This window comes from Hemicordylus capensis, chromosome 9 (assembly GCF_027244095.1).
Source record: "Hemicordylus capensis ecotype Gifberg chromosome 9, rHemCap1.1.pri, whole genome shotgun sequence".
Classification (NCBI taxonomy): domain Eukaryota; kingdom Metazoa; phylum Chordata; class Lepidosauria; order Squamata; family Cordylidae; genus Hemicordylus; species Hemicordylus capensis.
This window is the reverse complement of record NC_069665.1, coordinates 21,851,274-22,392,179: the sequence shown is the minus strand read 5'-3', so window position 1 is coordinate 22,392,179 and position 540,906 is coordinate 21,851,274. Positions and strand designations below refer to the sequence as shown.

The 540,906-nt window shown below is 45.4% G+C and overlaps 7 protein-coding genes across 24 annotated transcripts; 3 read left to right on the top strand and 4 right to left on the bottom strand.

Moving 5' to 3' along the window:
- Positions 1 to 136,594: 136,594 nt before the first annotated feature.
- Positions 136,595 to 266,964, bottom strand: PHKB (phosphorylase kinase regulatory subunit beta). 13 transcript variants are annotated; one of them, XM_053270332.1, is made up of 33 exons: positions 266,812 to 266,964; positions 257,314 to 257,454; positions 250,912 to 250,926; positions 247,010 to 247,099; positions 243,725 to 243,863; positions 232,930 to 233,029; positions 223,493 to 223,600; positions 220,653 to 220,733; positions 213,036 to 213,151; positions 204,932 to 204,995; positions 201,582 to 201,677; positions 198,776 to 198,973; positions 196,063 to 196,120; positions 193,982 to 194,059; positions 192,066 to 192,224; positions 189,260 to 189,354; positions 181,194 to 181,249; positions 179,989 to 180,082; positions 176,291 to 176,374; positions 175,568 to 175,672; positions 172,850 to 172,932; positions 172,491 to 172,581; positions 167,613 to 167,674; positions 167,276 to 167,438; positions 165,448 to 165,529; positions 163,569 to 163,626; positions 158,099 to 158,189; positions 156,530 to 156,732; positions 145,838 to 145,972; positions 142,100 to 142,229; positions 140,891 to 140,998; positions 140,042 to 140,182; positions 136,595 to 137,353 (listed from the first exon to the last, which is right to left on the bottom strand). In XM_053270332.1, exons 2-33 carry the CDS (start codon positions 257,366 to 257,368, stop codon positions 137,216 to 137,218), a joined length of 3,276 nt encoding a protein of 1,091 aa, XP_053126307.1. In that variant the 5' UTR covers positions 257,369 to 257,454; positions 266,812 to 266,964; the 3' UTR covers positions 136,595 to 137,215. The 13 variants fall into 13 exon arrangements, with proteins under 13 accessions (XP_053126307.1, XP_053126309.1, XP_053126305.1 ...); XM_053270334.1 differs by having other exon boundaries at positions 257,314 to 257,418; positions 266,812 to 266,945; XM_053270330.1 differs by lacking the exon at positions 158,099 to 158,189 and adding an exon at positions 160,518 to 160,608 and having other exon boundaries at positions 257,314 to 257,382; positions 266,812 to 266,944.
- A 215-nt stretch (positions 266,965 to 267,179) lies between these two features.
- Positions 267,180 to 398,409, top strand: ITFG1 (integrin alpha FG-GAP repeat containing 1). 2 transcript variants are annotated; one of them, XM_053270344.1, is made up of 18 exons: positions 267,180 to 267,360; positions 270,371 to 270,443; positions 272,631 to 272,767; positions 275,886 to 275,943; positions 276,252 to 276,326; positions 283,977 to 284,071; positions 302,836 to 302,894; positions 307,921 to 308,005; positions 320,190 to 320,287; positions 326,386 to 326,552; positions 348,178 to 348,322; positions 352,124 to 352,232; positions 358,713 to 358,756; positions 363,679 to 363,757; positions 384,336 to 384,460; positions 385,750 to 385,832; positions 392,884 to 393,001; positions 397,094 to 398,409. In XM_053270344.1, the coding sequence occupies exons 1-18, from the start codon at positions 267,180 to 267,182 to the stop codon at positions 397,151 to 397,153; spliced, it is 1,791 nt and encodes a 596-aa protein (XP_053126319.1). In that variant the 3' UTR covers positions 397,154 to 398,409. The 2 variants fall into 2 exon arrangements, with proteins under 2 accessions (XP_053126319.1, XP_053126320.1); XM_053270345.1 differs by lacking the exon at positions 392,884 to 393,001.
- A 5,056-nt stretch (positions 398,410 to 403,465) lies between these two features.
- LOC128334482 (uncharacterized) lies at positions 403,466 to 409,870 on the bottom strand. Its single transcript, XM_053271347.1, has 4 exons — positions 409,831 to 409,870; positions 409,100 to 409,735; positions 406,617 to 406,760; positions 403,466 to 404,627 (listed from the first exon to the last, which is right to left on the bottom strand). Exons 1-4 carry the CDS (start codon positions 409,868 to 409,870, stop codon positions 404,560 to 404,562), a joined length of 888 nt encoding a protein of 295 aa, XP_053127322.1. The 3' UTR covers positions 403,466 to 404,559.
- On the top strand, positions 409,723 to 444,999 carry NETO2 (neuropilin and tolloid like 2). Of its 4 annotated transcripts, none has more exons than XM_053270961.1 (9): positions 409,723 to 410,151; positions 428,208 to 428,264; positions 429,754 to 429,894; positions 431,632 to 431,880; positions 432,705 to 432,728; positions 432,843 to 432,970; positions 437,146 to 437,374; positions 439,527 to 439,640; positions 441,708 to 444,999. In XM_053270961.1, exons 1-9 carry the CDS (start codon positions 410,118 to 410,120, stop codon positions 442,286 to 442,288), a joined length of 1,557 nt encoding a protein of 518 aa, XP_053126936.1. In that variant the 5' UTR covers positions 409,723 to 410,117; the 3' UTR covers positions 442,289 to 444,999. The 4 variants fall into 4 exon arrangements, with proteins under 4 accessions (XP_053126936.1, XP_053126933.1, XP_053126937.1 ...); XM_053270958.1 differs by having other exon boundaries at positions 432,705 to 432,749; XM_053270962.1 differs by lacking the exon at positions 409,723 to 410,151 and adding an exon at positions 410,358 to 410,409 and having other exon boundaries at positions 432,705 to 432,749.
- Positions 445,000 to 470,911: 25,912 nt separating this feature from the next.
- On the top strand, positions 470,912 to 489,924 carry DNAJA2 (DnaJ heat shock protein family (Hsp40) member A2). Its single transcript, XM_053271344.1, has 9 exons — positions 470,912 to 471,145; positions 477,225 to 477,284; positions 478,381 to 478,604; positions 481,999 to 482,079; positions 483,424 to 483,557; positions 485,224 to 485,420; positions 486,946 to 487,090; positions 487,234 to 487,361; positions 489,103 to 489,924. Exons 1-9 carry the CDS (start codon positions 471,068 to 471,070, stop codon positions 489,289 to 489,291), a joined length of 1,236 nt encoding a protein of 411 aa, XP_053127319.1. The 5' UTR covers positions 470,912 to 471,067; the 3' UTR covers positions 489,292 to 489,924.
- A 3,675-nt stretch (positions 489,925 to 493,599) lies between these two features.
- Positions 493,600 to 502,539, bottom strand: LOC128334504 (borealin-2-like). 2 transcript variants are annotated; one of them, XM_053271387.1, is made up of 9 exons: positions 502,344 to 502,539; positions 502,070 to 502,198; positions 500,899 to 500,945; positions 499,734 to 499,794; positions 498,319 to 498,395; positions 497,834 to 497,904; positions 496,061 to 496,190; positions 494,993 to 495,079; positions 493,600 to 493,780 (listed from the first exon to the last, which is right to left on the bottom strand). In XM_053271387.1, exons 1-9 carry the CDS (start codon positions 502,486 to 502,488, stop codon positions 493,733 to 493,735), a joined length of 795 nt encoding a protein of 264 aa, XP_053127362.1. In that variant the 5' UTR covers positions 502,489 to 502,539; the 3' UTR covers positions 493,600 to 493,732. The 2 variants fall into 2 exon arrangements, with proteins under 2 accessions (XP_053127362.1, XP_053127363.1); XM_053271388.1 differs by having other exon boundaries at positions 499,734 to 499,791.
- Positions 502,540 to 506,766: 4,227 nt separating this feature from the next.
- On the bottom strand, positions 506,767 to 538,440 carry GPT2 (glutamic--pyruvic transaminase 2). Its single transcript, XM_053271419.1, has 11 exons — positions 537,662 to 538,440; positions 524,826 to 524,915; positions 523,135 to 523,243; positions 518,205 to 518,338; positions 514,754 to 514,997; positions 513,628 to 513,707; positions 513,386 to 513,522; positions 512,198 to 512,372; positions 511,234 to 511,389; positions 509,976 to 510,088; positions 506,767 to 509,831 (listed from the first exon to the last, which is right to left on the bottom strand). Exons 1-11 carry the CDS (start codon positions 537,989 to 537,991, stop codon positions 509,741 to 509,743), a joined length of 1,659 nt encoding a protein of 552 aa, XP_053127394.1. The 5' UTR covers positions 537,992 to 538,440; the 3' UTR covers positions 506,767 to 509,740.
- Between the last annotated feature and the right edge of the window lie 2,466 nt (positions 538,441 to 540,906).

The following is a 540,906-nucleotide window of genomic DNA, read 5'->3' as shown; positions in this document are numbered from 1 at the left end:
AAGCTCTAAACAGCTTGGGCCCTGAGTATTTAAGAGAATGTCTTCTTTGCTATGACCCACACTGCCCATTGAGATCATCAGGAGAGGTTCGTCTGCAGCTGCCACCGGCTCGTCTGGTGGCTACTCGGGGACAGGCCTTCTCCATTGCTGCTCCGAGGCTTTGGAACACACTTCCTGCTGAAATAAGAGCCTCCCCATCTCTTACAACTTTTAAAAAGGAAGTCAAGATGCATTTGTTCACCCAGGCTTTTAATTAGATATTGTTTTAATTGTGTTTTAATTGTGTTTTAACAGTTTGATCCTCTCTGGGAAGGGAGATTCACTGAGAGGGGGCCACAACAGAGAAGGTCTTGCCCCACATCATTGCCAAAACAAGATCAGCTGGAGATGGCACATACAGAAATCCCTTCCTATCCGATCTTATGGGTCAGACAAATTCATGGGGGTGGGGAGGGCGATGCTTCAGGTATCCTAAAGTGCAAAGGGTTGGAGCAATCATTTGATTGCCCCCCCCCCAGGGACCACCCACTTTTCCAGTTTCCCCCCAGGCCTTCACATCAGACACAACATCAAGTGTTACACAACCAGGCCTCACCAGGGTCAGAAACAAGCAATGAGGGTCTAAGTTAGATTCCAGAGTGGACAGACACATCCCAGGGAGGCATTTAACAGAGTTGGATCAGGCAGAAATCAAGGTTCAGTGCAGAACACAGTCTTCTGGTCACGATCCAGCAGACAGTTGGGCTCCCAAAGGTGGCAATACAGGAGGTGAGGCAAGGCAATCTACGTTGCTACTAGCAACACCATGATGCTCATACTGAGGAAGAGAACCTGAAGCAACAGCTCTATGGGGCTGGCTAAGCCCCTATTGATTCCCCAGATCATCTGGCCTGGCTCGGCTGATGAGCTGCAGTACCTTCTCTGGCCATCAGCTAGGTGGCACTGCAGAGCCACAAAAATAAGACCGACAATTGCCTGAGATGTAGTGAAGGGAATAGAGTGTCTCAATACAGTTGCTAGAGGCTTTGTTCAAGATTCTCCCCACCAGTACCAAAAACTCAAGGAAGGGTCCTGAATCTCACAAACCCCAACCGTGTCTGTGCATGGTAAATTAAGTGAGAATGTGAATCCGTTTGTAACAAGTTTAATGTTTCAGCACTTCACAACTGTGTTCATGACATCTTTGAGATCTGCTGTCCCATCTGAGCTCTGGAATGAATGGAGATTAGTTGCAGATGCTGTTCCCACAATGGAATGAAGTAAAATTCTCATCTCATGCTCCTGCTGCAGCTGCTTCTCTTTCTGTTTGTCATTTTTGACATCTGTTGGCTGATGAGCCCACTGGGCACTTGTAAAAAGGTATGAGTGGCATACCTAAGCTCCTCTGTGGCCAGAACGGTGAAGTACAACTGGAATTACAACTCCTGTCATGGAACGTGTGCCCACTTTATATAACTGGAGCAAAGAAGGTGGATCATGCTGAAAAGATGGATATTGGCATGATATTAAGCCAATAACCTTATCCTGCTGTGGCTTCCCAGCAACAAGGGAGAGTCAGAGGTATACTGCCTCTGAATCTGGAGGCTCCATATAGCCATTATGGCTCATAGCCATTAACAGAATGATCCTCTAGGATCTAGAGGCTTAAGGCCTCTGGAACCCTGGGAGCTGCCAGAACAAAATGGCAGCCTGTGCGAACATTGACGTCAACCGAAGAAGGGATTTAACTTCAAAAACGCCTGAATTCCAGGAGAATGTTGTTGCAGGACAGGAAGGGAGCAAGATAGTCTACTTGGTAAGGGAAGAAAAAAGGGCACCAGGTGGGGTGAGAAATGGGTGGGAGAGAAAGTCAGGAGAACCCTGAGCACCCAAAGAGAGAGAGATTAAACATGGTGGCCAATTGGATTTATTGGCTGTAAGACGAAGGGAGAAGCAAGTCCAAATGCCTTGGAGGGCTACGTCAGATGAACCCAGGAGCAACCAATGTGCTACCCAATGCCCAACCCTGACCTCTAGATGTGTCAAATCCTCTTCTAAAGCCACCTGAACTAGTGGCCATCAGTACATCCTATGAGGACCAATTAAATGAATTATGTATTGTGTGATGAAGGAGTTCCTTGGGTCTACCACTAGAGAGCACTTGGTGGCACTTGGTTCTCTATAACTCTACCTTTTCCGTGGTTCCAGCACCCAGTCAGAGGTCTGATGTGCAGCTCTGCTGAGCATGTCCCCCACCCTGTCCAGCTTGATTGATGTTTCAGAGCTTGAGGGAGCAAAGCTGTATAGTTCAGCCTGCAGACAAATCTATTACTTCCCCACCACTTCCATACATTATGCTGAAGTGGCAGCTCCCTGAGCTGTGCTGTAGAGCATTTGGGAGGGAAAACGTCAAAAATGCTGTTTGCTGCTACTCCTTCATTTTTTATGATCGCTCTCCCTTTTCACTGCAAAAGAGAACCATGGAGGTATGTGTGATAAGCTTCTCCTCCTTGATTCTTACAGTAACCCTGTAACTTTAGGCACCAGTTTGGTTTGGTCCAGGTACAGGATGTTATACTAGTGCCTCCTAAAAAAATAAATAAAAAGAAAAAGAGTATGAAAGACAAATGTTTGTCTTTAAAACCCATGTACACCCATGCCATAGTTCTAGAACAGGCTTTCCCAAACTGCGGCCCTCCAGATGTTGCTGAACTACAATTTCCATCATCCCAGCCACAATACATTGTAGCTGGGGGTGATGGGAATTGTAGTTAGGCAACATCTGGAGGGCCGCAGTTTGGGAAAGCCTGTTCTAGAATCTAGGATCCAAGCAGGATGCCCATCCACATGACTGCTGTGAACCCAGAGCAAGCATTAGGGGCAGAGCTATAACTTGGTGGAGGGGTTCAAGGAACACGAGCCGCCCAGCTCCTGGGAGCCACCTGGTTCACCCCTGGCCCCTCCCACTGAGCTCCAGCTGGCCCCATTGTCAGCTGGGTCTTTCCTTCGCTCTCTCCCCGTGAGGGAGTGAATGAAGGAAACACCCACCCAGCAACTTCTGGCTGGGAAATGGGCTCCAGAGGGCCATGTGGGCCCTTTCAGGTGCTGGCCACACCCCCTGCAAGTGACATCACATGCAGGGGGTGTGGCTGGGGTGTGAGGGAAATAACGCCCCTGCGTCTGACATCAGACACCGGGTTGTGGCTGAGGCGTGACACATACCTGGCAAGTGCAATGGTCCAAGGCCCAAACTGGGGAAGAACTCCCAAGGTGCTTTTCAACCTCTCACAATGTTGAAAAACGAACATTGTGATCAATTCTTTGTGACCCAAGCATTGGCACCAGGGCTGGATTAAGCTAGTGTGGGGCCTGTAGCTTATGTTATAAAGGGGCCCTAAATTTTAAAAATGCACATAAATATTAAAACACAAATTATTTACTTGCATAGTAAAGTAATTCCCTGAGTCGTGAATGAATGAATGAATGAATGAATGAAACAAATGAAAACAAATATTCATATTCAAATTCATCCCCAGAGTCACTCTTGCTCTGATATTAACAGCAGATGGTTTTTCCTTGGATTGGCTTTTTAAGAAGCTACTATTTTAATGTGCAAACAGTGGATAAGGCTATTAGCACCTTTCAGGGTACCAGAGGTGGGCGGTGGGACATAGCCATCACCATCTCATCCAGCATCATAAGGAAAGCAAGCATGACAAGAAATTTCCAAGAGCCAATGGAAAGGCTATTTCTTTCGGGCTGCTGCAAGCCCCAGGCTCTTCACCATTTGGAACACTGCCTGGGAAGCAAAGCAAACTTTCCCTTCAATGAGTGAAGCTGCGAGGGCTGGGTGACCGGTGAGCACTAAGACCGCAATGGCTCTTTCGCCACCTAGGGTGGATTGCAGAAGCAGAGAGGAGGAGAGACGAGAGGAGGTTATAGGAATAGGAGAAAAGCTTGCAAACATTTAGTGTGGGGCCCTCGAAAATGCGGGGCCCATTGCGAATGCTACTTTTGCTACTAGGTTAATCCGGCTCTGAGCTTTGCCTCTGGAGAAGAGCACTGCCTTGAAACACATAAGGCAACACTGAACTAATTTTATGGAAGTGAACCAATAAAAACATACTGAGCAAATCTATCAGCACCTGGGGACCGCCCCCCCCTCCTCTGGTTTGCCTTTGATTTGTTGGTGCTGTGTCATTTCTCTCCCCTTCCCCCCTCTCTTGCTAAGCATGATGGTCACATTGCCGTGCCGGTGTGTCTATTGCTAAGTTTCGTATCACTTGGTTACTTGATCTCACAGTTAAAGGTATAAACTGACTGTGTTTACTGACTGTAAATCTTGTGTTGGAGGCGATGGGAGACAAAAGTTCTCTCTCTTTAGCTTTGGCCCCAGCATCAACTTCTCAGTGCTCCCATTGAACATTCCCCAAGACATTGAAGGGAATACTTCACTTTTTTGCTCAGATCAACGATCACGTACCATTGAGAGCCAACTGCAATAGTAGAAACGATCTCGTAGTACTTGGTGACTACTGATGCAAAAATGGGGTCTGACTGCATCTAAGACACGTGGCACAGCAGGGAAATAACAAGCAGAAGGTTGCTGGTTCGAATCCCCGTTGGTACTATATCGGGCAGCAGCGATATAGGAAGATGCTGAAAGGCATCATCTCACACTGCGTGGGAAGAGGCAATGGTAATCCCCTCCTTTATTCTACTAAAGAAAAACCACAGGGCTCTGTGGGTGGGTGCCAGGAGTTGAAATCAACTTGACGGCACACTTTGACTTTACCTTTAATCAAATGCCAATTTGAAAAGCCAGTGTGGTGTAGGACTGGGAGATCTGAGTTCAAATCCCTGTTCAGCCATGAGACTCTCTGGGTGACACTGGGCCAGTCTCTTATCCGTCAGTCTAACCTAGGCTACCTCACAGGGTTGTTGTGAGAATAAACATAACTGTGCCTACTACTCTGCTTTCCTTGGAGGAAGAGTGGGATATAAATGTAATTAAATAAGTAAACTCTCTCAGCATGTGCTGGCACCCGTTGTGTATGGAAATGCAGAAGACAAACCACCACACATATAATTATTATTTAATACTTTTATGCCTCGCCTTGTAAGTGCAATGCTCCTCAAGGCGGTTTACAAAAGATAATCAAAAGGATTAAACAAAACCCAACAGTATTAAAATGTTTCTAAAAGCACAGCAAGCTGATTTCAACAAGCAACAGGGGCTAAAACATTACCCACAATGTTATGCACAATGTCATCCACAACCCACAAGATCAGCTTTGCCTCTGTAATATTTCCACATCATTTTTGCTCTGCATTGTGGAGAAGAGATCTTTCTTCTCAATGTGTCGGACAGTTTGCTATAGAAAGCATTGCGATTTGTATATATCTTGCGAAGTAATCAATATTTGACAGTGTGGGTCAATCCACTGTGCTCTGATCTATCGATTCAGGGTGCTGACGACCTTTCCTCAACATCTTTCATTATGTATCATTTCAGTAATGAATTCTCGGTAGATGCACATGAAGGAAGCACGATCTGATGTGGCATCTATTAATACCCTTCACCTTTGACATCAGTAACCCCTATCCCACCCTTGCCCAATATTGGGGCTTTCAGTGCTGATGCCGTCTTCACCACTAGCACCACCACATCTTTTCCAGACATCATAGACTTGTCATTCTAGTTTTGCTATCCATCTGTCTTGAACATGTCAGTTCTAAATTATCAATTAAATCAGAAGAATACATTGTTGACTATCTCAAATTGGTTAGAGTACAGTACTTTATCGTTGTTATCACCACCAAGAACATTTATATACTGCTATATACTGCTTTTTCACAAAACAAAAATTCATGGAGCCGGGTCTCACGATCAGTGAGACCCGGTTTTATTGAGTGTGCGTGGAGAATGGGCTAAGCCCGCTCTCCCCACACATGAGCAGGGAGGGAGCCCTGGGCGGCCAGATCGTGAGCACACAGGGCATGCTGGCGAGACCCCCAGAGCCGGGAGGTGGCTTTTCGCCTCTCCTCTGGGGGTCTCCTCATGAGTAGCCATGGATACTCGCGATCGGGAAGCCCAGGTTTGCGGAGTGCTTGCCAGGAGGTTACCAGCTGATGCACCACTGTTTTGAGGTCATCCTCTTCAAGGAATGGGCGCAGCTGTTGAATCAGCCAAAGCTGATAGAAAGCACTCCTGGTCATGGCCTCCACCTGAGATACCTGGGTGAGGCCTGGGTCCAGGTGTACTCCCAAGCTGCACACCTGCTCCTTCTGGGGGAGTCCAACCCCATACATGCAGAAGGTTCCATGTCCCCTCCCTGGTGGCATCTCCAAGATAGGGCTGAGAGAGAGAGAGATTCCTGCCTGGAACCTTGGAGAAGCCGCTGCCAGTCTGTGTAGACAATACTGAGCTAGATGGACTAATGGTCTGACTCAGTATATGGCAGCTTCCTATGTTCCCACAACAGAAAGCCCTCACTGGTGTCAACAGGGCCAAACCTGATGCAACAACTTTAAGCAAGTGGTGGGCCCTTGTGTACTCTTATTTTCCCCTAGCTAGCCATGGGGACCCTGATTCAATTTGGCACTGTGGCAGAGACCCATTTCTGGTCAAGATCCAAATCAGAATCCACACAGTAACTACTTAACTGAAAAAAGCACAGGACACAAGAACCAGCTGTATGCTTAACTGAACATAACAACTTGAGTGAAGGTTTTTCTTGTAAAATATGTATTGTATTCTCTTTATATTGATATCTATTTCCCTTTCTCCCTTTAAAAATATGGATTCTATCTGTTGCGCTATCTTTTGTACACACAATTTCTGTACACCAGTGTTTTGTGTCTTCGCGATACACAAAAGACAGTCACACAAAGGTTGGGTGTATAAAAAGGGTTTGCAACAGATAGAATCCGTACTTTAAAAAGGGCAAAGGGAAATATAAACATATATGAAATATAAAGACAATGGTTGAAACAATAAAACATCTTCTACTACTACTACAGGGGATCCTGGGCATTGTAGTAGTATGGAGGATTGGGGGGGGGTCACTGTTAGTGAGGCAGTTCACTATAGAGGCAGTTCACTATAGCTTAGACTCAGGGATGAGAGGGAGTCTGGATTATTTTTAAAGGGACCGTGCATAGTTTATTCAGTGTGTCTGGAAACAAGATAAAATAATTGGCTTTTCTTTACCCAATGCCTAGAAGGCTGAGGAGGGAGTTGGCGGTATGGTGTCAGGGCCTCTCTTTATCTTGCCTTTGGAATTATTCTGACAAACATAAAGGGGATCCCTTAGAGCAGGACTGCTCAATTCTGGCCCCTTTGCAAATATTGGCCTACAATTCCTATAATCCCTGGCTGTCGGACACTGTGGCTGGGGATTTTGGGAGTTGTAGTTCAAAAACAGCTGGGGGCCCAAAGTTGAGCCAGTCTGCTTTAGAGCAGGGATTCTCAACATTGGGCCCCCAGATGTTATGGGACTTCAACTCCCATAATCCCCGGGCCCAGTGATCTTTGGTTGGGGATTATGGGAGCTAGAGTCCAATAACATCTGGGGGGGGCAATGTTGAGAATCCCTGCTTTAGAGGGTGCTAAGAGGTGCATTAAAATGCAGGCAAGTTACAGAAGGCCTAATCTAATACGTCAAATAAATAAATAAATGATCTCTACTTCTCTCTTTCTGTTTGAGTGGTAATAAGGAAGTGCCTGAGGATACTTTTAAATGACGTGTCTCACATGGTTGGCTGTTGCCAAAGGAATTTCTCGGATACTGTTTTAAAAAAAATAACATTATTGAAATCCAAACCTCCTCCAGTCCTAACGGTCAAATAATGTGCACCTTTTAGATTGCTTACATACATTTGAAAAAGACAAAATAAAATCTTCAGGTATGTCCTATTTAAATACAGAATGCTTTCAAATGCTCTAATGATGTTTTGGATACATTGAAAAAAAATGCCCAGTGTCTTTATATGCTTCAAAAGCATCAATAGGGTTATTCTTGTTCTGGGATTCTCTCATGCCAAGGGTGATTCCCTATGCCAGTGGCAGCAAAGGACTGAATGATCAATGTGCAGGAGCTGGCTCAAGGTGTCTCCATGTCAAAATAGAGGATCAAAATTAAAATGGCAATGATTTAGCAAATTAAAAAAAAACCTATTATGTTTACACCCAAGCAATGATGTAGCCTGCTTCAACCATCTCAGGAGACAATTCCATCACCATGGCACCCTTTCTGAGAAAGCTCATAAAGGTAATGTGCCATGAAGTTCCTAAAATAAAGGATATCAAGATGTATTCCCCCCTGTAAATACGTTTTCCATCACTGACACTGATGCAGGAAAGTTAGCCATGATTCCATCCCTTCGAGATGAATGGAACAAATCAGTCACTTATAACTCACTTGAGTCCAATTGCTTTCAATGGGACTTGGGCCAAAATCTGACGCACACTTAATTTAGAGTACGTCCCACTGAACTCAACCTGGTGCTCTCCAGTATCTGTTTGCTACCACAAGGCAATGCTCCAGGCAGGAATGAACAAAGGAGCAGCAGAGTGCTAAGCACCAAGCCAGAGGCCTACTCCTTTAAGGCCCTTTATTCCTCAGGAAGTGGGTGGAGCCTAGGGGAGGTAGTCAGGCCCAATTGGAGCACACAAGGTCCCAGCTGAGCACCAGAAATCATTGGCGGGAGTTGTTTGCTTGGAACTATCCAAGATCCTGAAACTTCAGCCCTGCTGAAACTTACCTGCAGCTACCACAGGAAGCAGGAGGAGAGCTGGTCTTGTGGTAGTGAGCATGAATTGTCCCCTTTGCTAAGCAGGGTCTGTCCTGATTTGCATTTGAATGGGAGATCACATGTGAGCACTGGCAGATATTCCCCTCAGGGGATGGGGTTGCTCTGGGAAGAGCAGCGGCATACTTGCATGCAGAAGGTTTCAAGGTCCTTTCCTGGCATCTCCAAGACACAACTGAGAGAGACTCCTGCCTGTAACCTTGGAGGAGCTGCTGTCAATCTGTGTGGACAGTACTGCTCTAGATGGGCCAATGGTCAGACTCAGTATGACAGCTTCCTATGTTCCTAGGAACCCAGAAAGCTGCCTTATACCAAGTCAGGCCAGTCGTCCACCTAGCTCAGTACTGTCTACACTGACTGGCAGAGGCTCTCCAGGGTTTCAGGCAGGTGCTTTTCCAAGCCCTACCTGGAGATGCTGCCAGGGAGTGAACCTGGGACCTTCTGCATGCAAGCTAGCAGATGCTCTTCCAATGAGCTATGGCTCCAACCCCTAAGGATAGTAACTAATAGTGCTCACATGTGGTCACCCACCCAAAGTCAAACCAAGGCAGACCCTGCTGAGCAAAGAGAACAATTCATGCTCACTACCACAACACCAGCTCTCCTCTCCGAGCCAGCTCTCTTCCCCGATACTGGTAGATTGCCCATGGCTGGTTCACTCTATCCACATGGAACCTCCTCTTGTCCTGTGGGCTGTGGCTTTCAGTCACCACTTCGCTGCCTGTGAGCCCGGTGGTTCTCATGATGGGGGGAACTGGGCTTGGCTTGGCTCCCTGGTTTCCCCCCATCATGAGAATAGCCCCAGGGTGTTTTTCCCCTCTTGAAGCACAAATCTTTTACTTTGGATATTCACGAGCAATCTGCCGGTATCTTGTTAGAAATGCCATGTGCTTGCAAGGAGTGGTTGGGTGGCCCTTAGCACATTTCTTGTGACCTCCTGACAGCCTGATGAAATCTGGAGCTCAGTAAAAATGCCGCCATGGTCCCACCAGTACCGAATAACCCCATCTAAATCTTCTTAGGAAATCTCTCGGAGGAAGCCATTGATATGCGCTTGTTAAGGAGTGAAAAAATTGAAACGGAGCATTTTAGGGTTGGGAATGTAGAAAGAATGAAGGAACAGCCTTCCTCTGAGGCAAGAAATGATTGACTTTCGGAACACAGTAAGCTTCTTCAGCTAGAACACCCAACTGTCAAACTTGCTTTTCCACTCTGCAAATTCCTGTCATGAACCCTAAAGCTTCCTGACTATAAAACACACTGCTTTTTTCTGAGCAACCAAATCCACCACACTGATTATTTTCCTTCAGACATATTAGCCCTTTGACCACCAAATGCAGACAAGCATTCGGAGAGATTTTGCCGCTGTTGTTTTTCCCTCCGAGACGAGCAGATTTTTTTTTTCTCTTTTGAAGATGGAAAACTACTTATATATTCTCATTTGAAAACCGCCTGGTGACAAACTTTGTTTTCGCAGCCTTCAGAAAAACTCACCTGGGGCTATGCCAAGCTCTCACTGGAGGACTAGAGGCAGAAAAAGACACGCAGCCCAGCACTTCCTATTCCCAGGAGCATTTCCAGACAGCAGGCTTTACCACTCGGTTACTGTGAGTTCGAATTTACCCCCCAAAAAGCCGATGCAAAAAGTGGATTGTTTGTTTTGTTACCTTGGACATAAATTGGGCAATGTGCAATGAAAAACCCGAATTGTGTCTGGAGTTCTCTCCGACAGCTGGCAGGGACTTCGGAGTAAATCTGGCCGATATGTGAACGCACACCTTCCATTCCAGAGGAGAAGCAAACTAGAAGCCCCATCTGGATATGTTCCTATAGTCAGATCTTGAGATTTGTTTCTGGCGTTTCTGAGCCAGGAATAGGAATAGGAATGCTGTTATAACAACTCTCTGTTTGTGTAACTGGTTGTAGGTGCCAGGGCGTTGCAAAAAGATGAAGCAATTGTAAGTTTCATTGTGTAAGTTACTCTGATTCAGATTCGGAAGCGGCCCTTTCTTAATGTAAAAGGTGCTTTCCACTCACAAAATGATTGTCTTATATAAGGCTGCACAACTTTGCCCACCCCCCACAGATGTTGAGCCCCGCCCAGTCCCTGACTATTGGCCACTGCACTTGGGGATTATACAAGCTGTAGTCCAAAAACATCTGGAGGGCCAAAGTTGTGCCACCCTAGACTTATACATTGTGCTAGATTATTCCATGATGAAACAAAATCCAACAGTCTATCAAGAGCTTGAACAACTGATAGGAACACAGGAGGCTGCCTTATACAGCATTATACTGCCATCTAGCTCAGTAGTGTCTACGGTAGTGTCCAAAGGCCACTGGGGCTGGAGATTATGGGAGTTGAAGTCCAATCACATCTGGGGACCCAACACTGAAAATCCCTGGTCTACAACCAGGGCTGCTCAACTTCGGCCCTCATGCAGATGTTGGCCTACAATTCCCATAATCCCTGGCGATTGACTGCTATGGCTGGGTATTATGGGAGTTGTAGTTCAGAAACAGCTGGGAAGCTGAAGTTGAGCAGCCCTGGCTGGTAGTGGCTCTCCAAGGTTTCAGGCAGGAATCTCTCCCAGCCCTACCTGGAGATGCTGCCAGGGACTGAACCTTGGGGTCTTCTGCATGCAAGCAGATGCTTTACTGCTGAGCTATGGCTCCATCCCCTAAGGGGAATTTCTTACAGTGCTCACAAGTTGTCACCCATCCAAATGCAAACCAAGGCAGACCCTGCTTTGCAATGGGGGCAATTCATACTCACTATCACAAGACCAGCTCTCTGCCTTACATTTTCCCCACATCCTGAATTAACCCTTGACAGAATCACATACTGCATCTAGCCACAGGCTACATACTGAGCAACCCACATTTGGGTCATCTGCGATTGGCCACCCAAAGTCACAAAACTCTAGCAACTTGCATCACAAGTACACAGCATCTGCACTGGAAGCCAACCATGACCTCACAGTCATTGCCTTGAACTCCCATTCCACAGAATGCTGAACCAAAGCGCAACAAAAACATTGTTGCAGAGGCTGCGATAATTCTGATGAACGGAATCATGGAATACAAGTGGGTTTTAAGAAGACGATTGATCATAATCTACAAACTGCTGACTCTGTTGTGGGTGGCCAATACGGATCAGATACAGCAGAGTGTCTTCAGCTGCGCCAAACTGCGTGGATCATGATAAATGCCTAGGGAAGCAAACCTTCGAGATGGAGGATAAACACACTCCCAATACCTTGGGTTACCAGAGAAGCAAAAAAATTGCATGCATGGTATGGATTCTTGGGAAAGAGATTATCGATACAAGATTGCCTTTGGATACTTCGTAGAGTTGGTTGGTTCCTGTATAGATCTGCAATTATTCAAGGTGGTGGTGGGGAATCATTTCCCATTGGAAGTTCATCAGCTGTTAGAAGGCCTAAATCCATAGCATCCGTATGAGTCAGATCATTGGTTGATACACTTCAGTACTGTCTACTTGCAGTGATGCTCCAGAATTTCAGACGGGGTCTTTTCCAACCTTACCTGGAGATCTCAGTAACTGAATCTGGGATTTTCTGAAAGTATTCTTACTGAGCAACATGTCCCCCTATTTTCCCCACCTTTTTGTATCCCAGCTCTTACCCAAGGAGCTCAGGTGGGCATATATGGGACAAGTTTGCAAGTTAACTTCACAACAACCCTGTGAGGTAAGATAGATTAAGAGACTACTATATTAACTTGCTCAACACTACCCAGTGATTGGCACGACTGGATCAGGATTTGAACCCAGCTCTCACTAGTCCAAGTCTAATGCTCTAGCCACAGACTAGCCCTTTCCACCCCATGAATTTCATTCCCAAATGATTCCTTGCAGCTAATATAGGAGCAAAGCGGAATCATTGCAGAGGTTTAGAAAGAGTCATTTAAGACCCTATGAGAATGAAAACATTGAACATAGGAGGTTGCCTAATACTGAATTAACCACTGGTCCATCTAGTTCAGCATTGTCCACACCAACCAACAACAGCTCTCCAGGATTTCTGAGAAGGGTCTTTCCCAGCCCTACCTGGAAATGCCAGGAATTGAACCCTCTGTATGCAAAGCAGATGCTCTACCTCTGAGCTACAGCCCCAGGTTTCTAAATTAAATCAAGGGTGATTGAAGTTTCCTAATGAAGAGCAAAATACATTCTTCACATGCTCAGAGACTAGTTCATTGCAGTCATGTCTGGCTGGAGATGCCAGTCAGGACGTTCCGGGAGGGAGAGAAGATGAGAGTGCTTCCCCCTCTACTCCGCAGGCATGACAATTGGGCCATAAAACAGTTGTGGACTATTACTCAGGACTGAGTCACTAAGGCTGCCTTCAGATGTAACGCAGAACATCATGTCCAGTGGGCCGCGGTTCCACGCCCCCTCCCCTTGCTCTCCCGTCTGCTTTCAGACATGCAGGATTGTTGCCTCTCTGCAGTAAGCGAGATTGCAGAGAGGCAGAGGAGCTGGCTGTGTGGGCTTCCTTCTTGACAGAAGGACAGCCCGCACAGCCAATCGGGCCAGTGTGAGGGAGGAGCTTCCTCCCTCAATTCCGGCTCCGTGGTGCCAAAACTGTGGTGTCAGTGTTCGGATGTAATGCCGGTGCCACAGAACTGGAGTTGGAGGTTCAGAGTGGAGTTTGGGGAGGGGAACCATGGGTCTGTTCTCTCTTTCAACTCCTGTTTCCCAAATTCAGACGTGCGGCAAAGGAAACTAGAGGTGAAGACTCCTCCGGTTTCCTGTAACGTCTGAATTCGGCCTAAAAGAGCATTCTTCACTGTAAGGCCCAGGAACTGGTGGTACCTTTCATCAACACTAAGTGTGGCTACCTGGCTAACTGTGTATTAGACCTGGGAAAAACTAAAGCTCTACACCAGGCCTGCTCAACTTAGAGCCCCCCTCAGCTGTTTTTGTACTACAACTCCCATAATCCCCAGCCACAATAGCTGGGGATTGTGGGAATTGTAGGCCAACATTGCAGGAGGGCCGAAGTTGAGCAGCCCTGCTCTGTACAGTCCCCCTGGCAACACACAGAGGCGACCATTCCCACCACGCAGTGCTGCTCTTTGCCCAGAGCTGGTGGGGCTTTTTAAGGGAAACAGAGCCCTCTTCAGCCCTGGCACCATCTTGGAAGGCATGCCTGGAGCACTGGGAAGCTTATGCCTTCCCAGTGCTCTTCTCCTAGAGCTCTTTTAAAAGGGATCTGTCTTTCTTAAAGGGCTCTCCCAGCACTGAGAAAAACTCAGTGCTGTGCAGAGGTCAGCACAATGGGAAATGGCTCTCACATGGAAGGTTTTTTGGGTTTGTTTGTTTTTTAACCATAGTGGCCGCTGTTTGAAAAATAGAGACGATCACTGCACTCAAATCTCCAGAGAAAAAGATCTCAGACAACTGCTGCCTGTCAGTGCAGACAATCCTAGGTGAGCTGGACCAATTGCCTGACTCAGTATGCAGCATGTTCATCTATTCACCATCGAATCTCCAAGATACTGTGAACCTCAACTCCCGCAAGACAGTCCTCTTTGCAGATCAAAATACCCACTGTGCTCTGCATTTTGAGAACATTTGTTCAGATGCAGTTGCCTGAAACTAGATGCTGCGTCTTTTCTGGCACAATGCTATTATTTTCACTTTGGCAGTTGGCATGCAAAGAGTAAGGTAAAAATGAAAAAGAAAAAAAAAATCCCAAGCAGGAAAAAAACAGCCCTGTGGAACCCAGCAAGATTGCCTTAACTATTGATTTATCACTGCAATCGTAAATTAGATCTGTCTGAGCGATGTACAACATTATAGCATTAGCGTCAAATTTGTAGCTAAATTATAGCCTTAACTCATGCAGTAATTTAATTTAGATTTTACTTGGGCAATGCCATTGGCCCAATGCAGAATCCTGCAATTGGATAGTCATTGGGAATAAATATAAATATGGTTGTTTTAAGCTCTGGGGAGAGCCCAGGCTACATAAACGCAGCTATTCTTCTTCGATTAAATTAAATTAGTCGCCTGTCTTAAATTAAGAAAAATGCTTTCAATCAAGAGAAGCTGAAGCAGAGACTCTCTGAACGCCGTAGAAGACAGAGCATCACCAAACCTCACTTTAAGAGCAGTCATTTCGCAGAAGTGACATTTCCAATTTCCTTCCCAGGATTTGGGTGAGTTTAGAGTTAGGGAACACATGTTAACTTACTGCACAAAATACTCAGCTCATTGCAGGATGGATTGAAAATGTTATCAGCTACTCCAATTGAATTGGCACAAGCTCTGGAGTCCCCTTCTATACCTCCTGAGGGTAATGTCACCCTGAACTGGAAGAGAATGCCAGGGATTGCAGGAGAAATGAACCAGACAGGAAAAGCAAGCATACCTAGAATAACCAATGCAGATGTGAACAGGGGGGAACCTAACAGCAAGGGAAGGAAGGTAGTTTATGAGGAAAGGGGCTAGTTTGAAAAGAGACCCCTGCAGTACATGAGCCAGCTGGAGTTTGGCTACCATTCATCTTTGGCTATCGTGGTTGTGGATGATGGGAGTTGTTGTCCAACAACATCTGGGGACCCAAGCCTGAGAACCCGTGCTTTAACAGATTATTAAGAGATGGGGGAAGGGATAATCTATAGCAGAACCATAAGAGCTAAGGTACTGCAAACTAGGGAGATGTAGAAGTAGTTGGAATTGCATCTCCGAGTGTTGCAAGTAGAGGAATGCAAATTGATTTGAATTTGAATCAATCTGACTCGTATCTAGGTGATTTGGGTGGTTCGAATTTGAATCGAAACACCTCTTAAAAGGGCAATTCAATTCAAATCCAAATCGAATTTTTGAAATTTGTTTTGAATTTGACTTGAGAGCTGTTTGGCACCTTTTAAAAAGCCTTCAGGCCCCCTGATTGGTTAAAAAGTGCCAAAACAGGGTTGATTCGGCTTCAATTCAGATTCAAATTCAATTTTTGGACCAAATTTGGATTTGATTCAAATTTGAAAATACTTTTTGGAATTCAATTGGAATTTGAAATGAATTGAAAAATGCATTTCGTGCACAACTCTAGCTGCAAGCTCCTTTAAGGCCCTGATAGTCAAAGAGCCGGACCCTTATCTAATCAATATCAATAATATACAGAGCTACAAATGAAGAGACTTTAACATACTTTCATTTCCTCTGCTGTATCTTTCTGCTTTGCTTATCTTTACAGGTGGAAAAGAGCAGAGATGATTCCAAGGGGGAGCAAGGGGTAATGGGTGCACCCCCCCCAAAAAAAAATCCTGCCCCCTTTCACTCCCCCATCCCCCAGACTGGAACTTGACAGCAAAGTTCCGCTGATAGTATATTATCATCTTGTTGCTCCAATTACTTGTTTTTAAGGGCATCTGTTGTTCAAAGGAACCTCACTCACTCACACTTCTACCTTAAACAGGCAGCAGAAATCGATACAGCCTGGCAGGTAGGAAACTCCTCCAGTCTCACAGGTGCCAGGCCAACCCCTTCACTTCATTCCTGGCCAGAAACTGGGCTGGGTAAGGCCACCTGTGCAGCGGGGTGGAGGGTCATCTTCTCTGCAGATCCCAGCTGGCCAGGTATCGACTTCGCTCCCACTCCAGACTTTGCTGCCACTTAGGGTTGGTCAAGAAGAGAAAACTAGCCTGGGAAGCAGATTGGAAAGTTTGGCCTAATCCCAAAGGGCAGTATTTTCTAAGAGGAATCTGGCCCATTTCTTGAACAAGTTTGAAAATGTCAGGCAAGCTCCATTAATATGATAAATAAACTAGCAACATTAATAGGACTGTGCACTTTAGTAAAGTCGGATTTCCCGTGTTGGAAATCCCTGCCTCCACCACTAGGAGGCAGCAGAAGGCAGGGCCAATGCCCTGGGCAGTGCAGTGGTGGTGGGAGGCCTTTAACTGCCCAACCAGTGTCGGTGTGGGGTGATGCAGTGATGCTCAGGAGCTTCGGGGAGGGGGCAGGGAATGACGCAGAGCAGCCTGGGAAGTCTATGTGGCTGCTGGGAGAACTCGCAGGCATCTGGGAATGGTAGTTCCACTCAGAATTCAGCTCAGAACCAGTTCTGGGTGTGCAGTTAAAGGGTACCCAGTACCTTGCCCTCCTTGCCCCATGTTCTACTGCCTCCTGGTGGTGGTAGCAGGGATTTCCGACGTCGGAAATCTGTCTTTATCAAAGTATACAGTCCTAAACGTTAATCACCTTGCTTCTATAGGTATGTACCCTAATAATGTTCTTTCCTACCCCCTTTGTCCCCCGCCCCCCATAAACCAATTCTTCTAGAGTCACCCCTGGAAAAGAGGAAAGGAGCAAAATGGAAACGAATGGCTATGCCCTTTACTCTTTTCCTTCCAAAAGAAAAGAGAAGAGCAGAAACAGAAGTTTTTGAAGAACAAAGGATACTCATCACCTAGAGTTTTCTCTCCATCCCCATAGACATCTATGCTTTTCTAGTTGGCAACTGCATGGTATTGAAATTTAGAATGGCATCCATGATCAAAAAGCTCAGGCAAGGGGTGGCATTATCACACAAGAGTGAAGAGGTCCTTGTTTTCAGAAGATCTGCCTGTCATTTTCCCCTTGATCCAGATGTTCACAGTTCATGTGTGAGCCACCACATATACTTCAATATCATCAAGAACTGAAACTCGATTCCTCTCCCTTCCTCCTCCGCCATGTGATGCAAATTCTCAGCTGTTTCATCTCATCACCCTCCAAAAAAGCTTGAATAAGAAAGGCCTTGAACCTTTGATTTGGTTTAACTTCATGCTCTCTCCTCTCCTGGCTTGTCTGTGTGCTCATATTCCTTCTTCCTTCTGATGGGTTAAAAGTTCGAAAGACTAAAGAAATTCAAAGAAAAACTAAATCCCTCTGAAAAATTCCCTCTAGTTTTTAGGTCCACATGGGGGTAGGTGTGTGTGGAAACTACTATTTGGCCTGCAATTGTAAAATATATATCCGTGCCCAGTCTCTGAAACAAAGGCCTATTTACTGAAAGTCAATACAAGTTGGAGGCAAAACTCCCCAAAGAGTCTTTGAAAATCTCTGCCAGTATTAATGATATCCAGGAGCTATTTCCTAACCTCTGTCTGTTTAATAGAATTCCATCACTCTAAAGCAAGGGAGATATGGTGGGTGAGCTTCAGCACCAAATGAATTCATTTTGGGGGGAAACTGAAATGGATTTTCCTAACAGTGCCATGTGAAAATCCATTGTATCTGCCCTTTGATCCCTTTGGTATTATTGTCCAATGGCATCACCAATCGATTAAGTGAAAGCAATAATTTTTACATGACCAGGATCTGGGGAAATGTGAATATCATCCCATTTGTAGTAGAGTGTAAAGATATAGAGGAAAGCTTGTCTTGTGGTAGCAAGTATTATTTGTCCCCTTAGCTAAGCAGGGTTTGCCCTGGCTTGCATTTGAATGGGAGGCTACATGCGTGAGCATTGTAAGATATTCCCCTTAGTGGATGAAGCTGCTCTGGGAAGAGCATCTAGGTCCCAGGTTCCTTCCCTGGATTTTCCAAGATACGGCTGAGAGAGATTCCTGCCTGCAAGCTTGGAGAAGCTGCTGTCAGTCTGTGTACGATACTGAGCTAGATGGACCTATGGTCTGACTCACTATATGGCAGCTTCCTGTGTCCCTATATCACTTTGCTCAGAACAACAGAGTATTAGGATACTCTGTGATACCAAGTCTAAAGGAATCAAGAACAAAGTCGGCTCCTAGCTTGAGATTTTTCATTCAATAAGCGAAATAGTCAAATTACAGTTGAAGATATACCAGTCCAATCACCAGCTAACGTTCTGACTAAGTTACTCAGTGCTACTACTCTGGAGAAGAACTAAATTTCAGTAGGACTTCATCTAGTATGGGGGTTCTCCCATTTGGTCCTCATATGTTGGACTACAACTCAAAGGCAGGATGCTTCTGAGTACCAGTTGCAGGGGAGTAACAGCAGGAGAGAGGGCATGCCCTCAACTCCTGCCTGTAGGCTTCTAGCGGCATCTGGAGGGCCACTGTGTGAAACAGGATGCTGGACTAGATGGTCTTCCTTGGGCCTGATCCAGCAGGGCTGTTCTTATGTTCTTAACTCCCACCATCCCCAGCTGGGGATTATGGCAGTTGCTGCCTAACAACATCTGGAGACAAAAGAGAACCCCTGCTCTTGTATATTTAGTCAAGATGCCAGCCAATGGCTCTTCAATAACCTCATTAAAATATTACTACTCTGGAGTAAGTTGTCTGCCAACTGCAGCCTGACCACTTTTTATTCGCTCTCTCTGACCATCTGCTTTTTGCACCAGGATCAAAGGGTCTTATAAAGCCAAACAGGTGCATCCCAGAACTCCTTCCCTAGCTACAACCACTGGTGGAATTCTTTGGTTCCTATCTGGGATCTCTCTCTCTCTCTCTCTCTCTCTCTCTCTCTCTCTCTCTCTCTCAATGTGCCTGATGAGAAGGGTGGTAGCAAACAAGGTCATTTGAAATCATTCTCTGTCACCCAGCTGGGGCTGAATCTGCCTAAATGCTGCAGCGATTTATGCTGGCAAAGCTGATCAAAGGGAGTTTTGTGCAATAACCTCCCTCCGACCTTCATGGCAGTTGAAAAAGAGAGAGCTATACTGATTTCCCCCCTCAATTTGGCCAGATGATGATGATGCATTAATCTATAGAATAGCCAGTTGTCTGCAAATTGCAGGCTTGTTGTGCTTTCAGATTCTACATCCCTTAGCATAATTAGGCATTAAACTTGCAATGCTGGAATGTGTATCCTTTTATCTCTACCGATTTCCTGTTACAACATGGTTTAATCTATGGTTGACTTTAGGCCCAAGAGCATTCTGAGTATTAAATTCGTTGCCTCTACATTGCCTATGAATATGTATAGTCAAAGCAGTGCCATGCATGTAGATAGAAGATGCTGGATTTGGATGGGGAAGACCATGGGCCAGTCAGCCTCTGGCAGCCAAGTGCACCTTGCAGGGTTGTTGTGAGGATAAAATAGGGGGAGGGAAAATAGTCATGTACCTTGACATGTTAGAGATCATGAACAGAATAAATATGTACAGGTGTGGGAGTGTGTGGGTACACATTTAACTCTCTAAAAGCTCACAGGCACATGTTTTGTATTCATTTGTCTGGTCATTGACCACAATAAACTCTGATTCTGATTCTATTTATTGCATTTGAGAATTTGCAGACACTTGTGTTGGATTTTTAAAAATCATATTTTGAATGAAACACATGGTTGAGGCTAGTGTGCTTGCTTTTTATCCCATGGATCCAGACCACTGTGTAGGGGAAGTGGGGTTAATTTGGTGACCCAACAACAGTTGCAGTCCAGAATGCCCTCCAGATTTGCCCAGTGGGGGAAAAGTCTTCCATTGGCTTCAATGGGATTGTTTATTCCAGGGAAAAGAGCAGCTATGGAAGGACCATGGTAGGGCAGAATGTCCCATTAACTGCCCCCTTCGCCTCAATGAGGCCCAGGTCTACAGATATTTTATTTACTGAATCAAAAACAAAGATATGCTTCAGACTGTCTGATTTGATCCTCAGGTTACAGTTGAGGTTAAACGTGTCTAAACCCACTAATTTCAATGGTCTTGTGCACACATAAGTCTATGTTGGGTTGTAGCCTTTCTAACCTTTGTGTCTTGGTTGCTTTTAACTCCACAATTCATCATGGAAATGTTGCTGCTGAAATCAACCCAACATCCAGCCTGAAGGATATTCTGCTCTCGTGAATAACGTCCAATGCAAATGTGTGCAGCTTTGCATTCATTCATTGATTTGCTGCATTCGGTGTACGGCAAGTTGCGATAACTGACTTTTCGCTCTGTCAGGGCAGTGATTTGAACACTGCAGCTGATGTCAAGAGAATCTTACAAGTTTTGTAGGCTCTTGTCTTGGGATGAGCCTTGAGAAAAAGATTTTGATTCTTTGCATCTCTGCAGCAAATGACTGATTTTGTTCCAAGGGCCATTTCTGGAGCTATAAGAAGAGTTCACCTTGTAGGGTTTCAACCAAAAATTGCAAATAATTGCTAACATTAGTTCAAGTTCTTTTCAGTATAATTGTTTAATAGTTTATGGTCACAATAAACCAGGAGTTCCAGACCTTGGGTCCCCAGATGTTGTTGGACTACAATTCCCATCATCCCTAGTCACAATGTTCAGATGTACTAGACATAGTACAGAGTCCCATACTGAATTTCATTTCTGGGTCTCATTAGCGAGTTACTAAACATTGGAAGAGTGGGACACAATGTTGGAAACTAGCATTTTATTTTAAAGAGAGAGACTATCTCTGTATCTGAGAAGAAGCAAGTCTTTAAAGCTGCAGGAGATGTCTCAAAACTTTCCTCTGCAGTTCAATCAGGAGATGAGCTCCGAAGTCACGCACAAAAAGCAGTGTGGAATTTTCCTCCCTCCCGTCGTCTTAACAAAGTCCTGCACGTCCCTTAGATGAAATATCTCTTCCTCTTACCTTTCAAGCAGGCTAAGGGGAGAAAAGTGCTACCTTTGCATTAAAAAACCCCAGTTCAGAACAGAGTCTATTTGCCATCGGCCTCTGAGCCTAGATTTGTTTTAAGAAACTTAAAAGAACCCAAGGAACAAATATTCCCAGGGTCACGAAACTGGCAGGCGAGGCCAATGTTATTTCCTAGTGCCACAAAAAGCAACGGGAAAGCAGGACATGATATAAATGGAAGTCCATGTAACTGATTAGGGTCTGCCTACAATAATGAATCAATGGCCACAACATTCAACGTTCATTTAGCTCCTTTTGATCTTGCTTGTTTCTCTTACTACTGTGAGGGAAGGGGTTTTAGGGGGAGTTTTTTGGAAGAATGGAAGTAAATATAAAAATGCCTCGTGAAGTGAAGAAATGCTGACCATACCCCTCATAGATATTTCTTGTTCTTCAATTGGATCACTTTTCAGTTAAAAAAGAAACAATTTCTATCTCTCACCAAATTCTGTACCCCTCAGCAGGTTTCATCTCACCAGTTAACATATCCCCCACCCATAAAGTCCAGCCAGTTTATTTTTATATCTAAGACTGTTAGGGTTTGTAGGAACACAAAAACATAGGGAGCTGCCTCATACTGAGTCAGACCATTGGTCTATCTAGCTCAGTATTGTCTTCACAGACTGGCAGCAGCTTTCTTCACGGTTTCAGGCAGGAGTCTCTCTCAGCCCTACCTGGAGATGCCAGGGTGTGAGCCTGGGACCTTCTGCATGCAAGCAGACGCTCCACCACTGAGATACAGACCCATCCCCTAAAGGTTCATAGGTGTCATAGCAAGCTGCCATATACTGAGTCAGACCATTGGTCTATCTAGCTCAGTATTGTTTATACAGACTGGCAGCGGCTTCTCCAAGGTTGCAGGCAGGAATCTCTCTCGGCCCTATCTTGGAGATGCTGCCAGGGAGGGAACTTGGAACCTTCTGTATACAACCATGCAGGTGCTCTTCCCAGAGCGGCTTCATCCTCTAAGGGGAATATTTGACCATGCTCACATGTAGTGGATTCAAACTCAACTGGGCCAGCTGGTTTCATGCACACCTCTATGGGAGATCAGCTTGCTTTGTCACTCCTCCCACCGTTTCCTGTCTCTGTTTACTCTGTCCTTCCATCCAGAACTTTTGTGCGATTGTTACTCATCCCTGCAGCATCAGAAATGTTTTGAGAGTGGCACACACCCCAGGCATCCATGCAAAGAAATAGACATGACCTCCCTTATTTGAATTCCTGGGGAGGGTATTGAATGGACCATTTGCACAACACCTCGCCTCCCTTTCACCAGCTCAACTGCCTTATTGACTGCAGAAGAATGCACGCCACACAATAGACCATTATACAAAGCATGAGACTCTCACGGAATAAATACTCTGCGATTGAAGGAGATCAAAAGCTCATTTTGTGTGCTGTCAAATGGCAGCTGATACAGAAGAACCTTTGGATGTTTTGGCAGTATTGTGCTGGGAAATGTGTGCCGTTCTCTTATTTATTAATTGCAACCAATAATTTCTTCTTCTATGGAGCCCAGGGCAGCAAAAGAAAGAAAGAAAGAAAGAAAGAAAGAAAGAAAGAAAGAAAGAAAGAAAGAAAGAAAGAAAGAAAGAAAGCAAAAGCAAAAAACCCCATCCTCATTTTCACCTCCCAACACTCCTGTGAGATTGGTTCAGCCAAAAGAGAATGATCAGCCCAAACTGTTTTTTCCGTTTCTGCCATCTTGGAGTGCATCCTGTTGCCCCAGATCAATCTGTGTTCACCTTCCCATCAACATGGTTCACGCACCCATCCGAACATTTTTTAAAAAATCATTTGTAGCACCTGAGCAACGTTATCTCTCCAGTTCTTAGAGGTTAGGAATGATTACCCATTTGTTCCCATGCCAAACTGGCAAGCAAATTATCCCTTTCCAATAACGAACTCGTTGAGAAGCTTGGCATGCCTCCCTTAATTCCCCTAATCTTCTCTTCTTCATACACTTGGACATCTTATTATGACTTCCTATGCAGCCTTCATTTCATTATCTATTTAAAAATCCGCTTAGCCCATCTCAGAGGGCTGTGAGCTGAACTTCATAATCCCACCCCCAGCCATTTTTTCTCAGGCTAACAGTTTTGCCATTAAAGTCTCCATGGCTGTATTCTTCCCTTTGATTCCCTTTTCAGGTTTTCCGTTCACTCACACTGCCTTTTTCCTGATCTCATTATATGAGCTACTGGTGGCTGTTCATAACCTTTGGGCAAACAGTAATATTTAGGGAGCAGATTTCTGAATCATATCATTTTCTCTTTCAAACCCCTTTCCTCTATCACATGCGCCCCCACACCCCACCCTTGTTAGTCCAAGAAGAGATGTCCTGAAATGATACATCACTGGAGCTCAATGTGTTGATCAGTACGGAAATGATACAGTACTGCATGTAGCTCCGAGGGGTAAGTGAGAACACGAAATCTCCTTCTGAGCTGCTTAATTTGCAGCCCCTTCAAACCTGGCATTTGGTATGAGCTCCTTTCTTTGCGGCCAGCATCTTTTGTACTTCAGATCATTAAAACAAATGACTCGTAATGCTCTTTCCTGCCGATTACTCATCGCTCAATACCTGGGTGTCAGCAGAGACATCATCTGCTTTTCTGCAGCATAAAATTAGGGTGGTGCCAGGAGTGTATTTTGAAAAATGTTTGCAAACTCCACCCCCACCTCCCCCTGGTTTTTTGGTTTTTTTTAGTGTCTGTGAAAGTTTCCCCCTGGTTTTAATTTGCAGCTTTGAGATTTTTATTGGGACTCTGATATGGGGGGGGGAGAGTTAAATATCCGAATGTGCACCCCCCCACACACACACACAATCTTGACCCAGAGGTATTGCAGCATCTGAAGCACGGCACAAAATGCTCCATGGCCCTGGTGGGGGCCAGCCCCCTTTCAAAACGGACCCTTGCAACCTTTGAAAGTGACCCAAGAAGTGGAGGTTCAGAGTTTAATGAACCCTGCCAGTTCCCCCAACATAGAGAAGCGGCCGTTGAGAGGTGGCCCATCCCTACCAACATCATCAGGGAACATTGACATCGGGCATGCTTGCCCGACAATCAGCTGCGGTGCAGAAAGACAATCCTGGGGAGGAGTTGTGTGAAAAGACAGGGCTGGCCATGGGGACCCTGAGCAGTCACTCAGTTTCCAAGTGGTAGAAGCCCACCCGGAACAGAAGCCACTGGCCACCAGGGATGAGGAGTTGGGGCAGGGGCAGATTCTGGCCCCATTACACTCCAGGGAGGATAGGCTGCCTTCTACCTCAAAGGAAGGGGCGGAGTTTCCTGGGGCAGAAGGGCAGGGACTAAATATTCACTGGGGTATTCAACGAAGCTTGTGCCAAGGGCGAAGGCTGCGGTGAAGAGCAGACCGAGGGGTCCCCAGGTCCTCGGGTAAGAGGCTGAGTTGGCACACTGAGTGGAGTCCGGAGGAGGAATTGGGTGGTGTCACCCCTTCCCCAGACTACTGAGGCACATGGGCACAGAGCGGAGGAACGCTGGGACTCCAGATTGCTGAAAAGACCTCCACCGTGGGAAGGAGGGGAGGGTGCTTGCCAGCAGCCTTCTCTTCTCTCCTTGTGCCTCTTGCAAGCTTTACAAGGAGTGTGAGGAGAGGCACTCCATGCAAAGCTGGCCAGGGTCAGATCGGTCCCCGAGAGCGGCTCTAACAGTGATGGTGGGGGGGTAATCTTGCCACCCTGCAGATGTCCCAGTCATCTGCCTCCTGAAGCAACTGCCTCTCCATGCCTCATGAAAGGGTCGATTCCCTGCTTGATCCCAACCAAGGACCTTCATTGCTGCTATTTTAATCAAAAACAACAAAGGAGAAATGTCAAAGGTTCTCCACACCACTCCAGTCCAGAATCCCAGGAGAGATTTGGCTAATTTTAGAAGGATAATTAGATTCAAATCGTCTTAGATGTAACGAAAAGCATGCCTGGATATCTGCCTGTTTCTCATAAAACCAGTGTGGCGTGATGGTTAAATTATCATCTAAAGATTGAAAAGACCCAAGTTCAAATCTTCATTCATGAAGCTCACTGAGTTACCTTGGGCCAGTCACCATCTATTGGCCTGACCTACCCCACAGGACTGTTGTGAGGTTAAAAAGTGGGGGTGGTGGGGAAGCCACATAGACTACCTAAACACATAGGAGGAAGGGTGGGCTAGGAATGAAATACAAAGAACTACTGCTCTCTCTTATATATAATATAGGCCAGGGGCCTTTTGCGAAAGTGAAGTTTTATGTTTTGGAATAGGGGGGAATGTAAAAGACAACCTTGCAGCTCAGAACTGAGATGGTAATCACACGTTTCACTTCACTGGTAACTTTCATTCCCAGGATCTCCAAGAATGCTGCCAACATTAATTAATTCTCTCGACATCCTTGCAAGCTGTAAGAACAGAACAAATTATCTGCATCTTACAGAAGGCAAAAGGAGGCAGCCGGGTCACTCTGGAAATCAACAATAAAAGCCACTTCAGTTCAGTGATTAATTCAAAGCCCCCTGAATATGCTGGTATGATTTGAGTGAAATCTGAGGATCCATTGCACAAACACACCTTGATGCCCCCATCCCAGAGTGTGGGGCACCTGGAGGGCCATTCCGGGCCCATTTTTCACCTGTTCCCCACCCCTCAATGGATGTGATGGCAGGATCTCGCAGAATACCCAGGTGTGATGTGAGTAAAACCGGCGGTCTCATCTAACAGCCCCACCTTCCCCGGGCACACTCACTCCAGGGTCTGGGTGTCCAGAGGACCATACTGAGTCCTTCTCTTTCACCACACTTGTTTTCTGCTAAACAATAATAAATAATGACAGGGTGGCCCAGAATACCTGAGCTCAGGAAAAAATGAGATCCATCCGACAACGCCTCTCGGCATGCCCACCCCAGAGTGGGGGCTTCCAGGGTGCCTTTTCAGGGCTACCATCTTCCACTAATTGACCCACCCACCCCCAATGTGATGTCAGGGTCTGAAGACCCAAATGCAATTTGAGCAAAATCAGAGGACCCATCTGAGACGTCAGTCCTGTTTTCTCGACTTCCCTGACTGTCTCTGGTAGCTCCTTTTAGATCCAAATGCCTCCCTCTCCAGAATCTTCCAGAGGCACATCACATTGTAGTCGTTAAGAGGCTGCATAAGGCACTCTTTCCTCTTCAAAAGATGAGCTCAGATAAAAAGGACCCCTGGAGTTGCCTGTGGAAAGGAAGACTCCCACCGTTTTCAAGATGATGACTGCACTCCTCCTTAAGCAACTCCCGAAGATCTGAAGGAAAAGCTTGTCAAATGAACTTCTTCCTGATTGGAAACGAAATCCAGCGAGCTTCTGCATGCTCAGATAAGAAAGAAGGGACTTTGCAGGGTTGGCTTTTGATATCTCTGCCTTTGTGTACCTGGTTCAGATTGCCAGCTTGCGAGTGGATGACAAAGCTAACTTCCCTGCTAACTGAACAAAGAGGCACCTTTTTTTTTAAAAAAAGTGCCGATTCTCTTTATTGAACAGGGGGAGAGCAGCTGGCCCTATCCATCCCCGGCACAGCATCCCTCCAGTGGCTGTTGCTGGTGTCTATCTTATGTTTCTTTTTTTAAGATTGTGAGCCCTTTGGGGACAGGGAGCCATCTTATTTATTTATTTATTTTGTTGCTCTATGCAAACCACTTTGGAAATTTTGTTGAAAATCAGTATTTAAATATTTGTCGTTGTTTTCTTGAAAAGTAGTATATAAATAGTTGTACTACTAACTGAGCAAAGAGGCACCTTTTAAAGTGGTGATTCTCTTCTATTTAGCAAGAGGAGAGCAACTGGCCTTATCCACCCCCAGCACAGCATCCCTCCAGTGACGGTTGCTGGTGTCTATCTCATGTTTCTTTTTAGACTGTGAGCCCTTTAGGGACAGGGGACCATTTTATGTATTTTTCTTTGTAAACCGCTTTGTGAACTTTGGTTGAAGAGCTGTATATAAATATTTGTAGTAGTAGTAGTAATACTAAGAGCCTAACCTCTTTTTGGAGGGTGGCTGCCTAGGCAAGTTTGCCTCCCTAGCCCAGTTTTGCCTGTGTGTGTGAATAGCTTCTAATACTAATACTAATACTAATACTAATACTAATACTAATACTAATACTAATACTAATACTAATACTAATACTAATAATTACCATTATTAAGGAGCAGCTTGTAGAAAAGGGAAGCATCCTTAGCAAAAGAGTAACATCCTCTGCTGTTTCCAAAAGCGGGTATCTGTTTTAAGAGACGGCTGCCCATTCCTAGAGATGGGCAATCAGAGCCCACTGATTCCAGAGAGGTTTCCTAGTAAGTAACGATGCAGCTGAGCCTCTACTTTTAAATTGACTTGTTCTGGCTATTACCGTGTGGCTCGTCTGTTAATTGCACTCATTCGGCTTCTCCTACTTCTGTACAACTTCACCGGGTTTTAAGTGAGCATCCAGTTGGTAACAACTTCTTCAGAAATGCACTGGCACAAATGAATAGTGACATGGCATGCCTATTTTTAAACGAGCCATGTGCCTCTCCCGTAATTGCATGCTGAGGCATGCTTGACCATGGGGAATGCTGGAGTCTGGTGGCACGGGTATCTTGGCAGCAGAAGGAAAATGTGCAACTAATTAGAACAGGGCATTGGGTGGATGCATTCTGCTACTGCATCCTGAGCTTGATGAAGTTACAACACATCATAGGAAGATAGGAAGCTGCTAAATACTGAGTCAGACCCTTGGTCCATTGAGATCAGGATTGTCTACACTGATTGGCAGCAGCTCTCCAAGATGTGTCAGGCAGGAGTCCCTCCCAGCCCTACCTGGAGATGCTGCCAGGCCGGGACTGAACTTGAGACCTTCTGGATGCCAAGCAGATGCTCTACCACTGAGCTACGGCCCCATCCCTGTAGGGACTGTGGCAGCAGTTTTATTCACCAATTTTGCAAGTTCTTTTCTTAGCTTGGTTCTCCACTCTAAAGTAGGCTGGCTAGCTAGCTAGAAGAAAGGTAGGAGGAAAAGCTATCCAGGTTTTCCTCCTACCTTGTTTCCACACAAAACTGAAAATTGGGAGCACACACAGCTCCCAAACCCGGGTGGAACACAGTTTTCCCTTGTGTGAATGACCTCTAAATGTTACAGTTATGAACCGTTAAAGTTATAAATCGCACCTATTTTATCCAGCTTTTAGTTGATAACTTTGAAAATTGTATTGATGTTTATTTTAATTTGTTTTATATGATTTAAGATTTTAATTGTTGTGCTTTTAATTTGTAAATTCCCCAGCTAATTTATATCGGGTGCTATATCAAGGCAATCAAATCCATCAGTAAGACGCAATACTCCAGTCACTGGCTTCCATCCAGATGAAGTGACTCGTGAAATGAATAAGACAGGTTGTCCTACTAATTTCGATGGGAGTGCTCAGTGCTTGTTTTCCGAAGCCTATCAGTCAGACCGAGGGGAGGGACACAGTGAACTTCAGCATGTAGGCAGCCAATAAGGAGCAGAGGAGGAGGGTCAGCAGTTTCTTCCCTCCCCTTCTTCAGTGGACATATCGCTGAGGAAGCGTTAGTCTCAAGCCAGCGATCTTCAGATGGGGAAAAAATAGCCCATCTGCAGTGTGGGAAGACAGGAGGACTCTGGGTACCCCCTTGTAGCCTTTCTAGTCCTCCCAGAGGTACTAATACCCCCCCCCCCCCGCTGGGACCCTCGGCCCTAATGAATGACATTGCTGCTGCTTCCCCCATGAGAACCCTTGCCTGGCGTAAGACAGCTCTTGTGAGTAAACCTCTTCCACGAGCAGCTGTCTTTCTACGAATGTGCCGGCAAACACGACCTCTTGAACTGCCTCCTCATCTGTCAGAATTACCATCTCAAGTAGAATCTTGTTTCCCACCTCCTCCGATAAATCCTCGTTCCGTTACAGTGTTTGGCAAACGCTTCTCCCAGCTTTGCATTTCACATTCATCTTTCTGCTCGATCCGGAAGTCTCTTGATAGTCTGCCTTGGCGTATCAGCGCGCTCATTTTTCTGCATGACTACAGAATATGATGTGGGCTGGGTATCTCATTAGCAGGGATGAAGCACTATCTTTGGCTGGTAATTGATACAGCCGACTTCCATAATATGCCAATGATTACTGTATAATGGCACCCTGGAGAAGGCTGCTTAGGTCACAGCCTCCAAGATGATGCTTCCCAGTTTGTTCTGACGGAAACTTGCTTCCTACCTTGGGGCACACAGACCTCGTCTCTGGCATTCTCCGAAGAGTCTTTGAGTTTTTAATTCAAAATCTGGGATTCATGTGGGTTACGCACATCCAAAATGGGGTTTGATGTGGGTTGCAATCATTCAAATCTAGGTTGAAGGTGGTTTACCAACAGGGGCGTGAATCTCAGGTTCATCTCGAGCCATAAACCACCTTGGCATTGTTCACACAATCACATGAATGTTGGTAACCCACATTAACCCAAATTAAACTTAGATTCCAATGATTGTGTGACCCAGGCCCACAGTCTGTATACCCAAGTGTACAGTAGTACACTTCTGATCTGTACCATGTATTTGCCTGTATCCAGAGTCTCTTTTAAAATGAACACAGGTACAGTCATTCACACAAACACATACTGCATAATGTCTGAATCAGGCTCATGTGAATGGGCTTTACGTCTTCCTGCACTCTGAGCCGATGGGGCAGCATTGATGATATCAATCACAAATCCTCAGTGGTGACTCTTGTCTAAAAGGGTCCTTAACAATCCTCTGTGTTCCTTCTTTTTTCAGAGGAAGGCCGGATACGGCTGTGTCCAAAAGTTTCCTTACAATTGGTGTGTATGATCCAAGGAATTTCCTCCTCCCTTTGTCCCCGTCTGCGGAGTGTGCTTCTGCGTTCACAGCAAATGCCCTGCTCTGCATGGTGATCAATTTAAAACAGCAAATCCCACAGGGCTTGGTGGAGAATACATTCTGAGAGTCTGACGGCATGTTCCCCTCACTTTCATGTGGCTGCCCACTGCATAATAATTGGCCTGTCTGCACCATGACCAAGCAGAGAACGCATTAGGGATCTTGGGCACAGATAACCCCCCCCCTCTCTCTCTCTTTGCCACTGTGCATCTGCATTGGCGTTTGGACTGGAATATGAAATATGAAGGCTTCCCCTCCCCTATCTGTCACTATATATCAGCCGGTAAAGACTCAGTATCTTCGGCTATGCCTGCACCAGCTTGCTTCCACCCATTAGTTTTATACGTTCAACACGACTTTCCCGGATTGAATCTATGCACTGTTCTACAGGTTAACTGCCCCCCAGATGAGTGACCAGCCTGCACAATCTTATATGCTCTAAATCTCTAAAACTTTTGATTGTCTGTGGGGAGAGCGGGCTAAGCCTGCTTTCCCCACAGACAATCAAAAGACAGCCCTGGGCAGCTGAATCGGCCACTCAAATGACTGCTGGCTCCATCACGGAGCTGGTGGGGGCTACGGGGATCGGGGGCTGCACAGCCCCCGGAAGTTCCAGGATGTCCCATGCGAGTGCGCAGGGCATCCTGGAGAGACCCCCGAGCCCAGGAGGCTGCTTGCAGCAACACACAAACAAAAACATGAGGTTAACATAGCTGCCTGAGCCCATTTTCCAGGGATCATGGGAATCGCCTCTAGGTTTAATGTGGGTTGCGATCATTCAAATCTAGGAGGCTCTCCTCACAACCACCCTGAGTTAGGTCGGTCATGAGAATCAGCAGGATCTCCTCAATTCACGATGCATGCTGCCCACTTAACCCTCCTGAACAACACGGCTGTTAGCGAAGGTTAAGGGTGTGTTTGCACCCTTAACATGGCTGCCGTGTATCGTGTGTCTCCTCTGGCTGAGTTCAGCCCGAGGAGGCACAGAGACAGGTGCACAGAGAGCCCATCTGATGGCGGTATCCTTCAATACAACACGTCTGTCTGTCATGTGTTGCATTGTGGAAAGCCCGGAGGGCGGAACAACAAGTTCCCACCCCAGATCCCTCTGCCCTGCTCTGTGCTTCACAGAGAAGGGCTGCATGTGTGGGAGCACAGAGCGCGCTCCCACCATCAAGCCTTGGATGGTCTGTGGGGTAGGTAAGATCTCTGGAGCCTTCCCCACCCTCCCTGCCCACCCGCTCTTGGCAATTGTGAGCATCGCCTCAGGGCTTAATGTGATTTACCAACAGGGGCAAGAATCTCAGATTCATCTCTCAAGCCATAAACCATGTTGGCATTGTTCACACAATCACACTAAGGTTGATAACCCACATTAACCCACATTAAACCTAGATTCAAATGATTGTGTGACTGAGGCCAATATGGTATCCCGGGGGTTCTCAATTGTGAGTCCCCAGATAGTGTTGGACTACAACTCCCATTATCCTCAAAAGATCCTCAGCCAAAGCCCATTGTGGTTGGGGATGACGGGAGTTGTAGACCAACACCATCCAGGGACCCAAGTTTGAGAATTGCTGGGCGAGTCAGAAGGCAGCAGCTGCTGCAATTGAGATGGTTGGAACATGCAATAAACATGTCATGTTTCTCAAGAGCAACATTTGGTTTTTAAATAATTTTTTTGAGCCTGCAGACTTCTCTCATTCCTTTAAAATCACAGCGCAATGCATACCAGGAACCAGGCGGCTGTAAAATGAGCTGAGTGAGGCTGGCCTGGTGATACCATGCTAAGGAACAGCTTCAAAATTATATTCATGAGTAGGCACACAGAGCTATCAAACCCTCCGACAGAAGTGTACGCCTTGCAGCACAGTGAGGGGGCAGATGCCAGAACCCCCTGTCATCCGCCGTTCAAACTACAACGACTTTGACAATGAAATAATTGGGAATTTGCGGGCCACAGAGACTTTGGATAGGCCTGTTTTATAATTAAATTCACACTGCTCGGAGAGCCGTTGCCCAGGCTGTGGTGAGACTTGGAGGTTAATAAGAAGATTTTTAAAAATCAATCCTTTATTTCAGAGGAAGCCTGTGCCGGGAGAGAGAGAGAGAGAGAGAGAGAGAGAGAGAGAGAGACTGTGCCTTGTGCTTTCTTGCATGAAATACGACGCTGGCAGCGGCAGAAATTTTTTGCACAAGTAGAATCCTTAATAATCAAGCTGCTTGATAGACCAGCAAGCAGGCCTTGCGGTTATCTAATCTTGAGAAGATAAAGGCATGAATGAGCTTTGCGGAGAGATTGGAAAGGAATGCATACAAGGGAAGCACATGCATTTGCCAGTGGGTGGCTGAAAGCCTGCTTTATTTCTTCCTTTGGAAGAAAATATGCAATATGGCTTGTAACGCCAACATTTTTCTCTGATGCAGTTTAATCAGGGGCATAGAATCCATTGGACAAGGGGGGACAATTGTCCCCAGGCCCCAGAGGGTCATGATGCCCCACAAGGCTATCCCTGGCTCGGGGTGTGCCCTCTTGCTGCATTCCGCCTCAGAACGTCCAAGGAAATCCAATCCTCCTTGCACTGGCTGAGCACCAGCATTGCACTTTTCCACAGGGGAGGCAATTTGCAGACAGTCCCTGAGGGCCACCTCCACACAATCCCTATGTACACGTGCACACTGACATGTGGCTGCACCACATCCTCGGCTATTTGGTGACACTCTCTGGGCAGCCGCTCAGGTAAACAGGCAAGATGGCAGCCCTGGTGGAGGAGGAGGAGGCCTTGGTGAAGGCTGAGGCAGAGCAGGCAGCGGTGGTGGTGGTGGGCCTGACCCAGGCCCTGACTCAGTCCCGCTGAGACTGGTGGAGTTGCCCCAGGAGCTTCTGGGGCTGATCACCTGCTGCAGCAGGGCTCTGTGCACCACCGAACAACTGGACTGGTGTGAAACGGGGAGGGGGAGGCTTGGGTGAGTTAGGTTGGCAGAGGTGGCTGCTCCTAATTGCCCCGCCCCCTTGTATATGACATCATATGCAGGGTGTGTGGCTTGGTGCTTCATGAACACAATGGGGAAAACATGGAGGCCCCCTGGCCGCACTTTGTCCCGCGACCACCAGGAAGCTTGCTATGCCACTGAGTTCGCCAGTGGCATCCTGCTCCATACTTTATTCTCCAGCAGATCCCTGATGCAGCTTCAATACCTCTCCTCTGACCCTAGAACCTTCATTTTGACCCTGGGAAGGGCCACCCCTGCCTTCTTCACACCTCCTGATCCTGATCCTTCTGAAGAATCCAGCTTATTCACAACAGGAACCTCTCACTTCCGAGAACCTGCAGATCCAAATCAGCAGCAGGCCAGGAGGGAGTTGGTGGAGAGGACAAGTTCAAGGCCAGAGGGCTGCTCTTTTAAGATTCCCCAGGTGGAGGGCAGATTTTGGAAATAGTAGCCTGGGCCTAGAACTGGGCTGCACAACTTCAGCCCTCAGTCCCCCTGCAGATGTTGGACTACAATTCTCATCATACCAGACAATTGACCGCTGAGACTGGGGGTTATGGGTGCTGTAGTGCATCATAGGTGGAGGGCTGAAGTTGTGCAGACCTGTGGCTTAGAAGTATTTGAGACCTCAGTTAAGGTCTAACCTCTGTGAAGCAGGATGCACAATCAGAGCTCTCCAAGGTCCTGAAACGTCTGGTCTGTCTTGCTGCCTTCCAGAAGCTTCATCATGACTTCAGGGTTCTTGCTTGCAGACAGGACAGGGCACCTCCTACTTCTGGTTCTGTAGGATGGGTTCTAGATATTTATTTGAAAAATTTCAGATGAGTCCTGAGGCTTTGATGCTATGAAGGCTGTATTTCTGCATATAGTGAAAGTTCTCTGTAGCATTTTCCTTTCAGTCTCTTCCATTCAGGTCTATTTTACTTCTATAGTTGATGCATTTCTTAGTGATGTTTAATGTATTTTATTACTGGTGATTTTATTCTTGCCGTGTTTATTTGTTTTGTGTTTTCCACTAGTTGTCTTATTGTTGTTGTCATGACCTGATGGATTTGTATGACATTATTTTATTTCTATGCTGCATTTAAAAAACAACAACTACCAGTACTGGTATGATCTAATGGCATTTGTATGACATTATTTTATTTCTATGCTGCATTTTAAAAAATAACCCCAGTATTGCTATGATCTAATGACTAATAAAAATGGAATCTATCATTTCATTAGTTTGTTTCCATGCCAGTCCACCAATTATATCTATCTATCTATCTATCTATCTATCTATCTATCTATCTATCTATCTACCTACCTACCTATCTATCTATCTTAACTTAAGATAGGAGTATTAAAAACCAGCTACAAAGTTCATGGAAGGAGCTGCTAAAACGTTTGGGAAACTTCTAATGTAGGTTGTGATGGTATCCTTATGCATCCCTGCAGTGCAATCAAACTGGTCTGATGTGTGATATGAGCTTGGGGTAGTGAGCATGAATTGTCTCCTTTGCTAAGCAGGGTCCACTTTGGTTTGCATTTGGATGGGTGATTACATGTGAATGCTGTAATATACTCCTCTTAGGGGATGCAGCTATAACTCAATGGAAGAATATAGAAACATAGAAAGCTACTTATACTGAATCAGACCATTGGCCCATCTAGCTCAGTATTGTCTACACTGATTGGCAGCAGCTCTCCAAGGTTTCAGGCAGGATTCTCTCCGAATCCTACCTGGAGATGCCAGGGAGTGAACCTGGGACCTTCGGCATGCAAAATATATGCTCTAATCACTGAGCTACTGTCACCTTACGTGGCGCAGTAGGGAAATGCTTGACTAACAAGCGGAAAGTTGCCAGTTCAAATCCCTGCTGATACTCAATCGGGCAGCAGCAATATAGGGAGCTGCTGAAAGGCATAATCTCATACTGTGCAGGAAGAGGCAATGGTAAACCCCTCCTGTATTCTACCAAAAGAAAACCACAGGGCTCTGTGGGTGCCCGGAGTCCAAATCGACTTGACAGCACACTTTACTTTAATCACTGAGCTACAGCCCCATTCCCTAAGCATCTTTAAGTGCTCACATATAGGCACCCATCCAAATATAAACCAAGGCAGGCCTGGCTTAGCAAAGGGGACATTCATGCTCACTACCACAAGACCAGCTTCACTCCCTGGCATCTTTTGGTAGGCCTGGGAGAGCCACTGCCAGTAAGTGGAGACAATACTGAGCTAGATGGATCCATGGTCTAACTCAGTATAAGGCAGCTGCCTATGTTCCTATGTAATGTGCTTGAAGTAGAATTTTTAAAAAATGGAAGTTGAACATTAATAGTCTAATCTGGCTGTCCACTGCTGGAAACAGAATGCTGGGCTATATGGTTCTCTGCTGTGACCAGCAAGGTGATTCTAATGGCCTTCTGCAATGCAGCAGTTCAAGTTACACCTCAGAAATCCTTTTATCTGACTTGCATAACCTTCTTCTTCTACCAAGTTCTGCCTCATGAAGGCAGAGCTAAAAATATCTCCGTAATGACCAAACTGAAAGAAGAGAATCTTGTTCTGGTGGGAGAAGAAGTCGAATCAATAACAGAAATGAACAAAATGAGGATTCAAAGACAAAGTTGTTTTTCAACTCTAGACTACAGCTATGCAATGCTGGTAACCAACCTGTCGATGTCCAGCTCGATGTGCAACATAAGGCACAAAGAAAGCTAAACCATGTGGCTGGTGCCCTTTAAATGTGTAAACACTGGCAAAGTTGTAACTGGCACTAATGATATTGCCAATGTTAATAATTGCTTGGTTCGGAATCTATATGATCCAGTCTGTAACGCATTTTGAAGTAATGGCCTCCCCCCTAAAATGTATTCTCTGGCTTGAAATGTAAGATGGGGTTTTCCATTTCAAGTCAGACATGCAATCACAATCAGTGTACAGCAGACATTGAGGCTGTTCTCACAACCAGCCTAACCCAGCTTGGGGTGGCCCAGAGATGCAGTGAGATCCTCACAGAACTCCCCACACCCCACCCACCTAACCCTCTAAATAAACCCAGTGGTTAGCCAAAGTTAAGGGTGCACTCACACCCTTAACCCGGCTGCTGTGTCAGGGTATTGTGGGTATTGTGGGTATTGTGTGTCTGCTGGGTATTGTGAGTTCAGCCCGAGGAGATGATCAGAAAAACATGGTTAAGAGAGCGCTCACTCTCTTAACCCTGCTTTGGAGGTTGGCTCCGGAAATGAGTTTGCCGCCTAGGTACCGCCAGGATTGGGCACGATCCCAGCAGTTCTCATGCACAGGCAAAATCAGGCGTGGCTTCAATAGCCCAGTTTTGCCTGCGTGTGGGATCAGGCTCTTAGCCTTCCAACCTGGACTGAATTAAAAAGCAAACATAATCCTCGATGATGTAACTTTCAACTTAGAGCAGCCTCACACCGTGGGGCTATTCTCACGATCAGCAAAAATTGGGCTAGGAGAGGCTAGCCCGATTTTGGCTGATCGTGTAAACCACCAGGCTCGCACGCAAGCTCGGTGGCTTACAAGCGGCTAGCCCACTTTTGTAGCCCTCCCCTTAGCCCAGGTTTGGGGAGCGAGTGCTCCGCAAACCCGGGCTTCCCGATCGCGAGTAGCCGTGGTGCGGCTCTGCGCCGTGGCTACTCATGAGGAGACCCCCAGAGGGGAGGCGAAAAGGGGCCTCCCGGCTCCGGGGGTCTCGCCAGCATGCCCTGCGCGCTCATGCAGGGCATGCTGGAGCTTCCGGGGACAATCGGCCCCCACTCCCCCCAGCTCCGTCACAGAGCCGGCAATCGTGTTGGCGGCCAATCCAGCCACCCAGGGCTCCCTCCTCGCTCGCTCACAGAAAAAAACGAGTCTCACTGATTGTGAGACCCGGCTCAATGTTTGACCCTCCAAGTTGAACATGGCTCATCAACTCTGGGTTGTCCAGGCATTCAGCCGCCCCCTGATCTGATAGGCAAGAACCATAAATGGAAGTATGATCAAACTCGTAGAAGGCTGCAAGATGCGGTGAGTTGGCACCATTTGCTTGTGTACCCTTCAAGTCGTGCAGGCCTGAAAGAAAGAAAAAGGTGCTGAGAAATGAGTACAATGGAGCTGGGGGGGGGGGGGACAAGAAGAAAATCAGTGGGGCAAAGCACCACAGTATTACACCCCACACAGGCAGTCACCCGTTCAATTTCAATTGGAACCCGGGAATTCAGCAAATCTTAAGTCCAATGCAGGCCGTTAAACAAGTGAGTTTCTAACTTGAGTTTGACACAGCTATAAATCAACTTTACTGTAGTCTCTCTCTTAATTCTGCCTACTAGGCTATTTGTTATATTTCCTTCACCTGCCCTGCCCTACCTTACAATCTCCTTTAATAGTAAGTAACAAGGGCATATAGTGAGGTAGTCTTAACTTCTGAGCACTGGAGAGGTCTTTTTTTTCTGAGCTTTTTCAAAGTCTAAGGTCTTGTCTTCTGGTCAATCCAAATGTTTATGGGGGCACATGGTACAGTCCTCTCATGATGAGTGAGGGGGATTTCAGGCAGGGAACAAGGTGGATGGACTCGATTAGGACAGCACCGAATGCACCACTGAGAGACCTTAAAGGCCAAGTTGAAGACGGATCATCCTGGAGAGAATCTATCCATGTGGTCACTAAGAGTCAACATCAACTTGACAGCATTTAATCAAGCAAAACACAGAGAAGGGCAACCAGGCTTGGGATAGGAATATCTACATTGACTGGCGGAGGTGCCCCAGGGTTTCAGGCAGGAATCTTTCCAGCCCCACATGGAGAAGCCAAGGATCAAATTTGAGACCTTCTGCATGCAAATGCAAATCACCCCTGAGCTACAGCCCCATCCTCAAACATCCATGGGGGAAAGATGGCCATTTCAGGCTGGAGAAACTTTTTGGTGGCGGGGGGGACGGGACAGGAAATTCTGATGGATTCCTAACTCAGTTGAGCATTAAAACATGCAGAACTTCACATTACTAACTTTGCTGCTGTGACAATTAAAAAACCAGGGAGGATTATAACTGAAATACAGTAAGTAAAATCAGAACGTAGCCCATTTAAATGGCTAGCATCCCTGCAGACCAATGACGGAGATGGAATTTGAACTGGGATTTGAAAAGCGCTTGCCTTCCTAGGAAGGAGGCAGACATTCTGGGGCAGCCGGGAGAAGGAATGAGAATTCCGGAGGGATTCTTGGAAAAAGGAGAACAGCAGGGGGAAGGTGTAAGACTGTTTAAGACTGTTTAAGTTGTCTAACTATCTAAAAATGGACTGAGAGTAATTATTAGCACATGATATGAATTATTGATTGATAAGACAACCTCAGTTCACAATTCACTTCTTCAATAATTATTCTCAAAGTATTTTTTATCACAACTGACTGGTTCGTCTATATCTCTGGAATTAAATTGTTGCTTGAATCTCCTTTGGGTCTTGCAGTTGATGCTGAGGGTAAATTAAGAATCTATGAGCCTGTTCTTACAACCATAGGTTCCTAGTGTGTTTGTGGGGGGGTGTTAACCCAGAATCACTCTCCGCTCACATTTCGAAATGTTGCAGAGCCAAGTGCTAAGCCATGTGACTCTTCCAGACATTTGCACAGCTCTTGACCTGAGTGATTGGGAGCTGCATTCCAACTACTGATGTAAATGCTGTAGGAATAAGATCTGAAATGTAACTCAATGGAGCGGAATGTTCATGGGCTCAGAGGTCAGTTAAAAGACAACCACCAGAATTGTCTGTTTGCCATGCTCAGGAATTGGCCCAGGTTGTTGTTCCTCATTTGTAACCAGAATAATAATGATCCTCCACATGGGGTCTGTTTTTCAGTGCAACTTTTCTTTTCTTGTAATCAGTGGCAAGTTGAAAGGCGCAGAACAGGTGCCAGAAATATCTGGAGCAAAATCTATTTCTGCCATGATTTCCACTGAGTACAGTGGAGAGTTGAAATTGTTGATAGCATCTCCCTCCCTCCTTAATCTCTGGTCTCTGCTGCTTCTGAGAGTGTCAGCCTCCCCTCTTGTGTTTTAAGCAGGCAGGGGGCTTTTGCCTGTTGGAGTTGATTTGGATGGCTTCCTATCTGCCTGTTGAATAAGCAACAATGTGTTTCCACCACGTGGCCCATTGTGCTGCAAGATTAGCCAGCACTGTGTGCTCTGCGGGGAACTGTTGGGGGCCAATTACTGCTTGACATATTCCGCTGTTTGTTGTCTTTGGATGAGGCTCTTCTTACGCATCATGTCTGAATGAAACGCCATGTGCTCATGGGGAAGAAAAAGAGATGCAAGTGTTCATCAGCCAAGACAGTAGGACGTTGTGTGCCATGCGTGAAAGCAGCTCGCTGCAAGAAGATCTGGATGACTGTTTGTAGGGATGGCCATTCATTATTTGTGGGAAAGAGGACTGATTAGCCCTGCTGGGGGTTTGAGAGCATGTGGGTAGAGAATGCATGTAAATTGGAGGAGGAAGCGCAGCCCTTAATCCAGTGCTTCCCAGCCAGGGTCCCTCCAGATGCTGCTGAACTACAACTCCCAGCATCCCCAGCAACAATGTATTATGGCTGGGGAATGCTGGGAGTTGTCATTCAGCAACATCTGGAAGAACCCAGGTTGGGAATCACTCCCTGTTCCCTCTAAGGCGTGCGCGTGTGGGTGTGCTCACACATTTCCTGATGTCCGCTCAGTTAGTTTTAGATCCCGTTCAGGATGAATCAGGAAGGCCCCACTCTGAATGCACGTGTGCACACACTGCCAGGATACTGCCGCCCAGAACAAAACTCATTCCGCACACAGATGAAAAAATAATAATAGAGAGAACACTGGAACCACTGCCTTCATCTATGCCAGAAGAGGAGACCTAGGCTCTCCTGCTGTTGTTGAACTACAACTCCCATCATCCCCAGCCACCATGGCCAATTGTTATGATTTTTGTTATGACTTTGGCTTCCTCTAGATAGTTAGGTTTGACCGTCTTCTTGGTGCTCTGCCAGGGTGAGGCCAATCCAAGACCTCACTAATCCATCCAACTGGTAGTCGCGACAGGCAGGCTGTACAAAGGGCAGGGACTAATCAATGCAAGCTTATGACCCACACTTACTGGGAATTCCTCATATATGGGGAATAACTGCAATCTCCGATCCCCATCACGAATGGGATTCAGCCTCAGAGGCACGATGTCTCTCAATACCAGTTGCAGGGGAGCATCAGCAGGAGAGAAGGCATGCACTCAGCTCCCGTCTGTGGGCTCCCCAGAGGCACCTGGTGGGCCATTGTGTGAAACAGGATGCTGGACAAGATGGGCCTGGGGCCTGATCCAGCAGGGCTGTTCTTATGAGAGAGAGCTGGTCTTTTGGTAGCAAGCATGACTTGGATCCTTAACTAAGCAGGGTCTGCCCTGGTTGCAAATGAAAGGGAGACTAGAAGTGTGAGCACTGGAAGAGATTCCCCCTTAGGGGATGGAGCCACTATGGGAAGAGCAGAAGGTTCCATGTTCCCTCCCTGGCAGCATCTCCAAGATATGGCTGGGAGAGATTCCTGCCTGCAACCTTGGAGAAGCTGCTGCCAGTCTGTGAAGACAATACTGAGCTAGATAGACCAAGGGTCTGACTCAGTATATGGCAGCTTCCTATGTTCCTATGTCCCTATGTTCTTATGTTATCAGAGGTTTTAGGTTTGCCCACCCCTATAGGGGCTCCTGTTCCAGGATCTTGGCTTTCAGGCCCTGGAGCCAACCTGGTCTCAAGGCCTGGTTCTGGGTGCAATGTGGAACCAGCTAGAAGAAGGACAAATTTCAGTCAGGATCAACTTCTAAACTGCTACTCAGGGCAGGGTCATGGCATGGGGATAAATTAAGTTGTGCAGCCTCTCTTAACAAGAAGTCTAATCTTGGCAACTTGGATGTTAAAAAAAAAAAATCCCTTGATAGCAGGAGCCCAAGGAAAAGCCATCCAGAGTGTAAGAAAACTTGCAGATGGTTCAGCAACGACTTTGACATGTAATCCAACACACCATAAAACTAAATGAGATCTGTGGGGCTTTGAAACGAGACTTCCATATGGCTGCCGTTTGAGTGAGTCACCAGAGACTGCTTTCAAGTTTGTCAAACACTGCTTATTATAAAAGTTTATTATCTAAGAGAGAAAAGTAGATTACTACAGTCATCTTTCTTAAAAGGAAGTGGACAGATGATCAAAGGAGTCCTGTTAAAAAGCCAGCGTAACAGCTGCTGATCTACCTGGCACCCCTGGCCTTTAAACATTCAAAATCCTGGTGTTAAAGGCAACAGGTGGGGAATCTGCCATATAACAGGAGTGCAAAATAGCACAAGCCATAGAAGATGAAGGATGGTCTCCTGGAAAAGGGGCTAGTTTTGACAACGAAAGTCTACCATCAAGATGCTGTTTTCCTGAGGATGTTCCTACTGGCCTGAAATGAGCCTTTATCCAAGCACAGAGCATGCGATAGAAATTCCTAGGGACAGAGCTGTAATTGGGCGGGTGGGTTCAAAGAATGCAGCCACCCAGCTCCTGGGAGCTGCCTGGCAAGCCCCTCCCCCTCCTTGATGTCCAGCTGGCCTCAGAGGGAGGGAGGGAGAGAATGAAGAAAACACCCAGCTGACAATGAAGCTGGTTGGGAAATGAGCTTTGGAGGGCCATGCAGGACCCTTCTGGGTGTTGGCCACACCCCCTGTGTGTGACATCACATGGAGGGGCATGGCTGGCTGCATGAGGGGCTGCCAGGGAGAGTGGGCTTGTGTCCACTCTCCCCTAGTTATGTGCCTTGGGGTTTCCATCCAGCATTACAGCTAAGGTGGTCCCTGCCTCCCACAACAGCCACCAGAGTAACAAGGGGCCATCTTGCTTGGGAGATGGAGAGAAGGGATATACGTGGGCTGAGGAGCTACCACCATCTTGCTCCTCTTTTCTAGCTGTGGCCAGGGACCATCTTGCTCTGAGAGCAGAGGAGGGGAGGGGAGGAGAGGAGAGATGGGGTGGGGAGGGGAGGAGAGGAGAGAGGGGGAGGGGAAGAAAGGTGAGTAGAGTAGAGTAGAAAGTGAATAGAGGAGAGGAGAGTTGGAGAGGAGAGGAGAGGAGAAACAAGTGAGTCTAAAGAACTCAGCATGTAGAGATGTAAACATGATGCTTGTTTACAGGTGCTAAGTTTCAGTTATTTACTGAAACTTTAATGTAAACCACTTGGGGAGATTCACCTGAAAAGTGGTATATAAATTCCACAAACAAACAAACAAACCTTGGGTCCCCAGAGGATGTTGGCCAACAGATCCCATCATCCCCAGACTTCAGTGGGGATGATGGGAGTTGTAGTCCAACAACAGCTGGAACTACACTGACAGTCAGCATAGATGATCCTGATTTAGATGGACCAACGCAACAGACTGACTCGGTATAAGGCATACGCTCCTATGTTTGTCTTGGGAAGAAAGCTGTAAAATTAGAAGTGTGCTCTTGATCTGATCCATCTTATGTTCTTAAAATATTACATAGGAAATATTTGCAATGATTGCCACTTTTCTCAATGCCATGGTATTGGAGCACATGTGTCATCGTCATAATGCTGCTACCAAAAGCAACATCGAAGGATGATTCTCTGCCTTCTTGCTTACCCATGGAGAAAGAAGAGGGGAAAGTTGAATTTCAGCAGTGACCTCTGCTCCCTTTGGCTTAAAAATCCACCGGCAAGGAAAAGAACATTGACTGCCGCGATCAGCTCAAACATTTCCACCGATAGAAAGTAATTATACTCTTATCAACTGGGAAGTGTAACTTTCGACAGCTGAAGACTTTACAAACCACACTCTTAAAACTGAAACAGAAGGAAAGGAACCATCCAAATGACTACTATAAATTCCTGCAAGAGGGACTAGAAAGAACTCAACATAGGTGAGGGGCAGATTTTAGTCTCACTGCTGTCAACGTTCATTTGAACTTTGCAAGTTGGGCCTACAAATCCCCTTTATCACAATTCAGCCCTAACTTTTGAAAGTGGGTTCAGCAGACGCCTGAATATCTCTCCCTTCCTCCTCTGAGTCACCATGCTGGCCATGCAAATGGCGTCCATGCATGTGCAGAGGCCATGTGTGTGGTGTGCTGGCACTGTGCTCAGGTTCTTGGGACGAGTGCCACCCCAGCAGGAAGCTGCATGGGGCTGTGGAAAGCAGGTAAGGCTCCTCTTTTTTAAAGCTTCCGCTCCCCTCCCCGCAGTGCTGAACCAGTTCAGACCTTGTCCAAACTGGTTCAGCTGAACCTGTGCAAGTACGTTGGTTCGTGCACATCTCTAACCCTGGCAGCAGCCACTGGTGATACTCTAAGCTGGGTTAAATAGAAACAATTGCTGTTCCCCAGCTAAATACAAGAGGGTCACCTTCTAAAGGTGTTCCTTTGTCCAATTAGTAGGTATTAATCTACTGCTGTTTTAAGTGGGGTTTGCTGTTGTGTTTATATTGGAAATCCTTCTTGAAAGCGACTTTGACTGCCTCAGTACACAGAAAAGCAATGTAAACAGACATCCAAATCAAATGCACACATTTGCTTAAAAAATGGCAGCAATAACGTCTTGCTTTGCAGCAAGTGGATTTAAAAAATAATCCTTTCCAAACAATCCTAATGACCCTCGAGAGCAGAAAGCCCAGATTGTCTGTTATTCTCATTGCATGTTAGCAGTAGAGTGGTATCATGGGAGCAAAGTCTACCATCAAACTTTTAAATACATGGTCGGTCATCTCGAGAGAGAGAGAAAGTCTGAGGATGTTCTCATTTCAACAGCCTTTCTCCAACTTCACAGTAACAAGAGGCTGGAATTGTCAGAGGAATAATAGCTTGCTAAGTGTTTGCCATTTTAACAGTCTCTCAAAATTGCAGTTGCTATTTAACTAATTAATTGGACAGAGTTTGCCAAAAAGCTAAAGCCCTGATCTCCGCTGAATCTTCTACCACCCCCAGAATAAACTGCTAGCAAATATTAGCTAATATCCGCCCCCACCCCCACTAAAAACCATCCTTCAACTTGCAATGGCAGTAAAGAAGAAAAACATAATGGATGCAAGCAGACAGCTCTGATAGCAATATAAAGAAGATAAAGCAGTTACTTACTCTCAGTGGAAACCATCAATTTTGCAAATTCATCAGCATTTGGTTTTAGCACAGTTGTTTTGTGTATATTATATAACACACATTGCCAATGAGATATGATATCAGGAAAAGTGGATTGCTTTCTACACAGATAAACATATTAAATGTTCATGATGAAACACATTTCATCACCGCGTAGCAAAATATAAATATAGTGTATGTATCTCTCTAGCCATAAATTCAAAATTGTGACTGTGACCACTATGAGTACGAATGATCAATAACGGTTTGGTCTTGCCAGAGATTTTCACGGCATTGGATTCTGCAGGCACAGATACATTCCTTAGGTTGTTTCCATACCAAGCACTGACCAGACCCAGAATTAGACCTCCTTGGCATAGCAAGGTTTCTGCATCACATGCTTTCCGATAATGCCCACAGCTCCAGCCTGAACCTGAGAAGATGTAGGGTGGAGAGCCTGTCTCAATGACAGTGCACCAACCCTGCATGCAGACGGTCACGGGTTCACTCCCTGGCATCTCTAGGTAGAGCTAGGAAAGACACCTGTCTGAAATCTTAGAAAACTGAAATCTTGGTCTGCTCTGGTTTGCATTTGGATGGGTGACTACATGTGACCACTGTCTGTGATAAGATATTCCCCTAAGAGGATGGAGCCATAGCTCAGTGGTACAGCATCTGCTTTGCATGCAAAAGGTCCTGGGTTCACTCCCTTACATCTCCAGATAGAATGGAGAGACTCCTGCCTGAAACCTTGGAGAGCTGCTGCCAGTCATTGTAGACAATACTGAACTAGATGGACCAATGGTCTGACTCAGTATATGGCAGCTTTCTACTATGTCTTCATAAGTAACTAAGGTAGGTGAAATCCTGCCTTAAAGGTCTATCCTTTGCAAGGTATTATCATTCCAGAGAGAGTCTGTTAGCTACTGGACTCACGTTTCTCATCTCTGGGCAAAATACTTGACCTTGACCATCTGTTGACTTTCAAGATTTTGTGTGGCAGTTCTGCAAGAGAGTGAACATGTATATGAACCCTATTGACTTTAATGACAACCATCCCTCTAATTCCACATGCTCCATAAAAAGCATCCCTACAGAGCGGGGTATGGAGAAGAATATGTCTAGTACCTAAAGATAGCAAAGATACAGCCACATTTCTCCCAAGACTCTACATCCTCTAATTAGTAATAACCCTAAATCATTAATGTATTCATAACCTAAAAAGTCATGGGAATTATATTGGTGACAAGGAGTCACCACTTTGAATGGAAGTCATTAAGCCTAGTGACACTCAAATCAAAAGGGTAATTGACATCTCCTTCCAGATTCCTTGACCCAAATGCTTATCTGGAATGTAGGACAGGTGGATAGCTGCACCATTGATGAGTGGTTTCACAAGCCATCACATTGTAGGGGTGGGCACGAAATGAATTATGCATTCAATCCCAAGCTTGGGACGGAACGCAAAATTGGCGGATCATTCTGTCAGAACAACCGGGCGAGCTGGTTGTTCCAATGTAACAACCTGAATGGAACTTTCCGAGCAACATTTTGGATTCCAGAATGGCACTCTTTTGGCCTTTGCTCATGCACGAGCGTCATTTTGGAATCCAAAATGGCACTCTTCTGGCCTCTGCACACATATGGCGGCCATTTTCATGGTAGTGTGTACCACACAAATGGCCGCTGTGTGTGCACAGAGGCCAGAAGAGCACCATTTTGGATTTCAAAATGGCACTTGGAATGAGTCAAAACGTTCTGCCTCAGAATGGATTGTTCCATTCTGAGCTCCAAACAGGGGCCCCTTTTAAAAGGGGTTCTGGTTTGAGCTCAGAATGCTTGGAACGGCCCATTCTGTGGTGGAACATTTCGCCTGCGGAACATTCCATACATCCCTTTCACATTGTTTTTCCTATTTTGGAATTCATTTTAGGTTTTCTCAAAATTAAATCAGAACTCAAGAGGAGTGGCTTTCCACCAGGAGACAGTCTCTGGGGCCCAAGGGTGTCTCTAGAACAACTAGTTTGGGGAAGCAAAGGATGTTTGGGGAGGCAAAGAATGCTATTAGGGGCACGAGGATTTTGTTGAGAGTTTTGATATACATTAAATAATTATGGAAGGTAATTAATGTTGTTGGCTTATTAACAAAGCTTGCTTGCCATTTTCAAACTTAATTCAGAAAATGGGCCTGATTCTTCTTAGAAAATACTACTAGTACAAATATGTATGTACCGGTTTTCAACAAAAGTTCTCAAAGTGGTTTTCATAGAAAAAGGAATAATAAATAAATAAATGTTTCCCTGACCCCAAAGGGCTCATAATCTTATAAATACAGGGCGGGAAGAAGTGGGAGGGAAGAGGCCAACTGGATCACCCAAGGAAAGGAATTCCACAAAGGGGGCCACTGCAGAGAAGATCCTATCCCGCGTGATTGCCAAATGAAGCTCAGACAATGGTGAATGTGCAGACAGCTCTCCCTATCAGCTCTTAAAAGTCAGGGGAACTCACGTCTATTGTGTCTCCAGTCAAGTCTGAGCCAAAGACTGCTTGCATGTTTAACAGATATAGGATGAGACCTATTGCCTTCAGCATCCCAGAAACCCTGAACTGGAGTGACCCACACATACAAGTACAGATCTACCTCTGAGTTACTACAGTTCAGAATTCTAACCCCAAACTCTAAAGCTGGTTAGCAGAGTGCACAAAGACCTGGTGAATGCAACCCACTGATGCTCTAATGCTACAGATGAAGAATGCGGAGGCTGGGAAACAAGAAATTGTCTAGTGCTATTACTTGCCAGCCATGGCATCACTTACCAGCCATTACTTGCCATCTTACTTGCTGTTGTGAACTACCACCTCTCAAAATGGCTTGCCAATTTACTACCATAATCAGGACTCCAGCTGTTGTGACCAGTAGCCAGGCCTAATGAGAGTTTCAGGCCAACATTTGCAGGATGGCCACAGTTTGACGCCCCTATCCTATATGAATCACGAGATTTAATTCCATCGACATCTCTTTGATCAACACTGTATTTTGTTTCCCTGTTCTGTGTCTCAGCAGTTTTTAGCGTAACGTCAAGCAATGTGTCATACAATACTTGGCAGATGCTGTATATCAAACCCTATTGGACGTGGGTGAGGGGTTATCCCAAAGAGTTCTGTAACTGCACAGTCCACAATAGGGTCTATTAACACAGCTAAAGAATGTGTGAGCACCACAGAATGTTGGGGGTTGTTACCAGAGAAACACAAATAAGCTCATCTCATGTTTCTATAGCAACAGGGAAATATGGGGAAAACTTGCCTATTCATCCCGGCAGATGCTAACAAAATAGTAAAGAAGAATGCCTTCTTCTCCACGCCCCCTTTTTAGGAGCTGATGCATCCTTCAGGTAACTTTTTTTTTAAAAAGCCTTTGTCAATGAAAGTTTTCTAAATATGAATCTGCGTTAAGTCTGTTGCACAGTTTGCAAACCTGACTGAAGCAAGTCCCTGCGGAAATTGCACACCAGAGGAACGGCACACCAGCAGGAACGGATGAGTGTTCATCACACAACATCTAATAGATCTGAATGCATTTCAAGCTTGCAGGATCTACTTGGTGTTTTTACTGAAGCCCTGAGACCACCTATCCGAGCCAGGTGCATTAGGAGCTCAAGGGGTGGAGCCAATACCCTCTTGCACCCCATGTGCAACATACACAGACAACTAGCATAACATCACTATAGGACAGCTGGTCTTGCGGCAGTGAGCAGTCTGCCCTGGTTTGCATTTGGATGGGTGACAAAATGTGTGAGCACTGTATACTACATTATATTCCCATTAGGGGATGAAGCCATAGCTCAGTGGTCGAGCATTTGCTCTTCATGCAGAAGGTCCCAGTTTATCTCCCTGGCATCTCTAAGTAAGGCTGAGAGAGACTCCTGCCTCAAACTTTGGCCAGCTGCTGCCAGTCAGTGATGGACCAATACTGAGTCAGATGGACCAATGGTCTGACTTGGTTTAAGGCAGCTTCCTACATTCCTAAGGACCAGTGATGGGATATTCCCTGTAGGGAATGGGGCTGTAGCCGGGCTGTAGCCAGCCAAATGGTGGCCTTTGTTCAGCCCTGCCTGGAGGCCCCACCAGTGACATTCTGTGCGTGTGACATCAAATGCGTGGGGCATGGCTCAAGCTCTGGAGAGTCCCAAGCGAGCTCTCCCCATCTCATTCCAGGCAGTGTTTGCTGCCTGACAGCATATATTTTGAGGGAGAGGAAGGGAAATAAATGCTATCAGGCAGCAAGCACTTCCTGAAAATTAGAGCGGGAGGACTGGGGTAGGCCTTTGGGCAATTGGGCCACGCCCCCTTTGTGTATGACATCACGTACAACAGGGGCTCCAGAGGCCCTTTTCATCGGTGGCCCGGGTTCTTTGAACCTGTTCACTCAATGATGGCTCCATCCCTGGACTGTAGCTCTATGGTAGAGCTTCTGCTTTGGTTGCAGAAGGTCCCAGGTTCAATCCCTGGCAACTCCAGGACAGTCTGCCTGAAATTTTGAAGAGCCACTTCCAGTCAGTTTACCAATGTTCTGAATTCGCAGAAGGAGAGGAGAGGAGAGCTGGTCTTGTAGTAGCGAGCATGACTGGTCCCCTTAGCTAAGCAGGGTCTGCCCTGGTTGCATATGAAAGGGAGACTTGACGTGTGAGCACTACAAGATATTCCCCTCAGGGGATGGAGCCACTCTAGGAAGAGCATCTAGGTTCCAAGTTCCCTCCCTGGCATCTCCAAGATAGGGCTGAGAGAGATTCCTGCCTGCAACCTTGGGGAAGCCGCTGCCAGTCTGGGTAGACAATACTGAGGTAGATAGACCTGTGGTCTGACTTGGTATATGGCAGCTTCCTATGTTCCTATAAAGACTGCTTCCTGTGTTCCTATATAAAAATTAAAAAAAATCTGGCATTGCATATCAGGGATTCTAACGCACTCATTTTTTTTAAAAAAAGCCTTTATCTTGTTGCTATTGTTAAAGAATTGGGAGTCAAACCCTTGCTGATCTACTGCAAACCATGCAGAGATTTTCCTAAAGACCCCATCTACCTTCAGCCTGTCCCAGTCTGCAAATCCAGAGATCCAGACAGAAGGATGAACAGCACTGCTTGGGGGATTTAACCAACAGGTTTATGTACAGATATATAAACACGCCGAATGAAAACAGAGGATACTTAAGGCATCGGACGAATCATGCCATTTTAGAGCGCTTCATCAGCCAGGAGGAGGAGCTGGTTCTGCTCTAGCCTGACTGTTGATCTCTGATCTAAGCATTTCTGGCTAGTGTGGAAGTAATTATCTGAAGCTGGAATCAAATTTCATTTTTGATCCAAAGGTAGCAGTGCGGGCTGGTGTGATGCGAATCCCTAATGAGTAGCCCATCAGCAAAGGCAGGGATTATCTTCTGGAAGAATCTTCTTCTTTGGTAAATCCAATCAGTGACAAGCCCATTTTGTCATTGCGAGGGCGTTATGGAGATCGACGGAGAGAAAATGCAATGTTCCAGATTCTAGTATAAAATCACAGATGCTGACATCTTCGTAATAGGGGTGCTTATTTTTTTAATTTTTTTATTTTTTTTAAGACTTCAAAAGGATGAAGGAACTGAATCTTAAATGCATCTCTTAGCCCGTCTCCATGCTGGAAATCAGAACGCAACCAGCTGCCACGTGCAAAGGTGAAAGATGGGGCTGTAGTTCTTGGTAGAGCATCTGCTTTGCATGCAGAACGTCCCAGGTTTACTCTCAGGCATCTCCAAGCTGAGCTAGGGAAAACTCCTGCCTGAAATCTTGGAGAGCTGCTGATGGTCAGTGTAGAAAATGCTAAGCTGGATGGACCAATGCTGTCACCGCTCCCTGATGTTGAGGCTTGTTGAGGCCATAGCGCAGTGGTAGAGCATCGGCTTGCATGCAGAAGGTCCCAGGTTCCGTCACTGGCAGCATCTCCAGGCAGAACCAGGGCTCTCCTTAGGACATGGCAAGCAGGGTGAATGGCAAGCAGGGCCCCGCTCATAGGAACAAAGGAAGCTGCCATATACTGAGTCAGACCATTGGTCCATCTAGCTCAGCATTGTCTACACAGTCTGGCAGCGGTTTCTCCGAGGTTGCAGGCAGGAGTCTCTTTCAGCCCTATCTTGGAGATGCTGCAAGGGAGGGAACTTGGAACCTTCTGCTCTTCCCAGAGTGGCTCCATCCCCTAAGGGGAATATCTTACAGTGCTCATACATCACGCCTTCCATTCATATGCAACCGGAGCGGACTCTGCTTAGCTAAGGGGACAAGTCATGCTTGCTACCACAAGACCAGCTCTCCTCTCTTAACCCCCATTAGAATTAACTGGAAGGGGGCCCCACACTAGCTAATTTGCCCCGGGCCCCACCCCCGCCACCAGGGCTCTCGAAGGACAGCCATGGGCAGCGCTGGGAAAGACCTGCCTGAAACCTTGAGAGCTGCTACCAGTCAGTAGGTTGGTTCCCATGAGTGTTAAATGGATTGGAGAAGCATCCTACCAAGGTTTGGGAGCTGTGTGCGCTCCTGTTTTGTGATTGTGTACTTTTAAAAAACCAGTAGGTGGGGGAGAGTAATTGTCTGTGAGGCTTCCGCTGGGTAGGAGGGTTCCATCCTACCCAACAGCCTTGTCCAGGTGTTGAATGAGGTAGGAAGAAACCCCGCCCTCCCGACCCAGTGGAAGCCTCACAGATGATCACTTCCCTGGCTTCTGTCTTTCTTTTAACGGGCACATGATCACAAAACAAGAACTCACGTAGCTCCTGAGAAGCAGCCTAGTGTAGACAATACTAAGCTAGATGGACCAACAGTCTGACTCAGTAGAAGGCAGCTTCTTACGTTTCTTAAGAACATAAGGAAAGCCCTGCTGGATCAGGCCCAAGGCCTATCTAGTCCAGCATCCTGTTTCACACAGTGGCCCACCAGATGCCTCTGGGAAGCCCGCAGGCAAGAGCTGAGGGCATGCCTTCTCTCCTGCTGTTACTCCTTGAAACTGGTATTTAGAGGGAACTTGCCTCCAAGGCTGGGGGTGGCCTATAGACCTCAGTCTAATAGCCATTGAGATACCTGTCCTGCATGAATTTATCTAAATCCCTCTTAAAGCCATCCAGGCTGTTGACTGTCACCACATCTTGTGGCATAGAATTCCATAGGTTGATGAAGCGTTGTTGGAAAAAGTACTTCCTTTTGTTGGTCCTAAATTTCTTGGCAATCTCTTTCATTGTATGCCCCCCTGGTTCTAGCGTTATGAGAGAGGGAGAGAGATTTCTCTCTATCAACCTTCTCAGGTTGATACACCATGCATGATTTTATAAACCTTTATCATATCTTCTCTCAGTCATCTTTTTTCTAAACTAAAAAGCCCCAGTGGTTGTAGCCTTGCCTCATAAGGAAGGTGCTCTAGGCCCCTGGTCATCGTGGTTGCCCTCTTCTGCACCTTTTCCATTTCTACAATGTCCTTCTTAAGATCTGGTGACCAGAACTGCACACAATACTCCAAATGTGTTGTTCTGAATGGGAATACCAAATGTAGAATCTGAGAGCAGATGGATTGTGTGCTCATTAGTAACAGTTTAGGTGTGTGTGCATGTGTGTGTGAGAGAGAGTGGTGCATTGAAATTAACAAGAGAACCACTGGCACATGAAAAGGAGTTCAACAGAACATGGGTTTGAGCAGCACCAGAAGAAGTTAGCACACACAGGACAGGAGTCACAACTGTGTTCTCCAATGCAAAGAAGGAATATTGGTTCAGCAATCATCCTTATCAGCCATCAGGTCTCCCAAATGGGCTGAAGTAGCCATTATGTGTATACTGTCGGGACTGGATGCATGAAAACAGTGTGCTCAATGAGCTGTATAGCTTTGCTCTAATTGACGAGAGCTTCTTCCCACTGAAATCGCAAGCCTCAAAGTGAGCCCCATATTCCATGCAAAAGCAGGTCTTCAGGCCCTGAGTTGTGAGAAATAGTAAGTGCACAACTAAGCCCATGGATTGATGCGACCGCCATTTTGCAAATTCAATGCCTGCTCGTTGGGCATTTCCATTTTACAAATGTCGCTGATATGAACAAAGCCGTATCTGGCACCGATACGTATTGCTTCATGGTGTGACAGAGGCAGATGTGTATCGACAGAGGCAGATATGTATTGTTTCATGGTGTGACAGAGGCAGATTTTCTCCCATGCCACTTCTTAGATCTTCATGAAAGCTTCACAACAAAAGATCAAATTGGTTTGAGGGAGGGCTTGGAAACTACACCCATTAAACATTCGTAAATGAATGCTGTTTTCATAAATACATCTTATCTTCCTGAACCAGAAACATATGCATATACTATTCAGGGATAAATAGTTGTGTTGCTGAGGAGGTGGGTTTTCATCTCATAGGGAGGCCTGCACTGAGCGATGGCTGATGGGTTACTGGCACACATGGATAAACCAGGGAGTGGGTAACTTGAAGAGGGAGGTGATAGAACAGTATTGTACCACGCGAGCTTTTGAATGCAGTTTGGGTGAGCAAGTCACAGGCAAAGGTACTGAGATAAAAGTAAGAAGCTGCATTATATAAGGCAGCTGGAGTTGAGCCCTGGTGTGACTTGGAGAGCTGGTCTTGTGGCAGCAAGCAAGAATTATCCCCTTTGCTAAGCACAGTCTACCCTGGTTTGTATTTCGATAGGAAACTACATGTATGAGCACTGTAAGATATTCCCCTCAGGGGATGGGGCCACTCTGGGAAGAGCATCTGCCTGCTTGCATGCAGAAGGTTCCGAGTTCCCTCCCTGGCAGCATCTCCAAGATAGGGCTGAGAGAGACTCCTGCCTGCAATCTTGGAGAAGCCACTGCCAGTCTGTGTAGACAATACTAAGCTAGATGTACCAATGGTTTGACTTGGTAGGAGGCAGCTGCCTATGTTCCTAAGCAGGCTACACCCTGGTTTGCAGTTGGATGGGTGAATACACATGAGTCTGCTTGTAAGATATTCCCTTATGGGGATGGGGTCATGGCTCAGTAGTAGTGCATCTGTTTGCAAGGAGAAGGTCCAAGGTTCAATCCCTGATGTCTCCAGGTAGGGTTCAGAGAGGATCCTGACTGAAAGCTTGCTGCCAGTCAGTGTAGACCAGGGATTCTTGACATTGCGTCCTCAGATGATCTTGGACTTCAACTCCCATAATCCCCAAACAAAGGCTGCTGGGGCTGGGGATTGTGGGAGTTGAAGTCCAGTAACATCTGGGGACCCAACGTTGAGAATCCCTGGTGTAGACAATACTGAGCTAGATGGACCAATGGCCTGACTTGGTATAAGGCAGCTTGGCATCTCCCTGTGTCCCTATCTCTCTTCTGGGTATCTGGGGTTGATGGAGGGGACAGAGTCTTACTGTGGGGCACCGGATCCCTTTCCTCTGAGGAGATGGCTGTAGGAGTGGTGGGCTCTGATGATTAAAGTCTTTTGGATTTTAGGGGAGCTTTCATTGGAGTTCTGGAGGTCTTTCCTGGGTCTTGCTTCTCCTCCTCCCAGAAGATGATGACAGATAATCAGATTATCAAGTTGTTACAGATACATGGGGGCAAGCTAACTCTCATTAACTGGCCATAGGTATTCACCTTGAGCCCCTACAATGACATGGTTATTTGGCCTCATCTCTAAGAATAAAACTGTACTGTACCCTGGTTTCAGTACAACAATGGTGTCCGTGGCTCTTGCTTTGCCCAATGCCTGGTGCTACTCTGTGTCCACCAAATATGCTCCTGTCAATGAAGTGATGCTTACTCATTCAACATGTTGCACAACTTTCCTTTTGATGCTTCATAACACTGGCTCGGGATCCTCCCAGGAATAACTCATATCCATTGAAACTCACATTAAAGTGATTAATGATGTGTTCTAGGTGTATGCCAATTGTGATTATGTGTTTATTTTAATGAATAACCCACTTCATACTGAAGGTTCAGGATAATAACATTTCAAAAATGTATAATGTCCCATTAAAATTAATTTATAATCCAATTAAACAGCTACTTTCATCGTGAATGTTAAAAATCCCCCAACCTCCGCTCAACCATGGCCTGAAAACCAGACTAAATAAAATAAAGTCTTATCCAAAATATCATAATTGTGGGCAGCCACCTAGAACTTCTCTACTTATAGCCATGCGAATAAATGGCACAGCAGAGAATCCACACGGGGGAGAAACCACAGCAGTGCTTTGAATGTGTAAAGATCTTCAGTCTGGACGCAAACCTTGTTACCTACCAAATACTGCATGGTTAACTGCAGTGTCAATATTTTGGACTGGAATATTTATCCGATTTAAGCAGATGCAGCTAACTGAATAAAGCTGGTCTTGTGGTAGCAACCATGAATTGTCCCCTTAGCTAAGCAGGGTCTGTCCTGGTTTGAATTTGAATGGGAAGCTACATGTGTGAGCACTGTAAGATATTCCCGTCAGGGGATGGAGCTTCTCTGGGAAGAGCAGAAGGTTCCAAGTTCCCTCCCTGGCAGCATCTCCAAGATAGGACTGAGAGAGATTCCTGCCTGCAGCCTTGGAGAAGCCGCTGCCAGTCTGTGAAGACAATACTGAGCTAGATGAACCAATGGTCTGACTCAGTATATGGCAGCTTCCTATGTAACTAGCTTGAATCCATGTTTGTACATTTAAAGTTGTGCAAGCAGCAGTTTTGTGGTTCTAAGCCAGGGCTGCTCAACTTTGGCCCTTCTGCAGATGTTGGCCTACAATTCCCATAATCCCTGGCTGCCGGGCACTGTGGATGGGGATTATGGGAGTTGTAGTTCAAAAACAGCTGGGGGCTTAAGTTGAGCAGGTCTGCTCTAAGCAATAGCAAAACGTCCACTGATATGATTGGATGTAAGGTTTTATATAACCATGTGGGGCTGGGGGCCCCTGAGGAAGCTCCTTTAATGTCTGGACTCACTGAGACAGCATCCCCAGAATCTGAACCCACTACAAAGCTGATTTCTCACACCATTGCATCCCCAGGCGTCTGCATACCAATACCAACAAAAAGTTCCAAAGAGTAGCACAGAGAACCTAGGAACACACTAGGCTGCCTTATACTGACTCATGTTGGAGGTGTGTCTCCATAGGCATCAACTCTCAACACCACTAACTCCTATTGGCCACTAGGAACATTAAGAGTGGAGGTGGCTGCATTCAAACATAACAGGCAACTGGAGTTGCAGGGACCTGCGGTTTCCTTTCGTCCAAACCCATGCAACGGTCCCATCTGTTGCACGACCCAAGGTTTTACTCCAGAGACTCCAGTTTGAACCTTTGGTTTGTAGTGGGTTTCACAGCTCAAAACCAAGGGTCCACCACAGAGCCTCCGTTGCGTCCGAATACAGCACTGGAAGCTGCATTTGGCCAGGCTAGGAGGAAACTCCTCGCTCTCTCCCTCCGTGAAGGGCTCTGCAGGCCATCCTTCAAGCAAGAAGCCAGCACAGCCAGATCCCCCTCCTCTCTGCAGTTGCACTGACTGCTGAGAAAGTGCTCTCCCTGTCATCCGAATACAGACAGGAGTGCATGGGGTGGAGTGAGCAGAACCATAGGTCCATTGGACTCGTAGTTCCACGTGACATGTGAATGTGGGCAGAGTGTAGGACTACCACCACTTACGAGAGGAGAGCTAGTCCTGTGGTAGCAAGCATGACTTGTCCCCTTAGCTAAGCTGGGTCCACCCTGGTCGCATATGAAAGGGAGACTAGAAGTGTGAGCACTGGAAGAGATTCCCCTCAGGGGATGGAGCTGCCCTGGGAAGAGCATCTAGGTTCCAAGTTCCCTCCCTGGCAGCATCTCCAAGATAGGGTTGACAGAGATTCCTGCCTGCAACCTTGGAGACGCCGCTGCCAGTCTGTGAAGACAATACTGAGCTAGATAGGGTAGAATGGTCTGACTCAGTATAGGGCAGCTTCCTTTGTTCCTATGTTCCGCCCTTATTTCTCTCTGTACTATCAGTCTCTGCTCCAAGTCTTTTGCTATTGGTAGACTGATACTCTTAGAACACTCCCTTCTTCTAGTGTTCTCTGTTTTTCTTCCTTCTAAACACCATTGTGGCAGGGGATTATGGGAGTTGAAGTCCAACAGAAAGAACTGAGGACCTAAGTTTGAGAACCCCTGCCATTTGGTCATTGTTGCAGGGGATTGTGGGAGTTGAAGTCCAACTCCTGCCCTAATGCCTAGCAAGATCTTTGCCCCCTAATGATGCTCTTTGCCACCCCTTTCCTCCCCCAAATTCGCTTTTCTAGGGTTGCCACTGACGCCTCCCATCTGTCACCCCGCTGCACCTAATTATCACTTTGCTAATTAGAAGCGTGTCTCAGAGGTATGTCATCTGGGTACCCTGACTCACGCAGTTAACTTTTGCTTCTTTAGCCAGAGTGAACGTTGGCAGTGTGGTGCACGCAAGCCTCTTTCTCCTGCATCTCTGGCGTCTGACAACATTCGCAGCCAGACTGACATTTGCCTTCATACTTTGGCAAGCTTGAATATTTCATGGAAATAATAAACCAGATAGGCCATTTGCACAGAAATATGATAAGAAAAACAAGCACCCAGTGAAGAGAATCATAATTTCTGACAGTAATGTGTATTGCAATGAAAACACTACTATTTCCTACCGGGGATGAGGGGGAGGAACCTTTTTTTCTGAAGCTTTGTAAATGAGAAATATTTCATGCATGGCAGGAGCCATTCTATGGAGATGTTATTAAAAATACTGTCCTCTTTGGCGACACGGGAAGCAATAAAAAGCAAATTTTAAAAATATTATTTGCTATTAGGGACTAACAGCAAAATTGTCAATACGTCAACAGCACTCATTGGCCCATTTTTAAAGCATGTTGTTTGCTTTGTGTGTGCTGGCAGTCATAATATGCTTGCCATTTAACCCTGGCCGGAGAGCTTTTTTATAGCCATTTTGTTTTAACAGCAGGCGGGAGGGGGCTTTTACATTTAATTTAAGAATATAAGAGGATTCCTGCTGGAACAAGCCAAGGCTTATGTAGTCAAGCTTTTTGCTTCCCACGGTGGCCCAGCAGATAGCTCCAGGAAGCCCACAAGCAGGAGGTGATGGCAACCCTCCTCTCCCACTCTTTCTTCCCTGCAACTGCTAGCCAGAGGCATCTTGTGTCTGAATCTGTAGGTGGCATATGGCCAGCAAAACTAGTAGCCGTTGATAGACTTATCCTCCATGCATTTTTCTATTTAAAACTGGATATCTAAACTAGTGGCCAGCACCACATCTTGTGGCAGTGAGTTCCATAGATCCACTATGCACCATGCAAAGAAGTTTGCTCCCTTTGGTTCATCCTAAATCTCCTGCCAATCAGTTTCGTTAGTGAACCCCTGGTACTAGAACTGTGAGAAAAGGAGAAAAATGTCTCTCTATCCACCCTCTCTACACCATACCAAATTTTATCAGTCTCAGTCATGTCCCCCACCATACCCACCTTAGCCATCTTTCCCCCTAAACTAAAAAGCCCCAAACACTGGAACTTTTCCTTGCTCCTTGATCATTTTGGTTCTCCATCTTCTCTTCTGCATCATTCATTCATTCATTCATTCATTACATTTTTTATCCCGCTCTTCCTCCAAGGAGCCCAGAGCAGATACTACATACTTAAGTTTCTCCTCACAACAACCCTGTGAAGTAGGTGAGGCTGAGAGAGAAGTGACTCGCCCAGAGTCACCCAGCAAGTATTTGGCTGAATGGAAATTTGAACTCGGGTCTCCCTTGTCTTAGTCCAGCACTCTAACCACTTTAACTCTCCTAGTGTTGGTGGGAATTGCCATCCACCCTTGTGGCAGCATCCATAGATGCCAGGAACCATAGGAACTACATTTCCCATGGCTCCCATGACCGATGGACACTGCCACGCCTGTCCATGATAGCGGCATCCAAACGCATCGGGAGGCCTAATACAGTGCTCGATACGAGTTGGTTTTCATATGCATCTACAACACGTGATTTGCCTTGATGACTGAACATGTGATGAACGTATGAACTGAGTCCACTGCAAAGCTGCATATGAGGTGATGAGAGATTAATGTTCCACCTGTAGCATTAGAAAAGTGACGACCTTTTCATGCATGCTAGTCATATGATTGGTATAGCCATGATCCCGGTGATTCGGGCCTACACATGCAAGCCAATAGGTACATGTTCTGATCAAGGGAGGAGAGCTGGTAGCAAGCATGGATTGTCCCCTTTGCTAAGCAGGGTCCACCCTGCTTTGCCTTTGTATGGGAGATGACATGTGTGAGCACTGTAAGATATTCCCCTTTGGGGATGGGGCCACTCTGGGAAGAGCAGAAGGTTCCAAGTTCCCTCCCTGGCAGCATCTCCAAGACAGGGCTGAGAGGGATTCCTGCCTGCAACTTTGGAGAAGCCGCTGCCAGTCTGTGTAGACAATTCTGAGCTAGATAGACCAATGGTCTGACTCAGTATATGGCAGCTTCCTATGTTTTCTGTGCTCTGACCCAAATGTGGAGGTCTGCCATGCAGGTGGGGAAAATTCCCCCACACAAGGGCAGTAAACATTGCATAGAGCTGCCGTCTAATTCATCTATGTTTCTCAAATCCTCAGGTGACATGGGAGCAGAGGACATGTAAACATAGATCTTGTCTAGGAACCAGATGGAAAAACCATCAGGCCTTCGTGATGACATTAACTGCATCCTAGCCCATTTCTAATCTAATTACATTTGTGACAGCCATAAAACGGGGAATAACCAACATTGAATTTGGTTTAACAATATAGCGGCATCGACAATAAATGCTTTTTATTGGCATAGTTCCTGCTCTTTGATGGCTACTCAGACGCCGCTGATGGAGCCTAATAAAAATATGATGCACAAATGGCACTTTTATCCATTGAGATGGCAATTAATAGGATTAAGATATTGCTTGCGAACACCATTTCCCCCGGTAAAGCTGTAGCGGATGTGTAAACTGTGTGCTTTATGGATTATAAATGCAGAGATAATGGAGTCGGGTAAAGTTAAGCCGAACCTCATTAACGTTGGAAAATACAGAATGTGTCTGTCACTTTGGCACAGTATTGTGATTGCTGAAAATATATATCTACTGACTATCACACATATCTATCGTCCTGGAGTTCTTAACGCTGAGAACCAGTGTGGTGTAATGGTTACAGTATTGGACTAGGACTGGGGAGACCTGAGTTCAAATTCCCCGTTCAGCCATGTTCAGTCACTAGGTGACTCTGGGCCACTCATTTATCTCAGCCTCACCTACCTCACAGGGATGTTGTGAGGATAAGCATAACGGTGGGATTCTCAGAGGAAGAGTGGGATATAAATGTAAAAATAAATAAAAATAGCGTGAAACTATAAATGAGAAAGACAAAAGCAGCGTCTTCACACCTCTTCACCGCTACAGTATGTACAAGTCCTTAATTGGATTTCCAAAATAACACCTTTCCTAAGTGCTCTTTTCACTCAGCTATTGTTACAACAACCCTGTAAGCTAGGTCTATCAAAGTGTTCAATTGTTAGACTGAATGCTGTGTATGTATCAGAGCAATATATTGCTGCTGTCATTATTAATTACATTTGGTACAGTGTACAACGCTGTATGGGTGGTGCAATATAATGTCCATGCAGTTGCAACAGTGCGCTCTTGCGCATGTGTGCAAAAATGTGCAGAGTGGTGCAGCAGTGCAGCCACCAGAAATAATGGCCTCATTGTTGCACAACCATGATTGTGCAGTTTTTGCGCTTACAGTACGCAAAACACATCATATTCTGCAGTATGTCAGCCTATCTTTATATCCTGCCCTCCCTCCAAAGAGTGAACTTGCAGCTTCTCCCCTTCCTCCTCACAACAACCCTTTGAGGTAGATTAGGTTGAGAGGTATAATGACTATTTATTTATTTATTTATTTATTGAACACATTTTTATACCGCCCTAACCCAAGGTCTCAGCTAGCCATCAAGTTAAGCTTCGTGGCTGAATGGGAATTTGAATCTGGGTCTCGCTAGTCCTAGCATGGCACGCTAGCCAAAACATGGTGCTTTTTGCAAAGAATGAGAGGGTGGGGCTCTCTGCCCCAAGGAGTTTGCAGTCTGGGGAAGAATGTGTGATTATTGCAATCATAGGCTGTCAGGTTTAGTTATGGAAACAAATGAATAGGGACAATAAATATGGACCAAATATTGCAGTATAACCCTGGTGTGCAGCAGTGTTACCAGGGAGTTACCAGGGTTAACACCTGGTAACCCTGGTGTTACCTGAGCCTGTGGCTGAGCATCATGGCGGGGGTGGGGGGAGTTGGCAACAAAGGCAGGAGTCCCTGCTGTAAATTGGGTCTTACTTCTTATGCAAATATTCATTTTTTTCCTGTTTTCTCCTTTTTACCCTGTTGTGACTGTCCTGATGGAGCATCATGCAAATTGAGAAACTTCCTGCTCTTTTTCCAAGTCCTCCTCCATCTCTCCTTGCCACTGAGTTCCATTAGCTCCTCTTGCCTGGTTGTCTGTTAAGTGCCCTCTGAGCCCATGAATATTCTGCTCCATTGAGTTGCACTGGGGCAGTTTGGGTTGTCGTTCCCCCACCCGCTGATTTTTCCAACATATCTGCAAGCCTCCCCAAATCCGAAACCCCAAGGTCTGCAGAAGGTACCTCCCTCTCACCTGCAGGTGCTCCAGGTATGCATCCATCTGGTTCATAACATTTCCAGCTCTTTGGGAAACAGATATTGGATCAAAAAGTGCTGTCACTATGAATGCTTGGCCGCCACAAGGCAGTTATCCCTGTGGTAACTTTTCTGACACCTCCTGCGACCCGCTTAAAAGCCAAAAACTCAGAAGGATCATGCGGCCCCACCTTCATGATCTGTATTCATTCTGAAAATCAAGATCAAGCGATAGGGGTGTGCAAACAGGCTCGAAACCAAACCGGTTTGATGTCGAACCGGTTCGATACGAAGGTTTGGGGTTGAGCCAACACACACACACCGGTTCGGCTCAATCCTGAACCGAACCACCCCCACCCCCGGTTGGGGGGTTCAACAAGCCTTTAAAAAAAGTTTAACTTACCCCCTCTGGGGGACTTCTACAAGGTGGCGGGGGGCCCTGCAGAGGTTTCCCCTCCCTCCGCCGACCTTCCTTCCTTTAAGAATCACCCAATTTGGGCATCTTCAGCCCTTTCTGGGCCTATTCCTTGGCACAACCGCCATTTTGGAGGCTGCCACGTCTGCACAGTGAGATCCCTGCATGGCTGAATCATGACCCAGGCCATGCAGGGTCCTTACTGCGCAGGTGCGGCAGCCTCCAAAATGGGAAATAGGCCAAAGACACCTGAAACAGGTGAATTTTAAAGAAAGGAAGACCGGAGTGGGGGAGGGGGAATCTCCACACACACACACCTGCCACCTTGGAGAAGCCCCGTAGGAGGGGATAAGTTAGTGTGTGTGTGTGTGTGTGTGTGTGTGTGTGTGTGTGTGTGTGTGTGTATGTATATGCTCGTTGAACTGGTCCAGTCTGGACTGGACTGGGAGGGCAGTTCGAAGGGAACCGGGCCAGGTGGTATTGTGCACATCCCTATCAACGGGGCTTTTGCCCTTCTGCTCCACGGGAGGTTTCTCTCCTCCCTAAACTCACCTTAGGACAGAAATAGATATAAGATTCCAGCATGTGCAGCAACAACAGCAACAACAACAACGGATATTCATATACCACTTTTCAACAAACGTTCCCAAAGCAGATTACATAGAGAAAATAAAATTAAATTAAGATGGCTCCCTGTCCCCAAAGGGCCTCCAATCTAAAAAAGAAACATAAGACAGACACCAGCAACAGCCACTGGAGGGATGCTGTGCTGGGGGTGGACAGGGCCAGTTGCTCTCCCCTGGGATGTGCAGGCTAGGTCCCAGGCCTAGACCTTGAAGCTCCTGCTCTTAACCCAAGACTACCTCCATGTTATCAGCAGCTTACAGATAGCTGCTGATAAGTCGGCCAAAACCCCATGGGCATCTCTCCACAGATTGTCATCTGGCTCATCAGCTTACAACACGCCTGGAAGAGGGAAAGGGCTGAATGCTGCATCTCTAGATAAACCGCCCGCCCCCCCCGCCGCCCATGGCATAAGCATCTCTTGCAGTGACCGAAAAACACACCAAAAATGTGCTAAGTGAATATGCTAAGCCCCCCACAAAAGCCAGCCAAAAGCACTCATAATGCAGGCTGCTTTGCTTCCCATTGAAGCTCTGTACGAGTAAGAAGCTTGGGGGATTTGAATTTTTTTCCCCAGTCTTTAATGCCATTTGTCACAGAACGCAAATCTTTTTACTTTAATTTTAAAGTCCTTTCCCTTTCTTTTGACAGGCACATTGCAACAGGGGCACGGCGGCAGCCCTGCCGTCTACTACCGTGCTGAGGTCAGCCTTCCCGCCACCCTCCCGAGTGTGGGGGGACAGAAACGCCGCACTGCCCGGAGGTTACGCTTCTAGAAGAGCCACGTCTGTGTGCCCAAGTGACAGATGGGCTGACAGTCAGGAGTAATGTGAATTTTAAACGATGGCAAGGAAGCAGCAGTGAAGGAGAGCAGAGGTTACGGAGGGAGAGCGAAAGCCAGGCTGCGGTGAGAGCTGAAGAACATGCTCCAAAATATCACACGGTACAGCCCTTCCTTGCGCTGTACCACATTAGACCCAAGGAGGAGGAGGATTAATATGTTTGAGTACTCCTCGGTGCAAAACACAAAAGGAAAAAGAACTCCTTTCTTCCTGACAAACTACAGCCCGATTCAGACATTATGCTGTACGAGTGTACAGGCGTCTGTACACACGTTTGGGTGACTGGCTGTACTTGTGTTTATTTTAAAAGTGAACCTGAATACAGGCCCTTCAAATGCATGGTGCAGATAAGGATTGCTGGACCTGCGTTCAGCGGAGCACGTGAAGGACTGCATCTGTGTTCAGATCTGTACCTGTGTATTCTGTACACTCATCGTACGAGTGTACAATGGGAAGAGAGCTAGTTATGTGGTAGCAAGCATGAATGCTTCCCTTTGCTAAGCAGGGTCCACCCTGGTTTGCATTTGAATGGGAGACTACATGTCAGCACTGTAAGATATTCTTCTTAGGGGATGGGGGCTGCTCTGGGAAGAGCATCTGTATGCTTGCATGCCAAAGGTTCCAACTCCAAGACAGAGCAGGGAGAGATTCCTGCCTGTAGCCCTGTAAACTTAAACACTGCCTGGCTAGGTAGACAATACTGAACTCGATGGACCAATGGCCTGACTCAGGATATAGAAGCTTTCTAGGTTCCTATGAGTGTTGAACATCATGTGTGAATGGGCCTTAGCTTATGTGTCAGAACGAGGCTTTAACATTGCAGGAATCTGGCACTCAAACAAGCTAGGTCCAATATGCCTCCTAAAGTGACACACATCTGGCTTCAACCACATACTAGGGCTGTTCTCACGATTGGCATTGGAATAGGAGAAGCTTTCTACCTTAGTTTGGGAGCCGTGTTCGCTCCTGATCAGCCCTCATGAGAATTCTTTTATCAAGGTGGGAGAAGGGGGAACCGTTCATCTGCAAACTGGGTACAGAAGCAGGAGGGAAGGGTGAGCCCAGAACTCCATAATTCCAGCTTCCTATGTTCCTACGAGGGCACAGGAACAAGCCTATTAGGGGCCATAACTCAGTGGCAGAGCATCTGCTTTGCATGCAGAAGGTCCCAAGTTCAACCCCTGGCAGCATCTCCAGGTAGGACTGGGAAAGACATCTGCTTACAACCCTGAAGATTTGCTGCAAGTCAGAGTGGATCTAGTACTGAGACGCACCAATAGACTGACTCAGTATAAGGCAACTTCCTGTGAATTATTTACTAATTGCATGATTAGCCTACAAAATTTTATCTTGCTATTTTTAAAAAGCTTTAAATAAAATAGGATCTTTGGATATGGAAGGTTCCTAATCCCCGTTTTCCCAGAAGGAGAGGTCCAGCAAAACTTTCCATTTCTGGCTATAACAGAAAAGGCTGCTTGGCTCATATTTCCATACACAATATATTACTTAAGGGCAAGTCAAATCTCAGTGGAGTTTGCTTGTATAATAAAAACGGCATGAGCAAATACAATGCATTCGCCTCTGAATATTCACACTGTCAGATTCTACAAGAGGCAGTTATTAAAAGTTAACTGTTCTATAGGGGCAAGGCACTCCGTGCCCTCTCTGTGGCAAACAGCACAACTGTGCAGAGAATTAGTGTTTTAATATAAAAAGAGACCCAGAGGGATGAGATTTCAAAGCAAGGTTGCCATTTTTCATTACTGCCCCAGCAGAAAAAGGTAACTGTAGCCTGGATCAAATTCACCTCTTTCCCTCCTCCTTCTGTATACATTTCCAAGAGGTTCACACAAAAAATATCCTGGCTGGATATATCACAACCATCTTATTAAAAAGCAGAAAGCAGCTGAGCATAAAGTGAAATCAGGCTCACAAATGGGTTGTGCAGCATCGTTGAGAACCCATGGGGAAAAACGGACGGGGAAGTCCTCATATGTGAGTTCCCTTGAATGAATGGGGATTCAAAAAAGGTGGCCTGCGAGGTCAATAATACCCCAATTCAGTGGTCCTCTACTCAGCTGTGACTCTTTTATGCCCCCAAGTTGAGAATCTCATCATATGGTTGATTGGTTGGTATCACAGCCCACTCTCTATGGCAGCACTCCCACAAATTTCTATAACTAAAGCACATCAGTCAGAGTTCAAATTCAAGGCACACCTTGTTATTTCTGTACCCCGCAAGGGTTAATGTGAAGAAATGCTGCCAGAGCATCAGGATGAGCAACCATGACCCAGTTAAATCTGATTCAATGTGCCTCATTTCTTTATTTCCAAGTCTGGGCACAGTTCATTTAATGGGAACATAGGAAACTGCCATATACTGAGTCAGACCACAGATCCATCTCACTCAGTGTTTTCTACACAGACTGGCAGCAGCTTCTCCAAGGTTGCAGGCAGGAATCTCTCTCAGCCCTATCTTGGAGATGCAAGGGAGGGAACTTGGAACCGAGCTCGCCCGCGATCCTGGTGGTTCCCACAAGCACTGGAAATTGGGCTAAGCTCCTGCTTTCCAGTGATTGTGGGAATAGCCTCATTAACTCAAGAAATGATCAGTGCTACCAACAATGACAGCACACATCACCTGTTTGTTTGGGGGAGTGCTTCAGAGAAAGCACCTCTGGATCAAGTACATTATACTGCAACCTAGTCTCAAAATAAAGTTGGCGTGAGAGTCTTTTTCCGCAAGACTCACATCCCCATGCTGTTACCCCTCCTAGTTTGCCCCTGGAGGAATTTTTATCTTTGTTTAATGCATATAAGCTAAATACATCACAAAACTAGGTTATCTTTGTAGATTAAGAAAGCCGTCTCAACTATCAACTCTGAAGGCAAAGCAATATTCCCTTCTTTCAACACCGTCTTTTGATCTTGCTAACGTCTGTTCACCTGGCACAGTTTTTAAATGAAGTGATAAAGGGTGGGATTTATCCTCTTGCCAATATCTGGAAATATCCTTTAAGATGTGTTTCACACTTTCCCCTCTCTCGTTTTAACGGCAAGTGTGTAGGAGTTTGGATTCATGCGAGGTTAAGCCAAGATGTAACTCATCTTTGAAAGGTGTTAATTGGTAATGCTGTTGGCCTCTGGAAGAAAGAGCAGGAAAATAATTTTTAGTGAGAAAAGCATATTTATTACTTGTAAGCATGGTATCTGGAAAACTTGGTATCTGAGCAAATGTGGAAGCCAAAAGCCCTTGACAATTGATAGGGTAATTCACACGATCGATATTAGGGTACAAGGTGCCTTCTCCACTAATTCAGGAGCTCTGTGTGCTGAAGGGAGGAGAGCTGGTCTTGTGGTAGCAAGTATGAATTGCCCCCTTTGCTAAGCAGAGTCCACCCTGGTTTGCATTTGAATGCGAGACCACATGTGTGCACTGTAAGTTATCCCCCTTAGGGAATGGGGTGGCTCTGGGAAGAGCATCTGCATGCTTGTATGCAGAAGGTCCTAGATCTCCAAGACAGGGCTGAGAGAGACTCCGGTCTGTAACCTTGGAGAGTCTGTGTAGCCCATACTGCGCTAGATGGACCAATGGTCTGGCTTGGTATAAGGCAGCTTCCTATGTTTCTATGATCATGTGTCACTTACCAACAAGGTTGGAGATGGAGAGCTTGATCGAGAACTAAGCCCCAGCTGGGTCGGGCAGTCTTTCTTCCTAACTCGTTCCAAAGCTGGGGACAGAATCTGGGTAGGGCATGGTCATCCTACCAGCTGGGGCTTAGCTCATGACCAAGCTCTCTGCTTCTGACCTTGTTGTTAACTGACACACAATCAAAAATCAGGAGTGTACAGAACTCCCAAATTAGAGCAGGAGGCTTCTTCTACTCTGATGTTGATCGTGTGAACGGCCTTGATAGCTATTTCCCTGAGACAGATTCCCATACAGAGGGGATGGTTTGAAATCCCATCTTGTTCCATCTTTAATTATAACATAGGTCAGGTGCAGATGTCACATGGAACATCTGGTAACACCAAGCTCCATAAGAAGCTGCCTTATACTGAGTCAATGTTTCCACCTAGCTCAGAATTGTCTATACAGACTGGCAGTGGCTTCTCCAAGATTACAGGCAGGAGTCTCTCTCAGCCTGGTCTTGGAGAGAATCTGGGACTTTCTGAATGTAAGCATGCAGATGCTCTTCCCAGCGTGGTTTCATCTCCTAAGGGGAATATCTTACAGTGTTCACATGTAATCTCCCATTCAAATATAAACCAGGGCAGGCCCTGCATAGCAAAGGGGGCTATTCATGTTTGCTGCCACAATTCCAGCCCTCCTCTCATGTGAGGTCCATCACCCTCAGGAGCACACACTCCCCCTTCCCATCCCTGCACAAGTATCTACTTCCTTTCCAGACTAGGATACGCCAAGATTGGTTGTGTGATGTTAGAACCCACCAATTTTGGCTTATCCTCCTAAGATCCTTGTTGGAGAGATCTGTTCTGAAGCCAAGCATTGAAGTGAGCATCATATCTCAACTTCTCTGAAGCGGATAGGGTAGCATAAGCCGAGATCGGTGGGTTTGGGATGAGAGGGGGAAGCACGCACTCTGACGCTGAGGGGTATCACCTGGAGCTCCAAGACAACAGAAATTCCACATGCCTTCTGAACCTGCCCATAGAATTGGCTTGCAGGTTCAGCATGGTGTAGTTCAGGGGTTCCCAACCTGTGGTACTCCAGATATTGTTGAACGACATCACCCCTAGCCACAATTTATTTTGGCTGGGGGTGTTGCGAGTTGTCGTTCAGCAAGATCTCTGGAGTACCACTGGGATGGGAATCCCTGCTGGCATATATTAGCTAAAAGAGGGGTTCCCAACTCTGAGTTCCAAGATGCTGTTGGACTACAACTCCCATCATCCTGGGGGGGAGGATGGGCAAGCAGTAATACCATCATTTTTCTCCGTGTGGCAAAATCTCTCCCGATTCCTATGTTCTGCCAGAAAACACACACACACACACACACACAACACACACACACACACACACACACCACTAGACCACAAAGGATTTAGAGTCTGCCTTGAACTTCTAAAGCAAATCTAGGCTTCAGCCCTCACACATGGCTGAAGAAGAAATGGAGGTGGAGAGACGGGAACCCAACAATATAGAACTGGCATGCACATACAGTACATCTGGATCGTAGCCTAAATCTTTCACAGTACTCCCCTGGCATCAATTACTACACGCTGTCCTACTTCTGTTCTCACCTCCTGGTGTGCCTTGTTCCCGTTTATGGCTTCATTCTTATACAAGGCGCAGTAGAAGCTACTGTGCCTTGTATAAGAAACTACAGAGAGAGAGAGCCTCTGTTCCTCTCTAAACATTCCCATTGATCCCCCTATTTGTATAGCAGTTCTGCATCCCAGGAACCCTCACCGAGGCTCAATACCCACCTGGGGATTGTGATATCCACTTGAGGCAGCTGCTGAAACTCAACCTATCGACATAGCTATGATCAAAAGCAAGTCCCTCACCCGCCACCCCACACTTATATATAAAAAATAAATGCACCAAGTGAATGGCTTTTGTGATGGCCCCTGCAACAGTTTTATGAAGATGAGAGCCTTTAGCTGGGAGAAAGAATAGAAATAGCTTTGTTAATTAATTAAAATACATAGAATGGGCTGCAGCACTACAGGCAGAAGAATCACATTGTATTCCTCCCCTTTGTTCTGTTAAAAAGAACCCTGCGAGTGGAAAACTAGGGCAGCAGAGAGCAGACGGGGATAAAATCTTTCTCCTTGAGCTACTAGATTTTGTTTGCAGGAATTTGCATTGGGGGTTTATTCTTAAAAGGCATCCCACCAGACGTGGTACTGTCTTCTCTACAATCTCACAAGAACAAAGGAACATAGAAAGCTGCCATATTCCAAGTCAGACCATTGGTCCATCTAGCTCAGTACTGTCTACTAGCTGGGGTCCCCAGCTGCCATTGGACTACAGTTCCCATCATCCCCAGCTGCAACAGCTGTCAGCCGTTATGGCTGACACTGATGGGAGTTTGTTTGTTTGTTTGTTTGTTTGTTTGTTTGATTTCTATACCGCCCTTCCAAAAATGGCTCAGGGCAGTTTGCGCAGAGAAATAACAAATAAATAAGATAAATAAAATGGATCCCTGTCCCCAAAGGGCTCACAATCTAAAAAGAAACATAAAATAGACACCAGCCACAGCCACTGGAGGGATGCTGTGCTGGGGGTGGATAAGGCCAGTTACTCTCCCCCTGCTAAATAAAGAGAATCACCACATTGAAAGGTGCCTCTTTGCCAAGTTAGCAGGGGTATGCAATTATAGCTGAGGTCCACAGTTGATAATGTCTGTGTTAATCCTTAAGGTACCATGAGGCATTTTGGCTGGTGGGGAGGTGCTGGGAGTTGTAGTTCAAAATGATCTGGGGACCCAAGATTGACAACCCAGGTATAGACCAGGTTTGTAGCAATAACCATAGCAAGAAAGACGGGCTATTTGCTCAACTTAGATGCATGTATATTTACAAAGGCCATATATTCAGAAGTCTTTCCAGAAAATGAGAGATCTCTGAGAATGTTGAAAGGACTTTATATTTCTGAAAGGACTTTCTCAAGTGTGGGGAAAGTGCAATAAAAAAACCCCAACCGAACAGTTTCCTTCTTTGTATGATACTGCACAAAGGAATCCTCCCAAAGAATGATTATAGACATAAAAGCAGTAAAAAAAGGAGGCAGTTGAATAGAATCCTGATGGCACAAAGGAGAGCTTTTTTTTTTTTAAAGGTGAGTTTTTACACACACACACACACACACACACACCAAAACTCATCCATAAACCAACATAACAAAAAATAGCATGGTTCTGTAACAGCAGTTAATCTTACAACTGAGTCACCTTCAGGAAATAGCTGCTTCCAAAGAAAAGAGTTCATGTATTAAGGCTGATGTTCCCCCACTCTCTAGTTTTTTTTCTGTCAAACATGCTCATTGTAGAAAATTGCTTCCCCATCATTTTCCAGTTGGACTCATCTTTGTTAGCCAGCAAACTGCATTCAACTTATTCTCTACATGCCGTTCCTTTTCATGGTGGTTGGATTCTCATTTGCTGAGGGTCATGGCTCTTTCCTGACATTTTCAATATATTTTATGACCTGAGGTGTCTTTCCCAGCTAGGTCAGGATAGCCACCTTTCCAAGATGATGTTAGGACAGTCTGTGAAATGAATTACACCCAACCACCCTACATATACTCTTGTAATTGTGACCTTGCTCAGGGACAGCCCTTTAATGTGGTGAGGTGAAGCAGTCATCTCAGATGGCAGATGACTGGGGAACCAGGTGGATGGCAAAATGGAGCTTTCAGCTGCCACCAGAGCAGCTCTTTGGGACTGATTCTGACCCTAGCAAGAGCGCCTCTCTCGTCACACTCCTGGCAAAGCTCGCAAGAAGAACAAGGAAAGAAGAGGCTCAGCAATCAGGAAGTTTAGGGCTGAGAAAAGGAAGCATTTCTTCACATGGCAGATCATTAACCTATGGAATTTTCTGTCATGGGATGTCGTGATGGCCACCAGCCTTGATGGCTTTAAAAGGGGATTAGACAAATTCAGGGAGGACAGGTCTATCAATGGCTACTAGTCTGGCTTTAGGCCATCTCCAGTCTCAGAGGCAAGATGCTTGTATATACCAGTTGCAAGGGAGCAACAGCTGGAGGAGGGCATACCATCATGCCTTCCCTGTGGGCTTCCCAGAGCCATCTGGTGGGCCACTGGGGGAAACAGGATGCTGGATTAGTTGGGCCTTGAACCAGATCCAGCAACAGCAGGAGAGAAGGCATGCCTTCATCTCTTGCCTGTGGGCTTCCCGGAGGTATCTGGTGGACCACTGTGGGAAACAGGATGCTATACTAGATGGACCTTGAGCCTGATCCAGCAGGGCTGTCCTTGTGTAAGGTAAAGGTAAAGTGTGCCATCAAGTCGGTTTCAACTCCTGGTGACCACAGAGCCCTGTGGTTGTCTTTGGTAGAATACAGGAGGGGGTTGACCATTGTCTCCTCCCATGCAGTATGAGATGATGTAAGTTACCAGGGCTATTCACACAATTGAAGAAGATCGGGCTAGCCTCCGCTAGCCCAATTTCCTTCAATCGTAAGAACCACCGGGCTCGCAGCTGAGCCCGTTGATTCTTGAGCGGCTAACCTGCTCCTGTAGTCTGCCCCTTAGCCCGGGTTTGCTCCCTTCCCGCTCAGTGCCCCAAACTGGGTCTCACGGATCGTGAGACCTGGTCCACCTTATACAGAGTCAGACCATTGATCCATCTAGCTCAGGCTTGTCTACACTGACCAGCAGTGGCCTTCCAAGGTTTCAAACAGGAGTCTTTCCCAGCCCTACCTGGAGCTGCCAAGGATTGAACCCGGGACCTTCTGCATGAAAAGCAGATGCTCTTCCACTGAGCTATGGCCCCATTCCTTAATGAACATTGGAGCAAACTTTTCAAGGATGGGGATCCTTCCTGTCCAGTCTCAACCAGCACTGTGATCTTAAGCTTCTCAGTTGCCACCAAGTAGACTTTTGTATCCCCCCGCTGGCTGTGTCTACTGAAACAGCCTTCCAAACCTCTGTTTCTCTCAAAGTTAGCTAGGGTGGAAAGGCTTCTAAGCATGGGGTGGGGGAAAACAGACCAAAGCTACAAATCTTTAAATTCAAAAGAAGAAAGCTTTATTTTAAAAATAGTTCAGTTCAAAACAGTAGTTCTTCTGGAAAATTTACTACAAAGAAACAGCAGCCATATGACCCCAAGGAACAAATAAAATAGGAGAAAATGCATCCAATCTAACCTGCACCTAATACTGTGCCCTAGCTCAGTGGCCTTATCTGGAGTCTTCTTATAATTCCCTCTAGTCAATTACTGCAGCAAGCCTTGCTTTCTCAGCCTCAGGTCTTTTTTCTATCCAGTTCTGGTGGTTCAGTTCCAGGCTGTTCTTTCAGCTGCTTTGAGAGTGATTCAGTTCTTCAGAGAGTTTCAGCTCAACTCTCCCAGTGATTTCTCAGCTCGAATTTCAGCAGCTCTTCTCAGCTCTTCTCTCCAAGACTCCAGCTTCAACTTCCACTGGAACTTGCACTCCAACTAACTTGAACTCCTTCATTTGAACTTGCACTCTTCAGCTCTCCAGTGTTTCAGCTCACTTCTACTCTGACTTCAATTCTGACTCTACCTCCCACTCCAACTGGAACTTGCACTAACCCTTGGCTGAAGACTAGCCTCCTTTTATTCTCCCCCCACCCCTCCAATTTTTCTATACAACCCAGTCAAAACAACTCAGGTTGTTCTTGTTACAGGGAACACTGACCATGACAGCCTCCATTTAAATAATGATAGTTTGTTTTAACAATAGGAACCATTGCAGTTTAGTTTTAAAAAATATAGCAGGTAATACTGGTGCTCCCTCCACAAGTATCGTAAGAGGACACAACAAATATATTCACTTAAGATTTCCCCCTGACTCAGGGCGGAATTTTCATGATTGCAAACATGTTGTGATTACTTACAAGTGATCCAGAAAAAAACCCACTCTGTTTAGTAACATGACCTTTCTATTGTGGGCTAGAGCAGGGGTTCCCAACCTGTGGTGCTTTTGTAATAGTTCAGCAACATCTGGAGCACCACCACAGGTTGGGAACCTGTGAACTAGAGTTAAACTACCTGTCTATCCAGCCAGCAGTAAAGAAGCATGTTTGTTTACCTGCAATAATGAGTAAGAGTTTGTTGCTTTTGAAATCATTAAGTAGACAGAGCAGGGTCGTGTGCTTAAAAGATGTAATCTGGAAAAACCTATCTATCCAAAGGTAGCCATTACTCTTTTGAAGCACTCACAATGCTCACAAACATAGTGGCTAAAAGTTTTTTTTCCCCTGGGGCTTTTAATGATGGCAAGGATAAAAACAGGTTCTTAGAGGAACAGACACACTGCTGTGTAGGGATGTGCAAACTGATTCAAATTTGAATCGATTCAGTTTGAATCTTGGCGATTCGAGTGATTTGAATTTGAATCAAATCACCTCTTAAAATTGCAATTAGATTCAAATTCAAATCAAATGTTTTGAATTTGATTTGAGGGCCAATTGGCACCTTTTAAAAAACCATTCAGCCCCCCGTTTGGTTAAAACAGTGCCAAAACACTGGTGGCCGATAAGTTTCTGGGCAAAGTACAAGGTTTTGGTTATAACCTATAAAGCCCTAAACAGTTTGGGCCCTGGGTATTTAAGAGAACGTCTTCTTTGGTATGAACTGTATGGCCCATTGAGATCATCTGGAGAGTTTCATCTGCAGTTGCCACCAGCTCGTCTGGTGGCAACTCAGGGACGGGCCTTCTCCATTGCTGCCCCGAGGCTTTGGAACACACTTCCTGCTGAAATAAGAGCCTCCCCATCTCTGGCAGCTTTTAAAAGGACAGTCAAGATGCATTTGTTCTCCCAGGCTTTTAATTAGATATTCTTTTAATTGTGTTTTAGTGGTGTTTTAATAGTGTTAACTTCTAAAATTTTAATTGTTGAAATATGTTAATCTTTTTGTTGGTTGTTTTTATTGTCTTGTAAACTGCCCAGAGAACTTGTGTTTGGGGCAGTATAAAAATATGTCGATAAATAAATAAATAAATAAATAATGAATAAATGAAACAGGCTTAAAGCAATTCGAATTCAATTCAGATTTGAAATGAAATTCAATTTGTGTACATCCCTTCTTCTGTGTACACTGCAACTAGCTGCCTGGCCATCTAGGCTAAATGCAGGCCAGGACATCAAGCATCCTAGAGTTGCATCACTTCCTCTATTATTTCTGTTTTTCCTCTGAATGTGTGCACAGCAGCATGAGGCCTTTTCAGGGTTTCTGGGCAGAAAAATCTACCCAGCAGCTATTTTTAAAATATTTGCAATGCAATGCAAATTTTAAGTAGGGGGCCTGGAACATGCTAGTAACAAACTACTGATCTAGTATCAAATTAATGTGGTGTTATCTATTTTTTTTAAAAAAAACTATATGCTCACACAACATCTTTCCCATCATGGCTCCTAGACCTTGTAGGATCAAGCCTGGCAAATGTCCAAGCAGCATATAACTTATCCCTCTTTTCAGAATTTAAGGCATGTGAGAGTGGGGGTGGAACAGAAGTCAGTAATACCATGTCCTTCAGGATTTGAAATCCAGTTAATAATTCAGGAAGCAAAGTATATCTTTATCCTTGAAGAATTTTAAGTAAGAGAGCCTCAGTAGTAGAACTTCTAACAAACCCTGTCCATCACTTGAGTTACCACAGGCCCTTAAAGTGACATTTGAAGGGAAGTTGCAGAGGTTTCTCCTCAGGTGAAACTTTGAGGAATTCTGAAGGAAGAAAGGAAGAGTTACTGTGTGTAGCTATCTTTCCCATAGAAGGTCTACACCAGATTGGGCCTAAAGTGATGTTCAAAATCAGTTTGGACATCTGAGGCATTTCAGTGGAAGCCAAAAGAATTTTGACATTTCTTGGGTTGTGCATGCCTAGTTTTAAATAAGGTGCATTTAGAAGGAATTCCCTTGACTCACATGTCAAGGAGAAGATTAGTCTAGAATTGTATCCCTAACATACTGAGTATTTTTATGTAAAATTATTTTTAGTCTACTTTCCAAATGCAAGAAGGCTTATGAGATCACAGTTTCCATGAGTGTTTCTATGTGTTCCCCTATAATAAGTGTGTTTACCCTCCAATACAACCCAAATCCATAGCACAGGGGAGGCAGTCCTAGGAGATCCCAATAGGAGGGTGATTTGGGCAATCCGCCATCTTGTTTCAAGATGGCAGCCACTCAAAGTATAGGCAACACATACCTTTGTAAGGTGATTGAGACTGAGGCTATTCTCACGAAAATGGGCTAAGGGAGCCCAGCCACTTTCCTGCGGTCATGGGAACCACTGTGAGCTGTGTGGCTTCCGGTGGTTAGCCCACTTAAATCCCACCCCCAAACAAAGTTCTCCGATCTCCGCCACTCCACTGGCTCCATGATGGATCCAGTAATTATGTGGGCGGCTGATGCACGTTGAGCGCAGAGCCTGGTAAGTCTCTCCACACTGCTTGTGTGGAGAGCCTCATTGATTGATTGATTGATTGATTGGACTACAACTCCCATCATCCCCATCCATCATTGAGTCAGACCAGGCAGCAGCTCTCTGGAATTTTAGATGGAAAGGGGTCTTCCCCAGCCCTATCTGGAGATAGCAAGGCCTGAACCTGGGACATCAGCATGAAGAGCATGTACTCTACCACTGAGCTCCTACTGAACATATAAAGATGGGCCATTGGTCCAGCTAGCAAAATGTAGTCTGCTCATGGGCAGACAGTGGCTCTCCAGGATTTGAAATGGAGATCTTTCTCCATCCTACCTGGATCATGGGAGTTGTAGCCCATCAACATCTGGGGATCCAAACTGGAGAACAACTGGAGAACAGCAATGTAGTAAATGGCTTGTGGTGGGGTGTTTATTTCCCAATATTCTGCATTTGGGAGCTTTCGGAAGCCCTTATCTCATGCAGATTCCTTTTCAAAACTTTGTTTCTAGTCGGGTAAGTGACCTCTGCTCTCAAAGGATAGAGGCGATGATTGCAGATTAAAAGGGAATTAAAAATAATGCCCAGCTAGGGAAAACATCCAGGCCATTTAGAAGACAAGAGCAAGAGAAGGGGGTTGGAATGCAAGATCCTGAATTACAGCACTGCCCCTAAAGTGCTTAAATTTCCATTAGCACCTGTATAAACACCCAGACTAAAACAAGCAGACCCTAAAATAAAAACCCACAGGGCAAGCACTTAATGGAAAAGAGCAGAAGAAATGGATGAAATCATCCCAGACAACTTCAGTAAAGCTGCACCTATTGTGTAGTATGTGGCCCTTAAGCCCTCAAGGGGAGATGAATTCACTGACCTTGACAGTATTGCAAGTAAAACAGAAATAGTTGTTTTTAGATACTCAAATAGTCAAGGCGATAGCAAAAAAGAGCCGGTGATGTAAAAAGCACGGTGAGTGTTTTTGGATTGGCATTTAAGACTGGTTTAGTGATGCAATGAATGCTTGAAGTGCCTCTGCCATTTCTGGCAGGGACACTGAACCATTTCGAGGACTGCAGTTTTAAACCCTTATTTATAGTTCCCATCTCTCTCTCTCTCTCTTTCTCTCTCTCTCTCTCTCTCTCTCTCTCTCTCTCTCACACACACACACACACACACACACACACACACGAAGCCACCTTCTACCAAGTTAGACCAGTGGTCCATCATCTAGCTCAGTGTTGATTCATACAGAGAGGAACCATTAGTCCATCTAGCTCAGTATTGTCTACACAGACTGGCAGTGGCTTCTCCAAGGTAGCAGACAGGAGTCTCTCTCAGCCCTGTCTTGGAGATGCTGCCAGGGAGGGAACTTGGAACCTTCTGCACACAAACATGCATGTGCTCTTCCCCGAGCAGCCCCATCACCTAAGGAGAACATTATACTGCACTCATATGTAGTCTCCCATTCAAATGCAAACCAGGGTGGATCCTGCTCAGCCCAGGGGACAATTCATGCTTGCTACCACAAGACCAGCTCTCCTCCTCAATAATAATAACTCCAGGGTTTGAGGCAGGAGTCTTTCCCAGCCCTGCCCGGAGATGCCACCAGTAGGGACGTACGAATCGATTTGGGTACAAAATGATTTGTACCCAAATCTACTGGTTTGGGGCAATTTGTGGACAAAAGAACTCACCCTTGTGCTAGCTGGCCAGATTCAGACCCAAAACAAATCGAGGGTGAGTCGATTAGGGTACAAATCAAATTTTAAAAATCAATTTGTGCACATCCCCAGCCACCAGGGATTGAACCTACGATCTTCTGCATGCAAGCATGCCGATGCTCTTTCTCTGAGTGATGGCCCCTAAGGAGAATATCCCACAGTATTCACATATAGGCTGCATTCGCACATAACACAAAACCAGAGGTGACAGTTCTTCCGGTTTCAAAAACTGTATGTCCAAACGTAGACAAGCAATGTTTCAACAGAAAACGGACCCACGGTTTCCGTCCCTTAACTGTGTTTGGTCCTTTGGTTTGTAGTGAGGTACACCGCCTGGACCTCTGGCTCCGCGGTGCCAGCATTACTTCCAAACACAGCACCACAGACTCGCTGTCTGCCAACTGGAGTTGCGGGAGGAATCTGCTCCCTGGCTCCGGCTGCTATTTGCTGCCCAGGCATTCAGTTCCCCCTCCTCTCTGCAGTCGGCTAGCCTGCAGAGAGGGAGCGATCCTGAATATCCAAATTTGGACAGGAGAGCATGAGGATGGGGAAGCGGAACCCCGGGTCCATTGGACCCACTGAAGGTGGCCATAGTTTATTGATTGATTTTAATTTATTGTTAAATTTGTGTGATGCCTTTTGTTAAAACAATCCCAAGGCAGTTCACACAAAAATTTAAACAAGACTATGAAAATTACACCATTAAAATATTAAGCTCGAATATAAAAAAACATAGATCTGACTAAAAAGATTTAAAATACAAGCATAAGGCAATCATACATAATTTGTGTTTTAAATTTCTTGTTTTTGCTTTTAACTAATGTTTTAATGTTTTTATCTGTTGTAAACTGCCCAGAAACATAAGTTTTGGGTGGTATAAAAATATGTAAATAAAATAAAATAAAATACAAAATACAAAGCAGCAGCAGTAGAGACAATCATATAAAAGCCTGGGTGAAAAGCCAAGATTTCACATGCTTTCTAAAAACTGTGATGGAAACCGAGGAGCGATTAAGCACCGAGAGAGCATTCCAGCATCTGGGGGCAGCAACAGAGAAGGCCCTGTCCCGTGTGCACTACAGCTGAGCCTCCCTCATTGTCGGTACCCGGAGCAGAGCCCCCTCAGATGACCTCCAAATGCAAACTGAGGCAGACCCTGCTTAGCAAAGGGGACCATTCGTGTTGGCTACAAGACCAGGTCTCACATCCCAGCTGTAGCATGAACAGGTTTCTACAGTCAGGCCTGGCACCACCACATTCTGACTCTCCCCAGGACCTTCTCCATCTCAAGGGTTGCCTTCCATGCTGGTGTAAGCAGACCCATCTCCAGGTGTAAGCTTAGACCCATCTCCAGGTGTAAGCTTAGACCCATCACTATTCTCAGCCAACCCTACTTCACAGGGTTGTGCGAGGAAGGACTATGCATGCTTCCCTCAGCTCCTTGAAGGGTAGGATATAAATGCGATAATATCAGCAGCGACGGAGAAGCACCCTCGAGGGACAGACTGTCTATGACCAGATTGAAATGTGCAGCATATCTGTGACCGACAAGTTGTGAATGTACTAAGTTGCCTTCTGCTGATACAGGCTTAGATGGATTGATGGTCTGAATATCCCAGATTCAATTCTGGGCATCTCCAGGTAGAGCTAGAAAAGTATCCTGTCTGAACCCTGGAGAGCTGCTGCCAGTCAGAGTTGGTGCCAACTCTGACTGGCAGCAGCTCTTCAGGGTTCAGACAGGATTCTTTTTCCAGCCCTACCTGGAGATGCCCAGAATTGAATCTGGGATATTCTGCTAATTTTCTCTCCAAGTCCATATTTTCTGTCTCTTCCCCTTTGTTTCCTGTAGGATCCAGTCTGTTGAGCTGACATATTTTTCCCCCTCAGTGAATTGATGAACCGTCTTTCCTTTGTTCAAGCTGCTCTGTTTCCAAGAGAGATGAAGTACCTACTTTGTGTCATGTTCTGCTGCAGGTGACTAATGAGAACATAACATTTATGAGCTGTGCATTTGTATCTTTAAAAGCTTCAAATTAGCACCATTTTTATGATAACAATAATTGTGTTAACAGCATTTGCTCGCTTTTTTGAGTAATAACATGCTCAACCAAGTTAAATGGCTTCAATTATAGATTTTTTAAAAAAAACAAAAAACAGGCAATTAAAACATTTTTGGAAGTGGTGGTGGTCCATATTTGTCCCCCAAACAATGCCATGTCACATGGATAACGTGCTCCTGGATCAGCTTTATATTCAAATGCATTATAATTGCTGGCTGGCATCCTAACAATCATGCACAAGAGTGTTTCACTAGTGCGAGGCTGTTGCACAGAGTCTGGAGCTTGCATTCCAGACTAGTGTGGAACATACACAAGTTTGCACATGTGCAAGGCTGTCATGCTCGCTACTTGCACAAAGTCTGGGATTTGCTTTCCAGACTAGTGTTGCACATGCACAATCATATTTGCATATGTGCACAACTCTCATGTTAGCTAATTGCACAAAGTCTAGAGCTTGTGTTCCAGACTGTTGCACATGCACGGCTGTCGTGCTAGCTACTTGTGCTAAGTCTATAGTTTGCATTCCAGACTAGGGTTGCGCATGCACAAACATGTTTGCACATGCACAAAGCTTTCATACTAGCCACCTACATTAAGTCTGGGGGATTGCTTTCCAGACTAGTGTTGTGCATGCACAAACATATTTGCACATGCGCACAACTGTCATGCCAATTACTCTCACTAAGTCTGGAGCTTGCATTCTAGATGAGCGTTTACACATGCACAGCCAGTTTCACCACTTGTGGCATGCCTCACACATTTTTGCACTGAATTTTTGTGCAAGAGTGCAGTTCAGCGAATCCCCGTGACATGGTACAGCAACGCAATCTCATGCTGGTGCAACCTTGTGCAGGGTTAGCGTTAGTCCGAATGTTGGCCATTGACCTGATTTTGGGGTGTGTGGGGCAGGGAGCAGAATTACATATATAGGAGATATTAAGCAAAATAAAATGCAGAGGGAAAAGAGCAAAATAATCACAAGTTAAGGCTTTTATAGGCTTTTGAGATCTCTGTACAACCATTTTGTCACTTTTCCTTCACAAGCTGTTCCATCTGTGTCTGCATTTTTGTTTCCAAATGTTGGAGAACGTGGTAGACCCCTTGGGACTGCAGACAGGAGATTCCATTTCTGAATGCTCCCTCACTTAAAAATGATACCCTACCAAAAAAAGAGAAGAGCCTTAATTACCGGGAAGAAACAGGGGCATAACTATAATAGGGCAAGGGGAGACAGTTGTCTGGGGGCCTACTGCCTTGAGGGGGGAGAGGCAAGTCACATGACTGACTCCCCCAGCAGTGCATCCGCCCGGGCTTCCTTCAGTTGTATTCATCCTCCGAAATAGTTGTGAGTGTTAAGACCTGGAGCTACCAGAACAGCATGTCTTTCTCTAGTACCATTAAATGACTTGCATCGTCCACAATTTACAAAACCTTTAAAAAAATAATTTAGGATAGGTGTGTGTGTGTGTGTGTGTGTGTGTGTGTGTGTGTGTGTGTGTGTGTAAATTTTACTCTGCTTTTTGTTACCACTATTCAGCCTCATTTAAGATTTCTTCACTTCATGAACTGAGCTTCAGTGAGGGGGTGGGCATTTTAAAATCTTGTCTCTGGGCCCACTCCAACCTTGCTACGCCCCTGGGAAGAAAGATTCAGTCTCAGCCTTGTTACTTCTGTGCTAGTTTTCTACTTGCAGGGAGGGTTTGTTTTTTTAAATGCAGAAAATGTGATCCTCCTAGGGTTGCCAGCTCTGCCTAACGCTATTCCTGGAGAGTTTCCCCCCAGTAAATTCCCCGATATTTTTCACAATGTCACGCCATTAAAACCTCAAGAATTGCTTCCAATAGTCATCTGGAGATTGATGCCAATTGCTGGAGACTCCGGGCCAGCCCTGGAGGGCTGGCAACCCTAGATCCTCCACCTGCAGTCTGTGAAAGTGGTATGGTCTGTTCTACTACTTCAGGACTATACCACCTCATTCTGTGAACCCCAGTTTGCTTCACTTCTTGTAGTCACCTGGAGATTGATGCCAATTGCTGGAGATTCTAGGCCAATTTTGGAAGGCTGGCAGTCCTTGATCTTCCACCTGGAGTCTGTGAAGTGGTACAGTCTGTTCCACCACTTCAGGACTGTGCCACCTCATCCTTCAAAGCTCAGTTTGCTTCATTCCCAATAAATACTTGGAGATTGATTCCAATCACTGGAGACTGGAGGGCTGGCAACCCTAGATCCTCCACCTGTGGTCTGTGAAGTGGTACAGTCTGTTCTACCACTGCAGGACTGTATCACTCTATTCTGCGGAAGGTGTAGTCGAAGCCTCTGCTTGTGGCTGATGAAAGCTGTCCTAAAGGAAAACAGAATACAGCTATAGAAAATATTTCAGAGGCATCCAGAACTTCTAAATAAAGCCTCTTGGATGCACAGAGCAACACACATTCTTCCCCCACGGTCCTGACCTTCTCTTGCTTACACCTAAGCAATTTATTTTTCTTCTTCAGCAGGCTTAATGGAGCAACTCATCTGGCCTGTGGGATATTTTTAAAGCTATTATTATGAATGGAAATCTGTGTGTCTTGGGCAGGGGATCCTATTTTATCACATTCATTTCCAGAAAATGAATTTGACTGCATTTAAAAATAAAACAGCAATGAAGATCCTATCACTGGTAGGATTTAGGGTCAAAATACAGATAGGAAAGTTCTCTCCTATCAGAAAGATGCATTGGAAATAACATTCACTATAAGGGAAAACGGATTAGCAACTATGACAAGATTGATAAGGGAACACAACACTGTCATCCTGAGTTCAAATACAAAATTATGCCCTAATCTTGCAGGGTCTTTACTGCATTTCCAGCCATAATACCACTGATTGATAGTAGAAACTTAACTAGGAACCAAAGGTCTTATACAGGGTTGCCCACAGAACTGTTTCAAGGTAAGAGCCTGAGAGTTGAAGAAGCTGCCATGTTGTATGGGCACACATAACACCCAACCAAACAAAGTTGTAACTGACTTGGGCCCCATAACCACATAATGGGAAACTGGAGTTGAAGTGGCCTGAGTATGAATTTCTTGTATGTCCGAATGCTTGCAACTGTGGTTCAGACACAAAGCGACCTGGGGTTTCCCTCCACAAATTCCAATTTGAACCTTAGGTTTGTAGTGAGTTTCTCCACTCCTACCTGAGGTTTCCTCTGGGGGACACCACATCCAAATGCTGCAGCCCGCTCTAAGCAGAGTTGAGGGAGGAAGCTCCTCCCTCGCTCCAGCTGTGATTGGCTGTCGGGGCTGTCCATTCCAGAAGGAAGCCCACACGGCCAGTTCCCCCTTCTCTCTGCAGTCTCCCTGACTGCAGTTCTGGTCCTGGTGGTTATGGCCGAACATGGACAGGCAACCACGCCTCGGGTTTGTGTGTGTGTGTGTGTGTGTGTGTGTGTAACAACTGTGTCAATTGGACCCTCAGTTCTGTGTTATGTGTGTAAACATTAGGTGATGGTTACAAACAAACTCAGCAACCAACTTGTCTGGGATCATCTGTACCCATGCCAAGGAAGGCAGTATACCACCAAATACCAGTTGCTGGTGGGCAACTGTGAAAAAGGCTTCTGCTTGAATACTCTGCTTGTGGGTTTTCTGGAGTATGGCCACTGTGGAAAACAGCACCCTAGATGAGATGAACCTTTGGTCTGAGCCAAAATAGCTCTTCTAATGTTCTTAGGCCTAGCTTTCTCCAACATGGTGGTAGCATGTGAACTGGTTGGGTTGGTCGGGACCATCTGTGGGGACAAATGCTCACTGAGATTTGTGAAACAGTCTACAATCCTAGAGATGGAAAATAGGTGAGAGTACTGCAATACTTTGGGGTGCTGTGACGATTTTGCTGCAGCCAAATTTGCAAAGATATTTTAAAAGCTTTTAAAACACAAAAACTGGCTACAAAATTGAATCAATGTTGTTGGATGAATGAAGATAGGCAGCGTCCTCCAAAGATTACTCCATGGAGAGAGTACAACAATTTGTTCATTGTTACCCTGACCCGTTCTTCTGTGCGAAAATGGCTGCAATTTTATCCTAATCATTTGGGGGTAGGGATAAAGAAGTAGTGATAACACAGAGAATTCTGGTAAGGGCAACAGTACTATCACCTATTTTCCATCTATGTAGGGAGGTAGACACCAAAAATCATTACGAGCATTCATCCCCTGATGAAATTGATGGACAAAATTTGTGGGCCTGGTTCATGGACTATGGGGGGATCCTTCACCTGCTAAATGTAGATGGCTGCATTCGGATGTAATACAAAACCATAGTTGAAGGGGCCTCCAGTTTAAATTTGTGTACATTTGAAAGTGGGCAACTGCTGTTTCGCCCCACGACTCCCTCCCCAGACTCTGATTTGTACCTTCAGTTTCTACAGTGTTTCGTCACCTGTGTCTTCAGTTCTGTGGTGCCAGCGTTACATCCAAACATGGCAACACAGTCTTGCTGTCCAGCAACCAGAGTTAAGCGCCTCTCTCACTCTGGCTGCTAGAGAGGGAACTCTCCATTACATCTGAATTTGGATGGGAGAGTGAGGGGAGGGGGAAGTGGAACCACGGGTCTCTTGGACCTGTGGTGCTGCGTTACAGACGAATGCTCCAAAATGTCCTTGTGCTGCTATACACAATGCAAAATCTCTGTCAGGAACAAAGGGGAATGTTGCTACCTTACAGTTATTCCATCTTCATTTCCTTGGAATAAAAGGGGACAAAACCTTTATGGTTTGGCTGATTGCACCATTAAGGAGAGGCTATGTCTGATAGCTGTTCTGTTCTGTACAGCCAACCTGTCTCAGGAGGAGGGACTTTCCACTTTCTCTTGAAACTAATCCACATCTTTTCCTGCTACAGATATCCTATTCTCAGAATTATTTTCTTCACCCCCCAGCACATCTGCTGTGAACTCAGCATGTGAGCTGACTATCTCCAGGGGTGGTGTTGTAGTTATATGGAAACCTAGAGGTAGCAAGGTTTATATGAGGAAGCAAGGTATATATGTAGTTATATGGAAACCTTGAGGTAGCAAGGTAGCAAGCATTTATATGGAAACCTTGAGGTAGCAAGCATAAATTGTCCCCTTTCCTAAGCATGGTCCACCCTGGTTTGCATTTGAATGGGAGATTACATGTGGGAGCCCTCTAAGATATTACCCTTAGGGGATAGAGCCACTCTGGGAAGAGCATCTGCCTGCTTGCATGTAGAAGGTTCCAAGTTCCCTCCTAGTATCTCCAAGATACTGCTGGGAGAGACTCCTGTCCGCAGCCTTGGAGAAGCCACTGCCAGTCTGGGCAGACAATACTGAGCTAGATGGACCAATGGTCTGACTCAGTATATGGCAGCTTCCTATGTTCCTGTGAAAATCCCAAAGGAGAACACTGTGACCCAGTTCTGTGAACTTAGCTTACTAGAGCCATTTCTTTAAGCAGCGGCTTATAACCTAGGAACTTAATTTATGCAAACCATAAAGGTTTTTTTTTAATCCTCAGCTTGTCCCAATTGCCACATGCTGTCACTCATTTTGCCTTCCAAAAAAATCCTGCAGGAAAACAGAAAGTTTTTCACAGTGAGAAGTGAAGACTGTCAATTCCAAGTTGAGAATATTGAGGGTCAAAGAAGCAACTTAAAAATATCTCTCCTCCCTCACAGAAGCTGAATTTAAATTTTCCAAGGTCCCAACATGTTCCTAACACTCTCTCGGAATGAACACAATACATTCTTCAAACCATAACAATGTTGCTGATGCCTGCATTAAAATATAAACACTGGTCCCAAGCTGTAGGATCACACTCAGAGAATCATGCATTTCACTCATGAAAACAGGGACATACCTGGGAATGTGCAGGGGGTGTGGTCAAGAAATCTAGGTTATGTGGCATGGTCTTCTGAGTACAAGCATGTGACAAAGAGAGCCAGTGTGGTATAGTGGTTAGAGTGTTGAATTAGGACTGGGGAGACCCAGGTTCAAATCCCCTTTCGGCCATGAAACTCTAGGCCAGTTGCTTTTCAGCCTAACCTACCTCGCAGGGTTGTTGTGAGGATAAACATAGTGATGTACACCACTCTGGGTTCCTTGGAGGAAGAGAGGGAAACTGTGGCAGAGCCATGAAACCAATTACAACCAGACACCAATCTGGCTGCTGCATTTTGAACTAACTGAAGTTTCCGAACCACGTACAAAGGCAGCCCCACATAGAGCACATTGCAGTAGTCAAGCCTGGAGGTTACTAGCTGGTGCACCACTGTTTTGAGGTCATCCTCCTCAAGGAACGGACACAGCTGTTGAATCAGCTGAAGCTGATAGAAAGCACTCTTGGCCATGGCCTCCACCTGAGATACCAGGGCGAGGCCTGGGTCCAGGAGTACTCCAAAGCTGTGCACCTGCTCCTTCCGGGGGAGTGTAACCCCATCCAGCACAGGGAGATCTAACTCATCCCTCAGATTCTGAGCCCCTACAATGAGCACCTCCATCTTGCTTGGATTCAGTCTCCATTTGTTATCCCTCATCCAGCCCATTACTGTCTATAGGCAGGCATTTAGGGAATGAACACCATTTCCTGATGATGCAGATGAAAAGGGGAAGTAGATTTGGGTGTCATCAGCATACTGGTAACACCCAGCACCAAACCTCCTGATGACATCACCCAGAGGTTTCATGTAGATATTAAAAAGCATTGGTGACAGAATGGAGCCCTGAGGGACTCCATATTACAGCTCCTGTTTTGAGGAATAACTGTCACCAAGCTCCACCATCTGGAATCTACCCGAGAGATAGGAGCGGAACCACTGCAAAGCAGTGCCCCCTATCCCAAACTCCCCCAGGCGATCCAGAAGGATACTCTGGTTGATGGCATCGAATGCCGCTGAGAGGTCCAAAAGAACCAAGAGAGTCACACTCCCTCCGAAAATAAGATGGCTTCTTTTCATGGGTGGCAAGCAATTTTGAAATTGAAACACTGGGTATGTTTGATGGTATAGTATTAAGCAGGATCAGTGTTAAGTCTTGTGGATAGCAGAAGGTCCATTGGTGATGCCGATACCACTTCTGGGCCCATCACCTTTATGTGGTGAGAGCAGAGCAACTTTTTCAGGGCCTACCTAGGTAGGAGGGGGTTGATGGGGGGCAGTTTCTTTGGGGGCCACGTGAAATCAAATTTGGCCCTGCTATTAACATTTGCATCTACAATTTCTTTCCAATTCAGGATAGGACTCATTACAAGAAACTGGCAGGTGTTAGCCGCTCCCATAAAAAGTTTTTGTTTAAGCATTAAAAATGCTCAACAGTAGCAAAAAAAATTATTACCCTATTACCTTTCCCCAAAGATGTTTAAGATTATAGCACTTGCCGTAGAAGTAATAAATGTAAGCCTTTTTTTATTATTGTTCAAGCTGTATCTCCATAGAAATTATCTCTTTTCATTGTTGTTTCTCTCAGCTGCTAAGGACAATGCCATTTTCCCAATCAGCAGATCTGAAGACAATTGCATTAAAGTAAATTGAACAGAGTGAAATCAAGGATGAAAACTCCCCCCACCCCCGGCTGGGGAATGCCTACAAAATATATCACCTGTTCTTGTCCTGGCAAACAACATGCATCTTTTCATTTCATTTCACAGAAGGTTGATTTGTGGGTGTTGCTTTTCACAACAGTGCCAACACATTTCAGTAGCCTGCCCTCTAGTCTTTTTCAGGGGTTTTTATATATTTGCAATAAAGTTGCTAGGCCAGCAGGTGTGTCTGAACTCCAGGGACAGTACAAACTGGATAATAAGGCATTTCTGAACTGCTGCACTTTATCCCAGCCACAAACTCTATTTGGGAGAAATAAATAACACCTTTCAAGGTCACAGGACAGCTGATGCTTGCCTCTTTCAGCTTGAATCCAGAAGGCTGGTGATGCAGAAAGACAGGCGAGGGAGGTGAAAAGAAAAGCAATGTCTGGATTATTTATGTTTTGGAAAATATGAATAGATCCCAAAAGCAGAACCCACCAGGTGCAGAAGCCAATTTATTGTCAATCCAACTGCCAACGCATTTCCATGAGCAAATTCTTCCTCTGGGGAAACTAGAAAGCTGCAAGAATATACGATACATGCTATGTTTGTTTTGATATGCACCCTAAGGTTTATTTTATTTAGGAATATATCATCATTTATATATCACTTTTCAACCAACGGTTCTCAGAGTTTTTCTCAACACAGAAAAAAGAGTAAGAAGAGTAAGAAGAAGATGGTTTTCTGGAACATAGGCAGCTGCTGTATACTGAGTCAGGTCATTGGTCCATCTAACTCAGGATTGACAACACTGACTGGCAGCAGATCTCCAAGGTTTGAGGTAGGAGTCTTTCCCAGACCTACCTGGAGATGTCAGGGATTGAACATGGGAGCTTCTCCGCCACTGAGCTATGGCCCCGTCCCCTAAGAGGAATATCTTACAGTACTCACATATCATCAACCATCCAAATGCAGTTCCTGACCAGGAAGGAAGCTAAGGGGCTGACCTGGCCCCTGGGAGTTTCCTACCTAACTGGTTGCACTAGCTTCTGAAGCTTGTTCTGGGGTAGAGGAGTGAGTGAATGGGACTTTTTTAAACAGTGGAGGCCTTTTAAAACAATCTATTCAAGCTATAAAAGCACCATACACTATGAGTCTGTTCTGACGATCAGCCACAGCCAGACTAAGAAAGCCAAGCCCAGTCTCGGCTGGTTGTCAGAACCACTGAGAGTCACGTGTCTCCTGGTGGCAAACCCACCTCCGGAGCCCGTCTTTAAAGTGCGGTTAAGGGAGCGAGTGTTAGAACCCCTGCAAACTTGGCAAAGGGGCACCTTTTAGAATGGTGATTCTCTTGCATTTAGCAGGGGGAGAGTAACCGGCCCTATCCATCCCCAGCACAGCGTCCCTCCAGTGACTGTTGCTGGTGTCTCTCTCATGTCTCTTTTTAAAATTGTGAGCCCTTTGGAGACAGGGATCCATCTTTATTTATTTATTATTTCTCTGTGTAAACTGCCCTGAGCCATATTTGGAAGGGCGGTATAGAAATTGAATGAATAAATAAATAAATAATACTCGATGTCTGGATAAAACAAACCAGTCAATAACACCTGTCTGACTATGTAAACAATCACAATAAGAGTCCCATTCTTTAAAAATCATTTGCCAGCCCTGGGAGACTGCAGGGTTCCTGGCCACCATCGGGGCAATCCCCATAATGCACTGCACATTTGTGTGGTGCATTATGGGATTTCTGGGGGCTGGGAGGAAGCATCCCAGCCCCCAACTTTTCACGCTGCTGGCAGCTGCCAGCCATTGTGTGGGTGGGCAATCTGCCTATCCAGGGAGCCAAGAGGGATTGTCTGCAGGGAGGTAAGTGCAAGAAGCCTCCCTTGATCCCTTTCTCGCTGATCGTGAGAAAGCGCTCCTTGACTGTGTTGTCTTATACTTTGCTGTCTGGTGGACTTGTATGTTGCTGTCCTATACTTATACCATTGTCTTACACGTTGCTGTCCCCACATCCACCAGTCTAGTGGATGGGGGAGTGGAAAATATTTTGCAGGGACATCCACTGCCCCTTGCTAACCGTTGGAGTCATTTCTGCAGAGCCTCGATCTCCGATCATGGTGGGGGTTACTGGCTCTTCTTATGTTCTTATGCTTTACTTTATACTTTATTGTTATTACGACCAACGGCCTCTCATTACAACAGAACCACACAGAAAACTATACATCTCATCACATCAGTAGCGTCAATAGAAGCTACAATAGGAACAGTACAACAAAAGCTACAATATCATACATAGGAAAGTTTCAAATGAATAAAATCTGTTCACCCTCCTAATGGGCTATGCCCACATATACCCTCCCAACATATCTTCTGCGCAGTTTACTTGCAATGCAGAGAAACTTGGCAACTCTTGCAGAGATGAAATCGTCCAGTCTGCAAGTAAAAACTCCACTCTCTCCTGGCCTGAGGTCAATCTATGATCTCTTAAATGGGGGAGATTGATTCTTCTCTTAGATCCTTATAAAAACAACAATTCAACAAAACGTGTTCAGTAGATTCAACCTCTCCCCAGAGCAGAAGCCGATTGATGAGCCGTCTGTGAGGAGGAGTCCTCTGTATAATGATTTATTTTATTTCAGTCGCTTGCTTCTGAAAGATGAGAGGGACATCAAGACAAGCAGAGCAGTCAACATCCCAGAAGATGATGAAGTGCATATTATCCTCCACTTTGCCGCATTTTCAGATCTCCTTACTACGGTGACACCTTCTGGGAAGTTAATGATGGCTTCCCCAGTTCCCTTTTCTAGTGGCTCCCTGAATTCAGCACCATCTTTATGTTTCAGGAGGATTTGCCTAGCTTTGTCAGGCTACATTCGACAGCTATGTAACCCGCGAGCCAGGCCCACACATTTGGGGCTTCGGTACTGTAGAATCCAAGGCAAAGAGTTGTGCTATGCAAGGACAAGGCCGTGGAGTGGAATCAGGGATATTAATTGTAAAATTTTATAATTTTAAATATTTTAAATGGATTTCATTTTAAGCAGCTTTGGGGAGTTTTAATTGATTTTAATGTTTAATTTATTTGTATTGTTTAATAGTTGTGAACCAACCCGAGACTTTGGCTTGGGGCGGTATATAAATGTATTAAATCAATAAAATCAATAAAATCAATATTACTAGCTTAACCCACGCAGAGCATCTGTGTGCTAGTACTTGATTGATCCCCTCACCACCACCACCCGCCACAGCCTCCTCACCCCAGAGACCTCCCCACCCTCACCTGAGCCCCACTCCTCCTCCACCACCACACACACATTTCATTGCCATGCCCCCACAAACCTCCCCCACTGCGAACGTTTTTTCTCTTTGTTCCCCCACATCCCATCTCATCCCACCCCATCCCTAAGAAACAAAGATGGCAGGCTAGATTTCTCCCTGGCATGCTAGTTTTCTGTTTTCTCCTCCACAGACACAATTGGGGCTTGGCTTCTTTGTGTTTTCTTACTCTCCGCTTCCTCTCTCCTCCCCACCCAACGTACTTTTGACACCTCAACTTCTTTACCTGCCCACCCAGACTCCGTCTTTTCCTCCCTTCCCTTTCTCCTGTGGTTGCTATGTATGTGGAAGGGGGGTCAGGGTAGCCACACCATCCCCTCAGAGCCAGAGAGACAGAAGTGGTTGACGTGGCAGCATTGTTGTGCTCTGCTGCTCTCTTTGGTGGGATTGGTCATGGCTGTGGCAAGGCCGGAGCTTGCCACGTACCACCAAAGCCTTTTATAGAGAGAGATGTACAGAAAGGCAAATGCAGACTGCTTTTCAGGGCTGTTGCTGCTGGCTGCTTGTTAGCCCCGCCCCTTCTCCAGGACTAGAATACAAGTAACTAAAGCCCCATTCAAAAGCTGGCCTGGATCAAGGAATGGATGAACCAAAAGCACCACATGTACCATCTCAGGGGACAAATGTTCATAGGGATTTTTGGCAACAAGTTAGTAACCCCTGCTAACTTGGCAAAGAGGCACCTTTTAACGTGGTGATTCTCCCTATTTTCCTATGACTTTCTCCCAAGTAAGTGTGAAAAGGACTACAGTGGAGGACAATAGAGTGGGAGGAGTGGAAGTCACAGGCATGAAAAATAATGGGAATACGAGTGGAGAGATAATGGAGAAATCGGAAGAGGGTGGAAAAAGCCACGTATGGCAAAACAGAGTTATATTTTGCACTTGCATTGCAGGTTTTTAAGTGCATTCTGTTCTCAATGATGTTAGATATAAATGGCCCGGCTCCCCGGGGGAAATCAGCTGAAGAGGTACTGAGTACATCCAGAGACAGTCCAGGCTGGAGACCAGGAAAGCTTTATTTTTCCAGAATGGTGCCAGTACAGCACACAACTCCTTTCCTTGCTGTCGGAGCACCTTACATAACAGAGAGTGAGGTTAAGCAAGAGCAAAGTATGATGCTTCCATCCCTTGCATTCGGAGACCTGCTGGATTTTTTTTTGTTTGTTTGTTTTTGGTGGAGGGGTTTTGGGTGGGGGTTCTGTAGTTTAAACCTTTTTAAAACGTTGACCTGGAAAAAAATCTTGGTTGAAACAGGATGTCAGGTTGAATCGGTCATGTCTCGTTCGATAACATAATAGGACTGACACAATGCAACAAGGTCGTGAGGGGGCCCAGAGCTGTCAGCTGTGAAACACTGAATCTGTATGGCTTTATCTGAGGCTACAGGGATGCGGGACGTCATTCCGAGAAGAGACAGAGAAACCGCTGCGAGAGGCAACCGAGACACGTCCCATGTTGTTTTCACCACGGTAATAGAAAAGGAGCATTTCCCGCAATGAAGGCATCTGGGAGGCCCGTTTCAACATGTGTGTATTTCCGCCTGTCAAAGTAGCTGACAGAGTTTTGTTTTCCCCCTTTTTTCTTTTCTTAATTGTCTCATAAATCCAAGGTGGGATGTACACGAATGAAACCGATAATGGTACGAATTTGCGATGGGCGTGCCCATAAGGTGAAGGAATAGCCAAAGATGGGCCTCTGATGGCCGTTTGATGTTTCTAGAGCTTGGAATACAGGTCATGCCTGTAGGGTGGGAAGAGACAAGGGGAGTGTTTTGCTGATGTGTATGTTGGCCAAATGTTCACATCACTTTCATAATTAATAGCCATTGAAAGACCAATCCTATGCTTCCCTGAAAGCAGCAGCCAATGGTGTGGAGTATAGAAGGGAATGCTCCAAGTTCAAGAAGGCTAGGTTCCTGATAAATGTGCTTAAGATTGTAGCCCAAGACCATGGCCTAAGTCTGATTTATCTCTTAAGTATGCAAGTTGAAAAATACTGGCTGATGGCTAGAATAAATTACTCAAGAGTAGGCCCATTGAAATTAATGGAACAAGTTTGCCATGAGTAACTTTCCCCATTGATTTCAATGGCATTGCTCATGAGTAATTTAGTCTGGGTGCCAGCCATTGTTGATTTAAATAACAGGGTTCTGGATCATGAATTTTGGATATGGTCTCCCCCCGTTATAGTGGGCTATGAAAACTCGCCGCATTCTCATGTAACATGGAACTGCAGGTCTACTCTCCCCCACCCTCCACCTCCAATCTCCAGTCCACATTTGAATGAAACAAAGAGCGTCCTCTCTGCAGTGGGGGGGTGGGTGGACTGGCTGTATGGGCTTCTTTCTTGCTTGAGGAACAGCCCACCCAGCCAATCATGCAGGGAGAGAGGGAGGAGCTTCCTCCCTCAGCTCCAGTCCATTCAAAAGCAGCCCCCAGTGCCTCCAAAGCTGCATTCAGATGTACCAGAGGCTCCATGGAACCTGGGTTTTGAGAAGTGAAACTCACTACAAACTGAGGGTTCAAACTGAAGGGAAACTTCGGGTCATGGAAGGACCGGACTTGCATGCATTTGGACAAAATGGTAGGGAAACCTCTGGCCCTTTCAACTCCAGTTCCCCGTTACGTACAAATGCAGCCTCTGTATCTTCTCCCCCATAGTCCTTTGTCCCTGCATTCTTTTGCAGTACATCACTGACACAGCTCAATAGTATGCCATGGAATTTGAGATGATCTTCCCTGGCTTTGGATTCTTTCATGTTTTTTCTAATTACTAACTTGAACAACCAGCAGTCTGTCAAGCTTTTATCTTCCTCTCATCAAAATTGAATCTTTGATCTGCTTTGACCAAACTCTCATTGATACAGAATTGCTTGACATTATGAAAGTTTCTTGTGGGCCGCATGCTGATGCTCTCCAAAAATCTGCCTAAGAGCATTTGAGGGGGAAAGAAGACAAGCAAACTAAACTTTAAGTTGCTCTGTTTGGAAAGATCCTGCAACTGTAGCTTGCAGGCCCACCAACTGGAACACCAACCTTGCCAATTAAATTTGGGCTTTCCAATCAATCAGCTACAGCTTTTAGATGATTAATCTACACATTACTAAAGTTTGCAGTGCTGAGTCCAATAAAAGCTGTAGCACATTTCAGCTTATTGAAATGTAGGGTTGTTGGGTTTTTTTCCACAGTTTGTGGTATCATCTATGGATGACAATTGTGGATGACACAATTGATCACAATTGTGGATGACAAAGGAGTTGCAAACACTCGTCTTAAATCTCAGACGTTCACCATCAAACATGGCCAACATTTCTGTGAGATCCAACGTCCAATACAGCGTTAAGTACACTTAACTCCTCATTGGATTTCATCCTTAAATGCTTTTATGCAGACAGCTCAACCATTTTAATTAAAAGCCCCCTTTCAATTACTGATCTAGTATTTGATTTGCATGGTGGAGGCACAAAACCACTTTCCATCTGTTCGTAAAAACTGTAGATGTCTACTGGAAGAATTACTATTCACGTGGGCCACTTATTAAACAATGTTTACTCCTTAAAAGTATTCTGAATGTTTAATCAAAGCCGGAACAGATGCTAAAATCATCCAAACAAAGTCACTTTCCTTAGCCTGGCCATCTTTACTGGGGGGCTTGATCAAGACACTAATTTGTATCCTCAAGTTATTTGTTGCAGCATTGGCACATCTTCAGTCCAAACCTGTCAGGGATCATTTTCTTGATAAATGTAATCACCACTACGAGAAGAAAACAAGAAGTGACTCCTGGACCTGACTGGAAAGCCAAAGGAAAACCACAAGCCATTTCCAACGGAATAGAATTACACAGACCAAAGTCTCTATTTTCACCAGAAAATACCCTCTCCTTGAAGAAGCAGCATCCATCAAAATGATGGGAACACTGAAACTTGCAAATAAGGATAAACAATTGTACACTGTCTCCCTGCTGGCAGCCTTCAAGTAAGCCCTGGCATCTTAATTCTGCGCTCCTGGATCCGGAGTGCTTTCGTCATCTCTGCTGTTGAGAATAAAACATTGACTCTAAAATATCTGTGTTATGGCTGCTTCAAATAGGACTTTCTATTACGATCAACGCCCACAGGGTGCCATGGCAAGTGTTAGCTGTAATAGGGATTCTCATGTGTTGTTGACTAGAACTCCCAGCATCCCTAGCAGCAATGGCATTTGGCTGGGGATTATGGGAGTTGTCGTCAACAACATCTGGGAATACCTGTTACAGGGAACACTGACCAAGACCCCAGGCCCTGTATAGTGGAAGTGACAGAGAGTTTGGGAGAATGGGAGGCATCATAAGGCAGCTTCCTATGTACCGATGAACAGGACTGCAAGGGGACATATTTTGGGAATGGGGCCACAGTTCCGTAGTAGAGCATCCGCTTTGCACGCAGAAGGTCCCAGGTTCAATCCCTGTAGGTCCCAGGTTCAATTCTCCAAGTAGAACTGGGAGAGTCTCCTGCCTAAAATCTTGGAGACCTGTTGCCAGTCAGAAGAGACAATACTAAGCTGGATGGACCAATGGTGACCAGTGATGGACCAATGGTCTGGATGGACCCATGGTCTGATCAGGCAGCTTCCTATGTTCCTAGGGATGGCTCACAGTATTGTAGTGACCAGTGCAAGAGACCAAATACTGCCTTGCCCCATGTCCCTGGTGTGGGCCAGCCTCCTTTCAAAACAAACCCTTGGAAGTTGCGTAGAGGCTGGGAGGAGGGAAGGTGGCCAGCAGCCTCCTCTTGCCTGCTTGTGCTTCTTGCAAGTTTTTCAAGGAGTGTGAGGAGAGGCGGTCATTGCAAAGTTTTCAAGGGTCAGATTGATCCGGAGGAGCTGCTCTGGTTGGATGGTGGGAGCATTTTACCACCCAGCTGGTGCCCCAATAATCTGCCGCCTGAGGCCACCACTGACCCAGGTACCAGGGGACCCCCATACCACTGGGAACGCCCCACCACTGGAATACAAAGAACCCTAGTCAGTACCACTTCTGGAACTTGCGGTATTGACCCCACCCATACCAAAGAGCCAGGGTGATGTGATGTAATAGTTAGGGTGTCAGACTAGGACCAGGGAGACCTGAGTTCAAATCCCCATTCAACCATGAAACTCACTGGGTGACTCTGGACCAATCACTTCTCTCTCAGCCAGACCTACCTTACAGGGCTGTTGTGAGGAGAAACACAACACAATGTACATGCTCTGGGCTCTGTGGAGGGAGAGTGGGATATAAATGTAGGTTTTAAAAAATATATACCCTCTGACTTGGAGGAATCGTCTGAGGACCTCCACGGCAAGAAGATAGATCCCCTACCCCACCCCACCCCACCCCAGCACTGTCAGAGCAGGCACCTGTCAAACTGGGTAAGGCCTCTTTCATAAGGCCAAAACGTGCTCCTGGAAGGGGCAAGGCCAAACCACCCTGCTTCAGAAGCAGAATAGAGAACCCATCATGCTCACAGACCCAACTGGAACAATGTATTTAATAGAGAGGAGAGCCGGTCTTGTGGTAGCAAGCATGACTTGTCCCCCTAGCTAAGCAGGGTCTGTCCTGGTTGCATATGAATGGGAGACTAGAAGTGTGAGCACTGTAAGATCTTCCCCTCTGGGGATGGAGCCACTCTGGGAAGAGAATCTTCATGCTTGCATGCAGAAGGTTCCAAGCTCCCTCCCTGGCAGCATCTCCAAGATAGGGCTGAGAGAGATTCCTGCCTGCAACCTTGGAGAAGCCACTGCCAGCCTGGGTAGACAATATTGAGCTACATAGACAACTGACTCAGTATACGGCAGCTTCCTATATTCCTGTGACTACTGCCATGTGCTCTATGTGGGGCTGCCTTTGTATGTAGTTCAGTTGGTTCAAAATGCAGCAGCTAGATTGGTCTCTGGGGTTTTTCGGAGAGACCATTTTATGCCTGTTTTAAAGCAACTGCATTGGCTGCCAATTATTTATTTTATTTTATTTTATTTATTGGATTTCTATACCGCCCTTCCAAAATGGCTCAGGGCGGCTCACAACATGAAGCCAATAGGTTTCTGGGTAAAATATAAAGTGCTGGCAATTTCCTTTAAAGCCCTAAATGGCTTAGGACCGGGTTACCTGGAGAGTGCCTTCTTCTGCATGATCCCCATCACACATTGAGATCATCAAGAGAGTTCATCTCCATATGCCGCCGGCTGGTCTGGTAGTGACTCAGGAGCGGGCCTCCTCTGTAGTCGCTGCTGGGCTGTGGAATGCGTTCCCTACAGACATTAACATCTTTACAGTCTAGATTGTAAAGATTGGCTTAAAATCCTTACAAGCCTTTAAGAAAGCCCTGAAGGCACACTTTTTAAGCCAGGCTTTTAGTAATCTCTGGCTGTTTTAAATTTTTAATAGCTGTTTAAATTTTCTAATTGTGGTAATCTTTGAATGTTTTAAATTTTAGTAGTTTAATAGTTGGGTCCCGTCCCCCCCGCCGCCTTTTATTATGTTTATTTTTGTAAACAACCTAGAGCCTTTGGAGTCAGGCGATAAACAAACAAACAAACAAACAAACAAACAATTTGGGTTTTTCATTGCATGTTAGAGTGCAGCCTGTGATTTTAAAAATCCACTTTTTGCATCGGCTTTTTGAGACAACTTCGAGTTTGCAGTAAAGCCTCTCAGTAAACCCATGGTAAAGGGCCTCAAAGTCTGCATCCTGGAGATGCTGCCAGGGATTGAACCTGGGACCTTCTGCATGCAAGCAGATACTCTGCCATGAAGCTATGGCCCCATATATGGGATACATGAGTGATTTCCTAAGACAAGTTAGTGTGGAATGAATTTCTTGAAGGCAGAGTAAAAATCACTGGAGGAGGTGATCTCGACATCATTTCTCTGCCTTTCTACGATTCCAGGGACTACCAGCAGTGCATTTTGCAATCCAGACTGTGAGGCCCAAATATAGACAGCTTTCCAGTTGGAAGACGATTCTCAAATCAACATGTCACATTCCCAAGGCATATGCTTCACAACACGAACCTGCCATGCTTTCTCTCTCGTTATTTTTCTGATGACAACCCAGACTCCACAGCTGCTTTTGGAAGTGGCTGGCTGCAGAAGAGCAAGCACCAAAGTTTCCCGATCCAAATGAACGTTTCGACCTGTACGAAAATGATTTTCAAAGATTAATTTGAGCTTCATGTTGCTACAGTTCCCACATCCTTCACTTGGGGATCTTATACCAGGATATTTATTACTAAGTTCCATCCTGCTGTTTTGCAGCTCAGACTCTTTGACTTGAGCCTCGAGCAATCCTCTCTGTGTGCAGAAGTACAAAGGGAAATGGCCATTTTTCTGCACAACTCTGAAGCTGTGGGTTTTGTTCCTAACCCTCCCAAATGAGATCTTGCAGCATAGCAGAATCGCCTTGAGCTAGCATACAAATCTCTGCTAAAATGCGTAAGAGGGCAAAGGTACTCTGTTCAATATTAATATGCCTCTGCCTGGTTTCCAAGAAGTTTTTCTTATTTTGGTCCTGCAGATAGCATAATAATAATTCTGATGGTCTTTAGTGCTGAACAGCAAGAAAGCAAAATTGCTTTGATAAGAGCAATACCTCTGCAGACACATCTACCTTATGGTAACTTCACAAACTTACATAGGAACATAGGAAGCTGCCTTCTACTGAGTCAGCCATTGGTCTATCTAGTTCCGGATTGTCTACCCAGACTGGCAGCGGCTTCTCCAAGATTGCAGGCAGGAATCTCTCTCAGCCCTATCTTGGTGATGCTGCTAGGGAGGGAACTTGGAACCTTCTGCATGCAAGCACACAATTGCTTTTCCCAGAATGGCACCATCCCCTAGGGGGAATATCTTCCAGTGCTCACAGGTAGTCTCCCATACAAATGCAAACCAGTGTTGACCCTGCTTAGCAAAGGGGAAAATTCATGCTTGCTACCACAAGAAGCGCAGTGGGGAAAATGCTTGACCAACAAGCAGAAGGTTGCTGGTTCGAATATCCGTTGGTACTATATCAGGCAGCAGAGATATAGGAAGATGCTGAAAGGAATCATCTCATACTGTGCAGGAGGAAGCAGTGGGAAAACCCCTCCTGTATTCTGCCTAAGAAAACCACATAGCTCTGTGGGCAACAGGAGCTGAACTAGACTTGACAGCACACTTTTACCTTACCACAAGATAAGCTCTCCTCTCATGAGAATTTCTGTCCACAGAGAATATCCACATTACTCTGGGCATTCTCTGCTCCCGTGCTGACCAACACCATTTCATTATTCCAAGTGAATGCATAGGCTGTGGCTCATTCCACATGCCTTTCCTCTCCCTGTCACTGCAGGCAACGTTTGCCAACACTCAGCTCAAAGACTCGAAGAGTCTCTGCCATTTTTCATCACCAAAGCCGCGAATCCTCCGCACATCTCTCTGAGGTCTCCCTGAGTATTTACTAATCCGAAATGCCATTTTAGACAATGTATTCTCATGCAGGCCATGTTTTCCCCTAGCAATGTGTGGCAGTTTAACCTCACAGATAATCAGCTGGTAAATGTTCTGGCATAGTAGGGATATCCCTGGGGAAAGGAGACAGGAATAAACTCTGCCACAACTGTTCTTCATATATTTCAGGGCAGAAACGGGCATTTAGTTTCCAATTCCTGAAAAGGCTGCCCACAAGCTGCAGAGGAGAACTTGTCAGAATGGAGATTATTTCTTTTTCTACCCTTTTACGCAGGAAACTGCTTTGTGCCACGTCATATCACTTGCCAGGACTCAGCTTGGGCGGCAGATGCTAGGTGGAGGACGGCTAGGAGCCAGGACGGGGAATAGAAAGCCAGGCAACCAGTTGGGGATCAGAACTGGTAGCTGGAGGTTGGGAATGTGCCAGACGTCCAGCTAAGCGGACAGATCAAGGAGAAAAGAAAGAATAGGCCCACCAGCAGCAAGGAGACTGAGGCAAGGTCGGCTTCAGACAAGAAGCCATAGGAGCAGAGGAAGTTGCCTCACACCAGTGATGTGCAGAAAACCACCTGGCCCAGTTCGGTTCGAGCTCGAACCGAACTTGAACTGCACCGGGGCAGTTTGGTTTTGGCCCCCTTCAAACCCCACCCACTCCCCGATTTGGTTGGGGGGCGAGGTTGATGAACTTTTAAAAAACAATTATTTTTCTTTCTTTTTATTTTAATTTATCCCTTCTAAGGGGCTTCTCCAAGGTCGTGGTGGGGTCCGTGAAGTCCCCCCCCCAGCCTTCCTTTTATTAGAAATCTCCCAGTTTGGGCATCTTCAGCCCTTTCTGGTCCTATTCCCTGGTACGGTGGCCATTTTGGAGGCCACCGCACCTGTGCAGTGGGACCCTCAGTGGCCTGGGTCATGACCCTATCTCACACCAAGTCAAACCCTTAGTCCATCTAGCGCAATATCATCTATACTGACTGGTAGCAGCTCTCCAAGATCACAGGCAGGAGTCTCTCCCAGCCCTACCTGGCGATGCTGCCAGGAATTGAACCCAGGGACCTTTGTCATGCCAAGCCAATGCTCTTCCACTGAGCTATGGTCCTTCCTCCACCGCTTTCTTTCTCATTACTCTTGCCCCCCGCCACCACATAAATCTGGGATCTACCATGTCTTATGCAGTTCACCCACTATGTATGAGAGTCCTCAGGGATTTTACAAATTGACTATTCTTGCTACTTCAGTGGGGCTGCTAAAAGAGGGTGGACACACACCTAGTTGGCATGTGACAATTCATGGTAGATAAGTCACATTGGGCTTGTGGTGTTAAAAGTGGTGATCCCTGAAACAGAGTTTCCCAGATGTTGTTTACTATACATCGCATAATCCCCAGCTGCAATGACCTTTGACTGGGGCTTATGGGAGTTGGAGTCAACAACATCTGGGAGTCCCTGTGACAAGGAACACAAGGATTGACCTGCACAACTTCAGCCTTCCAGCTGTTTTTGGACTACTACTCCCATAATCCCCAGCCACAGTGGCCAATAGCCAGAGATAATGGGAGTTGTAGGCCAACATCTGCAGGAGGGCCAAAGTTCGGCAGTCCTGGCCTAGGCCATTCTCTGCAGCTTACAATTCCTACCAGAAACACACTAAAACATGCTTTTTCAGTGCCAGATGAAGACATTTTTATTTGCTCTGGATTTCCAACATGTGAACCATGCTGGGTTTTTAATCTTGGGCCTTTTCTTTCTTAATCTTGGAGCTCTTCTTGGTTCTGCTGCTTTGTATTGCTCTGAATTGTTTTTCTGCTTCTGTGGCATTGACTTTTTATTTCTGTGCTGGGGTTTTATTTTTATACTGGATCACTGAAGAGCAGCATACCAATTTTAACAGAGGCATAAATGAGCTGCAAGAGAACACACACCAAAAACAGTCAAACTCCCACCCCAACCATGTGTTCCTGGAGAAAGCTTGTAAAATATGCAGCTGATTCTGAATTACACTGATTACTCCCCATCACTAGTGGATATCACTGAGTACCAATCAGTGGTATGATCCCAATCAGGGATGGGGGTATAGCTCAGTGGTAAAGCATCTGCTTTGCATGCAAGAGGTCCCAGGTTCAATCCCTGGCAGCATCTCCAAGTAGGGCTGGGAGAGACTCCTGCTTGAAACCTTGAAGAGCTGCTGCTGTAGTAGCTAAGTGGTAGAGCATCTGTTTTGCATGCAGAAGGTTCAGGTTCATTTCCAGGTACAAAAACAAATATGACAAATATTTATATACCGCTTTCCAACAAAAGTGTCCAAAGTGGGTGCAAGTAATCAACAATCATACATTTCTCAACCACAAGAGGCCAAATTAAATCTCTCAAGGCATAATGGAAGATAAATGGCATGGGATATTATTTATTATTGCTATTTCTTGTTTACACAGTCAGACAGGTGTCATTGACTGGTTTGTTTTATCCAGACATCGAGTCCTTCCCAAGGACCTGGGATGGCTGAATTTTATTATCAATGTTGTTGCTGTTATTATAGATATCGGCACAGAATATAGGCTGTTCCCAGTAAAGCTGCTTTTTGTAATGGCTGGTGGTGATTTCTGTGGCCCCTATGGTGTTGAGGTGCTCTTCAAGTTGTTTTGGAATTGCACCTAGGGCACCAATTACCACTGGGATTATTTTGGTCTTCTTCTGCCACAGCCTTTCAATTTCAATTTCAATTTGTAGATCTTTGTATTTTGTTATTTTTTCTATTTCTTTTTCTTCTATTCTGCTATCCCCTGGTATTGCTATGTCAATTATTTTAACTTGTTTTTCCTTCTTTCTTCTTCTTCTTCTTCTTATTATTATTCTTCTTATTATTATTAATTCAGTTTCTTTACTGCCCTTCCAAAAATGGCTCAGGGCGGATCACACAGATAAATAATAAATAAATGAGTTGGATTCCTGTCCCCAAAGGGCTCACAATCTAAAAAGAAACATAAGATAGACACCAGCAACCGTCACTGGATGTTCTGCGCTGGGGGTGGAGAGGGCCAGTTACTCTCACCCTTCTAAATAAAGAGAATCACCACGTTAAAAGGTGCTTCTTTGCCAAGTTAGCAGGTTATTGCATGAAAACGTGGCAGATGAACAGGAGGGATCTTTAAACGTAGCAAAGCAGCAGGGATGGAGGAGATGTATTTCAGATGCCATGTCAAGCATTCATCTGTCCTTCAGCTGGACTCTGTTTTGGAGAAGAAAAAGGAGCCAATGAATCTGATGGATAGCAGGGAAGATACAGTTCACCGGTGTGCTAGGAATGAAGCAGCAGACTGTTCTCAAAAACCCACTGATGGCCAAAAAGCAGGGAACACAAAAGAGAGGCTTCAATGGCAGCAAAGATAGAACACAAAAAATTAAATGTTTAGGACAGGATTGCAGAAAAAGTAGAGGATTCTGAAATACAAGATACAGGGGTGCAGATCGAGGGAAAGCTTGAGGTGCAACTCCTCGCTTACATTGGGGGATGGAGAAACACTTTGGGGGGGGAATATGTTTTGGGAAAATCTGGGTTGTTCGGTTTGGAGGGGGTTCAGTAAAATGAGGAGGGGTTTCTCAAATGCTGGGGGGAGGGTTTCAGCACTACGGAGGAACAGCAGATGAGGACCACCACTTGTATCCCCATCCTATGGACATCTCCTGGAGAAGTCTAGCTGGCCGATCTTGGCAGCAGAATGCTAGTCTTTTGGGATGGGATGGGGCTAGGGGCTATGGCTCCATTGGAGAGCATCTGCTTTGCATGCAGAAGGCCCCGGGTTCATTCCTTGGCATCTCCAGGCTAGGAAACACTCCTGCCTGAACACTTGCAGAAGCTGCTACCAGTCAATGTAGACAATACTGAACCAGATGGACCAAGGGTCTTTCTCAGTATAAGGCAGCTTCCTATGTTCCTATGACCTTAAGCTGAAACAGCAAATAAGTCTTATGTTTGTGAAGTCTAAGATTACCTGCCATGAAAAGAAATATGTGAGTGCATCAGAGCCTTATTTTTAAAGCAGTTTTGTTTTATTTTTTTTAATGCCAGCTGCTTTTTAAGTTCTTGTTTGCCAGACAGCTTTTCCCCAGATATGGCCACCGCATGGGTTGTTTTCCTATCACTGCTTTCATGCCATTGGCCGGCTGCAACTTTTACTGATCTCCTCCCCCACACTGTCAGGGGTATTTCACTGCTGGCCCTGCAGGCTCTTGAGTCCAACCAGATGTTTACCTCGTTAAAGCCGGGGGAAATTCCAGAAGCCTGCAATACAATGTTATGACAGGTTAGGCAAAGAAAAAACAGATGAGCAAAGAAAACCTTTGTTAGAAAACATGAAATGGGGGGAAACAGCTTCAAAAGATTCCCTTTCTCACCAAGATTTCATTTATTCAAATCTTTCTGCCCTGTTTCCCCATCCATACGGGACCCTAAGGTGAACAATCCATCAAAAAAACAAATCTTCTTTCATCATTGCAAATAAAACATTCAGCACCATTCAGCAGAGGGAACCAAAAAAACCCCAACAACCCTAAACAAGACCAGATCAAAGGATCAAAGCCAAGTATCAGTCCCGTCCCCCCCCCCTGCCGCCCAGGTCAAAGGCATGTTGAAACAGCAACATCTTGACTTGGTGTCTCAAGGCAGATCAGGAAAGAGCTTAATGAATACTCCCAGGCAAAGAGTTCTACACACTGGTTTTGGAACATAGGAGAATAGGAAGCTGCCATATACCGAGTCAGATCATCAGTCCATCTAGGACACTCTTGTCTACGCTGACTGGTGAAACGCTAGGTTTCAGGCAGGAGTCTCTCCCTGCCCTAGCTGGAGAATGATGCCAAGGATTAAACCTGGGACCTTCTGCATGCAAGCAGATGCTCTTTGAACGAGTTATGGCCCCATCTCCTAAGGGGTATATACCTTACAGGGCTCACACTTCTAGTCTCCCATCCAAATGCAAACAAGGCAGACCCTGCATAGCAAAAGGGACAATTCATGCTTGCTTCCACAAGACCAGATCTTCTCCCCAAACTTGAGGCTCATTTGAGGTGAGGAAAGTGCTGTGTTCAAAGGTTTGGATACCTCTGAATATTATTGCTGGGCACATAGGAACATAGGAAGCTGCCATATAATGAGTCACATAGGTCCATCTAGCTCAGTATTGTTTACCCAGACTGGCAGCAGCTTCTCCAAGGTTGCAGGCAGGAATCTCTCTCATCCCTATCTTGGAGATGCCAGGGAACCTTCTTCTCTTCCCAGAGTGGCTCCATCCTCTAAGGGGAATATATTACGATGCTCACACTTCCGGTCTCCCATTCGTATGCAAAGAGGGCAGACCCTGCTTTACTAAGGGGACAAGTCATGCTTGCTGCCACAAGACCAGCTCTCCTCTTCTTCCTCACAGGGAAGTAGTAGTATATGCTTGCTATACACAAGGACCCAAGTTCCGTCATTGAAGTCTACAACTGAGGATTAGCCAAAAAGGTAAATGAAAGAGCCCATCCTTGGGCCAGCCCCTGGTAGTCTCTTAGATGGTCCACACCCTACCTCTCTTTCCAAGCCTAAGCTGCCTTATACTGTCACCATAGCCCATCTAGCTCTAGTACTGTCTATTTTAGAGATGTGCACGAAATGGATTTTTCTGTTCACTTTGAATGTGAATTGAATTCCAAAAATTCAGTTCAAATTCGAATCTGGTCCAAAAATTCAATTTCAGTTTGCGAAGCATTCCTCCTCTACCACAAAATGGTACCACAAATCCTTGATAGTGTATGGCTGGAAGAGCGGCTTTCTTTTGAGCGTGTAATCGTGTTGCTGACAAGAGCCCCTAAAAAGACAAATTCTGAAGGAGAAAGATGAATGAAGATAACTAGCGCAAAATGTTGCACACATTTCTATTTCTTAAGGGAGTTTGGTGGAAATCAGACACAGATAGAAACTCAGTGAACTGACACAATATACCTTCTTTGTTTCTTCAGCACTCGGCAAAAATCTGGACTTCCTGACTGTAAAAGTACCTGAGAAAACTGCCAATTAAATACACAGAGTCCAGCCATCCTTACCTACTTGTGGGGCAACTTTCAGAGCTCTCTGCCTAACCTCCCCACCACCCCAGCAATTTTTAAAACTTTCCCCATAAACCTCTATTGGGATTTCCACCAATTAAAAAAAATTATTCCAGCCAATCCTGACATTCTGAAGGGTCCAAAGGACCCGGAACGGATATCTGTGGTTCCAGACCTGAAATTTGCAATGGTGCACAGCCCTATAAGGAGAGATATAATTGCCATCTTCAAATAGCTAAAAGTTATTGCATAGAAAGAGAAGCTAATTTATTCTCTGTAGCTCCCGAGGGCAGAACGATGCTTGTATGTAGAAGGTTCCAAGTTCCCTCCCTGGTATCTCCAAGATAGGGCTGAGAGAGATTCCTGCCCGCAATCTTGGAGAAGCTGCTGCCAGTCTGTGTAGACAATACTGAGCTAGGTGGGACCAAGGTTCTGACTCAGCATAAGGAAGCTTCCTATGTCCCTGTGTTCCTATGTTCCAACCAGGGAGTTGAAATGACAAGGAAGCAGATTCAGGCTAGACACTAGCAAGAATTTCCTAACTGTAAGAGCTGTTGGACATTGGAACAATCTGCCTCATGCCGTGCTGGAAGTTCTCCACTAAAAAAACTTGGAGGTTGGAAAGCTATCTGCCAGGGATGATATAGAAGTTTCCTGCACTGATCATGGGGGGTGGAAAAAAGACCACCCAGGCCCTTTCCAACTCAAACATGCTATGATGTTATTGTTCTAGAATAAGGATTTGAAAAGAGAAGTCACATTGTCTGAGCCATAAGAGAGATGAATGCTTTTGGCAGCAGAGTTATGGAGAGAGGTGAAAACAGAAAGCAGGAAGTCAATTCATAATAGTCCTTTCCCACGGGAGAAAAACGAAAATTAGTACATTTGGGCATGTTGGCCCACATTGCCAGCAAGAAAATGAGCCACCAGCGAGGAGCAATCGGAGCTGAATTCTTCAGCAAAAAGTCTAATATATCTGCACGACATTGAAAAAAAATAATTAGCCAGCAATGTTTTTATTTTCTCAGCTCCTAGATAGCTGTTGTTATCAAGCCACGTTTGTGAAATTAAATGGCGCTTTAAATGAGCTTTTCAAAATGCGTTTTTGTTCAGGGTTTTTGTGGTAATCATGTATTTAAATGTGGGGTGTGTTCTTAAAGGACAAACCGTTCTTTGCAAGCTGTGCAATTATGTAGTACATAATGCCTAATTACCCCCAACAATGACCCGCTTCCTCGCAACGTGGAAAATCAAAGGGTTTCCAAAATAACACATTGTTCAAAGTAAATGAGCGGGAAGGCAGCTTCATCGAAACAAGCTTGCAAAAACAGATACCTCCCGCTTGTCCATTTCCGTGAGTCACTCGTCAGTTGGGAATCTTAAGCAGCCATGTTGCTGGGATGGGCTGGGAGGCTGGTCTATCTGCTGCCCACAAGAAAGCTGTGTGATGCAGCAGACCTACAAGGACAAAAAAATTAAACAGGAGATAGGCATCATGTTCTGAAGAGAGTGGGATCCATTTGCTTCCTACCAAAACAGTCTTCCACAAAGAGAAAGAAAGACATGGGTCGGGGGGGTTGGACCGAACGTTGGACTTGGAGCTGACTTCAAGACTTTGCTCTCTGAATAAGGAGATATTTAGATATAGATGATATAGATATAGATGATATAGATATAGATAGGGATGTCCAAATTGATTCAAATTCAAATCAATTCGAATCGAATCACCCCTTGAAAGGGCAATTAGATTAGAATTTGAAGCGAATTTTTGAAAGTATATTTGATTTGATATGAGGGCTGTTTGGAACCTTTTAAAAAACTGTTCAGGTCCCCTGAATGGTTAAAAGAGGCTCCAAAGCAGGCTTATATTGATTCATATTCTATTCAAATTTGAAATGCATTTTTGAATTCGAGTCAAATTCAAAACGGATTTTCAAAATTCGGTTCGAATTCTAATCGAATCAGAAAATTCAATTTGTGCACACTCCTAGATATAGATATATAAAATCCATGCATCATGTTCTGAATAGAGTGGGATTTCAACAGTGGGAATAGAGTGGGAAGTACTTTTTCACAGAGTGCACAATCTGTGGAATTCTCTGCCATACGATGTAGTGGTGGCCAATAGCTTGGGTGGCTTTACAAGAGGCTTGGACAAATTCATGGAGGTCTATCAATGGCTACTAGTCTGATGGCTATAGGCCACCTCCAGCCTCAGAAGCAGGATGCCTCTGAATACCAGTTGCAGGGGAGCAACAGCAGGAGAGAGGGCATGCCCTTAGCTCTTGCCTGTGGACTTCACAGAGAGAGACATTTTGTGGGCCACTGAGGGAAACAGGATGCTGGACTAGATAGGCTTTGGGCCTGATCCTGCAGGGCTATTGTTATGTTTAGTCTCCAGATGTATCACCAATGACACTCTCCTGTGGGCCTTGTCAGGGGAAGCCATACCATAATGCTGATGGCTCCTAAGGAACAGTCTGTTTCCATGGCGTTCAGAGACTGATGGCGGGGGGAGCAACCCCAAATTTTAAAATAAATAAATAAATAAAGCAACCTACCACAGCCCCATTTCAATACTTATGAAGTCGCTTGTGCCTATAATTACCAACAGGTGTGATTATCGCCACCACCATTCATTAACCTCAGGAATTAAGCAGATGATAAGGAAGAATGTCATTTATTCATTAAAATTGTAAAGCAGATTTGCTCCTCTTGCCTTCAAAGCGGAGGGTCCGCTGCCAAACAGGTGACAGCTGCAGAAAGCTATTCTTTAGAGACAAAGACATGAGGAGGAAAACGAAATGCTGCAGAAGATGAATTAATAATAAGCACCTCTTTCTCTCCACCCCCTCATTAGCCGGCTTCACATTTCCTGTGCCATATCCTGTGGCAGTCAGATCCTATGGGCCGTATCCTGTGTAGAAGGCCACATCCTGTGGGCCGTATCCTGTGGCAGCCCCACAGCCACGTAACACTCCGAAGATGTCAATATTAGCAGTCTCACTCTAGAATAGTGTTCTTCATTGTAAGGACCAGGGCTCATGGTGACCTCCATCAACCCAATTTCTTTTCTTTTCTTTTCTTTTCTTTTCTTTGCTATACTGCCATCCAAAATTGACTCAAGGTGGTTCGCTATATGGTATATTTTATGTACCATTTAAAATATCAACACAAAACTCATCAAAACCATTAGAACCACTTAAATACTATTAAACGCCAAACTGAAACAAACTCTCTTGAAGGCCTCCAGGGATAAAAAGCCTCTTATTCTCATAAGGAGTGCATTCCACAACCTAGAGGCAGCTACTGAGAAGGTCCAATCCCAAGTCACCACCAGACAAACTGGCAGCAACCAGAGATGGTTGTCTCCTAAGTGCAGCTCCTGGGCTAACTGTTTATTGGGCCCGTGTGAAACTTCAGCAGAATCTGAATTCTCTGCACAGTCTTCCTGGTGCCCTGTGGAGTGCAAAAAGGTTCGATGTTGAACAGGGTCAACATCGAACCTTTTCGGTTTGACGGTCCGATATTGAACCACCACCCCAGGCCATTCGGTGGGGTGGGGGGGGGGCTACGACTTTATAAAAAACAACAGCATTTTTTAACTCATCCCTTATGGGGCTGTGGAGGGTGGAGGGTCTTCAGAGTTCCCCCTCCCACCGCTGGCCTTCGTTATGGTAAAAATTGCCTGGTCTCGGCAGTCTTCTGCCCATCCAGACAGGGAGATTTTTTACCATAATGGAGGCCAACAGGGGGAAGGGGGGTTCTCAGTGCAACTCCATCCTGATCACGTGTTGCAGCTAGACTAGCATTCATCTGAACTAGCCCTAAGTTACTCAAATAGTACTCCTCAGGAGTTACTTCAGGCCATGATTTATCAGTTCATTCCAGTAAGATCTACTATTTTGGGGGGCATCCCTTCCCCCTCCCCCCACTTCCCCCCTGCAAATTAACTAATAAGGTAAATTGAAAATTCAGATTGAATCCTGAATGGAATTTGGCGAGATGGCAGCGACACCACTGTGTGAATTGTTTACAACTGATGTTAATGGCTGCTCATTTGATGTAATGTGACAAACGCTATTCAACGACTCTGGAGGGGGCTTCATTCTAAAAGTCAATCTTGTCCGTAATTGCAGAGACTCTGTCTCCATCTGCCTTGCACAGCCAGTGCCTGAATGCAAAGTGCCACTAAACGGGGAAACGGTTCAGCAGAAAACTTACCACAAAAGTGATCCCAAATGCAGAAGGAGCAAGAAGAGCATCCAAATTGGGTCCTTGATATGGTCTTCGGTGGCTCCCTCGTCAATTTGACAGCTGCTGATCAAAAGCATCAAATTCTTAGCAAACGACACAAGAGGTGGAAGGCCCAGATTCAAAGCTTGCAGGCTTTTGCAGAGAAAAGGCATCCAGAGCTTTGAGGGAAATACTTTGCCTGTGAGGATAAACAGAGCATCCCAGTCCAACAAGGGAATTCCACTGAGATGGGTGAGCATCTCCATCCTGATTTGGTCCCCTGTCAGCCTAATGGATGCATTTTAAAGGGTCAGGGTTCAGTTTCTACTTCTCCAAAGTAAAAACTGAAAGAGCATTTCATGGTTTCTCCAAGGAAAAAGTAATATTCAAAGAACCTTCAGGGTTTCTCCCAAGGAAAAACTTCAGGGAGTTTTCTCAGATAGTTTCTGAGCACCCTCAAGTGCAAGGGGGGATTTGTTGTAGGTATCAGAGGACCAGAACACTTGGACTGGGGCCAGATCTCTCTAGGAATAAAAAGTATCCAATTGCTGTGGACAGGGACATCGTTAGGTATTTAATAGACCAGGCCTTTCCCATTTTGATAATTAAACCTTGTCACGATCGCTTAAAGAATCCAACCCTCTCTTCCAGATTTTGAATCATTAATCACCAGTTCACTCACCAATGTCAGGCAGTATGGAGGGCCAGGTCAGGCACTAACGAATGAGTCTGAGGCATGCATCCCGGGGGCCCAATTCTGCCCACACTCCTGGCTGTCCACCCCACTATTCTGAGGACTGCACATTCCTCAAATAATCCTGATTCCTGTAGTAGCGATAACCGCCGTTTTAAAGTCCCTAGAATGAAGAGCCCAATGAATGGTCTGTGGACACCAGATGTTGTCGCATGATTGAAGATAAGGCATTATAGATCAGCAATTTGGAACATAGGAACATAGGAAACTGCCATATACTGAGTCAGACCATTGGTCTATCTAGCTCAGCATTGTCTTCACAGACTGGCAGTGGCTTCTCCAAGGTTGCAGGCAGGAATCTCTCTCAGCCCTATCTTGGAGAAGCCAGGGAGGGAACTTGAAACCTAGACGCTCTTCCCAGAGTGGCTCCATCCCCTGAGGGGAATATCTTGCAGTGCTCACACTTCTAGTCTCCCATTCACATGCAACCAGGGCAGATCCTGCTTAGCTATGGGGACAAGTCATGCTTGCTACCACAAGACCAGCTCTCCTCCTTAATTTGGATGGGAGCCCACTGAGATGTAGAAGAGGCAGAGGCAGTCCTTGTGACCTAAGAACAATTCTTGAAAAATGGAAGGGTAAACAGACTTTGGCCTGGTTCACACAATCGTTCAAATCTAGGTTTAATGTGGGTTACTGACATTAGTATGATTGTGTGAGCCCACACCAAGGTAAGAATCTCAGCCAGCAAGAAGAGCCCTGAAAAGCAGCCTGCACTTGCCTCTCTGTACATAATATCTGTCTCATTAAACCGTTAATATTCCCGATTCAGCTCCACTGTCTTGTCCTTACATACCTCAACTCTCTCTTCTAGATTCTACAGCTACCAACTACCAATGGGTGATAATTACAGCATCTCACAAATTATATCAATATAAGGACTCTCAAGATTGTTTCCATGAGAGCTCATATGTTGACACCATGGAGAGAGTTGATTCACATTTATTTTAGAGAGCTATAAAGACAGTGCTGGTTATGGGATTGATGATAATTGTTTTTAATATGTTCTTTTGATTGGAATTAATCAAATTTAATGTATTCTTTTGATTGGTATATTTATTTTATTTTATTTTATTTTATATCTAAATCAGTCTCCAGAATCCCTGATGGCCTGTGGGTACATTGGCAAGATTCAACTCACAGCTGTCTTTCTCCCACTATTTTCTAGTATCAAGGCATGAAGTGAGGTCAAGCATCAAATGACACCATGAAAACCTTGCTGAACAACACAAGCGTCTCTGCTCTTTCAAGCTCCCATCCTTTATTTCCCTGTTTTGTGTTTGTTTAAAGAGGCAAATGGAAGGTGAAAGAAAAATAATTCACGGCTTCGTTCCTCTTGGACCCTTGAAGTTCATAGCACGGAGGCTGTAACAACTGGAGAGGGAAGGGAACATTAAACTGTTTACAGAGAGCGATGTTCCTGGATGCAAACCACTAGGCACCCACAAGCATAAATGAAAGAAAACCCAGATCTGAAATGCTTCCTTTTAGAGTAGAACAGTCCTTTATGGCACAGGGAAAACTCACCCATGGATGGGGAAGATCTGGGGTGAAAGAACAGGGGTGCATCGGGGAGGGGGGTGTAAAGGGAAGAGGTGCTGGCAGAGCTTGGACCTCCCTGTGTTAGTGCTCCATTAAGAAGCAGGTTTATTTTGCCTTGTGATGACATACACTACTAGGAGTGACTCTAGAACAGGGGTCCCCAACTTGTGGTACTCCAGATATTGCTGAACTCCTATCACCCCCATCTACAATTTATTGTGGCTGGGGATGCTGGGAGTTGTAGTTCAGCAACATCTGAACAACTACGGCCCTCCAGCTGTTGATGGGCAACAACTTCTACCATCCCTGACCATTGGCCCCTGTGGCTGGGAATGATATGAGCTGTAATTCAAAGTTGTGCAGCCCAGGATTAGACCAAGGGCCCACCTAGGCCAGCATCCTGTTCCCAGAGTAGCCAATGAGATGTCTCCAGGAAGCCCACAAGTGCAGAGGCGTAACTATCATAGGGCAAGGGGAGACAATTGTCCGGGGGCCCACTGCCGGGGGGGCAGAGGCAAGTCACATAACTGATTCCCCCAGCCACACACCTGCCCGGGCTTCCTTCAGTTGTATTCATCCTCCAAAACTGATGTGAGTGTTAAGACCTGGAGCTACCAGAACAGCATGTCTTTCTTTAGTCCCATTAAATGACTTGCATCGTCCACAATTTACAAAACCTTTAAAAACATAATTTAGGGTGATGTTCTATTGTGGCACGTAGGTTACACACACACACACACACACACACACACACACACAACTATGCTTTTTGTTACCACTATTCAGCCTCATTTAAGATTTATTTACTTCATGAGCTGAGCTTCAGTGAGGGGGTGGCATTTTAAAATCTTGTCTCTGGGCCCACTACAACTTTGCTACACCCCTGCATAAATGGGACATTAAGTCAAATGATCACCTGTGCTGTTGCCCATCCCAGCAACACTGGTTTTCCAACTTATTCACTGGTATTCCACGACAAATGTTCATAGTGATTTCTGGCAACATCTAAGTCACCTTAAGTGACTTTGGCTTTTCTACCAAAGAAAACCGCAGGGCTCTGTGGGCTCCAGGAGTCAAAATTGACTTGATGGCACACTTTACCTTTACCTTACTCCACCCAAGTTGGAAACCAGAAGATAGTATTATTTAACTTACAGCTTTCTCTGTGTTATCTCCTCTTCTTTATTCCCAGCCCGAAACAATTAGAGTAAAAATTGCTTATATTTTGCACCGAGGCAAGAGTTACTGTTAGGGTGAGGGTAACAATGGACAACCTGTTGTGCTCTCTCCATGGAGTAATCTTTGGAGGATATTCCTGCCAATTTTCATTTCCTCCTCTGACAACAGCAGTAACATTTTATAGTTTCTCCTCACAACAACCCTGTGAGGTAGGTTAGGCTGAGAGAGACGTGACTGGCTCAGAGTCAGCCAGCAAGTATCATAGCTGAATGGGGATTTAAACTCAGGACTCCCCAGTCCTATTCCAGCACTCTAACCACTACACCACGCTGGATCTATTCCACGCTGGAATAGGGATGGGTGACATGACCACCTTCCGGGAGCACAGTAATGATGATGGAAGCCTGTGTTCAGATGCTTTGGTGGGTTACCACCAGTGTTCCTCGAACAGGGATTCCCAGATGTTGTTGACTACAATTCCCATAATCCCCATTAACTCCCATAATCCCCAAGCAAAGGCAGCTGGTTGCCAGAACCTGTGGGGTATACTCGTGGGTGAAATGGGCCGTAACCTAAATTTGGCTTTTAAAAAGCCAATCTGGCAAATCCTTGTTAGAGGGAGCACTGGTCACTATTCCACAGCAGCTGCCTCACCCCCCCCCCCCCAGCTCACTGGCACCCAGGGCAGAGAAGTGGCAGGCCCATGGTGGGAGGCAAGGCCTGCCTCCATCAAGAAACCTTTTATACTCCCTGCTCTAGAGATCAGCCAGTGAGTGGCTTCCTAGGGCAGGGCTTGCTCAGGGCTTCAGGAGCCTAGGATTCTGCTTGCAATGCTAGCAGACTGCCACAAGAGGCAGTGAAGTGCAGGACTGCAGAGCAGGCAGTCTTTCCAAACCCACTCTTCAAAGCTTTGGAAGTGCAGAGGGGAGGGGAGGTGGCCAACCCCCTCCTCTTCTACCCTTGTGCTCCTTGCAAAGCTTGCACGGGTCTGCTGGGTCTCACAGAGCTGCTATGGTTGTGATGGTGGGGGGAATCCTGCCACTTTACTGGCACTCCAGAAGCCTGCCACCTGAGACAACTGCCTCACCTTGCCTCATGGAAGAGCCACCCCTGCTGCAAGGAACATAGGAACATACGAAGCTGCCATGTACCGAGTCAGACCATGGTCGATCTAGCTCAGTATTGTCTACCCAGACTGGCAGTGGCTTCTCCAAGGTTGCAGGCAGGAATCTCTTTCAGCCCTATCTTGGAGGTGTTGCCAGGGAGGGAATTTGGAACCTAGATTTCCCAGAGCGGTTCCATCCCCTGAGGGAAATATCTTACAGTGCTCACATGTGTAGTCTCCCATTCAAATGCAAACCAGGGTGGACCCTGCTTAGCAAAGGGGACACATTATGCTTGATACCCCTCCTCCCTTTTAGACCAGCTCTCCTCCCTAGAGCAGAGAAGGTAGAGCAGAGCTGATCTTGTGGTAGCAAGCATGAAGTGTCCCCTTTGCTAAGCAGGGTCCACCCTGGTTTGCATTTGAATGGGAGACTACACATGGGCACTGTCAAATATTACTCTCAGGGGATGGGACTACTCTGGGGAAAGCATCTCATCTCCAAGACAGGGCTGAGTGAGACTCCTGTGTGCTGAGGAACCTTGAAGAAGCCGCTGCTAGTCTGTGTTGGCAATACTGAGCTAGATGGACTAATGGTCTAACTTGGTAGAAGGCAGCTTCCTATATTCCTACGAGTAGCAAAGAAGGAGCTGGCATGCACCCAGGAATGGCCCTTTTCCTCCCAATAGCATTTGATGGGATTAGGTCCCGGGACTTTGCTGAATATATGTGTGTCTGTGGCCTTAGGGAAGATACTTTTCAATATTCATCAAGCCAGCAGGGGCCACTGAGATAACGGCTTGCCTTGATGGGGCTGATTGCAAAGAAGGCTGTTCTGCTCTTTGCAACATTAAATTAATTGTGCCTACAAATGGGAGAAGTGATGTTATGTAAGGGTAATAGCGGGAGGCCTGTTACGAAACCTCTTAGCTTTACTTTCTGTTGCGCTCTGGTTTTTTTCTTCCCCTTTTAGCATAATACAAAATGCTTACAAAGATGAAAAGACTTTTAAAAACGGTTTCCGGTGGGAAAAAATCTTTCACTGGAAGGCATTTGGGCCCAAACCGAGCCCCTTTGGAAAAGCCAAATGGTTCTAGAACTTGCTACTATTGAGGAGCAAGGAATACAGTGGCGGAAGGCAAGACGTTTAAGTAGGATAGGTTAATACGGAGCCATTAAAGAAGGTGGCTCAGTGGAATTTTCATCTTCAGAGGCTGCGGATGATTTAGCAGATGAGCTTAGTAGAGGGCTTAGTTGATGAGCCAGCTGGGAGGGGGGCAGAGTCGGTACCATCTGAAGGGACGAATGCTCATTATGGTTTTTGACAAGGCGATTTTTGACACCCCTAGAAATGGAAAAGAGGTGATAGTAAGTAAGTAAGTAAGTAAGTAAGTAAGTAAGTAAGTAAGTAATAATTTATCACGGTCAATGACAAGTCAACACACACATCAAACTATAAATCAGCATAAAACAAAACAAAATCAAAACAGTAGAACTAGATAACAAAACATCAGCTTATACAAAGATCTCAGTTACAACTACTCAGTTGTTCCCGTCTCAGTTTACAGGCTACTGCACAGAATCTTGCTGTCCCGGCTGTGACAACTGCATGTTGATCTGCCAAAAGATAGGAGGTGTAATACTCTTCTGATTGACCAGGCTTATTTTTAAAAATGGTTCAGTCCAGATAGTATGAATGCCCCCATAATAGGCACAGTGTAAAAGAGCATGTAAGACAGACTCAGTGTCACCCGAACCACATGGACATAACCGGTTCCTTAGAGGTATCCCCTTAAATCTGCCATCCAAAACGGCAGAAGGCAAGGCATTAAACCGTGCCAGCAAAAAGACTGTCCTCTGATTTAAGGTGGTCGTGGGTAAGATTAGCAGCTGGCCGGGGATAGTTTTAAAAACCACCTACAGTACTACTGGTGATAACCAAACTGAAGTCCAATTCATTGCTTTTCCATATCTGCCACACACTGTTTAATATTTTCTTTGGTAGCATCATGACTCAAAGCCAATCAATACTGCGGCGAGAAGCCATATCTGCCCAAGTTGTCATAGAAAAGAGGTGATAGCATTGGAAGACTTGTAGCTTTCAGTGTCTTATCATACGACGAATACAAATATGATAAATATTTATATACCGCTTTTCAACAAAAGGTTCCAAAGTGGTTTACATAGATATAAACAAACAAACAAACAAACAAACAAACAAACAGGTTCCCTGTCCCCAAAGGGCTCACAATCTGAAAAAGAAACATAAGATAGATACCAGCAACAGCCACTGGAGGAATGCTGTGCTGGGGATGGAGAGGGCCAGTTGCTCTTCCCCTGCTGTATAAAGACAATCACCACTTTTAAAAAGTGCCTCATTGCTCAGTCGGCAGGGAATCATGCTTTTATTACCAACAGGCCTGCAGTGGCAAATTTGGGGTGATGTTTTAAAAGCTGTTAAAAGTTTTAAAATGCAAAGGAACAAGGCTATGTACACCGCTCTGGGCTCCTTGGAGGAAGAGCAGAAAAGAACTTTTAAATAAATAAATAAATAAACAAACAAACAAACAAACAAATAAATAAATTCATTCATTCAGTTCTGCACCAGGTTCAGGGCCCCTGAGTACCTGCTTCAAAAATCCTGGAACATTTGGTCCAAGCCCCAGAATACCTTAAGATAGTCGTGACCTCAGACATGCACAGAGACCAGTGGAGCCCTCCAAGTGGGTGATGAGGCAGAGAGTTTGGGAGAGGAGTGATAGTGGGAGGTGCCACCATCCCAGGCACCTGGTGCTGAGTGCTCCCTGTAACAAGAATCCCCAGATGTTGTTGACTACAACTTCCATGATCCCATGACTTCTGGGAATCCCTGTTGCAGGGGACACGACTGGTGACCCCATGCCCTCAGGAACCCCAGCACCAGATGAACTAGGGAGCCATCAAATTCCAGTGTCCTCTAATTCAGAGGAGTCTTCTGAGGACCTCCCAGCCAAGATGGAGACCCCCCCCCAGCGCTGTCGGAACAGACGCCTGCAAAACCAGGCAAGGCCCCTTCAAAACCAAAGCTTACCCCTGGAAAGGGCAGGGCCAAGCCACCTTGCCTGAGCAGCAGACTACAAAACCCAGCAGTTCACCAAGAGATACTGCTGGAGCAACATCCCTTTTTTGTTGCAAATCCCAGCTCTGAAGCCTTACCCTCAGCTCTGACTGTGGTCTTCACCTGTTGTTCCTGGGAGCTGTCCAAGGTCTGACCAGCGTTGGGCTTTGCCTCAGAGAGACTGTGGCCTCCTTCAGATGTTGTAAAATTGCCCGGCTGTAGCTGTGTACAGCTACAGAGAAGAGGGAGGAAGTCCTGCCCCTGACGTGTCACCCCCCACAACCTGATGCAAGCAGGGTGCGAGGGTGATTGACGCAGTGGGGGCGGGACTTCCTCCCCCTTCATGTCCTCGATGCAGCTACAGCAGGGTGGTTTTATAACATCTGAATATGGCAAAGCCTGGAGCAGGACAAAGATACCCCTGTTTCAGAATGTACAGAGGAAAACAATTTATAGAAGAGCCTCCCCAGTGAGGTTTGCCTGGTTTCATTACTTTGTTCTTTTAGATGCCAGGAAAAGACCTTTTTGTTCACCCAGGCCTTTTAAATCATGATTTTCAGATCTGATCTGATTTTAACTAGTTTTAAAGCTGTTTTGTATTGTATTTTGTATCTTCTTCTCACCCTTTTTTTGCTTGTTATGATTTAATGTGTTAAGTGTGTTTATTGTATGTTTTAATCCTCTGTTGTGAGCTGCCAAGAGAACAATTTCGTTATGGGGCAGCTAACAAATAACATTATTTTATTTGATGATGATGATGATGATGATGATGATGATGATGATGTTTGCATTTGCTGTTGGGATTTAAATATTAGCAATATGACATATCTGAATGCTTCAGCTTTACATATTTAGAAGGGGATCAGAGTGACGGCACATATTAACATAAACACAGGGGGTTGACTTGATTTGACTCCTGGGTCTGATGGGGGAGAAGAATCTTCTTCTTTGGGGTTTTCAAAAGTGACTCAGTACTATTGGGGGTGACTTCTCCCCCCTCCTCGCGTTTTACAGCTCTGTTTTTATCACCGTGGCGTCCAGCCAGTCAGGCTGCCGTGTCCTCTCTGGTTTGCAGTCACTAGGGAGAGAGAAGGGTTCGTGGAAGGTTGCGCTTCCTTGCTGTCTGATGCTCGGAGAGAATGTGTCACGCAGCAGGAGCCCAAATGCTGTGCCTTAGCCTCCGTGGATCCACATTTAATGGAGTGAGAGAGCACAAGCAACGTCAAAGCAGATTCTCCAGACACTTTTTTTTAAAAAATGGACCAAAGCAGATAGAATGTGATGTCCTTTTTAGAGACAGTGAAGATATGAAATATTTCCAGCAGGGAAATTCACATTTCCCCGAGGAATTAAGTGTACAGAGAGTGGTGGGGCTCAAATGATACTTGGAGGCATTGAAGCAGGAGTCTCCATACCCAAAGTGGATGGACAATAGATTGAGATCTCCTGGTGACTGGTAAAACCTTGGCAAGGCATTCTGAGAGCTGCTAGTTAAGAACTGAAAGTGGAATGGCAAGTAATGTCGTGGCTGACAAGTAATGGCTGATAAGTGATGCCATGGCTGGCAAGTAATGGCAGGAGCTAATTTTGTATTTCCCAGCCTCGGTATTCTTCATCTGTAATGTAAGAACATCAGTCGGTTGCATTGGCCAGGTCTTTGTGCACTCCGCTAACCAGCTTTAAAGATTTAGGTTAGAATTCTGAGCTGTAGTAACTCAGAGGTAGATTTGTGCTTGTATATGGAGGTTAGTCCAGTTTAGGATTTCCGGGATTCTGGAGGCAATTGGTCCCATCCTATATCTGTTAAACATACAAGCAGTCTTTGGCTCAGACTTGACTGGAGATATAATGGATGTGAGTTCCTCTGACTTTTGATAGGGAGGGCTGCCTGCACATGCACATCTGAGCTTCATTTAGCAATCACACAGAGGATAGGATCTTCTCTGCAGTGGCCCCCTTTGTGGAATTCCCTTCCCTGGGATATCCAATTGTCCCCCTTCCCACCCACTTCTCCCAGGCCGGAGTTTTCTGGTTTCTATGATTCTGAGGTTAGCAGTGGAAGGGGACCCGGTCAGGGCAAGAAACCGACAGAGGAACAAGACCAAGGCTAGTTTCCAGTGTAGTATCAGGGTTTGGAGAGTCCTTGAAGTCTTTGTGCAGGGTATCAACCAGGGGATAGGAGGATATCACTTCAGCAAAGACCCGGCCCCAACTGAGCCTTCAAATAGCTCTGCTCTCCAACTCCTCTCTCTAGCTTCACCCCCCACTATAGGAGATGTCAGAGTTTCCAGGGGCAATGCTGTATTCCATAGGCACTGGATGCTATGCGGCTGGGAAGCCTCCATCCAGGCAGCCTCGTCCTCAGATGTGTCCTCTGAGTCCAAGGAGGAAGGCAGGGATGCCTCCTCTGGTCATGGTGGATGAGGTGGATCTGATGTGGCTGAAGTTTCCTGCAGAGACACATGCTGGATGGTCTGTGTCTTCCCCAAACTGAGGGGCTACTAGTCAGAGGGACACCTCCAGCCTCAAAGGCAGGATGCCTCTGAGTACCAGTTGCAGTGGAGTAGCAGCAGGAGAGAGGGCATGCCCTCAACGTCTCCTGCCTGTAGGCTTCCAGCGGCATCCGGTGGGCCACTGTGTGAAACAGGATGCTGGACTAGATGGGCCCAGCAGGGCTGTTCTTATGTTCTTAGGTTCTTAACTGCGGCTTGACTGATGATCAAGCAACTCACCTCCAATGTTGTTTTTATCTAACACATGATCAAAAATTGGGAATGTGGCCACCTCCAAAATTAGAGTATGGGGGTTCTCCTACCCTAATAACAATAGTGTGAATTGTTCATGTGAATCTGAATTTGAACTATTGTTCAAATGGGCATTTCCCACTACCAACGACTTGAAAGTGATTTCATTATCGCTTTAGCTTTTGAATGGGTTTGTTTTTGTTTTTTGTTTAGCGTTATGTTGGCTTTAGTCATTTATATTTTTAAATTGTGTCTTCTATTCTTCTTTACCTTGAGACCTTGGTGCGGGGCAGGGTAGAAATTCTTGAAATAAAATAATAATATGGTCCAGTGTAAATCACAACATAGGTATTCCACAGTTAATATGCTAAATCATTGTAAACCGCTTAGAGAGCTTCCAGCTATAGAGTGGTATATAAATGTAAGTGCTATTGCTATTGCTATTGCTAATGGGTAGTCCTTATGATGCCACATAATTCTTTGGTTTGGTTTTCCTGCTTCAACCAACTAACATGATTTCCCCTCTGGAATTTGTCGCAGATATCTGGCTTCTACCTGTTGCTGCACTGATTACCTTTTAATCTTTCAGTTTGTAAGATTTACTGGGCTTTGTAAGATTTACAGTTCGTATAAAAACTCTCCTAAATAAATATTGTGGACACATTGATTTATATTTTGCTGGGTTTATTAAAAAGGGGGCTTCCCCACATTGAGTAGCATAGTGAGTATTTCTACCTATTTATCATTGGACCACAACAGCTGTTCCATCATTTCTCATTGCATTTGCTAATGGTAGGTTATTTAATTTTATTACATTTATATTATGGCCCGTCTTTGCTTTTTCCATCTATAACGGAAAATTATACTCTTAGGCATTGCTGGTTAAGATAAATGTTGTTCTTTTAAAAATAATTCCAGAGATAAATGACCCAGAAAGGGTCTCAGGATGTGGGGGAAGTGGAAAATCATTCTCTTTTTTTACATGTCGCATTCTTTATCGCCATCAGGTATTAGATCAAGCGGGATTTTTGTTATTTTAGTGTTTAGACAGTCGTGCTCCTGCCATATACAGCAGCCACAGAAGCCTGATTCAGGCATTCTGCTATGTTTGTGTGAATGACTGTACCTGTGTTCATTTTAAAAGCTTACCTGACAACGGCACTCATTGGACTGGACTTCCGGGATGAAGTCCAGTTCTCAGCACTGGGTGGGGGCCTCCAAATGTCCTGGGGGGGGCCTCTCCAGCAACCCGCTGCTGCCCTCCCCACCACCCCACTGATCTTTCCAACTTTTGCCGCCATGTGCACGCCTGGGGGTTGGGGGTGAGAGCTGAGCGGTCTCCCCATGGTGGTGGCAATTGGTGGGGCTGTCTGGGCCTGAGCACAGGTGACACCCCCATGCGCCTGTGCAGCGCGAGTCTCGGGCGTCACAAATCTGTGACGTCACAGGCTTGTGCCTCTTGAGACTCACACCGCACAGGGGCATGAGAGCATCCCGCCTCTGCTCAGGCCTGGACAGGCCCACAAGCTGCTGCCGCCACCACCACAGGGAGGTCCACTCTGCTCTCACCCCCCCTCACACACTTGGCAGTGAAAATGGGGGAAATTGGCACAGCAGCGGGGGGGGGGGTATGGTGGAAGACTGTTATAGGGGGCCCCCAGGACAGCTGGAGGCCCCCGGAGACAGTAGAGTAGTGTGTGCATGCCACATGAAATGCAGCTTTCTTCCCCCACAAAACCCCCCAGCTTTCCCTAAAGTGGGTGTCCAGGCTCATGGGGGGGGGCTCCCAAGCCCTTTCGGTCAAGGCTCACAAAATGCCTAGGTGTGTGCCAGAACCTGGGTACAGGCCCTTCAAATGCATTCTGTAGCTGCATTCCGCATAAGATGTGAATGACTGTACCCGTCTACAGATCTGTACCTGTGTATACTGTACACCCATAGTACAGGTGTTCGACATAACGTGTGGATGGGCCTAGCGTGATTGAACGAAGGGGCAAAGGAGATTTGGGCAGAAAGAGACTCCATCACAGTGGCAGAGTTAAGCTGACATTTTGTGGGGCCACCACCAGCGTGGTGTAGTGGTTAGAGTGCTGGGCTAGGAGCAGGGAGACCCGAGTTCAAATCCCCATTCAGCCATGATACTAGCTGGGCAACTCTGGGCCAGTCACTTCTCTCTCAGCCTAACCTACCTCACAGGGTTGTTGTGAGGAGAAACTTAAGCATGTAGTACACTGCTCTGGGCTCCTTGGAGGAAGAGCGGGATATAAATGTAATAAATAAATATATTTCCAGGTAGGGCTAAATATGTCAATAGGAAAAACAGCAACATTGATCTCCTCATAATTGATGGAAAGTTCTAGAACTCTCTTGCCAAGCCTGAGTGTCTATCAGCCTTTTATAAGGCTATGTTAATCGCTTTGGAGATGATGATGATGATGATGATGATGATGATGATAATAATAATAATAATTATTATTATGGCTTGGAAAGCAATAAATATACACACAGAGAGAGGAGAGTGTGTGTTGACATTTGCATTTTTAGCCTTGGATGCCAAAAATATCTAGGATTGACCCTGGAGGCTTCTGAAGGTGAAGGTAAAGATAAGATGGCTCCATTTCATATTCAGCATGCAGAACCCCGAACACAAGTTATGCTCAGAATGTCTGAAAGCGCTCCGCATTGCAAGCTATGCAGGAAAAAAAACTAGTTTGCCAAAGTAATAATAGCATCTTACAACAACAGCAGATGTTCCAAATGCAGGGGGGGACTTTATTAACAGCCGCCTGATTTCACAAGGCATTTGTCATGGCGGAGACGTAAACAGCTACAGAGAAGCTGCGTTCTTTCTCATTGTTGCCAAGGTTTGTAAAAGAAGAGTCTGGAATATCACGCAGAATCCAGCACAATCCAACACATCCAATCCGGGGTATGTCCCACATTTCTACGCCCACTGCAGGGCCAACCCTACCATGAAGCAGGGTGAATGGTCTGCTTTGGGCAGCAGATTTGGGGCCAGTTCTCAGGGTGGCACAGAAGCCCATCTCAAACCTTCCCCGTGGGAGGCCTCCAGAGCAAGGCAGGTATAATGGTGGTCAGGACACCTCGTGTCAGAATCCCTGCTCGCCACTGCCTCTAGTGGGGATCTGTGGCATCAAGGCGTTTGTTCAGCCCCCATGTTGCCCAGCAGGATGAGCAGATTAAAAAATATTTAATATTATATTAAAAGGGGGCTCGGCTTGATTAAATGCCCAAATGGTTTGATGTCTAGAAGGCAGAGACCAGAATGAGAGTAATGCCTACTACATGAGAGCCAGCGTGGTGTAGTGGTTAGAGTGCTGGACTAGGACCAGGGAGACCCGAGTTCAAATCCCCATTCATCCATGAGACTTGCTGGCTATGTTCCCAGACCATGGGAAACGCCTATATCGGGTAGTGGCGATATAGGAAGATGCTGAAAGGTATCATCTCATACTGAGCGGGAGGAGACAATGGTCAACCCCTCCTGTATTCTACCCAAGACAACCACAGGGCTCTGTGGGCGCCAGGAGTCGACACCGACTCAATGGCACAACAACTTTATGAATCAAAAGGTTTAAACAAAAAGCTTCAGGAGGATGCTTGGCACGGCTTCATCCTCTCTCCCTTTTTCCTTTTCAGGAAGGGGCCCTTTTTCCAGCTGCAGCTTTGCTGCCATTTCAAACAGACAGGGGGAAATTATGGAGGCTTTCTAATTCATCACCGCCTGAAAGCCAGTCAGTGGGCAGCCAGCAGCTACTCTTCCCTCGCTGGGGCAACGCTGCAGTAGAGGAGCCAATTAATAATGCAGTGTTTCTATATTTCTTCTTCGTTTAATCTTGTCACTCCCCCTCCTCCTCCCCCTGCAGTTTCTGTGCCTTGTCTGCCAGGTCTCCCCTCTGCTAGGTTAGAGTCCCCAAGGCTGGTGAGTGTATCCTATGGGTTTCTTGTTTAAATGAGACATTTCTTTTCTATTGCCAGGATCAGAGAACAAGCAGCAGCATCAGAATTAGCTGCTAACGCATAAAAGGCAACTTTTATCTCACTCTTTCCATCCTCCCTATTTCTCTCCCAAAGTGACTAAAGCTGTGGGCAGAGAGGATTTCCTCCCCCTTTTCCTGCACTCGCTTGCTCTCTCTCCTTCCCTCTCCCTCCCTCCCTCCTCTCACTCTCACCTTCACCTCCCTCTCCTTCCCCCTCTCCTTCCCTCCCTTTCTCTCTCTCTTCTTCCCTCCCTCCTCTCTCTCCCTCCCCTCCTTCCTCCTCTCTCCCTCACTCCCTCCCTCCCTCTCCCTCTCCCTCTCCCTCTCCCTCTCATATTCCCAGGACGGAAACAAGCACTGCAACATTATGTACGGATCGGAGCAGTTTAAAAGCAGACCAGTATGAGCTCTGCAATGCAATCTTCCTTGGCAATTCCTCTTTATTAAAATTAATCCAGGAAGCAAGGGGAAGCGATGGGTCTCAGCTTACGAACAATGAAGTTTCTAGATCAAGGTTTGAAAGACATCCTCGAACTGCCGGGCTTGGAATAAGGCCCATCTCTTTCCATTCTAGGGCACTGCTGCTCCTACCCAACCTGCAGTGGCTTCTGAGCCTGGAGCTAATAACTATGTGTGCATTTTGTTAAATAAATAATGAATAATAATTACATACGTTTTCATGAGGACTAGAATATCTTCTCGTTTCAAAACAGTTTACCTTTTAGGCTTCAGTGAAAGAACGTGGTGCTTGGCAGAAAGCTAGATGGCACATTTTGTGTTGCTACAACTTCTGTGCAGGTCTCTAAGGTCTGGTTCACATATGCAGGTTCATCAGTTGTTGGAAAAATAGAATGCAGCTTTCTACTTCTTGAAACTTACTGCCGAAGTGTGGTCTCTGCTCTGCTTTAGGGGCATGCTTGTCTGTATATGTTTGTGTCTATGTCTGGGATTGTGGGTGGAGTCTAAGCTCCTCCCTCCTTCTAGCTTCTTACTTGAATACTGTCCTGAATTCAAACTGAGAGGTTCTCCCACTCTCTGCATAAGAGACTGTTTAGTGTTTTCTTCACCTATGTTATCGTTAATAAGAAATATCAGACTCTTGTTCCTTAGTTAACGTTGCTTCTTGTACAATTACTTTTAGAGCATAAATAATTTCTCTGCAACAATACTGAGTCTGGCCATTGGTCCAGTTAGCTTAGTACTGTCCATACTGACTGGCAGCAGCTCTCCAGGATTTCAGACAGGCGTCTTTTCTATGATTAACCTAGGAACATCAGAAGCTGCCATATACAGAGTCAGACCCTTGGTCTATCTAGCTCAGTATTGTTTTCACAGACTGGCAGCAGCTTCTCCAAGGTTGCAGGCAGGAATCTCCCTCAGCCCTATCTTGGAGAAGCCAGGGAGGGAACTTGGAACCTTCTGCTCTTCCCAGAGTGGCTCCATCCCATAAGGGGAATATCTTACAGTGCTCACACTTCTAGTCTCCCATTCATATGCAACCAGGCAGCTCTGTAAGATATTCCTATTGGGGGATGGGGCTGCTCTGGGAAGAGCATCAGCATGCAGAAGGCTCCAAGTTCCCTCCCTGGCATCCCCAAGATTCCTGCCTGCAACCTTGGAGAAGCTGCTGCCAATCTGTCTAGACCAGGGCTGCTCAAGTTTGGCCCTCGTGCAGATGTTGGCCTACAACTCCCACAATCCTTGGCGATTGGCCACTGTGGCTGGGGGATTATGGGAGTTGTCATCCAAAAACAGCTGGTGTGAGGGGTGGGGTAGGAAATTGTGCAAGCCTGGTGCAGACAATACTGAACTAGATGGATCAATGGCCTGACTCGGTAGAAGGCAGATCCCTATGTCCCTATGATCCTATGTGTGCCCCAGATCCAGTGCTTGGCTGCAGAGGCAAGACTGAAACCCAGAAAGAATTACTCCCTGTAATTCTGAGCATTGGCCTATTCACATCCTTTGACCCCCTCCCCGAGTTCAGGAGAATGCCTGGAGAGAGCAGGGGTATCTTCAGTCTGCATCAAGCACTTAATTCAGTGACAGAGGACTTCTGTTAAACATGCCTTCCTCCTTGCATGTCAGAGTAACACCCTCCATGTCAACAATCAGAATGAAAGAACATGCCGTGAAGAAGGCTGCCGTTATGCTTCCATCCATTGTGTATCTTTACACAATGAGACTCCGTCAAATCACGCATTCCTTCGGAAGCCAATTATAAGACAGTCAAACTAGTTGACTGTAGACCTTTCCATGCCGGTAATCCACTGCTCTTTCACTCATCACTCATGGGCTTTAGTGTTTCTATAATCCCCCCGAATTACAAGAGTGTCTTAAACTTGATGGAATTTTAACCATTGTCTCCATTCGTGTAGTGCAATTAGGAAGATAAGTTCCACTTGTACTGCCTGAATACCCAAGTTGTTGTCCACCGAACATGGCTGTGCTCTGCGCTGTTCAGCATACATTGTACAGATGTATCGGTTAACTAGAGCTTGTTAATAAGTGAAAACTCTTCTACCCTACTTCCATCCTTCCGTGGTTTGTCATAGGAGCACAGGAAGCTGCTGATACTGAGTCAGGCCTTTGGTCCACCTAGCTCAGTATTGTTGACACTGACTGGCAGCAGCTCCTCCAAGGATTCAGGTGGGAGTCTCTCTCCCAGCCCTACCTGGAGATGCTCCCAGGGATTAAACCTTGGACCTCCTACATTCAGAGCAGACGATCTCCCACTGAGCTGTGGTCCCATCCCCTAAGGGGTATATCTCACAGCACTCACGTGGAGTCACCCATCTAAATGCAAACCAGAGCAGACCCTGCTTAGCAAAAGGGACAATTCATGCTCGCTACTACCAGACCAGTTCTCCTCCCCTGTGGATTTCAGTTATTTCCGAGAAGATTATGCAACTAGCACATCAGGGAGCATTATTCTAACAGAGCTCTTGGCCTGGGCTGTTAGTTGGCAAGGACTTTCGACATGCAGGCAGAAATGTGATTTCCCCCATCTGCAGTTTCAGGTGGTGCTGTTTCCCTTTCACTGTGACGGCCATCCTGGCAGGGTAGGATGGCCAGCCCCTTTTTAAAACAGCATGCCCCAAATAGCTTGGCGGTGGGGAGTTTTGGAATTAGACACACCAAACACAGACCAGCAGTTACAAAATCAGAAGGTGGTTTATTTTAGCAAAGAAGTAAGGGCCTGGATTTGAAAAGGAGCTAGGGGTATGAACGGAATCACCCGGTCTGGCAGTTCGGTTCGTGCCTAGAACCAGGGTCGAACCGGGTTGAACCGGCTCTACCCCGGTTCTAGTGCTTGCAAAGGGGAATCCGGAAACAATTCCCCTTTACAAGCACCGGGGGAACACTATGGGGTTGAAAAGGGGTAGGCAGGGAGCAGGCAGGAGTTTACCTCATGCACTGCAGTGGTGGCATGGCTCCTCGGGGGTAGCGGTGGGCCAGCGGTGGTGCCCCTAGGCCCCACCGGCACTCCCCCCATCAGTTTGAGCTTCCAGGCATGTGCAGAGGCCATTTGCATCACCATGCAAATTTGTGTGGAGACACAAATGGCCTCTGTGCATGTGCAGATGACACTATTGGCCTCTGTGCTTGCGTTGAGGCCTGAACCGAGTCCCCACCAGCCTGAGCTGATGGGGTGGAGCACTGGCAGGGCTAGGGGAGCTTCCGCCAGCCCGCCACCACCCCTGAGGATCCACGCCACCGCCACGGCACACGAGGTAACCTCCCCCTGCCCCCTGCCTGCATTTTTTCAACCCCATAGGGTTCCCTCAGTGCTTGTAAAGGGGAATCCTTACCAGATTCCCCTTTGCGAGCATTAGAACCAGTCGAACGAAGCCAAACTGGCTTGATCTGAACTGGGCCCAGTTTGGCTCAAGTGCAGTCCGGCCCACCTTTTTGGATGGTTGGTACAGTTTGAGCTCGAACCATGCCGGTTCAAACTCGAACCAGTTTGAACACCCCTAAAAGGAGCTGGGGGGAGAGAAGATACACCACCATGCATTAAACCAACTATAATAAGGAAGCTAACTAGCTTGAACCAACAGGTCCTTTGTGGCCTGCTACAGGGGTAAAGGAAGATTGCTTGTGGAATTGCCAAATTTCACCAGGCAGACTGACTCCTCCTTCTCTTCAGTTAGTTTCCTCACTGCAAAGCTGTCTCTGCTCTGCAGGGCATCCCAGATTTTGATTGCAACTTTCTGATGAACACATACTGGAGTTGCAAACCAAAGAAGCTTTCACTCTGGGAAGGCAAGAACTCACCTGTTGCAGGTGTAAGCCAGGTCCAAGGCAGTGACCATCACCACTCCTCGTTGTGGCAAATTCCAAAAGGCCAATTGCATGCTGGGTGATGAAGCATCTCTGGGTTAGTTGCAAGCTGTGCAGGAGACCTTTGATTATCGCAGAGGTTATGGACCATGATACCACTGTGAATGTCGAAACTACGATAATTGAAATCTTGTGCCTAGGGAATTATGGAGTAAGTTTCCTCAGTACATTCAAAAGTATTTAAAATTACCAAAAAGGGGGGACCAGAAATAAGAGAGGAGTGCAGCACTGTACCTTGGTCTTTCTAGCTCTCCAGCCCCTTCAATAATGTCCCCCCGACAACAACCAATTCCACAAAAACACATCCCAACATGGCTCCACACTGCCTCCAGAAGTGCCTCCAAGCCATAGACAACACCAGAAAAAAACATCAAAAGTGTGAAACACACACACAGGAACCACAAATGCCCAAAATCATTGTGATCATTGAAACCAGATATAGTTATCCATCTCCAACTGTGAAGGTTCCCCTCCGGCAAAACCTCGCTGTTGGCAAATTCATGGTTGGCGAGGCATTAAAGTCTATGGGGGAAAGGGGGTTAGGGGAACCATGGTCACAAAAAGACTGAAAAATTAATGGAAAAATGCTCAAAAATAGCCAGAAATCCTCCAAACTCCCTTAAAATTCCCAAGAGTCAGCAAGAGGAATGCAAAGATTTATTTATTTGATTTGATTTATATACCACCCGTCCAAAGATGGCTCAGGGCAGTTTACATCAACTGAACCTCTGGACATTTTTTAACTCCTCAAAATTGCTGAAAGGTACTTTCGAACCCCCACCCCCAAATTGGTAAAAATCACATTAAATTGCGAGTAGTTGGCAGGGTCAGCAAGAGGAATGAGTGGATTTAATGTACCTCGGAACCCTGCAAAATCCCACACACACCCCAAAAACCCCACAAAAAAATCTCACCAAACCGCAGATACTCGGGTTGCAGTTGGCAAGACTGGTCACAATATCTCAGTCGCAGATCCTCAAAACCGTGATTGAGAAAACAGTGATTGGCGAGGGATAACTGTATCTATGTAGCTGAACCGTGAATAGCTGAAACCACAAACACAGAAACCACAATAATTGAGGGCTTTCTGTATATCAAATGCCACTGCTAACCTTTCACCTCAGCTCGCCTGCAGACTTTTGCAAGACTTTAGATTTGCATTCTCTATTTGAATGGTTGTGTTTCAGGGGGAAAAAAATCTTAATTAATGATTTTCCTGGCAAACTAAGCAGGAATGGCCTAGATTAGAATGTATACATAGAGTTGATTGGAATGCTAATCTACCTTTAGCCATAAAGTTCTGCATGATGAAACATCTTAATTAATTTTTCCTGTTTGCACATACTGTATTTAGAAATGCAGCCAGAAAGAATGCTGATATAAAAACATGCCCCTTTAGTTTTCTAGTCTTTATTTTCGTTAAAGTGCGGATAATGGTATATGGGTCGCAAGGGCAGAAAAGCAGCTCAATTTTCCTCTTTGGGTTTTTCAAAAGTTGATTCCATATGATTATGTATGTCCAGCATTGAGCACATTTATAAAATGATTAATTTTTTTGAATGAGATTCATGGTTCACAAAGGGCTGGGCCCAAAGATCTGCTTCCCATCAGTTTTTCTATCCTTTTCATAGGATGCAAAGACAGAGGGCATTTCATAAGTTGGGATGGTGGGAACACAGTGTGGGGCAAACTTACTATGGAGGTTATTACTGGTGCCCACAAAGTCTGGTTTCTGAGAGCAGAAATCATTGCCCTCACTCACTATTTCATAACACCACCACATGACAATATAGCATAATCATGAAGTCAGTTCAGAGTGAAGGTAATACGTCTTGCCCTCACTCTGAAATCTTGCGGGGGGGGGTGTAATGGCACCTGCTAGCAGCTGGAATGAGATCACTGCTGCTCAGATCCTGACCCAGAAAAGGCAAAGTTGAGTTAGGGGGGGTCAGTTTCATGAAGCCCCCACATTTGAGCAACAATTTTCTGGAAAGAACTTTTAAGCACCCCGCTATCTTCATAAGTAGCCACAAGCCTTGATCCCTGCCTCTTAAATGCACAACAGCCGACTGTGGTGGTGCAGTGGTGAGAGGAAGGCACTCTGAACATTCTCAGAGGCATGCTCCTCTCCATCCATCCGTCTGTCAATGAACAAAAAAGAGAGATGCAGGCTCTAGGACCCAACACAACAGACTTCTGCAATAGATTCCCGGCCCCAGATGCATTAAGAATGCTGGCAGCAAACAACAGAAGAGGAAGTTCTGAAGAACTGCTGCAGGGGAGAAAGGTACAGGGGGACTTAAAAGGTCAGTTATTGGAAATATGACAAACCATCAGGTGCTTTGTCTGGGAAGCATATTAGAGAAGGTGGGAGAAGCCAATTACTACCGGGCATGAATAAAACATGCGCTCCATATGAGGACCTGCTGCTCGCCGTTTCTTAACAGAAGCGCTATGGTCCTGCATTAGACAGTGAAAACGCAGGAAACACAAACCGAGACTTTACTGTCAAGCTGGCCAGAACGTCTCTTCAAATGAGTTGTGCAGCCTTTTTCACCGAGAGACCAGCTGCTCGGTGCCAAGGCTATTTATAACCCAAACCTGGTCAGCTCTTGGCCAGAAGCTTCTTAAAGGGTACTTAATGCTTCTCTGTTTGAGTGGCGATGAATGCCAGGTGGAGTTCAGGGAGCAGGTCTGTTTTGGAGAGAGAGTCGGGCTGGAAAAGAGAGAGGTGGTGGAAGAGGCGAACGGATGAGCATCTAGGCCCCTGAGGCTCCTTTTACACAAATGGAGGGAGGGAAAGAGCGTTAATTCCCTGCTCCTCTGCAAACGCTGGCGAACAACCCATAGATGAGAAGCACACCCTGCTGATGAAAAGAAGAAATCAATAGTGTTTCAAGCCAGGAGAAAGTAAACAAGCTTCCTGTAAAGAGAACGCCTTCCAAACTCTGCAGCTGGCATGATATCTGGCAAGGAAAACACAGGCTTTTAAATAATTGTAAAGCGTCCGTTGCATGCACATACAGGGCAGGTCCCCTCAGCCCCAGATATGGGAGGAACCTGAGTATGCTGCTGCAGACACAGACAATCACCTATTTTGGTTTGTTGGAAGTAGCCGAGCTGAGTCAAAGGGATGCTCTCTAGCCCGGCCAGGCCTTGGCCGACAAACAAAACAAACAAAAGGGTAGTACAAACCCTCATGCCTTGTACTACCCTTTGACTGGCAACTCTTCATTATGCCATCTGTTTTGCAGCCAACTGCAAAGGAGGCGGGCCTCACCTGGAATGACCCAGACGTTCATGAAGATCGTGGGTTCCGACATCACACAGACCTCAGTGGGAGCAGCACTGGCCTGGATGAGCCAGCTTCAAATCTCAGCAACACCTCTAGGCTTGAGGCCCCGAGCATACTTCAGATTTTGGCCTTGGTGTGGGTTCAAAGAGTCACGGTCAAGTTGGTTACCAACCTTGCCAGTAGGTTCCACACTAGGCATGAACCCACCTGGAGACAAGGGGCCAAACTAGAGAAGAGGACGAGTGTATAATCACATTTCCATCTCTTACATTTTTCTTTACAAATCACAGCAACAAGGGCCTGATCTGAACTGGGACCACAGCATTGGGGGAGCCGGGGGGGGGGGGGCGGGTTCCACCCTGTGTGATTTTTCTGATTAAAATCCTCCCTCAAAGATGGGATATGCCCTAGGAGAGAGGGAGGGAGGGAGGGAAGGAGGGATGGAGAGAGGGAGGGAGAGGGAGAGACAGGAGGGAGGGGAGAGGGAGAGGAAGAGAGGAGCGAGAGAGGGAAAGGGAGAAGGAGGGAGAGGGGAGGAAGAGGGAGAGTAGGAAGGGAGAGAGGGAGAGGGAGAGAGGAGCGGGAGAGGGAGAAGGAGGGAGAGAGAGGAGGGAGAGAGATACAATCTCTTGAAGCAAATAGCTTGGGATCAATTTTCAAAAGGGAAAGGAGGTGAAGGGTTATCCTCATCCATGGGTGAACTCACTTTTGTGTCTGCTTACATTCCTTTGCTTTATTTCTGATTTTCACTGGAGAAGATCAGCAGAGTTGTACTATTCAGGTCCCCAGGAAGCCAAATAAAAACCTGTTCCAAATCGTGTTGGATGGTTCCGTTGTTTTAGTTCAGATCACATTTGAGCAGGAGGCTCAAGATGGATTTTCCTGTAGCCAAATATCACTGCCAGGCTCTCTCTAGTAATGAATTTTGATTGCTAATTCATCTGGTCACATTGTACACACTTGTTGTGCAGAGGGGAAAGGTCTCCCTTCTGTTTTCTTGCCCTCCAGGGCTTGTTCTCACCATGTCCTGTGACTCTTAAGGATGTGGTGTCTTTACATTTCGTTTTTTAAAATACCTGTGTAAATACCTGTGTGTAATTTGAAGTAATCCCTCATTTCAAGATTTAGTTATTATCTTTTTAAGAGATCTCGCAAAAGAAGTAGCTCAGAAATGGAGATCATTTCAAAAATTGCCATTAACAAAATCCAGCTGAGAGCCCCTCTGCATCTGGAGTCTGATGTGGGAAAAGGTTGCACCTCCATTCTCAGGAACAAGAAACATACCTGGAGGGCTGGGTGGAAGTCAGCAATTCTCTTCCCAGCCTAAAGGCCCCACTAAACATAACTTGGCTTTTGTGGGCTTTTGGTTTTGTTAAATAACTGCCAATGCAGATTGGGTCCAGACCCGTGATTATACTATATTATAAAAAGCCCGTACAGACAATACTGAGTGATAGGGATGGACAGTCCGGCTCGGTACAAGGCAGCTTCTGATGTTCCTGTGCTTAGACTGGGGAGACGGTGAGTCAACTTGGACAACATGACCAACGAGCAAGCCCTTAAGCTAACACTAGCAGAGTCTTGGAAGCTGTAATCTATCAGTCACGGGGAGCCAGGAACTGCCTACGAAAAACAGGCACGTTGTTGCAAAAGGGAAAAGCCAGCATCTTTTCTGCCTGTGTGGCAGAAGACTCAGAAAAGATTAATGCACCCATCCTCCCAGAGTGTTGGTAAGCTTCTTCGGTGAGTGCTGACTGAGCTGTGCTGAAACATTGATTGCACAGAGCTGATTCGCATGTCCCCACTTTGTGCAAGCTGAAAAAAATTACTGTGTGAGAGAGAAAAACTAATTGGTTTCTTCCGGTCATCCAGCATTTCAGGCGCTGTGCATCCTCCTGTCCTCTAGAGGGCAGAAGCACACTGCTTTCCCCCTGACTGGAGTGAACATCAGCCCTTCCTTTGCATGAGATCAAATAAGCCAGAGTGAAGTATAGCAGAATCAGGTGGTAGAGTGAAGTGTACCACCTCATCCTCTGGGAAATACCATTTAGGAATATTCCTAAATTTAAAAAAAAATCATTGCAAGTTAAAAAAAAAACCAACCTAGTAGATAGGGAGAAAGAAAGGTTCCAGCTCAGCTTATTCCCTTTGTGCTAGATTTCTGCTTGCAGGGAACAAGTGGAACAGCTTTTCACATAAAAAGGACCATTCAAAAATGTGATCTCCTAGAAAGGTAGAGGTAAAGTGTGCCGTCGAGTCGGTGTCGACGCCTGGTGACCACAGAGCCATGTGGTTGTCTTTGGTGGAATACAGGAGGGGTTTACCATTGCCTCCTCCCGCGCAGTATGGGATGATGCCTTTCAGCATCTTCCTATATCACTGCTGCCCAATATAGGTGTTTCCCATAGTCTGGGAAACATACCAGCGGGGATTCAAACCGACAACCTCTGGCTTACTAGTCATTTCCCCGCTGTGCTATTAGGTGGCTACGTGATCTCCTATAGTCCACCTATACTCTTCAATTCATGATCCCACTGCAAAATGTGCCTGCTGCATTATGGGAGATGGGGCAAATCCTTTCCCCAATGCTGGGATGACCCCTGCAAATTATTTTCCCAGTTTTGGCAATTTTTGGAATACCTTCCGAACTGGGAGATCTATGACTCAACATGGATAACCTGCACTAGCACACTCTTGTGGAAATGACATTCTGTACACCAACTGCACAAAACCCTCGAGCAACATATCAGAGACACCGAAGGAGATCTGTCTCCGATTCAAAGACATTCACTGGGCTGGGCACACAAGAGATTTGCTTGCCTGAAAACGTGAAAATCTCTTGATACTGTGAAGGTTTAAATCAGGGAGAAGACATCAGGAGCAGGGGAAAGGCAGGTCAAATGGCACACTACAACAAGACACTGTGAGTTGGAGAACATCTTGCAAAGATGCATTCCTTACAGCGATACTCAAGTTGCAAATGGTGCATACAAGATAAACTCACTTTCTGCCATCGCACAAGCATAAGCTTTAAATCAGATTTAGGGCTTGTCATGCTCTGCTAAGTGGGTTAATATTTTCACCAATCTCTCCAGCAGCTGTTTAAATATTTGGAAGCAAAAAAAAGGCCGGGGGACCCTTTTATCCTTTATGAAACTTGGCAGTCAGTGAAGATCCAACTTTCAGATACTATAAAGTCCTTTCTGGAGGAGTGTTTGCCTGAGAGATCCTTTCATGGATTCACCTTGACCCGCAACAGCAGTGCAGAGAGATCTTTCGCTCTGAAAAGGCTGCACCTCTCACTGTGTGGTGGTCACCAGATAAAATATCTGCAGGTTGCTACAAGTTCCAACTTGCCAAAGAAGCTGCTCTCAACCCTACTCTCTTTTGTCAGTGCTCTTCTTTTTAGACCAGGCTTTCCCCCACATCATTTTCTCCTGATCCAGCTTAGACAACTTCCCTCCAAGGAGCTCAGAGCAGTCTACATGGACTCCCCAAAGTTGGGTCTCAGAGCATACAATAAAGCCATCTTGCTGAAGCTAAGTAGATCTTGGTGTGGTCAGTGACTGGGTGGGAGACCCTTTGAGGATGACCCTTTGGGGATGCGGCCATAACTCAGTAGGAGAGCATCTGCTTTGCATGCAGAAGGACCCAGGTTCAATCCCTGACAGCATCTCCAGGTAGGGCTAGGAAAGATTCCTGCCTGAAACCTTGGAGAGGTTGCCGAAGTTGTGAAGCCCTGTTCTGATCCATTTTGCATTTGGGTATTTCCCCCTTTAGAACAAACTGCTTTTATCCCTTTCTAAATTATCTTTCTTGACTAATGGAGGTTTTTAGAGCCTTTCTGATACCCAGCACATACCAGATAATCTCCCTAGAAATGTTCTGAGACTGGTGCAGAAGCAAGGAATTGTTATCAGCTCAGCCCTACGAAACCTGAAATTTACTGTGGGGATCAAAGTTGGATCAGGTATAAGGACTGTTCTGTCCATATGGAAAATACACAGAGGACGATTCTATCACAAGGGTGCTCAACTATGAAACCCTCCTTGCTTTGGTGATGACAGTAAAGGCAGCTCTTTTAATGGGCAAAGAACCAAGCAGCTCAGACTAGGTTTTTGGCCAGCATAGAGATTCAAACTCCATGTTAGAAATAATGAGACCAATTTCATATGAACCATAGATGAAGAGGTAAAGCTATTGCTGGGCTGCAGGGAGATATGATGGAAATAGTTCCCTTGTACATACAAAATTAATGTAGACTAAAACTCTGTGTGTTCCTTAATTACCAAGGAACGGCCCTATTTTCTCGGGCCATTCACACCCCTCCAGTGGCTGTGGCTGGTGTCTATCTTACGTTTCTTTTTTAGATTGTGAGCCCTTTGGGGGGCAGGGAGCCGGTTTTATTTATTTCTATCTAGGTAAACTGCTTTGGGGACAGTTGTTGAAAAGCAGTATATACATATTTGTTGTATTCATATGTGTATATCTTTGTGCATGAGCCAGCTCAGGTGGTCAGCACCATGGGGGTGGGGTGTAGGGTGTTCATTGTGATTTTTGACAGCCCTTGAGATGGGAAAGGGGATCCTTCCTTCAGCCTGATCCACAGAGGTGCAGACAAAGGGAGAGTCTGAGGAGCAACTACTCACAATTGGGGGGGGGGGGAGTGGAAATACACTTAGGGGGGTAACACAAATTACTAAGTTTGATAGGGGGAGAAAGACACTTTTTGGGGAGACGAGCTTGGCGGAGGAGCAACTAAGTTTGGCAAGGGGGGAGATACATAGGAAGTTGCCGTATACGGAGTCAGACCATTGGTCTATCCAGCTCAGTATTGTCTTCACAGACTGCCAGCAGCTTCTCCAAGGTTGCAGGCAGGAGTCTCTCTCAGCCCTATCTTGGAGAAGCCAGGGAGGGAACTTGAAACCTTCTGTTGTTCCCAGAGCGGCTCCATCTCCTGAGGGGAATATCTTGCAGTGCTCACACATCAAGTCTCCCACTCAAATGCAACCAGGGTGGACCCTACTTAGCAAAGGGGACAAGTCATGCTTGCTACCACAAGACTGGTTCTCCTCTCCACAAGACCAGCTCTCCTCTCTCCTCTCCTCTGGTGGGAGGAATACAGGCTTTTAGGTTTGGTGGGGGCGGGGGTGTTCAGTAAAATGAGGGGGTCTTGTCAAATGCTTAAGGGGGGATCTGCACCTCTGCACTTTAATCCAGACACTTTAAGGGACTGTTTAAATTATCCTGCAACCAAGGTGAGTCTTTATATGGAAGGGACACTATTCCATACTGGATACAATGGCCCAAATAAGAGAGATCTTAATAAGAGAGGAGACAACTCAGGTTAGCAGAACATCTTTGTGAAGAAGTAAAATTGCATCATTTAATTTCAATAAGCAGTATGTCCATTCATCTCACATCCTGTTTAACTGAATTTTAACTGAATGTGTCTCCATATTAAAAAGAAAACGTATCTGCCAATGGAAAACTAGATGTCAGGGATGCCAGAAAGGCACATCTTTCCTAAAAGAGGTTCTCAGTAGGTTCAAAATATACCTTCGCAGCTGCCGTCTGTGAAAGGGCAGATTGGGCATTGCATGTTGCCTTAGTGTTCATGTGCATGCATGTATACGCATGTACATTATGCACAAGATGCACGCACGTCCCACTGCTGAGATTTAATTTCATCCATTTTTGACTTTTAGAAAATGAGTACATGTAAGCAATTAATATCCTCCATAATCCTCAAACAGAAAAACCAATTATTGGCACACTCAAAAGCATATATGTCTTATTTAATAGAGTAGACGTTTTTACCCTGAAGTTTCACTGGCGTACTCCAAACTCAGACCCACTGTGACTTGCTCAGAGGAACCAGTCACTTCCCTTCTTCAAACATGGGGCTCATTAATTTTTTTAAATGCACGCCTGCACTCCATTCAGTATTCATCGTGAAGCTTTTCAATAATGAATTAAAATACACACAAAAGGGGGTGGGGCGAGTGGATCAACTTTGCAGCGCAACATTTAATCCACTATTACACAAATACATTGCTCACCGCAACCGTTTTTAAAGCAACGCTGAACTATAAATACAAACCCAGTTAATTTCCCCCCCTCAAATATCCCAAGGTCTCAATCAGCGTGAACTACGTCGCATTCTGTGCATTCATGTGCCAACGTGCAGCTGCAATGCTTAGGTGGAAAGGGCAGGTTGCCTCTGGAGACATACGGAGGGGGTGATGCTGCTTGATTAAATATGCTTTTCGTCTGGCACAGAATCAGATGTGTGCTTTCCTAATCTAAATATCTGAGCGGCTCAGAGGGACCATTTGAAACACTACCCCAAATGGGTTTGCCTGTCATTCTCCCATCCCAAGCAGCAGCCAGAATCTCAAACACACATTGTTGCATCCACCTAGCTCTAACCTTACTAGCGCCCTGCAGGAACTGAGTCCATGCCAATGCAGCTGGGGATGATGGGAGTTGTAGTCTGGCCCGTGTTTCTGGGGGTGATGGGAGTTGTAGTCCAACAACGTGACTGATAATGAGGAACCAAACACGGCATGCCGAACAGCGGCCAGAATCTCAAACACACACTGTCACGCCCACCAAGGTCCAGCCTGCTTCAGCAGATGGAGCAGGGGTCATCCGTGTTGGGTTTCACCTCCCCTTCCAGCAATACATTCATCACTGCCTTCGTCAGATAGCTGCAGGTTCCCCTCTTCCCGAGCGGAGGAGTGTTGTAAAAGGCAGTCATGTCATCCTGCAGAGACAAACAGAGTCTGAGCTGAATCAGAATGTTGATGGATAACAATCACGGAAGGCAAAGGGAGATACAGATGGGAAACATGGTTGCTGATGAAAAGTGCACTCCACACACTTGACATTCTCTGTCACTTAACATGATAAATATTTTGGATTCTCACCAAACAAGGGAGGAGAAACCAGAAAGGAGAAGGAGGCTCTTAAAGGGGTTGCGGGTGGGGGGACACTTTGTTAAGGATCTGATATGTATTCAGGAAAGAAACCTGCCCAAAACACCATGAGTCAGATATTTTAGCTTGCTTTGACACATTAGTTTTGCGTAGTGGCAAAATAAGAGGGAATCATTCTGTAGTTTTTCAATGAGTCACCACTTCATGGGTGTTGAACGTACAGAGACTGCCATTTGCGGACTCATCTGGTTTGAGTTACAGTTGCCTCCAAGCAAGGAGACGCAGAGCAGTGTAAAGGCCATCACGGTTGCGGGTGCCATTGATATACTGTATCCCTTCCCCCTCCCTGCCCCATTATATGGAGCATCGTGGCTTTCAGGACCAGGGATAGCACCGAAGAGTGCTGTCCAGGGTCCTGAAATGGATTGAGGCTAGAAGCAGAAGAGGAGAGAGGGGGTGGAACAAATAAGCAGTGATGGAAGGTGATGGCGAGAGGAGCCGACAAGCAGCAGCAGGAGAGGCGGAGAGTGGCAGGTGGTAGGTGAAAAAATATTTGCAAGATTTGAAAGTGTCCATTTCATTGGGTGGCAGTGTCCTTTCAAGGACACTTTAGGCAAAGCAGTGGATTTCAAACACCAGCCTGTGAAATGAGCAGCTCTTTGATCTGCTTCCCACTGTTCTTGGCAAGGAAGATTTTCTTCACAAAATGCATAATTAACCTATGGAATTCACTGCCACAAAACGTGATGGCCACCAGCTTAGCTGGGTTCGACCAGGGGCTCCCAACAGTGGTTCTGCAGATGTCGTTGGACCACAACTCCCATCATGCCTTTGGCCATGGTGGTTGGAGATGTTGGGAGTAGTTGTCCACCAATATCTGAGGACCCAAGTTTGGGAACACTTGGATTAGACAAGTCCATGGAGGACAGGTCTACCAATGGCTATTAGTCATGATAACTATGGAACTTCCACATTCAGAAGCACTATGGGACTGAAGCCCAGTTGCGGGGGAGAGCTCCTTCCTTCATGTTCTGGTGAATTCCCTGAAAGAAAAGGAAGCAAGATGCTGAACTGGATGGACCTGTGGTCTGATCCAGTAAGCCTTTTCCTAATTTGGCTCAACCTTGTAGCTTTGGAAGAAGATCTGAATTCTTTTCTTCTTCAACAACAGAATCTTGTCCTCTCAACAAATTACTGATGTATCTGGGATGAGAGAAACATATTCTATGCTTTCCATATATTAGGAGGTAGGGGGTACCCCTCCACATGCATAGGATACGTTGAAATTTATTTCCATGTTTTACAAGGTCATATGAGGAACGGGGGGCCCTTCTCATGCATTCATATTTAAAAGCATGTTGGAAATCCAGTACTATCTTAGTGCTCTCTTGCCACTGGAATGGCCAATTAGGACATCTTCCTATTGAAACGATCTTGCCAAAATTATATAAACTTATTTGCTAAATGGGCAAAAAGGCACCTTTTAATGCCACATCTATCTATCTATCTATCTAATTTGTATGCCACCCCAAACTTCTGTCCCTAGATGGTTCACAACAATACTTCTTGGGGGTGGAGAGCATATATCCCTTTTCTATCCAGCATAACACCCCTCCTCCCAGCAGTGACTGTAGCTGGTGTCTCCCTTGTGTTTGAGATTATCATCCCCTTTGGGACTGGGGACCATCTTCTCATCTCTTTTGCGATGTAAATGGCTTTTGAGAACTTGCTTTGTTAAAAAGAAGAACCTAAATAATCATAATAAGAACTGATAGTTATTGGACAATATTATCTGGAAAACATAACGAGGCTGAAGAGTGCATGTAGTGATACTGTATCAAGCATCAGCAGCATAATTAGAATATTAAGGGGGAAAGGAGAACAAGGGGGCATTCAGTCATCAAAACCTGGACAACTACATGCTCTTGTGAACAACAAGAAACTCTATTTCTTCCCTGATCCCATAAAGGAGATGCCATTTGTCTGTCTGTAAAGAACTGATGGCAAGTCTGAACTATGAATACAGCAAGATTTGGTTAACACAAGATTATTGTGGGATTATAAGGTCTGTATGTGCCCTTGTTCAGAATTTTAACAAGTCTAGTTCTATCACTCAAAGGAAGTGTGGAAGGGTTCATGGACCTAAACTGAACTAGATAGGCCTTGGGTCTGATCCAGCAGGGCTGTTCTTATGCTCTTATTTCCAGATCAAAACAAAGATGAACCTTCATCCATTTATCCTTCCATCAATCCATCAATTCAATTTATATACCACCCTTCCTGGAGTGGCTTCAGGGCGGTTTACATTAAAATAAAGCACACATAATAAAACTATTAAATTTTTTTTAAAAAAAATTTAAACCAGATTAAAATTAAAACTATATATATCATTCAAAGACAGGCTTAAAAGATGGGTCTTTGAGACTCTCCTGAAGACCTTAATTCCTGAAGGAATTAAGCCCAGTAAAAAATCAGAACCAAAAAAGCAATAACCATGGAATAAAACTGGTACTGACGTGTTTCTCCATTCCTTTGAGCCTGTTCTGGTCCATCTGGAAATCATGAAATGAATCGTTCACCAGCTTGTCCAAGTCCACTTTATCCTGAAACTCTAATTCAGGGTTTCTTTCCAAAATGACAGAAACAACCATCAACAACTATGCAAGGGGAAAAAACACAAAGCAGAGATTCAGAAATCTGGGAGAGTACAAGCATGCATAATATCTTAAGCTGATGGAAGCCACGGTGCAGAAAAATACATGAATACTAGCGACTTTTGCCGCAGGGCATGATTCAGCCAAAGTCAGAAGAACACTTTAAGCCAGATGTTGGACTACAACTTCCACTACCTTTCCGCCATGGTGGCTGGGGATGATGGGAGTTGTCGTCCAATGACATCTGGGAACCCAAGGTTGGGAAGCCTAGATTAGATAAATATATACAAGACAAATTTCCTACTAGCTGTCAACCAGGAAAGTCAAAGCACAACATGCTTGCATGGGGGCCATGTGCATGCCAGCGTTGCATGGAGGCAGCTGGGGGAGAGTGCCACCAGCATGTGAAGATAGCTGGGAGGAGTGCCACTGATTCAGGAAGTGGTGGCAGGTGGCAAATGGAGTAGGTATGCACCTTCTCCTCCATTTTAAAGGTCTAAGGGATGCGTTCCAAATAGTGATTCGTGCACATCCCTACTAAAAAGGTTGGGAAGATCTAGGAGATTGAGGCTACTGCCGTCTGCGAAGGCCCATCTCAACAGAAGCCTGTTGAGTACTTATGTCCTTGAGCACGCTCACTCAACCCTTTTCATTTTTTAAGTGCAAGATGCAGAACCTGATTCTTGTCTCTCAACATCAGAGGGTACAAACCTCCACAATCATTTGCCTGTATTCAGGTTGATCAATATTCTGCAACATGTCCTCGACCAGAAGGGAAAAGTTCATTTCATACATAGTCATGTCCGATAAGGTTGGTTGCTGTAAAAAAAAACACACACACACATAAACACACAAAAGGTCAGTACGAAAGTGAGCAGTAATGACGACGTTGTTTTATGAGCAAAGCCACTCCATTTCACTTTTCAATTTGTTTGTTTGTTCAATTTCTATACCGCCCTTCCCAAAAATGGCTCAGGGTGGTTTACACAGAGAAATAATAAATAAATAAGATGGATCCATTTTAAGATGAATCCATTTTAATCCATTTTTTTTCCATTTTAAAAAGACTGTGCCCAAAGAGGTTCACAATACAGAACAATTTCATTAACAAAATAAGACTGTAATCCATACTTAATTAACATGTAGGTAGTGACGGCCACTGTAAGAGACAATTTGCCGACAGCCATACTAACACTTTGTTTGTGCAAGAACACAGGAAGCCGCCATATACTGAGTCAGACCATTGGTCTATCTAGCTCAGTATTGTCTTTACAGACTGGCAGCATCTTCTCCAAGGTTGCAGACTGGAATCTCTCTCAGCCCTGTCTTGGAGAAGCCAGGGAGGGAACTTGGAACCTTTTGCTCTTCCCAGAGCAGCCCCATCCCCCAAGGGGAATATCTTATAGTGCTCACACTTCTAGTCTCCCATTCACATCCAGCCAGGGCAGACCCTGCTTAGCTTGAAGATGCCAGAGAGGAGAGCTGGTCTTGTGGTAGCAAGCATGACTTGTCTCCTTAGCTAAGCAGGGTCCTCTCTGGTTTGCATATGAAGGGGAGACTAGAAGTGTGAGCACTGGGAGATATTACCCTCAGGGGATGGAGCTGCTCTGGGAAGAGCAAATGGTTTCAAGTTCCCTCCCTGGCTTCTCCAAGATAGGGCTGAGAGAGATTCCTGCCTGTAGCCTTGGAGAAGCTGCCGCCAGTCTGTGAAGACAATACTGAGCTAGACAGACCAAGGGTCTGACTCAGTATATGGCAGCTTCCTATGTTCCTATGCCCTCCTGACAGCAGAGTTGTTTGGGGGCCCCTTTTAAAGTTAAGTTGTGGGCGAGATCCCCATGACTCAGTTTCCTGGCAAGGATAAACAAAGGCAGAAATTCCAAACTTATGATGGTGTAAGCACCATGCATGCAATCGTACCTGTGGCAAAAACTTCCCAGCTACTATTAAGCCATTGGAGGTCCTCTCCAAGATTTGCCACACCCTGTCATAGAACCCGCTGGGTGTTCGGTTCAGGGAGCCATCAATCTGACGTCTGTTCAGCCAGCATCTGCAAACAAAAAAGAAGACCAACATTTTGGATGAGCATGCAAAAGCAATCTGTTTCCAGATTTTAAAAAATGCTTGCTTTGTGGATTAATTAAGCCCAGAAAGAAATAAGAGCAAGAAATCACTTTATCAACGATGCAATGCACACTATGTTGTGCTGCATTTTTTGTTAAATGTTTCATAGGGTTATTTTAATTAGAAAAAAACCCCACTAGACTCCAATGAGAACAAAGCAAAATGCTCAGCTTTAAAAGCTAGTTGTATGTTAAATGTGTGCCTTATTAATGGGTCTAAGGTTTCCAAGAAGTTAAATCGCCTTAGAACAGAAAAACAAAGTGACCAAACTAAATTAATCCCTTTAGATTACAACCGGAAGTTCACCTAATAAAGGAAGTCATCAACACCTTCATGCAGAAAGCCATCCTAATTGTTCAGAAATATTTGCAAACTTGTCAGTTTGAAAATTTTAAGAAGAGCTTTGCTCGGGATTTGTTTCCATTGACTACTGCCCTCAACAACATTTGTTTAAAAAATCTGATAGATAATTTAGGATGTTACTGTCATGAGTTCTTTTTAGCAGATAAATATTCATAAGTGTTTCAGCATGAACAGGCAAATTGAAAAGCCTTCTAGATGGAAGGATGATCCAGAATCCTTCCAAAGCTGGCTTATAACATAGTGAGGCTTTTCTCGCTATGGATCCTAAGGGAGTTTGGGGAAAAGATAAAAAATTATTAAAAATCGCCCGCTTGCCCATTTCTGTTGTGGATTAGGTGGTAGGTAGCACCCATCATGCCCTGCCACACAACCCACTTTGGTGTCTCTAGGAGCTACCCATGGGGAACAATGGGGTGTTTCAAGTTCCCCCATTGTTCTCTATGGCCGGAACAAGCTGCACTCACAGTGCCCTGCACACAAGTTTTGCATTGCAATTTGCAATGCATTTGCAACCCTTCTTTGAAAAACACTCCAGAAGTACACAGTAAAAAGGAACCTGTCCCTCCCAACACAGAACACACGTTTCAAACACAGTCAAAAAATGGCCAAAAAAGAACCCATTGCCAGCCACAGTGGCTGCACGGCAGACACATCATTGGCACAAGTTCCTCTCTCACCAACAATTTTTTCTCTTCACATTCCTAGCATTGAAACAGCTGCCACAGCAGCACCCTTAGCAGCAAGCATAACCATAAGCTCAACTAGAGGAACTTCAGCCAAATTTTGACTTAGTACACCTTGCGATGCAGATTGCAGAGCAGACCGTGAAACACGTTAGTCTCAAGGCCAGACATACAGCTCATCACAGCAATCACCAAGAAATATTACACAAACACATATACACACAGAGCTGCCACTTTCTATTTCTCACCACAGCACTATCTCACAAACCACAACTCAAGGAAGGCAGGTACCCAAGTTCTGCCTTTGTTAATCTGAGATCCAGCAAAACCAGATAGTTATGGCAGCAATAGCACAGCATATTACACTCAGTGCTGAGAAAAGAAAACCACAAAATCAAACCTACCTGCCTCCTCTCCTGACGTATCCTCTTCAAGGGAGGCATAAGGACTCTCTCTGCCTCCCAGTCCCTTTGAATACATTTTGAAATCCCCTCCAAAAGTGTTTTCCCTCCCTCATCCCTCCCCCAGCCAATGGACTGCAGAGAGACTGCTCTCCTGAACATCCGGATTCAGTCAGGAAAGCAGGAGTTACAGAACCGCGGGTCCATTGGTTCTGATTTATGTCTGAAGGCAGCCTATATTTTTTTAAAAAAATTATGCTAAGTGCATTCTTTTCTCCTGGCAACAGTATCTCCTCAGAATAGTTCTTCCCTTTGAAGCTCTATGTAGCCCCCCCCCCGCAAAAGAACCACATTGCTGATACTGCACTGAAACTTGATTTCATCACAAGATAAGCAACAGGTGTAGTAATGGCTTGTTTTTCTCTGGATCTCTCTCTTCCCGAGAAATAACTGGATAGGAGAGAGGGAGCAAGGCATTTACCCAGTTTCTCATCTTTTTCCGTTCAAAAGAGAAAGCTGCTTTAATCAATATTAGCAGAGTTCCTGCAGAGAGAAAATTAAGAACACTGCCTCTTTAGGAAGTGGGGGGAGGGATAAAGGAAAGGTGTTGATATTAGAAGTGCATACATGCAAATTGGTGTGCTTGCTAGAGGATCTGCCACACCAAATGTTCAGGGTTTTTGTCCGCAGTTGGGCCAAAAAAATGGACCCACGGTTTCCCTGCCCAGACTCTGATTTGTGCCTTCCGTTTTATAGTGAGTTTTGCTGCCTATACCTCCAGTTCTTTGGTGCCAGCATTACATCCATATGTAGCATTTCAGTCTTGCTCTTCGGCAACTGGAGCTGAGGGAGGAAGCACCTCCCTCGTTCCGGTACTTATTGGCTGCTGGAGCTGTCCAAGAAGGAAACCCACACAACCAGTTCCCTTTCCCCTCTGCAGACTCACTGGTTGCAGAGAGAGAGCTCTCAGTTACGTCCAAATTCAGATGGTGGGAGGTGGGGAAAACTACAGGTCCATTGAACCCACAGTTCCACATTACGTGCGCACGCGGCTTCTCTCTCTCTCTCTGACTTTCTCTACCATTCATTTCTCCCACAACGCAGACGCTCTGGCTTCCCTCCTGTCCGAACAGCAAAATTCTCCTGGAATATAGTGGTCTGAAGTTGAAAACCTCCTTATTTTGTAGATGTAAATATTTTTACAAGCTGCTATTTTGTGGCTGGCTCCCTCTCCCCAAGCCATTATTTTGTGCTGGTGACTCCCAAGGTTCTGGCAAAAAACAAAAAGACAAAGGAGCTCCCAGATGCCTCCAGTCTGCCCACCCTGATACGCCCACCCAGCACAGTTATTATGACGCATTTGCAGTTAATACTTTATCTGTCAAAGCTAGGCATGTGCTAAAGCTTCTCTAACAGTGCAAAATCCCATCTTGCAATCTGAGTTCTGCCCCTGAGCATCAGCTATGGAGCAGCATGACAGAGCTGTCCTTGGCTTCCACTGTGTGAGTTTGTTACACATGCGATAAAAGAATGTACACACACACACACACACACACACACTGCTAGTATAACTGAAAATGTAGTCCTGGAGAAGCAACACCCTCCAGGCTGTGGCCTGAGCATGCTGAGGAGAGAGGGACTGAATGGCAGCCCCAAAGAAAGAGGTCAGGCGATCAGCAGATAAGCCCTGTTCTGACTGAAGCAAACTCCTTAAGTAACTAGTCTTTGGGTTTTGCTGGCTCCCTGCCCAGTGTCAAACTAGGGGAGGGAAATCCTTCACACCAGATGCCTGTAGCTACTGCCAAGTGAAGTATCAATATCTGATGATAGAGCAAAGCCCTGCACGGGTATAAAGAGAGGACTAGGTCGCATTAAACACAGCCCTGAAAATCCCAGATGGCTGAGCGAATACACACATCTGCGTCCATCTTTGCTTTTCCTTCGCTTCAAAGACAAAATGTATGGTGGGAAAATAACACTTTGCAAAAGGAAGGCGGGGTGGGGGGGAGTAGTCAGAGCAAAAACAGTTTGTGCTATCCATCAGCGAGCAACGCCACTGCGAGAGACATGCTGAGACATCCCCTTACCTCCCTTGCTGCTGCGGTTGAAGAATATCTAGGAGAAGCTGCTTCACCTCGCTGGGTGACAGCTGGTATAAATCCACGGGGGGCATCTCCCCTGCACGGATTTTCAGTTCGTACTTCATGGCATGCACAATCCATCTGAAGAATGAAAACATCCATTAAATCAGTCTTGAAAATAAAGACCCAATGGAAACAAGAAAAATTGCAAGATGGAGTCTCTTCTGCCAGGTAGTGGGGAGGAAAAAGCTTGACGTGGGTGGAATACATTCGAGCCGTGCAGTCGTGTCGGTCCGACACATGTCGGACCCGATACACCCTCTGCCAGGCATTATTGGAAGGAGTTCCGCCACAAAAGAGGGACTCCTGACAGCTGGAACTCTAATGAAATCCCTCCTGTCATGGTGGAACTCTGTCACAGTTGTGACGTATGTCAGACCCAACCATATGAGGGGAATTTCATCCCTAGATTTCATCTGCGGCCTATATGATCCCATAGTATGCCATTTTGTCCCCATTTTCAACATTTACATGAAACCTCTAGGTGAAGTAACCTAAGAAGCTTTGGGCTGAAGAATCATCCATATGCTGATGAAACCCAGCTCTGTCCCCCATTTTCAACTGCTCCTAGGCAAGCAGTGAACATATGAACATTTGAAGGGCAGAAATTGTGCAAGTTCCATGCAAACATAGGAAGCTGCCTTAGAGTGAGTCAGACAAAGAAGATTTATATATTGCATTTCAACAAAAGTTTCCAAAGCTTACACAGGTTTACACAGATATGAATGAATGAATGAATGAATGAATGAATGAATGAATGAATGAATGAATGAAATGGCTCCCTTCCCCTCACAATCTAAAAAGAAACATAAGGCAGATACCAGCAACAGCCACTGGAGGGATGCTGTGCTGGGGACGGATAGGGCCAGTTGCTCTCCCCCTGCTCAATAAAGAGAGTCACCACATTAAAAAGGTGCCTCTTTGCTCAGTTAGCAGGGGACCACTGCTAACTACCTCTGTATACCAGACCACTGGTCCAACCAGCTCTGCATTGTCTCCACTGACTGGCAACTCCTCTCCACAGTTTCAGGCAGGAGTATTTCCCAGCCCTACTGAGAGATGCCAGGAATTGAACCTGGGAACCTTCTGCATGCAAGGCAGATCCACAATCACTGAGCTACAGTCCCCTAAGTTTCAAAAGAACATAGGAAGCTACAGTCCACCAAAACAGACCATTGGTCCATCTCGCTCAGTATTGTCTACCCAGACTGGCAGCGGCTTCTCCAAGGTTGCAGGCAGGAGTCCCTCTCCACCCTATTTTGGAGATGCCAGAAAGGGAACTTGGAACCTTCTGCATGCAAGCCATGCAGTTGCTCTTCCCAGAGTGGCCCCAGCCCCTAAAGGGAATCTCTTACAGGGCTCCCACAGGTAGTCTCCCATTCAAATTCAAACCAAGGTGGACCCTGCTTAGCAAAGTGGACAATTCACACTTGCTACCACAGGACTATAGGAAGATGCTGAAAGGCATCATCTCAGACTGCGCAGGAGATGGCAATGGTCAACCCCTCCTGGATTCTACCAAAGACAACCGCAGGGCTCTGTGGGCGCCAGGAGTCGAAATCGACTTGACGGCACACTTGTCCTTTAGAGTTGCTGGTCACAGACCATAATAAAGAACTGAACTGACAGAAATCCCTAAGCAGGTACAGCTACAGCTTTACTTAACTAACCCTGCTCTCCAGAATGCCTTCATGAAATAAAAAGGAATCTTACCGGTGTCAAAATGTGGCTGACAAGCAATGGAAATCTGGACAGGTACAATCAAGGGATGGTCGGATCCCAGCTACAAATTTATTTATTTAAGATATGTATATCCGACCCCTCCAGTTCACTACTGCTCAGCGTGGCTCACAACATTAATAAAATAGATGCAATGTAAAGCAAAAGACAAATAAAGTTAACTTATACAAGTTAAAAGACCAGGCTAAAACGACACTTAAAATTACAATTTCTTTAAAGAAAAAAGTTTCCAATTCAAAATTATTTTAAAAGCTAAAAGCGGAGAACTATAAAAACTAAAGAACCTAACAGATCTAAGCAACAGAGAAAACATCAATATTTGGTAATAACTCCTCAATAAACTGAGAACTATACTTGGTCAAGAGCACCTCCATCAGCCAGATGATCTTACAATCAAGGGATACAATAAAACCTGGTTCTGCTAGAAATCCCAACCATCACCCTCAACCTTTCTGGTGTCAAAGGCTAAAAAGCAGACCTGCTGAAAAAGCATTTAAGGGAGATTACAACATGCTCCAAAGAAAAAGATGCCGTGAGGAGACACCAAGCCCCAGCCTCGATTACAAGTCTTTCCTCCCCCTCCAGACAAAGCAGTGCTGTGCTGATACAATGACACAGGTTCATATTGTCTGGCAAACAGCCTGAAGGAAACACACACAGATGCAGTTTAGACACCAAGAGAGGCATTCATTGCCAAGGTATTATCCATCTGCAACCGCTTATGTGATTCGGCTGGTCTTGCAGTAGTGAGCATGAAGGGTCCCCCTTGTTAAGCAGGGTCTGCCTTGGTATGCATTTGGATGGGGGACTGTATGCGAGTGCTTGAAGATATTCCTCTTTGGGGATGGGGCCAGCTCAGTGGAAGAGGATCTGCCCGCAGAAAATCCCAGCAGCATCTCTATCTTCAGTTCCTAGCAGCATCTCTGGGCAAGGCTGAGAGAGACTGTGTGGGTCCACTTACACTCTGTGCATGCTCAGGTGATATGCACTGGAATGGGGAGGAGACTGATATGTAACCTGCAAAGCTCTGGTCCTTAAAGCTTGCATTTCAATCTTAGTCCTATATTCTGGTCCTAGATTAAAAGACCAGAGCTTTGAGGGTTACAGCAACAGCCTCCTCCCCATTCCAGTGCATATCACCTGAACATGCACAGAGCGTAGATGGACCCCTGGTGGTAGCCAACAAGACTCCTGCCTGAAACCTTGGAGAGCTGCTGCTAGTCAGTGAAGACAAGACTGAGATCAATGGATATAGGGACATAGGAAGTTGCCATATACTGAGTCAGACCATAGGTCCATCTTGCTCAGTATTGTCTACACCAGGGTTTGTTAACCTTGGGCCCCCAGATGTTGTTGGACTACAACTCCCATAATCCCCAGACATGGCCTTTGTGGCTGAGGATGATGGGAATTGTAGTCCAACAACATCTGGGGGCCCAAGGTTGAGAAACCCTGGTCTACAGAGACTGGCAGTGGCTTCTCCAAGGTTGCAGACAGGAAGCCCCATCTTGGAGATGCCAGGGAAGGAACTTGGAACCTAGATGCTCTTCCCAGAGCAGCTCCATCCCCTGAGAGGAATATCTTCCAGAGCTCACACTTCTAGTCTCCCTTTCATATGCAACCAGGGCAGACCCTGCTTAGCTAAGGGGACAAGTCATGCTTGCTACCACAAGACCAGCTCTCTTCCCATGGTCTGACTCAGTATAAGGCTGCTTCCTATGTTTCTAAGCTCCTGATGTGGCAGAATTCACTTGAGTAGGGTGGTTCTGCAAGCACACCAATTGTCAGGATATCAGCCACTAGCTGGCAGCCGGACCAAGTTACTCTACAGTACTCCTCGGGAGTCACTATAAAGTAACGTAACTTCAAGAGGGCAGGAGTCATTTAGTCTGGATCTCAGCCACTGCCTTGTGGTACCTTAAAGACCAACTCATTTATTGAAGCATAAGTGTTGGGGGGCTACTCCATCAGTGATTGACTGGGCTTAGGAAGAATGCATTTGACTGGAGGTCTTTACAGTGAGGAAGCTGTCCGGATCTGGATCTATTTCCGCATGAAAGCCAGCTCACAAACCAATAACAAGACACCAAATTTAATCATTTCCAAGTCAGAATACTATTTCTGGGAGAAGGTTAATTTTGTTCACTGGAGTGGATGATAATGGTGAAATAAAGGAAATTGAGTATATGGAGCCGACCTTGGGATAAGGAAGGGTGCAGGCTCAGACACAGGACAAATGCAAAAGGGGATGTTTGAAATGAGAAACACAATTAATGAAGGTTGCTTCATCTCTAAACAGTTTCACAAGGATAAAGGTAAAGGTAAAGAGTGCTGTTGAGTAGGTGTCGACTCCTGGCAACCCCAGAGCCCTGTGGTTATCTTTGGTAGAATACAGGAGGAGTATACCATTGCCATCTCTCGTGCAGTATGAGAAGATGCCTTTCAGCATCTTCCTATATCGCTGCTGCCCGATATCGGTGTTTCCCATAGTCTGGGAAACATTCCCATAGTCTCAGAAACGTACCAGCAGGGATTCGAACCAGCAACCTATGGCTTGCTAATCAATGTACCACCAGTAAAACAGAATGGCTGCATTCACATGTAACACGGAACCACAGGTCCAATGGACCTGCGGTTCTGCTCCCCCACCCCTCTCTCCTGTCTGTATTCGCACAGAACAGACAGGAGGTCTCTGCAGTCAGGGAGACTGCAGGGAGGAGGGGGAACTGGCTGTGTGGGCTTCCTTCTTAACTGACGGACAATTCCGGCAGCCAATCGCAGCTGGAGCAAGGCAGGAGCTTCCTCCCTCAACTCCGGTTGCAGCAGAGTGGAACTGTGGTGTAGTGTTTGGATGTAACACTGGCACTGCCAAACTGTAGGTAGGGGTGGCAAAACCCACTACAAACCAAAGGTTGAAATCAGAGTCTTGGGAGGAAAACCACGGGTCGCTTTTGGGTCCGGACTGTGGTTGCATGCCTTTGGATATACAACATTTTCAACCTGAGGCCCCTTCAACTCCGGTTTTGCATTACATGAGAATGGGCTCCATAATTGTATAATGGACTTGGGGAAACTCCCTGGTTTATCCAAATTATACTTAATTAATTATTTTATGATGACAAATAGCGATATATACTGCTTTCCAGCAAAGAAAGGCAGATACCAGAAACAGCCACTGGAGGAGAATTGTGCTGGGGTTGGATATGGCCAGTTGCTCTCCTGTTGCTAATTATAAGAGAATCGACACTTACAAAGGTGTCTCTTTGCTCAGTTAGTGTGCTCTGTTTTAAATATGCAAAATAAGTAAGTAGAAGGAAGCACTGAAGAATAAACCTACCTATTGTTAGAAGAAAAGGAAGACTCAAAGAATGTTGGTACTAAAGAGAATTGATCTATTTGTCAGTTCAGGGTGTAGGTTGGAAGATGTTAAATAAATATTTGATCTACCCATTTAGCAGTCCTCTTCAAACAGATGCTGCCCTTGGTGCACCTGTCTCTTTATGAAGGCCTGTTATCAAGTTGTCAAGGACAGAAGTGGTGAAAGTGCAGGAGGAGTGGAATGAAAGCTGAGATGCTCTCCACAAACAGAAGGATTAGCAAGCCCATTCCTGTATCCTAATTAACACCCAAGTAATTACTCGGCATCTGAATGCAGCCAAGCCCCTTGTAAAGGGAAAGGTATGCCCCTAGAAGAGCAACTAATTAACACAGAGAGACAGAGGAAAGCACAGGGCTCATGGTTTAGAAAGCAATGCGCAGTCAAGTTATCTCCCAGCCAAAGCAGGATGGCTGAAAGAATAATCACAAGTACATTGTTGTTGTTGTTGTTATTACATTTATATCCTGCTCTTCCTCCATGGAGCCCAGAGCGGTGTACTACATACTTGAGTTTCTCTTTCACAACAACCCTGTGAAGTCGGTTAGGCTGAGAGAGAAGTGACTGGCCCAGAGTCACACAGCTAGTTTCACGGCTGAATGGAGATTTGAACTCGGGTCTCCCCGATCCTAGTCCAGCACTCTAACCACTACACCACGCTGGCTCCCTCCCTTCAAACTACCACTTTGAGTGCAGCTTGAAAAGAATGATGGGGCCATAGCTCAGAGGCAGAGCATCTGCTTTGCATGCAGAAGATCTGAGCTCCAGTCCCTGGTAGCATCATCTTCTGGTGGGGCTGGGAAATACTCATCTGAAATCCCGAAGAACTGCTGCCAGTCTGTGTAGACAATACTGAGCTAGATGAGCCAAAGGTCTGACTTAGTAGGAGACAGCTTCCTATCATTGTGATAGGGATGTGCGCAACTTTTCAAGCTTGAAATGTTCTGACTCAAAATGGATACTAAGGGCCTGTTTCAAGCTCGGAACGAAACGGCCCGTTTCATGCCGGAATGTTTCGAGCACTGTTTTGGACTCCAGGTGAGGGGCAGTGGGAGGTACCTTCAAAAATCATTACCTGGTTAGCACTCGCATCTGCGAGCCACCTCAAGCAGCAGTGCCCCGCTCGGCATTTTGCACTGAAGCTGCCCTGCCTACTGGGCTCTTTTGGCCCCTGCACATGTGTGGCAGTCCAGTCTGGGAGGGCACGCCCTCTCTCTTGCTGTTGCTCCCCTGCCACTGGTATTGAGAGGCATCCTGCCTCTGAGGCTGGAGGTGGCCTATAGTCATCAGACTAGTTGCCACTGATAGACCTTTGTCTATTAGATGCATTTGTCTAAGCTCCTTTTAAGGCCATCCAAGCTAGTGGCCACCACTCTTCTGCACGAGTGCTATCAGATTCCCAGCTCTGAGGATTTTCTCCCACTCTGTGTCGGTTTCTAAACGCCATGCAATGTGACTCCGGGCAACGAAGTACGTGCGCAGAGAAAATAAAAGTGCCCAGGTGTGGGCTGTAGTGCCACACACACAAACTACACTCACCTACCCCTGTTCTGAATTTTTCTTTTCAAAAGCCCTGCTTTGAAGTTCAACACCACCCAACTGACTCTAGACCGAATGCAGAAATGTGCGGCACTGAAAATATCACCGTAATCTAGCCTACTGGAGATTCAACGCTTTAACTTTGAAAAAACTGGAGGATTAAAAGGGGCATCTATAAATCATTCTGGCGGCTTCCTCCCCCATGAAGCCCACAGAGAGGTGCCTGTCTGAACACATGCGCATCACCTTAAGTGGGTCATGAATTACAGCCTGTGTTGTGTGAAAAGGAACTGAGTAGGATGTCTCATCTCTAACTATTATGGCAACGTTAAGAGAACGCTTCGTTACGAGCTCCACCACCTCCTGAGATCATCTGGGGAGGTCCATCTGCAGTTGCCACTGGCTCGTCTGGGAGGAGAGCTGGTCTTGTGGTAGCAAGCATGACTTGTCCCCATAGCTAAGCAGGGTCTGCCCTGGTTGCATCTGAATGGGAGACTTGATGTGTGAGCACTGCAAGATATTCCCCTCATGGGATGAAGCTGCTCTGGGAAGAACAGAAGGTTTCAAGTTCCCTCCCTGGCTTCTCCAAGATAGGGCTGAGAGAGATTCCTGCCTGCAACCTTGGAGAAGCCGCTGCCAGTCTGTGAAGACAATACTGAGCTAGATAGACCAATGGTCTGACTCAGTATATGGCAGTTTCCTATGTTCCTAACTCAGGGACGGGCCTTCTCCATTGCTGCCCTGGGGCTTTGGAATGAGCTCCCTGTCAAAAATAAGAGCCTCCCATCTCTGACCACTTTTTCAAAGGCAGTTAAGACACATTTCTTCACACCAGGCTTTTTATTAGATTCATCAATTTTAACACTGATTTAGACGTCTAAATAGTTTTAAGGTTTTAATTGGGTTTTAATTTGTGCTGTTTCACTGTATACCGCCCAGAGACGAGAGCTTTGGGCGTTAACCAGTTTATTTAAACACGTTAAATAAGCAAACAAACCGTGTTTAGATCCAAAGACAGATGCAGATATAGAAGCTGTATAGAAGAGATGTATGGTTTCAGGTTTATGCCACCTTCAGGCAACGGGAATAGCTCACTCCAGCCCCCAGGTATGCAATACATTATTTACTGCTTTCTATTGTGTGGATGGATGCTGCAACAGCTTAACAGTCTAAGGTGCCATTGGGGAAACCGGCATAAGCAGAACATGAGATGAGAGCATAAATTACACAGAATTTGCCACAGGGAACATCCAGTGGCTGCAGGATGTGGGGGGCGGGAGGGGGCGCAAACCTGAGCTTCATCCACAAACAGAAGTGGCCCGTCTCTCTATCGGCATGCAATCTTTCGATTGGCTGATTTCTCTGTATAGCCCAGCTCACTCCAAAGGCTGGGGATGCATAACAAAAGCAATGACAAGAGAAAGGAGGGGGAAGGGAGCGGAATCTCCGTAGCAAAGCAGAACAGAATGTCATCAAATTGAACTCTCCTCGAAACTTCCCCCCCCCTTCTGTTGTGGGCTTCACCCCTAAGCCACAGAGATGAGCCCAAGCAGATGGTCTGCACAGTGGTTCCCAAAGGAGCTCAGACTTTGAGAAAATGGCACCGGGGGTTACATAACTGGAGGGCAGCCAAGGCTTTCGGTCTTTGCATTGGCCTTATCTGCTTTAACACACAGGTTCTATCATGTAAGAAGACGTCCTTGGTGGGGAGGACTGCTGGTCGTGTGGTGGCGGGCATGAATTGTCCCATTTGCTAAGCAGGGTCTGCTTTGGTTTGCATTTGGATGGGAGACGACATTCGATCGCTGGAAGGTATGAGAGCAGCTGCATGCTGGCATGCAGAAGATTCCAAGTTCCTTCCCTGGCATCTCCAAGATAGGACTGATAAAGACGCCTGCCTGTAAGCCTGGTAAGCCTGCTGCCAGTCTGTGTAGACAGTTCTGAGCTAGATGGACCAAGGGTCTGTTTATACCTTGGTATAAGGTAGTGGTGTACATGAAATTGGCTGGCCCGGTTCATTCTGAATCCAGATCCGGTTCATTGCCTGAACCAGAACAGGCAAATTTGGTGTCCCCCCCAATCAACTCCCATCCCCATTCAATTCAGTGGGGGTTCGTGAACGTTTTGTAAAAAAATCACTTACCCCCTCCATGGGGCTTCTCCAAGGCTGCGGAGGGCAGGGTGTCCGCGGATGTTCCCCCTTCCCCTGCTGGCCTCTGTTATGCAATAAATTGCCCCATTCAAGCGTTTCCCTTTCGGCCCTTTCCAAGACTTTCTAAGACTCGGCCCTATCCAAGACTTGCCTCCATTGTGGCAGCCATTTGGAGGCTGCTGCGCATGTCCAGTGGGCCTCTACGTGGCCTGGGTCATGACCTGACCACACAGAGGCCCACTGGACATGTGTGACGGCCTCCAAAATGGCCGCTGCAACAGAGGGAAGGCCCAGAACAGGCCAAAGAACGCTTGAATGAAGTGATTTACTGCATAATGGAGGCTGGCAGGGGGAGGGGGGACCCCCACTGATCCACCACCCATGGCCTTGGAGAAGCCCCCCCGGAGGGGGTTAATTAGTTGTTGTTTTTTCATGAACCCCTCCCCTAACAACCGGGGGAGGTTTCAGTCTGGGGTCAAACCGAACCGGGGGTGCTTCAGTTAAACCTCGGATTCGACATCAAGCCGATTTACACATCCCTAGTATAAGGTAGCTTCCTATGTTCCTAAATAAATAGTATGTTGACCAATGGGCCGCAAATTCAAGCCATTTAGGACTTCATAGATGGGAACAACCTTGGTTCTCCAGCTGTTGCACTCACACCCCATCAACCCCCGCCACAATATATAGTGGTAGGGCGTGATGGGAATTGTAGTTCAACAACAGCTGGCGAACCAGAGTTGCCGACCCCTGGATCAGAATCTTGAGTGGAGAAAGTGGACCCAATGCAGGCAACGAAACACCGGCCTCACGTGCTCCCAATGTAAGGGAGTGGGCTACCACATTCTAAACTGCTGTTAATTAATATTTTCAGTTCATAATATGGATGAGATCACCTGGTCTGTTTCAACTGCAGACACACACTCCTACAATTTGAAGGCAAAAGCCAACCAAGATCCAGGGAAAGGACTGTAGCTCAGTGGCACAGCATCTTCTCTGCATGCAGAAGTTCCCTGGTTCAATCCCTGGCGGCATCTCTAGGTAGGGCTAGGAAAAGACTCCTGCCCAAAACCGCTGCCAGTCAGTGCAGACGATACTGTGCTAGACGTCTTCATCCGATTTGGGATAAAACAAGTTTCTATGTCCCACTCTCCACTTGGAGATGGTGCCACAGCTCAGTAGTAGAGCATCTGCTTTGCACCCAGAAGGTCCCAGGTTCACTGCCAAGCATTGCGGGTCTGGGAAAGACGTCTGTCTGAAACCCCAGAGAGCTGCTGCCAGTCAGAGTAGGCAATACAGGTTGAGTATCCCTAATCCGGACATCCGAAATCCGGAAAGCTCCGAAATCTGGAAACCACTAAGGCGTGCGCTTGCAGCACCAACAAAACATTATTTGCACATGAAATCTGAATTTCATCTCCACCTAAAATGCCATGTTTGAATCTAATGACCAGTAACATTATTGCATTGAAAATTTTCTCTCAATTCATTTTCATTACATTTACAGCTACCTGTAGTTATCGTAAATTCAGTGCTTATTTGTTTTTATACTTTAAATGAAACCTAAAAAAATAAAACACAGTGTACAGTAACCTTTCGTGTTTAGACTTGGATCCCATGCCCAAGATATCTCATTACAGTATGCAAATATTCCAAAATCCAGAAAAGTCCAAAATCTGGAAAACTTCTGGTCCCAAGCAGTTTGGATAAGGGATACTCAACCTGTAGTAAACTGGATGGACCTATGGTCTGACTCAACAGAAGGCGGCTTCCTATGGTCCGATGATCCTCAGATGTTCATGCAATTATGATAAAAGAGAAGCCTACTGACCCCACACGTATCTTCAGCATGCCGTTAAATAATTCCGGGGAGTTGGAGATGATCCAGCCAATATGAATGACAAGCTCTTGCTGAAGAACAGCTTCCCTCTCGTCCTGCAAATTACACTTCTTGTAGATGATGTTCTTAATTGCGCCCGGAGACAAGGGATTAGAGATAATTTCTTCTTCCTGGCCAAATGCCCCAAGAGTCACCTGAAGGAATATATTAGCAGCAATTAGAGTCACAACCTGAAACAGGGACACAATGGAGGACTACCTATTCAGCATCCCCCCCACCCCCACTTTTTATTCAACTCTCCCTCTTTGCATCAGGACTGGACAGAGAGGGGGTAATTAGCTTGGCGGGTTAAATTTACAGCTGAGGGGTAAACAAGATTTACAGCGCTCTGTTGTCGTGCATATAAACAGCATCTGGGAATAAGAAAGGAGTATTGTCCCAAAGCTGGGAGAAGACCTCCAGAAGATGGCAGAATCTACTTGACTAATCAGCGACAGAATTTTAGCTGACATGTTGAGTTGAATGTTATTGATCGTTTTAACTTTAAATTTTATATGTTTCTAATGTGTTAATTTTGATTTGTTCTGCTGCAAAGCGCCTAGAGCCTTTGGTAGTGGGCGGTATATAAATGTGTTAAACAAATAAAATAATAAATAACTCTGCCCTGTCGATTTGTTGGGATTAAAACAAATGATGAGGTTGAAAGCCCTGCTAGTTCACTTCTAGGGGAGTGGGAGGGGGTTGCCATCATTGGCTGTGTACTACTATGGGATTGCCAAGCAGGGACTGCCCCCTCAGGTGTGATGTAGTGGTTAGAGTGCTGGACTAGGTCCGGGGAGTCCCGAGTTCAAATCCCCATTCAGCCATGATACTTGCTGGGTGACGTATTGCAGGGAGAAGAGAATGGATGGAGCAAGCTATAATGACACCGTTCAAGGTAATACTTGGGACGTACAATCCTCAAGTTTTAAATGGGAGGAGAGATGGTCCTGTGGTAGCAAGCATGAATTATCCCCTTTGCTAAGTAGGATCCACCTTGGTTTGCATTTGAATGGCAGACTACATGTGAGCACTGTAGGATATTCCCTCTTAGGGGATGGGGCCACTCTGGGAAGAGCAGAAGGTTCCAAGTTCCCTCCATGGCTTTTCCAAGATAGGCCTGAGAGACGATCCTGCAATCTTGAGACGAGCCTGCAGTCTTGGAGAAGCCACTGCCAGTCTGTGCAGACAATACTGAGCTAGGTGGACCAATGGTCAGACTCAGTATATGGCAGCTTCCCATGTTCCTAAATAACGCCCTACAGGACAATCTTCTCTCTTTGAAATTTAAGCACACTGCTATACATCTCAAGTGGTTAGCACTGTGCTTTGGGGACTTTTGCACCCATTTCTGCACACACAACTTAGTAGTGCAGTCATCAGTCATGCTTAGGGTTATATGGTTAATAGGATGGTTAATAAATGTGGTCAAAAGCACACAGAAACGTGTTATGCAAGAGGCTTGGGAAATCCACAGCTCACATTTTGCCTGATGAGCAATTCTGGAAAATACAGACTTACCTGCTTGCCCTGAACTAAAACATTAGTAATAGACGGTGCAAGGCTGTCCACTAGCTTGTATAACAGACTCGCTGCAAAGCGCACAACAGACCTGAGGGCACAAAACAGAGCAATCTTGCTGGATATCAAACACGTGTTTAATGAATCCAAGAGTCTGATCAAAAATTTGTTGCCACATTGGATAAGTCCCCAGCCACTAAACATTTAAATATGTATTGTATTTTGGACTCAAGATGTCTCTCCATAAAAGTTTTTCGTTTTTGTTTTTTTGGAGATGCTAAATCTTGAATTATTTAACTAGTGAAGCGAGCACATTCTAATGGCTGTGTTGGGAACACAGTTTGAATTCATTAAATTGCATACTACATTATAAGAGATTGCTCTTCCTTTCTCTGACATTATAGCGAAATGGTTTGATGCATTACATAAGCAACAATAATAGGTAGGGGTGTATGTGTGTGTGTGTGTGTGTGTGTGTGTGTGTGTGTGTGTGTGTGTGTGTGTGTGTGTTTTAGGCCTCCTTGGCAATTTGCCTTGGGTAAAAATTCTGAATCTGAAGCCTTTGCATGGAGTTGAACATTTTCAACCAAATTGCATTATTTCATTTCTGCAGGGGAAATCAAAGCATTTCACTTTCCCCAAAAAGCTTCGTGAGAAGGTAGAGAAAGGACAGGGCATGCAAACTATATTTAATGCCATTCAACTATCTTCTAGCTGGAACATTTTCCAAAAAATGTAATTCATTCTACTTCTATTGTACGTAGATAAAGGCCAGGTTTGTAGCTACATGCCAAAGACAACAACTATTCACAACAGATTCAGATGCAGTGTTACCTCCCCATGAATGGGTATATCGAAAGAGGTATCCCAGATAGGGATGTGCACGGAACCTGCGATGGCTGGTTCGGTGGTGTGTGGGGAGGATGCTCTTACCCCCCACCCCACCCCACCACATTTCCCCGCCGGCTCTGTGCTTAAAAACGGTCCCATGGGGCAGCAGCGAACCCCGATGTGCGTCGGACCGGAAGTGCCCAGTGCGTATGCACACATCACACTCACACACATCACACACACATATGCGTACCAGGCACTTCCAGTCCAACATGCACTGGGGCAGCAAGGAGGTACGCTGCTGCCCCACAGGACCATTTTTAAGCAGAGCGCCAACAGGGGAAACGTGAGGGGGGCTCAAGAGCACTCTCCCCGATCCTTAAAGGTAAACCTCCCCACTGAACCTTCCAAACCGCCAGCCCTTCGAACCGGTTCAGCGGTCCATGAAAGGACCGCCAAACCGGTTCGTGCACATCCCTACTCCCAGAGACATCCCATACATGATGGAAATTATGACCATCATGTGATCAGTGCACTCACTGCCTGATAAATCATGATCATATTAACCCATGACTTTTACTCTTGTATATCTGCATTTATGAACAAAATGCAGATATACTAAAAGAGGCAAAACCAACCAACCAACCAACCAACCCTGGCTCAGTGGTGTTTTTTAGTATATCTGGACTGGACTGCATTGCTAGGCTATAACACTTCAGACTGTATATTGCAAACGCAAAAAAATGAACACAAAATCCTCTTTTTTTCAGAACTAGCTAGGATTTTCTCCTTTAAATGCAATGTTGTGGGAAATTCAAATATTCAGAAAATTTGTTGCCACATTTGATCAGTCCAGCATGAAGTCTGATATGGTACAGTCCAGCCACAGATAAATCACAGGCGACTGGTAAATATGACAGCATTAAGACAACCAGGAAAACAGGAACATCCACCACCAGAGGTGCTCTTACCCCTGGACTTTTGGGCTAAAGTCCAGGGCCTCCACAGCCTGTGGGCCCCCTGAAATCCTCTTTAGTCTGTCCTGGGTGGTGTGGTTGCCCAGCCAAGCATGATGATGCTTAATTTGCAGGGGAGGGGGCCCCTCCAAAGGCCTTTAGGCCCAGGCTCCAAAATTACCTAGGTGCACTTCCGTCCACCACTGCATGAAACCAGGTAGTGGAAAACGAGAACCACGTAAAGTGCTGGGTTTTAGAACAGTTTCCAATAGTGACGAAGCATTTAACATGGCTCTTACTACAAAAACAAAACCCCAAACATAATACTTTATTTCTGTTTTCTGAAAACAGAGATACAGTAGAACTGGGCTTTTCACATCGCCTAACACAGGCTTTGTGTCTGAAGCAACCATTTATCAGAGAGTTAATGCACTGACGTGCAACATTCCACCAAGTTACGGCAAAATCCATCAGCCAAATTGATGCTGACTGCCGTGACTGTGGGTGCGCACTCCTCAAAATCCAGAGCAAAGCGTTCCAGAGGGGCGAAAACTCAACGCAAGTGAACACCATCAAAATGCACAACCTTGCACATCTCAAAGAGCATGGTCTCAAGCTTCTGGACACTTTACCTGCTTCCCATGGACTACCAAAGTGGTAATATGGGGGGCTAACGAGGCAGCAAATTTCTGATTATATGCTGCACTGCAACGAAGCACCAACCTAGATATGGTATATGACAATTATGAAAGAGGAATTAAACAGAGGTCTGCTTCCACATTGATTCTGTACAAGATACAACCGCACTAACTTTAGGAAGCTCTGCTAAGCTAGCCTGCAGGATGGTGGTCTTTTTCTTTCTAAATTTACACCCCACATAGCTTCAGGTTGTTTAATCTTCCCTAACTTTCCAAGGTGAACTTTGGTGTGGCACAGAAGGGCCGAATGGGGCTGATGTTGGAGAAACAGAAACTGAGAGCTCCACACAGGCCATGGAGAACTGGTGATATTTTGACTGGTACCTTTTCAACACATGGCATAATGAATGAATGGAATTCCTTACTACAGTATCTTGTGACAGCCAGCATTTCTTGAAACAGAGATCCCCAGAGGTTGTTGGCTACAACTCCCATAATCCGCAGCCAAAGACCAAAGCCAAAGCCAAAGCCTGGGGGTGCTGGGTGCTGAAGTCAATATGGTTGAAGTCCACAATTTAAATTGTTTTAAATTAACTGTTTTAAACTGTTTGAATTTGATGGTTTTAAGTTGATTTTTAAATTATTATATTTTGTTTTTGTTTTGTAAACCTCCCAGGGCCGTTGGATGAGGTGGTGTAGAAATGTAATAATTAATTAATTAATTAAACTTATGGACATCACTGTACAAGGAACACTGGTGACAGCCACTAGCTAATGCAGCGTTTTTTTAAAGTGACACATTCTTGAAGGATGAGAGCTAAACGAAGCCTCCATGTACCAAGGCAGTTTAACCCTAAATAGCTGGAAACAAGAGAAAACAGCTCTCACTTTCATGCCCTGGACAGCATCCAGAGGCTCCTACTGTTCTGTTCTAAACAGAATGCTAAGCTAGATGTTTCTAGTGAAGCAATTCTTGCATTCTTATACTTGTGAATATTGACTGTACCACTGAGGACATATCCAGGGCGTGGCCCTTTCATGGGATGGGGTGAGGCAGTAGCCTCAGCCGGCAGATTATTAGTGCACCAGTAGAGTGGAAAGATGCCTCCTGCCATCACTGTCAGAGCAGAGGAGAGCTGGTCTTGTGGTAGCAAGCATGAGTTGTCCCCTTTGCTAAGCAGGGTCCACCCTGGTTTCATTTGAATGGGAGACTAGAAGTGTGAGCACTGGAAGGTAGAGCTCTAGGGAGAGCAGAAGGTTCCAAGTAGCAGCAGGAGAAAGGGCTTGCCATCAGCTCTTGTTTGTGGGCTTCCCAGAGGCATCTGATGGGCCACTATGTGAAACAGGATGCTGGACTAGATGGGCCTGATCCAGCAGGACTTTTCTTTTGTACTTAAGTTCCCTCCCTGGTGGCATCTCCAAGATAGGGCGGAGAGAGACTCCTGCCTGCAAACTTGGAGAAGCTACTGCCAGTTTGGATAGCCAAGACTGAGCTATATGGACCAATGGTCTGTCACAGTAGAAGGCATCTTCCTATGATCCTGGGTACCAGATCATTGTACCAATCTGAACTTTGCAAATGTTATGAAAGTGAAGGTAGCCCTTATGGAGCTTAAACATAAGAACTGCTTTTTAAAAACTTGGCAGACGTGACTGAACAGGTGACTCATTTCCAGAGAAAGAAAGAACAGGTTCCATTAAACGTGAAACATCTGCTCTGCTGTAACCATGAGGGTTTTCAAGAGCAACTTCAGCCTAATAGCATCCTTAACAGCACCAACAGCCTATCGTGCTCTTTCATTGTTATTTGTTCTCTTTTCCCCTTAACTAGCTCTCAGTGCTCAACAATATGGATCCTCAGATCGGTGTTCTCGGGGGTCAACCCTGGCATCTGTTTGCAGTGCTAGCACTTGGTCCTGGATAGTTTGCAGGGCCAGATTAAGGTTATGAGGGCCTGAAGACTGATGGGAGAGAATAGAGGGCCCACTCAGATAGATGGTGGCAGCTGGTGGACCCTGGAGTGGGGAGAGGGGGCGGAGTAGAAGGCGGAGTATACCTTTCAGATTTGATAAAAGGTGCCTGGTATCCCACCGTGGGTCCTGCCATATGTCCCGTCCCCGCCACTCAGATGGCCAATGCAAAAGAGCAGCAGCCATTTGAGGGGTCAGCATGGCAAAAACCTGCTGTGTTGATCCCTCATAGGAAGATAGGAAGCTGCCACATATCGTCCGACCACGGGTCTGTCTAGCTCAGTATTGTCTACACAGACTGGCAGCAGCTTCTCCAAGGATGCGGGCAGGAATCTGGAGATGCCAGGGAGGGAACTTGGAACCCTCTGCATGCGAGCATGCAGATGCTCTTCCCAGAGCAGCTTCATCCCCTAAGGGGAAATATCTTACAGTGCTCACACATGGAGTCTCCCATTCCAATGCAAACCAGGGTGGGCCCTGCTTAGCAAAGGGGACAAGTCATGCCACTCAAATGGCAGTCCCGCATGCGCACTGGCCAGCTGAGCGGGGGAGGCGGGGCACATGGCAGGATGCCAGAGGGTGATGGCAGGAGCTTTGACCAATCGTTACCACTCCACCACTGCACCCCCCACCCTAGCTTCCACCAGCCGCCTCGGCTACAATAAGGAGCTACAGCTACAGCTTTATCAGCCTGCAGGTTAATCCAGCCCTGATCCGCGGAAGAACAGATGAGTAGATGCAAAGTGCATTTCTTTGACCACCGAATAAGTGTGGAGAACCCCCACGCATCAGGGATTAGGCTGTCAGATAAGAGGAAAGGGATTCCAAGAAGAATTTAAGCTCCCAGCTCTCTTTTTCTGGAAATTAAGAAGTGGGCGAAACATCCGGCACTCCACAAGAATGGCACATTATGAAGATCCACACCTCAGCCTCCCAAACAATGTAGCTCTCAGGAAGTTAATATAAAGATGTTGACTCGTGCTGCGGAGAGCGAGACTTAAAAGATTTGCAGGCAGGACTTCAAAAGCATGACACAACAGTATTCAGATGAAGCCAAGAGGCACTGTATACAAACCAGAGCTTTTTGCTGCCAGCTTTTCGGTAGATTCTTTCAATGTGATCAGAGACTGTGCCTAATTCACACACAAAATGAGAAGAACAAACATGAAAAGGGGAGGGTTTAGACTGCACTGTAATTTTTAGCGTGTTTGATCTCACAGTGGAAGAGCTGTGTTACCTGTTATGGCAAAAAAAAACCTGAAAGGGTTTGCAGGGCAATTCCAAGAGTAACGGAATCAAGCATATTATCACATCTTCTATGACAGTAGCCCTAAGCACATTTTCAAGTTGATATTTTATATACCCACTGGCAAGAGTACATTTCCTACTATTAAGTCATATTTTTTACAAAGCCCTGAGATATTATAGATAGTTTCTAAAATGTGCAAAATACTTCAGTAACGGAATCAGAACTTTTGGAAATCATTTCTTTTGAACAAATAGTTTGAGAGAGCAAAGGGATGGCAAAGAAAGTAGTTACAGGAGCAAGAATTTTGATATACATTATAAACACTTCCAAAGATAAATTAATGAATCTTATTAGCTCATTTAGCTTATCAATGAAGTTTGCTTGACTTTTTTCAAACTTATTCAGGAAATGGGCCAGATTCCCTTCAGTGTCTTTTGGGATTAGGCCAAACCCTTCAGACTGGTTTTCTCTTCCTGTGCAAAAACATGTGGCAGGAAAGAGCCACATGGGGAGAGAGGTCACTACCAGGCCCACTGAAATCTGCTGGGGAGATGACCCTGAATGTCCCCTACACACAGGGGCCCAGTTCAGACATAATGCGGAACCATGGGTCTAATGGACCTGCGGTTCCACCTGCTCTGTACCCTGTCTACATTCAGATGACAGAGAGTGCTGCCTCTCTGCAACCAGCAAGACTGCAGAGAGGTGGGGGATCTGGCTGTTCAGGCTTCCTTCTTGACAGAAGGACAGCCCGCACAGCCAATCGGGCTTCCTCCCTCAACTCTGGTTCCGTGGGGCCCAAACTACATTCAGATGTAATGCTGGTGCCACAAAACCAGAGTTAAGGGCAGCAAAACTCCACTCTGACCAAAGGTTCAGAGTGGAGTTGGGTGAGGAAAACCATTTGTTTGCCAAATTGGGACACACGGCTTTGGAAACCAGAGGTGAAGGGACCTCCGGTTCCTATTTCGTCTGAATTCGGCCATGGTCTCAACCAGCTCTGTTCCTGGCCAGGAAGGAAGCTAAGGTCCTGGAGGCTGAAGGAGTATCCTAGCTACCTGGCTGCATTGGCATCTGCTGCTTGTTCTGGGGTAGAGGTATGAGCGAGAATTCTTTAAGCAATGGAAGCCTTCTAAAATATTTAATTCAAGCTATGGGACCCTAATATGCTACAAATATATATTGGCTTGACATTTTGCTGTAAAGTCCCAGTATGGTCAATGAAAGGAAGAACAAGAAATGGGGGGGGGGGCAAATACCCGTTATCCCTTAGAGTTCATCCCTGCACATGTCAATTGATTTTCCTTCTTGTTCTTCTTAATGGGATCTCTCTCTCTCTCTCTCTCTCTCTCTCTCCCTCCCCACTCTCTACTGGGCTGCCTCTAACGACATCCAGGTATTATATTTATATATAAAAGCAGCTCAAACCCACCTTCTACCTTCATCGTATTGTCTCAGAGAAAAGCTAGTTCTCCTCAAAGGGCATGCTCAGAATTCTAAAAAGGCAACATATGGCATGCAAACAATTTAAAAGAGTTAATACATTTAACGGTTCATTCCACTCTACGGTGTACGGATGCATGTTTCCCATTTAAAACAGAAAGTGCTTTAATGGAGAGGAAAATAGCAACACAACCTCCTGCCTGCAAGTCCATTATTCATGTTCATCAAATAGAGGTGCAAAATTGCATCCTCGCAATCATACCTTCCTTGGTGATGAAATGTGGGCCTTCTCTTTGGAGCAAAATGTTCAGCAGAATGGCTTGACTGGCGAGGCAGCTGCAATCCTGACAAGGAGGAGCCATCAAAAGTACATGAATCAGTGTAGAAACAGCAAGTGTTGACATTTTAAAAAATAACACTGCTCCAATGCATATGGACAGGGGCGGTCCTTTCATGAGGCAAGGCGAGACAATCGCCTCTGGTGGCAGGCTATTGGGGCCGCAGCAGGATGGAAAAATGCCCCCTGCTGTTTCCATCAGAGCAGGTCTTCAGAATGATTGGTACTTGCAATATTTGTACTCCTTGCAAAGCTTGTAAGAAGTACAAGAAGAGAACGCCTTCTTGGCTTGGGTCCAAGGCGTTTAAGAGAACGCTTTCTTCTTCTTCATAAACCCTGCCACCTTTAAGATCCTCAGGGGAGGTCCGGTTGTGGTTGCCACCAGCGCAATTGGTGGCGACTCAAAATCGGGCCTTTTCTATGATTGCCCTGGGACTTTGAAATGCAGAACGTGCTCCCTAATAAAACTAGAGTCTCACCTTCTCTGGATATACCTGTTTAATCAGGCTTTTACTCTGCAGTTTTAAAGTTGTACACTTAGAGTTTTATCTGTGTTTTAAATTGGTTTGATTATGTTAATGTTTTTATTCTTGTTATGTTTTAACTGGTAAACCGCCTGGAGAGTTTTACCTGGGGAGGTATAAAAACTAAGATAGATAGATAGATAGATAGATAGATAGATAGATAGATAGATAGATAGATAGAAAGGAAGGCAGGCAGGAGGCTGCTGGCTACCTTCCCTCCTCCCTGTCTCCCACATCCCCTTTAAAGTGTGCAAGAATCAGTTCTGAAAGGGGGCTGGCCTCCCCCAGCGCCATGGGGCAAGGCAGCATTTGATACCTCACACCAAATGACTGCAGTACGCTGGACCAGCGGTGTTCTCTGTGCCAGATGTTGCTGACTGCAACTCCCAGCATGCTTTGCCAAAGGCCAATGCAGCTGGGAATGGCCATCCCTGTATAGTGAAGCAGTGTACAAAATTCTGCTCCTTCTGAAATGTCTTCTATTTCTCTATGGAAATACTGCTCCTCTCCATCAAAGAGAAATATGATGACTGTTGGTTGATGCAATAAGGTGTTGGATTAACAGCATCCCATATCATTCATACTTCCCAAATGTTCTAACTAGGAGGAGAGTTAGTCCAGTGGTGGTGAGCGTGAATCGTCTCCTTTGCTAAGCAAGGTCTGCCTTGGTTTGCATTTGGGTGGGTGATTACATGTGAGCGCTGAGATAGTCCCCTTAGGGGATGGGGCCATAGCTCACAGGTAGAGCACCTGCATGCATGCAAAAGTTCCCCGGTTCAATCCCTGGCAGCATCTCCAGGTAGGGCTGGGAAAGACTCCTGCCTGAAACCTTGGAGAGCCACTGCCAGTCAGAGTAGACAGTACTGAGTGAGATGGACCAACGCTGACTCTGTATAAGGCAGCTTCCAAGGTTCCTATCTTTTTTGAGGAAGGGTGATACCAAGGCATATTCAATGAATGCAACTGTCATAAAGTGTCTGTGTGCCTGTTGGCAGACTAGTTGCTTGCACTGCTTCTGTTTTGGTTTTTGCTGATCTGTGCTTCTGTTGCATTTCAGATTGTGTTATTGGTTTTCTTGGATCGTGTTTGCTTTGTAGAGAAAGGCAGAATACACATTTTGGAAAATAAACAATGCCTTTGTTAAAACAAAATCATCTTCAGCAAGTTGCATGTGTCTAGAGAAAAGAACAGAGGGTTCCCTATAACTTCAGTTTCTCCTGTATGCTTACATTCAGTTTCTGGAGAATCTCATAAGTCGGCCGGTTTTTCCAGTCATTGGCAATGATATCTGGCTGCTGTTCCAGTTCAGTGACATTTGGCGTGCTGGTTTGTCTCTTGACTTTTGAATGTTTTGGGAGATTGAGCTCTTCAAAACTCTTGAATTCCGGAGGCCTACAGGAAGAAACAATTGAAGTCTCCAAAATCCAGCACAAGTTTTAATGAGCAACTTTTGAAATTTGATTTTGAATTTTGCACACACAAAAAGGAACATCTGGAAAGGGGTTTTTGGATGCTTTGGGTAACCTTATTAATGTTTTATAGAAATTTGATTTCAAGTATACGCACTCTTCCGTTTCACTGATTCTTAGGAAATCCAGTTGTTCAACCACGGCTCCAGAAATTATGGTCTGAAATGGAGGAGAGAAGAACGAGAGAGAGAATAAATGTTCTGCAATGATATAATTGTTTGATTTTAATATGGTTTTTAAGTTGTTAATATTAATTTTAATTGTATTGTAACTGTTGTTTTGCACACGGCCTGGAGACCAAATGTTTAGGCAGTATTAAAATGTAATAATAAATGAAATAAAAAATTCAAACTCTGTCTACAGGATAACCCAAGATTAATAACTCAGTGGGGTATATAGAACCTACATCCTGCTGATGTATTGTCTACACAGACAGGCAGCAGCTTCTCCATGGTTTCAGGCAGGAGTCTTTCCCTCTGGTTCAGTCAGTGACTGAACATGTACATGGCCAAAAACCACACATCTCCCAGGTAGCCTTTCAGCACAGCTACAGGTCACACAGTTGAAGGCAAGAGAAGAAGAGGACAACCAGCAGAAAGGTGGATGGACTCGATTACGACAGCAATGAAGGCACCATGGAGAGACCTTAAAGGCCAAGTTGGAGACAGATCATCCTGGAGAAAATATCTATGTGGTCGCTAGGAGTTGACACCAAATTGATGGCAATCAATCAATCAATCAATCAATCAATCAATCAATCGGTATACACACCTGAGGATTAAACACGGGAGCTTCTGCATGCAAACAAATGCTCTACCATGAAGCTACGGCCCCATCCCCTAAGGAGAATATCTGGCAGCAGACAGTGCTCACATGTAGTCACCCATCCAAATGCAGGCCAGAGCAGACCCAGTTTTGCAAAGGGGATAATTCATGCTCGTTGCTGCAAGACCAGAATCCTATTGACACATTATATTCCACACTCATTTGAGTGTACAGTGTACACAGGTATAGATCTGTACACAGGTACAATTATTCATGTGCTATGTTGAGCACAGGTACAGCAGTACCTTTCCCATCTGTTCTATGCATTTGAAGGACCTGTACCTACATTCACTTTTAAATGAATGCAGGTATAATCATTCACACAAAAACAGGTTCGAATGTACAGACATCTGTACACTCGTACAAATTAACATCTGAATAGTTCTGGTGCTATCTTGGAAGCTTTGACCATCCTCTAGATACCTTCGAGAAAATGACTCCATCTATTTTCTTTCTTCTAATGACATTCTGTACTACAGATAGCAGAACATACATCTATGGTTTTATCAGGCCTTTTCGGGTCTAAAGGTCCTGTTTTCTCCTTCCAGGTGAATTCTCCAAACAAATATTTATGTTCTACCCAAGAACAATGCTCCACTTTCTTTTATTAATATTTTATTTGGTGAGCCCATATTTTGCTATTTAATTCATCAAATATTCATATATGACTTTTAGGGGGGAAAATATTTCACTGAAGCACTTTTTTAGAAGTCTGTTTTAGAAACACCTTCCCAGTTGCAAAGAAAAGAAAGAGATACAAAGGCAGGGGAACTCTGAACTTCTATCATAAAATAGATTTTGGTAGCAGACCCACAACAGGAGACAGAGTTAAGCGGACTATGAAGATACAGTTGTCTGATTTGTTTTTATTATTGCTGATGTTGCTCTTCTCTGTTTAACTTGTATAATCCCCTTGAGCATAAGTGATGATAAAAAAATTATAGGCTGCAAATGTGAAAATTATTACAGCTAGGACAAGGAACCTTATAAATTTTGCAGCCGAAACGGACGGAAATATTTCTATGCAAATATCACAAGCAAAGATTATGCAGTTCTTCCATGAATTAGCATCTAAAATCCTAACTTTCTCTCTCTCCCTCTCTCTCTATCCTGCCATATGCATACAAATACAGAAGCTCAAAGTAAATTATGAACATATAGCATATATTACTTTAATAGAGAATGTATTATCGGCACTGCACAGTCTCAATCGTCCAGAGTTTGCTTCTCACTATAATGAACTGGACGATATCCAAAGGATGACAGAGGATTAATTTAGGAAATTAATGTTGAAACATTTGCAAAAGGAAACACCGCCTTATTAAACTTGAGAAATGTGGGGCTCAGAGGTCAGGTCGATCATGCCAAGAAGGCTTCAAGAACCAGTTCAAGAGTCCAAGCGGAGGGTTTTGCAGTCCCTGACCTGCACAGCAGTAGATTCAAGTGCTCATGTTTTTCTTTGAAGACAAGGGGTTTTAAAAAGAAAGTACAGTAAGAAAAGAAAACCAGGGAAGCAGGTATCAAAAAAAGAAAGAAAAGAGAAAAGATACAGGCTGGTTTCTGTGTCAGCCAAAAAGGACTTGGCTGGCATCCTTATGAAGCACTTATGTAATGAGCAAAGTTGGGCTAGCGCAGAAAGATGGCATCAGTGTGTTAAAAAAAACCCCAGGGACACGTGAAATTGCTAGGGGTGTGCACGAACCTCACTCGAATGGATTCGAATTAGAATCTTAACTGGAATTGATTTGAGATCAAAACCACTGAATAGAGTGGAGATTCAACAAATCAATTTGAATTCGCCCAGTCGAATCAACTTTGGCCATATGTGACCAATGTTGGCCGAATTCGATTTGACTGTGGGCAAATTCGAATTGATTAGATCGAATCTCCACTCTATTCAATGGCTTTGAGCTTGAATTGATTTGAGTTAGATTCAAGTGGGATTCATGCACGTCCTTAGAAATTGCACTAAAGTTTCATTTAAAATTCAGAAGTGCCAAGGCTGCACATTATTGTGGAAGCACCCTTGCAGTAGCGCCAAGCACAGAGCTCTGACAGGGTACACGGGTCCCAAAAACCTCCATGGCCTCCAAGGCCTCTCCACTCGCCCGCTGACACAGTTCTCCTCCCCACAGTGCCATGCCACCCTGCCCATCCCCAGCAGTGTGCTCCTGAACACTACCACTGTTTTCTGCCCATCTCCAGTGGCGTCGCATGGCTGGTGGTGGAGAGCGCTAGCACCAGTACCACCACTGGGAGAGTGAGCATGCCAACGCCAGGTTTGGAAGCATACTGTTGCCACAGGGGACTGCCTATGAGAACATGGGTCACCTGTGCCCTCCCTACGCCGCTGTGTAGTGCAACACCAGCTTCCAGACTTTGCTCAGCTAGCTGGCACAACAACCTAGCTAGCCACCACTGAGTGAGGGCGTGCAGTGCACCCAAACCACGTGATTGCTGCCTCCCCTTGCCCATGCCCCCCGCGGGTGCTTGCCATCACCACCATGCAGTCACCAGGCCCCAATCCCAGTGAGAACAGGTGACCCATTTAAGCTGCCCTCTTCTCGCTGTAGTAGGGACGAACACAGCTCAGTAGGTAGGCAGGCAGCAAGTGGTGAGTGAAGGAGGTTGGAGGGTGAACAATGGGGCAAGCAGAAGGGGGGAACACCAGATTTCAGCCCCCAGGCCACCTCCATCCTTACTAGGCCCATGTTTGTGAGGCAAACTGTGATGGCGTCTACAACAATGTGCAGTCAAGTATTCAGCTTTTGGGTTACCCTTTCTTTGAGATGGGGGGAAACGAGACAAAAACCAAGAACATCTGCATCATACAAAGCTCCAACCATAAAAGAGATATTGATAAAAACTAGCCCAGAGCCAAGGTGACTTTAAAGGGTGGGAGGGGAAGCTTATCTTTTCTTCTAAAAACACCCTTCATGAATAAGAAATACAACATAAACAGACACCATTGTCAATGAGATAACACATTCTTCTAAAAGGCGTATTAATTATTAAGAAAATCTTTATGGAAAGGCAATGAGCAAGGAGAGCAACTGTCCTCTGAGGACGATGAAATCGCCCAACTTTGAAAGATCACCCAAGGACATGCTTTGAAGAATATATCTGAGAAAATGCCCATGTGACAGCATGTCTTTATAATCATACAAAATGTTACTTAAAAACCCATGCAAATTTCCCTACCTAGTTTTTAAAACAAAAAACAAAAAACACCCAACCACAGATATTTCATCATAATAGAAGGAAAATAACTGAAGTCAACAGGACTACCTAGTTGAGACATGGGTGGATCTTCGGCCTCATAGGACCTACTTGCATTTTTACCTAGAACCCTGAGGTCAACCAGTTGAGGCCAGGTGCAAAATGAAGGTTCAGGAGTATAGGTGGGTGGAGTCAGATTTTAAAAAATGGTGGCATGGGGGCAGAGCCAGTAGCTTCCTGAATCTCATTACCATACCGTACATTGAGATGACCTGCACATGCAAGTCCAAATCTACATCTGTATTACTATACATCAAGAAAGAGGAGAGGAGAGGAGAGGAGAGGAGAGCAGAGGAGAGAAAAAGGAAAAGGGAAAGAAAAGAAAAGGAGGGAGGGAGGAAGGAAGGGATGAGATGATTGTTATCATCATTTTTGTTAAGCAATTGAGAATGAGATACCTTGGCTACTCCAAACCACCCAGAGATCCAAAAAGGCAGCAGAGAGGAAGGCAGAGAATTTATTTACTGCCCAGTATATTTAGCTCCCCCACCCCACCAGTGCCCAGGATCCCATGCAGGTAAATAACCACATGTCCTGCTCCCACCACTAAGCTGGCTGCTACATATGAGCATCAGCCACTGCACAGTTGGTTGCCTTCACAGGTTGCCAGGCAGTGGTGGAAGCTTCTACCGGGCATTAAAGACGTCCTCCGCCTTGCACTCCACCCCTCCTGCCCCAGCCTCTACTCATCACCACTGCCTACCAGTAGATCCCTACCTATATTTTGGCCACACTTGACGTTGCCTGCTGGTTCATATATTTTCAGGTTGTGTCCACATCTAGACTTATCCCTTCCAATTTCCAAAAAGTCACAGTAATGGTATTTTATGTGGCAATGATCCATCATTGGACATTTGAAAGACCAACATACCTGCAGCCTGTCCACATGAACCTTCACTCCACCAATAACTCCTTTCCTAAAGGCGGCCAGCATATCTAGTATTGGGCTGAACCTGCTTCCCCTAATGAATGGAAAACAAAAAGCGTCAGTGTTACGAACCCGGAAAGGCTTATTGCAGGAATGTTGGGCACATTTTGATCTGTAAGTCCTACCTGCTCGTCCTGCCTCTCAATACCAGAACAGGTGAGCAAAACAGCAGGAGAGAGGGCATGCCCTCACCTCTTGCTTGTGGGCTTCCCAGAGGCAACTGGTGGGCCATTGTGTAAAACAGGAAACTGGACTAGATAGGCATTGGGCCTGATCCAGCAGGGCTCTTCTTATGTTCTTACCTTATGTTATCCTCCCGAATCAAGAGAAGGAACAATGGGCGACCGTGCATTTTCCAGTACTGCTTAATGAACTGCAAAGCGTTCTATGGGGACACATAGAAAACAATGGATTGGTGTCTTGTGTGCGGAGGGGAGATGGTGCAAATACAATATTGTGATTACAACACATGTAATGAGGGGGGGGGGAAACAGCCAGGAAAACAAACCAATGGATCATAGAACAAATCAATCCAGAATTTTCACTCGAGGCACAAATGACCAGGCTCAAACTATCATATTTCAGACACATTATGCAAAGACCCAGCTACCTTGAGAGGCCATAATGCTGGGGAAAGTTGAAGGAAAGAGAAGAAGAGGACGACCAGCAGCAAGGTGGATGGACTCGATGACGACAGCAATGAAGGCACCACTGAGAGACCTTAAAGGCCAAGTTGCAGACAGATCATCCTGGAGAGAATCTATCTATGTGGTTGCTATGAGTTGACATCAACTTGACGGCACTCAATCAATCAATCAATCAATCAATCAATCAATCAATCAGGAATATAAGGAAGCTGCCTCATATCGAATCAGACCATTGGTCCCTCTCACTCAGTATTGTCTACACCAGGGATGGAACTACAACTCCCCAAATCCCCAGCCACAATAAATTTTGGCTGGGGATAATGGGAGTTGTAGTTCAACAACAGAGGGAGAGCCAAGGTTGCCTACCCTGGTCCACACTGATTGGCAGCAGCTCTCCAAGGTTCCAGGCAGAAGTCTTTCCCAGCTCTACTTGGAGATGCTGCCAAGGAGTGAATCTGGGACCTTCTACATACAACCAGATTCTCAACCACTGAGCTACAGCCCCATCCCCTAGCAAATTAAGAAGTATCTGTTTTTCACATCTCACAGAAGTATTCATGGATTCATCCTCCATCCATATATATTTCCCCATCCCTTTCAGTGCTCTCAGTTATTGCACTTTTAGAGCTGTGCGTTAAATTCTAAATTTAATAGTTTACAACGCTTATACTGGGTTATTACTACCACACTTTGCTGTGATTTGGATTGCAATTTAACACCCCACTGAACGTCCTTTATCAACCACCATCTGCCTTCTCTAGAGTTGTCACCATGATTCATTACTTTCCCATCATGAAGTGATTCGTGACTTTTCTGGGCTGGAAATATGCATCTCAAGGGCTTTGATGAAGCACTGTGACCCCTGAATTCTTCTCCATCTCAGGACTCCAGCTAACTGAGCAAGAGGAACCTTGAGCAAGTAGTGATTCTCTTTATTTAGCAGGGGGAGAGCAACTGGCCCTATCCATCCCCAGCACAGCATCCCTCCAGTGGCTGTTGTTGGTGTTTATATTATGTTTCTTTTTTTAGACTGTGACCCCTTTGGGGACCAGGAGCCTGTCTGTCTGTCTGTCTGTCTGTCTGTCTATCTATCTAAACTGCTTTGGGAAATTTTGTTGAAAAGTGGTATATAAATATTTGTTGTATTCATCATATTCGTATTTTAATCCAAGTCAAATAATCCTCTGCCTTGGCTTTCAACCCAACGCTTAACTAGATGTCAGTAAACCTCAGGAAAACTACATTTCCCCGATCTATTTGTGCCTGGCATGCTACACAGCAACAAACCCAGAGTGGGAGGTGGACGCGAGAATAGACCTTCTTCAGTTTATTCCTTCTTCTCACATGTTGCTGACGTAGCAGCCAGGTAAGAAGTGGAAGGGGACCGGGACAAAGAGTTTGAATGATCGCGGGTGGGAAGAGTTGGTTGTGTGGTGAGGAGGAAAGGAAATAGACCACATAATATCCCCAGGCAGAAGCACAGTGGGGTCCAAATCTATTTGGACTTTTGATTATAACAAGCTGATGATGATTTGGACATTTGATTGTACCAAGTGGGGGGGGGGAGACAAATACATAGGAGCATAGGAAGCTGCCATATACCGAGTCAGACCCCTGGTCCATCTAGCTCAGTAAATTTGTTTACACTGACTATCAGCGGCTTCTCCAAAGGCAGGAGTCTTTCTGAGCATTGTAAGATATTTCTCTTAGTCCCTTGCTGATTGAGGAAAGCGGCACCTTTTGAATGTGGTGGTTTTCTTTATCAAGCAGCGGGGGAGAGCAACTGGCCCTACCCAACCCCAGCACAGCATCTCTCCAGTGGCTGCTGGTGGTGTCTATCTTATGTTTCTTTTGGAGATTGTGAGCCCTTTGGGGACAGGGATCCATCTTTATTTATTCATTTTTCTTTCTCTATGAAAACTGCTTTGGGAATTTTTGTCGAAAAGCAGTATATAGATATTCTTCGTAGTAGTAGCAGCAGCAGCAGCAGCAGCAGCAGTAGTAGTAGCAGCAGTACCTGAAGATGCTGCCAGGGATGGAACCTAAGATCTTCTGCATGCAATTATGTAGATGTTCTACCACTGTGTTGCAGCCCCATCCCCTTAGGGCAGGGATCCTCAACGTCGGGCCCCCAGATGTTATTGGACTTCAACTCCCATAATCCCCAACCAAAGGTCACTGGGGCTTGGGATTATGGGAGTTGAAGTCCACTAACATCTGGGGGCCCAACGTTGAGGATCCCTGCCCTAAGGGGAATATCTTACAGAGCTCACATGCAGCCTCCCATTCAAATGCAAACCAGGGAAGTCCCTGCTTAGCAAAGGGGACATTTCATGCTTGCTACCAGTTCCCCTGCCATAGAGACATACATACCTTAATGTCATCAATAAGCATCATAACATCCTGAGACATGTAGAAATCACTCAGATCAAAGATTATTGGGTAGCAAACCACAGTCTTGCCCAGGATTCGATAAATCTATAGAAGGAGAACTCGATATAGTCAATGTCTTTTTTACACAGAGCACTGACAACCAAATTTGTGTTCTGACGGGAGAGGAAAATTCACATTCTATTTTATAATTAAACCCCGTCATGGATAAGCACTGTCTTAATTCATTAGGAACGTGAAAAAAATCATGCAGAAGCAACAAGGATTTCTCAGGCTCAGTAAGGACTAACACATTTCCTGTGGCATAAGCCTACATTAGCAAAAGAAAAAAAAATATTAAATATGCACCTGAAAAGTCGATCAGGAGCATTACAAAGGAGGGCATGTGAATTTTAACAGTCTTTGAAGGATTTTTAAAATATATTAAAAAGTGCATATAGTAAACCTGAATAATCTTTATTGGCTTCCCAAGTTTAGAGAGCAATTTGGACTGCCTCTCCACTGTGTATAAGAACTACAGCTGGGCAGCACAAATTGGGGCCCCCAGCTCTTGTTGGACTCCAACTCCCACCATCCCTGACTATTGGCCACTGTGGCAGGGTGTGTGTGTTTGATGGTTGTTGTAGGACAACAGCAGCTGGAGAGACCAGGGTGTGCCGTTCTAAAGTACAGCATGCATACAGGACAGGGATTCCACGCAAGAACCTTGGATGTTCCGAGGCAGCCGATTGGTCGGTCAGGTCTTCCCGAGAGTCCCAGTTTGTCGTTGATCCCCAGATGGAAGTAAGCCTGTAAGACACAGCAGTGCACAGTCTGAAGCATGGAAGAGTCAGTTAAAACCAGGAAAACTGAGCTGCCTTCTATTGAGTTAGGGCTGAGATGAAATGCCAGCCCAATTTTGCCATCCTTATTATTATTATTATTATTATTATTATTATTATTATTATTATTATTATTATTATTATTATTTTAATATCACCAAAGACTTATGTCTATCTAAGAGAGCGCCTTCTTTTACATGATCCCCACCGCACCTTAAGATCATCTGAGGGGGTCCGTCTCCAGTTGCCACCGGTTCGTCTGGTGGCGACGCAGAGGCGGGCCTTCTCTGTAGCGGCTCCTGGGCTGTGGAATGCACTCCCGGCAGAAACTCGTAATTTGAGATCATTGCCGTCCTTCAGGAGAGCCCTTAAAACCTACCTATTTGGCCTGGCCTGCCAGGGCTTTAAATGATTAACTGTTTCAAATTGCTTTAAATTGTTGCCCTGATTTTAAAGGCTTTTAGCTGTTTTATTGGTTTTATTGTGCTTTAATAGTTTGATTTTAATTGCCAATTTGTTTTAATTGTTTATATCATGCTGTGAACCACCCTGAGCCATTTTGGAAGGGCGGTATAGAAATCTAATTAATTAATTAATTAATTAATATTGCAAGCCGCACAATTGGAGAGCGGTTCTGGACATTTTCCAAAATCCCATTCCCAGGGGAAATTTCCATTTCCCCTGCTGAGTAGAGAGGCACCTTTTTGGAAGTAGTGATTGTCTTTATTGAGCAGGGTGGAGAGCAACCGGCCCTCTCCATCCCCAGCACAGCATCCCTCTAGTGGCTGTGGCTGGTGTCTATCTTATATTGCTTTTTTAAGATTGTGAGCCCTTTGGGGACAGGGAGCCATTTTATTTATTTATTTATATCTATGTAAACTGCTTTGGGAACTTTTTTTTAAAAATGCAGTATATACATATCCGTATTTGTATTCTGGTAAAGGTAAAGGTGAAGTGTGCCGTCAAGTCGATTTCAACTCCTGGAGCCCACAGAGTCCTGTGGTTTTCTTTGGTAGAATACGGGAGGGGTTAACCATTGCCTCCTCCCACGCAGTATGAGATGATGCCTTTCAGCATCTTCCTCTATCGCAGCTGCCCAATAAAATACCAGTGGGGATTTGAACCAGTAACCTTCTGCTTGTTAGTCAAGCATTTTCCCACTGTGCCATTTAAGGTGACTTGTATTCGGGGGGGGGGGGGCGGGGGGACTAAAATAATGTAAACCGCCCTGAGCCATTTTTGGAAGGGCGATATACCAATCAATCAATCAATCAATCAATCAATCAAATAAATGGGGTCAACTAAAAAACCACCTATATCCCCCACAGAAGCCCTCACAGAATAATGCTACATCATAATGTAACATGATGATGTAACATGATGTGCATCATGATGTCACATGTTACATCATTATTTCCCCTAGCTGGGAGGGGAAATTATTATTTCTAGGTGAGAGGAATGGCATCCAATAGCTGTCAGCCACTGGGAGAAGCACTGCTGATATGAAACAATCTCAGTCGATTTATTGCAGTCCCAGCCCGAAGGTTGCCAGAACCTAAGGGGTATGCTCGTGGGTCAAATGGGCCATAAGCCAGAATTTGGCTTTTAAAAAGCCAAATCTGGCCACAGAGCATTTGAAACCAGCTTTCAAAGGTTTTCCTAGCCTACCTCACAGGGTTGTTGTGAGGATCAACATAACCATGTACACAGTTCTGAGCTCCTTGGAGGAAAAAGCGGGATATAAAGATAAAAATGAAATAAATAAATAAACCGGCACAAGTGGCGAGCAAAAAAGCTTTTACAATTACAGTTCTTGCGAAGGAGCCCATAGCCTGGTGGCAGAGCATCGGTGTGGCACGCAGAAGGTCCCTGGTCTGATCGTCGGCATCTCCAGGCAGGGCAGGGAACCCTGCAGAGCTGCTGCCAGTCAGTCCTGGGCTAGATAGACCAATGGTCTGACTCAGTAAACGGCAGATTCCTGTGTCCTTACGCTTGTATCTCTGACCTCCCCTCCCAAAATCTGTGCACCAAGTGCTCAGAATAAAACCTTCATCTCAGCCTTGTACTGAAGTCAGACCATCCAGCCCAGGACTGTCTGCTCTGAATGGCAGCAGCAACAGCAAATATTTATATACCGCTTTTCAACAACAACAACAAAAGGTTTCCAAAGCAGTTTACATAGAAAAATAATAAGCAAATGAGATGGATCCCTGTCTGTCCCCAAAGGGCTCACAATCTAAAAGCTCTCCAGGATCCCAGCAGAGCTCTCCAGGATCCCAGAGGATGAAGCCCTGGTCCCTGAGCACCATTCCACTCTAACGGCTATTGAGCCTGGGACCTTATGCAGATAGATGACCTACCCTCCCACTGAACTGTGGCCCTCCCTTAATTTTCAAACAACATGTTGAAGTAGGGGGCTGTTACAGCTGGCGAGAAGCTGTAAAGTCTGGAGTGACTAAACCCTGGATTCTTCTGATCATAGTGATTAGAGGCTCCTTCCGGCCAAATGAGAATATTTATGGTCTCGGAGAGAAGAGATGACAAGTGAATGTGAACCGAGGAGGGAAATGATCTGGAACACCCCCCAAAATTTTTTATAAAAGCTCACCAGCTAGTACTTCTTGCACACAAGACAGTCCCACTGAACACATTAACTCTTCGGGATCTCGCCAAGATAATCCATCTGCTGCTTCCTGGGCCAAGTAGACTGCTGGGAGCGTGGTCAATGGTTCTGTAGCAGAATGACCTTTCCAGAAATTAAAGGTCATCTTGCTGCAGAAAATCAAGGCAAAGAACAGTCTCTTTCCCACCAGGAGATTGTGGAAAGGAAGGTGGGCACACGCAACGCAGGGAAGAGATGAGGGAGTAGAAGATATTTTGATGGCAGCCCCAGCCCCTAGTTATAGGAGAAGTAGCTAAAATGAAAGTAACTAAAGTGGCTAAAATAAAACTAAAATAAAACTGTTGCGGGTGGGAGGGTAGAAATCAAATATTTATTACATGAAGGTTCTCAAACTTGGATCTCAAGATGTTGTTGGACTACAACCTCCACCACCCACAGCCACCAGGGCGGGGCTGCACAGTCATCCAGCTTTTGTTGGAATACAACTCCCATCATCCCGAGCCACAGTGACCAACAATTAGGGATGTTACTATAGATCATGATTCTAACGGTGATGGGTGGAAGGAAGGAAGGAAGGAAGGAAGGAAGGAAGGAAGGAAGGAAGGAAGGAAGGAAGGAAGGAAGGATTTCAGCCATTGTGGCTGAGGATGATATGAGTTGTAGTCCTACAGCATCATGGGTCCCAAGCTTGAGAACCCCTGAACTGAGACGTTTTAATCTTGCCTTTCCATTACCATCAAAACATCTAAGACAACTTCCACCAGATGTTTTAGAAATGAACACACACATATTATGAAGAGCTTTATGGGCTAGCTAGAATGCAACCAAAGCTAGAGCAATTTAGCACAGCATAGGAAGCAATAATTTAATCACTGGAACAAAGCATCCATTTACTTAAAATGAAAATAAGTAAGTAAGTAAATAAATCAATAAGAGAATGGCGGGAAAATCTTGCTTACTTTCACAAGCTCCTGTTGTGCCCATATCTGGATGGGTTCGACCTGCTGAGGAGTCTGTGTTTGGATTCCGTACGTGTTCAGGAAAACTTGTAGGCTGTTTTTTTTTCAAATATATGAAAAGTTATGACAGATTAGCGGCGGGGAGGGAGGTTCTTGGGAGAATTTAGTTCCTGGAAACTATCAGAGCCAAGCAGGTACTTACAGGCAACTGTACCTGGATCCAAATATTAAGAATATGCAACCCAAGATTTTTGAAGAGGTCGGACAAGTGGCTTGAATTGGGGCTGGAGATGCAGAAGGGAGTAGGTATTGCTCTTTTGACCAGGCAAGAGCAAAAGGCCAGGCTCCTAATATTTATACCAGCTCTGGCCAATCCAATATCCTGCTTTGGGTGCACTACAACCAAGGTTATGTCAGAACCCTGGAGAGCTCCCAGAGCAGCAGGGCAGGACCACGGCCAGAGCAAACCAGCCACAGGAGAACATTGCTTGAGCAGGGTCTCTCAGCAGACTGCTGGGTTTGATACTCTGCTGCTAAGGCAGGGTGACTCAGCCCTAATCCTTTAACCAGCTTTGGTGTTTAAAGGGACTATGCCCAATTTTGCAGGCGTTTGCTCCAGTGACGCTGGGGGTGGGGGCATTCTCCACCTTGACTGGGAGGTCCTTGGAGGATTCCTCTGACTCTGCGGACTTTGGCAAGGTAGTGTCCTCAGGTTTGGTCAGGGGTGCTAGCTGCAGATCCCCAGGTGAAATGAGAGAGGGGGTCCCCTGTGGCAGAAGATCACACTGTGTCCGAGCCACTGATGTTTCCCATTCTGTTTCTCCTCTGCACTCTCCACTCCATCCCCCACCTGGGTGTTCAGGGATCATGGCATCCAAGGGCATCACACAAGACTCAGCTCACAAGATTCAGAGGAGGGCTCTGAGGCTTCAGTATCTGCAGTTCCCTGCAGCGCACCTACAGTTTCCCCTGTAACAGGGAATGCCAGATGTTGTTGACTGCAACTCCCAGCATCCCCAGCCAAAGGCCATTGCAATGGGGCATGCTGGAGTTGTAGTCAACAGCACCTGGGGTTCCCTCTTACAGGCAGCATTGCTCACCAGGCTCATTCCAAACTTCAAACCACGAGGCTCCCGGTTCGAGCACTGGAGTCCCCCAACTAACAAAGTCAAATATGAGCGTTGTCACCGATCCGAGCGGCTTACCGTTGGCTTTCAGCAATCAATGCAACGTGGACCACGACATCATTTTCTAGAGGACCCTAAGAACACAAAAGAATGAAAACAAGCATTTTGATTGGTGGAGTTTGCTGTTGTTTCGTGAGTCACATTGAGAAACAGGGCCAATATGAACACTACTTAAGCCATTCATTAATATGACTGACGTTGTCTGGCTGCATTGCCGCTTTCTTTATTGCCTACTAATCAATCTGATGGGGCAGACAGGGAAGCAGAGCACCAGAGAAGTAACACACATAAATCTCAACGCCACCCGAGGAGCTGGGTTGTCAAAACACTTTTGAATTATGCGATTCTGGAAAGTTAAGGACAGGTTCTTTCAGTTTTTAAAAAACTATTTTGCATCAGAGGTGAAGGGAGGGGAGGGAATCACCAACATTTGATTTATTACAATTGGCTAACACCATCTTAAAAAAATCCCTCCACTTTGAATTCATCAAGACGCATAATGCTATGGATCATTTAGCAACACTTAGTATATCACAATATTATTTTGCCCTGCAACAGACACACCACAAAGCAAGCCGTCGACATGGCTATACTCCTGCCACAAATGGCCTCTCCACACGGCAAGGGGGGAAGTCGATCCTTAGACACATTCCTTTGAGCACACAGATCAGATCTGCCCATAGAAATGAGTGGAGCACTTGTGTACCCAAGCGATCCATTTGTGTATCTCTGTGTGTGCTTGTCTACTGGACAAGGGGGAACAGTCTATTAAGATGACTGTATGCACAGTACATGTACACTATGAGGTCTACCATATTTAACTGAAGAGAAGGAGACACTGAATGTAAGACAATGCCTCAAAAGACAGGGGTTAAGTACAGGTTAAACCTGTATTTACCCCAAAGAAATAAATTTTTACTCTGAATCTAACACACCCCTCCCCCATATTTAACAGACAGGGCTTATCTTAGATTTGGATAAATATGGTGTACAGATTGCTTTATAGTTTTGGGTGTGGTTTATTGTAATGTACTGGTCATCGATAGTAAAACAAAGGTTTGACTTGATTTGATACTGTGCATTCTTCAAAAAGGTTGCTGCTGACCTCCAGCGAAAATTGGAAACATCTGCTATTGTTGTTGAACTGAGTGACTGATTGATTAAGTGCTGTCAAGTTGGTGTTGACTCTTATCAACCACATAGATAGATCCTTTCCAGGATGATCTGTCTTCAACTTGGCCTTTAAGGTCTCTCAGTGGTGTATTCATTGTTGTTGTAATCAGAGGAATCTTTATTCAAGCTGGAAATAGGAACATACGAAGCTGCCATATACTGAGTCAGACCATTGGTCTATATAGCTCAGTCTTCTCTATACAGACTGACAGCGGCTTCTCCAAGGTTGCCGGCAGGAATCTCTTTCCATTTGTATCTTGGAGAAGCCAGGGAGGGAACTTGGAACCTTCTGCTCTTCCCAGAGCGGCTACACCCCCTAAGTGGAATATCTTACAGTGCTCACACTTCTAGTCTCCCTTTCATATGCAACCAGGGTGGACCCTGTTTAGCTAAGGGGACAAGTTATGCTTGCTACCACTGGACCAGCTCTCCTCTCCAGATCAGAGGAGAAAATATATTTACACCAGGCGTAAAGCTAGAGGAGAGAAGGCTTGCATTCACCCTTCTCCCCGACGGCCTGTCGTACACATCAACCACACCCCCTGTGTGTGATGTCACGCACAGGGGGCGTGGCCAGGACACTGAAGGGCACTGCGCAGCGGTCTGGAGTTCATTTCCCAGCTGGCTTCCTTGCTGGCTGGGTGTTTTTTTGTTTTGTTTTCTCCCTTCCTTGAGAGAATGAAGAAAATAGGGAGGCGGCTCTCAGGAGCTGAGCAGATCAGGTCCTTTGAATCCACCCACCCAATTATAGCCCCGCCCCTGATTAACACATAAGAAGAAAGAAATGGGGGTCTTTAGATTTGTACCTGCAGCTATGAGGAACTTCCACCTGTGTCTACAATTGGGCTTTTTATTAGCCAAAGAAAGAGATAAAGCAAAAGAATTTAGGTCCACACATTTAATAGACAAATGTTGTGGAGGCTGAAAAACCTGGCAGATGCTTTGCCCTGGAATAAATAGCTGCTCCTTTTATTTCTCATTTAAATCTTTTTTCCAGTGAGCAGGATTTCATGGGTTGCTGCACTTGATGAAGTGCTTTATCAACAAGGGGCTGCAATCTTTTCTCTAGGTGACTGGATGCTTCAGTCATTTTTATTTTAGAGTGCCTGCTTGTGCAAAAAGTCAGGCAGGAGAGGGGAGAAACACCGCAAGCCACTCAGTATGGTGCATGCCACTAGAATAAAGCTTCTTCTTTAATTAAGCAAGAGGCAGCAGTCAAATAATGGTGCAAGCTTACAATTGGAGAGGAGAGCCAGTCTTGTGGTAGCAAGCATGACTTGTCCCCTTAGCTAAGCAGGGTCCACACGGGTTGCATATGAATGGGAGACTAGAAGTGTGAGCACTGTAAGATATTCCCCTCAGGGGATGGAGCCACTTTGGGAAGAGCATCTAGGTTCCATGTTCCCTCCCTGGTTCCATGTTTCCTCCCTCTAAGACAGATCTGAGAGAGACTCCTGCCTGCAGTCTTGGAGGATCTGCTGCCAGTCTGTGTAGGCAATACTGAGCTAGATGGACCATAGGAACATGCCATATACTGAGTCAGACCATAGATCCATCTTGCTCAGTATAGTCTACACAGATTGGCAGCGGCTTCTCCAAGGCTGCAGGCAGGCCACATGTCGCTCTCAGCCTTATCTCAGCCCACAAGTCTCCCATTCAGATGCAAAGCAGGGCAGACCCTGCTTAGCAAATGGGACAGGGACCTCCAAGATGTCTTGCCATTCTAAAATCCTATGATTCTATGTAATTATGGTTTTTCATCATGTTTGTAAGCTGCTTTTAATGGCTTGAAGGGGCAGGGTATAACAGTTTTAAATAAAATAAACCAACCTCAGAGATGGGACAAATCTTGACATACAGAAGGGTCTATCACTATTATTACCCTAACCAGCCTAAAGAATTATTTCACAGTATAAGCTAAGAAAGAACAACTCCAAAAACTCAAGGTCGTAAAGCAAGGTTAAACATACTTTTAATAGATACCTGATGAAACCATTGTGGAGAGACGGAAATGAACTTTTTATGTCTTATTTATTGGATTTGTGATTTTGTCTCATTTATGACTGAAGGGGAAATGCTTGAATAGAGTTTTTTTATGACCCAGGCCGGGGGGAAACACAAATCAGAATATGCCTTCTATATTTTCTTTATTGCGAGGTAGTACCAGAATGCAGTCCCAAATATGTATGCTGACCCAAGGACGTGATCACCTGACCTCAAGCAAACCTAAATGGACCTATGGGTGGGGTCACGTACTCTCTGCAGTTCAAGATATCCACCCAAAACAGACTTGCTTATGTTCATATTATGAGGCCATTCACAAAACCAAAAACTGTGTTCTACCTGGGTTTGGGAGCTGTGTGTGCTCCCAATTTTCAGTTGTGTGGAAGCAAGGTTGGAGGAAAACCTGGGTAGCTTTTCCTCCTACCTTGCTTCCACACAATCATTTCTACACAAGGTTTCCCTCCTACCTTGCTTCCACACAATTGGAAATTGGAAGCACACAATTGAAAATTGGGAGCTAGTGAGATTTAAGTTATTGCTGGAGATCTATTTAGCTGAAGATTGTCCGCTTTACTGAGACTCCGTGGAGAACAAAATAATACCTATGAAACTCTTTGCTGAAGCATGCACGTTCAACCACATTTTTCAGGTCTTTACTGAAGAGTACATATGCAGAGACCAGTCTAAATTGGTTTCTTCCTTTTAATTGCTAAAAGTTTGTGTCTACGCCACTAAACCAGTCAGTCCATCATTTCCCAGCTTAAACTGTTTATCTGAATATTGCTCATGGGTGGGGTCATAATGATTATGGGCAGGTTCACACACTGTTTGTGTGAATGACCTCTATGTCGAGCATCCTACTTCTGTTTGCTAAAACAGAGGGTCCAGCCCACTTAGGTGTTCTGGAAGGATAGCATGGTTGATGGTATTGAAAGCTGCTGAGAAATCAAGAAGAACCAAGAGAGGTACGCTTCCCACATCAAGTTTACAATAAAGGTCACCCAACAAGATGACCAATGCAGTTTCAGTACTGTGCTGCAACCTGAAACCCGACTGGCAAGGATCCAGGAAATCAGTTTCCTCCAGAACTCTCATCAATGGAGCACAAACCGCTTTCTCCAAAATCTTACCAAGAAAGGAAGATTGGAGATCGGACAAAGTTATCCAAATCGTCAGGGTCGAGAGAAGGCTTCTTCAGGAGAGGATAGACTACCGCTTCTTTCAGGGCTGATGGAACAAACCCCTCCGAAGAGAAGAATTAACCATCTCCCAAAACGAGGAAATAACATCCTCCCTTACATCCCTAACAAGCCAGGAGTCACAAGGGTCCAGACTAGAGGCTGCTGTGCCCACATTGGTGAGAATCCTGCCCACATCATCAGCCTCAACAAGCTAAAAGGTATCCCAGATAATATCATAATGCCCAGCCTCTATTACCTCAATGGATACCAAGCAATTGGAGTCCAAGTCTGACCCAAGGCGAGCAACTATCAGTGAAAAACCTGGCAGACATGTCACAGTGGCCAGATGGAAGATCACCAGAATCATCCCTTCCCAGCAAAGAGCGGGTGATTCGGAAAAGGGCTGCTGGACAGGAATCCGCTGATGCAATAAGTGTGGAGAAATGAGCAGATTTTGCCACCCTTATTGCAACTGTATACTCCCGAACATGGGCAAGCAACCTTGCTCGGTTGGCTTCTGTCTTAGTATTCCTCCAGTGGTGCTCTAGGCGTCTTTTGGCTCGCTTCATCTCTTGAAGTTCCTCAGAGAACCAAAGACGACGAGATCCACAAGCCCTAAGAGGCCGCTTAGAAGCAATCTCGTCATGCACCCTCGTAGCCCCAATGTTCCAGGCCTCACTGAGTCGTGCTTGACAAGTTGCCTACCATCACCTCCAGCAACCTGGAACAATCTAATATTATATTGTTCTATAATGTATCTATTTTACTAATCTTGCAAGACGCCCTGAGCAGTAGTGTACTAGAATGATGGGGTATCACTATTGTAAATAAATATATAAATAAGTCCATATCCAGCTTCCTAAGGACACCTTCTCTTGAATTTATTTCTACAATTTATACCGTACCCCTTTATGATCAAGATACACTCAAGGCAGTTCACAAGCATTTGAAATACAACAATAATCAAACTGAGCTTTTCCAGAAAGACAGAAACATGAGAGAGGGAATAAACAGCAATTGCAAGTAACACATCATTATTTCTCTATGTGAAGTATGGAACAATATTAAATGCGCATCCGCATTTTGCTGCTGTGAATCCTTTCTGCTTGAATTCCGGTTATTGGTGAATGAACACACTGGCTTCTGATAGATCTGGGGTTTATTAAAAGGTGGCAATTACTAGAAAAGGAATTCTGTAATGGCAATCTTGATACAACAGATTTGAGGCCCGAATGAATTGTTTTATTACTAATGAGAATAACTTCAATGAATCCCATTAATGAATAGGATTGCTTCCCCACCCCCTTCTTTTTTGTGTCTGCTAAATTTGTGCTGATTGATATTTTTTTTTTGCTTCCATGAGCCCATATATTGCTCTATACACGGAGACAACTAAATGGATTTTTTAAAATTTGCTTTTGAGCAAAATGAGATAGTGGGAAATGAAGAAAGCACTTTAAGAACTGAAGCAGCCTTTGGTTTCTGAGGACACAATCAAGTGAAATTGCGTGCCCATTTCAGATTCCCTTTTTGCCCAGTTTCTTAACACTTCAAAGCAAACGAAGACAGGAGCATCTGTATCTCTCAGCTGTACTCCAACTACACACACAGACACACACCAGTTACATTAGATAGCAACAAACAATATTTCAGTACCCCCACACCAAAACCAAGGGTAAGGCGATCAAGAGGGAATTAAAAACAAGTATTTACGGTATTTGTGATATTAAAAAATCAAAGTAAATCAGACATGATCAATGAAACATAAACACATATGTATGTCTTGCAAACCTTGAACTGATCCTATTGCTGGAAGTTTCCTAAAACCCTATACATCTAAAACCTGAGGTGTGAAACACAGCACTCACCACAAAGTGATGAGTTCACAGTAAAATGAATCTGAATGTAATTAAAATGGGTGGTTGTACAGCTGCACATCTCCAACAGTATTCCTTGTAACAGGATCCCCAGATGAATACCAGTTGCAGGGAAGCAACAGCAGGGCATGCATTCATCTCTTGCCTGCGCGCTTCCCAAATTGTCTGGTAGGATACTGTGGGCAACAGGGTGCTGGACGAGATAGGCCTTGGCCTGATTCAGCAGGGCTGTTCTTTGTTGACTACATCTCCCATAATCCCCAGTCAAATGCCATTGCCACTGGAGATCTGGTAGTTGCAGTCAACAACATCAGGAAACCCTGTTACAGGAAACACTGGTCTCCATTGAGCTGGTTCAGACATAACACTGAACCCAAGCTCGACTTTGGTTCCATGTGCTCCCTCCTTCTCCATGAGGAGAAGAGACTGATAGCTTCTGCTTTTGAGGAAGCCCCAGTTCCCTGTTACGTTCAAACACAGGGAACTATGATTAGTTAACAAACCAGAATATCAAGGCACAGCTCAGGCAAAACAGAGTGGGGGGGGGGAAGAGCCCTATACAAGGGTGACTAGTTGTTCTAGAGCAGGGTTACACAACTTTGGCCCTCCAACTGTTGTTGGACTACAACTCTCATCATTCCCAGCCACAGTGGCCAATAGTCAGGGGTTCTGGGAGTTGTAGTCCAACATCTGCAGGAGGGCCGACGTGCAGTCCTGTTCTAGGGTCAACTACTCTGGGGGAGCAAAGGACATTTTTAGGGGGCACCAGATTTTGGAAAGCATTACATACTTGACGAGGCAAGGTAATCAAGGTAATTAAAGCATCTCCTACCTCCCTGGCTGCATTGGCTTTTGCAGTTTATTCTGGGGTAGAGGAGTGAGTGAATGAAGCATCTTTAAATAACAGAGGCCTTTTCAAATAATTAATTCAAGCTATAGGACCTATGGTTGTATTGTCTGACACTTTGCTGGAGGAGCGGGAAATATGTTGTGGGGGAGTGCCTGCTACCCCTTGGAATAATTCCTGACCATATTCACATGTTATGTTCAACACTGGTACAATGTACCAATGTACACAGTGCTGTCTTTGGCTTTGGAATAATCTCACTGGATGCATCTAACCTTTGCAGCCTTCAGACAACTTTATATGTTTTGTGTTTTATCCATGCTAGTGAGTATATACGGTTCGTCTTAAATTCAGAGTAGTCTTTGATTTGGGTAAATATGGTAGAACATAGGAATATAGGAAGCTTTCATATACTGAGTCAGACCCTTGGTCCATCTAGCTCAGTATTATTTAAACCATGGGTTCTCAAACTGGGTCCCCAGATGTTGTTGGACTTCAGCTCCCATAATCCCCAACCAAAGGCCATTGGGGCCAGGGTTTATGGGAGCTGGAGTCCAATAACATCTGGGGACCCAAGGTTGAGAATCCCTGGTATACACAGACTGGCAGCGGCTTCTCCAAGGTTGCAGGCAGGAATCTCTCTCAGCCCTATCTGGAGATGCTGCCAGGGAGGGAACTTGGAACCTTCTGCATGCAAGCATACAGTTGCACTTCACAGAGCAGTGCCATCCCTTAAGGGGAATATCTTACAGTGCTCACATGTGTAGTATTCTATTCAAATGCAAACCAGTGCAGACCCTGCTTAGCAAAGGGGTCAGGTCATGCTTTCTGCCACAAGACCATCTCTCCTCAAAATGGTATAATCTGTCCTTTCATGAGATATAGCCCAGCACAGATGAATGAAACATCTCCACTGCAGCAGCAGGTTAAGGACCAGCAGCATGTTAAGGTCCTTTCAGGAGGAGTCAGTTGATCAGGTCAGCTTGTTGAGCACACTCATACCTGATTAGAGTATCTCATGCTAACGTTCCGTTGATCTTGGGGTGGGATGTAACGCTTCACCGGGTCAACGTCTTTGGCACTTACTAAGCCATCAACTGAAAGGAACCAGCAACAAACCATCATTTGTTTACTGATTACTGCAAGCATTCATCATCATGACACAATTGGACTGGGAGATTACTATCTATCTATCTATCTAAAAATGAGCCCAGTTGAAAAGTGAGCCCAATGGAGCCGAGTGTGTGAACCCAGGAATCCTGGTTATCTATCCTGGTTAACTGGAATCGTTTTGACCAGGATCACCCTGAAATTTGAGGTTCACACAATCAGCTCTGCTGGGCTCTCTCATCCTTATTAGATTTTTAACCATGATTGCTGTGGATGTGAGAACCCAGGCATGGTATGCGAAAACCTAGGAACAACAACAAAACAACAAAACAAAACAGCAGCCTAAATTAAAAAACTTGCACAACAGGAAATCTATCTTTAAATGCTGAATTTAAAAATGCTGAATAAATGCTGAATAAAAAAGTTCAGCATTTGCCAAGCAAAGACGTCATGGGGTGTACAAACTGGCCTTTGAACTGTTCCATGCAACTGTGTACAGCCTCAAAATATTTCGCCAGAATGAGTTATCCATGCAGTATGCAGCCAGTGTGGCCAAAGGTATTGCCATGCCTAAGGTGAAATGTCAGATGCCCCATGACTCATGGGGGTGGGGTACAGCCTCCTTTCCAAACCAACCCTTGCAAGGTTTGAAAGCAGGGAGGAGGCAGTGGGGAGGAGGGATGGTGGCCAGCAGCCTCTGCTTCTCTCCTTGTGCTCCTCCGGAGCTTTGCAAGAAGTGTGAGGAGAGATGCTCCTTGGAAGGGTCAGAATCAGTCCCAAAGAGTTGCTCCGATTATGGCTGCAGGGGGCATTTTGCCAACCAGTTGGTGCCCGAACCAATAATCAAGCAAGCAAGCAATTTTTACTGATATGGTCACAGACGAGCAGGCAGTCAAACAAAGAGAACAGGTAGGTAAGCATAATAGAATAACAGCTATACATTGCAAAGGAAAATCCATACCCCTTTCACTACTGAGCCCACTGTGCAGAAGCTAACATTTGTTGCCTGATTCTACTCACAATAGAACAAAACTCAGCGACATTTAAGGATATCTCATCTTTCTGGTCGGACAGCAAGAAACTAGTATAAAATGAATCGGTGAGGCCTAGAAATTTAGTTAGAAGCGGATAAATGTAATGATAACGAAAATCCCTGTAAAGCTCACAGAACAGGAAAACATGGGATGTGGTTTCTATGGTGCCTGAGATACAGGGACAGAGTCTCTGGGCATATGGGATTTTCCTGAACTTTCCTTCGAGCACAGCGGTAGGTAACGCATTAAAACGAGCCAGTATGAACATCCTGCAATATTTTGAGATTGTGAGTTGAGTTAAATATCTAGCAGGATTAGAGCTAAATGGCTGGCTTCCAAGGAAAACTCCCTTAGGAATCAAAGATTATTCTATTTGCATGTCCATTTCAGAAACCACACTGTCTGAGTCCCATTTTGGCTTGGGCATGTCCCATTCTTAATAAAGTCTCCAGGTTGTGCCCCATCTGCCTCTTGAGGTGACAACCTCACCTTGCCTCCTAAAAGGGCCACCCTTACTTGTAGCGGACGTCATAAACTGCAGGTGATCAGGAATCTCGTCTTAGCTCACAGGATTAACCACAAACAAGCTGTATGACTGATCAGTTCTGATGGATACACTTTCAGTGTATGCACACATACAAGAATCATTTGGGCATCCATCCTGCAGGCAAAATGTTACCACAGAACCGGTCCTCGTTGACAAATGTATGTCACTAGCACTTCTTCACAAGGCTTGCAAAACCCCCAAAGCTGCACAAATTAACATGAGCCAGCTGGGGTGTTCAGTACCAGCTGGGGAGACAAACGGTCACTGTGATTTTTGACAAGGTCTACAACCCTAGAGATGGAAAAGAGGTGATAGCATTGCAGTACTTTCAGATTTCAGTGTCTTATCGTGCTTTTATGGTCCTGACCATCAGCCCTTTGGTTGGCTGGTTGGTTGTGCCATCAAGTCAGTGTCGACTCATGGCCACCACAGAGCCATGTGGTTTTCTTGGTAGAATACAGGAGTGGTTTGCCATTGCCTTCTCTCACGCAGTATGAGATGATGCCTTTCAGCACCTTCCTATATTGCTGCTGCCCGATATAAGAGTTTCCCATATTCTGGGCAACACACCAGCCGGGATTTGAACCAACAGCCTCCTACTCTCTAGGCAGGTTGCTTCCCCTGCTGCGCCATTAGGTGGCCATTGCAGCATCCAAATCTGCAATGGCGTTTTAAAAGTTTTTAAAACACCAAAACTTACCATAACCTTTTATTGACATTGTCAGAGGAATGGAAATGAATATTGGCAGGAATGTTCTCCAAAGATTACTCCATGAACAATTTGTTCATTTACTCTAAGCCAAACCCTTTCCTCTGTGCAAAACTGATTGCAATTTTACCACCACCCCAATCATTTGGGGGTAAGGATAAAGAAGGGGTGAAGACACAGAAAAAACTGTAAATGCAACAGTGCCATAATCTATTTTCCATCTCTATAGGGGTAAATTCGGCCAAAAATGAGCATTCGTCCCCTGAGATGAAGCCTATAGCCAAAATGTGTGGGTCCAGCTCAGAGACTAAACTCAGTTTCAGCAGTTGGTGGGGTGGGGATATTTCTAATATTTCTGCTGAAAAGACCCATCTTCTTCCAAGTCTGCTATGTCTGCCGTCTACTTACCAAGAAGCTTTGCAATGATGTAAAGAGCCTGTCCCCACAGAAAGAACTTTCCATCCCGTCCATGGTTGCTAGGGAATCGCTTCTGACTGCCAGGATTTTTCTTTTCCAGCTCAACAAAATCAGCTGGCACATAATAGTACTTGGGTACAACAGGATAGCCTATGAAATTCCAAAATACATGGTTAACACTCATTTGAAAATTATGTTATTTTAAAATGGGAAAACATAGATCCCCCATGGGCAACTCAAACAGAGTAAATATTTGCTTGTTGTCATTCCTAGTTATCATTCAAGGCCACAACCAGCCAAGAACACAAAACTGCTGTCTTGAACATTGGATTATTTATGCCTCCTTTCTTGACTGAGCAGATGCACTGTCTATAAACTGGTTTGGGGCGGGCGGGGTGAGGGGGGGATAGTATTGTTTGACAGATGGAGGAACTGAACTTGGTTAGGAGGTACGTTTCTGCCACAGAACAGGAAACGTGTATATTGATTAAGAAGATATCTGAAGGGAATAACAGTTAGTAAAGGAGTAGTAATGTTTGTCAACTCTTCGTTTTAATTTCTTAGGTATGATTTAAGGTTTTAATTATTGTTGTGTTTGTAATTTGTAAACCACCCAGAGATTTAATCTGGGGTGGCATATAAGGGTGAGAAATAAATAAATAAGGGAAGGAAGGAAGGAAGGAAGGAAGGAAGGAAGGAAGGAAGGAAGGAAGGAAAGGAAAGGAAAGGAAAGGAAAGGAAAGGAAAGGAAGGAAGGAAGGAAGGAAGGAAGGAAGGAAGGTAGGTTGGTTTGTAGTTGATGATGCTCACTTTTTTGGTCGTGTGTCTGACGTGGCTGCTTGCAGCGGTGGCGAACACACTTGGTTGGGGGGGGGGAGATCCCAGGAATGCACCACACAGTTGCACAATGCATTACTGGGGCTCTGGGGGGCGGGTAGGGCGTAGCACAGAGGTGCTTTCCTTCACCCGACCTCCAGAGCTGCCGGGCAAAACATGGCGAGGCACGCGAGCGCTGTAGTCCAGCCACCGCTCGTCTGGGCGGGCGTTCCGCCTACCCAGTGACGGGTACGTGACTGTCTGAGGAGAGAGTGGGTCAAAGCCACTCTCCCTGCAAACCTACACCCGGCGCTTCACACTCATTGTCTCATTGTCTTCTGAAGAGGAGCATTCCTTGCTCGTAATGCATCAGGCAGTGTTGACTAAGGCAGGGGTTTCCAACCTGTGGTCCACCGGAAGTTGCTGAACTACAACTCCCATCATCTCCAGCTATGATTTATCGTGGCTGGGGATGATGGGAGTTATAGTTCAGCAACATCTGAAGGACCACAGGTTTGCAGCCTCTGGAATAAACCATTCATCAATCTATCCAGTACCTTTGGGATTCTCCCGACCCCCGTTTTTCATTTCCAGCATAACCCCTATATTTCCCCCACTTCCAGACTTGCCAGCAGTCATGTGAACTCGCCCATCGTTTGCATGGCCAACACGTTCTACGCTGAAAAAGAAAACCTCAGAAAATCTTGTCTTGCTTAAATCAAATACCACCAGCTAAGAGTCTAGACTTCTCTAATTACTACCTATATGGTCCTTCACCCAAATTCAGCTGTAAATAACAGGACTGGGGGGTGGATAGGACTGAATAGGTTAAGTGTTAACCTAACACTTAACCTAGCAGCAGTTCTTTCACTGGATAATGAACTCCATTTTATGACGAACTGTATTTTACTGGAGAAATTAATTACATTTTATGTTCACGCTTGGTCTGGAGCTCTGCTCTTGTAAGTACATCACCTATTCCCTGGGATTTGATCTTCGCTTTCTACCATTATCTGCGAGACACTAGAAGCCTTTTTCAATCTCCTTTTTGCTCAAGTGCAGATCTCTCCAGTGACACCCACATACAATACCTTCTGCTGATTGCTGAAGCAAAGGTTCCAGAAGCTGCTGGTACTCTTTGACTTGCTCAGTATTGCCTCGAAACACTCCTAAGAGCAAAACAAATTACATTCCATTACCGCAAGCTTCCCCCTCCCACACTCTTCAAGGACACACTACGTGTATGAAAAGTGCCAGAATCATTTAAGTTGTCTGGAGCCACCATCAGTGTTCCAGGGAATTCCAGGTGTTGTTGACTACAACTCCCAGCATCCCCAGTCAAAGGTTATTGCAGCTGGGCATGCTAGGAGCTGTAGTCAACCACATCTGGCAATCCCTATTACAAGGAACACTAGCCACCATCATGGACAGCAGTGCCCTTCTCCAAGTGTATCGGTGAGGTCATCCAGACATGAATAAGCATTCAGAAATCTCCAGCTTCTATGCTTCCTTCTCCTACTAGCTCCTCTCCTTTTGTGCAGCAGTTCCTTCCTAATGATCCTTGTGTGCTGTTTCGTGCAAGCCTAGTTTGCTGGTAAGTACACATCATAGTTTGCGGGCTTTGACAAAATAGCAAGAAAGGACTGGAAGAAGGAATGGCACTTCACACAACGGAAGGAAAAAGGGAGAATTAAGAGGGAGCTTGACATTCACAGAAATGAAGAGGGAGAATTAGAGGAAGCATGCAATTCACACAAAGGAAGGCGAGATGGAGTGCCTAGAGGGAGCATGCAATTCATACAGGGGGAGGAGAGAGGGAGGACTAGGAGGGATAATGAAATAAGGAGGGCTAGGAGGGAGAATGAAATCACACAAGGGAAGGGAAGAGGTAGGCCTAGGAGGGAGCATGAAATTCACACAAGGAAAGAAAAGAGGGAGGGTGAGGGGGGAGCATGACGATCACACAAAGGAAGGAAAGAGGGAGAGCTAGAAGGAGCATGAAATTCACACAAGGGGAGAAGAGATGAAGGGCTAGAATGACATCACACAAGGGAAGAAAAGAGGGAAGGTGAGGAGGGAGCATGACATTCACACAAGGGAAGGGAAGCGGAGAGCTAGATGAAGTGATCCACACAAGGGAAGGAAAGACAGAGGGCCTGGAGGAAGCATGCAATTCACACAAGAGGAGGGCTAGGAGGGAGAATGAAGGGAAGAATGGCAATTCACACAAGGCAATTCACAATGAATTCATACAATTCACTCTATAGCAATTCACACAAGGGAAGAAAGGAGGCTAGGAGGGAGCCTGCAGGCCTCAAGCTCCTCAGTGCTCATTCATGTAACCAACACCCTCAGTGATTCACAAGGTTTTGCTCCTGCTGCACGTAATTTTTCTGTCTCGCCATTATGGAAGTCCAATTTTCATGCCTTGCTTTGATATCCATTACTTTTGGGTACTTTGACTGCAAACAGGTTCCCTTGGAGGTAGGGGGTTACTTAATGACAGATGAACTTCTCACAGTTGCTCTCATGACTACAGCACTGGGCTTTGATCAGTGTGGCAAAAAACAAACAAGCCACTCTTAACAATCTTTGTCTGTAATCCACGCTGGTCCATTTCCTCTCATGCGTCTCATTACTTTTTCCTAGGCCCTCTGTATACATTCCTATTTTTCATTTCCTTGAAGACCAAAGTTGCAAAGCAGAACATATTTCATCTCCTGTGTTCCAGTGAATGTTATTCTCTCCGGGGTACCATGCTGAGGATCTAGGGCCTGTCTCCATATACACAAGTCCTTATGATGATTGCAAATCACAAGAGCTGTCTTACTGAGCCAGATCAAAAAATCACAGAACCCAGTATTCTGCTTCCAGCAGTGGGCACCCTCTGGGTGCTTGAAGAAAATGTCCTTTTTTCTGTTGTTAGCCCACAAAAAATTGCATTCATTTGACCTTTTTAAAAACTATGGCTGACAACCACTTATGAGTTGAAATTGAAATTGTCCCATTGAAATTAATAGGGCAACTTAGTCATGATTAACTGATCCCATTAATTGCAGTGGGACTGCTCATGAGCAAATTAGTTTGGTTGTCAGCTGATAATGTAAAGAACAACAACACCCTTTTATTGCTGCATTTCTCTGTCAGAATAAGTATGCCAAGTTATACTTACCATCAATCATCATGAAAATAAAAAAGATGGGAAATTCGCATTCAATTCCATCAAAGAGCTGAAATACAAGAGAAAGAGAATTAAAAGGCATGTAGCAGTTTTGTTTACGGAAATATCAAACACCCTAGCACTTCTTCAAAGGAACCCAAGATAAACATGAAAATGAAATATTCTTTTAAGTGCAGCAACTTATTAGGGGGGGAAAAGAGGGTTCATCTTAGTACAGAAAGATTTGCAGGACTTTGAAAGCGTCGCTGTACCATTCTATGCACAAAATGCATCACACAGTTTTTATTCTCGGCGAGAAATGTTTTAAAATATTAAAAATATTTTAAGGCGGAAATAAAAGTGTTTCAAAGGAAAAATGGGAACTCTATTCAGACAGTCTTTAATGGCAGGCATTAATACTCAGAGGCACATACAGATTTGGTTATTAATACACTCCAGTCTGAAGTCAGCTGTGAAATTAAATAAAATGATAAATAACTGAGCTATTTGTTATGGGAAACAAACTGTACGTTGCATTTGAAATGTAAGCACATTTGCCTCTAAACAAATCAATCAGGGAGTAAAGTCCTGACTGGGCATCCTCAGCACTGCACATCCAAAGCTACTACAAGAAATAATGTCTCCTTCACTAAAATGAATTGCGAGGAAGTGCCAAAGCTAATGGTTCATATGATTTGCTGTCTCTCCCCTGCCCTGCCCCGCCCCCGCCCCGGTTTTTCGAAACATGCAATGGGAGTTTCTCTACACTGCAGATGATGTTGCAACAATATTAGACGGGTGGGATTAAAAGGATGCTGAAAAATCAGCTTCCGCTAACAGATATGTGACTTGGCCAAGTTCTGGGTTAAAATACAGAGTTGGGTTTAAATCAAGAGTCAAGCCATACTGTGATGGAAGAGCATCTGCTTGGTATGGAGAAGATCCCTGGTTCAATTCCTGCTGTCTCCAGGGACCTCTGCCTGAAACCCTGGAAAGTTGCTGCCAGTCAGTGTATGTAGACAGTACTGAGCTAGATGGGCCAATGGTCTGAATCTGAAGAAGTCCCTAACATGAGGGCACATGGGAAAGCATGTTAGGGGGTGGAGCCAAAACGCAGAGGTAGAGCATCTGCTCTGGATTTAAAAGGCCCCAGATTCAATCCCTGGTGTCTCCAGGTAGGACAGGGAAAGGTCCCATCTGAAACCCTGGAGAGAGATGCTGCCAGTCAAGGTAGATGGTACTGAGCTAGATGAACCAATGGTCTGACTTAGAATAAAGCAGCTTCCTATGTCTGTCTGGGAAGGGGCATAAGATTTCATACCCACCACATGTCTTGACTTCAGCCTTATGTTTTCTTTTCCAGGAGCTTTTTCCGACGGCGATATTTACCGTGATTTTATGCTGGGAGGGTGGATGTGTGTTCATATATAAGCCAGATTTACCCCAAAGTCCATGCGATATTTCAGAGAGCACTTCACACACGGTTTGTGGTTTTCCCTCCGTATGAGAGCCTATCTCAATTTACGCCAGGGGTTAAAAAAAACCCTCTTTTTGTATCGGAGGATCTGTTATGTCCTGAATTAGCAATAAGGCTGTCACACACTGGCGTGGAATCACAGCATACAACCACCTCCCTCCCTCTGATCCTGTTCATAGGCTGTGGAAGTGGTGGTGAGGGGGTTAATTGTCACCCTTTCCCTCTACCAGCAGTCAGGGAGAGAGGTAAGACTGCTCCTCACTGGGAGACTCTAGGTCCACATCACTCCCATCTCTCCCGACCTCTTCATCTCTGGCCATCCAAGCCTTAAATAAAGCCTCGCAATCAGGGCAATCCCAACCACCCTCTCCTGACTCCGCCCTCTCCAATGTAGCCGCCTGCATCCTCCCTCCTTCAGCTGCTGCCTGTCTTGCCAGCTGTTGAGGCCCCGCCTTCTCCTCTTTGCCACCAGGAGGCCACCTGTTGGGTCATGCTGGCCCATCTGCAGTCTGTGGGTTCCTTTGTGACCTGGCTCTCCCTGGCAACTGTGTAGGGTCCCAGCTGACTTTGCCTGTACCCGGGGGCTGTATTGCCTCCGTCTTCTTCGCCCTCTGGCTGGGTGAGTACTTGGGCCCGCCCATGGCCAGTGGGAAAGCCCGACAATGGCCTGGCGGTAAACCCACAGTAAAGCCTGCTGCCTGAAAAGCCTCCTGGTAAAGAGGACCAGCCTCTCCCTGCGGCTCACAGCCACACACGGTTAAGAGAGCAAGAACACAGCCGCTCTGGCCACTTCCTTTTGCTATGTTTAGAAAGGCAAATTTTCTCTGCCAGACTTCGGAACACATTGGTAGTTCAGGACAGACAGGATGTCAGAGAGTTCGGCAACATGATTTGATCCAGAGTAACGTAACATTCCGATTACCAGTTCAATGGAGTCGACAAAAACGCCAGTGCCATTTTCCATTAAAGGAAAGTAGACGATACAGGAAACGATGATATAATGTGCTGTATTCAGGCATGCATGACCATTTCAGGACAATGCAGGTAATTGGAAATTAAAATCTGACATCCATAGTCAAGATAAGGAACAGTGCCCATCAGAGTGGGCAAACTTGTAATTTCTTTGCCCAGTAATTGTAACAAATGCATTTCCATGACAAAGGAACATATCATATACACAGACATACATCTAATGCTTATGCACGCACAAGATACTCCTTTCTGGTATCACTTTAATAGCTGTGTTACCTTAATTTCTGCTGGTTTATAATATTGACGGTTTTTGTCTTCCAATGCAGTTCTATAGCCATCTCGCAGAAATCGTTTGAACCCGTATCGTCCTTTGAGCTTTCTCACCACCTTGTCAATGGTTTGGCTGTACAAAGCTTCATCATCCACAGCAAAGGCAGGATAACTGATACAGGGTAGGAGTGCAGCATCAGTATTCTAGTGGTGCAGAGGAAGAGGGTGGAAAGAAGAAATGTTTGTCTGAATCGGCAGTAACAGGGAGCTTAAGCAAGTTAAGGATGCAAAACAGAAATCCCTATGACAGGAATGCTTAGCTGTATTTTAATACTTACTAGCTTAACCCATGCAGAGCATCTGTGCGCTAGTACTTGATTGCTCCCCTCACCCCCTGGAGATATTTCCACACTCACCTGAGCCACACTCCTGCTCCTCCTCCTCCATCCCTTTACTGCACCCCCCTCACCCCTCTTGGTTGCGGCTGCAGCGTTTCTGGCGCCTATTGGCCAAGCTGCAGCCCCCTATCTCCAGAGACCTCTCCACCTTCACTCGAGCCCAGATCCTGCTCCTCCCCAGAGGAGCAGCAACAACAGCTGCTCTAGGAACAACAGTTCAGCTCTGGAAGTCACATTGCAAACAGATCATGAGCTGAAGGGCTGAAGCCAATTTGCATATCTGAGGTACACATAATTAATACAAATTTTCATGAACTCAGTAGCTGCCAAACAACATTTGGTACATATTATTGTTCTGGGATTGCTACAGTTAAGTGCAGAAAGTCGGAGTAAGTCCTTGGAACGCAAACACAGCCTTGGCATACGGATTTATAATACTGGGCATTAAAACACCACACATTTAGCCTGCCTTTTATTTCTAATTACATTTTTATGCCATTGTATTTTCAGACTGATCTGTGTTATTAGAAGGGCTAGGAGTATACTGTTAAAAATAAAAACACAAAATTGGGATTCTCAGGATTTTTATAGTCTACATTATAGTAGACTTATGCCACCCAGCTCTTGTCTTAGAGAATATGGGTTAGTGCTAATGTCCTCATTAGAAGAAAAGGGCATTGCATGGGATGTGTCACAAATCCGCTTGGATCCAGCTAAGGAGAACTTGCAGGCCTATGCAGATCTATGGGTGCATATCATTTGCAGGACTGGGAACTGTGGGAAGAAAATGGACATGCATTCGGACTCTCTGCTGGGACACTAGAGGTATTTGGAATAGCAGAGCCGGGGAGCATGTACCCGCCACAAAGGCATGATGGGAGTTGATGATGAGACTCAGCCTTGGGTCCCCAGTGGCCAAAGAGCATGGTTGCTGGGGTGATGGGAGCTGTAGTGCAACGGCATCTGGAGAGCCAGTGTTGGGAATCCCCTCTAAGCACACATCCAGCCCAGCCCAGCCCAGCAACTGATGATGGGACCTGTAGGCCAACATTTGCAGGAGGGATGAGTTTCTTTTTAGATGGTGAGCCCTTTGGGGACAGGGATCCATCTTATTTATTTGTTGTTTCTCTTTGTAAACAGCCCTGAGCCATTTTTGGAAGGGCAGTATAGAAATCAAATCAAATCAAATCAAATCAAATCAATCAAATCAATCAATCAATCAATCAATAAAAATAATAAATAATGATAGATCTACATGGAGGCAAGCAGAAGGCAGACTGGGATCTACTAGTCAATCACTGGGTGTTTTACAGCAGATCTTGGCTTCTGAGTCCCAACTGTTTTAACAATAGTAAGCCTCTCTCTCTCTCTCTCTCTCTCTCTCTCTCTCTCTCTCTCTCTCTCTCTCTCTCTCTCTCTCTCTCTCTCTCTCACACACACACACACACACACACACACCCCAAATTAAGCTGCTAAAACAAGTGTTCAACTCAGCCCACCTGCAGATGTTGGCCTACAGGTCCCATCATCAGTTGCAGGGCTGGGGTGGGTTGGATGTGTGCTTAGAGAGGATTCCCAACACTGGATCTCCAGATGCCGTTGCACTACAGCTCCCATCACCCCAGCAATCATGCTCTTTCGCCACTGGGGACCCAATATTGGGTCCCATCATCAATTCCCATCATGCCCAGCCCCAGTGGCCTTTGGCCACTGGGGACCCAGCCTTGGGCAACAGTGTTCCCTGTAAGAGGGGATCCCAGATGCTGTTGACTACAGCTCCCAGAATCCTTAGCTACAGTGGGCTTTGGCTGAGGATGCTGGGAGTTGTAGCCAAGAACATCTGGGATTTTCTGTTAGAGGGAACACTGTTGGGCGACATCATCATCATCATCCCCAGCAACAATAGTCTTTGACCTTTAGGAACCCAAGATTGGACCCTATCAACAATTACCATCATCCCTAGCACAATCGTCTTTGGCCATCAGGAACCCAAAGTTGGGGTCCCCAACATCTGGTGTCCCAAGCTTGGGAATGCATGCCTTAATTCTACGTCTGTCCCCATCCTGACCCACTATTTGCACCTGGTTACCGTTGGTGGATCTTAGGTTTTGAGTAAAAAACAAAACATTTCTCAAAGTCAGAAGTTTGCCTACTTCCAGCTCTTTGGAAACACCACTGTACACTCCCACTGTAAAGCTGTTTCCCTTACACTAGTTATGAAAGACAGGTCTACTACAACCATGCATAAAGGTCTCTCTTGTGTAGAAATATCTAAAAGACCACAGTCTAACTGCTCCCCAATCAACAACTTCAGGACTTTTATTAAACAGGATATTAAAATGGCAATAGTGCTAAGGACACAAATTCATTCCCTCCCCATTCTGTTAAACACCGCTTCATCACAAATTACTTACATGAGACCTTGATTCTCGGGGCAGCAACGAACAAAGCGTTTGCCTGTTCCGGTTGTGGGCGTCAAGGTCCACAAAGATGACAGACCAGGAGCAACCCTGAAAATGGAACGGAAAATTAATATTGCAGAGGATATGCACAGAAAAGGCCAGAGGAGTAAATATTGGTAAAGTGAACACATGCTTCGGATATTACGATGGCCATCAGCAACCAGAAACAGGTTATTTCCAACAGATGACAACATTTGCAAGACAAAATGTATACAACACTATTTCATTAAGGGGATTCAATAGCCACTTTCAAACCAATTAGCAGAGAAATGGGGTTTGAAATGTCAGAAAGTCTCCAGATTTATTTATAACTGCTGTTTAATTAAACCTGTGGCAAATGGATGAAAGCTTTAACTATGCATTTCATAATTTGCTGAACTAAAAACAATATGATCAAATAACATAGATCTCCGGCAGAAGAGGAAATTCAACAGCCAGGATCATAGGAACAAAGGAAGCTGCCAGACCATCTAGCTCAGAATTGTCTAAAGTTCACTGGCAGCAGATCTCCGAGGTTTCAGGCAGGAGTCTCTCCCAGTCCTACCTGGAGATGCCAGGAACAGTGTTCCCTGTAACAGGGATTTCCAGATGTTGTTCACTACAACTCCCAACATCCCCAGGTGCAATGGCCTTTGGCTGGGAATTGTGGGAGTTGTAGTCAACAACATCTGGGAATCCCTGTTAGAGGGAACAGTCGTGACCAGGAATTGAACCTGGGACCTTCTGCATGCAAGCAGTTGCTCTAAGAATATCTTACAGTACTCACATGTAGACTCCCATTCACATGCACACCAAGGCAGACCTTGCTAAGCAACGGAGACAATTCATGCTCCTTGCTATGAAACCAGCTGTCCTCTCCAGGTAGGAAAACATCTGCACGAACATTTCTTTGGCGTTTGATGTACATTGCAAATCAACAGCATAAAGACATGACAAAGTGTTCTACATCATTTGAAAGAGGGGACCCTTTCAGGCCAGTAACATAAGCAGATCCTGGTGTTCTTATGCAACATCTCTGATCAAGTGGACATTGCATTGAGCAATGATTTGTGGTGATCACACACAATTTGTGGTGATTACACACAACTATCCCCGTGCAACTGATTGATTGATTGATTAAGTGCCATCAAGTCAGTGTCGACTCTTAGCAACCACATAGATAGATTCTCTCCAGGATGATCTATTTTCAACTTGGCCTTTAAGGTCTTTCAGTGGTGCATTCATTGCTGCCGTCATTGAGTCCATCCACCTTCCTGCCTGCTGGTCATCTTCTTCTTCTCTTTCCTTCAACTTTCCCCAGCATTATGGACTTCTCAAGGGAGCTGGGGTTTCACATAATGTGTCCAAAGAATGATAGTTTGAGCCTGGTCATAGTTTGAGCCCCAAGTGAAAATTCTGGATTGATTCATTCTATGATCCATTGGTTTGTTTTCCGGGCTGTCCATGGTCTCCTCAAAAGTCTTCTCCAGCACCAAAGTTCAAAAGTGTCAATACTTTTTCTATCCCTGTGCCCTATCCTTTACAATTATTTGACCTCACAAAAGATAACAGAAGCCTGATTCAGACATTATGTTGAACACTCATACGATGAGTGTACTGTGTACACAGGTACAGTTATTCATATGTTATGCTGAACGCAGGTACAGAAGTACACTTCCTATTATTTGTACCATGCGTTGGAGGGACCTGTATCCAGGCTCACTTATAACATGAATGCAGGCAAGTACGGTTGCATAGATATGTGGTAGGAAACTATATACTACTAACCAGGTACTGCAATTGATACAAAATGCAGCAGTTAAGCTGTTTGCCAATGCTGGAGCTTCCAAATCCCCCATATTAAAACACTGTTAAATTAAAGATGGAAAGTTGCATTCCCTGCTAGCTGTTTGCACTTTGCCCTGTGTTCACCAGGAGGATCCAGTTAAAAAGGTAGCTGAATCCCTTTGAGAAGCTTTCAACAGAATGCATGCCAGCTACTCAGAATGCCAGCCACTGCTTCTTGACAGCAGTGTATGTAGACGAAAGAAAGAAGACAGCATTTCCCATAAAAAGAAGCATGCTGCGTTTCAGCCTTTAAAGGAACCTGGTTCCTAGAATATAGTTATCCTTAAGAAATTCTCAGCTCTCCATTTGTGTCACGTGGGCCATCCTTTTGCTGTGTACAGATATCTACCTTGAACCCTGGCTTTTAAAAGGAAAGCATCACTAATTCCATGTGGGAAATCTCTATCCAACAACGTAAGTAAAACTCAACCAGGTTAACACATTGGCTGGCATGAGGACAATTATTATTGTTATTTTTGCCTGCTAACTTGGCAAAGAGGCACCTTTTAATGTGGTGATTCTCTTTATTTAGCAGGGGGAGAGTAACTGGCCCTATCCACCCCCAGCACGGTACCTCCACTGACTCTTGCTGGTGTCTATCTTATGTTTCTTTTTAGATTGTGAGCCCTTTGGGGACAAGGATCCATCTTATTTATTTATTATTTCTCTGTGTAAACTGCCCTGAGCCATTTTTGGAAGGGCAGTATAGAAATTGAATAATAATAATAATAATAATAATAATAATAATAATCCATCAAGCAAGCAAGCAAGCAAGCAAGTCAACAACATCTGGGATTCCCTATTACAGGTAACACTGGTCTTGAGCACTCACTGACCAAATGTACATAATATCCAAGAAAAGATGGCATTCAACCTTTTCCTTATGCTTTTAATTTGCATTTTCCTGCCCAGAACACATGGAGTTTAAGCCAGAGGTTGGTTTAGTGATAAGAATGAGGGTGGGCATGTCAGAACAGGACAGAGCAACTGATGAAAAGCCAGGCTACTTAATGGATTCCAAATTATCTGAGGGAGAAGGTGGCTAGCAGCCCATACTGAGGGGGATAAAAGCAACACAGAAACTTATGGCGTGCTGTATCAGACACTGAAACCAAGGAGGGGGAAACAGAAGGATGTTCACATAAGCAGCCAGAGTTGTTTAATGTCTTGATCAAAAGAACTAGAGGAAAACAAGGAAATTTCTAGACCTTTCAGTTTTAACAAGAGTTTAAAAAGATGACTGGAGGGGGAAGTAACGCCTGTTAGCTGAGGAGAGCCGATTTTGTTCAGCTGTGAATCCCATGTCCCAAGAATTAATTTGCTAGCCCGAACCTTTAAAGGAGAAAAAGAAATCGAGCCCAGAATTGGACCATATGGTTATTAGAGGCCTTTGATCTGCAATGAAAGCAATTGACAGAAGAACAAGCAGTTAATTAAAAACGGAGAATGAGCAAATACTTAAATATTTTTACTACCTGATTGCCGAAGAGGTTGAATCCATTAATTGCTTCTAAGGCTGCTTTTGCCAACCCGACAGAACTGAAGAAGGAAGAATGAGAAAAAAGGAAAAGAAGTCTTATTTGTTTCACTTACAACACAGGAAAAGAAATCCAACTCTTAACTTGTTCATCAGATTACTTCTCAGCAAGGTTTCTTCTCCTTTTCTTTTTTAAGCCTAGGCTGAAAATGATGATACAGTAGACTTATTGTATTATTTGTCAGCGGTTTATCTTTAAAAGGTCACTGGCTATCTGTTGTTTTTGTTTTTGTTTTTAAACCCATCAAAGTATTTTTGGAACCACCTTGCATTTCGACGTCTGGCACAGTGGGTTGGAAGGCCTTGCTGAGAGGACACCAGGGCATTTTTCGCATAGGGCTTTTAGCTCTCATCTCCTCCAAAATGGAGGGTGTGCATTCCCATATCGGCCAGATTTACCCCAAAGTTCCTGCGAGCTTAAGAAGGATATTATACAACTGGGAAAGGTGCAGAAGCAAAAAGGTGCAGAACCAAAATGATCAGGAGCCTGGAGCACCTTCTGAGGCAAGGCTACAACACCTGGGACTCTTTACCTTGGAAAAGAGGCGACTAAGGGGAGACATGACCGAGGTGTATAAAATTATGCATGGGGTGGAGAGGGTGGACAGAGAGAAATTTTTATTTTTCTCTCACAATACTAGAATCAGGGTCATCCCATGAAACTGAAGGTCGGGAAATTTATGGCCTGGAAGAACTAGATGAGTTCAAAACCAAACCTTCACCTTCCCTTTGCTACAACTCCACAGAAGGGACTTCAAGCAAGACTGAAAATGGGGACAAATGTCTCGCCGCTGGACTGCATGTCGCATATTTATCATCAATATAGCTTCTGTTGGAACATTTTCATTAACAGCTTACCATGAAACATTGATTTGAGACTGTTCCTTTATTTCTAACCGTCACACCAAGAAGTTTCAAAGCCGTTCAGTTGCAGTGCCAGGGAAGGAGGGCGGGGGAGGGCTTGTGGGATTTAATTCTAATTGGTTCAACAAGGAAAAGCTGATTAAGTTGGCTACAAAACTCTGTTCTGAACAGCTGCCACCAAAGGCTGGTGAAATCCCACAGTTTCTCTTGTCTTCTGCTGATGAAGAAGCTATTGACCGCATTCTCACGTAAAGTGGAACCGAGGGTCCAACGGCTAACAATGCCCATAGTTCCACACCAGCCTCCTCCCTACTGTGTTGGTTTGTACCGGCAACGATTTTGGTTTTTTGGGGGGTTATTAAAGATGGAATTGCATTCAAAAGGGTGAAGCCCTCTCCGCCTGCCATCTGAAGGTCCACCAGCCTCATGGAACTCAACCACCTCATCCCATTGGGGAAGGGGCCATTGTTCAGTGGTAGATAATTTGCTTTGCATGCAGAAGGACCCTATCCCTGGCAGCATTTCCAGGTAGGGCTGGGAGAGACTCCTACCTGAAACTTTGGAGAGCCACTGTCAGTCAATGTAGACCTGGGCTGCACAGCTCCAGCCCTCCAGCTGGACTACAACTCCCATTATCCCCTAACATTGGCCACTATGGTTGGGGGTGATGAGAGTTGTGGTACATCAACAGCTGGGGATGCTGAAGTTGTGCAGCCTGGGCATAGACAATACTGTGCTAGATGGATCCAGGGATTGACTCAGTAGAAGGCAGCTTCCTATGTTCTTATGTACCTCTAAACAACTGGCATTTAATGTCATAGACAATACTGACTAAGATGCCTCCATGGTTGGACTCCATATAAATTAGCTTCATATATTCCGATTCATATATTCCAATATATTCCGATTCATATATAGCTTCATATATTCCAATCCATATATTCCGATTCCGAGATATTCTGATTCATATATAGCTTCATATATTCCAGTTAAACAACTGGCACTTAATGTCATCGTGCCAGGCTTCAGTTCTCCAGCTGTGGCTGAACTACAACTCCCATCATTCCCAATCACAGTGGCCAATACTTAGAGGTGATGATGGGAGCTGTAGTCCATCAGCTGGAGGGTCAAAGTTGTGCAGCCTGGACATACAAACTGCCCTGAGCCATTTTTGGAGGGGCAGTATATAAATCAAATAAATAAATCAAATAAATCAAATAAATAAATACTGCCTCTAAACATGGTGCTTCCATATAGTCTTCCCAGCTAAATAGGCAAGGATGAATTCCATAAAAGTTTCTGATTTCCTATTAAAAGCATCTGCATTCGTGGCCGTTGCCAGATTAGATTGTTTTAAAGGGGGACTAAGTGATACAATTAAGTGATCAAAAGAAACAAAAAACAGACAAGAAAGAAAGAGAAAGAAAGAAAGAAATTAAACAGAGAATAAAGAAAGTCGATTACAAGCCAACGTAAAGAAGCCCAGCAACCAAGATGTAGATCCAATTACCGGAAGAAACATCCTTTATATCCAAATAGTAAATGTTTCCTGTGTTCACAAACTGTGCATCTCTGAAAAACGTCAGGAACGGTGCTAAGCAGCATTTAAAAAGAAAATCACTTGTAGGTGTTTGAGACTGAACAGGTTTAAAAGGCAGCCAAGCAGCTGAGCAAACAAAATAGCCTTAATGGGGACAGACAACATGACAGCAGCCTAGCTGCAGAACAAAGAAGAACAAGGGGAAGATTCCAGTGCTTTTCCAGGCTGAGAGAATGAAGACGCTGCACTTCGGAAATGCCGCCGTGATCGTCAACACAGATGGGAGACGTCAAAACTGTTTTTGCAGAGGTATTCGGCAGATGCTTGGAAACAGCTTGATCAAAATGGTTACAGGACAAATGAATATTTCAAGAGTTTGAACACATGGGGAGGAGTCATGTGATCCTGGAAAGATGTTACACGGCTTGCTTTTCAAAAATAGCAGAAGGCTGCAGAACTGCAAGCCGTCTTCGCTGGAAATTCAGCAGTGAAACCTGCTCATCAACTGCAAAAAAAATTGCTGCGAACCTGGTTCCCAACCACGGGTTTTTCACTTTGCATGAATCTGAGGCTAACTTCCAAGAAACTCAAAGTGGAACACAGTTTTTGCACCTATGGACAGGACTGTTTGATTATCATGCAATTGCAGATAATGATCCTCTAAAGCAGGGATTCTCAACATTGGGTCCCCAGATGTTATTGGACCAGCTCCCATAATCCCCAGCCAAAGGCCACTGGGCCTGGGGATTATGGAAGTTGAAGTCCAATAACATCTAGGGACCCAATGTTGAGAATCCCTGCTCTAAAGGACCATTTCACACAGCAGCCCAAGATACGGAAGCTGCCTTATATCGAGTCAGACCATTCGCTCATCCAGTACTGTCTACACCAGGGCTGCTCAACTTTGGCCCTCCTGCTGATGTTGGACTACAACTCCCATAATCCCTGGCTATGGATCACTGTGGCTGGGGATGATGGGAGCTGAAGTCCAACAACAGCTGGAGGGCCAAAGTTGCGAAGCCCTGGTCGACACTGACTGGCAGTGGAAGCTCTCCAAGGTTCTAGAGAGGAGTCTTCCCCGGCCTTACCTGGAGAAGCGGCCAGGAACTGAACCGTTCAACTGGGGACCTTCTGCATGCCAAGCTGATGCTCTACCGCTGAGCAAAGGCCCCGTCCCTAGTCTTACTGGTCGAACTAAAAAGTAGATTAGTAGATGACATTCTCTTTTCGTCCATTTCTGTTGACCAGAGATGTGGGGGCTTGAACCAGGGTCTCTAGGGACGGCTTTGCCTAGTCCAGCCAAATGGCAATGAGGGAGGGAATCAGACAAGAGGGAGGAGGAGGAGGAAGAGGTTGTTTGTAGGCCCAAGGCACAGCCCCAACAAGAAACACACAGAGGCTCTTCTCATGAGCAGCCTAGCCTAACCATTGGGCAAGGCTGCTTGTGTGGAGCCCGGGATCCACGTTGATCGTGGCACTCCCACCCAACCTAACCCTGCTCCTAAACCCAGCTCTTAGCCGAGGTTAAGGGAGCAGGTGCTCCCTTAATCTGGCTGCTGGGCTCATGTGTTTCCTCAGCTCCACGGAGCCGAGGAGACATAGAGACGGGTGCCTAGAACCCCCATCTGACGAGGGAATCCCCCATGGCTCTGTGCTCATTGCGTATTGCCTTGTGGGATATGCAGAGGCCAGGAAAATGAGTCCCAGCATCTGTGGCTCCGCACTGCCGGGAGCAGCACGGATAGTCAGCAGTGCTGCTCCCGGCAGTACAGCTTGTATGGGCGAGTTGCTTGCATGCCAAAAGGATCAAGAGCGATCGTCCGGGGGAAGGTAGGTTGAACCCTGCCTTCCCCACCACCCGCACAGTCCCATGAATAGCCCTAACGTTTGGCCATAGTGTCTGAAGCGAGTATTCAGACTGAACTTGCTGATATAGCCTCTGTTCCCTGGTCTGCATATCTGGCCTTTTGTCAAATCCCCACGCCATGCTTTAGAACAGAGGTTCTTAAACTTGGATCCCTCGATGTTGATGGCCATTGTGCCTGGAGACAATGGGAACTGTAGTCCAGCAACAACCGAGGACCCAAACTGGAGAACCCTCAGGTTAGTAGTTCCCATTGTCTTGCCTGAGTGTCTTGCATTATGCATTCTCTCCAGAGAAACTTCAGGTTTGTGACCTTGATGCATTCTCTGAACACAAATGCTGAATTACTTCTCAGATGAAGGACAAAAATCTGCCATCATAAAAAAAAAATTAAAAATGCAAACATATAGTTTAAGGTCTAAGGAAACAGTGGAGTTTCTTGACTTAAGTTACCCATATAATTTTAATATGTCCTAAAGCAATGAAAAGGAAACATCTAAAATTAATGCAAGTCTCTCACTTTTATTGCAAGGAGAAGTTACAAATACATAAAATTGCAGACACAAGTGCCCACCTGACTCCCTTAACGTTACTGCATACAGAAATAAAGGTACTGAGCCAGGACAGCAAATTTTATATATAATAACTGTCACTGTGACTTCTCTTTTAGTCTACTGTATTTGCGAGCCATTTTCTGAGGGAAATTATTACAGCTGTCAGCTAAAAGGCCACCGTTCTACTGACTTCACTGCTAATGGAGCACAAACAGAGGTAACATATAATTTCAGAGTTTTATTTCAAAGGGGAATGGGGAATAAAAGGAACAGAGTTACCTACACTATTGGTATTCTCAACGCAGAAGCAGACGGACCATGGAAATCTTATATTAGCTTGGAGTCAGTAATGATCCGGCTATTTGAACCAGAAGGTGAACCTGTTCGAAAACTCCTGGAATTAAAGAGTACGGTCTGATATTCAAAGTTCTATTTAAAATGGCAGGGGTCAGCAACTTGATACTTGGGAAGATGGCTGCTTGGGACATGAAATGGCTTCAGATGGCTCAGCATGGCAGGGGAAAGGAATGGTATTCCATTTTCTGAGGTAGTTATTAACAGGGCAAGGGGCCACTTTAGACATACACATACGACTATATAGGCAAATCTCGTTACCCATGGGGGGTTCTGTTCCTTGCCTACTACCACAAGTAACAAAACCGTGAGTAATGAGGCATTATACCTGTGCGGAAAGGTGGTTAGGTTCCAGAATGGACACAAAAGGTGGGGGGGAACCATGAAAAAACCAGTGAAAAAATGCAAAAATAATTAAAATGCTTTACTGTGCCATGCTCCCATGTACTCAGGAATCCCCCCCCCCAATCTGCGCAATGCCCCCAAAATGCCCCCCCAAAGCGTGGGAAATCACGGAAAAATGTGTTGTTGTTGTTTTTAAAGAAATGAGCCACAAATGGCTCCTCCTGACTCCTCAGACAAAATGGCGGCCGGAAGTGACCTCCACAGTCACTTCTGGCCTTATAGGAATCATGGACGCGTGGGTTTTAACCCTTTTGTATCTGTGGAGAATGAAACCACACAAATACACAAAACCACAGATATAGAGTCCATGAGTAGCGAGGTTTGCCTGTACTGCAGACCACACTCTGATCATGCACACACCAAGAACATTCAATAATGCACTCAAATCAGATGATGTGTGTCAATAAGCATGACTATATAAGCAGAGACTATTTATTTACAACAGGGTTGTATGCACAGCTGTAGCCCAACTGAGCTATTAAAGGTAAAGTGTGCCATCAAGTTGATTTCGACTCCTGGCACCTACAAAGCCCTGTGGTTGTCTTTGGTAGAATACAGGAGGGGTTGACCATTGCCTCCTCCCATGCAGTGTGAAATGATGCCTTTCAGCATCTTCCAATATCGCTGCTGCCCAATATAGTACCAGTGGGGATTTGAACCAGCAACCTTCTGCTTGTTAGTCAAGCATTTCCCCGCTGCACCACTTAAGGTGATTTCGTCCAGCTGTTGCTGGACTACAATTCCCATCCTCCCAACTGTTGGCCACTGTGACTGAGGATGATGGGAGCTATAGTCCAACAACAGCTGGAGGGCTGAAGCTGAACACCTGATTGACAATATTTCTATCCTGCCTCTGCAGTGTAAATCCTGCTCGGGGCGGCGCACAATAAAAGAGCAAATCACAACAAAACAGCAAATCAAACTATACAATTAGTGCAAACGTAGCTAAAAACAGAACCCAGTTCAAACCAAGTTAAAAACCCTCCAGATACAAGCCGCAGATAAAACTCTAAAAAGCCTCTCTAAAACAATGGGTCTCCAAACACTTCTTGAAGACCCTGAGAGAGGGAGCATGGTAAAGCTCCTTAGGCAGGGCATTCCAAAGATGAGGGGCTACCACCAAAAAGGCCCTGTCTTTCGCCCCCAACAACCAAACTGATCAGGCAATCTGTGCAATTGCATGGCCTGTTTATGCCACCAAGTTGCATACCTTTCTCTATACAGTCATGTGGTTTCTGCGGTCTCCATCCAGCTCATGTTAGTCATACATTTTCAAATAAAACAATGCTTATCTCTCTATCTCTATCTCTGTCTGCCACATACTGAGTCAGGCTGTTGGTCCATCTAGCTCAATATAGTCTACCCAGACTGGCAGTGGCTTCTCCAAGGTTACAGGCAGGAATCTCTCTCAGCCCTAAACTGGAGATGCTGCCAGGGCCCTATCTAAGCCCAGTACTGCATCCCTCCAGTGGCTTTATGTTTCTTTTTAGATGGTGAGCCCTTTATGGAAACAGGGGACCATCTTATGAATGTATCATTTATTTTTCTATGTAAACTGCTTTGAGAATTTTGTTGAAGAGTGGTATATAAATATTCGTAGCAGTAGGGAGGGTACTTGGAAACTTCTGCACGCAAGCATGCAGGTGCTCTTCCCAGAGCAGCCCCGTCCCCTAAGGGGAAGATCTTACTGTACTCACAAGCAGAGGTGCACCTAGGTAATTTTGGAGCCTGAACCTAAAGGCCTTTGTAGGCCCCCCTCCCAGCTGCAATTTAAGCATCATCCCGCTATACACAGACACACATTATTTTTAACACGTAGTTTCTTGCGGGCACAAATAGCAACTGAATTCACACTAATGTAATAATATACAACGGATCTATTTATGCAAATATGTATTAGCAGAAATATTTCAAACCACAACCTAACATATTCCCATCCCACATATTTCTTTCCCCACTCCTCCCTGTCTCTAAAGCACTTGGCACAGGTCACAATCATACTCGGCCGTCTGGCACAGTGTGGGCCAGTAGTGACCACACCTCCCAGGACAGATTAAAGAGGATTTGGGTCCCCCAGGGGGTGTGGAGGCCCTGGACTTCGGCCCTGAAGTCCAGGGGTAAGACCGCCATGGCTCACATGTAGTCTCCCATCCAAATGCAACCAGGGCAGACCCTGCTTAGCAAAGGGGACCATCAATGCTTGCTACCACAAGGCCAGCTCTTCTCCTTCCTCTCTGCAAATACAGACTAGCACTTAAAGTAGCCATCTGACGCTTTCCAGTGAGTGGAGCATTACCTCCAGCTGGTCAAATATATAATGCACCCTTCCCTGACCTCCCAAACAGCTCAAAAACATGCTGTGGAAACTACAGTTGTGAACCGTTTGCTAAATTCCCTTACGGATTCCTTTCGTTCCTCTGAAAGGAAGCGCAACATCAACTTGTGTGTCTGGGCAAATTACCTGGAGTGCAGTTCGGTGCTGCCGTTATTGTACTTGCTTCCTCTCTCCCACACACCAAAGTCTGGCACCCGATACGCTCTTTCCACACAATATACAAGGTTCTGTATGAAGGAGACCTAAAGAGAAAAAGGAAGTGGGAGTGGGATGGAAAACAGAGAAGCGTTGGAACAGACTAAGAAGTCTTCTCGACTTCAAAGGCATGGCCACAGTGTGACACCGCTCAGGGGAGGCCCAAGGTCTTTCAGCACCTGAGGCAAGGCGCAAAATGCTTCCTTGTTCCATGCCCCAGATAGGGTTCAGCCCCCTTCCAAAACCGCCCTCTGAAAGCGCATATGGGACAAGGAGGAGGGAATTGTCAGCAGCCTCCTCGTCTCTCCTCATGCGCCTTACAAGCTTCACAAGGAGTGTGAGGAGAGGAGCTCCCTGCAAAGCTGGCCAGGGTCGGATCGGTCCCAAAGAGCTGCTCCAATGAGGATGGCAGGAGGCCTCTCACTGCCCCAGAATCCGTTGCCTGAGGCAACTGCCTCACCTTGCCTCATAAAAGGGCCGCCCCGACACCTCCGTTGGCCTTAATTGTAGGGATGTGCATGAACCTGTTCGGACACTGGCCAGTTCAACGAGTTCGGCGGCGGGGGTGGGATAACTTTAAGGGCGGGGGAGGGTGCACTTACCCCTCCCTCCATGTCCCCCCCACCGCTGGCGCTGGCTGGAAAACCGGTCCGGCGGGGTGGCAGCTTATCTCCCGCCATCCTGTCCACTCTTCGGGCCAGAAGTAGCAAGCGCACATAAGCACATCGTGCTTGCGCATGTCAGGTGTGTGCCCCGATGCACGCACGCATGCTTGCTACTTCCGCCTACTTCTGGTCCGAAGAGAAGACAGGGCGGAAGGGAGATACACTGCTGCCCCACTGGACTGGTTTTCATCAGTGCCGGCAATGGGGGGGGGGGAGTGGAAGGAGGGGGTCAGTGCACCCTCTCCTGCCATCGAATCGGCCCCTGCCGGTTCCGTGCACATCCCTACTAAATTGTAGTTCAGTTTACTGTTCCTGTGCAGTGGAAAACAGGAACATACACCGTTCCAAGCCAGACTACTGGTCTGCCTAGCTCCGTATTGTCTACAGTGACTGACCACACCCGTCCAAGGCTACAGGCAGGAGTCTTTCCCAGCCCTAGCTTCAGAGGCCAGGGATTGAACCTGGGACCTTCTGCGTGCAAAGCAGGTGCTCTACCACTGAGTTACGGCCCTAGCCCTGAGGGGAATCTCTCACAGCAGACAGCACTCACATGGAGTCACCCATCCAATGGCAAACCAAGGCAGGCCCTGCTGAGCAAAGGGGGCCATCCATGCTCACTACCACAACACGAGCTCTCTACCCTGAAACACATGAAACAATGTTCTTGATGCCAGTGTTAACAAAGACTCAGGGCATTTGCACTCAACTCCAGGCATCCTCACACTTGGGTCCCCAGATGTTGCTGGACAAGTCCCATCCTCCCCAGTCACAATTGTGGGGATGATGGGACAGAGTCTAACAACATCTGGGGACCCAAGTTTGAGAACTTCTGCCCTACTTCATTCACCAGTCTGGACCTTATTCTCTCCTCCACTTTCATCCCCTGTATCTCACCACCTCATCGCTCTGATTGACCAAAAATAGGACCTCCCCTATAGTGGCTACCAATCACTCTCTCTCTTCTCTCCTGGTGTCCATGTGAGCAGAGAAAGATCAGGAAATACACAGGAGTTATACCAACACTATGTTTCCCTTCTAGCTTCGTCTCTTCTGGTGTGAACTAGCTATTCCGTCACAACTCCATTGCCACACTGCCCAATGGCTGCTTCTTTCTAACAATTGCCACATGTTTGCAAGGTGGTGCTGGCTCTCCCAGGGCCTAAAGACCACGGATTCTCAATGTTGGGTTATCCCCAGATGTTATTGGACTTCAGTTCCCATAATCCCCAGCCACGGTGGCCTTTGGTTGGGGATTATGGGAGTTGAAGTCCAATAACAACTGGGGACCCAACGTTGAGAATCCCTGCTATAGACAATAGCCTTGCGAATTATCTACCCCTCCGAACAGCAGATATTTCATAGCTGACAGCTTTGTGACCACCAGCCATATGTCAGCCGCTGTAACTACTTTTTCAACATCACTTCTCAAAGAAAGCAAGGAAACCATGCCAAATTATCTCTCTGTTGCACACACACACACTTTTGTTCCTTTCTTGCCCCTGGCGGGAAACAGCTAGAACACTGAAATGGGGCATATTATAAACTGAAAAATGCTGGATTTAGCTGAATCCAAGACTAGTCCTCCCCCCTGCCAGTTTCTTTGATATTAGAAATTCGAGGTGTCATTTTAAATTCAGAGTCCTTTTCCTTACCGGTGAATATGGGTACAGCCTGAATTTAACCTCTGTTTTTAAAAGGGGGAGGGGGATCTTAAATGCAGAGTCTTGTTTGGTTGTGTGTTTAAAATATTTATCCCCCCGCCCCAACACATTACTGCTCAGGGTGGCTCACAACATTAATAAAATAGAAACAATAGAAAACAATTTTTAAAGATGAATAAGCTTTAGAAGTTGAAAGGCCAAACAAAAACCACCTTTAAAAACTGCAAATTTTAAAAGTTTCAAATTAAGAATTGTAAGTAAAAAGCTAAAAATAAAGAACTAAGAAACCTACCAGATATAAGCAGCGGATAAAACATTTAGAAGCTTCTCTAAAACGATGGCCCGATTCACATGTAACGAGGAACTGGGGTTGGAGAGGCCTGAGGTTGAATATGAATGTCTGAACATGTGCAACTGCGGTTCAGACACCAAAGTGACCCAAGGTTTCCCTCCCCAAGCTCTGATCCGAACCTTCAGTTTGTAGTCTGTTTCACCACTTGTACCTGAGGTTCCATGCCTGTTATGTCTGAATGCTGTATGCTTCATTAACCAGAGGGAGGAAGCTCCTCCTTTGCTCCGGCTCTGATTGGCTGCTAGGGCTGTCCTTCATTCTAAAAGGAAGCCCACACAACTAGTCTCCGTCCTCTCTGCAGTCTTCCTGACTGCTGAGAGGGTCATAGGAACATAGGAAACTGCCATATACGGAGTCAGACCATTGGTCTATCTAGCTCAGTATTGTCTTCACAGACTGGCAGCGGCTTCTGCAAGGTTGCAGGCAGGAATCTCTCTCAGCCCTATCTTGGAGAAGCCAGGGAGGGAACTTGAAACCTTCTGCTCTTCCCAGAGCAGCTTCATCCCCTGAGGGGAATATCTTGCAGTGCTCACACATCAAGTCTCCCATTCATATGCAACCAGGGCAGACCCTGCTTAGCTATGGGGACAAGTCATGCTTGCTACCACAAGACCAGCTCTCCTCTCCTGGCTCCTGCCAGTTACGTCCAAATGTGTAAAGGTAACCATGCGAGGGGGAGCGGGGGGGAGGGGGTGGTAGAACCGCGGGTCCATTTGACTCACAGTTCCACGTTATGTGCAAATGCGACTGACGTTTCTTCATTTCAGTCTTCTTTTCAGGAAAATACAGGTGAGAAAGTGACAAAAACATATACATCTCTGGGGAAGGGAAGTGATTGGAAGTGTTCTCAAACTAGGGTCCACATATGTTGTTGGACCACAACTCCCATCATCCCCTGCATCTGACATTGTAATGGGAGATGATGGGAGTTATAGTCCAATGTATGGGGAGGGGGCAACTTTGAGAACCCCTGGATTAAGGAAATTCCAGAACTTCACTAGAGGCATTGTAACTTTCCTCCAGAGAGTTTAGGGCCAATCATTCATTTCCATCCTGCCCAGTTTTTATTAATTTTATAGATCAACTACTAGAGATCAGCCAACTACTAGTAGATCAACTACTAGAGATCAACTCTAGTAGATCAACTACTAGAGATCAGCCTCTTTTACAGATCAGCTACTTCTAGTTTGGAAACAGTTGAGATTTGTTTAAAAAAGATGGGCATGTGCAGTCACGTGGAATTAAAATACAAAGGTTGTAATTCTCTAACAATTGCATCCTACAAATTATCTGAGTCATAGTCAGTCTTCCTGTTTAAGTGGTATAATAATAATAATAATAATAATAATAATAATAATAATAATAATTATTATTATTATTATTATTATTTTACACATGGAATATGGAAACAATATTAGCCTACTTCATGGGTACCAAACCAGGTCATTGAATACTTTTACCTATCTGTCTCCCTTTCTGTCTAATTTATCTATCAAATTTGTATACTGCCCCAAACTGAGGAACATAGGAGGCTGCCATATACTGAGTCAGACCATCGGTCTGTCTAGCTCAGTATTGTCTTCACAGACTGGCAGCAGCTTCTCCAAGGTTGCAGGCAGGAATCTCTCTCAGCCCTGTCTGGAGATGCCAGGGAGGGAACTTGGAATCTTCTGCATGCAAGCATTCAGATGGTCTTCCCAGAGCAGCCCCATCCCTTAAGGAAAATATCTTAGTGCTCACACATGGAATCTCCCATTCAAATGCAAACCAGAGTGGACCCAGCTTAGCAAAGGGGACAAGTCATGTTTGCTGCCACAAGACTAGCTCTAGCACAAGACTTCCAACTCTGGGTGGTTTACTTGTCTTGCTTAACTCACAAATGGGAAACAAATCCTTAAAAACAGTGGGGTGGGGGGAGAGATGAACAGACATCGCTGTTCTATGCTGGGAAACAAGCCCCATTAAATCTACCCAGCCATTTAAAAACTTGCTCAGCATTCCCATCTACTACTGGAGGCAGCTCATTTACCTCCGAGGGGAAAGAGAGTAATCACAAAGGGCTTCACTGCATTCAATCAGCACAACATCCTCCACAAATGAACTGTCTAAATGTGAAAGAAAAGAAGGGTTTTGTTTTGTTTTAATGGCCCCACGGAAATCTCAAGAGCATCAAAACAGGCTCATCTGTGGCTGAGACAGGGCCAAGCCAAACAAAGCCCAAACCAGTTCCAAGTCAGCAGCAAATCCAAAGCGCATGACCCCAGCTGGGCCATGGAGACCGAAGGCCATCTTGCACAGCCGGAACTGTTTGCAATGCGTGAAAAGGCAGTCTGGCACAGCAGAAGGGGAAAGAACTGCTTCCCTTTTGGTTCAGATCTCATCACAGCCGTAAATTCAGAGGATGGCCTTAGAGAAAGCACTACCCATTCGAGCTCAGCTCAACCCCTGCAAATTGGGATAATGCTACTCTCCCACCTTAGGAACATAGGAAACTGCCATATACTGAGTCAGACCATTGGTCCATCTAGCTCAGTATTGTCTACACAGACTGGCAGTGGCTTCTCCAAGGTTGCAGGCAGGAATCTCTCTCAGCCCTATCTTGGAGAAGCCAGGGAGGGAACTTGAAACCTAGATGCTCTTCCCAGAGTGGTTCCATCCCCTGAGGGGAATCTCTGACAGTGCTCACCCTTCTAGTCTCCCATTCATATGCAACCAAGGCAGACCCTGCTTAGCTAAGGGGACAAGCCATGCTTGCTACCACAAGACCAGCTCTCTTCTCTCAGAGATCAGCTCTCATCTCTCCTCTCCCAGAGACCAGCTCACCTTACAGGACTGCCCTGAGAATGAATGAGAAAACAGGGCCATTAACACGTCATCATTCACACAATCATCATTCACACGATTCTAATTTGGGCACGGACACACTCCTGATTTTTGATTGTGTGTTACATAAAACCAAGGCCGGAGGTGGGGAGCTTGATCGTCAGCTAAGCCCAGCCAGGAAGGACAAGCACACCCTACCCAGATTCCGTTCAGTTGCCGGTGGAACTGACCTACACAATGACAACTTCATATTGCCATATGCAGATTGTCATGAGAGGCAGTGTGGTGCAGTGTGTAGAGTATTAGACTAGGACCAGGGAGACATAACTTCAAATCCCCATTCAGCCATGAAACTTACTGAGTAACTGGGCCAGTCGCTTCTCTCTCAAACTAACCTACCTCCCAGGGTTGTTGTGAGGACAAACATAACCATGTACACCGCTCTGGGCTCCTTGGAGGAAGAGCGGGATATAGATGTTATAGATAGACAGACAGACAGACAGACAGACAGACAGACAGACAGACAGATAGATTTACATTTGCACAAATGACGTTTTCTAAAGTCCTGTTATGTTAAAGACTAAAAACAGTTAAGAAAACTATATATAAGATTATGAGCCCTATGGAGACAGGGATCTGTCTTTATTTTTTATTTTTTATATTTTTAAAATTATATCTATGTAAACCGCTTTGGGAACCTTTGTGGAAAAGCAGTATTTACATATTCGCCATCGTCGTATATGCAGAGAGGCATTTCTAAGTCTGCACGCATCAGCAAAGATCTTGGCATCTGTCTTAAGGAACTGTGTGTTTGAAACTTGGACAGAAACTAGTACAACACCAGGCTCTTCATCAACAACAATCATCATTATGATGTCGGAAGCAATCCCTACTATGGATAAACCAGAAAAACAAAAAAGCAACCAAGGAAATCCCATAAAAAGATGCAAAGTTTTAACTAGTAGTGCCACCAATAACCTATATTCCTGCTCAGATGAAGGGCTTTTGTGTTCTTTGGGAAAGCACGGCTTTGTTCTGATTTATTATCATAATCAATCTATCTGGGATTAAGGAAGTAGCTGCGAAATGATGGATGAAAATAGGATGGAAGGAAATAGCTGCATTTTAAGAGGCAGTGTTGGGGAATCGCTACGTAGCCTCTATTTCCATGACAGCACCATCAGTTTTGTGGCAAAGAGGAAATTAAGTTGCCCCATGCTTTGTATCCCACTCTCCTTCTAAGGATTCCACTGGATTATTTAATGATGTCCTCACAACAACCCTATGAGGTAGATTAAATGGGGCAAGTGCCCTGCCTAACACATCTATCTAATTTATTTATTTTTTTACTCATCTTCAGCTCACATGGTCATTTTTAAAGCAGCAAAAATGTGTTTGCTGGGAAACGTGCAAAAAACCCTGGGTTGAGTTACATTTAATTAATGCATCCTGCAAAACATGGGAGGAAATGGCTAGCTTTGGTTTTGTTTGTTTGTTTGTTTATTACATTTCTATCCTGCCCCAACCAAGAGCTCTGGGCGGCGCAAAACAAGCAAAAAACAAAAACAAGCACCGTTTTGTTTTTTGTTTTTTTTAAAAAAACACTGCTTAAAACAATGTAAAAACAAATTTCAAATGTTCAGAGCCATTTAAAACCCATTAAAAATACTTAGGAACAATTAAAAAACCTAGGAAGCCTAGGCCAAACAAGTAAGTCTTTAGGGCTCTCTTGAAGGCCCACAACGAGCCCAAACTACAAGTCCCAGCATCCCAAACTACAAATCCCATCATCCCCATTTATGTAGAATGAATTCTGAGGCTGGAGTGGGATGGGACTGTAGCTCACTGGTAAAACAGCCAGGTCAATTCCTGCCAGCATCACCAAGTAGGGCTGAGAAAGGCTCCTGCCTGAAACTTTGGAGAGCTGCTGCCAGTCAGTGTAGACAATACTTAACGCAATGGACCATGGGTCTGACTCAGTATAAGGCAGCTTCCTATGTTCCTATCCAGAGTGTTTGACTGAGGCAGGGAGTCGGTCTATACATACCTCATCTGTGTTGTAGATAATCTGCAGACCCGATGAGATCATCTCAACCAGGTAGAGGAGGAACAGCGACACAGCGTTGATCTGGAGGAAAGAGAAAAACAAATGTGGTCAGCTGGAAAACAAGTATCCCCCAAAGTAAATATCGCCTTTGAACTTCTGCATGAGGTCTTTTTGTTTTCTCTCTTTAATAAGAAGCCCTGGGGCCAAGCTGTCAGGATCAGAAGTGAAACTGACAGGAGGAGTAAACAGAACATTAACACAGGGAGGATCACTGCACCCCACATCCATGGAGGAGACAATATGCTTCCACGCAGTTTGGAGGCATGGTTTGCTTGGTAATGAGCTTTCATCTGTCTGGGAAGCTGGGTTCTGGTCCCAAAGCATGGTCAGAGCTGCTTAACTTTGGTCCTCCAGCTGTTTCTGGACTACAACTCCCATAATCCCCAGCCACAGCAGTCAATAGCTAGGGATTATGGGAATCGTAGGCCAACATCTGCAGGGGGGCCGAAGTTGAGTAGCCCTGGTCGAAGGGCACATGATCCAGCTACCTTGCTGAAGCTAAGCAGGCCTTGGTGTGGTCAGTGCCTGGATGGGAGACCCATGTATGGATGCAGAAGGCCTCAGGTTCAATCCCTGGCATCTCTGGGTAGGGCTGAGAAAGAAACGTACCCTCAGATAGGGCTTGAAACCCTGGAGAGCCTCTGCCAATCAGTGTCAACAATACTGAGCTAGATGGACCAACAGCCTGACTCAGTATGCAGCAGTTTATTGTTTAGGGGATGGGCCCATAGCTCAGAGGTAGAGCATCTGCTTTGCATGCAGAGGAACCCAGGTTCCCTCCTGGACATCTCCAGGTAGGGCTGGGAAGGACTCCTGTCTAACACCTTGGAGGAGCTGCTGCCAGTCTGTGCAGACAATACTGAGCTAGATGGACCAGTGGCCTGACTCCGTATAGGGCAGCTTCCTATGTTCCTATGTTCCAAAGAAGCCCTTCAAGTAATACTATTTACAATGTCTTCCATAGCATCTCTGTGGCCTGTTTTAAAAAGTTTACTCCGAGCTGCAAGCAACGGCATTAGGTTTCCAAATATTTCTTCTTGGGGAATCTGTTTTGACCAAGACACTATTCATTTTCCGGTTGTTTATGTCAAAGTGTCTCCGGTGGGTTTAAATGACAACGCTGACGAGAAAGCACAAAGAGAACATAAGCAGAAGCTTATAGCTTAGGCAGAGCAACCCCCATTTCCCACCTAATAAACAAAACATTCATGCAGCCTCCTGCCGAGGAAGGGATTTATTGTAATCAGCCCTTTGGCATTTGATTTATAGGGCTTAAATTATATTTATGAAAAATGAGTTGTTTTCCCTCAGTTGACTTCATTATCTACTAGATACCAGCATCAGCCACTGTAGCATTTCCCTGTGAGAGACTGCACTTAGGAGCACATGGCTAAATATCCATGCAGAAACACACAAACACACACCACTTCACGTTAAAACACACGGCATCTGTCTTATTTGTGCCCCATTTTTGTTTGGTGGCCAGGGTCCTCCATTCAGCACCTCCGGCCCTGCTCATGGTTCAGCCACTAATGGAGATCCAGTTGGTGAGAACAAGAGACAGGGCCTTTTTCATTGTGGCCCCTGAGCTTCTCCAAGAAGAGCTTCACCATGCTCCCTCCTTTAAGGTCAGCTGAAGTCCCGCCTTTTTGGAGAGACGTTTAAATTTTTTTAAACCTGCAGCTCATACCTGGCAGGTTTTTAACTTTTTAACCAGCAACTTTTAAATTTGGTTTTAATGGGTTCCCATGTTTAGTTAATTTTTATTAGCATTAGTGATTTCCTATTGTTTTTCTGTTGTTCTATTTGTTTAACTAATGTTGTGAGATGCCCTGATTATATCCTGTTCATTGCACTGATGAGTATAAATATTGTAACAGGGTATAAATATTTTAACAAAAGAAAGCAAGAAAGAAATTTCTTTATTCAATATATACATCCCACCTTTCCCCATAAAATTTTCACCAATAAAACCTATTTAAAAAAGAACTACCAGCCATGGCTTAGATCCAAAGAATGGTAAGCAGAAGGGGAATAAGGTATGCATTGTGAAATTTTGTAGATGTGCTAGCATGCTTGCAACATCAGATTCATCATATTAGTACATGTGCCAGTTGTGGTGGTCAGTACCATCTGGGAGAACGGATGCTCATTGTCCATGTCAAGAGGATATAGACCTTTTGATGAGATCTACATCCCTAGAGATAGAAAAGAGGTGAGAGCATTACAATATTTTCAGCTTTCAGTGTGTTCTCATTCTTTTATCATCCTGACCATCACGCCTGCAGTGGACAAATTTTCAGTGGTGTTTAAAAAGCTTTTTTAAAAACCCAACAACTAAAATAGCATTGTCTCGATATTGTCAGATGAAGGGAAATGAAAATGGGCAGGAAATATTACTCCATGGTGAGAGGACAAGAATTTGTTCACTCTGTTACCCTAACCCTGATCGTTTCCTCTGAGCAAAAATGATTGCACTTTTCCAGTAATTGTTTGGGCGTAGGGATAAAGAAGTTGTAAGTGCCACAATGCTATCACCTATTCTCCATCTCTAGAGGGGCAGATGTTGTCAAAGATCACTATGAGCATTTGTCCCCTGAGATCGTACAGATGGCCATAATTTGTGGGCCTGGCTCATAGACTATATCTCAAGGGGATGCAGCATACCAGTCATAAGTACATAAGAAGAGCCGTGCTGGATCATTCCCAATGCCTGTCTAGTCCAGAATCCTGTTTCACACATTCCCAATGTACTGAAGTAGATTTAATGTATTTTGTACCTGAAGATGTCCATATTCCCCATGAGAAAAAACCTCATCGCCTGTATGAGCTCCGAAAACAGAATGCAGGCATTTGGACGGCTTCGGATCTTGTTTGTACTGTTGAACCTTTTGAGGGGGGAAAGCAGGGTGGGGAACAGGATATACATTACATATAATCCTAAAATATATAGAGACCTTCCATCATGGAAGTATCACAAGTCACAGGCAGAATGTTTCAGATGGATTGATAAAAACAGTAGCTGATATCCAGACTAATTTTCTCAACAATACTCCGCAGGAGATCCTTGGAAAGACTACTAAATTTCAATAGAATTTCAGTAGAATTTTCAATAATAAATTTCCTCTAGTAAATTTAGTCAAGATGTCAGGCAGCATTACATTAGGGATGTGCATGAAATTTGCCCAAATTCTGATCAAAGTCAAATGAAATTAAAATTGATTTTATCTGGAACCACTGACCAGAGTGGAGATTTGTTCAAATTGATTCAAATTCACCCAAATTTGAACCAAATTCGAGCCAATTCGCTCAAATACGATTCAACTCTATTAAAATTTGGGCAAATATGAATAGATTTGAATGAATCTCCACTCCTTTCGATGGTTCCAAACTGAATCATATTCAGGTGAATTTCATGCACATCCATACATTCTACATTTTGAAGTGATATACATACAGTACTCTGCGGATAATCTACTGGAGAAGTGAACTTTGTGTTTTTTCCAGCCCAGGACCATGAGACTATTCAGGGTTGGGGTCCCTGAAGCAGCACCTAAGGAGTCCAAGCCCTCCAAAGAACCAGCCTTTTATCCATCATCATGCCCTCCAGTATCGATGCATCAACACCGCCAGAAGGCTGGAGGAGAGCTATTGGAATGCAGAAGCAGCACCAGACTCTGAGGAACATAAGAAGCTGCCTTATACCGAGTCAGATCATTGGTCTCTCTTTACACTGACTGGCAGCAGCTTCTCCAGTTTCAGGCAGGAGTCTTTCCCAGCCCTACCTGGAGATGCTGCCAGGGATGGTACCTGGGACCTTCTACATGCAAAGCAGATGCTCTACCACTGAACTATGGCCCCATCTCCTAAGGGGAATACCCTACAGCATTCCGGGCTCATATGTAGTCACCCATCCAGATGCAAATGAGAGTAGACTCTGCTTAGCAAAGGGGACAATTCATGCTGCTACACAACTGGCTCTTCACTCCTTTATATCTCAGACACTCCAAGCAAGCGGGCAGAGCCCAGGAAGAGGAGTCTGGACCCCAGCATACTTAAAGGCTCAGTTTGCCTTCAGACAGTGGTGAGGTCCCTGGGACCTCTCCAAGGTCCTGCAACTTTGCCTCAGACTCATGGGCAACCAGAACAGGACGCTTTGCTTGTTGTAAGCCAGGATTGAAAGAAGAAATGTATTGGATGTTGCAATGGTGGTGGGCTTATTCCCAGGCAGAAAGTAAATGTGAATCTCACCTTTATAGGTGAAGGGATGTGAGGGGATTTGTGTGTAAATGGATTCTCTATAGACCTGCTTTGTGGCAGGTGACACACACACACAACACAGAATAAGAGTATGACAAGTCTTTATATACTACTTTTCAACCAAAGTTCCCAAAGAGGCATACAAATAAAATAAAATAAAATAAAATAAATACTGTTAAATATTTTATTTTATTTTAATGTTGTTTTAGAATATTATTTTAAATTTTTTAAATTGTTTTTTTTTAATTTCTTGTTTTTGTTTTTAACTAATGTTTTAATGTTGTTTTTATCTTGTAAACTGCCCAGAGATGTAAGTTTGGGGCGGTATAAAAATATGTTAGATAGATAGATAGATAGATAGATAGATAGATAGATAGATAGATAGATAGATAAGTATGTAAGTAAGTAAGTAAGTAAATAAATAAATAAATAAAATGTCTCCCTGTCTCCAAAGAACTCACAATCTTAAAAAAGAAACATAAGATAGACACCAGCAACAGCCACCGGAGGGATGCTGTGCCTGGGATGGATAGGGCCAGTTGCTCTCCCCCTGCTAAATATAAGAGCATCACCACTTCTAAAAGGTGCCTCTTTGCTCAGTTAGCAAAGACACAGACTTCTCTCTCCATCCCAAACATACATGTAACCCCTCCAAGTTTTTCTTATGTTTAAGTAAAGTGTCTTACAGTTATAAATTACAGTTCTGAGTAGTTTCTTCAGATCCCGACTCCGCTAATAATTTTTTCCTCTCTTCACATGCACAGGGGATGGAGGTGAGCACACGCCTGAGGCTAAGGGATGTCGTGCAAAACCAGGATTCCTTCCTAGCTCTGCAGGACAACTGAACAGGACCAGAGTGTTGTTTTTCTCTGCACACAGCAGGTGCATAGAAAATGTATGATCTTTAATTAGCAGAGTGGCTTACCTCATTGATTTTTAGTGCTGGTTGTGAAAATAAGTAGATTTTGCTACACTGAGAAAAAGATCTCTCTCTGTAAGAATACAGACACCAGTTCTGCCATCACCATCAAGATACACTTTAATCCAATCAATCTATTTTATTGTTTTTCGCCACAGGCCATTTCAGCTTCTTGAAGCAATTGGCACAGAGACCTCTTGTTCACGATATGCCAGAAACGGAAAAGGGCTAATGAGGTTAACCATCAGAATCAGTTAAAAAGATCCACAAAAGTATACAATTGTATAGGTAAATGCAAATTATATGAACTCCAAAATTGCATACTGCCAAAGTACAATATATTGCATTGGTGTTTGGCACTGGTCACCATATCTCAAAATGGATATTACAGAACTGAGAAAGGCGTGGAAGAGGGCAAGCAAAATGATCAGGGGCCTGGAGCACTTTCCTTATGAAGCAAGGTTACAACATTTGAGGCTTTGGGGTTTAGGAAAAAATGTGACTAAGCGGAAACATGGTAGAGGTTTATAAAACTATGCATGGTGTGGAGAGAGTGGATAAAGAGAAGTTTTTCTCCCTGTCTCACAACCTTAGAACCAAGGGACATCCCATAAAACTGAGTAACAAGAAATGTAGGCCCAACAAAAGAAAGTACATTTTCACACAGTGAATAATAGGGATGTGCACAGAACCAGTTCGGAGGACCTTTATGGGCCTCCGAACTGGTTCGAACGACCGGCAGTTCCGCCGGTTCGAAGGTGGGGAGGTTGACTTTAAGGCCAGGGAGGGTGCACTTATCCCTCCCTCTGCTTCCCCCCTGCCAACGCTCTGTTTGCAAAGGGACTGACGGGGCAGAAGCATACCTCCCTGCTACCCTGTTGCCTCCTCGGTCTCTATGTCCCCAAAAGTACCCGATGCACCAGGACAGGTAAGTGCACCCTCTCCCAGCCTTAAAGTCAACCCCCCCTCACACCTTCTAATTTCCCCCGCCTGGTTCTGTGCACATCCCTAGTACATAATTTAAAGAATTATCTGCCTTGAGATCTGGCGATGGTCACCAGCTTGGGTGGCTTTAAAGCGGGCTTAGACCATGGACGATAGGTCTATCAATGGCTACTAGTCTTGATGGCTATAGGCTATTTCCAGACTCAGAGTCAGGATGCCTCTGAACTAGGTGGCCAGATTTGGCTTTTTAAAAAGCCAAATTCTGGCTTACGGCCCATTTGACCCACGAGTATACCCCTTAGGTTCTGGCAACCTTGCCTCTGAATACCAGTTGCAGGGGAACAACAGCAGGAGAAGGGGCAGGGCATCATCTCCTGATTGTGGGCTTCCCAGAGGCATCAGGAGTAAAAGGCTACTCCAAGTTCTGGCTGGCTTACTAAAATTAAGAAGACAAGTTTACTAGTCCCATCAATTTCAAAAGGAGTTCTCATGTGTATGACAAATATTTACGAATATGATGAATATTTATATACTGCTCTTCAACCAAACTTCCCAAAGCAGGGAGGGAAGGAAGGAAGGAAGGAAGGAAGGAAGGAAGGAAGGAAGGAAGGAAGGAAGGAAGAGCCAGCGTGGTGTAGTGGCTAGAGTGCTGGACTAGGACCAGGGAGACCTGAGTTCAAATCCCCATTCAGCCATGATACTAGCTGGGTGACTCTGGGCCAGTCACTCCTCTCTCAGCCTAGCCTACTTCACAGGGTTGTTGTGAGGAGAAACTTAAGTACACCACTCTGGGCTCCTTGGAGGAAGAGCGGGATATAAAATGTTAAATGAATGAATGAATGAATAAAATGGCTCCCTGGCCACAAAGGGCTCACCATTTCAAAAAGAGACATGAGAAAGACACCAGCAACAGCCACTGGATGGATGCTGTGCTGGGGATGGATAGGGCCAGCTGCTCTCCCCCTGCTAAATAAAGAGAATCACTTTAAAAAATGTGCCTCTTTGCTCAGTTAGCTCATGAGTAACTTAGTCTGAATGTAAGCCAGCGACTGGAGTAGCCTGTCCCATAACTGTCATATTTAAATTCTGAGAAGTTCTGAGAAGACAGGACACTGAGGACCCTCCTGGTCAACTAACATCAGTAAAAATAGGAAGCTCACATTTTCTTCCTTCTCCTGCCCCCACCTTCCAACCCAACTTCTAATTGCCTCCTTAAATAACTTCACTTTTGCTTTTTGTCTTCCATGCCCTATGGGTTTCCACACATCTCTTCCATGCAACTATAAGTCATGTTACCATATAAACTGATTTCCTAGACCATTCTGGATTTTGACGAGTGGGCTGGGAGCTCTGGCAGATTTCCTCAGTGGACTGATTCCAAGCCAATGGTAGCTACGGTCTTTATGCAATGGTAGCGAAGGTCTTTAGAACCTTTGAGGCAGGGGTGGAGAAGTGGAGGCGAACACCACCCATTTCATCATACCTACCTCCCAGGATTATGCGGGAAAAGTGAATCAATGCCCATATCACGCTGAGCATCTTGGAGGAAGGGTGCAATATAAAAGCAAGAGACTGGAACTGATTAGATTAGATACAAAAAAATTGCAGATTTACAGGGAAATGTCTATTTTCTGAGCTCCTTGTGTACTCTGGCTTCTCTTCAGCATGGCACCGGGCATCACAAAAAAACAACACCTTACTGTGACAGAAGCCATTTAGGGTATGATTAACCAAAGCTTGAAAGCTAAAATTAGGGGAGACAGAGGGCTGCAAACTCAGCTCTCCTGTGCTATTCCAGTTTTGATTAAGGCAAGCCTGCTGGAGCAGTCTTTAATCTCAGGTCTGCAAGATGTTGACCCTGGTCAAGTAAGAAAAATGGAAATATAAACTAAGGTGTAACTATCAGGTATATTAGATTGCCTCTTCAAAAATCCATCAGACAGGAGGACATGCGTTGGGTTTTTATGTCTCCACACTATAAATGACTGGCACCATTGCCATTGCTAGTTACTTCTTTGTACTCCGGAATGAAATTACTTCTACTGTAGCATAACATTTGAAAAGATCTTTCTTGATAATGATGTGCAGTGTCAAGCCTGGGTAGACAAATTACAGGCTTGTTAAATAGCTCTGAAATCATCTAATGAATACATCCACTTTCCTATTTGTTATCATTTTAATGCATTTTTTCTCTCCTGGCGCGGTCTTCTCATGTTCGCTGCATGCATGCATGCATACTTCAAAAGATGGAACACAAAGAGCCCGCACTTTGAATGGAGGGAAAAGAAACCCAAACAAGCCAAAGTAGTATTTATTCCCTTCCCCAGGAAGGTTTTATCCATTTTCCAAAAGCCACCCCCCGCCCTGGATAGAAAAAGTTAATTATGAAAACTTATTCGGATGGGGGCATTTCGACGGATTCTCAACCATCAAGAAATCCCTGGATGCATCCACATGAAACTCTACGACATGCAGACATTTGTGTATGTTAATGTGAGAAAGCCAGGTCCCAAGCCATCGAAGGCTTCTGAGGTGAAAACCAGGCCTTTAAATCTGCTTTTCATATTCATTAATGCTCTATCTATCTATCTATCTATCTATCTATCAAATGTGTACACCGCCCAAAACTTTTGTCTCTGGGTGGTTAACAATAGCATAAAACAATTTAAAACACATACAAAAACTTAAAACAATTTAACAATTTAAAAATAAAGAGATTAAAACCTAAAAAATTTAAAAAGCTGAGAAAGCTTGGGTGAAAAGATGGGTTTTCAGGTGTTTTTTAAAAAAATCTTTAGGCTGCTGTGCTGTTTTTATGTTTGTATTGTTTTAGCCAAGGCTGCACAGCTTTGGCCTTCCTGCCAATGTTGGCCTACCACACCCATCATCTCTGACTTCTGGCTGCGGTGCCAGGGGTTGGTGGGAGTTTTAGTCCAACGTCAGGGGAAGGCTGAAGTTGGGCAACAGCCATGCCCAGAACCACCATGGTTTGCTGTTACATCTGAAGCCTAAATCTCCCTGGAAACTCCAGTTTAAACTGAAGGATGGGATGTTAAACACATGCTGAATGAAACCCATATAAAATGTTACACTCAGGAGGCAATTTAAAAATGCTTGAACTTGTTTTAGGACTCTGGGAGTTCTGCCAACTATGGCTGCAATTGCCCCACCAGGGAAGGCTGGTGGCCACCAGTAATAGGAATTCCCAGATGGTGCTGACAACAGTTCCCAGCATCCCTAGCTGCAATGGCCTTTGGCTGGGGATTGTGGGAGTTGTGGTCAGCAACATCTGGGGATCCCTGTTACAAGGGGCACTGGTGGCACCCTTCAGTGCAATGCAACAGCTGCCCTGAGTACCCTCCCAGAAACCAGATAATAGGTAAGCAATTGCATTTGAACTGGATTCGAAGCATTTCTAAAAGCTGGGATAATAGTACACTTCAGCCAAGATCCAAACTACCACACCACTTGCCCAATGTGGATTTGAAACTGTGTTTCCCAAGCAAAACACACGAGCTTTCGCCCCATTTCTCCTGTGGAACTACTTTTAAGACTTTTAAGAAGCAGCACGTGATATGAAATGGGAAATCGGCTGCGCAAAGTTTATTTCATTTGACTTTATTTCCCAGGTGCAAGCCATGAGCATGCCTAAAGTAGAATTTTGAATTCTGGCTTTTTATACGGAGATATGTTTCTGTGGAGAAAATGTTTGTGCCCGCATCTGCTCCTGGATGAAGCACAACTAGAACAATGGATTTTTAAAAGGGTATTATACATGAAAATTCTTTCTGTTTTTTAACCCAACCGCAACAGACTTCCAGGAATGACCCTTCAGTAACAAGCTGCAATTTAATTGCATGTAAAGCAGAATCCATACACAAAATAATGGGGTGGGGGGGGGATTGTTCCGTTTGTGAAGCTCAAAACAGGATCCTCTTGAGAGAACAGGCTCATAAATAATCTTTCCTGAATTATCTCCATCAAAGATGGTTGCACAGCACCTTGTCAAGTCTATCCATTCAGAAAGGGGACAAATACTGTACTTAAAGGAGAACTTGTCACATTCAATTTTTCAAAGAGGATTAAAACAAAAACACAACCCCAAAAAGACATATCAGGTGGGTCATCCTTTAAATAGCATGGTTTGAATGAGTTCTAAAAGTTTCCTGCTGTGTGTGTGTAGTAGGGGTTTAATGAGGAGAAATCTGAAAAGTGAACAATGCCTTGATAAGAAAAGAGACCACTTAATGCGGTTTGTTAGCATATATGGATCTTAGACCACAAGATAACAGTTGCAGTTATGATCAGGGTGGCAGAAAAACTCTGCTTAACTCTAAGAACGGCTGAGCAATACAAGTTGTGCAATTTCCTTGTCTGGGTGTTTTTAAGATCTGAGTGGATTAACATTTCTCGAAGCCGGGGCACGCGGAGGTAGGCCGGGATCTAACAAAAGATCTCTGGGTGATTTGCAAGACACTGACAAGGTTGTCTGTCTCCAATAGCAAGTAACAATAGCAAGCACACAGTCTTCCTGCCATGGCTGGCCTTGTGCTAATCACTTCCTCTCTCAGCCTCTCTCTGTCTCACTGTTCCTTTCCTGCAAAATAAGAGCATGAATTGATTGGCTATGACCAGATCTTTGAGCATCTTCTCCTAGCTAGTGTTTAAAGTTTGGGACTGAAATCCCCAAATCTGTATGCATTCAAACCGGTACTAAATAAAATATAGATCTGTAATTGTTATCCCGTTTCCCAACCTGAGTTCCTGAAGCAGGTTACAATTTTAATGAAAAGCAATCAATACATGAAAACGCCCACCGCCATCTCTGATGGTGTAGCTGGCTGCAGGCAGAATGGCAGGAGGTGGGCACAGCTCTTGGAGGAGGGGAGAAGCCAGCACACCACTGGTCCCAGCATGGTCAATGAAGGAGGCCTAACTTTCTGACCTGTCCCTCTGTTGCAGTCAGGAGGAACGGCTGTAATGTCTTGTCCAGAAGTCAAGAATCGGCAAGGCAAGGTAATCAGTGTTCCAGCACCCTGGATAGCTCCCAGTGAACAACTTGCTCTGACAAAGGCCGGAGCTGAAACAAGGTCTTCAATACCTCCAGAGGCCAGGCAGGCTTCTCAGGCTTGGCCTCCCTGCCTGAATTTAAAGGGGTAATGTGAAAGTAGTTCACAGAGCCAGAGGGGAGTTAACAGACAACCAGTTGGGTGGAGCGAATGGAATTCAGTAGCAAGGATCAAGGGAAGGAGGAGAGCTGGTCTTGTGGCAGCAAGCATGACTTGTCCCCTTTGCTAAGCAGGGTCTACCCTGGTTTGCATTTGAATGGGAGACTACATGTGAGCACAGTAAGATATTCCCACCCAGGGGATGGGGCTGCTCTGGGAAGAGCATTTAAGGTTACAAGTTCCCTCCCTGGCAGCATCTCCAAGATAGGGCTGAGAGAGATTCCTGCCTGCAACCTTGGAGAAGCCACTGCCAGTCTGGATAGAAAATAATGAGCTCGATAGACCAATGGTCTGACTCAGTATATGGCAGCTTCCTATGTTCCTATGTAAGGAGGGCTTGAACAAAAAGAGTGGGAAATTTCTCAACTCCCTCTAGACACTCACAGCCCCTTCTGCTTCTGAGGGGGAATGGTGCCTAAAACATTCACATGCTCAGGCATGGGCTCAGGTAACACATGCGCACCAGAGATATACTGCAACATTTTCCTGTGCGTCCTTAGTTGCATTTTGTCGAGTGCTTCTCATGAGACAATCAACTAGCTGTGCATTTGCAACAACATTATTTAAACCAGTGTGATTCTGCCAATCGTGGGCTTGAAATTTGAAATGGGAAGAGTAATTAAAAGGCAGCGTTTACAAAATACATTCAGGAGTCGATTCACAGTGTCAAGCGCTTCTTCGCCGCCAGCTTTCAAACACGTTGGGCCCAGAGCCTGGAAAACGGACCTTCCTGAGCAGGCCACATTGTGGCATTCTCCTCGTTGCCCTTTTAATTTGATTCCCATTCGGTACATTTTTAATGCTTACAATTAACTTAATCCTTTAGAATTAAGTGCGTGCTTGTGTCCATACTGCAGTGTTTTACCTTATCAGCCTGCCGCATGTAGCAGTAGAGAATCCCTCGCATACATTTTATAGCAGAATGCTCCAGCTCATGGGTTCTTCCCTTGTCATCATCAATGCGCCTGGGTGAGAGAGATAACCCATGAAACAAATTGGAAATGCATTCAGAAGGAAGTTAAAAGGTACCAGCATCCTTTTCCCCCTGATAATTAAGTATTAAGAAGGTTTTATATGGCGGCACCAGCTCTATTCGATACACTCAGGCCCTATCGGCTTTGCCACAATAAAACCAACGGCTCCCGCAACCCTGCTCCTTTTTTAACAGCCAGATTCTATGAGGAAGGTGCATAACATGAAGTCAAATAAAGGTTGTCGGCAAACTTGGTACTCTAGAATCAATTTTATTTCTTGGTTTCCAATGATTTTAAACGCCACCCAAAAAAACAAATCTTTCTGTTTTGAAGAAACTGCACACAAATAATTTTGAACTATAAACTATAGGGAGAAATATCTCATTTGAGGAAATAACAGTGACACATTGATACATTCGCTGTGGTAATAATATCTAAGCTGAATTTACAGTGCAATCCTACGCATGTTTACTCAGAAGGAAGTCCCACTGTGTTTAATGGGACTTTTCTAGAGGTCTTTGATCGGACCAGAAGTTGACTGATCTCTGGCTTCTTTCCCCTTAGGTAATTTTATTTGCTGATTTTGTCTGAGTCTTATATTATTTGGCTGGGTTTTTATTAATGACTTAAATTGTTCTTAATTTTTTTTAAGTAGCTGCTTTGGGTACTTACAGGAATGTAAGAAGCTGCCTTATACCGCGTCAGACCCTTGATACATCTAACTAAGCATTGCCTACACTGGCTGGCAGGAGCTGAGACAACCAACCAGGTGGATGGAGCTAATGGAACTCAGTGGCAAGGACAGGGGTGGGGGAAAGAAGGGCTTGAACAAAAAGAGTGAGAAATTTCTCAGCTTGAAGAATACCCCTTCAAGATACTCACAACCCCTTCTGCTTCTGGAGCGGGAAATGGTGCCTAAAGCGTTCACCATGCTCAGGCACAGGCTTAGGTAACACATGCACCAGAGATATACTGCAATATTTTGTTGCAGGTCCATATTTGTAGATCTTGAATGTCAGGTTTGCTTTATTAAAAAAATGTAATAGTAAAAGACGATTTCTGAGCATTTTCAGTCACTACCAACATGGAAGTGGTCTATGGCTAGTGATGAGGACATCTAGATGCTCACATCAAGGCTTCTGCCAATACTTCTGGTTCAGACCTAAAGCACTGAAGCAAAAGCAGAGAAAGCTTCTAGGCAAACTCTGCTTTTCCCAGCAACGCACACATATACACAGACAAAGTAACCTTGCAAAGACATTTCCGCATCTGTCTTGCAGGGAGAAAGAATTAAAGCTTTAATGAAAGGAAGGTGCCAAAGATCCCTTCAACAGGTGTGAGTCACAGAATGCGAGAGGCATCCTGGCTACCTCTTATTTGCTGTTTTTGATGTGTTCCGTTACTGCATTTATTGCTAAGTGTTTTATAATATTTCCATAAAAGCCAAGCAATGAAATTAAACATATAAAGTCTAAAAGCCGACATTTCTGGCTTGTAATTAAATGAAACCCCTTTGGCAGTGCTCTGCTGGTTAAGAACATAATTTTGAGTTTTGATTTGCAGTTACCAAGGGTGCTTCAGACAAAGGGCTGTCATAAAAAAATGAATAGGAGAGAGGCTTTTAAAGGTGAGCAAGTTCAGCATGTGGTGGGGGGGGATACAGGTCTGAGGAATAGAACAGTTGCAAATGAATATTTCAAGCAAAGACACTGATAGAGCCATCCTGCTTTCAAAATAACAAAGGCCAATATTTAAGCTAAGAAGAAAACTAGCCTTCCCTGGCACAAGTTGTTCAGAGCAGAGATCATCTGCACTTGATGGGGGAAGGCTATGCATGAAAACGAAATTATAATTAGCTCTTCAAATGAAATTCTGGCAGAGCTGTGTTCCGGCAGTGTGTGTGTGTATGGGATTATCTCCAGTGCGATACTGACTGGAAGAAGAGAGTAAATTATTTAGCATTCCCATGTCATTTTCCTTCCCCCATAAATATATGAGTTAAACTAACACCACCTTCCTCTGTGTCATGCACCAGAAAAAGAATGCAGAATTTGGTCACCCCAGGGAAGCAATATTTTGAGCTAATAAACACTTGGAATTAGTCAGAAAAGAATCATTATTGCTCTTGGCACCAGATTCTAGTTGACCCCTTGGTGGGTGTAGGATGGTTTACTCCAGTCATGGCTGAACTGGAATCAGAATCTAGAATGTCCAGAAGTCCATTAAAGCACACCCTGATCTCCAACAGGTTATTTGGACAACCAAGGTATCTCCAGCTTCCGGGTGTCCCCCCGCCCCCTGCCAGAACAAGACATTACAGAAATCGGTACATGTGAATAAGAATGCAGAGCAAATGAGCACTTCGGAACTCATGGGTGCCTCTTATCTTACATTATTTATTAAATTCTAGACCACTTTTCTCCTGCAGTACTCAAGACACTACTTTTTTCAAATACCATCATTTCTGAGAAGCCTTTGGCACAACCCCCAAGTCCTTATACCCAAGTACTAAGTACATGAATCTGAAATAATTGCAGATTCTTCCGATGTTCAGCCATGCCTATATTTCTCTCCCATTCCACTGTTGACTCTCCACGTCGAATTACAAAATTGTAAGGCAGTGTGTGCCACAATTTCAGCTGGCACAGATGCTGGCGTGGGGAGAAACTTCAGCAGTACTCCTCTGAAATAGCGTGAAACTCTGCTACACAACACAAAGACTATTTCTTTTTTGTTAGGGGATTATTTTGTAGCCTGCCTTTCCACTCCAAGCACACCCAAAGTGGCTTACAACCAGAATGAAAACTCAAGAGCCAAACTCAAACTTGGGTAAGTTTCCTTCTCTGAGAGTTCAGGCTGTCAGGGGCTGAAAAATAATATGAGGGGTCAGATGCTAACCCCTGCTAACTTGGCAAGAGGCACCTTTTTAACGTGGTGATTCTCTTTTTTTGAGCAGGGGGGAGAGTAACTGGCCCTACTCACCCCCAGCACAGTACTTCCAGTGACTGTTGCTGGTGCCTATCTGATGTTTCTTTTTAGATTGTGAGCCCTTTGGGGACAGGGATCCACCTGATTTATTTATTATTTATCTATGTAAACTGCCCTGAGCCATTTTTTGGAAGGGCGGTATAGAAATTGAATGAATGAAATTGAATGAATGAAGATGACAATTGATTTGCTTTCTAACTGAGAGGGCTCTTATCCCTGTTTCTGTTTGCACTGAGGTCTGGCAATCATGCACTGACTTATTAGGACATCAGTTTTTGTCCCTTGCTAACTGAGCAAAAAGGCACCTTTTAAAAGTGGTGATTCTATATATTGAACAGGGGGAGAGCAACTGGCCTTATCCATCCCCGGCACAGCATCCTTCCAGTGGCTGTTGCTAGTATCTATCTTATGTTTCTTTTTTAGATTGTGAGCCCTTTGGGGACAGGGAGCCATTTTGTTTGTTTATTTATTTATTTATTTATATCTAGGTAAACCGCTTTGGGAACTGTTGGTTGAAAAGTGGCATATAAATATTCATCAGATTTGTATTTGGCTATCAGGTATGTGAGTGCTGGAAGAGCCCCTTGGGCAGTGTGATGGCTAGGGATGTCCTTCCTTATATTTGGTTTCTAGGGGTCTCCTTAGCAGAGCAGAAGCCGCTTCGGATATTTCAGGTCGGACAAGTCAGAGCATCTGCTTCCCTTCTGCAATGTGCAGATGTTGTCGTCGTACCCAGGCGTCATCCAAGTAGGTAATTTGAGGAGAGGCCCCTGGATAGATTGGTTTGCATTCCTGTACAGGATCTATAACGACACTATCTGAAACCTGAACCAGAGACTCCAAGCAATGCTGACCTTCTTGAAAGGGCGCAGGTCTTGGGAACAGCAGAGCTGGTCTATGGGAGGAGAGCTGGTCCTGTGGTTGCAAGCATCAATTGTCCCCCTTGGTAAGCAGGGTCTGCCCTGGTTTGCACTGGAATGGGAGACTACATATGAGCACTGTAAGATATTCCTCTTAGGTGATGGGGCTGCTCTGGGAAGAGCACCTGCATGCTTGCATGTGGAACGACCCAGGTTCCCTCCCTGGAATTTTCAAGATAGGGCTTTGTGCCTGTAACCTTGGAGAAGCTGCTGCCAGTCTGTGCAGACAATACTAAGCTAGATGGTCTGACTTGGTATAAGGCAGTTTCCTGTGTCCCTAAAGGGCACGTTGGACCCCCACTATAAGTCCTGACAGAACCGCTGGGAAACTGCCGTTTGAAATGACGTACAAAATACACGTACAGCAATAGAAAATGACCCCGGATAATTAAAAACTTTAAAAGGGAGAAGTGGGAGCAAGACCAAACTGGCATGCCGCTCTTTAATGATCAATATGGTATGAGTCTACCTTTTGAGCAGGAAGGTGCCCTTCACAAAGCATGAAGGTCAGACCCATCTTAAATGAGGAGATGGTGGGAGTTGGAAGAGGAAACTGCGCCCATAAAAATGATACTCGGAAGGGCACTGAATACGTAAGCTAGTATAAGAATACTTAATCTAGCTGCAGCTTCCAAAACCATATATGTTGATTTCAAACACTGAATGTAAAATGGAAATTTAAACAACATCCGATCGATGATCATCTATATTATATTATTCAAAAGAACATTTGAGGGTCAATGTCTAAAGGCTGAACACACTCTACATTGGGGTGGCGGGGAGTTTTCTTTAATTATGAATTAGAGTGTGTCTACCAAAGGTAACATGTGTGCTACTAGATGAAAAAAACAACCAGCGTGTTTCAGATTTTTGCAAAAAAAAAACCCAAAGAAAAACAGATTACAAAAAATTCACCTAGATCCAAATAAACTTTATGTCCTTAAAGATCTTAAATCCTTCAAAATGAAATCCCCAAATGTAGTCAGAATTACATAGATTAGTATTGCATAAATAAAACTGCCTAAATGTTTTTTTTAATTTCTTTATGTTTCTTTTATTTTCAACTTGTTGAAAATAAAACTTAAATTGTTTGGGGGTATTTTAATTGGCTTTAAAGGATTTTGAATTGCTTTTAAATTGTTTTTATATTGTTTTAAGTAGTGTGTTTTAGATGGTGTTTGTTTTCTGTCTTTTCAAACTTGTGAAACAACAAAAATTAGCAACCTTACTGGAGAGTCAGGAACACAGAAGTGTTAAAAGCGATATAAGACGACAAAAATGTCAGTAAAGGTACATGTAGCAGGATTCAAATCCCCAGGGATAACTTGCAAATCCAAACAAGGAACCATCAACTGCCGTCTCTAAAAGCACACTGGCATTCAGGACTTAAGACCCATTTAAAACCTTGCTGATTTGCTCCAGAAATCTATAAACCCTTCAGTCAGAGGAAACAAAGCACTGCAGAACATTCTGCAAAAGGAAAAGCTCTAAAAGGCCACTATGGGATACACAGGAATTATCACAGCTGTATGTGTGGATGCACTGCACAGGGCTTGGAGTGATTTAATCATGGGTATTTTACTTCTAGCATGCTCCCATGCATTCACACAGACATCTGCACCTGTGATCATAGCCTCAGGGCTGGGGATGATGAGAGTTGTAGTCCAACAACATCTGGGGACCCAAGTTCAACAACCCCTGACTTAGTGCTGCTACACAAACAAAGCTGCAGTTCTACGACGAATAATAATAATATTTATATACCACTTTTCAACCAACGTTCTTTTTGGTTTACATGGGAAAATAAATAATACATAAATAAGATGGTCCCCAGCCACCTAATGGTGCGGCAGGGAAGTAACTTGCCTAAGGAGCAAGAGGTTGCTGGCTTGAATCCCCGCTGGTGGAAACACCTATATTGGGCAGCAGCAATATAGGAAGATGCATCATCTCATACTGTGTGGGAGATGGCAATGGTAAACCCCTCCTGTATTCGACCAAAGACAACCACAGGGCTCTGTGGGCACCAGGAGCTGACACCGACTCGACAGCACAACTTTACCTTTAAGATGCTCCCCTGTCCCCAAAGGGCTCACAATCTAAAAAGAAACATAAGGCAGATACCTGCAACAGCCACTGGAGGGATGCTGTGCTGGGGTTAGATAGGGTCAGTTGCTCTCGCCCTGCTCTCCCCAGTATCCAAAGCCTCCCTGGAGTTGACTGATGCTGTGAAGGAGTCAGATCATCAATCAGCAGGCAAACACCTTTTCCTGATGTTGGGCTTGGCTGGGAGTCTCTTGCAGTTGTTCTCAGCCTTTGGATCCACAGAATGAAACTAAGGTGTGCTTCAGTTCCTCCTATCCCACTCTCCCAAGGGGGACCTTCCCAGCCTGTACTCCGTTTCGTCTACCCCGCCCTCAAGCTTAGAATTCACTGATCCAATCACTCGTAGCCACAGTAGTATAGCGATTGGCTAGAGTTCCAACATGGAACTCCAACGCAAGGTTCAACCCCAAGTGGCTCCAGAGGTATACAAAGGGAAGAACCAATGGCTTGGTTCCTTCTCATGCGAATGTCACAGGGCGACATTTTTGTGGGAAAGAACTATGACATTGGTCCTGCCAACATGGTTTTGCTCTCTTGGAGAAGCATGGGCACACCCCATGGGGAAGAGGCTTCCACACCACCACAGTTAAATGTGAATCAGGTTTCAGAATTGCTGACAAGGAAACCAAATGACCGAATATGTCAGAGACATAGGAAAACCACGTTGGAGCCATAGCACATCTCCATTACAGAACATGCATCCCATTTATTTAACCTCGATATCATGCTCCAAACACCTAGGGGTAGTAAACCGCTTTGGGGACTTTTGTTGAAAAGCAGTATATAAATATTCGTCATATTTGTATTCGCAGTCTGCTTTTAATTAGAATCACGTTAAAATCCTTTCAGTTTTATAGGTGAAAAGTATTTATCAAGCAGTGATGCACTCTGAAACTACTTCAGATTTTAAAGTATTCTCACCAGTTACTATGGTAACACCACCCTGTAATGAATCCTTCTATAGTTGCAATTGCTCATCATTTATAATTTAGACAGCTTCATCACATTTAATTATGCAATGTACTAAAGTATCATTCATTAATTATTTCTCATTTATTTCTGATTTTCTTTTGATATGTTCATCTCTCTTTTTTGAACTTGAAGTTTATTCATTTGTGTCAGTTTACCATTAACTTCCCAGTTCTAGAGCAAGGGGACCACTTATTTTATCCAGTGAGCCAAATCACAGCAAACAACTTTCATCCATGTACAATCAACACAGCCATTTTTATTCATTTCTTTTTTCCACAGGCAGCTTAATTAAAACTAAGAATGAGCCATTCTTTGCTATGAGCCACACCACCCATTGAGGTCATCAGGAGAGGTTCGTCTGCAGTTGCCACCAGCGAATCTGGTGGCTACTCAGGGGCAGATCTTCTCCGTTGCTGCCCCTGGGCTTTGGAATGCACTCCCTGCTGAAATAAGAGCCTCCCCATCTCTGGCAACTTTTAAAAAGGCAGTCAAGTCTGTCTTGGGGTGGTTAAAAACAACATAAAACAAATTAAAAATGAAAACCTTAAAACAATTTAAAACCTGAGTCAAATTAAAAAGCTTGGGTGAAAAAAAGGAGCCTGTAGAGAATTTTTTTAAGTTGCCAGAGATGGGGAGGCTCTTATTTCAGCAGGGAGCACATTCCAGGGTCTTGGGAGCACAACAGAGAAGGACCATCCCTGTGTAGCCGTACCAGACAAGCTGGTGGCAACTGCAGACAGACCTCTCCAAATGATCTCAGTGGGCGCTGGGACAAATGGTGAAGAATATTTTTTCTTAAATACCCAGGGCTTAAGCTGGGTAAGATATCCTTTAGTGGATGGCGTAGCTCAGTGGAAGAAGAAGGTCCCAGGTTCAATCCCTGGCATCTCCAGGAAGCGCTGGGAAAGACCCCTGCCTGAAACCTTGGACTTCAGTGTCAGCACAGACCCTACTGAGCTAGATGGACCAAATGGTCTAACTCAAGATGAGGCAGTTTCCTGTGTTCCTAATGTAAGTTTGCCCTTTGATCATTAGATGTCCAGCACAGCACTAGACAAAAGGCAACCTAAGAATAGAAGCAGTCCCAAGATCCAAGAAAGTGGACCTGTCACATCTCTTAAGACTGCCCGAGTCAGATTCTTTTAAGCAGAAGATAATCACCTAGATGGAAGAAAACTGCAGAATCAATTCTGTTTTGTAGGTTTAAAGTTCACTTCCCCCCATTGTAATAATTCTTGGAGCTATAAATCTCAGCATGCAATAAAAGCCATCCTGAGCCCATTTACTCCCTATAATAGAAGACGGAGGGGTGGGGGGTGGGGTCCTGCACACATGACATAAAAGGTTCTTTTATGGGTTGTGTTATTGTAGGACTAAATTACCCCCAGATTTTTCATTTCCGTGACACCCCCTGAATCAGACTCCCTCCAACTCCGGCTGCTACCACTCAATGTCTTTCCTGAAGCCCCTTGCTTTCAATACACAGCTTTAAGCATTCCATTCACTCCAAATGCAACTGTTCTTTGAGTATTATTAGCTATCCTATCCTTTTCTAACGCGACATTTTAATCACATGCTCCATCAAAAAATCTGATGGGGTGAAAACGTAAGCTAGGGTGAAGATTTTTTTTAAAGTTAGCATGAGGAAATGGCGCACAACCCACTCTTGTTCCTAAAGAAGAAGGGCCCATGGTTGGAGATGTCTAAGGTTTGCACAGGAATGCAAGAGCAGCTGTGCTGGACTAGGCCAGGGGTGCCCTACAGCAGGGCTTGACATGCCCAGAGAGCCACGGCACCTAGAAATTTAATCATGGTGCCTAGACCAAGATACTGAGAGGTGCAGTTATTAATGAAAACTTTATTTGTCCCAGGCAGCTCTGTTTCTGTTCTAAATAGGTTATCCATAAAGGGGATAAAGTGGAGCCCGTCTACCCTCCCCAACAATGTCCATCACTAAGTGTGGTAATTTTGTCAAGTCCATTGTCTGGCTACTAAACTTTGGGGCTGGTTTATCGATCCAAAGAAAATCTGTCAAGGCCTGAGCCGCACTGAACAACCAACAGTGGCCAACCAATTGCTTCCAGGAATCCCTCCACCCGGGCATGAAGAAAAAAGTCCTCTTCTGCTGTTGCCTGCTCTACGTGCAGCAACTAGTATCCAGTGTCACACTGCCTCTGAACAACTCTTGATAGGAATGTGAAGGTTCCTATCAAGCTATCATGGCAGATGCCACTGACCTATCCTCTACGAATTTGTATAATCCCCCTATAAAGCCATCGAAATCAGAAGCCATCACCACTATACATAGTGGACCCCCTACAAGCTAAATGAGCATTGAACAGTCACATCCTCCAAGGATAAGTGCCTGGAAGGAGGAGACAAGGTGGTTACAGCAGCTGTTGGAAGTCCCCGGAGACAAGAAAGAACTGTAGAAAAGCAAAGTTCACGTGCTAAGTGATCAAAGAGACACCTTTTAAAAGGGGTGATTTTATTCAGCCCTCATACTGGCCAACAGCTGGATGTGAACCTTGTTTTAGATGGGGTGGCGCTGCCCCCAAAGGAGCTTGTAAGTGACTTGGGGGTCCTTTTGAATTCGCACCTCCTGCTTGAACAGCAGGTGGAGGCTGCAGCCAGAAGTACCTTTGCAAAGCCACGTCTGATTCGTCAATTACGCCCTCACCTTGATCGGCAAGCATTAATGACAGTGACCCATGCCCTTGTTATCTCCCGCCTAGATTATTGTAACGCCCTCTATCTAGGGTTACCTTTGAGGACGATCAGTTACCTTTGAGGACAACGGGTCCAGAATGCAGTGGTTCGTTTACTTATGGGTGCCAGAAAATATGACAGGGTAACACCTCTCCTGCAGTCATTGCACTGGTTGCCTATTCACTACTGAGTTCAATTTAAGGTCCTGGTTTTGACCTTCAAAGCCTTGTGGGTTTTGGCACCTACAGACCCGCCTCTCCCATCCAGTTACATCCCATCCGGTCAGATCTGGTCAGATGGCCCTTTTGTCGGTCCCCGATTTCCGAGAAGTTTGGGGAGCTAGAACCTGTGAAAGGGCCTTCTTGGTTGCTGCCCCACTTCTCTGGAATTCCCTTCCCCTGCAGATTCGTTTAGCTCCTTCTTTGTCGATTTTTAAATCTTTATTGAAGACTTTTCTTTTTCGCCAGGCTTTTACCCTGTAGTTTATCTATACTCCCCCTGCCCCCGTTAGTTACTTTAGTTTTATTTAGAATGTAATTTTAATACTGTCTTGTTTTGCATGTTTTTGTACACCGCCCAGAGTCTGTGGAGTGGGCGGTATATCAAATGTTTTAAACAAACAAACAAATAAATAAAGCATTACGACTACCATGGGAATCTAATTCTGTCCACAAACAAAGAAGATACCTGGACACAGGCAAGCAAAGCAAAGCAACCACACAAACACACACACATACACATACACATACACATACACACATACACACACACACACCCTGTATCTCACAAACAGTTATTTGCCTGGTCTCCTGTTGGAAAGAAAAATTATCTTCAGGCAGCTAGGCAAGGAAGTTTTACAAGTAACTGTGGGACCCCTCCCTTAGACCACACACATCTAATGCAGGAAGACTGGCTTATAAACATTTGTGTTGTTTAATTAAGTATATTTAGTGTGATGTGCCACACAAGCAAGAAACAACGGGCAATTTACCTGTACGCAAGTGCCAATGACCACGCACATGCAGCACAGTACAGACTGTCGTGCACTTTTGCCCTTTGGTTTTCCCCAAATGTTTTGGTAGGAAAGAGACCGGTGGTTGGACTTTGGAAAAGTAACACTGTTGCTTTGACTGCAAGAGAAAACAAACAAGTATTATGTCAGTTCCTCTACCGTCTTAACAGAAGGAAGAGCCAATGATAAAACAAGAAATTAAATCATCAAAAAAAAATTGCACATCTAAGGTTTAACAAGTTTTACATGATGGTTCTCTCTCTCTCTCTCTCTCTCTCTCTCTCTCTCTCTCTCTCTCTCTCTCTCTGTGCCTGTGGCAGAAATCACTATTCTTGGCATTGTCTGTAACCTGTATTGTTTCTAGGTTTAGTGCACACTACAAACAGTCATTCATCATAGCTTCCCCTCAAGAAAGCCTGGGGACAGTAGTTCAACAAGAGGCCTAGGAATCTGTATCACAGAATTGTCACTACCTGAACAAAACTACAACCCAGTTCCTTTGAAACTATGAGTAGATACAAACACCACATGGTAGTTTATCTGTGCGACTTGGGAAAGGATGGTACAGAGGCCCAGTTCAGACTATCATCTATGCTTTAGATATTGTGAGTGAGCACAATGAGCTTCAGACTATCTCCTCCTCCTTCTCCATAAGCAAGTGGAGAAGACTGAGAGCTTCCACTTTCAGTTTAGAATAAGTCACATTTTTGTGTTATGTCAGAACTCAGGAAACTGTGGTTTATTGTAACAGTGGTTAATTCACAAACCAGGAACTGAAGCTGTCTGATCCTGGTTTGCTTGAACTAACCACAGATAAAATAAAAGTGCCCGGAGTGGAGAAAAGTGTAGCTTAGTCTAACTGATTACGCTGTGGGGCATATTTCTGAGTAAAAATGCATAGGAGGGCGTTGTAAGGCAGTTTCCAGAGAGAATGCCGCTGCCCACCACCTTGGAGAAGAGTGAACAAACAAAAGAACAAGGCTTCTGCAGTTGTTGTAGGTTATTTGCACAACTGCACAACAATTGGTCTAAACTGAAAGTGGCAGCGATCAAGACTTTTTACCTCCCGTGCAAAGGAGGATAGGGAAGAAGAGTGGCAAATCCAAGGCCAGCCATTCACATTCATTTAAATCATGGTTGAGATTATGGTCTGAACAGGGCCAGATAATCTATACAGATGATAATGCTACAAGGTTGGGGGTGGGGTGTCTCTCACTTTGAGATAGCTTGCTCATGTGCAACATCCTGAGAAGTGGGGAGGAGAATTTAACCACTCAGCAGATACAGATGTGTGATACCAAAATGGTAACCTATAACCATTCAATACAATGTTTCCAATACAAGTGGCCTTATAGCCTTTGCTCCATAAAAATCTTCCCAATATCTTCACTTGCTTAATTGGTTTGCAGATAATTAAGTTAATGAACAATATCTGGAACACTCTCAATGCCTAAGACCACTGTATATGGAAATACTGAAGGAATGATTTTCCTAATGTAAATGACTTATGATTCAACTGTGGTTTCTGGCAAAATTAATTATTTTTTCTTTGTGGGAAGTTTTCAGTCCCATTGCACTTTACAGGAAAATTGTATTCAATATTTATATAAAATGATGGCTAGCAATTAGAACTAGCAATTTAAGTTATTCTGGGGAAATTCTATCCATGGTATTTTAATTTAATCTCACCCAGAAGTTCTAGGAACAAACTCATATAGAAGGTAATTTTCAAACTTCTGTAATGCTACCGGAAAAAATGAATGGGATATATTGAATGCAACACATTACAACCGGACTCAATTCTTGCTCAGTGAAAGGAAGTACCTTTTTTGAACATGGCAATTCTCAGTCTGTCATATGAACTTAATCATTATGGCTTGGATCCAAAAGAGCTTCTTAGTCTCTAAGAAGCCCCCAATTTCTCCTCATTCCCCTCTCTAACTGCAGTTGCTCGTATCACATCCCATAGTTTCAGAGAGGCATTCTGACACTCCGGTAGTGTGGTCCCCTAACCTTTTGTACTGGACCTCCCAGCTACTGTGCTTAAAGGGCTACGGGGGATGAAATTAGGGGGAGAGGGGATATGAAATTAGGGGGAGAGGGGATGGGACTTGTGCATCTCACTAAGGGAGCCCCATACCTTTTCTTTTACAATCCAAGCACTACCTTCAGGAATGCCTTTTTGTGAGGGGTTGAAAAGGCTCCCTGTGGCTTCTGGATCACCAATAACATCATCCCAACTGATATCCTCACCCCTCCCCTCTCAGGCTAAGATGCCACACATCAAAGGAACTAGCTAGGCTTGAAAGAGCAGCAAATATAAATAAATAATGGGGGTCGTTAGCCAGGAAAGGCTGTGGACATACTAATCACCCCAGCTTGGCAAAACAAGTGGTATTGGCACAACCAAATAAAGAGACTGCTAACCACTGGAGAAAACAGCATGATAATATACCAGACACCCTCTGCTATGATCATTGTTTTTCTTCACTCTCCTTGTTCTGGTTGCAGTTGAATGACTACAGTCTAATATGCATATTGGAGTCAAAACCAATAGCTTAGGTTTTAAGATATGACTTTCTTTTATTTGAACTGTGTCAGCAGTGCCTTCTAAAAGTCAATGCAATTTCCTAGAATTATACCCTAGAGTGAGCTGTCAGCATAATTCTCCATTTTGGATACAAAGGAGAGACTGGTGATGGATGGCAAAGCACAGCATGGTTGGTGACTGCCAAATGTTAGAATTAAACTCAACAGTCACCTACTCCAATGAGGAGATAAAACAACTCTACAAAAGGCGGACAGCTGAAACACATGTAGGAACACCTGTTTAGAGATGACATTTCACCTGTGGTGAGGGTCCTTCAGCTGCCCTGGCATTATTGGAGTTTGTCACTTAATAATTAAGGTCAAGGCTCCAGTGGTGAATCATTGCTTGAAAGCATCACACATTTAAGCAGGCCATATGGCCCACAGCTGGCTGCTTGTTTACTTATTTAAAAAGATAACACAATAAATAACTACCTGTCCCTGAATACCACAATGTCTACCCCTTTAAAAATAATCCAGTCTATATATGAAAATATTTCAATGAACATTGCTTTGTAACAAACAGCTGAACTTTTCAGGATTCCAATTATATCATATTATAAGAAAATACATTTTCAACACACTCATGAAAAGATGATGAGAAGGGACAAAATTCAGTTTCCCAACTGTTTAATAATGAATATAATGACAAAAAAGGCCTCTTGTTTAACTTACCTATTCGATAGTAGCGATCCAACTTTTCCCATAGACTCTCTCCATCTGGCCTTGGAAGATTAATGCTTTTAAGGGGTTCATACACGGAGCCTACAGGAAGAGTTGCCAAGTCTTAATTATAACAGCAATGGCCTGAGATCAGAACTGCAGCTCTCATACAGACATTGTCAAGAAAGCTCTTTTATCAAAGCTTGGGCTTCACTCATTCAAGAGATAGCAAAATACTGAAGATATTTTCTTTTTTTCAGAAAGCTGAAATCAGTTACACAAGCAACCCCATACACTCCAATTATGAAAAGCATTTGAAAACAGAAAGTTTACGTCTAACTTGCAACCATTTACGGTAAGTCTTCTGCATCAGAAAAGCCAGTACTCTAGCTAAAAGCAAATCAAGTCACATAGAAAGAGAATGGAAGGGTGTGTGGGACTTCTCCCTTTTCACATTTGAACCAGCCTTGGACTACAGGAGAGCAGATTTGCAGTGGTAGCAACTACCAGTTCCTTGGTAGACACCAACACATAAAGGATTCTCTGTATATACATACGTTTGAAACCACTGATTTATACCATAAACAACAAAAATAGTCTTGTGGTAGCTTAGGCAGATTTATTGTGGCATAAATTATTGTGGACTAGAGCGCACTTGGTCACATGCATGAAGTGTTATCCTCAGCTGACAGAGATATACATGGGTGGGTGTGTATGTATATAAAATCTGCCAAGTGAGGGTAACATCTGAGGTACCACAAGACTCTTTCTTGGGTTTACTGCAACAGACTAACATAGCTGGTCCTCTGGAATTTGATTTATAGCATATTCCCTCTTCAAAGTTCTACCCTATGAATCTTGTTACAGCTATTTTTATGTCTCTTGCTCTTATATCTCAGCAAAAATATGTTTTGCTCATGTCACCAGTTTTTCTGTCAATGCTTTTTCTTAAATAAAAAATAGTCATATAAAATGCAACCAAGTTCCTTTTAAAAAAAATCGATCTCCACTTCTATTTGCCAGCATAGATTCGTTAAAATTGCAGTGCTTGAGGTCAAGAGAACAGGTGGCATACAGTATTGCATTTATTTAACATGTTGACTGGAGTGGAAAAGAGAGAAAGAGAGAAGTCCACTAATATATATTTTTTAAAAATCACTGACACACTTAGAAAACTGGCCAGTACTTTGCATACTGATAAGCCCTGCTGTATTTTTAAAATACTGATTAATTCTAATTAAAAAGAACCATAAAGCCAGTTTATGCAGTCGACAACATCTATAAAGCACAGTCCTGAATACTAACAGAGAAAGGTCTGCCACACAAAAGCCACAGATAGGACTATAATACTGTTTCAGGGAATGAATCTGTAATTTTGAACATCTCAGTCTAACAAACCAAAGGGACAATTGCTGTTGCTACTCCTACAACAACAATTACAGTGAATATTTATATATTGCTTTTCAACAAAGGTTCTCAAAGCAGTTTACACAGAAAAATAATAATCTTAAAAAGATGGTTCCCTGCCCCCAAAAGAGTTCACAATATTAAAGCAACATTCCTAGCCATCCCTAAGGGAAGTTTTGTCAATTCGTCATATACCCTAGCTGCAGAAATCAAATCAGATAGTACTTATTACATATGAAATGGAATTGGGAACTGAAGTCACTTGGATAGTCAAGGTTATACTTGAGTCAAAATTAGATGAAGCTAATTCTGCATCAACGGGGCATAGTGGAAATCAGCCCTGGACTCTCAAGTCTTTGATGTATCTAATTTGATGATTCCATGCTGTTTCCTCCACTTGCAAAGAAAATTGCATCCTTTTAACTTGAAGCATCACCTTCCATTTTCCATGTCTTCTTTTATAGCGACTTGTGGATGCAAACAGGTAGTGAGAGAAGCCATTGTATTACTTTATGAAAATCTGTTTGCCATGTTCAACCCTTCACCACATAGGTTGGTGAATGCGGGGTGCTTCACATGCTGCAGATTCCCACTTAGAAAGGGCTTTGACATAGGATGCATGTTCAACCCTTCACCACATAGGTTGGTGAATGCGGGGTGCTTCACATGCTGCAGATTCCCACTTAGAAAGGGCTTTGACATAGGATGCACCATGAAACTGGCACTTAAACTATCACATGGTGATTTAAATTCCATCTTTGGGGAGCTTGTAGTAAGCATGTTTTTCTTGCTGGGGGTCTGCATCTTTAAATCTTTATTTTTCTCCTCCTGGACAATGTATGCCCCAATTGATCTGAAGAGGATTCAGACTAATATGCAAGGGCTGAATCTCTCTGGCTGTAAACTTTTGTTTTCACTGTACAGGTGAACCCCATTGCTTGCAGGGAGTCCGTTCTCCACTACAACCAGGGATAATGGAGCCGCGGATAATGAGTCATTGAGTCAATGGGACTCAGGGTGTTAGGTTTCTGGAGGCTCCGAAAGTGGCGACAAAGGGCCCTAAGAACTACCCTACCGCACTCCACGGGTCACCAGGTATCCAGCAATGCCCCCTAAAAGTCCCCAATCCAGCGTTTTTGCATGAAAATAGCAGTTTTCTTAAAAAGATTTAAAACAAATGAGCCACAAAATGACTCCTCTCCTCAAAATGGCCAGAAATGACCTCGGAGGTCACTTCCGGCCACTCTGAACCAGCAGGATGCACGAAATTAACTCTTTGTTAACCTCCCCCCCCCGCTACATATGCCAAGGTCAGATGTCAACCCAACCGCAGATGTCAGATCAGCGAAGGGCGAGGTTTGCCTGTATATGTGCTCAAAGGCCTAATGGAATTGGGCGACTTTCAGAAACAAAATGGCATAAATTAATATTCCTTGAAAGAAAAGGGACAGGTGGGTAAGATATGGAAATATTATCTCAATTATCTATTCTCACCTCTATCCTTATCTATTTAAGATAGAGACCTAGGTAGGGGCTGCCTGCTATCTATAAAAACCCATCCGTGCCTCATTCTTCCTTCTGTTTTGCCATCTGCATGCATCATCTCCACAATATAGGGAATTATGATAGGGTTAATCTTCTGCAAGAATATATTTTCTAGCTCAAATGTAACTCAAGCAGGAACAGAGACATGAGTTGCATCTCACTGTAATACCGATGCTTTAAAATGCAAGAGCAGCTTTGGAAAGAAGCTGCACTAATTAGTTTCTTCCCAGGTTTAAGAAGTCCATTAAGTACCTATAATGAATCTCAAATTAACTTACTTTCGGCAAACCTGTTACCTCTTGCCATTTTGCTGTAAGGAATCAATTGTTACTGTACAAGCTTCAATAACGTATCAATGAAAACATGGATTAAATTAACTCTCTGTGCCCCTCAGAACACTCTCAAAGCAGGCTGCAAAAGTGGATAAACATGGGTGAAATGTCCTCTGTTAAAGAAAAATCAAAAGCAATTTTGGTACTGAGCTCATAAACTGGCCTGTCCCAAACTTGTTCTAGAATCTCCTCATTTTTAAACTAACATGTAATGCCTGTTTCCCTAGTTTATGATTTGGAAAATTGTGATGCTTACAATGCTTTGCAAGGAAATCTTTATTGAGACACATTTATGAAATTGCAGAGATAGCTGTGGATGCCCATTGCAAATTTTCAGTTAATGCCATCAAGATAAGAACACCAAAGTCAATCAGGATAATGTCTGTCGTTCATGGAAGGGATAAAATAAAAACAATAGTTTTTATTCAACAATGCTTTTTTTTTTTTAAAGTAATGGGACCACAAAGGCACAAATTCAACCTGAAACACAAAATAGAGAAAAGACCTGTTTCAAAGAATGACATTGGAAAATATCCTAATAAGCATACCTAAAGGGAAAAGGGGAAAAATGCATGATGCATTTGAATAGATCACAGAAAGACAGGTTGGTATTGCAAAAGCTATACTTACTAGGAAATCTGCCCTCTGCCGCCATCAAATAAAAAATATTTGTTGTTACAATCAAAACACTACTCCTTTCATTTATTTTGTAGTAAATATTCATACAGCCAAAACAAACTTAGGTGTCTTCATTAAATATTTCCAGTTCCTGAACTTCACAAAACACCCATGCACAATTTGCTCTAATCCCCTATAGGACCTCATGGCAGATGTTGGGAATTGTGAGGATATCTATACTGGGCTGAAGAAGGAGTCATATCAGCAAATATAGCCAAGAGCCAAATAGCACAATTTCAGATACGGGTGCTGCAAACTCGTTAGGTGGCAACTCGGGACCAGGCTTTGGAACCCATTCCTTGCTGAAATAAGAGCATCTCCATCTCTGTTTGCTTGTAGGAGGACCCTGAAGGCATACCTGTTTTCCCAGGCCTTCAACTGAGATTGTATTTCAAAATTTTAATGTGTTTTTAATGTATTTTTATCTATAATTTTTATCTTTTTATGAATTTTAAATGTGTTATATTGTATGTTTTAATTCTGTAAACCGCCTAGAGATTTTTATACTAGGCAGTATATGAATTAATTAAATAAATAATAAATAAATAAATAAATAAATACGGCTCCTCAATTTGTACTCAGTGTAAGCTTGCCCTGTTCACTCAGTTCAAAGTCTTGTTCGTGTGAACTAGGGAGAAGAGACAGAAGAACAGATTTCATGATGAAGCTTCACGGGTTTATATTGGTTCTGGTGTCAGCACATGTTACCCTGGAGAGCTGTTGGAGCCTGAGCAGCCACCACTTATATCAATACTGGCCCTTCTCCAGAAGAGGTGAGCCCAGCCAGCGGTCCGATGTTGAGTGAGCTCCCGCTGGGATGGGGCCGAAGCTCAGTGGCAGAGCCCCTTCTTTGCAGGCAGAAGGTCCCCGGTTCACCCTCTGACAGCATCTCCAGGCAGGGCTGGGAGAGACCTTATCTGAAAGCTTGGAGAGCCACTGCCAGTCAGTGCAGACAATCCTGAGCTAGATGGACCAAGGGTCTGGCTCGGTAGAAAGCGGCTTCCTATACTCCTCTCCTTACCGTAATGGTGGGAGCGGAGGCAGATGCAGGAGAGAAAGACGAAAGTGCTGTCCATTGCCATACCTACTACCAAGCTCAGGGGATGGGTCCCTTCTGGAGGGCACCGTGCTGATGGCCCTCTTTTCAAACCTAGAACAGGCCTTGGGTCATTTATTCAAGCAAATGCTCAAAATCGCCTCAAGTTCATAGCAAGATCGCAACCCATCATCTCAGAGTGCCCCTTGGACAGGAGGAAACCTTCTTGTGAACAAGGACTGCTCCAAAAACAGGGTGGCTTTGTGTCTGGATCACCACTTCCGCTATCTGCACTCATCCAAGAAGACATTCGTCTGGTGCTGTTAGCCTGATTGCTTCACACATGCAACGAATTAGAGGATCCAATAATTGTACACCCGTCTATTCTGCTCACTTAAGTGCATAAGTATCTTTCATAGCTGAGCTTCCCCTTCTGCTTGATTTTGCAGTGATTCTTGTGTTTATGACACACAGTTGCAAATTACGGGCCTCAAGATACTGTCCCCATCACTCTTCACGGGGTTAGTGAGCCAAAGGTACTATTTAAAGTTAATGATCCTTTTGACTCACTTCAAACTCAGACCCGTCCCTTGATCATGTAAACAAATTCAAGGTTGAAGCAAGTTAATGAAATTATTTCAGAGTAACTGCTCAGCCTTCCTAAGCAAGTAGTAAAATGGGAACAGCACATCTTGTATCTATGCTAACAGCAAACTGTATCTCTTCCTAAGTAACCAGATGCGAGAGACAATTATTTCTGTCAGACTGACAGAACACAAATCCACTTTTTCAACGCCTCCTGATTTCTAGGCGAGTCATCCCCCCCGCAAAGCATTTTAATGGACAAAATATGCTGCTGCCACGAGACAGCTTAAATTCTCTGCCTAACAAATCCTGTGATGAAATTATGCTTAATCAGTACTGCAATCTATTCCATAGCAACAAATGCATGTCATAAACATAGGATTATGGCTTCACGGCAACATCATCCAGAAGGCTACAAAAGATATTTATGCATATGCTGATGATGAGCCAAGGAACACATATAATGCAAAAAAAAAAAGGAGAAAAAAAAGGAGAAAAAAAAGGAAAAGTGTTTGGCTTTGAGGCAGAACCTGTATTTGTTCCCTCCAACCCGCTCCAAACGGATTGTGTTGTGGCGAACTTATTATTTTAAATCATATCTAAGTGCTTGAAAATTAGCAAACTCTTAATTTGCACAAAACTGCACTGATGACAGGCAGATGAGCTTATTTTCTAATTCAACAGACAGCAAATTTGCCCAAATCACAACATTTCAGAAACGCAGCTCTGTTTTTCAGGAAGATAGAATGGCCCGGATTAGTCACTGTCACATTCTAGAAAGATTATTTTACATTAGGAAGCATTTAGGCATTGGCATGAGAAGCTCTGTATTTTATTGGGCAACCATTAAAGTACAACACAATATTCATTGCTCAGCCTCTGTGCAGCCTAAACCATTTATGTAACATCAATATTGTTGAACGGGCTTTATCCCAAGCTCCCTGCTAAACAAGAGCCCTTCAAGGATATTGCCTTTTCAGACCAATGGCCACAGTCTCTTCTTGGACAACAGAGGGCAACCATAACTTGTAGAGGACAACGCTTAATTTTAACCTGATCCTTACAGTGTATGATCTTACTGTGAGATCATCTCCACATGCTATGACAGTACAAAAATGTACCCCCAAACAGGTGGAGGAGGAGGACTGCTCTTGTGGTAGCAAGCATGAATTGTCCCCTTTGCTAAGCAAGGTGCTCCCTGGTTTGCATTTGGATGGGTGACAACATGTGAGCACCCTCTGCTGTAAAATATTCCCCTTAGGAGATGGGGTCACAGTGGTGGAGCATACGCTCCGCAGGAAGAAGGTCCAAGGTTCACTCCCTGGCATCTTCAGCTAGGGCTGGCAGAGACTTCTGCTTGAAACCTTAAAGACCTGCTGCCAGCCAGTGTAGACAATACTGAGCTGGGCGGACCAATGGTCTGACTCAGTATAAGGCCGCTTCCTATGCTCCTGTGCCAGAAAGTGGTTGAGAGGAAGCAAGTGCTGTTTTCGCAGGGGAGGCCTTCTTGCAACTGCAGCAGCTACATCAGAGGGTAGGAATGGCTAACACTTTTTGATCTGCTCACATGAGCTGCAGCGCCACAAACGTCCCAATGGCTGTGTGAGGTCATAGCAGGTGTCCACACTGCAGCACTGGGACATGACCCCAGATGAAGGATGTACTTGCCAGAGCAGGGTGAGGTCATGACTGACTATTTGAAGAAGGCAAGATAGGAAGCCTTCTAATACAAGGCTACGTTTTACTTGGATACTGTTACTGATGCTTTGGAGGAGGAATTTGCATGAGCACTGTCATAAGTGCCACTGAGGAAGGTGGAAGCGTGTTTGGCAGAGACAACATGTTATACAGAAATATGCATTCTCCAGATGAACTCCAATAACAAGAGGAAAAACTTCTGACAAAGTTCAACAGACACAATAGCAATGTTTTTTCTCTACATGAAGTTTGTGGAAAGTGCATCATTTGGAAATAATGGAAGAATAACTGGCTCATGTGGCTATATGCCATTGGATTTATTATTGGGATTTTATACAGTTTCTGGATTAGAAATGATACAGTTTCAGATCATCTGTTTTTATTCAGGTTATTGGATATATAGTGGAAAATAAACACTTGGATTTTACATTTAAGATACATGGCGATGTATGTGATAGTACATATAGGGTGGGCTGTTCTAATACTCCAGTTGCTTTCTTTACCTACCACAATTCCTTTTCTTTTTTCTTTTTGGTTCAACTAAATTAAATTTAGTCACACTTTTATAATGTTCTGATTAACATCGAAAAGTAATAACCCACTCGGGAAAGACAGAAAGCAAAAGTTCTGATAACATTCATAGGCTGAAAGGATAGAAGATGTGTATAAAAAACTGAGATTGCAATTTATGACCAGCTTTCACACTAAACTTAGTGTAAAATTCTACCTCCATTCTACTCTAACAGGGCATAGACGCTTCCCGCATCACCACATACTTACGGCAGGGTCACGCACCCTGAACAACTAACAAGATCGGTCCACAGTGCCCAAATGGCAATGAGTGCTTACTCATTAGCAAAAGCTGAGTGGCAGGCTATTGTCTGGATCTAAGCACAAGGGCAAAGGAGCCCAAGTCTTGAGTCTTGTACATAAGTAAAATTCAATTTTGCAGCCTAGAAGTGTGACCCAACAATTTCAGCTAATGAATCATTCCATCACGAAGCTCACAGTAATGCCAGCGACAGTCTAAAATTACATGGCTAATTTCGTTACTTTGCACTGGACTCCAAGAACAAACTAAATGGAGCCACAAAACCACTTCTGATGAAGTGCTTGAACATGTAATAAGGTACAAACATCATTATTCTGACGATCATGCAACCGTCTAAAGATTCTCAGATCTCTGGAAACTTGTGCTGCTAGGGTAATGTATCTACAAGCAAGACTACAGCTTCCTCCCTGGCATCTCCAAGATAGGGCTGAGAGAGATCCCTGCCTGCAACCTTGGAGAAGCTGCTGCCAATCAGTGCAGACAATACTAAGCTAGATGGACCAATGGTCTGACTCAGTATATGGCAGCTTCTGATGTTCCTAAGCCATACTGTAAATGCACACATTAATGTTGGGGGTGGGCGTTCCTTAATCCTTTTCTAAAAGCTCAGACATCGCTGGGATATCTGGCACATTGTGCACAAAATTCAATATCCACATTGTGCACAAAATTCAATATCCAAAATTCAATATCTACATCATCATCATCATGATGTGTCTGACCTGCTGTCAGTCTCTGAAGTGACCCCATGCTTTATTCTCTTGTTGCCACATATGAATATGGCTAACAATGCAATAGTAATATTTTGTAAACTCTGAAAATTGAACCTTATTCTGTGTACAAGAGAAAGAAAGAAGGACGGATAGAGGAGAAGGGATACTAGACAAATCAGCACATGTTAATCAATGCTGAAATGTACATATTTCAAATATAGCTAGATACAGGCTTTTGCCAAGGAAGACCACCAACATGACCAGACGTATCAAGGGAGAAGCACAATCGCTGTGCTGACACGTCCCCCAGGACAGGCTGCCCAAACCAGATTCCAGAACATGATGTAGACAAGCAAGTGGGCAACTTCTGCCAGCAACTGCAAACGTTTGGAGTGGCAGCAACAGTTTCCACCCAGGGCCTGAAAGCTTCAGGGCATCCAGTTGTGGGAGAAATGGGGAACCACATCAGTGTTTGGCTGCTCTGATGGTACAGCTGAATCAGACCAAGGTTCAGCTAGTCCAGCATCCTGCTTCATACAGTGGCCAGTTAGATGCTTCTGGGAAGCCCACTACCAGGCATGAAGGCAACAGCCCTCTGCTCCAAAGCAAGTGATATTCAGTGGCAGACTGCCTCTGAATCTGGAGGCTCCGTGTGGCCATCATGACTGACAGCACTGATAAACCTCTCCTCCGCCATGGATTTGTCTAATTTCCTTTTAAAGGCCTCTAAACTGGTGGCTGCTACACCTTGTGGCAGAGAATCCAGTGCATTTATTACACGTTGTCTGAATAAGACCCTCCTTCTATCTGTCCTGAATCTATTGCCAGTCAATTTCACTGGATGACCACAAATTCTATTCATTCTTTCTTCAGATCATGCATCGTGCATTAGCCTCTACCATGTTCCTCCCTTAGCCATTCCCCGCCACACCCACCCCCCACTAAAAAGTCTCTAATGCTTCAGCCTCTCTTCTTAGGAAGGGAGTTCCAACACCCTGATCATTTTGTTGACTCCTTTGCTAGCTCTACCATTTTTTTGAAAGAGAACGAGGTTGACCAAAACTGTACACACTATTGCAAATGTTAGCACCCCATAGATTTGTATATGAGCATTACAATAATTTGGAGTTCTGGTAGAAGCCATGACTTGGCAGCTCGTCCATGCAGGATCCAGGATCGCCAGGATGGGTGGGAAGGAGAAACTGGCACAGCGGATTGGGCCCAGAGATTTCAAACCTCAAAAACTGTCCCCTGACATCTCAAATTCTTACCATCATTAATTCAAAATTGATGAGTGCAGTTGATGTCAGAACTCTCTTTGAGTTCAAATCCTTACCAACTTTAATTCAAAATTAACAGGCGTCATAGCCCTCTTTGTGCTAGCAATTCAGAAGTGCATTGATAAGCAATCCCCCCTTCCAGAACGGCGCACATGAAAAAGCAAAACCAAAACCAAAAGCAGATGAACTGTAAGAGGTCAGCCTACTTACCAGACCACGAGAAAGCGCGAGCAGTGCTGGTTCTGTCAGTATCCAAACCGGCCATTTCAAACGCTGCAGCTAATCACAAACGTCTCAGGCTAAACTATAGCAATTCTTGAAAATGTTTAGTGAGGGTTAGAAGCAATCAGCCTTAAATTAAGCACAAGCAGTGTTAGCAGAGTTATTAACATGATGCAGCACACAATAAAGGCAATAATTAGATTCATTATGTTTTATGTTTTCCCTTTATATTCCAAAATTTGATTTTTCTATACCATAATTTTCAATAAATCTCCCTGGTTGAAGTACCATTACCTACATTTACATAATGTCTGCTCACTGCTCTATAACAAGAATGCTACTTGACATTAATATTTCTTGTTATGCCAGATAATATTGAATGTTTACACCAGAAAAGGGAGTGGGAATCCTCTTCTCTGAGATGAAATAAAATGCCAGGTCCAAATGAAATGCATTTATTCTTTGGTTAATGAAACATCTAATTGTTCTGAATCAAAATAGTACACAATTACATACATTTTTCAATACAATGCTGCCTTTTTGTGGTTTTCAAGCTTTTCGTTAAGGAACCCACCAATGTATCTTTTTGTTTTTTCACACCCCAGCATCTATTAACTCCACCACAAATTTCAGTCCTGGTCTAGGCCTAACGCTTCTGTTGCTAATATCCTGGACAAGCTCCAAGAACGCTTCTGCAGCCTGGTGACTATTCCCAGACTTTTTGGGTTTTTTTGGCGGGGGTGGGTGGGTGGGATTATTGCTGTGAGCAAAGCTCAGATTGGTTGAGCAAATCAGCTCAAAACATAAATCTACGTTTGCAATTTTTTTGATTCAGAAAAACAGAGAAAATTTTAACCATGTGAGAAGACTACTCGGGATGAATATGTTCTTCATATCAAGAGGACCCAAGCAGTATGCCAAAAATTACTCTGTTTGTATGAGTATTACACATTTGAGTTATACAAAATTCTTCGTCAGACTAATTACTACAATACAAAAAGCAAGGAATAATTTAAATATACACAGACATCTCAGATGCATAGCAATTTCCTTGCTAGAACATATCATTACCTAATCTGACTTCTAAAAGATTTTGTAGTATCTCCAGTAGCAATCTTTTAACTACTAAACGATACCTTTGCATTTTGCTTGGGGACAGATTCTGCATGACTGATCAGGTCCCATATTGTAGCCCTAGCTAAAGAGGAGCTGGTAAAATATATCTGTTTTGAATTTATTATATTTAGGGTGAAGAAAAGTTAACTGCTGTCTATTAGATTGTAGGCCTGTGTCGTTTTTTAAGGAGGACATTAGAGATCTTCAGAATTGCATTTAGTTGAATCGGGGCCTGTTCTAATTACCATCTTAGAACATAGCAACCACAGAAAAAAGCCCCAAATAACTAGGCTCACAGTCACACGCTGTCACATGCTTGTGGTCACTCTCCTGTCCTGAGGTGGTTATTAGAACAGGTCCTCAAGCTTGGGAAGGAAGTATGTTCTGCAAATCAGCACAGCCCCAAATTGAAGAGATTGCTATGTATTGTTCAACAGCCACTTAAGAACATAAGAACATCCTGCTGGATCAGGCCCAAGGCCCATCTAGTCCAGCATCCTGTTGCATGCAGTGACCCACCAGATGCCTCTGGGAAGCCCACAGGCAAGAACTGAGGGCATGCCTTCTCTCCTGCTGTTGCTCCCCTGCAACCGGGATTTAGAGGCATTTTGCTTCTGAGGCTGGAGGTGGCCATCAGACTAGAAGCCATTGACAGGCCTGTCCTCCATGAATTTATCGGAACTCTTCTTAAAGCCATCCAGGCTGTGGGCTGGCATTACATCTTGTGGTAGAGAATTCCATAGGTTAATTGTGCATTGTGTGAAAAAGTACTTCCTTCTGTGGGTCCTAAATTTCTTTGCAATCAGTTTCATGGGGTGACCCCTGGTTCTAGAGTTATGAGAAGGAGAATAATTCCTCTTTCTCCACACCATGCATGATTTTATAGACCTCTATCATGTCACCCCTCAATCGTCTTTTTTCTAAACTTAAGCAAATGAGCTAAACCAAATCCTGCCATTTTTACAAAGCATTAAACACATAGGCCTGGTTTAATAACGTTAAACAAGCATAGAGACTGCACACAATGGAGGGACACAATTGCGATCACCTGCCTATCAGATATGCATATCCTGTTTCCAGTGCAATCGGACATCCATGCATCGGATATATTTGTATCCAGCTAACAACACGCGTATGGAACAACTGCACAGTTCAGGTCTGTGCACACAGGACATTACAATGTCGAAGGCTAAGTAAAATGTCACGCCCAATGCCCTGGTTTAATTATTGTGAACAAGCTGTAGCGAGCTTTGGGCTTGTGCAGTCACGCCCACCCCTCTTCCATCATGCACCAGTTATCCCTGCTAAATTGGCAAAGAGGCACCGGTTAACGTGGTGATGCTCTTTATTTAACTGGGGGAAAGTAACTGGCCCTCTCCACCCCCAGCACAATACCTCCCGTGACTGTTGCTGGTGTCTATCTTATGTTTCTTTTCAGTTTGTGAGCCCTTTGGGGACAGGGGGCCATCTTATTTATTTGTTATTTCTCTGTGTAAACCACCCTGTGCCATTTTTGGAAGGGCGGTATAGAAATCAAATCAAATCAAATCAATCAATCAATCAATGCGCTAGAAGAAATCGGAAGCTTCCACACTCAGTTTTGAACAAACTGCAGTTTCCCATTGTGTCTGGATTTGGGAAACTGTGGTTTGTTCTAAATGTGGCTGGTTCAAATCTATCACGTTTCAATCATGGTTTCAGATTCTGGTTTTTTAACTAACTAGTTAGAAAACAAAATTGTATACCCAGCTCAGGACATAACAAAAAAGTGTGGTGTATTCAAATCTGAAAGCTTTCAATCTCCTCCTCTTTCATACAAACAAAAGGTGAGGGAAAGCATATAGCCTAGTACTGGCCACATCTTGTTCACAATCATATAAACCAAGCCAATGTGTGGACAAACAATAGGCCTTGGAAAGAGGACAGATGAACCACAGCGGTAGGCAAGAAACCATGATCCTGCTTCTCCATTGCATGTAGCTACTATACAGTGTTCTCTCTAATTTTTTACATCTGTGTGCGGAATGAGTTTTGTTCTGGGCGGCAGTATCAAGGCAGTGTACACGCACATGCATTCAGAGTGGGGCCTTCTTGATTCAACCTGAGCAGAATCTAAAATTAACTGAGCGGACACACACAAAAACTTGTGAATGCATGCACATGAACACGCCTTAGAGGGAACATTGCTTCTATGCACTTCCAATCTCATCTAAACCATGGTTACAACCAGTGTTCCCTCTAATAAGGGTTACCAGACGTTGTTCACTACAACTCCCAGCATCCCCAGATGCAATGGCATTTGTCTAGGGATTATGGGAGTTATAGTCAACATCTGGGAATCCCTGTTAGAGGGAATGCTGGTTACAACTATTGCATGAGTTCATTACTTGTTAATCCAGATTTTGTCAGGATTGAGAAAAGAATGACTAAAATGTCAAGTATCGAATGCATAGATTTGTTTCATATGGTTAAAGGAAATAGTTTGACCCCATCTAGAAGACCTCTAACAAAATCATTGTTTGCAAGACTTCAGATGTAATTTATTGGTATATGTCATGACAGGATGGGTGGAAAGTTTCTAGAGTAGAAAATATTAGGGATGTGCACAAACCCGGTTTGCCCGGTTGGGTTTGAATTCAAACCGGGTTCGAACCAGGGTGGGGACATTCGGTTTTGGTTTTGCTCAAACCCCGCCTTTGGTTCAGTTTGAATTCGAACCTGGTTCGAACCGGTTTGAGCCTCCAAAACTGGGATGGGTGTCCGGGGTGCCTACCACCCACCAAACGCCAAGGCAATCAGACACTTCTCTGATTATTAGTGAAGTTCTGACCCCCGCACCCCAGTTATTTGTCCTAGGTACTCCACATAGGGAATAATGGGCAATAATAATGTTTTTACTCAAACATTCATTAAAAATCATAGGAGTGTCCAATTGCTTTGGGGTTTGGGTGGTAGTTGGCACCCATGGGTGCCTAACACCCAATCCAGTTTTAGAGGCTCAAACCGGTTCGAATCAAAGCAGGCTCAGTTCGGTTTAAATTTGAACTGGCAAGTTGAACCCAATGCCTGGTTCAGTTTGAATTTGAACCATCTAACCGGTTCAAATTCGAGCTGCTTTACACATCCCTAGAAAATATGTCCTTTTTACTCTTACTTTCCTCCTCCTGAAACCTCCCCATATAATGCAAGAAAGGAAGGGGATTTTAACTTCATGGCATCCCACTGCCTTCAACCACTTCTCTAGCTTATGCAAACCAGTTCCCTCCCTCCTCTTCTCCCTCTTTTCCCACTGACCTCAACATCCTATAAGCCCTGACAGCCACTGAAAACTGTCGGGTTGTTTGGGGGATTTCTTAATCTACAAACTAATTTAGTTCTGTGCATGGGGGGGCACCTCCAACTATGCAGAAATCATTACATATTTTGGGGTGGTTTGATTTCACTTCCAAACTAGTAAAAATTGGACCACCCAATTTCAGTATGAGAGAGAAAAAATAGGACCTGCAACAGAATGTAGCATCTCCCCACTTCTAATGCCCTCCTTTAAGATAATATAAACCGGCCAATTCCCTACCCAGTGCTCTGTTGTTGTTTTAAAAGGACACCACAACATTAAATGCCTCTGGGTGCACCAAGCATGCAAAGTCCATGTCAGGCTGGATCCCACCACCATCCCTTCATTTACAAATATATTGGTTTATACATATTTAAGAGTTTTAAGAGTTGTTAATACCAAGTGCTACCTTCTTTTGATTGGCACTAGCTTTGTTCACAGTCTGAAAGGCACTCAACCCCCTGAGTTCTCTAGTACATAATTATATGAAATGTGCTGTAAGCATACATATTTTCTTAATACAATGTGGCCTAAGCACTTTGGCTTTTCTTTTAGGTAAAAATGGCACAATTGTGGAATTCTCTCCCCAGGAAGTTCCAGTAAACTTCACCAAGCTTCTCTTTTTAGACAGCATTTGAAAATATTACTCCAGAAGGTGTTTTAGCATTAAGTCTGCTGTTTTAACTGTGTCTGCTGGTTTTTAATGCTGCTGTGTATTTTTAATGCTTTACTTGATTTTAAAATTGCATTTTAGTGTGTGTGTTTCTTTTATTTTGGAGAATTGCTTTGAAAAACAGGGTGTAAATAAATAAAAGTAGAACCGCGGGATTTGAACAAAACTCTGTAGATCAAATTTTTTTAATAGAGGAGGTACTTTTGCTTCCAGAGTGACCATTTAGAGCCACTATAACCTATTTTGTGCTATGATCTCAGTTTATCAGACAAATACATCAAAGGCTCACATTCTAAAGTGTGTTGTAAGAGAACACACGCTGATGCTCCTAGGGAAGTTAGACAAAACCTAATGATTGTTCAAAGCAATGCTACACTTGCAATTTAAGAACACATTAATGTTTAGTAGCTTGTCTAACACAATGATGCGTGTAGGTAGGCACTTCAAGTTTACAACATACTCTACAGGACATCTTTTGGGGAATGCATGGCACTTGAAGTAATGTGAAATTTAACTATCTAAGCAACTAACATGCAGCAAAGCTACATTAAAAAGAAGGTGGATTTGAGAACTTTTGTATTTATTGGAAAGGGTTAGTTATAGAGACTTTCATCATCATGATGGTGAACAATGGTGTGGTGGTGGTGGTTTAAAAAAAGTATTTGTATTCCTCTCATCAGGAAAGGAACTACAAATCTGAGGCAAGACTCTGATGTACTCTTAAAAAGGCAAAACCAGGGGCGTAGCTATAATTGAACGAAAGGGTTCAAAGAACACGGGCCCCCAGCTCCTGAGGGCCCGCCAGATCCATGCCTCCCTATTTTCTTCCACACTCTGGGGGGCCACCAGAGAGAGGGATGAACACAGGGGCCCCTCTGCCCTAGCTACACCCCTGGGCAAAACAGTTCCATAGAAATAAAGCAAGATGTAGCTGAATGCATGCGGGAGATTATGCACGTTACAGAGGCCCAATGCATGCCTCGACCATACTTTCTCTTAAGACTTTTATTAGCGATATTTATATCTGAGCCACAGGGAGAAACGTAGACAGACATCAGCAGAGCCTGCATCTTCAGCGTTAGCCAGAGCTGCTGCTGCCGCCTTTGCAAGTGATTTGTAAAGCTGCCAGATGGATCAAGCAGGCCAAAAATAGCTACAAGCCAAGGCAGGGAAGGGGATGTTGATGGGTTGGGGGGGAGGGTCGAGAGTGGAGGAATGGAAGTGGATAGGAGGAGGGAGATCTGAAGATGCCAGAAAAGTGGAGAGGCTACATCACAGGGGGCAAAATCAGACAATCAGGAAAACTGGGAAAGGACAACATAAGAGGTAAAGAAGCATGAGAGGAGAACAATGAAAAGGTCAACAAAAATTATTTAAGTTGGGGGATTTTACTACTACTGTAAGCTTCAACAGACTAAAGTCCATCCTGACCCCTGCTAACTAGGCAAAGAGGCATCTTTTTAACGTGGCAATTCTCTTTATTTATCAGAGGGAGAGTAATTGGCCACAGCACAGTATCTCCGGTGACTGATGCTGATGTCTATCGTATGGTTTCTTTTTAAACTGTGAGCCCTTTGGGGATAGGGATCCATCTTATTTATTTATTTAACTCTCTATGTAAACCACTTTGGAAACTTTTGTTGAAAGGTGGTATATAAATAGTTGTAGCTGACCATGCTGTTTCTCAGCAGTCTACCAGACACACAAGGAAGTCTCATCAAAAGGGCAAGATGCATGCTCACTATCTGATAACTAAATATTCTCAGAAGACTGAGGGTCAATTTCTAGCTATCTAACAAGAAGTGCTGAGACTGGCCTGCTTAACTTAGCCACCCACCCGCCCACAGCTGTTTTTGGACTACAACTCCCAAGATCCCCAGTCACAGTAGCCAATAGCCAGGGATTATGGGGATTGTAGGCCAGCATCTGCAGGAGGCCAGAAGTTGAGCAGGCCTGTGCTGGGAACTCTATCTAAGGACAATCTAGACCAGAGGCAGGCAACCTTGGCTCTTCAGCTGTTGTTGCACTACAAATCCCATCATCCCCAGCTTGGCTGGAGATGACAGGAGTTGTAGTTCAACAACAGCTGGAGAGCAAGGTTGCCTGCCCTTGCCTACACAATTAAACAAAATGAATGTGTGTGTGAGATAGAGATGGCTCCTTCTGCAATGTTCAGAAAAACCATTTAAGACTCCTCGGTGACAGCATCAAATTTTTAGGTGTCAGCCCTACCCAGTTTGGGGAAGGAACAGATGTGTCATATGTCTAGGTGTGCATGCATTCAGACAGGATTTTTGTCTTCAAGCATGTGGGAGAAGAGGAAGTTTAAGAAAGGAGTTGACAATTTCCAAATCTGTTCTGGATGGCAGCATTTTTAATACCTGCACAACATGAGAGACTTTGCATGTGAAGCTTTTCCCATTTGCCCACCTGCATGGTACTTCATCCAGTGGTGGGGAAATGTTGTATTGGTCTGCTGTGCAGCTCCAAAAGACAAAGTGATCTATCCATAAGGGAGGCAGCAAGGAGGGCAGTCCCCTTCTGAAAAGGCCTTCAGCTGTTTTTCTGTTTCTCATAGTACTAGGCCATTCAATGAAATAGACCAGCAAAAGAAAGTATTTCTTCACACAACTAATAGAACAGGTTGTGCTGATGGCCATATAGCTGGAAGGCACTGAAAGGGGGGTTAAAATCAATTCATGGAGGAGAGACCTTTCTAAATTAAATGTCTCTGTTCAGAGGCAATATACCTCTGCTTACTGGGGCAGAGGATGGGTATCTCCCATTCTGCCTGCTTCCAAGAGAGACCCAGAGATATCTAGCTGAGGGAAGCAGGATGCTGGACTAGACGGGTCTGTATTGCCCAATCCAACGTGCATCTACTCAGAAATAAGCCCAAGTTCAACAGACTTGCTGCCAAGTAATGCATGCATTATCTCCCTTTGTGTCATTTTTTGGATGGTGAGCCCTTTGGGGCTGGGACCTAAGCTGTTTTTTTGTTTCTTTGTTTTTTTAAAGTGGGGATTGGGCCATAGCTCAGTGGTGGAGAATCTGCTTTGCATGCAGATGGTCTCAGGATCAATCCCAGAAATCTCCAGACAGGGCTGGAAAAGATTCCTGCAAAACCTTGGAGAGTGGCTGCCAGTCAGCGTAGACAATGCTGAGCTAGATGGACCAAGGGTCTGACTCAGTATAAGGCAGCTTCCTATGTTCCTATCTTCCAATATGTGAATATATGCACACACAATTCATATGCACACATGTCGTCTTCTTTTGTTCTTAGTCACAGCAGCACAATGGCGCCTCCATGCCTGGAGCAACCAGCCATTTGGGGACAGGTCACTCTCCCCTCTGGCCCTGCTTTGGTGAGCTTCCCAGGAAGCCTCTGGCTGGCTGTGGCTGAAACCAGGCTAGATCAGGTCTAGATCAGGGCTACACAAATTCAGTTCTCCAGCTCTTGTTAGATGATGGGAGCTGCAGTCGGACAAGAGTTGGAGGACTAATGTTGGAGTTGCAGAAGTTGAAGTTGCAGGTGGACTTTCAGTCTGTGCAAGCAAAGCAAGGCTCTTCTGAGGAGGAAGTGAAGTGAAGACAGGGCCTTTTTCAGCGGTGGCTCCTCAGCTTCAGAATGCCCTCCCAGAAGAACTTTCTAATTCTCCCTCCCATAGAGTTTTTTTTTTTAAAAAAAGATCCTAAAACCCACCTGTTTAGAGAGGCTTTTAAAAACCCTTTTAACATTAGGCCAATGGGTTTGGAACTGGATTTTTTATTTTTTATTGGGCTTGTTCCAACTGATTTCATCCTACGCTCCTTTTTGTTTTCTCATTTGTTCCTTATACTGTCCCTTTTGAGTAAATGCAGGTGCAACCCACATTGAACCTTTACTTTTGAAAAAGGCTCATCTTACATTCAGAGTAGGGGTATGCACGAAACAAATCTAGTGTTCCATTTCAAGCTCGGAACAGAACACGAAATCCCTAGAACGTTCTGCCAGAACGACGATTCAAACTGGTTGCTCCGACTCGGGACGGCCCATTCTGTTCAGAGCTAAAACCACACGGAACAGCCCCGTATTGAGGCGGAACATCCAGAGCGCAGAACGTTCTGCATATCCCTAATCTGGACTTCTCCAGTTCAGATAAACAAAACAAACAAACAAGGGGGGGGGTAGAGGCGGGGAAGAAAATGGCTGGGGAAGAGGAAGAGAAGGGAGGCGGGGGGGGGGTGCGGGAGGGGAGGGGGCTGGAGAACGGGAGGGGATCGGCGGGGAGAGTCCAAGCAGGGCCTCCCCCCCCAGCCTCAGGCAAGCGCAGCCGCTCCCCCTCCCCGGGGGAGGCAAGAGGAAGGCGAGGGGGTGTCAGACCTGAGCGCTTGGAGCGGGCCCTCAGCTCCAGCATTTTCCAGCTCACGTCAGCCAGAGAGGACGCCATGGCGGCAGACTCGACGCTCCGCTCTAACCCTCCGAGGCGCCCCCAGACTCTCCCAAGGAGGTTGGCAGTTGCTAGGCAGGGCCGTAAAGGCGCGACGCCGGCGCACGCGCGCTGACGCCAATCCCCTCCCCGCGACCGCGGAGCGCGACGCCGGCCCGCCGTCAAGCGAACCCGGAAGTGGGGCCGGTTGTGAGAGGCGCGGCTGCCCGGCGGCCCTCCTGGCTCCCCTGCTCCGCTGGGGCCCGTAAGTGATGGTGACGGGAAGGAGCCGGCCTGCTGCTGCTGCCGCCGCCGCCGAGCGATGGGGAGCGTGAGGGGCTTCCGCGGGGTGGCGTTGCTCTGGCTCGCCGTGGCGGCGAGGCTGAGCTGGGCGCTGCAGGATGTCACTTCCCAGCTCTTCGGGGCCGAGGCCTTCGGGAGCCTGGCCGCCTTCGGGGACTTCAACTCCGACAAGCAGACGGATCTCTTCGTGCTGAGGGGAGGTGAGGCACGGGGAGGGCTGGGCTCTCTGCGTCTCAGCTGCTCAGGCATGAGGGCCCCGTTGAAACTGACTAAGATGGCCAATGGGACTAAAATGGGAATTCTCCCCCTGTGCTAATTGACTAAGTTGTCAATTTCAGTTTCTCACAAACTCCCTCTAAATGCAACCCACAAAATCCAATCCAAAACGAACGATTAACCAATACAATGCAGTTATTGTGTTTATATTTTATGAGCAAACAACAAATGGTTTGTTTATTCAGCGAACAATTCACTCCAATAACAATAATAACTATTTGTAAACCGGTTGAAATTGAAAGGTTGGAATTGAAACTTTCTGTCAGTTTCAATTCCTGTTCACGTGTGTAGGCTATCTTTGCTCCAAGGATACAGGACAACATAAATGGGTTATTCCTTTAAAAAAGAAATCCTCACAACAGCCCTATGAAGTAGGCTTGGCTGGAAAAAACAGTGACTGGCTCAAACTCATTCAGTGAGCTTCACTGCTGAGTTCAGTGTGTGGGTTTATATATGTACATAAAGATAGATTTAAAATTTAGTATGTGATTTAGCATCATAAACGAAATGAGGTGGCAACACTAAATTTCTCTGCATTAACTTACTGTTAACAGGAAGGTGAAGAAGGTAAGCTATAGAAAGAGTTTGACTAGATTTACAAGACCACGTAGGGTCCTTTGGCCTACACAGCAACGGTGAGCACTACAGCTGTGCCTGTTGGTGACACCCAACTCACTTTGCTAGTGACCCTCTTAAGAAAGGGAAACTTGCAATTTCTGAAAGATATGTTTCTGTTTCTGTACATGACCTCAGCATGTACATGTGTGCCATCCAACCTAGGTTTGAAAAGCTTTAAAGAGCTCTGGGCTGTTTGTTGAAAGGAACCTCGCATTGATATTGGCAGTTGCCCAGGGCACACCCTTATGACTACAAGAAACTATGTATGTCTGCACAGTCATGGCCAGTGATGCCAATCTGAATTGCTATTGCTAAAAGTGATCATGGTAGGCATCTACCTGACACTAAAACTCAAATGTTGTACATGCCTCAAAAAATTCTTGGAATTCAGAGTAGCCTGAGAAGAAAACTTCTATAGGCAGATATCCATACCACTGCAAGTGATGAAATGGCACGTTTGGAGTGCTAAACCTCCCTGCTAATTTTAAGAGGAGAGAGAGAGAAAGAAATAAGAGCTTCATGCTAATAGAAATCAAGTATAAATTCAGGAGGAAATGAGATGTACAGTGCTCAGGTGGAGAAGACATTTTACTTTTGCTCTTACTTTAGCATTAAAAACCAAAACCAAAGGAAGCCTTGGTGGTTAGAAGACCCTCTGAAGATTTCACAGATATGGTTTTCATCCTGTTCTAGGGAATCTAGGATTTCCTCAAGGAGGAGACTGGTAATGATGGACAAGGTTCCCTGAAAACCAGCTCATCTGTAACTGCTGCTCTTCCCCTGTAGCAGGATCATAGCTATAACTGAATAAGGTGGGACAAAAGTCCCTGGGGCCCTGAGGAAGAGGGGGACGTTGCTCTCTGCTCTTGTGCATGAAGAGCATATGACATTGTTTGCATGGGAGCAAGAGAAAAGGGGTGTGGATAATATTTTGTTTTTCAGCATGTCCTTAACAGTTATTCTGCAGCAAAGACCAGTGGGGAGGAGAATAAGGGCTGGGGGGCAGGGACCCATCAGCAGCTGGTGTGGGTGCCACTGCTGGGGGTGGGGGGGACAGTGGGAGGCACCTTTAACTGTAAATTAGTTGGAGGAGAGCTGGTCTTGTGGTAGCAAGCATGACTTGTCCTCTTAGCTAAGCAGGGTCCACCCTGGTTGCATATGAATGGGAGACTAGAAGTGTGGAATTGGAAGATAATCCCCTCAGAGAATGGAGCCGCTTTGGGAAGAGCAGAAGGTCCCAAGGTCCCTCTCTGGCGGCATCTCCAAGATAGGGCTTAGAGAGATTCCTGCCTGCAACCTTGGAGAAGCCGCTGCCAGTCTGTGAAGACAATCCTGAGCTAGATGGACCAATGGTCTGACTTAGTATATGGCAGCTTTCTAAGTTCCTAGGTGCTTACCTCTCCTCCTGCTGCACCTGAAAGCTGTTCAGAGCATCAGTGTGCCACCCAGCACCCTCAGTAGTGGAGGATTGGCTCTGCCTCTCAGCTGGCCTCCGCACATGCGCGGAATCCATTTGCTGGCCAGGCAAATTGCCTTCGCCAGCTGAGTGGCAGAGCTGATCTTCCGCTGCAGCGGGTGCTGGGTGGGACATCGCTGCCCTGATCAGCTTTCAGGTGCTGCAGGAGGAGAGGTAAGCACCTACTAATTTACAGTTAACGGTGCCTCCCCACCCCCCGCCGGCGGTGCCAACGTTGGCCCACCTTCACTTTGTATCCCATGGCCCATTCCAACTTTGCTCCACCCCTACCCTTCAATGTGCATAGGAGTGCTTTGAACATGCCCTCTGAGCATACAAATATGGCGAATATTTATATACCACTCTTCAACAAAAGTTCCCAACAGAGCATCCCTCCAGTGGCTGTTGCTGGTGTCTTTCTTATGTTTATTTTTAGATTGTGAGCCCTTGGGGACAGGGAGCCGTTTAATTAATTTATTAATTTGTTTCTGTTTGTAAGCCGCTTTGGGAACTTTGGTTGAAAAGCAGTATATAAGTATTCATTGAATTGTACGTAGATATAAATAAATAAAATGGCTCTCTGTCCCCAAAGGGCTCACAGTCGAAAAAGTACTGTACTTCCAGTTTGTGTGGGGCGGCATTGAAACCCCTCGTGGCCTGACCAGTCTACGATGTGTGTGAGATCCCGAAATCTCTGCAAAACACAAGGGTTCTGTGATGAACACTCTGGGATTCCTAGGCAGATGAGCCCTCGTGGAAAAAAGCTTCCCTGAGTGCAGACATTTCACAAGCATTATGCAGTGATCTCTACTCTGAGATTTTCTTGCTAACCTGAAGCTGTGACTGTCCTTGCTTTTCAGGCAATAATTTACTTATCTTCCTGGCGGACCAAAAAGAACCCTATTTTAAGCCCAAAGTCAACTTATCATTAAAGTAAGTATGTCGTTGAAATATATGTAAAATACATTGGAGATGTAGCAGGTTGGATCCTGCTCTTTCACTCAAGCGAGACAGACTTTAAGCCTTTCCAGTGACTCTAGTGAGTTTCTTGTATCTGGTTGCTGACTTTATTTTGCCATGGAGCTTAAATCTGAACTCATGACATGGTTTTGTAACGTGCTTATGGGGGAAAGAAAGAATAGGGACCTTCCTGTTCTTGGCTTGTACAATGACCCTGTGCATTCAGAATTTTTGTTTTTTTAAAATGTTAATATTACTGTTGGTTTGAAAAGGATGACAATGAAATTCTCTTCAGCTTGTTTCTTGAGGTATTCTGTGGTGTGAACTGTCTGATAGCTATAAACCTGATTGTATTTAGCTCTTCTCTACATCTGGACCAGCTTCAGCTTTGCTGGGGGGCAGACGGGGGAAAGGATTGAGCAACCTGGTCTAGACAGACCCTTAATTGTTTGGGAATAGAAAGTGAAGGCATGGTTAGAAAGAGGTGGAGAAAGAATTATTTGTGTGATTCCCGGTACTCTGGGCTTACTTCTTGTCATCGTCGTCGTCTTTTATTACATTCACTGACCAGAAAATGGGCACTTTTTCATCTGGTCCAGGGCCCATATAGTGCTTCCTGCCTCTGATCCGTGTTCCCACTAACAGGGATCTCTCGCTGTTGTTGACCGCAACTCCCAGAATCCCCAGCTGCAGTGGCTTGCTTCGGGATCATGGGAGTTGTAGTCAACAGCATCCGGGTGGGGGGCAGTGAGAGGCACCTTTAAGGGTAAATAAATATTTTTATTTTATTTATTTATTTTATATACTGCCTGACTCCAGTAGGTGCTTACATCTGCTTTCGCTGCATCTGAACCTGCTCGGAGCAGCAGTGCGCTAGGGATGTGCACGGAACCGGGTGGGGGTGGCTCGAGGGGGTGGGGGGGTGTCACTTTAAGGGCGGAGGAGGCTGCACTGACCCCTCCCCCCACGTTTCCTCCCCACCGGCGCCCGGTGTCCGTAAAAGCCTTCGGGGTGGCAGTGTGCCTCCCTGCCTCCCCTTCCCCCTCTTTGGCTGGAAGTACCGGGTGCGTACGTGCGCCTGTCTGATGTACACGCACACGATGTGTGCACTCGCACCCAGTACCCAGACCCCCCCCCACCCTGCCAGGGCTCGCTAAGGATGGCCCTGCCTAGGGGTACCTGAAGGGCTCCCAGAGGGTACTCAAAGCCCACCTGCCTCCACGCTGCAGCTGCGCTATTTGATCCCTGTCTGAGGATTGCTGGCTTGAAGCTGACATGTCCTCAGCAATGTATCCACTGCAGAAGGGGAGGAAAGAGGATGAAGGCTTTGCTCCTGATTGGTTGGCTCTGTGTTGAAATCAGCCTGGCTGACAGGCTTCAAAAAATCAGCACTGAGTACTTCCACTGAATTAATTTCAATGGGAGGACTCACGAGTAACTTAGTCTGGATGCAAGTCCGTGACTGCAGTAGCCTATCTCATCATGACTGCCATATTTAAATTTGTGTTTAAATTTAAATGTTACACACACAGGGCACCTGAGCTGAAAGTTTGTGACAAAAGGGGTGGATTTGTTTAAAAAGGCTGGGAACCCCTGACTTACAAAAAGACCTAACAATATCCTGTAGGGTTGTTCTTGGGGCATACTTCGTTTCTATAAAGGGATTTCAGGAAATAATTCCCATCTGTCTTGTGCGCAGACCTACAAGGCCAATCTGTGGTTATGGCAGACTTGAAATTATACCTCTGCTAGTCAACATAAAATTCAGGTATTGTCTAAGTGCTGAACAGGGAGTCAGAGAAGAGCAGAATTAAAACAAAAGTGAGACTAAATTAAATTCTTGATCTCCAGAGGAATAAATGCAAGTGTAAGCTTATCAACAAGGGTTTACAGTTTGCTCCACGCTCCAGTTCTGAGGCTGCATTCTGTGTGGAAGCAAGTTATTAAACACCAGTTTTAAAGAGTAAACTAGATTCTGCTGTTAGAAACATCTCCAGAGTTTAAGAGGGAAGATGATGCTGTAGGGATCATATTCTATCAAAATTAGAGGAGGGATTTTGTGTGGCGTACCATTACAGCAAGAAAATATTTGTTTACAATGCTTTGGGCATGAAATGTTTGGACATGAAGTATTTATGAAATTATTGCTTCCCCCCGTAGTGTTGAGATAACCAGCGTGGTTCCTGGTGATTACGATGGTGATTCACAAATGGATGTCCTGCTGACGACTCGTCCACAAAATCAATCCACTGCTGACCTCTCGGTTTATATTTTCTGGGGAAATAATCAATCATTAGGTAGGCGATACTGCTGGTCTTGTGTTAGCAAGCATGACTTGTCCCCTTTGCTAATCTGCCCTGATTGCATTTGAATGGGAGACTCCATGTGTGAGCCCTGTAAGATATTCCCCTTAGGAGATGGATCTGCTCTGGGAAGAGCAAGAACATTCCAAGTTCCCTCCCTGGCATCTTCTAGACAGGGCTGAGAGAGACTGCTGCCTGCAACCTTGGAGAAGCCACTGCCAGTCTGTGTGGACAACACTGAGCTAAAGGGATCAAGGGTCTGACTCAGCAGAAGGCAGCTTCCTATGTCACTATGTTTGTCCTTCCAAACGGCCATGGAATGCATTGAATTTCTGAATGGCCAATGGTCATTTGGGAGTTCTATGTATTCCTATGGCCCTTTGGAAGGAACCAGGGCAGAAGGTTCCAAGTTCCCTCCCTGGCTTCTCCAAGATAGGGCTGAGAGAGACTCCCGCCTGCATCCTTGGAGAAGCCGCTGCCAGTCTGGGTAGACAATACTGAGCTAGATGGACCCAGTGGTCTGCCTCGGTACATGGCGGCCTCCTGTGTTCCTAAAGATCAAATTGTAGGATTATGTCATGAAATTTGGATAGCAGTCGTTCAATTAATAGAGAAATCAACATAGAAATGGGAGGGAAATTGGAGAGCAAGGCTGCCAATTGGCTCCTCCTCTCCCAAAACAAATAGCTGCCATTCCAGCTGAGGCCTGTGCATGCGCTCATCTGTGTAGAAATGACTTGGACAGAAACTCACTGTGAGATGACTTTTTTTGTGCCTTGATGAAGAATTGCTGCCTGAGCTTGCTTGCTTGTTGCCTTCCTCTCCCATCCCTTTTCTATCACATCTAACAGACCGTCGACCTGTGTGCACGGTTGGAATTGTCTGTTTCACTTTTGAGCAGTGCCTAGAAAAATCTTAGGCACATTATAATAGTAGTTGGGGGAGGGATTCAGGATGTGGGGATGGCCCTTGGCTTGGATTATTTATTTATTACATGATATCCCGCTCTTCCTCCAAGGAGCCCAGAGCGGTGTGCTACATACTAAAGTTTCTCCTCACAACAACCCTGTGAAGTTGGTTAGGCTGAGAGGGAAGTGACTGACCCAGAGTCACCCAGCAAGTCTCAGGGCTGAATTTGAACCTGGGTCTCCCCGGTCCTAGTCCAACACCCTAACCACTACACCATGCTGGTTTTTAAAGGGGCATAGGCAGATTCATGGAGGACAGGTCTATCAGTGGCTACTAGTCTAATGTCTACAGGCCACCTCCGGCCTCAGAGGCAAGATGCCTCTAAATACCAGTTGCAGGGGATCAGCAGCAGGAGAGAGGGCATGCCCTCACCTCTTGCCTGTGGGCTTCTCAGAGCCATCTGCTGGGCCACTGAGTGAAACAGGATGCTGGACTGGATAAGCCTGAGGCTGTTCTTAAGTTCTTAAAGGCCTCACGTGGACAGAATCTATACAGGTATACCCAAAAGCGTGTCAGCTTCTGTACATTCAATTTATCTTGTCCATTTATCCCGGATGCGGATTGCACATACGAGAGCCTGTGTACATTGACTATCATTTATTATTTAAATAACAGATATTTGGGTCTCCATGTGTAGGCTCTGTGTACATGGAGGTTGGAAGTAGGGCCTTCGGGCGCAACCCCAGTTTCCCCTCTTTCACCTCCACATGTCATTTCCGTCTTAATGAACATGTGAACGGGGTTGAGTGTGGCTGTCCTCTCCACCTGCAAGACTGACTGACTTCTTCACCCACATGTATTGGCCTATTTAATTCTAGGGCAAACCAAGAGTGACTCAATGTGCCTGTCCCACCCACCATCACTTTGGGTTTTGAGTGAATGAGCTGAAATGCACTTTGGTGAAATCTCACCTTTTTGCGTTCCCACTGGGACCTCTCTTCTTCAGCCCTCAGTCTGGGTGGCTTCACATGATCTCCCACAATTAAGGAAGGCAGGGAAATGTCAGAAACCGGGAGTCCATGCTCCCTGTGGGCATGTTGGGTAAACCTACCTCAGTTGGGTCCCTGAGCCCTCTGACCAAGATTTCCCGGGACTCCTTTAACCAAGATTTGAAGTTGGGTGGACGGCTTGGGAACCAGACTTGGGCAGATTAAGACCCAGCATGGTGTAGTGGTTAGAGTGCTGGACTAGGACCGGGAGACCTGAGTTCAAATCCCCATTCAGCCATGAGACTTGCTGGGTGACTCTGGGCCAGCCACTTCTCTCTCAGCCTAACCTACTTCCCAGGGTTGTTGTGAGGAGAAACTCAAGTATGTAGCACACCGCTCTGGGTTCCTTTGAGGAAGAGCAGGATATAAATGTAAAAAATAAATAATAAATAAAAATATGCCTGCTGGGACCACATGTTCCTGTTTCCCAATATTTCCCCACCTTCCTTATTTGCAGTGCTGCCCGCTTCACACTGCAGGGCTATTTAAGTTATGATGTAGATTTATATGTTGCTTTCCTGCACATGTTACACATGGTAACATCTATCTTACAGGTAGATTTTACCTGTAAAAGATCATTGTAATGATTCCCTGATACACACACACACTGTAAGCCTGTGCTCATTTACTTGGAAGTAAGCTTCACTGTGTTCAATGGGATTTACTCCCCAGTAAAAGTAGATAGGATTACAGCCTTTTGAAAGATGCTGGACAAGTGCTAAAGACACAGTCAAGTCAAAGTTAAACACTTTTAAGCCTCATTGCTTTCGGTGAATGAGCCTGAACTTAAACAGCTCCCATTAAACCAATGGGATGTTAAAGTGTTTAACTTTGACCAGATAGTACCCTGAGAAGTAGTATTATAAATTGGTTCATCCTGTACATCCACCATTCCTCTAAATTTCTTCTCATATTTTATATTTAGGGCGAGGGGAATCATTTGGACGTTTTCATATTATGCTGAATTTTGGCACGCTCATTATTCAGAATTGAATTTAAAATAGCTGTTTGAGAATCCCCAGTAGTAGTGAGTTCACAGAGTGGCAGGACGTAAAAATAAATTCCTGAAGTATATATTGTAAATGAGAAAAATTCATCTCCAGATGTGTTTTTCTAAAGTGTTAACAGCCACAAACTTTCTCCATGTTTTTCAGATCCAAATCGAAAGAAAATATTAAATAGGACATTTCACGATGAGCCATTAATCATGGAGTAAGTATATTTCATTATTATTTTGCAACTATAAATTAGAACAAAATCCAGGAAATCCTCTTTGAAAAACTCAAAGTACTAATGACTAAAAACTCATATGTGGCTTTTAGCCAAATTCTGTTTAAATTTTGAGATTCTGGATTTTTTTAATGTTCATTTTTGAGGAAAATAAATCCAACTAAGAGTTTCACTTACCAGTTTTTTTCAGTCTGTAATTATGAGTTGATCAACTTTTTAAAATAAATGTTCTTGCATTTTAATGATGCAGCTGGAAAGCTCAACTTTTGTGTCTGCCCTTGTTGTTGCAGTTTCAATGGTGACTTAATTCCTGATGTATTTGGAGTTACAAATGAATCCAGTAAACCACAAGTACTGATTGGCAGGTAAGCTAATTTCACTTTATTACCATGTGAAAAAATGGTTGCGTTATAAGCCCCTCTCTCATGAGGCTGAGGTCATAAATCCTCAGTAACATTGAGTTCACATTGGGTTTGCTTCTGTGTACACATTTGGTAGTGAGACTTAAGTGGAAGTAGAACTTGATGGCATTTATTTATTTATTTGTATATTTATATCCTGCTCTTCCTCCAAAGAACCCAAAGCGGTGTACATGCTCACAACAACCCTGTGAGGGAGGTTAAGCTGAGAGAGAAGTGACTGGCCCCGAGCGGCCCAGTGAGTTTCATGGCGGAACAGGGATTTGAACTCTGGTCTTCCTGGTCCGCACAACAGGGAAATGCTTGACTAACAAGCAGAAGGTTGCCGGTTCGAATTCCCGCTGGTCTGTTTCCCAGACTATAGGAAACACCTATATCAGGCAGCAGCGATATAGGAAGATGCTGAAAGGCATAATCTCATACTGCGCGGGAGATGGCAATGGTAAACCCCTCCTGTATTCTACCAAAAGAAAACCACAGGGCTCTGTGGGCGCCAGGAGTCGACACCAACTCGACAGCACTTTAAAGCTAGTCATGACATTGACTTCAATATTTCAGCACCAACTTGATGGCACACTTTACCTTCCCTTCCCAGTCCTAGTCCAGCACTCTAACCAATGCCATACTGACTCTGTGACCACTTATTTATCTTGTTAGCATGCATTGTGCACACAGTGGTCATAACTTCCAGAGCCACATAGCCTATTCCAGCAAAACTATCCCTGGCACCTTAAAAGCTAACATGAATTGTAGCATAAGCTTCGATGAACTAGAACTTATCAAGTAGAGTGCGCTCTGGTCCAGAAATGTGTTTGCTTTCTAGTGCCACAGGACTCGGTTGTGTTTGCTATATCAGCGGTGCCCAACTACAACTCCCATCATCCCCAGCCACATTGGCTCCAAGGGTAATACTTGAGGAGCCAGGTGGCCTGTGGCTGCCAAAAGGTTAAGCACTCTCCACTTTGCATGATTTTAATTGAGTCAACCAAGTAACTGATTAAACACTGTGTCACCTTGTTTGAGAAGTAGATGTGATTGTAGGGAAAACGGAATCCCATTGTTTGCAGCCTAAATCCAGCTGTCGGCAGCCTTTGACAGATGTTTCGGGTTTTATGTGTAATCAATGGCGAGGCTCATCAGCTGGAAAGGAAATGGTTTCTTGTGAAGTGTTCTGCTCCTCCCTGGGGCTTTTTAACTATTGTGTCAAGAGAAGCACATTAGACCTGGAGAAGTCAATCAGATTATACCTCTGTTTCCATAGAAACAGTACATCAGTTTTCCTAAGTTGTGTCCCTTAGGCACTTGCATGTTTTAATTAAGGAGCCTGTGTGTTTTCAGTCACAACTATGAGTATTGTTCTTAAATAAAATGGTTTGCTCATTTGGGTAAATTGCCCAGTAATTTTATTTATACATATAACTCTTATTTTTGCTGCTGTTAAGCCCTGTCTTTTGCCAGACATCGTTTTGACAGGACAAATTATTTTGTATGGAAGTGATGTTTTGATGTTGAAATCATTTTAAGTGTTGCAGAGGGGGGCATTCTTCTGCCCTTCAAGAGAGTTTATTTAGCCATTCATCTCTTTCATTTTTATCAAGATGACTTCTGTTTAAACATCTGTAACTTCTGGAACAAAGCTTGCACATTCCTCAAGGGTGCACATGACAGCAAGTGTAACCTTGCAGTGATTATGTTGGGAGATTTTATCAGCTTTTGAACAAAAAAAGGAGCAGCAGAGCCTCTCTCTCATTTTCTCCCCCCCTCCCGCCAATTCCAGGAGAGAATACTTTTAGTGGAAAGTAACATTGTTGTTCAAAAGAAAGTTGAACATTATAGGTCAGATTATAATGCATTCCTCACAATGCATAAAAACACAGCTGTCCATTATTTCTCTGCAAATCAGCGTTCTGTTCTTAATGGAAAGTATGTATAAGTTGACAAGAGACTTCTTAAGAAAACAGTGTGGGCTTTCCTAGCATGGTGCCTCTTTCCATTTGGAAATGGAAAAAATTGTCTGAGAACTAAATTGGCAAATGCTCGGACATCTTTTGATAGCAGCTTTATGCAACAATCTGAATTATGATGCCAATCAATACGGGGCTACTCTGTTTGGTGACGTTTCTTTCTGGGTGTCTTGGTTTAAGAAGACTGTTGGAAAAATTGGGAAAGGCTTCAGCAGAAAGCTCTGAAACAAGATAAAGGATCTAACAGACAAATTCTATAAGGGAATGCTTAAAGAACTGAGCATATGTAGTCTGGAGAGAGAAAAGAAGGCTAATGCTGCAGTTGTACCCACACTTACCTAAGAACAAGTCCATTAAGCTTCTTTAGGAAGAACGGTGTATAAATTAAATAAATAAATAGGAGGCTGTGGCTTAGCCACTGTGGAGCAAAATGGGAACAAATGTCCCTGGGCCCCGGAGAATGCAGGGGCCACCAGAGCACCCTCTTACCCCTGCAGGACACCCACTTACCCCCACAACCTGACACGAGTTGCCTCCCCATCTGGGAGAGGCTGACTGGTGAAGCTTCTGACATTAAGGCAGAGGATGTGGTCGGCATGGGGACCACCACGAGCCTTTCTGTGCCTGTGGTAGTAAGGTTAACTTCCTAGTGGAGATCTAGCTGTAGTCCTGAGTTCTTCCCTTGACTGGGAAGAAAGTCCCATTGAACGTGTTTGTTTGTTTGTTTGTTTGACATATTTTTATACCGCCCAAAACTTACGTCTCTGGGCGGTTTACAAGATCCGTTGTTGGGGATCACTTATGAATACTTGTGCTTGGGAGATTGTGTGAAAGCAGTGCTTGAATTGCAAGGGACAGAAGGTGTGTCCCCTTAGCTTTTCTGATTCTCCCACCCCCACCCCACAGCTTTTGTTTTTAGAATGCTACAGGCTAAGCCACGATCTGGCTGGAATTGTGGGGAGTCAAAGTGGGGCTTGCAGATTTCTGTCTTTTCTCCCCCTGCTTTAATTCAAGCACTTCTGTCTCCGTAGAAGACTGTAAGAAAAGTGCAGGAGTAGCTGTTCGTTATGTTCCCTTGGGATGGAACAGGAAGCACTGGACTTCAACTGCAAGGATGTATTTTTAGATTTTTGTAGATTTCAGCACTGGGGGGGGACTTCAGTATTGGAACCATACTGAATCCATGCAACGTTGCACACTGTTTGCTAATACAACACAGGACAGCTGTCCTCCTAAAAAGCTGAAGATCGCGTACATGGATGATTTTCCTTCCACTCTTGATTGCTTGAGGTAGGTTAGGCTGAGAGAGAGAGTCACTTGCCCAAAGTCTTTCAGCTGAGCAGGACTTTGTCACTAGGGCAGGGGCTCTGAGGCAAAGTCTTGCACTGGGTCTCCCACACTGCTTCCCTCCACATCCCCTCAAACCTGCCTGAATGGGGAGGGAGGAGGATGTTGGTGAAGGCGGCAGGCAGGCAGGGAATGGGACCATTGCTCAGTGGAAGAGGATCTGCTTTGCACACAGAAGGTCCCAGGTTCTGTCTCTGGCAGCATCTCCAGGTAGGGCTGGGAAAGACTCCTGCCTGAAACCTTGGAGAGCTGCTGCCAGTCAGTGATGATCCTGAGCTAGAGGGACCAATGGTCGGCTTGCTCAGCAAATGAGTGGTGGTGAGCCAGCAGGAGCAACTCTTGTTCCTTATTTCATCCTTCCCATCCCCAGCCCACAGTTGGCCAAGGTGAAAAGACTCTGCAACAGCTGTCCTTCCCCTCCCTGTCGGCAAAGGAGTCTTCCTCCCAGAGGCCCCTGCATCATTGCATAGGGCTTTTGGAGGTAGTCCCTTCACAGAGTCCCTTACACTGCCATTTCCTTCTCTCATCCATTCTCCATCTGTCAGTGGGAATGCCCTTGGGGACGTTCCCATTGGTGGATGGGAGAAAGGTGCAATGGTGCTGAGCTTCAGAATTCTTTCTGTAGGGAAGCCCATTCATTTGGAATCCTTTGGTGACCTGATCCTACAAGGCATGGGGTCCTTCCTTACTATAATGTGCTTCCAGCTGTTAAAGATCCAGGCAAAGAAATTAGATTCCAGTGAGCTCTTATCAGAGGCTGAGCTCCTATCATTACAACCTTTATTTTGTTTCATTTTGAAGAAGCCATTAATTTGCATTTTCCAGCCTTGGATGGGCTGCACTATAAAGTGAATACAGTATCCACAGAAGGTTGGACCTTAAAAGCTGAAGGTTAAATACTGAAACAAGAGAGGGGACATCAGTTTTAAGACAGAATGAAGACTTGGGTGAAATAAGTATCTGAAGCCATCTCTTCTTAAAGAATACTCAGTCAGATGAACTAGTCAGGAGTAATTGCAATACCAATTAAATGTGTTTAGGAACTATTTGGAAGACATTATTTTTGCCCCGATTTAGAGAGATTCCTCACAAGCTTTCTGGCCCTGCTACTAAGTGTCTTGCCTTATGCAAGCAACTGTAATTGTGAGTTCATCATATGAGAGGGCATAAAGTGTAAATGCAGTAGAATACATTTTGACTAGCTGTCTGCTTGTTTAATCATTCTTCAACGCAGCTTCTTGAGTGTAGTTTTCTGGCTGCTTTCCCAGATATGCAAGGCACGGTGCTAACATCCTTATTTCAGCTTAGCTTTATTTATTCTTTGAAATATGTTGATGAATATTCAGAACCCAGACAAATGAACATAAAACTGAAGAGAAAGGAAAGACCTAACTATTGTCAGTCACTATGGATCAAAAGATCCGGGCAACTAACTCAGCAAAGATGATACAAATTCTTTGGTTAGCAAAAACAACAGCATATTATGGTACCATAAAGGCTAACACATTTATTTGAGCATAAGCTCTTGTGGACTAGAGCCAATTTGTTAGTCTTTAAGGTGCCACAAGACCCTCTCTTGGCTTTGCTACAACAGACTTGGCAGGCACGGGCGACCCTTCCATAAGGCGAGCTGAGGCAGTCACCTCAGGCAGGAGGTTATTGGTGCGCCCGCAAGGTGGCAGGATGACCTTCTGCCTTTAGAAAATGGAGGGAAGAAGAGAGAACACCACAAGGGGGGCAGCATTTGACACCTACCTGAGGTGCATTAAGGCCTTGAGCCCAGGAGCAAAGCTATCATTGAACAAAGGGGACAAATGTCTCTGGGCCCCCGAGGTAAAGCGGCCTGCCGGCTGAGTGACAACATACCCATCACTCTTCGCTATTGATATTGTATGAATCTATGAGGTGATATTAGTAGGTATTTAAGTTTTTAAAAAACTGTTTCTGAGCCTGGGGAGTGAGTAATTGTGTATGTGTTCATGGGGAGCATGTGGTATTATTTGCAAAGGGATGAGTTTTATTTTTCACCATGTCCTTACAGTTCTCCTGCATTAAAGAGACTGGTGGGGGCAGGAGAAGAAGGTGGAGGGCCCCCTCTTTGTTTCTTGTCCCAGGGCCCACTTCAAGCTTGTTACCTAACCACAGCAACAACAATTTTTATATAAATATATATATGTTTTTCAACAAAAGTTTCCAAAGTGGTTTACATAGAGGAATAATAAATAAATAAGATGGCCCCCTGTCCCCAAAGGGCTCACAATCTAAAAAGAAACATAAGACAGACACCAGCAACAGCCACTGGAGGTCCTGTGCTGGGGGTGGATACATAGTGGCTTGCAATGCCACTGTTAACAGAGTTACCCTTGTATTTAGTAGGCTTGAGCCTGAAACGTTTCGGAGGCCATTACAGAAGCCTCCGAAACGTTTTGGCCACTGGGGCCGTTTTTGTATTTCGGCGGCGGTGGGGGTGCTCCCTTAAGGGCAGGGGAGGGTTCACTTACCTCTCCCACCGCATTTCCCCCACTGGGACTCCATTGTATCAAGGCCCCTCGGGGCGGCAACGTACCTCCCTGCTGCCCTGTTGCCGTCCTCGGCTGGAAGTGGCCGGAAGTACTGGGCATCCCCCAAAAGGCCTTGATACAATGGAGTGCCAGCAGGGGAAATGCAGTGGGAGGGGTAAGTGCACCCTCCCCTGCCCTTAAGGGAGCACCCCCGCCGCTTCCGGAATGGTTCCGGGCACATCCCTAGTATTTAGGAACAATGCTGGAGATTGGTCCATGTAGAAATAGATAGCAGAAGAATACTAAACAAATAGAAGTTGCAGCCACTGTGCATTCCTATTGGAAGATTCTGGCTGGCCGAATTCAGAAACAATTGCCCACTGGCATAGCTGACTTTGGTATGCTCTTTGGTATTGGTATGTGTGGGAACGAGGCCCTTCATTAAACTGTTGAGATGGCAAAATATTTCTTTCACAGTCAGGAATTTGACAGCAAATTGGTGACCAAGAACAAGCTCTTGAGTTTGTTCCCTTCTGTTTTAGAATTTATGCCCCATCCTTCCATCTAAATACTAGAGAGGCGATATGCACTGTTGAGCAAAAGCAATAATTACAGTAGGATTAAAAACAGCAATAAAATGGACAACTTGCAGCCTGAAAACAGACTGGTCACCCGGTTAAAATATTTTAATGGTTTGGGGGAAAATAAAAATACCTTCATTTGGTGCGAAAAATACAGCAGAATAGGCACCAGGAGAGCATTCCTAGGACGAGGAACCGCAGCCGAGAAGGCATCCCTTTATTCATTGCCTGTCTCTCCTCAGAGGGCAGGGACTCCTGGCCTCAGAAATGACCACGGGATGCAGGCGAGCTAATTTTGAGTGATGATGCTTCAGAGGAGTTAATTGCAGTTCTGCATTGCATATGAATTTGGAACCGTGGCTTATTAAAATCATAGTTGGCAAAACAAACCAGGGTGCTAGGAAACTGTGTGCCCTGAGAGGAAGGCAAGAAAGGAGGCACCCAGGTGTGCAAGCTCTTGTCCTCAGCTCCTGAAAAGACCAACAGCCTGAGACAACAATTTATTCATCTTATGTAATTTCCTTGTTTTAATATTGTGAACTGCGTTGGGTTACTTTGTCAAGGCAGAAAGGCAGTATAAGAATGCAATAAATGCATAAATAAATAAATTACTGTTGTTTGCTAACCGGGGTTTCCCATTACCTCAGAACCTGTCATGTGTCTTAACTTTTAATTCAGGCAAAGTTATTGTACCTAAGCCTTATTGCAGCTAAGCCTTTGTGGGCCATAAAATGCACGGCATGGTCAAATGGGTATTAGGGATGTGCACGAATCAGTTCGGCAGTCCGTTTCCGGACAGCTGAACTGGTTCGGAGGTCCAGTTTTCAGCCGGTTCGGTGGCAGGGGGATGCACCGGCCACTTCTGGTACACTGCTGAGCGGGGCTGCAGGGAGATATGCAGCCAGTTTTGCAAGCCAGTTTTGCAGACAGCGCTGGCGGGGGAAACACGGGGAGGGGAATGGGCATCCGTCCTGCTCCTTAAAGGTAGCCGCCGCTGAACCGTCTGAATGGCAGTCCGTGCACATCCCTAATGGGTATGTATGTGAATACACCGGAAAACATAAAAACACTTTATTTGGCCTCACTGTATTTAAAAATAACAATTAAATGGTTGAATATTGCTTCTTCTCCTTAAAGCGGATATTGGCAGGTTATTGAATGAAATCTTGTTTTAAAATGAATTTTTAAACGTTTATTTCTTAGGGAATTATCATGGCACCCAGCGCTGGACACGCAGAAGAAAATGTATACACCTCACTCCCATGCGTTCATAGATTTAAATTATGATTTCACGGCAGGTGAGTTACCAATTTTGATAATGTTTAAAATTGACAATGCATTTGAAAACAGTGGAGCTGAATGTTGAACTTATGGATTATACTGTAATTTGCCAAGGCTGGTTGCAGTTCAGGGCTACAGATTTTTCCTAAGTGGGTGAAAAGGACTTTCCTCAAAGGCGAAAGTGGGTACAAAACTCGCTCATTCAAGTAATTTCTTCTTCCTATGTCTGACGGGTGTCTTGTTACAGCTCTCCCCTAAGGTAGAAAAGGGGCTGAGATATGGGATTTCTATTGCTTCCCCAAAATATTTGGGAATTCCATTACACCTCCCCGCTGCCCCAAGGGAACTCTGAGAATAGTTGTGCCCAGCTGCCTGTTATGCCACCTCATTTGTCTCATGAGGATGTTGGGTAGTTGGTGTTTATATACGTTTGTGAAAAACTGACTCCCAGAAATAAAAGGTTGAGTTAACAATTGTTTATATTTCTGTATGTTGCTTGGTCTGGGGGTGGGAGTTAGTGAGGTAAGCATGGCAACTGTTGCTAGGTACTGGGATTGACAGGGAGGAGTCCATGGATCTCGGAACCTAGGATGGAGAGTTAGCTGGAAATGAATGGTCAAAGAGGAGGCTGGAGGAAAGGTACTCAGACGGAAGGATAGTAAAGTGTAACTGGGAGGAGAGCTCATCTTGTAGCAAGCATGACTTATCCCCTTAGGTAAGCAGGGTCTACCCTGGTTGCATTTGAATGGGAGACTAGAAGTGTGACTAGCACTATAAGTTCTTCCCCTTGGGATGGAGTTGCTCTGGGAAGAGCATCTAGGTTACAAGTTCCCTCCCTGGCTTCTCCAAGATAGGACAAGATTTTTTATTTTGATTTTTTTAAAAAATAGGACAAGATTTTTTTTATTGAACCAACAAACTACCAAAGCATATAGTACGTTGAGAGATGCCTGCCTGCAACCTTGGAGAAGCCACTGCCAGTCTGTGAAGACAATACTGAGCTAGATAGACCAAGGGTTTGACTCAGTATATGGCAGCTTCCTATGTTGTGTTTTGAACTGTGTATTTCTGGATCCACCTTTCATTTTGGTGGTTTCATAAAGAAGAACAAAAACAATAAATCCCCTTATTCTTAAAATATTTGGACTTTCTCTATTGGAGTAACGCCTTATGCCTAAAGCACTCCCCCACTAACACAGGCAGTAGATGTGATAGGAGAAGACTGTTGAAGATAAACAGTGGCAGCAGGTACAGGAACCCTCACACTGTTGTTGAAACAAAGCAGTCAAATGTAGAACTCCTACCTTCAGGAAACGTCTAACTAAAAAAGACTGAGTGGCTTTTGTATAACTAAAGGCAACTGTCTCTGTGCATCACATATCAAATATAAACTCCAGAAGGAGGAGCTTACCACCTAATACACTCACAATTGAAAACTACAGGAGGACCTTGATATTTGCAGGGGTTCTGTTCCACGCTACAACCGCGTATATGGAAAGCATGGATATTGAGGCATTAGGGCAATGGGGAATTGGGGGTTAGGTTCCCAGTTTGAGGAAAACCTCCAAAAACATTGATTTTTTTGGGGTGGGGGGAGCAGATGCGGGGGGAAATGACTATAATCTCAGCTGCTCCTTCTAGTTGTGCTGAGCCCCCAAATGCCTCCAAACGGGCCAAAAATCACTATTTTTGTGTTTTGTTTTTTAAAATAGAGCCATTTAGAGGCTCCGAAACACAAAATGGTGGTTGGAAATGACATCTGTGGTCATTTCTGGCCACCCCCAACCAACGGATATGCGAGGTTGACAGGATCCCCCCGCCCCCACTGTTTTCCCCGTGTATGCCCATGTCAGGTGTCTATTACCCGACCGCGGATACATGAATCCGCAGATATAGAGTCGGTGGATATCGAGGTCTTACTGTATATACGAGTCCTGCTCAATTTCACCAAATGACCCATCTTATCAAGTATCCTATTTCCCACCATAGCCAAACAGATGCCTTTGGGAAGACCACAAAGCAGGACCTGGGCAATAGCTGCCCTTCACTATCTCCCCAGCAGCAAATGGGAATCAGGCCTACTGCCTCTGGACCTGGAGGCTTCACTTACTCCCCAAGATCAATGGCTGCTGATGGACCATGAATTTGTTTTAGTTCAGGAATGAGAGATCTCCTTCTTCTGAAATGGCAGCCCAATGTGCAACCTTTTCATTTTGTTTAAGGGCCTGTTAAATAAAGGTCTCATTCAATAAATATGCCTCTTTTCCCAACCAATGTTCATTAACTCCAGAGAGAGGCCACGATTGCTCCCGCTCCTCAAATAAATGTATAATATATGACTTCATCTTCATCTCCCATGCGGCAGTATGCAGTACTTTAACATTCTTGTTGTTGCTGTTTTATTTCATAAAAGCTACATGCTTGGCTTTCTGCTGGCTAAAGTCCTCAACAATGCATGCAGCACTCACAATCCAATACAGCCATGAGACGCCCAGACCGTTGTGGAAATCATATAATGCAGAGCAGTGGATCAGACTATTATCATGGTTTGATCCCAGGAGCGGAGCTGTAATAGGGGGCACAGGTCCCCAGAACCTGGGCTGTCCTGCCTCTGGGGCTGCCTCGCTCCATTTCTGGAGCCATCTCACTCACCCCTTCTCCTCACCTTGCCACTGCGGGCACTCAGAAGCCCCCACCTTCATGGCAGCGGCGCACTCACTGACCCTACCGGCCTCTGCGCATGCATAGAGACCAGCTGAGTGGTAGGGGCTGGGCAGCCTCCTTGCGGGCTGCTGGGTCAGGGGGTGCGCCACCAACGTAGGGGCGGGGCTACCCATGAGAACATGGGCCACCCATGCCCTTCCTCTGCCACTGTTGGATCCCGATTGGTTTTCATAAACCACAACTAGACCAAGCCACAGTTCCCAGAGTGTGGCCATCGTGGGGGAAGTGTGGTTGGTGCAAAAGTGGAAGTATCTCTTCCTCTTTTGAGGACAAAGACGGGAGGGAGCTCGTGAGGGCTGGCTCTCCCATGATGGCTAAAATCATAGTTGTTATCTGAAGCGACCCAGTGTAGCCTCCTGGTTGACCCACCAACTGTTTGTAGAGGCAAATAAAGGCAAAAATACTGCTTTTCCTCTTGAAAGAGAAGGAATGATATTGAGAAGGAACGATATTGGCCCTGTCCAAGTGCATATTGAGCGTGATTCAAATTGACCTCAATGCATGTGCAGACAGAGCCAACATGGTGATATTTATTACCCTGATTAGTTAGTTGAATCTACTAGTGTAACGTTATGAATGTGCCCCCTCTCTAACATTTTTCTCCATTTGGAGGCATTTTTGATCTTTAAAAATGGCAGCCATTCAGGCCTGGTATTTCCTTGTGTGGGCACCATGCCTAGATATACAGAGTTCTCTAAAGAACCTTTCAGAACCCTGTTCCTCCCCTCAGGCACATACCATCATTGTATGAGGCTGTGATGGATAGTAGGAAGCCTGTGTGTGCTTCCCAGATCCCCTTCCATAGGGATACAAAGGATACCAAGTCAGACCCTTGGTCCATCTAGCTCGGTATTGTCCTTACTGACTGACTGCAGCTCTCCAAGGTTTCAGGCAGGAGTCTCTCCCACATCCACCTGGAGATGCTGGGGAGTGAACCTGGGACCTTCTGCTTGCAAAGGAGATGTTCTACTATTGAACTGCGGCCCTATCCCCATTCTTGCTTCAGAACTCAAGGGTTTTTTTGTTTTGTTTTAAATGCTATAAGCTGCCTTGGAGGCCTTGTGTGTAAAGGCAGAGTAGACGTCCCATACATAATACATACATACAATCAATATGTGAATGAATTCACGGGCCTCCGTAGTTTGGCGCAGCGGCCATTTTCATGCCAGGCCTCGCAGAGGCCATTTGCGCATGTGCAGTGGCGTCAAAAATGGCCGCTGTGCTGAGCTCTGCCGGCCGGAAGGGATGATTACAGAGGCTGGTGGGCGGAGGGGGAACCTCTGCGGAACCCACCCACATCCCGCCCCAAGGAACTCCCCCAAAGTGGAGCAGGTAACCCCCCTCCCAAAAAAAACACAAACAAATTCACGAAACCCACCCACCCCGGACTGAAACGAACTGGGGAGGATTCAAGGAGGTGCCGGACCGAACTGTTCCTGTCAGGTTCAAGTCCGGTCCGGACTTGAACCGAACCAGGCCAGCCGGTTCCGTGCACATCCCTAGTAGCAGCTCCCCAAGTCTTTCCCAGACCTACCTGGAGATGCTGCCAGAGATTCGACCGGGGGCCTGCTCTTCCACTGAGCTACAGCCCCATCCCCAACCCTGCCCCATCTCCATGGCCAAAGCATTCCCCAAAGGAGAGGAGAAGGTCAAACAGGATTCTGCTGTGCCCTTCTAGGATCCCTCTGCAGGCATTCCTGTCCTGCTCGTACATTGCTTGGAAAATTTAAACATTAAAAAAATGCCTTCAGAGGAACAGAGGAAGACAACTGACAGGGAAGCCGGCGTCCTACATGGAGCGAACAAACTCTTTATTTTTGCAACAGATGTTGCCAAAATATAGCAAGCCAGCTGAACTATTTTTGACAGTTAGATCATGGTAAAGAGCTTAACAGATTTAAAGAGTCTCTGAAAAAGGGAAAACAATCCTCTCTAGTCGTAGAATCTTTATGCCAATTTACTTTCTGCCTAATACATTTTCAGACTGCCAAGGTATTAAAGTAACCCCCCCCCCCCCCCCGCCACCGCTCCCCAGAAGTTGGCTTTCTTACCTTGGCCAGGATCCAAAAAAAGCAAAAAGCACACGAACTAGTTGGAAGGCTTTGGACGTGTGCCTTTTAAAGGCAAAAGCCTCACAGAGCACAAGGCAGGCTGCTTTTGGAACCGAAGGGAGTTAGGCACTTAGGAACACAGGAATCTGCCTTCTGCCGAGAGAAGGTTGGTCCATCCACTCTCCAAGGTTTCTGGCAGGAGTCTTTCCCAGCCTTGTTTTTATTATTTTTATTTATTTATTTGATTTGTATACCGCCCTTCCAAAATGGCTCAGGGTGGTATACAATTAAAGCAGACCACTAAAACAGTAAGCAGCTAAAACAAATTAAAAAATAACATAACAATTAACAATTTAAAAACATTTTAAAACAGCAATTAAACAATTACAGTGATTAAAATCCCAAAATCAGGTTTTTAATTTTAAAATAAACCAGATATTTAAAAACCCCAAAATTTAGAAAGCTGAGAAAGCTTGGGCGAAAAGATGGGTTTTCAGGTGTTTTTTGAAAATTGCCAGAGATGGGGAAATAATGCAGACAGACGTCTCCAGGTGATCTCAATGGGTGGTGGGGTTCATGACGAAGAAGACGCTCTCTTAAATACCCAGGGCCCAAGCTGTTTAGGGCTTTATAGGTTATAACTACACCTTGCATTTTGCCCGGAAACATATCGGCAGCCAGTGTAACTCCTTCAACACAGGAGTAATATGGTCTCTCCTAAATGACCCAGAGACCAGCCTGGCTGCTGCATCCTGAACCAACTGTAGTTTCCAGACTACGTACAAGGGCAGCCCCACATAGAGTGCATTACAGTAATCCAGTCTGGAGGTTACCAGCAGATGTACCACTGTTTTGAGGTCATCTGTCTCAAGAAATGGACGCGTCTGGCGTATCAGCTGAAGCTGATAAAAGGTACCTCTGGCCACTGCCTCAACCTGGGACACCAGGGAGAGGCTCGGATCCAGAAGCACCCCCAGACTGCGTACCTGTTCCTTCTGGAGAAGTCTGACCCCATCCAGAACAGGCAGATCAAAATCGTCTCCCTTAGGCTTTTTCTTTATGAAACCAATGTATCTGTAGGTTACCCCTTAGTTTCCAGCTCTTTAGGAAATAGATCTTGGATAATGAAGGCTGTTGAGTTCTCAGTTTAAGTGGGGGGGCACAATTTAGAGGGGGGTATATTTCTAAAAATGAACTTGAACCCTAGCAACACTTCACCGTTGGGTTTTCAGAGTTTAACGTGAGGTGTTTCAAAGCCTGGAAAATATGAACATCACCCGGAGCAAAAATAATATTGATCTAATCTATCTCAAGGAGATAACATTCTTTCGGTATCCCGGGGCATCCTAATCTTGTTGCAAGTACAGATTTATTATTTCAGGAATTATTCCTTGCCTGGAAGGTCTTTTTATCAGTAGAATTAATAGCCTTGACCCAAGTAATGTGTTTCCGCATGTTGCTGAACAAGTTCCTCGACTCTTTTATATATGGGAATTGAGAGTAAGATAAATATGAAATGCGGAAACACTCTTGTCTAAATATATAGTAGCTGCCGTATCTTCTTGGGTGCAAAGTACCTACAGTTTAAAATGGTGGTCTCGACACCGATAGCAGTGATGTGAGCACATCGTGAGTTATATGAGGGAAGCTGTTTTGTGTTGAATACACCTTTGGAAGATTGTGTATGTGCTTCTCAGCATTGTGTTATCTGTTCTGTCAGATCAATTGTCTGTATCGTCTGAAAACTGCTTCACTGTTGCAGTGGTACTGGATTCACTAGCCCAGGGATCCTCACACTTGGGCCTCTCTCTAGTTGTTGTGGAACTACAGCTCCCATGATGCTATTGTAGCCGGGGATGATGGGAGTTGTAGTCAAACAACATTGGGGATCCAAGTTTGAGCACCCTTGGTGTAGGAAGTTATACCTCCCCTTTGCAATTCGACTATAATTTATTTGCTTTATTTGTGTCTAGTTTTTGCTCCATCTTTCTGTGATACTAAAATGATGATTTTGGTTTAATGCTTTAACCAAAGAGAATGTAATTACAGTGTAAAAGTACAATATCTGGCATCTTTGCGATGATTTGTAATTAAGAAAAGTAAATATTTATTCTAATTCAGTTAGCAATATTGACAACTGCAAATCATAAAATTGGGGACAAATAAAGATAGTTTCCAGACTGGCATATTAAAAAGCTTAACAGCAATAATGCATCAAAGTCAAAATTGCTACTAACCAAATGGAAATTGCCATGTTCCTACTTAATTGCTGCAGTGCATTGTACGTGAGGCGACGCTTCAAGAATATTTGGAATTACACCTGGTTTAGCGCTGCTTTCGGGGAGCCCATGTAATGGAGTACGTTGTTCCAGTCGTCTTCATTTTATTTAATCAGCACTGGTCCCTTTCTTGCTCCTGGGCCCCAATTCAAGATGCTAGTTTTGACTTTTAAAGCTCTAAGTGGCTTGGGTCCAGGGCAGGGTTCCCTGTAACGGATTCCCAGAAGTTGTCGCCTATAACTCCCAGCACCCCCAGTCAAAGACCCTTGCAGCTGGGCATGATGGGAGTTGTAGTCAAGAACATCTGGGATGCCTGTTACACGGACAATGGTCCAGGGTAACCGAAGGAGCACCTTACTCCATATGAATTGTCCTCTTTGCTTAGCAGGGTCTGCCCTGGTTGCATTTGAATTCAACCAGGACTACATGCGAGCACTGGAAGATATTCCCCTCTAAGGATGTGGCTGCTCTGAGAAGAGCACCTGCATGCCTGTGTCCAGAAGGTTCCAAGTTGCCTCCCTGGTGGCATTTCCAGATAGGGCTGGGAGACCTTAGGAAAGCTGCTGCCAATCTGTGTAGGCAATACTGAGCTAGGTGGACCAATGGTCTGACTCGGTATATGGCAGCTTCCTGTGGTCCTATGAGTTTGCTTGCTCACTGAGATCATCCAGAAGGCTCTACTCTGGCTTCCTGTGTTAGCTGAGGTCAGGCTGGTGGGGACTCAGGAGTCAGGACTGCTTTCTTGGCCTCACCCAAACCATAGAACCCCCACTTCTCCCATCGTGACTTTTTGGAAGCTGGCAAACCCCACCCTCTTTTCTTGAGATTTTGGCTTGGCAGTTCAGCAGCTTACTGTCTGCCTTTTTGGCTGCTGTGTGCACTTTTTATTTTGTCTGCTATGTGTTTAGATTTTTCTTTTTAAAATGCTGACTTTGAACAGGATCCAGACTAAGTTAGTTGTGACTAAGCAGCCTTGAAATAAATGAGACCAGTTAGTAATGACTGACTGAAATCCCATTAATTTCAGTGGCAGGACTAAGTCTGATGCATGTTAAACGCAACCGGGATGATCTTTTTCAACTTCTGCTGCTTTTAGTTTTGCAAGTCTTTTATTGAAAAACAGCGGTCTTCTTTGTCGTAGTCTGGATCCTTCCCACTGTCTCTTTCAATATTGCTTCATTGTCCAACATCCAAATCACTCAGCGAACACTGTGCACTCAAGGGGTCTTTAGATGCGTGTTTGTCAAATAGCATCCCTCCCTGCCAGGCGGCAAACTATTTCAGGAACTGAGGAATGTCTCAATAGGACATTTCTGACATTATCTGGGCAGGAGCTACCCTTCGAAGAAAGGAGTGCAAAAGGAGCAGTGGGTGGTCCAAACTCTTGGGCTGCCTCTTCTTAAGGAATTTTCTGGATCCTGGCCTAGGGGCTTTTCAAGTGTTAAAGCACCCTCATGTGTGATGGTTGCATTTGGCAGGTGTATTGGCATTTGCTGCACAAAGTAGGCTCGGGAGCATGTTGCTCTGAGAGAAGAAAAACATAGGAAGCTGCCTTACGCAGAGTCAGAGCATTGTAGCTCTGTACGGGCAGCTGCTTTCCAAGGTTTCAGGCAGGCGTCCTTTCCGGGCCTGCCTGGAGGTGCTGTCAGGGAGTGAACCTGGAACTTTCTGCATGAAAAGCAGACGCTTGCTTTGTTTGTTCTTGTTTGTTTAAAATGTTCACACTCTGCCCCTCCAGTGCACTGAGAAAATACTAAACAATATAAAATAAACAGACCTGGTTAAAACCACATTTAAAAGTTACAAAGAAGTTAAAAGCTAAAAAAATCCAACCAGTACAGATATAAGCAGTGGAGAAAGCATTAAAAGGCCTCTCTAAAAAGATGAGTCTTTTGTTCTTTAAAAACTTTGAAGGAGGGAGTGTGGCGCAACTCTTCCGGGAGGGCACTCCTGATGGGCCACAGCCGAAAAGGCCCTGTGTCCCTAATCCCCATCAACCAGATGTCCATTGGTGGCAAGGCCATGATCAGTGGTTTACTCTACCACTAAATTATGGCCTCCTCCCCGAGAAGAAATCAACACAGCCTGGGAAACTGTCACCATCCAGCTCCCCAAATTCTAGCAAAGGTACTCCCTCGAGCTGTCAGCTTAGAGCTACCAGGAACCATCATTCTGGAACCTGGGGAGGAGAGACAGACATTGCCTATCCGTTCCCCTGATTTAAGAGCCAAGATCTCCAGATCTAGCTCTTAGTCTAATTGTTGCTTGTTATATAGGTTTTTATTGGTGTTTGTTTGTGTTAATGCTTTTATGTAAACCGCCATGGGAGATCTGCCTGGAAAGGGTTATATACATAAATAAAAATACCTTGTTTTGTGAGGCTTTGGAATATTCGAAGGAGCAGATGGATGAGCCAGTAGAAAATGGGTGCAAAGAGGCAGGAACAGCAAGGCAGGCATCTGAAAATGGGCATTTTGTGTTGGTTTGGAAATAGCCCAACTGCCTGCTCGCTTGGATGTTTGCCTCCTCGTTTCTGGAGGCTGAGCGCACACATCCAAAACGTGCTGCTTTCTGTTAAATCAGTTGTAATGAAAGAAAATAAGCACGTAAACATCACATTCTGTTATCCTCTGCTGGGATAAATGGAAACAATGATTGTTGGGGGAGAGAACTAAATGCCTGTCTATTGAGATTGTACTCAACAGCAGTCAATGTAAATTTCTCTCTGTGTGTGTGTGTGTGTGTGTGTGTGTGTGTGTGTGTGTGTGTTTTCCGGCCTCCAGACCGTGTAAGCATTGTGGGAAAGGGTAATCTGATGTACTGCTGACTGCTTGTTCAGGAGATGTTGGATGTTTTGTGTAATAGGTTCTGTGAGGAGGCAGGCAGAGACATTTCAGGGAGAGGTTCGACAGCCTTTCTGCCTTGTGCATTGCTAATTGTCATGCAGGTAACATCCCTCCTCCGCACCCAAGTGAGGGCACTGCTTTGTTTACTACCTTCGTTCCTTTCCTGCTAGCCATAAATCTGCTAGCTGGCCGATAGTTTGCACATCAACTCCTCGGATTCTCTTTCCTTACAAGTCTCCTGTTTCGAAACCTGAATTTGAGCTTGCAGCTTAATAATAACATTGCAGTCCAAGGTGCCAGACACAAATTAACAGCACTCTGGGGTCGGATTTTAACTTGGAAAGGATAACTGCATCCCCTTCAGAAACACACTTTCCTCTCTGCGTTCATCTGCATTCCTAGGCAGGATTCCACCAAATTACTCGGCCATGGTGATTGGCCCCTCCCAACCTTGGCGAACACGCTGATGAGGTTTCTGATGAGGTTTCCGCAGGCTTTAAAGTTGACTATTTGTTTGGATCATTAGCATAAATGTTAGAGGCAGAAAGCGGGCCAACTCAGTCTGAAGGAGCTTTGGGGGGGAAGAACCCATTATCGCTACTAATTCCAGGCTAAAGGCAAAATAAAGCCTGAGGATGGAGATTTCCAATCCTCCCTGTGAATGGAGAAGCTTGTAGTTCAGGAGTGGGCGGGAGGGGGCGGGAATGGAGGGGGAGAGTCATGAAAGGAAGGGCAGGAAAAATGCAGAGCAGGGATGGATATCTCTCTCCATCTTTGATGGAGCGTCTCTGCACAAAAGGGCGTTTGTTAAGCAAATCTCGGCTGACACCCAGACTAAGTCATTGAAATTAATGGAGTGCGTTAATTATGACTAACTTGATATGTTAATTTCAATGGGCCTACTCTTTAGTAATTTAGTCTGGATGTCAACCACTGTGTGATACAGCCTGACTCTATACCTGTTTGCTCAGAATTAAATCCTACTGACTTCAGGGGCGCTTATAACCCCAGGTAATTGTGAATAGGATTGCAATCTTAGAGGATCGTAAGAAGTCAGAGTTTGTGGTCAGGAGTAGTTAGATGTAAGGAAGTGTTGTTATACTTAATATAGGATGGATTCAGACATAACGGGAAACGGGAGGTCCCTTCACCTCCAGTTTCCTCGCCCGCACATCCAAATTCAGGAAAATGGAGTTTGTAGTGGAAAGGAACCTATGGTTTCCCTCCCGGTTTGAGCTGGTTGCTCCAATAGAATGAGCTTGGAACACTCAAAACCTTCTGAGCACTATTCTGGCCTCTGCTCACGCCCATCAGCCATTTGCATGGTAGTGCTGACCATGCAAATGGCTGCCGTGCATGCACAGAGGCCAGAAGAACACCATTTTGGACTCCAGAATGGCGCTCAGAACACTCGAAATGCTGCGAGTCAGAACGTGGTCATTCTTTCCCGAGCTTAGAACACTCAAAACGATCTGTTGCAAGTTGGAATGTTCCAAGCTCGCAACATTCTGCACATCCCTACAGACATTGGAAATCTCTGCTGGTTTTTGGTGTGTTGTGTTTTTGTATCATTGGGTTTGTTTGTTTGTTTTAAATGTAGAGTTACAACAATATTGTGCACATCCACGTATCCTACATTTCAAAAGGCATGTGGGGGGCTAATGTTTTGCTACAGGATTATGCTGAGGGTTTTTTTTTACGAGAATCAGATGTTGAATGCAAATGAGAAATTAATTGGTTTTCTTACAATAATGTTTAGCTTATGAAGTGTTGAACATAAAAATAATGAGTTTCTAAAGCCTGCTGATATGGAGTGGGGGTTCTTCCAGTGCTCATGGCGCTATTGCAAACTTTTTGCCCAGAATAAATGGCATTTCCAGTGATCATTGCTATGCTTTAAATGCAAAACTCCCAGAGGATAAATCCCAGTTGATCTGCATAATCAGAAACATAATTTATCTGTAGAGAGCTCATTTAATACCTGTATGTTTAAATGAAGCTCCGGGGTTGGAATATAGACATAGTCAATCTTTTGCATGGATGGTAGTTAGCTATGTCCATTGTAATCTATTCCCAATGCAACGTTTAGTACTGATTGTCATAAATCTGTTGAGTTTTGAAACATTAAGTATTTGAAGCATTTAAGACATTGCTCTGGAATTCGGAACTAGTTGCTCCCGATAAAATATCTTTTTGATTCTCATTGATATTTAGTGCGGGGTTTGCTTTTAGCTAACATATTGAGCAGGCATCTACAAATCCACCTGCCAACTCCCCAGTGGTGAGTTCTCCCAGTCTCTGGCAAGCAGCACTGCCAGCACCACATACATCGCGGAGGTCTCATTTCCTCTGTCGTTTTTGAGAAGGCAAGAAACAGCAGGGATTGGCAGGAATCCTTTCCAAGCAGCAGGGAAAGGCTCCCCCAGTTTCTTACCATCTCCAGTGCAAATGACAGGAGACCTGCCTCTCTCCTAAGCCCCCTGCTTGGGTGCCAGAAAAGGATCTGAGGGAGGAGGGGATTGGTGGCGGCCACAAAAAATGGCTGGCTAGTGAGCTAAACCTAAATGTGTGGTTCCCTGGTATTAAGTAACATTGAAGGAAGCTATGCTTAAAAAAAAAAAAAACACCACCAACCCACAGCTGATATATAGTCAAGGTTTCCCATGGACGGCATTGATTAAAGCAGTTAAAATTTCGCTGTCCTTGTATAGCGGTATGAGTCCTTGTATCAGAGCAGATAGAGACATTTATATTCCAGTACATCAATCTTCAAATAATGTGATGTTCTATGAAGATGATGTAAATTTATCTTGCAACACCCATCTACCTCCCTTACAGCTCATAAATGAGTCGTAGATCGTTTTGAGGCAGCTTCAAGTCTATGAGTGTATATGAAATTAATTTAGGTTAACAAAGAAAGACTGAACTAGGGGAACTTTCAGGTTCCAGGGGGAAGTAGTGATAAATTCTGCCCACCACCACCACCACTTGCACACACAAACACACACACGCCTTAGCCTCCTTTAGAAAGAAATGGAAGCTTTAATCAAGGATAACCTGCTCTCTATCATGAATCAAATGGGCCTCAATATGAGAGACTGGGTCAAATTTAAGAGCTAGGGAAGGTGCCTTATACCAAGTCAGACCCTCGGTCCATCTGGTTCAGTATTGTCAATACCAGGTGCTCCCAACAGGGGGTACTAGAACTCCTAGGGGTATTTGAAGAGCTCCCAGGGGGTACTCGGAGCCCTCCTGGTTCCCCACACCGCACCGTGCTATTTGTTCCCCATCAGAGGATCGCCAGCTTGAAGCTGACAGATCCTCACTAATGTGTCCAGATCCTCACTAATGTGGGAGAGAGGAGGGTGAAAGTGAGCAGAGGGCTCCTCCTCTGCTCCTGGTTGGCTGGCTACGGGCTGAAGCTCAGTGTACCCTTCCCCTCAGCCTGACTGGCCGGCTTCAGAAAATTAGCACTGAGTGCTCCCATTAAAATGGAACAAAGAAACTTCTCCCATTAATCGGAGTAAAGGTAAGGTGTGCCGTCGAGTCGATGTCGACTCCTGGAGACCACAGAGCCTTGTAGTTTTTCTTGGGTAGAACACAGGAGGCGTTTCCCATTGCCATCTCCCGCGCAGTATGAGATGATGCCTTTCAGCATCTTCCTCTATCGCTGCTGCCCAATAGAGGTGTTTCCTATAGTCTGGGAAACATACCAGTGGGGATTCCTCATGAGTAACTTAATCTGGATATAAGGCAGTGGCTTGAGTAGTCTGTCTCATGACTGTAGACTTTTAAAGTTGTATGTGCATAAATGCGCACACATACACAAAAATTTCATGGGGTACCTTCGCTGAAGGTTTGTGACAGAAGGGGTACACATGTTAAAAAAGGATGGGGACCTCTAGTCTACACTGACTGGCAGCAGCTCTCCAAGGTTTCCGGCAGGAGTCTTTCCCAGTCCTGCCTGGAGATGCTGCCAGGGAGTGTACCTGCGACCTTCTGCATGCAGAGCAGGAATTTTGACATGGAGCGGCAGATTCCCATGCCAGATGAGAGTCCCTAAAGGGACACCAAAAGGGTTCCTCAGCACCTTTAACTAAAGATTGTTGCTCAGCCTCAGGTGGGGAGGGGAGGTGTGCCAAGCAGCATCACTCCCTCCTCCTCCTCACCTCAAGATTGGCTGCTTAATGCTCAGCGACATTTCCCTCGCTGTTGCACCTGTCAGTCATGGTGAGGGAGGGATGAGCTGAAGTAGAGCACCAGTCAGCCAGTCAGGAGGAGAGGAGGAGGGAGCAGTGCTGCCCGGCATTCCTGCCCCCTCCCCTCCTGGAGAGGACTCGTCTCACTTGAAGCCAACAGGAGTCCTCAGACCAGAACTGGGTGGGGAGGTGGAAGGAAGGGAACAAAGAGTGAGCTGTTGCCCAGCCAGACGGCGGGTGGGGAGGGCTCCCCAGTCCCAGGGACACTTGGTCCCACCTTGTTCAATTTTAGCTATGCCCCTGGATTGAGAAGACTTGGAGTCAAACACCCAAGTTAACTGGGTGACCTTGGAATGCCCCCCCCCCCAGCCTAACTTGCCTGGGTTAAAATTGGGGCTCGGGGGAGGAGAAGCAGAATATCACAAACTGTTTTTGAAAGTTGCCTCCATTTCAAAAGTGTGTTTGCCTTGCAGTATTGGGAGGGCGAAAGTTGCATTCTGTACAACACCCAGACCAAAGCTTTCTTGAGAGTGAGAAGCTACCGTAGCTGTGGGTTCTTTGGCTCCAGCCCATCACACCTTAAGAGCCCTACAGAAAAGATTATAAATGGATCTGGCATATTAATAGGCACTAGATGAAGAATTTTTTTTTTTATAAACAGCAACATTGCATTATTTGCATACGGTAAGAGGTAGATTGCCGTGTGTTTGCTGAATAATTTTTGCAGTAAACAATTACAACTGCTACACCTGGAAACCTGGGAACAGCAAGCCAAATTTGCCAGATGTTTATTTCAAGGGTCCCCCTTTCACTAGCTGTCTAAATACGATAATACCTGGAAATGCCACATTAGAATGGCAGTGTTTGTAGGCGAATATAGAACAAAAATTCTACAATTTGACATAGTTTATGAGTTTCTGTGTAATGTTTCGAAGATGAGGAAGTAATGCCTTTCTTTTTAAAATCGCTATCTAATTACATTTCAGATTTCCCTAAAGAGGTATAGTAATATTAAATTTTCTGACAATCTATTTTTATGCAATATAGCCTCAATCTCGAAGTGTTTGTGGCATGCATCCAGAAAGGTTCTTTGGGTCCAGCATAAGAGTTTACACACACACACACACACACACACACACACACACACACGCAGACAGTGTGATTTTCTACCTCTTTCCCCTTTTGAACAGCTGGCCTTCGTGCTGCATGTGACAAATGGTTGTTTTTTTTTTAAATGTCCCCCTCCATTTCCAAAGCATTTACTTGCTTATTTCTAGGATTTATATCCTGCTCTCCAGCCAATAAGGTTCTCAAAGTGACTTACTAAAGCAAAAATAAATTAAAGCATCCATAGAATAAAATTATTTGTTTGCTTGTTTACAATATGTATTTCCCACCCCACCCCTGCTGCTTGGGACGGCTCACAACAATAAGATAGATACAAGATACAATAAAAGTAATAAAATTAACTAAATTAAACAAAAAAAATTGTCAGATTAAAAACCACAATCATTATTAGGTTCAAATTAAAGGTTATTTTAAAAGCTAAAAACTGAAAAATATAAACCACTAAAATGATGCAGTGAAACCCTCAAATGTTTTTCAGTAATAAAACAACTAAAAGCAGCAGCAGAAGATACAAAACACCATTCCTGTTGTGCTTAAAACACACCAGGCAGCATCCAAACCAAGGCAGTCATGAAGTTAGTGGGACGTCAGTTAGTAATGGAACATAGGAGCTGCTGTCTACTGAGTCAGACCTTTGTTCAGTGCCCAATTTAGGCAGAAGCTACATAAGCCACAGCTTAGGACAGGGCTAGGCAAGTCTAGCCTTCCAGTTGCTGTTGAACTACAACTCCCATCATCCCTGGCCACAATCTGTTGTGGCTGGGGAAGATGGGGATTGTAGTTCAACAACAGCTGGAGGGCCAAGTTTGTCCACCCCTGGCTTAGGGCTTCCCATTCTGAAGGACTTCTGAATGCCAGAAAATGACTAAATTTCAAGGTTTGCATAATTCGTTGAAAAATACAGGAGAAAGGGGTCAAAGACTGTAAAACAGACATTCTGATAAGACAAAATATACTTGCATGGCTACACAGTCATTTATCATATTGAGTTTATAGATCTGTGCAGAAATAACTGTAAACGCTAGTCTCAATGTTTTATTAGACCAGGGCTTTGGCCCTCCTGCAGATGTTGGCCTACAGTTTCCATAATCCCTGGCTATTGACTGCTGTGGCTGGGGATTATGGGAGTTGTAGTCCAGAAACAGCGAAGTTGAGCAGCCCTGGTTTAGACCAATGCCCGCCATCACAGTTGCAGACAATGTTTGCCTCTTTGGACTCTTTGCCAGCCCTGCTTGGAGATGTCAGGGATTGAATCTGGTTGCAGATGGTCTACTGCTGAACTATTGCCCATCCCAGACTACTGCTCACTGATGTCCGTGCTGCTTAGCCATGACACTGACTAGTTTGGATGCTGCCCATCATCTACAAATAGCCTGTATAGCCTCTGTGTGTGTGTGTGTGTGTGTGTGTGTGTGTGTGTGTGTGTGTGTGTGTGTGTGTGTGTGGTGGTCCATGCTATTTTGTCTCCTAGCCAGGATTGTTGGGTGTCACAATTCAAGAGATTCCCTGTATCCTCCTACACTCGCACAGGCATCCTGGGAATGTCTTAAGCTTTGATAATGGGAATAAGATGACTTGCTTTCATGAGAGTACAAATCCATGTTGGATCCAGGGCACAGAGAGGAAAGTGGTACCTTTAAACCAAGAGGATACAGTCTCACTTCAGTCACTGTTAGCACTACAATAAATTGAACTGGTTGGCACTGGTATGCCATGGAAGGCTTTTTCACCCAGGATAGAGAAACACCCCTCTCTTCATTCAAAGAAAACCATGACCAATTGCGGTTTTCCATTTCCTACCAAAAATGCAGGCTGTGTGTGATTCTAGGTTTTTCCTATCACTGTCCTTCTGACCTGATGCAGGGCTGAAATCCAAGATGGATACCGCCCATGTTCAAGACTACTGTGTTGTCCTGGCATACTTCTGCGTTTCCTCTGTTTTCTATTTGGCCCTAAGCTTTCAACACATACACAACTTCTGCTTGCAGTTTCAGGCAGCTGCTTCTGAAAGCCGCTTGTCTCCAAAAACAAAAAACCCAAAGGCAAACCATAACCATCTCATGGATAAACAAATAAAGGCAGCGTGCATTTATGCTAGATGGAACGCACCTCGCCTCTTAGAAGCACCGCTGCATTTCTGCTAACTTAGTAAGCCTTTTAGACACTTAAATTATTGTCTTTGCATTCGCTCTTTGTAGTCGGACTCTTTCTTTTTTTCTTATTCCTCTAAATCCTCACATTTCTTCCTCCCACACACCAAATAGCTAAACACATGCTTTGTTTTATTGCTAAGCTGCGTGACACCACAACCATTAGTATTGTTGGCTGTGTGAGTGAAGACAAAACAAAAAAATCCAATCTCCATTTGTTTCGGAGAGATGTCTTATTATTCTAGTCCTATCACAGCCTGATTTAAATAACTTGTGTGTATGTTCTTTAAAACAAAGTTTGCCTGGTTGAACTGTTGGTTTCCAAGATCAAGCTGCTTCTTAACCTCCCGCATGTGTGAGTATAATATACACAAGGAAGGAGGGGACCCTGCCTCTTACTTGATGCAGGAAAGATGTCTGGAGTCCTTAACATAGCTACAAAACCAAAATAAGGGCAAATGTGTTAATTTCCCCCCTCTCTGAAGTTTCAGTTGATACAAATTACAGAAGCTAAATTATTAACTGGAAATAACCTCGAATAGACTGGAACATAGCTCACTGTTCTGTCTTTAAAAGCTCCACTGGTTTTCTATGCATTTCCAGGCATAATGAACATTCAGAATTCACTAACAAGAGAAGTGATGATGACCACTAGCCTAAATGGTTTTAAGAAGATAATTAATCTATCTTTGTGGAGGATAGAGCTATCGCTATTTACTAAGGTCGCTTCTGTATGTTCAGAAGCAAAATCTATCTTAGACACACAGGCACTTAAGAGTTTGCCCATGCAGAAGGGGTGCTATAGAAATATTAGTCCATATCCGTTTGGCATATTCTACCCTACTTGTGATCTAGAACCAGACAACTGTACCATGCTTCAAATGTTGATTGCAGGTGTCCGGTTCCGGACTGTGTGGAGTTGCTCTGTGATTCTAGTGTGAAGGTTGAGTGCAAATCGGAGTATGCCGATTGAGCATCTGTACTAGTCCGGAAGTCAAGAAGGTAATTAGGACATGCATAGTGAGGTGTTGTGAGCCGGAAGATGGCTAGCCCTTGGTTTGGCACTCTCTGGGATCCAGCCCAGTGTTTTCCTCTACACCAAAAGCTGGGAGCCTCTGGATTCTAATAAGAGATCCTATGCCGGACAGAACTGTTCCAGTCACTGGCTTGAGAAGCTTTGGTCAGATTAAACTGAAGGTCCATCTACTCCGACAGTGGGCAGTTAAATGCCTTTGGGGAATCTTACAAGCAGAAGCCCAATTGTTATCCCCCAAATTATGGCATTCAGAAATAGCAAACGTACCCTAGTCTCTGGTTTAGGTTAAATGTACCTGGGTTGCACAAAAACGTAATCGCCATGGATATTTGTCGTCTTTTGACTTTTGTTCCTGTGTGTCTTTACAGATTTGTTTCTTACAACATCAGATTCCGGCCAAATTCAATTTGAAACATGGTTAAATCAGGTAAGAACAATAATAGCACAAATGTTCTAGAGTATTTATTATTTATGTGCCACATTTCTACGCCGCCCTATATAAAATATCAGGGCAAAAGGGGAAAGCAAATATAAATATACCCTTGGGCAGTGCATGAATTGCAGGATAATAGGTCAGGGAACCTTAATGACGTCCATAAACTCCACCCTTGACTCCTCTCAGTTTAGCCATATCGTGTCCACTTTACCCCTCCTAAAAGCAGTAGGCAAGGGGGCTGGGATAAAAGGAAAGGGGACTGGGGCCCATTTAGCAGCTCCATGATTTGAGCAGCGCCCTTAGGGCCCGTTGAAGAGGTCATTAGAGGATATTGAAGTCAGGTTCAAAGAGCTGCACTCCTGAGAATATGGCCGCTGTGTTGCCTTCCAACTTCTGCCTGTAGCTCAGAAGTAATGTTTTACGCAGTATCCTTTGCTCTGCAGGATTTTAGCACGACTGCCAGTTAAACCAATCAGTCTGCCCTAATGTGTACGTTAACAGGACTCCTATGGTGATGTCATCTGTTGTATGAGATTACTGTCATTTAATTTGTCAGCATGATGGCTTGTGAAGGAAAAATGTTTCGACAGAGTACCTCTTCCTTGTTGCCCTCAGGCTTTTGTATTGTTTAAAATGTGGCTGCAAATAATGTGGGCGAAACGAGGAGAGACCGTTAAGCAATTCGCCAGGTCTCCTCCTGTAGAGTTGGAGGGACTGCTTCATTCCCATGGAGGTGCCATGGCACAACTTGGGGTGTTGCGAAGTTGAGAAGAACACCTAGCATGGTTGCTTGCCTAGGGCAAGTGGCTAGCTGCAAAGCTGGGCCAATGTGGGAAAATGCTGATCACAAAGGGAATACAGAATGAAGAGGCCAGGAAGCAGTCAGTCAACTGGGCGACAGTCTCTGTTAGAAAGTTGTCCACATGGTTGAACAGCACTCTGTCGGAGACTCTACAGCGGTCCATTTTGGTACACAGGAAGGTACCTTTATACTGAGTCAGACTATTAGTCCAGCCAGCTCAGTATTGTCTACACTGACTGGCAGCGGCTCTCCAGGGATACAGGAAGGAGTTTCTCCCTGCCCAAGCTGGAGATGCTGCTAGGAAGTGAACCAAGCATGCAGATACTCTTCCACTGAGCTATGGCCCCATCCTCTAAGGTAGGTGTGGCTCTCCAGATGTTGCTGAACTGTAACTCCCATAATCCCCAGCTGTTAAGAAATTGTGGCTGGGGCCGATGGGAGTTGTTCAACAACATCTGGAGAGCCGCACATTGAACCCTGCCCTAAGGGGAATATCATCTATCTATCTATCAAATTTGTATGCCGCCCCAAACTTCTGTCTCTGGGCGGCTTACAACATCTTACCGTACTCACAGGTAGTCTCCACCCAAATGCAAACCAAGGCAGACCCTGCTTGGCAAAGGGGACAATTCATGCTCCAAGACCAGCTCTCCTCCCCAATGTTGGATTGAAGCTTTTCTCCAGGCACCAGTAGGGCCACCCTACATTTTAGATCACATGTGATGATTCCATAAAAGCTCTTCTAATTAAAATGCTCACTGATTCTATATTCTGTGAGAGTTCTAAAAAAATTATTTGGGTCTGCTTGCCAAAGCCACAAACGCTTTTGCTTCTTCTTTTTTTAAGGCTGACTGCTTAAATTGTTTAATAATATTTAAAAAGTAACCACAATGCACTCACTGAGGTTTATTTGCAACTACAATTTGAATGTATCCAAGAGCAGGAACAGCAAAACAAATGTACACAAACACCCTGGAAGCGTATAAATCATTTGCTATATTTTAATTTGCAAAGTAAGGAAATATTACGTTGTTATAGTTCTATCCTGCCCTTCTTTCAAGGAGCTCAGGGCAGTTTACATAGTTCTTCCTCCTTTTATTCTCACAGCAGCCCTGTGTGGTCTGCTTGGTTGTGAGAGGCAGGGACTGGCTAAGGTGACTTTGTGGTTGAGTGGAGATTTAAACCTGGGTCTCCCCCGTCAAAGTCCGATGCTCTAACCATTATACCACACATGCCATATGACACATACGGGTTTGTTCATACGGAAATTTCTTCCCATCGTTTTGCATATGGAGGTTTCTTAAATACCGTCTTCTTTCTGAACCAAATAAGCATAATCAGTAACTTTTGCTTGGCAGAGAGATCAGTACTCCTTTTTAAGATTAGATCGTTTCCCTCATCCTCTGAAAACAGTAATTGCGTTTTGCATCTGCGTGTGGGTTAAGACCTATAATAAATGTGTCCTCGGTGAACTTGGAGGTGTTGCAGGAGTTCAACAGTGTTTAGAAGACAATCTTTTTCCCCCAGTTCCTGTGATTTCCACATGACTAGAAAGTACAAGGAAACACACTCTGCACTAATGGCAGACTGGAGTTTAAGATTCAAAAGTGTTATCAAAGGCACTCAAATGATCATTATGGTAATGGATTATTCACATTAACGACCCATTTGTATGGGATAGAATTGTTCAGAACTGGAACTGATGTTGAGACACGAGCCGCGCGACCTCCCGAGAGCATCATCTGCTCAGAAGGCTCAACTGAAATGAATCGGAATGTTTTCTCTTGGAGCGTGTCATCCACTGAGTGCCAAGTCAATTGTGAACCTGATTTGGCCCAACCAGGCACCAAAAACAGAGGCATGGATCTTAACCCTGACTGCATGCATTAAATAACCACCCCAGCCTAAATAGAACTGCTTGGCATACTGGCGTCTAAAAGCACAGGAAAATAGGGCGCTGCCTTCATCTGAGACGGACCAGTGGTCCATGTAGCTCAATATTGTCTCCACTGACAGGCAGTGGCTTTCCAGGGTTTCAGGGAGAGGTCTTTCTCAGCCGTACCTGGAGATGCTGCCAGAAAGTAAACCTGGGACCTTCTGCATGCAAAACAGGTGCTCTACCCACTGACCTATGCTTCCATCCCTAAAATGCCCCCCCTTTTTAGGACCTAAGGGGGACTTTAATCCCTTACGGAGAATACCTTACAGCAGACAGCACTCACATGGAGTCACCCATCCAAATGCAGACCTAGGTGGACCTTGCTTAGCAAACAAGGACAACTCATGCTCACTACCAGCTCTCCTCCGCATTATTTTATGAGCTGCCTTGAGTATTATTTTATAACAGTGGTGGTGGTAGTAGTAGTAGTAACAACAGAAAGGGGGGATATAACATTTTAACAATAATATTATAAACGTTTTTCCTCTTGCTGTAGTCCCAGTGAAAATCATGACACAGAAACTGACCTGAACAAAATGTCAATCATGACCAGAAGCCGCTTCTGTGACATGATTTTCATTGGGACTACAAGAGGCAGAAAGAAGGTGTTGTTGTTGTTGTTGTTATATTAAAATGTTACATCCCACATTTTATTATAGACATAATACTCAAGGTAGCTTATAAAAACATGAAACTATAAACACCCTGAACAGCAGTTAATATCAGTTAGACACAAACTAGAACAGCAAGAGTAAGTATCCTTTCCCCCGTGTGTCACAGTCCCGATCCTGGCTGCACCCTAACAAACCACTTGGGCCTATTTTAGGGATAGGGCTGTCGACATAAGGCTGCTCCTATGTTCCTACAATACAAGAAGCACCCCAAAATGGAAACCAATGGAAACTTACTTCCTGGGGCATGAGTTTCCCAGGAAAAGATTGAATATCTCTTCCTTGCTCAGCATGGCCGCAGCCCTTTGGTGGAATACAGGAGGGGTTTACCGTTGCCTCCTCCCACGCAGTATGAGATGATGTCTTTCAGCATCTTCCTATATCGCTGCTGCCAGATATAGGTGTTTCCCATAGTCTGGGAAACATCCCAGCGGGGATTCGAACCGACAACCCCTGGCTTGCTAGTCAGGTCATCTCACCCACTGCGCCATTAGGTGACTTCCTGCTGTCCTACGGCGGGTGTGGGGGGGGGGACCAAACACAGAGGAATAAACCATGTTAACTATCAATGTATCCTTTGCAGACCACGTCAGAGCTTAGTGTGTTGGTTGCCATGAGATGGTAATGAAATATTCAATATGTTGTCATGCCACTATATTGTGAGGGTTTTTTTTCCTAAATGCTTCTAATTGGAAAAATGTTTCTGTTGGTTAAGAAAATTAATCTAGGCAACATTCCCCAAGATATCACCAATGGATTGTTTCCATGACAAAGAAGCTAATAACTTATTAAAAATGCATTCCTTGTTTGCACAGAAGCTATTTTCCAGATTGGCATTTTCCCAAAATTTCAAGTAAAATAAAATACTTTATTTTGTGCAAGATTCTGAAGGATGGTGATGAAATAATAACAATTTTTAAAATTCAGTTCAAGTACGGTATTGAGAAGCTATTGGAGATTCAGGGAAACTTAAAATGTCCCCTCCTTGATATATGTGGCTTTAAGAAAACCCAACAACTAGATAGCTTTTTATTTGTTCAGGCTTTTACCCCTTCGGAACTGCCAGGTTTCTTAGCTCCTCTGCTTTTTTTTTTTAAATGGTGGCTTTTCGGTGTGTTATGGTTTTTACTGTTTTAACTGATTTTAATAATTTAATGTGATTTTTATGGAGTTGTATTGTATTTTAATTTTTGTAAATTGCCTTGGGATGTCTCTTGAAAGTCTGTATAGAAACTGAACAATAAATAAAATGTTCCTTGCTTAAGTATTCACCAGCCAAAACTAACTCATGTAACTCATCTACGATCATCACCCAGGTAACTGTGTGGAGTTTGATTGAGCTGCCTGGCTGAAATTGTTAATTCCAGATTTTAAAAATCACAAGTCAGTACCAATGTTTCAATAAAGGGTTTGCAAATCATGAGATCTGAAAGCCCTGATGAAAGCAGTTAAAAAGGCTCCTACGGCTGATAGATTGGCTCTTGAAAGTATTAGATTATGCTGTTCCCCATCTGCGTGGTGTATGCCTCCTGCATTCACAAAAGAACTGATCATGATTTTATTCAGTTAATATTCTTACTCTTTCAATATATTTATTTCTGGCAGGATGGAAATTTCTCCAAAGCTTCTTACATACAGCAGAAGCCCAAAGATGCTGTGGTTGTTGGACAATCCGTGTTTGCCGATTTTGGTAAGGTTCCTTTCTGTCCATCCCACATATTTGACGTCTGTGTGTCATTTAGACGGGAAAAACTCTTTTGGCAATTAAAAAATGAACTTGCTATTGCATTGTGCTGCTATTTTGTAACATCCTTTTCTATAATCTTAAAGCATTCATTTACAAGACTTTAACAGATAAAGTGCCTATAAACCCTGATATGCATGAGAAACATTTAAATTAATTAAAGTAGCTTACAAAAAGATTGATGAAACAGTCTTAATGCTTATAACTGTCAGTTGTTCACTAAGCTTCAGAACAAAGAGAACACTTAATTTATATGTAAATTTAGTTTGGAGCAATTTAGGACCAGCAAGATGTGCTTTTTAAAAAAATAGTACTTCAACTTTTGAATCCGAGGCCAACTCAGACTTTATGGTGTGTGTTTTAACATCCTAAAATGGAACTGATACTAAAATGTTGTTACCAAACATTTCAATCCCAAAGTTCTTTTTCTTAACTCAAAGTTTGTTCTACATTTTATCAAGACTACTACTTTTATTCCTTTGGTTAGAGAGCTGTTGCATCCCCCAAGAGAGAACGTTTGAAATCGTTTGCAGATTGAAAATGCCAATTGCCTAGTCACCTGTAGCAAGCAGGCATCTCCACAAAGCAAGGAAGCTTTATAGTTTTGTGTTTCTCTTATTGGTGACAGAGATCCTCAATAAAACGCTACACTATATCCATGGTGTGCATGCGTTGCCTGAACCTCTGCCTGAGCATGGTGAATGTTTTAGACCTCTTTCCCCTTCAGAAGCGGAATTAGTGTCTTGAGGGAGTATTCTTCAAGCTGAGAAATTTCCCACTCTGTTTGTTCAATCTCTCCTCCTACCCCCCACCACCATGAATTCCATTAGCTCTGCCTTCCTAGTTGTCGGTTAAGTGTTAAGAGTCCATGAATAATCTGTTCCGTTGAATTCCATTGGGGCAGTTTTGAGGCTTTTGCCCCCTTAGGTTTCTTTTTTCCTCCAGATTTTTGTGGGATTTACTTATCTGTGAGTTAACCCAAATCTCCTGATATCCCCCTATCACCCACAGGTGCACTGGTTATGCATCCATAAAGATCCTAACATTTCCAGCTCTTTCAGAAATAGATACTTTCAGAAATAGATAAATAGAAGATACTGCTGAGGTGAATAATGATCAAGTTGAGAATATGGATTGGTCTAGTTTGTAGTATAAATCAGTCATAATTTCCCTGGCAGTTCTTCTGTGACTCAGGATATGTGTTTAAAAGTATTTGTATTCAAAATAATTTATAAGACAGATCTTCTGCCTGATTAATCAGGGCACCTTTTTAATCAGTCTTTTTAATTGAATCTATTCATCTAACCAATTTATTGATGGAACATTGCCGCTCTACAAATTATTTAAAAACTTTTTGCAGGGCAGACTGGGCAGAATCAATTTTCACAATTCATCCTCTCGCAATAGGTCTGTTACCTTGCTACTGGTCTTTGCTTTGTTGTGTGCCTATAGACTTGCTTTTAGCTGCAATGATGCATCTTGTCCCGAAATTTATAGTGCCTTTTCATCAAAAATAAAAACCAAGATAACTGCATTTAGCAATACAGGGCTCAACAAATCCCAGGTGCCAGGAAGCCACTTAGAAATTTAACTCTGGTGCTTAGACTGGGATATTCATAGGTAGAGTTATTTTTTAAAAAAAATTATTTGTCCCAGGCAGCCCTGTTTCTGTTCTGAGTTACTTGAAAAGGGGATCCTTCCTGGTGTCTATCACCAAGTCTGGTACATAGGTACATAGGAAGCTGCCATATGTTGAGTCAGACTATTGGTCCATCTAGCTCAATATTGTCTGCACAGACTGGCAGCAGCTTCTTCAAGGTTGCAGGCAGGAGTCTCTCTCTCAGACCTATCTTGGAGATGCTGCCAGGGAGGGAACTTGGAACCTAGATGCTCTTCCTAGAGCGGCTCCATCCCCTATGGGGAATATGTTACAGTGCTCACACACTGTAACCCATTCATATGCAAGTCTCCCATTCATATGCAACCAGTGTAGACCCTGCTTAGCTAAGGGGACCAATCATGCTCGCTACCACAAGACCAGCTTTCCTTCTGTCAAATGTCCCTTGTCTGGTCCCTAAAATGTTTGAGCTGGCTCTTGGATCCAGAGAAAATTGGTCAAAACCTGCTGAACAGATGATCTCTAAGCAACTTCTTTAAAATATGCTTATGCTGTGTGGCTTGACCTTTCATTAAATACTGCCTCTCCTGGGCAACACTTTAGCTGGTCTCTGGTGTAGGTGCTGGAGATGCTTAATTGCATGAACTATGTCTCTAACAACAGAACGACGCATATGGATCCTACTAATCACATTGCATTACCTTAAAATGTTCATTAACATCTAGGCGAGACAAACAATTTGCACACAGTGTTGGCTTTGAAAGCAAAATGGCCCACAAGGTTAGACGGAGGGGAGGAAGCCAATAAAGCTCTCTCTGGTCCAAGCTCCTTCAGTTTTACATTGTCCTGGTTCAGAGAGCTGCTCACGATTGCCCAAAAGCAGATGGTTTTGGAAAATGGCATGAATACTAATAAGCATAAAGTATATGTCAGATACATTTATTTTGAAAGATGCAAGGAAGAAAAGTAATTGAGAGTTGAATTTCATCTCGCCAAGTGTTATAGCTAACAGCAGTAGATAATATCACCAAAGGATGCATTGCAATTTGAGAAATCTGCCTCATTGCAAAGCAGCACGAATTAGCTTAGTTTTCAGAAGTACAAAAGGAGAATCACAATTAAACAAGCCTCTGAAACACTTTAATATTTCTTTCCAGTTTGCCATTTGGAGTTCCACTGTCTGTTAATATTCTCAGCAAACATCTCCCTAGTCAAGAAATGACAATCTTGATGCTGAGAATAAATAAAAAGCTAAAAAAAGTTGATATAAATGCAATTTTTAAAAAAAAAATCCAGCAAGCATGTATAGCTTTTAAATGCTTAACAGCCAGAACACAAGTGGTGAAAAATTCTGCATCAGTTCAACCAAACACAGGCAAGAGCTCATTTTTGAGCCTACTTTGAAGTAGTTATGGCAGCAAAAAAGCTTCTCCACTACCATGTCATGACCCCAGATTTGGGACTCACCCACCCCTCCGAGGGATGAGGTGGGGAGTTTGGAGGATGATATCTCCTTGAGGGATTTTAAACGTTTAAGCTGATGCAAGTCAACATTTGTGAAGACCAATTGTTGGAATTGATTGGAAGCCTTTCCCAATCGCATTCATATTGTTGGCTCATTGTTATATAGGGCTGTGCATGACTTTAAATATCGGGATAAGGTCTGACATGATCTAATCTGATCCTTCAAATGATGGTTTGGTGTCCTGTGGATCCTTCAGCATGTTGGGGTCATGCTGGGTATTTTCCCAACCAACCTTTAACTTGATTTTTAAAAGTAACCACAATATGCACTGTGAAACCCAGAAGAAAATTAAGCTAACATCTGAGAATCGCAGGGGAAGGGATGTAACACCAGAGAAATGCAAGAGAAAACCCCGAAATCAGTTGCATTTTGAACTATGAGTTTAAAAATAGGTTATAGGAACATAAGAATCAGGCCCAAGGAGGCCCATCTAGTCCAGCATCCTGTTTCACACATCCACCAGATGCCGCTGGAAGCCACAGGCAGGAGTTGAGGGCATGCCCTCTCTCCTGCTGTTAATCCCCTGCAACTGGTACTCAGAGGCATCCTGCCTTGGAGGCTGGAGATGGTCTCTAGCCCTCTAACTAGTAGCTGATGATAGACTTCTCCTCCATGAAGTTATCCAAACCCCTCTTAAAGCCATCCAGGTTGTTGGCTGTCACCACATCTCGTGTGAAAAAGTACGTCCATTTGTTGGTCCTAGACTTCCTGGCAATCAATTTCATGGGATGACCCCTGGTCCTAGGGTTGTGGAGGAGAGAGAAGAATTTCTCTCTATCCACCTTCTCCACACCGTGCATGATTTTATAAACCTCTATCATGTGTTCTTGCGGTTGTCTTTTTTCTAAACTAAAGAGCCCCAGGTGTTGTAGCCTTGCCTCATAAGGAAGGTACTCTAGGCCCTTGATATCTTGGTTGCCCTCTTCTGCACCTTTCCCAGTTCTACAATGTCCTTCTTTAGATGTGGTGACCAGAATTGTACGCAGTACTCCAGGTGTGGCTGCACCGTAGTTTTGTATAAGGGCATTATAATAGTAGCCGTTTTATTTTCAATCAAAGGCTAAGAAACCTTTTTTAAAAGCTGAAATAAAGGAATGGGTGGGCGGGTAGGCCAAGAAAAGGCAGAAGATCTTTTTGTCAGGCCTGGCTTTACTACGATTACTACTGTTCCTATGACTATTTATATGCCATTTTTCAACAAAAATGCTCAAAGTAATAAGATAGTTTTCTGTCCCAATAGGACTCACATCCTAAAAGGAAATATAAGATAGACACCGGCAACAGCCACTGGAGGGATGCTGCCACTGGAGGGATGCTGTGCTGGGGATGGATAGGGCCACTTGCTCTCCTCCCGCTAAATAAAGAGAATCACCACTAAAAAGATGCCTCTTTGCTCAGTTTGTAAGAGTGACTTTAGTCAAGCCAGTATCCCTCCAGCTCTGACTTCTCCAACCACCTCCCCCAATGGGAATGATAAAGACATACCCAACAAATCAACAGTAGGCGGATATTATTGATCATAGGGTTGCCGTAAGAGTTACTGAGATAATATATGTGAAGCAATTTGATGAATTATACAAACGCTAAGCATAATGATTATTACATGAAAGTGTGTGTGTGCATATTACTGAGAAGGAATTTCAGCTACTTTTTAGTCTCCGTGGCGTACGTTAATGTGGGAGTGATTGGCCTATGCACTTTCCCCCAGGGGTTGCTTGGAACGGGCACTTTGCCAGGTTAGCAGGGGTTAGGGTTAGGGTTACACCACACATGCACCACACTAGTTGAGGCACACAGTGCAGGTATACTGTACAGGATAAGGGGGCTCTCTGGAGAAGGAACAGGAGAGGCATAGCGCCCATCAGGTCACTCTTTTCCTTTACAAACAAGTGAAGCCTCATTAGCATTCACAGCAAGCGTCTTACGGGGGAGGGAAAAAGGAAAGCATTTTTAATAAGAGTGTAATAGTACAGTAGAGGGCATGTTACACTTCCCCTCATGTATGCATTTAGCAGAAAATATGGCATAATCTGCTTTCTGTTGCAAAAGTGAATTCTCTAGCTGTTGCCTCCTACTGAACTGTTTCAAGCTGTGCTGGCTGCTTCTTCTGCCTTCTGTTCTGTAGCTGCAGTCAGTTTATTTTGGACCGTTTGAGCACCGAGCAGCAACCAGCACGCTTATCTTTTCTTTTTAATACCTCTTCCCTTCGGTGATTTTTCGGCTTAATCTTAATTCTCTGATCCAATTAAATTTTCTCACCAATTAAGCTCGTCATAGCCACACAGCTGTCAAGACTTGTCCGTGCGGGTCTAACGTATGCCTTCTCTAAGAAGCACTGCTTCCTGTTAATGCTTTGGGTTACATTCGCGGCCAGAGGAGGGGAGCTGAAAAGCCCCATGCACACATGATGTATCTGTTTCCAGGTCTAGAGTTTTCACTGAGAACATAAGAAATGCCCTACTGGATCCGGTCAAGGCCCCTCCAGTCCAGCATCCGACCTCACACGGCAGCCAACCAAGGTCCCTTGGGAAGTCTGCAAGCAGGGGGAATGAAGGAAACCATCTCCTTTCTTGCTGCTCCCTTGCACGTGGTGTTCAGAGGCATGTCACCTCTGATCCTAGGTACCAAGGCTAGCAGCCACTGATAGCCCCGGCCTCTGTGGATTGGTCTAATCCCTTTTTCATACTGTCTAGATCAGGGATTCTCAACGTTGGGTCCCCAGATGTTATTGGACTTCAGCTCCCATAATCCTCAACCAAAGGCCACTGGGGCTGGGGATTATGGGACCCGAAGTCCAATGACATCTGGGGACCCAATGTTGAGAATCCCTGGTCTAGACTGGTGGTTGTCACCACCATCTCTGGCGGCAGCAGAATCCATAGTTTAACTACACATTGTGTAAATACTTCCTTTTGTCTATCCTGAATCTCCCAGCATTCCGCTTCGATGGATGACCCCAGGTTCTAAGAGTGAGTGTGTGTGTGTGTGTGTGTGTGTGTGTGTGTGTGTGTGTGTGAGAGAGAGAGAGAGAGAGAGAGAGAGAGAGAGAGGAACTCCTCTCTATTCACTTTATCCACACTGTGTATGATTTTATACACCTCTGTAATGTTCCCTTTGTCCTGTCTTTCTAAACTAAAAAGGCCCAAACCTTGTCTTTTCTCATAGGGGACTCGCTTCAACCTCCTGATCGTTTTGGTTGTAGGGGTATGCATGGGCTGTTTGGCACAATTTGGTCCAAATTCAGACCAAATTCAGACTGAACCGCGGGTATGGCAACTGGTTCAGTCGAACCAATGGGCTGGGCCGGCCGGTTTGACAAACCGGTTTGCGATTGAACTTCTCAGACCCACCCGTTTTGTGATCGAACTGGTTCTGCACATCCCTACACTACAATATCCCTGTGTAGAGTTCTGGTGTGGCAACCAAAACTGTACACAGTATTCCAAGGGCAGTTGCACCATAGATTCATATAAGGGCATTACTACGTTAACAGTTTTATTTTTAATTCCTTTAATTGACTACAGGCTTGTGGCCAACCACATGGGACTATAACTCAGTGGTGAAGCAATTGTTTTGCTTGCAGAAGGTCCTCGGTTCAATCCCTGGCAGCTTCTCCAGATAAGGCTGGGAGAAACTCCTGCCTGAAACCTTGGAGAAGCCACTGCCAGTCTGTGTTGACCAGGGCTGCTCAACTTCGGCCCTCCTTCAGATGTTGGCCTACAACTCCCACAATCCTTGGCTATTGGCCACTGTGGCTGGGGACTATAGGAGTTGTAGTCTTAAAACAGCTAGAGGGGGGCAAAGTTGAGTAGGCCTGGTGTAGACAATACTGAGCTAGATGGACCAAGGGTCTGACTCGGTATAAGGCAGCTTGCTAGATTCCAGACTCAGCAACCACAAGGAAAAAGGGGGCTGTTTGTGTGGCTGGGAAGGCAATGATTTGGGTCAAGCCTTCCCAACTCCTCATGACTTACTAAGCTGAATGCAGCCCACCTCACCCACACCCCATTTCTGCACAGACAGCCAAAATGGGAGGCGGATTCCTCTGTGATTTGCGAGCTGCATTCAGCTTACATAGGAGCATAGGAAGCTGCCATCTACTGAGTCAGACCATTGCTCCATCTAGTCCAATACTGTCTGCTCTGACTTGCAGCGGCTCTTCACGGTTAGAGGCAGGAGTCTTTCCCGGTCGTAGCTGGAGATGCTGCCAGGGACTGAACCTGGGACCTTCTGCGCGCAAAACAGATGCTCTGCCACTGAGCTACAGCCCGATCCCCTTGGTGAGACTTGGCGATCACAGGCTTGCGTAGTCCTTGTCAAGGCACGACTACCACCACTCCTCTTGAAGCTGCTTTGGATTCTTCCAAAAACACGTCAGTTTTTCTGCAGCAATTGTAGACAGTTTGGGTTTCATGAAAGTCCCCCAAAGCCAGCGTACGCTCCCAGAAACTCTGTTGCAAGGGATGCTGGTCAGAAACCCATCAGCTCTCTTTTCCTCTCTCTATTTAAAACATTTTCTTTCTGTAATGTGCTGTGATCTCATCTCCAAGTAAAATACATCTTTAATCTTCATGTTGTTCATCTGGTACAATTGTGCCTCTCCATCAATTTAATTTTCTTCTAAAAATTGGTTTTATGGCAGAGCTATAGAAATAAGAAAACTGGAAAATATTATTCCAGCCACTTCAATGCAACCACGAGCGTTAATAATGGGTAAATTAAAAATCTTCATTTACAACTTGTTTTCATAGACTTGAGTCCTAAGTTGAATAGCTTTTCATGTAAAGTGGCTGGAACGGAAATGGATGAAAATCATTTAATAAACTTGTCAGTGATTTGGAAAGATGTGTGCGCTGTGGGGAGAAGTGTTCGTGTCCTGGAATTAGATTGAGAAACTCGGTACAGAACAATGGCGCTGAATATCCCCAACCCACAGCTTTTTTCTCGATTTTGAGATTAATGCGTACAAGTATGAACCCACAAAATATTGCAGTATATCCCTGGTGCGGTGGGAAAGGGTGAACATTGAGAGTTTGGTTGGTGTGGGTGTGTGTTTGTGTCTGTGTGTTTGTGTGTGTACACGCACACATGCAATGATCAGCAGATTAACAGACCAAGTGCGTAACTTCCTCCTCCATTCCTCAGGGTACACACACATGCAGATGTTTAAAGAAGTTAACCCCTTGCACCAAAACCTTAAATGTGTCAGACCCCTTCTCCCTCAGAAACCCAAGGCTGTAAAGTGACTGCTGAGAAAACTAGAATTTTCGGTCCCTTTCCCCCTCAGAAGCAGAGGGGTTGTGATTGTCTTGAGGGAGTATTCCTTCAAGCTGAGAAATTCCCCGTCCTTTTCCTTCAAGCCCTCCTTTTAGCCACTACTCACCACTGCCATCACCTCTGCCCACCTGGTTGTTAAGTGCCCTCTGGGTTCATGAACGTTCCATTCCACTGAGTTACATTGGGGCAGTTTGCAGGAGGGGGGTTGCCGCCTTTGGCTCTCGCCCTGCTGCCCCAGATTTTTGTGAAACCAATGTATCTGCTGGTTATCCCAAATCTGCCAGTATCTCCCTCTCACCTGCAGAGGCTTCAGTCATGTGTCCATAACATTTCCAGATCTTTTGGAAATAGATACGAGTTGCAGCTGACAGTGGGCAGTATCCAGACTATGCTAGTTATGACTAAACACACACCATTAAAAATAGAGGAGACAAGTTAGGCATGGCTAACTTAAGTTCCATCCATTTCGCTGGGACTTAGTCACAACAAAGAGTCTGCATTCTGCCTGCTCTATTAAAGTTGTTTTCTTTTAGGGCATTGTCTTCCCTTCTCCGTCTCCTCCAATACAATAGTGTGAGGGATCCAAACCTGTAACAAAGGTAGAGAAACAATGTTGTCGATAGCCAAGATTGGTCTTTCTTATGTTCTTTCTGCCTCTGCTACAAACAGCTTTGGGCTGTTGTGTGTGTGTGTTTGTTTCCGTCAATAGCCATAACAAAGAAGCTGAAGACAAAAAATATCTGCTAAAGAAACACTAGATAAAGCCGATCACTCTTTAAGATTTATTTTAATGTTGTTTAAAATCTGTAACAGTGTCCCGACAAGTAGTCAAGTAGCACTCGACTGAGAATGTCCACGATGCAATCTTACAACATGCACGTCAAAATAATTTGCCATGGCTTTCAGCTGCCTTTATAAACACAATCACAATTTGGGCCATGTGCTTAGCCTCTTCAGGCATGAGACAACTGCACATGTCACAGTGGCAAGTAAATAGGAGAAAATCGCCAGGGTGCAATTCTGGTGTTTCCTCCTCTTCTTCCAGGTCATCCAAACACCACCGGTGTCCAGTTGACAATATGGGGTCCCCTCCATCACCCAATGTTCTCCACCCAACTTCAGAATGTTGGGATTGTTTCTATAGTAGCCACCTGGAGAAGTATGTTCACACCTGTTTGGTCCAGAGAGCCAAGGTGGTGTAGTGCTTGGGGTGGTGGTCTAGGAGACCTGAGTTCAAATTCCTATTCAACCATGGAACTCAACTGGGCCTGTCCCTTCTCTTTCAGCCTAACCTACCTCCTAGAGTTGTTGTGGGGAGAAACATCTCCATGTGGACTGGTCTGTGCTCCTTGGAGGAAGAGTGGGATGTAAAAATAAATAAATATGCATGGCAAATGTTGGGTGGCGGAGAGGACCCGACATTGTCAACTGGACGCCAGAAGATTTGGGCAAAGTGGAAGAGGCAGAAGTGCCAGGAGCTGGCAGTTTTCTCCTTCTTGTCGCCACGATGTATGAAGCCACCCATTATGTAACTGCATACAGTGGGTATGCTCCAACTTGGGTCCCTAGATGTTGTTGGGCTACAACTTCCATCATCCCCAGCTGCTGCAGCCTTTTGAGAATGCTGATGGACTAGTCAAGGTGGTGATGATGACGATAGACTATGGCCATAGGCCACTGCAGCTCGGCATGATGGGAGTTGTAGTCCAACAACATCCAGGAACCTATCGTCCCCAGCCATAGTCTGGCAACAGCTGGAGACCCAAGTCTGAGAAGCCCTTCCTTTCGGAATTGAGAACTGAGTTTTTATTATCTGCATATTGCAGAGTAGAGGCTGAAGGTCTCACTTAAGCCTACCTTGTAGGTCCATGGCAGAGACGAGATTCAAAGCAGGGGCTTCCTGACCTGCCCCTCAGTCTCTTGGCTGCTCTGCCACACCAGCTCTTGAAAGCGGAACAAGTGGAATCGTTCTGGCCTCTGCTGCAAATAGCATTTTCACTCTCCAGTCACCTTTTTATAATCTCCAGAAAGTTGATTGAGGTGGAGAGAGGATGTGCGAATGTAATCCCTTTGCCACCCCTGTCATCTCCTGCTGGAAGTATTTATCCCTAATTTAAAAAGACAAAGGTTTGGGATGGCTTTGCGGAGACTGAAACTGAATCCAGATAGAGGCACACACGTTGTCTCAGCAGGCAGGAGAGTGGAAAAGAGAGCAAGTCAGTGCCCGTGCCCAAGGTCTTGCCTGCCTTCTGAGAACAGCCAGTTGGAGCAAAGTGGCTTCTCTCAATGTGCGAATAAAGCACAGATTCAAGGACATCATTTGTAATTGGTGTTTAAAGGGAGTGAGACCACCAAAGAGCGCATATCTGGCCTGTATGGCTGTGCTGGAAGACTCTTCTACAGATTACGAGGGAACAAACGACTCCTAATGGAATTGGTTAATCACATAGGCTGCTATGCCACTTAAGGGTACGTCAGCCCCATAATGTTGTGCAGATCATGCAAAAATTGGGCAGTTGACATTACACAAGAGTAAGCCCATTGTGTCCGGTGGGCTTACTCTTGTGTAACATTTGAGCAATTTGCACATAGGAGGTGAGAAGAAGGGAGTGTGTCTGCTCATGGAATACGTCTTCTCTCTTAACCATGGTTGAGGCTGGGACTGGTACACCTGCACCAGAGCCTTGTATTCAACGTGTTAGTCTCAGTACAGTGTTATATGTAAGTCCTTAGGAACATAGGCAGCTGCCATATACTGAGTCAGACTGTTGGTCCATCTAGCTCAGTATTGTTTACACAGACTGGCAGCGGCCTCTCCAAGGTTGGAGAACTGGTCTTGTGGTAGCAAGCATGACTTGTCCCCTTAGCTAAGCAGAGTCCGCCCTGGTTGCATTTGAATGGGAGACTAGAAGTGTGAGCACTGTCAGATATTCCCCTCAGGGGATGGAGCCGCTCTGGGAAGAGTATCTAGGTTCCAAGTTCCCTCCCTGGCAGCATCTCCAAGAAAGGGCTGAGAGAGATTCCTGCCTGCACCCTTGGAGAAGCTGCTGCCAGTCTGGGTAGACAATACTGAGCTAGATGGGCCAAGGGTCTGACTCAGTATATGGCAGCTTCCAATGTTACAGGAAGAAGACTCTCTCAGCCCTATCTGGAGATGCCAGGGAGGGAACTTGGAACCTTCCACATGCAAGCCATGCATTTGCTCTTCCCAGAGCGACTCCATCCCCTAAGGGGAATACCTTCCAGTGCTTGCACATATAGTCTCCCATTCAAATGCAAACCAAGGCAGGCCTACTTAGCAAAAGGGACAATTCGTGCTTGCTACCACAAGGCCAGCTCTCCTCTCATGGTCATCGTCATGACCTTGGAAATTGGCAGTTTAAATATTTATTTCAGTTGGGATTTTAAAATAAGTTTTATGCTCACCTTTGCTCAACTTTTGATATGAAAGTCTGCTTCATATAAGTAACGCATAAACAAGCTTCAGTGTTTGACGGGGCGGGGAACTCTTGTGTGTCTGGGATTAACAGAATGGCTAGATAACTAGCCAACAAGGTTAAGGTTTATGCCATATCTGTTTAATTATCTTGACACCTTTGTTTATATTGCATCAAGATATATGGTCTGTTGTGCTTGCTTTTTTTCTGATAAAGCTTCGTTCTCTGATGTGGAATTTATTTTTATCTTCCTCCCAATTTTTTTTTTGCCAGATGGTGACGGACGGACTGAGCATTTGCTGCCAGCCTGTTTGGATGCGGCTTGTCAAAAGAGTGTCATCTACCTATCTAAATCGGGATTGAATCAAGAAGTATGTTGAGTTTTTGTTTGCACCGTTCAAATTTACATATATATATTTTTAGATTAGATTAAAGGTTTGCATCTGGCTCTCAAGAAACAACAGTTAGCGCCACTTCAAACCTCATGCGACATTCATCTTTGCTGCTGTCAGCGTACAAAAGTATGAATGAGGAACTTGGGTTCGCAAATGCCTGGAAACATTTGGTGGCTACTTGACAGAGAGCTGTGGTCAATCACAACTCTCCTGGGAACTTTAATGATGTATATCTACTCCCATATAATTCTGCCTGGCCCATGAGATCATGGAGAGACTCTCTTGTGCGACGTGACACACTAGAGAGTCTCTCCATGATCTCATGGGTCAGGCAGAATTATATGGGTAGAACTGATTTATGTATAACTATCTATCTATCTATCTATCTGGCAGGTAGATATATAGATATATGGCAGAATTTTATATAGAGAGATATATGGCATAGATAGATAGATAGACAGACAGACAGACAGACAGACAGATAGACAGACAGACAGACAGACAGACAGACAGACAGACAGACAGACAGACAGACAGATAGATAGATAGATTTTTAATAAAAAGTATACTTCTGTCAACAGTGAAGGTATAACAGGCACTACTGTTCCCAGCCTCTCTCAACAATGCACAGGTGAAGGTAAAGTGTGCCATCGAGTCGGTGTCGACTCCTGGAGACTACAGAGCCCTTCGGTAGAATACAGGAGGGGTTTACCATTGCCTCCCCCCGGCCTAGTATGAGATGATGCCTTTCGGCATCTTCTTATATCGCTACTGCTTGATATAGGCGTTGACCGTAGTCTGGGAAACAGACCAGCAGGGATTCAAACTGGCAACCTCTGGCTTGATAATCAAGTCATTTCCCTGCTGCGCCATTAGGTGGTAGGGCCCAGAGCTTTTTTAATACACATTCTTTGCTGCACTGAATTTAATTTGCTTCCTGGTGAATCAGAATAAAGTTCTTGATAATAACAATCCTGAGTGCTTCTCTCCTTACCACCCAATTCCCTCTAATTTTTATCGGAGCCTGATGAAACTATAGCAGGCCTACACAACTTCCATCCTCCAGCTGTTGCTGCACTACAGTTTCTATCACCCCCAACTACTGGCCACTGCAACTGGCCAATAGAGGCCACAATACAGAGTCAAGGGAAGGCCTGCTGGAATAAAGATGTCTTTGACTTTGATTTAAAATTGATCCTTCCTGCCCCTAAGATCAAGGGGTAGGAAGTTCCAGAGAGCTGGGGCCACCATGGGGAAGGCTAACTGAGCAAAGAGACACCTTCTAAAGTGATGATTCTCTTAAATTTAGCACAGGGAGAGCAACTGGCCCTATCCATCCCCAGCACAGCATTCCTCCAGTGGCTGTTGTTGGTATCTGCCTTATGTTTCTTTTTAGATTGTGAGCCCTTTGGAGACAGGGGACCATCTTGTCTATGTATTATTTATTTTTCTATGTAAACCACTTTGGGAACTTTGGTTGAAAGGCGGTATGTAATATTTGTAGTAGTAGTACACCCTGTCTGAACATGTAGGATTTGTAGTTTCTGTATAAAGTTGGCAATATTGCCACTGCCAGTATTCAAAATGGCAGCCCCTTTGTCAGATTACTCCACAGTTGAACAGTGAAGTATCACTCTGTTTTTACGTTCAGAAAGCGTTAAACCAAGTGAAACTTGCTGTAGAATGAGTGCACAGTATGGGAACGGTACTTCATCATCAAAAAGATGTACAAGTGGTGTGAACTGTTCAGAGACAGTCACACAAGTGTGGTGGATGCATATTGACATGGCAGACTGGTTCATAAATGTGGTACATAGTTGGCTAGTGTTCCCTCTAACAGCGATTTCCAGCTGTTGACTACAACTCCCAGAATCCCCAGCCACAATGGCTTTTGCTTGGGGATTCTGGGAGTTGTAGTCCACAACATCTGGGAATCCCTCTTAGAGGGAACACTGGTGGACTATGCTCTTTATAAAAAGCTTTCTCTGATGGAATCTAAATCTTGTCAGTCACTGGAATAAATGTGTCAAGATAAGAGGTGGTTATCTTGAAAAATAATGTATGTACATGTTTCTGGAATAAACAATTTTGATGCCATACTTACATTCACCTTATTGATTGACTCTCCCCTCGTATATCCTTTGTGTTTGGGTTATGCATCCATACGTCATAGCTAGTATCATCTTCGCAGAGGCTTTTCTTTGTGATAGTGAAGGAAGAATGCCTCTTCCAAGATGGCGCCCGCCATCCATGGCCTTGGGATCACTTATGTAACTAATTCAGGTGTTAATAGACGTTTGTAAGACTTATAATGCAGTTTTACTCGCTCAAAAGCGTGTAAAGGTGTTTAATAAATCTGGTTGTGTTGTCGCTAAAATGCTTCTCTCAGCCATGTACATCCAGTTGGAGGGGAGCAACAGCAGGAGAGAGGGCATGGCCTCACCTCTTGCCTGTGGGCTTCTGAGAGGCATCTGGTGGGCCACTGTTTGAAACAGGATGCTGGATTAGATAGGCCTTGGGCCTGATCCAGCAGGGCTGTTCTTATCAAAGCTCACATCTCACCAGAGCATGGCATTCTTCTTGAAAGCTTCCAAAATTCTCATTCTCTTCTCCCGTAGCTGCAGTGTTATTTGTATTCCAAGTAGCAGTACAAGCTGCATTTGAGGCCTCTGTTTACCATTTAATCTTTTAAGCCGGTTGAGGGAGGGTTGGGTTGCGAATCAGCAGAATATCTCCAGCTCCCATCCAGCAGCAATTCTACACTTAAAGTGTTTTTTGCAGATACAACTGAATCCTCCTTTCTTATGATCATAATACAATTTAGGAGATATTTCGGAGTTGCATGTGAATGATCTTGCTACGTCCGTTTCTCTTTTGTTCATAGAAATAGATTTTGCTGCGTAACTTCTTCAGTTTGAAAGCAAAATCACTATTTGAACTTCACTGTTCTGACTAAACCAGTGGGAGGATGTTACAAATGACTGTCTCAGACAACTATCATGTTGGAATGTGTTTCTTGTCAAGCACAAATCAGCGTTAACAAATCTATCATTATTTTGATTTGCCCAATTCCCTTTGGATGCCTATCGCCTTTTCTCATCTTGTTATAGACTTTTTGAAAAACCCAGATCTATAAAGCACGCAGTTAAAGGCTGCATGAAAAGCGGAGGGCGGGAGGGGGAAATATATTATACACACACACACACACAATATCACACAATAATTATTATTTATTTATTCTTTTTGTATTTAATGTTTTTTGACATTTTGTATTTTACAAACATCTTTCCCAGTTTCCACCCACCCTGCCCACAAGCCCAACCCTTCCTTCCCGAGCCCATGCTGGTTGTGGGGAGATGAGAAAAGAAGAGAGAGAGAGAGAAAGAGGGAGAAAGAGCAGAAGGGGAGGGAGGGAAGAGGAGAAGAGATACACACTGTTGCACCAATAGATGTGGGTAGATCAGAGGGGTTTTTTTTTCTAAGAATAGTTCAAGGAAGTTGTCCCAGCTTTCTGACCTTTTATCCTATTTATTTATTGATTGATTTATTTTTATCTGATTTATAATGAGGGCCCATTTTTTATGTGCTGCTAACTCAAGCAGGTCATGCAACCAATCCTCACTCCCAGGAGGAATGGGAGATTTCCATTGCCACAATATTAATCTCTTGGCTACCAGTAAGCTCCTCTGTGGCCATTGTTTAGAACTGGATTTTAGTCCCCAGGTGGTTGGGATATACCCCAATAGTACACACAGGTCCTTCAGTGCAAGAGATGAATCCCTTACTAAGTTAATTCACGTAATAACCTCCCTCCAGAATCCTCACACCATGGGACAGTCCCAGAAGATCTGTGTTAAGTTGGCGTGAGGATTATTGCATCTCCAGCAGTTACTATTTAAGGCCATTTTTAATCGCTTAAGATGCAGAGGGGTCCAGTAGGCCCTGTATTCGTTTAATCGGTGACTGTAGTGCAGTCGTCCCTTGCCAATCACAGTTTTCCCAACTGTGGATTTGGGAATCTACGACTGGGAAATTGTGACTGTGACCGCCCTTGCCAACCACAACCCGAGTATCCACAGTTTGGCAAGATTTTTTTGAAATTGGGGGGGGGGGGTCATTTCTGGGGGTCTGGGTGATTTTGTGGGGTCAGGCGGGGTCACTTCCGGGGGTCAGGGGGATTTCCCCCGCCCTCTTTTTTTACTGTATTTTTGGTTGTTTTGTGACCGCGATTCCCCTAACCCCCTGTTTTCAATGATTCCCTATTGCTTCCCAACCACAAATTGGCCAGCCACGAGGGTTTCCCGGAACAGAACCCTTGCAGTTGGTGAGGGACAACTGGACTGTATATGTGTGTGGCACAGGGAACTCACTCCGTCTTAGTAGGGGTGATGCCTCTCTTCTAGGTGCTGGGCTTCTGGGCTGACCACTTCCCATCATGGCTAGGTGTGGGAGAGGCACCTGGTTCTGATAGGCAAGCCATTCCTGCTGGATTCAGGGTTTACTACACCTGAGAGGTGACACAGAGTCTTCCTAAGGAGCCAGACGAATGAGTGGAGGAGGAGGTAGTAATGCCAGGGAGAAAGAGGATTGAGCAGGATGGGGCTCCCCAGAGACGACTCTCCCCAGGGGCTCTCTGTGAGCAGCCAGTTGCTTGGGGAGGACCATCTCAGAGGTAAAACGTTTCTGTTCTCCCAAGCCTTTCTCTCCCTTTGCTTCCAAATCGAGCGTTGCGATGTTTTCTGCCTGCTGATGATGCTGCCTCTTTGCTTTCGGGCACGTGCTCTGCATGCAGAGGGTTCTGCATTCAGTCCCTGGCACCTCCAGATGGGGCCAGGAAAGGTATCTGTCTGAAGCCGCAGAGAGTTGCCGTCAATCAGTGTAGACAATATTGAGCTAGATGGCCCAGGGGTCTGACTTCCTAGTATATCAGCAAAGTCGGTACATCAGACAAAAGCCCGTGAACACACACACAACGTGTGTATTCATTGCTCTTTGTTTCATGTACTGGCATCTGTCATTATAACCCATTTTGGATACTTTCAGTAGGAAGTTAGTCTAGAAATGTTACAAATGAAGTAAAATATCTGTAAACAGCATTGGCTTCCCTATCACTCTCCTGCAAGAAAGCTGTACTGTCTGCTAGAACCCTGCAGCTAAAAGAATTGTCTAGTTGATTGAAATAAATATGACTCTTCTGTCCTTAAGCTCAGTGTCTCCACTCCTCATTCTTTCCGATTTGACTTTCAACCCATTGCCTGCTTTTGTCCCAATTCTTTAAGCCACCCTGTCTCTTGGCCGGCCTCCTTAACAGCTCCGTCTCCTTGTTAGATCTAACCCACAGGTTGGATCAGAGCTTTCTCCTCCCATTTTGCCCCATGTACCTTTAGTTCCTTATGTCCTTTTCCCCAGACCTCCACGTTCACCTACAATTCCTGCAGGTTCCTGTTTCTCAGTCCATTGCCTATTCTGCTCCTCTCCATCAATCACTTTGCCTCTGAACGTCCTTTCTTGTCAGTTCCTTACTTCCCTGTCCAAGTCCAAAGTTACTCTTGTTCCTAGGTCCTGTATGAGGATTAAATCTTAGCTAAACTGACAGCTTCTCCTTCCCTCGCAGAAGCTGGTCTGCAAACATTCTGGCAGCCCCCCCCCCCCGCCAGGCAATCAACAAAACAACAAATATTTATATACCACTTTTCAACAAAAGTTTCCAATCAGATTATTTTTGAATACCAGCCATCAGATCATTTTAGACCAGTTGAGGCAATAAGCATGAGGTTCCACCACCAGAAGCACAGTACGTTATTGATGACATATTTCGGAAGGGCAGTATAAAACTCAAATAAATAAATAATAATAATAAATAATAAAATATTTCCTGTTTAGAGACATGTAGTAGTAGCAGCTCAGTACATGACTAGAAACAAACAGGGTTTTGTTGTTGTTTTTAAAGTAAACATGTCTAAGACAACTGAATTTATCATAAAATTAACCTGGAATAAAATATCCACCAGAATGACATGAGATGCTTGAAACTAATAAACCCTGACCATGTGCTGTTTCTTTCTGGTTTCCAGTGGATCCCAGTGTTTCAGAACTTCACAAACGCAAATACACTATGGGGCTTTGTTCCATACGTGCCAGCTTCGCCTGAATTTTCCGTTCCAATCACTCTTCACATCGGAGATTATAACATGGATGGCTATCCAGATGCACTTGCTATACTGAAAAATACATCCGGAAGGTACAGTACTGTCAGTTACAAGTATGTTTGTGTCCTCCTCTGGGAATAATTGTGCATGAAATGATTCTCACCTTGAAATGCCATAGTCCTGCATGGGAGTCAAATAGCTGAAAGAGGGTGACGGGGGGGTCTAGAACCCCTCCTAAGATTGGGCAGGGGGATGAGTGCTCCATGGGGTGAACAAGAAAAGCTGCTGTTGAAGGCAAGGCTAACTAAAAAGGAGATGTGCAGCCCTTTCTCTATGAGCCCCCCGATTGCTTGGTCCCACCACCACTGAACAGTGTGTGTGTATGTGCGCGTGCATGCGTGGTGTGTGGTGTGTGTGACGGAGACAGGGAGAGAGAGAGAGAAACCAAGCATAGGGGTGGGGGTGGGGGCGGGAGAACATAGGAATGTAGGAAGCTGCCTTCGACCGAATCAGACCCTTGGTCCATTTAACTCAGTATTGTCTACACCAGGGATTCTCAACGTTGGGTCTCCAGATGTTATTGGACCAACTCCCATAATTCCCAGCCAAAGGCCACTGGGGCTGGGGATTATGGGAGTTGAAGTCCAATAACATCTAGAGACCTAACGTTGAGAATCCCTGGTCTACACTGACTGGCAGTGGCTTCTCCAAGGTTGCAGGCAGGAGTCTCTCTCAGCCCTATCTTGGAGATGCTGCCAGGGAGGGACCTTGGAACCTTCTGCATGCAAGTGCTCTTCCCGTAGCAACCCCATTATCTTCCAGTGCTCACATGTAGTCTCCCATTCAAATGCAAACCAAGGTGTCCCCTACTGAGCAAAGGGGACAATCCATGCTTGCTACCACAAGACCAGCTCTCCTCTCCTTTACCTGGAGATGCTCCAGTGGCCCCATCCCCTAAGGGGAATATCTTACAGTGCTCACACATGTAGTCTCCCATTCAAATGCAAACCAGGGCAGACCCTGCTTAGCAAAAGAGACAATTCATGCTGGCTACCACAAGACCAGCTCTCCTCCCATAGAGGAGCTTGTCAGTCTACACACCTATATATTTCATTTTTCCATAAAGGCAGGCTTAAGTATTCAGTTCACTTTGACAACTGGGGTCGAAGCTGTCACAATCTCTCAAAATGGGTCCCACCTTGGCCTCTCATAGCTCCGTGGAAGAGCGTCTGTCTTGCATGTAGAAGGTCCCAGATTCAAACCCGGTCATCTCCTCCTAGGATTCCTGCCTGGAGAGCTGCTGCTGATCAAAGTAGACAGTACTGAGCTAGATGGAACAAACGTCTGACTCAGCAAACAGCAGCTCCCTGTGTTCTTATGCCCGTGTCTTCTCTGTGTTAAAAAATCTGAGAGACATCACTCGTTGCCAGCTGGGGGGGAAGCAAATGTTTCTGCTTAAAGGGCATTGTCTTCCTTCTTTCCCTCATTTTTATTTTTTTTTTAATTTTGACATCACGACTGGCAAATGGATGCAGCCTTTTCCCCCTGGAGGATCTTGGTTCCTGGCAATTGTTGCTGTGTACGTTGTCAGTTCCATTTTTGCCTGAGGCCTCTCCTCTCCCCTCAAGCAGTGGTCGACCCATTTCATTTTGATGGATATGCTGTAGATGCATTTTCTGGTGGCTGTCATATGCAGTTCTGCTCCATCGCCAGCCCTTCATCACCGGAAAACCACCAATGTTGTGACCCACAACTGCTCCCCACTTAGGTCCCCTTTACTCTGCAGTATGCACACATCTGGATGTATTATCTTCTAATGATGTATAGCCTGGAGCTGCTGTAGAAAACAGCAGCTAGAAATGCAAGATTTTATATCCTGGTATACAAAATATGAACGGGATGCATCCTTCATTTATTCTTCAGCAGAAGGGATGAGTAATTTGACCCGGTTCATAAAAGCTAGCTTAAAACAAATGACTGGATTCAGCAGTTGCTACATCAATGGTGTATTTGATTATTAAAATAATTTTATCAGGGATAATGAAAAGACATTTAGTCCTATGTATTGCTTGATGTCCCCCCCTCCCCACTCCTTTTGTAAACTACCTTGAGTATTCGGTCAAAAGATTAGAAAGAAGTTTTGAATGAAAGAAGTAAATAGAATTAAAATATAAAGTTAGTGTGTGGCACAAAAATACAGCCTAAAGCAGGCATTCTCAGACTTCGGCTTGAAATTCTCTTGAACTACAATGCGAGTTGTAGTCCAACAGCATCTGGGGACCCACGTTTGACTAAAGGAATCCCTGGACTAAAGGTACATTAAGCTCATTAAAAGAAAAATGTAGTAGGATAAAGTCATAGAACATGGTCTGAGGTAGGTCCGCTCAGCTTCGCTGGTTGACTGAGCTGTCAAAGCTCTTCTGTTCACAAAACACGGACACATAAGGCTCCTTTAAAAGATTCTGAAGAGGTGCTCTTGCTTTGCAAACTTAAAATGCTACTTTGTATGGAAAGCCACACACAATTTGTGCTATTCCAGTCCTTGTTAATGATGCGGAAAACGAAGAATTGTGTGATCCGAAACCCACGCACGTGCTGGATCTCAGGAGATAAACATTTCTGAAACTCAACTGTGGGCCCTCAGGGTGAGACCTTGCTGATCACGGCAGGAATTCTGAGCAAATATTTTGAGAGCTGGTCTTGCGATAGTGAACATGAGTTGCCCCCTGTGCTAAGCAGAGTCCACCCTGCTTTGCATTTCGATGGATGACTACGTGTGCATGCTGTAAGATATTCCTTTTAAGGGATGGGGACATAGGGAAATAGTAAGCTGCTTTATACTGAGTCAGACCATTGGTTCATCTAGCTCAGTGTTGTCTACACAGACTGGTAGCAGCTGCTCCAAGGTTATAGGCAGGAGTTTCTATCTCAGTCCTATCTGCAAGTCCTTTAATGGTCCTAGAGAAAGACATGCTGTTCTGGTAGCTCCAGGTCTTAACATTCACATCAATTCAGAGGATGACTGCAACTGAAGGAAGCCTGGGCAGGTGCGTGGCTGGGGGAATCAGTCATGTGACCTGCCTCTGGAGAGGGGGCAAGGCAGTGGGCCCCCAGACAACTGTCTCCCCTTGCCCTATTATAGTTACGCCCCTGGCCAGGGTGGGAACTTGGAACCTTCTGCTCTTCTCAGAGTGGCCTCATCCCCTATGGCAGGGCTGCTCAACTTTGGCCCTCCTGCAGGTGTTGGCCTACAAATCCCATAATCCCTGACTATTGACCACTGTGGCTGGGGATTATGGGAGTTGTAGTCCAAAAACAGCTGAGGGCCTAAGTTGAGCAGGCCTGCCCTATGGGGAATATCTTACAGTACTCACATGTCGTCTCCTATTCAAATTCAAACCATGGTGGACCCTGCTTAGCAGAGGGGACAATTCATGCTTTCTGCCACATGACCGGCAGTGTTGAAAGGGTACTGAAATAATTTACGTTAAGCTTTTGGGACTCTCAAAATACACTACACTCTTAGAGGGGGAATATTGACAAGAATATTCAGGAGGATCTTAATTTCCTGTGAAGATGCATAGGGGTCGAATGGCTATTTTAAAATAGCCACATCCCAAAAATACACAGGGCTTTGTAGATTAAGCTCAACATTCGGAATTGCACCCAGGAGGAGACTGGGCGGCTGCAGGCACACTCTCCATAGCCCGTTAAATCAAGCACACACATTTCAAGGGACAGAAGTCTCCAGCAGAAAGCACAGCTTCCCCCCCCCCGCCCCATCTTTCCCCCCAACCTGAGCCCCGCCACAATAAACTGAGTCTTCGTAAGCCTTTTGTCATCAAGGCACAATCTTTTTCTTTCCCAAACAGCTTTTGTCATACTTCCGTGGCCCGAGTTCCCGATACCTGCACCATAGCATCACGCAGCTCACGGTGCTGTTCAGCGTCATGGGGGCGGGGGGCAAAATGGGAATCCTCAAAGACCTTGTAAAGCTTTGGAAAATCCCCCCAAATCCCCACTTTTAAAGCTGTATAAATGCAGATTAGTCTGGCGGAAATGTAATCCATAATCAGAGTAAGTTTTAAAATGGATGTGTTTGAGCCAAGGATCTCGTTTGGACATGTTCGCATTTTAGTGGCATCTAGGAGCGACCGGAAAAACAGCGTTTCTTGCTGTGTGTCTTTAAAATTGAAGATAAAAGGCGCTGCCTTCTGTGGACGTCCTCCGTGGAACCAGTTCATGTGTTAAGTTTATCTATTTGATGAGCTTTTGGAATCAAAAGCTCATCTTTTGATTTCTAAGTATCAAACATCTAACCATAGCAGGGCTGGGCTGGGAATCTTTGACGCCCTATGCACTCTATGGAGCTGTTCTGGGAAGAGCATCTAGGTTGCAAGTTCCCTCCCTGGCAGCATCTCCAAGATAGGGCTGAGAGAGATTCCTGCCTGCAACCTTGGAAAAGCCACTGCCAGTCTATGAAGACAATACTGAGCTAGATGGACCAATGGTCTGACTCAGTATATGGCAGCTTCCTCTGTTCCTATGAATTGCAGTAGCCTTGCTGCAAATGTACGCCTGATGAAAGGGCAAATGCCTGGTGAAACAGGTGGATCTTAAGAAGGGCCTTAAAAGCAGCCAGGGAGGGGGCTGAACGAATCTGGGGTGGGGGAGAGTGTTCCGAAGAAGCGGGGTGGCGGCCACAGAGAAGACCCTCCTATGGGCCCAGGCACCACTATAGTTGAAGGCCAACAATACAATGGGCCGGTATGGGCCTTCCAACATGTCTGCCTTCCGCTGTGCTAATTGTTGATTTGTTTAGCCAGCTTTAATTCACGAAAGCAATTTCAGCAGACCCTTCTCTCCCCCTGCCACCCCTGTAAATTAGTGGGCTTCTGTTATGTGTCAGCTTTGATTCTCCTCGCTTGGTTCATGGGCTCTTATTGGAGGGAGCAGGGCTTACTGATGAAAAGGCGGCTGCTGAAAACCATTCAGTTGCTCTGTGATCGTATCGTGGTGAAGCCCTGTGGCTGTGCGTGGGAAGGGCGAGTCTCAATTAGGTTTCGTACGCGTAAATGCCAACTTCGTTATTTTCACTTTAATAATGTGTAGGAGGCTCTTTCGCAGACATATGAAAGAAAGGGATAGTTGTTCTCGTTTCGGCTACTACATTGTTGTTCTCGTTTCCAGATTGTAATGTTTTCATCCAGGCATCATAAGATCCGCCGCCTATTAAGATCAGCTGGAGAAGTCCGGGTGCGGTTGTCACCGGCTCAGTTGGTGGCGACTCGAACCGGGACTTCTCTAGAGTTGCCCCGGGACTCCGGAACACGCTTCCTAATGCAATGAGAGTTTCCCCTTCTCTGAATATGTTTAAGGACCTGAAAACATCCCCGTTTAGTCAGGCTTTTCGTTTATAGTTTTAAAGCTTCGTTTTTTACAGTTTTATTGTCTTTTAAATTGTTTTAATCGTGTTAATGTTTTAATAGTTTTTATATTGTGAACTGCCCAGGGACCTTTTTGTATAGAGCGGTATACAAATTATATAAATACATAAGGTGGGTTTTTAATGATAATCGTCAACTCCCCCCCGCCAAAAAACCCCAAACTATCAGAAAGCTTTGCCTGTTAGTTTTTCCGGGAATCCTATGTATATCAACACCCCTTGGGGGTATCCAGAATGGAAAAATATGACATCACTCCAGAAAGCTCAAATGGGCCACTTTCAGCATATTTTGAAATGCCGCTGTCTGATTCCTTCCAGGTTTTATTTATTTTTATTTTTATTTTACATTTATATCCTTCTCTTCCTCCGAGGAGCTCAGAGGAAGTGCATGGATATTTCTATCCTCACAACAACCCTGTGAAGTAGGTTAGGCTGAGAGATACATGACTGGCCTAGAGTCACCCAGTGAGTTTCATGGCTGAATGGGGATTCGAACTCAGGTCTTCCCAGTCCTAGTCCAACCACTATGCTATGCAGATGGCACTTTTTAACATCAAGATAGGTTGCCTTTTCAATTCCAAGCTCAGTTCAGAGTGCTTTCTGACTTTTTAAGGCTCTGAATGGACTTTGGCCAGATCCCTTCAGAATGACCTAGGTGCAGGGATGGGGAACCTTGGCACTCCAGCTGTTTTTGAACTACAACTCCCACCATCCCCAGCCACAATTATTGTGGCTGGGGATGGTGGGAGTTGTAGTTCAAAAACAGCTGGAGTGCCAAGGTTCCCCATCCCTGAGTAGGGAGATGTGGCCTTAGCTCAGTGGCAGAGTATCTGCTTTGCATGCAGAAGGTCCCAGCTTCTCTCCCTGGCAGCATTTCCAAGTAGGGCGGGGAAAGGCTCTTGCCTGAATCCTTGGACAGCCACTGCCAGTCAGTGCAGATCACACGGAACTAGATGGACCGATGGTATGACTTGGGTTAAGGCACTTTCCCACAGACTTAGACCCATGTTGAAGATCTCTCCACCATTTGGATTTTGACTGGTGAGTCAAAACTGGGGTCCTTTTTGGTTGTGGCACTTGGATTATTAAATGTGCCATGCCCAGCCAGCAAAGCTATCTGGATTCTTCATTCAAGGTTGTTTGCTGAAAATTGACTTTTGAGGAAAGCCCATGGAGTCTGGCCAATCCCCTTGAATTTGTGACCCTTACTGCTACTTTGTTGTGCTGTTTTGAGTAACATTTCTGTGTTGGGTTCAACATGATCTTGTTGATTTTTAGCATTGCAATTTGTTTTAATTTTGGATTTTTTTGTTAGATGCCTTGGCTTTCTTCTGAGAAAGAGGAAGGGTATAAATCTTTTAAGACTCAAATATTTTCCCATTTGCGCTCGCAGAACGTTTGCCAAAATGCCTTTCAGAAATATTTTATGGCCATTGTGCCAACGTAAAGATTGATTGAGACCTGAGCAAATTCCAGACTCATCAGTTCCATGGATGATCCAAATTTAAAAATGCATTGATATAGATTTTTACCTGCCATTTGAGTCATTTGCGATTCTTATTGTTCAAAACCTCAGTGGTTTCACTTTGAATAAAAATACCTGCTTGTTTTGGACATAAACTCAAAAATCCATCTTACATTTTCCTTCCCATTTATAGGGGGAAATAGCTTTATTTCATCAAGGAAGAAGAAAACCACATGCCAGTGTCGCTTTTCATAGCGAGAGTACCCTTCAATCTCAGTTGATTAATCTACCAGTTAAAATGGGTGAAACCTTTCAGCCCTATATAAAGTATGCCTACAGCTGATAGTGCATCTTCTCAGACAAAAAGTATGATAGATAGGTAGAAAAAAGCAGAAGACCATATTCTGGTCAGATCATATTCTGTTAAAAGCAGATCATATTCTGTTAAAAACCCATGACTTCTTGCTATGCATCTATAAAATATATGTTTATAGCTTCTTCATGGGGTCACAATTGATTTAGCTGAGTGCAAAACACTCAATGGGAAATCATTCAGCGATGGCACGTTTTGACCTATTCAGAATGTGTGGGCATAAACACATTTATAATTCTAGTTACTTGAGGAAAGGCATACCTCTAGTCATCCCTTTTAAGTATTTGAGGTGTGTGTTTTTCTTTTTTAAGAAAATCCTGAATTTGGAACGAATGGTCACCTAAAGCATTTTAGAAAATGAGAACTGAAACCGAAGATGCATTTTCAGTCTGAGGCATGGAATAGATGTATAAAATGTGAGGGAAATGTTGCTGACAGTGTCAAAAGGTGATTTTCATGTTAGTATAAAAATTCCTACATGGAGAGGCTCTGATTAACTGAAGCTTTAGGAGGAATACATAATACATCTATTATCAGCAGTCACACTGATGCTAAGGCTTTAGCTACTGTGACAAACTTCTGGAGAAAAGTGGCAAGGATGCTCTAGAGAAGGTTTTTACACATGCTCACGGGATAATGTGCACACATTTCTTTCTTTGGTTTTCACCATGGCAGTCCATGGACTGCAAGCAAGCTTTAAAACGTTTTCCTCCCCCAAGATGAAAAACTAGTCTCAGGAGGGAGAAGGTTATCTAAGAAAAAAACAAAGCAGGGGTCTTTCTGTAGATTTAGGATGAGTGGTTTTTGGCATCCATGGTTATGATGTCATTCAACATTTATTACCATATTTACCCGAATAGAAGGTGACTCTGAATTTAAGGTAATGCCGTGAAAGATAGAGGTCAAATGCAAGTTATACCTGTATTTACCCAAAAGAAAGAGGACTCCCCTTATATTTAATAGGAAAAGGGGGAATCCTCATCTTGGATTTGGGCAAATATGGTAGTATTCGTTGTAGTGCCACCAGGGCAAAACACCAACTGGATCAGCAATACAGCAATGTTAGGAAATGCTATGCTCTCCTCTGTGTTTACTTTTCTGGAGAGCTTTTTATTGTTAAATTATTTCAGGGTATCTGCAGCCCCTCAGGGAAGGGTGGCTTAGAAATTTCTCACCCTTCCCAGCTTGCTCTCAAGCAAAAATGTGCCAGGGCAGGTCTGTAAAACAGATTGCCTTGTTACCATTGCTGACAGTGCATTTGCTTTGAGTGTCTACACACCAGCTGGGCAATCCCCATGTATGTACAAGCATGGCCCGCGTGCTGTGTCCCAAGCAAGATGTCAAGTTGGGGTTTTTTTTTACCTACCTTTTGCTCTTTCAATGCCTAGAAAGCATTTGATTCTGCAACGAGTTAGGATGGAAGCAGTCACCTGATGGAATTAAATTGGGCCACAACCTTATTACTTAGAGCTTCCACCAAGAGCAGGGTAGTGGGCTCAGGGACAAGATAGAAGAGTGGGTACCACACCTGATCCATCCGCTTCTGTTGCTGTGCCTGCCCCCATCCTCATTGGGTACATTACCTCACATTGGCCCCGCCCCTTCCAGCTCCATCAGCATCCTGACGTAGGGGAATAGGCGCAGCACCAGGTACTTTCTTTACCAGCCCAGTGGGGTGTTTCTTTCATCTCCCTCACGAGCCATGGAAAGGAGTGGCCCCGCAACAGGGAGGGGAGCAGGCAGGGTACCCACCAAGGGGAGTGGTGGTTGCTTCTGCAACAGCAATGCCAGGGGAGCAAGGGGTGCCTGGAAGAGAGCTGTGGGTGCCTTGATGGCCCCACTCACCCCCCATAAGCCAAAGAGATGTTATCTGCAGTTGGATAACTGTAACATCTGAGGGGCCTTGTACAAACGTCATCTTCTGTAGCTTTGGGTCCAGACGTACATCTCTGAGCAAGCCAGGTGATACTTAAATTCTCTCACCGCTTCTTCTGGTCTTCCTTGTGCACTGTCCTACTCAGTGCAGAGTGCTGTGTCCAGGCAGTTCCCGGCAGAATTTGTGCCATGGCTTACGATTAAAGAAGCAGCATTAGAAATGTACCGTTGACTGTGGCTGACCACAGCCATCTCCCAGGTGACTGTGTGTTGGAGCTGGAGAAATCCCTATAGAGCTACAGGTGTGATGGCTCTGATCCTAAAATATTAGGCACCATTGCTCTCTCCTAACACAGGTGATGAAATTCTGGAATGCAAACTGCCTCAAACTGATATCTAGTCCCTGTTGTATCTCCAATCAGATGAAACAACATCTGGATCATATCTTGTTTCATTTTGGCCAATGTTCTTTTTGTGGTTGGCCAATGTTCTGCAGAATAAACATGTGCAAAATTTACCCCACGGGCAACAAAATGTCGTTCCGCAAACTCCATGCCAAACATGGGTTTCATGGTGTCCGTCAGTGGGCTACTCCTCTGTGAAGCAGGAACAAAAATGAGTTCCTAAAGAACAACACAATCTAAAAGTTGGTATGATTTTCACCCTCTCTGTATAAATCACTGTTTGTGATAGAAAGATTCTGGGCTTTGATTAGCAGCCTTTGTTCTTCAAACACTTCATGCTAGTTGTGTGAATATGTATGACGCTCATTTCCAAGTTGACAATGAGTCTCCAAACTGTAGAGTGTCTTTCAGATCCATGGTGTTTGACGTAGCATTTATAGTGGCCTTTTTCTGTTTAGAAAGCAAGTGATGAAGGAGTTGACTGATTACTATAATCACTGAAAACATTCCCTCAGTCTCCAAAATAAAGAAGCATTTCGCTACTTGTGAAGAAGAGAAACAAGGCAGATTTTCTTCATTCTGGATGATTTCAAGGTTCAGTTAAGAACCATGTATTAATGAATGCCCCACTTTCAGCTCAAGTTAAAAGCTTTTAAGAAAGCAAGTGATTTTTCAAGGAGACAAATTGTTCTGACTTTTAAGGAGTAATTGTACACAGCTGCTTAATTGAAGATAATTTCACTTGAGATGTCAACCTATTTTAAAATGCAGGAATAGAAGAAGATAGATAACCGGAAGGGTATAGAATAGAGACACATTCCTTAGTTGGTGTGTGTGTTTCAGGGGCAGAGATGCAAAACTAAATGGCTTTAGCTAATCATGATGCACTAGAAAAAATAAATAGTTGTGTATAGGTACAGCATGAGGGATCCATATTTAATGTAATCTGGCTAATGTTGTAAACCGCCTAGAGACTTTGGTAGTAGGCAGTATACGATAGAGGAATAGCATCTATTTCAGGTCTCTCATGGTTTTTCTCCCTTCCATTTCAAGTATTTATTTATTTTTTTCATGGCCTTTAAGTTGATCAGAATTTAGATTCTAAACATTGATGCACACTTTTTTTTTGCCTGCTAGAGTAAAAGATACATAACGATGCATGCTTTCTCTCTCAAAAAGAGAAGCTGTTTAAAAATAAAATTAGATTTCCCCTAACGGCAAACGAACTGCCAAAGGTGGTTATAAATATTTATAAATTCTTGTAAAATCTGAGCTGATAATTGGCAGGGGAGGCTCTTAACATGAAACACTTAGCATGCCATTTTGGAGAGGAAATATATTGATAGTAGTTAACAGCTGAAGTATAACACCAAGTTTTCCTGTGACTGTCTTGATGCTGGACACGGATAGGTGGCAAGTAGTTCCTTAGGTAGTTTTCGCATGTTCAGAAACCCAATCTTTGTGTACAAAGATGGGTGGAAAGAGAGTTATTCTATCACTTCTCTGAATTTTTAAATTTTTCATTGCCAAGTACCCTTTAAATATATGTATGAACCATTTGGATATACATTCGGAACATCATTTTGATGTATAATAAGGATTCACTTTAGTTCTGATGGGCATAGTATCACCTAGGGAATAAGACAGAACTCCTCATTTGTGCTTTTGAAAAAGCATTTTGAAATTGCTAAAATTGGGACAAGACATATAATTTGTTCGCTTTCCCTCCTTTAGTATCTGACTGTATTGAGGAGAAGAAAAAGATTTGGTGATTTGGCAGCAGACAAGCCAAAATTCTTCAGATGAACTGCTTAGTGCAGGCGTTCACAATAGGGGCTATCCTAGGGGTTCTTGATGGGCTCCCAGGAGTACTCGGTCACATGATTATTTCCTCTGCTGAGAATTGCCAGCCTGTAGCCAGTGCCTCCTTAGCAATGTGTCTATAGTAGAAGGTGCGGAGGAGGGTGAAGACCTTCCTCTTCTGCTTCTGATTGGCTGGCTATGTGTTGAAGCTCAGCATACCCCTCCCCTCAGCCTGACAGAAAATTAGCACTGAATACTCCCGTTGAAATCAGTGGCACAAGTGTACTTGTCCTATTATTTTCAAGAAGACTGCTTATCAGTAAGTTAGTAATTTAAGCGTTACAGTTCGGAAGACAGGGTATTACAGTCTCTGGGTCACATCCACACTAACTTGCTCATGGCAGCCATCTTGAAAATAATAGGACAAGCACAGTATTCACCGGGGACACATTCACACGTAACGGGAAACTGCAGGTGAAGGAGCCTGAGGTTGAATTTCTTGTAGGTCCGAATGCGTGCAGCTGCATTTCCGTCAGAAAAGCAACCTGAGGTTTCCCTTCCCAAACTCCAATTTGAACCTCGGGTTGTAGTGAGGTTCACTGCTCCTACCTGAGGTTTGCGTTCGGCAGCGTTGCGTCCAAAGGCAGAGTTGGAGTTACAGTGAGCTGTAACCAGAATTGAGGGAGGAAGCTCCTCCCAGCTGTGATTGGTTGCCAGGGCTGTCGGTGCCAGAAGGAAGCCCACTCAGCCAGTTCCCCCTCCTCTCTGCAGTCTCTGAGATTGCAGTTTTGAATGTCTGTGGTCCAATTTGGAACGTCCCTGCCTGGTCTGAAATGTACTGGGCGGGGCGGGGGGGAGGGAAGTCCAAAGGACCCATGGTTTCCCATTACATGTGAATACCTCTTTGGGGTACCTGAGTTGAAGGTTTGTGACAGTCGGGATTTTAAAAAAGGAAAGATTGTGCTGTCGAGTCAGTGTCGACTCCTGGCAACCACAGAGCCATGTGGTTTTCTTGGTAGAATACAGGAGTGCTTTACTATTGCCTTCCTCCCACGCAGTATGAGATGATGCCTTTGCCGTTGTCACGGAAGTGAGCATCCGCCTCCAGCACCTTCCTATATCGCTGCTGCCCAATATAAAGGTAAAGTGTGCCATCGAGTCGGTGTCGACTCCTGGCGCCCACAGAGCCCTGTGGTTGTCTTTGGTAGAATACAGGAGGGGTTTACCATTGCCTCCTCCCACACAGTGTGAGGTGATGCCTTTCAGCATCTTTCCTATATCACTGCTGCCCGATATGGGTGTTTCCCACAGTCTGGGAAACATACCAGTGGGTATTCAAACCGGCAACCCCTGGCTTGCTAGTCAAGTTATTTCCCCACTGCATCCGATGTAGGTGACTACAAATATATATTTACTAGGCACAGTCTGGGGAAAGCACACCAGCAGAGATTCTCTTGCTCCCTAGGCAAGCTGCTTCCCCGCTGCGCCACCGCAGCCAATGACAGTAGGGATACACTTGTTTTAAAAAGGCCGGGATTGCCTAGCTTAGTGAGTTTAAGAAACAAGTTGCTTTAACATTAGAAGTGGGTAATGAAGCAGTTCTCCAAAATAATGAACAGAACAGTGAGGCTGCACGTGAGAACCGCCAGGATCGGGCCCAGTCCCAGCCATGCAGCTCTGCCTAGCCCAGCTTTTTAACCCGGCTCTCTGCCGGGGTTAAGGGAGCTCGTGGGTCCTTGACCCAGGCTCCAGGATTGTGTGGAAACAGAGAAACAGGTGCCTAGAGCAGGGTTTCTCAATGTGTGGGTCCCCAGATGTTATTGGACTTCAATTCCCATAATCCCCAGCCCCAGTGGCTTTTGGTTGGGAATTATGGTAGATGAAGTCCAATTACATCTGGGGACCCACACGTTGAGAATCCCTGGCCTAGAGCACCCATCTCCTGGTCATTGCCCAATACACCACGTTCGGCAGTGGGGGACACCCAGAGGCCAAGACGCGTAGTCCTGGCCCTTTGGAGCTCGATTGTCTGGGAGCACAGTCCGTACTCCCAATTCACATTTACTGGTCATGTGGGGGGAGGTCCGGGTTTGTACCCCCTTCCCCCCACCCGCCCAGTCGGTTGTGTGACTAGCTCTGCTATCTTTTTGTAGTCAGGATCGGAGAGAAGGTGTGGTCAGGTTAGATGTTGCTGTTCTGCTCAGCTGAGCCTTTTCATTGTGGTTGTTTTTCACAGCAGCCTGACCTGTATTTTGGTCTTAAACTTTCCGCAACAGCCAGCTGGCTTATTTGCTGCCTCAAAGTAGATAATCTCAGTCTGTATGGGTGATTTCAGATGTTGGCAGCGAAATGCCCATTTAAGAGTCTGCTACTCAGTTCACAGAAGATTCTCTTCTGCACAGCCATGCCCTACTTCTAGGAAGAGGTAGCACAGGCAGGGTGAAGACATGCTCATTGATTCTTATAATCATGGTTAGAAGATCAGGGGTGGCCTGTGGGTTCTTCCTTTTTTGCTCTAATCTCTGGATTTTTCCTATCGCTTTCATTTTCAGAGATAACCATGGTTGGTCCTGCACATCCACTCTCTTGTTAACCACAATTAGCTGTAAACCAGGGTTTCCACAAACAGTTATGGTTAGAAGCTAAGCATGGTTAGCCGCAATATGGATGCGGGCAGAGTGCTGACCATGGTTAGCTCTGAAAATGAAAAGGAGTGGGAGGAGCTTGTAGCGCATTCCACTTTCCTATTGGCTATAGGCCCCCTCCAGCCTCAGAGGCAGGATGCCTCTGAGTACCAGTTGCAGGGGAGTAACAGCAGGAGAGAGGACATGCCCTCAACTCCTGCCTGTAGGTTTCCAGTGGCATCTGGTGGGCCACTGTGTGAAGCAGGATGCTGGACTAGATGGGCTTCCTTGGGCCTGATCCAGCAGGGCTATTCTTAAGTTCACCATGTTTACAACTGCACTGGTCCTCTGATTGTAAAACAGAACACTTATTTCCTGTTGAAATGAATGGGACTAACCAAGCTAACTTAGCACAGTACTTTGAACCTTTTCACCTGATCCAGGATCTTCCGGATTGGTTTAGTCCTGCTCTGCCCTACCTACTGTTTAAACTTATAGAGCTGTTCCCTGCACTCACTATTGTTTCACAAAGTTATGTGTTATAAATTTCAAGTATTTATAAACCATGTTTTCTGCTAAATGGCACTCAAAGCAGCATACAGTGAAAAATCAGAAAACGGTGAGTAGAACATAATTATTTTTTTTTAATGAAGTTTAAACACAACCAAAGTGAACTAAAAGAGTAGGGGGCTAAAAGCACTGCAGAGATCACATGTTGACCTGAGAAATGTAACACACACGCCCAATATTGGAAAGACAGGAAGGAGGGGACAAAACCGATCTGCTAGGGAAACCTCACCAGCAGGAGAGGCTGGGGAGGGTGCAGGGCAAGACCCGCTCATGTGTGGCACATATTTTATGAAATATAAGTGGTACCATTGAGCCACCTAATGGCGCAGCAGGGAAATGCTTGACTAACAAGCAAAAAGCTGCCAGTTTGAATCCCCGTTGGTACATTTCCCAGACTATTGGAAACACCAATATCGGGCAGCAGCGATATAAGAAGATGCCAGAAGGCATCATCTCATGCTGCGCAGGAGGAGGCAATGGTCAACCCCTCCTGTATTCTACCAAAGAAAACCATGGGGCTCTGTGGGCACCAGGAGTCAAAATCAACTTGACGGCACACTTTACCTTTAAGTTGTGCCATCACTGAGAGGGCCCTGCCCTGCATCCCCATCAGCCTCAATTCAGCAAAGGAAGAAGCAGGACATCTTCTCATTAGCAAAGGGGCAAACGTAGGTGAGCATCATTGTTAAATAAATAACTGGTACCCTTTCTAGGAAAGTGTCTGAGCACACACTTTAAACACAAGTCCTGAAGCAGCTAGCACCTGCCCTCCCCACCGCCACAAAAAAATTATTCATCTGATTATACAAGCCATATTAGGTGACTCACCAAAGAAATCACAACAATTAAGTTAAGAAGAAAAGGGAGAAATAAAAGGAAAGCTCAAGCTAGTTGCTAAGGATACATCATGAAGCAAACCATTTAATGCTTTCCCTTCCAGCTTTTAATACTAGTAATCACAGATCTAATTTGGGTGATTGATTACTGTGATTAAGTGATAAGAGCTTTTTTCTGAACCTTTGGCTCAGGACCATGCAACTAGTCCAGGAAGGCGAGTTCTTAATTGCTAGGATCTGTAACAGAGTAGAATTAAAGGGAGACACGCCGCTTTTTATTCAGCGAAGACCCTGCTGGTGTATATAATGGCCACATGACACCGGAGTGACTTAATTGTATGCTTTTAACATCATTTGCAAAAATGGGCTCAAAGAAGTTTTGTTGTCCGTGAGATTTAACTTCCAGGCAATATGTGGAAGTCTGTTGGGTCCCAGAGCATGGTCTAAAGCAGGGATTCTCAACTTTGGGTCCCCAGATGTTATTGGATTTCAATTCCCATAATCCCCAGCCACGGTTGCCTTTGATTGGGGATTATGGGAGTTGAAGTCCAATAACATCTGGGGACCCAACGTTGAGAATCCCTGGTCTAAAGCAGGGCTAGGCAACCTTGGCTCTGTTGTTGAACTACAACTCCCACCATCTCCAGTCGCAATGTATTTTGGCTGGGGATGATGGAAGATGTAGTTCAGCAGCAGCTAGAGAGACACAGTTTCCTACCCCTGGTCTAGGGGCACACAATATGGCCACCTTGCTTAGCTGAGGTTAAGCAGGTCTTGGTATGGTCAGTGTCTGTATAGGAGACCCATATATGTCACCTTTTGTTCAGTGGGACCACAGCTCAGTGGTAGAGCATCTGTTTGCATGTAGACGGTCCCAGGTTCAGTCCCTGGTATCTCCAGGTAGGGCTGGGAAAGACTCTTGCCTGAAACCTTGGAGAAGCAACTGCCTGCCAGTGTAGACAATACTGAGCTAGATGGACCAGTGGTCTGACTCAGCATAAGACAACTTCCTGTGTTCCTAAGGCAGTTCCCTGTGTTCTGTTTTCCTGTCCTGCCCTGCCCAGCCTTGAACATCATTTCATGCTGAGTGGATATCTACACAAATGATCTCTCTTCCATAAACCAAAGCTTCAAGCCATGATTTGATAGCCAATGTCACAAGAGAACCTGCTTTGGGTGAACCATGGTTTGCCTCCGTTCCCATGTTATACAAAACCATGCTAATGCCAAGATCAGAGAAGAAGGAGATGGAGAGGAAGAGAGGAGGAGGAGCATGGGACATACGTTCTGGAGACTCTCTTGATTTGGAAACCATGGTTGTCGGGATCCAGCATTATGGGCTGCATTCAAAGGATGCAGTGGCAGAGAAAGCCAGGTGGTGGCCCATCTAAAAAAGGACATTGTAGAACTGGGAAAGGTGCAGAAGAGGGCAACCAAGATGATCAGGGGCCTAGAGCACCTTTCTTATGAGGCAAGGCTACAACACCTGGGTCTTTTTAGTTTAGAAAAAAAGACTGTGGGGAGACATGATAGAGGTCTATGAAACCACGTGTGAAACAGGATGCTGGACTAGATGGGCCGTGGGCCTGATCCAGCAGGGCTGTTCTTATGTTCTTAAATAGGGTGCTGGTTTTGTTCCTTTGCAGAGCCCAGCATACTGAATGTTAATGGGTTTAGAACATTGTTTTTGCTTGGAGCCTAGCAGGCGAATAGCAATTTAGGTTGTCAGATTTCAGGCTGTTTGATTTGATTCCATATATACTGCACCGTTCTTGTCTACATTTGTTTTGGAGGGCTTTTGATTTAACAGACTTCAGAGCCCTGTGAATTTCCCAGCAACCTCACGTATTCAGCATTAAGTGGTTCTATGAACTTGACTAGGGGAAAGAAAGGGAAATCACAACAGGTATGGGTGATACTCTGCTGGGGAAAGGACACTGATGAATACGATGAATCACTAGTTTTTCAGTCTCATGCTGACCTGATAGGAACTCTGACTTTCAGGGGAGATATCTCCTTACTGTAGATCATATTAAATGGCAGGATAGAGGGATACACGCCATGCTTTGGGGGGGAAATATTATCTTCAGCTGTCAGATACATGCGGGGGGGGGGAATAGTGGAGCTAAAAGGCCATATAATGTAAGAGAAATGTCATAAACCTACTGGTGGGGTTAAAACAAACAAAACCTGATGGGTTTATTTTGATGACGACAACAACCACAAATATTTATATACCACTTTTCAACAAATGTTTCCAAAGCAGTTTACATAGAGAAACAAGAAAGAGAGAGAGAGAGAGAGAGAGAGAGAAGGCTCCCTGTCCCCAAAGGGCTCACAATCTAAAAAGAAACTTAAGATGGATGCCAGCAACTGTTGCTGCAGGGATACTTGTGCTGGGGATGGATGGGGCCAGTTACTCTCCCCCTGCTCAATAAAGAGACTCGCCATGTTTAAAAGGTGCCTCTTTGCCCAGTTTACACCACTGTTTACATTGTAGTTTTTGTTCCCCCCTGTGTGTTTCTATAGATATCTGTCTGCCAACTGAGGATGCCATAAGAACAGCTGGATCAGGCCCAAGGCCTATCTGGTCCAGCATCCTGTTTCCCACAGTGGCCCGCCAGGTGCCTCTGTGGAGCCCACAGGCAAGAGGTGAGGCCATGCCCTCTCTCCTGCTGCTGCTCCCCTGCAACTGGTATTGAGAGGCATCTGCGAATCTCTATTCCTGAGAACACTGTCCAACCCTTTCCACCTCTGGAGTTGAAAAGGGTGCTGGGGATTACTGGCTCAGCCCTGCACTGCTGTGGTACTTGCAGCGCCTCAGCAAGGCAGCATCCAGAGCACTCCCAACCTTGGAGCTGTGGAGGCTATGAGGGGTACCACAAATTGCAGGAGGGTCCTCACCCACCTCTTTAACTCCAGAGTTGACGGGAACTGGGGAGTGTTGGTCACCATTCGAAGAAGGCAGCAGCCCACTTATTCTGGTGAGGATGCTGAGCATTTATGCTTTGGATTAAGCAAGCCGATGTCCAAGAATTCCTATACATAGATTTGCCCTTCTACAGATCTATGGTGTGGCCACATCTATCGTACTGTGCACGGTTTTGGTCACCATATCTTAAGAAGGACATTATAGAACTGGGAAAAGGTGCAGAAGAGGACCAAGATGATCAGGGGACTGGAGCACCTTCCTTATGAGGCAAGGCTACAGCATTTGGGGCTCTTTAGTTTGGAAAAGAAGCGACTACAGGGAAACATGCTTGAGGTGTATAAAATCATGCATGGAGTAGAGAGAGTGGAAAGAGAATTTTTTCTCCCTCTCTCACAACACTAGAACCAGCCAGGGGTCATCCCATGAAACTGAAGGCTGGGAAATTCAGGACCAACAAAAGAAAGTACTTGTTTATACATCATGTAATTCTTCTATGGAATTCTCTGCCACGGGATGTGGTGATGGCCACTAGCTTGGACAGCTTTAAAAGAGGCTTAAATTCATGGTGGACAGGTCCTTCAATGGCTACTAGTCTGGTGGCTGTGGGCCACCTCAAGCCTCAGAGGGACGATGGCTTAAAACCTGGATGGCTTTAAGAGGGGTTTGGATAACTTCATGGAGGAGAGGTCTATCATCAGCTACTAGTCGGAGGGTTATAGGCCACCTCCAGCCTCAAAGGCAGGATGCCTCTGAGTACCAGTTGCAGGGGAGCAGCAGCAGGAGAGAGGTCATGCCCTCAACTCCTGCCTTGGCTTCCAGCGGCATCTGGAGGGCCACTGTGCGAAACAGGATGCTGGACTAGATGGGCCTTGGGCCTGATCCAGCAGGGCTGTTCTTATGTTCTTAAGAAATATTATGCCAGAGTAAATCTGTCCATCTTTAAGATCCTTCAAGTCTAGAATTGAAGACTAACACAGCTCCCTGTCTGGAATCTATCACTATTCTGCAGGGTTGTTTTGAGGATAAAATGGGACAAGCTTTCTGTGTGCCGCCCGGAGCTTTTTGAAGGAACAATGGGATAAAAATACAATAGATAAATGTTTGTCTTTCTAACCATTCACACTTGAATGTTTCACAGATTATCTTTGAAAAATGTTAATGATGTATATAGCGGTGTTAAAATGGCATATTGTGATAGCATAACAGATGGAGAGGGGGGAAAGCATTTTCACTAATTTTATCTGCAAATCCTAAGTGGCATTTATAAAGGTATGTATCGAAAGAGGATGAGAAGCTCTAGCTAATCGTCAGCCCACAGCGTGTCACCTTTTCGTTGCAGCTAAATGACAGGGGCATTAATGGGATACATAACGAAGAAATTGCAGTCAGCTAGTAAATTGTATAATTTGATATTTGGCTGAGGCAGAATGGGAAATAATGGAGATGCAATGTAATGATCAGCATGACTTGCACTGGATGTAAATATGTAAATATTCATGAAGTGTGTTAAGAAGAAGCTTGTTACCCTGATGGTAATGAAAAGCTTCATTAAAATGTGGAGTTGAGGGGGGAGGTCTGGATCCTACACTGGAAGATTTTTGCACAGCAGAAAAGAAGTGAAGCTTAGAATACAGTATAAATTACTTGACTTGGCAGATAAAAGCTCTGTGTGTGTGTGTGTGTGTGTGTGTGTGTGTGTGTGTGTGTGTGCGCGCGCGCACATGCACTTACACATCTGTGCAGGAGGTGGGGGGTTCTTCCCAAATTGCGATCCTGATTGGTGGCCGTGTGAACTCCAAACATTAAGGGGAGTCGAACTGTGTGCAACCCCCTGCTAACTGAGTAAAGAGGCACCTTTTAATATGGTGATTCTCTTTATTTAGCAGGGAGAGAATAACTGGCCCTATCCACCCCCAACACGGTACCTCCAGTGACTGTTGCTGGTGTCTGTCTTACAGTTTCGACTGTGAGCCCTTTGGGGATTGGGATCCATCTTATTTATTATTTCTCTGTGTAAACCACGCTAAGCTATTTTTGGAATGGTAGTATAGAAATCGAATGAATGAATGAATGAATGGCCCTCAAAAAAGGAAAAAAGATATAACCTCTTCCAAATAGCCTTTAGCTTTTTTGGTTAGCCTGGGGATTCCCAACCTTCAATTCCCAGATGTTGTAGTAGTAGTAGTAGAACTCCCATCATTCCCATCCACAATGGTCTTTGGGTTAGCCCAGGGCTGCACAGCTTGGGCCCTCCTGCAAATGTTGGCCTACAGATCCTATGATCCCTGACTATTGGCCATTGGGGCTGGGGATCAGTGTTCCCTCTAACAAGGATTCCCAGATGTTATTAAGAATTCTGGGAGTTGTCAACAACGTCTGGGAATCCCTGTTATAGGGAACACTGCTGGGAATCATAGGAGTTGAGGTCCAAAAACAGGTGGAGGGCCAGAGTTATGCAGTCCTGGGTTTAGCCCAAAGTCTTGGCAAACCTTTTCTTGGTCTCCCTTAGAAAAATCAGCTAAGGGGGCATTGCATACTATGGGCCACCTGGGACTGCCACTGAAAATGGCATCCCTGTGTCTAGGGCTACTCATAAGATGTGAAAATCCCCAATGTGACATTTTCACTTCATGGAATTTCCCACCCCTCCCATTGTTAGCTAATGATGTGACTCGCCATAACCCATCCCCCAGTGATGTGACTCACCATGTCATATAATGTCATCACCGAGAAATGGCATCGTATGACATGGTGAGCTTCATGTTATGGGGCATAGCGAGACAGCCATGGGGATGCCATTTTAGCAAGTGCCCCATGTCTTTGGTAGAGACTAGTTCCATTCAAAGAATCTCCTCCTCCCCACTCAGTCCTTTGTTCTGGCATCTATATCGAGAATCTGTTATGAGCAATGATTCTCCTTATTCTTTTGACCTGGTTGTCCCTAAATCAAGGATCAGAGCAACTGTTCCCTTCCATATAGGGAACAGGAGATAAGTTGTGTTGGTCACTGGCTTATTATCCAAAGTTGGTAGAAAGCACCTCTGTCCACTATCTCACCTGAAGACACCAGAGAGAGGTTTGGATCCAGAAGCTCTCCCAGATTGCATGCCTGTTCCTTCTGGGGGATTGTAACCCCATCCAGGACAGGCAGATTGAAGTTGTCTCCTGGGTTCCAAACCTTCACAATAAGTACTTCCATCCTATTTGGATTCATTCTCAGTTTGTTATCCCTCACCAAGGCCATCTCAGCCTACAGCAGTGGTTCCCATCGAGGGCCAGGTTTGCCCACTCCTGACCTATAGCTTTCCGCCCACAGTCGGCCTTGTCTAAAGAGGAAAAGAGGCACGGCAAAACAAAGTTGGTTACATGTTTCTTTTCTTCTTTTGCAGCAACCAGCAAGCGTTCCTGTTAGAGAACAGGGAATGCAGTAGCTGCAATCGCATCCACCGGGAGTTTAAGGTCTTCTGGGAGCTCTCGGATCTCAATCAAATCAAAAACGCCGTGGTGGCAACCTTCTTTGACATCTACGAAGACGTGAGTGGGGCTTCTTGCGTTGCTTTCCTGCCTCCTTAATTTCCACCTGCCTATTCTTGTTTGCGGTTTCATTGCAAAACCGTGCTGTAGCGGATTCTGACCGGACAATCCGGGGCACATAATGAAAACAAACGAGTCGATGAAAGCGAGTCACTTAAAGCTGGCGGCTATTGCTGTTGAGATTTATGAAGAGCAGTCACACTTCATTTCTAATACTTTGAATAGATCTGTGTTAATAATGGTGCGCGTGCATGGATCTTTTGTTTGGGTTCTCGTGTAGGGGAGGAGGTAAAACTGCTCGAAAGCATAGGTATACAGTATTGCCAAAGTGTGTGCTGAAAACTGGATTCAGAAATGGAACCACTTTATTTTTATTGTTCATTTTATTTTACATTAATATCCCGCTCTTCCTCCAAGGAGCCCAGAACAATGTACATGGTTCTGTTGATCTTCACAACAACCCTGTGAGGTAGATTAGGTTGAGAGATTAGTGACTAGCCCAGAGTCACTCAGTGAGTTACATGGCTGAATGGAGCTTTGAACTCAGGTCTTCCCAGTCCTAGTTCAGCACTCTAACCATACGCCAGGCTGGCTCTCACTCGTTTTCTGAATGAGTTTAGATGGCATTCTCAGACTTATTTGTATACAATATTATTGCTCACTAATGGAAACACCTCTATTGGGAAGCAGCGATATAGGAAGATGCTGAAAGGCATCATCTCATACTGCGCAGGAGAAGGCAGTGGTAAACCCCTCCTGTATTCTACCAAAGACAACCACAGGGCTCTGTGGTCTCCAGGAGTCGACATCAACTCGACAACACACTTTACCTTTAATATATTCTTCCTCCATGGTGGTTTTGGATAGGGCTACAACAATTAATCATTAGGTGAATCAATTGAAAACAGTTTTGATTGGTTTAATAAGTGCCCTGGTTGATCAGGCAGCATATTATTTACATATATCGGTATAGATTTTTGTTTAATACAAGTAGTTATAAAAACTGCAGGCGTTAAATGCCAGGTTTTTTCCCAACAAGATGGCTTTCTATGATGTATGTGTATCCTCTAAAACCAAGTCTGCAGAACTATTGATTTTACCCATATGCTAATACAATTGATTAATTATGTGGCTTTTAGTTGATTAATTGCTAAGATATCCTCCATTGAGTGGCAAGCCAAATTTTTAGGGATATACCAAAGAGGCTTCAAGTTGTTTCTTTTTTTAAAGTATAGGACAATTGGGCTTTTAGTTCACATGTTGTTTTATTTGGGTGACTGATATCCTGCCTTTTCCTCTGTGCAAACAGGCAGCTCACAATATAAAACTTAATTTAAAATGATATACTTTTATTCCAGAAGCACTATAACCCTGCAACTTGAAGCTTTCACCCTGCTTGCATGCAGAAGATTCCAAGTTCCCTCCCTGGCATCTCCAAGATAGGGCTGAGAGAGACACCCGCCTGCAATCTTGGAGAAGCCACTGCCAGTCTGGGCAGACAATACTGAGCTAGATGGGCCAATGGTCTGACTCGGTAGAAGGCATCTTCCTATGTTCCATGCATTTCTGGAAAATCTACATAGCAACCTTTAGTTAACATAAGCTGAAGATTCCAGCTTAATTTCTTGCCTGCTGTGCCTGCCAAATATTCGTAGTAATTCATTTTCATATCGTACTTGAGTGCATAGCGCATCTGGCTCCCCACATTCAGTGCCAAATTTCTCCTGGCCTCAACTTCATTTCTAGCTCTTGAACTTCTAACCACCTCTGTCCTCTCATTCACTCCAAGTCACATCTCTCCACCTTCTTATGAGTACATTCTTATGTTCATTGACCACAGGCTGTGTTTTTGTTTGGAAGTTCCAAGGATGAAAAGAACATCCCCGCGTCTTTGCTGTGTGTTCTGCCCAATACGTCGTTCAAAATGTGTTCATGTTCCCGAATATCTGGTGATGAAGTTTGACACTTCTGAAGCATTGTTAAGCGCAAGCCTGATATCTGCTTAGCACAGCACAGCTCCTCTTCGGAGGAGTCATAAAACTGACATGTTTCCCGTTAAATGTAATGACAGATGGAATGCCCAAAATACATCACTTTGTACTTAAAGAGATGCCTTCCAACTAGATTCGGGGGAAAGTGAGTTAAAAAGGAACACAGGTTGATTGTTGGATTGTAAGTCCGAGATATTGACTTTCTGTTACCTTTTAACTTTTGACAAGGAGATGGGTAAACCTAGAACATGTAGTTCCCAGAGTGACTTAATCCATAGCATGGCTTCACCCAACACAGTAAAAGCTGATGGCCGGTTCAGCTTCTCCAGCAGAGGTTGTGAAATGTCATGTTGTGCAAATTTGCCAATGTCAGCATATTCTGCCCCCAACATTTGGTTCCGGGCCCAGCATCAATAACCAATTTCAGTTCTTGTTTATAGATGTTGGGTCTGGAACCAAGCATCGGGCAAAACATTCTGATATTGGTTGTGTTGTGTGAATCTACCAATGCTGGCAAATCGCCCCGCCCCACCACCGAAAGTCGAGCTTGCCGCAAGACTCCGAGAAATGGTGCATCAGCATTTATTGTGTCATGTGAAGCCATCTATAGAGTGTTACGTGGAGGGCAGGGTTAGGGCCTACAACTGATGTTCCCTTGCTCAAGGGAATCCTAAGAACATAAGAGCTTTGCTGGATCAGGCCCAAGTATAGTCTAGTATAGTCCCCTGTTTCTCCCAGTGGCCCATCAGATGCCCTGGGAAGTCACACAACCAAGAGATGAAGGCATGTTCCCTCTCCTGCCCTTGCTCCTTTGAGAACTCTCGTTCTATGAAAGAAGGCAAGTCCCCAAGATTCTATGATGGAAACCATGACATGATGGAAGCGTGTATAAAATCAATATAAATTTGTAGTCTAGGTATAGCCTTTCATCAGGGAGACCGGAAGCCTGTAGGATGTTAGTGTGTTTTTCCTTCTATAGATTGTGCTGCTCCTATGGGTTTAGGAGGAGTGCCCTGTTTTCATCCAAGCATAGCGGTGAAATCTGATTTTTATTTTGCTTTTAATCCTTGCCTGAAACCAGAACTACCCAGCCCCCTCCTCCTGCCCTCCACTTACCCCTTGTCTAGTGTCTTGGTGAGTTTGTGACTACAAATATTTATATAGGTGCCCAAAGCTGTTTTACATAAGGAAAAATAATGAGATAAATAAAATGGTTCCCTGTCCCCAAAGGGCTCGTAATCTAATGATTGTGATCTAAGGACCAAAAGTCTAAACTTGATCCAGGAACCCAAAGTGTGTGTGTTTCCATAAGCCACCCCACTCCCACCCCCCAACTGTTGGTCCAGCTCTGTGATAAAGTTAGTGCCATCTTAGCAGTAAGGCAGTGCCAGCTAACAGAGTGCATGCATGTGTCCGTGATCAGGGCATTGCATACAAAAACAAATGAAAAATGTGGTATTAAATTGTAAAGTATCCCTTTCTTCCAACTTTGGGAAACAATTTTCTTTTCCTCACAAGTGAAACGATGGCCTAATATTTATTACAGCCTGATTAAAATGTGTAAAGAGGTCTGATGGCCAGATAAAATTGTTCGCAGGCCAGATTTGACTCAGGGGTCTCCAGATGATCATTTCTTGATTTTCCAGTTCTAATTTGAGCCAAAACATAGCGGCCACCTTAACTGTTTTTGCAACGTAAGTGCATTGTATGTTTTTGTGGTTTTGTTTTGAGGAGACTGGATTGTTATTGACCATATTCAATCCTGTTCAGGTTTATTTTTAAATTAATCTTTCTCTCTTTGTTTGCTTAGGGAATCTTGGATATAATTGTTCTCAGCAAAGACCCTGCAAAGAAAGAACTTGCCATCCACACGTTAAAAAATAACTTTGAAGCAGATGCCTATTTTGTCAAGGTCATTGGTAAGCGGATTGCTATGAAAACTTTTTAAATGATATGTTACCGCTTCTGTTTGCACCTAAAGTCTAAGAATAACAGAAAGCATCGCGAGCTTCGTGGTTTGGGAGCCAGGGGCGTACCAAGGTTGGAGCTGGCCTTGGGACAAGAAATGAAGATGGGCCTCTGCCCCCCCACTTTGCTGCCACCTCCCACCCCCATGCCACCTTCTGTCATTGTTGCAGACAAACTAGATGGAAGAGCCAGTGTTGTGTAGTGGTTACAGTGCTGGACTAGGACCAGGGAGAACAGAGTTCAGATCTCCACTCAGCCGTGAAACTCACAGGGTGACTCTGGGCCAGTCACTTCTCTCTCAGCCTAAACTACCTTATAGGGTGGTTGCGAAGGTGAACATAGGCATGCAGGGCCGGATTAAGCTAGTGCAGGGCCTGTAGCATATGTTATAAAGGGGCCCTATATTTAAAAAAATTAAAACATAAATAATTTACTTGCATAGTAGCGTAATTCAATTTTTTCATTTGCTATACTTTGAAGTATGGGAGACCAAGCCACAAACTCACACTCACTACAACAACAGTGAACATTTACTGTATACCATTTTTCAATCAAAATTCTCAAAGTGGTTTACATAGAAAAATAAAGCGTGGAGAGATGCTTCTCTGTCTCCAAAGGGCTCACACTCTAAAAAGAAAAATGTGGTAGGCACCAGCAACAACCACTGGACAGATGCTGTGCTGGGCCTTCTCTTAGAAGGCACATATAGCAGAAAAGGGATATTTTATCTCACATGGACCAAATAAAACAGGTAAAGTTTTAACTTTAATTCCCAGTTGGAAGCCGGCCGTGTGGGGCCCTCAAAAACACGGGGCCCGTAGCAAATGCCACAATTGCTACTACGTTAATCCACCATAGTAGTCGTACTCTGGGCTCCTTGAAAGAATCGTGGGGTATAAATGTAAAAATAAATAAAGGGTGAAAACCTCTTGGCATGTCCGTTCTCTTGCTCTTATACAAAGAGCACCACGCAGGCCCGACACAGGCTGCCCCCTGGGGCCCAGAAACGTTTGCCCTGTCCAGTTATAGCTACACCCCTGTTGGGGGCACCTTCTGAAGGAAGGCCTGTTGACGTTCTGCAGAGAGCGAGATGTCTGTCCCTTTCCAAGGCATGCAGGAGGAGGGCTCAGCTACAGAAGAAAAGGATTCCTGCTTACTCTTCTCCCCGGATGGGTTGGTGCACCTTTTATATAAGAGGCCCAGGGAGATTTCTAACCTGAAAGGCAGCGGGTGAAGCGTTTGGTTGCACTTGTTCAGTGGGAGCCCTGCCAAGCCTTAGCTGTGATTCAGGTGGGAGGGAGGACATTTCCCCCAGAGAAGCGTTTGGCGAGCGGGGGAGGGGGGAGGATATTTATATGCTGCTTTTCAACTCCCCAAAGTGGTTTATTTTATTTATTTATTTATTTATTTATTTATTTATTTATTTATTTATTTATTTATTTTTACATTTATAGCCCACTCTTCCTCCAAGGAGCCCAGAGCGGTGTACTACATACTTGAGTTTCTCTTTCACAACAACCCTTGTGAAGTAGGTTAGGCTGAGAGAGAAGTGACTGGCCCAGAGTCACCCAGCTAGTTTCATGGCTGAATGGGGATTTGAACGCGGGTCTCCCCGGTCCTAGTCCAGCACTCTAACCACTACACCACGCTGGCTCTTCTCTATGGCTTACATAGAGAATGGAAATAAAGAGATAAAGATGGCTCCCTGTCCCCAAAGGGCTCACAGTCTAAAAAGAAACATAAGATAGGCACCAGCAACAGCCACTGGAGGGATGCTGTGCTGGGGATGGATAGGGCCAGTTGCTCTCCCTCTGCTCAATAAAGAGAATCATCACTTTAAAGGGGGGCCTCTTTGCTCAGTTAGCAGTGTCCTACTTCTGCAAACATCTGCAATGGGAAACGTGTTCCTGTGTTTGAAACACATAGCTGCATATGGAAATGTATAGAGGAATGTGGATGGTACAGATTTTTTAAAATAAATAAATAAATAAATAAATTCTGGAAACTTTTCACTTTTAGTCAGGTCAAGGAAATATGCAAGGTAAATGAAAGTGAAGCAATATTTTCAGTGGCTTTTATCCATACCCCAGAGTTGGGCTGCTTTTAATCAGCGCTATGGAGAATTAACTTCAGTACAATCTGACGCTTGCTGCTTCTGAGTACAAGGGCGTGGAGGTGTCTGGGCACAGTTGGTTCAATAAAATAAGATGCATATTCTGGATCACCAGGCTCTCTTAGGAGGACTATTGATTCCCAGACACTGAAAAACAGAATTCATGGAGCATGTAGGCTACCTAAAGGTTAAACCAAAATAAAAGTTTTCAGAGTTTTTTAAGCAACTGAGCAAATTATGAGCCCAAGTCGTTAGTGAAATTGCATTTTACGAAAACATGGGAACCCTGAAGAAGCAGTCTTCATTTCACTGGCTGACATGAAGACTAAATTACTCAATGGAAGCTCCACTGAAATGAATAGAACAGGTTAGTTATGACCAACTTGTATTGATTACATAGGTGGCTACCATACTGAGTAAGACCATTGCTCCATCTAGCTTAGTATTGTCTACACCAGGCCTGCTCAACTTTGCCCCCCCCAGCTGTTTTTGGACTACAACTCCCATAATCCCCAGCCACAGTGGCCAATAACCAGGGATTATGGAAGCTGTAGGCCAACGTCTGCAGGAGGGCTGAAGTTGAGCAGCCCTGGTCTACACAGACTGGCAATGGATTCTCCAAGCTTGCAGGCAGGAGTCTCTCTCAGCCCTATCTTGGAGATGCCAGGGAGGGAACTTGGAACCTTCTGCAGGCAAGCATGCGGGTACTCTTCCCAGGGCAGCCCCATCCCCTAAGGGGAAGATCTTACATTGCTCACACATCAAGTATCCCATTCAAATGCAACCAGAGTGGACCCTGCTTAGCAAAGGGGACAAGTCATGCTTGCTACCGCAAGACCAGCTCTCCTCAACCGGTCTCTCCTCAGTGAGACTTCTGTCAAGGAATTTAGTTGTCAGACACTCTCTTGTCCTTCTACCACCATTCTTTACTTCTCTTCCCTTTGCAGGGAGAGCTGGCCATGTGGTAGCGAGCATAAATTGTCCGCTTTGGTAAGCCAGGTCCACCTTGGTTCGCATTTGGATGAGTGACTATATGTGAATGCTGTAAGAGATTCCATTTAGGGAATGGGACCATAGCTGCATGCTTGCCTCCAGACGGTTCCAGTTTCAATCCTTGGCAACATCTCCTGCCTGCAACCTTGGGAGAAGCCGCTGCCAGTCAGTGTAGACAAAACTGAGCTAGATGGACCAATGGTCTGACATAGGATAAAGCAGCTTCCTATGTTCCTGTGTTGAAACAATGAAACCGTATACAGGAGAACTTCATTATTCTCGGTTCCACGTATCCACAAGGTGTCTAATAGACACCAGTTTCCAGTACCTGTGAATACTAATGGGTTAAAACCCACATGTCCATGGTTCTTAGAGGGCCAGAAGTGACGATGGTTTTGGGGGGGGGCATTCCTGGTCACATGAGGGACCCGCAGAGCACCCTGCAGTAAGTTTTGGGCTGTTTGGGGGCTGTACAATTTGGGGATTTTTGATTTTTCCCTTCACCCTGGAACCTACCATCCCTTTCCCCATGGCCCTAATACCTCATTATTCGCGGTAGTAGGAGAGTACATCTACCGCCTACTACCGAGTACTACCACCTATTACCGGAACCCTCGCAAGTAACGAGGTTCTCCTGTACAACTAAAAACAGTACAGCAAACCGGATAAAACACCAGACAGTATAAAATAAACAGACCCAATTAACATTTTAAAAACCCACTATGCTGTACTAAAATTATTTAAAAGCCTCTCTATACAAATGAGTTTTATCTTTTTTTTTTTTTAAACCCCAGGAGGGCGAAGGGCGGGGATAGCAAAGCTCTTCTGAAAGGGCATTGCAGAGCCAAGGGGGCTACAGCTAAGAAGCCCCTGTGCGGTAGAAGATGGTCCTGTTTGTTACATTCAGACATCCCTTTCTTCCTTTCAAAAGCTCCAAGTGGCTTTCTGGAGCTGGATGAAGCCTCCCATCTTGGTTCCCATCTTGGCCCTGATCAGCTCTGTGCTGGCTTAGCTTCAAGGGTGCCTATTCTGACTTGGAATGGACATTAACTGTCATATCTTGAACGGCGAAGTCGACAGGCTGCCTGCCAGCTCCAAGTCTCAGTACAGAAGGTTTTAAAAATGAGAGAGAAGGGAAGTGTCCAGTGGCTCCCAGCCTCATTCACTGAGCCCATTTTACCATTTACAATTGCTTTCATCATTTGACGGGGTGCCAGAGCGGGGGAGGACGACAGTTCATTGTACATTCACGGGCTAGTATGTGCAAGATCATTTAATTCAGCAGAGTATGTAATCAAATCTTTCAGTTAAATGCAGCTTTCCTTTCTTCTGGGTACCTAGTGGGTAAAAACGTGGCCTAGATATCATACTTGAGATGCTATACAAAGTTGGAAAGTAAATGTGTGTGTGTGTGTGTGTGTGTGTGTGTGTGTGTGTGTGTGTGTGTGTGTTTAAGTTCAGGATAATGGTTTGTGTGCTTGCTGGGATTTGTTGTTGTTGTTGTTGTTTTCCATTGTTTCTCTCTCTAAAGTGGCGTTCGCGTTGCTTGCATCTCAAATTGCAAACCTACCAGTTACTTCCAAAAGAGCAGTTCTGCAGAGGGCAAACTTCTTTCAGAGATGCCTGGCTTTGGCACTCGGTTATTAAGGAATTGGCCGCTTAATCACAGCGTGTTACATGGCTGCACCAGCTTTGCGCCTTGGCACCAAGATGAAATGCTTTCAGGAACAGATGTTCTTGAAGGTATTAAGAGGCAGGGAAGTGTGGGAGGAACGGGACGTGAATGAGACATTAATTTGTAGCCTGCTGACGAGGGGCCCCTTTCTCCGTTTTCCATCGTCAGTGAGCTAGGCATTGGTTACCTCTCTGCTGCTCCTCGCTCCAAAGCTGATGCTGCTTTTGAACAGCTGTGTTTAGGAGCTTACAAGTGAGGGCAAAGGTTGCATCTCTTCCGAGTTGGGGGCGGGAACGGTATACCCTTCCAAAGTTTGCTTTGAAGCACTTTGCGGTATCTCTAATGGTGTCTCTGTTTTGTTCCTCCCACTAACACAGGGGTTCCCTACCTGTGGTGCTCTAGATGTCACTGAACTACAACACCCGTCATCCCCAGCTACCATGTATTGAGGCTGGGGGGCAGTGTTCTCTCTAATTTTTTTTTCATCTGTGCACGGAATGAGTTTTGTTCTGGGCGGCAGTATCAAGGCACTGTGTGCGCACATGCATTCAGAGTGGAGCCTTCAGACATTCAGACCTGAGCGGGATCTAAAGTTAACTGAGCAGACATCAGAAAACTTGCAAGCGTGCGCACATGTACACGCCTTAGAGGGAACACTGCTGGGGGGTGATGGGAATTGTAGTCCAGTGACATCTGGAGTCAACCAGGTTGGGAACAGTGTTCCCTCTATTAGGGATTCCCAGATGTTGTGGACTACAACTCCCAGAATCCCCAGCCGCAATGGCTTTTGCTTGGGGATTCTGGGAGTTGTAGTCCACAACATCTGGGAATCCTTGTTAGAGGGAACACTGGTTGGGAACACCCACTTTAACAAATCTGCAAAGGGAAACGATGGCGGGAAACTAAGAGTATATGGGTTCAGCTCGCAGGAAGTGGGTTATGGCAAGAAGGGCGGGCAAAGCCTAAGCAAGAACTGGAGTGGGGTGGGACAAAGGACTGGTGCACAGGCCTGAAAAAGTCGCACACCGGCCAGGAGTCGGGGGGAGAAGCCCAGCCCCCAGCCGCCATGAGGGGTGGCCTGCTCCCCTCAGTGGTGAAGATTATGGGCAGTATGAGAGGCAGGGCTGCAGCTTGGACTAGGCTGGATTGCAGGCTTACCGAGGCAATAAAATGGGCTGCTCCCATGTCTGTCATCCTGAGGTTCTTGGAGGAAGGACAGAGATGCATATTGTGAGAACGGAAAATAATAAAGGGCGCATTAATTCAAGAGCTGAAAAATGAACATAATGAGGAAAGTGCGCAGAGCTCTATTTTTAGCACGCGTCTTAATTTTGTTTTCATTTTCCCAGGAATGTTATGCCTTTCCTTGGCACCACGCTACCCAGTCAAGTAATAGGTGTGATGGAGCCGAAATTACTTAATTAATGCTTTAATTATGCGAAGCGACATAACGTGGACAGATCAATAACTTCTTTTAGAATGCTAATGTGAGGCAGACAACAGTAATTTAAATTTGTATAAGCCGTTCTGAGGGAAATGCTGCTTGACTTGCCCTCACACATGTGGAAACAGTTATGAGGGGAAAGGTGCCATGCGGAAGACCTGTTCACAGCCCAAATAACCATTGGTGTCTTCTCCATTTATCCACAGTTCTCAGTGGGCTGTGTTCCAACGACTGTCCTCGTAAGATAACTGTGAGTATACTGTAATGGCTGTTGTTGGACTGGAATTCTGTACAATCTCTAGCCTTGTTGAAAGACCACAAGTAGAGACAGGAAGGATCGTTTTGCCCTACAGCTTGCAAGCTACGCATTATTATAACAACTCAAGGCACTTCCTGTGTGGAAGTAGTATAAATCCGTGGTATACAGTAACTACTTATTTTCTATTCTACACTAGCAGTTATAGTGCTAGGGTCTAGCAAAAGTAGAGTCCATGGCGGTATGGTGCTCCTTTTTGGGGAGGAGAGCTGGTCTTGTGGTGAGCGTAGTGAGAGTGAATTGTCCCCTTTGCTAAGCAGGGTCCACCTCAGTTTGCATTTGGATGGGTGACCACATGTGAGCACTATAAGACATTCCCCTAGGGCAGGTTCCCAGCCTGTACAAAATTGTAGCTGGGGATGATGGGAGTTGTAGTTCAGCAACATCTCTATACCACAGGTTGGGAACCCTTTCTCCAGGACAGGTCTGCTCGTCTTAGCCCCCGCCCCCCAAAAGCTGTTTTTGAACTACAGGTAAAGTTGCTCCATCAAGTTGTTGTCAACTCCTGGCGACCACAGAGCCATGTGGTTTTCTTGAACGACAACTCCCATAATCCCCAGCCACAGTGGCCAATAGCCAAGGGTTATGGGAACTGTAGGCCAACAGCTGCAGGAGGGCTGAAGTTGAGCAGCCCTGCTCTAGGCGATGGAACCATGGCTCAGTGGAAGAGGATCTGAATGCTTCCATGCAGAAGGTCCCAGGTTCAATCCCTGGTAGCCTCTCCAGGTAGAGCTGGGAAAGAGTCCTGCCTGAAACCCTGGAGAAGCTGCTTCCAGTCAGTGGAGACAATACTGAGCTGGATGGACTAATGGTCTGACTTGGGGTAAGGCAGCCAGCTATGCTCCTGTGATTTTAAAACGTTTAGGGGTGAGGCTGTCGCTCCGTGGTAGAGCATTTGCTTTGCATGCAGAAGGTCCCAGGTTCAATCCCTGGTGGCATCTCCAGGAAGGATTGAGAGCGACTCCTGCCTGAAACCTTGGAAAGCTGCTTCCAGTCAGTGTAGACCAGGGGTTCCCAACCTGTAGTACTCCATGTGTTGCTGAACTACAACTCCCATCATCGGCTGGGGATGATGGGAGTTGTAGTTCAGCAACATCTAGATGTCTCAGGTTGGGAACCCCTGGTGTAGACAATACTGAGCTAGAGATTTGGAAAATCAGGGTTGACCCATTGCCCCACGCACACACACACTGCCCATCTTTGTGTACAAGTGTTTACACCAGGCCTGCACAACATCATAAGGCGCCCGCAGGGACTATTTTACTGGCTCCCAGGTATCCTGTAGCAACACAGAAGCTGGAAACTGCCTTATAGCACCATCCTGTGCATGCTTTCTCAGAAATGTGCTCCATGGTGAGCCCAGTGAGGCTTACTCCCATGTAAGCATGTCTAGCATTGCAGCCTGGAAGCAACAACAATTTAGGGAGAGGAAAGGACTTGGCATTTGTTTGGGGCTGGTTTGCACTCCAGGAGCCCCACTGATTGAGCAGGGACAGGACCTTTCCTCTGGCCACTATCCTTGGTTGAAACGATGGGTCCATTGACAGGGGCAATAGATTCACAAGTAACTAATAATATTTTTAATTTTAATGTGCTAAAAATTGACCTCAGCCCCTGTACGGCAAGTTGTGGATGGTTCCGGCCCACTAGGGCATTTGAGTTGTGCAGTCCTGGTTTACACAAACACAAAAGTGTTACACAAGCGTAATGGTACCCACTTTACTACTTAGGTTAACATTGCAAAGCTTGCTGTGCTTTCTCATTGACCATTTTCTCTCCCTTTTTTGGTGACGTGGCCTCCAATCAATGAGCCTTGAGCCAAATTTTCCAAGCCATAACGTGGAAGTCCTGTCCGCAAAGCCTAATTTGTGAGAGCTACTCTTTGGCTCCCTCGCTTGACAGCTAGGGTCCCCCAAGGCATTGCTGGACTTGACATGGATTGCCTCCCGCGTATCTCTGTTTGAGGATCAAATCTTCTTGAACGGCCTGCCGTAGTCTTTATTCTCCTTCCCCAAAGGAGGGAGGATAAAGGGCTGTTTCTTGCCATGGTCTTGACAGTGGGGGGAGAAATGGCCAAGGATGTTCCGTTTTCCATCTGCTCTGTCCTGTTTCCATCTGCTTTATCCTTCTGTGTTCACGTTTGTATTAAACTCCCTGGGAGGCATATGTGGAGTTCATAACAATTTGGAGTTTGGGCATAATTCCTTCACAGCACCAAGCAGACACTTCTTAATGCATCAGGGTACCTGTGCTTCCCAGGAATAACTCATTCCAGGACTGAGTGCTTTAACTGCATGCCCTTTAAACTGGCCATTTGGGTCCTCAGGGCTGTATCAGCATTCAGTACTCCTGACACAGGCTGCACGGCCAAGCGTCAGCCATAAAATCCCACCTGGAGAAGTTAAAGGTCTCTTAGTGCTGCCGTGGAAGTCTTTGAGACCAAAGCTGTGCAGTGCAATCTCCTCTCTATCAGATTTCCGATCAGAAGAATGTCCATTATTGAATATTATATCCAAAGCTGCATATCATATTTGTAAAGTTCCAAAACAGGGCCCCAGAGTACACACGATAGAGCCATCTTTCTGGAGCTAAGTAGGTTTTGGTGTGGCCCATGCCTGGATGGGAGACCCTTTATGCCACTTCTGGGGTTGAGGCCATAACTCAGAGTACCTGCTTTATTGTTTTTCATTTATTTAGTACATTTGTATACCACCCTATTAAAAAAGGTTACTGGGCGGTTCGCAGTATAAAAACCATCAAAACATTAACACAATTTAAAATACAATATAAACTCTAAACACTGAAGCTTTAAAACGATAAACTAAAAAGGCTGGCCTAAACAGGTATGTTTTCGGGTCCTTCTTTAAAACGTTCAGAGATGGGGAAATTCTAATTTCATTAGGAAGCATGTTCCAGAGTCCTGGGATAACTCTGGAAAAGGCCCGGTTTCGAGTCGCCACCAATCGAGCTGGTGACAACCGCAACCAGACTTCCCCAGATGATCTTAATAGGCAGTGGGGATAATGAAGAAGAAGGCGTTCTCTTGGACACAAGCTGTTTAGGGCTTTATAGGTAATAACCAGCACTTTGTATTTCGCTTCCTGTGTTCTAGATCAGGGATTCTCAGCGTTGGGTCCCCAGATGTTATTGGACTTCAGCTCCCATAATCCCCAGCCCCAGTCCCCTTTGGTTGGGGATTATGGGAGTTGAAGTCCAATAACATCTGGGGACCCAACGCTGAGAATCCCTGTTCTAGCTGAGGGACCTTAATTCAGATAAAATGGAACCCTTTTTGTATACAGAAATACAGCCTTAAGAAAAGATGTGACCCATAAGAAGTGGGCACTGCAGCAAGGAAGCAGTAGAGCAGGATTGCCCAACTTTGGCTCTGCAGCTGTTGTACAGCTACAACTCCCATCAGCCCAATTGGCCACTGTGTCTGGGAATGGTGAGAGTTGTAGTCCAGCAACAGTTGGAAGGCCAGAGCTGTGCAGCCCTGCAACCGAGGAAGCACATCCTATGGGGCATTATATCCCTGAGCAAAGAGATGCCTCTTTAGATGCTTACTGAAAAGGATAGCGGGTGGAGTGGGACAGCTGGTTGTTGGGCAGGGGTATTTCAGGGATGGGGGCAGCTAAGGGAAAAGAGTCCCAGTAAGAGGCTGAGATTTAAAAAAATACCCTGGCTTCAGAAACAATCTCTGCCAGATGAGAGGACTGGAGAGAACTAGGAGGAGGTAGGAAAAGCAGAAGGAAATGGGTACAAAAGAACAAGAGGCAGTAAAAGGTAAGCAGGAGAAGCTTGAACTGAGCATGAGAGGGTGGAAGAACTTGGTGCAGGGTGTAATCCAGGCCTTGACGAATCCCAGGCACCAGGGTGCCATGGCACCTAGAAATTTGGCCTTGGATATTCAGAAGTTATTTTCCCCAGGCAGACTGTTTCTGTACTAAGTATGTTATTTGTAAAAGGTACAAGCAGAAGCCTGTTTATCCTCCCCCTCCACTATGTCCATTGGTAAATCTGGCAATTTTGCCAAGTGTCTATTATCTGGCTCCGAAATTTGGGGGACGACTCCTGGATCCAAAGAGAGTTTGTCAAGGCCTGGTGTAACCAAAACCACACCTCGGGGGGGAAAAGTGGCTGGGGTCAGAGTGGACCACAGACACAAGTGGCATGGTGTGCCACAGAGCTTTGTAGACTAGATCCTTCCTATTCCAGTCCTAAAAGAGAGACACGGTAAGAGAGAGACCTTGTGAAATTGCTGGGTAACTGTCACAATTTTCAGCTTGCCGAAGCCCCTTTCCTGGCATCCGCTGTCTTTATCCAACTGTCAGCCTGCACTCAATCATCATCTTAGACTTGCATTAGCTGATGAGAATAAATGTCTCTGCTGGAAACATTGACTGTTTTCTGCACCACTGGCTCAAAAGAATTCCAAGGGTTCCTCTTCCTCCACCAGATTGGACTCGCGACTTGAAGGAGTATTTTGCGCGTTCAAATCAACCTCTAAACTCATTGGCTAGGGTAGTGCCAGGATGCTTTTTTCCAGTGTGCAATCATGGTGCATTCATAAGCACATCTACAGGAATTGATTGACAGCAGTATTGTTAGTTCAGGCAAAAAAAACAGGGGCACCTCCTGATTATTCACAACTTGAAAACAACTTGTCTTCTAGTCTCAGAATGCCAACAATAAATCATTGTAGAGTTCCAGCATTGTGGACGACAAAAGACATCTGCAATCATGTGTGTTTTTTCCGTCTTCCTGTGCTGATTTCTAAGCTTTGACAAGGGGAGAAAAGGAAGGGAATGGAAAAAAAAAAAAAACAACCCAAACCTATTATCTTTTTATTCCAGCCCTTTGGTGTGAATCAACCTGGACCTTATATTATGTATACAACTGTAGATGCAAATGGATACTTGAAAAACGGTTCAGGTAAGATTCCTTTCTGTTGAATGCTTTCTACATCAGCATCCCAAAGAGGGGTACATGAACCTCAGTTTTGGGGGAACGGGGTTGGGAGAAAAATCGTTTAGGAAGGGTTGCTGGTTGAAGGACATTACTGTTGAAACATGCAAGAGTGGGAAGGAGGTAAATATAGAAAAGATGGCCTGGCTTTGTGGATTCAGTGCATTTCAAAGGAAGCTGGTAGGACTGTAGCTGAAGAGCCATTATTCTGCATTTCTGGAGAGCCTCTGTGTGTTGCAATGGTTTGTCTTGGATGTGGCCATAGGGAACCGAGAGCTCTCTTCCTTTTATTTTGCTTTTTCCTCTTGAGTTATTAAGGTTTTTCCCCAGGTACATCAGTAACATGAACCGAAGTACGGATAATGGATGGATAGGGAGAAAATTATAGGCTTGGCTTAAGAGCACTTGATATGTTTTGTTTTGTTTTGTTTTATTTATTGCCCCAGTTAATTTTTGTTCCTATCCTCTTTAATAGATAGGAAATAAGAAAATACAATAATAAAATACTCTTTTCTAATAAATAGGTATCTTTCTATACTACCGGCTTGAATTGGGCTTTTTTTCCTCTTCAGTGTTCTGTAACACATTTCTTTCTTCTAAAACAAACAAGGAAAGAAAGATTCAGGCACAGAATGCCATGGTGACCTTTTCTGCTTGTTAGCTAGCAGGCTTCTGTTTCTTGTGGGCTAATCGGGTCAGAGTCTTCTAGTCTGGGGGATCACTTGATGGTATTGAAAATCCTTCCGGAAGTGTGAGTTTTTACCTAGCTGGAGAGCCAGTGTGGTGCAGTGGCTTGAATAATAGCATTTGGCATGTGGGGAACATAATGACTGAATCCTGCTCCACTAGTCAAAGGCCTGGCTCACACAATCATTCAAATCTAGGCTTAATGTGGGTTGCCAACATTAGCGTGATTGGTGAACCTGTGCCAAGGTGAGAGTCTCAGATTCATCTCGAGCTATCGACCACCTTGATGTGGATTCGCACAATCAAAATAATGTCTGTAACCCACATGAAATCTAGATTCAAACTATCGTGTGAACCAGGTCAATGTGTATATCTTGGCCTAACCCACCTCACAGCTTTGTTGTAAGGAAAGAGAAAAGACTTGGAAGATGAGAGAGATGCTAATATAGCAAACAAAAATCAGTACTTTTGTGAGGGGAGGAGTTACTTTTCATTTTTGTTTTGTTTTTTTTTTTTAAAATGTTACCCCAGAGTTAACACAATCACTTTCTAAATGAGTTTTTCAAAATTTCATTATAGTGGTTTAATTATTTAGGTCACTTCAGGACTCAAATAAAAACACAAACAGCCCCATCCTCGCTATTTCATGGCTTTGCCTGCCTGTTTCAGACTCAAGTCCCCCGATAGTTCAACAGCTGAGGTTAGAATTCTCTACAAACTGTGCTCCGAACCCACATCTTTATTATGAGCCAAAGGCTGTGATGACCCATGAATATACATGACCATTTTGCAATTGTATTTTCCAAGAGTTGTGACTTCAGGCAGAGTCCCCTTTCCCTAGCAGAAAAGTTATGTGCATTTATTTTGGGAAGGAAGGAGGAATAAAGGTTTATTTTTTAAAAAGGAGTGAGGAAGCAGTTGTTAGCCTCATTATGGGGGGCACAGTTCACACAGCATTAAATGAAATGAATCATGACCTTTCTTTTCGGCTTAATTGCACTCATTGGGTCTGTTTATGCAATCATGGCTTTTTTGGAATGTATCCCCCGCCCCCTCCACCGCTTATGAATAATAATGGAGTCAGCACAAACTCCAGCTTGCAAATCTTCATATTTCAAGGGAGCCGATGCCATAAAAGTATACAATGTTGTGGAACAGCTGGCTGCAGGTACCCATATAATTAAGCAGATTATAATAAGCATCTCATATACAAGGTGGTCATATTTTAACTATTCAGAACTGGCAACAGACTGGATCTCTGCATGAAAACTGTCAATCTGGGTGGTTTTATAACCATGTGGGCTTTTAATAAATTACAACATTTTTAGCACACAGATGGTAAGAAAAACCTGTCCCCCTGACAGAGGGAGAGGTACAGAACCAGCCTGGAGGGTCCGTCTCTAGAAAACGAAGTTCACTGGAAGGTTTTTAATTTCCCAGCAAACTGACATAGACAAAATAACTAGGGCAGACCACTAATTATAAATAGCGGGCGCCTTTTGGTGACCCAGCTTTGGATGTTGGTTTGTTGCTGTAATTTCAAAAGCACAACTAGTTTTATGATGTGCCTTCTGAAGTGGGGCTTCAGGATTTTGCTTAGGATGTGGTTCCCATTCAAGAGATCCTAGAATCATAGGGCTGGTTCACACAACCGCCCGAAAGAACAGTTCTTACAGACCCTTCAATGTCATCCAGACCCTCCAGCTAACAGTTCCCACGCTGCATAACCGACTTGTTACTGACTTTGTCAAGTGGACTTCACACCTTGGTGACAGAAGTCAGTATCAAGTTGGTAACACGGGAACCTCTGGCTGTTAGGTTCAGACAATAGAAAATGTCCAAAAGTACTGGCTTGTTCTGGGAGCATGTCGTTGCTGGGAACCTCCTATTCCCAAATTTTGGGTGATCATGTGAAGCCGCCCATAGAATTTTAGAACTGGAAGGACCTTGGAGGTCTTCTAGACTGGGGGTTCCCAACTGGTGGCACTCCAGCTGTTGCTGAATGACAATTTCCAGCATCCCCAGCCACAGTAAATTGTAGCAGGGGGAGTTGTAGTTCAGCAACATCTGGAGTACTACTGGTTGGGAACCCCTGTTCTCGTCCAACACCCTAATCTAAAGTTGCACCAATTTTGTCAATTCAATTCATTTTATTACCATCAAAGATCAGCACACAGATCAAATCCAGATACAGGAGTCCCCAAAAGTGAACATGATACACCGATTTTGATGATGCACCAATTTTGTAATGTTTGAGGACTGAGGAGTTAGAATTTAAGTCACGTCTGAACCAAAAATACCCCCCAGCTAGTGAACATATAAACCCACTCCCATTTGGGGTGAATGCTGTCAGCTGTAGTTAGAACTAGGTAGGGAGACTTCTGACATCTTGAAGGTTCAAGTTTTGTGGAAGAGAGATGTAGATTTCTGCATAGTTCAAGTTGCAAAGCAGCATGGTTTATTGGTGTGAACCAGGGCTCTAGACCAGGGATTCTCAGTGTTGGGTCCCTAGCCGTTACTGGACTTCAACTCCCATAATCCCCTGCCCCAGTGACCTTGTAGAGTGGATTATAATATCTGGGGACCCAACGTTGAGAATCCCCACTCTAGACAGTGAGGATGATAAGATGGATCATATTTCCATCACCATATTAAAAACTGCAAAATTTTGTCTTCTTGGTAGCTGTACACTATAATCTTAAAGGCAGTTCATACTTCAATGCTAGAAGAAACCAAGCCTCAGCCCAGATTCCATCTGGTTCAAGACCCATGTTAGGCCTTGAATATAAGTGATACGACTATGACAACTGGATTGAAATTCACACACCACATGCCACAAATACTAGTATGTGAAAACAGTTGGCCACAACCAGACTAAATCCCATTGAAATTTAGAGGTCTTAAGCTAGTTGTGACCACCTAATGGAACAGCGGGGAAATGACTTGATTAGCAAGCAGGAAGTTGCCGATTTGAATCCCCGCTGGTATATTTCCCAGACTATGGGAAACACCTATATCGGGCAGCAGCATTATAGGCAAGATGCTGAAAGGCATCATCTCATGCTGCATGGGAGATGACAATGATATGGTAAACTTCTCCTGTATTTTATCAAAGAAAACCTCTGTGGGCACCAGGAGTCGACACCAACTCAACGGCACTTTAAAGCTAGTTGTGACATTGACTTCAATATTTCAGTGGTGTTTTTCTGAAGTAACTAGTTTGGATGGTGTTCAGTGAATAATCAAGGGGAAGATGCTAGTGATCCAAATGTTCTTATGCCCTCAGTGGAATGCATTTGGCATTCAGTACAAGGCAGATCATATTATCTTCAAACACTCACTGGTAGCAATAAATATAGCCATTGACAAGGCTTGGTATTATAGACTGTGGAAGTTATTGCGGCTTAGTCAGCCCAAAGGTTTCTCACTAACAGAGGATATTCATGAATGATGAACTTTCATTTGAACTAAAAGCGAAGGGAAGGGAAGCAACTGCAGCCACAGATAACAAAAATATATTTCTCAATGAAATATGGCTTTTACGGAAGAGATCCTGATACCGTAGTTATCTTGTATAGTGATGCGTCATTTTGGAAGAGAAACACTACCAACCTGCTTGCAAAATTGTGTGTAGACTTAGCAGGGGTTTTTTTTGTATCGTTGATAACTGAATGTTTGTGATGTACGGATTCATCATGTTACAGACTCAGTCCGTGGCTGGCATCTTCTCCATATCATAGGGGAGGGCAGAAACAATACACTTAGTGGTAATGGGAGTTGTTTCCTTGCACTTCCCCAGGTACTGTCTGCAGCATACATAGGTACATATGAAGCAGCTTTCTACTGAGCCAGACAGATCATTAGTCCATCTAACTCGGTTTTGTCTACTCTGACTGGAAGCAGCTGTCCGCGGTTTCTGACAGGGGTCTCCGCAGGTGTCTGAACCTGGGACCTTCTTAGTGAGGACAGCTGGACTTATGGTAGCCAGCTTGACTTGTCCCCCTAGCAAAGCAGGGTCCGCCCAGGTTGCATTTGAATGGGAGACCACATGTGAGCACTGTAAGATATTCTCCTCAGGGGATGAAGCCGTTTTGGGAAGAGCAGAAGGTTCCAAGTTCCCTCCCTGGCAGCATCTCCAAAATAGGGCTGAGAGAGACTCCTGCCTGCAACCTTGGGGAAGCCACTGCCAGTCTGTGAAGACAATACTGAGCTAGCAATAGCAATAGCACTTACATTTATATACCGCTCTATAGCCGGAGCTCTCTAAGCGGTTTACAATGATTTAGCATATTGCCCCCAACATTCTGGGTACTCATTTTACCGACCTCGGAAGGATGGAAGGCTGAGTCAGCCTTGAGCCCCTGGTCAGGATCGAACTTGTAACCTTCTGGTTACAGGGCGGCAGTTTTTTACCACTGCACCACCAGGGGCTCTTGTAAGAGCTAGATAGACCAATGGTCTGACTCAGTATATGGCAGCTTCCTATGCTCCTATGTTCAGGAGTGTTACTAGGTACTCAAAAGTTCCGAGAGCCACGGCTCCCCTTTAGATGATTAAACACAATCACACATGCCAGAGAGAATAATTATGTCTTTTTTAAAAGTCTGTAATATTATAGTACAGCCAGAGGCGCTCTTTCCATGGACCTTTGGCATCTGATCCGTGGCTTCCTGTCTCCAGGGCTTCCTTTCTGATCCGTGACTTCCCAAATGTTCTGGGCCAGCCGCCAGCTTGAACCCACCCCACCGGGCAGATCTAAGCCATTTTCGCGGCCATTTGCACAGCTGGAGATGAGCCGAGCAGGTCTCCCCTGTGGTGGCAATGGCAGGTGCAGTGGCTGGTACATTCTAAGCAGTTGTTATCCCAAAGGTTCTTTCCGATCCGCCCCCCCCCCCCGCACTATTGCCTATAGAAACCGGGATGGGGAGAAGCGTGCACATGTATCTCCTCCACCCCCTTCCCTTTCCTTCTGCCTTTTTTCAGCTTCCTGAGTGGTGGGATCTCGGTTGGCCAGTAATTCCCCCACTGCCCTATGCTAGCCTGGTCGCATCTCGCCCCTTGACTCCCCTTGCAGGCTGTGAAGAGAACGGAGTTCTCCCCCACCTGCCCCACCCCTCACTAATCCCTTTGACACTGCGGAGAAGCTGGCAGCGGCAGAAAAAGACGCAACACCCCACCCCGGGAAAGGTGGGGATGTAGGGAAGGGCTGCTCCCGCAGAGAAAGAGCATTAAAGAAATGAGCCTTCGGTGGCGTCTTCCCAAATGTATCCGTGTCTCTCCGGTCCCGCAGGAGAGGCACACAGCTAGCGTTCTTGCCACCGATGCTCTGGGCCTCTCTCTTCTTATTATTTTTTTTTTAAAACTCTCTTTCTCTCAAGGTGTGTGCATGAGCACACACGCATGCCAAATGTGGGGATGTGGGTGTGACCTTCCGTCAGTTCCCAATATGCTCGCCCGTGGTTCAAGCTGCAGTCATTTCACCTGAGGCCAACCGCTCCCAGATGGTGGCCCGAAGGAGCCTTATTTTTAGTGGAGTTAGGTACACTGCCAGGTGTGTGTGTGTGTGTGTGTGTGTGTGTGTGTGTGTGTGTGTAAGTAAGGGGAGGACTGGTGGCAGGTCCCTCCCTTCTGGTCTGAAGGGGGCCATGATGTGACTGCAAACTACACGAGTGATGGGAGAAAAGGGGCTCTCTGATGATGCCAAACAGAGAGCAAGTAATACAATGCATCTTTATTGGGCCAGCTAGCTCTGTGTTTCTCATTTCATAGTCTTAACATGTCTATTAAAAACCCTGTTAAAAAAATCGGGAAGCCTCGTGGCGGAGGGAGGAGCCTCCGAAGCCCTTCAGGTCCGGGCTCCAAAATGACCTCGGTGCGCAACTGATCAAGTCGCCATTCCTCCCCCCCCCCCGAAATTCCAGGTTTCACCTTCTCTCCCAGATTGCTTTGCCCACCCAGATTCGCCCAGATTTCAGCTTTCTTTAAAAAAAAAAAAGCTAAGCTCTAGCCCTTATCGAAGCACAGTTATGGAGCAAAACGTGCAGCCACTATCCTGCTCAGAAATGATTTCCGAGCCAATTTACATAATGTGCAAATGAGGCACCTGGGTTTGGAAAGCCAGAATAGGGCAACCTTCGCCACTGAGTACAGAGCTGGGTGAGGCCAGGATCTCTCCCCCTTGCTCTGGGCACCTGCCTCCACTGCTGTGCTTCCTTTCTGAAGGAGGTCGAGGGAGGTGGCTGGTGGGATTCGGGGTTCTGAGCATTCCACTGGGGGCCCGTGCCCCATGGGACACCTCCTAAGGAAGCCCCTGATGCCAGCGCTGGGAATAGTTTGCCCCAGCCGCATCAACTCCGTGGGCTTCGTGGCTGGGGGTGATCTCTGACATGACCCATTGCCGTGATATTCGGTACCCAAGGCCTCCCTGTGTGGGGAAAGAGCTCTTTGTGGGAGCTGGCGGAGTGGAGAATATGACTTGCAAATCTTTGTGGGTGGAGAAGTGATGACAAGAAGCTGCCACGGTGCCCAGCCCTGAATTAAAACCTTAGGAGAGATAAATATTGATGGAGTTGCGCGATGAGCTTTTAAATATTAATGGCCTGTTTGCAAGCAGTGTTCTAGGCAGCTTGTTGAGCATCAGGCAGGGCTGTCTCTGTCATCACGCAGAATGGCGATGATTAACTTATTAGCACCTAATATTGACTAAGCACTAATAATAAAGCAGTACAAAGAGACGATTCCCTGCCGATGGCATAGTCGGAAATGGGGATTCAGTTTCAGAAACAAAACGGCAGATGTGGAAGGAGTGCATTTTGCCCCAATGTGCTAACAGGCAGAGGTGCGCCTAGGTAATTTTGGAGCCTGGACCTAAAGGCCTTTGGAGGGGCCCTCATTGCAAGTTAAGCATCATTCTTTAACATGTGGGCTCTTGAAGGCACGAAACACATCACCCAGGACAGACTAAAGAGGATTTGGAGGCCCCCAGCGGGTGTGAAGTCCCTGGACTTTGGCCCCGAAGTCCAGGGGTAAGAGCGCCTCTGGTAACAGTAATAAATAATGCTCACAATTTCTGTCGTGCTTTGGAGCGTTTATAGTGCCAGTGCAGTGCAGTGCAGTGGTTAGAGCAGGGCTTCTGGCTCTCCAGATGTTGTTGGGCTTCAACACGTAAGAACAGCCCTGCTGGATCAGGCCCATCTAGTCCAGCATCCTGTGTTACACAGTGGCCCACCAGATGCCTCTGGGGAGCCCACATGCCCCCTCTTCTGTTGTCGCTCCCCTGCAGCTGCGTTTCCTGAGAAGTGTCTCCAGTAGGGTTGCCATATTCTGGTTTTCCAGATCCGGGTGCCTAATTTGCATATTATGTAAATCGGCTCGAAAATCATTTTTGAGCAGAATAGTGACCGCATGCCTTGCTCCATAACTCAGCTTCTACAAGAGTAGAGTTTACCTTTTAAAGAAAGAAAGAAAGAAAGAAAGAAAGAAAGAAAGAAAGAAAGAAAGAAAGCTGAAATTTGGGTGGGCTATGGAATCTGGGTGAGATACTTAAAATCCGGGTAAAACCCGAAATTCCAAGGGGCATGGCAACTCTAGTCTCCAGTATCCATTTTTGTATCCATTAATTCTCTTTAAATCTTTCTTTTCCTTGACTCCTGCGCTCTTGCTCTTTCGTTAGGAAGCTCTGTCTGTAATGTTTCCGAGAGGCATGACTAATCATCATTAAATTCTGTCGCATGTTGACCCCATGGCTCCGTCTGACAAGCACAAAAGGGCAGCAGAGCATTTCCCTGTCCTTAACTCCGGGGTCGTTTTTCTTCTCAAATCATTGCTCTTTATGTCCAGGTTCAGACGAGTCCCAACGTCCAACGCCTTTCCACAGAGCTTTTGTTCTTTGCAGTCCGTCTCCTGGCTTGGCAATCTGGCCTTTCAGACTGCTGAGCCAGCATCTCTGGAGCCTTCCTGGGCCTGCACAGTTTAGTGACACTGTGGTTATTTAATGCTGTCCAGGGTCCTTGGGTGGGTGATGTACAGTAACAGTGCAAACTGCACAGGCATCCCCAGCAGGTTTGCAAACACATTTTCCTCCGCAAGTCTGGGAGTATAAGAATACTGTAATGAATTGAGGGCTGTGATTGTGAATGCTCCCTCCTTTCATAGGCAGATCGCTGACTGGTTGTCCAGGGGACCAGAGTGTGTGTCTGAATGAGGCATTAATGGCTCTGAAGTATCCTGAATGGGCTGCTTTATACCAAGTCAGACAACTGGTTCCTCTAGCTCAGTATTGTCTGCACTGACTGGCAGCAGCTTTTCTAAGATTTCAGGCAAGAGTCTTTCCCAGCCCTACCTGGAGATGCTGCCAGGGATTGAACCGGAGACCTTCTGCATTCAAAGCAGATGTCACTACCACTGAGCTATGGCAAATGCCCACCCCCTCCACTTCCTGGGAGGGCTTGACGCACGAGTGTGAAGTGGCTGTTCCCCTTAATCCCTAATGAGGACTAAGCAGGAGGTTAGTCCTCATTAGGGAGTCTTCTCCCTTTAGAATGTTCTCAAGATGGGGGCTATTCTCTAGCAAGAGGAAAGGGGAGCATTCCCTGGACGTGGACATTCCCTGGGCAGGAGAGCAGGGTGTGGGGGACCAGTGGTCCAGTTTTTTCCATCTCTGTGCAGAATGATTTTTGTTCTGGGCGGCAATATCAAGGTAGTGTGTGCGCACGTGCATTCAGAATGGAGCCTTCTTGATTCAACCTGAGCGGGACCTAAAATGAACTGAGCGGACATCCAAAAACTTGTGAGCACACACACGTGCGCACACCTTAGAGGGAACAGTGGTGGGGACCGGAACAATTTCAGATTGGATCAGAAATGGTTGCATGTGTCTGTTCACTTGACCGAACATGGCATCCATCTTACAGCTGCTTCCGAGACTGAGGACTGGTGGAGAAGTAATAGTGAACAGGAAACTGATGGAAGGGGAAGCCTGGAATAGGAAGAGCATGGAGGGATTGCAGAGGAGAGGAGTAGCTGATCGAACATTGACTGCATGACTGGGGGAGGAGGAGTCAACAAGGCTAAAGATGGAAAGGGTCTAGGTTGAGGTTCGAGATATGAACGATAAACAAGAGTGGAGAAGCAAAGCATGAAAGGACTTCAAGCTTATAACTAAATAGGAGCAAGCCGTTGTGTCCCCTTTCAAGACCGATTGTGTTTACCATGGGGATTTTTCAATTTGATTTCCTCACTGCGGAATTTCTCCCCCACTTTCCCAAGTCTCAAGAAGAGCTCGTGATAGCTAACATCAACAGTAAAAACAAAACCACGAAAGCAAAATAAACCAGAAGAACAAGCAAATCATGACGAGCCCATAACCAATACCAAAAGCTTGCTTGGAGAGAAAAGTCTTTAGCTGCCGGTGAAAGAAAGGAAAAGGCCAGAACGACTCTCCCAGGGCAGGAGTTACACCTGCCAAGTTATGCTGCAGAAAAGGCCCGCCCAATCATACCTCAAAGAGAGAGATAATGGGCAGAAGAAATGTGACGACTGGTTGTAATTCTTTATCGTATTTTTATACTGCCTGATATATCCATCTCTAGGCGGTGTACAAAACTGATTGCAGCAGCCAGGAACACACATGCTGGAGCATCTGTCCCTTTGGCATCCTGGCCCTCAGCCACTTAGTGCTCTAAAGCAATGACCAGCCCTTTGAAGTGCCCCCCGAAATGGGATTGCCATTTTGTGCAGGTGGTACGAAGCTGGAGCAATACCCCCCACAACACACACACACACCGCGAACTGGCACCTTCCAATGATGCCTTTCATTTGGTAAAGTAAAGTTGTGCCATTGAGTCGGTGTCGACTCCTGGCGCCCACAGAGCCCTGTGGTTGTCTTTGGTAGAATACAGGAGGGGATGACCATTGCCTCCTCCCACTCAGTATGAGATGATGCCTTTCAGCATCTTCCTGTATCGCTGCTGCCCCATATAGGTGATTCCCATAGTCTGGGAAACGTACCAGCGGGGATTCGAACCAGCAACCTCTGGCTCCCTAGACAAGTTACTTCCCCGCTGCGCCATTCAGTGGCTGGTATTTGGTCGCGATGTTGAAATAAAGAGGAGAAGCAAGGTGGCTGGGCTAATTTCCCCCTAATTTCTTTCCGAAGGAAAAACATCTGGTGCCTCTTTAAAAGGAATGAGCAAAGAGGGGAGTGCTTCAGTCTCGGTGTTCAGCATTCAGGATTCAATTTTGCAGGCCTTTCTTCCAGATTCAATTTTGCAAGCCTCTCTACAAACGAGATTGTGCAAACACAACAGATTTCTTTTGCTCCCACCCCCAGCCCGCTCCCCTCTTCTGTCGCTCCCAGGCAGCCAGTGTCCCTTGGATGGCTGGCGTCTGGCTTCCGTAATTGCAGCAGTGACTTCTTCGCCCAAGGTCCTGAGGTCTTGTCGGAGGGAATAACCTTTCCAGATTCCCCTCTGCAAAGGCACTGTGTTCCTTGTCCCTCTATGGCTGCCTGAATCTGCTCTGCTGTGGCTTAGTGACATATTAGAGCGCATATTTCAGGCTTCCACAAGCCAGTGTTTCTTTTGTTTTGTGTTTTGTGCAGGTTTCCCAATAAATTAGGGATTTTTTTTACATTGGAGGCTTTACCCTTAATCAACAGTGTCAGTCCTGTGGAACCTGAAAAGGGAAAATGAAAATTTGCACAGCTGTCTTCCTTTTCCTAACCACAGCCGCCGCTCTGATTTGCATAATAATCAGAGAGCCGGTCTGGCATCTTTGGCAGCAGCCCTGGTGACCTCTGCGGGAGGTGACGGAGCAGAGGCAAACTCCAGCTGGGGGTGGAGGCGCTGTGAATATGCTAGAAGGAGAAGGCCTCCTTGAGTCAGACGGGCCACTTAGTGGGCTCCCCAGCTTTCTCTTTCAGATTTCTCCCTGTACTGAAGGAGCTGGAATGTTGGCTTTGAGAAGCATCTCGTCTTCCTGATTCTCTTTCCCCATCTCTTTTCAAATCAGCAGCACCTCTAGCTAGGTATTCAGGACCAGTTGTTTGGCATTGTAAGATCGGCATCATGCGTTGGTTTCACTGTGCCATTTTTGCAGGGCAGCGTGTACGATTGAAGGAGCCCCCACATGGAAGAACTGGATGATACCATCAGAGTTGCTCTTACCCCTAGACTTCCAGGTTGAAGTCCCGGGCCTCCAAATCCCCTGGGGGCCCCCCAAATCCTCTTTAGTCTGTCCCAGGTGATGTGGTCATCCGGTGGAGCATGATGGTGCCTAATTTGCGGGCGTGGGCTCCAAAGGCCTTTAGGTCCAGGCTCCAAAATTACCTAGGTGCACCTCTGGTTCCCATACTAGAATTTGTTTATTATTTATTTATTTGAAATATTTCTTCCCCGCCCCTCCAGGGCACTACTGCTTCGGGGCAGCTCACAGCAATAAAGGGTACAATAAAGGGAGGGCATTCCAAAGCCAAGGGGCCACAACCGAAAAGGCCCTGTCTCTGGTCCCCGCCAACCAGATCTCTGTTAGTGGCAGGGCCGTGAGCAGGGCCTGAGATGATGTACGGAGGGCCCTAGCAGATTCATATGGGCGAATGCGGTCTGACAGGTACCCCGGCCCCAAGCCGTGTAGAGCTTGAAGGGAGTGATGGGGAGGGCTGTAGCTCAGTGGTAGAGCACCTGCTTTGCATGCAGAAGATTCCAGGTTCAATCCCTGGCACCTGCAGGTAGGGCTGGGGAAAACCCCTGTTTGAAATCCTGGGGACCTGCACCTGCCACCAGTCAGTGTAGACAGCACTGAGCTAGACAGACCAATGTTCTGCCATGAGGCCCTTTCACAGGACTGCTGGTAGGGGAGGGGGAGTGCCTGGCCTGAGTAGGGGATCCGGGTACTGTCCTGATTGGTGGCCATGTGAGCGCCAAACATTAAGGGGAGTGGGATTGTGTGCAACCCCCTGCAAACTGAGCAAAGAGGCACCTTTTAAATGTGGCGATTCTCTTATATTGAGCAGGGGGAGAGCAACTGGCCCAATCCAACCCCAGCACAGCATCCTTCCGTTGCTGGTGTCTATCTTATGTTTCTTTTTAGACTGTGAGCCCTTTGGGGACAGGGATCCATCTTATTTATTTATATCTATGTAAACCCCTTTGGGAACTTTGGTTGAGAAGTGGTATGTTCATACTCATATTCTTATTCATAAGGTGGCAGCTGGGTAGGACAGTGTTTCCTCCTCCTGCAGTGAAATGCTGGGAAAGCCATCTGGGTAGGGCACGCTCATCCTACCCAGCTGCTGCCTTGCGTACAATCATGTTCGCCACCTCCTACCTCGATATTTGGAGTTCACACAGCCGCTGATCAGGAGCGTGCCCAGCTCTCCCACCCTATCCTGCCGATAGTCATATGAATGAGCCTAACATCTCCAGCAGCTTACTGTGTTGTTGCGAACTTGCAGTTTCTCTTGGTTTCTCCAAGTTTTTCTCCATGAAATCACCTTGAAATCAAGCTACCACCTGAATAGCACAAGAATCACCCCTTGATCATCTGTTGGGTTCATCATCAGGTCAACCAGACAGAGACAGAGACATGTGTCGGACGGAGCCATCTGGAACTTGGGCCTTGGAACAGAAGACGAGAACGGAGCAAAATGGTACTGGGAAGTACAATTCTGAAAGTGTGGCTATTCTCCTGCCTATGAATTGCTGCTTCATTTGAGCTCAGCAGCTCTGTCTTTCTGCCTTGTATGTCAAGGCCCCATTCACAAGCCTTCAAAACGAGGGGATTGATTTCGGTGAAGAAAATGGAGGCATGGAAAAACAAGCCCACTGGAAAGCTGAATATGATCTTAGTTCAGCTTTTGGACCTAATTAAAACTCTGCCATTTATTAATTGCCCTTCAGTATTTTTGATAAGTGGGCTATGGATGATTCAGTGCCACAAGAAAAAAATCAATAACTGTCTACTACATCCGTGCTTTTCTCAACTCCCTTAATTTCTCTATCTTTTAATTTGCCTCCGTTGAAGTCTGTTGCTGCATATATATTTTTTCCAGAGACTTGTCATCATAAACAAATAGCTCATATTTCCAACCTCAAAAATCCAAGAAGTATAAGTATTAAATGGAGTAAGGAATAACTTGAACACTTTCATAAGTTTTGGTGCTTATGATGAGCCATAAAACAAAAGGAGAATTCTACAATTTAAATTTGGATCTTTGAGTTAGAACTGTAACTTTGGAAGTTCATTCACAGGACAAGTTAGCAAGCCATTTTTCTGTATCCTCCTTAGCTAATACTGGATATTTTGGGACAAATCTAACACGCATCTCCCAGCTGCCCCAAACCTTCACAAATGCAGCCAAGCCTCATTCCTGGAATGTGGTGAGCAGTAGAAATCAGAGCTGGAGAGGCAGTTGGAGAAGAAGGCAAGGAGAACTGGTCTTGTGGTCGCAAGCATGAACTGTCCCTCTTGTAAAGCAGGGGTTGCCTTGGTTTGTCTCTGGATGGGTGGATGTTTGTCTGCGTCAGTACCTCTCCTCATTTGCTCCTCTGTTTTCAGAAAAAGTAGCTTTAAATAGCATTTTAAAAATCCAGAAATACATCCAGATAAGCTAGAATTCGCATCACAAAGTCCAATTTGTGTGTGGAGTGGGTCCAAGGATCTCAAAGGGACTTTGGGGTAAGTTTGGCTGGTGAACGCAAACACTCTCTTTTGAAGTAGATTTGGGGTAGAAGCCCTGTCTGTAAAGCCTCCTGGTAGGGCTGAGAAAGCCTCCTGCCTGCAACCTTGGAGAGCCGCTGCCAGTCAGTGTAAACTGCACTGAGCTAGATAGGCCAGTGGTCTGACTCCGTAGAAGGCAGCTTCCTATGCTCCTAGGGCCTCACTTGCCGACCCCTGATGCCCAAGTACTTATGGGGCCACTTACACTCACCTTTCAGAACTACTCTTCTAGAGGAGGAAAACAAAATCCTAACATCTTAGGAGTTAGCAGGGGAGTCTCTCTATGGACTCTCCCACATTCCTTTGGCCTGCACAAGGAAGATGCTTCATCGCATAGCCTGAGGTTTTCACTGCCTGGAGGACCTTGCAGGTCCATCCCACGGTCTCAGGCTTGTGTCAGTCCCTGGCCTTGAGCCCCTGCTCTGCTTTCTTCCCTTCATTGCTTGCTTCCTTCTATTACTCTCTGGCCCTTGGAACATCTGGGACAACCGCAGAAGCTCCACCCACTCTGCCCTAATTCTGGCTGGAAACAGAATGGATTCCGAGGAGGGCACCGGAGATGGTCAGGAACAAGACGATCAAGAAAACTGGGTACACTGAGTCTGGGGAAGAGAAGACTGAGCAGGACACGGGAGGGCTCTTCAGACACCTGAAAGGCTCCCCCATAGAAGAGAGCACAGATTTGTTTGCTGTCCCAGAGGACAGGGTGAAATCTAACCAGTTTTAAGTTACAGCAGGGTAGATCTCTGCTGATCATCAAGGGAAATGTCTTAACAATGAGAGCCATATGTCAGTGCAGCCACTTACCGGGGCCAGGGGTGTAGCAAGGTTGGAGTGGGCCCAGAGACAAGATGAAGTAAAGAAATCTTAAATGAGGCTGAATAGTGGTAACAAAAAGCATAGTAAAAACTGTGTGTGTGTGTGTGTGTGTGTGTGTGTGTGTGTGTGTGTGTAAAATCTGTGTGCCACAATAGAACATCATCCTTTTTTTTTTTTAAGGTTTTTTAAATTGTGGATGATGCAAGTCATTTAATGGTCCTAGAGAAAGTCATGCTGTTCTGGTAGCTCCAGGTCTTAACACTCACATCAATTTCGGAGGATGAATACAACTGAAGGAAGCCCGGGTGGGTGCATGGCTGGGGGAGTCAGTCATATGAGTTGCCTCTTGGGGGGCCCCCAAGGCAGTGGGCCCCCAGACAACTGTCTCCCCTTGCCCTATTATAGTTACGCCCCTGACCAGGGGAGTGGGGGGTGCTCTCCTTTGTGGGGGCCTTCAGGCCAAGGCTGGGCAGCTATGTCCTGGGAATAGTCTAGTTCTGGATTCCTTGCACTGAGCAGGGGATTGAAAAAGATGTCCTACCGGACCCCTCCAGTGCTATGATTCTGTGATAACTTTATATAAGTTCTAGGCCTATCTATCAGGACTTGGAAGTTCCTCCAGAAGCCGCCTTATTTGTCCTAGTTCCAGGATGGAGGGGGGATGTGCAGGGATGGAGCACTGATATTTCTCGGCTTCTCTGGCTGTTGGGGTGGGCATGGCCCTGGGGAGCGCTTGCCCTCCTGAATTTGCAACTACATCATTGCCTCGCTCTGATAAGTCCAGATTTAGAATCAGAGAATTAAGTGGAGTAGAATTGCCTGCTAGCCAGGTACACACTTTGCATCATACCCCCATTGCTGGTTCTCTGCCCAGCACGATGGAACATACCTTCCTCCTAGACCTCCCCTTGCTGGAGCACATCATTAGATTCTGTTCCTTGCTGTTGTTCCCAGAGGTGTTTTGATAAGGAAACATCACAGTTAAGGCCCCAGTATCTTGAGGATCCACATTTGTGCCTCGGTGTTTAACTCCCAGTACTGTGGTCTACGTAACTGATTCTGCCCCACCACTGGGTTTGCTTAATTGCTCTGAATATCGGAAAAATCACATTGCAGAATTGAACTCCTCCATGGAACGCCTTTATTCTGCTTCCCGCTTACAAGATTCTCTAAAGACTGCCCTTGTTTTGATGGTGCTTTCAGATACACGCAGCATTGTTTGATCTTTCTATTGCACGTTGAACATTCTTGATTGAAACGCCTGTAATTGCTGCGTTTTCCCCAGTCTTCTTAGCTAAACATTGTACTGCCTCAAGTAAGAATTCCTTAGCTGTTTAATTTTCATAGTATTGAAATTTTCCTGTATTGGTGTAAAAAAAAATCAGAAGTATATACGCTCTATAAATGTTAAGAGCAGTGAATGTCCCCCTGCTAAAAAAAGAAAGAAAAAGGTTAAAATCCTGACATAATGACATGCACTTGCTAATTCAGTCAGGGCTGGCCCATCCATTAGACCAGGGATTCTCAATGTGTGGGTCCCCAGATGTAATTGGACTTCAGCTCCCATAATTCCCAACCAAAGGCCACTGAGGCTGGGGATTATGGGGGTTGAAGTCCAGTTACATCTGGGGACCCACACGTTGAGAAACCCTGCATTAGACAGACCTAGGCAGCCATCTGGGTCACCATTTAGGGAGGGGTGCACTGCACCTCCATGGGTGGAAGTTGGTGGGCAGGGTCTGCCTCCTAGTAGGGATGCACATGAACTGGTTCATGCACTCCCAGGAGGCAGGAGGGTCCTTTAATGGGCAGGGAGAGTAGCCCGGCAGCCCCGCGCCAATGATTTTGGGGAGGGCGCCGGCAGGAGGGAAGAAGCAGTGCAGGTAAGGGCACCCTTCCTGCCCCTGAAAGGTCCACCTCCGAACCAGTTCGAACGCCGGCATTCCAAACCGGTTCAGCGCTCCAGAAAAGGAGCACCGAACCAGTTTGTACACATCCCTACCTCCAAGCTCCTCCTCCCCTCTCTGCCCCCGTCCCCTTCCTGCCTCCCTCCTCTCTGTTACTGCTGCCACGGCTCAGGCAAGAGCCTACAGACACATCCTGGTTTCTCAAGTGCCTGCACCCCCAACAGGAAGCACATGGTGTGCCCAACGATTGGCTTGGCTGGATTGGAAGCTCCTCACAGCACTGTTGAAAGTTGCCTCTCAGGGAGACAGAGAGTTTGCCACCTGAGGACTGCAGAGCCCCATACCAGAGTGGGCTAGTCATTCACAGGTCATCTGTGAACAAGCAGCCTTTGTGACTCAAGTTAAAGCCAACGCTCCACTCTTCTCAGCTGCTGGGGGGGGGGGGCGCAAAGTCAAACTTCCCCTAGGGCACCCCAAACCCAAGGACCAGCCCTGCATCTGGTGCATTGTGATGCTAACTGTAGGAAAGGAAAAAAACATGACACAAAATGAAGATAAGTTTGAGTCTGACATTTTCTAGTTCTATCTGAAAACCTTTCTCAAAAACCAAGAACTATGCAGCATAACATCTTGGCCTTATGGTAGTCCATGGAAGGATCCAATTTCAAACACTTCCTAATATTATTCCTGTTGAACATCACACTATTCTTTTTTTGCATATCAACATTTCATCTTCACAGCGGTGGATATAATTGCAATTTTCATCTGGCAGAGAGATCTAGGCTCAATAAAACTGGGCACGGGTCCATACTAGAATACAAAATGAAGTCTCAACTTGTGAATTAAAGGAAGCCAATTGCACCGTGTTGTTTTTGTTTACTGGCATAAATTGTCAGCTCTTTCTCTCATTCCTAATTCTCTGATCAGCATAGTAGACGTGAGGAAGAAGCACATTCTTAAGAGTCAAATTGACCACTCTCACTCATGGGGACTGGAGTTTGTGGTAGCATGTTTATATATTTCTGCATATGGAAGTTTGTTGATTGGTTGATTGGTTGTAAACTTTTTGTGTTAATTTTGGGACAATGGAATGTAGGAATGTTTCTTGCCTATAGGCCAGTTGAGGCATGGCATTTAGCCTGAAAACTGCCTGGTTCAGCCTGAAAATGTCAAAAGATAAAAAGGAAAAGATACAAAGTTTCTGCCGCTGCTCACAGGGCTGCAGGCTACTGAGTTGTGTGAGTTGTGCATTAGATTATTTTGCATTATTACCATTTATTGTTAGCTGCCATGAGGACTTTTTGAGCAAAAGATAAGGTATAGATCAAATAAAACTGGAAATCCTCAGTAACTTGAGCACTGGAAATTAATAAAGACAAATGTATGCTTTAAAGTTTGTTTAAAGGTCCCCCATATCCATCCCAAAGTGTGTGTTGACTTTTGAGGGGACTAAAAGAGACGAAGGGAAGGGAAGCGGAATGAAGGTGCGGGGAGCTCTGTAGAAGTTCATGGTGGGGAGATATTCAGGAGTCTCTTGGCCATGCACTGAAACAGAAGCAGAGGCTGGCCCGGCTCCTTTAGGTGTTCCTAGGAGGGTTTTTCCCCGACCTGTTGAAATGGTGTATAGGCCAGTTCTGACCGTGATACACTAAAAGTAGAAGCCACAGGTGATATGGACAGGTATACAGCTGGAGGTGGTTTCCCCTCTCCTCCTAAATATGCCTTATAGAAGGGATGACGAATACACCTCCTTTCTTTTAGCTGATCACTGTGCACCCCTAACATTATGGCCAAATTCTGTGCAGCTGCATGTAAGGTTAGGTCTGGGCTGGTTTGAGCTATACCTAGTAGTGCTATGGAGACATGGATTTTATGTATTTGTACTACTATGCTCTGTGGTGGTTTTGTGTTGTTTGGTCAAAGACCATAATAACAACATCAGCAACAAATATTTATATGCCGCTTTTCAAAAACGGTCTCCAAAGCGATTTACACAGAGAAATAATAGATAAGATGGTTGCTTGTCCCAAAAGGGCTCACAATCTAAAAATGAAACATAAGATAGATGCCAGCACCAGCCACTGGAGGGATGCTGTGCTGGGGTTGGATAGGGCCAGTTACTCTCCGCCTGTTAACAGAGGCGCTCTTACTCCTGGACATCTGAGCAGAAGTCCATGGCCTCCACACCCCCTGGGGGCCACCAAATCCTCTTTGGTCTGTCCTGGGTGGTGTGGTTGCTGCGCTGGGCCACTGGCCGGTGCTGTGTGGGGTGTCCGGGTGTGGTTGTGACCTGCGCCGGGTGCTTTAGAGACAGCAGTGGGGGAGTAGAGAAAGAAATGCGTGAGATGGGAATATGTTAAGTTGTGTGTTGAATTGTTTTTGCTAATGCATATTTGCATAAATATTCCTGTTTTATATGCTTACGTTCTTGTGAGTTCAGTTGCTGTTTGTGCCTTCAAGAACCCACATGTTAAAAAATACTGCATGTGTCATGGTGTGTGTGTGTGTGTGTGTGTGTGTGTGTGTGTGTGTGTGTGTGTGTGTATGATGCCGGGGCCGGGGGGGTCTCCAAAGGCCTTTAGGTCCAGGCTCCAAAATTACCTAGGTGCACCTCTGTCTGCTAAATAAAGAGAACCACCACATTGAAAAGGTGCCTTTTTGCCAGGTTAGCAGGGGAGTATGAATGAATAAAGCATTCATTCATTCATTCATTCATACAGTTGAATGTGGAAAGATTGTAAGGGAGTTTTTGCTTCCATTCACTGTACTTGAAGTGGTGGCTAAGATACTGTGCTACAAATCAAAAAGTGTCCTGTTTGAGCCTTGCCTCTGCCGCTAATTCACTAGATGGTTTCAGGTGTGCCCCGCTCCCCTCGGCCTGCAATGAGGGGATAACACCAAGCACCAGACAAGACAGTTAAAGATTACAAGGGATGGTTGCCAGCCACTGACACATCGGATGGCGACTGAGATCAGGTCTTCTCCTGCATCTGCCCCAGGGCTTTGGAATACACTCTCTGAGCTCTAAGAGCTCCTCCTTCTCTGATAGTTTTTTAAAAGATCCTTAAGACACACTTGTTTTCTCCAGCTTTTAATTAAAATTAATATTAAACGGTTTCATTGTTTTTACTCTGTGCCATTGTTTTGTTTTTATTCTGTTTTCTGTCTGTTGCATTTTGGATTATGCACACCACCTAGAGATACATATATCAGGTGGCATATAAATAATGATGGATAGATCGTGTTTTGTGAAGCGCTATATAAATGCTGAGCATTGTTGTTTACAATAACTGAATTGGCTTTTACAGCTGGGGTGTAGCTGCAACCAATGGCTCTGCAAAAACCAGCCAGCTCCCCTCTCACTGTTCATAAACCATCATCCCATCCGTGACGGCATCTTTGTCATTGCTTTCTAGCTGGGCAGCTGAGCCAGTCGGCACACTGGGCCCTCCAGCTCCCATATAACGTGTTGGGCCTGGGACGCAGCGCAAACTTCCTCGATCATTTGTACGTTGGCATTCCTCGTCCGATTGGAGAAAGGGTACGTCCGAATCCCAGTTGGCATGGACCTCGGTTGCTTCTTCTTCTTCTTCTTCTTCTTCTTATTATTATTATTATTATTATTATTATTATTTTGATTTCTATACCGTCCTTCCAAAATAGCTCAGGGCAGTTTACAGTGTGGCCAGAACCTAAGGGGTATACTCATGAGTCAAATGGGCCGTAACCCAAAATTTGGCTTTAAAAAAGCCAAATCTGGCAACAGAGGTTTACACAGAGAAATAACAAATAAGTAAGATGGCTCCCTGTCCCCAAAGGGCTCACAATCTAAAAAGAAACACAAGATAGACACCAGCAACAGTCACTGGAGGTCCTGTGCTGGGGGTGGACAGGGCCAGTTACTCCCCCGCTGCTAAATAAAGAGAATCACCACGTTAAAAGGTGCCTCTTTGTCCAGTTAGCAGGGGATAAACTGCTACAAACGTTTGTGGGAGGTATAGAACTCCATTCAGGGTGGTGCTTGGATTCTTCCTGGAAGGGCAGGGCAATGAAAGGATGGCGGTCCTGGGCTCCAGTCCACAAGCAGCTGTTTTCTGTGCTGGCTTTCAGGTGGAAATGGTACTGTGAGTCGACCCAGTGGAATGTTAATCGACATCCACCCTGGTTTGCATTTGAATGGGAGACCATGTGTGTGAGCACTGCGAGCTATTCCCCTTAGGGGCCACTCTGGGAAGAGCTGGCCGAAGTTTCCAGATTCCCTCCCTGGCAGCATCTCCAAGACAGGGCTGAGAGAGACTCCTGCCTGCAGCCTTGGAGAAGCCGCTGCCAGTCTGTGTAGACAATCCTGCGCTAGATGGACCAATGGTCTGACTCAGTAGAAGGCAGCTTCCTATGTTCTCATGTCCTTTTTTCCTCTGCGGGTGATTGTGGCATCATTCTGTGGAAGTCCCTTGAAACTCTATGGGGGGCACTGTTCCCTCTAAGGCGTGTACACACGTGCATGCTCACAAGTTTTCTGATGTCCGCTCAGTTAATTTTAGGCCCCTCTCAGGTTGAATCAGGAAGGCCCCATTGTGAATGCAGGTACACACACATTTCCCTGATACCGCCACGCAGAACAAAACTCATGCCGCACAGAGATGAAAAAAATTAGAGGGACCACTGATGCAGGGAGGGATGTTTTTCTGGAAATTCCATTCTAGGCAGTTTCCCAGGAGAGAAGAACGCTGAGATTTTGCTGTGCCAAGGGGAATTAAGAATACCATTTGAGAATGGGGATAAGTTGGCAAGGCCTGCATGCACCAAGTGCTTTTGCTTCTTCTCTTTCAGACTGTAAGAAAACAGGAATGGACCGCCATCATCCCAAACTCCCAGCTCATTGTCATTCCGTATCCTCACGACCGCCCTCGAAGGTAATTTTGCTGATCGATACACCTGTGCACAATGACACTGCCAGCAGTGTTGGAATGCCCCCTCATTTGCACAAAACATCCAAGCTCTGTTTCAGTAGTGCCATTCTGCTTTCTTTTCTTAATGGAAATCCTTGCATGTGCTGGGGAGGAAAGGGAACGAAATAACTTCCTTTGTGCTGTTTATTTTTTGGGGAACTCCATATGTACGACCAAATGTTCAACAAAAGCAGTTTGCACCGGATTGCAGAGAGATGCCAAGTTGCAGGTGTGGGCATTCCGTATGTTCACATGTACCCCGAAGCCAGAGTAGCATTCTTTAAATACAGGGAGATATTTTGTGAACTTCATGGGACACAATCTATATTGTATAGGGCATGTGCATGAGTCATTTCGGTGCTTCCAAAAGGAAGCGCCAAACGGGCTCAAACACCGGACTGTGAACCAGCTCAATTGGTGGGAGGGTGTGCCTTTAAAAGAGCAGGTAAGGAGCTCCCTACCTGCTCACCCCGGCCCTGCTGCTTTCCCCCCTGCCAGCGCTTGGAGTGCCAGCCATTTGTGTGGTATGCTGACCATGCAAATGGACAATGCGCATGAGCCCCCGCCATGTGCATGCCAACTCCAATTGGGGTTTCAGGAAAGCAGTGTTGCAGCCCCATGGGGCTCTTGAAAAACCAAGTTGCGAGCGCGCATGCGCCCGTCTTGTGTGCGCACGCACATGGCAGAAAGGCGCGCATGACGGGCGCACGCGCGCTCGCGACTTCCAGCCAACGGGGCAAACGGGGCGGCAGGGAGGAACGCTGCCGCCCCGAGGGGCTTCCAAATGACAGCGCGCCGGCGGGGGAAATGCGGCGGGAGGGGTGAGTACACCCTCCCCCGCCCTTAAAGCGCTACCCCCCGTCGGCAACAACGATCTTCGTGCACATCCCTAGTTTCCGTCTCGATGAACTGTGTCAACAGGCAGTTTAAAAAATAAAAAATAAAAAATCCCCTGGGAATTAACTATAAAGTGATCCTATATAACTTCATAAAAATGTTTCTCTATGTGTGACCAAAAGAAAGTAAAACGTCTTCTGGATTTTCTTTTCATCAAGTTGGACGTGTAATTGTGGAGATAATGGCTACATGAGAAGTTATGGTCTAATCAAATATACATTCTCTGTGTCCAATGAAGTGCAAAAAGATTTCTTTTCAGATTTCTAGCGCCTGGTGTGTGTTGCCATGGAACTCTGAATCCTCCTGTAATTAGGAGCAAGGCGCATGCGCAGAGGAGAACTTTCACATCGAAATCCACTTGGAATAAAAGCCCATTTGTATGAAAGCAATTAGCTTTGGCCAACTCCCCCCCCGCCCCGCCTGCCCTTTCTGTTCTCTTTGCGGCGGCCAAATGTATTGGGCAAAATACTCTTTTTTCCCTCTCTCTCCAATGTTATAGTGCAAGCCTAGTTTTTATGCAAGCCGCCTCAAATACTTTCGGGAAAAGTGGGGATAAATCTGCTAAATGACTTTATTTAAAGCTGTTGGTTCAGTAAAAATGATTCAAGCTATATGGGAGAAAAAACCCTTACTTTTACTCAGATAGGTAGATATCTATCCTTGTCTCCAGTAGTCATTTAGGGAGCTGCCTTCTACCAAGTCAGACCCTTGGTCCATCTAGCTCAGTATTGTCTGCACAGACTGGCAGCGGTTTCTCCAAAGTTGCAGGAAGGAGTCCCTCTCAGCCCTATCTTGGGGCTGCCACCAGGTAGGGAACTTGGAACCTTCTGCATGCAAGCAGGCAGATGCTCTTCCCAGAGCAGCCCTATCCCCTAAGGGGGAATATCCTACAGTGCTCACACAAATAGTCTCCCATTCAAATGCAAACCAAGGTGGACCCTGCTTAGCAAAGGGGACAATCCATGCTTGCTACCACAAAACCAGCTCTCTTCCCATTTTTCTGAGGTATCTCCTCAACTCAAAGTTGCTGTGTCATTTTCCCACCCCTGCAAAAATAAACGAACCCCCTGAAATGTATTGGCAAATATTAATCTTCTGTCCTGTTGGCAAAATTGATTGCTTCCACTGAGAGTACATACTAAAATAGAAGAAATTTACTTAATGGGAGCAAATCTCTCACGGATGGTTCTCAGCTGTATAGATGATGAGGAGAAAATGACCGGTCATTATATTTGCAAAAAGGCAGATTGAGCCACTGGGCTTTCTCAGACCTGGGTGCCACCCTCGGCACCAGACAAAGGTTTACAACTGTGGAGTAGAGTAGCAATTTACACGTCAATAATGCTGAGAGTTTCACTGATGTTCAGGAGAGCAAACTGCTCTGGAGTCGTGAACTGAGCAGTGATCATGTTTCCATACAAATTAGAGCAGGCTGGTATCATCTTGGCAAGGACTTCTTTCTACAACGCCGGAATTTGAAAACTAGAGGCCAAATAGATGCTGCTGCCTCCAAGACCAGCTTGGCAGGTTCTGAATCGTTCATGGAGGCGGTGATTGTGTATTTAACTCTTACATGTACAGTACATGTAGGAGCAGTCACGTATAGTAAAAACAACAGGTTGCAGCACAAATGGAGATGGGCGGAATGGGAGAGGAGAGGAGAGCTGGTCTTGTGGCAGCAAGCGTGACTTGTCCCCTTTGCTAAGCAGGGTCCACCCTGGCTGCATATGAATGGGAGACTTGATGTGTGAGCACTGTCAGATACTCCCCTCAGGGGATGGAGCTGCTCTGGAAAGAGCAGAAGGCTCCAAGTTCCCTCCCTGGAAGCATCTCCAAGATAGGGCTGAGAGAGATTCCTGCCTGCAACCTTGGAGAAGCCGCTGCCAGTCTGTGTAGACAATACTGAGCTAGATGGACCTATGGTCTGACTCAGTATATGGCAGCTTCTTATGTTTCTGTGTTTTTGAAAGCCAGACTAAGAGCTCAATCCCGTGCTTACAAATCTTAAATCATGAAGAATCTCATTTAATCAAACTCACATAATCAATTATAACCCTTCATTGATTCCTATGTATTGATCCCCCTCATAACCCATAATGGACGCTTATGAATACATATTTAAAAAATAATTCCCTGCATTAAAAGTGTATAATAATTTTTTAATTATTATATAATAACTATAATAATATTTTTTTAAAGTCCAAATGGCTGTTTCTTCTGGGGTTTCCAGTCAATGGGAACAGAGTCAATATAATGTCTTTAATGAAACTCCATAGATGTTTCTAAAAAAGTCTATGGGTTTTTTTGAATTGTTCCAGAAGGATGTCTGAAAGTTCGTCACAATATACCAGATGCGTTTCGGCTATATTCCTCAGTCACCTTCGGTGGCATTAATCCAAAAATTCTTTACAATACCTCAATATAGTTTTGTGTGTTCAGTGTTCTAATACTGTGGCTCAAAATAAAGACATCCTCTCCTCAAGAGGGCATAGCTAGAGCATCTGCTTTGCAGAAGGTCTCAGGTTCACTCCCTGGCAGCATCTCCAGGTAGGGCTGGGAGAGACGCCTGCCTGAAACCTGGGAGAAGTCACTGCCAGCCAGTGTCGACAATACTGAACTAGATAGACCAAGAGAAGGCAGCCTCCTATGTTCCTGTGCAGAAGCTCCATGCAAAGGATATTTCAAGAGGGGAGAGAGATTGGAGCCACACGTGGCCTGTGCATGCCATCCTAAATACCACCAGAATAACACTTGAGCTTAACATGTTTGGACTGGACAGGAGCTATAGCAAGGATATTTCTCCCTTAGAGTTAGTGGCAAGCTTGTCTCGTGATTCAGCACCTTGGACAGCACTAACACCACGCTCCTCTACCTGTGCTTTTAAAGCAGCAACCTGTAATTTTACGTGGCCCGCATTGGCCCAGAAAGGCACTCAAGGTAAAGTGTGCCGTCAAGTCGATTTCGACTCCTGGCACCCACAGAGCCCTGTGGTTGTCGTTGGTAGAATACAGGAGGGGTTTCCCATGGCCTCCTCCCACGCAGTGTGAGATGATGCCTTTCAGCACCTTCCTATATCTCTGCTGCCCGATATAGTAGTAGCAGGGATTTGAACCGGCAACCTTCTGCTCATTAGTCAAGCATTTTCCCGCTGTGCCACTTAAGGTGACCCTAGCCAAGGCGAAATTCAATTCATGCTATATGCAGTCAGTGATTAGATAGCAAAATGGTGGGAAGACTGCTCTATCCAGCCAACATCTTGACATATACTAAATGGAGCAGAATAACCAGTCACTTTTAGAGGAAAACTTACTGTATATATTCCAATAAAAGTAATGCATTGTGTGAAGTGGGGGGAAATCTTCCCAGTATGTTCAGACATTGCACTTGGCCCAGAACTGACCTCCATGTGAAACTGTCCAAGTGTATTAACTTCACTCTCTAATCCTGTCCAACCACTATTGAATCCAGATACAATAAGTGTAATGAGTGTTAAAATAACTTCTCATTTAGTCAAAAGCCATGCCGTGAACTGTGAGACAGCTCTTTTTAAATTAGCACCAAGTATATATTGGTGCTGATATTTTAGCAGGTTTCAGGGTCATACCACTTATTCCTACAAATGAATGTTTCTATCATTAATCTCTTATTTTGCTCCTGTTTCTGAAATGATGCTGTCCCCAAATTGGTGTGCTTTTATAAAAAGGGCATGCAAACTGCCATGTGCTTACTCGAGAGTAGTCCCATTGGCTTGAGACTTCAGTGCCAGTGCTCTCTCACATGACTTGCAAAATAGCAGCTCAGAAATCTGCAAATCTGATATTATCGGTCCCCCTGTTCTTCCATGAATATCTCTGACCCAATTTTTCATTTTGGTTCTTAAGATGACCTGCATACCACTGTGTAGACAATACTGGGTAGACAATACTGAGTTAGATAGACCAAGGGTCTGACTGAGTATATGGCAGCTTCCTATGTTCCTAAGAAACATACTACCACAGTGTGATTCACTGTAAGGCCCGGGCAGGGGGGCAGTGGCAGCCCCCATCAACCCTCCGTGTGGTTCCCTGACTAGTTGTTTATTGGGCCTGTTTATTATTTTATGGGGCTCCTTTAAGCAAAAGGTACACCATCTGGGAAGGTCTGCACAGAGTGCTTGGTCGTGTGGTCCTTCACAGCACTTTCCCCACAGAGCCCTTAAGAGAGGCACACTTTCCTCCAGCACTGTACAGAGATCAGCACAATGGGAAGTGACTCACATGGAAGATTTTTTTTGCCAGAGCGCCCCCCCGCCCCCGCATGAAAGATAGTGAAGATCACTGCACTAGCAATTAACTCGGAAGCTATTGTTTTGCAGGCCTCGTTTTTCTCTTCCACAGCCGAGCCTCGGGAAGAAATTACAGAGAGCCAAAGTCTGTTCCCCACTCCAACCACGACCCCCCAAAGAGAACGGGTTTAAGTGCAGAACAGGGAAATGGTTGGGAGAATGTCCTACTTACAACGATCCCCTGAATGGCATGGTATCTTGGTGTTATTTTCGACATGCCTGAGTTGAAGCCACTCTCCGCCAACTGGGCAGTTAGAGCTCATTTTGCTGAGACGCATTAAGTCGAATCGATAGCACGCAGCTGGCACTCTGAGAAAAGAGCAAGATGACACATGAAGGCCTAAATGCCGTCCTGCAGCGGTACATTGACATGCCGTTTATGAACTTCCGATAATCAATAGAGCCATTTGCCAGGCAATTAAACCCGCACCGCCATCGTGCTTCCAGCCCTTAAGGAGCCTATGGAAGCTTGTCTTTTCTGCCCAAAGATACTTCAATAACGCGTATCTCTATTTTACTAGGGTAAGGTTTCTGGATCCCAAGTGCCGTATTCAGCCATAGCTGTGAAAGCCTTGGCTATCCCGCTGTCTATGCTATGGGGGTGATACAGGTGCAGCTATATAAACTTGAAGCTTCCGCATGCAGCCTGAAGAGCAACATTTGTAAAGATGAAGGAAAGGATTGCCATTGCTGGACTCTACACAGTGGAGCCCTGTTAAAAGCAGGAGCCAGAGAGAGGCAAATGTCGGCCTTTCCCTATTTGGGCTTTTCATGGGTGTGGTTCAGTGCTGAAGCAAGCAGGCTTTCCTACCCAGAAATTATGCGGTTGCAAGAATATCATCTTCTTCACTTGGCGTCTGCTAACCTTATTTTATTTTATTTTATTTGTACACTGCCCCAAACGTACATCTCTGGGTGGTTTGGAAACAACCTAAAACAAATTAAAGCATTTAAACTATTTAAAACAATTCTAGTTGTTAAGCCTGGATGAATAAATGTGTTTTTAAAGATACACATTTATTCATCCCGGCTTAACAACTGGAATTGCTGTCAGAGATGGGGAGGTTCCTATTTCAGCAGGGAGCACATTCCAAAGTCTCAGGGTGGCAACAGAGAAGGCCCACCTCTGAGTAGCCATCAGACGAGCCGGTAGCAACTGCAGATGGACCTCTCTGGATGATCTCAATGGGCGATGGGGCTCAAAGTGAAGAAGACCTTCTCTTGAATACTATCCTAAGTGCCATGCCCAATAAAGTAAAGTCAAGTTATGCTGTCGAGTTGGTGTCAACTCCTGGCGACCACAGGGCCCTGTGGTTTTCTTTTGGTATAATACTGGAGGAGTTTCCCATTGCCTCCTCCCATGCAGTGTGAGATGATGCCTTTCAGTATCTTCCTATATCGCTGCTGCCTGATAGAGGTGTGTTTCCCATAGTATACCAGCGGGGATTCGAACCGGCAACCTCTTGCTCACTAGACAAGTTACTTCCCCACCGCGCCATTAGGTGGCTATACCTTGCCCCACAGGGAACACTGACGCTTATAATAAGAGTGTCACTACTTGAAAATACAAGTCAAAATGTTACTTTGACGGGACCAACCTGCTCTGCTGGGGAGACGAGACTGTTGCTCATTCTTTTACACTCCACCAATTCCAAGATCAAATCAGACTAAACCCGTATATCGTGCTTTGTTTTTTTAAATCATTGTGCTTCCCATCGTCTCTGGGGAATATCTTGTCTCCACTTCCATAAACACAGGTGCTGACGTTTTCTTGGATTCTCCTCTTCCCCACAGCTGGAGTGCCAAGCTGTACCTGACGCCAAGTAACATTGTCCTGCTGACAGCGATCGCCCTAATCGGGGTCTGTGTCTTCATACTGGCAATCATTGGCATATTGCACTGGCAAGAGAAGGTGAGCATACGTGGCTGCAGATGCCGGCCTGCCTTACCACAATGTCAGTCGAGCACTTTGCAATCAGGTCTGCATGTTATCTTGTATTGAGCCCTTTAATACCTTTGCTTAAGGTCCTGTTAAGCAAGGCGATTTCCAGAAATCCCCTTAAGAATCAACTGGGGAAATGCTTTCGGGAAGCGGCTTTATACGAATTCAGGCCACTGGTCCATCTCGCTCAGTACTGTAGACACTGACTGGCAGCCACTCTCCAAGGTTTCACGCAGGAATCCTTCCCAGCCCTACCTGGGGATGCCAGGGAATGAACCTGGGGCATAGGACCACAGGAAGCTGCCTTACACCGAATCAGACCATTGGTCCATCTAACTCAGTAGTGTCTGCACTGAGCGGCATCAGCTCTCCAAGGTTTCAAGCAGGAGTCTTTTGCAGCCCTGCCTGGAGCATAGGAACATCGGAAGCTGCCATATACTGAGTCAGACCATTAGTCTATCTAGCTCAGTGTTGTCTTCACAGACTGGCAGTGGCTTCTCCAAGGTTGCAGGCAGGAATCTCTCTCAGTCCAGTCTTGGAGATGCTGCCAGGGAGGGAACTTGGAACCAAGATGCTCTTCCCAGAGCAACTCCATCCCCTGATGGGGAATATCTTATAGTGCTCACATTTCTAGTCTCCTGTCCATATGCAACTAACATCTCCATTTGATGGACCTGGTATGCAGGCTAAACATCTCTGAGACCTTGGTGATTTGCTACCAGCCACAGTGGCACATAGTAAGCTAGATGTGGCAATGGTTTGACTTGGTATGAGGCAGCTTCATACATAAGTTTTATGGCCTTTGGATAAATGATAGAGAACAGCGGCATGCAACAATATGAGCCAGTGATAGAGTCTTGTTCTGCATTAGATACTTCTATAGAGGTCATTCGGAAAGAGAGGCTTTGATTCTGCGCTGTTCACACACATTGCATTTTCCACAAAGAGGGACTGGTTCCATGAAGCCATGTGAGAATATCCTAGTTTTTCTTTTGCTCCATTTTCTGTATAGCAGTGGGCAGAAGCACTATGAGAAGGAGAGGACCACTAAGTTCAGAATTAGGAGGATATACAGGAATCAAAGAGTGTCACCTTAAGTGGCGCAGCGGGGAAATGCTTGACTAACAAGCAGAAGGTTGTTGGTTTGAATCCCCGCTGGTATTTATATCGGGCAGCAGCGATACAGGAAGATGCTGAAAGGCATCATCTCATACTGTGAGGGAGGAGGCAATGGTCAACCCATCTGCCAAAGACAACCACAGGTCTCTGGGCACCAGGAGTCAAAATCGACTTGGCGGCACATTTTACCTTTACAGGAAGTAAAAGTGCTACTGTCCATTCTGCCGTCTGTCTGCGTCATGTAAATAAGGCCTCAGTAGGAGAATTTACAGGAGTTGAAGTGCCTTAAAGGTTGGTTAAACGTGAAGTGTCTGTAGCTTTGTCTTGTCTGCAGTTCATGGAAAAGTACCCTGGTACAATGTGGCTGTGGCACTGAATGACATTTAAGTAGCCCATGTTCAGCTGGGCTGTAATACAAAGAGATTTCTTCCCGCTGGAACCCGTGCTGGCTCTTTTATTCTTATTGACAAGCTTCGAAATTGCCATATTTTGCTATGAGCAAAACTGACGGTCTGACTCTCTAGAGAGGCATTGATCTGCAGAAGCCATTTGAGAGGCCTCTTTCACGCCCCGAAAGGAAAGTATGTCCCACTTTCTCGTGTGGCTCTCCATTCACAATGAGCCCCGCCCCCCCAGCCAGCAGGTAGCCAGTAAGTACGGCTGCCTAGCTGAGCTGCAATCATAGCTGTCAACATTATTGCATTTTAGACTTGCCAGAGCTTGCTGTTGGCCATCATGAGACAAAGGAACCTAGCCAAATGCCGAGAACACTTTTGCACACACATGAAAATTAAGAGGGCTGTTGTCATGAACCCTTGCAGAACGTGGACACCAAATACCAGAGGCTGGAGGCGCAAAACTGCAATGAAATTAGGTGCCCAGGGTGGCACTTGGCAAACAGAAGCGAGATAACACAACGGTTGTTTTTGCCGGTTGGAGAGATCTCAGCTCTGAAAGGAGAAGGAATAGCGGAGGAGCTTGTACAGTTCTAGGAAAGTGTATGTTTTGAAGAACTGAATGGAAGCTGGACCACCGTAATGGGCCTCTAAATAGTGGTTGAACATGAGGACAAACTTAACACTAATAACACCTCAGTAGTGGCACCAATTACCAAGGGTGGCAGCGGGTTCTCTCTTCCTGGAAGGCTTTGAGCAGAGGCTGGATAGCCATGTGATGGCCTACGAGGCCCCCTCTGGCTCGGAGATGCTGTGGGGTGGGGGAAGGGGTGTTTGTGGAAGCGGGCCCGTGGAGCGAGATCTGGAGGCCTGGCCTTGCTTTTAGAAACCAAGCTCTTGCTACGAAAATCGCTCAAATTAAGCACTTTTATATTCTGGATCCAAGAGATGGGGTACAACGGAGAACATAGATGGATCGACTAGAAAGGCAACGTATTTGCTTTCCAGACTTGATCGTTAAATGAAAGAGTCTTATGGCTAACCTTTTCAAAATACCATGCGAGAGAGAGAGAGAAAGAGAACACAACTGGATGGGGAACTGATCTGAAAGGAGTAGGGGGAAGCAAGACTGCAACACATTATGCAGCATGAATTTGCTCAGCGAGGGGAGGAGGGGAGGTGTCACAGGCTGTTTTTATAGATGGAGACGTGTTGGAGCTGTCGTGGCATGAGCATGTTACTGCCAAGAAGCCGGAGCGTGATAACACCTGAAAGCAGCCTGGTTTCCCCAGAAAGATCAAGGGCTGACAGTCGGATCCAGAAGGGCACAGTCGATTCGACATGCAGTCCCACTGCACCCTTAGAGAGCAAGAACAGCTTGTCAAATGAGGGGGAGGCAGGTGAGGGCACGCTCCCCACAAACCACCTTGCGAAATAGCTGTGGGGACTGCGGCTGAAATCCTGCCTGCCGCCGGACTCCTCTCTCGTTACAGGTGTACGCTTGTGCTTGCCACATAGTAAGCCCCAGAAAGGAATGTTTGCAAGTGCGTTTATGCTGGACAGATGGCCCAGGGCATGTGGGTGGTGCTCCCAGACTCCTCCTCGTTCTGTTCAGAGCATGGACGTTCTAGCCCACATCTGCCAAAATCAAGCACTTTTCATCTGTCGTTCCTGGGGATGTAGGAAGATAAGAAACTGCCTTCTACCGAATCAGACCATTGGTCCATCTCGCTCAGTAATGTCTACACAGACGGGAAGCAGCTTCTCCAAGGTTACAGGCAGGAGTCTCTCTCAGCCCTGTTTTGGAGATGCCGCCAGGGAGGGAACTTGGAACTTTCTGCATGCAAACATGCAGATGCTCTTCCCAGAGCAGCCCCATCCCCTAAAGGAAATGTCTTACAGTGCTCAAACGGTAGACTCCCATTCAAATGCAAACCAGGGCAGACCCTGTTTAACAAAGGGGACAATTTATGCTTGCTGCCACAAGACCAGCTCTCTTGTTATTGTGCATTTACGGCTTTTTCTTCTCAGTCACATGGAACAGAGTCCATCGTTTTAATGCTGGTTGCATTGCTATGCGCCTAATGATGATTTGATCCACGGATTGTGTCTTAATTGGGCATTGTGAATGCTATTTAGAGGAGAATATTTTTTAAAACAGAACTGAGGCAAACATACCATAAATGGCAGCTTAAGATTCCTTCCTCCAAAGATCCTGTCCAGATGATTGCAAATATATGTATGCCAAAAAGGATTTCTGTTTTAATTAATTAAGCAATATTGCTCTGTGCAATAGTATTTAGTAGACCAGTCTAAGGTATTGAGCCATTAATACTTTTTTTAAAAAAAGATCATTAATTGCAGCAGCCATAGATTGCTCCTCTGAAATGGCCCCTATTTTAAGTACTAATTATTTAAGGCTTTCCATCTTAATAGGCTTTCCATCTTCTCTCAAATGACAAGTCAATCATTTTGTGAGTCTTGATACCTTCAGTAGCCAAAACGCAGGGTCAGTGTTTGAAAACCACTTTTATTCTTTGTTTTTCAGAAAGCAGATGACAGAGAGAAGCGACAAGAAGCCCACCGGTTCCATTTTGATGCTATGTGATATGCCTTAATACTTTGAGGAAGGAGCTGCTACACATGTGCGTGATCTAAAAAAACGTATTCTAGCCCAAAAGGGCCAAGGAGGGGAGGGTATTGCTGTGCTATTTATAAATGTTGCATTGTTTTTAATTTATTTGGAAAGGGTTAAAATCAATCTATCTGGCAGGGCCTTCCAGTAATTATTTGTATATATTGATATTTGTTTTCTCTTTATTTAATGAAGGCGCAGATTCCAGTTTAGAAAGGGATCCTACTGCATGCATTCCACTGCTTAGATACTCTCACTTTCTTCTGTACAATGTTTCATCAAATTGAAGTTATGTGTAAACTTCAAGTCAGTTTCAGTGAGCAAATTCTTTTTGGGTCCACTTGAAGAAGTCCTGCCATATATGCATTCCCAAAATGTTGTGTTTTTGCAATTTACTTTCCGGCAAATTGTCAAATGCAACAAGACATCTCATTATCCTGACTGACTGTACTCTGGGACAGAGGTTCTCACTTTGATCCCCAGATGTTGGACTACAACTCCTATCATCTCCTGCCACCATGGTGGTTGTAGCAGGGAGGTGATGGGAGTTGTAGTCCATCATCTGAGGACTCAAGTTTGAGAGCCCGTGCTCTAGGATGTTTGCTCTGAAGTGGTCTGGGTTGCTTTCTCTTTGTATTAATCTCTGCATCCCATCAAGTGAGAGGAATAAGCTTTGAATTGGAAGATAAAACCACCCTACTAATGAAAACTAACCAAAAGGTCTATTAATGTATTAACTTGAAAATGAAGTGTCTAATTCAACTTATTTTAAATTATGCCTCCTTAAAACAGAATAATTTTGCATGACTTATTCTTATTGGTGGTTATCATGTGATACTAAAACTTAATCATGAAAACATGTGGCCAAAAAAACTAAGTGAAATCCTTAGAGAGAATCCTGTAAGGAAAAGTGAGTCTTTCCAAATTTATTTGTAATTAAGGGCTGGACTATACTATACTACATATTTCATACTACTGATGCTGTATTGGGGCATCAAACCTTTGCTTTTGCCTTTTTAAAGTGTGATGGCTATGAACAAAGAGAATTCCAGTGAACTTTAAGAAGTTGATCATTTTCCACATACAAATCGGGCTATGGCTCTTTTACTAAACAGATTCTGTGGGAAGCACATGATGTAATGAAGGTACTCCTTTATTCTTAGATGTTTATGATTTATTGTGCTCTGAAAACTGTTGACCTGCATTCCCAATAAATGGTGTCTAATGTATTTTTGGCGTAGTTTACAAATGTGTTTTTAAAATGGTGCTTTCTTTCAGGATGACATTTGTGTGTTGTCAGAATGACTAGCTGAAGCAAACATTGAATTAATCTTTCCATTCTGACACTGAGCTGTCAGAGGAGGATCGAAGGGAAAATATGAGATGGGAGAGCCAAACCATTTGCCACTGAGCTCCGACGCTGTCCAAATCATGCCTTTTTCCTTTCCTTTCCTTTGCATTACTGCTGCTCCAGCCTTGGCTCTTCATAGGGCCGTAGCAAGAGAGAGGTGAGAAATAACACTGTTGCATCTGCCATCCTCTCTTCCATTGTCACAGGCCTTTCCCATGAGTGCGGGTCAAGCCCTGGCAAAATCGGTTTTATTTATGCTGCACCACTGTCACAGTCTTATCAGCTGCCCAATAGGTTTGGGGCTAGTACTCTTCCCTGCCATATACTCCAAATGTAAAGGGACTGTATTTACATTTGAGTACATCTGTAAAGTTGTGCCGTCGGGTCGGTGTCAACTCCTGGTGACCACAGAGCCCTGTGGTTGTCTTTGGTAGAATACAGGAGGGGTTTACCACTGCCTTCCTCCCACGCAGTATGAGATTATGCCTCTCAGCATCTTCCTATATCACCGCTTCCTGATATAGGTTTCCCGTAGTCTGGGAAACATACCAGCGGGGATTTGAACCAGCAACCACTGGCTTGGTATTCAAGCCATTTCCCCACTGTGCCATTAGTGGGCTTGAGTACATCTGTACTGAGCTATTATTTCCTCCATTTTGTGTTTCCCATCATTCAAAATGTAGCACAGAGAAAACTACAGGAGGTGGTATGATTATGGGGATTCTCTGTTAATGGATTCTCAGTTGAGTTATTGAGACAAAAAGGCAGGAAATGCCTCATTTCTCTTCCTTCAAGGTGGAGTTTGTTTGATTTGGGGGAGAGGGAAAGGGTGACTAAATTCCACATTCCAAATGCAAAAAGCCAACCTTTCCAAAACTCTTAATAATGTTCACTGCTAGAGAACAAGTTTTGGTGGTTCATTTTTTTAAAAATAGTGATTGGGATTTTTTAAAATATATCGTTTATCACCTTTTAAATGTATGCTGAATAGTTTGTTGGATCCACAGGATACATAGCCTAACTTTCAGCATCATGCCAGCTAAGGTCCCACTAAAAAAAACTAAATGGTGCAATAGAAAGGATAATTTTTGAACTTCACAGCTTTTAGATGCTATGCCCAGACAGTGTTCCGCAACAGAAAAAGCCAGCTTTTTAACAGACAGTAATTCTAAAGCTGACAGATGCATGGGATGTATTTGATGGCTGCATATAGTAGAACGAGTGTTTCACAATTACGTGGATTGCTCTGCTCATACAACTGTAAGGAACAAGCTTCATCACTTCATCGTCGCAACACACTTCCACAAGCAGCAGGATGAGAAGCATTACTATAGTTGGAAAATGCAGATCCAAGCATTCTTTAAGGCAACTGGGTGGTGGAAAAGCCCTAATTATATCAGCTAAACATATGAATTGTAGTGCTGGTGAATAAAATCATTGGGAGACACCTTTGGCTTCTCAACATGGGTTCATGCAGCAGAAAGTCAATACATTAATGGTCACACATGACAACCCACATGTAGACTTGGATGTTAGTTGCTACCCAACTTTACCTTCTGTATAGAAATTGTGTACTCCGCAAACCAGCTGCTAGATTCCACCTCCCTTGGAGGTTTTTAAGATCTCTGGACAATTGTCTGGCAGCTACAATTTCAACATAGCAAATTATATTATAGGACAGGTAGTTTAGACCTCTCAGCTACTTAATTTTTTTCACTAATATCCTGCTCTTCTTCATGGCTACATGGCTTATCCTCACAAAAACCCTGTGAGGTAGGTTAGGCTGAGAGAGAAGTAGCTGGCCCAAAATCGCCCAGTGACTTTCATGACTAAACAGGGATTCAGACTCAGGTCTCACTGGTCCAACACTAACCAATATATCACAATTGGATTTATGAAATTGCCTTTCTCTGGACTACCTTTGGGCATTTCCCCTTCTTATCTTGCTTGCCTGAAAACTCCTTAGACATCAAATCTTTTAGCCATTGCATTGATCCCACTGCTTTGAGGCAGGGGCACTCAGTCCATTGTGGACCGATCTATGCAACCCAGATCACAGTGCTGAACTGAAGGTGTACCCACTCAGGAGGCACAAAAACTTCATCAGTTTTCCTTTTTGGTGCAGGAAGCATCACTTGAAAAGGCATGTAGTTTTATTCCCAGAGCGTTCCTGAGCCAAGGCTATAAAGCTGATCATACAGTGCACTGGGATAAAAACACAAAGCACATCAGTTATGGACAAAGAATTTATTATAAATAAAATAGGTATATTTAATGACAACTCTTCCCTTGAGTTCAGAAACATGAGTAGCCACCATAATGGGGCAGGGATGAAGGTCTATATTTTCTGGGATGAAGGTCTATATTTTGCCCATGTATACGTGTCTCTTACCTGCATATTAGAGGCTTTTCTTGTGAATAATGACACTGCAATTACACTGGAGAGACATTGTTCTCCTTAATCCTCACCGACTGACAGTCCCAAGGTTTACTCAGATTCTATAAATTATATCAAGGGCACCTTGCATAAAATTAATCAAAAGACAAAAATAGTTTCTAGCTGCAAACTGTTGCCATCCGGCAACCAACTGTGGTTAAGTCCTGTATACCTGTAGGACTCCCTCCCGCAAATTAAGCCTGCCCAGTTTCTAGCTACACACTACATTTTCCACGTGAAATGGAGAATGCTGAAGACCTATTGCCAACAAGCAGAGGTGGTTAGAGGGGCTAGCTGGAGGAGTCGTCGTCAACTGCCGGTCTCCTCCTGTGATCCCTCTCCTCATCTCAACTAAGTTTGTTAGTTATCCCTAGTCCTCGGGAAGAAGCAGGGAAGGCCTGCTGATGAGGAGAGAGAACAGAAGGAGAGAGACGGCTAGCAGCAGCTCGGCCTACACAGTGTGTGTGACTGCTATCCCCTCCGGCTTTGGCTGTTGGCGGTGGGTGAGCCTTCAGAATTCTAAAAAGCGGACCTCACAGGTGGTAAATAACATGTGCAGCTCAGCAAAATTAAAATGCCCTTGGGTTGCTAGACTCGAGGCTTGTTCTCCTCCCCACATGAAACGAAGGCCAAGTATGTGCAACTGCATTTGGTGCAGCCATCCCTTACCACCCTGGCCTCTGCCTTGCCTCCTTTCCATTGTTTTTCCTGCAGGTTACCTTTGGGTTGGCATCTCTGTCTTTTCTGCAGGCTTCTCTGTTAGGCGCCAAGTGTGCTGACCATCGAGACAATGGGATGAAGCAGGTTTTGACTGCAGGAATAATACAGTCCGTTGTAGCAAACATACTTTAAGAAATTGTACTGCCGTACTAGTTACACAATCAAAAACACAGTGACACCAGATCAGCAGCAGACGCTTAAGCACTGAAGTCCCGATTGCAAAGCAGTACAATTTCTGCATAGGCTGGGTTCACACATAACGTGGCACCTGGGGTTGAGGCAAGGTGTTGCGGCCCAGGGAAGGCAAGCTCAGGCCATCCCTGCTTCCGGTACATAGGAAGCTGCCATAAACTGAGTCAGACCATTGGTCTATCTAGCTCAGTATTGTCTTCACAGACTGGCAGCGGCTTCTCCAAGGTTGCAGGCAGGAATCTCTCTCAGCCCTATCTTGGAGATGCCACCAGGGAGGGAACTTGGAACCTTCTGCTCTTCCCAGAGCGGCTTCATCCCCTGAGGGGAGTATCTTACAGTGCTCACACTTCTAGTCTCCCATTCATATGCAGCCAGGGTGGACCCTGCTTAGCTAAGGGGACAAGTCATGCTTGCTACCACAAGACCAGCTCTCCTCTCCTGGTGTAGGGGCAGTGTGTGCTGCTCAGTAGTGGTGTACATGGAACCGGTGCCTGCCAGTTCAAAGGTGGGGGGGATCTCTTTAAGGATGGGGGAGGGTGCTCTTACCCCTCCCGCCACATTTCCCCTGCTGGCGCTGCCTTTTTAAACGGTCCGGTGAGGCAGCAGTGTACCTCCTTGCTGCTCCAGTGCCTCCTTAGACAGGAAGTTGCCATTGCACATGCGCACGCTACCGGTACACTGCCACCCCACCGGATTGTTTTAAAAGGCAGCGCCAGCAGCGGAAATGCAGCGGGAGGGGTAAAGAGCACCCCCCCCATCCTTAAAAAGATCCACCTTGGAACCACCTGAACCGCCCATCTTTCAAACCGGTCTGGAAACCCAGTAAGGGCCTCCGAGCCGATTCCGCGCACATCCCTACTGCTCAGGCTGGATATCTTGTGCAGACCTGAGGTGCTGAACTGTGTGTGAACCCAGCCAGTCTGTTTCATTTATTTAAGCTTCATTACCACTGTTATCTCTGACTAGGAGATGTTGCCTACAAATCATGTCCCCTCCCCCAAATGGAACGGGACAACAGTTTTGCAATACAAAATGAAACGAAGAGTTTTGAAAATCCTCTGACTTTGCTTACCCTATGAAGAAACAGCCAAAAAAAAAAAAAAAAGTACTAAGAAAAATGCCAATTAGCACCAAGCTTATGACCCCGATTCCTACAGCACTGATGCAGCATCTTCAATGCTCAGAATCCTGTTCTGACCGAAAGGGGCTAGCAGAGGAAATAGTGCCATCTACTGCACCAAAAAGTATCACCTTCAATATTTCTGTTTTCAGTTCAACCCAAATTAGTTCCTAGCCCCATCCCCCTCTTTGACTTGCAGTCATTCATTGGTTCTCAAGCATTCTGTGCAAATTGAAACCTTGCACTTTTTCACCATCCAAGATATCACCTTTGTCTCTCTGGAAACCTTTAACAAGAGTATGAAGGATAGCAGTGACCTTTATTCTCTTTCAGCAAGGAATAGCTAACCTTTCAATACAATAATAAATTAAAATCACTAAAATACATCGGGACTAACAGATTGTATAGGAAATAGAATCTATGGTTGTTGAAACTCTAGTGAATAAACTCAGCCATTCAAATAGATCCAAAAAGGTAGCCTTTTATAGGTATCCATTTAATTTACACGCTTTACATTTTACATTGAACAGATTTATTAGCTCTTTGAATTCGATTGCAAATTGCTGCCTTAAGTACTGGAACCCTGACAGATGAAATATTGAAAGATGCCAATTGCAAAGCAATGTCGATCACTGAAGTTTGGATTAGCGCGGCTGCCCACCACGGATGCCAGCAAGAATATATATTATTCCCACATACTGTAGAATTAATATTCAAAAAGGTTTTGTCTGAAATACATATTATCACATATAATCTAACTAGACTGTAAGTCTGCAGCCAGTGTCTCTGTTTCATTTCTAATTTTATTCGGCACCTATGTCTTTGAGGGAATTTATAAATAGTAAATATTTATCAACGTATAAATATATTTATTCTACATTTATATTTTATATCCTGCTCTTCCTCCAAGGAGCCCAGAGCGGTGTACTACATACTTAAGTTTCTCCTCACAACAACCCTGTGAAGTAGGTTAGGCTGAAAGAGAAGTGACTGGCCCAAAGTCACCCAGAAAGTATTATGGCTGAATGGGGATTTGAACCCGGGTCTCCCCGGTTCTAGTCCAGCACTCTAGCCACTACACCACGCTGGCTCTCAATATTAACAAATATTAACAGATTTGCAGGGGTAAATCATTGTTACAACCTCATTCACACATCAGTGCAGTGGAGGCAGCAGCAGAGTGTCATTAGGGGTGTGCCATGGGCCCCCAATGAATGGCTCAGAGCCCTAAACCCCACCAGCCACCTTCCTCCTTCTGTGATCTCTCCCAGAATGGAAGTGGCACCTGTACAGAGCACAGGAGAGAGCTCCTGGCTTCATCTAGCTCTCTGCTCTCTTCATAGGTGTTGTATATTAGAGACATCAAAAAACAGATTAATTACTGGGGGGGGTTATGGAGCTAGGCCCCAGATCTTTTAAGTACCTAGCAACGCGAGGGCTGATTTACTCATAAAGGTAAAATAATCCCACCCACCCCCCAAAAGAATGTTGGGGAGGGCTTTGGGGGCATGCTTTCTGCAAACAGTTTTAACCTGCTTTTCCTAAAATTAATTCAGAAGTTAAGGCATTCTCAATATGTAAAGGCTGTTCTCCCGTCTCCTGGATTCCGCAGGTGACCAAAGTGTTTCTGCATAGGAAAGAGCAGAGAAGGAGAAAGTTATAAAATTCACAGCAAATCCACAGAGTTAAGTATCAAGAGAGAGAGACACACACACACGTTTTGCTCCAGTGTCACAAAGAGATAGTGCAAGGGAGGGGGGGAATTAATTCAGTTATTAGAAATAGTGCATGCATGCCCCACAAAACTGTGATAAGGAGAAACTGTGACTCCTCCTGGGTGAAACAAAACAGATACCTGTAGACTTGATGCTGAGCCATGAAGCCAGAAGGAACATAAGAATGTAAGAACAGCCCTGCTGGATCAGGCCCAAGGCCCATCTAGTCCAGCATCCTGTTTCACACAGTGGCCCACCAGATGCCTCTGAGAAGCCCAAAGGCAGGCCCTCTCTCCTGCTGTTACTCCCCTGCAACTGGTACTCAGAGGCATCCTGCCTTTGAGGCTGGAGGTGGCCTGTAGCCCTCCGACTAGTAGCCTTTGATAGACCTCTCCTCCATGAAGTTAGCCAAGCCCCTCTTAAAGCCATCCAGGTTGTTGGCTGCCACCACATCTTGTAGCAGAGAATTCCACAAGTTGATTATGTGTTGTGTGAAAAAGTACCTCCGTTTGCTGGTCCTAAACTTCATGGCAATCAATTTCATGGGATGACGCCTAGTTCTAGTGTTATGTGAGGGAGATCACATAACACTTATGTTGTAGCCTTGCCTCATAAGAAAGGTGCTCTAGGCCCCTGATCATCTTGGTTGCCCTCTTCTGCACCTTTTCCAGTTCTACAATGTCCTTTTTTAGATGCGGTGACCAAAATTGTACGCAGTACTCCAGGTGTGGCCACACCTTAGTTTTGTATAAGGGCATTATAATATTAGCAGTTTTATTTTCAATCCCCTTCCTAATGATCCCTAGCATGGAATTGGCCTTTTTCACAGCTGCCGCACATCGAGTTGACACTTTCAACGAGCTGTCCACCACGACCCCAGGATCCCTCTCTTGATCAGTCACTGACAGCTCAGATCCCATCCCAACACAAGCAAGCTAGACCTTACCAATGGGGCGATGTGAGTATCTCGTAACTGGAATGACATCCATCTCCATTCACTGACAGGCAGCTTAGATGTATGTCTTGCCTAAGTATTTTGGCAATTTCTTTTTAACAACTTGCCTGGTACAAAAAGTATCCAGAATCAGAGTTTAAATAGCACCAGGACATGGTATTTCAATGGTAGTGTTTTCAGTGTTGGGGCTCTGACCCAGGGGTGGGCCTAGCAAGGTGAGTGAGGAACATCTGGTCTCAAGCAGACAAACGCATTGAGCTGCTGCTGCTACAGGAGCTGCTGTTTCATGGCTCTTGCTGCTGCCAGACTTTTCTTCCTGTGGGCCAGCAGAAAAAGTCACCTGGCCCCTGGGCCTTAGGTTCGGTCTTCCCTCTAACAGGGATGCCCCGATGTTTTTGACTACAACTCCCAGAATCCCCAAGCCAAAGCCATTATAGCTGGAGATTCCAGGAGTTGTAGTCAACATCCTCTTGGGAATCCCTGTTAGAGGGGACACTGCATTAGGTTGTACAGGCTTGGGGCAGGCAACATTGAGCTAGAAGGACGAATGTTCAGCTTTCGATGTTCCTAACGCCCCTGCCAGAAACGTATGAAAACCTCACGGCTGAATAATTAGAGCTTCCACACATCATGGTCAAGGGAAGCCAGATCAGCGAGCAGGCAGACTTGAGCCTCTGAATCTCTTTTGTGAGAAATTAAGTGCAGCCTGGAACTAAACCTCACATTCATCTGCCAACTGGTGATGGGCACTTTCCTAATGTTTGTAAAGCAACTGTTCATACAGTCTTACAGGGGCATCAATGGTGCACTAGCCCTGCATGATAAGCCTAATCGCGTCTGCCCAGAGCAAGATAAATCTGTTCATTACGGAGCGTTTTTTGCCCTGCCAGCCCCAGAAGATGAGAGAGAAGTTAATCCAATAAAAGGTGCAATCACTTTAACTTGCCAGGCCTCTCCGGGACGGACATAATCGAGCAAATGCAGCAAGAGGCACGCAGGGGGGGTGGCTTGGAAGCTGTGTCGCCATCGCCATCGCTGCCGCCACAGATTTCTCTGCCTGGTTGGGAAGGCCAAAGGTAGCCCCAGCTCCCTGCAAGCAGAAGGAAACCAGACACAACCCGTTGATTAAATCTGCGTGTTTAGAATCAGAGCAGTGGCTTTCTCCTGGACGATTCCCCAGCTTTCCTCTCGCCCAGACTGGCACTTTGGTCGCTTGTTTGCTTCTTGAGGCAGTTTGGGAGACTGCCTGTTAGTGACAACAGGCAATGAATGCGGAAATACAAGGGAAGGGAGAGAGGGGATGGAGAGTGTCAGTTTCAGACACCAGGGGGGAAGAGGAACATGACTCTCCTCTCGCCTCCCTACCCTGCTACTGCTCACTGTCTTAAAACATCGTGAGCTCAGCCAACATGGCATAACAAGATCAAATGTTGGACTTAGAGCCAGGAGACCCGAGTTCAAATCTCTACTCAGCCATGGGTCCCTCTCAGCCTACCTCCTACCACTGGTCTGAGGATAGTGGGGGAACACTAAGGTCGAGACCCTGAATGTCAGGAAGTAACAATGTTAATAAACAACATTAACATGGTGTTGTTGGGACTCAAATGGGCATGGAAATTGTGCCCTTCCTCTAGCCCCAGTGTGTTGCCTGGCCATAGTGAGAGAAAGTCACCCTCGGAACACAGGAAGCTGCCTTACGCGGAGTCTGGCCTTTGGTCCATCTTGCTCAGTATTCTACACCAACTGGCAGCAACATTCAAAGGTTTCAGGGAAGAGTCTTTTCCTACCGGGAGATTCCAGGACTGAACCTGGGACCTTCTGCATGCAGATGCTCTTCCACTGAGCTATGGCCCCATCCTCTAAGGGGAACTGCACTCCAGGCAATTCACAATTTAAAACACTAAAATACAGAAGTCCATTAAGCATTAAGGAGGAGCAATATAGCAGTTTGAAATGTTAGACTCGGATTGGGGAGACCTAGATCAAAGTTCCCACTTCTGTGAAGCTTACTGGATGATCTTCTTCACTCTCTTTCTCTCTCTGTCTACCCTTCCTCACAGGGTTGTTTTGAAGATAAAATGAGGGAAGGGAGTGGGAAAGAAACCCTATGAGTGCTTTGGCGGAAGGGCAGGATAAAAATGTGTGTTTTAGGCTGCAGCCCTATGCACACTTACTTATGAGTAAGCCCCAATGAAGACAGAAGGCACAGTAGGGAAATACATTAGTCATAGATGACTAGCGGACTAACGAAATTCTGATTGACGACCTTAAATCGGAGATGACCCCCCCCGCGCCAAGCATTTGAGGATTTCCCCCCTCATTTTACTGACCCTCCACCTCACCAAGGCTAATAATCCATATCTTCATTCTCCAAAATGTATTTTCTCCCCCCAAAAGTGTCTTTCCTCCCCAACTCCAGGAAATAATTTAAAAGTTCCCTCTGTCTGTACTCTTGGCTGAAGCCTCCTTAATTTCAATGGGATTTAGGCCTGACTAAATCGATGTGGACTCTGCCCAGGAGGAATGTTGCCAAGTAGACCTGCTGCGGACCTTGACAGTTTCAGCGGGCTTTGCCACTTCTTATGCTCAAGTAGCCCTGTATAAGCTGCCCAGTAGACCTGTGTAGGCTGGCACACCTGGGCAGTTTTAGTGGGCTTTTCCATTTCTGGGGCTCAAGTAGACCTGTGTAGGCTGGCTTGACAGTCTCAAGCACACCTTGACAGTTTCAGCTGACTTTTCCATCCCTGGTGCTCAAAGAGACTGTGCAGCTTATACAGGTCTCCTGTAGCCCTGTCCAGGCTGCCCACCCAGCAGACCTCTGTAGGCTGGCACACCTGGACAGTCCTAGTGGGCTTTCCCCTCTCTTGTGCTCAAGTAGACCTCAGGCTGCCCAGCAGACCTGGCTTTGCCACTTCTTATGTGTATGCTCTCTCAGGTAGACCTCAGCCTGCCCAGCAGACCTGTGTAGGCTGGCTCACCTGGACACATTTAGCTGGCTTTGCCACTTCTTATGTGTATGCTCTCTCAGGTAGACCTCAGCCTGCCCAGCAGACCTGTGTAGGCTGGCTCACCTGGACACATTTAGCTGGCTTTGCCACTTCTTATGTGTATGCTCTCTCAGGTAGACCTCAGCCTGCCCAGCAGACCTGTGTAGGCTGGCTCACCTGGACACATTTAGCTGGCTTTGCCACTTCTTATGTGTATGCTCTCTCAGGTAGACCTCAGCCTGCCCAGCAGACCTGTGTAGGCTGGCTCACCTGGACACATTTAGCTGGCTTTGCCACTTCTTATGTGTATGCTCTCTCAGGTAGACCTCAGCCTGCCCAGCAGACCTGTGTAGGCTGGCTCACCTGGACACATTTAGCTGGCTTTGCCACTTCTTATGTGTATGCTCTCTCAGGTAGACCTCAGCCTGCCCAGCAGACCCACCTGTGTAGGCTGGCACACCTGGGCAGAGTTCTGGTGGGCTTCTTCTCCATTTCTGGTGCGGCGGCGTGGCTTTGCCCCGCTTTTTAATCGCCTTTCCCCACGCTTTGGAAACCCGCCTTTCTTCCCTCCCCACCGCGGCATTCTCCACGGGCCCCTCGGCGCCCCCCGCGCCCTCCTCCGGGCTCCCTTCCCCGCCCGGGTGCCGCCACTGCCTCGTCGTCACCCCCCCGCCCCGTCTCCCCGGACGGCGGCAGAGGAAGCCGAGGGAGAGGCGGCGGCGGCGGCGCGCGGGGCGTGTGCGAGGCGGTGGGCGGCCCACGCGGGGAGAGGCGGTGGCGGCGGCGGCGCTCGCGCTCGGCCAACTCGCTCCCCGCTCACACGACGACACGCAGCCCCGTGAGGCGGCGGCGGCGGAGGCGGAGGCGGGCGCCTCTCCCTCCAGGGCAAGCGCGGGGCCGCCGGGGCGTGACTGAGGCGGGATTCCGACCCAGAAGCCCCTCCGAGCGGCGGAGCAGGGGCAGCCCCGCCGCCGCCGGTGGCGACGGGGGAGAAGAAGAGGGTCCAGCCGCAGCAGCAGCAGCCCGGAGGGAGGAGGAGGAGGCGCGGAGAGGAGGAGGAGGAGAAGGCGGCGGCGAGCTCACCCACCCACGCGGACGCCGCCGCCCCGCCGCCGCCGCCGCCGCTCCCTGCCCGGTGGGACGCGGCGGCGGAGGCGGCCGTGAGTTTCCCGCCCTGCGGGGCATGAAGGGGCCGCGGCCGGGCTCGAGCCATGGCCAGGCGCGGCGGCGGAGGCGCAGGGGCGGCGGCGACGTGAGCGGGGCGCCCGCGAGGAGCCCGAGGAGCGGCGGCGGCGGCGGGAAGGAGGTGGGTGGGCGGCCACCCCCGGGAGGAGCCCCCCGCGCGGAGCGGCTGCGCGCCCCCGCCTCCTCCTCCTCCTCCTCCCCCCCACCCGGGCCACAGGTGCGCGGCGGCGGCGGCAGCGCTGGGCGGCGGAGCCGGGGAGAAGGCGAAGGCGAAGATGGCTCTGGAGAAGGTCTACTCGGTGCTGGAAGGTAGGAGGGGAGCCTCCCGGGGCGGGGGGGGGGGGGCTTGTGGGGCGGGGAGGGGGGCGAGCTGCACCCCGCATGGCCGGCTGGCTCCACTGCGGTCTCGGAACTGGGCTGTGCGCTTAAAGATCACAGATAACGAGAGACCGGCTGCGGTTTAGAGATCGATACTGCACGACTGCTGGGTCTTAGGAAAAGGCATCGGATACTTTGGGGTCTGCTCAAAGGCATCGCCGCCGATCCTGTGTGGGTGGCTTCTTAAAGGTGGGTGGCGTCAAAGATGCTATATTGTGGGTATCTCGTGAAAGGTCTCGAGGGCGATGCTGTTGGGTTGTCTGGACGGTGTCTCGGTGTTCATGGTTCAGGAGGTCGATGGATTGGGACGGCCTCGGGGCAGCGAAAAGTAAGTGGCATGCGGGGCCCCCATGCCCAGCCCCAGACACGTCATAGGGGGGGGGGGGGAACCATCCATAGAGAGCCGGCAAAGACCGGGGAAGCGCTTTTGCCCCACGTTAAGGCGCCCCACTGCCTAATCCACTGACTGCGACAGGCAGCAGCACGAAACTTAGCAACTCTCGCTGCACGTATGGTTGGGTTTCTGGAACAGAGGTAGGAACGGGGGGGGGGGCTGCGAGCCCCTTTTTTTCCGGGGAGGGGGGTCTCCCCCCGCCCCCGCCCCCCCACTCTGGAGCCGCCCTTGGTAGGAGTGCCCGGCTGGCAGAGAGGGAAGGAGAGCGAGACCTGGAAGGGAGCATGCAGTCAGTGTTGTTACTGGCATGAGATAAATGAGTATTACAGGCATTCCCATTTTTTCTGCATTTAATATTAGACCCATTGGCAATGGTGGTAGTATTGCTAATCTTATTGTTATGCCAGGCAAATCCCAGGGTCTTGGGTTGACAAGTCCCGAGTCTTGACAAATCCCAGGCACCAAGGAGCCGTGGCACCTAGGAATTTAACCATGGCTTCTTGACGTCGGAGGTGGAGTTGTTTCATGAAATCCGTATTTGCCCCAGATAGCCCTGTTTCTGTTCTGTTACATGCCGTGGGGATAAAGACAAGCCCGCCCGCCCCGCCCCACAATCTGCTACTAAGTCTGGTAATTTTGTCAAGTGTCCATTGTCTGGTTCCTAAATCTTTGGGTTGGATCTTAAATCCATAGAGAGATTCTCACAGCCTGGATATTCATATTTGTATTACAAGGATTATTGGTAGTATTCATTAGGGGGTGCAGATTTCCCTCCCCCCCATCACTTGAGGAGTTTCCCCCATCATCTTACTGAACTACCCCACACACCATATAACTCACATCTCCCCCCTCTGCAAAGTGTCATTCCTCTCCCACCCCCAAAAGAATTAAGTAAGGAGTTGCTCTTCAAGCTGTATTATTATTATCATTATTGATATAATGAGTATTCTCAAATAATTCCCTGGGCTACTTTTCCTTTGGGGCTACTTTCATCCCCCACAAAGGGGGATGACACAGCCTTCCCCCCATCCCCTCCTCTCATCAGCCCAGTTTCCCTACAGCAGTCCAGCCATCCCCAACATTCCCCCTCCACTCCTTTCTTCCCGTGTTTTCCCTGCTGTCAAACGCAGAAGGCACTTCATGTTATTAGTAATATTATGAGTAGTATTATTGTTGGTATTTGCCATATTAATGTTATGAGACTCTTCACTGGTGGTGATGGAGAAGCCCCACTGTCTTTCCCGTTTCCCTTGAGAATCGGCGTTCCTCAGGCTTCAGCATGGCAAGGAGAGGAAAGCCCCACACTGGAGAAGAAGCACGCTTTTTAGGCTAGGATCCCAAGCTCCCTTTCCTTGCAGTAACCCCCTTTGAACACTGTGGGATTTGCTTCTGAGAAAACGTGCCTCTAGAACGGCGCTGTGCAGTCCTCTCTTGAGCCCTGCTGGATTGATCAGAGCAGCGTAGCCTCTCTCCATTCTAGCTTTGCCTCATTTCCCAAAGTGGCCATCCAGATGTTTCCCCCCCAAGCCATGTCCCGTCCCGGCTTCTAGAGGTTAAGCGGAGCTAATCTGACATCTGGGAAGAAAAAGCCAGATGGGGTGGGCATAATGCTTGCTGCAGTTGAACCAGCCATGAAGCATTAGGGGGAGAGAAGTGAGGGAGGAAAAGGTGTGCCAGGGACATCCCCAAGGATGCTTTTCTCAAAGGGTGTGTGAGAGAGGGGCGTTCTGCTATGTCCCTCTCTCAGATTCAGCCCTGTTGACTTTGGGATGTGTGGGACAGCCTCTTCTCCCCACTCTGTATTCCATCCATCTGAGAATACTGCAATGTGTGGGGAGAGGAAGAGATAGGATTTCTCACCTCCTTCAGACTTAAAACCAGATTAGTACATTCGGCTGCAGCCTCATTGGTTTTAGGCCACATTTGCGGGGGTGGGGAGTAGTTGAACCCATCTGAACTCTCTTTTCCCCACTTCTTGGAATTTGCCCCCCCTCCCCACATACACATAGCTGCTGTTAGCATGGTATATGGTAATCTGGGGACTCCCCTTAGATTCAAAAGCAAGAGAGGCTGGTGATTAAAGAGATAACAAAAGCAGACCTCCCCCCCCCTTCTCTCCTGGGATTTTCAGATTTGTACGCTGTCCCCTGCTGCATGCAAGGAGATGCCCCACACACATAGCCCAATGTACACTTGAAAATATTTTAGTTGCTGCATTGTTAGAGGAGCTGGGGCTACACCGTCGTCCCCTAAACTCAAAGTTGTTGGCAGTAAGCAAGCAGCTTTCTTCTACCCCCTTCCACCCTTACTAAGATGAAGGTTTGGCCCAGATTTGTGCAATTTACTGATTGTGAAAGCCTGATAGGGCAGATCTGTTAATTGGGGTTTGGGTCAGGACATCCCTGATAAAGTGCTCTCCCATTTGTTGAAGGAATGCCAGCAGTTCAGCATGGCTGTAGCTTGCAACGTGTCCACCTGGGAATAACCAAATATAATGAAACTGTCCAAAATATCCGCTGTTCAGGTAGGGACAAGTTTCCTTTGTAGTATCTGCAACTACATCCAAGGACTCTTGGGAGACTTGCATTATAGTTAATTAGAATGGCCACTTTCCCCATTATTTCCAGTTCTGGGCTTTGTGTGCACCCATCCCTTGATATTCTGTTAGTGTCGGGACTGTCCTCCTGAGGAGAGCAACTTGTTTTCAAAGTCTTGCTTATTGAGAGTTAGTCCCAGAAACCTGACTCATCAGTGGGTACAATCTCTGCTGCCCACAAATGTAGTTCAGGTGCCACCATAGCCCCCTCCCTCAGTTCCTATGGCTTTAGAGATTGGCGGGTGTTTGTTTTGCCTTGTCTTGACTATCTCAAAGCTGCAAATCATGGGGGATACCCGTTATTTCAGGAACTTCAACCTGTAGGTGGAGAGGTGGCAAGAAAGGGGAGATATCATCCCAGGCAACCAGGGATAACGAATATACAGAAAATCAGAGGCTCCTCGTTTCTTGTCTTGTCTTTGCAAGTGATAACAGTGCTGATAATATTAGCCCCTTATATCTTCAGTCTTCAGATGTGTAGCTATCCTGTCACATGTCATCCTTCATAGATGGAAGCAACAGAAGAAATAACAGTAGTGAATCAGACCTTAACTTCTCATACCTGTCTGCTCATTCATCTTTTTTACCTTTGATTTCACACCTCAAGGTTCAAATGATTAAAAGCAGACTCCTTATCTGAGACCTCAACACTGAATACAGTAGTATTTGACTTCTATTTCTGCAGCAAAGGGGTAGAGAGGGAATATTTACATGGAAACCAGACATGACAGATTATTTTCAGCCTCTGCATTTTTATTAATAGCACTTTAAACATAATATAGCAATTAGGAGTTATTGCATCATTTCTATCATTTTCCATCAGGAAACGTTGTTAGGAATGTTTCCTTTACTAATTTAAGGCTCACAGATAAATATTGCAGATAGCAAGTAGCTTGCCTCTTATGCTAGGCTGACCTCTTATGGTATTCAGGTGGCAAAGTTTTTATTTTGATCTTGTTATACATTCAGGCACTTTCTTATGACATCAATTAGTTTGGGCAGATAAGATGAAAAGAATTACTGGTTGAATTACTGAAACTTAATAATTTTCAGTGTTGCCAATATACAACAATGTGAACTTTTAAATATTCCTTTAAGGATAGCATTGTAAGGCCCATAGAATAGAATTTATGTATCATGTTTCTGAGCAGCCCATCACTGGAAAGTTAATTGGATGTGGAAAGAGTACTTGAGCAATATGTGTGTGTTTGACCATCTAGATCATGGTCTTTATTAGCATTTCCATGTCTATCTATTTTGTTCCATTCAAGATGCTTCCAATTCTAAAGCTAACTTTCTAATAAGATTTGGTCTCTTGTTTTTAGGTACTATAAACACTTTAAAACACAAGGTCAGAGCCCTGCTGGTACTATATTGGGCAGCAGTGATATAGAAAGATGCTGAAAGGCATCATCTCATACTGTGCGGGAGGAGGCAATGGTCAACCCCTCCCGTTTTCTACCAAAGAAAACCACAGGGCTCTCTGGGTGCCAGGAGTCAAAATCAACTCAACAGCACACTTTACTTACCGTATGGTATGCTGAGTTAGTGTCGTATTTTGAAACTATCTTATATGGACTGTATAAATAACTTATGATTATCCATCATACACATGTTTTATCCTCTGCACCATATAGACAGCCAAATAATGGCATGGAATTATAAGAATTAAAAATATGTCTATAAAACAAGCATTTAGCCTTAATCCTGAAATAAGACTGTTCCGTGAGTTCTCAATCATTCTGGAAGTTAGGCTCAGATAACCGTGTTTTTAGACATTTACTGAATGATCAATAATGCTATGCCATCAGTTTTTATTTTGGTACTGAATTTACTAATATGTGGATACTACTAACCTTTGGGATAGTGGTAACCAGTAACCATTTTAGAGTATTGTTTTGACAAATTTCACCATTTGATAGTTGATGTATAGATCTGGAGGGGGACAGGGTATGTGTGGGTGAGTGTGTGCATGCACACAGACATGTCTGCATGCAGAAAGATGAGATACAAATTGGTAAACTTGTGCTTGCCAGAATGAATGTAACTCCTTTTACTATTTAAAGGTAAAGTGTGCCATCAAGTCGATTTCGACTCCTGGTGCCCACAGAGCCCTGTGGTTTTCTTTGGTAGAATACAGGAGGGGTTTACCCTTGCCTCCTCCCTCACCTTATGAGATGACACCTTTCAGCATCTTCCTATATCGCTGCTGCCCGATATTGTAGCCGATATTGATTCAAACCGGCAACCTTCTGCTTGTTAGTCAAACATTTCCCTGCTGCGCCACTTAAGGTGGCTTTTACAATTTAGCTGACTCCAAATTCTCAATGACTCTCCATAGTTACAGCAATACAGCAACAACAAATATTTATCTACTTCTTTTCAACAAAAGTTTCCAAAACAGTTTACATAAAGAAGAAATAATAAATAAACACATGAATAAGATGGATCCCTGTCTCCAAATGGCTCACAATCTAAGAAGAAACATTAGACACCGGCAACAGTCACATTTGAGGAGGTACTGTGCTGGGGGGCGGATAGGGCCAGTTACTCTCCCCCTGCTAAATTGGGAGGCGCTTCACACGAGCAGTGTCAAGCTCCAAAACGGGGTTTGTTGGGAGAGCGGGCTTGACCTGACCCCCGGAAGTCCCAGAATGCCCTGCGTGAGTGCGGCAATACACAGTTATCTAGCCTGCTTATCGGGCGCTCCTGTGCCTGGAACCCGGGGTTAGCGGCAGGTTCCGTAAGCGTGCTTGCTGCCGGGAGCCACACTACTCCCGTTGCTAGCCTTCCCTAGCCTGATTTCTCCCGATCGTGGGAATAGCTTCAAAGAGTTTTCTTTGTATTAAAGTAGGTTTCTTAAACATGCTTCTTGCGTGGTGGATGTGATTATCGTTTAACTTCATTGCCTTTCGCAACCTTTGCTTCATAGGAATAGGAAATCTGAAAGAAGTTCTGGAGGAAGGGCAGTCCAGAAGTTTTGTTAACTCTGCAGGTTTTCCTGAAGGATTGCCCTGCCAGTGCCAACCTCAGTGGTGATCTAACTTTCAATAACAGGGATGCACAACTCCGGCCTTCCTGCAGATGTTGGACTACAACCCCCACAGTCTCTGCTGGCCACTATCTGGAGATGATGGCCGTCCAAAAGCAGCTGGAGGGCTGAAATTGTGCGGCCCTGTTCTATAATGTAGATTACATTGTTTGCTCACAGTCTTTCTCAGTGGGATTTTTTTTCCCCCCATTTCCATCCCCAGACCTCACTACTACTGATGTAAATGCTTTGAATCTGATTGACATGAAATATTAAGATATACAGTCTGCAGAACTAAGAGATAGAACCTGACGCGAATCTCAGGCAGAACATTGACTAGATGTAGAATAACATGTCATTAAAATGTGTCAGATTTTGGAATACATTACACTAAAACTTCTGTAAAATCAGGCATTCAGATTTGCTGCTCATGATGGAGTAAAAATTGTAGCAGTTTGCAAAAAGCACATCTCTGTGAATCCAATGGATGTTTTCCATTGATAGGCAAAACTCTCGGTTGACTTCTGCCTTTTGAAACCTTAATAATCTTCATTCAGTAGAAGCCCATATTTCTGGGTCATTTCAGGTTCTTTTGTGCTTCTTTCCACTTGCAAAAATAAACTTATCTTCAGCCTCTGGATTCATATTTAAAATGCAAGTTTGTGCCCACTTGTGATTTTGGAGAGAAATCTTGTACTTTGTACTCTTCTTGAGAAGTACTTTCCAGAGTCCCCTGTAACAACACATAGCTTCTTAGCTAGTTTTTCTAGTCAATTTGCTTATTTGTCAAATAATTCTGGAGAGAGATGCTGTACAAATTTTAGGTAACTTGTTCAAGGTGAGGAAGGCAGACCCAGCTTCAGACTATCACTGAATATTGATGTCACTGAGGCTGCAATCCTTACCTGGAAGTAAGTCTCACTGAATTCAATGGGACTTACTTCTGTGTAGTCATAGAATTGTGCTATGAATTGCCTTGCTCATATCACTGTTTCTTGTTCCCGTTTAAATGGCAACCTTCATAGTTATTGACTTCTAAAATTATCAGACAGTAACAGGTTGACTGCTATTTTTTATTATAGTTTATATTGGATCTTTAATTCTTTTCTGTGCAAAATGTTGAACATTTTAACATTTTAATCCTAGACTTTTCAAGGGTGGATTGAATAAAAAATAGGTATACGGATGAAGGGATGTTTATAAAAAGAATGTACTTCTTTTCAACAACAACAAAAGTTCACAAAGCAGTTTGTATAGCAGAAGAAAGAATGAGAACATGGTTCCTCATCACCAAGGGGCTCACAGTCTAAAAGGAAACATTCCAGCAACAGCCACTGGAGTGGTTGTTTTGCTGAGTTGAATAGGAGCAGTTGATCTCCCCCTGCTAAATATAAGAGATCCACCACTTTCAGGTGCTTCTTGGTCCATTTAGGTGCCTCTCGGTCCATGTAGCAGAGGTTGATTGATGGTGTTGCACTTGGATGTGTTACTCTCTAGTGTTGGCACCCTAAATACTGTTTCAGGTAAAAGTGTTTGCGTTCTTATACTACTATTATTCAGAGGTAGCAGTAATTTATACAAGTGACGTAGTGGCTTCAAGTAACAGCAATGCTTTAGAAAATGTTTTCTAAAGTTCCTTCATGATAACAGCAAAAAATCTAACTTTACTCACAGGGAACTCACAGTTCTGGAGATTCCAACTGAGGATCCAAACATTGTTGTGGGCATATACAAAACGAAATAACTGCATTCCCTTCTGCCCCAGCTCTTCTTTGTATTCACTGTTAAAACTTTTTGTTCTGTTTGAGTGAGGGGGAAAACAGTGTGATGAATGATTTCTATTTGAGGCCAAAGTTCAATACCAATTCTAGTTCCAGGCCCACAAACGTTAACCATAAAAGCACCTTTGTGTTTCTTTTCAGCTCCTTTATTTTATAGCAGTGTAGCTGCTTTGGTTCCTTGTACAGTCTCCTTTGAGGCACATAGAGAGATCATGGAATGGGAGCTAATGCTGCTTCAAGTGGAATTAATTTCCCAGATTTTCCACTCACTGAAGGCCTGCTGTGTTCTGAGGGAAGCATGCAAGCAGAGAGCATCTGCCTCCATGCTGAAACAAGCCGGAATAGGTATTTGCTAACCATTGCAAAGCCGCTCAGTATATCAGAGTGAGAGTCACATGGCTGTGATGCCACTGTTGGTCCTCTTCTGAAACCGATAGCACAGGGCTACTCAACCCTCCTGCAGATTTTGGCCTACAACTCCCATCATCCATGACTATTGGCCACTGGGGCTGGGGATGCTTGGAGCAGTAGTCCAAAAACAGCTGGAGAGCAGCACTTGAGTATTATTATTATTATTATTATTATTATTATTAACAACATTTTATATTCCTCTCTTCCTCCAAGGAGCCCAGAGCAGTGCACTAAATACTTAAGTTTCTCCTCACAACAACCCTGTGAAGTAAGTTAGGCTGAGAGAGAAGTGACTGGCCCAGAGTCACCCAGCTAGTCTCATGGCTGAATGGGGATTTGAACTCGGGTTTCCCTGGTCCTAGTCCAGCACTCTAGCCATTACACCACGTTGGCTCTCTTTAGCATGTTATCTAAAACAAAGTTACGAGGTTAAAAGTGGGCCTTTGCAGTGGGATGGGCTGTAAATCAGGGTAAATAAAAATAAAATCAATTGAAAGGATAAAAAGCAATAAACAGAAATAACATTAGCGAGGCTTGATTGAAAGTATGGAGGTTTCTTGTTAAGTATGGACATAGTCACACGTTAAGATTTGTGCTTCCTTCCACTCCCCAATCTATTGTAGTGAAGCTCAACTTGTATCAAGTATTAATTCCACCTCCTATCTTTTCAGTATGTCATATACAGATATAGAATTTTAGCCACATACAGGATGTGCTGCTGGAGAAAGGGAGGAAAGAATTGCACAGCAGATGTTCTGTGCATTTTTTCCTTGGTTTTGTGGGGGCTTGGGGAGTTTTGTTACGTGTTGCTAGTAATTTGGGGACAATAGAGTGTAAATAGCTCCTATTTGTGCAGGAACCTTTGAATAGTTACAGTGTTGGTTGTCGTAGGAGCCTGGTTCCCCCTAAGATTTGTTGTTGTTGAGGGTTTCCCCCCACTATTCTGATAGAAGATTGGGATCTTCTAACCCAAGGGTGCACAACTCAAATGCTGCGATGGACTAGAACCAACCACAGCTTGGCCGGGGTCAATTTCCAGCTCATTATTACATTGAAATTAATTGTTTAAACCATTAATGAAAGCAATGATTAGTTATTTATGGATCTTCCCCTGTCAAGGGACCCACAATTTTAACCAAGAATAGTGGCTATAAAAATAGGCCCTGTCCCTGCTCAGTCAGTGGGGCATCGATCTAGAGTGCATTCCTGTCCCAAACAAATGCCAAGTCCTCTCCTCTCAGTCTCTGTTGCATTCAAACTGCACTTATAAGCACATGCAGTCCTAGAATTCTTCATGGCTCCTGCTGCTGCTTTAGGATATTTTTACCCGCATGCCAGCAAAAAGTCCATGTAGGCTAGATTTGGCCCCAGGCCTCATTTATTTCTTTATTTTATTTATTGTTAAATGTATACCCCGCCTTTCATTACGAAAATCCCAAGGCGGTTATGTTGTACAGGCCTGCTCTAACCTGAAAGAAGGGTGGGACTGAGCCTTAGGCACGGTTTCCAAATCCTAATGATTGTATTGTTGCCATTTCCCCAAATGTCATGATTCTTAAGATAGGAAACAAGAGTCACAGTCAGAAACACTGATTTAATAGAGATAATGGAATCTAGGGCCTTCATCAGACCGTTGTTCTAAAATTGAACTTTGCGTGTGAACGTTCCAAGCAAGCTAGCTCTCATTGTGATGCAGACTTTTTAAATATAATGTCTTCTAATAGCTCTGATATCAAATAGGTCTTGCACGCAACTTCATGGAGCAATGGGGCACATTCTTCACGGAACTTCTGTTGCTAGCTCTATTGAATCCAAAGCATTCAATTTCTCCTGCTATTGCATAATCTATTGTTGCTCTTCCTGTATGATGGCTGAATGGGGATTTGAACTTGGGTCTCCCTGGTCCTAGTCCAGCACTCTAACCAGTACACCACACTGGCTCTTTTAATTATAAATTAGAGAATATCTTAAAGTAAATGTCAATTGTGTCTGCTGAATAGTGTCTGAGTCACAATCTAAAAATTTTAATATGACTTATTGAGCAAATAATAACTGTAGTTTATGCAACTTGTGGTGTATTTCTAGACTCTGGCTTCTATTGTTGTCGGTTCTGTTTTGTGACACACAGTAAAAAACCAGCACGCCCAGGTTATGGTGATGCTTTTCCCGTCATTGCAAAAAGTTATTCATAATAGCTAGGATCCCAAGATCCTCATGCATGAGCGGAGAGCATTTGTGCACATACATTGTTGGAGTTCACGGATCTTCCCCTGGCAACACACTGTGCGCTACTCCAGAGGATTCCCCAACTTCTGCAGCAGTTTTGTGAAGGACGTGGGAAGCTACCATGGGAAGAAGGAATCATAAAAGCCCTGGTGCACAAACCGAGACTTTTGGATCCCTGCATGTGTATATACATTTTCAGTGTGACGTGAAAATTGTCTCTAGAAATAGTCAGACACACCGTTCTATAAATGCTGTGACTTTTTCCATCAGTATCATGAGTTTTAGATGCTAAACTGAATATAATTCTTGAAATAGCATTTTTTGTATCCTGTGATTTCTGAAAAATGGACATGACAATAACTTTGCCTGCCATGAAGTTTATCCCTCTGACTTCATTTTTCCCCACCTGCTGCAAAGCCCTTGGGCTGTAGCAGGCAGAACTGAAGAATGGGATTGTTCTTTACTGAGGGAGCCCAGCTTTGCTTTATGCTAATAATAATATTGAAAATAATAAACTTTATTTGTTAGCCAGCCGGGCCCATAACAAATTGTTTTTGGGTGGCTCACAATACAACATTAAAAACATCCAATAAAAACAGATAAAACAGAACAAATCACAACATAAAGCAACAGAATACAGTGCAAAACATTTAAAAAACCAATTTTAAAAAGCCTGAGTGAACAGAAAGGATTTTACCTGCCATCTAAAATAACAAAGTGATGGTGCCAGGCGAACCTCACTGGGAAGGCTATTCCATAAATGGGGTGACCCCACTGAATAGCAATAGCAATAGCAATAGCACTTACATTTATATACCGCTCTATAGCCGGAGCTCTCTAAGCGGTTTTACAATGATTTAGCATATTGCCCCCAACATTCTGGGTACTCATTTTACCGACCTCGGAAGGATGGAAGGCTGAGTCAACCTTGAGCCCCTGGTCAGGATCGAACTTGTAGCCTTCTGGTTACAGGGCGGCAGTTTTACCACTGCGCCACCAGGGGCTCTTTACACTGAAAAGGCCTTCTCCCTAGTAGCCACCTGCCTCACCTCATTTGGCAGGAGCACTCGGAGCAGGGCCCTTCAGTCAGTCAGTCAATTTTATTACAGCCGTTGGCCATCAAGCAGGGCCCTTAAGAAGATCTTAAGTTCCGAGTCAGGACATATAGGGCAGGGTGTTCTCTCACATAACCTGGTTGCAAGCTGTTTAGGGTTTTAAAGGTGTCCAGCTCTTTAAATTGGGCCTGGAGCCAGTGCAGCTAATGAAGCATATTATGCTGCATATTAAATTATCATACCCTTCTTGGAGGGCATATTTGGCTTAATATAAGGCTCCCCAAATACAACACTGTAGATATTTGATGCTTCTTTTACACTACTGTTTCGCTAGATCATTACTTTTTTGTTCCTTCAGTCTTCCAGTGCAAAAACCATAGTTAATCATGACTGCCTTCAAGTTTCTGTGTCTGAAGAACCACCTTTTCTTATATTATTGGACAAAGTAGGAGGAACTGAGGGGTGATATCTTTAATGTCTACAAAAGTATGGCACAGTTTCTTTGGGTATGGCCTAGCTGGATTGCAGAGAGAGTGAAAGGAACACCGCTCCCAGTAGCGAAAGGCAAGAGAACAGTATAAAAATGGACATGTGAGGAGAGAAAAAGCAACAGTGGAGATGAACAAAAAGTGAATAGGATGGTGGACTGGCTTAGAGAAACCCAAATGCCTATCCCCTTTATCTGCTGTAATTGCCTGCTTATCTGCTACTTTGCCATGCTGTTCTGGTATGCTTCTCTTCTACACATACACACAGCACTCAACTATTTATAGAATCAGCATGAGCTTTAGTGGAAACCAATCAGATTTTGTAAATCCTCCAGGAGGTTTGTTTCTGTAGCGGCAGCAGTGAAAGAAGTAGAATTGCTGGATAGTGGCACTGAAAAATGTAGCCTGTGGTGTCTTTTGTTTTCTCTCTTAATTCAGAATGCCAAAAAGCTGGTTCCACAGAAACAAGCATCAATGTTCATTGATTTTCTTTTTCAGTGTCTTAAAATAAATGTACAATAAAGGAGCAACTATACTAGATAGACTTATCACTGTCATTTGGAAGTGATTGGCTGTCTAGAATGTTGAATTATGCTATCGTTCTCTGTGGTTGTCTGTCTTTAAGATCTGGTTTTGCATTGTAAGAAGCGACACCTGAATATCTGGTGTTGAACTCCCCTACAAGATAGTGATGTACCCACCTGTGTATATTGTGAACTCTGTACCAAAACATGCTGGAGTCCATGTTAATTGGGGCATTTTATCCTTCTTCTTTTAGGGGAGCTCATCTCTTTTTCTTTTTCCCATCACACCAAGAGTCTGCCAAGTAGACAACTCCCCCCCCCCCAACCTTCCACCTTTTATCTCAGTCTAGTTCTCTTTACTGAACTGCACATAAAGCTTCAGTTGGTTCTCGCAGGAATGTGCAGGGAATTGAACGGTATTTAAAGAGTTTCAGATCCGATTGCAGTGTCCATGGAACTGACACACGTATACCGCCCACTCTTTGTATGTGTGTCCTTCCACACAGCTCTAAAGAAGACAGTTTTGCATGTCAGAGAGCCTCTGTTTCATAGACCATGGTTTCAAACCAAATTGTCGCTCCACAGAAGAGTCCTACAGAACACACTGACCTACCAGCTTAATCGAAAAGATCCCCTTGTTCTGCTGCTGCAGGAAAAGATAGTTCTTCCTGCACACACATCCTAATCTCTTTTCTTTTCTCTTTTCTTTCTCCTTATCCATGTCTTCAAACCTTCACAAAATATATATAATAAAGTGTTTTAAAACTGTGCAGAACTTTGCGGTCAGTCAAAGTACCGATACCGTTTTTCTTAAGTGCTGTCGTGCTTCTCAGCCACGGTGCTCCCACCAGAGAGTTGCCCGCAGGCTCTCTTTGCATAGTTTCCACTGTTGTGGAATAGAAAGGTCTGTCTCCTGTCCCTCCAGCCTGTAGAAGCTGGCTGTCCATAAGCAGAGCCATTCAGCTGTGTTGTAGCCATGGGGGAGAGAGCATCTATTCTTGGCACTAAGAGGAGAGCCCAGAATCTTAGGCAGAGATCTGTGGAGCAATTCAGGTGATCCCATCCTGGACCCCTCCTCTTCTGCACTTGGTACACTTATAGCAGGCCGATATATACCCCACATGGCAGGAGTAGGATTTAATGGAGGAGTGGAAGAAGTGGTGTTGCCCTTCCGGGGCAACTGTGAATTTGCAATACTGGGTTACGCAGACTTAGCAACACATACTGTGACCTGCTATAAAGTGTACCAATGAACTGGACAAATGAAACTGAAGAACTCCCTGTCCCCAAGGGGCTCACATTCTAAAAAGAAATATAAGATACACACCAGCAACAGTCACTGGAGATACTGTGCTAGGGGTGGATAGGGCCAGTTACTCTCCCCCTGCTAAATAAAGAGAATCACCACAGTAAAAGGCGCCTCTTTGCCCAGTTAGCAGGGGAATTTCAGTCCTTAGCGGGATCAACAAGCAGTGTGATCTGCAGAGCATTTGCCTTCCACTTGTGTGCAGTATATTTATCTTATCAGTCCTTTATGGTGTTTGGTAAGATAAAGGTCTTGCTGCAGTCCTCGTTGGCAGCACCAGGTCAAGGGTTTATACCATGCAAGGTAGAACAAAGCATCCCTGCATGAACTAGAACTCCTGTATGAAGGAAGATTCTATGGCATACAGTCAAGTTCCTGTAGGGACTGAGCCACACCAGAAGCAGCATGAGAGCCCAGACTGATCTTTAGTATGCCTAACGGCCAGAAAGTGAATGAAGTACTACTCCACGATAATTTCCAATTTGGGGTTATAGTATTGTGTCATATACACACACACACATACATATACATGTACACATATTTATACATACACACTTTCTGTACCTCTATAATTAATTGGTTACTACATGATCACCTAGTAGTCATTCCTTATGCCTCAAGGGTTACAGCTGTCAGTGTTTTGAAGTCATGGACTTGGACAGGAAAGTGTGAGCCATCAAAAAGCTGCAGCAAAAGTAAGACAGAAAATAACCTGGGGAAAGGGAACACATTCATGATGGATAGCAGAATATCTGCTACAAGGGGTTCAAATACATTGGTCTCAGCTATATCTCTGTGAGTTAAATAAGTGTGTGTGTGTGTGTGTGTGTGTGTGTGTGTGTGTGTGTGTACACACACACACATACACCTTACATCTTTCAGTGGGTTTTGCTGCATTACAGTTCTCTAATGCATTGATTCCCATGGAGGTCTGAAAGAATGTTTTCTTTCATGTAGTAACCCCTCAACTAGCATGAATATTTGCAATAAACCCTGTTTATGTTTATTACATGAATGTCCTTTTCCCATTTACCTTCTGGAAGTCTCCCATCCAGATTTGTGACAAGCTCTATACCCATTTCATTTCAGAAGTGGTGTGGCAGCTGGTATTCTTGGACCTAGGTTCTGTACAAAAGAAGCTGCCTTGTACTGTTTGGCCCATTATACCATTGGTCCATCTAGCTCAGTATGGTTTACTCCGTCTGGCAGCAGCTCCCCAGTGTTTCAGAGAGGGGTCTTTCCCAGCCCTACCTGAAGATTCCAGGGATTGAACCATTGACCTTCTGCATGCAAAGCATGTCTTCTACCACTGAGCTGTGGTCCATCCCCAATCTCTTCTTCAGTAGTTAACCTACAGTAGAAGGGAAGCTAAAGTCAAAGCATCATTTAGATTGCAACAACCATAATTTCTCTAGCTGCTGGTGCCTTGGTAACTGTATTTCCTCAGATCTAAGTTTCCATCCTTTGATGCCTCGGCTCTTTCTGCACCACTGCAGTCCTGGGTTGGAGAGAAAGCAATTGCTGATATACCTGCTGTTTTTGCAGAAAATGTGATAAATCTCATCATTGGTCATCCAGTCTGTGTCGTGTTTCTGGTGAGAATTGGTACCATGAGTGTTCATATGCATTTGAGTTTTGTTAGAAGGGAAATCATTATAGTGTAATCGTGACACAGTACTAACAGTTCCTAAAGCCTCTGAGATAAAGCATTTAAAATGTATTCAAGGATGCCTTCTCCCTAGGGTTCAGGGTGGTTACGTTAAAGTTTTGCTACCGTTCATCATCTATCTGGCACAATCAATGTGCTGAATCTTGCCATGAAACTGAAGTGATGTGGTGGTCCCAGGCCAGGCGTATTCAGGAATGTTAAGACAAGCCAGTAATAAACTGAAACTTAACAGGAATGCAACCTGCTGAAAGAAACAGGAGTCCTGTCCCTGAAGAATCATAATCTATGCAAATCCAGGACCATTTACATTTGCACACAAAAAATCAGCTTAATAGGGAATAATGCTAGTTAATACATTTTTAATATGTGTGCTAAATCAGTGATGGATTGCTTCTCTGGACCTGCTTTGTAAAGAGAATTTCAGAGCATATACTGCAGCATTTTGCAGGGGATCTGTAGGATTGTTTTACTTAGTATCATGCCCTTTATTAAGAGCTGCAGTCTGTTGCACCTGATGCCCCTGTGTCTTGTGTGTGTGTGTGTGTGTGTGTGTGTGTGTGTGTGTGTTTTAAATCATACATAAAACAGTATCCAATCAATGGTCATGTGTTCAGTCTCTTAATGGCGAACAGAGCATTCACTTTGGCAAAGAGCAAGCACCTAAACTGAACTTATTTTAAGTCTCTGCTTGGAGATGATGGCTGCATAGATGCAAACACTAAGCTATCCAGGGTTCAAGCTTGAGAAGAGAATGTGATGAGAACTTACGAGAGTATGACCCCACCACCAGGGCTGCAGAATCCACTAGTCTGTGACGAGTGAAAAGTGACACCTGACAAGTGGGAAAAAGTCCCGATGAGCAATGTACATCGCTTGACGAGTAAAAGTATTTTGTCTGGCTGATAAACTGAGCCAACATTTCTTCACCCCTGCCCTACCACCATTACTTACCTGGGCATTTTTCGCACAGCAGGCTTTACTACAAGTTTACTGTGAGGCTTTACTCTGAGTTCAAAATTGCCAAAGAAAACAGACACAAAAAGTGATATAAATTGGGCTACACTCTTATCATGCAATGAAAAACCCGAATCATGTATGAAATGCTCCCGCATAGCTTACAGGGACTTCTGGGTAAATCTGGCCGATATGTGAACGCACACCCTCCATTCTATTTTGTGCTAATAGCCCTTTGTGAAAAACGCCCTGCAGACTTTAGGAACATAGGAAGCTGCCATATACTGAGTCAGACCATAGGTCAGTCTAGCTCAGTATTGTCTACAGTACACAGACTGGCAGTGGCTTCTCCAAGGTTACAGGCAGGAATCTCTCTCAGCCCTCTCTTGGAGATACCAAGGAGGGAACTTGGAACCTTCTGCTCTTCCCAGAGCAGCTCCATCCCCTGAGGGGAGTATCTTACAGTGCTCACACTTCTAGTCTCCCATTCATATGCAGCCAGGGTGGACCCTGCTTAGCTAAGGGGACAAGTCATGCTTGCTACCACAAGACCAGCTCTCCTCTAAAAGCCTGTGTCCCAGTTAGGGGTTGGAAGAGCTGTACTGCTGGTACCTAGGGCCAGAGCTCATGTTTCTTGTCCTCAAAAGCTCTGCAGCAGGTAAGACAGCACCTCAGTAATTAACTCATAGAGCAAGCACCAAATGCACACTTGATGATTCCACTTGAAGAGCGTACAGAGATGAATAGGTATAGCAATCTGGAGAGGGGTTTGGGCTTGTCTTCTGGTGTGGAGGGCTGACATATGAGATGAGGAAGGTACAGTTTTTGACTACCAAATTGGACTTCAGCTGAACTCAAAAATATTATATGTTACGACCAAGATTGGAAGGATTGGTTAACATTTGTATCTTGGTTTCTTTGCACTTCTATAAGCATATTTTCAATCAATCAATCAATTGCTTTGTCTTGTTTATTATGGATTATATTATTGTTTGCATATTGTGTTTTTAATCCTGTTTTTATCTTTGTATGTTCTCTGTATGGCCTATGGCTGTAATAAATTGATTGATTGATATAAGCATATTTTAATCCTTATTCTTATGGCTGTATTTTTACTGGTTATGAAGTAATGTCTGCAAATAATGTGTACCCTGTATTGACAATGACTTACACACACACACACACACTATTTTAGAATGAGATCTTAACTGGCATATATGGGCAGCAAGGAATTCTGTGGCCATATGTAACAGCGGTAACAATGCAGTAGAGTATTGTAACAAAAATTTAGGTTGCAGCAGTAAAGTCCACTTGTCTTCATGAGGACATTTCTTAAACGAATGAGTATGAATTCATTGTGAGATTTTACTGAGTGCTGTCTTACAAATAAGGAAAATCTGGGGCAAGCCTCTCTCTTTCAGCCTATCCTGTCTCACAGGATGAGGTTAAAACACCACACTTGACTCTCCTGCGAAGTACAGTTGTAAGAGAGACTTGCGGCTTTTTCTATATTTACACATCACTATTCTTTGTTCTGTTTCTTTCTCATCAGTGTTCTTGATAACGGTACTGGTGGTGGAAGGGATTGCTGTGGCTCAGAAAACTCAAGGTACAGTATAAGGAGTGCTTTGTGAAAAACTTGCAATTGTATATATGTACACATACTTGAAACAAACTTGAAGTGGTTAAAGTTAAGTTAAATGGCTTTTTAAAAACAATTCAAACAAGTTATTTTTAAGTGTTCTGCTCATTTGGAAAATAATAATTCAAAAAAAAACACACCAAAACTTGTCATCTGAATAAGAAACTCATCATGTATCCAGAGTTGACATATGCAGAATCAGAAATGAGATCTCTCTGTTAAATACACATTCATGTGATGTTGACATCAAAGGCCTATGCTAATGAATTATTTCACAAGGCAATAAATAGTGTGTGTGTTAACTGCTCTCTGGGTAAGAGGCATTCATGAAAAATGTCAGTTTGGGGTAATTAACATTTGGCTAGTTGCATGGGAATAAACTTATTTGAAATATTTCACGCAGTATGTTTTCCTGCATTTTAAGCCTCTATCTTTTGGCGTATATGAGAGGAAGAGTAAATGCTGTTCTGTCTTTGCTCTCCATGACAGTAACGCACAGAGAAAAGAGGATACTGGGGTTGGGGGCGGGAATTGGTCTGAATTCCTTTTGCACAGCCTGAGGGTCACTTCTCAAGATCTTTTAGGAAGCTTCTAGTGGCTAGAAGAGCCTGGATGCTCCCTATTACATTGCCCAACTCCTCAGTATGCTGCTCCACCACCTCCGAGCATCAGCCTTCCCTCCAGGAGTCAGGCTGCCATGAAGGCTTTACTTGGCTCTCTTACTATGGGACCATTCTCCTAACCTTAAAGGAGCAGCCACTTAAGTCATCAAGTTTTTCCTTTAGATTAGAAGAACGTTCTGTCTTGTGTGGTGTGCCTTCGTTTATCCCTGCTGTTGTTTTGAAAAGGCATTGAAGCCTCTCTGTTTTGATGAAATTCCTGGAGGGGCAGGAGATGGGCAGTTGTATGCCAATAATTTATTTTAATTCTTGTTTTATAAATGCTGTATTTTATCTGCTTTGAAGAGCAAAGCAGGCTGTAAATAAAGCAGGAGACATTGATTGGATGCTGTTCAAAGTCACTTCAGTATTCATGCCAACTGTTCCCAGTATGTCTTGTCAGGAGTTTAGGAAGCTGACTGTAACATTTCTGAATTTGAAGGGCTGTCAGTTGGCTGCTTTGCTTCTCAAATTGGTATCTGCATGAAAACATTCCTTCTCACATGAACTTGTGTAGTAAGGACTTTGCATACATCCAAGCCTGTGGCAGTACTTGGTATCCACATGTGCCCTAATTTATATTGTTCTTTCTTTTTTTGCCATTGCAGAGGCTAGATTATTCCCACCCACCCACCCCAGTATTTTTTATAACAGGCGCAGTTGGCTTTATCAGTAAGCTGTCTCTTCCTTGAGAAACAGTATGAGTTCCCAGACTTGCTCTTCTAAAGGGATAGTTGTTTGTGATGTAGATCTTTAGGAACTGCCATGAATTGTGTGTTTGTGTTTTCTTCGAAAAGGTGGACAGAATTTTGGAGGTAACCGCATGGCAACCACCCAGTGTAGTGACTGGGTACGAACAAGCAACGGAGGGCAGTTTGCCTCACCAAACTTCCCTAATTTCTACCCACCCAACCAGGAGTGTCTCTTTATTTTAGAAGGTATCAAAATCTTTATATCTTTTGGGGGGGGGGGTACTCCATTGCTGAAGGTATGACTAGCCAATAGTTTACCATTTAAACACAGTTCTGTGGCATCCAAATAAAAATACCTTTGAGGAAATATTGGCGAAAGACTGACCAATTCCTCCAGGCAATGTACCCAAGAATGGAATGCAGACTTTGATTCCAATGCAGCAGACAAAAATTCTGAAATTCACTAACTCTGAACTCAGAGTTATATAATATATAATGCATGTGTATTTTCATGTTAACAGGATAAACATAGAGCTGAATATCCTGGTAGCTTTAGATCTCCAGTAGTTCCAAAAGGCCCTTTTAGGATCTGCTTGGTTAAAACTTCAATGTCTGGGCCTTGCTAAATAGGTGTTCCCTTCACTGGGCACTCCAAAATCTGTTAAAGTCGAATGAAAATCTACATTCACTTCAGAGTGCTTGCCTTCCATCTTACCATTTCCCTGAGGTCAGTTTCATATTTCAGTGTTGTTGTTTTTCTTAAATTGATACGCCAACTTTTTGTTACCTCCAGCAGTTAACAGGGGAGGGGCAATTCTCGTAGAGAAAAGAAATGTATCAGTGAGAGTTGTGAACAAATGCACCACAGAGCCCTAGATAGAGGTTTCTTTGGGCATAAAGCCTTGAGTGTTTAGCTAGTGCACTTGCTTGCTTAGATGACTTTTTAAAGGGGCTAGACTAATTCAAAGAAGATGCATTGATCCGTGCCTATATGCCATGGTAGCTAAGTGAAGTCCTAATGTTCAGAAGTAGTAACACCTCTGATGCTGGAGATAAGCAAGGCATATTACTATTAATGACCTACTGATAAGCTTCCCAGAGACAACTGACAGACCAATGTCAGACACCAAATTGTCAAATATTATACTAAGTAACCCTGTTCGAGCCACTTTTTGAACATTGCAATACCGCATTGAGGGCCGGTCCAGACTTCAAGTGGAGCCAGGATTAAATCCTTGCTTTGCATAACATCCCTGAACCTCAAGGTAGAGAATTCTTCCCCTTCATGCCCAAGGCTTGAAGATTCTACGTCTGATTTAGAACAGATCCTGGTTTATTTTGATAAGACAGGATTGCTCTGTTTGGACATAATGAGTGATCCTGGCTTATTCTAAACCAGAATCAGAAGCACACACTCCTTGGGCCAGTCACTGTCTCAGCCTAAGCTGTTTAACTCTTGCAGGGATGTTGTGAGGATAAAAGAAGAGTAGAATCATGTGCGCTATCCTCAGCACCCTGACTTCACAATACATCTGAACCAGCCCTGAAAGCAGCATTTGAATGACTTGGAGCGATTTCATTCAAGGAGGATATATGGATTTCAATCCCAGCTAGAATGGCTTGTTCACACAATTCAAAATAAGAACTTTAGTTGGAATTAATATAGCAGGTACCACTTTAAAAATCACAGTCCTAAAAAAATAGGTATTTGTTGAACAGAAACCTAGTATGCTAGAAAGGATTCCATAACCATTGTGTCAGAGCCTGGGACAGCAAGCTTATGTCTCTTGATTATCTCTGATATATGTGTTTATAACTTTAAACACAATAAATGAAGATCTACATTTATATTCAGATTATTAATGCAGTAGTAAGTGGCTCCAGACTTTTTCTGAGAAGTATAAAATGCCTTTCCCCAGAAATTACTCCCATTGCATGTTGTTGAACATTATATTGATCTGGGTTGTTTCTATATTGTCATAGCTGCCCCACGCCAAAGGATAGAATTGACCTTTGATGAACCGTACAACATAGAGCCCTCGTTCGAATGTCGATTTGATCACCTGGAGGTTCGTGATGGACCTTTTGGCTTCTCCCCACTCATTGATCGCTACTGTGGTCAGAAAAGTCCTACCCTAATTAGATCAACAGGGAGATTTATGTGGATAAAGTTTACTTCGGATGAGGAGATAGAAGGAATGGGATTTAAAGCAAAATATTCATTTATACCAGGTAAACATTGAGTTTGCAGGTTCTGTGGGTTGTTTTTGCCTTGTGGAGATTCTGCTACAACAGTGATGAATTTATTAATATGTTTGCAAAACCAAAGCCTAGCTAACAGTGACTTATTCTTGTCTCACTGAGGGTTACATATAGCTCTTGGAACAAAAAATGTGTTTAGCATTGTATTTTTAGCAGGCTAATTCTATAATCTGCCTCTCCAAATCATAAGCAGAAATCTCAGATCAGGATTCTAAATGGCAGGGTATCTATAGCCTCTGAACCTAGAATCATTCCCATACAAACCTGGTTGTCTTTAAATGGGAAATGTGGACATAACTGACCTCTGTCCCAAGCAGCCAAGATTGGGGTTGCAGGCGTGTGGGGGAGTATTAGCCATCTCCATTGTCAAACTCTTGCAGAGGTGCAGTCAGTAATTGAGTGATAAGAGGCTCGTCTCTTCTCAGGCTTGTCTCTTGTCTCTGGATGGCTTTAAGAAGGGGTTTAGTTAGATTCATGGAGGACGAGTCTATCAATGGCTACTAGTCTGAGGGCTATAAGCCACCTCTAGCCTCTTAATACCAGTTGCAGGGGAGCAACAGTAGGAGAGAGGGCATGTCATCTCAGCTCTTGCCTGTGGGCTTTCCAGAGGCATCTGGTGGGCCACTGTGCAAAACAGGATGCTGGACTAGATGGGCCTTGGGCCTGATCCAGCAGGGCTGTTCTTATGCTCAGTTGTCTGGCATGTTACATGTTCTATTTCTTCTTCTTCTGTTTAAACCTTGAAGTGACTCTCACAGCTTAGTCATTTATTGTTTTGTTCTTCCTTGTTACAGATCCTGACTTCACGTACCTAGGAGGTATTTTAAATCCCATCCCAGGTCTAGTATTGCTATATTAATCTCATTTGTACATTCAGTTTCAAATTGATCTTACTTTAGCTTTGATGGCACATTGTGTCTTTTTCTCTCTAGATTGCCAGTTTGAGCTCTCAGGAGCTGATGGGATAGTGCGTTCCAGTCAGGTAGAACAAGATGACAAGACAAAGCCCGGGCAAGCAGTTGACTGCATATGGACAATTAAGGCTACTCCAAATGCCAAGGTGGGTCCGTGGAATCACTCTCTGTGTAATGGGCGTTCTGCTCTTTAGTAGCTAAGAATGGTCGTTAGTAATGATTTGCACAGCATGTCTCATTCATTGAAATTAATTCCCTGTTGGTAGTGATGAGAAATCAAGATAGATGATGGTTTCATAGACTGCTTCAAATACATACTATCTTTTTGTTTCCTGTTCTGCACTTTTCACTTCCTTTTTAAAAGCTTAAGGGCCACATTAAGAGTCCTTGCAGCCTGGTTCCAAACTCTGTTTTGTTCCCCCCGCCTCGATTTCTAGATACCTTTGAAAAATATAAGACCCACGTTCAGCAAAGTACTCTGCTCCACTCCATTTAGAAAAGGTCTCCACAAGTCCCTCCATTACGGGCACCAGCACTGTTTCCCAAGATCTCCAACTCAGATTAAGGCACATCAGTGGACACATGCTACCTTCCATATTGGAAATCAGAGGCAGATACATCTGTGGACATTGTTGATATATTTTATATCTGGTCTCCCTGGCTGCCTTTCCAGAGCCTTATTAAGACTACCATTGCTGGCCAACACTTGAAACTAAATGCTAACTGGGAAAAGTACTATCACATACCAGGGATATATATCCTTATAAATGATATCCTAGTTAACTTAACAAGAGCTGTCTCATGAAGCTTGGCAGAGGGGAGGATTGTTCTATTATAGCTTTGATTTGTTTTGTGATGCAAGTCCCTGTCTAATATTGCAGATCTGTGTGATCATTGACTAGCTTGATAATTTCTGCAGAGCCTATACACACTTATGAAATTACAAGCCTTGTTGTATAATGTCATGTCAAAGGAGGTCCTAATCAATCTAGTTTGGGCCTTAGATCTAGTCATTCATGTTTTGGCACCTTTTTGCAATTACACCATGCTGCATATTTTCTGTACATGCTATAGGATGAGAGAGATTTGTTTCTTTGTTACGATTCCATAATACCCCTATCAAATCGGTAGTGAAACCAGCCGATTAATTTGAAAGGGACTTAATGTTTTGAAATGTTGAGCCCCACATGTATGTAGGCACGCAGAATTTGGCTATCCAGAATTATGCAATACAATGTCGAGATGGAAAAATATATATTTAATTCCAGCAAATAACATTATAAACACACTTTTTGTGGAGTGTGTGTGTGTGTGTTTTTAAAGCTCCTTAGAGTTAAGAATAAGAGACATTGAGTGACATTGACTAAAAATCTACATTTTGAGTTGTGGAGCTATAATGTGTTGGTGCTGCCATTTGTATTGCTGAATAAAGAAATCAGATTATCTCCCTCTTGATTGGTTTATATTTGAAATGTCTGATGCTTATTTATAAATGTCATTGAATATTGCTGGAAGGCATATTTTCAGTTGCATGCTTATTGAATTAAATTATCTTCCTAAATTATAGTGCTTTGATTGGATTATTTATGGTACATCAGGCTCTGAGTTTGCCAAGATTCTTACTGTTGGTGGACTTCCATTGCCCTAAGCCATAGGTAACTTAGCATTTTTATGGCAAAAGCAGCAACTCGTGGAAAACGCTGTCTCGGAGTGGTCTAACAGACACAGGACCGAACACAGAATTGGGCTAAGGCAGCTTCCCATGTTCCTATCAAAATAGGAAGGACTACTGTTACTGCACCTAACGGACAATATGCTCTGAGTTTGCCAAGATTCTTACTGTTGGTGGACTTCCATTGCCCTAAGCCATAGGTAACTTAGCATTTTTATGGCAAAAGCAGCAACTCGTGGAAAACGCTGTCTCGGAGTGGTCTAACAGACACAGGACCGAACACAGAATTGGGCTAAGGCAGCTTCCCATGTTCCTATCAAAATAGGAAGGACTACTGTTACTGCACCTAACGGACAATATGCTAACCATTGACATGTACACCATTGACATGTACATCTGCGTCTGCAGTGGCAGTTGTGAGTTGCTAGTAAAACACTAGTGTGGGCAGGCACACAGTCCAGACTAGTATTTTTATTTTGCCTGTTACAAATAAAGCCATAGAAACAGAGAAGCTACATACTTGAATCCATAGAATCAAGAAGCACAGCAGAGGGAGTAGGAAGTGTCCGGCTGAGTCACGGGGTTGTGGTTTATCATGTCCTTGGGCTTGGCTACTAGTGATGGACAGAAATTCTTTTATTTCTCGTGCTGTGTTAGGCACTTGGAAAACTTTTTTGTTTGTAAAGTGGTACACAAATGTTCTGAATAATAAGAATGTGCAGTTGGCCTGCCCTTTATCCAAAGGCAACTAGGAATTCAAGCCACACTTACCTACTCATGTAAAGGCTGTGTGTTGATTTATTTATTTATCTATCTATCTATCAAATTTATACCCCACCCAAACTTATGTCTCTGGGCAGCTTAGAAGGGAGAAGATGGACAACAGCAATTCTTGTAGCAATTTGGCTGAGTGAGAGGACTTATTTGGACCTTGGGTAATAGGAGGTTCACTGTCTCAGTGTGTTTCTTGTACCATTATACAGTACTGCCCAGCCTCAATGATTGTATAGATATACCCTCTAAGTAGATTATAGACACATATAAGTGTCTAACCACCCTGAGCCATTTTTGGCAGGGTGGTATATAACTCAAATCAGTCAATCAATCAATCAAATAAATAACATACTCTCCTCCCATGGAAAGTAACCCCGTAAAGGCTGACTAGTCCATTTGAGAAAAAGGAATTAAAACTCAGTGGAGGGGCATAGCTCAGTGAAAGAGCACATTCTTTCATACAGAGATTCAGTCCATGGCATTTTCAAGCAAGGCTGAGAAAGTCCCCACCTGAGCAGGCCTTGGAGAGCTGCTGACAGTCAGTGTAGTCAATACCGGGCTAGATGGACTAAGCACAGACACTGTGTAAGACAGCTTCTCGTGTTGCTATGAAAATAAAAAGGACCACCAAAACAGTACTCAGGGTAGGAAAAGGTCTCTGAGGTACAAAGGTTTTGCTTAAGTCAACCAATTTTTCCTGTTTATTGGTACAGTATTCTTCTTCTTCTTTGCCACTTGGAGTGAATCGTAGCTTTTGGTAGAATGCTGGTAGGCTGTCAAGACAACCCTTCAAGCCAGACTGAACTACTAGCTGACCTCATTTTTGTATAAGCATCACCCTTTCCTGTGTCTCTGGTCAACTATGATGTAAACAGAGTGAGTGAGTGAGTGCCGTTAAGTCAGTGTCGACTCTTAGCGATCAAATAGATAGATTTTCTCCAGGATGATTGTCTTCAACGTGGTCTTCAAGGTTTCTCAGTGGTGCCTTCATTGCTGTTGTAACTGAGTGTAAACAGAACCCAAGTATAATTTACTGCTTGTGTATGCTGCAAGAGTGTACCTGTATAAACCTTGAATAAATCATTGCCAAAAAATTGTGAGTGTTCTTGCCAAGACAGGATTACATGCATTGTACATAATGACAGCATACTGGGAGAGGGAATTCTTGTACATGTGTGAGTGAAAGTGTGCATCTCTTTTAGAAATTAAATGTTGGACTTGACTTGTACTCTTTTCACACAGAGAGTTGCTCTCATCCTTTTAGAGCTGTTGTGTTAATCAAAATATCATTTTGAATGTCAGGAAGGGGAGAACATTTTATGACCAGCAAATCTTGCCTACCAGATAGAAAGGTTACATAACTTCCCTCTTTGCTACTTCAATTATAGCTCCTAAACTAATACAGATTGAATGTGCTTGGGAACAAGAAATTGCTCTTCAGTTTAAATAAGCAAGCACTGAAAAATAGGACTTGAGCAATAAGGTCCAATTTGGCTTTTATGAGAGGGAGCTTCATTTCTATCCCATGCTGAAAAACAGATTTTCCCCCCCTTTTGTCCTGGAAGGGCATAGTACATATTTAAGGAAGGAACTGATGTTAGGCTGTGTGGCTATTTTAACTTAGGCTCGAGGTGAGTAGAATAAGAAGTTATTAGTCAGAAGCTGCAAGCTTATATTCATATATGACTAGAACTGAAATATTTTCCAAGCAAGAAATTGACTTCTTCTAGGTTAATGAAGTTTTAACATTTGTGAGCCTTTTTAAAGTGAAAGCCTTTCTCTTTAAAATGTTTGCATATTTGGCTTCTTGCACCTCATTATTAATCCACTTCTGCTCTTAACGGTGTCTCTTCCCCCACCCTCCATAATGAACAGATCTATTTGAGATTTCTGGACTACCAAATGGAGCATTCCAATGAATGTAAGAGGAACTTCGTGGCTGTGTATGATGGAAGTAGCGCCATCGAGAACTTGAAAGCAAAGTTTTGCAGCACGGTGGCGAATGATGTGATGCTGCAGACTGGAGTTGGAGTGGTGCGGATGTGGGCGGATGAAGGCAGCAGATTAAGTCGATTCCGGATGCTCTTCACTTCATTTGTGGATCGTAAGTATATTGTCAAGTAGGCCTGTGCCAAATATCCAGCTCTGAGTAGCCAAAGCCAAATAATCCCCACAGCTCCACTAGTACCGTGTAAAGGTGGACATTCGCAACATACACCTGTATGCAGCATCCAGATCTCCCCACTAACTCCCTTCCAAGGCCCCTTAAAGAGTACAGAGCCCTGCTGCATGCCAGCACCATTTTGGAAAAGAGTGTGGGCAACCCTGAGACGTGGCTTCCTTTCCAGCACTTTCCCCATAGAGCTTTGCAAGGAAAGGGCAGGAAAGGACTCCATTTCCTCATGCTCCCTGCGCGCCTTCCAGTGTGGTGCTGGGATGCAGCAGGGCTCTGGACTCTTTTCGGGATCCTCTGAGCCAGCAGGGAGTTTGCTAAGGAATCTGAGTCACACGACGACGTGGAGGGGTGTGTTGGGAACGCTCACCTCCATTCAGTAGGCCTGTGCAGACGATTCAGGTTCCACTATTTGGAACCAAAGTTTTGCACAGCCCTGTTGTAAAGCACCCTTTAGGAACCACTGAAAAGTATTGTCAGTTCTGTTTGGGTGTGTGTGTGTGTGTGTGTGTGTGCGCGTGCATGCGCATGCTCCTTGAAGAGAGGTATATGAAGCAGATGCCCATGTGAGACCCCTTGGCGGAAAACTATAGAGGAGTCAGAAATCATGAAATGCAGTTAAATCTTGCAAGGCCCACCTTTGCTCAAGTTGAAGCTATACTTCTGTGCAGTGTTCCCTCTTAACAGGGATTCCCAGACGTTGTTGACTACAACTCCCAGCATCCCCAGCTGCAGTAGCCTTTGCTTGGGGATTCTGGAAGTTGTAGTCAGCAACATCTGGGAATCCCTGTTAGAGGAACACTGCTTCTGTGGTGCTATACACTCTTGTTATCCCCTGTATTTGGAAAGTGCTGTTGCTTTGTATGGAGCAGAACTGCAAGGTAATCATTAATGTAGCTTGCAGGATACCTATATAAGGAAAGTGGGTTTTGTTTGAATAGGTCAGGCATTTAAAACTGGAATGCTTTCTCAAATAATGGTTGACCTTTTTGATCTAAATCTACTCATCTGCAAGCTCTCTCCACAGAAGCACAGATCTCCAAGTCTGTTGTATTCACTGCCTTTAAAATAATAATGATAATAAAGCCTCACTGTTAAGAAAGGTTTGAAATAACCAGGAGGGTAACTAAGCTTCAAATGGCATTAACGTGTTCTTTGATAGGTTGGTGACCGAATCATCAGATTACTATATTTTAAATTGCAATGTGTGGCAAGGCATGGTTTATAATAATTCAGATTCAAAGAACATCCCTAAAGCTATAAACACTGACCAGCTGAGCAATTAACTTGTGTGGTGAGATAACACAGCTGGCAGGAGAATATGCTAGCACCCTTTAAAAAAAAAATTACAAAATAATCCTCAAAAGTAAATGCCACTGGGGTGGGGGCGGAATTAGCATTGATATATTACTTTGTATAAATACGGTACTTTTTTATGATGTATGTTTGTATGTGTACCAGTAGGAACATAGGAAGCTGCCATATACAGAGTCAGGCCATTAGTCTGTCTAGCTCAGTATTGTCTACACAGACTGGCAGCAGCTTCAAGATTGCAGGCAGCAGTCTCTCTCGGCCCTGTCTGGAGATGCCAGGGAGGAAACTTGGAACCTTCTGCATGCAAGCAGGCAGCTGTTCTTCCACTGAGCTATGGCCCCATCCCTTAAGGGGAATATCTTACAGTACTCACACTTAGTCTCCATTCAGATGCAAACCAGTGCAGACCCTGCTTAACACGGGACACTTCATGCTTGTTGCCAGTGTTCCCTCTATAACAGGGATTCCCAGATGTTGTTGACTACGACTCCCAGCACCCCCGGCTGCAGTAGCCTTTGCTTGGGGGTGCTGGGAGTTGTAGTCAACAACATCTGGGAATCCCTGTTAGAGGGAACACTGCTTGCTGCTACAAGGCCAGCTCTCCTCTGGCCTTATGGTATCGCCACACTTGTGGGAATATTTTGAACGGGCCACTATATAGCTTGCTGGTGACTTTATACCCAAAGCTCAAACTACGGAGTGATTATAGGAAACATCACCCGCCTCTCTCTCTCTCTCTCTTCCCCCTCCTTCATTCCCTCCTTCACAGCTCCTTGCTCAGGCGGCACTTACTTTTGCCATAGCAACATGTGCATCAATAATTCTTTAGTCTGCAATGGCATTCAAAACTGTGCATACCCTTGGGATGAAAACCACTGCAAAGGTGAGTGTAGTGCGATCACTTTGTAGCCTTGTTCAGCCAGGACTGTCTGGTTTCTGCCCTCTGGCACTTTCTCTCTCTCCATGAACTAGAGGACCGCTGTTCCGTTCGGAATCCTAAAGGTGAAGGACGAGGAGCACATTGCTTTCCCCTGTGACTGAGAGATCTGCCATCTTAAGCTTTGTGAGAGCCCAGCATGGGTTAAACCTGAAGTTGAATGCTGGCCGATTTCTCTTCTGTATATGCCTTCTGAGCTTTCTAACCTGGTACCACCGCTGTCTTTTTCCTCACTCGGGAGCTCCTTTGTTCTTTGTAGTGGCCCCGCTGTCCTTCACACTGTCTGCGCACATGCAGACCACATCTCGGAACTTTCCAGAGCTTAGATCTCATTTGGGGCAGTAAACCACCCCCACCCACCCACAGTAGTCATTTTGGAAGCACGCCCCCCTTAACTCCCTCAATCTCCTTCTCAGTGTGGATGACAACCAGCCACTACAAAGAAAGTTAGGTTGCTTACCTGTAACAGTAGTTCCTGTAGTTGTCCATTGTCCATTCACATGACCCTCCCTCCTCTAGAGGTACGATTGCAGCGGTCAGAGACTGGGGGAGTCAGGCAGGTAAGTGCTTCCAATATGGCTACTAAGCGAGGTAAGGGATACAGCCAAAACTAAGATCAAAGCTCTGGAAGGTTCCAAGATGTGGTCTGCGTATGCGCAGACATCCTCAGTGTGGAAGGACAATGGACCACTACAAGAACACTGTTATAGGCCAGTAACCTAACTTTTCTGTCCAAAAAAAAACCCCACATAGATGCTCTTACTGTGCTATGCTGCATTTCTCTAGTTACAGTATCTCGGGGTTTTTTTTGTTTTGTTTTTAAAGCTTAACAAAATAGATCAGTTGTAGACCAACTCTAGATAATTGGAAAAAAGCTTTTTCCAAATGAATCTCTGTCTTGCGAGCATTAATCATGCCTCCTGGTCAGAACCATCTTTTATAAAAAGCTATTTCTCTAGGCAACAACTTAGAAGCATCTTTATATTTTACCTCAGTTGCTTCAGTGCAGAAGTCTGCTGCAACATTGGTATGTACAGTGGTTGGAACTATATATCATCTCAGATGCTGGGAGGTCTTGCAGTGCATTACTCTTCATATTTTAGCTGTAGATATTAACAGATGGGTATTCTTGGGCATTACAAAAAATGCTATTCTTTTCTTTCTGAATATCTTATCCATACTTCCTAATTCTTGCCACTACCCAGAACAACATCTTTATCTTGTAAAGCTTGCATTTCCCCCCTTTAATACAAGGCTAAACTTAAAAAAAACTGCTATAATCTAGTAGTGCCATCTTGTGTGCTTTCCTATGAAGTGCTATCAGATCTCTGATTCTGCTTATGCACTGTTAACTTTCAGTGCTGAGGTTTGCCATACCTCCTCCTATACTCCTCAAGTTGGCAAAACAAATTATATTTTGTTTGCAAAACTAGATATTTAATCTCGGAGCTTTAGGATACAGACATTGGAGATGTGTACAAAACAAATTTTGTGTTTTGGTTTTGAGCTCAAAACAAAATGCAAATGCTCAGGTTGTTTTGTCTGGACAACTGGTTGTTCTGATGAAATGAGCTCAGAACATTTCAGGTGTTCCAAGCGTCATTTTGGAGGGCTGTTTTTCAGGGGGAGCTGGTCTACTGATTGGGGTTGGCGGGTAGACCAGGCCTCCGCTCCAGACTTGACACATTGGCCCGCCTCAGTGGCCTGGTCTACCTGCCGCAGGTATATAAAGCAGTGCTGGAGGCCTTGTGCAAGTTTGCAGATACTTAAAGTTGTGCACACATTTTTCAAGAGTGCAACTTTCACTGTGGAAACAATGCAAGTTGTACGCCCAAAGTGCCCGTGTGCAACTTTTAAGTATTTGTGCTCTTGCACAAGACCACCAGGGCTTCCTTAGCCACCTGCAGCCGTGCGGGCTGATTGGAAACACCATTGTCAACCTGCACAGCATGTGGGCCACTGTACTTAATGGGACACCCTTTAAACTGCTTGCCTCTCCTTTTGTCCTTGCAGAAAAGAAAAAAACAGGACTCTTTGAACAAATCACCAAGACACATGGGACAATCATTGGGATTACTTCAGGAATTGTCTTGGTTCTCCTCCTCATTTCAGTCCTGGTGCAAGTCAAACAGCCCCGCAAGAAAGTGATGGCTTGCAAGACCACTTTCAACAAAACTGGCTTCCAGGAGGTTTTTGATCCTCCTCACTACGAACTCTTCTCGCTGAGAGACAAAGAGATTTCTGCTGACTTGGCTGACCTGTCTGAAGAACTTGAAAACTACCAGAAAATGAGGCGTTCCTCCACGGCGTCACGATGCATTCACGACCATCACTGTGGCTCCCAAGGCGCCACTGGAAAGCAAAGCAGGACCAACCTCAGTTCAATGGAACTTCCCTTCCGCAATGACTTTGCACAGCCTCAGCCGATGAAGACCTTCAACAGCACCTTCAAAAAAAGTAGCTACACTTTCAAACAGGCTCACGAGTGCCCAGAACAGGTCATAGAAGACAGAGTGATGGAAGAGATTCCTTGTGAAATCTATGTGAGGGGACGAGAGGAGGCTGCACAGGGGTCGTTATCAATTGACTTTTAATCTCCAAGGTGAAGTGGCTGTGTGTAAATAGTATATATAAACCTGTGTGTGTACAAAAAATGTACCATATGGAATTTGGTGGAGAAATGAGTATTCATACTTTTTTTAGCTTAACTTATCTAATCTCCCACCCCAAAAGGAAAGCTCATAAATCAATTTCCTTCCCTTGAACTGCCCATTTGGTTGAAGAACAAAACAGTAGGTTTTGCATGAGGCTTCAATGACTTGATGTCTAAAGACAATACACTAATACCGAAACAGTCTGGTCACTGGCTACATGTAGTTTCTACCGTCACTTCATTTTCTGTCCTCCGGGTACTTGGATTTCAAGACGGAAGTTTAATTATTTCAGTTATTTTTAAAAAGTGGGTACTGCTGCACCACATAGTTTAACATTCAAAGCATTTGTCATAATTGTCAGAGTGTAGCTAGAGTTATTGTGGTAAGTGCCAATTAAGACTCAAATGAGTTGTGTTGCATTTATCTGCTTCATCTTGACATCTTTATATGGCTGCCTTTTTCATGACTGGCTCTTTCTAGGCCAATCCTAAGACTTTCTATGCCAGCAGATAAGTGGTGAACTGGCTACTTGTGCTAGTGATCCTAGGCCAGCATTGTGGGACCATTATATCAGCACAAATATTCAGGATCTATTCAGGTTCTGTCTTCTTTGTGGGAGAAGGAAATGAAATTGTTTTCTTGCTTTTTTGAAATTGTGATTTAAAGATGAAAATCTTTAGAATCCAGTTCCATCGCGAAATCAAGTTTTTTTGCACCAGCAGTTCAGAATCCATGGATAAATTCAACATAGACGTGCTGAATAGCTGTGGTGTTCTATACCATACTTTGAAGCACGAGCCCATCATCATGTGGTGCTGAGCACAGATAAAAAGTCACCTCAACACACCTGCAGTTATCAAAAGTGTGTTTCAGTGTTTAGAGCTTGACTTGTATTTCCTTCTTCCAGCAATACATCAGGGATTTAAACAAACCGCTGGTAGGCAAATTCTGCCATATTTAACAGGATGCAAAAATAATGGTTGCAAGTACAGGACTGTGAAATAGTATTGGCCCATGTTTTTTCAAAGTCTTTCAAGAGAGTTGCTGCATTATTGGTGGTTGTCTGACAGCAGTCTTGTTTTAATGTTTTCCCCACAAGCATCACTGCTGGAATCAATACTGTATGCTCTCTCCTGGAGATATAAGTAGATGAAAAGTGTAAAAAAATTGTGTTGTAAGAATACAAACTGCTGTGGATGGCAGGGCCAAGTCCAGCCCTAGGCCAACATGTTATGATTTATATTGCATAAATACTGTTAAGTTCATTATATATTGTGTGGAATGCCTGCCTACAATCTACTCTCTGTCAAGTGTTTTATATAGCTAAGTGAGGATTTTCTGATTCCTTTTTTCTTGGCAGGATTCTGATGCCATTTAGAATTTATTTATTTTTTGTAGGAAAGGACACTCCACCTGCCATGAGGAACCAGACCAAGGTCTGCAACACCGTGGCAGTCTAGGAGGGAACTGGGAGTCAGAGATTCTCTGGTACTGTGATATTCAGGCTTCTCAACCCTCACCCAGAAGTGCACCTAGGTAATTTTGGAGCCTGGACCTAAAGGCCTTTGGAGGGCTGGCTCTGCAAGTTAAGGATCATTTTTTAACACGTAGGTTCTTGAGGCCACAAACCACACCACCCAGGACAGACTAAAGATGATTTGGGGGCCCCAGCAGGTGTGGAGGTCCTGGACTTCAGCCAGGGCCAAAGAGCACCTCTGCCCTCACCCCCCGGGGTGCCAAAAAGTAAACTGACATCATCCTCTTCCAACAAGTGGAATTGACTACCAGCTAGTTCAAGCTGTCAAAGCCATGCACTGTAGCTCAGTGGCAGAGCATCTGCTTTGCAGGCAGAAGGTCCAAGGTTCACTCCCCAGCATCTCCCGGTATGGCTGGGAAAGACTCCTGCCTGAAACCTTGGAGAGTGTGACAATATTGAGCTAGATGGACCAACAGTATCGGCAACTCCCTATGTTCCTGTGAGAGGAGTTTGTGTTTTCCCTTATTTTCAGCTCCCAGAGGTCTGGATATTGGATTTTCTCCTTTCCATCCATTAGGAAGCAGGTTATCCGAAGAAAGAATTGGCCAAGAATGGGACTAAGAGCCCACTTCCCTTTCAAAACTTGCCTCCTCCCCCACCCACCCACCCCCCGCCTGACAGAGTGATCTGTAACCTTCTTGGACAAGGTTCTAGTATTTGTCTCACCCTTTGGCTTTAGGTTGATCTTTCATTGCAGACCAGGCTGAAGAAAGAAGTCGTTTCACATGCTGTCGTTTTTGGTTTTGTGTTTGGTTTGGTTTTTTAAAAATTCTGCAAGGGTGGTCTCCAGATTTCTATGAACAACCAACTGATAAACAGAACTCTCCAACTTTTCTTAGACTTTGATACCACTTGATGCTGTATGACCTGTGTAGTGTGCCACCCACGCACTCGATCCACTTGGTTTTCAGTGTGCATGTTAACAGCTATGAACTGCAACATTGCTACTTGTGAAGAATACCTGGTTTCTTTACCACCTAGCCTTCTTTAAATCATGGTTTCTTGAGCTTTCTTTGTTTACATGTCTGTCTTTCACTAAATGTGACCTTACGACTCTGAGCCAGTGGGCAATACCCTGTATTAAGAAATGTATATAAAGGAAACTTGTGAATTATTTGTTGTGCTGATTACATGGTTGCCGTTCAAGTGTTTAGGTTTTAAAACTATTGAGAGACAAGGTTTTAAAACTTTACACTTGTATTCACAAAGCACAGACATCCGGACTTCACTATCGGGGATTAAGCTGGTGCAGTTTTCAGGAAAACAAGAGTAACAAAATATAGTTTTCTGACATGCAGGCGGAGGGCTTAGGAGAGAAGCGGGTCTTCTGTCATTTGCACTGAGAGATGGAGGTGGTCAGAAACGGGGAGCCTCTCTCTCCTGCTGCTCAAACGGGGGATTGGGGGCTCTTGCCACAAGCAAGCAGCAAGTGGATTTACAAATGTTTTCAAGTGTAGAATAATCCTAAAGCCGCTTGCTGTCTGCGTCTGATTAAAAGAAGGCTAGTTTCTCATGTTTATGAGACCAGTTGAACCAGACTAGACAGGATGCTGGAGATCTACAAGTGAGTCCCCCCGTCGTCTTGTTCCTTGCTTAAAAACACCCATCCCTCAGGTTGGATTGGGTCACACTTCCTTTGTCCTCCCTCCATGGCTAATAGCAGCTAGGAAGGCCATTTTGATTGGAAAAGCAGTATGAGGGAAAGAGCTTTGAAAAAGCACTGCCTCGGCACCATAGGGACTCAATATTCCACTCTGTCCCAGGAAAAAACCATAGCTCTCACATACGTCTAGTCTGGCTGTGGCAAAAATATTACTGTTTGGACGATGTAAATCCCAATATGGCAACGATTCTCTATATAGAATTGGCTATAGGCTACTTCCAGGCTCAGAGGCAGGATGCCTCAGTATGCCAGTTGCAGGGGAGCAACAACAGGAGAGGGGGCATGCCCTCACCTCTTTCCTGTGGGCTTCTCGGAGGCATCTGGTGAGCCACTGTGGGAAACTGGATGCTTTACAAGATAGGCCTTGGGGCCTGATCAAGCTGCTCCTGTGTTCTCTACCAAACATGCTCCATATATAATTTATGATTCAGGTCTACCAGCACAAGCTCAGTTCCTCCTCTTTCCTTGCTTCTACTGCAACTGTGTCTACCCACCACTAGATTTCAGAGAGAATTATGTATTCCCCACAGGACCGCTTGCTTCATTTGAGCAAGTTGAAGCTCTCAATCATCAAACCACAGGTCCAAAAAGGAAAGCATCAGCAGATCCATTAAGAACAATGCAATCCCACTTAATTGACTTAGTTCAGATTGGTAGTAAAATAGAAAATGTGCAAAATAGAATGTAGCGAAGGTAACCGAGTGGAAACGCTCTGTATAAAATGGGAGCTTCAGGAATTTCCAGCAGCCGTAACAAAAACAGTATTGTTCTCTTCCAGCAATATATTTCTTATAGACTCTCATTTTGGGACAAAAGACACATAGATGGGTGCTTTGACATCTTTTGGAATAATGAAAGCAAATGGTGAATCACCCAAGTCCGTAATAAATGGTTCTGTGCAATTTTTAAAAGGATTTCCTTGGGTTGGATTGAGTAATGTGCTTTACGGTTGCAAGCCTCCCAGAGATGGAAGTTTGGGGCTGCATACAAACTTGATAAATAAATAAACCTCCCCCAATACACTCAGTAGAAAGAAAACTAATCAAGGAAGGAATGGATAGAAAAGAGACTGAATTTTACAGTATCAGCAGAATCTATTTTCCATCTGTTTCATGTAGAACAAATAATATTTCTGGATTCTGATCTTCTATCTTGATGTTGGAGGTGTGATAAGAATGCAGATGATAAAATGGCTCAATTTTCATAAGTTGGGACCACAGAGCAAAAATGAAGACCCAAGATTTCTCCCCCCCCCCAATACTGCCACAATTATGGGTGTGGCAAATTCAGGAGTACTTGGAGGCTGAAAAGCTGTGTCACTTGTTTCAGGGAAAGAATTGTGCTTCCCCAAATTGCAGGATGCATACTGGGGAGTCTTTGAAGGGCACTTGGGGTTTGGGTTGCATCATCCTCTAGAGAGGGCAGCTAATCCATCCAGCAAGCAACTTGAGTGACGACTAGGTATCTCCACTTATACTTCTTTCCAGGTTGTATATGCCCTTCCCAGTGTGTGAAATTAAGACTTTCAGTTCACTATAAAATGAGGAGACTCACCCAGGAGACCGACTGCTGGAGCACATTTCACATTCTCTAAAAAATATAGAGCAATGTGGCATTTGGAAAGAGAATCAGCAGACATGCACTAGCCTTGGTATAGAAGTGATTTTGCGAATCTAATGTGGCTTGAGCTATTTTTCCTGGGGTTGGGGAGATGTTTCTGTCAAACAACTTTTCTTTCTATTTGCTCATTGTGTTTCTCACTTGAAAGTAACTTGCAGTACGTACCATCCACTATTTGATCAAAGTTTTATTCCGTTTGTTAGATTGACATACCTGTCTATCGCTACATTTGTCCCATTTTGGGGTCAATATGACATGAATTTGGACCATGTGGGAAATTTTAGTTCTTTTTGTAACTTGCCATGAAAATTTCTGTGACTGTGTTCATAATCGCCCAGAGACGAAAGTTTGGGGCAGTCTACAAATTTGATAGACAGATAAATAGAGCACTAATCTTGTATTTTAATGCTAGATGTAGCTTGTCTATTCCTAACGAACCAGAAATGAGTACCAGTCAGCTGAATCATTAGCCATTTTAAGACTCTTAATGCTCTGCATTTTTAATAATACCTCATGAACATAAATCTTCTAGCTCTGTGCCTATGGCTGCCACCAATCCAAAACTATGACTTAAGGAACTCGGAGCTTTTATCACTTTAAATGTGGAGCCAATCATGATTAAACTACACTGTCCTTTCTGACTTGGACATACATTTATCATCTAAATGATCCTAACTTAGATATACCAAGCCCTTCAGATTTATTTAAACAACAAGTTACAGTTCTTCACTTGCAAAAACTAATATTAATAGGCCACTTATTACAGCCAATCCTTGCCAATGCAATTTTTTTTAAAAAAAACCAACAGTTGATCATTAAGTGTGATTTTTAAGGTTGCTAATTGTTGACACCAACTTGACGGCACTTAATCAATCATCAATCTATCAATCAAGCTTATCTACAAAATCGCCCAGATTACTTAGATTCTGTTATCTTAAAGAGATCTAATTTTCTTTAACTGGTGCAGTTATATGCAGGGCCCCTGTTTTTAATAATCCTGTAGAGTGTGACAAGCCGTCTATACCATTACTGCTGTCACAGAAAAATCACACACACACACACCCAAAAAAATCCAGTAGAGCAGAGAGATGTGGCTTTATTTGCACTAAATGGAGAAATCAAAACCTGCAGGGCTATTTTTAGCCATTTCCTTTGCTTTCTGTTCTGACTGAGAACAGGCTTTGGAAACCTCCAAAGAGAATATAGTTCAGCTATGAAAAGAATCAGTAGGATGCTGATGCTAACATGCCCAGGCTTTGCTCAGAGTTTAAATATATATACTTTATAGTCTGTGAAAATGCTGTGGACTTTCCTTTAGTTTGAGGTCAGAATTGTCTCTCTACTTCAAAAAAAATCAAAATCAAAATAGGCTGAGCCCTAATACCAAACGATGGTTTGATGCTATATGTGCGAGCTTATTTCCTCCTCATTGTAGAGCACGATTCCTTCGCTCCCTGATTAAAAGGAAACCATTATTTCCTGTTATGCTGTATTTTCCAGCTTAACAAGGTTCTGTTTTTCTTCAAACCTCCCACACCACAACCCAGCAAGCTGTGAAAAACACAGTCCTGAGTGGAGGTCAACACAGTGGGAAATGGCTCTCATGCTGACAGTTTTTTGCCCAAGTGGATGCTGCTTGAAGAACTGAAGATCACTGTCCTAGAATGAAACCATGCAAGGAAAATTCCATGGCATTGTTACTGTTCTGGCTGAGCACTTTAAAAGCTAATCGCGGAGAGTGGGAGTCAGTGCTGAAGTGGACATCTTGTTTTACACTTTTTGTCATTCATTTTTCACTTTTAAAAGCACCTTTATTGGGGCTTTGCAACATTTCTTTAATTAGTTAACTACCCCAGTCAGCTGAGGGAAAAATCTTCAGTTGGTTGATGGCCCCAATATAAAACTGAACAGTTACCACCAGCCAACTGGAAAATTGTACTTGGTTTGTACAGACATTGCTACACTTGTTCATGGGATACAAATAAAGTGACAACTACCTCTGCTTTTTTCTTTCTTTTTTAAAAATCGACTTAGCAAAGAGCCTCACCTATTAATGTTAAAGTCTGGGCTCACTTCACTATCAACACGGCTGCATCTTGAAATACAGTCAGTTCTTTGGTTTGTGTGTTAAATGAGCAAAAGATGCCATCAAACCTCCTCTGACACATTCAGCAACAAGGAAAAAAAGGCTCCCTGCTTTTCTTAATCAAGACAAGCATCAATTAGCTGTAGAGACGCTAATCTTGAAGTTGATTATGAACCACATTACAGACCAGTTGATTGCTGCTTTACCAAAAACTTTTGCCTGAACTCTCGACTGATTGAAAGAACTCAGGACAAAAAGTGACTGGGCTGGATCCAAACCTACCCTTCCACATGTGGAAGGGGTCTTCTGCTCACAGAAGGGCTTTTTTAGCCCCCAGCCCTAATACTCCTTGTGGAAGCAAATACTCCTTGTGGTTTTTGACAAGGTCTACACTCCTAAAGAACCACCTAATGGCACAGCAGGGAAATGACTTGTCTAGGTAGCAAGAGGCTGCCGTTTCGAATCCCTGCTGGTATGTTTCCCAGACTCTGGGAAACACTTCTATCGGGCAGCAGCAATATAGGAAGATGCTGAAAGGCATCATCTCACACTGCGCGGGAGGAGGCAATGGTAAACCCCTCCTGTATTCTACCAAAGACAACCACAGGGCTCTGTGGCCGCTAGGAGTCAACAACTTGACGACACAACTTTACCTTACACCCCTAAAGAGGGAAAACAGCCTGGCACAACTTCCAACTTTCAGTGTGTTCTCCTGCTCTGATTACCCTAACCAACCGGCCTGCAGCAACCCAATTTGCAATGATGTTTTAAAAGCTTTTAAACACACACACAAACTGCTGTCACATGTTATCAATGTCGTTCGAGACACAGAAATGAAAACTGGCAGGAATGCCTTCAACCAGGACTGCATGGAGGGGAGTATGACAATTTGGTCATTGCTACCCTAACTAGCCCTGATCCTAACCCTCTCTCCTGTGCAAAAAATGACTACAATTGTACCCTAATGGTTTGGGGGTAGGGCTAAAGAAGGGGTGGTCACACACAGAGAAAGCTATAAGTGCCGCAATGCTATTGCTTATTGTCCATCTCTAGTTGGGGTGGTCATTGTCAAAAATCATTATGAGCATTAGTCCTCTGATGGTACCAATGGCCAGAATTTGTGATCCTCGCTCATGGGCGGGGCGGGGAGGGGGTGACACATTGGCTCAGCCATAAGTTAGTGTCCCCCAAAGAATCCTACCCAACTGGCAAAGGGTGGGTAGGCTGCCATTTTGCTTCGCTCGGAGGCAGTAGGAAAGGAGCAGGTACATATGAATTCTCTTGCTGCTCCTCTCCTCACTGCTTGCAGCTTCCGGCAACTCCAAACTCCTCTCCCAAGAGTGGGGGCAAAGCTGCCACCCCCTGCATCCTAATGGATATCGCTATTCTAGCGCTATTACCGTAGTGTCTGTACTTTCTCAACCATTGAGGACAGGGGTCTCTTTCTTCCCAGCGAAGTCCTTGGGAGCTGAGGCTGTTACTTCGGAAACGCTCTTTGACTTCATTAAGCATGAGACAGGATCCCGTGTCAAACGCCGGGGAACAGCTAAGCAGGATGCTCTAGAGACCTTCCTGCCAACCCATCGTCCGCGATTGCTAGAACAACGGGCTCCAGCTCGTATGTCATCTTGAAGGGCAGCGCAGCACAACTCAGGTTGGCAGGCACATTGATGACCCAACAGATCTCGGGGTGGGCGGAGGTATCGGCTTCCTCAAGGAAAACCTTCATGTGACCTGGAGTGGGGCTTGGTGGCAGTTGCGGAACGTTTTCTTGGCCTTCTGCAGAAAGCAATTTTGCAAACGGAACTGAAGCGACGGCCTTGCTTTCCTGGAGCAGATGCTAGCACTGTGCTTGTAATGCACTGATTCAGATGAGCCCGGCCACGCTTTGTTTTTAACATTGCATATTTAAGGGGTTTATGCTGTGTGGGGCAGGGGTTCCTAGCCCCATTTTATTTATTTAATCGATTTCTATGCCGCCCTTCCAAAAATGGCTCATGGCGGTTTACACAGAGAAATAATAAATGGGAGTCGCGTCCATTAGACAAGCAGGGACAAATGTCCCTGGGCCCAGAGGGTCAAGGGGCCCCCAAGCAGCCCACCCTACCACTGCCTCTGCCCTGCCGCCGGGGGTGGGGGGGTGAGCCAAGTGGGGCAGACCACCCCTCATGGCAGTGGTTGGCGGGCTTCTCCGGCCAAATTGTGCACTTGCACAGTTCGACGATGGATGCTGCTGCTCCTGTGGCTGGGGGTGATGGGAAGTGTAGTCCCCAGACTACAATTAAAGGGTATGTATCTCCTGCGTTCAAGCAATAACCAAAATATAAGAATCCAAAGGTCTACTAACCCTGGATCAGGGTCTAGTACAGGCCTGCTCAGCTGAGGCCCCCAGCAGTTTCTGGACTACAACTCTCATAATCCCCAGCCACAGTGGCCAATAGCCAGTGGTTATGGGAATTTTAGGCCCACATCTGCAGGAGGGCCGAAGTTGAGCAGCCCTATTCTAGTAGGTCTGTAGCTCAGTGGTAGAGCACCCACTTGGCATGCAGAAGGTCCCAGGTTCAATTCCTGGTGGCACCTCCAGGTAAGGCTAGGAGAGACTCCTGCCTGCAACCTTGGAGAAGCCACTGCCAGTCAAAGTAGACAATATGGTGCCGGACGGACCAATGGTCCGACTTGGTAGAAGGCAGCTTCCTGTGTTTCCATGCTGTGTATTGAGGGTGGAGCCATCCAGTAGCTCAGCAGAGCATCTGCTTTGCATGCAGAAGGACCCAGTTGGCATTGCCAGGTAGGAAATCGCTGGGAAGTGGGAATGACTCTTGCCGGGAACCTTGGAGAGCTGCTGCCAGTCAGTGGAGACATTACTGAGCTAGAGGGGCCAATGTAAGGCAACTTCCATATAAGGCAACTTCCTATGTTCCTATCTCCCTGTGTTCTTATTCACGCAGAAGGTCCCTGGTTCAATCCCTGGCATCTCCAGGAACCTTGGAGAACTGCTGCCAATCAGTGTAGGCAATACTGAGCTAGAGGGACCAATGGTCTGACTCAGTACAAGGCAGCTTCCTGTGTTGTATGTTTTAAGGTTCGCAGAAGTTGGCATGGATCTGTGATTAAATTCTGGTTTCATATTACATCGGAAGCCACCTAATGGTGCAGTGGGGAAATGACTTGACTAACAAGCCAGAGGTTGCCGGTTTGAATCCCCATTGGTATGTTTCCCAGACACCTATATTGGGCAGCAGTGATATAGGAAAGATGCTGAAAGGCATCATCTCATACTGCACGGGAGATGGTGGTGGTCAACCCCTCCTGTACTCTACCAATGACAACCACAGGGCTCTGTGGTCGCCAGGAGTCGACACCAACTCGACGGCACACTTTACCTTTATTACATCTGAACCAGGTTTCTCTCCCGCTCGCTAGTTATATTTACAAAGGGATATGGGAGCTTGCTTGTGAATGTCACACAGAATCATGATTACCCCGTGGTTTCCCATGAAATCTGAATTGCTCAAAGAGCACGCAGTGGGAAGACAGATAGTATGGCTTGGAATAATGCAAGCTAAGGGCACATCCTCTGTTTTCCTAATGAGACAGAAACAACGGGTGGAACCACCCACCCACCCACACCGCTGAGCTGCGTCTGGACAAAACTGAGCAAAGAGGCTGGGTTAAGACGGTGGGCCTTTGATGCAAATGTCAGCATAACAGCAGGCTGTAGAGAGAGAATAATCCAGGCGCAGAGGCAGAGCCAGTTCGAAGGCACCAGCACTAGCAAACACAGCTAAAGACGACAGAGATAGATAGTGAAGAGGTCTATCTATCTAGGATGGGCTGAGATGGATATAGGGTCTTAGCTCAGTGGTAGAGCATCTGCCTTCCATGCAGAAAGTCCCAGGTTCAATCCCCATCATCTCCAAGTAGAGCTGGGAATAATCTCTGCTTGGTACTTGGAGATCCATTGCCAGTCTACTGTGATAGGTGGACCAAGGATCTCCACTGAGATCCCCTGGGATAGATGGACCAAGGGTCTGACTTGGTACAAGGCAGCTGCCTACCTTTCTAAGGAGGCATTCAAATATGCAAGTAGGGCACACTGGATCCTCCGATCTTTCACTCTGTTCAGATTTATTTGTGGAGGTTCAACGGTGCAAACTCTGGACTCTGAATCCAGCAAGCCAAGTTCACATCTCAGTGGAAACTTTCTGTTGGGGAGGGGCCGTAGCATGTAGAAGCTCCCACCCATTCAATCTCTGGCAACACCTCCAGGAGGTTTTTCACACATGGCTCTATGCCTCGGGGTATCGGAAGAAGGAATCTGCTTTGCAGCAGATCTGAGGGATTTGATGGACCATTCGCCTAGCCATCAGCACCTCCTTCAACACCTTCAGAAAAAGCAGAAGCCCTGGAGGATTTTTTTTCTTTTTTCAAAAGCTGCTGGAAATAGGATTCTTTAAACCCGGACATAACTTAGACTAAGCCAGAATTCGCAGCCTCCCTTCAGAGAGAAAAAAAGCCCTGTCTGTCTGGTCCCTGATAGCCCACAGAGAGGTCGGGTTAAATCCAGTGAATATGTGGACATATCCACACTCCAATCAGGAGTGGATTCAGGGGGGAAGCCCTGTCTGTAAAACCTCCAGGTAGGGCTGGGAAAGATCCCTGCCAGAAACCTTGGAGATCCACTGCCATCCTGAGTTGACACAATCCTGAGCTAAGTGGTCTAATAAGCAGACTCAGAACGAGGCAGATTCCTTATGCTCCTATGAGACCTGCCTTGGATTCAGCATTTGAAGCACTAAATTGTGGGTTATTCCCCTTAAATCACCATTTATTGTTTCTGGGGGCAATCAGAGTTGTAGTTCACCAACCGTTGGCGTGCCAAAGGGTACGTTAAATAGGCCAGGGCTAAGATCCAAAGCCCCACGCTTCAGCCAAGTTTGCCGAAGCAGAAAACCAACCTGGAGAGCTCCTGAGTCAAGTGTGAGCCCATAACAGGCAAGGAACCAGAGAGAGGGTCTTGAAGACTTTTTGCACAGAGTGTACGCACTCCAGCACAGCCTGTGGACATGCCCCACGGACTCCAATAACTGGGAAAACACAGAGAAGCAGTGATGGGGGAAGGACTTTTGTAGGCACAAATCTATGGAATTACTTAACCAAGACAAATACACAGACCATTTCTCAAAAGCTGCCGCCTCCCTTCAGCCCCCACAAAATCTCATCCTAATGATTTCGAAAGGAACCAATATAATGGGGTTATTTGAAACTTCAAAAGGAGAGCCGGCTTTGATGGACACTAAGCAGAAAATAACAGAAATGGAAACCAATTTCATTTTCTGTTTCGTAGCTGGAGAAGAATAGGAAGCAGGGTAGGGGGCGAAAACAAAGGCAAGGCAGACGCCGTCAGCATTGTTGAGCGGCTCTAAGATGTGCCAGAATGAGAAATGCCAAAGCTGGGAAGGGAGGCTAGTAACAAAGAGGGAACCAGGGGTCGGGAAGTCTTCGATGAAGAGAGACCCCTTCCATAATCAATTTGGTCAGACATTAATTTGAAAAATTGTTTTCCAGAGCTAAAAACTTGGACTTCTTCCAGAAAAGGGTATATTTAACTTTGTGCACAGGAGAACTGTGATACCGCCAGTGTTGTTTCATTTCACAGATTTGCTGCTGGTCGGTCACTCAAACCCAACAAGCCCTCTTTAATGGCCCCATGTCATCCTAGAGCAGGCCTGCTCAACTTAGCCCCCCCCAGCTGTTTTTGGACTACAACTCCCATAATCCACAGTCACAGCGGCCAATAGCCAGGGATTGTGGGAGTTGTAGGCCAACACCTGCTGGCGGGCCAAAGTTGAGCAGCCCTGTCTTGGAACATAGGAAGCTACCATATATTGAGTCAGACCGTTGGTCTATCTAAGAGAGCCAGCGTGGTGTAGTGGTTAGAGTGCTGGACTAGGACTGGGGAGACCTGAGTTCAAATCCCCATTCAGCCATGGTATTTGCTGGGTGACTCTGGGCTAGTCACTTTTCTCTCAGCCTAACCTACTTCACAGGGTTGTTGTGAGGAGAAACCTAAGTATCTAGTACATCACTCTGGGCTCCTTGGAGGAAGAGGGGGATATAAAATGTAAATAATAATAATAATAAATATAGTTCAGCATTGTCTTCACAGACTGGCAGCGGCTTCTCCAAGGTTTCAGGCAGGAATCTTTCTCAGCCCTATCTTGGAGAAGCCAGGGAGGGAACTTGAGACATTCTGCTCTTCCCAGAGCGGCTCCATCCCCTAAAAGGGGAACATCTTACAGTGCTCACACTTCTAGTCTCCCATTCATAAGCAAACAGGGCAGACCCTGCTTAGCTAAGGGAACAAGTCATGCTTGCTACCACAAGACCAGCTCACTTCACAGGGTATCAAGTGGAGCACCACAAACCAAACTGCTTCCAGGCAAGCTGGTTCATTTATATATAGATATATATGTCAGAGCCTAGCTTTCTTCAGCAATGTCCAACAGTAGAAATGGGAAAGCTCAAGCTGTGATCCTTGGTGTGAGAATCAAGTCAAAGTATAGAAACGTGACTGAGAAAGTGTGAGCGTGCAAAGCTTCCAACGTTTCAATGGCTGAAAGAGGGGACAGAAAACTACTGTGCAAGAAGATGATTCTCTCTGGAGGACCCGGACAACAGGGATGGTCAAAGACATTTTGCTCAGGGGCGTAACTATAATAGGGCAAGGAGAGACAGTTGTCTGGGGGCCCACTGCCTGGGGGCCCCCCAGAGGCAAGTCACATGACTGACTCCCCCAACCACACACCAGCCCGGGCTTCCTTCAGTTGTGTTCATCCTCCGAAATTGATGTGAGTGTTAAGACCTGGAGCTACCAGAACAGCATGTCTTGCTCTAGTCCCATTAAATGACTTGCATCATCCACAATTTGCAAAACCTTTTTAAAAATGAATGAGGATGATGTTCTATTGTGGCACACACACACACGTCTCATATATATCTCCGCTATTCAGCCTCATTTAAGATTTCTTTACTTCATGAGCTGAGCTTCAGTGAGGAGGGGGGGGCATTTTAAAGTCTTGTTTCTGGGCCCACTCCAACCTTGCTACGCCCCTGAACAATAGCTACTCGTCTAGTGGCTATAGGCCAGTCTCGGAGGCAAGAAGCCTCTAGATACGTTGCAGGAAAGCAACGGCAAGAGAGTGGGCCTGCCCTCACCTCTTGCCTGTGGGCGTCTCAGAGGCATCTGTTGGGCCACTGTGTGAAACTGGATGCTAGACTAGATAGGCCTTGGGCCTGATCCGGTAGGGCTGTTTTCAGGGGCGGAGCCATCACTGTGTGTACGGGTTCAAAGAAACCAGGCCGTTGCACTCAGGGGCTCCAGCCTGCACCCCAAACACACCCCTTGCGTACGACGTCAGATGCAGGAAGGCGTGGCGCCCTCACACACAGAGCCCTGCGCCCCATATTCAAGCATATCCCGCCCAGCGCCATGTTTGCAGCGAGGCCGGGAGCAGCTTTCCCTGTTTCACAAGGCAAGGAGCTGCATTTCCCAGCTAGGCTGCTGGTTTCCCAGCCTGGCCGGGAAGGCGGTTCCCTGCCTTCGAAAAAGCAGGGAGAGCTGCTCTAGGCAGCGTTGCCTGTTAAGAGGGATTCCCAGATGTTGTGGACTACAACTCCCAGAATCCCTAGCTGCAGTGGGCTTTGGCTGAGGATGCTGAGAGTTGTAGTCAACCACATCTGGGATTTTCTGTTGGAAGGAACACTGGCAAACACGGCGCTGGGTTGAATATGCTTGAAAACGGGTGTGTGTGTGTGTTTGTGTGGTTCCATTTGCAAACATGCCACACCCCCTGTGTGTGACATCAGATGCAGGGGGCGTGGCTGGGGCTTCCCTACACTCCTGGCTGTTCTGATGTCTTCCTGGAACAGAATGCCCCAAATTGCCTCCATCTATCTATCTCTCTAAATGGGGTGTAGCCATTGGGGTTGGCATGGCTATGGGGCATGGCTGTCATGGTGGGTGTGGCCAGGGGGTGTCACGGAGAGCGCCTGCCCTTCTGCAATTGGGACTCCATCACTGCTTGGAATCCCACTGTAGGCAAAACTCAGGGATGACTCTAGACTGAACGGATGCCAAGTGTTTCATTCATACAAAGCCGAGGTTGTAAAACAGTCCCAGAGAGGGCACGATCGCAGCTGTACAACATAGCTACAAGACAGAGAGCTCAAGGATGAATGGGAGCACCGGCAGAAGGCTTAGCAGTGAAGAGAACAGCATTACAACTAAAGGGGGGGAAACAGCTTTTTTTAAAAAAAGGAACACAGGTCTCAGTCCTCTATAGTGACAGTAAGTCAATAACCGCCAGGGCTTGTTGTCAGCTTTTAGTTCAAGAAGATTAGTCAACAATCCTGTCTTTCTATTAGAAAAGTCTCAATACCCACACAAGGGAAGACCCTACATGGACTGCCAGTGCCAATGGGTACCATTAAAGTAGAGTGTGCCGTCAAGTCGATTTCGACTCCTGGTGCCCACAGAGACTTGTGGTTTTCTTTTGGTAGAATACAGAAGGGGTTGACCATTGCCTCCTCCCACGCAGTATGAGACTATGCCTTTCAGCATCTTCCTATATCACTGCTGCCCGGTATAGTACCAGCGGGGATTCGAACCAACAACCTTCTGCTTGTTAGTCAAACATTTCCCTGCTGTTAGCTTGCTATAACTACAGCCGAAGGCAACATCATAAAATTGCGATGCAAATGAAAGATTCTAACAAGTAGCAGGAACTTGATTTAGGATGCAGTCCTGAAGATATTGGTTGACATACCATGCAACACAAGAGTATGCCAGCTCATAAGAACATAAGAACAGCCCTGCTGGATCAGGCCCGAGGCCTATCAAGTCCAACATCTTGTTTCACACAGTGACCCACCAGATGCCTCTGGGGAGCCCACAGGCAAGAGGTAAGGGCATAACCTCTCTTGCTGTTGCTCCCCTGCTACTGGCATTGAGAGGCATCTTGCCTCAGAGCCTGGAAGTGGCTCATAGCCACCAGACTAGTAGCCACTGCCCTCCATGAGGTTAACACTCAGTAACACTGTGCACACATAAGTTGTAAAAAGGGCTTTACATATGAGTAAGCCCATTGGAAATAAGGCTTGCTTTTGTGTAACACCATTTGCAGAATTTTGTGTTTGCACAACTTGTGTGCATGCCACATTACTGGCCTAACATACCTTTGCACGGTAGGTCCGGCTGACTGAATTTGGTGAAACTTACTTCTAAATCTGCTTAGATAAACCTTACATTGGCGAAGAATGTATTACATTTATCGTCATCCGTCTTTATTATGGTCTTAGACCAGCAGCGGAATCAAAGACAATTCCAATACAGATTATAATAGGATACAATCTGTAACACAACAAGGATTCATAAACTAGATTAAACTCCTATAGGCTGTAACGACAGGTTTAGTAAGAATTCATCCACTGTTATCAAACTAAATGTATTTTATTAGACATTAACTCTTGCTAGGTTCTGCTGGCCATTACACAAAGTGTCGGTACCTCGTGCAATAAATCAAATTTCTGATCCGAAAAGAGGAGAGAAAAAGATAAAAAAATCATCAGAACTAACTGGCAGAATTTTCAAACAAGGATCGAGCCACTCTGGGAAGAGCAGAAGGTTTCAAGTTCCCTTTCTGGCTTCTCCACGATTGGGCTGAGAGATATTCCTGCTTGTAACCTTGGAGAAGCCGCTGCCAGTCTGTGAAGACAGTACTGAGCTAGATGGCCCAATGGTCTGACTCAGTATATGGCAGCTTCCTATGTTCCTATGATAAAAAGTTTATGATGATCTCTGTAAAAAGCACAGTACAATAGGGTTCAGTTCAACTGATTCAATTGATCTGGATTCACATGGGCACTTTTAGTCAGCATACGGGGTTTTGTTAAATCTGCACCCAAGCACTGCAGAGGGTATGGCGTTTAGTCACGCCCGAGTCAACTCTCTGCAATGCTTGGGCATTACATTTATATTCTACCCTTCGTCCAAGGGGCTCAGCATAGCACACTGTCAGGACACTTCAGGCAGCAAGATAAGCAGCCGTCCAACTAGAGGTAGACTGCACCAGAGTCAGGGAGATTATTGTTCCCCAGGCAGTCCCAGCCTGAAATGCTTCCTGTTAGGAACTGAACCTGAATCGAATCTGTTAAGGTCAACCAATGGCCAGTCTGGGTGGGTGGAGACACAGTACCTGGGAACTCTTACGACCAGGTAGATTCTTCACCTGTAGTACCAATGGCTCACCACATGGGACAGCAATGCATAGAGCTGCAGATTCCTAGATTGTACTCTAGAGGGTACCACCATGTGCACAGGTAAAGGTGAGAACCCCTCCAGCTGGGTTTCTTCTCCCTGGGAAGCCAGCATTCCCCTGCAGAGAAATGGCAGGAAGTTGGTGTGTTTCTGGTCTGCTGGAAATGTTTGCAAAGACTTGCCTTCCCACAGGATTCAATTATTAAGGGCATACAGTCTTAATTATATCATTACATTTACACATAAAGCCAGGCGATCTAATACCATTACCTTTGTAAGCCATAATATGATTACGGAGACATTAAGGAAATTAAACTCACAGTGAAGAGGGAAATAGCTCTTGAGTAATTGAAACCAACTTTCTAACGGAGAAATCACCTGGAAGCCGCGCCGGCGGCTAAATTAAAGGGAAATTCGGGGGCTGATTCGACAGCAGTTTGCATGCATAAGGATGGACAAACACAGCAGGAAAACGTGAGCCTGTTTGTCCAACAATACAAGAATCTCCAGCTCAATTTGGTTGCAATATCCATTGGGCAAACAGATCTGTCTCGGAGTAGGCCTTGATGAGTACAGTGGGCCTTACTTCATAGCAAGCTGCCTTATACGGAGTCAAACCATTGGTCCATCTAGCTCAGTATTGTCTACACAGACTGGCAGCGGCTTCTCCAAGGTTGCAGGCAGGAATCTCTCTCAGCCCTATCTTGGAGAAGCCAGGGAGGGAACTTGGGATCTTCTACATGCAAGCATGAAGATGCTCTTCCCAGAGTGGCCCCATCCCCTAAGGGGAATTTCTTACAGTGCTCACGTAAGTAGTCTCCAATTCAAATGCAAACCAGGGTGAACGCTGCTTAGCTAAGGGGACAACTCATGCTTGCTACCACAAGACCAGCTCTCCTCCAAGCTGCCTTGTTTCTAAACTTTAAAGCCCCAGATGTGGTCGCCCATCTCTTCGTGAGCCCAGGTGGAGGGCATCTCAATGAACCTGATGCAACAGAAGGATAAAATCTGAGTAATTAGGAACCGAAGTGTAATAACGTTTCATCCATTAAGCCTTGATCCCCTCCCTTAAGACCCAGCTAATCCTTTTACGCAATATTAGAACAGGGAAGATGGCCCACCAGTTGCCTTTATTTATTAAGCCCACTTTTGAGAGATTGCAGCTGAGAGCTGATGGACTCCTAGCTCCAACATTGTGAGCTCTTTGGGGACAGGGACCCCATCTTATTTATTTATTATTTCTCTATGTAAACCGCCCTGAGCCATTTTTTGGAAGGGCGGGATAGAAATTGAATAAAATAAATAAATAACAATAATCATAACAACAACAACATGAACTGGGCCAGAATAACTCACTCTAAAGAAGCTGAAGGAGATAAACCCAGAACAGCGACTCCTGCAGAGTTCCCATTGAACGGCATCCTCTGGGTGTGTGTGATTGGGCTGTGTTGCTGCCCTGGGAATGGTTGATCCAGCCACACCTAGCGCTGAAACATGGCAGAGGCCGATTGGAAGGACAAGAGTCCAGATCAGTGAGTCATGCAGAGACCAAGAGACACTCTCCTTTGTGCATGTGTGCTTTGGGCTCCCAGCAGCCTTTAATTACCTAATTAACTTATCTGCCACAACAGATGAATACGCCTCGGTACACAGTTTGGATTCCCTTGGCAAGATTGCTTTTCTTACCTCCCGTCTGTGTTTTGATTCTCCGGTTCTCCAACCAAGTTTGCTCTCCGTCGGGTCAACCCCAATTGCGGTAGCACAGGCCTCCCTATAATTAGCTAATTAGTCCCCTTACAAATTAACTGGAGTGAATGCCGCCTGCCGGTTTTCAGTCCTAGGAGACCTCCTCCGTGTTATTTATAAACCTTTAAACATGCGCTGCAGAAGTTGAGGAGGGAACACTTTTAAATGAAGCATATTTCTTCAGCAAGCAGCTCTAAGAATCTAAAGCATATCCATCTCGACTGGATGAGAGATGGATATGCAGCATTTCCTGCTGGAAATGCAGTGTTGGCAACCCATGCCTTTGCTACCCCACAGAGAGATATAGGGCTCAAAATAACCATACTGCTAATTCAGGTGGGCAGGACCTTCTGCATGTCCTGCCACCTTCAGACATTCGGCTGGTGGTGGTGACACATCAGAGGGCCTTCTCTGTAGTGGCCTCCATCATGTGGAACTCTCTGCCACAGGAAATTCCTTTGGTGCCCAGCCTATCCACCTAGCACAGCCCTCAGGGACATATTTTTGGCTGACACTGAGGGCTTCCGGGGGGGGGGGAGGGTGCTAGATGTAAGAGAATCCCCACTTTAAATAGGCACCTCCTTTGCTCAGTTAGCAATTTATCAGTTGTTAAGCCTTAATGCTTTAACATGAGCATCCTTTGTATTCTTTGTAATGCTTTATTCTTCTGCAGACTGCATGGGTTGAAAAAAACAACAATTGGATGCAAATTCAGAGTTTAAATGGCGAATGAGCTAATCTGCTGCAGTTAAGCAAGATGTAAGGTCTAAGGAAGAGAGCAGGTCTTGTGGTAGCAAGCATGACTTGTCTCCTTAGCTAAGCAGGGTCCACCCTGGTTGCATATGAAAGGGAGACTAGAGGTATGGGCACTGTAAGTTATTTCCCTTATGGGATGGAGTTGTCTGGAAAGAGCAGCTAGGTTCCAAGTTCCCTCCCTGGCAGCATCTCCAAGATAGGGTTGAGAGAGACTCCTGCCTGCAGCCTTGGAGAAGCTGCTGCCAGTCTGTGTAGACAATACTGAGCGAGATGGACCCATGGTCTGACTCAGTATATGGCAGCTTATTATGTATTGCTTTTGCTCAGAGGGTGGTGCAGGACAATCTTTGGGGGACCAGGAGACCAGCGGATGTAAGATGCCTGCTGGCCTCTCAGTGCATCCCGGTATATGTGCTATCAATCTCATTGTATGGCACAGACAGTGGGAGCAAAGTGAAACCAACATATGGCCGTATAGAGCAGGCAGATGGAGGATTTCAAGGCAAAGCTCATTCCTGATGGAAGCAGGTGTGACTCCATCGGAAATGGCAGAGTTGTGCCCATGTAAGCTGGAGGTGGATGTGGCGCTTAGGAATTGGCTGGTTGGCCGCACCGATGTTCCGTGGGATGCAGTGCTAATGGGCATGTGGAGCATCTCATCAGTTTGCCCTTGAATTATACCTAGGGAATGAATTCTGGATCATTGGACAGGGGGAAAAAATAAAGCAGAGGAGCAAGGCGTCTGTGCAGAATTGGTGGAAGCATCCGCTGTTTTTAATCCTTTTCAGAACCACGGGGATCCCAGAGCCACTTCTGGTCATGCTGTCTATCGGTTCAGTAGTGTGAATGGATGTTCTTTTTCAACCAGTTGTCGAGGAACATGAGAACTGGGAAGATCCCAGGGTCAGCGACTGGAACTGGAACCTTCTGCCTGCAAGCATGCAGATGCTCTTCCACAGAAGAGCATCTGCAGTGGAATCTCTAAGCCCCATCCTCTAAGCCGGTGAATATTTTACAGGGCTCACATGGTCACCCATCCAAATGCAAGTCAAGGTGGACCCTGCTCAGCAAAGGGGACAGTTGATGCTCGCTAACCCAAGACCAGTTCTTCTACCCACGCGCTAGTATTCTGCAAGCAGGGGAATGCTCTGAGACTCATCTGTAGGAGCAGCTGCAAAGTGATGTCTCTGTCTTGGTCACTGCTCTGGGCGGTCTCCTTCTAACCCCTCCTAACTGGGCAAAGAGGCACCTTTTAACGGGGTGATTCTCTTTATTTAGCAGGAGGAGAGTAACTGGCCCTCTCCACCCCCAGCACAACATCCCTCCAGTGGCTGATGCCGCTGCCTATCTTATGTTTCTTTTTAGATTGTGAGCCCTTTGGGGACAGGGTGCCATCTTAGTTGTTTGTTATTTCTCTGTGTAAACTGCCCTGAGCCATTTTTGGAAGGCGGTATAGAAAGCGAATAAATAATGAATCAATAATAATAATAACCAGCCTCTAACCAGCCTCTGCCAAGGCCTGCTAATTTGCTGCCTTTCTGTACTGTTTGTGGTTGAAGCATTCAGTCAGTCCTGATGCAGAGATGCTCCATAACAACCCACCCATAGAAGAACCATCTTGAGTTGCTAGTCTGTCTCAGCCTAGGACTGTTCAGGAGACCATACAGGCCCACCACTCACACAGAGCATTGTTCCCTCCTCTTCTCTTCCATGACCTTTTTCATCCTGAGGACTTCTTGGTTTGCCTCTTAAGGAGGCAGTACATAACATTTTGAGCATTTTCTCCATGACCCTGAAGGCCAAGACAACTGGCGTGTTGGACCATAGCTCAGTGGTAGTGCATACGGAAGACGGTCCCGGGTTCAGTCCCTGGCAGCATCTCCAGGTAGGGCTGGGAAAGACTCTTGCCTGTAACCTTGGAGAAGCTGCTGCCAGTCAGTGTAGACAATACTGAGCTAGATGGTTCAAGGGTCTGACTCAATATACGGTCAGTATAATGGAAGCTTCTGTTCCTAAGGGGATTGGGGTCATCTGTTTCGGGGCTGGAGAGCCAGTCTTGCAGGAGTAAGCATGAATTGCCCCCTTTGCTAAGCAGGGTCTGCCTTGGTTTGCATTTGGATGGATGAATATATACAAGTACTGACTTTTAGGGGATGGAATCATAGCTCAGTGGCAGAGCATCTGCTTTGCATGCAGAAAGTCTCGGGTTCAAGCCCTGGCAGCATCTACAGGTAGAGCTGGGAAAGACCGCTGCCTGAACCCCTGGAGAACTGCTGCCAGTCAGTGCAGGCAATACTGAGCGAGATGGCCCAGGGGTCTGACTCAGTTTGGCAGCAGCATCGATCGCTCACTGGTAGAGCATCTGCTTTGCATGCAGGAGGCCCCAGATTCCCTCCCTGGCCTGGCATCTCCAGGTAGGGCGGGGAAAGGCTCCTGCCAGAAACCCTGGATAGCTGCTGCCAGTTAGAGTAGACCATGCTGAGATAGATGGACCAAGGGTCGGACTCAGTAGAAGGCAGCTTCCTATGTTCCTAAAATGAAAACGGAGATGCTCAGCAATTCAAATTCTGCATCAGGCAACACATCCAAGAATGCACAGGCACTTGCCAAATATATCCAGGTTTGCTAGGCCAAATCCTTTTAGTGGGAAGAGTGTGGAGTTACAACAACTTAGTGGATAAAACCCCGCAAATTATTGCATTCACCTCCTCTTAGATCTTGTTAGCATGGATGTACCAGCAGAGAAGTCTTCCTTTCATCAGAGACGGAGCTCTTTTGGCAGGAAATAGAGAACAGCATTTTATTTCAAGTCACTCCGTCTTTGATGCTTGTAAAGTTGTGCCACCGAGTCAGTGCTGACTCCTGGCACCCACAGAGCCCTGTGGTTGTCGTTGGTAGAATACAGGAGGGGTTGACCATTGCCTCCTCCCACGCAGTATGAGAGGATGCCTTTCAGCATCTTCCTAGATCACTGCTGCCCAATATAGGTGTTTCCCATAGTCTGGGAAACATACCAGCGGGGATTCGAACCGGCAACCTTCTGCTTGTTAGTCAAGCATTTCCCCGCTGCGTCACTTACGGTGTATACCCCACCAAAAAATTAAAATAAGAAGTGGTCTTTTGTATGGAGGAATAAATAAAACAATAGCAGCTTTAAATAAGTAAGGGGAGTGAAAGTGAAAGTGAAAGTAAAGTCATTGCTTCAAACCAGTAAATAAGGAAGTAAAGTGAAGTAAACCATTTGCTGGCGGAATTTCACTCCCATTGGATTGATTCTATATGTTTTATTTACTATTAGCCTTCAAGCCCTCCCCATCCAAGGGTTTGGGGCAGGTAATGATACGCTAACATTATTCTCCGTTATCCTTTCCTATCAAATGTACAGGCTTGGTTGGGAAAATCCTTCAAGAAAAGAACTCTTTAGAAGGATAATCTGCTGTGAACTGGTGCCATAGTCACAAGACTGGGTGCTTTTTTTGTTTTTGTCGAACTGAAACAATAAAATTCATCCTTTAAGTTTTGCCAAAAAAACTTAACTCAAGTGACAAAGGAGTTCAGTGTGACATTATGAAGAAAGGAGAGATTATGAAGAAAATCATTTGACAAACCAAAGCGCCCTCTGGCGTCAATATCAGGGGACGGCAAGTGACCACATCTTAGAATTGTAAGAACATGAGAAACGCTTTGCTGATCAGAACAAATGTCCATAATTAGTCCGGCTTCCTGTTTCTCGCAGTGGCCAATCAGATATCTTTGGGAAGCCCACAAGCAGGGCATGAAGGTACTATTCCTCTCTCGCTGTTACCACCTAGCATCTGTCTGTCATTCAGAGATAGACTACGTCTGAACATGGAGGTTTCATTTAGATGCAATGGGCAATAGCTATTGATAACATCCTCCTCCTTGGATGCATACCTTATTATTAATAATAATATGAGCACTTTTTAGCCACTCTTCATTGCACCGAAACACTCAGACTGGCTTACAAAGAACAAATTAGCAAAGCAATATACGTGCAATATAAAACCAGGAAACAATAAAACAAAGCAGCTATCAAACTCCAGCACAAGGTTTTTAAACAAATCCCTTTAAAAGCCATTTATCTTGTGGCCACCAATTCCTCCAATTATACATTACAGATTATGGTGGCCCTATCTTTAAGCTACTGTCACTAAAATAATGCTGGTTGACATCCAGATTAAGCTGCTCAGTAAAGCACACAGGCGTTATTCTAAAAGTCTACTTAATTTCAATAGTAGACCAAGGAGGAATTTAGTCTGCATGTCAGCCACTGATTCTGGATTGAAAATGAGTTAAACTGCTAAACTCAGGCACAAACTAGAGGTGATGGCAAAGGTCATAGGAAGCTGCCTTATACCGAGTCAGACCTTTGCTCCATCTAGCTCAATATTGTCTACACTGACTGGCAGCAGCTCTCCAAGATACCAGGCAAGAGTCTCTCCCAATGCTACCTGGAGATGCCAGGGAGTGAACCTGGGACCTTCTGCATGCAAGCATGTGGATGCTTTCCCCATCCCCGAAGGGGAATATCTTACAGCACTCATGTGCAGTCTCCCATCCAAATGCAAACCAAGGTAGAACCTGCTTAGCAATCTCAATCAATTACCTTGCAGTCTTAGAGACCTGTTGTTTCTAGTGTGTTCTCTCTCCTATACCTTTTAACAACTGCTTTTTTTCTGGCTATGGTAGCCTAACTCTTATATAGTGCCTAGCATTGTTCTCTTGATTAAATTACTGGCAGCTGTAGTTATATTCTTCTGCTGTGCTAATTGAGCATAATTGAGCTTAAAGAGACTCACATACAGTATATCTTTCCCTTATTCTTCTCAAAATCTTTTGTCAAGCATAGACTATATCATCATTGTTTTACAGAAAAACAGTATCCGGTCATTTCATGTTTGGTCAGACGGAGACAACCAGGCTCAACGGGCATGTGGCTCCTCCCACCAGGTATGACTCGCCTCAGCCCTAGCTGGCTCCTCCCACTTTCTCTATCCAGGCAAGAGAGAAACTGAATTTGAAATCCACACAGCCACAAAAACAAGCCCTAGCAAAAGACAGACACAAAGACACACACACACACTGGGACTTCTCCTCTAAAGAGATACTGGACCCTCAAAATCTCCCCCTCCTCCTGTTTGTTTGAAGAAAAAAAGTTGTTGGGTTGTTGTTTTTAAAGAAAATGTTGCTGCCTTCTCAAGTCTGCTTCTCCTCTTCCCAGAGTAGGCTTCAAACTGAGGCAGGGGGAAGGGGGGGGAGGAGGCAGAAGGAGGCGGAGGAGGAGAAAAAGGAGGAGAAGGACGAGGAGAGGAGAAGGAGCAGGAGGAAGGAGAGAAGGAGGAGGCGGAAGAGAAGGAGCAGGAGAAGGGAGGAGAAGAGGGAAGAGAAGGAGTAGGTGGAGGAGCAGGAGGAGAAGTAGAAAGAGGAGTAGGAGGAGGAAGAGGAGGAGGAGGAGGAAAAGGAAGAAGAGGACGAGGAGAGGAGAAGGAGCAGGAGGAAGGAGAGAAGGAGGAGGCGGAAGAGAAGGAGCAGGAGAAGGGAGGAGAAGAGGGAAGAGAAGGAGTAGGTGGAGGAGCAGGAGGAGAAGTAGAAAGAGGAGTAGGAGGAGGAAGAGGAGGAGGAGGAGGAAAAGGAAGAAGAGGACGAGGAGAGGAGAAGAAGCAGGAGGAAGGAGAGAAGGAGGAGGCGGAAGAGAAGGACCAGGAGAAGGGAGGAGAAGAGGGAAGAGAAGGAGTAGGTGGAGGAGCAGGAGGAGAAGTAGAAAGAGGAGTAGGAGGAGGAGGAGGAGGAGGAAAAGGAAGAAGAGGACGAGGAGAGGAGAAGGAGCAGGAGGAAGGAGAGAAGGAGGAGGCGGAAGAGAAGGAGCAGGAGAAGGGAGGAGAAGAGGGAAGAGAAGGAGTAGGTGGAGGAGCAGGAGGAGAAGTAGAAAGAGGAGGAGGAGGAGGAAGAGGAGGAGGAGGAGGAAAAGGAAGAAGAGGATAAGGAGAGGAGAAGGAGCAGGAGGAAGGAGAGAAGGAGGAGGCGGAAGAGAAGGAGCAGGAGAAGGGAGGAGAAGAGGGAAGAGAAGGAGTAGGTGGAGGAGCAAGAGGAGAAGTAGAAAGAGGAGGAGGAGGAGGAAGAGGAAGAGGAGGAGGAGGGGGAGAAGGAGGATGAAGAGAAGGGGAGGAGGAGAGGAAAAGGAGGGAGAGGAGGAGGACGCCTTTCTCTTCCATAACCACCAAATTGGCACTTCCAGTGGCCTCATAATGTTGCTTGTGGCCCGTGCCTAAATTTTAGGTGGGTTGCCACTGCTGGAACAATCCTCGCCCACACACGGCTGGTTGCCTGCTGCTGGCATCCACACCCCCACTCACTGCCACCATTGCAGCCAGCTTGCTTCCCTTGGCTGGCCACGATGCAGTATGATGACATCTTTGCACTGGCAGGAGCCCTTCCCGGGCAAGCAATGCCATTATACCACGTCTCAGCCAGCCAAGGAAAGCATTGCAGCAGTGAGCGAGTGTCGCAGAGGCCGGTGGCATGTGGGGGGACGCAAATGGCAAGGGCGTGCAGTGGCTCCCCACAGTGGTGCCCCATGTGCAGAGCACAGCATTGGCCAGTGGCAGATAAGGGAGGAGTGCTGGTGTGCCATCAAGTCAATTTCGACTCCTGGTGCCCACAGAGCCCTGTGGTTGTCTTTGGTAGAATACAGGAGGGGTTTACCGTTGCCTCCTCCCGCGCAGTATGAGATGATGCCTTTCAGCATCTTCCTCTATCGCTGCTGCCCAATATAGTACCAGCAGGGATTCGAACCGGCATCCTTCCGCTCGTTAGTCAAGCATTTCCCCACTGCACCACTTAAGGTGGTGTGGTCTTGTGGTAGCTAGCATGAATTGTCCCCTTTGCTAAGCAGGGTCCATCCTGGTTTGCATTTGGATGGGAGACTACCTGTGTGGGCCCTGTAAGATATTCCCCTTAGGGAAGAGCATCTAGGTTTCAAGTTCCCTCCCTGGCATCTCCAGATAGGGCTGAGATAGACTCCTGCCTGTAACCTTGGAGAAGCTGCTGCCAGTCTGTGAAGACAATACTGAGCTAGATGGACCAACGGTCTGACTCGGGATAAGGCAGCTTCCTATGTTCCTAGACCCACTCCGGCTGCTCCCATGCAACCCTTACCTTGAGTTAAAGCCAATATGTTCAGTGAAGTTTGTCCCACTTCCACTGACCCTGAATTGCATCTCAAATTGGCTGCCTGAGGCCCTTTGTATTGTGTCCAGAAACCTATTGGCAGCCAAGTTGTTGGCAGCCGACTAGTCAAGTTGTTGGCCACAAAAATGTGAGAGGAGAGCGGGTCTCGTGGTAGTGAACATGAATTGTCCCCTCTGCTAAGCAGGGTCCACCCTGGTTTGCATTTGGATGGGAGACTACATGTGTGAGCACCGCCAAGATATTCCCCTTAGGGGATGGGGCTGCTCTGGGAAGAGCACCTGCACGCTTGCTAGCAGAAGGTCCCAAGTTCCCTCCCTGGCATCTCCAGATAGAGCTGAGAGAGACTCCTGCCTGCAACCTTGGAGAAGCCGCTGCCAGTCTGTGAAGACAATACTGAACTAGGTGGACCAATGGTCTGACTCGGTATATGGCAGCTTCCTATCTTCCTGTAAGAGTGAAAGGAAATGGTCATCATCTTAATTTTCTATTTCTTTCATATTTTCTCTCTCGTTTCTACAACTATTAAACTCCCATATACCCATGGCGGAATTAAAGGAAGCTGTACGAAACAGGACAGCATGGAGAGCATCGATCCATAGAGTGACCGAGAGTCGGACACGACTGAACGGATAGAGAGAGCACATCAGAATAAACCTTGCATCAGAGAAGCTTGCCTGAGCAGGGCTGGGCCAAGTTAGTCCTCCGGCTGTTGTTCAACTACAGCTTTGTAGTCTGTGTTGAGTTGTAGTGTGTGGCTGGGGATGATGGGAGTTGTAGTCGTTGAACAGCAGCTGGCGGGCCAACTTGGCCCACCCCTGCCAGGTCCTGGGAACTGATGAGCTGGTTCATCAGAAACCAGTACTGCAAGAAAGCCAAATGGGGTGCAAGAAAATGACCAGAAAACAGTGCCAGAAATGAAAAAGGGATTTTAAAAAAAATAGAAAGGGTAAATTATGCTAAACCCGGCCCCATCTACTGAGTCCCACTCCTTTCTTTCCCTTTCTCCTTTCATTGATTGATTGATTAAGGGCCGTCAAGCCGGTATCGACTCTTCGCTGACTCCTCGGAAACATCCTCGCCTCTTTCACAAAGGCAGGAAAAGGGGCGGGGGCGCTGAGGAGCGAGGGGTGTGGCCTTCCTTCCAAGAGGCGGGACCTGGTGGCAGGTCGGGATCGGGAACAGCGTCCTACGGAGAGGTAGGAAATCGCCAGAGTGGCCAAACCCAATCATCCGTCACAGTCCTTCCGAGTTAACTTTTGGTTTCCCCAGTGAGGGAGACGCGAGAGCCGCCCATTGAAACCCATGTTGGGGGAGAGGGAAACCAAATCACCTAGTTAAAACAATCAAAAAGTTGAACCGTTTAAAACTATTCAAGCGTCACTAAAACCCGGGCTAAAAAAAAAAGTGCATTTAGGGCTCTTTGAAGGGCTGCAGATGATGATGATGATGATAGGAAACCTCGAAAATCTATATAGGGAGCAGCCCCGTGCGGCTCCTTCATCATGCGGAGAGTTCAGCTTCGGTTGGTGTCTGCGGCACTCTGTCCTTTCTCTGGCTCTAGGGGCGTGCGTCTCTTCCGGGCGCGCAGGCGACGCGGTGACGTTGGCGTGCGTGGCGACGTCCTCCCGCTCCCTCCCTCCCTCCCTCGCGCGGCCCTCTGCTTCCTTCCCTCACAGCCGGCCCTTCTGCTGCTCCTCCTGCCCGGCGTCTCCGCGGCCTGCCTGCCTTCCCCCCGTCCCTACCGGCGCGCGGCCTGCCCTTGCCCGCTCGACCGCCTGCCCGCCATGGCCAACGTGGCCGACACCAAGCTCTATGACATCCTCGGGGTGCCGCCGGGGGCCTCCGACAACGAGCTGAAGAAGGTCCGTGACGGGGGGGGGGCAAAGGGAGGCGCTTCCGGGGAGGCCCAGGGGGGCCCGAGCCGGGAGGGGGCCCGGGAGTGGGGGGGCCCCCCAGGCTAGCCTGCTGCCCGCCCCCCACGAGGCCCTCCGCGCCCGGCTGCCCCTTACAGGGTCATTGGAGGCGCCCCGGCCCTGCTCGGGCTGGCAGCCCGCAGCCTGTCGAGGGGGGGGGTCTATTTGACCCCACGGGGAGGGGGGAGAAGTAATGAGGACAGGCTCTGTGTGTGTGTGGGGGGGGTCTCTTTGACCCCAGGCGGGCGGGGTCAGAGAGCGCTTTTGACCCCATATGGAGGGCAGGTCGGGGCGGGGGTGTTTCTGACCCCATGTGGGGGCAAAGGAAGAGGACAGGCATCGTCTGGCTTGTAGAGGGGGGGCGAGGAGGCCCAGAGGGGGATGGAGGCCTTGCTTGGAGTGGGTGGCGGGGAGGGCGGAGGGACTGTGTCTGGGATGGCGCTGGAGGGTGAGGAGGCCCCCCAAGGAGGCGCTGGAGGAGGATTGCCCGGGGGGTCCCTAGTTGGGGTGGCCGGCCGGCCCTCCAGGATGGGCCTGGTGCCCCCAGGGGTCGGCCTCCATTTCCTGTACAGCATTGAAAGCCACCCTGGGGGGTTTCATGGCTCGCTGTTGTGGCAAATCGGGGGGGGGGGGGAGGAAGGGGCCAAAGGGCTTCCGTCGCCCTTCAGTCTTTCTAAGGATAGCTGACTTTACGTTGAATGAGTGCACAGAGATCTGCTCACAGGTACCTGTTTTTGTGCGAGCGACTGTACCTGCGTTCAGTTCCAAAAGTGAACCTGGGTACAGTTGTCCACACACGACATAGTGAGCGACCTGAGAGGTGTCCCTTCCCCACCCCTGCCGTGCTCTTCTCCCCACCCACCCCTCTTTGTTTATCTTGCCGCTCTTGGGAGGAGAATACTTGATGGTAGCAAAGGGCACCCTGGAAATGAGCTCCCCCTATTACTCCATTTCTTGTCTTCCTTCCTGTGGCCTTGAGGGCTTTAGGAGCAAACCTAGGTAGCCCTATTGGTCCATGGAAGGGGGAGTGTATCCCAAATCCACGGGCTTGCTTGTGCTTTTTATTAGGGCCACACAAAGGATGCACAGGCCTGAGCAGCTAATCAAAAATACGCTGCTGGTGCTCACGGCTTTGGTCCTTCGTGGATCCTGATAAAGCTGTTACAGAAACCACAGTTTGGCTGTCTTGGTTATGGGAGGGTGGCAAAGGGGCTGAGCTCCCCACATTTTCCTCTTTCTTCCCCTCCTTCCTCCAACGTTCTTTCTTCCTCCAATCTGTGTCATTGGGGAGTTTTCTGGCAACATGGGTGACCCAGAAATTGGCTTTGCACATCTGTTCTCCCCCCCCCAGTTTTGCTCTTTGTACAAAATCTTGTGTGTCTTAAGGGAAGACTTATGATGCTGAGGGTAACTTATAGATCAGTTGTTTCCTTTTCCCTCTTGCTTGTGTTTCATTTAGGAGTAACTTCATAGTGGTGAGACACAGAATAACCCCTACTTCTTTCCTCCCTCTTCTGTGCCCCCTAACTAAAAAATAAAATCTTTGTGCCTCTTAATTTTTTTAATTTATTTTTTGGCAGTAAGGATGACCTGAGCCTTATCTGCCTGTGGGAAGGACCATAACGATGGATAATTCAATCTGTATTTCTACCATCTTCTTTTTATTTCTAGCTGTATTAAATCTCATTTCAGCATGACCCGTTTGGGCCCCTGGTTGCTCAGGCATCATTCTAGGTCTTGTTTCCTTGGTTGATGGCTGGACAGCCCCTTTAAGGGCGGGCAGCAGAGAGAGTCCTAGAGCAGGGATAGGCAATCATGGCTCTCCAGCTGTTGTTGAACTACAACTCCTATCATCCCCAGCCACAGTAAATTGTGACTGGCAGAGATGGGATTTGTAGTTCAACAGCAGCTGGGCAGCTATAGTTGCCTACCCCTGTCCTAGAATGGCATAATCCTAGTTCTGTCCTCACATTGACTGCTTCAGCAGTGTGTTGCTTGTATTTGCTTTTGTAACGCCTGTGTCACTTTTCCTCCTCGCCCACACTCAGGGAACTTCATCCTACATCAGAGCCTTCAGTTGGTTAATCACCATGTCCTGCCTGTTGTGACGGAAGGGTGGGGAATAGGTCTTCTTCATTTGGGCGTGTAATAGCTTAATTTGTTTGGGCTGGGTTTTCATTATTGTGGAAGCAGGTGTCTGTGGAAGTATGTGTTTGATAAGAGGAAGTTCTGAGGTCATTAAGAAAACATGATTCCTATTGTGGATTCAGAAACCCCTGTTTATGTTCTGTATGTTTCTCTTTCTCTCTCCCTTCCCCACCTGCCACTTGTGAATTTTCTATAAGTTGTTGTAGAAATTTTCTGCAAGTTGTTGTAAGGTTGTTCTTAAGAGAGCTGGTCTTGTGGTAGCAAGCATAAGCAGAGTCTGCCCTGGTTGCATATGAAAGAGAGACTAGAAGTGTGAGCACTGTAAGATATTCCCCTTACGGGATGGAGCCACTCTGGGAAGAGCATCTAGGTTCCAAGTTCCCTCCCTGGCAGCATCTCCAAGTTAGGGCTGAGAGATATTCCTGCCTGCAACCTTGGAGAAGCCGCTGCCAGTCTGTGAAGACAATACTGAGCTAGATAGACCAATGGCCTGACTCAGTATATGGCAGCTTCCTATGTTGCTAAGAATAAGGCTTGCTGAGGTTCTGCGGTGCTTCACCCCCTTTTAAAACTTTGCTACCCTTTGCTACCATCAAGTATTCTTCCTCCCGAGAGAGGCAAGATAAACAAAGATGGGGGGCGGGGAGAAGAGCACGGCAGGGGTGGGGTGGGGAAGGCACCCCCTTTTAAAAGTGAACTTAAGGTTGGGAGTGAAATTTACTCCCCTTGGTATTAGTTGCAAGTATATCAGATCTAACATATTGGAGGAAAAATATGTCTGTGGGAAAACTTAGAGGAATAAACAGGAATGCGATCTTAAGACAGTCTTGTGAACAAAACTATTTTAAACTGTGAACGTTTAGTAATGACATGACAAACGAGTTGAACAACTCTGACCATTCAGTCTTCAGCAAATTGTTCTCTAGGCGAGATGCACACACTTGGTCATCTAATTGTGAACTTGCTGTTTCTTTCTGTGCAAAGAGATGGGGCTCTGCTTGCATATATGGAGGAGATGGTGGTTTCAGACCAGGAGACTGTGTGATCAGATCTTTTCACAGCAAGCTGCGTTGGGAATCTCCAGAGTACCGAATAGTGGTAGCACGGGAAAGCTACTCTTGGGAGCAGTCAGTCGCATCTCAAAGCGGGGCTAAAGAGGCCTTGACAAGTTTTCCTTGAATGTAAGAACCAGTTCAGAAAATTTAGGAGCCAGACAGTGGACACTGGACAAAATTGCTGGACTTGGTGATGGACATTTTGGTAGGGCCAGGCAAATGGGCTTCTCTTTAAAATCATCCACACTTGGAACAGAAACAGGGCTGCTGGAGACAAAGGTTTTATTAAAATCACTCTACCTTAGAATATCCTCGTCTTGGATTTAAATTTGTCTCGGGCAATTAAATTTGTCAATTCTTAGGCTAAAGTCTCTATGTTCTACTTCTTTGGTCTTCTAAAACATTCGTCTGGTGAGGCTATTCATGCTAGTAATATCTCCATCGTTTGTTTTTTAGTCCTTTTAAAAGAAATTAGTAAGGGGAATCAAAAGCAGAGATGGAAAAACTCTGTATAACCAGATGCAGAGAACATAGTTCCTTTACTTTTAACCATGGCATAGAAAAGCGGGATTTCAGCGTGTACTCCCCTGCAAGAGAAGCTGGACTGGCCAACTTTCCTTCGTCTGTATGTAAAAAGATAAGAAGAGCACCGTTGGATGAGTCTCAAGATCCACTCCGTCTAACTTCCTGTTTCCCACAGTGACCAGCTAGATGCCTCCGGGAAGCTCCACCGCAGGGCATGGAGGCGATTGCTTTCTCCTGCTGCTGTTCCTCAGCAACTGGGTTTCAGTGGCATCCTGATCACTGTAGAGAGGAGAAAGACGCAGTGTTGGCTAATTAAAAACGAGTCCCTGTTGCCGCTTTGGGTTAAAGGAGGAACTCGGGTCTGGAAAGATTGAAGGCTGCTGCTCTGAAATATGGAGGTTGTAAACCACAATAGTTCTTGGCAACATATTTTTTTACAGAGAGGAGGTTCTATAAATCGATTCGAAGTAACAGTTTCTGCAGACTAGAGGAAGGTGCAGTTGTTGCCAGGAGGCTAGCGTGTTAAGCAGTGTCCTGTAAAAAGAGTGGTGGTCCATTGAAAGTGGCACTGAGGGCGATAGCTGTAATGGAAACCGTTCAGGTTGGCTGAATATGCCTCCGTTTCTGACAATGCTTGTAATCTTAGCAGGATCTTGGCTTCAATAGTCTGGCATATGGTGGCAACACAGGATTGCCATTGAAAGTGCTTTAAGGCCTTGGTCATGTTACACAATTACTTGGCAGTAGCTGTGGCTTTCTCACAGGAGTTTCTTAAATGGATTATCGGTGAAGCTTCCCTGTAGCCTACCAGCTGTGGGCACCACTGGTCTTGGAGTCTCTTGTTGCTGTTAAAAAGTGATATAGCCTACCCTTGGATGTCCCCAGGAGTGATCATTGAGGGAAAATATAGTTCCTCTTGTTGAGAGAGTCCTTGAGTCTTAAGCATATCACTTGCCTGCATTTTTTATTTTTTTTTACATTTTATATGTGGGGTTTTTTTTTATTTTCACATTTTATATGCTCTTCCTCCAAGGAGCCCAGAACAGTGTACTACACTGTAGAGGCTGGGATTGAATTAGAGGCCTACTTAACAAAACTGTTGTAATATCAAACACACAAGATTCAAAAGTACAAATTAAAAGTACTTTAACTGGTGTCGTAGTAGTACAGTGTTTGAGGAAAGGATCTGTCCTATTTGGCATTGCAATTTGACACCAGTAATGCAGGAGTGCCATTTTTCACTTGCTTTAGCACTTCACATGCATGAAGCATTTTCTTGTGAATAACATATGGTTGGGCCAGGATTTATATGCCTTTCTGCATTTAGTGATTTGGGAAGAGTAAGGGTGAGTCCTGTTGCAAAGAATGAAATAAACGTCGGAATGTTGGCTTGGTTAAGCACTTGACAGAACCTTAATAATGGCAACAACAAATCCAAAAAGGATTTGCATACTTGGAAGGATTGAGAAGCAAAATGGACTTCCTCCTCGCCCCCAGAAATAGTTGAGTAGTTTTTAAATTAAACTCTTACGCAGTATACAATTCCATTTTTCTAAGCTTACATGTGGCCAAGTAGTCCTCATTGCACCGTAGTAGTGCTGTGTTGAACTGATTTGGTTATTTAAAGCATCCAGCGTAATCTAATTCAAGATGTAGGCATTTGTGCTAGAGCCAAGAATGCAGACAGTGGTGGTTGAATTGGGCACAGGCCTCCAGCCCTTCAGTTCATTCTATCAGGGCTTGCTCCTATACAGCCTGTACGGAAATAAGTGGTAGGCACTCTATAGTAGCACATGGCAAAACTTTATTTTGGTGGGTTTGCTTCAGGCACAGCATAAGGGCTTGACAAATCCCAGGCTCCAGGGAGCCATAACTGAATAAATATTCAGTTGTTTAATAAAATCTTTATTAGGGCAGTTCAAATTATCAATAACTGGGACTATCCAGTTTCGAAAGCTGTGTGCTCTCTCAACGTTTGATTGTCTTTGAGGGGAAAACAAGATTAGAGGCTCCTTCCGTGATCAGGAGCTAAGTGGCATCTGGGTTGGAGGACTTTCCCTTCCTACCTCAGTCAGCAGTTGGGTGCAGTGTGAATTGCCATAATGTCCATCACTAAGTTGTTTAATGTTGTCCAGTGTTCATTGTCTGGCTCTTAAACCTTTGGATTGGCTCCCAGATCCAAAGAAAATGTATCAAGTATCCAGCACTGCAGGATACAATTTTAAGGGACTTGTGGAAATTCAAAACCTGCATTCGGTGGCCTGCTAACAGTTTGATATTGTGTGTGTGGGTTTTTTTAGGCCTACCGAAAGCTTGCTAAGGAATACCACCCTGACAAGAATCCAAATGCAGGTGACAAGGTAAGACTCTCTTTCCCCGCCAACTTGCTGCTAAAATAAGATGCTCTTGTGTCTTAGGAGGTACTAGATGCAATATAGACTGAGCAACTTGCTTGTGCTCTAAAGAACATGCAATCCAAGCTGGGAAGAGCTGAAAAGAGAATTGTGTGTGGAAGTGGCCAGGCTGATGACAAATAGTTGTCAGTGAGAGCTGGTGTGGTGTAGTAAATAGCGTGTTTGACTTGGATATCTAGGAGATGTCCGTTCAGTCTGTGTTCAAAGGAACTTGGACATAATGAACGGGAATCTACAGATTTAGGCTTGGCTCACTAGCCAGCCATTATTTGTGGTTGCCATCAATCCCCTCTCTTCCTTCGGATCCCTTTCTGGAACACAGGCAGAGGGCTTAGGCGAGAAGTGGGTCTTTTACCATTTGCACTGGGATATGAAGATGGTGAGAAAGTTGGAGCCCTCTCCTGCTGCTCAGAGAGGATTTCTGCTGCTTCTTACCTTCTCAAAAATGGCAGTGGAAAGGAGACCTCTGGTGAGGAGACCTTTGTGGAGCTTGGTGTCCTGCTCGTCAGAAGGCTTGGGGCACTCACCACTGACTAGCTGGCAAGTGGATTTGTAGGTGCCTGGTTATGAAACTCACTGGCCCAAATGCTATCGGCTCTTGAAGATGAAATGGGATAATTCCAGTGTGTGCTGTCCTGAACAGTGGGATACAAATGTGATAGGTAATCAAAGCTGTCACCTCTCTGTCAACTGAGCTGTTTCTGATTGGCTGTGCTTTATGGGAGAGGTTTGCTGGAGGGATCTGAATGTGAATAATGGAGAGCTCTCATGAATGACAAATGTCTCAAGAAAGGAGCATCCTCGTCTGATGAATCACTGAGATTCCTGAAAACAAAGTACAATAAAAGTATGGCTTAGTTATAGGAGCACGCCTTTGCTCCTAGAGTCCAGACTGTACCTAGCATCGTACTACTTTACAGGTGGATCTTTGTAATCTTGTTAGGGAACGGATGTGTCTGTTGTGGTATCTGCTGCTCCTTTTGGGTTTCTGTGTTGCTGGCTATATAAGTAACAGCTTTGTCATTTTGCTTCTGTCTCTCAGTTCAAAGAAATAAGCTTTGCCTATGAAGTTCTCTCAAATCCCGAGAAACGTGAATTATATGACCGATATGGAGAACAGGGCCTCCGAGAAGGTAGCGGTGGAAGTGGAGGGATGGACGATATTTTCTCCCACATATTTGGTGGGGGGCTGTTCAGTTTCATGGGTAGTCAGAGCAGAAGTCGCAACGGTAGAAGAAGAGGGGAAGATATGATGCATCCACTTAAGTAAGTACCTTGATCGTTGCCCTGCGTCTCTGGGGGCATCGCCGAAATGCATAATTGTCCTAGTGGTGGAATTAAGTTTCCAAAGCAATCGGAACGACTTGAAATACACTTTTAATTCTAGCTAAATTCAATCCTTGTTTTAAAAGTCTTTATGATCCAATATGTGTTGGGCCTTTGACCTGTGACTGAAACTTGTGAGCTTGAGACTTGATATATAGAAACTCAGTGATCAACTTTTTCCAGAACTCCTTAAAAAATAAGGTCTGCACAACCCCTCGCTCAGCATAAATAAAGAGTACAGAATCCCTCTGATTACAAACATAGCTGTGCATGTGTAGAGGAATGAACATAGGGCCCAGTGAAACTCACCTGGATAAAAAACAACATGGCATGCTGATCAAAGGCCACTATGCTGAGTTTAAGGGGGACAGGATGGGGGAGACCTGGCATGGCAGCAGTACATACGAGATGGGCGCAGGCATCTTAGCAGACAACAGATTGAACGTGAGCCAGCAGTCTGATGCAACTGCTAAAAAGGCAAATGCAGTCTGAGGCTCCATTAACAGAAGCCCAGTCTCCAGATACTTTCTGTGCTAGTCATGACCTCATGTGACATAACTGTCCAGTTTTGGGGCCTGGGCCTGGAAACCTAGTGCTCTCGGGATGGCTGAAGTTGCTGTATGTGTTTAGCCTGGAGAAGAGAAGACAAAGGGGCTGTTTTCAGACATCGGAAGGGCTGTCAGTCGCATAGAAGAAAACAGAACTCTTGTTGCTCTAGTTCTGAGCGCAGAACTCGAACCAGTGGGTTGAAAGTACAAGGCAGAGGATTTGGGCCGGAAGGCTTTCTTCACCATAAAAACTGCTCAACAATCTGCTGTGTGCTGTGGCAGGCTTGCATTTGCTGGTGGGTTTCAGAGCCTGGACAGGCATCTGTCCGGGTTGCTCTTTACAGGTTTCTGCAATTAGAATCGGAGGACTTCTAAGATCCCTCCCAACTCTAAAATTCTGTGCATCTTCATACAAGAGCCACCACTTTAAAAAGTGCCTCTTTCCCCAGCAGGATTGTTATCTGGAATTAGCTATCCCTTTCTCTATGAGAGGCTGTGCTTAGGGATGTGCCCTGAAGTGTGGTTCGAGCACAGTTTGGAAGTGGCGCGGGGGAGCTTTAAGAAAGAGGAGACCTGCTCTCCGCCGCTCTATGCAGCTTCCATGCAGAGGGTACCGTATGCGTGCTCAGCAACTCCATGCTGACCACACAAATTGCACCTGCACATGAGCAGGTGCCATAGACATGCTGGTGCCACGCGGGGTCGTTTGGGCCGAGCGCCACCCCAACAGGAAGCTGCATGGGGCAGCGGAGCTCTCCTTTTTCTTACAGCTCCCCGCACCTCTTCTGAACTGGGCCCGAACCACGCTTCGGACCGTTGTTCAGGCACATCCCTAGCTGTGCTGCCTGCTTCTTTTTCCAGCCTCCCACCCTTGCAACTTGGGGCTTCAGTTGGGGTTTCCCCCCAGCTCAAATTAGATGTTGAGCAGGTCTTGGGTTGGAGAGGGAAGAGGTGGGTGTGGGAAACAGGAAGTCCCTTGGTCTCTTATTCCAGGAATGGGCCAGCAGCATGCTGCAGTAATGTGTGTACCAAGGGAAAAGGAGGTCTTCTGAAATCCGATACAGAAGGGCTTATACAGTTTTTCTTCCTACCTGAAGTTATCTTGGGCAGTCCAGAGTTGAGGATGAATTTGAGGCTGATTATCATCAATTATCCCTAATAAAGGGCCTTTAGGAAGAAATTAAGGCGTGGTGAGGGTGGCTTCAAACTTCAGCAGTCCTATTAAAGAGTTTGAGATACTTAAGAATGTGAACACTTCTACATGCCTGCAGAAAGCCGATACCAGCAGTTTTGATTCAACCCTATATGTTAGAAGATAGTCCAAGAAATGTTTCTAGGCCCTTACTTGTTGTTTACACCAAAGCAAGTATCACAAGCTATTAAATAATCAGAGAATGGAATATTAAAGCCTCACCCATGCTCAAAGTAATTTGATAAGTTCACAAGGGAGAAATTTAATAGGGCAGCAGAACCACTTATTAACAGCCAAATGAGGTGATCATAGCGAACCTGTGGCTATAGTTGTATCAAGTCAATGAGATTAAAAGCATTGAAGTTCAAGTTGTTCAACATCCCAGCACAAAAACAAACAGGAAGGTTTGATCTACAAGGTGTTCCAAGTAGATCAAGGGGAAAACTAGCATCTCTAGACTCCTGATGAAATAAGACAGAGATACTTAAAAGGATGGGAAGTTCTGGCTTGCTTGGGCTTTGTCCTGTGAAGCAAGTAAGTGCAACATTGAGCAACTGAGAATCTCAACTTCCATTTAAGAAAAGAAGGAAGGGGGTAGTTGTAGTCCCGATGGCTGCTGAGAGAGGCTTTAAAAAGGCATGTGCAGTGCCTGATAACATTATCTCAGAAAGCAAAGTGTCGCTGAGTAGGATTTCAGTAGCAAGCTGGATATCTTGCATAGTTTCCTGTCCCTTCCTGGGATTGCGGAAAGAGAATGAATTCTGTAAAATTAAGGAACTTCTATCGTGCTATAACTCGCATAACTTATATACAGGCTGCAGAACTTGGGTGAGCTTGGCATAGGAGTTTAGGTTTTTCAGTTGACTGGCCTGAGTAGAAACTAACCAAATGCTGTTATTTCTTAAGAGCATTTTAGTTGCTTAGATGTATTGGAGAAGGATGGCATACGACATATGGGTAGTATTAGTATTGCCATTGGCTTTATTCCAGTGTGTTTCTGTGAATTTATGAAAACTAGAAACCACAAATGAGGTGCCACCACAGAGCAGGCACTGCCTTAGCCTTGAAGTTGGGAGCATTAAGAACAGAGCCTCAGCTTGGAATCTTATCAGCAATTGTGCAAGGCTCCTGGGGTGGTGGGGTATGTGCACATGTGGCCGCAAGATGGTAACCAAGTCCAGTTATCCACTTGACTGCTCATTTAGTAGCAGCTGGGTTTGAATGGCCCAGACTGGTTTATAGGCACCCCATTTGATCTGATTTTTTAAATGCCTTTTCAGTTGTTTTGTATTGTGCTTTGTATTTTCTTTCCCTCCCTCCCCACTTTTTGGTCTGTTATGATTTAATGTGTGTTATGTTATGTTTTAATGTTGTGTTGCAAGCTGCCCAGAGAACAGTTTCTTACAGGGTGGCTAACAAATAAAGTTAGTTATTGTTATTAATTAGTAGAATTAATAGCTGTTTTCCTTGCCTGGGGTGAGATTTTCCTTCCTAACGTAGTTCATGTGTATTTGTACTTATAGCATTATTTTAAAACAGCAACAAAATTCCCATTCTCCAGCAACACTAAATGCCAAACTCATTTTTTCCTTAGAGTTTCTTTAGAAGATCTATATAATGGAAAGACTACCAAACTACAACTTAGCAAGAATGTCCTGTGTAGTTCATGTAATGGGTGAGTTTCTGTTTGTCTGTTTTAAAGATGAAGTGCTTAACTTTTGAAAGAAGTTGACAAGGCCGAGAAGAAGCTTAGATATAAAAACGACTCCAGTTTTATGCTTCCATTAAAAAAAACCCCAACTGATATCCATCTAGAATTCAGTTGTTTGACATTAAAGATGTCAGCATACAACCCAGCAGCACAGTGAGATTGCAACTGTTTAGCTTATTTTTACTGCCACTTGTATCCCACTTTCTCATTAAAATTCTGGAGTGCTTTGCATGGGTCTTTCATCTTGACACTGACCAGATGCTCAGCCTCATATTTTCAACAGTATCAGGTGAGACCACTGGCTGGCCTCAAAATATGCAGATGCTTCCTTGCTTCTCGTCTGCATTTTTTGTTTTTAAATAAAACGTTTCTATCCCACCTCAGGATAGATGTTCTCAAGGTGGCTTACAGCACATTTAAAATACGCTAAAACGCAAATCTAGATTTTAGAGTCCTTCACTGGGCAGGACTCCCAGACTGCCAATGAAGTCTTATGTGTTCTTGGTTCCTGGTGGCAGATGCAAGTGGGGAGTAGTGGGGTAGGGGAGTGATCTTCACTGTTTTTCAAATGAGGGCCACTTTGGGGGAAAGGGCGGGGGAGAACCCTTGAATCTGAGACCCATTTCCCACTGTGCTGACCTCCATGCAGCTGCACTTCTGCCAGTGCTGGAAGGGCCCCTTAAAGAGAAATGAAGCCTTGAGCCCCACAGCCATCTTGGAAAGCTGTGCATGGAACCCTGGGAAATGTAGTCCTTCCCATAGAGCTTTCCCCAGGAGCTCTATGGCAAAAACCCTGGGAAGGACTACATTTCCCAGGGCTCTGTACACGCCTTCCAAGATGGCACAGGGGCTCTTGTTTCCCTTAAAGGAGTCCTGCTGGCACTAGATCAAGCACAGCACTTGGTGGGATAGGTTTCCTCTGTAAAGTGCCAGGAGGGCCTGTGTGAACTATTCGGCTTTGGACGAAGCTTTGTGCAAGCCTAGTGAAGAGTTGGTCAGGGAGCCCCACTGAGGGTTGAGGAAAGATGCCGTTGGCTCCCGTTGGCCCTGCAATGAAGAACTTGGCGGTCGAGGGTCAAAGATGTTTGCAAACTTCGCCCCAGCCCTCGGCTATGCCAGCTGCCACTCTGCTGTTTTGGGGCCACAGTAGGTCTCCTAGGAAATAGCCATGTCATGGAAATAACTGCTGAAGCAGCCAGTTGTTGGAGTTCCTCACCTGGGCCACCACCGCCTCCTGCTTGGGTCTCCAGGTGGCAGATGCGAGAGGCACTCCTGAGAGCACTCGGTAACACACACCTTTTGCTCCAGTCAAGGGGGTAAATCTGGTGCTGTCCAGAAGTGCGCGGCTTGCCGAGGCCGAGGGGTGCGCATCATGATCAGACAGCTGGCTCCCGGGATGGTTCAGCAGATGCAGTCCGTGTGCTCCGACTGCAACGGAGAAGGTAAGCCAGCCGTTTTGCCTGAGGACGCCGGAATGGGGTAGAGTCCCGTTCCAACCTGCCCCTTTGGCAGGCTGGGTCCCTTGTTGCCAAGGAAGCCTCTGTAAGATTCAGTGTGTGGTAAGCTCTGTTTCATTGCTATAGGGCAGTTTAACAAGATGCATAGTTCATAAATGACAGGTGCCCAGAAATGTGGATTTTCCAGATTTTGGATTGGAAAAATTGTGCAAATCCTCCCCTCATTTGCATTAATTTCCCATTTATTACTATGCAGATTTTCCTGATTCCCTGAATAGATTGTGATCTGATTTGACATGGTGATTTGACCTGTTTGTAGAGTAAAAAATATTAATTTCCCCTCACTGTATCTTAAGCGTTTTTCAAGTAGCCAAGGAGAAATTCTTAGGAGTGGAAATTTTTCCATGGAAAAGTCAAGTGTGGGGGAAATTGTCCCGGAAAATTTCCCACCCCATATTTTTGTAGATGCCATTACCTTGGATTTGGTTGTCCAGGTTTGCATCCTGCCTTGAGCTGAAGCTTCCTTTCACTGGTGTGATTAGTCTTCTGTGATGTTGGTGGAAATGAGAAAACTGCATTCCAGCCTGAGACCCTCTCTATGGTGTTGCACATGACTCCTGCCAGTTCAAAAAGTTTGGGCAGTTTAGTTACAATCAGATATGAACCAGCAATCCTGCTTTAGGCCAACTTCTTACATTACAGAGGTGGTGTGGGCCAACGCTCCTGTCCTGTGGGAATATAAAAGCCATACCAGAGGAGTGAGATTGCCTAGAGGGAGCCCCCTCCAGCATCTGAGTACTTCCGTATGATTTCCCCCCAGATCAGCTTGGGATGCAGGCAAAGCATTCCCATAATGTGGGAGTTGGGTCTTCGAGGTGAGGTGGAATGCTGCTACATCCAACGGAGATTGTGTCTTAAAGTCCCCTTTCCTACTTTTCAAACGGAAACTCTTTGGGTGGGAAATCCTGGATCTGAATACACTGAACCACGCTGATTCATGGAGGACAGGTCTATCAGTGGCTACTAGTCTGGTGGCTATAAGCCACCTCCAGCCTCAGAGGCAAGATGCCTCTAAATACCAGTTGCAAGAGAGCAACAGCAGGAGGGAGGGCATGCCCTCACTTCTTGCCCATAGGCTCCCCAGCGGGATCTGGTGGGCCACTGTGTGAAACAGGATGCTGGACTAGATGGGCCTCGGGCCTGATCCTGCAGGGCTGCTGTTATGACTCTTTACCACCAAATAGAGGAGGAGAGCTGGACTTGTGGTAGCAAGCATTACTTGTCCCCTTTGCTAAGCAAGGTCTTAACTAGTTTGCATTTGGATGGGTGACTAAATGTGTGCACTGTTGTCAGAGATTCCCCTTAGGGAATGGGGCCATGGTTCAGTGGTAGACCATCTGCTTTGCATGCAAAAGGTCCCAGGTTCACTCCTCTGCATCTTGAAGAGGTTCACTCCTCTGCAGGTCTTGAAGAGCTGCTGCCAGTCAGTGAAGACAATACTGAGCTAGGTGGACCAAGGTTCTGACTCGGCAGGAGGCAGCTTCCTGTGTTCCTAGTCGTGCTTAAAATCAGGTGGCACCTATGAACATGATGTCATTGGGCGTACACCTGAACAAAACAGAGGACCTTCTAACACAGTGCCTCTTTCTAGGGGAAGTAATTAATGAAAAAGATCGTTGCAAAAAGTGCGAAGGGAAGAAGGTGATAAAAGAAGTGAAGATCCTTGAAGTCCATGTAGATAAAGGCATGAAACACGGGCAGAGAATCACCTTCACCGGAGAAGCGGATCAAGCCCCTGGAGTGGAGCCAGGGGACATCGTCCTCCTGCTCCAAGAGAAGGAGCACGAGGTAATCTGAACCTTGACAGCACTGAGGTTTGTTGAATGCTGTGATGCTGGGTGCCGTGAGCATGGTGGCCACGGCCTGGCTCCAAAGCAAAATAGCTGCTAGGGCCATTGGGCAGATGCTTGCGCAAGAGGCTTAACCACCTCCTGTGCAAGCAGAGGACCCCCATTGGGCTCGATATCAGTTTGGTTGTGCAGCAGCCTTGCACTAGGCGTGAAGCCAGCCTTCCATTGGCGGAAGGCACCATCTGAATTCAGATGGGCACCATTGCAATTCACCTGTAATATTTTGGAGAAACAATTGCAAGTACTGTATTTGCCTCAATCCAAGATTAGGTTTTTTCCAAGTTTTTGGTTTTTTTTAAATATTAGAAATCTGGAGGTCATCTTAAATTCAGAATCCTGTTCCTTTTGAGTAAATGCCAGTGTGACCTGTATTTAACCTCTACTTTTTAAAGGGGCCACCTTACAGTCAGAGTCGTCTTTGATTCGGGTAAATATGGTATATGTGGCTTGGCTCCACAGATTGCACAGATAAGGCTCTATGTCACTGGAGAGGGTCCAGAGAATCTAGTTGCTATTTGAAATATAGACTCTGGAGACCAGAGGAGCTAGCAATGGCAGACGTTCATAAGAAAGAACGTCCATCTCGGACATCTTCCTTCTGCTGTCCAAACTTTGCCAGTAAAGTAGATTACGGAGTAGTGTTCTCCGTCTTGTTGACACACAAGCCGCTGGTGTGGCCACGTTTAGAGTGCTGTGTACAGCAACATATCTCAAAAAGGACATGATAGAACCGGAAACGATGCCCAAGAGAGCAACCAAGGTGATCAAGGGTCAAGAACACCTTTCTTATGAGGCAAGGCAACATCGGGGGCTTTTTACTTTAGAAAACAAGGTGGCTAAGGGGAGACACATGGTAGAGGTTTATAAAAGTATGCATGCTGTGGATACATGCACACTCGGGAGGGGATTTTTTTCTCCCTCTTCCACCATACTAGAACCAGGGGTCATCCCATGAAAATGTAGAAGTGACGTAAAGTAGTACTATTGCACATAGCACGTAATTGATCTATGGAATTCTCTGCCACGGGAATGTGGTGATGGCCACTAGACTGTGTAATTATTCACAAATCCAATATTCCCCAGAAACTGGTGTGGACTCAACGGTTGTGACTAAAAGAGTTTGATATTTGTCACACCTTCTGAGAAATAGGCACGACCTCTGAGAAGGGTTGTGACTGTCAAGTCACAGCCTTCCTGAGAAGTATAAGCCTCTGCAGATATAGTGGCAAGAGCAATAGCCATGTGTTCTAGTATGTGCGGTGACTCTGTCTGCGAGCCAGACGGAGGGATTCATGCCCATGGGAGCTTAGCTGTGAACTTGGGAATTAAAGCAAATGAGGCAAGCTGCAACAGTCATCCTTTCCAGGAACCTGAAATAATGTAGATTAGAGCCTCTCTGTTATAACACTCATACAGGGTCTGCCAGTATTGCTACTATATGCCTCTTCCCTTTCCCTCTGCAGGCGTTCCAGAGAGAAGGAAATGACTTGCACATGACACACAAGATAGGACTTGTTGAAGCATTGTGTGGCTTCCAGTTCACGTTTAAGCACCTTGACGGACGTCAGATTGTGGTGAAATATCCTCCAGGAAAAGTAATTGAGCCAGGTAAAGCCCAACGTGGTCTGGAGGCTTTTGGATGCCTGCAATGGCGCACAGTCCGGTTTCAGCCTGTGATGCTTTTGCACTTCACTTTAAGCACCAGTTGCCTCTTAATAACGATCATATCTGTGTCTTTTCCTGAACTCCAGGCTCTGTCCGCGTTGTCCGAGGGGAAGGAATGCCTCAGTACCGCAATCCCTTTGAGAAGGGAGACCTTTATATAAAGTTTGACGTGCAGTTTCCTGAAAATAACTGGATTAGCCCAGAAAAGCTTACAGTAAGTGTTGTACACTGGCTCAGACCGTATTCTTCACACACGTGCACCCCAGGGGCAAAGGGCAGGAGATTTTCACCCTTTGATTACATGTGTTGAGATACAGTACGAGGTTGAGTGAACTGAGCATGGATTGCATCCATAGATTGTGGCCATAAGGTGGTTTCTTTATGATGTCGAGATCGTGGTAGCACTGAATTGCAGTTGTGTAAAAAAAGTTAGAACAACCTGTCGTTCCAGTTTGTAAGTGGCAGAACTCTCTGGCGACTGTGGAGCTAATTACTTTAAAGCACAACCTTTTTTTAAACAGAAACCTTAAAAGGATGAGATTTGGGTAGTAGATGTAGGATGGACCAAAACACTCAGGAGACCCTAGTTTGCCCATCATGGGTGGGTTCTCCCATCACAGTTTTGCTTATTTGCAGTCAGGCTACAGGGGCTCTGTTTCCTTTTTCATGGGGGTTATTTTCGGCTACCTCCTGTTCCTGTGTGCGAGTTTCCCACTTCCAGTGGCATTTCCGCTTTGGAGGCAACGTGGAGCCATTTTGTGGCTCTTTTCCACACCGAATGAATGGCAAAAATTGGGGGGTTTGGAGGGCCATTACTGAAGGAAAGGGAGAGTTAGAGGGTTCAAGGTACTGTGCTGTGCTCTTCTTATTTCTGCTTCCCCCCTGTTTTTCCATGATTTTTAGCACTTAGAAAATTTGGGGGGAACCTAATGCCCGGATTCCCATAGGTTCCGGGTTGCTTTATTCGCGGTTTCCGTATTTGTGATTGTAGGTGGGACCATAACCCCTGTGAAAAATGCCACACCTTGGCCCACCCGTGCGGATGAGGCCAGCTCATGGAGGACAGGTCCATGGGTCGCTGTTCAGGCTTTCTTAAACCCAGGTGTTCAGAGGTGATGCCAGTTAATGGGAGGTGCGAGCATCACAAGGGAGAGCTATTGCAGTTGTCCCGCTTCCCGGAAGCATCTCTTTGGCTGTTGCAGGAGATGCTAGGCTAGTTGGACCTTGGGTCTGACCTAGCAAGTTCCTATCTCCCTCAGTATAGGCGGGTATCCCTTCAAAGGGGCTTCATGCCTGGCTACTGAGAGAGCCTTCTTAGCCTCCAAGGGCTACCCTAAATGACCATACTAACCACCAGATGTCAGTTCACTGTTCGCATATACCAGACTGTCTGGCCCTCCTTTCTCAGGGGGACCAAGACACATCAGTTAGAACTCCTTCAAGCTTGCCCCTTTAAGGTATGGTCTTTGTCCAGTCCAGCCTGTAGAAAATCTAAGAGTTGAGGAATCAACGCCTGAAGGGGTTCTCTCCGGTGTGTCTTAGCCCACTTGAGGAAGGAGGACCAGGTAGTCTTGTATATGCAGATGGTGGACTGGCATCTGGCTGCTAGTATGTGCTTTCGAGTTCATTTAGAGTAGCCCTTGGAGGCTAAGATGGCTCTCTCAGTAGCCAGGCGTGAAGCCCATTTAAAGGGATACCCTCCTACACTGGCAAGAAAGGACCTTCACGGTCAGACTACCAGTGTTCCTTTTTATTTCATGACCGTCTGTGCAAACACGCGGTATGAATGAACTCCAGAATACTTCACTGTGCTAGGAAAGAGCCCAGTGCAGTGACACGCCAAAGGGGCGATCTTGGTGAAACGCGCTTGTGCTGACCAAGCAGTGAGTAAAAACCAGTATGCGTCTAAGAACTCCTCGCCTGACATGGTGGCTGCAATGCGATTTGTGTTTTAGGAACTTGAAGATCTTCTGCCCGCCAGACCAGAAGTCCCCAACATCATAAGCGAGGCAGAGGAGGTCGACCTTCAAGAATTCGATACCACTCGTGGTTCAAGTGGTGGCCAGAGGCGTGAAGCTTACAATGATAGTTCTGATGACGAAAGCGGCCATCATGGACCTGGGGTACAGTGTGCCCATCAGTAAAAGTTTTGTCTGGGGTGGGGTGGGAGGGTGGGTTAAGTTACACATGGATTTTTCTCTTCAAATTCTGCCTGACTTGTTTCCAGCAATCTGGTTGGATTGTATAAGCAATCCACACGAAACCCAATGGACATCTGTTGCTGTATGTGTAACTTTTAAATTGGTCCATAGTATCTGCAGAGTGTATAATTTAAACTAACCACAAAAAAGCTTACATCATTTTTTTTGACTATTCTGTAGCAGAATAAAGGCACTTGAAAGGAAAAATGAGACTCCTTTTCACCTGGGTTTAAGTTCCAATCCTTGTACTTGTGCTTGATTTTTACCAGTTTTTGTGTAGATTTTAAGTTCCATATTTTAAATTCAAATTCTACATTGTAAAGTTTGTGTAAAAACTCTGTCCCGATGCTTGGTATCTGGCTGCACCTGCATAAGCTGCTACAAATAGAATAAAGAATTTCATAGCCTGTATCTATCACTTTAGATGCATGGTAAGTAAGTGAGCTTTGCACACAGTGGGTTAGAACTGATGGGGAACCATGGAAGATAAGATTAGAAGTGGTTGTAAAAGTTTTTTACCATCTTGTGAAAGGTTTCTGAAACTAAATAAAAGCCGTTGGTGTATGATAACTCTTGTACCCGCCTCCTGTCCGTAAGTCTTGGGAGTTTAAATTGGAACTCAATACCAACACTTCTTAAACTGAAGGTTCAGAATGGCAGCATTTTGGCGGGGAAAGGCAGATGACCTAGTTTGTCCTAGGCCCACATTGGTTGACTGCTCATTTTGCTAGAAAAGGCTTGGGACTAAATTAATCCACGACATCTTCAGTTAAAGAATTTCAGGAGGGCTGGGAACAAACACTTTACCCCTGGGACGTTCCCTGAGCTGCTGGTAGGTAGGACACAGTCCTAAGCTGAAATTGAGGTTCTCAAATCTGGGCCCTGGGGATGGTGGGAGTTGTAGTCCAAAATCATCAGAGGGCCCAGATTCGAGACCTTCTGGGCTAGATGAACCAGAAGTCTGTTTCTTCTGCACACACTTCAGCTCAGCAACCATTGCTAAGTGAATTGTGATGATCATGACCAGGAAAATAACCCAAAGAATTGCAAAACTAGTTATGTGCAGCCTAGGCAGCTGTGCAGTGCAGTCCTAGGCAGGTTTGCTCAGAAGTAAGTATCCTGAAAATATTAACTACCCAAGTAAGTATAAGTAATTTAATTACCTAGCTGCTGTAACAAATAAGACGTACCGGTTTTAACTGTGAAATAGCTTTCCTATAATCTGGGCACATTAGCTAGAGAACCTCTGTTCATACAGTCCATGTGTATATTAACTGCAAAATTTTATCGGCTTAGTGTTGGAGACAGGAAGGAGAGTTGGTCTTGTGGCAGCGATCGTGAATTGTCCCCTTTTGCTAAGTAGGTACCACCCTGGTTTGCATTACTCTAAAAGATATTCCCCTTAGGGGATGGGGCCGCTCTGGGAAGAGCACTTGTATGCAGAAGGTTCCAAGTTCCCTCCCTGGCATCTCCAGAAAAGGCTTGAAGAGATTCCTGCCTATAGCCTTGGAGAAGCTGCTGCCAGTCTGTGTAGACAATACTGAGCTAGATGGACCAAGGGTCTGACTCAGGATAAGGCCGCTTTCTTTGTTCCTGTGACTTCTGTTTGGTTGTCAGCACACAAGATGCTGGACACAGCTCAAAGCTGGATAGAAATTGTGTAGGTTTGTTTGTTTTTAGAATGGAAGAGAACTAAGGGAATCTTCTTCCAAAAACCAAACATTTAGGTTAACACTGTTGTGGAATTGTGTATGTTAAATGCAGATGTAGGCCTGAAATATTAACTGGTGCTAAGAGCATAAGCACCTACCTTCTACCAAGTCAGATCATTGGTCCATCTAGCTCAGTATTGTCTACCAGGGATTCTCAACGTTGGGTCCCCAGATGTTACTGGACTTCAACTCCCATAATTCCGAGCCCTAGTGGCCTTTGGTTAGGGCTTATGGGAGTTGAAGTCCAATAACATCTGGGGACCCAACGTTGAGAATCCCTGGTCTACACAGACTGGCAGCAGCTTCTCCAAGGCTGCAGGCAGGAGTCTCTCCCAGCCCTGTCTTGAAGATGCCGCCAGGGAGGGAACTTGGAACCTTCGGCATGCAAGCCTGCAAATGCTCTTCCATTGAGCTGTGGCCCCATCCCCTAAGAGGAATCTCTTACAGCACTTATGTGTCATCTCCCATCCAAATGTAACCCCAAGTGGAGCCTGCTTAGCAAAGTGTCCCCATGCTGGCTTTCTGGCTATAACTGCACCAGAGGTCCGTTGCAGGAGACAACCTTGTCTGCTAGCTCTTATTACTCCACGTGCAGGTGGAAGTGAAAAGCAAATAGTGAGGTGTGTGTAATGTATTTGAACAGGCCTGTACAACTTTAGCTCTCTGCAGATTGGCCACTACAGCTCTCTTCCTGGAGTATTGACCACTCTGGCTTGGGTGATACTATATTTGCACACAAAGGATTATCAATTTAAGGTGAACCCCCTCTTTAAAATGTACAGGCTATGTCTATATTTACCTAAAAGCTCAATTTAAGACTCCCCCGCTGCCTTTCTATAATCAAAGAACTTGGAGGAAACTTCGTCCTGGATTCAGATAAAGTCGTTCTAAATGTGTAGCCCTGTATTAGATCCAAAATCACAGGGAGTGGTGTCTCACAAACCAACCCTTTTTTGTTTAGGGCAAGAGCATGTTCTGGTTCAGGAGGAGTGAAACCGAAGCCAAAATTAGCCCCTTTAGTTCCAAGCACGGCCACACAGCCTTGGGCAATGACAAGTACAATGGAAGCTTCTCTACTGCAGAGCTCCTGTTATATTCATGGCAAGCAGCCATCATTAAGTGAACTCAACATCTCCCTCCTGCCACTCTTTCTTCCGTTAGCAACAGACTGGGCAGGGTCATCTGGGGACATCAGTAGTGAATGCAGGCCATGCTTTACTGCTAGGAATTTGCTTTGTCAGATCTCTGGCCTAGGGTTGTGTGTGTGTGGTTTTTTGGTTGTTTTTTTAAAGGTTAGGTACTAAACCTTGCAGAACAGTTTGTCAAGGTGTGCAGACACCAAATTTTTAAAAAATGTGCCTCAGACATACATGAGTAATAATAAGAAGATGCCTTTAAAAATAGAGGCTAAATGCAGGTTATATACCTGTATTTACCCAGAAGAGGAAGCTGAATCCAAGATAAAACCCACCCCCATGCAAGTCACATGCAACCACCACTGTCCTATCTTCATGTTGAAATTGGAAGTTCACCATCACCTTGTGTCTGTGCCATCTTCCAGTCTTACTTTTATATGCCAATGCAAGATAAAACTGGTTCCAGTGCAATACAGTTGACTTCAAGCTTGTAGTGCTATTTGCAGGAGACCGCTGACTAGGAGCAGAAGTTTGGGGAGGGAAGTATGTCACAGTCCTAAGATGCCTTACTCCACACCATGTGAAAAGCTGGTCTGATACGAAGCATGAGGAGTTCCCTTTGCTAAGCCAAGTTCACCTTGGATTGCACTTGGATGAATGACATGTGTGCACTGTCTGCTGTTAGATATTCCATGCAGAAGAAGAAGGGGCCATCACTCAGGGGTAGATCGTCTGCTTTGCATGCAGATGGTCCTAGGTTCAGTCCTGGGCAGCATCTCCAACGTAGGGCTGGGAGAGATTCCTGCCCGAAACCTTGGAGAGCCTCTGCCAGCCAGTGTTGACCAGCTGTTGGACTACAGCTCCCATCAGCCCCAGTAGCCAGGCATTGTGGGAACTGTGGTTCAACATCTGCAGAAGGGCCAAAGTTGTTCAGCTTTGGTGTCGTTAAACAAGCCCAGCATTTGACTCAGAATTAGGCAGATTCCTATGTACTTGACAAGGTTCTGAAATTTGCCCCCAGTTTCTTTTTTTACAATTGCCTAAGGGATGGCCTCAGTGGTACAATGATTAACATCTTACTTTCATATAGACATGTTTGGATACATGTAACACTTGGAATTGTTAATTTAGAACTTTCTTCCCAGCAACTGTGCCAGATTATCTGATGCTGCAATGTCAAGCAGAATTGATTTCCAGGTTGGGCACAATTCATGCACTTTAAACATAGGACCAGTAGAGTGCCTCCATACTTAGAATCAAGGGGCTTCAATCAGATCCTAACTGAATCCAGTCAATTACATTTAAAATAGTGGATCACGAACCACAGTTCAGCCAATCAAGTACAACTTTGTGGCTTGTAGTACAAAGGTAACCCATACAGAAACAAGTCAGTGAAACATGCCTTGAGAGACTAAAGTTTAATTTTTAGTATATGAACTATTAAAAAGACTGCCCGTCACATTCAACACAGACAGCATCATGAGCAGATTATCTAAGTTATTTACATACAAGACAAAACGTCGCCAACGGATTCCATTAGCTCGACTTAACAGTTGCTTTCCCACAGAGGACTGTCAGTTGGCTCTAAGGGGGAAAGATTACAAGGCAATCAGCATCTAAGCATCCCTGGAATCCTGATTTTGTCTCTTCCATAGCAAGAGTGGGTCTAAAAATCAAGTTACAGTGGGCTTTGCTCGATTGCTGTAATGCATTCTGGAATGTTTGCAGCTGGAATGTTCGGACCACAAACTGTTCTGCACATCCCTAGTTAGGACTGTGTCAATTAATTAACCAATGGAATTCTTTGCCATGGGTTGTGAGTGATGGCCACCAGCTTGGACAGCTTTAAAAAGGGGCTTAGACAAAGTCATGGAGGGCAGGTCTATCAATGGCTACTGGTCTGGTGGCTGTGGGCCACCTACAGAGACAGGATGCCTCAATACTAGTTGCAAGGGAGCAACAGCAGGAGGGAGGGCTTGCCTTCATCTCTTGCCTGTGAGCTTCCTGGAGGCATCTGGTGGGCCACAGGATGCTGGACTAGATGGACCTGATCCAGCAGAGCTGTTATGTTCTTAATTAGTTGTTTATCTCTTTGGAAACTGCCTTGAGAGCTAATAATTGGCAGCACCTGAATCAGGGCTGCACAAATTTGATCCTCTTGTGCATTCCGGACTACAGCAGAGGTTTCCAAACTTGGGTCCCCAGATACTGTCCAGATACAACTCCCATCATTCCTGGCCGGAATGTCGTCCTGTCGTTGTTGCTGGAGTTGTAGTCCAACATCATCTGGGGACCCAAGTCTGAAAACTCCTGGACCACAACTCCCATGATCCAACAATGGGGCACTGGGGATTATGGGAGCTGTAGTCCAAGAACAGCTGGAGAGCCAAAATTGTGCAGCCCTGATATTTATTTATTTTGCATATCTGTATACTGGCCAAAACTCTCATCTCTGGGTGGTTTACAATAAGACACAGATTAAAACACAACACAAATATTCTAACGGGGAGTGGAGGATATAGAATGCCCTCCCCAAACATTCATGCACTGTATACCCTTTTAGGGACCAAGGGAAAGCTTTTTTCCTCCCAAGGTTTTGGCAGGATGCATTTATGGGACTACGGTTTGTCGCCTCTTGGTTTAAGTCTCCTTCTCCCCACCACCTTCTGTTTTATATTTTATTCTCATTGTTCAACATGACAGCAGCTTTGGAAGCCATTGGCTGAAAGGTGGGGTCCGAGTCATTCAAAGTGCACTTAAGCAAGCTAGGAAATTGCATTTAAGCTGCACACTCACCACTAGAGTATGGATGTGCTGGACAGTGTCGTCATTCAGTAACTCTACGTTGATCTTCTGGAGGTCGTTGCCCGCTGAGCAGAGGGTCTGAAAAGGAGTAGAAAGTTGCTGTTGGGAAGCCAGGTGAAGTGTGTGCAATGCATCATCCCCTCACCCTGGAGGGTGGACGACACATATCAAGACTGGTGCCAGGCTGGGAAGCAGCAGGAGAGGAAAGAGCAACCTAGAGTCTGTGCAGATCTGATCTCAGATGCAGAAAAGCGCAGGGGGCATTCAGGGGCACACCGCCAGCTGGGATGGTGCACTGCCTGTGGTAGAGGTAAAGGTTGTGCCGTCGAGTCGGTGTCGACTCCTGGCGACCACCGTGTCTTTGGTAGAATACAGGAGGGGTTTGCCATTGCCTCCTCCCGTGCAGTATGAGATGATGCCTTTCAGCATCTTCCTGTATCGCTGCTGCCCGATATAGGTGTTTCCCACATTTTAGGAAACACACCAGCGGGGATTCAAACCAACAGCCTCCTGCTCTCTAGGCAGGTTGCTTCCCCACTGCGACATTAGGCAGTTACTGCCTGTGGTCGCCAGCATGAATGGTCCCCTTTGCTAAGCAGGGTCTGCCTTAGTTGCCTTTGGATGGGTGACTACATGCGAGTACCCTAAGCAATTGCCCTTCCGGCAGGGGAGGCAACCTTGGCTCTCCAGGCTGTTGAACTACAACTCCCATCATCCCCAGCCACAACTGATTATCGCTGGGGATGAAGGGAATTGTAGTTTGACAGCTGGAGGGACCAGGTGGCCCACCCTGCCCTAAGGAGACGAGGCCAAAGGTCTGCGATAAAGCATCTGCTTGCCTACAGAAGGTCCATCCAGTGGGCCACTGTGAGAGACAGGATGCTGCACCAGAGAGGCCTTGAGTCTCATCCAACATGGCGGTCCTCCTGTTCCCCCTGCATCTCCCGGCTAGCAGAATCATGCCATTCCCAGGCAAGCTCCCTTCGTTCTTCATCCTCACCGCAATCCAGCTATTGGACCTCACATGTACACAGATCACCCACCTCCTCCGTGCCGTACCTGCCCATCAGCCAGAGGTATGTTGACAAAGGGGACTCCCTTCTCACAAGGCATCGAAGCACTCCGGAGCGCCAGGCCGCGGATTTTCTCGGCGGAGGATGTGCTCTTGGCGATCGCCCTCTGCGGATCTCTAGGGAACAGGAACCAGAGAGTGTTTTTGGAAGGGCGGTATATAAAATGAATGAATGAATAAAATATCTTGCCTTGTGTACACCGACTCATATCTTAGCCTTCCCAGCCACTGAATGAATGCCAGGTATTAACAGATCTCACCTCCTATATTTTGCAAGTTAAAAGTTCTTTTTCCCATAAACATTTGCTAAAAGTACTATGATGTGAACACGATTCAAGAGCACTTAAGAAAATCATTCCACAGACACCCCCGTAAGACAAATACACTGTACCAGGAATGGCTGGCTGAGGTTTTCCAGCCTGTTGGACTACAGTTCCCATATCTACAACAACTGGGGACGATGGGAGTTGTAGTCCAACAGCTGGGAAACTTCAGCTCAACCGCCCCAGTGCAAACCAAACTTTAGAAAGCAGCAAGAGGAGTAGGCCCAAGAGAACAGGGTCCACACACCATAATAAAGTTAAATAAATCAGTGTCTGAACCGCCCAAGAGCAGGAAAGGGAAGCAGCCCGTCTGATCTTACATCATAGTTGTGGCAGCATCACTGAGGATCTTGTCTCCAGTACCTGCCAGCCATGTTGTGATATACTGAAAATTTAGAAGGGTGTGTGTGTGTGTGTGTGTATGTAACCTCCATTAAAAGAGGAAGGTAGTTTCCCATCCAAATGCAAACCAGGGCAGACCCTGCTTAGCAAGGGGGTAATTCATGCTTACTGCCACAAGACCAGCTCTCTTCAGGCAGGGGTTCTTAAACATGGGTCTCCAGCTGTTGAACTACAACTCCCATCATCCCCACCCACAATGGCCAATGGGGAGGAGAAGAGACATTAAGCAGGACCTCCTGATCAAAGTCAGCAGAAGAGGCAGGCTCTATATATAGTCTCAGTTCAAGACCGGCATCAAAAATTGCACCACCACACAGAGTAGAAGAAAACTTGAGTATTACAGAGGAGGTCTAAAGTAATACATATAAAGTTCCCTAAATGGGTCTTTTTAAAATAAAGTGCCTAACCTTGGCTGGACCGGGGCCCCCACTTTTATTTTAAGAAAAACCTTTTGTAGCATCTTGGCCAGGGGTGCACGACTCAAATGGCCCCAGTGGGCCAGAACCAATCACGTAGTGTCGCTTGCGGAACTTTTCCTCTCAAGGGAATCACAATAATTTTAAACTAAGGCTAGTGGCCAGAATATGGGCCCTGTCCCTATTCGTCAGTGGGGCCCTCGGAGTGCACCCCAGATGTAAACAAATGCCAAGCCCTCTCCTCTCCCTGAATCACTGTTGCTTTCAGGCGGCAATCCTAAGCATGCTTACTTGGGAGTAAGCCTCACTGGGAACACTGTGGGAATATTTCCGAGTAAACATGCATAGGATAGTGTCATAAGGCAGTTACAGAGGTTGGACCCCTGGGAGAAGGGGTGTGGCCTTCTGCCTTTCTGGGGGTGCTGTTGCTGCAGGTTATTCTTACCTGGGGGCCAGCCCAAAAAAGTCCCCGCGGACCAGAACTGGCCCCCGGGCCTTATGTCGTGCAGGCCGGAAAGAGTGAGAACTTTTAAAACTTGTGCAGCGTGACATCTCAGTGCAGCTGCAAACGCTTTTCAAGGTGCTGGAGAATGAAAGCCAGAAGAGACGGTGCTCTCACCTGGGCCGAGGGTAGCCTTCTTTGCCCTTCACGGCAGATGGCAACGAAACCAGTGAATGGGTTTTAAACACCTGTAGGGGAAACACAAGCCACAAATGTGGTATTATGCATGTTGGAGACGTGACTCCATAGGCCAGGGGTTCCCGGAGATGATGCTGAACTACAACTCCCAGCATCCTCAGCCATAATTGACGCCTCTGGTCAATTTCTAGCAGGGCTGCACAACTTTGGCCTTCCAGCTGTTGTTGGACTACAACTCCCATCATCCCCAGCCACAGCGGCCAGCAGACCGGGATGGTGGGAGCTGCAGTCCAATAGCTGCAGGAATGCTAATGTTGTGCAAACGTGACTTATAGGGTTATATCAATGAAGCCTTTATCCAGGCACATAGGATCTTCCCACCAGCCAAGAGGTTTCCACCCAAGATGGATTTCTAGAAGGCCAACTGGACATCGGCCCACTCCTTTGATCTCCCCCACACTTACCTTTCGAGAAGTCTTCTTTGCTGGCGTCCTGTTCGGCAACCCGTCCTCTTTGTATTCCACAATTGTTGTGACTTTAACTAGGGAGGGCGTTTAATGAAGTGTTACAAGCAGATACCCAAAGAGTCTTTAAGCCCAAGGTAAATGGGACCCCTCACATCAGCTAGGCACAGATAAGTGGCCAAGGAGAACCCTGCTACCTGGGCAAAGAGGCGCCTTTTAGAAGTGGCGATTCTCTTTATTGAGCAGGGGGAGAGCAACTGGCCCTATCCATCCCCAGCACAGAATCCCTCCAGTGGCTGCTGCCGATATCCATCTTGCGTTTCTTTTTTAGATCGTAAGCCCTTTGGGGGACAGGGAGCCATTTTATTTATTTATATCTATGCAAACCACTTTGGGACCTTCTGTTGAAAAGCAGTATATAAATATCCACTGTGATCGTTGGAACAGAGCAGAACCATACTACTGAACATGCACTTTCCAAAGTCCCATTTGGACATTTTGACCAATGGCCTGACTCAGTATATGGCAGTTTCCTATGTGACCTGGATTCAAGAAACCCAATAATATGTTACCTTGTCTCTCACACAGGTAGTGGAACACAGAACCTAGGAAGCCATATACAGAGTCAGATCCTTGGTCCAGCCAGCCAGCCACTGGGAGGGGTACTATGCCAAGCTGAGCTGAAACCATCGCTCTCCCACCATTAATATGAGAGAATCACCACTTCCAAAGGGGCCTCTTTGCCCAGTTAGCAGGGGTGCCTCTATGAAGCATGGCATGAAAATCAGGTGCTCTTCCTAGAGCGGCTCCATCCCCTGAGGGGAATATCTTCCAGTGCTCACACAGCAAGTCTCCCATTCAGATGCCACCAGGGTGGACCCTGCCAGGCTAAGGGGACAAGTCATGCTTGCTACCACAAGACCAGCTCTGCATGCAAATCACCACACATGTAGTCTCCCATTCAAATGCAAACCAAGGTGGACCCTGCTTAGCAAGGTGTCCCCGTGCTGGGTCCTCGACTAAAACTGCACCCTCCAAACTACAGACTACACCATGCAGACTAGGATGGACCCTGCTTAGCAAAGGAAACTTTACTACAAGCCCAGCTAACCTCTCACACTCCATAGTATCTCACTCTCCCAAGCCGCTCCAGATGATTGAGGGACTTTATCATCAATTAAGATGAACAATGGCCTTCTTCCAAGGTTGCACTGAAAGATGCATCACAAGACACAGCCATGTAATGAGACCTCGATGCACAGACAGGCAAGGCAGAAGAGCAGAAGTTGTCTGGAAGTTTCAGGTTTCCTTCGGTGGGCAAGAGGACGCATCTCCATCAAGAGCGGTCTCAAGTCGAAAGAAGAGCCGCCAGCGCAGCAGCAGAGATCTGCGTATAAATTTAAAGACCAGCTCACCTCGCTTGCTATTGCTCCTCACCAACTTGGGGGTTGGTAGGTCTTCCACAGGACAGTCCTTCTGTAGACATGTTGGGGTGTTTGGGAGAAAGGAGAAGGTTGACATTAGCATCACATGGCTGTTTTGTGACAAGTCACTGACTAGTCCAGGGGTGGGCAGATGGCCCTCCAGCTCTTGGTGGACTACAACTCCCATCATCCCCAGCTACAATTTATGGAAGGCGAGTTGGTCTTGTGGTAGTGAGCATGAATTGTCCTCTTTGCTAAGCAGTGTCTACCCAGGTTTGCATTGGAATGGGAAACTACAGTAGCATTGTTTTTAAAAGAATTTTAATTTAGTAGTTTTAATCATTTTTGAATTGTTTTTATATTGCTTTTAGCATTGTGTTTGAATTGTGGGTTTCATATCTTTTTAAAAAGTTATTGTACACTGCCCAGAGCCTCTGGATGGGGCAGTTTATAAGTGTAATTAATAAGAAGAATACATGTGAGCACTGTCAGATATTCCTCTTAAAGCAGATGGGGAAAGCACCTGCACACAGAAGGTTTCATATTCTCTCCCTGGCAGCATCTCCAAGATTGGGCTGAGAGAGATTCCTGCCTGCAGCCTTGGAGAAGCCGCTGCCAGTCTGTGTAGACAATACTGAGCTAGATGGACCAAGGGTCTGACTCAGTATATGGCAGCTTCCTATGTTCCCAAGTTCGCCCACTCCTGGTCTAGGGAATTGCTTTGCTGCATTTTAATTTTCTCTAGAAGACCATGCTGTATTCACAGCACTGTGGGAAACTAGACATAATAAGAGTCAAAGGCAAGACCATATAAAGAGTCAATCAAAACATCAGGATTCAGCACACACACACACCCCTTGTTCAGACATGACGCTGCATGTGCAAACAGGTGTCTGAACACATGCATATGTTCGTGTGGATACACCCATTTATTTTAGAAGAGAATCTGGGTACAGACTGGAAAAGTTTTAATGTTGGACTTTACATGAGAACATGGCAACTTAATAGTTGCAGACATGGAAAAGTGTAATTGGGGGGGGCATTGCATCAGTTGAAGGTCTCCCTGCTCTACAGGCACACAAAAGCTCCAGAAACAGCATCAATTCTTTTCAGAACACACCCATGGCCTTGACATGTTTTTGCAGAAGACACTTACGGCCTCAGAACTTGCTAAGACAGCAGCTGCCTCTTCTTCTTTCAGATCTGCAATGCAGAAACAGACAGTGAGATCAAAGCAGCTGGTTGCAAAGGGACTCGGTTCTGTATGTCACACGTCCTTCGGGAAAAGCAAGGCAGAAAAGCATAGCATGCTTTTTCGGAGGAATGAGAAAGTGTTTCCCTCTCTCCCTTCCAAAAGGGTTCTTTTTGAAGTGCTGCAAACACAGAGAAGACACATTAGGAAGAACATAGGAAGCTGCCATATACTGAGTCAGACCCTTGGTCCACCTAGCTCAGCATTGTCTACCCAACTGGCAGCGGCTTCTCCAAGATTGCAGGCAGGGGTCTCCCTCAGCCCTGTCTTGGAGATGCCAGGGAAGGAACTTGGACCCTTCTGCATGCGTGCATGCCGATGCTCTTCCCAGAGTGGCCCCATCCCCTAAGGGGAATATAGTACAGTGCTCACATGTGTAGTCTCCCATTCCAATGCAAACCAGGGTAGACCCTGCTTAGCAAAGGGGACAAGTCATGCTTGCGACCACCAGACCAGCTCTCCTCCAGTAACAGCTACTAGGAGGGATACTATGCCAAGCTGAGCTGAGACCATCGCTCTCCCACCGTTAATATGAGAGAATCACCACTTTCAAAGGCGCCTCTTTGCCCAGTTAGCAGGGGTGCCTCTATGAAGCAGAGCATGCAAATCATAGTCAGAGAGCCAGTAAATCAGAGACCCAACGTGGTGTAGTGACTAGAGTGTTGGACTAGGACCGGGGAGACCCGAGTTCAAATCCTCAGTCAAGCATGAAACTCTGGGTGAGCTTGGGTCAGCTGCTTCTCTCAGCCTACTTTATCTCTGGGCTCCTCAGAAGAAAAGTGGGATACAAATATAAAAGACAAAGAGCCCCCGGCCATTTCTTGATCCTCAGCACCTGCATTCTAAGGTATACTGCTATGGAACTTGGCAGTTCTACTTAGCCATTATGGCCAACAGCCCATCCACAGAACCACCTTCCAAAAGTGTTAACATCTCCAAGCTCACCATCCAAACAAAAAAAGGTGAACTCAGACTACACTCCTGTGCGTGCATACCTAGGAGCAAGTCCTACTAAAGCCCCTGGGACTTACTCCCAAGGAAACCTGGGTAGGATCCAGGCACGAGGCACACTTACGGAGAAGGTCTTTCCTCTTCATTTTCCTCATTTGCACAGGCAGCATCAGCAGCTCCACTCGGAAGGCTTTCTCGGCTGTCTGCAAGAGCGAGGTGAGTTCTTTCTTCATTTCTTGCAAGCTCTCCTTAGCTGGGAGGAAGCAAAGCAAAGCAAGAGAGAGAGAGAGAGACCACTTTGAAATAAGTGGCACACCAGACTCGAGCAGGCAGCCTCCTTCAATCACCACTCTCCCTCTCCCGTTTTCGAGGACAGATCACAGCCACAACACCCTCACCCTGGTGGTCGAAACCTCGCAGAAACAGGCTAATCCGCTGGTCCAGCTGCTCTTTGCTCATGAGGCAGCGATCCGGTTCCACTCCGGAGTCGCCACTGCGGTTCCTATCCCCTTCCAAACCCCTCTTGAGCACCATCGCTCGCATCCAGCCTACAACCACTGCCAGGAAAGAACAAAAAGCAAAGAAAAAAACAGGGACTTGGGGTGGGTGGGATTTATACAGAGCCCCACCCCAGCTGTGACACACACACCTGTGGTGTCTTGGGTTAACCCATTCCTCGATCCAGGCCAGCTTTTGAATGGGGCTTTAGGCGCTTGTATTGCAGTACTGAAGACAGATCATCCTGGAGAGAATCTGTCTATGTGGTCGCTAAGAGTCGTCACCGACTTGATGGCGCTTAATCAATCAATCAAATCAACCAACCAACCAATCAATTGCAGTCCTGGAGAACTAGAGGCGAGGCTAAATAACAGCCAGCAGCAAGAGCCCGGAAAAGCTGTCTGCACTTGCTTCTCTGCTGTAGTCCTTGCATAAGATCTAGTTTGTTTATTCATTCATTCATTCATTCAGTTTCTATACCGCCCTTCCAAAATGGCTCAGGGCGGTTTACAATTTAAACAAAACAATTAAACTCAAATAACAGTTAAAACAGAGATGATAAAACACCATATAACAACAATTAAGCAGTCAGAACAGTTTAAAAACCCTGGGGGAACAAAAGGTTGCATAATTAAAACCATTTACAACAATTTAAACACTCTGGAAGGGGTTTGTGTGTGTGTGTGTGTGTGTGTGTGTGTGTGTGTGTTTAAAAATTAAAAACTATTCATATTCCTGAATCCACTCCACTGCCTTGTCCCTACATGGAAAACGTGAACTGTGGGTTTAGCAGCCACGCCTGTTAATGGAAGGAAGTGAGGTCCTTGGACAGGTGCTAGAATCAGCTATTGGTGCAGAAGGAACATAGGAAGCTGCCTCCTACCGAGTCAGACCCTTGGCCCATCTAGCTCAGTATTGTCTTCACAGACTGGCAGCGGCTTCTCCAAGGTTGCAGGCAGGAGTCTCTCTCAGCCCTAAATTGGAGATGCTTCCAGGGAGGGAACTTGGAACCTTCTGCTCTTCCCAGAGAGGCTCCATTTCCCAAGGAAATATCTTACAGTGTTCACACTTCTAGTCTCCCATTCATATGCAACCAGGGTGGACCCTGCTTAGATAAGGCGACAAGTCATGCTTGCTACCACCAGACCAGCTCTGCATGCAAACCTTCTTTACATGCAGATGGTTCCAGGCGTAATCCCTGGCAGCATCCCCAGGCAGAGTGGGGAAATATCTGCCTGAAACCCAGGAGAGCTGCTGTCAGTCTGAATACCAAGGGTCTGACTCAGTATAAGGCAGCTTTATTTATTTAATTTGTTTGTTTGTTTATTTAACTCACATTTATATTCCGCTCTTCCTCCAAGGAGCCCAGAGCAGTGTACATGGTTATGTTTATCCTTACAACAATCCTGTGAGGTAGGTTAGGCTGAGAGAGAAGTGGCTGGCCCAGAGTCACCAAATGAGCTTCATGGCTGAATGAGGATTTGAACTCAGGTCTTCCCGGTTCTAGTCCACCACTCTAACCACTATGCGCTGGCCCATTGTCTTAAATGGTTTTCAAAGAAGATTAGACAAATTCACGGGGGTCCCCATCAGCTGTGAGACTGGATGGAACCTTGGTTTGATCCAGAAGGAATCTTCTTATGTTCAGCCCGTTTTGGCTGTCTCTGCTCTCACGTTACTAGAAGAAAGGAATCTCCACAGGGAATAGCTATTGACTAACAAGGGTGTTTCTGTGGGGAACAGCGGTTGGTTCCCTATGGAGTAGCTTCCTTCCAGATGTTTCTACTTTGACTGGCAGGTCTGTGTCTTTAACAGATGGAAACACATCAGATGCAGCTCTCTCTGGGGTGAAAATGCAGTGAAGAGGCTTTGTGGGGTGTGGGGAGCGTTTTCCAGAGGAATGCAAAACAGCTTGAATGATGGCTTTTATTCTCAAACCTGGGTGTAATTAGCTACTGTATGTTATTTATTCATTTTATATACTGCCCTTCCTAAAGTGGCTCAGAGCTGTTTACATTAAAATCAAACACACATAATAAAACCATTTTAAAAAACACACATTTGAACCAGATTAAAATTAAAATTAAAAAACTAGATATCATTAAGAGCAAAGCTAAAAAGCTGGGTCTTTGAGGCTCTCCTGGAGGCCTCCAAGGAAGATAATCCTCTGAAAAGGCCAAGTTCTGAGAAGGCCAAATTCCCAGGTCACCACCAGATGAACCAGTGGCACCCAAACATGGACCCCTCTGGATGATCTTAAGGAGTGGTGGGGTTCTTGTACAGAAAGATAACCCATACCTTGCCAGCGTGGTGTAGTGGTTAGAGTGTTGGACTAGGACCGGGGAGACCCGAGTTCAAATCCCCCATTCAGCCATGATGCTAGCTGGGTGACTCTGGGCCAGTCATTTCTCTCTCAGCCTAGCCTACTTCACAGGATTGTTGTGAAAGAGAAACTTAAGTATGTAGTACACCGCTCTGGGCTCCTTGGAGGAAGAGCGGGATATAAATGTAATAATAAATAATAATAATACCTAAGCCATTCAGGGCTTCACAGATAATAACCAGCACTTTGTGCTAGTTAAATGGCTTAAAAATAAATGACTTTTCGCTAAAAAAATAAAGGACACGCCTAGGAGATAGGTCCATCAAAGCCTATTGGAGATGGTTTAGATCAGGGTTTCTTAACCTGCCCCCCAGATGTCATTGGACTACAACTTCCATCACCCCCAGACATGGCCTTTGTGGCTGAAGATTATGGGAGTTGTAGTCCAACATCATCTGGGGGCCCCAGGTTAAGAAACCCTGGTTTCGATAGAAGCTGGGGCCTTCTGCATGCAAAGCCGATGGTCTACCACTGAGAAGCTATGCACTTTCTGTATGGGAATTTTGATATGTTTGAAGGCGTCTCGAACGGCACTAGAAATAGTGTTACACCTCCCCATCCCTGCACCTTTTAAAGCAGATGTGTATGAAGACAACTACCCCTTGGTGAAGGCATGTACCATTTATAACCTCCAAGCTGAACATGAATGTCAAGCAATATATGATGGTCAGGTCATCAAAAAAAAAAGCCTCTCATTTATGATGCCCAGATGGGGCTATGGAAATCTGTGAGGCTAAAGTAGATGGCTGGGGTTGGTTGTGGGGCAGCCGTGTCAAAGGTTGTACACGCCAAGTTAGTTTTAAGTTGATGAATTTATCACCAGATGCTGAACTGTTGGAACTACAACACCCATTTTCCACAGCCACTGTGGCTGGGGATGATGGGAGTCGTAATTTAAGAAATGGAGAACGGAGATTGCCTACACCTTTTCCCTAAAGCCAAGCACTCCTGAACAGAATGTTTCACTTTTGCTGGCTTTTCCCTTTTTAGGAGTGCAGTAGCACAGCACATCTTGTTGGTACTTCTGTTGATGGTGTTCAGTGTTTCGCCACTTTGACTTCAAACCTATAGGCTTGCTACCAGAGAGATGCCCGAGATAGAACGGTACCTACCACAGCCACAGAAAATTCCATCCAAATGGTAATTTTCAGTCTAAGACAAGATCCAGTGGGTGTGGATTCTAGGCCTTTTCTGTCTCTATGGGAGAGTCCTGCTTCCATAGACAGAGTTGCACCGCTTCATGTATACCACCAGGCTTATCTGCATTGTGGTTGTGGCCAGACTGTTCAGCCATCTCTAGGGTTCACCCTACAGCTATGCTCTGCAGTGGATTTGGGAGTGGGATACTTTGTACCTGCTTCCCCACTGCTGCAAAAATCCAGGGTACAGTGGGACATTTGTGAAGGGCTGGGATTGCACCGGATACTTGTACCTTAGTACAAATTCAGGAGAGGAGAACTGTCTTGTCCCCTTAGCTTAGCAGTGTCCATCATGGTTGCATATGAATGGGAGACTAGAAGTGTGAGCACTGGAAGAGATTCCCCTGAGGGGATGGAGCCACTCTGGGAAGAGCACCTAGGTTCCAAGTTCCCTCCCTGGCAGCATCTCCAAGCTAGGGCTGGGAGAGATTCCTGCCTGCAACCTTGCAGAAGCCGCTGCCAGTCTGTGTAGACAATACTGTTAGATAGACCTATGGTCTGACTCGGTATATGGCAGCTTCCTATGCTCCTAAATATTTCACCCTGAGCTAACCAGTAGGCAAGATTATCCAGGCCAACTGCTGCTCTGACTTGTGCATTTCTAATTCTGTCCATATATATGGGAAGCATGCCATGTACAAACTCATAGCTGGAAATGTGATCCCGACAGAAGCCTTCAGATCTTGTAATGTGCGCATGCTAGGACTCCATGCTCAGAAGACTTCAAACTACCACAAACAGTTTCCAGTCACTCTGTTTATTTTTGCTGAAGTTGTAGGTACATTTAAAGAGTCGTCCCAAGTACAGTCTGAGGAGCACCTGTAGGGAAATCAAACCTACGAGCATGCATCACAATGGTAGAAACTGCCTCCTTAATTCAAGGACTTGCATATTAGACAAACATGTCAACAAAACCAGTGTCTTAATGTTCTCCGTTGCTCAGGCTGCGGTCCTCAGATTGGTGGTTTGGGGAAACGTCCTCGAAGGTCAATTCCGCAATAAGTCCGAGACTAGCAACCCCAGCTCAAGCGGAGTTCAACAACTCAGTTCACAACTTGAGTTCAACATTAGCTCATCACAGTACATACAGGTGTAGCAAGTCAACTGTTGTACAAGCACTCTTTTCCAAAAGAGATGCAGGAAAAACAAAACCCCCTACATTCTCCCTTGCAGTACCAGAAACCAAAAAGGCACCATAATCGATTGTTTAGAAAACACAACAGGAAGTAGGTCAGCATCCTTGATTTAAAAGAAAAATTGCAAGGACTGTCCCCATTTTCAAAGGATGGAAGGGGAAAGGGGGGAAATTAAACAAGCCCACAAAAGTGTTTAGAAACATGTAAACCTTGCATTGATTCCAGGAACATTGGGTGTAAACACAAGGCAAATATAAAAGGCTTGTTAAAGACTACAAATACTATCCTCCCCCCCTCAACCCATGAAAAAAATCTCTACTTACAAAAATATTAAAAAATATATAGTAACTGCCATTATTAGAGCACAGAATTCTCTTGCGCCAAGTTTTCAGTATGGCAGCACTCCCTAAACAGCGACCCCCCACAATTCAGATTTGAGGGGAAAGTGCAATTGCTTTGTAATTTCACTTTTATTGAAATGTTCAGAGTGAAAGGATTCCACCCTCTTTGCTAGCGCTTAGCTTTTCACGGCTTCAGAGTTAAATGCTTAGGAAACTGTGCCAGTGCTGGCAAGCTGAGAGTTCGTTCAGGATTATGTTTCCTTCCAGGATTATGTTTCCTCCTATTCGTCCCTCCCTCACATGGGACGAATAAGATGATCGGGGCGACATCCTACAGACAAAACTATATTAGTTTTCGACTGCCCCAAGGCCAGAGTTTGATAGCAGTTGTACCTGTCTGCTAGGAACCAATGCTATCCATAACAGTTGCTTACATCTGAAATTCTGCTCAGTTCTATAGTTGGATTAAGTATGGTGGCTAGTATTCTGGGCCAACTTGTTTTATCCAGTGGGGCAATTCACTTGACCCTGTCTGGGAACTTTGGGCAAGCACTAAGTACCAAGTGCTGTATACAGGTAGATACACAGAATGCAATGAACAAATTTCACAATTTTAGAAGATTAATCCCAGGTGGCCCCAAATGAGACTCTTGGATTCTACCGTATGGTGGTAAAGTACCATGAATTCAGGTGGCCACTCGGGTTAGCAGCGAGGCCCACTCACCACCTTGGGTAGACTTTGCGGTGTATGAAATGATGCTTACCGAGCTGAAAGGCAGAGGTGCAATGACTTTTTGAACAACTCGAATTCTACAGCTGAAGGTCTATGTGTTGCTCAGATTGTTCTTGTTAGAATACCCTGGAGAACTCTTCAGTTTTAATGAGGTTCGGCACATAAGAGGTAAACAGTGGAGCAATCTTTTCACAGAACTTCTAGTCCTGTGTCTGTTCAGGTTAAGAACTACAGCCCTGCTGGGGGCTGAATATTCAGACAAGACAGTATGCTTACTTGTCAAAAATTGGACCCTTTTCTACTGCTGGACCTCTGAGTCCCCTTCAACATTGGCCCTTTCTCCTAAGAACAAGATTCAGCAAAATTGGCAACTCATTTGGTAATACAGGCAAACACACATCCAATGCCAGCACTACATATTTACTATCATGCTGAGATGGATTCGAACACTGAAGGAGTCTCCCTTTTCGTGGCTTAGGTAATGTACTCAATCTCCCGTTTCTAAAGCAGTACATCACCAAATGCAAGCTGGACAGTCCTGTCCTGATATCTTGACCCTCAATTACTTTGCTCATGCTTGTAAACTGAAGATGAATTGAAAATAACATATTCCATGCAAAGACCCTGTTGCTGCAGTTTTCATGCCTGCAGTTTTCATATCTAGCCTGGACAAGAGGCAACACTCATTACGTTGTCAGAGCAAAATTTTGGTGATTTCTTAAATCCTGAAACAGAAATTGAAAACAGATACCTATTGCCCACAGTGTGGTATAGTACTCAAGTGAGAAGTCTGAACAGGAAGATACAGGGCGGCCCGATCCGCCACAAACTCCTCTGCGCAAGCCCCAGTGACAAGAACAAGAGTTGCACAAGAGACCATGCAAACTATATTCTAACTGCACAACTTTTAAGACACACATACAATAGAAAGGGATGCTTCCTAAAATGTAGAAAGCACGTTTTTCTGGAAGTATAGAAAGGTGTTTGACACAGAAATGCCGGCTTGATCGGATGTTGCTAACACTTTGTCCTTAAAAACAAAGAACAAATTTGGCTGGCATCCTCGCTCAATTACTCGACGGAAGTCCCACTGAAAGTAATAGCACAAGAAATGAATGGGACTAACTTGTCTTATTAATTTCAATGGGACTTCCGTTGAGTAATTTAGTCAGGATGTTTGCAAATTTTGAGTGTCAAAAAATCTTATTAGGAACTTCCCTCTCTTATCTATCTCTTATCTAGCCAACCATACAAAGCTATGAATATGTTCTTGTCAAGGCACAAATATTGTACTCTTTTCTGTTCCTGCTCTGACTTTCATCCCTTTCCATAAAGTTATTACAGTATACTCCACAGTAGACATTAGGTTGGATTTACTGAAATTTCATAGCTGGGCTCTAGCTAGTGTATTGTGGATTTGATTAAAGATTTAAAAAGCATATTTTTTCCATCACAGCTTTGTTTTTCTTTCCAGAAGCACTCTGGAAAAAGAGAAAGTCTTTTGTTTAGGAGTATTCTTTGAGAAATTTTATATGGAAATCTTTCACTTTCTCCAGCAAGATCTTTAGCTTTTCTACCGGAGGAAGAATTGTCATCCTGAGGGGGGGAAAGAGAGAATTTTAAAATTCAGTGCATAGTAGCAGAGCATTTTTTACTCATAAAAGCAAGTAAAATAAGGCAAAGAGTTCAGTTGCAATTACAACACCACCACCCCTACCAAATGATTAAATGCGATTGTACCTGAAGTGGTAAGTTCCTTCTCTTTGGCCAAATCCACTTCCAGGAACAACACAGATTCCAGTTTCCTCCAAAAGTTTCATACAGTAGAACATGTCCGGAGCCATTTTATGAGCCTGAAGGGAAACAATGGAGCAAATAATAAAACCAGAGCAAAATACATCTAGTATTCCTTCCCAGCTAGAAATCTGAAATTGTTTCCAAGTATTTTCCTTGTACACCTAGCTGGCCAAGCTTCTCTGATGGAGAAAAGGCAGCACAGCACCAGTACAGAAATCCAAAAGAGAGGAGATCTTAAAAAGGTGTGCCAAGAATGACTTACTGGCCCAATGTATCCAGTGACTTGTTCAGGGGCAATGGGTTTAATCCAGAGTCTCTCAAGTTTGGGTCCCCAGACATTGTTGGACAACAACAACATTTATTTAATAACTGTACAATTAATAATGTTTATTATAATGTATAAATAATGAATTACAAACATTATTTATTGTAAAGTGCCCAGAGATGCGGGTTTCCGGCAGTATACAAATATGCTAAATAAATAAAAATACAACTCCCATAATCCCCAGCCACAATGGCCAAAGGCCAAACTTGAGTCCCCAGATGTCGTTGGACTAAAACTCTTAGTCTTAGTCTTTATTTTGGTCTTTGATCAGCATAGACTAAAACTCCCATCATCCCCAAGGCCATTGTGGCTGGGGATGATGGGAGTTGTAGTCAAAAACATCTGGGGACTTAAGTTTGAGAAACCCTGGAATCCGTTCAAAGGATAACCAAAACAGTTTCCCACACTATCTCAGAGTAACAATTCTGGCTGGCAACACCTCTCTGAAATCCCTGAAGCTGCCACACACACTTTCATGGCCCTCTCCATTCCCAGATGGTGTTGACTACAGCTCCCATCATCCCCAGCTGCAATGGACTTTGGCTGAGGATTATGGGGGCTGTAGTCAACAAAATCTGGGAATCTCTGTTACAGGGAACAGTGCTGCAGACTTAAGACTTTTAAGAAGAACCAACTTCAATGATAAGCAGTCAAACAGTTGGGCTCGAAAAGGACCGAGACAGGATCCACCAAGCTCCAAAAACCAGAAAACTGCTGGTGAGGGAGGAAGCAACAACAGAATAGCTCCTGCAAAGCAAAAATTGGAACTCCTGTTCCCCTACAGCACTGCGGCGGCTCCAAAAACACAGTACAACTGTTCTCCCAAACCAACATAGCACATGCAGAATTAGTTGTCAGGGGAAGGAGAGGACTCACCTTTGCTGTCTCAATGGCCTTGGAAGGGATAAATATTCGCGGGAAAGCATACAAAGCTCCTTGGAGCGGGTTGCAGTGAATTCCAGGTACCTGGTTGAACATGTCTTCTGTGAGCTTGGCTTTTTTTGCCAGGTTGTTCAAGACAGACTCCTTCTCCTGTTTCAGCGAAAGAGAGAGAGAGAGAGCGCAATCGTGAACACGGAAGGCAAGCGACCCACGTGGTACATACAGCAGCGCCTGCATCGTTTTCCAACTCCTCGGTTCGTCCTAAAGCAGGATTCTCAACAACCAACAAAAAACAAGATATCTACATACCGCTTTCCAAACAGAAGTTTCCAAAGCGGTTTACACTGAGAAAGAATAAATGATTAAATAAGACGGCTCCCCGCCCCCGAAGGGCTCACAATCTTAAAACAACAACATAAAGGTAGACACCAGCAACAGCCACTGAAGGGATGCTGTACTGCTAAATATAAGGGCATCACCACTTATATCACATCTTCGCTCAGTTAGCAGGGGCTTATTTATTTATTAATTACATGTAATTACCTAGGAGTGACTACCAAGTCAGAGTGACCACCGAGTCGCTGCAAGATGAGCCAGAGGTATACGGAGATGGGCCTTTCTTGATGACCTTAATGTGAGGTGGGGATCATGCAGAAGGAGGCGCTCTCCCAGGTAACCCAGTCCTAAGCCATTTAGGGCTTTAAAGCTAATCGCCAGCACTTTGTATTTTGCCCAGAAACCTATTGGCAGCCAATGCAGGTGTTTTAAGACAGGCATAATATAGTCTCACCGAGAAACCCCAGAGACCAATCTGGCCACTGCATTTTGGACCCACTGAAGTTTCTGAACTACATACAAAAGGTAGCCCCAGCCTTTGTATAGCCATGAAATGTGTCTGCTTAAGAAAGCGCCACTCATGCTTTGAGAAAAGTGGGAGACGACACACACAGCCCCCTACCTTGACGAACTGTGCATAAGATTCTTCCCCAGGCACGGGAGGATTCACTACAATGTCCATGGCTGCTTGACCAGAAACCGGCGGACACAACCGGACTGAAAGGAGCTTAACAAGTTGCCCTTTAATATCGGGGTGCAAGTTAATCACTTCCATGTAGCCCCCTCTGTAGCCACACCTGAGAGGAACGGGGAGCAGAAAAGAATCGGGGAGGGGGAGAGAAAGGAATACATTCCGATATTCAAATCAGCAAAAACAGCAGTACAAAGATGGCGTACGGTAGGCCAGGGGTTCCCCACCTGTGGCACTCTAGAGATGCTACTGAACTACAACTCCCATCATCGCCAGCTACAATTGAGTGTGGCTGGGGATGACGGGAGTTGTAGTTCAGCAACATCTTGGAGTACCACAGGTTTGGAACCCCGGCTATAGACTCCAAGAAAGTGAAAATACTGCTTCTTTATAGAGCTTCAGTGACAAACTATAGTAGTTCCATAAGAACATAGGAAGTCTTCTATTCTACATACAAGTGGACACATTTTCCTTATGTTCTAGGAACACAGGAAGCTGCCATATACTGAGTCAGACCACTGGTCCATCTAGCTCAGAATTGTCTACCCAGATTGGCAGCGGCTTCTCTAAGGTTGCAGGCAGGAGTCTCTCCCAGCCCTATCTTGGAGATGCTGCTAAGAAGTGAAATTGGGACCTTCTGCATGCATCTTTGCAGAGCAGCCCCCTCCCCTGAGGGGAATATCTTACAGTGCTCACACATGTCTCCCAATCAAATGAAAATCAGGGCAGACCCTGCTTAGCAAAGGAGACAATTCATGCTTGCTACCACAAGACCAGCTCTCCTCCCTAGTTTTTGAGATTCATATGGAAGGTCTTTGTGTGCTTCACAAACTGGTCCCAAAATGAGTCCTTTCGTGGGCTGAAAGTGTGATATTTCAGGCTAATTTTCCTTCTGAAAAGGAAGCCTTTGGTAAAATGGGACAAGCCATTTTGGCATTTGAAATGCAGCCTGCCCATTCCCTGGGTTGGTAGACCGCCGTGTCACCTTTCAAAACCTTTCCAGTGGCGTGAGGGCTGGCTACAATTCAAACCAAGCAGATGCCCCTCAGGAAAAGAGAATGAAAGCTGTCAATAATGCTAAATGCCATGAAGCAGGGGAAAGGAGACGACGGAACTCACTCGCCCATGTATCCCTTGGAGGTGGAATGAAAGGAGGCCAGTTCCACATTACTGGAGTAATCCGGTCCCATCTCGTACAGGATCTTTTTGAAGGAGTTAAACTCGCAGCTTTCCGAGTAGACGTTGTCTTGATAAACCTGTACCATCAGAAGACACATGATGTGTGCTTTGCTTACAGCCAGCCAACAGTAGATTATGTATCTTGTAAAAGACATGCCCTGTGGCTTCAATACTCTTATTACCTCATCAGCCAGAAGAAACAGTTTCTCCTCCCAAGCAAAGTGTATCACGTCTTCAATGCACTTTCTGCTTTGAACCTGACCTAAATTGGGTGGGGGGGGGGAGAGAGAAGAACAGGGGAAGAGAGAGAAAATATCAAATTATAACTTCTAGAACAGAGGTTCCCAGCTTGGGATTCTAGTGCCCCTAGAGGTACTTGGGGGGCTCCCAAGGGATACTCAGGGCTCTCCGGCCTCCCCACGCTGCAACTGCATGGTTTGTTCGACTCGTCCTCTGCACCTGATTGGCTAGCTACATGCTGAAGCTCAGCATACCTCTCCTCTCAGCCTGACTGACAGGCTTTAGAAAGTTATCACTGACCACTCCCATTGTAATTTACAGGACAATTATTTATGTATTTATTAATTTACTAATTAATTACATTTCTATTTCGCCCTATCCATCCAAAGACTCTGGCGGGTTGTGTACAACAATAAAAAGCAAACCATTTAAAACCAACAGCTTAAAACAACAAGCTTAAAAACATTTACAACAAATTAAAAACCCTGGAAGGCCAGGCCAAACAGAGGGCTCTCCTGAAGGCCGATAATGAATTCAAATTGCAGATTTCTGCAGGGAGTGCCTTCCACAGCCCAGGAGCAGCTGCAGAGAAGGCCCAGTTCCGAGTCACCACCAGATGTACTGGTGGTAACCCGAGACGGATCTCTCCCGATGACCTCAACGTGCAGTGGGGATCATGCAGAAGAAGGCGCTCTCTCAGGTAACCTGGACTTAAGCTGTTCAGGGCTTTAAAGTACACAATTAATTGTGGCTGAGGATGATGTGGAAGACCGTAAGTCTCGATGAAGAGGTATCTAGTGGTCCATTACACAGACCAAGGAATCTTCACAACACCTCCACATTTCCTTTCCGGACACCCATTGTAAAAATCTCCCCACTTTTGCAAATGAACAGCTTATCACATGCAAAGCAGCTTGCTCATAATGCCCGTAATAAACCAGCCCTAATTCTGAGCCCTGGGCAGGACTGACATGAACCTGGACATCTACTAAGGCCACCAAAAGCTGGGGTCTTGAAAGACAGAGAATTAAAGTGAGAAAGGGACAGAGTTGTCCGAGTTCTGCAGACCTGTGGGATTTCCTGGATTGATGATGCACAGGACCTTCGGGTTACAGTAAGCTTTGGCTTCATTCAAGGAACGACGGAGTTCATCCACGTCTAGGGCCCAGCAGTTCTCTTCGTCAAGGTAATAGTTCACCTGAATAGCATCCAATTCTGAAATGGCTGCTGAATACAAGGGATACTGTGGGATTGGGATCATCACGCCAGTCCGTGATCTCCCTCCTCCGGAGACAAGGATCTTTAGAATAGTCTGAGGGCGGGGGTGAAAAAGGAGAAATTTTGTTTTCCTGTTTACTCCAACAGCTACTAGCCTGTCCCCCTACTAAAAACTACAAAGCAGGTAACAATTTTTTTGCATGGTTTCCTAAAAAGCAACCAGAGAAAAGGAATGACTGGTCTCCTAAGGGAGTCAGAAGCCAGGGGTGGGGGGCACTAAAGAGAATGCTCAGGTCTGGAACGGGGCCATCTTTCACCTCACTGAATGGTGCCTACTGTTGGAAGAACCTGTCCAAGATAGCTTTTAAGGGCCTTTCTCGGGGTGCCCTCCTTTGCAAAGATAAGATGGGCGATGGGTGGAAAGAAGACTTTTTTGTGGCTGTGTCCTGATTATGAAACTCTTTTCCCCAAGGGAAATCCACCGGGAGCTTTCCTTGATATCCTTTACATACCAAGCAAAGCATGAGTCTTGTAATTTTGCCAAATCACGGAGCTGAAGGGAGAGACTAGTACCAGTTTAATCGGCACGCTGGGACAGGTGACTGCTAGTAGAAATTGCTACTGAAGAAGATTTAGTCTAGTCGAAAAGCGTTTGGCAAACTTACAAGACTGATCAGAGATTGGCAAAACCAGAAGACGGATCTGACATTTCATCTCAGATATAACGCGACATTGCAACCACATGGGAATATTTGTCTACCCTTCTCCCATCCATCGTCAATATGACATTCTGGAAATGAATTATCGGATTTAATATTTGCAGTCGGACACACAGAGATCATTTTTATGAGATCTTATTGATCATCTTCCATACACTTTATTTGTGATATATAGATATATTCTATCGATTTGGATTATATTTAATGTAGTCCAGATAGTTTTCAACCATTCAGTTTTATCTCTCTTATTATATTAAAACATTAGCACATAGTATTTGGATTCTTTCTTGATGTTTTGATACACAGATTGGTAGCAGCTTCTCCAAGGTTGCAGGTGGGAGTCTCTCTCAGCCCTGTCTTGGAGATACTGCCAGGGAGGGAACTTGGAACCTAGATGCTCTTCCCAGAGCGGCTCCATCTCCTAAGGGGGAATATCTTACAGTGCTCACACATGTCGTCTCCCATCCAAATGCAAACCGGGGTGGACCCTGATTAGCAAAGCGGACCATTCATGCTTGCTACCACAAGACCAGCTGAACTATATGGCTCTTTAGCCTGTTCCTGTAAGGTTCCCCTTATACAGTATGCTGAATCCTCTAAGATAATGACCCACACCAGCTCCCTGACTACAGCTGACAGCTGCAGAGGAATCTGATTAATTGCTGGCCATTATTGCTAAAACCCCATTTCATTAGCAAGAAAGGAACAGGCACAGCCCATCACGGGGAGGCCCAGATTTCCTGGCAAAGGTTCTGCACAAGCGACTCGTTGTCCACAGACCCGTCCCTGACCAGCTGCCAAAGCAAAGGCCAAGAACACCAGATGAATCAATACAACGGCAGAGCCAGCTGTGCTGCACTACCAAACGGTGCCAGCGGAGGGCATTTCAATTAAGTTTTGCAAGGCGGCAGAGAGGCACATATTTGCAGATGGGCTCTCTAAAGCCACCACACTGCTGTATGCTCAAGCAGAGATGGGCCGGCTCCCTGCTGGAGGCGGACGCAAACCGTGCTGGCATTCCTGCACACACTTGGTTGCCAAAGACCGGAGGGGGGGAAAGGGGTGGCAGCTGGAGACGGGTTTTAGGTTTAACGGCGATTACAGGTATTTTTCAGTGAGCAAAATCTATTTTCCTCCAATACGATCTCATTGGGGGCTGGGGTGGGGTGGGAAGTCAGATCAAAAGTTTCAGCTGCTCTTATTTGGCGGGACTCGGCTTGGAATTGTGAGGGCAGCGTCTGCTATCATGTATCCTCGGAAATCAAAGGGGGGATGGAGGTCTTTCTGTGCGCAAGAGGCAGGGCTCTTAACCTCTGCTGAGGTTCCTGCCTGTGCCCCAGTGGGCCCCACCTGATGTTGAGGACTCGCAAATTATTTGAAGTGCGTGGTGAAAGGCGGCTGCTGCCAGTTATGTATGAATTGGGGCTCTGTTCCCCTCACCATTTTCCCTCCCTTTGGGGAGGAGAGCTGGTCTGGCGGCAGCAGGCATGAATGGTCCCCTTTGCTAAGCAGGATCCACCCTGGTTTGCATTTGAAGGGGAGACGACATGTGTGAGCACTGACAGATATTCCTTTTAGGGGATGGGGCCTCTCTGGGAAGAGCATCTGCATGCTTGCATGGAGAAGGTTCCAGGTTCAATCCCTGGCATCTTGAGATAGGGCTGAGAAAGATGCCTGCCTGCAACCTTGGAGAAGCCGCTGCCAGTCTGGGCAGACAATACTGAGCTAGATGGACCAAGAGTCTGACTCTGTATATGGCAGCTTCCTATGTTCCTCTACCACCGGTCTCATGGCTGTAAGCAGGGTCAGAGGGGCACGAAGCCAGAGTAGGAAAGCCCTGGGCACTCCCAATCAGCTGTCATGTGAACGCCAAGATGAAATCTGGAGGAGGGGAAGAGAGTGATTGTGTGGGAGGCAGGTAGGATCGGCACAAACAGCCCACATCCTCTTCCCAGCATTTTATGGAGGGCGGACGAAAAGCCATCCCGCCCAGCTCCTGCCTCCCACACAATCCATATCCTCTCCTCCTACCTTGATCTTTGCAAACACGACCTCCAGTCGGGAGCACACCTGGCTTCCCTGCCTGTCTGGGCACTCCTCCGACCCTGGTTAGGATTGTGAGAACAACCTCACTGAGGTCCTTCACACAACCAAAAACTGTGTTCTACTCGGGTCTGGGAGCTAGGTGTGCTCCCAGTTTTCGGTTGTGTGGAAGCAAGGTAGGAGGGAAACCTGGGTGGGAGCGAGGTAGGAGTGTGGGAGCAAGGTCAAGAAAAGCTACCCAGGTTTTCCTCCTACCTTGCTTCTACACAATCACTTCCACCAAGGTTTTCCAACTACTTTGCTTCAACACAACCAAAAACTGGAAGCACACACAGCTCCCAAGCTCCCACGGTTTTTTATTCGATGAATGACCTCATTACCTTGTACAGCCAGTTCCCAGGTCATCACCAGCTTTCCAAATCCCAAGGGTTGCCATCATCACAACAACCCGGGGCAGATTAAGTACATTTACGTACAAGGAGCCCTGCCTGAAGTGGAGGCAGGGCTCGTGCGAGGCACGCACGAGAAGCAAAACCTACCGCAATGCCGTCACTTGCTCCCGTCGTCAGGTATATGTTATCAGGGTCCGCAGGCACGCCTCCATCTCGCCTTTCAATGTAGGCTGCGACATCTTCGCGGATACAGTTCACCCCTTGGCTGGCACTATAAGAACCTGACCGGAAAAGGGGAACACCATCAGAGAGTCACATGCAAAGAAGAGGAAACCTCTCAGTTCTTACCTGCTGATCACCGAGATTTCAAAGCTTCCCTGACTGACTTGATTTTCTTTGAAATTTTCTGCCGAGTCACATGCAATTATCCTAAGCATGAGTAGGTACTTGGATAACTGTGATAATTCTAGAGCCAATACATGCCACTGACTGCTGACTTCGGGGATGTGTGCGTTTACCAAACCGGGCTTGCCCAGCTGCTTTGGCAACTCTAAGCAAGAGTACATAAGAACAGCCCTGCTGGATTGGGTCCGTGACCTATCTAGTCCAGCCTCCTGTTCCCCACAGTGGCCCACCAGATGCCCTGGAGAAGCCCACAGGCAAGAGGTGAGGGCATGCCCTCTCTCCTGCTGTTGCTCCCCTACAAGTGATATTGAGAGGCATCATGCCTCTGAGACTGGAGGTGGCCTATAGCCACCAGACTAGTAACCACTGATAGACCGGCCCTCCATGCATTTGTCTAAGCCCCTTTTAAAGCCATCCAAGCTAGTGGCCATCCCCACATCCCATGGCAGAGAACTCTATAGGTTAATTGTGCGCTGCGTAAAAAAGTCCTTCCTTTGGTTGGTCCTAAATTTCCTGGCATCCGTTTCATGTAAGTACATGTCTGGCTCTTTTAAAAAATGCATTGGCCCATTTCTGGTAGGAAGAATTGCAACTGGTGTCTGTCCTTTCCGAAGTGACTTCCGCAGGTCAAATGGAAAAGTTCACCATCACGTCAATCGTCAGTGCAATTGTGGGAAGCAATTAGCACTGAATCTACTGCAATGTGTGCCTCTATCAGCAGCCTATTTAAAAGCAAAGAGGTCCTGCAGCATAATGGGACAACACAATGAATTAACTGCACTGTTGTCTCTTTAGTCTCCCATCGCTGAAGGCCTAATACCTTCCGTTAATCTCTAAGATGGCGGGCGGTCTTTTCTAATTTTGTGAGCCCATCCAGTCTTGCATAAAAGACCTGTCTTTCACATGAAATGGAAGAGTGATCACGCACAATACTTGTGGCTACCTGGGTGGCTTTGTACAGAAACTGGCAGAGAGGGAATGTTTCTGTGAAAAGCACATTCGTGTATTGTAGAGTTTGGGCAGCTCACAAAGAAATACTTTTAAGAGCACACAGGCATTCTTATGTAGGCTGCTGGTCCTGCCTACAAAGCCTCCAGGTTTATTTGAAAACAGGTTTCGTAGGAACACAGGAACATAGGCAGCTGCCATATACCGAGTCAGACCCTTGGTCAATCTAGCTCAACATTGTCTACACAGACTGGCAGTAGCTTCTCCAAGGTTGCAGGCAGGAGTCTCTCTCAGCCCTGTCTTGGAGATGCCGGGGAGAGAACTTGGAACCTTCTGCATGAAAGCAGGTACTCTTCCCAGAGCAGCCCCAAGGGGAATATCTTACAATGCTCACATGGGTAGCCTCCCATTCAAATACAAACCAAGGTGGACCCTTCTTAGCAAAGGGGACAATTAATGCTTGCTACCAATGCTTGCTACCACAAGACCAGCTCCTCTCATGCCCTCATGTTTCCAGAGAGATGCTTTCACACTGCAATAAGGGCTCAGAAACCAGATAACAAGCAGAATGCACTGAGTTTGAATGGTTTCTAAGCTTATTGCTTGATATGAGGGGAGCTGCCATAGCAGCCTTCCAAAGCATTGTTCTAGAAAGTTTCACAGGGGCTAGAAACGTGATTTTAAATTTTATAAAACAAAAAGGTATTTATATTCCGGCTTACACTATTGCTTCTGTGCCAGATGCCAAAATGCCACACTACAGAGCAAATATGCTTAAGGGCTGACTTGTTTCCATCTCATACAATTCCACTTCCTTATAGATCTAGTTAAACTCGTTTCCCACTTAGATCAATATTAGGCACACCTTCAGGGTCTAGGAAATAAAATGTGTGGGCGTAAGAATGTGGATCTAGCTGTCTTTCTGCTCATAGTTGTGTTCTCTAGCCTAAGCAGAAAGACAGATAGCTAGATTCGACATGGGGCAATTTAAAACCCTAGCAGGGCTGATTTTATTTGCCAGTGGGCTGGTGTTATTTTCATTTAGATTTAATGTGGAGCAAGAGGGAAATTTGAGCATGCATATTTTAACCTTTCTTGCTCTATCTCACTAAACAACTATTGTTCAATCCTCTCCAGACACAGGTAACAATCCTAGAAGTAGGATGAATCACTGATTTAAGTCAAGCTACCCAACAGAGTGTATTCCTCCCTCCCCCCCCCCCACAAACACTGATTTTTATTGCTTTTTAGGAGTCCTGCCATATGTGAAATAAGCACCAATCACAAACAATTAAGAAACGGCCCTTATTTTAATTATGCCCTTAGAAATGTCACATTACTTTCTTTCCAGGCAAGAAAAGAGAGTTAATCAAGGCTGTCAGACCCCGAAGTCCCTGGCAATAGCCTAGAGACAAGGCACTATTTATAGAACAGCAACTTAAAACAGTGCTTCTCCAGCACAGACACAAGCAAGACTCGGGTACCGGATTGCCTTGGGATGCAATACACCTCACCTGGGGAGATGTCCCATAAAAACCAGCAGAACTTGTTCCCTAATGACCAAGACTAGGATCGGATTCTTAAGAAGTAATCAAAGAATGTGCCATATTTACCCAAATCCAAGATGAGATTTTTCTGCAGTTCTTTCCTGTTAAATATTTGGCGTGGGGGGGGGGGGGTAGGAGTGGGGGTCGGGTCGTCCTACATTCAGAGTCCTCTTACATTTGGGTAAACACATATATACATGTATTTGCCCGGTTTCGGCTAGTGCGCCAGCTTTCTCCCCTTTCTCGAGAAAGCAGATCTGGCCTCTGTTACCCATGCCTTAGTCATGTCAGGGCTGGATTACTGTAACGCGCTCTACGTGGGGCTGCCCTTGAAGAATATTCAGAAACTGCAGCTAGTGCAAAATGCGGCAGCTAGGATTTTATCTGGAGCTGCCCGGTGGGAGCACATCACACCCATTTTGAAAGAGCTGCACTGGCTACCAGTTTGTTTCCGGGTCCAATTCAAGGTGCTGGTTTTGACCTTTAAAGCCCTTAACGGTTTGGGCCCGGGATACCTGAGGGACCGCCTGCTCCCAAGGGTTGCTGCCCACTTGACGAGATCATCTGAGGGGGGTCCTGCTCCAGGCGCCGATAATGAGGGAGGCTCGGCTGTTGTGCATGTGGGACAGAGCCTTCTCTGTGGCTGCCCCCAGACTGGAATGTTCTCCCGGTGGCCATTCACTTCTCAGTCTCCATCACGGCTTTTAGGAAGCATGTGAAAACTTGGCTTTTTACCCAGGCTTTCATGAGATTGTCTCTACTGCTGCTTCTTTGTATTTTGTCTGGTTATTTTATGCTTGCATTTTAAATCTTTTTAGTCATATTTACGTTTTTATATTTTAGGTTAATACTTTAATTGTGTATTTGTATAGTCTTGTTTTAATTTTTCTGTGTGAACCGCCTTGGGATTGTTTTAATGAAAGACTGTATATACATTCAACAAGCAGACAAGTATTTAACATCTGCCTTTTAAGGCAGGCGTTCCCAACCTGTGGTACTCCCAGGTGCTGCTGAACTACAACTCCCATCACCCTCAGGCACAATAAATTGTAGCTGAGGATGATGGGAGTTGTAGTTCAGCAACATCCGGAGTACCACAGGTTGGAAACTCTTGCCTTGAACAAACCCTTCGGGTGTAACTCTGCTACTGAATGACAGCAGCAGTTTTCTGGTCCCTGACATCCTCTGTCCTGCTTGTAAAGCTAGCTTCGGAGTAGAGTGTTGAGCAGAGGACATGGGAGACAACATGGTGATCATCAGCTGTTATTAGCTGTGTTTGTGGGTGGCTTTTAGCATCACTGAGATATCCAGGGGGGAAACTTCCACAAGTAACAAAAGCAGGTGCTAAGAATCCCTGTGCCCGTTGTCAAAAGGAAAAGTGTGCAGGCTTCCTCATTCTGGAGGAAAATTTCCAAACATATAGGAAGCATCTGCTAAATACTTAGAAAAGGGTCCCTACACAGCTCCAAGTGGTACAGATGGTCGCAAAAATTAAAATTAAAATACAAATATAAAAATAACCTGAATATAAAAAATTAATAACTCATAAAATAATAATAATACATAACAAAGCAGCAGCAAAAACAATACTCTCATTCAAAAGATATTTCTCTCTCTCTCTCTTTCTCTCTCTCTAGATATATTTATTTCTGTGCAAATATTTATTTAGGCACATTTCTATATCACCCCATATACCAATCTCTGGGCAGTTTATCTCCAGGTGGGAGGCTTTCAGTCTCCTTCCGTCTACCTGCATACGACCTTCTTGCTAAACTATTCTACATGAACTCAGATTTCAACTTCTGGAAACACCCACATTTTTGCAGGGGGAATTTACAAAATATAATTAAGACGTGTAAACTAGCTAACCTTGAATGATTTATTCTGTTAGCATGCTGGATATCTTGAATGATATGAAACCTCGGCGCATCCAAAATGGAGGAAGCAAAAGGTCTCTCTCTCTCTCTCTCTCAATGTGATGGGCAGAGAGGAGGGGGGAGAGAATGGCCACACAAGGCACACCCACTATTTTAAAAAGTCAAAAGCATCCATCGGATCTCCTGACTGTCATTAAAAACCCACAGAAATAAGATCACACACTTATTTCCTAAAACCTGGTAATTACGCTCATTTCAATGGAAGACCTATCATTTGAATTAATAACATCAAAAGAGTACCTAAGCTGTTCCCTCCACAATCCTGCAAGATGCGTCTCGCTCTTTCCTTAGAGTCTTCAGGGAAGCTGGGGCTGTCCAACAGGTCTGGGTATGTGCAGAGTGCAACCACCTACATGATCCGGGGGGAAAACACGGAAACGGGTTATGGCCATGGGTTACTTCTTAGGCCTCCTTTATTTTTATTTTTTTAAATTAAATTAATAGGTACGGTGTGCCGTTGAGTCGGTGTCAACTCCTGGCGCCCACAGAGCCCTGTGGTTGTCTTTGGTAGAATACAGGAGGGGTTGACCATTGCCTCCTCTTGCACAGTATGAGAGGATGCCTTTCAGCATCTTCCTAGATCGCTGCTGCCCGATATAGGTGTTTCCCATAGTCTGGGAAACCTACCAGCGGGGATTCTAGCACCTTACTATCAGTATTCCTCTGTGCAATGCTAAACAGTATTTCCAGTCTTTCTCTACTCCCAAAGTACCTGGTGGCATTTGGATGACAGTTTCTGCTTAGTTTCTAAGTCGGAACGGTCTCGTTTCCCTGTGTCTCTTCTTCAGATTTGGAATCAGAGCCTGGAGACTTCAGCGTGAATAGTGACTGTCCGTTTTAGCAACCAGGGCCACTACCCTCGATTCTAACATTAAAGCAGCATTTCAGATAATAATGGAGAATAATCCACTTGTTCTTTGTTTAAGGTGGCCCTGAAGCAGCCACTCTAGCTGCTCCATTAACAGCAGTTTGATCTGCAGCAATTATTTTATTACAGGTATACCCAGCCTTTCTTCCACTGAAGGCAGCAGACACAGGGTTCTCAGCCAGTCTCCCATTCAGGCACTGAGTTGCCATAGGCACTCAGCAAGCCAGCTGCGTCCTATGCTTTCAGATCATAGGAACACAGGACGCTGCCATATCCTGAGTCAGACCACTGGCCTATCTAGTTCAGTATTGTCTTCACAGATTGGCAGCGGCTTCTCCAAGGTTGCAGGCAGGAGTCTCTCCCGTCTTAGTGTTGAAGTGGCCAGGACAAGCTCCTTGGAGACTGAGGATTGCTGGCTGGCAGATGAGGGCAAACAAAAGCTCAGACCACTGGGTTGCCAGTTGCCCAGAAGAAAAGCCAGCCTACCCTTTTAACTGATGTGTGAGATGCTGGAACTGATGTGTGAGATGCTGGAACTTGGAACCTTCTGCTCCTCCCAGAGCAGCTCCATCCCTTAAGGGGAATATCTTACAGTGCTCACCATCAAGTCTCCCATTCATATGTAACCAGGGTGGACCCTGCTTAGCTAAGGGCACAAGTCCTGCTTGCTACCACAAGACCAGCTCTCCTTTCCTCATGCCCCAGGTGAGGATATTTAGCTTCTCATCCTCAACAGCTTCGCCAGCCGATTTCCACACATCAGACCCCTGTTAAAAGGGTAGGCTGGCAACCCAGTGGTCTAAGTTCTTGTTTGCCCTCGTCCGCCAGCCAGCAACCCCCAGTCTCCAAGGAGCTTGTCCTGGCTGCTTCAACGCTTAAGACAGGCCACCTGGATTGCACCTTGCTATAGCTCCCAAGCCGGAGAAACAATGCTTGATGCTCGCTCTTTGGCATCAGCGCCTCGCCCATTTCAGCCACAGCCGCTCTTCCCCAAGTGGATCCAAGGGAGCACTGCCCTAGGAAGAAGAGAACCAGCCCACAGTGCTTCAACGGGCCATCTTACCTGCCGAAGGAAAGTGATGGGTCGCTGCCCCATTGCGTGTGCATCGCCGATATTAGCCTTGATGACTTCTGTGAAAGGCTTTTTGATTCCCTGAGGAAAGACAGTGCATTAGAGAGAGATCAGATTATGAGAACACAATGTCTTCCTTTGACACAAATCATCACAAATGGGAGGAGTAGCTGGTCTGGTGGTGGCAAGCATGACTTGTCCCCTTAGCTAAGCAGGGTCCACCCGGGTTGCATATGAATGGGAGACTACATGTGAGCACTGTAAGATATTCCCCTTAGGGGATGGAGCTACTCTGGGAAGAGCAGAAGGTTCCAAGTTCCCTTCAAGGTTTCAAGATGGGCCACACTAAGGTGCTTTCTCCTTTCCTCTCCCAAGAAAAGACAGCATTGAACTTGAAACAGGAAGAGATGGATTCAGATCCCTGCCTTCGGCTCAGCCCACGAAGCAAACTGAACTTCAGTCTTGGGCCACCCAAATGTCTTGAGAGGGTTATGAGGATGATTAAAGGACATCGGAGCATGCATGCCACCCACGTCCTCTGGAAGAAGGGTAGGGCACAGATGTCATTAAGAAGAATACATATATTTTCACTCTCATGGTCTGCAGGACACTAGTTTCACACTGTTCTGTGTCAGCTGTGTGGAATGACAGGGACTACTCTGGATTGAAAGGGTCTGCAAGTCTGAACTACAAGAGACAGATGAGATTAAATGGTGTGTCTGCGTGGGTGTGTCCTAAATCTATCTATGAAGCAGCCTAATTCTATTAATCTATTTAGCCCGGTAGCATCTACTCAGACAGTGGCTCTCCAACACTCCAAAGTGAGATATTTCCCTAATTGCTTTACATAGGAAACATAATTTACATAATTCCCTAATTACATAGGAACATAGGAAACATCCTTTACATAGGAAGCCAGGAAGGTGCCTTATACCGAGTCAGACCACTGGTCCATCTAGCTCAGTAGTTCACAACTTGGGGGGCCTCCAGATGTTGTTGATATACAACTCCCATCATCCCATGATGGGAATTGTAGTTCAGCAAAATCTGGAGCGCCCCCCCCCCGGTTTGGGAACCACTAAGCTAAGCTCAGTATTGTCTACACAGACTGGCAGCAGCTTCTCCAGGATCGCAGGCCAGAGTCTCTCTCAGCCCTATTTTGGGGCTGACGCACATAGGCACCCACCCAAAGGCAAACCAGGACCAACCCAGCTTAGCAAAGGGGCACAATTCATGCTCGCCACCACCAAGACCGGTTTAATCCCCTGTGTACATATGAGTTCGTGTCCTAAACTTTGAAAACTTTGTCATTGAGAAGTGATACATAAACGTATTTTCAATCGTAAACTGCGTTTCAACAACAACAACAACAACTCGGAAAATAGCAAAAGGAATGAGAAAATGGTATGATCTCTCTTGCAGTTGCTTGCTCCCAGAGACCTCTGGGAATATGAATATGACACATATTTATATACGGCTTTTCTACAAAAGTTCCCAAAGCAGTTTACAAATTTTATATATGTATGTATGTATGTATGTATTGATTTAGGGCTCCCTGTCCCCCAAGGGCTCACAATCTAAAAAGGAAGCCTAAGATCGACACCAGCAACAGCCACTGAAGGGATGCTGTGCTGGGGCTGGATAGGGCCGGCTGCTCTCCCTCTGCTCAATAAAGAGAATCACTACTTTTTAAAGGTGCCTCTTTGCTCAGTTATCAGGGGCTCTGGTTATCAGGGCCATTCCTCTTAAAAGAATCAGAACTCTAAAGGCACAGCAGGGTCCTTTAATCTTTGCAATCTATTGGGCAAAGATCAATTGTTCCAAGGGTACAAGCAGTTATTTCAGTGAGAACCAGACAAACAGAAGGAACATCTGACTTGCACTTAGGTGCTTTTTCAAACCAAAAATCACAATAAGCAATATTGGGCTCAATATAATGACAGGTAAAGCCCACATTTATTATCTTTGATCAGCACGTAGAATAACATTTATTATCCAAAGCAACAGGGCGTGTTTGCTTGATCTTGGTCTCCCGTCAAGAGTCACCAAGACTGGAATTAGGAGAATGTTTTTGTTTTCCCAAGGAAAACATTAGGCAGTCAGTCGAGATGTTTAATACAGCGATGGCTGCCATGGATACAAGGCTTAAGGTCTCCACGACATGGCATGCAGCTCGGAGAAGGGAGAGCTTGTTATTTCAGATGATACAACCCAGAACCCCTCCGTGTTGAGATTAAAACAGATGGCGAAAGTAGAAGGGCCATCTAGAAACGGATTGTGAAGTCAAACACCATTTCGAGATCCACTTCCATGTATGGAGGACGTCTCTGGGAGAAAGTCCTCCTGACCCTGATCTGAAAAAGGGCTTAATCCGAGTCGAGGGAAGGTGTGGGAACACCGGAGGGTGGCCAACATTTTCTTCTGGAAAGAAAAGAGAAATCCAGCCGATGAAGGTCCCCTCACAACAGGGAAAGTTCACACGGCTGAATTCCCATTTTTTCCACGCATTTCTGCTGTTAGAGGCACTTCAGCTGTTAAAAACAAAGGAACTGGAAAAGAAAAAAACATGACTACTCCAGTACAGAGAGCACCAACCACTTCCAGCCTCTTTTCTCTTCTTACCCCATCTAGAAAAGGAAACGAAAATGCACTGTATTTACCTGAATCCAGGACTAGATTTTTTGCAAGGTTTTTTTAAATGTTAAAAACAGGGGTGGGTGGGTGCGTGTCATAAATTTGGAGTCCTCCTCCTTTTGAGTAAATACAAGTATAACCTATATTAAACCTAGGGTTGTTTTCTTGTTGTTTAAGGGGATCATCTTAAATTCACAATTATCTTCTATTTGGGTAGATTTGGTACTTCTTGCTTCAGAACTATTGGTTTAATCAAATACCAAATTCATTGATCAACCAAAACGCATGCAGTTTATCAACTATGATGTGTTTAGTTAAGTCAATGCCCTACTGAGCACCCTTTTAACACAGCTTCCCTCTAAAGCGTGCGCACATGCCTGCATTCACAATTTTTTGGTTGTCCACTCAGTCAGTTTTAGATCTTGCTCAGGCTGAATCAAGAAGGCCCCACTCCGAATGCATGTGTGCACAGACTGCCTTGATACTCCTGCCCAGAACAAAACTCAATCCGCACACAGATGAAAGAAATTAGAGAGGGCACGGGTTCTAAGTTGCAATATGGCTGCAGTCCTCGGCACATGTACATGGGAGTAAGTCTCATTTCATCCAGGGAGGTCATCTGGGGAGATCCGCCTGCCTGCAGTTGCCACCAACTCATCTGGTGGCTACTTGGGGACAGGCCTTCAGACTGCACTCCCTATTGAAGGAAGAGCTTCTCCATCTCTCTCCATTGTTGCTTAACTCCTATCTACTCGCCCAAATTTTCAATTAGATCTTAAAGTTGTCTTAATGTTGATTTTATTTAGGGATGTGCAGAGTGTTGCTCTCACCCCTGGACTTTGGGGCTGAAGTCCAGGGCCTCCACACACCCCAGGGGCTCCCAAATCCTCTTGACCAGGGGTTATCAATGTTGGGTCTCCAGATGTTATTGGACTTCAACTCCCATAATCCCCTGCCCCAGTGGCCTTTGGCTGGGGATTATGGGAGTTGGAGTCCAATAACATCTGGGGACCCAACGTTGAGAAGCCCTACTCTTGACTGTCCTGGGTGGTGTGGTCATTGCTGGCCTGCACTGTGCCAGGCGGCTGAGTGTGATGGTGACCTGTGCCGGGTGTTTTAGAGACGGAAACGGGAGTGGGAAAAGAAATATGTGGGATGGGCATATGTTAAGTGGTGTGTTGAAATATTTCTGCTACTGCAAATTTGCATAAATATACCCCATATTAAAAATACTGTATTTGGAGGGGGGCCCTCCAAAGGCCTTTAGCTCCAGGCTCCAAAGTTACCTAAGTGCCCCTCTGGATGTGCATGAAATTCACACACATCAATTCAAATTCGAATCAAATTTGAATCGATTTGGAACCATTGAAGAGCGGAGATTCATTTGAATTGATTCGAATTCACCCAGAGACGCAAGTTTGGGGGTAGTATATAAACACAATACATAATATGTAACTGAATGGAACTTACTTCCGAACAAACATAGAACTGGGCTGCATGTAACTCAGCCAACCTTCTTCTTCCATGAGCAAACAGAAAATTAATTTACGTATGAGTGGGTTTAGCATCCCAATGGATACATTTTTTTTAAAAAGGTACTAAAAATTACCTGCCCTTGGGGCACCTAAACGATGCAGAACTTTAAAGGCCTGAATTAGCAATTTAATCTCCCTTTATCCTGGGAAGACATCACTGTCTTGCTTGTCACAACGGCTGCAGCTTGTGTTGGTGTGACTTGTGTGTGCCGTAATCCAAGCTGACAAGAGCTGTTGTTGGCTGGGGAGGTTGACCTCAAGCGGCACCAGAGCGCTTTGATGGAGTTCTCCGGCTTCCTACCACGGGACGGTATAACTGGAGGAAATTTCCTAACAAGACCCAACCGGAGACTACAAGCTAGAGAGTATATCACAAATGGCAAAAAGAGCCCAGGTTCTCTTTTGCCAAGACAGATCCGTGCAAATCTAGTTTACGGGTGTGTGTTTTCCTGGTTATATGGTTTTCGTTTTGAAGCATTACGTAATGGCTCAGGGATGTCACTATGTATTATTCCTCCTATTGAGGCTGCTTTGAAAGAAGACTGGTAAATTTGGAGTAATGAACAAGAAAGAAAAAAGGGGGAAAGGAGGGGAGAGCTTTGGGCATTTAGGCTTCTTTATCTAGCATTATCTTGTAAAATCGACTGCTCACAGGAACATAGGAAGCTGCCTTACACTGTTTCAGACCATTGGTCCATCTAGCTCATTATGGTCTACACACAGACGGGCAGCGGTTTCTCCAAGATTGCAGGCAGGAGTCTCTCTCAGCTCTGTCTTGGAGATGCCAGAGAGGGCATTTGGAACCTTCTGCATGCAAGATGCAGATGCTCTTCCCAGAGCAACCCCATCCCCTAAAGGGAATATCTTAAAGTGCTCACACATGTAGTCTCTCATTCAAATGCAAACCAGGGCAGATCCTGCTTAGCAAAAGGGGAAATTCATGCTTGCTACCACAAGACCAGCCCTCCTCCATCTTTAGCACATAACAACAACAACAACAAATATTTATATACCGCTTTTCAACAAACATTTCCAAAGTGTTTAGACAGAGAAATAATAAATAAATGAATGAATGAATAAATAAATAAATAAATAAATAAGAAAGATGGCTCCCTGTCCCCAAAGGGCCCACTATCTAAAAGGTAACATCAGATAGACACCAGCAACAGCCACTGGAGGTACTGTGCTGGGGGTGGATAGGGCCAGTTATTCTCCCTTTGCTAAATAAAGAGAACCGCCATGTTAAAAAGGTGCCTCTTTGCCCAGTTAACAGGAGTATGTAAGATTTTAGCAGGAACTTTCCCAGACAGAAAGCAGCTTTACTGCAAGTTTGGGGCATATCAGATACTCAGATGCAAAAAGTGGATTCCCCCCCCCCCAACCCAATCAGGCTAGGCTCCAACAAGCAGGGGGATAAAATCTGAATTGTGTATAGAGTGCCCTCTGATACTTCGCACCAACACATCTGGCCGATGTGTGAACGCACATCCTCCATTCTGGTGGAGACGCAAGCTAAAAGCCCCATCTGGAAATGTTCCAGGAGGAACATACTGTGGCCATATATTATAAAACATCATTACGTCAGCACCAAAGATATAACTAGTTGCAATCCTTATTTTAAAAAAATCCATCTTATTCTTGACGGGGTCTCTCCGTTTTCCCGGCAAAACTGTAGAGAACAGGAAAATCTGGGCTGCCCATCCCACTAGATCTGCTTGCCACATGGCTCTCTTATTCTGTAGTTACTGGGATGTCTTACAGCCAAAATCCCACAATGTCTTCATAGGAATCATTTGGCTTTTATTGGCAACTGCAAGGGGGAGGCCATTTGACCAATACTGTATACTTTAAGAGAAAGAGAAAACAGCCGGGCTAATGTGTTTATTAAATGTAGGGGTGTGTGTGTGTGTGTGTGTGTGTGTGTGTGTGTGTGTGTGTGTGTGTGTGAGAGAGAGAGAGAGAGAGAGAGAGAGAGAGAGAGAGAGAGAGAGATGATGTCCTCAACCCTCCACACTGAAATAGAAGGTGCTTTCTCCATTTCACAATCTGTATATTCCAAGTTGGAAGTAACCACCATTATTTGCCCAACCGCGAACACATTCCCAGAACTGAAATTCTTGGGCAACCATTTCATTTAAGGTAAACCCATTAACAAATTCCTAACCACTTCTGGTAGATTTGTATACATCAGCTTTAATTTTCTGGTAAGGAGCCACGAACAAGATTTAAGATTCTTGTTGCATCTTGTCCTTGGCACATTTCTGCGTATGCACCAAGATCTCTCTCTCTCTCTCTTTTTAAAAATAAACCACTAAGCACAAAACTTTTTGTTGGGAAAGGCTCATAATGCATTTAACCTTCACATTTGAGTGAATCAGTCCTCATCTACACCATTAAATGACAATCTTGCGTGTTGATGGTGCTGCACACAGATTCATAATAACTCCTTCCCCAACACACATCCATCTTTTTTTCAGCAGGGTCCATCGAGATCCAAAGAGTTCCTCTAGGCATAGCCAAGGGTAAAGGTAACGTGTGCCATCAAGTCGATTTCGACTCCAGGTGCCCACAGAGCCCTGTGGTTTTCTTTGGTAGGGAGGGGTTTCCCACTGCCATCTCCCACACAGTATGAGATGATGCCTTTCAGCATCTTCCTGTATCGCTGCTGCCCAATATAGGTACCAGCGGGGATTTGAACCAGCAACCTCTGGCTTGCTAATCAAGTCATTTCCCTAGAGTTTGCCTATTTGTTTCCATTGAAAACTGTTCTACATGCTGCATAGTGGACCATTTTTGAGACTCCCCTTGGATTCCAAAACTATCTAACATGTGGCACCGGAGGCCATGAAAAGCAAGCTGAAAGCCCTTCGGGGCATCAGGAATTAGCTGCACAGTTCTTTGGATCCTAGCCATTCATGTGCTGGCTAAGTGAATTCTGAGAAAAGATACACCAGACCCCGCCTGAGCTGTTGAGAGAGAGAGAGAGAGAGAGAGAATATGAAATTGAGCTCAGTGTCAACCATGTTCTGGTGATGCTCTAGAGACCAAGTACAGACCTCTTGCACCACACAGGTTATATTACTGCTGCAAATGACTGCTTTCCGAGTTTGTAGACAGCCATGGACTGTGTGAGAGAGGATTCGTCGGGCCGTGATACATATAAGGAGAAGCAATGCAACACTTACAATTGTGCTGCATGAAGTTCTACACTGTGCTCGAGGCATGAAGAGACAAACAACTGTAGCAAATATTTGCTACAGAGGCTTTTCCAGGCAGAGGTTTGCTGCTCTGTTCTTGCAGGTGCCCTAACTCAGCTTTCGCATATATCGCCCCTCTCTTCCCACTTGCTCATATTTGGCAAACTGTAGGTTTTATTTGACTTGCATGTTCTGCCAAAGTGCACATTCGCGGGCCTTGAAATACCGACTGTTTTGCCAGCATAATACCCTGCAGAGTTGTTTGAAGGGGGGGGAAGCATTTTAAAGTGCAAGGTTTTTCTATACACATCCAAGCAGTGAACTTCTTAGGAAGCTTTTTCCGAAATATAGATTTTAAAAGACCACAGCTGTCCTTCTTCATACAAAGCCCTCCAAATAATCTCCCCTCCACCAATCTCGACTGAATATGCCCAGTAAGTTTTTATTCATTTGAGAGAGAGAGAGAGTGTGTGTGTGTGTGTGTGCACGCATACACACATCAGTGCTCACAAGACTGAAACCCAAGTAAACACAAGAGTAGTAAACTAAATCTGAAACTGTGCAAGGTCTAAATTCTCTCACAAAGTAACCCTGTGTTTGGGTTGTACCCAGACTGCAGCTGGTCACGCACAACTGCATGTTCCTCTGACAAAAATACAGTCCTTCCACTTAGAAACCCAGCACATCAGAGAGGTACTTGAGCCTATTTCTCTCCCTGACATACTAGCTTACTATGTGCTGAGATTTTTTCGCCTACTTTCAGCATCATTTGTGGTGGTGTCCTCCACCCCAGTTCAAGAGGATGCATCAACGTTGAGGCACAAGTGCGCTAACTTGTGAAGATGGTAATTATCAATTTAGATTAGGGAGATCAATTAAGATCAAGCTGAGGGAGGCGAGCTGGTTGAGGGAGGCGAGCTGGTCTTGTGGTAGCAAGCATGAATTCTCCCCTTTGCTAAGCAGGGTCTGCCCTGGTTTGCATATGAATGGGAGACTACATGTGAATGCAATCAGATCTTTCCCTTAGGGCAGGGCTGCTCAACTTTGGCCCTCCTGCAGATGTTGGCCTACAGTTCCCATAGACTGCTGTGACTGGGGATTATGGGAGTTGTCATCCAAAAACAGCTGGGGGCTTAAGTTAATAGGCCTGCCTTAATAGGCCTGCCTTAGGGGATGGGGCTGATCTGAGAAGAGCACCTGCATGCTTGCACGCAGAAGGTTTCACATGGGCTTATCTGGGAGGAAGTCTCATGGAACACAGTGGGTTCTACTTCCGAGTCGACATGCATAGGATTGTGTTAAAGTAAAGTGTGTCATCAAGTCGTTGTAGACTCCTGGCGACCACAGAGCCCTCTGGTTTTCTTTTGGTATAATACAGGAGGGGTTTCCCATTGCCTCCTCCCGCACAGTATGAGAGGATGCCTTTCAGCATCTCCCTATATCGCTGCTGCCCAATATAGGTGTTTCCCATAGTCTGGGATACATACCAGCGGGGATTCGAACCGGCAACCTCTGGCTTGCTAGTCAGGTCATTTCCCTACTGCACCATTATGTTTCAAACAGTTAAATGACTGTAATATCCACAAATTCTTGGGGGGGGGGCAATTCGAGGCACAAAGCCCCCAAATAAAAATTAATGACACAGACTAGGGACGGCCAGAAAAGCGCTTGCTCTTGCCCATGTAACCATCTTGCGTCATCTCAAAGGAAGATCCAGATCACATTTTGAAAGCCATGACTCCGAGGCAATTGGACGCTCCGCATATTTTCATTCATTCGATTTGTATTCTTCCCGGAGTGGCTCAGGGTGGCTAACACTGAAATAAAAAATGCATCTATATGCGTTTTAACAGCAGACATGCCAGTAAGGCAGTGGTTCTCAACGTTGGGTCCCCAGATGTTATTGGACTTCAACTCCCATAATCCCCATCCCCAGTGGCCTTTGGTTGGGGATTATGGGAGTTGAAGTCCAATAACATCTGGGGAGCCAACGTTGAGAATTTCTGCAGTAAGGGGTTAGCTGATGGATAAAGCTGATGGCAGTCCCTCAAGATCTTTGCAGAGGGACCACCCCATAACCAACTGCCATTCTGACCTGTGTTTGTGTCACATTTTGCGTGAATGGGCATGGCACGTGCTTAGCTGTGCTGGGTTCACCCAAGGCCAATTCTGGCAGTGGTAGCAGAGGGAGCTTCACTCCTGCAAGCTTAGTTCACTTCAGTAGACTTGTATGCTTTGAGAAGGAAGGGAATTCACCTTTTCTTGGAACTGGGTTCTGTACAAGAAAGATCTCTTGATTTAAATAACTGGAACAATTGGGAAAGCCTGGGAAATGATGCCTTCTGACCAACTTTGGCAGTTTTCTCAGGTATCTTTAACAACAACTTTATTTGCTAGTTCCCCCCCCACCCCAGTGTTCCCTCTAAGGCATGCACATGCTCACAGGTTTTTTTAATGTCCACTCAGTAAATTTTAGATCCCGCTCAGGTTCAGTCAGGAAGAACCCACTCTGAATGCATGTATGCACACAGTGCCTTGATACTCCTGCCCAGAACAAAACTCATCCCACACACATCTTTGAAGAAGATCTTAAGGTCCGGATTTTACAGACAGGAAGTCCAGACTTTCACAGAATGATGAACAAAATAAGCTATATTTCAAGGATCTCTATCCGGTTTCAGATTTCCACGCAACATGCTTAAGAAATGGGGGCGGGCTTGCACTAGATATCTTGATTTGTCTGTCTCATTCAGTCTCCTAGAACAGTGGTTCCCAACCTGGAGGCCTCCAGATGTTGCCAAACTACAACTCCCATCATCGCCAGCTACAATTAATTGCTGGATGATGGGAGCTGTAGTTCAGCAACATCTGGAGGTCCCTAGGTTGGGAAATACTGGCACAGAATGAGTCTTTTTAGGGGTTCTTGGCAGCGATACTCTTAGATGCTCAAAACAAAACCGCTCTTCTGGTTATCAACCGTCAACAAGTGAAGGGAACGTGCGTGGCCATTTCATGGTACAGGTGGTATGCTTGTAAACTGTAAGTCCGTTTTAGTAGTCTATGTATATATGTTCATTTCTATAGATCTCTTACTCCCGCAGGAATTAACTGCAGGTTAATTTTAAGGAATACCTTTGAAACTGCGTGTTAGTAAATCAACAACAAGATAGCAAAAACTGAACAGGAAAGGGTCTTGTGGCACCTTAAAGATTAACAGATTTGGCACAAACTTTTGAGCTTTTGTTGCAATAGACTAACACAGCTAATCCTCTGAAAAACTGAACAGTTATCAATTACTCCATTACATAAGGCAATAGAAACCTTGATGACGTCAGAGGGCAGAGGAGGCAGATGAAAAGTAAATATTATTTTACGAAGTAGATGATCACATTCTTATGCAATTAAGAGAGATGTGATGTGGCTGTTTGTTTTTCTGAGGGTGGGTTTTGTTTTTTTTAAGTTCTGAGTAACTCGACAGGGTAATAATTCAACCCTCGCAAAAAATCTATTTTAAATGGAAACCAAGCATTTTCTTCAGACTGGCCAAGGAGGATTATCAATTTACCACAGACACACAAAAGATTTGCTCCAGACATACATGCCCAGTAAAGATAGACCTCAGTTGTTCGAAGACCTCTGGCTCTCTCAAATGACTGCATCTTTTCTCCCTCACTGCCCCCTCTCAAAATACGTGACCCCCTCTCAGAATACACCATGCCTCTTCCTCTCTCCTTAAACCCCACTTTTCTGCAAATTCTCTCTAGTCCCACTAATCTGCAGCTAACCCTAAGTAAGTGAGACTGAAATAAGCACATAATTTTTCCAGCCTGTCCTGCTCCCACTTCCTTTTTCTTCCTCTGTTGTCTCCCCACATATCAAATTCCGTACTGTAAGCTCTTCAGGGCACAGACCTCTTTTCTCATTCTCTTCACAATGCCCTGAACACTTATGGTAATAATCCTTATTATCTTGGATTTCATTTGGGAGCTCCAGATTCAAATCCCAACGTTCCTATCAACTCATTGTGTGATCTTCAGCAACTTGCTCTCTCTCAGTCTCCGCATCCCAGCTGAAAAGCCTATAGTGCAGGCAACCTTTGACACTGCAGCTGCTGTTGCTTACAACTGCCGCCCCCACCAATGTATGTTGGCAGGGGATGATTGGAGTTGTAACTCATAAGAACATAGGCAGCTGCCATATACTGAGTCAGACCGTTGGTCCCTCTAGCTCAGGATTGTCTACACAGACTGGCAGCAGCTCCTCCAAGACTGCAGGCAGCCCTATCTCTCTCAGCCCTCTCTTGGAAATGATGCCAGGGAGAGAACTTGGAACCTTCTGCTCTTCCCAGAGCAACTCCATCCCCTAAGCGGAAGATCTTACAGTGAGGAGAGCTGATCTTGTGGTGGTAAGCATGGCTTGTCCCCTTAGCTTGGGAGACTAGCACTGTGAGATATTCCCTTGGGGGATGGAGCCGTTCTGGGAAGAGCAGAAGGTTCCGTCTTCTCTCCCTGGCAGCATCTCCGGGATAGAGCTGAGAGAGATTCCTGCCTGCAACCTTGGAGAAAATGCTGCCAGTCTGTGAAGACAATATTGAGCGAGATGGACCTATGGTCTGACTCAGTGTATGGTAGCTTCCTCTGCAGAGTGCTCACATGTAGTCTCCCATTCAAATGCATCCAGGGCAGACCCTGTTTAGCAAAGGGGACAATTCTTGCTTGCTGCCACAAGACCAGAGCTCAGCAACAGCTGGGGAGACAAGACTGCCCGCCCCTGGGTTAGCCGGCTAAAAGCACACCATGAAAGCACTTTGCGAATTAAAAGTGAACCCGATGGAAGTGAAGCGTCATACACGCTGCAGGAGAAAATTACAGGGCCATTTCCAAACTTTAAGCCCAACCGCTATGGGAAGCAAGGAGGCGGATCTGGGGGAAGGATCAACCGCGGGGGGGCTCAGCCGCCTCCCCCCACTCCGCTCGGGGGTCTCTTCCCCCCACCCCACCCCACCCCACCCCACCCCTCCCCTCCCCTCCCAGCCCTGCGGTGGCTGCTGATGCCCAGCAGGGGCCTGCCTCCTTCGCGGCACGCTGGCTGGCGGGCCTTCCTCGCCTGCCCCAATCAGCAGCCGCCGCGGCGGAGGAGTGGCCCAGGGGGGCGGCGGCCCAGGCCGGCAGCAGCACCTGCCGCGGGGAGGCGGAATCAAGCCGGGTTTTCTCCGAGGCGGGGCGGTGGCCACGGCGGGCCCGAGAGAATCCCGTTGCTCTGAGCACCAGCAACTCTGGTCCAGCATGATGGTGCTCACGCTGCTCAGTCTTTGCCCGTCCCTGCACGCCTATGAGAGATCCGTGACTCTGTGTGTGTGTGTGTGTGTGTGTGTGTGTGTTTTCCCCATTTAAGCCACTTGTGCCTCCTCCCAGCCCGCTCAGCAGCCCTCGCGCGCCCACCCCTCTCCCCCCCCGGTTACCTTCCGCAGCTCCTTCTCGATCTCGCCCGCTTTCAGCACGATGGGCCCCCGCACGGCGTACTCCACCGCCTTCACCTGGGGGTTCATGGACTCCAGCGTGAGGATCTTCTCCCGGGCCGGCTTCTCCTCCACCTTCACCGCAGAGGCCTTGGCCGCGCTGCTCCAGCGCCGCGCCAGCCCCACTCGCCCCAGCAGCCGAGGATGGGGCCGCGCGGGTCCCGGCGGCGGCGGCGGCTGGCCGGCCACCAGCGAGGCGACGAAGCGCAGAGCCGCCTCTTTGCTCTCGCGCTGGCAGCCGGCTTCCTTTGCCAACCCCGACAGGCGATGCATGCTCTTGGGGAGGGAGCGGGGCTCTTGATTTGGTGTCCCGATCCAGGCGCCTCCAAGGAGAGGGTCTCCGCTAATGCGCAAGAGCGGCGCAAAATGTCTTCATCCGCAGAGGGCGGCTGGCTGGCTGGCCGGCCGGTTACAAGTGCATGCTTGGCGCTCTCCTTCGGGCAACTTGGCTGGGGAGAGGGGGCCGAGCCGCGCGATCTTGCAAGGGAGGCGGTGGCGAGCTCGGGCAGTTAAGGCACGGGCCCGACCATCACAGCAAGGGGGGGGCTCTGTCCGGACCGCGGAGACAAAGTCCCGGGAGGAAGCCCCATGCAGCCGAGCTCCTGGAGGGAGGAAGACCCGCTGGCCGCTGCCCACTTTCTGCTGCGAGCAGATTGCACCAGCCAAGGCGGGTCGCCGCGCGGGCTGCTGGGGCGGGTAGTTCCGCTGCGCCGAAGGCGGCGCCCTCCGCCGCGTCAGGTGGCGCCACAGAGAACTACCACACCCAGAGTGCCTTCCTCGGTAGCCCGCCCAGCTGGGCGCCCCGGGTCTCTTCGTGTTGCGAGTGCGGGACGGAGAGAGCCACCGAGAAGGGAGCTGGGGTGGGCGTGGGAGATGGCGCGGGAGGCGGGGGTGCGGGAGGTCACGCCACATGGGTGGAAAGCGCGCACTTCCCTACGTGTGAACAAAAGGAAGGGACACCAGAAGCCGCCAGCTACTGAGTCAGACCTTTGGTCCATCGAGCTCAGTACTGCCTGCCCAGACTGGCAGCGGCTTCTCCAAGCTTGCAGGCAGGACTGCAGGAGTCTCTCACTGCCCTATCTTGGAGGTGTCAGGCAGGGAACTTGGAACCTTCTGCTGCATGCAGATGCTTTTCCCAGGCCCCACCCCTGAGGGTCTTACAGTGCTCACACATGTCTCCTGTTCAAATGCAAACCAAGGTAGATCCTGCTTAGCAAAGGAGACAATTCAGGCTTGCTCCTGGCGCAGTGGGGAAAATGCTTGACTAACAAGCAGAAGGCTGTGGGTTCGAATGTGTTTCCCAGACTATGGGGAACACCTATATTGGGCAGCAGCGATATGGGAAGATGCTGAAAGGCATCATCTCATACTGCGCGGGAGGAGGCAATGGTCAACCCCTCCTGTATTCTACCAAAGACAACCACAGGGCTCTGTGGGCGCCAAGAGTCGAAGCTGACGGCACACTTTGCCTTACCTTACCACAAGGCTTGCTCTCCTCTGTGGTGGGAGGGTGTGTTGTATTGCATGAGCAAGAGTGAGGTGAGCGGTTTCTCTTTTCGAGATCTGCAAGAGCAGGAATCTCGAATGCAGTTGTTGTGAAAAGATGCAGGAGCGTACCTATAATTGAGCGGATGGGTTCAAAGAACCTGGGCCCCCAGCTCCTGAGGGCCCTCCAGGTCCACCCCTGCCTATCTTCTTCATTATCTTCCTCACTCCAAAGGGCCACCTCTCCCCTAGTTATGCCCCTGTGTAGCATCTTGTAAGTGTGGTGCAGTGGTTACAGTGTTGGGCTAGCACCAGGGAGACCTGCGTTCAAATCCCCATTCAGCCATGAAACTCACTGGGTGTCTCTGGGCCAGTCGCCTATCTCTCAGCCTAACCTACCTCACAGGGTTGTTGTGAGGACAAACATAGCCATGTACACTGCTCTGGGCTCCTTGGAGGAAGAGCAGGATATAAATGTAAGAAAGAAAGAAAGAGTGCTAACCAGCTGGAACGGATGCGTGCATCTGTATAATAAAATCTAAAGGAGAAATATGTATGCCGTTCCAAAGGCTCTGGTTTCCTAGCACAGTTACAAGGAAGTCAACAACAACCAAAAATATTTATATACCGCTTTTCAACAAAAGTTTCCAAAGCTGTTTACATAGACGAAAAATAAATAAATAAATAAGATGGATCCCTGTCCCCAAAGGGCTCAGAGTCTAAAAAGAAACACAAGTAGACACCAGCAACAGACACTGCAGGGATGCTGTGCTGGGGGTGGATGGGGCTAGTTACTCTCCCCCTGCTCAATAAAGAGAATCACCACTTTAAGAAGGTGCCTCTTTGCCCAGTTAGCAGGGGTTTACCCCCATTGAATTCTCCATGTGAATGGCGGAGGGGGTGGGGAGGCGGCATCTCCCTCTCAGGGAGCAACGTCTCCCTCTCCTCCTCCTCTCTTCCTGACTTACTGGCTAGTGTTCAGGTTCGGCTTACCCCTCCCTCAGCCTGACTGACAGCCTCAACAGCGAAGGAAATGTCACTGAGCAACAGCCCGCCAGTCTCGAAGGGAGGGAGGGAAGATGCTGCCTGACACTTCTCCCCCTCCCCTCCAACCGCTGAGGCGGAGCTGAAAGGATCTTCCATTCAAGGCTCTCAGGGACCGCTTTTTGAATCCTGTCCTCATTCAAAAGAAGCAGGGGAAGGGGAAGAAGGCAGGATGGCGGGGGGCTATCTCCACTTTTTGCACCAGAGCCCACTCCAAAGGCTACTAGTCGGAGGGCTGTGGGCCACCTCCAGTCTCAAAAGGCAGGATGGCTCTGAGTTCCAGTTGCAGGGGAGTAACAACGGGAGAGAGGGCATGCCCTCAATCCTGCCTGTGGCTTCCAGCGGCATCTGGTGGGCCACTGTGCGAAACAGGATGCTGGACTAGATGGGCTTCCTTGGGCCTGATCCAGCAGGGCTGGTCTTATGTTCTCATGCTACGCCCCTGCTTCTGCATACATATCTTCTCAGCTAGTCCTTAAGATTTTACTTGAGAACTCCACCCGCCCCCTGGCCAAGTTTTTCTTGAAATCTGACAGTATTTCTGAAAAATAAGGTTGTTAAGAATGCTTAGATTGATAAGTCTGAAACCCTCATGTTGCTTACCCCCTAAATTGTATGTAGTTAGTGGTGCGGACTTGCACAAAATGTGGCTTCTTTCT

What these genes read in the sequence shown, in the direction of transcription:
- LOC128334482 (XM_053271347.1), bottom strand. Translation starts at nt 409,870, where the DNA reads ATGGCTCGAGCCCGGCCGCGGCCCCTTCATGCCCCGCAGG. An exon ending in GCCCCTTCATGCCCCGCAGG is followed by an intron (nt 409,736 to 409,830) that starts GCGGGAAACTCA and finishes TGGGTGGGTGAG; the next exon opens with CTCGCCGCCGCCTTCTCCTC. An exon ending in AGGTGTGCCAGCCTACACAG is followed by an intron (nt 406,761 to 409,099) that starts GTGGGTCTGCTG and finishes TTCTGCTTGCAG; the next exon opens with GGAGCTGGGGCTACCTTTGG.
- PHKB (XM_053270330.1), bottom strand. Translation starts at nt 266,878, where the DNA reads ATGGCGTCCTCTCTGGCTGACGTGAGCTGGAAAATGCTGGAGCTGAGG. An exon ending in TTATCTACAACACAGATGAG is followed by an intron (nt 213,152 to 220,652) that starts GTATGTATAGAC and finishes TTTTCTCTTTAG; the next exon opens with GTCTCCTTCATACAGAACCT. An exon ending in GCTGCCTCGGAACATCCAAG is followed by an intron (nt 175,673 to 176,290) that starts GTTCTTGCGTGG and finishes CTCCTTCTATAG; the next exon opens with ATTTATCGAATCCTGGGCAA.
- DNAJA2 (XM_053271344.1), top strand. Translation starts at nt 471,068, where the DNA reads ATGGCCAACGTGGCCGACACCAAGCTCTATGACATCCTCGGGGTGCCG. An exon ending in ATCCAAATGCAGGTGACAAG is followed by an intron (nt 477,285 to 478,380) that starts GTAAGACTCTCT and finishes TCTGTCTCTCAG; the next exon opens with TTCAAAGAAATAAGCTTTGC. An exon ending in AGGAAAAGTAATTGAGCCAG is followed by an intron (nt 487,091 to 487,233) that starts GTAAAGCCCAAC and finishes CCTGAACTCCAG; the next exon opens with GCTCTGTCCGCGTTGTCCGA.
- ITFG1 (XM_053270344.1), top strand. Translation starts at nt 267,180, where the DNA reads ATGGGGAGCGTGAGGGGCTTCCGCGGGGTGGCGTTGCTCTGGCTCGCC. An exon ending in AATCGGGATTGAATCAAGAA is followed by an intron (nt 320,288 to 326,385) that starts GTATGTTGAGTT and finishes TCTGGTTTCCAG; the next exon opens with TGGATCCCAGTGTTTCAGAA. An exon ending in CTCGTCCGATTGGAGAAAGG is followed by an intron (nt 384,461 to 385,749) that starts GTACGTCCGAAT and finishes CTTCTCTTTCAG; the next exon opens with ACTGTAAGAAAACAGGAATG.
- GPT2 (XM_053271419.1), bottom strand. Translation starts at nt 537,991, where the DNA reads ATGCATCGCCTGTCGGGGTTGGCAAAGGAAGCCGGCTGCCAGCGCGAG. An exon ending in CAATCCAGGAAATCCCACAG is followed by an intron (nt 513,708 to 514,753) that starts GTCTGCAGAACT and finishes CACCCAATTTAG; the next exon opens with GTCAGGTTCAAAGCAGAAAG. An exon ending in TCCAAGGGATACATGGGCGA is followed by an intron (nt 512,373 to 513,385) that starts GTGAGTTCCGTC and finishes CGTTCCTCTCAG; the next exon opens with GTGTGGCTACAGAGGGGGCT.
- LOC128334504 (XM_053271387.1), bottom strand. Translation starts at nt 502,488, where the DNA reads ATGCGAGCGATGGTGCTCAAGAGGGGTTTGGAAGGGGATAGGAACCGC. An exon ending in GCGAGGTTTCGACCACCAGG is followed by an intron (nt 502,199 to 502,343) that starts GTGAGGGTGTTG and finishes GCTTCCTCCCAG; the next exon opens with CTAAGGAGAGCTTGCAAGAA. An exon ending in TCTTAGCAAGTTCTGAGGCC is followed by an intron (nt 499,795 to 500,898) that starts GTAAGTGTCTTC and finishes ACATGTCTACAG; the next exon opens with AAGGACTGTCCTGTGGAAGA.
- NETO2 (XM_053270958.1), top strand. Translation starts at nt 410,118, where the DNA reads ATGGCTCTGGAGAAGGTCTACTCGGTGCTGGAAG. An exon ending in GTGTCTCTTTATTTTAGAAG is followed by an intron (nt 429,895 to 431,631) that starts GTATCAAAATCT and finishes ATATTGTCATAG; the next exon opens with CTGCCCCACGCCAAAGGATA. An exon ending in CTTCACTTCATTTGTGGATC is followed by an intron (nt 437,375 to 439,526) that starts GTAAGTATATTG and finishes CCTCCTTCACAG; the next exon opens with CTCCTTGCTCAGGCGGCACT.